This window comes from Antechinus flavipes, chromosome 2 (assembly GCF_016432865.1).
Source record: "Antechinus flavipes isolate AdamAnt ecotype Samford, QLD, Australia chromosome 2, AdamAnt_v2, whole genome shotgun sequence".
Lineage (NCBI taxonomy): Eukaryota > Metazoa > Chordata > Mammalia > Dasyuromorphia > Dasyuridae > Antechinus > Antechinus flavipes.
The window spans coordinates 638,502,209-639,036,409 of record NC_067399.1 but is presented as its reverse complement, the minus strand read 5'-3'; the positions used below and the strand labels follow the sequence as shown (position 1 = coordinate 639,036,409).

General features: G+C 40.9%; 2 protein-coding genes and 3 long non-coding RNA genes across 5 annotated transcripts; 3 read left to right on the top strand and 2 right to left on the bottom strand.

Annotated features, from left to right (window-relative positions):
* Positions 1–25,738: 25,738 nt before the first annotated feature.
* Positions 25,739–103,950, top strand: SLC29A3 (solute carrier family 29 member 3). The gene is made up of 6 exons (XM_051982199.1): positions 25,739–25,819; positions 36,098–36,375; positions 77,127–77,209; positions 89,923–90,149; positions 95,374–95,536; positions 99,371–103,950. Coding segments are annotated over exons 1-6 (1,419 nt in total). The 5' UTR covers positions 25,739–25,818; the 3' UTR covers positions 100,038–103,950.
* On the bottom strand, positions 46,271–55,218 carry LOC127551954 (uncharacterized). The gene is made up of 2 exons (XR_007951213.1): positions 51,038–55,218; positions 46,271–48,101 (listed from the first exon to the last, which is right to left on the bottom strand). It is a non-coding gene; the product is annotated as an uncharacterized LOC127551954 (long non-coding RNA).
* Positions 103,951–110,102: 6,152 nt separating the features above from the next.
* On the bottom strand, positions 110,103–114,701 carry LOC127551952 (uncharacterized). Its single transcript, XR_007951212.1, has 2 exons — positions 114,522–114,701; positions 110,103–112,685 (listed from the first exon to the last, which is right to left on the bottom strand). It is a non-coding gene; the product is annotated as an uncharacterized LOC127551952 (long non-coding RNA).
* Positions 114,702–292,877: 178,176 nt separating this feature from the next.
* Positions 292,878–514,495, top strand: LOC127546967 (cadherin-23-like). The gene is made up of 11 exons (XM_051973839.1): positions 292,878–293,075; positions 293,785–293,832; positions 294,156–294,248; positions 410,737–410,931; positions 417,143–417,271; positions 435,531–435,609; positions 476,561–476,673; positions 481,341–481,529; positions 511,921–512,070; positions 513,333–513,491; positions 514,472–514,495. Exons 1-11 carry the CDS (start codon positions 292,878–292,880, stop codon positions 514,493–514,495), a joined length of 1,377 nt encoding a protein of 458 aa, XP_051829799.1.
* On the top strand, positions 504,172–504,888 carry LOC127551951 (uncharacterized). The gene is made up of 2 exons (XR_007951211.1): positions 504,172–504,335; positions 504,565–504,888. It is a non-coding gene; the product is annotated as an uncharacterized LOC127551951 (long non-coding RNA).
* Positions 514,496–534,201: the final 19,706 nt, after the last annotated feature.

The window sequence follows — 534,201 nt, the reverse complement described above, 5'->3', positions numbered from 1 at the left end:
TGCTTCAGCTGAACTTTAAAAAAAGGCAAGGGTGGTAATGTGATCTCAGACAAAGCAAAAGCAAAAATACACTCAAGTAAAAAAGAATAATAAGGGAAACTACATTCTGCTAAAAGATAGAAAATGAATAAATATTTAAAAAATGAAAAAAAAATCAGAGCAGGTTTCTATGATAAAGGCCTCATTTTTTAAAATATACACTGAGTATAGAAAAGAGCCAAATTTATGAAAATAAGAACCATAGGCCAACGGATAGTCAAAGGATATAAACAGGCAATTTTCATAAGAAGAAATCAAAACTATCTTTAGTATTAATTTTTTTTAAAGTTCTAAATCACTATAGATAGAGAAAGGCAAATTAAAACAGCTCTGAGGTATCATCTCACACCTATCAGAACTGACAAATTCTACAAGGAATGAAGGAAAAATAGGCATACTAATGAATTGTTAATAAAGGAGTGAACTGGTCCAGCCATTCTAGAAAACCGTTTGGAATTTTGCCCAAAGACCTATAAAACTGTGTGTACCCTGTGACCCAGCTACACTACTACCAGTTATGTATCTCAAAGATTTCAAAGGAAAAAAAAACTTATGTATACAATAACATTTATGGAAACTCTTTTTGTGTTAGCAGAGTTGAAAATTGAAGGGATATTCAGCATCTGGGGAATGGCTGAACAAGTTGTGACATATTATTGTGATGGAATACTATTGTGCTATGGGAAATGATGAGGGGGTGATCTCAGAAAAACATGGCATGACCCATATGAACTGATACCACATAAATGTGAAAAACCAGTGGATCATTGTAAACAATAAAAGCAAGGTCGTAATGATGAGCAACTGTGAAAAACTTAGTTACTTTAATGACTACAATGACATTTCCAAAGAATTCATGATGGAAAAAAAAATGCTATCTACCTCCGGAGGAAAACTAATGAACTCTGAGTGCAAATTGAAATATAATTTTCTCACTGTATTTTCCTTGCTTGTTTGTGAAATACGGTTAATATGAAAATATATTTTGCATGATTTCACATGCATAATTGATATCATTTTGCTTGCCTTCCCGGTGGGTGGGGGAGGAGTCGAAAGGAAGGAAGGAAAGAATTTGGAACTCAAAATTTAAAATTAAAATAATGTTAAATAAATTTAAATTTATTTCAGGATATCTTTCCTACTGCTGGTTCTGAGCATGGTTTGGCCTTGGGTACCAAAAAAATTTATTTCTTAGTATTTCTAGATCCAAAGTCAGTCTCAGACTTGCTAGCTGTATGACCCTGGGTAAGTCACTTAATCCCCATTGCCTCACAAAATAAATTAAACTAAATTACAATGGATTCATGAAATTCATAAAATAAAATTCAAATGAAATTCACTCATATCCAAATTGTGTGTGTGTGTGTTTGTGTGTGCAGAGGTGGGGATGGAGGGAAGGAAAAGTATTCAATACCACCCTAGTTTATTAATCAATTCATCTAGTAGAATGCTCCTTGATTTGCTAGAAAATCCCTTACCCCATGTCACCTTTCCAAGAGGGACAAATACGTTAACACAAATGAGCATTAACAGATAAAGGAGGACAGATGTAACAAAAAACACATTCGGTACATAGGTTAGGTGAATTCTACAGCTAACCCTCAGTTTCTCTAACTATGAAATGGGTATGAAAATAACAGCCCTTACCTCCCAGAGATGCGGTGAGTTTCAAATGAAACAATCTTTGCAAAATGCTTAGCCTGAATCTGGCACATAACAGATGCTAAATAATGTTAGTTATATTATCATTATCACTGCATATTTCCACAGCTTACTGCCACTCTAGTCCCTTGGTGATGAGCCATATTGCAAGAGAGCTCATTCCCGAGTCAGAAAGACCCAAGTTCTGATTCTGACCCATAGCAGCTGCTTAACTCTGGACAAATCATTCAGCTCTTCATTTTCCCAAGCAACTCTCCCAGTTGGTGAGTTGTAGAGCAGTTTGTTGATCTGCTTTGGTAGGTGGGAGTGGGGGTGGGAAGTGCAGTTCCTTATTTAATTTTAATTTTAAATTTAATTTTAAAAAATTAACTACTGAAGGGCCAGCTAGTTGGTGAATGTAGTGGAAAGAGCACTGGCCCTGAAGTCAGGAGGACCTCAGACACTTAACACTTCCTGGCTGTGTGACTCTGGGCAAGTCACTTAACCCCAATTGCCTCAGCAAAAAATAACAATAATAATAATAATTAAGCACTGCTGCTGTTACAATGCCTGGCTTGATTTTGGGGTAGACAGATGATTATGATTCCATCTCATCTGGGCAGGAGAAATCTAATTTTCCTTCTTTTTGAGCCACTCTTTCCTCTGATTTCCTCTCTGGGTTGTGGGTGTGGGTAGGATACATCAAGCCAGAAATTTAGGATTTGAATTCTGGCTTTTCTATTTGTTTTCTGGGTGACATTGAAGTCACTACATCCTCTGGGTTTTGGTTTCATCATCTTTTATTTATTTGTTTGTTTGTGCTCAGAGTCACATAGTGCCTGACATTAGATTTGAATCCAGGTATTCCTGACTCCAGAACCTGTGCACTCTCCACTGTACCACTTAGCTGTCCCTACTCATCTCTTTTTTATTCATTTGTTTATTTATTTATTCTTTTTTTCCCCAAAGCAACTTTCCCAAGGCTCCCAAGGAGCACCATCTAGCTGCCCCTGCTCCTCTTTTAAATGGATGAGTTGTAGCAGATGACCTCTCAGGCCCTTTCCAGCTTTAGAGCTAAGATGCTTTAAATGCAGAGTATTGTTAGCTCTAAGGATCCTAAGCTCTCTGTCCAAAGGCTGCCTTGTACATCAATGGACGTGCTGTTTGCTCTAACCCTCCAGGGCCAGATGATTCCAAGTTAACAACAAAGCCAGTAGGGAGGAGTGGTTTGTGTGGAGCTCTGCTCAGCAAACCACAGTCCTTGGCCGGTCTATTGGGTCTTGTTCTCAGGCAGAGCCTGAGTCTCCCTAGGGGCAGGTGAGGGGGGCAGATTCCAGGATACAACCCACAGGAGCCTGGGGGAGGGAACATTACTTATTGGACTTTCCTTTGAGTAAAAGTTGTAATGTCAGAAAATTCTGGCCTCTAAGTCATTCAGGTCTTTATTTGGTGGTAATAGAGGCTCAAAGTCTCTTGTAAGTACTGAATCCCAAAGTTCCAGGGTTGGAAAAGACTACTCAACCCCTCAGTTGGTCCCATAGTCCAGCCAAAAAGAGTTTCCTCCCCTGAGACATCCAAGAGCCAGAGGAGCTGGGTTGAAATCCCACTTGACACTGACTACCCGTGTGCCTCAGTTTCCTCACCTTTAAAATGAGGGAGGTTAGACTAGACGGTCTTTGAGGTTTCCTCCAGAGCCAGGTCTATGGACTCTGAGCTTTCAGTGAGGGGGAGACTATCCCCACAGGCAGAGAATTCTGATTATTTGGACATTTTTCTTGACATCAAAGTCTACAGGCAAAAAAGAATCCAGTTCAGGTGGGGCTTCCTCCATGAAGCCTTTCCTGGTTCCTCTAGCTGGAAGGGTTCTTTCCCTCCTCAAATTTTCCCATTGTCCCATCTCACCCTACTCTCCACTGCATGCGTCAATGTTATATATCCTAGCCCTTCAAATTGCCCCCCAATTATGTATAATCTCCTTTAGCTCCATTAAAAAATCCTTGCATTCTCAGAGGGCAAAGTGACTTACACCATGATAAGCTATTCAATCTCCATGTCCTCAATTTTCTCATCTGTAAAATGGGGCTGATAATAGGTCGAGGTAAAACTCAGATGAAAACATACAGAAAATGCTGTGTAAACTCATCTGCGTCAGTTATTGTAATTAGGCTGCTAAGATTTGTCAGATGGAACTGAAAGGCACATAGCCAACTTTTTTAGGACCAGCAGGGAAGGGGAGCTGACCACAAGCTTAGTGATGGATTGAAGGGAATGTTAATTCACCCATAAAGGAGGGCTACCCAGGCCAGGAGGCCTGGGGGATAGTTCCTTCCTTGCAATGGCTGCATGGACGCTTCAGTCACGGACCTAACCAGCCCAGAGAAGGGGTCAAAGTTTGGACAGAGTGCTTAGAGAACAGGCAGGAGAGGCTGGACTGAGCCCGACTTACATCTGGGCAGCAGGAGTATCGAGCAAAGGACCCATCTGATCGTGTGGCTCGGAAGCGAAGGGAGAAGCCACAGCGGGACAAGGAAGTGGGACAGAAAGAAGCAGGCAGAAACTGCTGGGACTTCTGGGATGGGGCAGAGATGGTCAGGAGGAAGGAGGGCAACCTTGAGGGCCGAGGAACAGCCTTGCCGTGGCTACCCTGTGGCAAGCACGCTTTGGAGCCCCAAGGAGAGCCGAAGGAGGAAAAGCAAAATTCTGCTCATTTCTGGGCTTTTAGGGAGCCGGCCTGGGGCCTCCTAGAAAAGAGAGGTGACTGGAAAAGACTATTCATGTGGCAGGGAAGCATTCCCTCAATTTGGCCAGCAGATGGCAATAGAGAACAGATAATTCTGTCTGCCCTCATGCTGCCCCAGTAGGGCTCTACTGGTCACAGCCACGCTGCCCCCATGTTGGACAGGATGGGAGCTGCTGTAGCTTCTCCTGCTCCCTCAGTGAGAGTCAGAGCCTTCTCTGACCTTAGGACAACTTGGAAAGTCCGGGAAGTGCACAGAACTCTGGGATTTACTAGGTAGGTGACCCAAAAAGGGATTGAACCCACTGCAATACCCAGGAGGGGGTCGGCCACAGCCCCCCATGGAGAGAGCTTCCCGGGGCCCTGTTGGGCTTAAGGACCTGCCCAGTGACCCAAGCCCAAGCCTTCTTTTTTTTTAATTTTTATTTAATAATTACTTTATATTGACAAAATCCATGCCAGGGTAATTTTTTTTTACATTATCCCTTGCACTCGTTAAGCCCAAGCCTTCTAACGGAGGCTAGTAGCTCTTGAGCTATTTTGCCACACAGTAACTCTCGGGCCATGTTTTCCCTGCCCATCCAAGTGTGAAATCAACTTCTTTTTGTGACTCTGTTCCAGCAGGAGCAGGAAACTTTCTGGCCTCAGTCTCCCTGTCTGTACAATTAGGGAGGTATTCTAACTCTACGATGCTATGACCTCCTATAATGGGGGTTACCCCTCCTATAATGGGGGGGTTATCAGAGAGCTTAGTGGCGCAGTAATAGAACGGCAGTTAGGAAGATCTGAGTTCAAATGTAGCCTCAGATATTTACTAGGCAAGTCACTTAACTCTGTCTGCCTCAGTTTCCTTTTCTGTTAAATGAACTGGAGAAGGAAATGGCAAATCACTTTGCCAAGAAAACTCCAAATGAGGTCATGAAGAGTCAAACACAACACCTAGAGATCAGAAGTCACAGAGAGAAAGATGCTGCAGGGACAGCAGCTACTAAGACATTAAAATGAAAATGAGATCAAGGCTAGACATGAAGGTCTTTTATTTTTAAATGCAAAAATCATTCTTAGTGATACAAAAACAGCCTTTTTCACAGGCTGGATTTGGCCTGTGGACTATAATTTGCTGTCATGAATGACATATTTAAGTGGGAAAGTAGCCTAGTAAAATGAAGTTGATGCTGGATGTAGAATCAGGAAGAAATCGGGTCAAATTCTATCTCTGATTTGACTTACCCACAGGTGAATCCCTCTCCCTCTCTGAGCCTCAATTTCCTCATCTGTAAAATGTGATGATCATATTGAAATTATTTACCCCCACTAGTTTGTTGTAAATCTCAAAAGAGGTGATGCATTCAGCTTTATCTTTTGCATTTAATTTAATTACGTGTAAACAAAATCTTTGCATTTAATTGAATTTAATTACATGTAAATGAAATTTTAATTATTCATTAAAATTTTTTTTGAGTTCCAATACATTAAATTTGGAAGAACCATACACAGCACTGATTGTTAGCATCAGAATATTGAAGAAAATCTGGGAGGTGGCTAAGAAGGAGCTATGGCTTACAACTAAGGTCAGGAGAATGAATACTAAACTACCCAGGGAAGATGTCCCATTGTAACATATGTCACTTGCGGACCGTAAATGCTAAGAGGAACAAAGTTGATCTGATCTAAGGTTGCAAAGGGGACTGCCCTCCCCAGGGAACTGGGGTTCTCCTCACCGAAGGAAGGCTGGATGACCCATTCCTCAGGAATATTGGAGGCAAGCCTCCTGTTGAGGAATTTCTAGCTCTATAGGTTTCCTCTCAATTTCTCCCCAATTTTGTTATTGTATGCAGTGTCTGAGAGTGCTGCAGTAACTGAAATATTCCACGAGGTGGAAGCATTGACCTACAGTGTCCTTCCCTCTCCTAGCAACTGATTGCCTTGATTAAAAGCTTCATGTATCTCCTATGGGGCAGAAATCTGCGTGGGGCTGGAGACACAGAGGGAGTAATTAAAAATGCCTGTGCAGATGGAAAATATTTAAGCTATCTCTGACGTGCAGGTCACGGAAGAAGATATGATGGATCTCCACTCCATTCTCAGAAAATGTACTTATTTATCACTTATTGTTTGCCTCTAATTAGGGCAGCAATCAAATTCTTTCACTCCACTTGTGGCTAAGAGAGCTGAAAAACTGACCGAAGCCTACTCAATCAGGCAATCTGGGGTGGTGGGATTATCTGTCTAGTGCTGTGAGAGACCCCAGAGGCCCTCTAGCTTAGTTCCATTATTGTACAATTGAAGAAACTGAGGCAGGCAGGGCCACAGTCAATCTCCAAGCCTTCGGGAGAGTTTTGTGGTGCTATAAATTACAGAGGAATTGCTATCTGCATGGGTAGAGAGAGTTTCCTTACCCAGGAGCTCCTTACACTGATGAAATCACATAAATGGGAAAATAAAAATAGAATACTTCCACAACTTATCTCACTGGGTGGTACTAAAAAGAGCGTTTTGCTGACCTAAAAGTGCCATATAAATGTGAGTTGTTATTATTGCTGAGACCTGGTTTGAAAGCTACCTACAAACAGCCTTTCCTGAGTAACTGAGCTTCATCTTCCTTGGAATTCCCTTGACCTTTATGAAGTATACACCCATTAGGACGCTGACATGAATTTTAAATGACTGAGAAATAGCTATTGTGCACATAAAAACATACATACCTGGGACCTCAGTCTGGGACCTCCCCAAATCTCCAAATAAATCATTTTGTTTAACCTTCCAAACCCTCCTATTCATCGTCAAAGAATATCAAGATATTTTAATATAGGGTGATTGTAATGCCACTGGCAAACTAAGTCCTCCTGGGAGAATGGGAAGAGCATGAAATTTGCAATCAGAAAAGATGAGTCCCAAAGATCTCCCTCCCGGTCATATACTCCAGGGAGATCAAAGACCCAAAAGACAAGCCCAACGTGGGCCAAAATATTCATAGCGGCTCTTTGGTGTTCATAAAAAAATAAAAAAAAAAAACTAGAAACAAAGTGGAGGCCCATCAGCCCATCACTGTGTAGGGTGTGCACAAAATGTAGTGGATGAATGGAATGATAAATATGAATATAAGAAACCAGGGTAAGACTTTCAGGTACAAAGCAAAACCAAGTTAGAACACTATGCACATAACTGCAGATAGAAACAAAATAACAGTAAGGCAAAGAGAAAGGCTGTGAAATTACAATGAGCAGTTCTGGCTCTGCTCATTGCAGAAGTGAGGGATGACTGGATGGGGAGGGGAGGGTGCATTTTAAATTTGAATTGTATTGAAAATGCAAAATTTATATTTTGGATGTATGAATGGGTTTACATCCAGAAGTAAATGTGATAGAAAAACCAAGACACAAATCAGACTTTTTTTCCCCTTTTTATTAAAAATATATATTAATTTATTTAATATTTTCCCCAGTTACATTCAACAAATAAAACTTTTTAAAAAGATGACTTGAGTTTGAGTCCTGGTATTGCTTCTGTTGTGTCTCAGTTTCTTAATCTGTAAAGTGGTGGTATTACATATGTGTGTGTGTGTGTGTGTGTGTGTGTGTGTGTGTGTGTGTGTATGATGAGGTCACGGTAGCAATTCCTAGTTCAAAGTAAAACGACAAATTCACAATGGCCATTCTCTTTGCCAAAAAGTAAGTTTATTTAGGAGAAGTTATAGACCTTAACTAAGAGGTAAAATAGGCACTGGGGGTGGCAAATATAACATAGATTTGGGAGAGCAACAGGGTTACCAAGAAAAAGAGTTTGTAAGAATCCATTAAAGGAATGTGTCATGAGACCTGACTGATTAAATCCATAGAAGAATATAATGGACTAACCAGCATTAGCTCTAGGAAGGAAAAAAATGTCATTAAAGGGAAGATACTGTGAGGAGAAAAGAGTACCTTAAGGTGGGCTTAGTTTTGAAAAGGACTTAGCAAAGATCTTTTTTGTGGGCACATCTTTTATAGAGGAAACACAACTTTAGGGATTTCTCAGGGGAAGACGGGAAGTACCAGAGAAGGAAAGAGAGGGATCAAGGAGGAGCTAGATGAATTGCACCTGGCAGAGCAGGTCCCAGACCCATGTAAAAATATGCTAATCAATATCTCAAAAGTTGTTTTAAAATATCCAATGGAGATTCATAAAGAGATCCATTCATACAATCACTCCATACAAACAGGATAGCCTGGGACTCGGTTGTGCGTAACGATAGCCAGTTGGGCTTCTTCCTGACAAGGGAAAGGAGTCAGCTCAAAGTCCATATCATGTATACATGTATAAGTAGGTATATATTTATGTATATTTGTGTATCTATATATAGAGAGATATATACATATTTGTGTATATGTATGTATATATGTGTATACATATACATACATACATTTTTCATGTGATTGTGATAAGACACACAAGCTTTGTTTCCTCACAAAATGTTGCTTTTTTTTTTAATAAAGCTTTTTATTTTCAAAATATATACGTGGATAATTTTCAGCATTCACCTTTGAAAAATCTTGTGTTCCAAATTTTTTTCCTCCCTTCCCCTCACTACCTCCCCCAATTAGCAAGTCATCCAATATATGTTAAACATCTGCAATTCTTATATACATATTACCACAAATATGCTGCACAAAAAAACAATCAGATCAAAAAAGAAAAAAAAAGAGAAAGAAAATAAAATGCAAGTGACAACAGCAAAAAGAGTGGTCCACACTTAGTTTCACAGTCCTTTCTGTGGGTGTAGATGGCTCACTTTACCACAGGATTATGGGAACTGATATGAATCATCTCATTTTTGAAGAGATCCACGTCCATCAGAATTGATCATTGTATAATCTTGTGTTGCCGTGTATAATGATCTCCTGGTTCTGCTCATTTTATTTATCATCAGTTCATGTAAGTCTCTCGAGGCCTCTCTAAAATCATCCTGCTGATCATTTCTTACAAAACAATAATATTCCATAACATTCATATACCATAACTTATTCAGCCATTCTCCAACTGATGGGCATCCATTCTGTTTCCAATTTCTTGCCATAACAAAAAGGGCTGCTTTTTTGCACATGTGGGTCCCTTTTTCTCCTTTACAATCTTTTTGGGATATAGACCCAGTAGAAACACTGCTGGATCAAGGGGTATGCCCAGTTGGATAGACCTTTGGACATAGTTCCAAATTTCTTTTCACAACTCCACCAACAATGTATCAGTGTCCCAGTTTTCCCACATCCCCTCCAACATTCATCATTATCTTTTCCTGTCATCTTAGCCAATCTTAGAGGCATATAGTAGTACCTCAGAGTTGTTTTAATTTGCACTTCTCTGATCAATAGTGATTTAGAGCACCTTTTCATATGATTAGAAATGGTCCTAATTTCTTCATCTGAAAATTGTTCATATCCTTTGACCATTTATCAGTTGGAGAATGGCTTGAATTCTTATAAATTTGAGTCAATTATTTGTATATTTTAGAAATGAAGCCTTTATCAGAACCTTTGAATATATTCTCTTCCCCCAGTTTATTGCTTCCCTTCTAATCGTGTCTGTATTGGTTTTGTTTATACAAAATGTTTTTAGCTTAATATAATGAAAACTATCCATTTTGTATTCAATAATATACTCCAGTTCTTTTTTGGCCACAAATTCCTTCCTTCTCCACAGATCTGAGAACAAACTATTCTTTGTTCTTCTAATTTGCTTATAATATCATTCTTTATGTTTAAATCATGAACAGATTTCAACCTTATCTTAGTATGTGGCTTTAGGTATGAATCAATGTTTAGTTTCTGCCATACTAATTTCCAATTTTCCCAGAAGTTTTTGTCAAATAGTGAATTCTTATCCCAAAAGCTGGGGTCTTTGGGTTTGTCAAATACAAGATTATTATAGTCATTGACTATTTTACAAAATATTTCTAATGAATCTTAGAGGAATGAGACTTCAAAGCTTATGTGCCTTTTGTGTTCATTTTTTTAAAATTTACATCTTTTCATGAAGAAAAATCTATTTTCTCTTCACTTCTTAAAAAAATGCAAAAACTTTTGTTATAAACATACATAGTAAAACAAAACAAATGCCCTCATTGGCCATCTTCAAAAAATGTCTCCTTCTGCACTCTGAGTCCATCCCCTGTTAGGAGGTAGATAACATGCTTTATATCATCACTCCTTCCCAGATCACCTGCTCCATGATATCTCTTAGAAGTGACACATTTATCCTCCATTAGTAATCTCAAACAATGGACCCATTAGAAGATGGTGAGTAAATATTCCAGCTTTGTATGCTCTTTTTGGCACAACAGGAGAGGCATGAAAATAGTTCCCCTGCAGACAGATTTTCCCTAGATCAAATCAGAGATAATAATTCTCCTGGTCCAAAAAAAAAACCCTGAAGGATTCTTGAAGACTTTCATATTCTCACCCCTATTGAGAGAGTATCCAGTGATTCTCCCTGGAGAATTTCCCCCAAAAAATCTAAAACCCAGAGATGAACTCAGCTCACTACTCTTCAGATAACATTCAACTGTCATCAAAGAGGCTGAGAGTTCTGAGTTTAGGGACCATCTACCCAAGCAAACACCTCTGGAGCCCATAGGGAATTACAGAGAAGGTGCTGTCCAGGTCCTGGAAAAGCTGTGCTCCTCTCTCCTCCTGTCTAGCATCCCTGCATCCTTACAAATACTGCTTTCCTTTCCTTCCACGCCCCTTTTACTCTCATGGAAAAACACACCTCCAAAATTCATTCTGCCATTATTTCCCCCAGTGCTGGAGGCCACCTTCTAGCATGGTCAGTACAACCCTGCAAATGTTAGGAGTACCACAGCCCTCCCTTTTCCCTTCATCCTGAATATAGAATATAGAATCACACCAACTTGCTTCCCAAGGAGTACATGAAGGACTCTTTCTCTTTAGAGGGCCACTCTTACATCTGGAATTACTCACAACCCCGTAGTATCCCAAGCTCTTGATCTGTCTGAAAATCAACAGAGTTCCCAAAAGGGTCAGATTGACAGGACTATGGAGATGGAGCCTGGGAAGATAGCACCTCATCTCTGCCACTTTGTTACTTGGACTATTGTTTTCACAATATGCCGATATGTCCACGGGATTTTCTTGGCAAAGATGCTGGAGTGGTTTGCCATTCCTTCTCTAACTCATTTTACAGATGAAGAAACTGAGGTAAACAGAGTGTGATCCTTGCCCAGGATCACACAGGCTAGGAAGTGTCTGAGACTGGTTTTGAATTCAGTTCTTCCTGACTCCAGGCCCAGCACTCTATCCATTAAGTCACCTGGGCAAATCATTTAACAAAGATGGGGGCCTGCCCCTCCAGAGGTCTATCTCTTTGGATTCATAGGGTTTAGAGGAAAAGATCCCTAGATTTGGATTATTCTTCTTAATCCAGTTCTTCCAATCATGAATAAAGGTCCTTGATCTTTCTAGATGACAAGGAGAAGGTCAATAGGAGGCCTGCAAAATCAAAACTATTTTCATAAAAATGCTAAGACATTTTCATTTCTAACATAATAAATATTGATAGAATCTACATAAACTCCTCGAGGAGCTTAATTCTTTTGAAAAAAATTTAATGATAGTTTTATTTTCAAAATACATGCAAAGATAGTTTTCAACATTGACCTTTGTAAATTTTTCTTTCTTCCTCCTCCCAACCCTCTGCATTAGACAGCAAATAATCCAATGTAGGTTAAACACGAGGCACTTAATAACTCTTTCAATTATAAAAGGATCCTGAGACTTAACAGTTTAAGAATTGCTGCTCTAAAACTTTAGCTCATGCTGGCCCCAACTTCCTCTCTAGAATTGTGCTCACCCTTCTAGGTTCACTTCTTCACAAAGGGATACATGAAAGAAAAAAAAAAAATAAGGTCTAGGGATCATGGAAAGGAGTGCCACTGAAAAAGAGAAAAGTTGGGTTTGAACTCCTGAACAAATCAGGATTAATTAATAAATAATTAATTAATGATAAAATTAAAATACTAAAAATTAATTAATAAATTAATCTCATTTGTAAAACGAGGTAGTTGGACTAGAAGGACTTTCAGGTCCCTTCTCCTAGCTCTAAATTTATGATCCTCTCACTGAGCTGTGTGACAGACATCACAGGTCCCATTCTCTGAGAACTTTTGACTGAATTGAGGGAAATTATAACAAACTCTGGGTCATTCCAGGGCAGCCCATTGGATTGTAGCCCATGGCTCTTCCCTTGCCCAGAATCCCTGCCATCTTAATCCTGCAGAAGCACACCTGCAGGAGAATATCACAGTATCACAGACCCATACATCAGCATTCACATTCTATTTGGACCACTGGGGTGGATTAACTCCACAAGACTTCTCTAAATCAAGTTCTGCTGACAGAGCAGGCTGCTCCAAGCACCCTTTCACCAGACCAAGGCCACCCAGGCCATCCAATCTCATTGCCTTTGGTGAAAAAGACAAGAGACTACTTATTCCTTCCAACCCCATGTTCTTAAACATGCCTTTTCCCCTCCGCCTTGCTCCTAGGCCCTACTCAAGCCCAATTCCATGTTCTAAAAATCTCTCATGCATACTGCCTCCTCTCCTGCCACACTGTTTCAAGCTTTCATGATCACATAACCGAACTATTGTAGTAGCTGCTGATGGGTCTCCAGGTCTACCCCAGCCTCCTGAGCTTGCTGTTGTTGTTCAGTCATGTCTGACTCTGTGACCCCATTTTGATTTTTCTTGGCAAAGATACTGGAGTGGTTTGCCATTTCCTTCTCCTGCTCATTTTACAGGTGAGAAAACTGAGGCAAACCATGATCACAAGCTAATAAGTGTCTGAAGTTGAATTTGAACTAGTCTTCCCGACTCCCAGGCTGGGGCTCTATCCTGCCTACCTTTTACTTGCTGTTAAAGTGATCTTCCTAAAGCTCAGGTCATACTATATAATTCTACTTTATTCAATAATCTCCAGTGATTCCCTGTTACCTCAGGAATGAAATATAAAATCAACTGTTTCCCTTTTCTCTACATAACCCTCACTGTTCCTTAAACACAACTCTGGCCCCCCAAAACTCTGCCTTTTAACTGGCTATCCCCCATGCATAGAATTCTATTCTGACTTCCCAGCTTCCTTCAAGACTCAACACAAATGCCTTCTATAAGAAATCTTTCCTTGTTTCCCCCAATGCTAATAGCTTCCTTCTGAGAGTATCTTCAATTTTCCCTATATCTATCTTGAATGGATACACTTTTTTTGCCCATTGTCTCCCAGTCTGAAAACATCTTCCTGAGTTCAATTCTAGCCACAGACATTTTCTGTGAATGACCCTGAGCAAGTCTGGCCTCAGATATTAGCTGTGTGACTCTGGAAAATTTAATTTAATCCTATTTGTCTCAGTTTCCTCATCTGTAAAACAATCTGGAAAAGGAAAAGGCAAGCCACTTCAATATCTTTGTTAAGAAAACTCCAAATGGGGCCAATAAACAATAGTTATTATTCCCATTGCCAATAAGAATGTGAGTTTCTTAGGGTCAGGGATTGTGTTTGCTTTCCAAAGTCACTACTTAGTCCAGTACCAGGCACATAGTAAGTACTTAATAAATAATTATTAATTTGGCAAAGATTTGACTGTCATATTTATTTTTTACCTATTTTATGTTACATGTTGCTTTTCCTAAGAAAATATAAACTCCGAAGACCAGAACTGTTCAATATTTGTCTGTCTATTGCAGACTATTCCTGGCACATATTAGGAGATTAATAGTGGACAGATTGACTTTAGAGTTAGATGTGTTTTTAGCAGGGTCTTCCTTCTTTATATAATTCTCTGCTACATTTCTAGCAGAATTTGATATTCCTGCTCAATAACTTGCTAACAATGTGATGTCACAATTGTAACACTTGCTCAATTCCAACTTACTTAGTTACACACAAGTAAGGCTGGGCCTGACTTCCCCATCTCTTGAGATCGTAACTCAGCTTTAAAATTCAGCTCTCCCATCCCCTCACGTCCTCCATCTCCCATTCTGTCTTTCCTATTAAACCCAGTCTTTGCATTATCATCAGTCCTAATCCCCCGAAGTATCTGGAGTCCCAATCTCACGTTTTACTCTCTTTTTTAACCTCGCTGTCGGTCACTGCAGTATTTCGCTGGTGACTGCCCCAGACTCCCCTGGCTCCCCGACTTTCTGTTGTTTGCAGTCTGTAATTCCTCATCCCCTGTAACCCCTACCATCTGATTGCTCTGCTTTGGCTCCAGGGCTGCTGAGCATCGTTGGAGCAAGTGATGAAATTGAGCTGATTTCACCCACTACAAATTCATGGTACATGAACTCAGCTGGACCCTCACTGCTACTCAACAATCTTTCTTCTCTGCCCTTATCAATTCCTTAGCTAATCTCCCATAGCAACTACTTCAGCCCTTTTCTTCTCTCTTCTTTTTTCTTTCTGCACCCCGATCCTTGTACTTGCAGCTGATACTTAAACCTGTTATTTCGCTGAGAACACTGGGTCTTGTACTCCCTCGGCAATCCTTTCGATCATTCAGGCATTTATTAAGCACTTACTATGTGTCAGTCACTTTGAAAGACATTGGGAATAGAAAGACAAAAAATGACGCAATCTCTGCCATTAAAGAGCTTAAATTAATCTCACCCATTTCTCCTCTTCTGTTTCTCACACCTGACCAATATCATCTTTGCTGTTCTTCCATCTAGCAGTATATTCAGAAGATTCCAATTATTTGCCAATATTAGCCCAGTTAATAAAGTTATCCCTTTCCTCTGCAGCTGTGTATATTCTTCCAAATATTCTTATTTATGTTCCAAAGGGATACGAGGAAGGCAACAATGAGGTTTGGGGATTACTTGCGATGTCGAGACTTGTTTATAGACATCCAGCTAACATGTATCCAGACACAGAACTTAAACCCAGGCCTTCCTAACAAAACCAGTCCTCCCTCTACTGCCCCAAGATACTTTTCATTCTTGCTTAAAACTGAAATTTGAGTAGAATTTTAAGGTTTGCCATGACCTTCACATCAGTCCCCCAACAACTTTGTGATGGAGATAAAACATTATTGCTATTTTATAACCAAGGAAACTAAGTTTCAGGTTAAATATACATGTCATTTGTCCTTCATTCTCGAAAAGAACCATGACATCGGGCATGTGATGTCAAGACCATGAAGTAAAATAGATTTGAGTGAGAGAGGGCTGTGCAAAGGCAACAGCCTCACTTTCTCCCCTGAGTCATCTGGGGTCCAATAGTAAGATAGAGATCAAAACTGCTTGAACTGTGGTCACAACACTGTATGGGGTTGTGCAATTGAATGTGGTGGTCACCAAAAAATTGGCAACAGTGAAAGGTTTCTGAATGCAACGACCAAAAATTAATTCAGAATTAAATGCGTAACAAATCTGAGGTGTTTTGGCAGGGCTTGCCCATGTGATATTGGGTAGCTTCACTGCAGCCTTGATTCAACCTGTACATTTTGCACTGTGCGTGCATGAATGCTGCCAGAAACCCCTGGGTTCGGATTTGAGAGTGGGTTACATAAAAATTTCTCAGGCGAAAAGAGTCTGATATAGATGAAGATGACCCTGGATGCATTGGGGACCTTTCCTTTTTAAATAAGTTCTTTAACAGATTTCAGTTTGACTGAGGCAACACCCATTCAGTGATTAAGGCTGGGTAAGAACTGAGGCAAAGAAATGGTCTCTTTTTTCTAGTCCAAAAAACCCCAAACAAAACAATGTGGGAGGAGAAGAGCTCAGACTTTCTGGCCAAAATAGTCATTATTTGGGCCCAATTGACTCAGAGTGAAAGTAAGTAGGAATTGTTGCTCTTTTGGCTAGAAAGTCTGATGTCTTTTCCTCCCAGATTTTTTTTGGACGAGATAAGAGGCCATTTCTTTGTCTTAGCTCTTACCCAGCCTTAATCACTGAATGGGTGTTGCCTTAGTCAAACTGAGACCTGTTAAAGAACTTAGTTTAAAAAGACAAAGATCTCCCATTGCATATAGGGCCATTTCCAGTTGTCTTGATCTATATCTTGCCATTGGATCTAGATGATTTTGGAGGAGAAAGTGAGGCTGGTGAGGTTAAATATACATAGCTTAGAATCAAAGGCAGGAGTCAAACCCAGATTTGTGGGTTTCAATGGCAGGACTTTTCGCCACTATATTTTTGTCTTTTTTCTTTTTGGAAGTACATATTGCAACAACTGTAGGACAGCTGTGTGGATCAAAGGTGGCAGTTGCCCACTCTAAAGCAAATACTTAAATGAATTAGAAAGGCCACTCTTTATTCACTTGTTCTTTTCTCTCTCACTATCAGAAGTCTCGCGGGCTGCTCTTCCAGTGAAAACTCAACAACAACAAAAATAACACAAAAGCAAAATATACTAGATTTGCTCTCTGTGAATAAGGCCAGCTGCTGCTCCCTTCTGAATGGGGTCACAGTTGTATTTTCCTAATACTCTGGACTTGAGTCCCCATCTGGGATATTCTTTTACTGAAATGGTTGGTTTCATTTAACCAATTAACATATAATGGATTTTTAAAGGGGTATTTTTGAGATGATATTTTATATCTCAGATAGAAAAGAAGATATTTACAACAGAACAAAAGTTACAGACTTTCCCCCAATACCTGGCGTGCACAGTCTTTCCTGTGTCATTTTGGTCATCTGGGAAGACAGCTCAGATTTTAAAAAGTTTCGGCAGCATTTGTTCCATCAAGTTCACTTCCAGATTTGGCACAGCTGATTGATGAAAGTGTCCACAGTTCTCCTACTTCTGGGTTAGGTTAACACCAACAACAATAACAAGCATTTATCTAAGGTTTTAAAGTTTTCCAAGCACTTTACAAATATTATCTCATTTTACCTTATATTTTATCATCTTTTTACAGATGAAGAAATTAGGTCACAGAGAAGTCAAGTGACTTTGCCCTGAATCACACAACTAATGTCTGGGGCAAGACAAAATTTAAATTTAAATTAAACTATAAGCAAATCTGACTCTTCCTCTAGGTCATTCCTGCTAACACCCCCACCTTCACCCAAAGATCTGTCATGGTTCTTCTTTTCTTCTCTTTCTATACTATTTCACTTGATAATGTCATCAGCTCTTATCAGATTTTATCATCTCTGTGCTGATGGTTCTCAGATCCACTTACCAGACTTAACTACTCCCCTAAATTCCAGTCTCACATCTCCAACTGCCTATTAGATGTTTCTAACTGGATATTCCATAAATATCTTAAACTCCACATGTACCAAATAGATTTCTAATCCCATCTCCATCTGACCTCAAACCACATACAAATACCCCTTTGATCTTTTGAACTTTTCTCTTACTGCCAAGGGTACCACCATCCTCCTAATCACCTAAGCCCCTAATTTAGATACTATCCTCAATTTCTCACTTTCTCATCCTAACAGATCTGATAAAAATTTCAAGTTCAAATATCATCTTATATATATATACTTCCTTTCTCTGAAACAGCTACCATCCTTGCCCAAATATCCATCACCACATGCTTGAGCTATTACCTATGGTTTATCTCCCTGCCTCAAAGTTCCCACTCCAGTCCATTTTCCATTCAGCTGTTAAACTGATCTTCCTAAAGCTCCAATCTGATCATGCTACCCCCTACCCATCACCATTTAATAAATTCTAGTGGTTTCCTCTTATCTCCAGATCAAATATCAAATCCTCTGTTTGTCATTCAGAGCCCTTCATAATCTGGTCCTTTTCTATCTTACCACTATTATTATTGTGTCCCCACTCCCACCTCTGCCAATTCGTTCTATGATCTATTGCCACTGGCCTCTTCAGTGTTCCTCAAACAAGACACTGAAACAAAAAAAGAGGTCATTCTATCTGTTTCTTTGGGAAAATAGAGACTCATCACAAAACCTAATAATCTGTGCTGCTAATTGTAGGGGATATTTAAGACACAATTATTCTGAGATCCACCTTCTTTGCCTAAAAAGGAATGGGGACATGCTCCCATTTGCTTTTTATACAGATATATAGTCCTTTCCTGGTTCCAATTTATTATGTGGAACTTTTGGAGGCTTCTTCCATCTACATATGACTCATGGAATTGTATTATATGGTAAAAAAATATTTTCTAATTTGACTTCTGAACTAGAACTTAATGGATAATAAAGAATGGGTTATCAATTTCTCATCTCTCTATTTCTGTCTCTCTGTGTCTCTCTTGGTGTCTCTATCTCTGTCCGTCTGTCTGAGTCTCTCTAATTAGAATTGGGACTGCTTAGAGTTGCATCTGAAAGCCAGGTGAAGGAAGGACCTTACTTTCTCTCCCATTTGACAACTATGTATCTGTGAGCATATGACCATCTCTGTCTCTTTTGTGTTTATTCTTTCCTGATCTTAGGTGAACAAATACCCAAGATAGAATTGTCCAGGTGATGACCTTCCAAAGATCTTTGGCTGTGTCAGCAGTAGCAATGTGCTACAGAATGATAATGGCTGAAGCAAGAGAAGCACCTGTCTCAAGAACAGACAAATTGAGGAAGTATTGGTACAGAAAGGTAGTAACTTAAGGATTATGACTGCTTTAGAGAGCAATCCCCCTCATAGTAGAAAAAATACTAGTTGAAGACATAAAAACACAGATCCAAAAGTCCTGGCCTCCCAAAAAAGGAGAAAAGGACTTCCGGGGCCAAGAATTGACGGGAACCCCTTTGCCATATATTCTTTACATGTGTGTCTTTATAGTGAAAATTTGTCATCACTATCCCTTTCTCCCAAACTCTGAGTGTATTTGTGGGAGATTGAACCCCTGATTTGAAAGGAATGTTTTGTGTCAACTGTTCTTGTTATACCTTATTAGGAAATATTTTTCCTAAAAGATAATTTAGCCAACTAGTGGATTCCTGATGAGAAACACATTAATAGGGACCCAAGAACCATAATGTTGTGGTAAGCATTGACCATCAAGGTTATCTCTAGAACCTTGCCATCCCTTTAGGATGTATAATTAATTGTGAATCAAGAGAGGCAGACCTGGAGTGTTGTTATATTCACAAGTTCAGGAAATAAGTGATTACCCAAGAAACCAGGCCTTGGACTTCTAATGATTCTTGCCATTACTAATTCAATATCAGGAAATGTTGAATGCCTTTAAACTGATATGTAAGCTCTTTGAAGGCAGACACTGTTTTCATTATATTAATAGTTCACATTTACATAGGGTTTTATTTTTCAAAATGCTTTCCCTTACAATGATTCTATCAAGATAACTGGTCCAAGTGTTCTTATCCCCAATTTCCAGATGAAAAAACTGATAAAGCCTGGAGACATTAAGCAACTTGCCAATCATCTGGCTATTATTTTAAGTAAAGAAGGTCACAAAAATGACAGAATGCCTAGAATTAGAAGGAATCCAAGTAGCCATTTATCCAACTGACATCCAAAAAGAAACCCTTACTGCAGTGTCTATGTCCAATAAATCATCCTTCATTATCTATTAGAAAATCCCCTTAACTCCTGAGGCAGTCCATTTCACTTCTGTATTTCTATAGCACTCTAGGAAGTCTTTTACTAAAGTCAGTTTAAAATTTTCTCTTTAAAACTTGAGCTCATTGTTCCTGATTCTGCCCTGTGGGGCCTTCTAATTGATAGGACAATTCTCTTTCCAGGATACTGTCCTCCCTTTCATAGCGGCAAAAAACTGGAAACTGATTGACAGGCCATCAGTTGGAGAATGGCTGAGTAAGCTGTGGTAGATGAACGTTATGGAATATTATTGTTCTGTAAGAAATGATCAGCAGGATAATTTCAGAGAGGCCTGGAGAGACTTACATGAACTGATGCTGAGTGAAGTGAGAAGAACCAGGAGATCATTGGACATAGCAATCAATATTACATGACAATCAATTCTGATGAAGATGACTCTTTCCAGAGAGATGATTGAAGCTAGTTCCAATGATCTTGTGATGAAGAGAGGGATCTACACCCAGAGAGAGGACTGTGGGAACTGAAGGTGGATCACAACATAACATCCTCACTCTTTTTGTTGTTGTTCATTTGCATTTTGTTTTCTTATTCATTTTCTTTCCTTTTTGATTTTTCTTGTGCAACAAGAGAATTGTACAAATATGCTTACACATATTGGATTTAACATATATTTTAACATGTGTAACATATTGGATTGCTGCCATCTAGGGGAGGAGATGGGGTGAAGGAGGGGAAAATCTGAAACACAAGGCTTTACAAGGGTCAATGTTGAAAAATTATCCATGCATATGATTTGAAAAAAAAAAGCTTTAAAGCAAAAATTTTTTTTTAAAAGGGATACTTTTCTCCCTGTTAGATCATTCCCATTTCCTCTACTGCCCAGGCAGATGTTGCAAATTGTTGATACTGTGATTTCATGGTCATAGAGAACTATTCACGAGGACTGATTCAGACTGGGCCCTGGTCTGCAATTTATAATTTTAGAGAATGTTCTCAGGTAAGCTGTCCAGGTGCACACAGGTACTGTGCGGCAGAATTAGCACTTGCAAAAGCAGCTCTCTATCCAGGATTCAGGGCAGTTAGATGGCAGAAGAGAAGAAATGCTTGAGTCAGGATGACTACGTTTGAAATCCATCTCTGATAGCAGTTCTGGGATGTGTGGCAGGATAATACTTCTCAGTTCAGCTTCCTCGGTCGTATGAGGATAATAACAGTATGTAGCTCATAGGGTTGTTGTGATGATCAGATGAGATAGCCTATGTAAAGTGCTATGAAATTGTGAACTATTATTATTGTTGTTGTTGTTGTTGTCGTCGTCACCCTGCTCCTCATTTGTGTAAACGGAACAAGCTTTCCGGGATGCCCCATCTCGCTGCCATATCCTCCCTTTCACCAAGCACAAAGCTGAGAATCTGGCCACCTCTCATTCCCCTTCCACGTCACTCCCTGAAAGTTCAAATGGCTCCATCTCAGGCGTGTTCCTCCAAGCCTTCCCCATTCCCACCAGCTCTCCGCCTACGGCCACTTTGCTGATCTCAGGCTTGGGGCTTTCTTCACTTTATCTGATGGACCCGAACGCTCCCACAGAATCCAGACGAGCCGCCAGTGCTAATTGCCAGCCCTCCACATGGTTCAGCCTCTCAGGCTGTCAGCAGCCTGACTTAATCCGGACTGCTGCACATCTCCAGCTTGGAATCAGAATATGATGGACTGCAGCAGCTCCCAAACGCTCCCCCAGCTGATGGATGATGGCGCCCGCTGGATTCCAGCATGGCCCCCGGAGCTCCTGGGTCTAGCATGTCGGTGCAGCTGCAAATCCTTTTAAGACTCACTTGCAGACCTCAGGCTCACCTAATAATGGGCTGTTGTTCCCGAGTTCTGTTATCCTCTGCTTTCAGGTGTATTTCCAGTAGTGGGGATAGGTTGCTCTCCCTAGCACAGCACCCCCTTGTGGCCACAGATGTCACTGACCCAGCAGGTGTTTAGGACTAAGAGTTAAATTTATGCTCTCATCCCCCAAGATGGCTACTAGACCTCCTTGGAGCTCAATCCCATGGCCTGGACCTCCTTAATATCTTGCTTTAATTTAATAAGTTTAAACAGGTCATAAACACCCTGGCAAATTTGCTCCGGGGTAGAGAGGTTCTTTCTCCAATTTTGTTGTTCAATTCATCCCGTTTGGGGTTTTCTTGGCAGAGAGACTGAAGGGATTTGCCACTTCCTTCTCCAGCTCATTTTACAGAAGAAGAATTGAGTTAAGTGACTTTCCCAGGATCCTATAGCTAGTAAGTATTCAAAGCCGTATCTTCTTGACCCCAGATCTTTCTGCTCCCCCCGTCCCCCCACCCACACCCCCTTTCCCCAATGGTTATCATCCTATGCTTAGGGTCAAGGTACAGTGTGTCCAGTCAGATCAATGTGAGCTTGGAAGGCACAACCACAGATGAGACACCAATAGTGTACATCAACATTTGTAGTGGAAATGGCTCTACATATGCAGAGCTCACTTTTTTTTTTTTTTTTTTTGGTAATTCTGCTTTGCTCCTAGAGCCCAGCGCCTTCGATAGTCATTTTCAAGGTGTCAAGGGAGACAGGAGCACAGCAGATTCTGTAGTGTCCGCAGTTACTCTGAGGTTTTCAGTGAAGTATCACATACTGTCAGACCTCAGACTGGCTGGGACCGTTTTCTTGTGCTGTCAATAGAGCAGAGGAGGAAGAATGCTAGTGCTCTAGTCATGTGGTTGGCCGCCTGAACTGTCAATCAATCCATTTTACTATTTATAAGACATTTCAGCTTGGTGCACAATGTGACATATGTGACTACCTGGTGCAGGGAGCACTACTAGAACAACATTCATAGAATCATTGGACCTCAGACCACTGAATCCAATCGCTTCAATTTTACTAAGAAGGAAAATGAGGCTCAGGGAGGTTAATTGCCATACTTCCCCAAGACCACACAAGGCAGTAGAAGTGGGACCCTCCACTAAAGGTCCTCTCTATTGTACCACACTTCCTCCCTAACACATATCCCAGCACCCTTTGCCTCCTTACAGCAATTGCCTTTCTCTTAGCCCTTACATTTCATCTTCCTATCTTGCTTTAATGTTTATAAAACACTTTCCTTCCCAAAAGTAAGAGTATTATTATTTTCATTTTACAAATAAGGTAACTGTATCACAGAAAGTTCAGTGATTTATCCAGCGATACACAGTTACTATCAGCAGGATAGCTGGAACAAGACTTCAAATCCAAATCTCTTAGCTCCAAGTTCCTGACTCCTAGCATGACACACTGCTTTGGGCACAGCAGCAGCTGAAGTTAGGAGTTTCTAGGCAGAACTGAGTTTTTCTAGGTTGTCCTGCAATAACCAAGAGGAGAGCGGAGGGCCAAGACAAAGAGGAAACAGGCATTGGAAGTTTGGGGGGGATAAAGGTTAGGTTTCTGAAAAGATTTGGTAACTTAAGATCAATTTATTGACACATTAATAAGCTTTACAAAGAAATGGTTGGACCTCTTGAAGAGTTTATATTCTGTAGATAAAGAAGTATAATAATCAATAATCAGTGAGTATTTATTAAGTGCCTACTATGTGCCAAGCTATGCTAGATGCTGGAGACACAAGTAAAGTAAATGTAGCAATACCTACTCACATCATCCATGCCTTATCACCCCTTTTGCACAGATCGTGAACTTTGTTGGTTAGAAAAAATAGAGCTAGCTAGTAAGGCCCTCAGAGAAATGAATATTAGCAATGGGACTTTAGAATACAGAGAACCAGAACACTGGAATGGAGCTTAATCCATAGAATTTTAGAGCTTCAGAGTTGGGTAGGAGAGAAGAGGGATCTTAGAATATAGAACACGGAATGTAGGATCTGTAAGGGATCTGGGAACACACACTATACTAGAGCTGGGATCTAGAACATAGAATACCAGAGCAGGAAAGGACTCTAAGGGAATAGGGTGTATGTGTATGGGGCAAAACTTAAACTAGACAACATAGAACATCAGAAAAGAAAGAATTTAGAACATGATGTTTTGGAACCTTAAAACATACAGAACAAAACTGGAAATTAACTTAATCCAAAGGATCTTGGGGAACAGGAGAGGAGGAGTCATGAACCTTAGATAATAGAAAGGACTTTTAGAACCTAGAATCATAAAACACAGTGAGTCAGAGGTGGAAGAAAGGGGATTTTAGAACCTAGTGTGATAGAACACAGTGCATTAGAGGTAGAAGAAAAGGGATTTTAGAACCTAGTGTGATAGAACACCACCTCAGAGGTGGAAGACAAGGGACTCTAGGACTTAGAATGACAGAACACAGCAGCTCAGAGTGGAAAAGAAGGGACCCTAGGACTTAGAGTGACAGAACACAGCAGCTCAGAGTGGAAGACAAGGGACCCTAGAACACAGCAGCTCAGAGTGGAAGACAAGGGACCCTAGAACTTAGAGTGACAGAACACAGCAGCTCAGAGTGGAAGAGAAGGGACCCTAGAACACAGCAGCTCAGAATGGAAGAGCAGGGACCCTAGGACTTAGAGTGACAGAACACAGCAGCTCAGAGTGGAAGAGAAGGGACCCTAGGACACAGCAGCTCAGAGTGGAAGAGAAAGGACCTTAGGACTTAGAGTGACAGAACACAGCAGCTCAGAGTGGAAGACAAGGGACCCTAGAACACAGCAGCTCAGAGTGGAAGAGAAGGGACCCTAGGACACAGCAGCTCAGAGTGGAAGAGAAAGGACCTTAGGACTTAGAGTGACAGAACACAGCAGCTCAGAGTGGAAGACAAGGGACCCTAGAACACAGCAGCTCAGAGTGGAAGAGAAGGGACCCTAGAACACAGCAGCTCAGAGTGGAAGAGAAGGGACCCTAGGACACAGCAGCTCAGAGTAGAAGAGAAAGGACCTTAGGACTTAGAGTGACAGAACACAGCAGCTCAGAGTGGAAGACAAGGGACCCTAGAACACAGCAGCTCAGAGTGAAGAGAAGGGACCCTAGGACACAGCAGCTCAGAGTGGAAGAGAAGGACCCTAGGACTTAGAGTGACAGAACACAGCAGCTCAGAGTGGAAGAGAAGGGACCCTAGGACTTAGAGTGACAGAACACAGCAGCTCAGAGTGGAAGAGAAGGGACCCTAGAACACAGCAGCTCAGAGTGGAAGAGAAGGGACCCTAGAACACAGCAGCTCAGAGTGGAAGAGAAGGGACCCTAGAACACAGCAGCTCAGAGTGGAAGAGAAGGGACCCTAGAACACAGCAGCTCAGAGTGGAAGAGAAGGGACCCTAGAACACAGCAGCTCAGAGTGGAAGAGAAGGGACCCTAGAACACAGCAGCTCAGAGTGGAAGAGAAGAGACCCTAGAACACAGCAGCTCAGAGTGGAAGAGAAGGGACCCTAGAATACAGCAGCTCAGAGTGGAAGAGAAGGGACCCTAGAACACAGCAGCTCAGAGTGGAAGAGAAGAGACCCTAGGACTTAGAGTGACAGAACACAGCAGCTCAGAGTGGAAGAGAAGGAACTCTAGGACTTAGAGCCACAGAACACCACCTCAGAGTGGAAGAGCCCTCCCCTGGAGGGCAGGATTGTACCTTTTTTCTTTGTTATCTCCGGTTCTCAGCTCAGTGTCTGACCCATGCTAGGTGCTTAATGAGTATTTTACAGTTTAGGAAACTGAGGCCCAGAGAGACCCCACAGCGGCTGAGTAGCCCACCGCAGCGCGTCTTGGATTTTCGCCAGTCTGACTGGGCTCCCAAGGGCGGGCCCAGGCTGGGGGCGGGGAGAGTCCGCCCCCGAGTAAGGGAGAGGGAGGAGCCGGGAAGGGCGGGGCGGAGCCCGGGGAGCAGCTCGGTCTCTGAGGCTGCGGCGGCCCCCGGGGAGCAGCGGCGGAGCCCGGAGGAGGCGACAGTGAGTGCTGGGGGGAGCCCGCGCCGCCGCGGCCCCGAGGGGGGGATCGGGCTGGCCCGGCAGGATCGGGTCCGGGGAGCGCGTGGGGTGCGCGGGCTGGGCCCCGGCCCGAATCCGGGCCGTCTGAGCCCTTTGTAGCCCACACCGCTCCCCCCGCGGCCGCTCCTTCCTCCCCGGCCGCTTTCTCTTTCTCTGTGTGGCTCCTGGGCCTCGCTCACACTCTCGCAGCTGGCTCGGCCGGCCTGTAGCTCCCTCCTCTTCCCAGGTTTGTGTGCCCAGCTCTCTCCCGGCAGCTCCCGCCCTCCCCGGGCCTTCCGAACCCCCTCTAGTCCGGTGGCTGCGGGCCGTTTCCCTTTCCCCACTCCGGTGCCCTTTCTGTCTGTCTCCCTCAGCTCCTGGCATCTCCCACCTTCCAGCCTGTGCCCCTCTTCCTCACTCTCCCATCTCTGTTTTTTGTTGTTTTTTTTCTCTTCTCTCTGCATACGGCCATAGTGGACCTCAGTTTTTTGTTGGTTTGTGTTTTTACCCTTTCTTTTCCCACTCAGATTTCTCGATGCTCCTGCGAACCAGCTTTGGGGCTGGGGAGTAAATAAGAAATAGCCCAGGCAGTACTCTTTAGTGGAACCGGGAGCCCACGAATCTGGACTTAAATTTCGGCCCTGCTAATAGCAGCTGTTTTACCTGAAGTTTCCTCACTTTCCTCATCTGTGCTGGATGATATTTAAACTTCCTTCCAGTCTAAAACTAAGATCTTAAGAGGAACTAAACCCGGTCTGTACCGCCCTAGAGGTCTGATTGAAGATAAAGCAGCTCCCTGGATTTAGTGGCTCATAAAGTGAACCTCCCTGTTTCAGAATGGATAATGATAGCTTACCCTGGCTAATAATGCTTGATACCTTCAAAGCTTCCTCACTTGAATTATGCTCACTCTGTGAGGTAGGTAGTTATCTCATGGGGAAACTGAGGCACAGAAAGGGGAAATGATTTGTGGAAAAGGACAGAGCTGGTAAAGTTGCCACTAAAACAAGGTCTTTTGCTTCCAGAGCCTGGATATTACCATGGTAGTACCATTTCTTTGTTCTTTGCCCACATGGATTTCCTCTTCCATAGGTGATAATAAGAGCTAACATTTATATAGCGTAGGTGCCAGGTACTGTGCTAAGCACTTTGCAAATATTAAATCTTTCAGTCCTCACAACAATACAGATGAGGAAACAGACAGATATTATAAATTTTCACTCTTTTGATTCACACGACAATCCTGTGCTGTTATCGCCTCCCTTTTATAGATCAGGAAACCCAGGAAAATATAGCACATTTTAAGACTTTTGATCCCTACAATAATCCTGTGCTATTATATTTCCATTTTACAGATGAGGAAACTGAGACAGATATTACAAATGTTAACCCTTTTGATCCACACAACAACCTTCTGTTTTACAGATGAGAAAACTGAGGCAAACCATTAAATGACTTGCCCAGGGTCACACAACTAATAAGTATCTGAGGTTGGATTTGAATTTTTCCTCGTTCCAGGCCCAGTGCTCTATCCCCCATACCCCTTAGCTGCCACAGTGATGGAAGCCCCATTTGGATTCCATAGCAGGTGACTATACAAATTGGACACAGAACTTGGAGTCTAAATAGAATAATATTCCAAGTGTGTCTATCATTGAATACTATATTATTCAAAAAAAATTTTGGGTACCCTCTTTTTCTGTACCCCTGAGCTATGTGCTGCTGCAGAAAAGGCAGTAGTTTCTGGCCAAAAGGTGAGTGATCAGGATCACTGCTGAATGTCAGACTCATTAGCCCAGAAATAAGGATATAAAATGGCAGAACTGGGAGGAACTTCAGAGACCATCCAAACCATCTTTAGACCCAGAAAGAAACTGAAATCCAGAAGTTAACTAAGTTGAGCTTTAAAACCTACACTTGCAAGTCCTGCCATCTCTCTGAGCCTCAATTTCCTCATGTGTCAAATGGGAATAATAATACCTGCCCTATCTATCTTCAAAAGGCATCAAGGCATCAGAATCAATTGCTATCCCTGGTCTTGCACCCACGCAGGTTCAAGTCCTAACTCTGACACATAATAGCTGTGGTCCTGAACACTCCTAAACTAGAGAGGGAGCTTCCACATTGGGAATTCTCTATGGTGGCAAATCACAGGTCTGCTTTCTCCACTCACCCCATCCTTCTTCAGAAAAAGTAACTAGTGTGCAAAATTGTGAAGCTCAGTGGTATAAACTGTTTTTTTCAAGTTTAAAACACTCTTTAATATCAGGTGGCAGGAGTAACAGTGGTGGCCATGGTGGGGCCAGTAGGAGAAGGAAGGGGCAGAGGTCTCTATTTAAGTTCAGGCCTTTGAACACTGTGGAGAGTGTTCATTCCTCTATATCAGACGCATCAAATTAAGGTAGGAACAGGGCCACTAAATTATACATAAGGATCCTGACAGATCCTCACGATGACCTAGAGAATTACATATTAAGAGGCCATTGGTGGTGCCATAATGTGCAGAGCACGGGCATTGAATCAAGACCTGAGTTCAAATGTGATCTCACTCTTTGTGAGACTGGGCAAATGACTACTATGTTTGCCTCAGTCTCCTCATGTATAAATTGAGCTGGTGAAGGAAATGGCAAACTGCTCCATAACTTTGCCCAAGAAAACCCCAAATGGAGTCATGAAAAGTCAGACACAAATTGAAACTGTTCTATTGTATTTTTATTTTGTTAAATATCTCCCAGTTTGATTTGAATCTCTTTTGGGGTCTTCGAGTGTTTGACACTTCTATCTACATTATTCATACCCTTCAGGAAAGCAAGAGGACACTGGTTTGTAACCATTCTTTGGTAGCCCATCCCTTGCTCCTCGGTTTTGTGGCCAACCTCTGTCTTCTTTCATTTTCCCATCTAGAAGCTGATCAGCTAACTTCTGAAGTCTGGTAAGATTTCATTCTATATTAATGCCTTGGACTGGAAGAGAAACAGAAGAGAGAGAGGAAGAGGGGAGGGAGAGAAGAGAGAGAGGAGAAAGAGAGAGAGGAGAGACAGAAAGAGAGAGATAGAGAGGGAGAAAGGAGAGAGACCGACACTGAGAGAGAGACAGAAAGGGAGAGAGAGAGAATCAGAGAGAAAGAAGAGAAACAGAAGAGAGAGAGGAAGAGGGGAGGGAGAAAGAGAGAGAGGAGAAAGAGGAGAAAGAGAGAGAGGAAGAGAGAAAGAAAGATAGAGAGAGACAGAGAGGGAGAAAGGAGAGAGACCGACATTGAGAGAGAGACAGAGAGAGAAGGAGACAGCGAGAGAGAGAGAGAGAGAGAGAGAGAGGAGGAAGGAGAGGAAGAGAGACAGAGAGAGAGAGAGAGAAAGAGATTATTAATGGTTCATCCTGACTGTAACCCTCCCGACTCCCAACTTTGAGAAAGTTGCTCAACCTTGACAATCCTTTTCTCCACGGTGCCCAAAAATAATTGACAAGAAAGTCATTGAATTCGGTTTGGATGGGGTGTTAGAGTGAGCCTTTCAGGTATCTCCTCATTCTTTCTCCCTGCCCAGAGTGAGTGGTAGAGTGGCTGGGGGAAAGCCATTCCTCTCTTCCCTGCTGTTCCATGTGATTCGGAACTTATCTGCTTAAACATTTTAAAAAGTGAAATCAAAAGTCAGACCATGCTGGCGAGTTTGGAGGAGCGAGATTCTCTGCAAGTTGCAGTTGAGCTTGGAGCGTGTTCAGGCGGGGGAGTTTAAAATAGAAATGCTGACACCAATGCCTCGATGCCTGCAGCTGGACCAGCCTGCTTTGCAGCCATACAGAGTTATATGTTATAGTTATTAGTCTGGCTGGGTCAGATCGCCCCAGTGGGGCCCGCCATTTGTTTCCTGCCATCCCCCCGCTTCTTCTTTAGTGGGTTATCCCACCAGATGAAGACAGCCCCACTTTGTCCAATTTGATGTGAATGTAGATTCAGTCTCATCTGTCCTGGTTTTTCTTGTGATCCTGTTTTGTTTGAGGGAGGAACAAAGAAAGGGACTGATGGGGATCCCAGCTTTAGCTTTATGGAAATATATCTGATTTTTTTTTCAAGCTTTAACAGGGAGATGCTATATAAAGCACAAAAAATAGATGCTCTCTTAGAGCCAAATTCAACACCCAAACAGCCAGACATTGCTTTATTTTGTGTCTAAGACAGCAGGGAGGCTGCTGCCCAGGATGGGAGAGATGGGGAGAGCTCTACTGTCTAGGACGAGATTGGAACTCCAGCGCCATTGTTTCTGTGCAGCTCCAAGACTCTGAAATGCTGTCCACACCCTTTGTGTTCCTTTCCCCAAGAGAAATCTCCCATCATTCCACCCTGGTTGCAGTTCTGCAGCTAGGTGATAAAGGTAGAGATAAAAGAGGGGTCCGAAGCAAGCTGAGCTGAATAAGGCTCTGTTAAATATATTCTATTTCTCTCCAGGGTTCCTAGAGTAGTTCAAGATAGGAATTTTTCCCAAGATAAGGGAAGGGGCCAATTAGACCAGGCTTTATTCAGGTTAGACTGGTTACTTAGGCTTGAGATGGAAACAAAATAAGTCTCTTAAAAGAATGTCTGATTGTTAGCAAAACTTACTTATAGCAGGCAAAGGATATTCAAACAGGGAAAAGACATCCGGCAAGGTTACAGCACTGATTCAGGTGGGCACAGTGTCTCTACCTCTGTGTTCATGACGGTCCACTGTCATGACTCCTGACCTAGGTGCTGGGTGAGTTTTCACATTTTAGATTTTGTTTTTAGGGCACCAGAAGCTGCGTCACCAGTCAGAGCTTCGGATTCCTGGAACTGATTAAATATGGAGAAGGGTTACAATCCTATTAAGGAAAAGCCAGCCTAGTTTATAAGGGAACAGGGTTTTAGGCTATTGCACTTACCAGAGAATAATGTCCACCATTCTTTCTCCTTACACCTAAAGCTTTCCTATCAGGTTTTGGAGGCTTCCCTAAGTAAGAAACCCCTATTTTATTTTATTTAACTCATATAATTTCCTTCCCAAGTTTTACTGTTGCCTTTGGTTTTAACACAAGTCATTCCTCTTGAACCACCTCCCCCCACAACCTACGAAACTTCCTTTTTAACAAAAGAAAAATATAACCAACTAACTAAATATAACCCAACTAACCAATAAAGTGACCTTATCTGACAGTATATATATATCACATACTGTAATCATATTCCTCTACCTCTCTACCAGGAAGGAATACATTTCTTAAAATTTCTTTAGGACCAAAATTGGCCTTGCAGTTAATCATAATTCTTTTTCTTTACACTATTTACATTGTAGACATGGTTCTCTTGATTTTGTTTATCCAAGTCTACATCATTTCTGAACTTCCTTCTGTGCTTCTCTAAATTCCTTATATTTGTTATTTTTCATAGTTAACTTTTTTGAGTAAAGTTATATTCTGTAAATTCATATACTAAACTTTTAAAGAGATATTTTCCAATTGATGGGCACCCACTTATATTCCAGGTTATGATATAGTTGGGTTTTTTTTTTTAAGTTTTTGTTACTGTAAGCATCACAATGTATGTTTGGAACCACAATGCTTCTTTTTCTGTCTTTGATCATCTTGATCTAAATAGCTAGTAGTGAGATCATTGGGCCAAAGGGTATGAAAGGTGATCTTTCTCACACAATTCCAAATTTTGAAACTTTGACTATAATAAAGTATATGACCTATGCGTCATAAACTTCAAAAGCTTCCTAACTCCTTCCGAAAGTCAATTGATCATTCAAACAGTTAAGAAGCATTTATTAAGTGCTTCTGTGCCAGGCACTGTGTTAGGCATGGGTATATGGAGAAAAAAAGGAAATGAGTTTTACCCTCACGGAACTTAGATTCTATAGGGGAGGGGGGCAGCATGGGCATATTTTAGTATTTACAGAACAAAAATAGAGTGATTGTTAGATGGAGACGCCAGCATGAGATCAGGAAAAAGCTTCCTGCAGAAGGAGTCATTTGGCTTCAAGTTGGAGGAAAATGAAGATTTCTAAATAGTGAGTGATAAAGAAGTGCTTTCCAGTTTTGACCCTGAACAGACTGTACAAACACCCAGAGATGGAAAATGGAGTATTATATGTAAGGAATTTATTCAGTGTGATTTTTTAAATTTAAGTTTTTATCGAAAATTTTTTTTATCTCATATCGCCATGAAATCACCAAGTTTCCCTCCCCTCATATCTTCCTCAGGAGTCATCCCATGAAGCAAATTAGTAATTTTTTAGATTAGCAAAATTGATCAATACGTTAAGTATGTCCAAAAACATGTACAATGTAGAAAACCAGTGAACTTCCCACTTCCACAAAGGGATGAATTGGGAGTATCCTCTCATATCTCTTCATTCTAGTCTTATTTGATTTTTATTTTGTTCTATTTCCTTGGAGGTAGCGGGAGGTAACTGGGGTTTAGTGACTTGCCCAGATTCACACTGCTAATAAGTGTCTGAAGCCAAAATTGAGGCTCCTGCAAAGCAAAATGCTATGTTGTGATCTACATTCCATCCCCATAGTTCTCTTTCTGGATGCAAAAGGCTCTCTCCATCACAAATCTATTGGAATTGGCCCACATTGCCTAATTGTTAAAAAGGGCCCTGATCAGAGTTGATCATAATCTTATTGTTGCTGTGGACAAAGTTCTCTCAGTTCTATTCACTTCACTTAGCATCAGTTCATGTAAGTCTCTCCAAGCCTTTCTGAAATCATCTTGCTGATCGTTTCTTATAGAACAGTAATATCCCATAACATTCATGTACCATAACTTATTCAGCCATTCTTCAACTGATGGGCATCCACTATGTTCCTTCTGACTCCAGGGTCCAAACTCTAACCACTGCATTACTAATTTGTCCCTGTTAAATTTACTTTTGATTTTGATTTGTTGGACCATTCTTTTAGTTACTGTGCGCATGTTGTTTTCTTGTCTCTGCTTACTTCATTCTACATCATTTCATGTAGCTCTTTCCATACTTCTCTATTTATTGCATACATCAGTTCCTATAGTATAATAATATTTGATTAAATTCATGTACCACGATTTGTTTAGCCATTCCCCAATTGATAGGCATCTACCTCCACACACACTTAGCTTTCACAAAAGGGTTGCTGTAGATATTTTGAAGTATATTGGGACTTTTTTCTTATCAAGGGTTTCCTTAGGGTATAAGTCCAGTAGTGAGAATTCTGATCAAAAGGATATAGGCATATTGGTCACTTTATTTGCATTATTCCAAATTATTTATCAGAACTGTTGTACCTCTTCATAGCCCCACCAACAATGTGTTAGCATGCTCATCTTCCCATAACCCCTAGAAGAGTGACTGTTGTCATTTTTTGTAAATTCTTTGCCAATATTCAGGTTGTGAAGTGAAGCCTTCAGTTATTTTGATTTGTATTTCTCTTATTATTAGTGATTTGAAGCATTTTTAAAACTGTACTTTTTTTGAGAACTGTTTGTTCATATTCTTTGACCATTGGGGAATCCATTGGGGAATGCCACATACATACATGCATATATGTATATATTGCACATTGTATTTTTTGTTAAAGCTTTTTACTTTCAAAATATACACATAGATAATTTTCAACATTCACCCTTGCAAAACCTTGTGTTCCAAAATTTTTCCCTTTTATCAATTGGAGAATGGCTTGAATTCTTATAAATTTGGGCCGATTCTTTATATATTTTAGAAATGATACCTTTATCAGAATCCTTAGATGTATTTTTTTTCCAGTTTCCTGCTTCCCTTTTAATCTTGGCTGCATTGGTTTTGTTTATATAAAACCTTTTTGATTAATATAATAAAAAATATCCATTTTGTATTTCATAATGTTCTCTACTTCTTCTTTGGCCATAAATTCCTTCTTTCTTCACAGGTATGATCCTTAACATTAAGGTCAAATCCATTTAGAATGTACTATGAAGTATGATATGAGGTGTTTTTATTGTTCAGTAATTTTTCAGTAGTGTCTAATTCTTTGTGACATCATTTGTGATTTTCTTGACAAAGATACTGGAATGGTTTGCCATTCCATTCTCCAGATGATTTCACAGATGGGGAAACTGAGACAAACAGGTTAAGTGACTTACTGAGAGTTACCCAAATAGTAAGTGACTGAGATTAGATTTGAATTCCGGAAGATGAGCCTTCCTGACTCTGGGCTCGATGCTCTGTCCACTGTGCCACCCAGACGCCCTGACATAAGGTCTGGTTCTAATTCTAATTTCTGCCAGATTGCTTTTGCCAAATAGGGAGTTTTTCCCTGGATAATTTATGTTTTCTACTTTGTAAAATATTGGGTTATTGAATTCTATTGTTTTTTAATCTCCCTTATCTAGCCTGTTCCATTGATCTCACTATTCTTTCACCAAAGGCAGATGATTTTGATGACTACTCCTTTATCATATATTGTGAAATCTGGAAGTGCTATTCCTTGTTTGTCCTTGCTTCTTTTTATAATTTCCTTGATATACTAGATCTTTTTTGAAGATGAATTTTGTTATTATTTTATTAAGTTTTGCAAAGTATCCTCTTGGTAATTTGACTAATATATCACTAACAGTATAAATTGATTTTGGTAGTATTGGCATTTTTATTATATTGGCATGCCCTAATCATGAACAATGAATATTCCTTTAGCTATTTAAGTTGTTATTTATTTACTTAAGGATCACTTTGCAATTGAATCTATTAAAGTCTTTTATGTGTTTTGGGAGGCTAATCCTCAGATATTTTACACATCTTATAGTTTTTAGAATGAGATTTCCCTTTCTATTATTGCTTCTTGTGTTTTGTTATTATTACATAGAAATGCCATTGGTTTGTGACTACATTTTATGGTCTACAATGTTGCTAAAGTTCCTAATTGTCTCATTTAGTATCTTTGCTCATTTCTGATAATCATATCCTCAGCAAACGAGGATAATTTTCTCTCTCTCCTTTACTATCTTTATTCCTTTTATTTCTTTCTTGTCATTGCTATTGCTAGCATTTTTATAACTATATCAGATAATAGTGGGAAGAGTGGGCATTGCTTCACTCTTTTATTTATTTAAAAAATGTTCTGGTTGTGTTTGATGTTTGCTTTTGGTTTCAGATAGATGCTTTTTATGATATAAAAACAAATCCCTTTGCCTATCCTTTATGGAGATTTTTTTATGTATAAAAGTTCTGTACTTTGTCAAAGGCTTTTTTTTTTTCTGTGACTATTGAGGTACTTGTTGGTTTTGGATATTTTATTTTTAAATATGATTAATTATGTTTTCTTTATGTTGAAACATCTTTGCATCCCTAGTATAAATCCCACTTCATCATAATGAATGACTTCTTAGATAAATTACTATAGACTGATAGAATTTTATTTAAAAATTTCGACTCAATGTTCATTAATGGTATTGCCTATAATTTTCTTTGTGTTTTATCTTTCTCTGGTTAAATATTAGGATTATGTTTGTTTCATAAAAAGATTCTGATAGGGTACTTTTTTCTCAATTTTTTGGGAGCAGAGAAATTTGTAAAGTCTGAGTACTAAATGTTTTTTAAAAGTTTGATACTTTTCAACAATGAGGTGATACAAGGCAATTCCAATAGATTTGTGATGGAAAAGGCTATCCACATCCTGAGAGAGAACTATGGTGACTAAATGTGGATCAAAGTATAGTATTTTCACTATTGGCGGGGGTTGTTTGCTTGTTATTTTTTTTTTCTTTCTCATGCTTTTTCCACTTTTGATCTGGTTTTTTTGAGGAGGCAGTTTGACAAACATGGAAATATGTTTAGAAGAATTGCACATGTTTAACCTATGTCAGATTGTTTGCTGTCTTGGGGGAAGGGAGAGAGAGAAAAAAAAAATGGAACATAAGGTTTTGCAAAGGTCAATGTTGAAAACTACCTTTGCACATGGCAAAATAAAATACTACTACATTTTTAAAAGAAGTTTGATAGACAAAATCCTTACCATTTCAGGAAGGGGGAAGGTGAGAGAAGAAGAGAGAAAATTTGGAGCTCAAATTGTTCAAAATGATTGTTAAAATTGTTTTTTACATATGATTGGGGAAAAAATATATTTTTTTTAAAGTTTGACAGACTTCTCCTAGAAATCCATCATAGATAGAATTTTTTTTCCTTTGGCAGTTCCTTTATAGCTATTTCTTTTTCTGAGATTGGGTTACTTAAGGTCAATGTGATTCTCCTAGTCTGCTTTTGATTCTGACATAAGCCTTTCTCTGTCTCCTAATAGTGGCCATTGTTTCAGAAGATGGATTTTATCAGAGCTCCAACTCAATGTACAAAACTCCAAACAGCTCTTCACCAGATGAACATTCTCCCTTGCTTGAGGGACAGCCAGAAAGCCATTATAACTCTCCCAAGCCTCATGATCGCTACCATGGGGCCTACATCATCTTTTTCAGCATGGGAATCGGTTCCCTGCTGCCCTGGAACTTCTTTGTCACTGCAAAGGAGTATTGGATGTACAAACTGCAGAACTGCTCTTCCCAGGGAGCCTCGGATATTCAGGTAATATCCTCTTTCTCGGGAAGAGGTGACTGGTGAGCTAGAGAACCTTACCACATTAAGAATTCACAATACAGTTTATCTACAGACATCTTGATTTGGTAAGATAGTTTAGGATCACCGCTATCAACTTGGAAGGGAACAATTCCTCAAGTGGCAGAGCTGGGATCTGAAACCAGGTTTAAGCAAAGGATTGAATTTGAACTTCCACAGTTTTTGCAACTCTGGCCTGGGACTCACTACAAGTGGATTTAAGATTTGGCTTGACCATTTGATAGGAATTCCCCTTTCTTTAGTGTTTTAATATTAAGTTTTCTTCCAAGTGCTTTCCTTCCAATTACCCTGAGAGGTAGTTGGTACAAGTCTTGTTTTTCCCATTTTATAGTTGAAGAAAGTTGAGATTTGGAGAAGTGAAATAACTTGCTGACGATCATATAACTAATAAGTGGGAAGGTCAGCATATGAACAAAGGTTTTCTGACTCCAAAACCAATAGCCTCTCCATTAGAGCCTGTACTTTGTATTTGTGTAACCTTGGACTGTCACTTAAAGTCTTTGGGCCCCATTCTCCTCTGTATGAAATGAAGGTAGGAGATTAGAGTAGATCAGAGGTTTCTAACTCGGTGGGGGTAGGTGGAGGACAGTAAGGAACTACTTTATTTCCACTTGAAATTTTGAAATTGAGGGGGTGGGAGGTGCTGGGGATGAAAAGTCACAAGAAGTAGAAAGAGGAGTTGTATAACAGCAGTCTCTAGCTCTGCTCCTTTTTTAAACTCTTGGACATTGAATTACCTAAGAGCCCTTATCTCCTCTACCCCATGACCAGTGGGGCATTTGAATATTAAATATTCATAAGGATATGATAGTGTTTTTTCAGAATTTCAAGGTCTCTCATGCAGTGAAGCGATTAGGCTTTTTCCATTTGGCTTCAGAAGGCAATACCAGAAAAAAAGGGTGAAAGGGCAGGTGCTGGATCTGGGGTCATAAAGACCCAAATTCAAATTCTGCATCAGATATTTATTAGCTGTGTGTTCCTGGGTAAGTCATGTAATATAACCTCTACCAGCTTCAGTTTTCTTATTGATAAAATGGGTATAACAGTAACTTCTACTTCACAAGGTTGCTATAAGGATCGAGTGAGATGTATAAATGATACATATTAATATATTAAGTGTTCTCAAAACTTAAAGTACTATATACATGTAGCTATTATTATTATTATTATTATTATTATTTAGGTTCAATGCCAGGAAAATCTTTCTAGCAATTCAAATTATTCATAAACGGAATGAGCTGCTCCTAGAGATGGTATGTTCCTCCTCCCTGGAGGTCTCTGAACAGAGATTGGATGACTATTTTTGGAGTATATTGTAGTAAGCCTCCCTCTTGTCTATAGATTGGATTAAATGGCTGCTCAAGTTTCTTCTAGCTCTCAGATTTTGTTTAGAATTTTGTTGGGCTGTGAATTCATCACAATGGGGAAATCTTGGTCTCTCCTAGACAGGGACTGTGCTCTGGGGGTAGCTTTCATACTTGTCCAAAATTCTTAGTGTTTTGTGGGAAGATTTATTATTGTCTTTCAGATCATCTAGAAATTTCCACACTCCTGAACTTACCCTTGGAAGAGCTCCAGCTGGGGTGAGGGAGTGAGAGGTTGAGGTTCATTTTATCAGAATCCAGAGAAATCCCAGATTCTTTCTACTATTCTTCTCCTGGAAAGAAAATCTGGCCCAAGAAATCTTTCTTCTTCTTTCTCCTCCCCTCCCATTCTTCTTCCTCCTCCTCTTCTTCTCCTTCTCCTTCTTCATCTTTTTTTTTCTTCATTTCTTCTCCCTTTTCCTTCCCTTCCTTCTCCTTCATTAACATAGGAAAATTTGAGAAGAAATTCCTTTTTAATGAAGATAAGCGACTTCTTTTATATATATATATATACACACACACACAGGTTACTTGATCTATGTAAAAACACTGTTAAAAGAGTAGGTTCATGGTCTTCACCAGACTGCCAAAGGAGTCCATGACTGAAAAAAAAATTGAGAACCTATGGTAAAGTACCAGACCTGAATTTAGTAAGATAGAATTCTATAAAGGATAAATGTAAGACTTGAAATGGGTTCAAAAAATCAATTTCACAAGTGCTTGATGGGGGAGACATTTTGGGGAAAAAAGCAATTTGTCGTCTTAGAAAGCTGCCTGGGGCCACTAAGAGGATAATTAACTTGCCCAGAGTCATCCAGCTAACTCTCTCAAGAGTAAGACTTGAATTTAAATCTGTCTTCCTGGCTCAGAAGCCTGTGCCCTTCTGTCTCCCCACTTCATTCCTCTCTCTTTCCCCATTACACAGAACAGACCAAGTGAGTGTTCTGTGCACAGCAAAGATGCCCAGGACAAGCCTCTGGTAATCTGTGCCATAGCTAAGCCAGTAGCTCTAGATTGTGGGAAATGGAGTCAAAAGATGAATGAACTATTCTTAGCCTTCATTTTATTTTTGCATTATTAACAGGTGAAGTCCCAAGTGCCCCCTGGTGGTCTGAAGTCGAAATACCTTTTACAGGGAGGGAAACTGAGGTGTTGATGTTGCCTGGGAGGTGGGAGGTGGGTGCATTATCCCACATGACCCTTTTGGGTTTCCATAGAAACTTAGGCTTGACTGAGCTGGTTTATGACTCACTTTAATTTATAAGGCTTTCCAGCTTTCTGTCATCTTGTCCATTATCTATAAATCACATATGGCCCTTTGTGCTTGATCTGGCAGATTTCACAGCTGGCCCACATCTGAAACGCCCCTCCCCTCCATCTCTGGGCTTCACCTGGGGCAGGTGGGATGACCTGGCGTGTGAGGCTCGGGCGCCTGCTTTCAGGAGCTTCCCTCCACCTACTCCCACCCCTCCGGATATCTGGGGATGGGAGGAAGGCTTCCCGGGAACGGGCCTCTTACAAACCGGACATTTGCTCCTGCCGCTCTCCAAGGCTGAACCGTCTCCAGCTCGCAGCATTTAACATTCCCCAGCCCTCCTGTGATGCTTTATAGCTTTTTTCCAAGGGCTGGCAGGTGTGGATGTAGTACCTGCTGCAGCATTGAGCCCCTGGCTTTTGGCATCCGAGATGAGAGACTTGTCACCTCTCGATTCATGGGCCAAGCCTTCTGCAGAAAGCATGCTGCTGCGTCTCCCTGTTTCTCCTGCCATTTTTCTTTACTTAATTCCTCATTGCCGCCACCCTCCCCGCTTCCCTTGCTCTTACCCTCTTCCTGATTTTCCTGTAAGACTCGGCTAATCTGACATCCTCACCTGAAGGCCACTTTTGGTGGAGATGGCAGAGGAGGAGGAGGGTGTCAAATGATTCCTGTCTCCAGTCGCCACCTGCAGCCTGATTAGCTGTGGGTTTTTTTTCCCCCTTGTTTACCCAGAGACGAGTGCTACGTGATGGGGCATACATATTCTTTGGAAATCCAGAGCTGTACAGACAGCATGTCAGCTCAGAGAACCCAGAGCATCACCTGGAAGTCTGCCTAGAGCTCCCTTTCCTCCTGTACCGCTTCCCACTCCTCCTTTCTACCTAGGACCGCTTGTTTTATTGGTTTTAAATGCTTTTATGGAGCAGTCTTGTTCTGCCATTGCTTCCTTAGCCTCTAGAATAAGAATCTCTCTCCAATCTTTTGGTTATTAGGACAAATTTGATGGGTCCAGGGTTAGAACAAAGTAAAGATCGTAGCCCTTGTGGCACCTCACTGTCATACATAACATTCCCCCAAGGACTATTTTAAGTTCTAAGTATTCTGTAAGGGGTCTGCATTAACTCAAAGCATAAGCCCCTATTAGTGTTTTCACTCTTGCTGGCAATTAGTCAAAAGCAAAGGTGCTTAAGGAAATAGCATAATAAAATTTGTAGTAGAACATTCCCCTCATAAATGCTCTCTATTTCACAAACATATACTCCATTAGTAAGGAAAATTTGTATGCATAGGAATCTTACCCAAGGGGCCTGATATCACAGCACGGTCTCAGTAGGCTTGATCTTTTATGGGCACTTGTCTTTGCCAGCATATCTCTGCTGGGAATTGCTCCTTGCTAGTGTATTCTGGTCTAATTTCTTCAGCACCATTCTAGCCACCTCGGTTTTATTTTGCTAAGGTACAGTGGCTAGAGTTGTTGCATGATGAAAGCAGACTGAGAGCTCTTTAATCATAACTATCATACCCAGATAACAAAAATCAGACAGAATTCTTTCTGAGCTAAAAGTAGATTTTTTTTTTGCCTTTTTTTACTCCTGTGTCAGGGCTAGAGATCAAAGATTTGTTGCTGTTGTTGTTACATCTGACTATCTGACTCATGGTTAGCTACTTTTTTATATCCTCAGTCTTTGGAATTTGGGTTAGGACTGAGGGAGACCAGGTGAGTGTTCTCCAACCATTATCCAAATTTCTGCTTTTATTATGCACATGTGTTAGCAGCAAAGACTGAGTTTTTGATGCTGCATTTTAGCCAACGAAAATCTCAGTATCTCTATCAAATTACAATACATAGTGGACTTTTTGTATTTCATGGGGCCTCCCAGCCAGACTCACCCAGTCATTGAAGAAGTGAGTAGAGGATTGGTTGAATTTTTATACAATCTGGTGGATGCAGAGAGAGGAGAGTGTCAGTTCCAAGACTACTGTTGTTTAATGTGATTCACAGGATGATAGATGGTTCACTAGAGAGTGGCTCATTCAGTTTAGTAATTATATTTCCTGGGCTCATTCTGTTTAATGTAAGAAAAAAAGTTATAACATTAGGAAATATTAAAAATGGAATGGGTCATTCCTGGACATAGTAGTGCCCTTCTTGCTAGAGGTCTTCCTGGCTGACCCTTAGGGAGAGGTGTTCTAGATGGAGTTCTTGTTCTTCAAAAGGTTGGACAAAATGGCATTCAAGATCCTTCCAGCTCCAAAATTCTATGTTTCCAGGAAGAGAGCAGTTCTAAAAAGATGTTCAGACTTCAGAAAGGCTCTGGTGAACTATAAATGTGATTCCCTCAGAATAAGAATGAGAATGGACAAATGGCTACATGTCTGGGAAGAAAAATCTGTCTGCCTTAATACCTAGTCATGTTATGGTGGGAGAAAAAAGATCCTGCAACTTGAACACATGACTCAAAAGAGTGACCTTTATCTAGAGCAAAAAATAGAGCCTGATTCGAGGATAAAGAGTCTGACAGGCTGGTAAGAGTCACTCATCACCTGACTGTTTAGTCTAAAAGGAAGAATAAGTGGAAGTAGAATTAATTAAGAGTCATGAAGACCAAAGAGTGTTTTGCCAATACTGAGTTTGATGATTAAATGTTTTCTATTACACTGAGGAACTTCTAAAATGGAATTAAGTGAAGCATGAGGATTTAGGTTAGATTTAAAGCAGAATTTCATAGCAGTTCTTAAACTAAAGATTAGCTTAGATCCCAGTACCTTAGAATCCTATTGGAAAAGATCTCAAATGAATAGGTCAAGAAGGAAATCCAATCTGCAGCCTCCTTAATGACCGTAGGTGTGGCTTACCATGGCTGGGCAGTGAGAAGATTCTCTTTCCCCAGGGGCACTTTTCTTCTCTGCCTTCCCTTTGTCCTTTCCCCTGACGTTGGGCCACCCAGACCCTACTCCAGCTGCTTGACAGCTCACAAGGCTTTGATGAGATGGGAGTCTTTAACCTTATTCCTTCCAGCGGAATGAAGGACCAAGTCTCCTAGGTTCCTCTAAGCCTTACCATCTGCCTTGCTTCCATACCTGCCAGATTTCCAGGGACAATCATCTGAGCTCAGGATGTAACCTGAGGACCCCTGGGCCTTGCTTTGTGCCTTGCCTTTGCACCATTAGAAATTCTAGGCCTTTGCCAAATGCTTGACATTTTCACTTTCTTCAATGTGCTCTTTCTCCCAGTTAAACTTCTTCAGAGCAGGAACTATCATGCATTTTATTTTTGCATACTGAGCTCTTTTAATGTACTCTGCACATAGTAAGAAGTTAATAAATACTTTTTTCATTTATTTCATTTTTCATATTGTTGCTGATTGAAGACTTCCCTAGATGTGGGACTCATTACTCCCACCCACCCTCCAATTCCATTTTGGAATAGCTCTAATTGTTAGGAAGCGTTTCCTCCTACTTATCCCAACAGAAGATTATAATATAATATAGATATTATAATATCTAATCCCTTGGGGACAAGAAAACAAATCTAATCTCTTCCAGGTATCAGCCATTATGCATGGCTGGCCACATTATACACGAAGACCATCTCTAACTCTGCTCTTCTGCATATCTCCTAGTTCCTTCAATCAGGGCCCCTATGCTTTGGTTTGGTCTTCCCTCACCATTCTTTGGAATGTTCTCCAGCTTATCAATCTTCTCCTGAAACTGAATTCTGCCTGCACAAAAAGGGATGAACTAGAAAGCTGCTGCTGTAATCCAATCCTTGAGTGTTTAAATCCATGCCGATAACATTAGGGCCGGTGAAAATGTTGATGGGTTGAGATTTCTTTTAACCTGAATGTCACTGCTGCTGCAGCTCTCCACATCTGTTGATCAAGGAGTTTTCATCTTTCATTTTGCTTTGATTAACTCATCAAGACAGTTCATGCTGTCCTGTCTAATCCATCAGGTGCCTTGGCTGTGAGAAGGAACATTAGGTACCTTCTTTGGGGATAGATGCTCTCCTTTTGGGGGAAGGAAAGCCTGTTTGAAGCTCAGTAAGGACCCACTTGATGGGCAGAAGGAACACTTAAGCCCTTTCTTTTTTCCTTAATTCATTGCATGGGCTCCAGGAAAATGACAAATGGCAACCTAATAGATGCTAAGGATAATTTAGCAACAGGGATGACTGGAAGCAAGAATGAGTAAGAAAGTAAAACCAAATGAAGGAAAATCCCGTCTGATCCTCAGAATGCTGAACTGGTAATCAAGATACTTTGTCTAATTCCTAAGCGATGACATTGTTATGCTGTGTGGCCTTGGATAATGGATCAATCTCTCTGTGACCTTACTTAAGGAACAGTATTCTTTACTCCTGGCAATTTTTATGAGCCACAGTAATGACTTTGCCTCTTTTCCAATGCCTAGTTCCCTATTTTGTGTGCAGCAGGTGCCTGATAAATGTATTTAATTGATTGAAGTATTGGTTCAAAGAGTTGAGGATGTTTATCCTGGAAAAGAACATCTGGATACTATCATTTCTCCTCAGATTTTTCATAGGTTGAGCTGGTATCGTTCAGGAATTTGACCCCATAGTGGGAACTTTAAAAGTAGTTTTAGATTTGTCAAAGGCTGATCTTCTAATTATGGATGATTATAATGGGTATGAGAGTTAAGAACATTGAAATACAGAAGCTACAAGAGGGAGCAGTTGTGGGAAATCTGATCAGTGAGAAGGAGTAAAAAGAAGAGGAAGGAAAAGGTGAGAAGGGGCCATAACTTTCATTTCCACTTAGGTCCATTTCAAAACTTCTGTTTGTATTAGGACTTTGGCAGAAATCTATTAACAGGGACCAAAGACAGCTGAGCAAGCATGCATCTGCTCTGGGGGAAAAAGGCCTGCTATATATAAATAACGTCTTGTCTAGGGGCCCCAATATCAAATTGGCATGGGAAGCAGACAGTTTGCTATGGCAGTTAGCCATGAGTTAGCTACAAGAATGAAACACAACCAAACAGCCTAAAAAACAAGACTAAGGATTTTGTTTCTTGCAATTATGGAAGATGAGAGGAATTTTTTTCAGAGACATGCAGAGACTGTGCTGGATTTGGGTTTCTTCCAGGGCCAGGGGAAAATGTGTATGGGCAAAGTACAAGTTCATCCCATTATTAGAGCCAAAAGTAAAAGGTTTGGAAGAATGACTTTATCTTCCTGGTCATCGGGGAGGCTGAGGAGTTTCTTGAAAGAATGGAAGAAGTAATTCAAAGAAAGAATTTTTTTAAGCATGGCTACTTTTATTATTATTCTCATATGGCACTCAGTACAGTGCCTGGCATATAGGACATATTTAATAAATGCTTGTTGACTGGCTGCCATATGAAACTTAGGACTAAGGAAGACAAATAAGGATTTAGGAAGGAAATAGTTCATTAAGAATTTGTTCTGTGAGGATGGGATTTGGATTTTTTGGCTGTGACAATATGGAGGAATGACAGGCTCTTGGCCAGGGATGAAGCACACCTGACAAGGGATGGTAAAAGCACGGATGTTTGGAATGCCATGAATCTGACCAAATGGACTTTAACTGACAATAGAAAGGGAAGGAGAAAACTTTGTATAATATGCTAAGCCAGAAAACAAAGAATAGAGTAGGAACAGCAAAGAAAGAAAGATATTAATAAAGACCAGTAATTAACAGAAGACATTTTCCAAGAAGGGAGCCAGCAATGAAACCCCTAAGCCTCAGATAGGTGTGTGTGTGTGTATGTATATAAGCATGTAAATAGAGATAGCCATATCTAGATAAATGCATATATGTATGTATATATATGTGTGTGTGTATATATATGTGTGTATATATATATATATATATACAAGATGTAGATAAATAATTTTTTATCGTTTGTGCATTCTTTTTCCTCAATTAGAGTAGTGTATCTTTTTTATTGTAGTTTTTTATTCACAGAACATATACATGGGTAGTTTTTGGAACATTGTCCCTTGCACTCACTTCTGTTCCAACTTTTCCCTTCCCTCCCTCCATCCCCTCCCCTAGATGGCAGGCAGTCTCATACATGTTAAACATGTTAAAGTATATAAATACTTTAATAATTTAATTTAAATATAAATAATTTAAATTTAATTAATATATAATTTAAAGAATACACACACACACACACACACACACACACACATATTTCCATTCTAGATTTGTGATTTTTATCAGGGTAGGGAATGCCCAATGTGGAAATATTCTTCACTAACTCAAGTTCAGCACCTCATCTGCAACTTATAGTCCTAAAAAGTTTCTTAGGGTTGTGGAAAGGTAAAGTGAATTGTCCATAATTCTCTAATCATGATGTTTCAGAAGTAAGACTTGAATTAGGTTTTCAATCCTATACCTCTCCACTTCTCGTAGATTTTAATGCAAAGAGACACATTTAGCTTTATAGATATCACTGAGACTCAGATGGGATTCTTGAATGTACTATGGCTACAAAATATATAATTCAAGTAGCACAGAATAGATTAAAAGAAGTGGTGGATTAGCATTGTATAAATAAGAAAATACATTAATTTGAGGAAATCTAAGAATTAGAGGGGAGAAAGATAAAGACCATGTCAGTAAAAATAAATGGAGGAAGATCAGAAGCCAATTTTTTGGTGATTATATACTGCAGACCACTGGGTCAGAAGGAAGAAATAAATATGGATCTGATGAAACAGATGTGAGGGATGTAGAAGACCCTTACCCAAAATGACTACTCAGAGATCCCTCAGTAGAAGGCAGAAAAGTTGTTTATTGAAAAACCTCCGGAGGATGAGCCATCCCATCACAAGATAAGCTCGCGGTAGGAGGGCTAAAGAAGTAGTAAAGATACATAGCTTTTATACAAGAAATTACATCACAAGTAAGAGAGCATTGAGAAGGGGAGGGGGAGGCATCTAATTGGTTGTTGCTAGTTGGGGAGATTGGAATGGAAGGTTTCTGTTTCCCTGAAATCTCCTGATTTCTGGGAAACAAAGTCAGGCCTTCAGGCTTAATCAAGCAGACAGTGGTCCAGCTAATAGACTAAATATTGATAAATGTCAAATACCAATAAATGTCATCAGTTCAGGTTAAGTAAATATGTTTCTAGCTGGCCAAGGCTCAAGTAGATATGAGCCTGCACATATACAGGTCATAGGGGAGACACAGAAATAATAAAATACAGAAAAAGAATTCATACATTCCTGTAAGTTCTTCACCTTATCTATTCCCCACAGCTCCCCCCTTCTAACATGTAAATGATTTTTATCATATTTCTATGAAGAACTTACACACTTTTCAAAATCAGTTACTATATCTATACATTGTTTATCAAGTTCACAATCAAGATCATCCCTCTTTAATACATTCCAGTCTTTTCTCTGAAGAATCATCATTTTAATAGCATTTTCTGTATGCAATATTTTGATAGGGACCACTGAACTATTCTGGTTAATAATGTAATTATACAGGATAGACATAGCAGCAACAGGATAATACCATTGATTGCAATAAGTTCATACCATAAAAATTGCTTCCACCAACTATCTTAGAAACAGTTATCACAGAACAGATTGGCATTTGGCAAACATAAAAATACAAAGATAAATAAAGATGACAACTAGGGAAACTGAAGCACAACATTACACACTCTTCTTCTGAATATTTGAATTATTGAATTACCTCCCCAAGATACCTGGGAGGTCTCAGCACCATAATTTTTACCAACCCAATATGAGGCAAATAAATCAAAATGAAACTAGAAAATGCAAGGACTCATAGCAAGGGCAAGTCTCTTCCTGACAACCCCAGAGTTATCAGCAGTACAAAGGCCCTCATCTCAGCCAGAGAATCCAGTTTGAGATGGACAGTTCACTGTGTTAGGTGGTCTGCAGTCAGTTGTGCACTTAACTCAGCTTCTGCTTATATAGGGAGTAGCAGGGCTCAAGACAGTCATGCTGCCCATTCAGTGGGGCAACCCACTCTAGGGGAGAAGGGTGAGGCTTAGAGTAGCTCCACCTGTCCCCACCCAAGGGGACAGACAGGGCTGCTACTAGAATACAGATTTCTGAGCAGAGCTATCAGAGCATGCACAGTTAGAACATGAAGGCAGGCAAACCCCAAACTTTAGAGGCTTGATCTCAAAAGGGCAATATTATTAAAAATGCTGAGGTACCAGTTAAGAAACTGAAGTTACAGGGCTGGAGATTGCCAGTCCCAAGACAATTGTCTTTATCTTAGAGATTTCTTTAAAACAGAATAGTTCCCAAAACTGAGTCTGCCAGGGCAATTCCACAGAATAAGGGGTTTCAAAGCTAAAACATAGTAAAAACAAAAAGGATTGTTTAAGGACTTCCAATTCAATCTGAACTGGTGGTCTAGGGGGTGGGGCAGAAGTACATAAGGCAAAAGTGAAAGAAAACTAAGGGTTCCCACTCTTTTAGATATTTTGAGAAAAAGCCACCAGTTTCCCTAGTTCCCTATCTCTTCCTCTCCTTTTTTTTCCTCATGGAAAGGAATCATCCAAAATAATAATAATAATAATAAATAGTCAAATAACCATCCACATATAAATCCCAAGAGTGAATTAAAGTTCCTACATACATAACAGTCTAGTACAGGAGGAGTTTCCTAAAATCAATCAAATCAAATCAAATCAAATACCTTAAACAATTACATATTCTGAAGTGAACATAGATATTATAAACATATTATAACTTCCTTAACAGCAATAGTTACTATTTTTAATAATTTCCATCCCAAATCTTAAACACACAGTAATGTTTGCATTTTTTTTCTAACTCTAGTAATAGAGTTGCAATTTTAACAATAATTCATCAACCACTTTCCCACTTCCCCCATATCAGTCCAAATTACATCAGGAGCACTGGCGATGGTCTTGATCTTAGCTGCTTCAGGCTGAGAAATGGGCGAAGGTGCTCAATCCACTCAGGGGTGTGGATGTGGTGTCAATCTAAGCTTCAGATGGGCTGATCCATGTCTCAGAAGAGATTCAATAATCTGTAATTTGACCAAAATCTAGAACAACAAAAAACTAAATCTAACAAAGTTAGAACAGTCTGGACCTGCAACAACATGTGGGGAAGCCAGTATAGATTGGCCAGCACTTCCTATGTGAAGGAATAAGCTTGCTTCACAGGACAGGCAGACGGCTATAGTTCCAATAAATAGCAGTTAGGTTTCACAGACCATTGTAAATTGTCCTCTTATCATTAAAAAAAAAAAAACATTTAAAAAATAAAACACAAATATTCAGTAACAGACAGATGACCAGGCTAAATACTTATTTGCCTAAGTATTTAGGATATAATGATTACATATAACCAGATTGGAAACAGCAAGGTATGACATATTTGAATTACATTAACAGTTCTTATTAACTATTGTTCTGATCATAGAAATCAGTCACAGGAGGAAAAAATGCAAGAACATAACTATAACATCATATAAGCAGTTAAAACTCAATCTTCAGCACATTGAAGAGTGGAGCTTTAAAACTTCCAAATAGCATTAATTACAAGCCCAAAGAATTTCGTCTCCAAAGTTTCAAATAAATCCCAGTTATTTACCATGACCTTATATCAATAGCAGTAAGAAATTTATCCCAGAAAATTCACACAATTCTTATATACCCAAGTAGATGTTGCATCTTGAATAAATTTAATATACCAATCATTTTGCTTTTAAAATACCGAATATACAGAAAAATCCCAAACTACATATGGTTCACAACAAAAACATTTTCAAAAGGAAGAAGGCAAAAACTATTATCCTTGAAGTCCCATTTCAAATAATTGGCATCAATACAGTTAATTAAAACTTCCTATTTTCACATAAAAAGAATCTGAAAAGTTCTTGAGAACATCAATTAAACTTTTTGAAATTACCCTTTCAAACTATATACCACATTTCTGATCACATTCTTTAATATTCATAACCATTATGTATCTAAAGAAACAAATATTCAATCAGTTAACATCTTGTAAGAGCAATTTGTCTCTTTAAATAACCATTTGTTTTCTTCAGCCAAAGGAACCAAGTGGCTGCTGCTTTCCCCTGCTGCTCGCTTTCTCTCCTCCCACAAAAACACATCCCTTTTCACAGCCATCTCTCTGTGACTACCCTTTCCAACCAGTTCCTTCTTTTTCCCACTGACGACTTCTTGAAATCATTTGTTTCTACTAATCAATCCTTCTTAAATTACCTTCATTCTCCTATCCCATCTCTCTGTCTCTCTCTCTTCCCAAAGCTTACTTGCTCAAAATTTATTACATACTTTAAACACTCCTAAACCAAAAATCCTTCCGATTAGAAGGATTTAATTTTTTTTAACTCTATTTAAACTATTTAATTGCTTTTGTAAATCAATCTCTTTTCCCTTGTCTTTAAATCATCTTTTTTTAAAACTTTAAACTTCAAGATTCACAATTAATTTTGAATCAAATTTCATAAAACTTATAATATAGTTTACAAATTACTCAATACTTTTAAAAAGCAACATACCATTTAAGTAGGGAGATACAAACACAAGCCCCGCTAAGGTAAGCTATTGGCATTTTATTTAATAACCTATATTTCAATTTGAAGTCCAACCAAATAATAAAAAAAAAGAAAAGTTTTTCTCTTCAGTTGTAAAGGCCACAATATTCGAAAAATTCTTAAGATTTTATACTCAGAATAAATCTAACATGTGTAAGGCAACAGTAAATTATTTCCCCCAATTTTAATTTTATTCCAATTTCAAAATTATAGTACCTCTTTAAAATATAGTAAATTCCCAAAACTCTTAATCAAATATTGCAAACAATTACCCAGTTTAGTCTTCTTAAACTTTCTGTTCTCTAATTCCATGAAGGCAAATTTACTAATAATGATTTTTCTTTCTTTTCCTGCAAATTTTTTTCTTTAGAAGTATGCCTAGTTTTCCCACAGGTCCAACAGGTCAGAACGTCCCTGTGTTCAACTATTTACCTCTCTTACTCTATATTTATTCCTCCCTTCCAATATCTGCAGTTTCTTATTTCCAATCTTAAATTTTCCAATCTTAACATACACACCAATTTAAAGTTATTTTACTTCAGTTTGTGAAATTTCCTAAAATTTACCTATATACTTTATTCCCATGTTTTTTCTTTAGTAACCAGGAAAGAGTTAAGCACCAATCCTTGCTTTACCTTGAGAATTCTTTTCTCTGGCTGAGTCCTGATAACAGGCTCCTTGTTTACAGGAGCGATAGCCACTGTTCTTCTATTTTTCTCAAAACTTTCCAAACTTTCAATCTATGTTTTTACTTTTTCCCCTTCTCTCCCCCTTCCTGCAAAGCCACTGCCAGAGACAGAGGGAGAGAAAGAGAAAAATGATTTTCTTTTCTTGAGAAGCCCAAAACTAGTTCCCAAATTCTAAGACCAATACATTCTGAGCCACTCTGAAAGAATTACTACTCTGAATGAATTCCAGTTCCCACAATTCAGCCTGATATTTTTCTAAGCCTGTAACACAGAGCTGAATTCTTATCTCTTATGAGCTTTCTAACTTTTAACACAGAACAAAGGCAATGCAAAGCAGACATACACACAGACATTCACAAAACTCTATTTTCACCTTTTACATACAGATTTAAGTCTGATATACCCAAATAATCCTGGGATATATATCCTCCCAGTTTTCTTCCCTTGTATATCTGGAAGTTCATTCCAGTCTTGAATTTCCTAGCTAACGTCCTGATACAAATTTTTGGACTGCTTCTATACCACCCTGGACCCGATCCAGGTGTTGGCGGAGGCCCTATGTTACCCTCACGCCCCCACAGCCACCCGAGAGCTTCCTTAGGAAAAGTCCTTTATCATTGGGGTTAACAGCAGTCCATCCACACCAAAAATAAATTTAAGAGGGCTAATCCCTCAGGGTCTCCCTCGATCCAGCCAATAAACCCCCAGACTTCCCAAGAGCTTTACCTCGAGAACATATGTTTCTTTTCAGGCTGCAAATGCCGGCCATCAGGACTCTACTTCTTTCAATCTTCAATTCTGCGTTCCACTGAGTATCCCTGCTTCGGGTTGTTGTCTAAGAGGGGAAGGAGGCTGCTCACCCAGAGCCAGAGACCATGGAGAAAACTACTCCGTGGGCGCCTGTCCCTGTTTGGGGTGCACATAGCCATCTCCCCCAAAGACCCCATCCCGGACGAGCCCCCAACTGTGAGGGATGTAGAAGACCCTTACCCAAAATGACTACTCAGAGATCCCTCAGTAAAAGGCAGAAAAGTTGTTTATTGAAAAACCTCTGGAGGATGAGCCGTCCCATCACAAGATAAGCTCGCGGTAGGAGGGCTAAAGAAGTAGTAAAGATACATAGCTTTTATACAAGAAATTACATCACAAGTAAGAGGGCATTGAGAAGGGGAGGGGGAGGCATCTAATTGGTTGTTGCTAGTTGGGGAGATTGGAATGGAAGGTTTCTGTTTCCCTGAAATCTCCTGATTTCTGGGAAACAAAGTCAGGCCTTCAGGCTTAATCAAGCAGACAGTGGTCCAGCTAATAGACTAAATATTGATAAATGTCAAATACCAATAAATGTCATCAGTTCAGGTTAAGTAAATATGTTTCTAGCTGGCCAAGGCTCAAGTAGATATGAGCCTGCACATATACAGGTCATAGGGGAGATACAGAAATAATAAAATACAGAAAAAGAATTCATACATTCCTGTAAGTTCTTCACCTTATCTATTCCCCACACAGATCACAGACTTGTCACGAGGATTTGATCTTTAAGATGGGAGACTTTAGTTATTCTGACATATGCTGTAGTTTCTCTCAGCTAAAAGTTGAGTAATTGATTCATTTTTGATTTAAGACACATAGGAAACAATGTGATGATTAGGAATTCTAGACTCACAATCATGAGGTTATATCATTATAGATTCAGAACCATAGGAATTATAGATATCATCTAGTCTATTACCTCCCCACTCCCCGTTTAACAGATTAGGATAATGAATCCCAGCTGACATACATAGGGTCAAACAAGGTAATAAGTAATAGAGGTGGATATTAACTTAAATTCTCTGACTCCAACGATTGATGGTGTAATAAAGAGTAAATTGATTGGAAGAAACAGAGTTTTTTTCTTAAAGACTTGTTAAGAAAAGAAAGCCAGGTATATTATTTGACACACACTTGAAATTTTGGGAGGGCTGATTTCAAAGAATTCAAAGAACAAATAGAATTTCATGGCCTAACATTCTGCCCATCTGACCTTCATAAGTTCAGTTCACCAACTTCAAGTAAAGAGTATCCCAAAGTACTGAGAAGAAAATTGGTCAGTGCTTGTGATTTTTGAAAAAAATAATGAGGTGTCTTGGCAGAAGTGAAGAACTAGACAAATAAAATGAGACATCCACTTTTGGTTCTGGCTATTGGGTTGATTTACTTTGCTTGACTTGTTTGTTACAAGGAAGGCTTCTATTTGGCAGGAGTTAGTGGATAGTGAGAAAGGAAGAAAGAAGGGAAGGGAAGGAAGAGAAAGAAGGAAGAAAGAGAAAGAAGAAAGAGAAGGATAGAGAAGAGACATGAAAAGGAAGGAAAGAAAAGAACATCAATAAAATATTTTAAAATGCTCACAAAAATCATGGTGAACAAGATTATATATAGATAAATGTTAAGCCCAATTTTTAAAAAGAGGTTAAAACATTCATAGTATAAGTCCATGGACTTGATTTTAAATCCTGTAAAATTTTTAGCATATATTATTAATTTTAAAACTTGTATTGGGACAGCTAAGTGGTATAGTGGATAGAGCACTAGCCCTGAAGTCAGGAGAATCTGAGTTCAAATCTGGCCTCAGACACTTAATACTTCCTAGCTGGATGACCCTAGGTAAGTCACATAACCCCAATTGCCTCAGCAAAAAAAAAAAAAAAAAAAAAAAAATAGGAAAGAAAAAGAAAAAAAAATTGTATTGATATATTTTCTTTTTATATTGCCATCATTTATAAATATTTATCTCCAAGAATCAAAAACCAAAAAGAAGTTTAGCCAAACTGTCCAACAAATTAACTAAGTCTATGTGACATTTCCCACTCATATTACTCGCATCTCCATTTTCCCTTCTTTCCTTTGGAACCAAACTCAGTCATTGTATGTATACATCATTCAGGCTTTTAAAAGTTGTTTTGTCTAGAATGTTTTATTAAGGAAAGACAAAATGGTGTAGTGGAAAGAATTTAATTTTAGTGTCAGAACCTGGGCCCCAATCTTAATATTGTGATTGACTGACTGTGACTAACCCCTGGACTTTCCTAGTCTCCCTAGCTGCAAGTACCTACCTCTCCTTTCATTTGTGTGTCTGCATGTGTTCAATCATTTTCACCTGTGTCTGACCCTCTATGATGTCATTTGGGGTTTTCTTGGCAAAGATATTGGAGTATTTTGCCATTTCCTTCTCCAGCTCATTTTACAGATGAAGAGCTGAGGCAAACAGGGATGACATGACTTATCCAGAGTCACACAGTTAGGAAGTGTCTGAGGTCAGAATTAAACTCAGGAAGACAAATCTTCTTGATTTCAGACTTGGTGCTCTGGCCACTATACCACCTAGCTGCTCTTATCTTGCATGTACCTAGTTATTTTTATTAGAATGTGAACTTCTTGAACTCACCTTTTTTTTTTTTTTAATTCCCAACACTTACCACAGTACCTGCCACATATAATAAGTTCATAATAAATGCTTTTTTGTTGATTGACTCATTACATAACCTTTCCAGATCTGTTTCTTTATTTGTGAAATGAATGGTTAGATTAGATATTTTCTGGTCACTTCTAGCTAAGATCCATATGGTTTGAGGGCATATAGTAAGGGAGCTAATGAACACCATTAGTCAGTATAATTTGAAGACCAGGTCATGCCAGATTGATCTCATGTCTGTCTTTGATAGGATTCCTAAATTAATAGGACAGGAGAATTCCTGAGATACCATAGAGTATCTAATAAACTATTTTGCTACTTCTATGAGTAAGATGGTTTTCCCTGACTGTCCCATATGCCTGAAACACTTTCCCTCTCCAATTCTACCTTATTAACTTCCCTAGCTTCCTGTAAGTGCCAACTAAAAGGCCGTTTTATTTATTCAAAGCTTTCCCAACCCCCTTAATTCCAGTGCCTTTACTCTATTAATTATTTCCTGTTTATTCTGAATATAGATCACTTTGTGTATATTTGTTTTCATATTGTTTTCCCCACTGGTGTATAAGCTCCTTGAGTGTAGAGACTGCTTTTTGCCTCTTTTTTTGTACTCTGATGCTTAACGCAGTGGCACATAGTAGGCACTTAATAAATGTTAATTTACTAATATTATGCTAATTCAGACCTGGTTGAATGATCAGATCTAAAAAAGTAGTTATTAAGGGACCAGCGTTAATAATGATAACTATTTCCATTGACTAAGCCAATGACAAGCTAAGTCCTTAGCTCTGTGCTACTCAGCATTTTCAACAGTGACTGGGAAATAGGTGACACGCTTATCAAATTTTAGGTAAGAGAAGATTCATTGGATGACAGGGTTGGAATCTACAAAGGATCCTGATAGAACAAATGCAGAATCTATTACAGTGAAATTTAATAGGGATAAACATAAAGTCTTATGCTAGGACTCAAAAAAAGTGAATTTCACAAATACAGAATGAAGATGCACTGAGATAATAGTTTGTGTGAAAAAAAGATCTGGAGGTTTTAGTGGATTGTAAAATCAATATATATCCAGTGTCTTATGGCAGTCAGAAGAGTCAATAGAATCTTAGGCTACATTAATAAGAGGTACAAACAAACTCAAGGGTGTAATAGTATGGCTATATTTTGTCTTCATCAAACCATATACAAAATATTGTGTTGGGTACAATCTTTCTTTCTTTTTTTCTTCTTTAAAAAATACCCCCCCCTTTTAATCATCCTTTCTTCCTGTGTCACATTTATCTCCCAACACATACCTCTTCAGCCAAGAGAGCCATCTCTTCAAATAAGAAGTAAAAATGAAAGAAGAAAATCAGTTCAGCCGAACTAACCAACATTTGAACTGAGTCTGACAGTACACATAGTTTCCTACCTCCTATTCACTCTCTTCTTGCAAAATTCACTATTGTGTCTTTTCTTCCCATTCAAGCTTATTGTAATTAAGAAGTGTTCACTTTCTATATTTAAATGTTTTTTTCATTTACATTATTGTAGTTATTACATACATTATTTTTCTTCTGCTTATTTTGCTTTCATCAATTGTGTGTTTGTTTTCTCGGGTTTCTCTCAATTTTTTATATTTGTCATTTTGTTATTCATCACACAGTAATTTTTATTATTCCAATATATTCACAAATCCCAATTTGTTTAGCCATCTCTCAATCAATGAGTCCACTATTTCTAGTTTTTTTTTTCCTTTTTTACTACTACAATGATGCTATAAGTATTTTATTACATATAGAACTTTTCTTTGACCTCCTTGGGATTTGTTTGCTGTTGTTCAATTGTGTCTGACCCTTTATGACTCTATTTAGCATTTTTTTGTCTTGGGAAGGATACATTACTGTTATTACTTTGGTGTATACAATTCATAGAGGAGGCAATTATAGTAATGCTATAAAATTCACAAAGTGCTTCATATATATTCTCATTTGAATCTCAAGTAGCCCTATACAATAGGTTATTGTCTTCACTTTATAGATGAGGCAACTGAGACTTGAGTAATGTAAATTACCCATCGCTATATACCTAGTATCAGCTATTCCTGACTATAAGATTAGCATTTCTGTCTACTAGTGCCCACTATTACAAAGATTTCAGATCTCCCTGGAAACACTTTTCACACAAAGTTAGATATAAACAATTGGAAGACTATCAAGTACTCATGGGTAGACCAAACCATATAATAAAAATAACAATTCTACTTAAATTAATCTACTTATTCAGTGCCATACCAATCAAAGTGCCAAGAAATTACTTTATAGGGCTAGGGAAAATAATGACAAAATACATCTGGAGGAAAAAAAAATCAAGAATTTCAAGGGAATTAATGAAAAAATGCAAATCAAAGTGGCCTAGCTATACCATACCTAAAACTATATTATAAAGCACCAGTCATCAAAACCATTTGATACTGGCTATAAGAAACAGAGTAATAGATCAGTGGAATAGGTTAGGTTCACAAAATACAGTGTTCAATGACTATAGTAATTTAGTGTTTGATAAATCCAATGATTCCAGCTTCTGGGATAAGAATTTACTATTTGACAAAATTTGCTGGGGAAATTGGAAAATAGTATGGCAGAAATTAGGTATTGACCAATACCTAACACCCTATACCAAGATAAGATTGAAATGGATTCATGATTTAGACATAAAAGATGATACTATAAGCAAATTAGGAGAACTCTTGTTCTCCTATCCCTTGATAGTCTGTCTTTCAGATCTGTGGAGAAGGAAGAAATTTATAGCCAAAGAAGAACTAGAGAACATTATGAAATTCAAAATGGATATTTTTAATTATATTAAATTGAAAGGTTTTTGTACAAACAAAACCGATGCAGCCATCAAGATTAAAAGGGAAGCAGAAAACGGGGAGGGGGGTGATTTTATATCCAAGGACTCTGATAAAGCCCTCATTTCTAAAATATATAGAGAGAATTGACTCAAATTTATAAGAATACAAGTCATTCCTCAGTTGATAAATGGTCAAAGGATAGGAATAGACAATTTTCAGATGAAGAAATTAAAACCATTTCTAATCATATGAAAAATGCTCTAAATCACTACTGATTAGAGAAATGCAAATTAAGACAACTCTGAGGTAGCACACTTCTCTCATTGGCTAAGATGACAGGAAAAGATAATGATAAATGTTGGAGAGGATATGGGAAAACTGGGATACTAATACGTTGTTGGTAGAATTGTGAAATGATCCAACCATTCTGGAGAGCAATATGGAACTATGCCCAAAGGGCTATAAAAACTCTGCATACCTTTTGATCCAGCAATGTCTCTGCTGGGCCTATTTCCCAAAAAGATCATGAAAAAGGGAAAAGGACCCACATGTGCAAAAATGTAGCATCCCTTTTTTGCAATGGCAAGGAGCTAGAGACTGATGCCCATGAGTTGGAGAATGGCTGAACAAATTATGCTATGTGAATGTAATGGAACATTATTAAAGAATTGACCAGCAGGCTGATTTCAGAGAGGCCTGGAGAGACTTACAGGAACAGATGCTGAGTGAAGTGAGTAGAACCAAGAGAATGCTGAACAAGATTATGTGATAATCAGCTATGATGGACTTGGATCTTTTTAACAATGAGGTGATTTAGGTCAATTCTAATAGACTTGTGATGGAGAGAGCCGTCTGCACCCAGAGAGAGGATTATGGGGACTGAATGTGAATCACAACAGACTATTTTCACCCTTTTGTTGTTTTTCACTTGTTTTTTTTTTCCTTTCTCATTTCTCCCCTCCCTTTGATCTGATTTTTTTCTTGTGCAGCATGAAATGTGGAAATATGTTTAGAAAAATTCTACATGTTTAACCTATATTGGATTGCTTGCTTTCTAGGGGAGGGGGGAGGTAGGGAGAAAAAGTCAGAACACAAGGTTTTGCAAGGGTGAATGCTGAAAACTTTCTCTGTATACATTTTGAAAAATAAATAGCCATTATTAATTTATTTTGCTGAGGCACTGGGGTTAAGTGACTTGCCCAGGGTCACACAGCTAGGAAGTATAAGTGTCTGAGGTCAAATTTGAACTCAGGTCCATTATTATTTTTTAAAAATAAAAGGACTGTGATATGAACTGATATGATGAGGGCCCAGTGGGATTGTCAGTGCCAAGAGGGCATAAGTGGGATAAAAGGTGCTGAAAGTCATTGAACAGGGATTAGGCAGGATCATAACTATACCCGCTTCCGGTCCTCTCCTATAGAATACAAGCAGCTACCAGGACTGCAAGGACAAAGTTCTCAGTTATTGAGAAATACTTAGCTGGCTGACTTGGCTGCTTTAAACTATTTTTGAAAAAAATTAAACTGAAGTTTCTTTCTGTCTCTGTCTCTCTCTTTCTCTCATTAACTCAACTGCTATCTGATAGTGGCTGCAGACACCTATACCATGCCATTCCCAATATATACACTTCATGATGACTTTTCTGTTTTGAGCTTTTGCGATCTCCTAGCTTGGGAGAAAAAAAAAAGGCCAACCTGAAATGCTGTCAGTCATGCTTTTGGTGATCTTTACTTCTTTAATTCCCTCTTTATTTTCACCCCTGCTGCCCTTCCTCTCCCCTACCACATTTCCTCCTCCTCCTCAAGCTATTGATTTCTCTTCCCTTTCTGTCTCTGATTTTATTTCTTCTTGGGCAGATCCTTAGAATCCAGAGGCGATTTCCCACTACAAAACTAGAACATGGCTTAGCTTTTAACTGCTCAAGTGTCTCTCTTATGTGATTGATTATCACAAGTGTCTGGAGAACATAATCCAAATGAGACTCTTTCTGCGGAGAAGCTCAAGTCTCATTTTTACCTCCAGTCATTAGCCTGAAAGGGAACTTACACGATCAGTCTGGACAAGGACATGGCTTAATTTGGTCTTTGCCCATCCCTTCCTAAAACTCACAAACCCAGAATCCTTTGGGTGTGCTGGAAGCTGACTCTTTGGAAGGAAGTATATCATGGATCTGCTTTATGTCTTTAAAGAGAAATAGTAGGGACTATTTCTGGGACTGTTATTTTGTGAGATGGGAGAGGGGAGAAAATGAAGGGGGGGAGAGAGACAGAGACAAACACACAGAAAGAAACATGGAGAGAGAGAGAGATGCAGAAAGATATAGGGAGGGGGAAATAAGAAAGGAGGGAAGAAGAGAGAGAAGAAGGAGTAGGAGGAAGGGAGGAAGGAAGGAAAGAAGAGAGGAAGGAGTTTTAAGTGGAAAGATTTAATCATGGCCAAGGAAATTCTGAGACAAAAGTCATTTCTCTCAAGTTCCTGTGAAAGTATAACAGGTACCAAGGAGCTGGACTTCTTCCTTATCCATTGGCTGACTGAAAGTGAAAGCCCCAGACCTCAGAAAATCATTCTCAATCATTTTCAGAAACTTAGATCTGTGATGCAGACACCTGGGGGAGGGGGGAAACTGGAAGTATTTTGGCCAGCCCTCTCTCCCTTCTTCCACCTCTCTTTGTCCCCCTATCCCTTTTCCTGTCCCTCTTTCTCTCCATCTCCCTTTCCCTCCTTCACTCCTTTCTTCCCTCCTTTTCTCTTTCTCTCCTCCCCCCTCTCTGTCTCTGTCTCTTTGTCTCTCTGTTTCTCTTTCTGTTTCTGTAGACATTGGGGGGGGGCAACTGAAAGTACTTTGGCTAGCCCTCCCTCCCTCCTTCCACTTCTCTTTGTCTCCCTATCCCTTTTCCTGTCCCTCTTTCTCTCCCTCTCCATTTCCCTCCTTCACTCCTTTCTTCCCTACTTTTATCTTTCTCTCCTCTCCCCTCTTTGTCTGTCTCTGTCTCTTTGTCTCTCTGTTTCTTTCTCTCTGTATGGGACGGGGAGAATGATTTTGGGCTTTCATGGAAGGTTTTTCTTCTGATAACAATCTGATGGCAGAGTCCAGGCTTCAAAATAAGAAGGAAAATAATTAGACCCCACTCTAGACTGAGTTACTGAACTTGTAAAAGTAACTTGTTTATTTAGGGCTGTTTGTTTAATTATGATTTAATTGTCCAGAGCTTTGCTAGAACAATCAACAAGCATTTTACATTCTTGTCTGACATTGGATACAAAGTTGTATACAAAGACAAATAATAAAACATTATTACTCTCAAAGAGATTAAGTTCTATCCTTTGATATAACAAATACATATAGAACTATATAGAGAGTAAATAGAAAGTAATTGGGAAGGAGGGAAGGCATTAGCAGTGTTTTGATTTTTTTTATGGTGGGGAGGTTAGAATAAAACATTCTCACTCTCAAAGAGATTACATTCTCTCCTTGGATACAACAAATGTATATAGTTCTATATACAATGTAGTTAGGGAGGAAAGGAATTGGCAATGTTTGGTTTTTTTTTTTTTTCTTGGGAGGGGAGGTTAAATCAGGAAAGGTTTTATGTAGAACATTGTTGTCAAATTCAAATATAAATGGATCTTTGGTGCATAGTGACCTAGAAAACCTTAAATTAACATTATTTGTATCGTATTGTATTTTAAGGCAGCTAGATGGTTGAATAGAGTGCTGGGCTTGGAATCAGGGAGACTCATCTTCTTGAGTTCAAATCCAGCCTCAGATGCTTAATCTCTATCTGTCTGAGTTTCCTTATCTGCAAAATGAGCTGTAGGTGCATATTGACCCAGAAAACCTTAAATTCGGTATTTTTGCCAAGAAAACCTCAAATGAGGTCATGAAGAGTCAGATATGACTTAGATGAGTCAACGATATTGTGTTTCTATTTATTTTGATAGACGTTTCCCAGTTATCATTTTAATCTGGTTTAGAGAACTCCTGGGCCCCTCATGGGCTGTGAGTTTAGCCTCTCTGAGGTGTTACTAGAACTGTGTCTTGAAGGAAGAGAGTGGTTTGTGAGGTGGAAGTGGAGGTGGAGCTGAGGGAGAGCATTTAGGGCATGGAGGACCACAAGACAAAGGTCCAGTGATGGAAGGTGAAGTGTTTTGTGTGAAGAACAAAGAAGGCCATTTGACTGTACTGAATAGTGTGGAGAGGGGGAAAGATATTAAGTGAAATTGGAAAGAGGGTGGGGCCAGATTATGTCTTCACAAGCTAGTCAGAGGAGTTCCCATTTGTTCCTAGAGACAATAGAGAGCCATTGGCATTTATTAAGGGAAGCAGTTGTATGGAGGATGGGCTTATTTGGGGAGAGATGTGAGAAACCAAGTAGGAAGCAGGTGCAAGCACTGAGATGATGGATTATGACAGTGGGACCATGGATTTCAATCTGGGAAGGACTTCAGGGATTATCTGGTCCACCATTTTTACAGATGGTGACATGGAGAGGTTAGCTTGACAAAGGTCACTGAGGTAGGAAGCCACAGGTGGGATGTGAAGCCAGGTCCTCTGACTCTTTCCACTGTGGGCGGCTGTGTGAGTTAGGATGACTTATGTGAAAGACATCGTGCAGTGTACAAGTGGAAGGTACAGGCTCCCCTCAGGGAGTTCAGACTCAAATTGGGGAGATGCTACTATTACGCTGCATTTGCCTCTCAGATAGAAAATATTGATTGCCCTCTAGAAATGTACAACACAAGAACATTTGGGCCTGTGGCCTTTCATTGATCATTGCCAGGCAGCAGTCCTTGAGACAGAGTCACAAATGGCTCAGTAACTGCTCTGAGCCATCTGGATTTGTTTCATAGAGGCAAAGGGCTTATGGTTGCCATCCTGGACTAATGAAGCCATGGAGGCTAATAAAGGGGGTGGGACACAGTGAAAGACTGGGAAGGAGCCATCCACCCCTAACTTCCATGGGGGGCCATGAGGGTAGGGACCACGAAAAGACTGCTAGGGCGGCTAGAGGTTTAGATAAGCTAATTAAATGATTGTGGCTGGCTGTGAGATGGCTGGCCAGGCTGAAAACTCTAATCTGATTTTGATTGTAATGAATAGAATTTGCCTTTTTCCCCTTTTCTCCTTGTATTTCTTCATCTCTGATGTCTTACAGGGCATTTAGATTTCTGACTCTCTGCCTCGGTTTATCCTCTTGGTACTCACTTAATAATAATTACTTGTTAGCTGATGGTTTGTTCTGACCTTTGCTAATAGTTACCCACGTTACCAAGTCCTGACCCTCAGCCCCAGTCAAGTAACCTCTGACATCTACTTCAATCCTCCCAGCCTCCCCTGTGGTCTCTGGAACTCTTGCCTATTTTGACTCATATGCCTAATTAAGACTCACCCCCAGGTCTCCCAGCCTTGGGATGTGGCCTGGTAATGGACACCGACATTTGTATGATTTTGTAAAGTATGTTGCAGACATGATCTCATTTGATTCTCCCATCAGGAAGGTATTACAAGGGGTTCGATCTGTGTGTGTGTATCTGAATCTGTGATTTCCTCTTTGTAGGGAGTCCGAGTGAGGAAACCCCACTGTCCTTATAGATTGGGAGCTCTCCTTGGACTTCTTGGCCTAAGATGCTGCTTGCTCTTGTGGGAGTTTCAGTGAACACCTGAATTCATGTCCCCCTGACTCTTCTATAGTTTTCCATCTGTAATTCATTCTATCCTATCTCCTCCTCCAGGTGATAAGCTGCTCATTTTATGGAGAAGGCAGTGGAAAATTGAAAGTTAGACTGACTTGTCCATCCTCAGAGGAGTAGTGTTTGAAATCAGCCTTCTCTGGCTCTGAGCTCACCTCACCTGCTTTGGGCCACAGGCCCAAAGACCCTCCTGCCCCCTGTTTCTTTTTTAACACATTTTCCTTCTCTTATCAACCCTGACCCTCCCCCAGATCCCTTCTCCCCGCCCCCCCCCCCATTTCATTGTGCTGAATTTGGAGTAAAAGAATTTGGGTTCAAACCCTCTTTTTGCCACTGATCACCTCTCTGACTTGGTCATACAGTCACTTAATGCCTCCAGGTCTCTGTTTCTTTATCTGTTAAAAAATAAAATGAAAGGTCGAACCTGATGATCATTAAGGATCATTCCAGATCTTAGTCTCTGATCCAGTGATTCTCTAATCAAGGCATCCAAGCCATTTGCATTTGCCAGGGGAGCTGGGCATCCCTCGTCTTGGAATTGCTCATCGGCCAGGCCCCGGGTGAGAGGGCACTGCCTTTGCAGTGTCATCAGGAGCCGAGGACTTGGCTCTCCAAAAGCAAGTTTGCTACCACAAACTCTTTCTGGCTCCAGCCTGCTTGCTGCTGCTAATTTCATGCCCCTGTGATCCAGGTAATGCTCTGCTGCCTTGAGCCGCCACCCCCGGCTGGAATTGCTTTTTTTCACCCAGCAGGAGCCCAGCTGCCTTTGCTGCCGAGTTCTCGAGGCGGCAGCTGAACAAAAGGTCTTTTGCAGAAACCACTCTGAAGCTCGGGGGCCCGAATCTGCTGCAGCTCATGACTAATTTGCTACAGTTTCTAAAAAGTGCCCAAATGGCACTGGATGGATAGAAAAGCAGACTGAGGTCTGCCAGAGATAAACGGGCTAATTTCAGCCCTGTCTCCCCTTCCCCAAACCTGTTTACCTGGTCTCCAAACTTGGAATTGCAGTCTTCTGAGGAGACCCTTAGCACAGGCCTCTCAGCGTGGCAGAGGAGAGGAAATGTTCCTTGTCATAAAATGGGACTAAAATCTGGCCAGCTGGCTTTAGTGGATTTTTCAATTGTGTTTGAAAATGAGTCACTTCTTGTCCCCTGGCATCCATGAGCAGGGCTGGAGTTTTACAGAGGAAAATGAGTTTCTTCATCAGTATCTTAAATATATTAAGACTCCCAGGGCCCCGAATCCCATAAAGACTACATCACAGGCATGACCCCAGTAATCTGGGAATAGCTATTCAGTAGGAGACCCCATGAGGCAGAGCCTAACCGCTAAGGTTAGTGCTGGACAGCTTCCAATACTCCCATAACAGGGGGTGTTACTGGGAAGTGCACTGTTTACTTGGAGAGACTTTGGAGAGCACCAAGTACTTAGGATCACAGGGTCAGAGATTTTGAATTGGAAGAAACTTTAGAGGTCGGTCCCTTAGCCAACCCTCTCTTTTGGGAGGTGGCTTCTTGTTGCTATTGTCTGTCCTTATAGATGTAAGACCGGGACATCAGGAAAGTGGTCCCATGACTTGTAAATCAATTGGCTTTGAGTGAGGGAGGGCTGGGTAAAGTCACCAGTCTCACCTTCTCCACTGGAGCCATTTAAGTCCAGTGGCCGGATATAGATCAGGATGAGTGGAGATGACCCCGGATGCTGGAGGCATCCCAGAAGGATGAAATCGCTTGCCCAAGAAAATTCCATGTCTTCTGGCTCCAAATCCAGAGTTCTTTCTACTGCACTTCATGAATGTTCAGTTTGATTTAAAATGGCTCATTCAGTATAAATTTAAATGTTTTCATTACATTCTTGAACTGACTATAGGCTGCCCTCCTGAAATGAGATCGTAGCTAAAGGAATAAGCTGAAAAATAATTATCCATGTAAAAAATTCTTATTTCCTGTGAAAGGTTTGCCAATGCGTTTTTCAAATAAATGTTTGGTTCATTCCCCACCCCCGCCCCCATGGCTTTCTTTGGCAATATCACCTTGGTTGGCGTTCTCTTACTCAGGCACTGATCATAGATCTCTCTTGAGTTTGTGTAAACCAGCTCTGGGAGAGGGGCCTCTTGGCAGACTAATAGGGTAGTTTGAGTGGCCTCCGGCAGACATTATTTTTTAAATGTTAAGAGGGAACTCAAACCCGGAGAAATAAAGAAATATTTACAGAGTATTGCACAATGTGGTCCAGTGGAAACAATCCTAGATTGAGAGTCTGAAGTCTGGAGTTCTTTCCTGCGTGACCTCAGGCATATCAATTCATTTTTCTGTGCCTCAGTTTCCTTATCTGTTAAAAAATGTGTTCCACTAGATGGACTCTAAGACCTTCCAGCTCTAATCCTATGATCCTTCAGGCTGGAAGCCTTTTCCCTCTTGATCAAGGGTTTTACCCATTGATATTAGTGAGAAGAAGGCTGTAGGGTAGGGCCTGGGGAAGCCTGTCATTTCTCAGCTGAGTTGGGTCTTTTCTTTGGGGAAAAGTGGTGCATTGAGGGAAAAATGCTTGATGTCAGCCATAACTTCAGACAGCACCATCTGATTTTCACAAACTAGTTAGGTCAAAGAATTTCCTAGCTAAGGTTGAATGTCTGAGCGCTCCCATGGGGGAGCACCTGGCTGAATCAGGAGCTCTGGGTTCTAGTCTGACTGTGCCACTAATTTATCACCTATGTGGCCTGGAACAAATTCAGAAACTGATTGGGACTCCACTTTCCCTATCTGTAAACTGACAGACCTTGCAGGTCAACTCATCCTACTGACTCAATTTGTACATGAGGAAAATGGGACCAAGAAATGTTGTGACAATCTTCATGTCTCACAAGTAGTAAACAGGAAAACCAAAATGTGGAGCCTTTTCTTCCAGAGCTCTTTCCCTTGCATCTGCTTTCTCAAAGGATAGAATCATAGTCAGAGAACTGGAAGAAGAAATCTTAGAGGCTATTTCTAGGTAGTGAAGTGAATAAAGTTTTAGGCCTAGATTCAGGAAGATTAGTTAAAATCTATATTCAGACACTTACTAGCTGTGGGACCCTGAGCACTGTCACTTACCTACTGTCTGCCTCAGTTTCCTCAACTGTAAAATGGGGATAATAATATCATCTGATGCTCATGACTATTTTATTACTAAGTGTTAAGAACACATTGCCTAGAATATATCAGGTGCTTAATAAATGCTTGTTTTCTCCTTCCCCTAACCATCTGCTCCAACATTCTCATTTTACAGACAAGGGAACTTTTACAGATGAGGGAACTGAAATCTAAAGAGGTCGTGGGACCTCTCAGTTACATTTAGCTCACACATGCTAAGAAATCATATGAGTTAACACATGTGAAAACCTTTGAAATCTATAACACAAAGTAAACTGTGATAATTCTTTCAAAGGCATAACCAATGATGACCTTTGACATTCAAAGAGTATAGTTATTTTTCCTCAGGAAATCAATGCATGGAAAATACAGGATGATACCTAGAAGGACCAAGTATTATCATAAGAGGGCATGTATTGGCAAAGAAATTAGACTAAAAGAAGAGAGGGAAAGAAGGATGATCATTTTCTTTCCCCTGAGATATTCAAAATGGTGACATCTGCTGTTTGTCTTCCATGGCACTTAACCTGGGAACGTGTTTGGTTTTTGTTTTTTTAATTGGGATAGCTGAGGACCTATGGCTTCAAAATTCCACCTGATTTCCTGTCACAGCAACAAGCTTTCCACCATCTAAATGGGTGGCAGGGGTTCATGGTTTGTTTAGCTCTTTCAGGATCTGCCCTCTGTTGAAGAAAGGCTCAAGGAGACAGATCCAACAAATGACCCATCCCCAAATCATCCCAGTTGAACTAGCATAAATAGCAAAGCAGCCATCCTGGCAAAGATTAAAACAAAAGTGGGTGCAAATTTTAGTAGGTAAGGAATCTGAGCCATTTTTCCTGAGTCATATGGTAAGGTAGTTCAGAGAATCCCATTCAGAGAAATGAAAGGCATTTTACATACCATCTAATCTGATTCATTCATTTAATTTTTATATAATTGTATTCATTTTAGATGTAAATGCAAAACAAAAAAATTGCCATGTAAAACAGCAGAATAAGAGAAGATTCAGAATAAAACGATAAATTTCCATTTCAAGAAAACCTATCTAAGAAATATTACACATTGTTCAAAGCTACACAACTTTTTTTTGCTTCCTTATAGATTTTCCTTTGTTTTCTTCTTATGCACTTTTTACTTTATTTCCCCCTTCTTCTTACCTCTTCTCTCTTCCCTAAAGAAGGGTAAAATTAAAGATAGATATATATTCATATACATATCTATATATCATATACATGTCTATATATATCATACATATATTTAAGCTCACACTATGGATATTTCCACTTATCTCTTTCTCTGAAGATGGATAACATCTTTCTTTGCAGATCCAAGTCTTTCCATGTTTTTCTAAATCAACCAGATCATCATTTCCTAAGTCATAGCAATATTCCAATCCAATCATATCCTATCTGAGAGATTGTTTATGAAATTTCCCCCACCCCATTTCCTACATTCTTTTTATAATTGGCTACATTGGTTTTATTTATGCCAAAAATGCTTAATTTAAAATAATTAAAATTATCTATCTTATCCTTCAACAAGGTTCTTACTTTATAATATAATTTAAAGTTTGATACTATTGAATCTGCTCCTTTACATCTTTGTTCCCTAGTTTCTTTGAAATTCCTGACCTTTTGTTCTTCCTAAACTTTTTCTCACTCGGGAGAATAAGTTTTTAGTAATCTAATTGAGATGGCTTCAAATAAAGAGATTAGTTAGGTAAACTTGTAAATTATCATTGTAAAAATTTATTGGTTTTACCTAGTTATGAAGAAGAACTATTTTTTCAATTATTTGGATCTAACTTTATTTGTATAAAAAGTATTTTATGTTTATGTTCATATAGTTCCTATATCTGTTTTGGTAGTTATGCTTTCGGTATTTTATACTGTCTAGTCAATTTAAATGAGTAATATTGCTGACACAAAGTGTAGTTTCCCTATTTTTCTCTTGTGATTAAATCTATTTTTGCTTTATTTTTGAGGTCATGCCAACTATCACAGCTTTTTACACAATAAATTATGCTCCCTGTCCTTTACTTTATGTGTACCTCTCATTTTTATAGTATTTCCTGAAAGGAACATATTGTTGAATTCAAATTTCTAATCTGCTCTTCTTTTTTTTATTTTATGAGTAAATTCATCCCATTCATATTCTAAGCTATAATTATTTGTTGTGTATTTTCTTCCTTCCTATTTTTCCTTCTATCCTTTTCATCCTATCTACCTTATTCGTCCTCACTCCTCTACTTTTCTTTTACTTGCTACTTTGTCCTCCTAGTCCTTAGCTTATTCACCTCTCCAAATATCACTCCCTTATCCTCTTCTTCTGCTCTAATACCTTGCCCTATTTTTTTCCATTTGAGATTATATTTAACTTTACTTGGATAAGTTAACCCTTGTTCAAAACCCCAGCTCTTTTGCTCTACAAATATAATATATCAAGACCTATGGTATTTCAAAGTAGTAGTTGCTAGATCTTGTGTAATCCTTATTGTAGTTCCATGATGGTTAAATTGTTGGGGGGGGGGTTCCCCCTGGTTGCTTATAATATGTTTTTCCTTAACCTGGAAGCTTGATATTCCTTTGAGTTTTCCTCCTAGTGTCTCTTTCAGGTAGTGATCAGTAGATTTTTTTTTCTTGCTTTGCTTTGATTTCTTGTTTAAGAACTTCAGGGTAATTTTCCTTGATAATTTATTATAATATTTTGTATTAAATTCATTTTTGGTCATACCTCAGGCAGTGAGACTATTCTAATATTGTCTCTCTTTGATCTGTTCTCTTGATTTGTTGTTTTTCTGACGAGATATTTCACCTTCTCTTCCATTTTTTCATTTAAAATTATTTTATTATTTCTTGATGTCTTAGAATGTCATTGGAAAAATTAGATTTTAAAGAATTGTTTTCTTCTTCTCTTGTCTTTTTTGCTTTTTTTCCCCCCAAGGCAATTAGGGTTAAGTGATCTGCCTAGGGTCACATAGGAAGTATGAAGTGTCTCAGGTCCTGCTGATTTTAGTGCCAGTGTTGTGTCTACTGTACCATCTGTCTGCCCCAAAGAATCATTTTCTTCCTTAAGTTTTTGATTATCTGAAGTTTGTTGACTTTCTTTTTATGATTTTCTTATATTGTTCTTATTTTTCTTTTTCTTTTCCTTGATCTCCTTTATTTGATTTTTAAAGTTTTTCCCTTCAGAGTTCTTCCAAGAACTCTTTTTGTAGTTGAAACCATTTGACATTTCTAATTGAAAAACGAGTAGCTTTTTTAAAGCTCCGTTATCTTCTTCCTCTGATTTTCAAGCCAAATCTTCCTCTATCCTCATAGTAGATACCTATAATTAGGTTCTTTCTCCTTTACTTACTATTTTTATTTTCTTTTGTTTTGTTTTCAGCAGTTATTAGTATAATCAAGTTTTATTCCTGAGCTATGGGGAATGACACCCCAAGCCTCAGGTCCTTCTTACTGTTATTTTCTGAAGTTTGTCCTGGATCCCAATCTTGGGCTCTCCTTTTCTTCTCTAAGCCACAGCTAGGGCCTCCCAGCCATGCGGTCCCACAGATGCTCTTGTTCCTTGTGTCCCTCAGATGACCGAAAACTATAGCTGACCTCTCTGGCCTGGAACTGAAACCAGGGTCTCTGCTGTCTTGCCAGTGCCCACAGCCAGAGGGTTTTTGCCCCCTGTGACCCTACTTACCACTTATGTGCTATCTCCTCCTCCACAGCCACAGCCCAACACATGTCTGATCAGCACAGCCACGTTTGGTATCCTTCAATAGGGAAAAATACTCTAATCTTCTACTCTCCCAAATGACTGTGTACTGAGTGTGAGGTGAAAGTTCTTGAAGTGCATGCTTCCTCCCAGTCCCAATTGCCCCCAGACTTTGTTATTTGTTGATTCAGGACTATTGGAGATAGCCCTGGATGAAATGAAAGACTTGGCCTTTTAAAGCAAAGTTCTTCAGCAGATCTCAGTTTGAGGCTACACCTTTCCAGTGATGTAGCAATTGTTACAAAGAATCTCCTCTTTCACCTAGTCAAATAAAGAATCTAAATAAATAATAAATCTGGGAGGGGAAGACTCTCAGGGTTGCTAGCCAAAGCAGAAATAAATGATTGCTATTTACATTTAATCTGAGACAATTAGGATCTTAACAGAGACCAAATGGGGCTTGGCTTGGACCTGCTGATGGCCAATCAATGAGAATCACAGTGGATTTGGTTTAAGACATGGTCCTTAAGAAAGAGACCTGGTCAGCAAACCCTAAAATATCTTGAGAAGGTTCAAAGATCCTCCCCAAAAAAGCTTTTAAGAATATCTGTAGATAAGGGTATGATACCCTATGTGGATAGAAGAAGGAAAGGGAAAGCAGGTAGGCAATAGTGGCAAGAAATGAAATATAGGAAATATAGGGAATATAGGCTTATTTTGCCTAAATAGAGGGTGTGTGTGTGGGTGTGTGTGGTGAGTGATGTACAATGGATCTGGGAAAATAGACTGGAACCAAACTATAAAGGACATGAAATACAAGCTCTAGGATGACCAACCCCTACTGCTCCAGTCTATGACCCAACTTTCTGAGCCTAAGACTCATGGGAGAACCAGTTTATCTTGAATGACCAAAGATAGAGCCCTTTTGACTCATCAGCCTCCTCCATGTTGATTGCTGACTGACTCATTCTCCTTCCCTCCCACTCATCAGCCTCTAACTGACCATATGGAGTGTCCATTTTCACCAAGAAGATGCTATTCTCCTTATTTTTCACCCTGGCTTTCCATGTCTGTGACTTAGCAGATCATTATCCTTGTGACTCCTTGTGTTCCTCTTTGTACCTTAGGGGTAATTTTACTGACTGGCCCCTCAGGGTGTCTTGAGGGATAAATAACAATAGAAATCCTACAGTGGACCCTCAGTCATTAGCGCCAGTGAGGGGAGCATTGCCCTGAAGAATCCAAAAACACTGGGTAATCCAAAAATAACTTCTATTTGAATTTGTAATGTACTAGGCTCAGGGCTTAACAAATCCTCCCCCTGTCAGCAGCTAAGACAGTTCAATTTCAAGTCAACAATTATTTAAGCATTTCCCATGTACAAAAACATGTACTAGACACTGGAAAGTTAAAGAAAAAGGGAAAAAATGTTTCCTGTCCTCAAGTAACTTCCATGCTACTGGAGAAATAGACTGGACACATCAATAAGTAAATCATTTGTTAATTTAATTACTTGTTGATTTGCTTGTTGACAGCACTCTCTAATTGTACAGTAGAATGGATGCCTCTTTATGGATAAGAAAGATAAGGCCAGAGAAATTAATGATTTGTTTAAGGTCACAGCAAGGACTGATGCCATTTTAGCTGAGCTTTCAAGGAAACTAAAGATTAAAATAGGTGGGGAAGGAAGGAGTGTTTTCCTGGCATACGAATGTAGAGTGTGTGAAATAAAGTGATGGGAATTGAGTCTGTAAAGGTGGAAGAGGCAACCCTGATGAAGGGCCTTAAATGCCAAGATGAGGAATTTGAATTTTATCCCCGGACAATAGGGAGCCCCTGAGTTCCTTGAGTAACTCTGTGGAGGATATTTTGAAGAGGGGAGAACTGGAAGCAGGAAGACCTCTACAGAGATTTTTGTAATTGTCCAGGGGCAAGGGAGTGGTGAGTAGGCGATATGTGGGAGAAATGTGTTAGAGGTAGAATTGGTAAATCTTCCCAACAGATTGACTATGGGATGATAAGGGGAAGAGAAGAACTGAGGATGATTGAGGTTATAAAGGCAGCTAGGTGGTACCATAGTGAATGGAGTGCCAGATTTGGCACTCATTTTCCTGAATTCAAATCCCACCTTAGACACTCACTAGCTGTATGACAGTGGGAAAATCACTTAACCCTGTTTGCCTCAGTTTCCTTATCTGTAAAATGAGCTGGAGATGGAAAAGGCAGATCATTCTAATATTTTTGCCAAGAATATCCCAAAAGGGGTTACAGATTCATGTAATTGAAACAACTGAACAAATGAGGATGTGAACCCAGAGGACAAGAAAATGATACTTCCCTTGTTAGAAATAGGAGGGGCAACTAGGTGGGCCAGCCCTGAAGTCAGGAGGACTTAAGTTCAAATCTGCTCTCAGACACCCTGAAAGAAGAAGAAAGAAAGAAAGAAAGAAAGAAAGAAAGGAAGGAAGGAAGGAAGGAAGGAAGGAAGGAAGGAAGGAAGGAAGGAAGGAAGAAAGAAAGAAAGAAAGAAAGAAAGAAAGAAAAAAGAAAGAAAGAAAGAAAGAAAGAAAGGAAGGAAGGAAGGAAGGAAGGAAGGAAGAAGGAAGGAAGAAGGAAGGAAGGAAGGAAGGAAGGAAGGAAGGAAGAAGGAAGGAAGAAGAAAGAAAGAAAGAAAGATGTTTTCAGGATGATTGGGTCTAGGGGAGAAGATAATGAATTCCTTGACAGTATTTATTTGAAATTTGTGGGGGGTTTTCTTGCCTTTTTGTTTCTCTTGGTTTGTTGGGAACCAGCTTAGTGGGCCTATAGAATTGTAATAGCTTCCTCTGAAAATAATTCCCCTTCCCATAAGTTCCTTCTTTTTGTCTTCCTCTTTTTTTTTTTTTTTTAATGGCAGAAACAAGCCTGTGCATTCACATATCCCCTCTGCTGGGTTTGTCCAGCCAGAAGGACCCGTGGGGGCCTCCATCACCTGGTGACTCACAGAGAGAACTAGAGATGACTGGTGTAAGTGACCACCAGCTGATCTGCCCCCAGTGCTGGTTACTGTTGCTAAGGGCCATCCGCCTCATCATGAAAGCCTGCCAAGCCTTTGTAGCCAAAGAACGCTGAGCTTCAGGCTGCTGGTTGTGACTGAACTTCCTTAGCAATAGTTTTCTTAGAAAATTATCGGCCTATTGTACTTCCCCTGTCAAGTCAAATATACGTGCATTTATTAAGGACTTACTGTGTACTAGGCAATGTATTAGGTGACTGAGATACAAAAACAAAAACAAAAAATCCCAGTTTTCAAGGATCTCATAGTTCTGCTCAGGGTATACAGCTTATCCCCTGGCTGGTTAAGAACTGTCCTCACTTGCCCTGGGACAGAATGATTCTCTGGTGATCCTCAGAAGCAAGAACATGTTTCTCCCTGTTGGGCAGACAAGACAGCCATTATGTCTTGGGAACAAAGATCATGAGCCCAAGCATTCAGTTATTCCACAGGCTTTAGCCTGACCCTGAAGCTCTGGAGATTTTGCTGCCTCAGTGGTAGGGATGCGCAGACTAACCGATTCCTTACTCTGACCAACATTCCCTCCACAGAGAGGGGCTTGCCCACCCACTCTGGACAAAGCGGACGAGGAACACAGATTGTCATCCGTGCAGTGGGATGGGCAGCCTATTGAGTCCATCAGTGTGCCCAGATACTATGTCTCTGAAAGACACCGCTGGTGGATGAGGACCCAGAGTTGGACAGGAGGAAGAGTTTGGCTTTGGGTATCACACTGGGCAAATTGGGCACCATTATTGTTTGTGAACCATGTTATTCATTCCTGAAAAAGTCCATCATTTTGGGACAGCTGGGTGGCACAGTGGATAGAGCACCCGCCCTGAAATCAGGAGGACCCGAGTTCAAATCTGGTCTCAGACACTTAACACTTCCTGGCTGTGTGACCCTGGGTAAGTCACATAACCCCAATTGCCTCCCCAAAAAAAATCTATCATTTTTAACACCAGCCTTCTCCTAGGGATGCTACATGACTACCAATTATGGAACGATGATCTTTACAGAAACCAAACTGTAGGGGACTCAAAAGCTGTTTGGTGGGTGTCAGTAGTCCCTAATATATGGCTAGTGGTGACTTGAAGTGGGCCAGCAAGTGTAAGGCACAGAGTGTTGCGCTGATGTCTACAAAAAGAATAATAAAAAAAATAGGAGAAAGATTTCCAGTGAGTTCTATAGGTCCTTTAAGATTTCCTAAAAGATACAGACAAAAATCATATTAGATGATAAAGTTTTTCTTCCATTAATACACACCAGGTTCACTTCTTAGTTTCTGTTTTTTTCTCTCCAATTCTTTTTTTCCCTTTTGCTCTGATTTTTCTCTCCCAACATGATTCATAAAGCAATGTATATTAAAAATAATTTTTTTAATCCAAAAAAAGTTTTTTCCTTTATTATGTGTTGGATTGATAACAATAATAATAGTATTTGTGTAGCATTTTAAGGTTTTACAAGTGTTATTTTATCCTCACTACAACTTTAGGAGTTAAGCGCTCTAATTAAATCCATTTTACAGATAAGAAAATTGGGGCAGACAGAAATTATGTAATTTACTCAGAATCACACAGCTGATAAGTGTCCAAGGCTGAATATGAACCCGTCTTCCTGATTCCAGTCAAGAAGACCAAATCCTGCCTCAGACACTTTAGTAGGTGTGTGATTCTTGGCAAGTCACAAATTTTTATCAACCTTAGTTTTCTTATCTGTAAAATGGGAGTGATGATAATAACACTTCCCTTCCAAGATTTTTTTTGAGGATCAAATGTGATCATATTTGTAAAGGGTTTTACAAATCTTCAAAAGCTATGAAGATGCTAGTTCCCTTGGCACTGTTATTAGATAAGTTTCCATGTATATCTGGGGAGGGAATCCCACCCCAGTGAGATCCCAAACGCTTTCCACCCAAGTTCTCAGATTCCCTGAAATCTATCCACCACGGATCCCAGATTAGAAATCTCTGAACCTCTCAAAGCTCTTTGGGCATCTTCACCATCACAATTCCCATTCTGCCTTGGACTTGACTTCCTTTCCACGTCACACAGTGGATAGAGAGCTAGACCTGGAAGTAGGAAGTTGTGAGTTCCTATCTAGCCTTAGACACTTAAGAGCTGTACAGCTTGTTTAGAAGAATTGCATATGCTTAATTTATATTGAATTGCTGCTATCTTAGGGAAGGGAAAGAGATGGAGAAGAAACAGAAGAGGCAGGAAAATTTGGAACACAAAACTTTTGCAAAGGTGAATGTTGAAAACTAGCTTTACATGCATTTGGAAAAATAAAATACTATTAAAAATGAGAGCTGTGTGATTCTGGAGAAGTTGTGTCTTCTTGGTTTGCCTCAGTTTCCTCATCTGTAAAATAGGGATAAAAATAGCACTATCCTCCAGAGTTGTTGGGAGAATCAAATGAGATATTATTTGTAAAGCACTTAGTGCAGTTCCTGGCACACAGTAGGTACTATATAAATGCTGGGTATTATCATTTGCCTGAAGGGAAAGGAAGGGGAAAGAAGGAGCCCCTTGAGTCACATTTTTGTTTTTGTGTCCCTACTACCTGGGGCCTGTTTTTATCCCCATTTTCCTGTGAGATTACTTTCACTTTGGCAGATCTAGTGGGGATGGATTGGAGCATGAGGAGGACTGAGTCAAGAAGATCAGTTAAGAATCCAGTGGAATCGTTCAAAGATGTGATGATTTGCACTAGAGTGGGGCTGATTTTGTGAAGGTGGAAGTGACACAAATTGGCAGAGGCTTTATTGGATGAGGTCAGGAGAGGGGGTCCTGCCCCTTCCTACTCTGAAGCCAGAGTCATCATCCTTAAGATCACATAGAGGTCAGCCTAGTTCACTCCCAAGTTCCAGTTGACCCTGCCTGGGCACCCAGGGGTCATCCAACACCCGAGTGCCCGGGACAATCCAGTATTGGAGCAATCCCCCGGTGCACAGGCCTAAAATTGACTAAGTTATTAAATCAGTGGGCAATGGCTGACTCACTCTTTTAGGGGGGACGGGGAGAAGAGAGAGCCTGGGGAATAGAGAAGAGCAGAGGAGAGTTTATGAGGAGAGTTAACTCCACTGGGCAGAGGTGCTGGGGGGACATGACCTGGCTCAGAATCAGGGCTCATCAAGCTGCAGCCTGACCTCCCTAATAAGCATCTGGATGTTCTGTGTGCTGGGTCGTGATGTCCCCTTGGGCTGTTGTGGCATCTGTCACTCTCATTGAAGGGGACACGAGCAGCTTCCCGTCTCACGTGCCCTCTTTTGGCCATCGTGCCTTTTTGCTAACTCCAGGAAAATGCACTTCAGTGACCCTGATTGCTGCCGAGTCACTGCCCCAGCCTGGTTTGACCTTATGTAACAGCCCCACTGAAAGAGAGACAAAGCTGGACAAAGTTTCCCAGTAGGGACAGACCACATTCTTAGTTATAATGCTATTCAAAGTGTTTCCGCTTTCCCTCAAATTCTGGCAAAACTAAGGATTGATTCTTTTTTGTTTCAATTTAAGAAATAAAATTGAAATCAGTGGCCTGAGTCCTGGCTCCCTGGGTCAAAGGCCCTGGGTCCAGAAGCTACCTCTGATGCTTTTTCTCTGTGACTTTGAATGTGTCACTTCCTTTTTCTCATCTGTAAAGTGAAGGAGTTAGAGTATGATTTTTTTTTTTTTGGTACAAGGTGCTGTATAATGGGATGAGAATAAAAAAGACCAAAATGAAATCATTTCTGCCCTCAAGAAGCTTATATTGGGAATAGGCGATGGATGCTTCCTTCAATTGTTCTTCATATAGTGTGATTTCACGTTTCCTCGTCAGCCTGGTCCCCCTTTTCTGGATATTCTTCAGTCTGTCAGTGTCCTTCCTAGAAGATGGGAGTCAGGAATGAATGAAAGATCATTTATTAAGTGCTTGCTGTGTGCTTGTCCCTGTTACATGCTGATGATGGAACTATAAGAAAGCAAACCAATCCTTACCCTCAAAAAGCTTACATTCTGATAGGGGAAGACAACATATTTAGAAAAGCTAGAGTTGGAGATGTGTTGTTAGGGGTTTGCAGCTGGCTGGGAAATGGGCTCAGGGCTCCAAGAGGCAGGAGTCGGAGTTTTTCTGGGAGGAAGAGGTAAGCTAGAGTGTTATGGACTCATAAACAGCACTCCAAATGTATCCAGAGCACACCATGGGGCTATGACTTCCTTACAAGTAGTTCCCATGAAGACAAGTGATTTTTAAAAAAAAAAATGCTTGCTTGCTTGCTTTCCCATTGTTTCAGGATTTACCCATTCAAACTATGCACAGGATGGGGAAGACAGGGACAGCTTGGGCCATTGGGAATGGGAGAGGGAGAAGGGCTGATAGTTAAACTAATGCCACAATTTCATTCTTCCTTAATAAGGAATTAGGGAAAGTATCTCTGAAGCCACTGGATTCACTTAATTGTCATAGTAAGCACTTAATAAATGTTTTTTTCTCCCTATCTTCCTATCTTCCTCCCTTTCTTCTTTCCTGCCCCTTCTCTTCTTCCCTCCCTCCCTTCCTTCCTTCTTTTCCTTCATTCCTTCCTTCCTCCCTCCTTTCCTTCTCTTTCTCTCCTCTTCCTCCCTCCTTTCTTCCTTCCCTTCTTCTTTCCTCCCTCTCTCCCTTCCTTCCTTCTTTGTTTCCCTTCCTTCCTTCCTTCTTCTCTTTCTTCTTTCCTCCCTCCCTTTCTTCCCTCTCTCTCCCCTCCCTCCCTCCTTCCCTTCATTCTTCCCTTCTTTCCTTCCTTCCTTCCTTCCTCCCTCCTTTCTTCCTTCCTTCTTTCTTCCCTCTCTCCCTTCCTTCCTTCCTCCTTTCCTTTATTCTTTCATTGCTGGGCCCTATAGTCTTAAAAAGAAGTGGAAAAACTTGGTGTCTGCTTTGAGTATCTGACTCTACTCCCTTCCTACATTTTACCCACTTTCTGGTTTCTTTATTTACAGAACTATTTTGAGAGTTATATTTCCATCGCCTCAACAGTGCCTTCCGTTCTGTGCCTCATAGGGAACTTCCTGCTAGTCAACAGGTAAGTGACAGTGAAGCTCTCCCCTCCTTCCTGTCCACAGAGGAGCTTGTGCTCTTTTCTCTTCCATCTTTGACTGTTCTCGTCTCTGAAGGTGGGAAAAAGAATCCCTCTGGCTTGGGAGTCCAGAGACTTGGGTTTAAGCTCCAGCTGGGCCATTTTCTACCTCTGACCTGGTTAACTCCCTTCCTATCAGTTTCCCATCTGCACAATATGGGGTTGGCTTCTGGCTCTAACATTCCTTCCGCTAGTTTGAAAGTGTTGCTTTAAACCATTGCTTTTCAATAATTTGTTTCCCAATATGCCTGTCAACAAATGTGACCCCTGTGCTCAGACTCAACTGTTGCCTCCAGTTTCCTTCCTTACGGGAGACCCAAACCTGCTTAAAGAACAGAGTCCAGCGACAAGGCACGTCTCCTGAATGAGAGAGAGCAGTAATTAAATTCATACAAATTAAAAGAGACGCTAGACAAAAGGACTTGGAGACTCTGGCCCATCTCTTTGGAAGCCTGAATTTTCTGAAATCCAGAGGCTGTTCTTTCTTCTTAAATGTTGGGTATAAATCGGGGCAAGCGCCTTGTGCTCTGAAAATCCCGGCTTCCCACCAACAAGGGAACTTAGAGACGGAGACTTGTGTGATCTATCCCAAACCACGCTAACAGGAAAGGAGGAGCTGGTACAGCAGGAGTGAACTTCAAATTAGAGAACGGAGTCTTCTGAAGCAGTTGGAAGAATTAGCCAACAGAATTTTGGCCTTAATCATCTTTTGGTAGACGATCTGGTCTCTTCCCTCTGCTGGCTCTCCTCTCCCAGGCATTGGCAGCTTTGGAGAGCCACAACACTCAGTTTCTTCTGAGATATGGGTGTCCATGAAATCCTCCCCTTCGAGGGAGTTTACTTGTAAGAGGAAGTAGTGGCTGTTTTGCCTGAGGCCCTCTGGGCCAGCTATGTCTGCCAAGGGTGCCCCTGGCCCAGAGAGCTCCAGATATAAGCAGAGGGAAGGAAGTAACGCAGGCGCGAAGGGGGAAGGGAAGAAGTATCCATACAGCGCCTACTCAATGGCCAAGCGGAGATCCCCGCCGGCTCTCAGGTTATGGGTCAGTGCTCGCTTTCATTTAAGCTGCCGCCTGGTCTTGGACTCACACGTCCAGCTTCCTTTTGACGCTGTCTGTGGCTCCACTTTCAGAGCTGGGATAACTCCCCTTCCTCATAGCTGAGGTGATGTGGCAAAGATCAGGGATAAGATACAGCAAAGCCAGTCTTCAGTGCGGGTAAATCCCCAAGGCAGGGAGGGGCTGCTCCCCCACATCTACGTCTGGGAGAGACGAGTGTGAGTCTACACTTTACCTGTCACACAAGGGAAAACAGTGGCCAGAACGGTGGCAGATGTAAGGTCTGAACCCCCGGCTGGGGGTAGGGGCTGTCACATGGTGCTGGGACAGTGACCAGTTCACTCTTCCCCAGTTCACAGCATGTTTTCACTTCCTCTCCCGGGGTTCCTAAATCCTGGGCTTAAACTCTCTCCGCCTCGTCTCCCATGCACAGAACACGCTGCAACATGCCTTGGCCCCAGGGCCACTTCCTGATGTGCTTAAACACCCCGAGGAATCACAGACAGTTTCTTCCCCTTGCGGCATCCCCCTTCTTGCCCCCACACCCTGGCCCCTTCCTCATTGCAGAAGGGGCAGAAAACTTCTACCAAGGAATATGTCTCCTAACTCCTCTTGGGTCCCAGCCTCCCTCCCTGCGACAAACCATCTCCCCCCGCACCCAGCTCGATTTCCTCCTCTTACTCCTTAGAGAAGAAGGAGAGGAAACAGCATGCTGTAGTGGATAAAGCACTGGATTGGGAGTCAAGAAGATCTGGATTCAAATCCTACCCTAGATATTTAATAGATATATGACTCCTCCCTGAGTTTCAGTGTCCTAATCTGCAGAATGGGAGAGTTGGACTATGTTTTCTTTTCTTTTTTCTTTTTTTTGATTCTTTATAGTTTTTTTTTTTATTTACAAGATATATGCATGGGTAATTTTACAGCATTGACTATTGCCAAACCTTTTGTTCCAGTTTTCCCCTCCTTCCCCCTCCCCCCTCCCCTAGATGGCAGGTTGACCAATACATGTTAAATATGTTAAAGTATAAATTAAATACAATATAAGTATACATGTCCATACAGTTATTTTGCTGTACAAAAAGAACTGGGCTTTGAAACAGTGTACAATTAACCTGTGAAGGAAATCAAAAGTGCAGGCAGACAAAAATATAAGAATTGGGAATTCTATGTAGTGGTTCATAGTCATCTCCCAGAGTCCTTTCGCTGGGTGTAGCTGGACTATGTTTTCTAAAGTTCCTTTCAGCGCTAAATCAGGCAGTTGGGTGGCACCAATTTGGAATGAGGAAGATATATCTTTTTTGGTTCAAATCCAGGTTTAGACACTTCCTAGTTATGTAACCCTGGACAAATCATTTCATCCTGTTTGCCTCAGTTTACACATCTGTAAGGTGAGCTGGAGAAGGAAATGGAAACCACTACAGTGTCAAGGTAAATCCCAAATGGGTCATGAAACATTGACCAAAACCTGAACATCAAATAAGCCATGCCTTCAATCTGGCTTGCTCAGAAAGCTCCCTAGCTCCTCCTGGACTGGGGGTCTGGGTAGGAAAAGGCCCTGACGGCCTACTTCCCCCTATGATCCCCCTTCTCTTGGGTGTCCTCCATTCTTTCAGAATGTAGACTAACTACTACTTATGGTCCCCCAAACCTCCCCCTGGTCTTCCCTTCCCTTTTGCCAAGGCTTGTCAGGCAAGGCCTGAATTTAAAGACCCTTTTCCTCACACTCACACTGCAGGCCTGGAGGTCTGGGAATCAGTCCTTTCCCAGCCCTAAATCTCATCTTCTAGGTGAAGGGGTGAGCAAACTATAGTCTGAGGGCCAAATCTAACCACCTCCTTTTTGCATGTTTTTAGAGACCATTCTCAGTTCCAGAACAAAAACAGGTGAGGGATTAGATTTGAGTATTAGCCACAGTTGACTGACCCCTGTTCTGGATGACCCTTGTTGTCTCTTCCCTTTAGTAACTACGTTTAGAGTCCTTATGATGCTGAATCAGGGGAAGGGTCTCCAGTGTAGAGAAGTGACAATGGCAAGGTCTTCCATCAGAGGGTCTATCCGGACCAATGGGTCAGTAGGGCCCATGTTACTGGACAGCAGAGGGACATACTGGAAACGTGGCCTTGGGCCAGCTCATTTGTCCATACTCTAAGGCATGAAGCTCTCTCTGAACTCGCCCTCTTCTCTCTACTCACAAAACTCCTTTTCCATCCTGCTCCCAGACCCCACCACATGATGAGAGCCCCATAAAATCCAGATAAGAAGAGGCTTTCCAACAATAGCGTAGACATCGAGTGCCTGGTGTGATTTCTTAGAAGGTGTCTTGTGCCAGGTGGCTCTTGGTTACAATAAATCTCCTTTTTTTCCTGTCAAGAACTTTCCCAGCACCCACCAAGTCTTGGGTTTGATGGCTGTCCCCTCTTCATATGTTTTAGTCCACAGCACATCTATATGAGTGCCTGCCAGACCCACTAGGATGTTTGGGGTACGAGTCTTGGAACTCATCATTCAAAGCTGCCTTAAAAATCTCCATCAAGGCCAGAGGTTGTTTGTTATAACAGAAAGAAGAGAAACCTGAAGCCTGAGTTCCAGTCCTGGCATTGTTCCTTACTATCTGGGTGACCTTACATGAGTCCCTTCACAGATCAAGGCCTCGGTTTGCTCATTTCTAAAATGAAGGAGATGGACTAGAACTATTCCATTTCTAAATCTAATTTTTTTTTGGTGTGGACATTATTTATTTATTTATTTATTTTAATACACATTGCTTTAAGAATCATGTTGGGAGAGAAAAATCAGAGCGAAAGGAAAAACCCACGAGAGAGAGAGAGAAAAAAAAAATAAGTGAATATAGTATGTGTTGATTTACATTCGGTCTCCATAGTTTTTTTTTTTCTGGATACAGATGGCATTTAATGTTCAAAGTTGATTGGGATTGCTTTGGATCACAGAACCACTGAAAAGAACCAAGTTTTTCATAGTTGATCATTGCACATTCTTGCTGTTATTGTATATAATCCATTCCTGCTTCTGCTTGTTTCACTCAACATCAGTTCATGTGAATCTTCCCAGGCTTTTCTAAAATCAGCTTGTTCATCAATTTTTTTTTTTGGTAGAACAATAATATTCTGTTGCCATCATATACCACAACTTATTCAACCATTCCCCAATTAATGGGCATTTACTCACTTTCCAATTCTTTGCTACCACAAAGAGACCTGCTACAAACATTTGTGCACATGTGGGTTCTTTTCCCTCCTTTATGATTTTTTGGGTCTAAATCTATTTTTAGCTTCCATTTATTACCATCTCTTCTGAGTCAGAGAGAGCCTTTAGCCACTAAAACTCATCCCTGCTGCCCAATAAGAGCCTTATGGTTAACATCAGAGTTGTACTCTCTGCCTCAGAAAAGCCGTGTGGCCCTGGGCAAGAGATGAACCTCTCTCAGCCTTAGGTTTCTCATCTCTAAATTAGGGATAATGACAGCATCCACCTCCCAGGGTCATTGTGAGGATAAACTGAGATAATGTTTATATAGTGCTTGGCAAGCCTTAATGTTCTAGATAAATTCTAGTTTTGCTGTTGTTATTGTTAATAATGATGCACCAACTTCAAAACTTTGGCTAGCATAGATCTGTCTGTCCTCCATCAAAGTCACCATAAATCCGGTCCAATACAGCTTAGCTTGCTGAGATGCAAATAAGCAGAGCCATGTCCTGAGCACTAGATGGCACTGCTCCAGAAAAACTAAAATCTGCTTCTCTTAAAAATAGGACAGAATATAATTACCTGGAGGGGAGGAGAGGGATGGGCAAAAGGGAAACGAATACCCCATGTCCACACAGGTCAACTTGTTCTACCAAGTGGGGAGCTATAAACTCCACGATCCAGCAGCTCTACAGACTTTAGGATTTATGAAGCACTTGAGATGATAGATAGATAGACAGATGGATGGAGAGAGACAGAGAGAGGGAGGAGAAGGAGAGGGAGAGGGAGGGAGGGAGGGAGGGAGGGAAAGAGACAGAGAGAGAGAGAGAGAGAGAAAGGAGGAGGAGAAGGAGGAGGAGAAGGAAGAGGAGGAGGAAAAAGAGGAGGAGGAGAAAGAAGGAAGGAAGGAAGGAAGGAAGGAAGATGAATGGATGGACAGATAGAAAGATATAGATAGCTGGATGGATGTGTTCAAGTGTATATATGTTTGTTAATTTACATATATACATAGACACACATTGTGTGTCTATATGTGTATATAAGTATGTATATAGTGTATGTATGTGTGTGTGTATATACTCACACACATACACACAAGTCTCAAGTATACACATAGACACACATTACCTCCATTTGATCCTAACAACCTTCTTGTTGTTATTGTTGTTTTAGGATCATTTCAGTCATGTCCAACTGTCCATGATCCCATTTGGAGTTTTTTGGCAAAGTCACTGGAGCGTTTTGCCATTTCCTTCTCCAGTTCATTTGACAGATGAGGAAACTGAGGCAAGCAGGGTAAAGTGATTGGCCCAAGGACACAGCTAGGAAGTGTCCGAGATCAAATTTGAATGCAGGAAGATGAGTCTTCCTGACTCCAGGACCAGTATTCCATCTACCGTGCCACCTAGCTATTCCCCAACAACTTTACAGGTGGTGATAGATGATGGGCGATGTGATCATTACTATATTTTTGTTTTATCTTTATTTTAAATATTCATTTTTTAGAATTTGAGTTCCAAATTCTCTGCCTCCAGCCCTTCCTCCAGCCATTGAGAAGGCAAGCAATGTGATATCCATTATACATAAGAAGTCACATCATTACCTTTGTACAGATGCTGAAGGACAGCTAGCTAAGGTGGTAGATAGAGCTGGACCTAGAGTCAGCTAGAATCTGAGTTAAAATCCAGCCTTTTTACTTAGCTCCGCGTCTCTGAGCAAGGCATTTAGCCTCTATCTGCCTCAGTTTTCTTATTTGCCAAATGAAGATTATAATAACACTTAGCTCCCAGGGTTGTTATGAGGATAAAATGAGATCATGTAAAATGCTTTGCAAATGTTATATTAATGCGCGCTATTATCATTATTATAAGGAAACTGAGGCTGAGGGAGATTGATTTGCCAAGTGTCCCACAGCTAGTAAAGTATTATTCTGTAGTACCACAGAGTCATGGAAATTATCTGAAACTCCTCCTGGTCACCCTCTTGGGGGAAGAGAAAGGGGCAGAGAGGATGTCACATGATCAGATCATCAGGCAGATAATACTTACCTGCTGGGTCACTACCCTCCTCTCATCTCTTTTCCCTCCTCCCTCTACTTTCCTCCCCTTTAATCTCACCCTGAGTCCCAGATACATGGCTGGAACTCACAGGTTCCCCTTGCACACTCGGAATCACTAATCTCACACACTGTCACACACCAAGAATTCTCTGTTGCCATAAACCATACTATTGCTTCTCTTCCTATACTCTGGGACCCATGGCTTCCAGTCCAGTCTCTTGAATCCCCACTGAATGTCTGACAATCCCAAGACTCCTTCTGGGTGCTCCTCAATGTCCCCTGTAGAACTCCTTCCCCCAGCAGCCATTAAGGACCTGCCTTGTCCCCTCCCTCTCCCCCAGCATCTATAGCATCTATAGCTCTCACCTCACCTGCCCTTCCCTTCTCCCTACTTAAGTCACCAAACCTTAGGGAGAAAGGAAGGAAGCAAATAGAGAGAGTGCGTCACCTCCCCTCCCCTCTTTTCAGAGCTGGGAATAAAATAGGTATGGGATGTTACATATATTCCCAGAATTTTTTTAATGTATTGTTTTTGCTCATCTTTCTCTCTCTCTCTCTCTCTCTCTCCCTCCCTCCCTCCCTCCTCCCTCCTTCCTCTCTTTCTCCTTCCCTCCCTCCTTTTCTCTCTCTCTCTCTCCTCTCTCTCTCTCTCCTCTCTCTCTCTCTCTCTCTTTCTCTTCTCTCTCTCTCTCTCTTCTCTCTCTCTCTCTCTCTCTCTCTCTCTCTCCCTCCCTCCCTCCCTCCCTCCTTCTCTCCTTCCCTCCCTCCTTTCTCCCTCTCTCTCTTCCTCCATTCCTCCCTCCCTCCCTCTCTCCTTCCTTCCCTCCTTTTCTCTCTCTCTCTCTCTCTCTCTCTCTCTCTCTCTCTCCTCTCTCTCTCTCTTCTCTCTCTCTCTCCCTCCCTCCTTCTCTCTCTCTCTCTCTCTCTCTCTCTCTCTCTCTCTCCTTCCCTCTCTCCTTTCCTCCCTCCTTCTCTCTCTCTCTCCCTTCCTCCCTCATTCTCTCTCTCTCTTTAAACAAATTTCTTTGTTCCAAAGAAGGCATCTCTTGTAGGAAAAGAAAGGAATACAATGTAAAAACAAAAGATAGCAATACATTTTTTAAAGGAAAAGGGTCTGTGCTGGTTCGTAATAGGGAGGGAGGGCAGGTTAGCGGCCTTCATTGGAACTGAGGCATGATGGGGATGGGGGTGGGGAATATTGAATTTTTCAGTCATATATGGTTCTTCATATCTAGGGGATGTTACGACTGTGCAGTAATACCACACCAGGATCTGCCCTTTGCAGGGGGAGGGAAAAGCTGAAAGATCCAACTTAGGAAAGTGCTTCTAGTCTTCCATCTGTTTCCAAGCTGGGGGGGAAATAGTTTTTGACTAAAGTGGTTTTTTATTTAATACATGAGATTGAAATGTCGCCTCTTTCCCCCTTGTGGAGGACCCAGCTCTTTCTGCCTGGCTCATCTATAATCGCCAAGTGTTTTATTATGTTAAATTTGCAGCATCATAAATACTTATGAGGAGGATTTACATTTTGGAGATTTGTGAGGAAATCAGTCCCCTGGGGTCCAGATCCCTCATGAGAAGGGGTAGGAGGAGGCTGGGGGAGACTGGCAGCTACTGTGCAGCCTGCAGCCCATTCCCATCATGGGTCGGTTCTCAGGAGGACGGCTCTTCCTCAGGAGAGTCAGGATGAATTTGCCAATTTAGCAGCAATGTGTATCCGACGCCCATCTGAGGCTCCCTGGGCCATTCCGCTGTCCCCCAGTTGACCCATATAAAGGGTGCCACAGAGAAAGTCATCCTCAGATCTCACCTTGGCTACTTGTGTAATCTTGGGCGAGCTACTGAATTCCTCAGTTCTCGGTTTCATCATCTGTCAAGTGAAGAAATCCATGCTCCCGTCTAAATCTGTAATCCCGTGGCGAGAATAGAATCCCATGGGCTAGCGGAGCGACTTCAAAGAAATTATTCCTTCTCCCTCGGCCATGTAGAATAAAGGGGTAGCTCTAAACCGGGGATAGGAGCTACGGAGTCTCTTGATGGGCTGCCTCGACCTTCCTCCTAAAGCCAAGCAGACTGGGACCTGGCTTTCTCCACTCAGGGCAGGAGGGCCAGCTAACCGAGCCCTGCACTGAACATTAGGTGCGCTTGGGTGGCCCCTTTGCACATGGTGCCATTTCATAAATTTTTATGATCATTAAAAATAGCCCAGGGCATAATTACTGAGGGCTTCAGACTCGCGTCTGGAGGTTCTGGTCCACGGGGCCAGTTTATTCAGCAGGTTATTAGGAGACAGAATGTGCTCAGGGAAACCAGGGCTTCTCGGACTGGAGAAGTCCGGATAGCTGAGGGACCTTCTCTTGGAGGCCAGAAGAAGCTTAAAATCCACTCCCTTTGAAAATCCACTTAGTTTCCTCCTCAGATCTTTTCCTCCTCTTGCTCCAGGGTTACGTTGACAAGAAGTCCTGTAGTCTATAATAAGTAACCTTCCTGTGCAGCGCTTAATTCCCTTAGAGTCGAGAACATGTGATGGCTTCCATCCTGCCAGCTGTATTCTCCCGAGTCCTCTGTATCTTAGGTGGTTGTTGTTAGTACATTTAGGGTCAGCGTCTTCTCATCCTGCTTGGAGAGCCACAGCCCAGCTGCTTGAAATCGATTTGTAAATGTGTATTAAGCACCTACTGTGTGTCACCGGCTCCAAAAGTCAGTCCCTTTGTAAGGGGCTCACGGTAGCTGATATGAGCTGTAACAGGACAAATAGGAAATGAGAGAGTGTTGGGTCGGTTTTATTGTTGTTGCTTTCTCCACTTCTTCCTTGGTGTAGGGAACTTCTGATGAAGAAACTAGTCTCATCGGCAACTATCTTAAAAAATGTTAAGGTGGAACAGCTAGTTGGTGCAGTGGACAGTGGACTGGCCCTGAAGTCAGGAGGATCTGAGTTCAGATCTGGCCTCAGACACTTAACACTTCCTAGCTGTGTGACCCTGGGCAAGTCGATTAACTCCAATTGCATCAGCCAAAAAAAAAAAATAAGTATTAAGGCATATTTTGTATTACTTGCTGTCTAGGAGATGGGAGGTGGGGAGAAGGGAAGGAGAAAAATTTGAAACACAAGGTTTTGTGAGGGTGAATGTTGTAAGCTATTTTTGCATATATTTTGAAAATAAAAACCTATTCTTTAAAAAAAAAAAGTGGTAAAGGTAGGATAACTAGAATATGTCAGAGATGATTCTCGAACTCAGAACTTCCTCATTTCTGAAGCTAACTCTACCTACTATATCCTGCTTAAGGTTACAGAACTGAAAAGGACCTTAGAGACCATCTACTAGGGGTCCTCAAACTTTTTAAATAGGGGGCCAGTTCACTGTCCCTCAGACTGTTGGAGGGCCGGACTATAGTAAAAACAAAAACTTTGTTTTGTGGGCCTTTAAATAAAGAAACTTCACAGCCCTGGGTGAGGGGGATAAACATCCTCAGCTGCCGCATCTGGCCTGTGGGCCGTAGTTTGAGGACCCCTGGCTAGTCTAACGGATCATAACCTTTTTGGGTTTTTTGCTGAGGCAATTGGGGTTAAGTGATTTGCCCAAGGTCACACAGCTAGGAAGTGATCATAACCTTTTTTTGAAGTTTTTTGGCAGTCCAGAGAAGCCTAGTCACTCAATTTAAAAAAAAAATTGTTTTTATAATGAAAGGAAATGCTAAATTTCATTTAGAGGATAAGGATAAATAATGAAATGAACACTTTAATAAGCATAATGCTAATGGACATTTTATTTCCATCCAAGTTCACAGAACTCCTGAAATCTATGACCAGATTAAGAACCCAAGATTTTGTTCCTCCTCATTTTATAGCTGGGGAAACTGAGGATCAAGGTTATCTGTCCACCTCCACACACTCAGCTGGTAGATGGTGGTTCATAGGATCCTGGATTTAGAGCTGGAAGGAAATCTCAAAGGTCATTTAGTCCAACCCCCTTACATTTTACTGTTGGGGAAACCGAGGCACAGGGCTAAGCGATTTCAGTGTCAGAGTTGAGACCTGAGCCTGTGGCCTCTGACTCCAGAGACTGTACTGGGGAAGGGTTTGTGCTCTCTTCTCTCCCATTCATTTCTTCCATCCTTCCTTGCCCAGAGGAACACAGCCACGTGGGGCCAGCCTTGCCTCTCTCGGCAGCGGCTTCCTTCACACTCACGCTCCTTTCTCCCAGCAGACCCTCGTTACCCTAGGAGCCCCAGGTTACCTAGGCGAGCTGCCAGGGCGCCTCCAGCTCCTGCCACTGCCTGGAGAGTGCTCCCCGGACGGGGATCTCAGTAGGACGCAGGCCCTCCCTCAATGGGACGCAGGCCCTCCTTCAGCGGAGCGGAGGGCCCCGGGGAGCACCAGCCCCATCGCATCCTTAAAGCAAATGCCTCCGGCTCCCCCCGGATTGTACAGTTAGCTGCCTCCGAGTCCGGAGCTGGTGCCAAACACGAGCACCTCCGGGCATCCCAGAGAGATGGCGTCCCTGCCGCTGGTCCTGCCCCGGGGCCCTCAGGCCCAGGTGGCGTTTCCACAGCTGGGACGCTCAGGATTCTGGGAGCTGTAGGAGCCACCTAAAGATGGCGCTGTGAAGGGAACTCCATCAATAGGGTCCTCGGAAAACCCGCGTTCTCATTCAGCAGGCCGCAGAGTGACTGCACATAGTAGGTGCTTCATGAGCATTTCTTGCATGTTTGATTATTGATATTGCCACAGTGACTGGCACATAGTGGGCACTTCATAAGCACTTACTGTTTGATTATTGATATCAGCACTGTGGCTGGTACATAGTAGGAGCTTAATAATCTTTTCTTGCTTACCTGATAATTAATGTTTCCACAGTGGCTGGAACATAGTAGGCACTTAATAAGCATTTATTGTTTGTTTATTGATGTCGGCTCTGTGGCTGGTTCATAGTAGGTATTTAAGCATTTCTTGTTTGCTTGATTACTGACATCAGCACTGTGGCTGGTACATAGTAGGAGCTTAATAATCTTTTCTTGCTTGCCTGATAATTAATGTTTCCACAGTGGCTGGAACATAGTAGGCACTTAATAAGCATTTATTGTTTGTTTACTGATGTCGGCTCTGTGGCTGGTTCATAGTAGGTATTTAAGCATTTCTTGTTTGCTTGATTACTGATATCGGTACTGTGGCTGGTACATAGTAGGAGCTTAATAATCTTTTCTTGCTTGCCTGATAATTAATGTTTACACAGTGGCTGGAACATAGTAGGCACTTAATAAGCATTTATTGTTTGTTTACTGATGTCGGCTCTGTGGCTGGTTCATAGTAGGCACTTAAGCATTTCTTGCTTGATCCCTGATGTCGGCTCTGTGGCTGGTTCATAGTAGGTAGTTATTTATTGCCTAATGGATTATGGATCTCAGTCTTGCTTTGACTCAATGAAAGGCCTCAGCCAGCCATTTACCTCTCTATTTCATTTTCTCTGTCTGTATTTTAGAGCCAAAAGCTATGTCAGAAACCATTTAATTAACTTCATTCATTTTACAGATGAGGAAATTAAGGACCACAAAGCTTAAGTCACTTACCTAAGGCCCCATATTATGTTAAATGGGGCTGATGAAACCTGCTTTGCTTTCAAAAAATATGTGTGTACACATACTTAAATACACACACACACGCACACTATACACACACACACATACACACACACACACACACACACACACACACACACACAGAAGCCTAGTAAGGACTTATTAAATACCTATCATGTGCCAGGCACAATGTTCTGCCCTTTATAAATATTATTGTTTTGAGCCTTACAACAACCTTATGAGGGACATCTGTAAAAAAAGATGGTTGAACGCAATTGCTCTCTTAAGGTCTCTTCCAGCTCTAAATGTATGTTCTTAAATAATAGATATGAAACTACTTTGAGAAAGATTCGGTATAATTACTAATTTTTTTTTGTTTTATTTAGCATCCCAGTCCTGTAAACAGGGTTTTTTTTTCTTTTAAGCTTTTATTCCTCAAATTAAAGCCAGACACTTTCTTCTTCTCTTCTGGTCCCATTTTCTTTGGCAGTTTTACCTTTCCTCTTTCCTTTGTCTCTCCCTTTTCTTTGTGCCCAAATCTTGCACAGATTTTAGAAAGGTTCTGGTGAACCTTTCACCTCCTGGCTCTATGATCCCCCTTGTGATTTTGTCGGGTGTGGATCATCCCTCGGAGAATCCCTCCAGCTGACTAGGGCTATTTACTTCTTGAGCACTGGGTCTCCCAGTAGGACATTTGAGATTCCCTAGGGACCTCCAGACCAGAAAGTGAGCCAAACAGATTAACCAAGTCTCATTGGCAGGGTGTCGGTCCACGTTCGGGTCTTGAGCTCCTTGGCCATTCTGCTCGTGGTGTTCGTGGTGATAACAGTGCTGGTGAAAGTGGACACCTCCTCATGGACCTTTTCCTTCTTCATCATCACCATCATCTGCATAGTGGTCCTCAGTGGTACCGCCACCATCTTCAACAGCAGTATCTTTGGTCTTGCGGCCTCCTTCCCCATGAGGAATTCCCAGGCTCTGATATCAGGTAAGAGCTACCACTGAGGTGGGCTGGAACCCAGGCTGGGTAACTTCTCCCAGGGAAGGAGCCATCACACTGGGGTAGAACCTGATCATGTATTCATTAGCTCTGATACTTCACAGATCCTAAACAATAGACAACACCCCGTCCATCCTCACCTTCCACTGTTACACGGCTTAGGACTGACGCCCTGAGTAACTGTGACCTTGCGAGTGGGCTGGCCCTAGTCTTCTGACCTCATTTGGAGTTGGCTGGCTTTCTGACAGTGGAGGCCCAGGTGCAGTGTGACCCACAAGCCCACAGCACTCCTCATTCTGACCTGAATTAGATTAAAATGTAATTAAGAAATATTGAACAAAAGAAGTAAAACCTAGATAATGTTAATATGTGGTTTTCTAAATCAATATGTGGCCTATGGAAATTTTTACGTATAGTTTAGTGGCTCCTGTTTTGATTTAAATTAGATAACGTTGGTATAAGGGACTGCTTCGTTTCTTCAGAAAGGAATTATTTGCCTGCTCACTGCTCTGTGTGTGAAAAATGATAAGGATTTTGATTTTTATGCAATTCAATTCAAAGCAATTATTTATTGTATATTACATGCCAGGCTCTTATACTAGGCACTGGAGATAACACCCGAAAAAAGAAAAAAACCAACAAAGCAACCCCTCCCTAAAAGGAGATTTCATTCTACTTAACCTTTTTTTGGTGTCCTGAGCCCCTTTGGTATTGGACTTAAACTTCTTGAGAGGACTTTCTCTTGCCTTTTTATTTTTCTTGAATCTCTAGTAATTAGCACAGTGCTCAGCACACAACAGGTGTTTAATAAGTGCTTATTGACTAACTGGTGAAATCCAAAGACCTCTTTTTCAAGATAATGTTTTTAAATTCATAAAATAAAAGACATAGGATTACAATTTAAATCAATTCTATTGAAGCATAGTTATCAAAATATGAGGGGGGAAAGCAAATTTACATATTCCTTTGAATCTCTTTACAGATTTTCCTAGGGTCACAAGATTCCAATTTAGGAAGAAATAACATGTCTGGGGATAAAATGAACATAGAGAGTGATTTTGGCTTGGATTGAGAAGGAGGTTAACACTGAGGAGTTCAGGAAAGTTTGGGAGTTATCCTGACCTCAAAAGGAACTAGATATTCCAGAAGATAGAAGGAGGGAGACCATTCTTGACATAGGTGACAAAAGCCCATTACATATATGGAACATCAAAGAGGATCCCTTGACTGTAATCTGCAGAATAGGAGGTTTGAGTGGTAGAGTGGAATATCAATGTGACATCATTCTGGAGAGTTAACAACAACAACAACAATAAATTTATAATAGTGTTCTCTATGAGACTATATGTCAGGCACTGTACTAAATAAATACTTTACAATTATTATCCCATTTGATCTTCACAGCAACCCTGGGAGATAGATGCTATTATTATTCCCATTTTATTGATGAGGAAACTGAGGCAGACAACATCTAAGTGACTTGCCAGGGTCACATAGCTTGTAAGTGACTAAGGCTGTATTTGAACTCAGGTCTTGCTGACTTCAGACACAGCACTCTATCCACTGTGCTTCCTACGTGGGAGGTAAACTAGAATTCAGTGGTTCTCAAAATGTGGTCCAGAGAATCCTGTGTGGGTGTCCCTAAAACCCTTTTAGAGGGTCTTCAAAATTAATTTTTTCCTAATATGATAAACATCTTATAAATCTAATCCACAGAAACAAAAACTCTTTGGACAGATCCTTAATAATTTTTAATAATATAAAGATACCAAGAACAAAAAGGGCTAGATGATCTTCTGGATTCTTTCTGTCTCTAGATCTGTGATTGATGACGGATTTCTAGAGCAGTCTTATTAAAAACTCACACTGTGCTGGGCACTGTGATAAGGACAAACACCAGAGAAATCAAAAAAGACAAGAATATGGTCTCTGTGCTCACAGTCTCACAGGGGAGACGCAATGCAAACAACGCATAAGATATAGAGAATTTAAATGGGCCAATTAGGTGTGCAGTGGATAGAGTGCCAGTCCTAGAGTTCCTGAGTTCAAATTTGGTTTTACTAGCTGTGTGATCCTGGACAAGTCACTTAACCTTGTTTCCCCCAGTTTTCTCCTATGTTAAATGAGCTGGAGAAGGAAATAGCAAACCCTTCTATTATCTTTGCCAAGAAAATGCTGAATGGTGTCACAGAGAGTCAGACATGATTGAACAACAAATAAACCCACTTAGTCCCTTTCTTTAAGGCACTTCACTCTAATAGAGGGGTTATGTTATCATTACCTTAATGTACATAGGTTGTACAGGAGGCAATTATAATAACGCTACAATAGACTAAACAACAGCAATAACGAGAATGTAAGTGGGAACCGATCTCAGAGGGAAAAGCAGCATCATGAAGAGCAAAACCTTTCCATGCTTAAAGAAGGGTCCAAGAAGCAGCTACACCCAAAGAAAGAACACTGGGAAATGAGTGTGAATTGTTTGCATTTTGGTTTTTCTTCTCAGGTTATTTTTACCTTCTGAATCCAATTCTCCCTGTGTAACAAGAGAACTGTACAGTTCACACATATGTTGTATCTGGGATATACTGTGACATGTTTAACATGTATAGGACTGCTTGCCATCTGAGGGAGGAGGTGGAGAGAAGGAGGGGAAATGTCGGAACAGAAGTGAGTGAAAGGGATAATGTTGTAAAAAATTACCCTGGCATGGATTTTGTCAATAAAAAGTTACAATTATTTTTTTTAAAAAAGGGTCCACCAAGTGTTGAGGACTTCCTTCTTTGTCTCCGTCCTCTTCGGTCCAAGCTTAAAGGCTGATTCTTTCTTCCCCTGGTGTCTTCACCAGGGGAAATGACTTTAGCCCATCTATTTGCACTGGTCACAAACAAATGGTTTCTCTCGCATTTGTCAGTTCTGCCGTTTGCATTTACTTTGTGGTTCAGGTGTGTTCGGAGAAAGGGAGAGAAAGGTGGGATAAAGCATGGAAGGGGTTTGGTACCTAACCTGGAGTGTTAGCCTGGGTTTGACCTCTTCACAAACATCTGGTAGGGACCATGCAAAGAGGAAGAGGGGTGAAGGTCCCTCATACCCCATGAGGTTTGGGGTGGGGCACTTTCAACTTGGAATATCATGGCTCAACATGATCTCTGGTGGTGGTTGTTTGTTGTCTTTTAATTGAAGGGAGCAACTACCCTGGAATTCTGCAAGTGTTCATATCTCAGGAAACAATTCATTTGCTTTATGCTGGATTTTTTTAAAAGCCCTCATTTGCATGTATTTCCATAACTGATGAGATAAAAGTATGAAGTCATGAAAGATGAGCTCCCCGGAGGCTTGCCTTGTTGTTGATGATAATATTGTAAATTCTCTACAAGGGGGAGAGAGAGCTTGCGAAAAGCTTGATCGAGAGGAATCAAGAGACAGCGATTTTTAGATATTCTTCCTTAGGGCAGCCTGGGAATTTCTTAATGAGTTTAACCCCAAATATTACCAGAAGCCCAGGTAATAATTACAGATCCTGAGAAACAGCTCCCCTGCCCCGCTGCCAAAGCTTTCATGATGTTATTGCTATTTAAAGAGAGAGAATTAGCAAATACCTGAGAAAGGGGGAGGGAGTATTTAACCCTTTCGCTCCAAACCACCCATCTCCATAGGTGTTCACTGGAGACCTCCTTTGGTGACCACATTTTCACTGCTCTAAGCCATAGAGATGTGGGCAGAGAGTGGCTGGTGCTGGCCAAGGCAGAGTTTTGTCCCACCAGGGGCCAAGCTGACTGGGACCACTGAAAAGACAATTTTCAGGCAGAGGGGAAGGTCAGGATAGTAGATGACGTGCAAGTTAGGAGAGTTCAGACATACACTAAAAGCCAGATCAGGGTTTGGGGGTGCCATGGTGTCACAAGAAATAGGGGCTGAGCAAAGCAGGAAGATCCATCACCAAGGGAAGTCAGAAGCAAACGTGCTGGGAGTGCAGGGAGGGAGCCTGACTCCCCCCTCCAGGTTCAGTATTTTTAAATTGCACTTGGCTTCCCTTTGCATCCCCTGTCCAGACCTGGTACTGATAGGACAGTGTGACCAGGCTCGGGATCCTTCCAGGCTTCTCAGTCAATCGAGTCTTGATTAAGTACGTCCCCTGTGGCAGACAGTAAAAGAGTCCCTGCCCTTGAGAAGTTTACAACCTAGTTAGGAAAGACAACATGTAAATCTGTAATTATATACAAAATACATACAAAATAGATACAAGATAATCAGGCAGAGGGGTATTAGCAACTAGAGAAATCAGGAAAGGCTTCACAGAGAAAATGGTGGTTAAGCTGAGCCAGGAAGATAAGTAGGGATTTGAGGAGGCAGAGGAGAGATGGGATGGCTTCCAGGCATTGGGGCAGGTGGAGGGAGGGGGGAAGTAGCTTAAAGAAAGGGACAAAGACTGGAGATGCGTTTGTGCATGAGGAGGCGGTTAGAATGAAGCACTGGGGACTGAGGGGCAGTGTGGCTAAAAAATACTCTGGGACAGTTTGTGGAGGGCTTCTAGATGCCGAACGTCTTGAACCTGGCAGGAATAGGGAGACATGGCAGCTGACTGAGTGTGAGCGTGACAGGGTCCGGAAGATCACTATGGCAGCGGGTGGGAATGGATGATGACAGGAAGACCACCTAGGAGGTCATCGCCACGGTTCAGGCAGCAGCAGCGCAGCCCAAGCGGGATCCATGTGAGTGGACAGGGGGTCCCGTGAAGATGCAGAGGATAACGGCTTGGGAGATATAGGGCGAGTGTGAGTGTGGAGCTGAGGTTCTGATGGGTGTCGCTCAGGTGTGTTTCACCAAGGAGTCAATAAGCTGTCTTTTGCTAAGGAATTCCTTGAGCCCACGTGCCTTGGAAGTAGTTCTGAAGGTTGGAAGAGGAGTCCCTGGTTGTAAGCTCCCTGAGGGCAAGCATGGGTTTATTTTGGCCTTTGAATCTCCAGGACTAGCAGAGTGCCTCACTGAACTGATGGCGGTCAAGGGCAAAAGAAAGAAAAAATGGACAACATAAAAAAAATACATATCCATATATGTATGTGTGTCTATACTTATATATGTGTACCTCGCCACATAGAGATATAAATATATGGTTGTAAATATATATGTTTTTCTTATATAAATGCCCCGTTGTTCACTGCTCCATTACCCCCTTCTCTTTCCATGACTGGGATCCGATTATTTCCTACAGGTGGGGCCATGGGGGGGACCATCAGCGCCGTGGCCTCATTGGTGGATCTGGCAGCATCCAATGATGTGACAAACTGTGCTCTGGCCTTCTTTCTGACAGCAGACATCTTCATCGTGATTTGCATCGGCTTGTATCTGATTCTTCCCAAGCTTGAGTACGCCAGGTAAGAGGGATCGGCTGTCTTGACGTCTTCCGTGGTCTGACTGAAACTGGATTGTGGTGTTGCATGCAGAAGGGAGATAAGGGTGGGCTGCAGGAAAATGAGGTGAGAGATGAAAGCCCGAGAAGTGGTGGAGGTGGGCTTCTTAGCTGAAATTTGTCAACAACTAGAGCTTACCAACGGAGGCAGGGAATCTCCAAGACTGGCCCAGAGGCTGCTGGGAGTGATGTTCTTCTTCTCCCTCAGCTTCCGTCCTTTTACCTCCCTTTCCCCCTCCTCCTTTTTATATTCTACCATTTCTTTTTTTTCACAAATAATTAGTAACACCTTGCCTTCGGTCCTTTATGCTTTTTAAAATGCTTTCACATTTAGGGTTTGATTCTATCTGTGGGAAATAGACAAGGCAGAAATCATTATTCTGATTCTGTAGATGAGGCAATTGAAGCAGGGGACAGGCCAAATTACTCACTCAAGATCATGTCACTCGTCAGTAACAGAGCTGGACTTGGAGAGCCCAGATCTTATGATACCCTGTGCCAACTTTGACCTGCCGAGTGGCACCCCCGGACATGATTATTTAGCTGAATTAGTATCACTCGGTTCTAGAGAGCTGGCTGGCATTTACTTGGTGATCAATACATATTTGGTAAGTTAATTGTTTCTCCTGTTGGTAGGGGATGCTAGAGCTAGGATTTGATTAAGGAAAAGAACTTTCTCTCTACTGATGATTGGGAAATCAACAGAGATCAATGATTTGATGAGTCTCTAACCTAGTATGTGCCTGAGTCAGGAGATGAACCCTGATCTTTACAACTCTAAAATCAGTCCCAGCCTCTTTACTATTCCACCTCTCACAAGAGGGGAATGAGTGAACACATGAACTAACCTGCCTATTTTGGATTCTACTGGAAGGAAGGATGGAAAGGTCCTCCCCCAAATCAGTATTGCTGTTCTGATCTGCTAGACCTCATCAATAGTGCCTAAAGAGGGATCATTGTATGATTCTCTAATCAAGAGGGGGAAAGAGGTACTCTGTCATCATTTTTCTTATCAGAATACTGACTCTAGTTGGGCAGCTGAGTTGTTTCATCATTTAATAGGGATTCATCATAGCCTTAGCTAACATCAGCTGGTTCCAGTTTCTAGAAGAAAGAAGGACAAAGGCCATATGAAAATGGGTTCTGAAATGTTTAGAATTGTCCGGAAAACATGAACTGACCATTTCAGGTGGCAAGTCCCTCTGAGGGACATGAAGGTAAAATTCTGTATTTCCATTGCCAAGTCATTCTAAATAATGCTGGTACAAGAAGGGGCAAGAGGAACGGGTGGGGCCAAGCAGAGTCCACAAGACCTCCAGAATCAAACAGCACTTCCTCTGGAAAGCACTCTAGATTAAGCCAAACCTAGGTTCGACTAACCATAAATCCATGGACAGACAGGTTGGGATAGCATTTAATGGCTTTGTTGGCTGAGTGGTCACAATTTCTGGGTTTGAATGAAACAACCCTGAAACCATGGGAATCCGCCAGCAGAGAGAGACCTCAGTGGTTTTTCCTGAGTCCACTCAGTCTGAACCAAATGAAGAAAGTACATTTTAATTAAGAGTAAAAGGTATAGCCATTGCATGTCAATGAGTTTGTCAGGGCTCATCTGGCTAACCTGGGATGGAAAGGGGAGTTAGGTAGCATTGGATGGATGTTCCTTTTAAAATGCAGGTTACTGAAAGTGACAAGGGTAAACTGGAAAGAGAACTAGACTTGGAATCCCAGATTCTGGGTTCAAATCTCAACTCTCCTAATCTCCACGAGGGATTTATCTGCCTGTGTAACCTTGGGCTAGACATTATTTTCTGAAAAGTGAGGGCTCAAAATTGAATGACCAATGGTATCAGAGGCAAACTGAGAGCTGTTGTCTCCTCTATTGAGAGCTCTTTAAAAGTGGGGACCGATTTAACACAGTAACTGGTACACACTAGGTGCATAATAAACGCTTGTTAATTTGGCCATATGGACCCCTCCAGCTCTAAATTTGGTGTCCTATACATTCGTAACTGAGAGGGAAGAAGAAATGGAACAGAGCAACAAACCAGAACCTGCTCTACATAATCCAGGTTTCCCAGTATGAAAATTCCCTCTGCTGGCACAGATTGGAAACTCTTCTCTAGTTTTAGAGAGTTGTCAAGGGGCATTTATTGTGACTTGCCCATGAACACACAGCCAATACATGGCAGAGGCAGGACTCCAGTTTGGATCCTCCTGATTCTAAAGCTGCAGTTCTCTGTCCACTAAGCCAGGGTACTTCTTGAATAGAGTGATGTGCCAGCCAAATGAGAAGGCAAAGAAAATGGATTATTATCTACAAAAAATATAAAATATCCAAATTAAGAAAACAAGGTGAAAAACTGCTGGGCGCTTGAACCCGGGGGTAAGTATGGCAGCTTGGTAGGGCTTGCAAGGCAGGGCTTTTTCAGCCAGAGAAATCTGGCACAGAACAATCTTCAAGCTGTTTAGAAAAGAGGGAACTAAGGGGGACAGAAGGAAGTAAGATGGTTCCTTTCTCTAGTCCTTGGAATGAAGCAACCTATTCAGTCGTGCATAATTTTAATGCCCAACCTGACTTGATATATGTTATCTCACTCCTCCTTATCACTCCCCTGCAAGGAAAGTGCAACCCAGATAGTCTCCTGCTGGTTTTTCAGAAACCTGAGGCCCACAGGGGTTAAATGACTTATTCAAGAGTACTGTCTTCATTTTCTTTTTCTTCAGAATGTCTTGGAATGACTTTGGCCATGTTTTATATTTACTTATCCACGTACATTCTCCCAGGAGAATGGCAGCTTCTTGAGGGCAGATAATACTTTTGTTTTTGTCTTTATACTCTTCAGGGCATAGGCAATTAAAGAATATTTGTTGAATTGAATTATGTCTAATCTGATCTATTTAAGGGCAACTACAGGGCTTTTTAAGGATTGAAACAACCCACTTCCTGCTGACCTTTGTCTAGAATTCTTTTTCAGTAGTTCTTATGTTAGTTGGGGTATTTAAATGAACCGATATAACTTTTGTATTATTTTTTATTTTTGAAAAAAGAGTGTAATCTGTAGTTTTTTTGGTAATTTGTATAGCTTAACAGTCAAATGTTGAAGAGGCTGAGTGCAAAGATTTTCAGAATCACCAGCAGATGCCTTTTGCTGTCCATCATGTACTAATCTGATAGAATCCTAGAGTCTGACTTAGAAAGGGTGACTACAGAAGTGGATTATTGTGACTTTACATAGTGGGATGCTGCCATTGCAAGGCTCTATGGTCTTTTCCAATGTATTTATTTGTTTTCCCGGTTCTCCTTCCCTGCCCAGCTAAGGGTTCTACTCTTGTTCTTTGATTATATTTTTCTCTTTTGTAGATTTTTGTAGGCTTGGGAGTGGGAATACCCGAGTTCAAATCTTGCCTCTGATATTTCCTGACCATAGGCAAGAAATATCTTTAACCCTCTGTTCCCTAATCTGTTAAATGGGGCTAATACTTTACGTGCTACCTGACTTACAGGATTGGGAGATTTAGATGACATAATGCACTAAAAGTATTTTGCCATATTTAAGGCAATATATAAACTTTAGCTTTTTTACAGTTTTTAAGTAAATCTAAATTTTATATATCCATATTTTCAATCTCTAATTAATGGCCTACACATTACAAACAACATCCAATTACCACAAAATTTTAGCATAACACTAATCTGAAAATTCTCCCTCCTCATCCTATCCTTTGACTTTGAATGACATTTTCATTGGATTTGACCAATTTTTCCCAAAGTTAATTATTATTTTTTTCCCTTCAGGTATTACATGAAACCAGTACAACCAAGCCATGTATTTTCAGGAGGTTCCTTTCGTGAAGAGGAACAATCTTCAAGCCTCCTTAAACCTCCACCACAGATCATCAGGCTAACAGACCCAAGCCTGCCTCCTCTCTGCTTCATCCTGAAGAAGACAGCTGTGCTGGGCTTCTGTGTTGTTTATGTCTTCTTCATCTCCATCATCATTTTCCCTGCCCTTTCCTCCAATGTTGAGTCAATCAACAAGAGTTCTGGATCTCTATGGACCAATAAGTTCTTTGTCCCTCTCACCAGCTTCCTCCTGTACAATGTTGCTGACTTGTGTGGCCGGCAGATCCCTGCCTGGATTCAGATCCCGGGGCCCAAAAGCAAACTTCTCCCTACCCTGGTTCTCCTAAGGACGTTTTTTGTTCCCCTTTTCATTTTCTGTAACTACCAGCCTCGGCTCCACTTGGACAAGGTATTCTTCAATTCCGATGTGTACCCGTGCATCTTTATCTCACTTGTAGGATTCAGCAATGGCTACCTCAGCACCTTGGCACTTATATACGGCCCCAGGATCATGCCTAAGGAGCTGGCCGAGGCTACTGGGGTGCTGATGTCATTTTACCTCTGTCTGGGTTTAGCCTTAGGTTCAGCCTGCTCTGCCTTGGTGGTCCATCTCATCTAGGAAGACAGAAAAAGATGGCAGTCCTTCTGCTACCCTGCCCTTGAAGACATGTCAACAGCAAAGCAAAATATCATGAGAAGTAACAGGTGGGGTACCAGGGTGACCTGGATAAGGAACCTTTTGAAGAAAAGAAAGTCCTTTAGTCATTCATGGACCATCAGTTGATTTCTGTTACCTGTTATTTGAAGGTGAACAAAAGGAAGCAGAGCTGGCTTCACTCAAACTATTGAAAGATTAAGTAGGGGAATAAAGATACATCCAGACATATAAAGAACATATGGTTCTCTGGAAGAAGCATTATATAACAGATATTTAATCTTAACTAAAAGGGACACTGAAAAGAAGATAGTGAATGGAAGGCCATCATTGGAGTCAGGAAGACCTGCCATTGAAAGTACACACTAGACCCCTTTGTCTCTCCATGGCCCAGGTAACACTGTATGACTCAAGTGTGCAGATGAGTCATCAGACTGGATTGTTGGAGGGCATTTCCACTCTGGGATTTCCCTAAACTGGTGAAATCATGGGCTTAGACCAAAACAAGACATTCTGCCTTATTTACTATGAGTCTAACAATTCTATTTTTGTCAACAGTGGAAACTGGTTTCTTGCTCTTCTTATCCATTCAATCTCTCACTTTTGTGGTCCATGTGAAACTTTCCAAAAACCTCTTTATATAAGTTTCAGTTCCTTAGGGAAACTTTAGAGCTTTGTCTTTTCTGAGATGTAGAGATACAGAATTCTTAGTGCTTGCTGGATAGCTGTGGGCTCTCTCTGCAGCTCTCTTCAGCCCTGAAGGATTCTTCCTTGGAATGACTCTTTTGGCCAGAGGAGCAGTCTTCAGATAGTCCTTTAATTCCAGAAGAAGCCTTACATTCAGCTAGGAAGATGCTACTTGTAGGATACATCATCACAAACCGAGGGACTCCAATCTAGTCTTCATTTTACAGATGAGGAAACCAAGGGCAGAGAGGTATCAGAAGCCAAACGTATTAATAAGAGACATTTACATAATGCTTTAAACTTTACAAGCACTTTATGTTCCCTCGTTTGCACCTCAAAACAGTCCTATGGGTGGGTAATACAGGTATTATTTCCATTCCACAGATGAGAAACCTGAGACTTAGCAAGTCACCATGAGCACAAAGCTGGTAAGTGCCAGTCAAGATTTTCCATACTTCCCCCACAGGATCTATTTTCTGTAGCTGTCTATAACCGGAGTTTGTAAGAGCAACTTATTGAGAGGGTTTCTTGCTCTTCTTATCCATTCAATCTCTCACTTTTGTGGTCCGTGTCAAACTCTCCAAAAACCTCTTTATACTAAGCTACCAGGCGGTGATGGCTGTGAGGAGTCGGGGCAGTCCAGGATGTGCTGGGCCCCTGCTTGCTCCCTGCCAGCCAAGGCCTGTGGCAACGACCCTAACATTGAAGTGGCTTGGGCCATGAAGGCTATGCAGCATGCTGGGGTTTATTCCAATTTTCAGATGACCCTCTATTTCTAAAACTCACTAAAGTAGGGGATCAGATCTAGTCAGAGTTTCAGGAGAACTTGGAAAAGCTCAAGATAGCTGTGTTGGACCTAGAAGAGCTCAGATCAGAACTATGGAGACCATTTGATATGAAGTTCAATGGAATTGTTGAAGATTTCAACTCCTGCACCTACTGCAGCTAGACTGTACTCAGGAGTATAGTAAAGACACAGTTTTTTGCTATTGAAATAGCTTGGAAACAGGAAGGTTCTAACGGAGCTGTTTACAATAGTGCTCAACAGAATGGAGAACCAGAAAAAGACAATGCGATGTCTAGGTAAAGATCACAGGATTCAGATCACTGAATCAAATATACAAGGGAACTTTCAGGAATCTTTGTAGTTTCCTGACTGGACTATTGGTGACGTCGTATAATCTCTGCTCAAAATTTAGCTGCATGGAAAAGCCATTGTTCAGAATCAGTTTTTTAAAATGATCTCATGACTAGTCTAGATAACTTAAGAAAATATGCAGAAATACAATCCATTGTTGGGTTATGTTTCTCAACTTTATATGGAAATTTTTATAAAAAGAATTTTCTTTATACTTTACCTTTTCTTAGTGTTCTCAAAAGTCAATAATTCCTGAAATGTATGTGTTCTTCTTATTCTAAGACAATTATTGTCTTATTTGTTGTCAAATCTGCTATATCTCTTGTACATTTGTGGATTAACAGTTTATTCTCTAGCTGTAATGTCTAGAAATAGACATTTGGTTGCAATGGTAACCTGTCAGTTATTGGCATTATGCCAATCATTATATGCCTTAATATCCATGCAGTGACTACAACATTAAAACAACCAGATGAGAATAAATTCAGTAGAAACAAAAAAGAAAAAAAGAAGAAATATTTGAACCCAGATCTTCCCTAGTCCCACATTCACTCCGCCATGTTGCTGACTCCAAATTCAGTGTTTTTTACCACTATACCAGGGATTTTCTTTGTGTCCTTGACCCCCTTTGGCAGCCTGGTGAAGCCTGAGAACCTTTTCTCAGAATAAGTTATTTAAGTGCATAAAATAAAATGTATAGGATAACAAAAGGGAACTAATTATATCAAAATATAATCATCAAAGTCCATGAAGCTCAATTTAAGAAGCCCTTGGACTTTATTATAAGGATGCCCTCTATGTATAAATCAAAAACTATTTATCACATGCAGCATTTTTTTTCAGCATGAAAATAAGCTTAATTTTTTCTATTTTGCTCCAAATTTTCCCTGGCTCCCTCCATGCTGGATCTTTGGACCAGCAGTGATGTATTCTGCCATTATAACACAAAAGTGATCCATAGCCAGGCCCAGAAACTCCATTCCATAACATGCTTCCTGACTGTCTTATGAAATTGTCAGAGATGTTATTGTTGGATTAGTATGAATGTCTCCTAAAGCTCAGAGATGATATTGTTGGATTAGCACGAATGTCTCCTAAAGTTCAACACAAAACATATTTGAAATCTACAGCTCTAGAGAACTGGGGGCTTGGGAAAGAGTTCTCAGAAGAAGAAGGGGCCAATGGGGAGACACACTGAGGGAAAGGAAAGGCTTTCTGGGTGACCATGGGAAAGTTATCCACCTCTATGAGCTTGTTTCCTCAAAAATAATAAGAAGAAAATACAATACCTACCTCATGAGATTGTTGTGAGGAAAGGGAGTTTTCAAACACTAAACCACTTAATAAATATACGGGACTGCATTGAGATCATGCCGTGTCAAGATCAGCTGAAAGAATCAGGGGTGTTCGCTCTCAAGAGAGGAAGATATAAGGAGACAGTGGCTATCTTCAAGAAATCGAAAGATTATCACATGGAAGGAGGATTAGACTTGTTATTGGTTGTCCTAGGAAGACATATCCAGGAGCATGGGGTAGGAATTTGTAAAAGGCCAAATTACGTTTGATTCAAGGAAGAGTTTCCTTACAATTAGAGCCCCCAAAGCAGAATGGGCCATCTCAGAAGGGAGGTAAGTTCTTGCTTAATGACGAACTCCAAGCAAAGGACAGATGACCACTTGTGGGATATGGAACTGTGGGTCAACTTGGGAGAGCTAGACCTGAGACCATTTCCAATTCTGAGACTGAGTTCTGCCTCCAACTAGCATGGGAACTGCATCCATAGTCAAGTGCCAAGTTAAAAGGGACCTTCATTCTGCCTTATTGTCATTCTGTTAGCTTAGGTGATGATGTGTCTCTTCTCACTGAGTAAGATATATGAGACATATGGATTTACAGTTATCCAAGAGAGGTTTAGAGTGGTCCTCAAGGAGTCTACAGGTGGGGCTCTTGTACTGTTGCCATTTATAATGTGACGATGTCTGTACATGTTGTTACAGGGACCAACTAATGCTTGTGTACTTAATAAAAAAAATAGATGGTATTCCACCGCAAGCTGGTCATCCCATTTTTTTTCAGAGAGAGAGAAAGAGAGGGGAGAAGGGAGAAAGGAAGAGAGAAAGAGGAAGAGGAGGAAAGAGAGGGGAAGGAGAGGGGGGAGAGGGAAGGGAGAGACAGACAGAGACAGAGAGAGAGACTCAGAGAAACAGAGAGACAGACACAGAGAGAGAGAGAGGGTAGGAGAGAGAGAGAGGTAGTTTATTCATAAGCATAGTGTTTCTGAATAAGCTGATCTGGAAACAGAATCGCTGATGCTCCCAGCATTTGATATTTTCCAGTTCCCTGCTGTGCTCTTTTGTCTAGTACTGGGGAACCAGGGTGACTGTGAAGGAGCAGGGTAAACAAGAGGAGAAATGGGCCCAGCCCAGAAGGTTGTTCTGCATGGCCCAGTGACAGTGACCTGTCGACCACACAGTGGCTGCAGGGCTTTCTCCCTCCCCTCAGTTGCTACTGCAAGACACTGATTAAAATGGGAAACAGTCAGTAATCTACCCACTGGCTGCAGCTTCTATTTTCAAAAGTTTCAGTCTAGTAAACTCTCATGCTTTTTAGCCAGAGAATTGAAGAGGATACTCTTGATGGATTTTTTGAAACTTTAAACCTTTTCTATTTTAAAAAGAACGGCTGCTTTCCCTCTCACTCCACCTTGACCCCAAACACACCCTTACACACTCACAGATACACACTCATATGCATACAACACTCTCCCTCAGGCACTCACAATATACACATTCACATCCATTCACCCACCTATTCACAGACACACATTGTTCATGACCATTTGGGATTCTAAAACTACCTCCTGTAAATGGGAGCCTTTTCAACCATTCTTTAGTCCTGATTTTTGTTATTGCTCACTTGTTTTTCAGTTATGTCTGTTTCTTTGTAACCCCACTTGGGATTTTCTTGGCAGAGATTCTGTAGGGGTTTGACATTTCCTTCTGCAGCTTATTTTATAGTTGAGGAAACTGAGGCACAAAAGGCTAAGTTACTTGCCCAGGGTCTCACAGCTTACTAGCTGTGAATGAAGCCAGATTAAAACTCAGGAAGATGAGTCTCCCTGACTCCAGGCCTGGTGTTCTATCCATTGTACCACTAGCTGCCCTGATCTTCATAATGTTGATTATTTCCCATTGATTATCAACTCCCTACTTGGTTTGTTATTATGATTCTTTGTAGGTCATACAAGATCATAGAGCTAGAAGGGAACCACAAAGACCATTTGGTCTAACTGCCTTGTTTTGTAGATAAGGCAACCAAAGTTCAGGGAGATAAGTGACTTGACCCCCCCCCCAAAATAAATAAAAATGGTGAGCATTTCTGTATGTTTTTTGATAATATCTAAGTATATTCAAAGGCCTTCCAGATCATCGGAATCTGCTAAACTCTTCAAGAACCTTTGCCCTCCTTGCATAACTCAATGAGCCTCTCAATGTTGATTATTTGGGAGTAACTTTCTTATTTTTTATTAAAGCATAAAGGGTGCAAGGAGCACCCTTGCAAAACCTTGTGCTCCAATTTTTTTTCTCTTTTCCTTCCCCTCACTCCTTTCCCTTAGATGGCAAATAATCCAATGTACGTTAAATATGTGCACTTCTTCTATATATCTTTTCATAATTATGATGCACAAGAAAAAAATCAGCTCAAAGAGAAAAAAATTAGAAAACAAACAATGCAATCATACAACAGCAACAAAATGAAAATACAGTGTTGTGATCCTCAGTTGTCTCTATTTTTATGATGAACTTTATTTTTTTAATTTTTTATTATAGCTTTTTATTTACAAGTTATATGCATAGGTAATTTTACAACATTGACAATTGCCAAACCTTTTGTTCCAATTTTTCCCCTCCTTCCCCCCATCCCCTCCCCAAGACCAATACATGTTAAATATGTTAAAGTATAAATTAAATACAATATAAGTATACATGTCCAAATAGTTATTTTGCTGTAAAAAAAAAAAAACTGGACTTTGAAATAGTGTGCTATTAGCCTGTGAAGGAAATCAAAAATGCAAGAGGATAAAAATATAGGGATTGGGAATTCTATGTAATGGTTCTTAGTCATCTCCCAGAGTTCTTTTGCTGGGTGTAGCTAGTTCAGTTCATTACTGCTCTATTGGAACTGATTTGGTTCATCTCATTGCTAAAGATGGCCAGGTCCATCAGAATTGATCATCATATAGTATTGTGATGAAGTATATAATGATCTCCTGGTCCTGCTCATTTCACTCAGCATCAGTTCATATAGGTCTCTCCTGGCCTTTCTGAAATCATCCTGCTGATCATTTCTTACAGAACAATAATATTCCATAGCATTCATATACCACAATTTACCCAGCCATTCTCCAATTGATGGGCATCCATTCATTTTCCAGCTTCTAGCCACTACAAACAGGGCTGCCACAAACATTTTGGCACATACAGGTCCCTTTCCTTTCTTCAGTATCTCTTTGGGATATAAGCCCAGTAGAAACACTGCTGGATCAAAGAGTCTGCACAGTTTGATAACTTTTTGAGCATAGTTCCAAATTGCTCTCCAGAATGGCTGGATGTGTTCACAATTCCACCAACAATGTATCAATGTCCCTGTTTTCCCACATCCCCTCCAACATTCCACATTTTCTTTCCCTGTCATTCTAGCCGATCTGACAGGTGTGTAGTGGTGTCTCAGAGTTGTCTTAATTTGCATTTCTCTGATTAATAATGACTTGGAGCATCTTTTCATATGGCTAGAAATAGTTTCAGTTTCTTCATCTGAAAATTGTCTGTTCATATCCTTTGACCATTTATCAAGTGGAGAATGGCTTGATTTCTTATAAATTAGAGTCAATGATGAACTTTATTTTCAAAAATTCTTTTGGTAGGTAGGTTTTCAATTTTTTAATGAAAAAAATCTTTTTTCTTCTACTTAACTCTCATTGGGAAAAAAAAACCCTTGAAATAAATATAAATAATGAAGTAAAACAAAACAAATTCCTGCATTAATCTTGTCTAAAAATGTCACCATCCACACTTTCAGCCTATCACTTCTTTTTCTAGGGAAGGCATGCTTGATCATCGGTCCTGTGGAATCATCATGGGACATTCCATTAAATAGAGTTCTTAAGTTTTTAAGATTCTGTCATTACAATATTTGAGCTGTATTTTGAGGAAGTAAATTGGTAAAGTTGATGTAGGGAAGAAGTCCATTTCAGGCACAAGGAACAGTCAACACAAAGTCATGGACATGGTAGGTGGACGAGGAAGAGAGAAAAGGCTAGTTACACTGGATGTTAGAATAGTGAGTGATTTTTATGGAAGCTAGAAAGGTAGGCTATATCAGGCTCTAAAAGCTAACAAGGGAGTTTATATATATATATATATATATGTGTGTGTGTGTGTGTGTGTGTGTGTGTGTATATATATATATATATATATATTTTTTTTTTCCCCTTACAGGAACCACTGTTATTGACAAAGGAATCACATGGTCAGATTTGCACTTAAGAAATAGCACTTTATTTTAAAAGGAAACTCCATGATTATAGAAATTTACAATTCTACTATATCCAGGATGAAAGAATGTGGTCAGGGTGAGCCTGTTGGTTCAGGGACAAAAAAAAAAAAAAAAAAAAAAGGCGGTTTGAATCGGTCTTCATATTCCCATCGATTGCTTTATTGGAGGAGAAAGACACAGGCGGTGCTTGATGTTTAGAAGCTGTCTGATTATCCATTTTGTGGTCGATTCAGGTCATTTGCTTATCCTCCTCTTACAGCTGCTCATTTTGGGGATATTTCACTATGCATTATCCCCTCCTACAGAGAGTGAGTGGAGAAAATAAAAGTCCGTTTGGCAGCTCTGGTAAAAGGCTCAGTCGGGAGGAAATTGGAATAATTGGTTCATAGAAAGATCTGTTTCTGGGAACCAGTGATCTTTCTATTACCAATTATTTCAATATGATTATTGCAGTCTGCATATGACATTTCTGGGCCTCCTCATTGAGGTCTCTGATTAATCAATATTATACAAGTTTCTTGCGAATAAGAACAGATTTGTTGGGTTTTTTTTGTTTTTGTATCGCCAGTACCTAGGTTAGCACCTATCATGTAGTTCATGCTTTTTAAAAAATGCTTGTTAATTAATTGATTACTCAAAAAGATTAGCCTAGTAATTCATATACTGAATGGATGAAAACTGACTTTCACCTCTGACATGCAGTTGGCAAGTCATTCCATTGAGCAGATTCCATCACCATGGATTTCATTAGGTGTATTTACCTGGGCTAGGCACTACAGATGGACAATAAAGTTAAGCTCAGAATTGAGTAAAAAGGAGAAAGCACTTGGAAAATCCCACAGGGCTTTTAATAATTTCAAACTGCTTTTCAGCATAAACCTCATCTTTTTTTCAACACATGCTTTCTTAGTGATGCAAGTCCTAGGACATCACAATCTCTGAAATATCCAATCTGAGAGTCAACAAAATGAAATTTAGTGCTTTATAAAGCCCCTTGTATATATTATGCATCTGATCCTGATAAAAACCTAGATGTTAGGTGACATTATTATTCCCATTTTACAAATGAAGAAACTGAGGCAGAGGTAAAGTTATTTGTCCAGGATTATATAGCCAGCAATTGACTGAGACAGGATTCAACTTCAAGTCCAGTACCACCACTGAGGATAGAAATTGAGGTTGGATTGGTCTACATTGTGGTTGACTCAAAGGACAGATGTATGAAAGACTCAAACAGGCCATGGGATATTGTCCAAAAGGTAATAAGAAACAGCATCCAAGAAAGTGATGATCAGAAAAGGAAATGGGTTGACCACGAAATAAAAGTAACAGACCAAAGAAATGTAAGAAAATCCAGGAAAGGTCTCCAGGGAAGATCTTGGGGGATTGGTGGAACACATGTACAAGAATCAAAAGGGAAGGAAGGGTGTGGATGAGCTGTAGTCTACACTCGAAGTGAGTGCACTCAGACAAACAGATCTGTGTGAAGATAAGGAAGTAGAAAACAGAAGAATGCCCTGTTCCACCAACATGCTAATAATGAACTTAGAGGAAAGAGTCACTCCTATTGTTACTAAGATGGTTTCCCCACCAAGACTTTAGAATAGAAAAGAGATCCCAGTGACTGACAAGTCTTTTGATTGAAATGGTAGATCATGGGTGAGCCAGATTTACCATATTCCTCTCTAGGATTAGACTGCTGATCTCCAAGGTGAATAGGTTATATCAGTGCCAAAAGACATTTTGCCCATTGCCCTAAGAAATGTTTTTCACATGGATGAACAATAACAAGTTTTCTCCCATTGTAGGTTAAAAAAATAAGATTATATGGTCCAATGATAAAGGATTGGATTACGCTCTATGAGTTTGTAACTCAAGATAAGCCCCAAACTTCTGTGTCTCCAAACCACTGACTCTTAACCCTGGGAGGGTCATTCTTATCACCTTGCTCAATGTCCATACTTTATCACTGAGAATTGGGAGACCCATATAGGTAAAGGGATTTGCCCACACAGTAAGTGAGAGCAAGGTTGAGACTAGGATTCAAGTCTTTGAATTCTCAAGCTATTCTTTCCACTCTGCCAAATCCCACCCCTCTCATCTGAATAACAGCAGCCCTCCAAAAACATAAATGTTAGCAAACTCTGTCCTTTTCTATATGTATCCTGCCTTGACTTTCTCGAAATAAATATTAAACATATTTTTTTCTAACCATGAGTTCTGGAAATGTGATTCGCTTTCATCCTTTTAAAGGGTTGAAGGCTCTTTTAGCTTATAAAATGGACAGTATTGTCATCTCAACCCTAAATGAAGGTTTTGGAACATTTGACACTATTCATTGGTAACTTGTCTGGCCCAGTGACCATAAGCTCAGAGCAGAGGTTCTTCCTTCTTTAGTTCATCCTTTACCCTCTTATGAAAACAAGCTTCCTAAGGGACATATCTATGTTCCCCCAAGCTCATACATCTTTTTTTAATAGCTTTTTATTTACAAGTTATATGTATGGATAATTTTACAGCATTGACAATTGCCAAACCTTTTCTTCCAATTTTTCCCCTCCTTCCCCCCACCCCCTCCCCTAGATGGCAGGATGACCAGTAGATGTTAAATATATTAAAGAATAAATTAAATACACAATAACTATACATGATGCTCATCTATCTTTATTAATTCCCATTTTGCTCAGAAAGAATAAAATACACATTTTTTCTTGTACTTTAGACCCTCCACAATCTGCTTCCAACATACCTTTCCAAGGTGATTTGATTCTACTTGCCTTCATTTCAGCAAAAGTAAGATTTTTATTTCTCCATAATTTTGTCTTGCTCTCTCCTGCTTCTGCATATTATATGCCAGAACATACACTCTTCCCACATCTCCTTCTCTGAAAATCCTTCTTTTCCCTCAAGGTTTAGCTCGGTTGCCATCTCTTTCATGAAGTCTTTCTTGATCACTCTCCTCTCCACCTGAAAATGACCACTTTTTCCTCAATTTTTTTTATAGCATTTGGTCTTGGATTCTTCTTTGTCCCCATCACATTCTATCTTATAACATAGTTATTTGTGCACATGTCCTTTTCAAAAAAATAAACCCAGGGCAGCTAGGGAGTGGATAGAGCATCGGCCCTGAAGTCAGGAGGACCCGAGTTCAAATCTGGTCTCAGACATTTAACACATCCTATCTGTGTCACCCTGGGCAAGTCACTTAACCCCAATTGCCTCAGAAAAAAAAAATATATATATATACCCATGATCTCATCGATGTAGGAGGTTTCTAGTGAGAAAAATTCCTCTACAATAAAGATCATCACCTGTTCTTTTACCTGCAGAGTTGCTTGGGGCGCTAAGAGATAAAGTTATTTGCCTAAGATCATATTTGTTCAGATGTATACAAGTCCTCATGATCCCATGGTTTTCTTGGCAAAGAGACTTGCATAGCCTGTCATTTCCTTCCCCAACAAATTTTACAGATGAGGAAACTGAGTCAGAGTTAAGTGACTTATTCAAGGTCACACAGCAAATGTGTCTGAGGTCAGATTGCATTCAAGATGATCTTCCTAATTCCAAGCTCAATGCTACCTATTGCTACTGGGCTACCCAGTTGCTCAATAATAATAATAATAGACTTTTATATTATATGTTGTTTGCAAAGCAGTTTTACAAACATTATGTCATTTGATCCCCACAATCACCCTATGAGGTAAGTATCCTCATTTGATGGATGAGAAAACAGGATGTTTTTCCAAATGATCGCATAAGTCACATCAGGGGTCCTCAAACTTTTTAAATAGGGGACCAGTTCACTGTCCCTCAGACTGTTGGAGGGCTGGACTATAGTAAAAACAAAAACTTTGTTTTGTGGGCCTTTAAATAAAGAAACTTCATAGCCCTGGGTGAGGGGGATCCTCAGCTGCTGCATCTGGCCCACGGGCCATAGTTTGAGGACCCGTGTCCTAAATGAAGGAGGTGGGATTCAAACACACATCCCTCCTGACTGAGACTGCAGAAATCCCTCCATTGCGTTTTGCTGCTTTCATTAGATTGTAAGCTCCTTGAGGTCAGTTACTGTAATGTATGTTTTTCTTTTTCTTTAAAACATAAGCCACTGTTCTGTATTTTGTCTTTGTATCCTTAGTACCGACACATAGTAGGTATACTGGAGGTGGTTGTTGTTTGTCCTTCTTTCTTGAATAGGACCACAACCTCAGGGGAGTGACGCCATGTCATGCAAGGGACCTGGATTTAAGTGAGGGAGGGCTGTGCAAGGTCACCTGCCTCACTTTTTCCCTCTAGAGTCATCTGGGTCCAATGACCAAATATAATTTGTTTATTTATTTTTTAATATACATTGCTTTATGAATTATATTGAGAGAGGAAAATCAGAACAAAAGAGAAAAACCACGGGAGAGAAAAAAACAGAAAAAATAAGTGAACATAGTAGTGTTGATTTACATTCAGTCTCCACAATTCTTTTTCTGAATGTGGGTAGTATTTTCTATCCAAAGTCTATTGGGATTGCCTTGGATCACTGAACCTCTGGGAAGAACCAAGCCTTTCATAGCTGATCATCGCACATTCTTGCTGTCACTGTGTACAATGTATTCTTGGTTCTGCTTATTTCTCTCAGCATCAGTTCGTGTAAATCTTTACAAGGCTTTCTAAAACCAGTTTGTTCATCATTTTTAATAGAACAATAATATTCCATTACCTTCATGTACCACTTGTTCAACCATTCCCCAATTGATAGACATCTATTCATTTTCCAATTCTTTGCCACCACAAAAAAAAAAGTTGCTACAAACATTTTTGCACAAGTGGGTCCTTTTCCCTCATTTATGATTTCCTTGGGAGACAGACACAATAATGGCACAGCTGGGTCAAAGGGTATGTATAGTTTTATAGCCCTTTTATAGTTCCAAATTGCTCTCCAGAATGGTTGGATCATCTCACACCTCCACCAATAATGCATTAGTGTCAGTGGCCAGATAAAGATCAAGATGAGACTGGAAATGGCCCTGGATGCACTGGGAGACCTTGGCCTTTTTAAGTTAAGGTCTTCAACAGGTCTCAATCTGAGTGATTCAGTGATGAAGGCTAGGTGCTGGAGGAATGTCTGTTGAATGGCAATCATGCTCTTCTTGGTGGGTTTTTTCCCTTCCTAGACCCCATCGTACCGTTGGGTCTGAGGATGGAGCCCAGATGGAACTGTATTGGAGACTGAATGGATCTGTCTGAGAGGAATATCAGCAGTTAGTGATACTGGACTAAATGTTTCTGCAATATTTAGTGTGGGATCAGTGGTAATTGGTAACAGAGGCAGTGGTGCTTTATAGGCAGTCAAGACATAAAATTCATCCAAGCTGAGGGGGAGATTTACAGGACATGTGGTGGAGAAGGGGAAGCTTCACGGCACGGGCTTTATGTTTCAGACACTTAGAATGTCTCAAGTGAAAACTCCACCTTCCCAGGCTAATCTTCTGGAGCGTACAGAGAAATATGACCCAGGCAGACCCTTCCAAATGTGGTAACTCTTTCGGTAGTTTTTCCTTTTTAGGAGCAGAAAGGGGAAGGAGATAAAAAATGAAATCCTTGCAAATCCTACTGATCATCCTTCCCCACAGAGAGTCCTATTTGGAAGTAGAGGACTTTGCTTTCATTCTTAGCATTCTGGAAGAACTAAATTAAAATTCTGCATCAGATGCTTGATTGTGAGACCCTGGGGAAGTCACTTAACTGCTGTTTGACTCAGTTTCCCTAACTGTTAAATGGGAATAAGAGTACTCTACGGCCCAGGGTTGTTGTGGGATGATATTTGTAAAGTGTAAATAGAATGCTTGGCATGTAATAGGTACTTGTTTCCTTCCTTCCTTGGTATTTTGGGCAAATCCCTTAATTTCTGAGTTTTAGGTTCCTAATCTATAAAATTAAGAGTTTTGGTTAGTTAATAATAAGAGTTAACATTTATACAGCTCTTTATAGTTAGAATAGATTATCTCATTTGACCTTCAGAACAACCTTGAGAGGTAAGTACTTATATTAATCCCATTTTGCAGATGAGGAAATTGAAAGTGAGTGAAAATAAATGACTTGCCAGGGTCATTCTGCTAGTCAGTGTGATCACACACCTGTCTAAGGTGGGAGTCAAACGCAGTTCTTTCAACTCCAAGTTTGTCATTCTGGCCACTTGTCATCAACCTGCTGCTTTTAGCTCTGAATCAAAATTCTATGATGTTATAATCTAAACTCCAAAGTCAAAATTCAAAGGCCACCTGAGGTTCCACAGTCCAATTCCTTGCATCCATGATGGATTACACTTAAGCCATTGTACCCACCATATGAGTTAGGAGAGAAGATTGAGGAGCCAAAGTTTTGATATGGGTCAGGGTTAGGGACTGTTTCTTTATTATAATCACTCTGACCAATCTCCAAGGCAGAAAGCCCCCCACAGACTAGGTAAATACCCACGTGCTATAGCTTAGATGAAGCCTTTCTTAATCCTACTAGTTTCTAATGCATTCCCCTTAGAAATTATTTAATATTTATTTTGAATAAATGTTACATTGACTTCTCTGTGTATATGTTGCTTCTCCCTAATAGAATGTAAGCTCCTTGAGAGCAAAAATTATTTCATTTTTGAATTTGCTTTAGTGCCTGGCACATAGTCGGCACTTAATAAATGCTGGGTGAATATTGAATGAGAGAAGGCATTTTTAGTGTCTAGTATATAGCAGGCATTTAATAAATGCTAGATGAATGATCTATTGAACAAGAGAAGAGCCATCAGGAGTCCCCAGGAATCTTTAACTGACTGTATTTAGTGAAGGGTGCAGGGTAGGGTTGAGGGAGAGGACTAGGTCCTGAATGAGGATATTTGGGCTTCAATCCTAACTCTGCCATTTATTTCATACATGACCTGTGTAATTAATTTCTCCTCTTTCAGCCTCACTGAAATGAGGAGGTTGGACTGAGGTGACTGCTTAGGTTCCTCACTGCTCTAAATTCTCTTTGATTACTAAGTTAGAAGAACTTGTGTTTTCACTTCCCATTGAATGAAAATTTCCACTTACCTTTAGTTGTGGGGGAGAGGAGGAGTAAAGGTGGGGATCGTCAAAGGTAGGCCACTCAGCATGGGGCCTGGGGTATAACACCTTCTTCTTGCCACCCAGTGTTTGTTAGCTACTGAGGTGTTAACTGTTTCTCGTTTTGCTGAGTCTTTGCTGAAACTCAAAAAGGGAAATGAAGCATTACCAAAGAGCAAACTCTTCTAAAATGGAAACTGAATCGATTGCATTTTCTCTTAATGGTTTTTTTGGGGGGAGGGAGGCAGGATTCAAACTCAAAAGTCCAGCCTAAGTTTATTGACATTGGCTCCCTGGGCACCTAGCTCCCTTCCTTACAAAAGCATTGTTTGCTTGTTTGTTTGCTTTTTTCACTTAATAGTATTTTGTTTTTTCAATTACATATAAAGATAGATTTCAATGTTCATTTTTATAAGATTTTGAGTTCCACATTTTTCTTCCTCTCTCCCTTCTCTTCCTTTCCCTCCCAAGACAGAAATAATATGATATAGGATATACATATACAATCATGTTAAACATATTTCCATCTTAGTTATTTTGTGAAAGAAGAATCAGTACAGAAGGGAAAAACCATGAGAAAGGAAAAACAAAAAAAGTGAAAAAAAATACATTTCAGTCTTCATTCAATCTCCATAGCTCTTTCTGCAGATGTGATGGCATTTTCCATCACAACTTTATTGGAATTGTCTTTACACAAACATTGTTGAGAAAGATAGAGAAATGACCTCCTGGAAAACAATTCTGACCTGCTAGTTCTTAAATAAAGAGCTCGTTTGCATAGAATGTCCATGACCTTGTCCTTGTTCCAGTTGGGTTGATTCGTTTCCATTGGATCTTGGAGCTCCATTTCTATTTTGGTATATCCTAATTCTGTTCTCCATTAAGCCTATATACCCTCCAAAAAAATCGACCCTTTCTTCTTGTCTAGTTTCCCTTGTCTTCCCAAAGCTCAGACTGGAACCCGGGAAAAGATATGACAGGATATAAAAGGAGACCAAGAATGGCCACAGTCCAATGAAGAGAATCATGACCTCCTGCTCTTTTTTTCTTTTTACCTTTTATCTCGGGCCCTGGCACATAGTCCAAAAAAATCTAGTTGCCAATAGTTAAACTCAAGATTGTTTTAATTCTCTAATGATCAGAGAAATGCAAATTAAAACCATCCTTATGCCCATTCGATTGACAAAGATTCTTTTAAATGTTAAAGATCAATGGTGAGAAGGTTGTATAGAAACAGGCACACTACACCACTGCTGGGGGAGCTATGATTGCTTTGGAAAGCAATGATTAAATGATTTAAAAATTGATAAAAAGTCCAAAGCAATTCAGCCAGTTCATTTCCACTGATATTTTGGAAAGAACACTGGACTCAGAATAAAAGACTTGGGTTCAAATCCATAGAGAGAATACCAAGTATTCAAATTTTCTTATTGTAAGATGGCTGGTTGGATGGGATGATCTATCCCTGAGGCCCCTTTCATCTCTAAAATCCTGTGATCAACTTTTTTGCCTCCTATGCCACCTACAGATAATGGTAATCCCCACTCAGATAAGGTAACAAGACAATGATCTTAGGTATGAACAAATGCCCAATTTCCCTGGCAAGATGATACCTTCCACTGGCATCATCAAATGCCCAATCCTGACCAGCTGGCCTGCAATCAAAGTTTCTGATCAGCTTGGTAGATGCAAGCGTAGCTCCCCTTGGTCTTTCCTCATTCCCTTTGCTTCTGGGAAACTGTGGCTTTTATAGCAACACTAGGAAGATGCTTAGACACTTACTAGTATCAGGATTATAAAGGACATTGATTTAGAGCTGGATCTCAGAGGACATCTGGTTCAACCCCTCATTTTTACAGATGAGGAAACTGATCCTCAGAGAAGGATTTGCCCATGTCCATGCAACTGTGGAGCAATAAAGAGCAGAGACAGAGTTTGCATCCAAGTACAATATGCTCCTTCTCATCAGCCCGAAAGGGGGAAGGGGGGGCACTAGACCAGATAATTTATCAAAATTTCCCCTAGCTTTAAAATGAAATGATGAATCCACTTCATTTTTTAATAATGCTATATAAAAGGGTCTGAGGTTTCTAATCCTCCATTTGAAACTCTCTAGAGAAAGTCAATTACAGAGATGCCTAAGGAAAGGTGCTCATAGAAGATACAAGTGAATGTAGATAGAAAGAATGAACAAGAACATACGTATGTGTGTGTGCAATACGCAATGTATATATACATATACATTTACACATGTATACACTGATATGTGAGCAGACCGAAAGAAAATTGCATGTGTCAACTGAATTTCAGAAGAAATAGAGGAAGCAACGTCAAAACATTATGACAATTTTTAAGGACTTGAAACTGCTGGGGATAAGCAGAAACTTCCTATGGCTCAGCCGTGGAGTGAACAGAGGAGTCTGCATTCTGATCCTTGTCTGATCCAAACTGAAGCCTGGGATGGCTTCCTCTTTTAAGTTCATTTTAACTAGGGTAAAGAAGAGTAGCCCTTTCCTTGGGGCTTAGAAGCCAAAGGTTATAGAAAATCTTTGACTTCCTCATTATCTAATCCCATACTGCTTTCCATGCAGCATTGGCTGCAATGGCTCAGTCTGCCTGTTTCTCCACAGCCCTATTATTAATCAATCTGATCATTTTAAATGATATTTGCCAATTTAGTGCATATAAAACATAATTATGGATTTATTTGTGTTTCTCTGATCATCAGAGTTTGAACAACTTTTCAGCTACTTATCAATAATTTGTGTTTCTTCTTTGAAGTACTGACTGTTCATACCTTCTCCCTATTTTGCCATTGCCAGATGGATCTTTCTATTATAAATTTGCACTAGTTCTTTATGGATGTTGGGAAATAAATCTCACTATTATAAATTTACATCAGTTCCTCATGGATGTTGGGGAATGGATCTTACTATTATAAATTTACATTAGTTCTTTATGGACGTCGTATGTCAGATTTTAATCTGATTTTAATACACCCAGGACGTGCTTATTTTAAATATTTACTGCAAAGACAGTTTCCCAATCAGTTCATCTTCCTTAATACTTAATATTGGATAAAAATGATTAGTTCTTATGTAATCAAATGGACTTGCAAAGAGTTCACTCAGATCCTTTTTGATTCAAATTCCGCCTCTGATATTTAGTACATGTATGCTCTTGGGGAGATCATTTCATTTCCTCATCTGTAAAATATGGAGTTGGGTCTCTGGGGTCCCTTCCAGCTCTAGATCCAGGAGGAGTTCTATCTCATACCCCATCTCTATGGTCTTCAATTTCCTCCAATACAAAATGAAGGGTCTGGATTAAGTACCATAGGGGTTCCGAGGTCCCTTCTACATCTCAATCTATCACCCTGTGAACATTCAACTTTGCCTCCTGTAATGTCTTCTATTTGTTCCATAGATACGAATTCTCTTTCTTCCACAATATGGATAAATAAATCATCCTGCTTTCTTCTAATTTTTTTATAATGTGAAGCATGCAGTGCTCCCATTCCTGGCAGATGTAAAATGCTATAGAAATACATAAGGATAGCTTAGCCCCAGCGCCAAACCCAGCCTACTCCAGAGCCTGCCAGCTGCAGTCTCTCCCTGCTGGCACTTCCTTGGGGTATTTCATCGGAGGAGATTTACAAGGCAGTGACATGCTAGTTCTTTAAATGAAATCCTCAACGAGAAGACCATGTTGAATGAATCCTTGTAAAAAAAATAAAAATAAAAGGTCCCCCCCCCCACCTCCCCTACCCCGATGCCGGGAGAGAAATATATAAAAGCCTCGATCTGGGGACATTCAGGTAGTCCAAGAGGGGCTGTTTGGCTTGTGATTTGTGGTCGGGACACGTGGGGGCCAGCAGCGCAGATGTGTGCTGTGTTCTGCCGGGAGCGCACACGCGCGCTTAAATCACACCCAGAATTTCTGACTAGTGCTGCAATTGTACTACGGTATTGGGCCAGGCTGGCCTATTTGGCTGTGCATTAGTAATGAGATGCTAAACAGATGGCTGCCTGAATGCTCCACCAAGGATGTGGGGGAGCTCACCAAGTTCTTCAGCCTCAGCCGGGGAGAGGAGCCGGAGGAGCGTTACCGGGAATCAGGCTTTGGCTAGTTCCAGGTAAGCCCCGGGAGGAGAGGGAGCTCGGGCTTCATAAATCATAGCAGGTCTACAGGATCTCAGCCCAGTTACAGATTAGAAAATTGAGGCCCAGATCACATTGGCCTAAAGTCACTTTTGTAACTAAGTCACAAACAGGATTTGAACTCAGACATCCTGATTCTAAATTCGGAGAACTTTCCATTAGACTAGGGGTTCTTAGCATGGGATTCTTGGAACCTCATTTCCCCAAGGGATCTATGAATAGAGTTCAAAGGGTACATGGGGGTGAAGGGCAAGGAAAAAAAATTTTCTGTCCATGGAGGATTCTTTAGCAGAAGCTAGATAATTACTTCTTGAGCATAGGGAATATATTAGCCTTTTTTGGTTTTGCCAAAATTTACCATAGTGTTTGACCCTTAGTAGGTACTCAATAAAAGCACCAAGTTCTGCTTGTTTAAAAAAAAAAGGAAAAAGGAAAAAATTCTCTCATTCTCCCCAGGAATCTAAGGCTAGATTTCAAAGGATACATGGGGGAAGATACAAGAACCAAAAAAAACCTTTTCTTAAAAATCAATTTCTAGTAGAAACTTAGCATTTCTTCTAAAACCTTATTTTGAGAAGAGTTCCATAGATTTCACCAGATTGCCAAAAGGGTCTATGACACCAGAAAGGGTAAGAACTGCTGCCACCAAATTATAGCCTTCCATCTCTCTAAGTCACAGAGTTGCTGAATGAATGATACAGAAATTAAAATAAGCATTTATTAAGTTCCTACTATGTGCCAGGCTGTGTAAGCACTTTATAAATATTATCGCATTTGAATCTCACAGTATTCTTGGGAGGTAGATTCCATTATTATCTTCATTTGGCTATTAAGGAAACTGAGACGGACAGAGGTTTAAAGGACTTGTGTTTGAGGCTCAATTTGAATTCCACTGCATTGCCTAGGTGCTTCAGATACTTACTAGCTAAGCTGTAAGTGGACAGACTGGGAGATTTGGAAACTTGAGTTCAAATCCAGACTCCACTACCAATACCTATGTGACCTTGTCAACCTCCCTCTTTTGGATTCAGTTTATTCATCTGTAAAACAAAAAGGGATTTAAAACTCTCTAAAAGCCCTTCCAGTCTATATCTATTATTTTATGACTGGCCCAATGGCAAGATGGTGGCAGAGGTAGTGTCCTAAGTCCTAATATAGGTAGCACGGACTAGTGGAAATATCATCCAAATTCAAATCCCATATTTGCCACAATGAAGCAGCTAGGTAACACAATGTATAGAGCCACCGGATCCAGAGTCAGGAAGATCTGAATTCAAACCCAGTCTTGTACTCACTAGCTGTGTGATCCTGGACAAGTCACCCTCTGCCTACCTCAGTTTCCTCAACTATAAAATAGGAATAATAATACTAGTTACCTTAGAGACTTGTGATTATGAGGATTAAATAAGATAATATTTGTAAATATGTAACACATAATATTTGCTTATTCCTCATTCCTAGTACCCAGCAAAGGATAACTTTGATTTGAGGCAATCAATCAACTTCCAGATAAAAGACTTGCATTAGGTGGCCTCCAAGCTCATTTCCAAGTTGAAATTTGTAACTACAGAACAGGTAGGGAGATTGAGTGACGTGTGGAAACATGGGAAAGAATCACACAAGTAGGGCTCAGCCCTTCTGTACCAGGTTTTGAGAGTTGGGGTTATGGAGCCTAGTTGTCTACTTGAGAACAAATTTGGCCTGGGTGTTGAGGGAGGAAAGGATACCAGATGAAGGTGAAAGCTATAGAAGAAAGCAGATTATCAGGAAAGCAACAGGATGCCTAATGGTGAAATTCACTTTGTCAGGGAGACGTGGTACTGCTCACCTTCTGGTGTGGGTAACTGGGGGTCTGCGATGGAATTTCTCCAGTTTCCTTTTCTTTGGAGATGGGACTACAAATGGGAGGGGGGAGCACTAGCTCATTGGAAAGTCAAATACTGGAGCTGAACCTTAAATACTTTGGACACAAAATGAGAAGCCGGGACTCATTGGAAAGACCCTGATGCTGGAAAAGAATGAAAGCAAAAGGAAGGGGATGACAGAAAATGAAATGGATGGAGAGTGTCATGGAAGCAACAAACATGAGCTTGGGGACTTGGGGAGGTTGTGGAGACTTGGGGAGGTTGTGGAAAGTAGAAGAGCCTGGTGGGCTAAGGTCCACAACATCATGAGGAGACAGACATGACTAAATGAATGAACACATCTCATGGCCTGCTTGGTCTCTTGTAAATGGACCCCCCTCTGCTAGGGTATATATATATACCATATATATATATATATATATATATATATATAATATATATATATATATATATATATAGAGAGAGAGAGAGAGAGAGAGAGAGAGAGAGAGAGAGAGAGAGAGAGAGTATAGTATAGTATAGGGTGTAGATAGATAGATAGATAGATATAGATACAGATATACTATATAAGTATATATATACACACACTATATTTGGGAAATCTGAATATCTGTTGATATCAGTATCAGCATGATACAGTCATGATAGTGGCTGAAATCTCTCTGGGGCAGATGAGGTGGAAAGGAGAGAAGAAAAGGCTGGGCCTGCTTAAGGCTGGTGCATTTCAAACCTTAAAATGCTATAGAGATGCCAGCTGCCACTATTTTTATTTTCATGAAGACTGGATGCCACGCCAAACGCTACTTTGGAACAATGGGTCTGTCCAGCTGGCAGCCTTCCCACGCTTGAAACTGCCCAGGTGTGCAGACAGAGCCGTGGTGGACAATTCTTTTAACATGCTCACAGCCAAGGGGCTGGGGCTGTTCCTTGCCAGCCCCCTCTTCTGTGCCTCCCTCCCCAACTCCAGATCTTGGCCCTCAGCTCAACACCTTTCACATAAGGCTGATGTCTTTGATTCCAAATGGGCCTGGAAACTGGGGCAAATTCAAAGGCAGAGGACCACTGCTGGGTGCTGCTGGCCGCTACTGGCTGGCCCTCTCCCTTGAACTCTTTCATTCTCTCTGATGTCTGGTTGTTGGAGTTCTTAGTTCATCCATGTTCAGCGTTGCACATGCTCCACAGAGGCACCAATCACCATTCCTCTGTCCCTATATCCCGTTTCACTTGATGAAAGGTAATGCATTTGGCTTGCCCAGCCCCAGCAGTGACTTGTGGGAGCATAATAGACTTCGCTCCTTCTTCCTTTGGGGCCCAAAGCCTCCCTCAGCTTTCTACCTGACTGATGAACCCTCTTCCCTGAGGTTCCCTCCATCCCTGTATTCATGGCGGTGTGGTGTAGTAGGAGGAGGTGCAATAAGTTAGCAGACTCAGGCCATACCTTTGGATTTGTCACTTAAATTAACTGTGTAACCTTCAGAAAGTTGATAAAAGAGAGGAAAGACATCTGGGCTTAGAATTAGGACTAATGTTAAAATCCTGTCTCTGGCTCTTCTTAGCTTCGTCATCATGGGTGAGTCACACAACTCCTTGGAACTTCAGTTTCCTCCTCTGTGGAATGGATTATTCCTCCCTCATTCTACTGAGAAGGGAACCAAAGTCCCAAAGATGTACAGCTTATAGTAACAAGAACTCTCTGAATACAAATCTACTATTTCTCCATTTATAATGTTCATGTTTAAGACACTTCCCTGAATCATACTGGGAGTCAGCAACAGGGTCAGTATTGGAAGCCAGCCCCACCCCACAATCCCTACTCTTTCCATATCATCCTAATTTTTCCAATCAATCAGTCATTCAATTAACCAGTAATTATTAAGTGCCTACTAGACGCCAGCAAGTGTGGTAGGTACAGAGGTAGGTACAAATGCAAAAGTAAGGTGGTTCCTACCCTCAATGAGCTTACGTTCCACAAGCTGGAGATCACATAGATCAATGTAGATTACGTGCTGTAATCCTATGTTGGACCTGGAGCTGAAATTATGCTTTCACAACATGCTGTCTCCAGCACTTCTCCTTCCTTGTGCCAGCGAGGTACCTGTCCTGCCATCAGGAAGACTAATCTTCCTGAGTTCAAACCTGGCCTAGATACTTACTAGCCATGTGACTCTAGTCAGTCACTTAACTGCTGTTTGCCTCAGTTTCCTCAACTTTATGTGATGATAATCATGCTTACCTTACAACATTATTGTTAAGATCAAATGAGTTGATATTTGTAATGCAATTAGCATGTGCCTAGCACAAAATAGTAGGTACTTAGCAGATTTTTCTTTCTTTTTTCTCTTTTTTCCCTCCCTCCTTCCTTCCTTCCTTCCCTCCTTCCCTACTTCCTTCCTTCTTTCCTTCCCTTTTTCCTTCCTTCCTTCCTTCCTTCCTTCCTTCCTTCCTTCCTTCCTTCTTCCTTCCTTCCCTCCTTCTTTCCTTTCCTCCTTCCTTCCTTCCTTCCTTCCTTCCTTCCTTCCTTCCTTCCTTCCTTCCTTCCTTCTTTCCTGTCTCCCTGCCTTCTTGCCTTCCTGCCTCCCCTCTTTCCTTTTCTTCTTCCCAGGGAAAGAGGAAAAGGGTATGTGTGAAAGAAATACTTCCCTTTTCTGTGCTCATGATTTCTCTCTCTCTCTCTCTCTCTCTCTCTCTCTCTCTCTCTCTCTCTCTCTCTCTCTCTCTCTCTCTCTCCCCCTCCCCCCCTCTCTCTCTCTTCCCTTTCCTTCTTTGTCTGTCCTGTGTCTATCTCTTCATTCCTTCATCCCTCCTTTCCTTCCCTTCTCTCTCCCTCTTTCCTTATTTCTCCCTTTCTTCTTCCTTTTTCTCTATACTCTCAATTTGTCCTCAATTTAATAGGGCAGTGGAGTCCCTAATTCTCTCTTAGGGCTTCAGCCTTTTACCCCTGAGCTGCTAATTCTACCTTCTGACTTAATCATCATACTTAGCACATTCAATAAGGCTTTTTCATCTTCAAAGCCCTGTGCAGGCATTAGCTAATTACTATAATCCACTCAGCTCCCAAGGCATCCCAAGGTGGTGAGAAGCAGGAGGTTGGGGTCTTCCTGGTGGGGAAACTGAGAATAAAATTCATCCATCCATTCACCCACCAAACATTTGTTAAGTATTTATGTGTACAAGGGCACTGAGCTAGGCTCTGGGGAAGATACATAATTTAAGTCAGATACATATCTTGTCTTGATGGAGCTCATAGTACAGTAAGGGAAAAAGACAGGTATGTAGGTAACATATATATATATATATATATATATATATATATATATACACATATATATATTTCATAATGAAAATATAAGAAGAACCTAAAGAACAACTTATACAGTGACCACATTAAAGTAAAAAAAAGAATCACTGAAAAACTTCAGTCCTTCAATCCATGCAGGGAACATTCATGATTTCAGGGTGCTCTAATCTATGCAGGGAGCACTTATGATTTCAGGGTGCTCAGATCTATACAGGGAGCACTCATGATTTCAGGAGCCCCATGATGAAACATGTTTCTTGTGTCTCATAGAGAGGCTATTTATCGACAGTGAAGTGGCCATTTTCAGACATGACCAAGTATTTATTTATTTTTGACTTCTTTGTTAGATGGGACAGCTTTATTGTGTTAGGAGAAGCTGTTGGATATAAAAACATGGACATAAAAAGATAAAAGAACCCTCATGAGATCATAGATCTTATAAATCCTCTCATCTAACGATCTCATTTTACAGAAAATTGAGGCAGATTAAGTGACTTTCCCAGGGCCACACAGGTAGTAAGTGGCTAATATAGCATCTTGAACCTGTATCTTTTCAACATCAGGGTCAACACCCTATGTAGAAGGTGATACTATATCAGCAACAATTTTTTTTAAAAACACACATTAATGAATGAAGTCTAAGCAGGAAGATGGTTACTGACATGGAGTGGAGTGTTGATAAAGAAAGGCTTTTGGACAGAGATGACATGCATATAAATTAGGCTTTGAGGAGAAATCAGAAACCATGGGACAAAAAGAGGGAGGAAGGGGAAGAAGCATGAGCATGGCATCAGACATGTCCTGGAGAAATTGTGGTGGACTCCAGAATAGGACAAGATACATCTGGAAGGTTGGGGGAGACTAGAGTACAAGGGGCCTTGAGTAGCAGAGATGAAGAAAGAAAATGAGATGAGTTGAAGTTGAACACTTTGGACTGTGATGTCACTGTGAACTCTGCCATGGCAGACTTGGGCTCGGCACTACTCTGAAAGGGACACGCTCCCTTCCCACCTTTAGCTTCTTAAGCTTTTAGGTCATTTTTATCTGATTGCTCTTGGAGGGGGGAGCTACTCCCTAGTGGGTCCTAGGGGAAATTTGGGTAAGCAGGTAGAACAGGAGTAATAGTCATGGAAATGAGAAGATGTACAATTCTTAAAATTTCCACTGCACAGGAATCTCTAGAGCAATCTCTGCTCTCAGGACTGAATGAGGAATGGGGGAGGGGGTACTCATTGCACCTGTGGCCTGGGAATGCCATGTATGAGATGTCTGATCAAGTCCCGATCTTTACATAAGGTGAAGGAGTCTCACAGCATCTCGCCACTATAATTTGGAGTAGAGACTTGTTTTCAGATATAGTTTGAGACTGGGGTGGATGGCAGAAAAAAACAACTCTTTAAGTCAGAAAATAGAGATCCTGCACAAATCAATCAATCGACAAACATTTATTGGGGTGTGTGAGGATTTAGGGAGGACTAGTACCTTTGGTGTGAGGGTTTGCTGAATTCTTTTCAGGGTTACTCACCCTTGCAATGGCCATACCCCAGTAAACTGTCAGGAGATGGGCTAAACCAGAGTGGGGGGGACTGACAGAACTCAAACTCATTGGTAAGTTAGAGAAATGTCCATTCCAAGCAGGTGAAAACTTTTTGCATGATGAGCAGATGAGACAAATTGGTTTCAGTGACCTGGTTCAGCTGAACCAGGTTCCATAGAATTCATAGAGCTTGGCAAGACATCAAAGATACTAAGATCATCCACTGACTCCCAGGCCATTGCCAATTTCTTGACTTTTGTCTTTCCATTAGATTTCAGTGATTCTGGAAGAGAGAGCAAGGCTGATGACTTTGCACAATTCCTCCTCACCTTAATCTAAGTTATTCAGGAGTCAAACTATCACCCTCTTATGTCATTAGCCTTCTTCAGAAATGAAAGATGAGCAACAACATATCACACCTGCTCTGTCCTGGGCGCCACAATGAGGCTGGGATACAAACAAAGGCAAACTTCAGTCTCTGATTTGGAATGACCTGAAAATAGGGTAGAATTAACAGGGGTTAAGATGTATCTTAATGGAGTACCTCATTACTTCAAATTAAAAATTCTAGTGACTGTTTTAAAATTATTTTAAGATATAGAAAAAAGCATTTTTCTTGCAAAAATAAACAAAAACAAAATCCCTATAGGATGAATGTTGCAGGGAGTGCGGGAGCATGGAGCCCCAGGAAATCTTTGTTAGGAGAGGGAGGGAACCATTCATAACTACAAGGGCCATGGTTAGTGACAAACATCACTTTCAGAGAACCCTGCTAGCTTGAAATCTCTGATTCTATGATCCCTCTCTGCCCTTGCTTTGTTGCCACTGGGGATTTTTGGAGAATGCTTGCATGATCAAGTAAGCGGCACCCAGGACACCTGGGTCTCCTTTTAATTCAGTCGATGCTTTGTTGCCTTGGCAAGCCACTTCCCATCCTCATCCCTTTGCTGACACGACTTGTTCTCATTTCCAAAACCCAGCTGAAGCCCATTTTCCTTAATGGAATGATAATATCTCACATCAGCATTGTGCTTTACATAACTTCATCTTCCTCACCTCCAAAATGGGGCTTCATGAGACTGAATAAAAGAAATCGTACAGGCATGAATTTCATGCCCACGATGACCTTGTGAGTTGGATGGAACAATTCCTCCCACACTGTGGGTACTTAGGAAGTATCCATTGAATCGAAACCTTGTTCTAAAGGTAAACTGAATCTGAGAGGGATTGAATAGGGCTTACCCAAACTTACATAACCAGTTAGTGACAGATCAGGATCACACCTCCCCAAGTCCTGGGTTGGGCAAAAGGGGATGCTGTGGGATATCCTCTGGTACACTGGGTTACAGTGCTAACTCTATTTCTTTGCTATTTTTTACCTGTGAAAAAGTGATTTCCTTTCCCTGAAGCTTTCTCTATAATAGTAGGCATTTGGACTATAAAAGTTTTAAGTTCTCATTTCCCACTTAATTACCTGGTGTTTTTAATTATCTTTGCACATATATGTTACTTTTAGGGGCATTCTGAAGCCAGCTTAGACTACTAGCTTGAAAGTCCATTATTAAATTTTCAATATGTTCTTATACCCTGGAAATCCCCAATCATTGCAAATCAAGGCTTAATTTATTGGGTTTTTTTAATTGTTCAGGCTTAAGAAAGAATTAATGATATAGATTATACTTAAAAGTGTGCATACATACTGGAGAGCCTGGTTGTAAAACACTGTATCACCTTATAAACATAGCTTGAGCTCAGCAAGAGTATAGTAGAAGGTTCAGAGAAGGAAGTCATCAACAGACTGGAGGCCTGGTAACTCGAACAACAACAACAACAACAATAGTTTATATAGCACTTTAAGGTTTACAAAGTGCTTTACACCCACAACTTCCTTGGAGCTATGTCCCTCCATACTTTCTGAAGAAGATCATAAACCTGGGCTCCCTCAGCACCTAGGACAGAGCCCCTAACACTTGGGGCTATTAGCTATTATTATTAGCTAAGAATTTCTGTCCATAATAATTCAAGCCATCCTAGAGAGGTTTTTGAAATTCTTGCATGAATTAAAAAGTGCCATGGGATACTGGAGCACAGAAAAGGAAATCTGAGGATTGTTCCCCCTCCTGCTGAGATAGAGGCTGGCATTGAGTATCCTAGTGACTGGAACTGTCTGCCATGCTCCTTGGCAAATTAGCATCTTTTATTGTCCAGTGTTTATACTTCCCAGTGGTCATTACTTCTCAATATTGGCTGGTCCCTAGCTAAGGAAGTGCTGCTTTTTAGCCAGACATGTTTGCCTCGGTGACCCTGTGCCCTTTTTGCCTTTATGAGATGGGTTTCACTCTCTCTCAGGTTCTGGAGTAAGAGAATGCCATCATGGCCCCGAGGATAGCATTTGGCTTCACTGGGTCTCTCTCTTGGTAAGACCTTCAAGCTGGTGCCTTGGTCTCCCCAACCTGGGTCTCCATTCAGTTCAGGTATGTGCTAATGAGGGCTTCGGCTCCGTTGCTTCTGCCCTGCCTTGTGTGCCAGCTCCCCCTCTGAGAGCTGCAGAGCCAGCACAGATGCTCTATGACCGGAAGCGCCTGGTGAGGGAGGCCCACTCATCTGCCATTGCTTGCCTGAGATGGATGGTTATTACAGGGCCTGCAGCTAGAGAGAAGACTGCTGATGTCTTCTCTCACCTGCCAAATCGGCCCCTGGCACAGTGCCCTCTTTGCTTCAGTGCCCTGCTGATAGGAATCCTGCCCCAGGGTCAGGCAGAGCTTTTGGCAGAGAATGAGGATTTCCTAGTCCTGGTTGCAGGAGACGGACTTTGAGGCATTCTTTTGTCTCCAAAGATGGGGTCAGCTGGGGGGCCCTGAGTCTGGGGGAGGGGATGGAAAGCATTCTGAGTAGCTTTTCTCTTTTTTTTTCTCAAGGTCATTTTTATGGCAGGTTAACCAGACAGCCAGAACCCTAGCCCAAGAAGCAGGGTGGCTGGGTAAGCAGATTGACCAGGTGGAGAGGCAAGAACTCTTAGTTTGGTTCCTCATTGTGACACTGATACCCATGCTATCCCTGTGAAGTAAGAATAGGGCAATAATCAACCAATCAATCAACAAGCATTTATTAAAGTGCCTTCTATATCTGAGACCTGTTAAAGACCTTAGCTTAAAAAGGCCAAGGTCTCCCACGACATCCAGGGCCATCTCCAGTCATCCTGATTATATCTGGCCACTGGACCCAGATGGCTCAGGAGGGGAAAGTGAGGCAGGTGAGCTTGCCCACCCCTCTCTCACTTAAATACAATTCACTTACAAGTCATGGTATCACCTCCCTGTGCCATGGTTTATCTCCTTCTGCATCCAGGACCATCTCCAGTCATCCTGATTATATCTAACCACTAGACTCAGATGGTTCTCAAGGGGAAAGGGAAGCAGGTGACCTTGCACAACCCTGCTTCACTTCAACCCAACTCACTTGTATATCATTACCTCCCCAATGTCATGCTCCTCTTAGAAAATGAAGGACAAACAACAACAAATATATAGCAGGCACTATAATAGATGCTGGATACAGAAAGACAAAAAAAAAAAAAAAAACAAAAAAAAAACTGCAATAGCGTCTGCCCTTAGGGAATTAACATTCTTTTGGATTACATTTGGAATGGGTAGACCCTTCTTACAAATGGTAGTTATGAGAGGCAGGGAATTAAAATTCCTAGACAAGAATGGCCTCATTTATATTGTGATGAAGAGAGCCATCTACACCCAGAGAGAGGGGACTATGGGAACTGAGTGTGTGTGAGTGTGGATCACAACATAACATTTTTACTCTTTTTGTTGTTGTTTGCTTGCATTTGGTTTCCTTTTACATTTTTTTCCTTTTGGATTTAATTATTCTTGTGCAGCATGATAATTGTATAAATATATTGGATTTAACATGTATTTTAACATATTTGACATATATTGGATTACTTGCCAACTAGAGGAGAGGGTGGAGGAAAGGGTGAAAATTGGAACACAAGGTTTTGCAAGAGTTAATGTTGAAAAATTGTCCATGCATATGTTTTGAAAAATAAAAAGCTTTAATAAAATAAAAAGAATGGCCTCATTTAAACAAACTATTCCTTTGGATCTTGGATTTTTTATCTAGTACTTAGTTCCTACCTTAGACCCTTAGACCCTTCTCAAAGAAGCTACTTGAGTAGCCATTTACATATAAAGAGCACCAAAGGCCCCTGTAAAAAATATACCTGAGAGTAGAGAAAAAAATGGATGGGCAGGTATTCTTTTATTAATATATATGTTTATTATTCTAAGGAGATAATTATCACCCCTAGAAATACAGGAAACTTGGTCTCAAGGAAATTAGTTATAGGACTTGGACTTCCATGTGTAGGGATGTGAAACAAAGCAGAAAAAAAGCCCTGAGCATATTGTAAGAATAATAATAAGACACTGGGAATAGAGGGATCATTAAAAGAAATTGAGACTCAGACAAAGCATTTGTCCCTGAGTAGCTTCAAACTATCTGGAAAAGAAAGGCAAAGAGGGATAGATTTGTACTGGACCTGGCCCATAGGTGGCGATATCTACCAGGTGGTCTTTGGGACTTCAGGGCTGAGTTGTACTGACCAGGGGAGAGTAGATATCCATAGCTGTTCCCATTCCTTTCAACCCAGTCAAGGAACCTTCCCTATCCAATGACTGTTCAATAGGAAACTATCTTTTTCACTTTTCCACTGCTCCCACCATCTCTTAGCATTTAATAGCACATGTATAATGTTTTAAGGTCTATAAAACTTTACAAATATCATCTGTTTATCTTCACGAGCACTCTAGGAGGTGGGTGGTATTACAATACTCATGGCCAGATGAGGAAACTGTGGCAGACAGAGATTAAATGGCCTGCCCAGGATCACAAAGCAAGTAAGTGTCTGAGGCTGGATTTGAACTCATCTCCCAAAGTCTAGCTCTCTGTTCACCAGACCATCTAATTGCTAGTTATCCACTCACCCATCCACCTGTATCACTTATCCCACAGAGAAATTATCTGAAAAACTTCAGACCTGCTGTGTTTCGACAGCAGCTTCTAAACAACACATACACACTGTGTTCTTCTTCACTATGCATAAATAGCTTTCCCCTTACACCTTCTTTGTCCTCTGTAAAATCGACCCCTCCCCTCCAAGTCTCTGTTTTGCTGAGCTCAGCATTCGAAGCGAGGCTAGAACAACTATTCTCAAGTCTTCTGTTGACTCCCACATCTCTGCCAGCCATCACTCTGTACCTTTTCCCATCCAACCTGAGATTCTCAAATCTTATCTCACTCCCCCCCTTCCAGCTATATCTACATGCCATTGCATGCCACATGATGCTAGAGCAACTGTGGTCCGAACACAAGGATTTCCTTGACCCCTCACCCACAGAATTTTTAACTTCCCTCCATAGTCCATTCAAAGATTCCTTTAATGAGACATGACTTTGAACTCTTCTTGAAATGATCTTCTGAGGCTCACTCAGGTCCCGGCATCCTCAGAGATACATGACTATAGTTCATAGGACTTGGGCCAAAAGAGATCTTACAGATTTTTTTAATAGATGAGGAAACTAAGGTCCAGAGAGATCCTGAATTCGCCACATCTTTTGCAACTCTCTGGACTCTTGCTATCATTCTTCAGAAAGTATTTAAGAAACTCTTACACACTAAAGTACAAATGACTGATATAGCTCATCCCTCTGTGGGTGGGAAAATGTATTTGTAATTCAATGCCAGTCAGTTCCATTTAAGAAGTATTTAATTAGGCACTTACTAAGTGCCAGACTGAGTTCAAAACCCTAAGGGAAAAGAACTTTAATAGTAGAATCCATGCATCAACTGCCAGCCTGTGGGGGGAGATGGTTTTTGGACAAGAGATTTGCTCACAATCCCTGGCATCCAACTATATTGATGGACACCTATTCCACCACAAATAAAGCCACCTTGGCTCATCTGCCCGTGATTTTCCTCCACCTGCACAGGCCAGTTTCTCACTCATGGGGTGATGATGATTCTCCTGTCTCCCTCTACCAAAAAGCTCCAAAGTCTCAGGGATCTGCTTGGGAGGAGCACCTGTCTGTGACAGAGCTTTCGCAAACTGAGGGGCTGAGGGAGGAAAACAGTGCTCTCTGCTTCTTCACTATAATAAGAATAATGATGAAAATAACAATAATAGTCATATTTTATAGCCCTTTATAATAACAACCATCATTTATAGAGTACTTTAACGTTGGCAACTTACTTTATTATTAAATAGAATATTTAGTATTATTAAATACTATCTAATTTCAACCTCATAACCAATCCATGGGAGAGGTGCTATTAGCCTCCTGGTTTTACAAATGAGAAAACTGATGCTCAGAAAGGTTATATGACTTGCCTAGGGTCACATAGGCAAAAAGGTATTTGAGGGAGGATTTGGACTCAGGTCACCTCGTCTGTACAGTCAGGACTCTGCTGGCTGCTTTTATGATCAAACCACAATTTCTATGCCTTTCATCTGACTCAGAACATTCTCATAAAAATACCATAAGGTAGGTAGGGCAACAATTTTATGCCAAAAAATTTGATAACCTAAGTGAAATGGAGGAATATCTACAAAAATATAGATTGCCCAGATTAACAGAAGAGGAGGTAAATTGCTTTAAAAATCCCATTTTAGAAAAAGAAATAGAACACACTATTAATCAACTCCATAAAAAAATCCCTAGGACCAGATGGATTTACATGTGAATTCTGCCAAACATTTAAAGAACAATTAACTCCAATACTATATAAACTATTTGAAAAAATAGGGAATGAAGGACTCTTACCAAATTCCTTTTATGACACAGACATAGTACTGCTACCTAAACCAGGTAGGACAAAGACAGAGAAAGAAAATTATAGAACAATCTTTCTAATGAATATTGATGCAAAAATCTTAGATAAAATATCAGCAAGATAGGCAGAGCAAGTATTATTCCTATCTCCATTTGTATAGATGAGAAAAATACATTTCAGAGTGCTTCAGAGCAAAGCATTCAGCAGGTAGAGAGCAAAGCCAGCATTTGAATACAGGTCTTCTACCTTCTAGCTTCCTGCTTTTTCCACTACTAGGACTGTCCTCTCTGGCGAAGGGGAAAGGGAAATGAATGAAAGCCTTCCTCTAAGCACCCTGAGTCAGGACCACGGCCAGGGTCATGCTGTCAGTGATTATTAACTTGTATCTCTGACCACTCCCAAGCCGAGTCCTGGATCCAGATAAGTAGAGGCTGCAGGGAACAAGCTAGCTAAGCAGGGTCGCTTCTGTCAGATGAGAACAGAGTCTTTGATTACTTATGCTGATGCCTTCACATCCCTGGATTCTATTTTCCAAAGGGAAAGAGGCCACTTGGGGATAGTGGTTAAAGAAGCTCTAATTCCCCTCTGGAGTCGGCTCCTGGGTGAAGGACACGGTACAGGGGTCAAGCAAGGTGGAATAGATGTGATCTGGGGAGCCCAGTACTCCCCAGCACCCATGACATCGCGTGCCAGGCTGTGCCACCATCTCATATACATGTTTAATTCATGCTCCGGCATGCCAGACTGTGCCAATTTTAATTAGCTTCTAACTTTTTGCCATTCATTTTACTATGAACACTTTATAAATAAATGATGGGAGAGGGAACAGGAAGCAGGGCAGGAATGGGTACAGACAAGCAATGGGTCTTCTGGGGGTGAGAGGGTGGCAATATTTCTGGGCCAGGTTGTATTCTGTGGCAGAGAAGGCTTGTGACGGTAGAGGAATTTATCTGGGCGTCTTCTCTTCTGCTGACTTGGCAGCCCTCATCCAACCCTATATGCACGCCTTTAATTTTTTTTTAAAGCTAGAGTTGAACAGACACAGATGTGCCAAGCTCTGCGGGGCCCACAAACCAAACTCCAGAACATACATGCCTGTTTTATAGAGGCAGGCACAACCCCGGGAGAGAGCAAGCTCAGGAAACAAAAACGAATTTGGAGGGGAAAAAAATCCCCTTACTCTAACTAGATCGGCAAAGAGAAAGAAATAAAGGGAAAATGGTGTCTCTGCTACACAGGGGCATGAGCAACTGATAGTAGAAGATATTCCAAAGAAAGATGCACTTAAATATTCTCCCAGCCAAACAAAAACAAAACATCCCATCCTACCTTCATTATCCTCCCTCTAGGTAAGGGGAAAATGGCAGGAATCTCGCCATCTTGGGGGTAGGGACTGGTATAAATTCATAGAAAATTAAACCTGGAAGAAATGGTAGAATTCACTTAGTACAACCTGTTCATTTTACAGATGAGGAAACTGAGGCTTCGAGAGAGAAATATATTATTCAAGGCAGTAGAGCTAATTAATTAACAGGATGTTGACTCCAGGCCCCTTCGTTCTAGTTCTGTATTCTTTCCATATCTCAGAGACAGATTTGGTTTAGAGGATTTTGACAAGCTGAATATTTGCTAAGATGTCCACCTCCTGATGCTTCATTCAATAGATACTCATGAGAACTGCCTTTGAACATCATCCTCAGTTAGTTGTTGTGAGTGATATGGGATATCTAAGATAAAGGCCTATGGTCTGGGGGCCCTCTGAGTTTGTCTCAGGGTCCTAAAAGCAAGAGCCTGTACCTAGATATAAGAACTGCATCTGTGATTCATGGAGATAGAGACCTCCCTCTACCAAAGCCTGTAACTGTTATCTACACTTATAGCCTTAGAGAGTTGTATAGGGTCTCACAGCCAATATGTGTCAGAGGTGAGACTTGAACTCGGCTCTTACAAGTTTCCTCATGACATAGGATTAAGTGCCTGGTAGTTTGAGAAGGGAATATTCCGTGGGTCTAAGATATTCAGTTCTGGGTAGTACATTTTAGAAGTATATAGACAAAGGCCATCCAGGAGAGGGTGACCAACATAATGCTGGTTGTTGAAACTGCGTCATATGGGGGTTGGTTGGAAGACTTGGGTAGTACCTGGGAAGGGGAAACATGGTAATTCTCCTGTAGCATTTGAAGCACTGGCAAGAGGAAGAAGGATTAGACTTATGCAGATTGTCTCCAGGCTCCAAAAATATGGACAGAGTGGAAATTATAGAGAAATCTGCTCAGTGTGGCAAAAACTTTCTAATCAATGGAACTGTCCAAAGATAGAAGGGGCTTCTTGGAGATAAAGTATACTTCCCATTGCCAGAGGTTAAATGGCTTTTCAAGAATATTGTAGAAGGCTTTTAGGTTTCAGATATGATTGGACTAAATTATCTTTAAAGTCCCATCCATGGGCTTTTGGATAAGTTACCCCTCTGTTCCAAAACTATCAATATCTCCCCTCGGTCCTGAACATGAAATCCTAGTACTGAATTTTATCTTAGCATTGAAGAATCTCAACCTAGGCCATCCATCTAGTTTTGGCTCCAATATTCCTCTTCACAGATCCTCCTTTCTGTCAAATTGGTCTAGGTTATCCTTATCATCAGGATCATTCCTATTCAATCTAATGCAATAAACCTGCTTTAAGCACTTACTATATACCAAGCACTGTACTAAATGGACCACACCTTTGCCCTTCTGAGATGCCCTTCCTTAATTTGAATCCTACTTATTCTTAAAGGCTGGACTCAACTTGAATTTCCTCAAAGAACCTTCCTTGACCATCCCAGCCTACAGTGATTTCCCCATTCTGACCTTGTGTAGTATTTATTCTCATTATCATTTTTCCTTTCACATTTATCACATAGTACCTTGCCTTGTTGTTAGTGATATTTTCATGTGTGTGTTTATTGTCTCATTAACTAAACTGACAGCTTTATGAATTCAGTAAGTAGCTTGCTCTTTATATCTCCAGCACTGAAAGAGTAAAAATATTTTTAGCTGATCCAGAGAGACGAATAGGTTCCTAGTTATAACCTAGTTATCCTGTTCACCCGAAACTCAGAAGTCCTCCAAAAGCAGCTAGAAACACTTGATCTTCAAGAATTTCTATCAATAATTTGAATAAAGTCATAAAGGCAATGCTTTCCATTTTTTGATTCAAAACCAGGAGAGCTGATATTAGAGACGACTGAATCAATATTCTCACTGTCTCAACAATTTGAAATTATGGATCCAGACCAGCAACATAATATTTAGGACAGATGAACGCAAAGTCCTATGTTTTGGTCCAAAATTCTAATTGTACAATCACAAGATAAAGGAATCTTGAACCAAGAATTCCTGGACTTAACTATCTCCTTGATAGCCAGCTTTTTCCCCTAAGGAAACCTCTCTTTTATGTTTGTTCTCCTGATTGGTAACTCCCTTGCTTGGACCACTATTTTATGAGATGCTTCAGATATTCTCTCTCTTTTTTTCCTTTGATATCCTTACTCTCTCATTTTTGGTTTTTAATATGTACTTTTATTTTCCCCCAATTACACATTAAAGCAATTTTTAAGCATTTGAGGTTTTTTCTTAAGTTTTGAGTTCTAAATTTTATCCATCCCTCACTTTGTTCCTTCTGAACCTTCCCCTTCCCTGAGATAGGAAGCAATCAGATATATTTCCATAATAGACATTTAATACAAGAAGGCTCAAAAGAAAAGACTTTAATTATAAAAAATCAAGGCAAAAAGAAAGTGAAAAATAGCATGTGTCTGTTTATATTCAAACAATGTCACTTCTTGCTCTGGAGGTGGATAATATGCTTCATCATTAGTTCTCTAGGAGTATCTAGGATCATTGTATTGCTGACAATACCAATTATGGGCTTGACTCAACTCACTCACCAGACATATCAACTTCCTGGTCAGCTGCTGCCTTGTGGTACAGGTACACTCTTTCCCTCTTTCCAATTCTCTTTTCTGTGTTGTCTTTCCTGGGAAAAAAAAGTGTTGTCTTGCTTGTATCTGTATCTCCAGTGCTTAGCACAGTACTAGCTCTTAATAACTATTCTGGTTCTGTTTCCCTGTGTTTCTATTGGTTTCTCTTTCTTGAATTCCTTTGTTAGTCATATGTTGTCTTCCTCATTAGAACATATACTCCACAATGACAGGGATTTTTTTTTAACCTGCTTTGTATCCCTTGTACTTAGCACAATACCTGTATTTAGTAAAGACTTAATAAATGTTTCTTGACTACCCAAACAAGCATTTATTAAGCACCTATTATCACTAGATGCTATATCTACTGGTTGCTGTACTGGGGAGATACAGAGAAATAAATGAAATAATACCTGCTCTTCACCCACGTAAATAGAAAGAACAACTACAGAACCAACAAAATTGAATGTTATGAAGTTAATGATAAACTTTAACCCCAAAGAAGACATTAAAAAGTACTTCTTTCAAAGATCATTTGTAGCTTGTTTATTTTCTTCCCTAAAAATTGGTTTGTTAAATCCCAAATTTCCTTTGTACTGTGTACATAGTAATAGACAAAGTTGTGGGATGATCAGTGGTGAATCACTTTGCTATTCTCAGCAATACAATGATACTTGTACTATTCTGAAGGACTTATCATGAAAACTGCTATCTACACTCAGAGAAAGAACTGGTTGTGCCTGAATACAGACTGAAGCCTTCCTTTTTCAACTTTCTTTTTTTTCCTTGAAGGTTTTTTTTGGGGGGGGAGGGGAGATGGTGAGAGGGAGATCTATGTTTTCTTTTGCAACATAACTTTTATGGAAATGTTTTATTTAATTTCACATGAGCTCTCTCAAGAGCAAATGTAGGGAGGAAAGGGGAAAATCGGGAACTCAAATTTTTAAAAACAAACATAAAAATAGTTTAATATGTAACTGGAGAAAATAAAAATATTAAAAGATAAATTTTTGTATGCTTAAATTGGGCATTCTATATTGTTGTAAAGATTTCATTTAAATTGTTGGTTTTCTTGGCATAATGTTAGGCTAAATAATTTCTAAAAATATCCTTTACTTCTTCATTTGTTATAAGTTCACTTTTTAAGAATTTTTGTTACTAGGATTATTTCCCCATTTCTTCCCTTAAATCAAATTAACTGTTTATTTTACTTTTAAAAAAGACTCCTAGTTTTATTTATCAATTCAATGGATTTGTTTTTGTTTTCAGTTTTGTTAATTCTTTAATTTTCAGGATTATTAGTTATTTAATTAAGGCTTTTTAATTTACTTGGGTTTCTAGTATTTTTTGCTCATATCCCAAATTCACTGATTTGTTCTTTTGTGTATGTTAATAAATATGTTTAGAGATTTAAAAAAAAGTTTCTCTGGGAATTGCCTTGATTGAATCCCCAAAACTTCAGAATACTTCCTTATATGATTATTATTTTTAATGAAATTTTAAATAGTTTGCATGAGTTGTTGGTTTTTTTTTTTTGTTTTTTTTTTTTTTTTATTTAAGGATGGGTTGGCTTGCAGTTGATTTTTTTTTTAAATAATTTTTCCAGTAGCCATATTTCAGTATAATTTTATTGCATTGTGATTTCTAAAGGATACCTATATGCATGCATACATGTATATATGTATGCTATTTTTGATTTTCTGCATTTATTTGCGGGATTTGTATGCCCTAAAACATGATCAGTTTTTATAAAGGTGCCATGCATAGATGAGAAAAATGTATGCTCTTTTCTATTTCCATTTAGTAACTGCCCAAGTTCTAGATCTACCATATTTAATTTTTAAAAATGTGTTCATGTCAACTTCTTTGTTTCTTTTTTGGTTAGATTTGCCTTGAGCTGAATGAGTAAATCAAAGTCCCTTATTATTATAGTTTTATTATCTATTTCTTTCTGTAATTTAGTTTTTCCTTCAAGTATTTATAAACTAAGCTATTGATTTCACAAATGTAAAGCATTAGGGTAAATTAAAATGTTGAAATTACTTTTCAACAAAATGTAATTTCCCTGTTTATTTCATTTAATTAAGTCTATCTTATCTGAAATAAAAATTGCTACTCTTTTTTTTTTAAGTATTCATCTATGGTATGATAGATTTGGGTCTAATTTCTTAATTTATCTCTTTGTGAATGTTTCTTTATGTTTCAAATGTGTTTCAACATATTAGTAGATTTTCCTTTCTAATTCATCCTGTTCATTTGTTTGGTTATTTGGGTGAATTCACACAATTCACAATCATTTTTATGACAACTAATTTTAAAATTTCTCTACATTCTATTCTCTTATAATTTTTCTTTTCTATACTTCTCTTTCCCTGTTTATTTCAAGTTATTATCCTTTTCTTTTTTCTCCTTTTAACCTTTCTTCACTATCCCCTCTCCAAGTCTAAACTTCAAGCACAGTGATCAAAGTAATGATCATTCATGATTCCAGCAGATATTCATTTTTAAGAAGTGATAGATTTAGGGTTTAGAATGAGACATATTTTTGCATAGTCATTGGGAATTTGACTATGCTTATTCATTAAAAGAATTTTTCATGGAATGGGAGTGGAAAGTGGAGAAAATAATTTTTTATTCCCTTAAATCTTTAATACAAATTCACATATATGAATTGTTTTATAACTTTCAGATAAAGTCACTATATTATTAATTTTACTTAACTGTTTTACTTTGTTTCAAGAGATCTTTCGTGAAGTGAGAATAAAATGAAAATATTTGTAATGTAAAAATAAAACATATCAATAAAATTTTTAAAAAAATTTTCTCCTTTCTTTGCAGAGAGGGGCGGATTATGGGTATGTATAATTCTGGATTCAATTCATATGTTGGTTACTTTTGCTCAACTTTTTTATTTCTTATTATCTGTCATAAAGGATGACTCTTGGAGGGAGCAGGGCTATTTTGGGAAGTGTTGATGCAAAAATAAAAAGTATAAATACTTTTTAAAAAATCAATAAAGTGGGTTGGATACATATGTCTAAAACAAAGCTCAACAGCATGACACTGATATGCATGATGCATTAACAACAACATTACATTATGTAGATTCTTTGTGAAAAAGTCATGGGACCTCACAAACAAGAGTCAGAGAGGATGAGAAGACATCATAAACAAGATTCAGAAAGGATGAGGAGACATAGGTGGGCTGTGTTCTTCACTCTATCCTCTAAGAACAGTAACTTTCCAAAATAGCACCTTTAGGGACTCTTCCTTCACTCCCAAAAGTGAATCCATTCACTTTGGCAAGCAATCAAACTGTTCTGGATTGGACAAAAAATAAATCAATTATCACTGCAAACTTTAATATCTAGCAGTACCCAGACTATGTTTCACCCCATCCAATCCAATTCAAGTGTCTACTATGTGTCACACACCGTGTTAATTAAACATTACAGTTATTTTTTATATATCCTCAAGGAATTTACAATCAAACGGGAGGGAAGGGAGAGATAACACACACAAAAAAAGACAGGAGAATGGGGAAGGGTAAGAAAGACCAAAAGAATATCTTGTTCTATGGAGTTGAAATCAGATAGAGAAGCAGGTATGGCGTGGAATGAACCAAAAAAGACTAGTTTCTGCCTTCCATAAAGGAAGACTTTGGGGGGAGTTTGGTATTTCAGCCTTCAGTCTTCTAAGGTATCAGATACCTTAGGGGTCTAGCCAACATAAGCATCTTGTCATGAACCCCTAATCCTGCTCCCTATTTTCTGCCTTTTGCTCAGGATGCAAGAATTGAATCAACATTACCATTATTATCGGGAATAGTGTGACAATTTGCTGTCTTCCCACTTCCACCTGTTGGCTGCCTTGACTTCCTTTGATAGATCAAATCCTGCCTACTTTAGGAAGCCTGTCCAGGACCACCTCAGCTCCTAGTGACTTATTTTTCAGTTCACATTCTATCTACGCTGAACAAAATGTGTATGTATATAATTATTCCTACGCAATTTCTTCTATTAGAATGAGTTCCTTACCAGTAGGGTCAATGTTTTGTTTTGTTTATTTCTTTAAATATTCCAACACACAGTACCTAGCACAGAGTAAGTACTTAATAAATGTTTGTACACTGGCTGAGCAATTGCTTTAATTGCCAAGATTCCTTTTCTTGACCATTCTTTTTTGATATCTCTTCAGCCCTAATAGAATGCAAACTTCTTGAGGGAAGGAATTATCTTATTTCTGCATTTGTGTCCCCAGACCTTGCACAGGCTTAATAAATATTTGTTATTGGATTAACAGATTGTCCAAGAGAGTGCTCTTATCAATGAGATTAAGGTTGAAGAAGACTTTGTTGAGATTCTAGTGTCCAGAACTAGGGAGAAAGATCTGATTGCACTTTCCCTTAAAAGACCACATGTGAAGTATGGTATTCAATTCTTAATGCTACATTTTATGACCTTTTGAAAGACTCAAAGTCTCAAACTGGAAGGAGTCTGAGAGATAAACTAGTCCAGTCCACTCATTTCACCAATGAGGAAATTGAGACTCAGAGACTTGACCAAAGGCATACAGGTAAGCACAGAGCCTCAATGTGATGCTGGTAGTGATCTGAATTTCCTCCTGATGACTTAGTCTTTGACTTTCTCTATTCTGTACCAAGTTGTTTCCCAAAGGACAGCTAGAGGAAGGTGAATGATATGGGCCCAGGATGTGTAGTTTGGAGTACAGAAGACTTAGAGGAAACAAAAGAGCTGTCTTTTGGTATATAGAGGGCTGCTCTCTGGATTGGACAAAAAATAAATCAATTGTCACTGCAACCCTTAATGTCTAGCAGTGTCCAGACCATGCTTATCTCATCCAATCCAATCCAAGTGCTTACTGTGTGTCAGGCACTATGTTAAGTCCGGGATACAATTAATTTTTTAAAATGCCCTCAAGGAATTTATAATCAAATGGGAGGGAAGGGAGAGACAACATACAAAAAAAAAAAAAAAAAGACAGGAGAGTGGAGAAGGATAGGAAAGACCAGGGGAATATCTTGTTCTATGGAGTTGAAATCAGGTAGAGCAGCAGGTATGGAGTGGAACGAACCATAAAGATCAGTTTCTTCCCTCTATAAATACATTATTATTCCTTGGGGCTGCGGACAGACCCAGGACCAGTGGGTGGAAGAAACTCATAAATAGAAAACTTTGTGTTCCATATGAGGCAAGACCGTCTAAAGATGTCCAATAATTGGAACACACTGTCTCAATAAGTAATGGGCCCCTTTTATGCAAAAAAAAAAAAAACCCAACAAACAAAAACAGAAAATAAAATGGTTGCCCATCAACTGAAGGATGGGGAGGAGTGGCAATCTGTGGTTCTATGAATCTAATAACATATTATACAGTATGAAGAATTAAAGAGAAACATGAAGCAATTTTGTGAACTGATGAAGATTTAAATAGACATAACTAAAAGAACAATATATGTAATCACTCCAACAATATAAATGAAAAGATCCCTAAATCCCTAAAAGGAATTGAAGATGATTCCACAGAAGAGATAATGAAACAGCAGAGGGATGGAGAGCTACCAGAACAGAATGCAACATATATGGTCAAGTGAGGTCACGACATTGGGTGTTTATGTAATTTTCTCTTTGATACAGGGGAAGTTTTTTTGATATATGGGTTGGAGAGGGAGGAGAATTTTTAAAAGCTTTTTATTTTCAAAACATATGCATAGATAATTCACCCTTGCAAAATCTTGTGTTCCAAAAGTTTTCCCTCCCTTCTCCCAATTCCCTTCTCCTAGACAGTAAATAATACACTATATGTTAAACATGTGCAATTCTTCTATACATTTTTCCATGATTATTATGCAGCACAAGGAAAAAAAACAGATCAAAAAGGAAAAAAATGAGGAAGAAAACAAAATGCAAGTAAACAACAACAAAAAAGTGAAAATACTATAGTGATCCACACTCAGTCACCACAGTCCTCTCTCTGAGTTCAAATGGTTCTCTTCATCACAATACTATTGTAACTAGCCTGAATCACCTCAGCAGTTGAAAAGATCCACATCTGTCAGAACTGATCATCATATAATCTTGCTGTTGCTGTGTACAATGTTCTCCTAGTTCTACTCATTTCACTTAGCATTAGTTCATGTAAGTCTAAATTATTTGTTTGTTTTGGTTTTGCTTTTTTTGTTTGTTTGTTTGTTTGATTTTTGCTTTTTGGTGAGGCAGTAAGGTTAAGTGACTTCCCTACAGTTAGTAAATGTTAAACGTGTGAGACTGGATTTGATCTCAAGTCCTCTTGACACCCGGGCCGGTGCTCTATCTACTGTGCCATCTAGCTGCCCCTGGGAGAGAATATTTTACTTTTTTTTCTTCCAGAAATGACTGTGGTAAAAAAAAAAAGTCGGTAAATTAATTTTTAAATTAGGTGGTATGTTTCCAGTCATTGGAGCTGTTCAAAAACCAGAAGCAAATTGAAATAGGGAATGAGTTCAGGATTTGAAATCAAGATTAATTGGGTTGGAATTCTGCTTTAAGACCTTACTAGCTGTGGGCAAGTAAAAATCTGAGCGTCTGATTCCTCCTCTTTAAAACTGGGACTATTGTCTCACGGCGGTGTAAGATGCAAATAAAATAATACATGGGCAGCCAATCAGAAATTTGAACGTACTATTTCTATACAATCGAGTCACCACTTATCCAAGAAGTCACAAGAATTTTTGTCAACACAAGTCTCTTCCATCCTTATACCTGTGAACCAAGATGAACCACTTTACCTTTATCCTGAGTAAATTTCACTTTTCTGGTTTGGGCCCAAAGTCTCCATCCATCCTAATTCTCGAATTAAGGGATAGTTTAGATCAGATGGCATCTAAAGTAAAGACTAACTCTGATCTCTGCCCCGCCCCGCCCCCTCTTTAGACTACATTAATCCTACAAAATCCTAGAGTCTTTTGCAGTGTTTTTGTTTGTTTGTTTTAAAATATCCCCAGCATTTAATGCCCAGTGCCTGGAATATAGTAGGCGCTTAATAAATACTTAGTGACTAAGATCTTATGATTTGAACATTCATTAAATGTGCATAAACTACTGAGTGCAATCTTACTCCTCTGAGGTCATTTCCAACGCTAAGATTCCGTGATTCTTCGCGTTATTATTATGTTTTGAGGTGTCTGTGGTCGTTTTCTGAAGACAAGGTTATGAAAATATAGAGAGAGCGTTTCAGCCAAGGAGGCGGCGGAGAGTATAGAATGGAGAAGGGTTGAGGAGTTAAGAGTGAACCTGTCCTGTTTCCCCGGAGCTAGAGGGGTTAGAGAGCTCAGCCCCGTGTGCCGGCCTATAGCTTTCTCTGGATGTTTCACCAACTCCCAGAGCAGAGAGGGGGCGCTTCAAGCTAACGGATAGAGCAAGCACACCTAGACAGAGCCACCCGTCCCTGTTTCCCTTAGGTAGTGCTGCCTTGTAGATTCAGCCTGGAGGCGACACTGGAGGGGGTGGGGGTGGGGAGGGACGGCCAGGCTTCCCCTTTCCAATTCCTTTGGCTCCCGGCCTCTAGGCTGAGGAGGGAGTCTTGGGGATGCTCCAACCGAGCTTATAATACCTCAACCAGTCTTTTCTTTCTTTCCCCTTTCTTCTTCTGGGGGCCCGACACGTAGAGTTAGCAAAGCAGCAAGTACCATGACATCAGCCGAGGGCAGTTTAACTCGCACTGAAATATTCATGCCCTGAGCGAGCAGAGCCACCGCCTCGTCCTGGGCTTTTCAGCCGCGCCCCCCTCCGCAGCCCGGGAGGGGGGTGGGGAAGCAGCGGCCCTAATCCCCGGACGAGCTGCCCCACCTGGGGACCGGACCCCGGGTCTCGGCTGATGAGCTGCGCCCCAGGGAGCGCGGGCAATAGCGGCTCCCCTGGGGGACCCGCTCGGCTGGAGGAGGAGGAGGAAGAAGAAGAAGAGGAGGTGGAGAAGGAGGTGGGGGAGTGTGTGGAGAGGGAAGGTGAGGGTAGCGTCAAGGAGGCGGGGTCTGGGGGGAGAGAGGGGCGGAGGAAGCGAGGGAAAGTTGCTCGTGGACTTGTGCCTGGCGCGGCTCGGCGAGGATCAAGGCTCGCAGGCCGGCGATGATTTACCGAAGCACTCCTCCGACGGCTGAGGGGCCCTGAGCCGGGGGTGGGGCCGCGCCAGACTGACTCCACCCGGGCTGGGGCCGCGGAACGGAGCTAGGACTCTGCCGGGCCGGCCTGGAGGGCGGAGAGCTGCTCGTCCGAGGAGATGTCCAGCAGCGGCCCCGGGCTCCAGGACCCCCGATCGGAGCCCGCGGACGCCTGGGTCCCGCCCTGCTCGCGGGAGCCGCGGTCCTGAAGTTGCGGACTAGGAGCCCGGGTCGAGCGGCGGCCAGAGGGACTTCTTCTTCCCCGGGTGCAGCCCGCGGATGGTCATTCCAGCCCTCGGGAAGCAGCGGAGCGGGCCGAGCGAGGCACCCCAGCCGGGAGCCATCTGGGTGACGGCGGCGGAGAAAAGCGGCAGAGACCCCTGAGGCGCGGCGCTCCCGCCAGGCACACTGACGGTACAGTGAAAGCAACTTGGTTGCTCCCTGCCCCACGCCCTCTCCCAGCCTCCCGGCTCCCGCGCTCTCCCGCTCTCCTCTCTGCTGAAAAGCCTTGAAAGTTGCAGCCGCTGTCCCTGACCCGAGCCCGGGAACCAACCACTTGTTCCCGGCGCTCCCGGCCCTTCCCTGGGGCTGCGTGCGCTTCTCGCCTCCCCCCTGGCTACCGGCTCCCTGCGCTCGTACGGTTCCCCATCGTCTGTCCGCCCGCCCGCCCGCAGCCCCCGGCCGGCGTCGAGCCTTCCCCCTGTTCTCTCGCTTCCCTCCCTCCATCTCTCCGGCAGCCTCCAGCTGGCCTCGCGCCGGTCCCCTGCCCTGGCCTGGCGAAGCTCGTGCGTCTTCTTCCCCCAAGCTCGGCCGGGCGGCACAAGCGCTCCCTGGGGAGGCCTGCCCCGCGGGCGGTCTAGCAGGTTGGTTAGCGAGCGGACTCCGGCAACTTGGCCACCCGGCTGCTGCTGCCCTAGGAACTCTTCTTCCCTCTCCTTTGCTTAGGAAAGGGGAGAAACTTCCTGCCCCCCCCCCTTCCGCGGTCGTCTAGTTCTTAGCCCCGAGATCGTGAGCGAGGCGGCAGCATTTGGCCAGCCCCCCAGGGAAATGGACAAGGCGAACAGCCTCGGTCTGTGTGTGACCAGGGCGGCGAGCGAGCAGCTGCGGGCCGCCCATCTCTGCCGCCCTTCTGCCCTCCCTCTTGCCAGCTTGCTCGGTTCCCTCTCCTTTTCTCTCGGGTGCTCCTCCCTCTCCTTCCCAAATCGAGAGCTCGGGCTCATGCTCGGGCACGGTGAAGTAGCAGAGTGGGGCGGGGCGGCAGCGCCTGGCACCTGGGCAGACCTGGGGGTTTCGGCAGCCACGTCTGCCAAAGGCAAAGCAGTGCTCGGTCCTCGCCCCCTCCTCCGGGACCTGGGGTCCCGGGGACATGTGCCACCGGCTGGGGAGCCGATTCTTTGGGTTCGCAGAGCTCCACTGTGCTCAGCGGGCATCCTCGGAGCAGAGACTGTGGGGCCGAAGGAGGCTAGTTCCGGGGCTGCTCTGGGCTATCCTAAGTGGTTCCCAGGGAGTCGGGAAAGATCAATGACACAGTGCCTCCTTGGCACCTCCTGGAGGCGGCAGCAGCAGGCGGTACCCATCTGGATCATAAGTTAGGATTTTTAAAATTTTAATAAGTGGGCACCTGGACCAGCTGGTTGGCAAAAGAGAGCAAGCCCGGTGCCCTTGTTGACTGCTGCTAGCCTCTCTGGTCACACCAGTCACCTGCAGACTCCACCCTCCCTCATTTCATCCTTTTCACTAGGAACCACGCTATTGATGTTTTTACCTCTCCCTCTAGAGAAGGAATTAGCTTGCTTGGAGGAGGGAGGTAAGGGCAGGGCAGGGCACAGCACACTCCCAATCCCATCTCCGGAACTTGGGAAAGACCCTTCCTCTGTAATAATATATTTTTCTCTTCCTATTCCACATTTATTCTCCTTCCTACATCCACTCTACCCTATCACACCTTTCCTTTGATTTTGAAGCAGCTTGCCAATGTTGATGTGGCTGGGTTTGTTCTTGGATGGGTTTGGGGGAGGTGGAATTTAGAGGAAAGCTAGGGAGAAGGAAGGGCTGGCTAGTGATGTTTATCCACTGTTTTAAAGAAATGGTGAGGAGGCAAAGGAACCAATTGGGCTTCATTTCCAAGTATTGGTCTGGAGTAAGTGCTGAGGGAGAAGGGATTCTGGTTGAAACCATCTGGGTGGTCCCCTTTTCTTCCAGAGCATCTGGGAGAACGCTGTAAGAAAGAACCCTCTTGGTATTCACTATACTGGTTTAAGGGTTATAGTAGGGAATGACAGACCACCTTCTTGGGCTGGAAATATACTACTACGTGGGAGAACAGGGTGAAATCTACAATGCTGCTTCCTGAGGTATCAGGAGAGAACAGGGGGTAGAAGGGAGAAAAAAAGGACAAAATGTGTTAGAACAGACCATTCTAAGCTAATCATGGATCTTTAGAGCATTCCTCTTTTATCCAGAACCCAAGGATCCATTTTGATTTTCTCAACCTGAGCATGTCCAATGTACTATGCCTATTTTGTGATTTGAGGGGCATTTGGAAGGCTCGTTGCTTCCAAATATCCATCTTACCTGGATGCCGGGAGAGCTTAAAATTCAGGGCTAGAGACCCATTCCTTTGGTTTACCCATTTAAAAAGATTCTTTACCAAAAATGTTGATTCTTCTGGATAGAGTAATAAATCGAGTCTCTAATCTTTAGTATAAATGAATTATCCCTCCAAAGATTGATTTTAAGGGTGGGGATGGACTGCAGAACACAGGAGGGGGAAGATATAAACTTTGCCTTTTAGGATTTTGCTGAGGCTGATTTCAGCTTTCCTGCCATGCTCTGGAATTGGGATTGTAAAAGTGAAGCCTGCTATTATCCCCATCCCCATCCCACCTTGTGTCTTATTACTGTAACTGGCTAGATAATTCAAAGCTGGTCTCTCTGTGCTGCTACATAACTATACAAAGATGCCCATTAGTTCTTGTGGGTTCCTATGGAGCAGAGGCAAAATGATGCCATCTGATCTGCAAAGGGGGATTAGTGAAAGAAGATGGGGGTGGGGTGGGATTGAACCTCCAATCTGAAAATGAACTGCTTTTTATGCCCCTGGAAGGAGGCAAGCTCTGAGGAGGTCCTTGTCACTTTCTATAAGGGGAAGAAATTTCAGATGTACCCTTTGCTCACATCACTCTTTCCTCCCAGTTTCCTCCTCTCCTGATAGAATGGTCCATTAATAATGTCTCATGAGGGCCACAGCTCTTTTGCAAAAGGAGATGTTGGCATCTTGGAGTCCATCATGTTACCTGTGTGGTATGTTCCATCACTTCCTTTAAATGCCTGAATTTCCCCCCAGGGAAATGTAATGGCCTGGTTGAGGGTGCTGACAAAGAACTGGGGTCCACCGGGAGCTTTGAGCATGATGCAGGATCTTTGATCATTTTCTTTCTTAATGCTTTCTATCCCACAGATGTGAGTGAGCTCACCAGTATGATAGCATTGTTGTCCATAAACCTCTGGGAAGATAGTGACCCTCTCATTTTCTTGAGTCTACTGAGGATGGAATGAGAAGATTGGATCATGAAATAGTAGGAAGGAAGGGAAGAATTTAGGTTAGGTTGAAAAAAGAATTCTCTGATGGTGAAGGTGATATGGCTTAACCCGAGAAGCCAGAAGGTACTTAAATAGTTGGACTTTTTTTGAAATGTGGGATGATATGAGAATTGCCAAGAATATTTCGTGAGGCTCCTTTAAGAAGAGAATGGGAAAAGCAGGAAGAAATAAGGAAGCAGTCTTTTTGCAAAATGGCAAATGAGAGCTGGCCAAGTACAGAGAATTGAACAAGAGCTTAAAAACAAAGATTTTTAAAATCTCTTATTGATTTGAAAAGAAATAAGCCAAAAATCTGTTTCATTGCATTTTAAACTCAAAGGCTTTCAATTAATTCAGTATTTTAACCATACTGTTAATTAAATGAAGATTAAAAATCCCAACACCTTGATGGTTTTCATTTTCAGACTGAAAGTGCTTAAAAATTTAATGCTGATATATTTTAAGCCTGAATCAAGTGCCTCTCTGCACCTGGGCAAGCCCTATCTGCCATATGATAGGTGGGCAGGATCATTTGCAAATGATATAGTTTCTGCCGACAGATCTTAATTCAACATTTATTAACTGCCTCCTATGTGAGATGCCCTACGTCAGGCAATGCAATTCCATAAGCATTTATTAAGTACTCACTGTGTCACTGTATGGGTCACATATAGTGATAGGTATGAGAATAGAAAGACAAAATTGAAACCATTTCTGTCTTCAGTGAGCTTCCATTTTGGGGGGAGTGTAGTGGCAGAGAGATGACACGTAAGCTCAAAATTAAATACAAAAGCAAAATAATTTCTGAGAGAAGGGTACTACTAGTTTAATATGAAGGACAATAACCACAGAATGAGTTCCAGAGAGTACAATAAGGGAGGAGATCTGCAAGGGTTGGGGATGAGCTAAAAGGGCATGAAGGAGCAGAGAATGGTGGTTTTCAAATGTTGCCTAAGAATAGACTAGCTGCAACTCAGAATCATAAGAACTCTTATGGAGCTATAGCACAGAGCACCATCATGCTCTTTTCAGAAATATTGGTAACATGACTGAATATATAGTGCTTAAAAAACTCTACCAAATTGGTTCTTGCCCTCCAGGTATCTACCTATCTAAAGATGTAGATGGAAAGGACTGTGCTGGAAAAATTCTTCCAAACAGTTTTCCCCCCCTCCTTAGAAGTTCAGTATATGGAGTGAAATTAGAGACAAAATCATGTAACTGTGAACCTTAGGGTTCGTTTGTTGTTGTTATTCTTCATCCTGTGACATCAGGAATGACATGCAAGTGACTTGGATTTAAGTGAGGGAAGGCTTTGCAAAGTCACCTGCCTCATTTTCCCTTCCAGGGCCATCTGGGTCCTGTGGCCATATATAGATCAAGATGGCTGGAGATGGTACTGTGAGCATGGAAGACCTTGGCCTTTTTAAATTAAGGTTTTTAACGGGTCTCAGTATGACTGTGGCAACAACTGTTATTGAGGCTAGTTAAGAAATGAGGCACTGAATGCCTAGTCAAAAAACAACAACAACAAACAAACAATAAACAGAAAAACCTCATCAAAAACAAACTAACTAAAAACCAATTTAGGACAAGAAGACACTCGGGCTTTCTGAACAAAACAGAAACAATTGTGGTTTACATTCATTCTGAATCAATCAAGACCCAAACAGGGACCAATTACGGCAATTTCTTTTATGTAGTATGGTTACAGTTTTAGCTTCAGCCTTTGACCATCATACAATTTCATTGACTTCACTGGCTCATTCTGATCATTTCTTCAGGAATAGGACAAGTCAGTTTTCTTCTTTGAGCTTCAGTTTACATTTCTGTAAAAATAATTTCAATGAACTTGATGGTCTCAAAGGTTGCTTCCAAGCATAATGTTTTTTGATGATAAATCAACAGTTTGGAACTGAGCCAAAGAGAATAGTGACTTTAATTAATTAACATTAATATGTTCTGGCTAGTATTTGGAATAGAATTTTTATCATCTCACCATCTCAAGATGTCAGAGTCAGAAGACTTGAGTGTCTAGATCTAGTTCTGTCACTTTACTGGTCATTTGATGTAGGCTATTTGTAATAAAAAGAGGGTGGACTAGAATAGGGATTCTTTTTTTGTTGTTGTTGTTATATTGTTTTATTTTATTTTATTTTTTATTATTTTTTTAATTTTTATTTAATAATTACTTTATATTGACAGAATCCATGCCAGGGTAATTTTTTTTACAACATTATCCCTTGCACTCATTTCTGTTCCAATTTTTCCCCTCCCTCCCTCCACCCCCTCCCCTAGATGGCAAGCAGTCCTATATATGTTGGATATGTTGCAGTATATCTTAGATACAATATATGTTTGCAGAACCGAACAGTTCTCTTGTTGCACAGGGAGAATTGGATTCAGAAGGTATAAATAACCCGGGAAGAAAAACAAAAATGCAGATTGTTCACATTCGTTTCCCAGTGTTCTTTCTTTGGGTGTAGCCGCTTCTGTCCGTCATTTATCAATTGAAACTCAGGTCTCTTTGTCAAAGAAATCCACTTCCATCAAAATATGTCCTCATACAATATCGTTGTCGAAGTGTTCTTCGACACAGCCTGGTTCTGCTCATTTCACTTAGCATCAGTTCATGTAACTCTCGCCAGTCCTCTCTGTATTCATCCTGCTGGTCATTTCTTACAGAACAATAATATTCCATAACATTCATATACCACAATTTACCCAGCCATTCTCCAATTGATGGGCATCCATTCATTTTCCAGTTTCTAGCCACTACAAATAGGCCTGCTACAAACATTTTGGCACATACAGGTCCCTTTCCCTTCTTTAGTATTTCTTTGGGATATAAGCCCAATAGAAACACTGCTGGGTCAAAGGGTATGCACAATTTGATAACTTTTTGGGCATAATTCCAGATTGCTCTCCAGAATGGTTGGATTCGTTCACAACTCCACCAACAATGCATTTGTGTCCCCGTTTTCCCGCATCCCCTCCAACATTCATCATTATTTTTTCCTGTCATCTTAGCCAATCTGACAGGTGTGTAGTGGTATCTCAGAGTTGTCTTAATTTGCATTTCTCTGATCAATAATGATTTGGAACACTCTTTCATATGAGTGGTAATAGTTTCAATTTCATCCTCTGAAAATTGTCTGTTCATATCCTTTGACCATTTATCAATTGGAGAATGGCTTGATTTCTTATAAATTTGAGTCAGTTCTCTATATATTTTGGAAATGAGGCCTTTATCAGAATAGAATAGGGATTCTTAAACTTTATCCACTTGCAACTCCTTTTTGTCCAAGAAATTTTTGCACAACTCCAGGATATATGGGTATATGAAATAGGTATACTAACCAAACTTTACTGATAATAAATCATAAAGAAATTTATTTTAAAACAATTATTTGGTATATTTGTACATATATATATAATTTTAACATTTATTAAATTCACATACTAATGGGGTGGATGTGGTTGGTCATTTTTGCATAAGTAATTAAATCTTGGAAGAATATTTGATACCTTTTACTGTTGCCAAATGTTTTACAACTTCCACTTTCAGTTATATTTCCCCATATGGGGTCTCAGCCCATTGTTTAAGAAATTATGAACTAGAGAACTGACCTGTAATGATATTTTATGGTTCTATATTTGGATATCTTAGACTCCAAATCCAGTGTACTTTCCATTGCTACACACTGCCTCTAAAGAATTTTAGTAGCATGATATGTTTCCAACTGAGGTTCTGTTTTGTTTGCTTCAAGACAGAGAGAAAAACAATACATGTAAATCCCAACACAAATCTCTTAGGAAAGAAATTGTTTTCTCTATTAGGGATCAAATTCTGAGATATTAGGAGAGGGACCCCAACACTTTCTAGAAGATGTCTACTATCATGAAAGGATTGAGACTATGTCTTATAGGAAACAGTTCAAAAAATTGGGATTGTTTAGTCCAAAGAAGAGCAGTATTAGAGTCAACATAATAGTGATCTTCAAGTATTTGAAAGCCTATGAAATTGGCATGGTACTAGTCTTCTCAGACTGAGACCCAGAAACAGGAACTAAGATCAATGGATAAATATTGAAGATGGGCAGATTTTAGCTTGATCCAAGGGACAACTCAAGGATTATGAATAGAATTAGGAGGTTCTGAGTTCAAAACTAGTTTCAGGCACTTATTAGCTTTGTGACCCTGAACAAGTCACTTAAACCTGTTTATCTCAGTTTCCTCATCTGTAAAATGAGCCGCAGAAGAAAATGACAAACCACTCTGATATCTCTGACAAGAAGATTCCAGATGGGCTCATGAAGAGTTTGATTTGACTGAACAACAAAGAGGGCAGATTTCCCTAGAAATTAGAGCTGTTTTGAAATGGAATGGGATGTCTCTGGATGTAAACAATTTCCATTTATTATAGATCTTAAAGTAAAGCTAGGTAATAATTTGTTGTAATATAGTCATAGGGATTCTGGTTCAGGTTTGGGTTAGACTAGATAATCCATGAGGTTCCTTCCAACTCAGGGATGTTCCTGCAATTTTTTTTTACTAAGAAAACCAAGATAATTTATTGTCAGAGGAGAGAAAAATATAAAAACCTTTCTTTCCTCAGCCTGAAAAGCCACAAGGTATTGAGCTGAGAATTCAGTGTCCAATTCAGGTTCAGGGTTCACATTTTTAACAATTTGTGAGCCTCTGGGGGCTATTAAAATGCTTCCAATTCTATAGAAAGCTAGAGGGATGAATCTATCCTTCAGTTGGAAGGTTAGCAGTAGCAATTATCCTGGATTCTTGTAAGGGGGAGAGGGGATAGTATTCAGTCACTTGGGAAAAGTAAACCAACTGGTCATTCCCAAAGCCAGTGGTCAGGTCCACAGAATATAATCATAGAGTTGCAAGGTGGTAGAATATTAGAATTGGAAGGCCCTTAAAATATTATCTAAGTCTGTTTTAACAGGAAACTGAAGAACTCAAGTGCTTTGTTCCAAGTCACACAGCTAGTTATGGGCAGGTTGAGTATCTGAGATATGGCAATTTCCCTTAAGGTGCACACCTGTATCTAAAGGCCCTGAACATCCCTTCTTTGAAAAGGTCACTTCCAATTTGTATTGAATGGAAAAAGCCATCCGACAGGGAGTTAACAGTCTGTGGTTCTGGTCTGTCCTCTACCACTAATCTTGTTCAAGCTACTTTCTCTATATTTCACTTTCCACATTTGTAGAATAAGGAGTTTGGATTAGAAATTTTCAAGGTTCCTTTACTCATCTAGAAATCAAATCACCATTTAGATTAAGGGATTAATTCATTTCCACTGGGATGATATTTGCTCTGGAACAAGGAAGCTGTAGTTTGGGAATCACTGAAGTTGAGGGAAGAAGAGCAAAGGGGAATTGGGGGCAAATGGAATCCCTCATTAAATTTTGTGTCTGTTTCTTCCTCCTTAAATAACAGCAGCACTTTCAGGACTAGGAAAGACCCTGGTCCCTACATAAAGCCAGGATGGTTTTCCCCAAAGAAGCTTCTCTTCAATTTTGTCCTCTTCACCTTCTCTTTTTCAGTCTCAGGGATATAATAATGATAAATAATGGGCTTTCATGGACCGAGAGGCTACAAATCCCCATATCTTGGAGCACACAACCAATAAACTATGCTGGAACCTGACCAAACTATTGCCCACAATCACCCAGACATAACATTGGTCCATAAAAACTTAAGAGCAACATCTTTAATAGATGTGGCCATACCGAATATTCAGGATCTCTGAGTTACCTGCTATGAAAAGTTCATCCTGGGAGGTGAGATCAAAATCATGTGGGAATAGAATGAGGTCCCTATCATCCCTCTTATCTGCCACTCTAGTGGTCCCAAGGCTACAGGGTTCTGGATGCTTTTAGTGAGACAACACAGCTTACATGCTGATATTTTTATTTAATTCCAAAAAGCAATACATCTCCACCTCTCCGACACCCCACCTCTGCTCCCTCCATAAGTGGTAGTTCATAGAACATTAAGAATAATCGCTGGTCAGCCCCTTGTCCCAGTACCATTGGATCTGAATTTTATTTCTTTTTAAAGGGAGAATGAAATAGTCATAGTAACACTAACCATATCTACCATTTCTTTTGGGCTTTATATTTTTGAAATCACTTTCACAATGGGATCCCATCTGATTCCTTTTGAAAATCCTATTTGGAAAAGCATCAGAATAGAAGCAGGTAGATAGGGCCAAGAATAAAGGACTGAGCCTGGAGTCAGAGAGATGTGAGTTCAAATCCAGGCTCAGACAGTAAATAATCATATGATTTTGGCCAAATTCCTTAACCTCATTTAGTCTCAGCTTTCTCACTTGTAAAATGAGGATAGTAAAAGCATTTACTTCCCAGGGTTGTTGTGAAGGTCAAATGAGAATATTTATAAAGACATTTGCGACAGTTCCTGGTACACTATAGACAATATATAAATTCTCTTCTTCCTCCTTCTCCTCTTCTTTCTCTATTTCTTCTTCTTTCTTCCCTTCCTTTTATTCTTCCTTTAGTTGGCTGGGCAAAAACTATTAGCTTTCTTATGGGAAGAAGAAATTGAGCTATAGACTTACCTAAGTCATATGCATCAAGTAAGTTGCCAAACTGTGACTAGAACCCTTACTTTTGAGTTCAGTACATTTTATAGATGAGGAAACTGAGACCCACCGGGATGATGGGACTTTTCCAGGATGACTCTGGCAGTCAATGAGCGGACCGGGCCTGGAATCCAAGGGTTCTGACTCCAAGCCCAATGATCTGGATACTTGGCTTCTGTACACAAAAGTGGGAGGAGATTGCCGCACAGCCCAGAACCCCCTGGGCTGTCCCGGCTTGTTCCCTTGTCTGCGAATGGGGAAAGAGCCTCCGAGGAGGAATGTGCCTTATGAGAATCACATAGCGGAGCCCAGGCCCTCCCTCCTACCGAGCGCCCTCCCAGCTGGGTTCCCCACCTGGTTGGCACAGGGGAGCTTCAAGAAGAAGGGACCGTTAAACCTGCAGACCCGGATACACCCAGAGACACCCCCCACACACACACACACTCACCACACAACACATATACACACAACACACACACATCAAACCACATAGAGACACACCACAGATATACTACACAACACATACCACACCTCACATATACACACAACACATATTACCACATACAACACACAACACAACCCATACCACACATATAAACACAGAACACACATATCACACACCACACAAAGACACACCATACATGTACATAGCATACACACCGATGTACCACATACCACACCACACATACACACAACACACACACATGTCAAACCACACACAGACACACAGACACTATATACACACCACATATACACACCGACACTACATGACAATACCACAATTCACAGGTACACACACAACATATATCACCACACATAATACACAAGATATATCACACTCACATATATACACAGAACACACATATCACACGCCACACAGAGACACACCAAACAGGCATACCACATGTCACACAGACACACCATACAACACAAACACACTTCATGTGTACATACATATCACCACATCTACAGATATACCACATGTCACACAGACACTAACATACCTCATACCACATCACACACATACACACTACATATATCACACCACACACACACACACACACACACACACACACACCACACAGGTACACACACACACTGACACACGTTCAATCTTTTCTCATGGATAGTCCTTCTACCTCTTCTGTGCTTATTCCATGAGAAAAAGTAAAAATTAGGTTTAACTCCACATCTCCTATTATATTGTGGGTTTTTTTAAGTGATGGATGAGACAGCCTCAGAAAAGCAGGACATTTCAGCAGTTTTGAGGATTAAAAAAAAAAGTTTCTTAGTTCTATAAGGTGGTGGTTTTATAGAAAAGAGGAACTAGGGACATTAATGAGTCAGATCAATAAACTGTTCCTAGCCTTTGACCCAGTAATTTGACTACACCAGTGGGTATATACTTCATTGAGTTCCCTGACAGCCAGAAAGATCATATATTACAACAGATTGTTCACAATCGAGAATAGGGAACAGGGCCTGTGGAGTCCCCTCCTGGTACAATGGAACCTCCTTGATTTCATTTGGCTTTTATATTCCTAGAGCCTATCATGATTTCTGGCACACAGTGGGTCCTAATTTTGTTTGCCTACCAAGTGATGAATGGATTGATTACTGATATGATCGAGTGCAGGTTTCCCCTTTTTATCCATTCCCATTTTCTATGCCCTTCATGATTCCTGCCAGATAGGAAGTTCGTCTCTTAATCTAAGAAAGAGAGAAGGAAAAAGAGCGGGCGAGAGGAAGAGGGAGGGAGGGAAGTTAGTTTATTATTAGAATTGTTTTTGATTGGAGAGTGATGGAAAAATTTACCAGACATATCAGTGATATGCAGGATCTCAGAGGATCTCCAAGGACTTCAAAGAAGTAGCTCTAGGGTTTGGTGTCTTTCACTTATAATAGAGGACTTAGCTTATTAGCCCTGTTATTGAGGTTTGGAGGAAATACGCCTTAGAATGGCCCCTGTGTCCTAGTCAGAAACTACTCTTGAATGTACTTCATTCAACACTGCTTCAAAAGGTCTGTGATTTTCATCACTCGTGAATATTCATCTATTAACCAAGGTGGAAATGCACTTGCTTAATAGGTGGTTTTGTTAGTTATAATGAAAAAAAGAAAAGTTTCTTCTGGTGGCCAAGGTAAGGGTGATAAACATCTCTCTACTTACCTGGACTGGTCCTTTAGGAAAGCCATGCAGGATGTATCCAAAGCCTTGCAGCTTGGTGAGACCTTTCAAAAGTTGAAGTCTGCAGATACAGCTTCTGGGAATCCAGAGTTACCTTTGTAGCATGGAGAACTTGCGTGGAGAGCCTTCGAAGGCTCAGTGGCTCAGTGACCATCATCTCCACCATAGAAGGCCAGAATTAGTTGGTAATTTAAAGGCAGTTTAATTATAACTTCCTTCTAAGCCCAGTTCAGCTGCCATCTTCTATAAGAGTCCTTCCATGATCTCTTTCCTTCCCCCATTTGTTAGTCTTCTCTCTATATTAAAATTATGTTGCATGTTTGCATGAATACATGCATATATATAACTATATAAATATTATATAACACATCTAATAATATATAACATAACCTGTAATAAATATATAATTCATAATAAATAATGATAATATATACTAAATTATATATGCATTATAATTCCCGTAGAATAATAAACTCTTTGATAGTAGGGATTTTAAAAAATTCTTTGTCTTTATATCCCCAGTGCCTCTAGCTAGAGTGTTACGCACAGTCGGTGTTAAATAAACATTGGGTTGCAAAAACTGCATCAGTCCAATTTTGTTTTTCAGATGAAGAAATAGTCCTAAAGTCTTGTACAGGGGGACATAGAGTTGGTAACAGAACCTGCAACCGGAAACCAAAACTTCTGGTTCTGAACTATTTTTTCTCTACCATGGTGACTTCCATGTGCTTGTCCATTTTTGAACTCATGGTATATTTAAATATCCATTCCAGCAGAAAATGACTGGGTCAAAAGCTATTGTTTCCTTGCCTTTAACTGGCTATACTCTCATTGTTGTCATTGGCCATCAGATAGTCAACTATTATTTTTCTTTTCTTTTTGAGATCACTCAGGATTAAACCATTTGCCCAGGGTCATACAGCTAATAAGTGTCTGGAGTCAAATTTGAACTCAGGTTATCTGACTCCAGGGCAAGTGCTCTATCCACTGTGCCACCTCGCAGCCTCACCATTGGCCTTCTATGACCAAGTTTTAGACCCATGCTCACTTTGAGTCCTTTCTCTGTCCTCTGACTAGAGTAGTATAGAATTATAATCATTATATATTATTTATATAATATTTATATATTATAATTATAACCATTCTAGAAGGGACTCAGATCCTTTTGAACTATATTTAATTTATTCCTATCCCCTAATTTTATTGTTTATTATTTTTAAAGTGTTTTATTTACACTCTATTTTATATTGATGTTACTTCTTAAGGACCCTATCTCTATTTGAAAATCTTCCATTTTAACAAAGAAGTAAAAGAAATGAAAGAAATCAGCACTTTGTCCGTATTTGAAAATGTATGCCTCATTCCACAACTGTAGTTCACCACCTCTATGGTGAGAAACAGCTAGAGAACATTTCCCTTCCAGTTCTCTGTAGTCAATATTTGTTGTTTAGTTATTTTCATTCATGTATGACTCTTTATGATCCCATTTGGTGTTTTCTTGGAAAATATACTATGGTGGTTTGCCTTTACCTTCTCTGGATGATTTAACATACACACACACACACACACACACACATGTAAGTGTCTGGGGCTACTTTTGAACTGTTAGGTTTTCCTGACTCCAGACCTGGTGCTCTATCTACTGTGTCTTCCAGTTGCCCCAGGTTAATAATGTTTAGGAATGTTTAACCCTTCCAATTTCCTAAGGAAACTGATCCAGAGATATTAAGTGATATCCTCAATATCATACACATAGTAAGTGGCAGAGTCAACATCTGAAACCAGGACCTTTGACTCTAAATCTGGTGCTCTCTCTAGCACAAGCTAGCCAAATTTTACTCTTAGCTTCAACTAAATATGATTTTAAAATGTGATGTTTTTAAAGCTGAATTAATGACTTTTGTATTCTTTGCCATTTATAGACTACTTCCTTTTATTAACACAAATTATTTGAAAGTTTGGAATACACTCTTTTGGGATATCCATGTAAAATGAAGTGTGAAAGATGAGGGTAAGAGCAGTAATAACCCACAAACAGGAAATGCGTATGTGCTTCCTTAAGATACTTCTGAATCCCTTACTTATTTGATTCACTTCAGGTTTTCTTTCTTCATCCATCTATGCAGGGTTCAAGACTTACTTACCTCCACTGACCTCACTTCAGGAAGGAAGTTTAGACCTTAATCCAAAGTGAGTTCTGAATGTTAAAAGTTACTATATGTTAACTCTTAGAGGCAACTGGGAGGAGATCTTCAGTCTGGGGATGCCCAACCTAAAGAGGGCTGCCCACCTGGGCTGTGGAAACTGGAGCTGGATCCTTAAAGGAGGGAGGCCATGAATTATTCAGTGGCAACCTGTTAAATAGGTGACCTTGTTGCACCAATATATTTCACAGCCTGGGGAGTGGGGAGACATTTTGGAAGGCACTAGTGTTACAAGAGATGGTATTTCGGTGTGGCGTGTGGAAGTGTTGCTCCTTTTAATAAAGCATACTTAAAAAAAAAACACATTTTTTTAATTCCTCGTTCTGTTTCCATTGCCAAAGACTTAAAAGTTCAGCTCTTCTTCCATTTCTGAATTTGACCTAGATGTATTTGTCATATATGTGTGTGCACCCGTCCACATGGGGATGTATGTGTGCCTGGGCACATGAGTATGCTCTGCCCTGAGAACGCACCTCCTGTGCCTCAAGTTAATGATGGCTCTCTCGGGACATAGCACATTTTCCGAAGTGCCTGCTCTGAAGTTGAATCTCTGCTCTGCTCATTACTCCTGCTAGGAACCTGCGCAGATCACTTCATTTCTTAGATTCTTCATTTACAAACCATAGGGTTGATCTAAATCCTGGAATCCTGGACCTCTATTGGGGGTGCTCACTGTTCCAGGTGCTGTCTTTTCAGCTCTCCTATAGGATGCACATCCTCAAAGCTTCCTTCATGCAGATTCTGATTTAAGACCAAAAAGATTGCATCAGTTTAGGGTCAAAGGTGCTTTTGACTTTTTCTAAGTGCTACTTGATTCTTTTTGTGTAGCATTTATCATACCTTGTCTATCCAGAAGATAAAGAGAACACCATAAATGCATGGAGTATTTCTTTAAATATTTTCTCAATTTTTGAATAATTGAATTATAGTGGCTTGTTAGAATTATTTTTTCAAGGGAAGTACTACCTAATTTCTTAAACTTATTTCTAAGTTTTTGTTAACACTTAATTTTTTTTTAAATCAAGCATTTATTTTTTTCTCCTTGTACCACACAAAAAAGAAAAAAAAAAAAAAGGAAAGGCAATAAATACTGGAACCTTATAGTAGATAAGCATTATCAAGCCAAAAAAAAATTCCCAGGTTATCCATGTCCAAAAATTTTTCTCATTTTTAATGTTAGTCTAGTATGAGGTGGGCATTCTTTACCAGTTCTCTGGGATCATGACTGATCAGGATTAGTGAGTCTTTCAGAATAGTTTGTTTGCTACAATGTCAGGGTTTATAAGTATGGTTTTGTTTCTTTGCTCTGAATCAGTTCATACAGATCTTCCCAGGGGTCTCTGAAACAGAATGAAAGATGTCTTCCTTGTTCATAAAACAACAATGACCATTATGTTCACATATCATATACAATGCATATTCCCCGTCCTTGCTTTCCAGGTCTTAGCCACTTTTAAAAAAGATCTGCTAGAAATATTTTGCACATTTAGATAGTTTTCCTTCTTTCTTTGATCTCTTTGGAATATAGATCCAATTCTGATATTGTTGGGTCAAAGAATGAACATATTAACAACTTTTTAGACTTAATTCCTAACTGGTTCCTTGATTAGCTGGACTACTTCTCATTTCTACCAATAGTGTATCAATGTGCTTGCTTTCCTTTAGCTTCCCCAATATTTGTCATTTACTTTGATCAGCTTTGTTCATTTGCTGGAGTGGAATAGAACTTCTCAATGATTATCACTTCTTAATGGTTTATCCTTTAATATATAAAAAATTATTTACATATGTATGTATTAAAGGTATAATATGCAATATAAAATATATATAAGGTAAAACATTTATAATATAAATATATATCTTACATATATAATATAAAGTATAAAAGGCATATGTGATATAAAAAATAATATGATTTAATATTTAAACTGATAAGTGGCAGTGCAATACAAGAAAGAGAATGAGATTTGAACTCAGAAAACTTACTTTCAAAAACTTTTTATTGTTATAACTTTGAGTGAGTTACTTAATCTTTGGTGCCTCAGTTTCCTCATCTGTAAAATTAAGGGGTTGGATTTGAATTTAGGTCATCTTAATTTGGGAGTCTATGAACTTTTTAAAAATATTTATTTTGATCCCTATATTTTAGTGTAATTGGTTTCCTTTATAATCCTATATTTGTAATCCTACATTATTCTGAGAATTGAGTCCTAGGCTTCACCAAACCCTACCAGAGATACCCAGGACACACATACAAAAGGTTAAGAACTTTTGGGCTAAATGATCTCAAAGGTCTCTTTCAATTCCTTAAGTTTATGATCTCCATCTTCTTTCAAGCTTAGTTACTACATCCTATAAGAATTCCATTCTGTGGGAGGAAGCTTTTCCTGATTCTTAGGCTTCCTTCTTAAATACTTGGTATTACTTTGTATATTTGGTATTTTGTGTTTATGTCACCGTGTATACAGTGTATTATCTGTGTATACATTGTAGACAGTGTATCCTCTGTTGGTTTTTATTTTGTTTCTAGCTGACTGGCCTACAACTAATATTATCATAGGCATTTTTATAAGTATTTTAATTGAATTGAGTAATCTTCTTTAAAAGATTAAATTGCAGCATGAGAGAGCTCCAGGCCTAGAATGGAGCTAGTCTTACTCATGTGTAGGGAAGATAAAGGAAAAGGTGATGAATGAGTCAGGATGTTCTTGAGGGTAATAGCTTCACTTTCCCTAGCTGTTTCCATAAATTGAAGGCCATCATATTTTTATAATGGGTGAGGAACAGTCTGTACTAAAGATGGGTAAATGGACTAAGTGACCTAGAGGTGGCCATCTATGGGCTATGTCCAAAAGACTAGGGTTATGCTATGGACTGTAGGACCCGCTCAATGTCTGCCCCCTCTTCTATATCTGCTATGTCCCTGATTGCTCACAGCAGGTCCCACAATGGATCCACTTCCCCTCAGCAGGAGCCTGGTTGATGATTTGAGTGGTGGCTTCTAGGATTCTCATCATCTTTTTGTTCTTTTTCTTGAAGGATCTCTAAGCACATCTTTGATTGGGAAGGATAGGAGTATGGATATATGGCAGGAAGGAAGAGGTTGGATTTCTTTCTGCTTTTGCTTGCCATTTTTTGAGTAATGAAATCTTCCTTCACTGACATACTTTCTGGTCTGCCCTTTTCTTCCTCTTGCCTGAAAATTGTGTTTCTTAGAAGTTGCTTCTTCCCTAGGCTCATGTTGTGTTGCTATTTATATAGCAGAAGGGGTCCATTAACCCCTCCTGGACAGGGCTGATGCATCTACGGCTCAGCAGGATTTACCAGGGGGCTCTTTAATTACAAAAGGGGGCAGCAGTGGGCTCAATACCTACCACTGGATAATGGACATTGAAACAAGGTTGTTGCTAAGCAAAGCAATAGAGTTCTCTAACAAGGGAGCCCTCGGAGCTTCCAGCCTTCTTTTCTCCCCGTTCTTTATTAAAACCTTTTCTCAGTATAGGATGTAGGAGAGAGAACCTCATGTACTAGGAAAATAAGTTGACCAAAACTTGTGGATTCCACAAAGAGAGACTGGAGAGTATAATATTCCAGAGTGCTGAAACAGTAGTCCGAAGATTTTGGAGGACTTGTTAAATGAGGAATTATATTTTGTGATAAGAGGTGATCCTCTTAATTCAAAAATCTGTAGTCCTTCCAAGACCAGGACCTAGAGGTACTAACTCCTATTAGAATATTAGTGGAGTGGGGGCCAGGGAAGAGGATATGGACCCTGACTAACATCCCAAGGTGGGAGGCTGCAAGGAGCTTTAGCCAGTAGGGTAAACTGAGGCACTAAGCAATGATTTATTACTTATTGATATTGGAAAAGTATCTTCACTTGTCTGATTTCAATGTCTTCATCTGTAACTTGAAGTGTCTTCCTGCTCTAAATATTGCTAGGAAATAAGGTAAAACACTGTGTGTTGTAGTGGTGGTATGGAATCTATATCCGGCAAAGTGAAGTGATTATTAGTCATTTATATCTCAGTGAGAATCAGTCTAAGTCAATATATTGCAGCTTCCCTCCTCCCAGTTTAACCCTGGTATATTTTCATTATAATAATTCTTTCTAAAAATAATAATGCTTTCTAATTATAGGATCAAAGTGTGAATCTGCTGTTCAAGGATTTTCAGGCCATTGCTTGTTGAGCTTGTTGAGAAAGTCTTTTTGGATGGGGGATTAGGAGAAACCAGCCTTGTTTCTGGGGGGCAGCTTCTCCATTGTTACAAAAGAGGGGAATTAGAACCCCTTAGAGGAGTAATGGGCACTGTGAGGCAACATGGAACCATTAAGGAGAAAACTTGCACTTTTCTTCCTTTGGGTGACATCGTTCCTGGACTGGCAGTTCAAGGAAATACCATGAACTTTGTATATATTTTTATTTACTTTTTACATTTTTATTTTTCCAATTAAAAATCTATTTTCTTATCTACCTCTCCTACCCTACTGGAAGAAAAACCTCCAGAAAACCAAAACCTTGGTTACAGCATAGTCAAGGAAAGGAAATTCTCATGTTGGCCATATCTAGAAGTAAGGTTCATTTTGTATTTTAAATCTGATGAGTTTGGATGTAGTCTGCTTCATCGTGGGTCTTCTGATAGTTACATGAATCAGAGCTCTTAAATCTTTCAGAATTATTTGCCTTTGTACTGTGGTGGTTATTGTCTAAATTTTTCTGATTTTGCTCAATCCATTTTGCATCAATTCATTTAAGTCTTCATAGGTTCTCTGAACTGTCCCTTTCATCATTTCTTGTAACACAATAATATTCGATTACACTTATATGCTGTAGTTCATTCTGTCATTGATAAAATATTGGGCACTTCTTAGATCAAAGTTGTTTGCCATCTCAAAAAGAATGGTAGAAACATATTTGTAATTACAAATCCTTTTCCTCTTCCTTTGATTACTTTAGGGTAAAGAAGTATCACTGAGTTAAATTTGCATTGGGTAGGTAGTTAAATAATTTTGGGGGACTTTGTCCCAAATTGCTTTCAAAAATGATTGAATCAATTTACAACTCCACCAACAATGCATAATATCTGTTTGATGATGGCCAAAAACATTTGTCATTTTCCTTTTTCATTATTTTTGTCAGTCTGTGGTAACATCAAAGTTGCTTTAATTTATATTTTCTCTAGTTATTAGTGATTTGGGGCACTTTTCCTCAAGGTTGCTGAAAGTCTGAAATTTTCCTTTGGTAACTGGCATTTATCAATTTGGTAATGGTTCCAAATGTTGTGTTTACTTTTATGTGTATGTATTGTTTACCTAAATAAAATGTAAGGTATTTGAGACTAGGAGTGTGGACTGTGCTTAATATGTAGGAAGCACTTAAATGGTTTATTGAGTAATTGATACTATACCTGGGTTTCAGCAAGGCATCTGATAAAATCTGCTTTATCCTTTTGGACAAGGGAGAGAGATATGAGCTAGATACAATTTGGTGGATTCTGGACCTAAGGAATGTTGGTTAATAGATAAGGTCAACCTGGAGGGAGGTACCTAGTGGATAGGCTTCTGTCCTTGATACTATTTACTTTATCAAATTTATGTACCAATATGGTACAAAGCAGAGAAGGATAGTTAATGCATTACAGGGCCAAATGACACACAAAAAATATTTTAATTAACAGGATAAGTGGGTGGAATCTAATAAGATAAAAATTTGATAGGAATAAATGCTAAGCCCTAATCCTTTGTTCAACAAAATCAACAAATTCAAGAGATGTCTAGAAAGAAAGCAATTTGTGTGTATGGGAAAAACTAACAACCTGGTATTTTAGTATGGGGAATGCTCATTAAGGTTCTGTGCCATATAGCAACCCAAAAGGCTAACAATATAGAATAGAAATCCTTCTGAAGGTAGGACTGTATTGTTTTCTTCTTTATATCACTAGCACCTGATATAGAATCTGACATATTAGTAGGACCTCCAAAATACTTATTGATTGAATTTAGGATGCATTCATTAAAATCTAGTGTGTAGGAGATAAATTCTACTATATTCCCCTGTCCCTGGAATTAGAAATCCAAGGGCCCGTACTTATTGTGCTTTGTTCCTCGAACCTGTGAATAGGAATGTTGGACATCATTTGGATACCAAAGAATCATATCTTTGAATAAAAGTAGAACTCCTGACACTAATGAAAAGTTAGGAACGGCTTCCCTAAATTGGATGTTGGGATGGGAATGATGAAACCAGCTGATGAGAAAGGTGTGTCCCGGAAGGTGTTGCTGGGTCAAAGGCTCTGTAGAATGGTTGAATCAGTATATCACTTCACCAACAGAGCATTAGGATCTCCATTTTCTTACATCCCCTCTTTTAAAGACTTGTATTTTTCTAAATTTGTATAGTATGGTAACCACCCTTATTTGCTATAATCAATCAGACCTTTTAGGGGCACAGCTCAGAGAGAATTTTCGTTTCAGGAGGTTTTCAGTACTTTGGAAATGGTTTTTGTTTCTACCTTCAGCCTTTGTGAGTAGGTAACAAGAGTTTTTAGTGCACATCACTTGGTGAGGAATCTGGCCACAAATGCAGAACTGCGATTAGGTCCTCGATGTTCCAGTTTGCCATGCCCTGTCAGGGCCACCCCCAACTGGTGAGTGGCTTTCTGCTTGAATGAGTGTCACAGGGTCCAATGCTTATAGCACCCGAAATCTGAGAGAGGGGTGGAACTGAGGGTCTGTGTTTCCCTTCCTCCTGCCTCTGGGATGGCTCAGGGCTCTTACAGCTATGGAATTCCCTTCTTCACCTGCTCTTCCCCCTCCCTCCGGTTTCCTTGGCAGTCACTGAGTGATTAGTCCCAGCTTGCCCTCGGAGTTCCGGGAGCCTGCCAAGCCTGCCTTTCATTAGTTTAGACAGTCAGTGGGCCTCGAGCAGCACCGGAATGGAGACCCGCTGCTTGTCCAGAGTGAAGTGCTCTTTGTGCAGAACAGCAAGCTCCCTTTCGGCCTTTCCCCCCACCCCTGCCTCCTTTCTTGCCCCCAACTTCAATGAAGGAATGGGTCATTTTCAGTTGATGCTCTGTGTGAGGAGGGCCAGTTAGTATGAAAAGCTAGAAATGAATTCCTTTGAGGCAAAAATGGCAAACCATTTTTTTTTGTCTTTTGAAAGCTACCAACAAGAAGAAAAATTAATTTGGGGGCCCTTAGAAATAAAGTAAATTTGTCTTTTGGAGGAAGGAAATAAAGCTAAACTTACATGGTTTTAAAATTAAAAACAGGGAACATAGAACTTTATTCAACATGTATAATAAATATTTAAAGATCTCTTTCAAGCTGATAATTTCTTGAACTATCTGCTTCATGGTTTGTTTGTTTTTTTGATGAGGGGATGTATTTTGTAAAATTCAATACATTTACTTGTTGTATCTTCTCATATAATATGGTTCCTCCCCCCCCTCAGTTCCTCAAGGGCAGGGATTATTTCAGTTTGGTATATTAAGCACTTAGTATTGTATGTATACACACATATATACAATACTAGGTGCTTAATATATATGTATTATATACATATATACATATATGTGTGTGTATATATACACACATATATATTGCTGAGGCAATTGGGGTTAAGTGACTTGCCTAAGGTCACACAGGTAGGAAGTGTTAAATGTCTGAGGTCACATTTGAACTCAGGTCCTCCTGACTGCAGGTCTGGTGTTCTCTCCAGCTAGCTGCTCCCCTAGTATTTTTTCTTAACACTTAATAAATACTTGAATTTGTTGAATATAAATGTGTGTTTTCACCATAAAATAAGGAGGTGGAAGCTTAAAGTACAGTGACTGAAGAAACTAGGAATATTTAGTCTGAAGAAGGTTGAAGGGATCATGATAGTGGTCTTGTCATTTAAAAGGCTGACATTTGGAGAAGAGGATAGATACCATGCTAGGTCATGCTTCAGAAGAATTAGGACCAATGAGAAGATATTATAAGAAAGCAAGTTTTGTTTCAATATATGTAAAAACTCCCTAGTGATTAAAGTTAACAATGGGAAGTTGAACTATCTGACCTCATAAATCCTTTCCAATTCTGAATCTATAAGAATATAACTATCCTTCAGATGGATAACCCATTAAACTCTTTTAAGGTTATGATGGAAGTCTGTTGTGGTAGAGTAAAAAGAATATTGGATTTGGAAGCAAGTCAGGAGAGAGCTGGGTTTGAATTCTGCCTCTCACACTTACTACTCATGTGCATATGGGCAAATCATTAAATGACTCTGAGCTGATAGGTGCTAGAAAATGTTTAACAATTGACTTTTGCTGGGGAGAAGTATTTATAAAACATTTTTAAGCTTAATTTCCATTTTAATATATTCTCTCTCACTTTAAATCCATACAATTAACAAAACGATAACTCAAGCTCTGATTTGTAACATTTGCCGATTTCTAAGATTTAAGTGTTCTCAGTGATCATTGTACAATATTGCTGTTATTGTATACAGTGTTCTCCTGGTTCTTCTCATTTCACTTTGTATCAGTTCATGTAAGTCTTTCCATTTTTTTCTGAAAATTATCATTTCTTATAGCACCGAAATATTCCATCACAATTATGTACACCTTGTTCAGCCATTCCTCAGTTGAGCCCTGAATTTCCAATTATTAGCAACTACAAAAAAAAAGTTACTAATATTTTTATACATATAGTTCCCTTTCCTTTTTAAAAAAAAATCTCTTTGGGATACAGACCCAGTAGTAGTATTGCTGGGTCAAAGAGTATGCATTGCTATATAGCCTTTCAGGCATAGCTCCAGATTGCTCTTATAAGAGCAATGATTGAATCAGTATATCACTTCACCAACAGAGCATTAATATCTCAATTTTCTCACATGCCCTACAACATTTTAATGACTTGTAGTCTTCTAAATTTGACTCATTCTCTATCTATTTGAGAAATGAGACTTTTATGAGAGAAACTTGCTGTAAAATCCCCCCCCATAGTTTTCTGCTTTCCTACTAATTTTGGCTGTATTGTTTTTGTTTGTACAAACCTTATAAAATTTGCTGCATTCAAAGTTATCCATTTGATATCTCATAATGTAAATTCTTCTTAAGTTCTTCCCTTATCCAAATCTCTGATAGGTTAATTATTACATTTTTTACTTATGGTATCACCCTTTATTTCTAAATCATGTACCCATTTTGACCTTATCTCGGTATCCAGTATGAGATGTTAGTTTATACCTAGTTTCTGCCAAATTGCTTTGAGCCTTAAGAATCTTAATAAAGAAATGAGCCAGCAGCGATGAGAGTTAGAAATTAGTGTGTTTCTTCAGCTCATCAATCATACCCTGTACACAGCATACAGTCACATGCCATTTGGCTATGTAGATGTATATATTAGAGCTTTGAGTATGTGCTTAATGCTATGAACATTTGAACATCTATCATCTCTACCTCCTGTCTTTTGAGCAACTGACAAGGAGAGGCAGTGACGTGTACTAGATCACACACAAAAAATGTATGGCTAAGCTGGAGTTGGGGTCTAGTCCTGAGGTAGAAGGTTTCTTTAGTGCCCCCCTAAATTTACGTGGATCACTGGAATTCCATTTGGCTGGGAGGGGTGGAGGGTGAGGGGCATATGGGAAAGGGAAGAGTAGAATTTTTCACTGGGAACAAATCTCATTTTCAAGAAAGTCTTGACAAAATGAGCCATAAAATTACAATATTTCAAAGAGCATCGTAATTCTATTGCAGATGGCCCTTCATCATGGAATCTGAAAGCTAGGAAAATACAAAACTCATTAGATTAAAATAAACCACCTACTGCTCTGGAGAAAAGCTTATTTATCAATATCAATTTACTTATGATTATTCTGGCCTGCAATTTGTTATTTTTAGGAATTATGATTTGTATATTGCTCATATAGATGTGAAATTTTTTTCTTTGCATTCAGTTTTGTTTTATCTATTTCTTTAAAGGAGTTGGGATGTCATCTTTGCTGAAGGGAGGGAAAAGGAGGGGGGGTTCCAGTTACACAAAAACATCATAATCAAAAGCCAAATTGTTGTTTTGAGCAGCTGAATGGATTTGTATGTGTATGTGTAGGGTAGAGATGAGTCAATGTTTACAGCACAGAAACAGAGGTAAGCTAAGTCAGAGAAGTCAAAAGGGACAGCTTTGATAGACATTTAAGAAGCTAGTGGGACAGTGGAAAATACACAGAATTCTATTCTCCCACCCCCTGTGTTACTCATTTGCTATGTGACTTGTAGCAAATCACTTAGCCTCTATGAGCCTCATTTTATTCATCTATAAAATGGCAGGATTAGTTTAGATGGACCCTGAAGGTTATTTCCAGCTTTATGAAACTATGGAACTACAAGCAAGACAGAATCCTTAGGTAGGGAGGGATTGGCAAAAGTCATGTTTTTCCTCTCTTTCTCATATCGTAGAACTTTCAAGGTGATAGTTTGTGTCCCATTCACCTCTTTAGAAAATTTTTAGAGTAAAGAAGTCATGGACCAGAGATTAGGGAATAGCATATTCAGGGTACCTTGTTCCAGTGGCTAGAAGCACATTGGGGAAGGAAAGGCACTCTCAGAACACCTACGACAGCAGCTGTAGCCAAGCATAGTCCTGCACACCTGCACCACAAAACACTGAGCTTGTGGGGCTGTATGTGAGTATTATAAATAGAGAAAGACTAGGTAGCCTATTAGAACATTGAATACTAGTCAGAGTGAAGAACTGTGTTCTTCTTGACCTTTCCTTCCTTGAGAAGGGGGCAAAGGACTATCTTTGTACACCTTTGTAACAAAAGGGTAAGCAGGGGGATCCAGCCTAGCAGCAGGTAAACAGGTGAGGGAAGAAGAAGAGATGGATGAGGTGGGAGCAGTGGAAAGAAGCCAATACTCAGTCTTGAGGACTGATACATGAGCACTGAGCCCCTGTGGCAGGGATAAGAGAGGCAGTTCTACCTTGCAGAGCTATCTCTGCCAGGCTGGCAGAGTCCAGACATCTGGTTCTAGAATCACGATCTTAGGTAGTTCTAACACCTCTGGATTGCAAATAGGGAATCCTGAGTGTGTGATGCCGGTCAGAACTTTCTATGGATTGGCTGCTTAACAGAATATGGGTTGGGGCTTCAGTGTGGGACAGTGAAAAGAACTCTATCCTTGGAATCCAAGAACTTGGATTAAATCCAGATTCTGCCTGTGACTGTTGGCAAATCACTTCACTTTTTCCCCACCTATGGCATTGGAGTAGTCGACTTCTGAAGTTCATTTATGGGATGAAGGATTTAGAGTTGTAAGGGACCTTAGGACTTCAGCTGTTTTTTACAGCTGAGGAAACTGAGGCCCAGGGAAGGGGAATGACTTACTTAACATCATTATTCAATAAAACTGCAGTGACTCCTTTCACCTCCAAGATCAAATATTAAAACATCTATTTGATGTTCAAAGTTGTTCTCAAGCAAGCTCCCTCCTTCCTTCCCAATCTTGTTACACACTATTTCCCATCCCCTCCTGCAGTCCAGTGAGTGACCTCTTTGCTGTTCTTTGAGAGGAAACTATCTTTTGCCTTTCTTTGTATTCTCAGAGCTTAGCACGGTACCTGGAACAGAGGTAATACTTAATGAATGTAATAGATTGACAAATAATTCACATGGACATATTAATAGTTTCATGTATTCCTGTCTTTCAAAGAAAAGCCATGGAGAAAAAGCGATGCTGAACTCCCTGCCCCCAAATAACTCTCTAATGGTAGGATTTTAGATACTTTGGCACATTAGGGAGATTTTTTGGGGGGGAAAGAGAAGATTATCTTCTCGGTGTTCTTTTGATCATCTTGTACAGGTGGACACTTATTTCAGTGTGACATCGGGCAAGTCCCAACCTAAATAAGGAGGCAGTGTGGAATAGTAGGTAAAAAAAGCTGTATTTGTGGTTAAGTAGACCTCAACTAGGTACCTGTGTTCTTGAGCCTCATTTTCCTCATCTGTAAAATAAAAAGATTACATTTGATGACTTCAGAGGTCCCTTGAAACTGTAGAACTGTGATCCTATGACTTCAGTGCCCTTTGTTAAATGAGGGAGTGAGACTAGATGATCTCTGAGGTCTAAGAATCTGTGTAAGAATCTATGTATAGATATTTTAAATGGGAACTTTGGATTTTTAAAAAATCATTTTCTAATGCCATAGTTTCAAAGACGCTCCCCCCGCCTCATATTCCTTCTGAAGCTCTACTGGAGAGCCATGATATTAATGAATGCGAAAGCAATCCAAGTGGCGTTTTACACAATTATGTAGAGAAAAAGCTGCTGTCATGGGCAATATTGAGAAGATTTATCATTTAACTTAGAGGGAAAACTGTCAACTATTTTTATACATAGCATCCATTCCCCCTACTTCTTCAGTCTGGTGGGAATATAATCCCGTGATGAAAGCAATGTTTTTTTTTCTTCCAACTCATCATGCTTTCCCCATTTTAAAAAATTCTATATATTCCCATTGCTGTCTTCTGGCAACAGAGGTGAATGACCCTCACCTGAGAGGGAAGGTGGCTATGTCTCTATTTAAGCACATTTTGGAGTAGGCAAGTCTTCACCTCTCAGAAAAGATTTGTGCCTCTGTTTCCAGCTTCAGAGAAGAGATGGTGATGTTTGTTGGCAAAAGCAATGGGTCCAGAGTCAGCGGATATAGATTCACCTCCCATTCTAAGTTATTACCTGTGTGATCTGAAGAAAGTTACTTAATCCCAGTAGACTTCCCTGGTAAAATGAGTACATTTATTTATATCACATGGCTTCTAAGGTCCCTTTAATCCATGAAAATGCTTATTTAATCTTTGCTGTCCCACTAAGACCTGAGATCTTTTATTATTATTTTTAAATCAAAGAAAAATGGAAGATTGCCATTGTGTTCTATGCATCTAATAAGTGCAGAATTCCATTCAAGCCACAGTCCAAGGGTATGGAAAGGGGGCCAAGGAGAATGAGAAATACCCAGTTTCTAGAATTACTCCATTTTGATGTTGGAAGGTATCCCAGAGCTCATTTAATCCAGCCTTTTTGAGTATGAAGATACATTTAAAAAATGAAAATTTTTACCACATAATATTTGAAGATTGAGAAAACACAATGTTAAAATCTACCATGAATTCTAGAATGCTTTTAAGTGAATTTGTATTTTGTAAATTGCAATGTAGCATTGACATACAGATGAGAAATTGTACAATCTGTATATGTATGGTATTATTTATTCAACTTGCAAAAGGCATGCTCTCCTTATTGATTATGCTGAGCCAATTAATGTGATCTACTAAAGCACACCTGCTAAGTGGGAGTCCGGCCCATACTTGAAGACTTCTGGTTTGTGTGAATACACTACTTCTCAGAAGGTACCGTAGCATGTAAATAATGCAACAAAAAGTTTTAAAAATAGCCTGGGGAAAAGAAAAAGATCAAACAAGGGATAGGATCACTATTCCTGATGTGTTTATATATCATGATATTGCAGATATGGTCTGTACAGCAAAGATCCTCTCCTTCTGGATGCTCTCTCTTTTTAATAAACTATAAGATTTAGGTAGATTTTTTTTAGGCTGTAGTATTTTACCAGTGATTCAAATAAAAAAAATTCATGTAATGATAAAAATTCATATAATGTTCAAATAATGGTAAATAATAAATATGTAATTAAAAATAATTAATGAATAATTAAACTTGCAGTCCCCAGTTTGACTGAGGCAACATTCATTCAGAATTTAGGTAAGAATTGAGACAAAGAATGGCCTTTTTTGCATAGTCAAAAAAAAAAAAAAAAAGAACACTGAAGGTCTTCCCCTCTTAGATAGTTTGGTATGACTGGTTGTGAAAGAATCCATACTGGTTTTTTGTAATGACTGTTTCCTTTTCACTAACCATCCTTTTGAAAATATATTCTAGAAATTCACCAGAAATACAAGTCAAATTCACTGATTTCTAATTCGCAAAGTATTATCCCTTTTTTGTAGGCTATGATAACATTTGTCTTTCTCCACTGTTGATATGTTACTCTTATTTTCCATGATCATGTCAAGATCACTGCCTATGGTGAAGCAATCACACCTGCTGGTTCTTTCAGTTCTCTGGGATATTGTTCACCAGGTTCACCTGACCTGGACCAGATCATTTTTGCTCCAGAAAGGTACTTAGATACTCTCTTACTTATCTTGCTGTTCAACTGTCTGTTGCCTGTTTTTGTCATTTTCTCTAGCCAAAGGATTATTCTTTGGCAGAGAAAACAAGCAAAATTAAGTGTTAAGAAACTCTCATATATTATCATCATCCTACATATCAGGAACAGTAATTCTATCACTTGTTTGATCTTTTTCTTTTCTCTAGTCTTGCCTAAAAACTTTTTACATGTTACAGTAAGTACTGAGATTTAGTAGTTCTAATGCTATTATTATAGGACTTTAATATATATATATACACCCTTATTAAGAGTATATATATTCTTCCATTTAGAATGTATTAACTAGTCTGGTTAAAAAAAAAAAAAAAAAAAGGTAGCTCCAGAAGATGACCAGATAATTGAAATTCCTTTTCATTACTATATTACATATCTGTGCCATGCTTATATTTTCCTGATCTCTTCTCTGTTTCTTCCTTCTGACTAAGTGGCCTGAACTATATTCCGATAAATATATGTATGTATATAGTTTTTACATCACTTTGATTTTCTAACATATCCTTTTCCCTTCTCCAACTTTCTCTTACAAGGTCCTTTTTTATAACAAATACTAGAAAAAGGAATGGGAGTAGTGGAAAGTACTTCAATAAAAACTAACGAGCACATCAGTCAAGATTTGTAGAATTCTATAATATAGTTTTCTACCAAAAAGTAGTTGTGAGATACATTTTCTCATGTCTTCTTTAGAACCAAACTTAGTCGTTATTCTTAGATCTATTGCTTTTATTTCTCCTTTTCTCTTATTTCTCACCCAATTGTTTTCTTTATGATACCTGATGTAGGGTGTATGAGTTAGTGATGTAGGTTATGTGTGTCCATGTGAAACTATCTAAATGTGATTCACAGGAAGTCATGAATAGATATCTCTAAAGTTTCTTCCACTCTACTCCAAGGGAGAGTGATTCTTACCTGGAAGAGAGCAAGATATTAATGCCATTAGGCTGGCCTATTCTATCATCCTCATAAAGGATATTAGACAAGCATATCTCTCCCCCAACCCAAAATGTTGCTAATTTAGGGGAAATAATTTTTAGATTCAAGTTGCTTTCCTGGTCACTATTTCTTAATAGAAGATTATTCTAAGTTCTCCATCTCTGTTTCCTCTCTTTCTCTTTCTCTCTCTGTCTCTCTCTGTGTGTCTGTCTCTCCCTCTCCTCCCATAATATGTATCTTAGAACACTTATTCGTGTTTAGTATTAGTATTAGAACACACATTTTATATATATATATACATATATATGTACATATATATCCATATGTCCTATAGACATATTTATGTCTATGGGACTTCCCATCAAATACTAGTGACACAAAGCATTAATAATTAATATTTATCTAAGTTGATAACAAATGGAAATAAGAACAGAAATTAGAATATACCAACCGAGTCCCTGATTTCTCTTAAGGGGAATTTCTCCAAGTCTCTGATGTGGCAAGCTGGTAAAAGGGACATGCCCAAGGTGTTGGCTCCGCTACATGTTGGCTTTTCCCCAGGATCTTTTTCTTCCTTCAGGGATCTCTCCCTGCAGAGAGAGCCTGGAACTTTTTATGCTTTCTCTTGAGGTTGGAAGCCAAAAGAACAGACCCTTTCCTTTCCCAATATTTCTCCAATTCTGCCCTTTATGAAGACACGGAGCATTGAGTAATTATTCTTTGCATCAGAATTTTGTTTATATGCCTAGGCTTGAGCCCCAGGTCACACTGGATTTCCTCACATGAATATATCTTCTTAATATACAATGTTACTCTGCTCTCTTTTTTCTATTTTGTTCTTTTTGCATGAGGAACATCATTCCAGCCCCAGTTATGGGGCTCATTCCAACCAAGTGATACTGATGGGGTAAAATTTCTTTCTTTGCATTAGGTCTGCTAGTTTACCCTGCTTATCACATATATATTGTGCATTTATGCATAGACATATGAGTATTTACATATATCAATATATTTTATTCTGGCTTCTTGGATTTTTTTTCTGTTGTGAATTACTCAAAATGTCTATTGCTTTTCTTCTTCCTACCCTCTCATTACTTTCTATGATACCTCATTTGTTGAATATATGCAGTTAATTTTCTTCACCAATTTCCCTTTCTTCTCAATTTAAAGTCTTTTTGATTAGATTTTCAAAATTCCAAGTAAGTAAATTTTTATTAGCCTTTGTTATATGAACTACATTCCTAGCCAATACCTGTCATTCATATATTTTAAACTGGTGACCCCAAATCCAAATTCCTTTCAAACAATAGTTTTTTAAAAAATTAATAATATTTTATTTTCTCCAGTTAACTATAAAAATTTTTAACATTTGTTTCTCAAAACTTTTAGTTCCAAGTTCTCTCCATCTCTCCTTTCTCCCCTCTCTGAGACAGTCAGCAATTTGAAATAGATTACGTCACATATACAATCAAGCAAAACATATTTACATATTAGCCTTGCAAACATTTTCTTAACTAGCTGGCCGTTTCCTAAATCTATCATTCTCCTCTGAAATCCTGTGTCTATTTAAACTCTTTTTTAAAATTAACAATGTTACAGTCCTTAGTGTTTTTTTTCCTTCTGATAGGACCATTTCCTTCTGATAATACAGGCATCCTGAGTAAGCAGTGATTTGATAAGTCACAGAATCACAGAATTTGAGAATCTAGAGAGACCTCAGCAGAAACAAGTCCAACTCACATATTACAGGACTCCTCATTATAACATCCTTGATAAAATCCTTATGACAACTCCACATTCCAAGGCAGCCCACCATATTTTCAGATAGCTCTAAGAGTTAAGAAGTTTTTCTTGCCTTCAAGCTGATATTGGCTTTTTTTTTCATCACTTCTACCCATTGTTCACTACTGCTGTTTTCTGGAGCTAAACAGAAGAGGGCTTACTCTTCCATATGACAGCCTTTCAGTTTCAGGCTAAACTTTCCTGGTTCCTTTAAGGGATTCTCATCTGGGAGATCATGGTGAGGAACTGTGTGGTGTAACAAAAAATTTTGATCTTAATTCAGGGAACTGTAAGATTGTGGGATTTAGAATTAAAATCTTATCGAATATTTAGTCCAACTTCATTACTTTCTATATGTGGAAACTGAGGCCCTGAGATAAGAAATGACTCACTCAAGATCATATTGCTAGTGGCAGAATTGGGATAAAAATCTAGGTATCCATTTTAAATCTAGTATTATGTTCACCACACTGGGTTCTAGATCTTGTTTGGTCATGTATATCCAGCTTGGATCTCTGGATAGTAGAAAAAGACTGTGTGGGAAACAAGGAAGAAAGGCCAAGTCTCTTTCCACTTACAAATGATACCATCCATTGGAAATCCTGTGAGGTTACAGCAGCTAGGAATCCAAATTGGATGCTCTCTACATTGGATCATTCCTGGTCATTATCATGCAATTGAAAGATGACAGGCACACTAGGATCTCTCTGACAAAGCCATCCATCCAGGTCAGGCTGCTGAAAAGGAAGACAGCAAGATCCTTATGTAAATGGAATATTCTTCCTTGCTCTTGTCCTGCTATCCCTGACTCAGGGCTGGATTTATCCCACCATTCTCACAGATTCATTGTAAGAACCCACGAAAGAATGGATATGAAAGCATCATATGAATAGAAAAAGTTACTACAATATTAGGTAATCTTGTCCTTTTATCAACAACATGAAGCCAAGGGTTAGGGAAATTTAATGCTCTTTTCTTTTGAACTTTATTGTAAACCATCACCACTGGTCAGGCAACTGGGGACATAGATACAAAAGCAAGATGGTAGCTGTCCTCAAGGGACTTACATTCCACAGGGGAAGACACAGTCTATCCATAAATACCAGATATATATGAAAACATATACAGAGTGATTTAGGTTGTGGTTGAATATTAACAAGTGAGGAATCAAGAAAGATCTTTGGAAGGAGGTGGCATGTGAATGAATTGTAAAGGAAGCTTAGAACGATGAGAAAGGGTGTTCGAAATCCTGCTGACAATCTGGGGAAAGGCACAAAGATGGTGGATAGAATGTTATGTGTGGGGAACAAAACACAGTTAAACTGGAACATAAAGCGTATGAGACAGAATTGTGTTTGACCAACTTGGAAAGATAAACTGAGGCTTACTTTTAAAGTGCTTTAAAGTGCCAAAATGATCCTAGAAGTAATAAAAATAATAAAGAAATTTCTTCAGCCCATAATCAGATCTGTGCTTTAGGAATGTTAGTTTGGGAACAGTGAAGTGAAATCTGCTAGATTCTTCACCTGATTCCTTCTGGATCATTTTGCTATCTAGGGTATTGAGAGGTGGGGAGGGAAGAAAGGAGAAGGGGTTATATCTATTGTTTCACATTTTATTAAATTTTTTTTCACATAATGCAAATTCATCTTCTCTCCTTCCTGCCTCCCCACCAACCATCCCCAAGTGGAAAGCAAAACCCTTGTTACAAATATGTAGTCCACTTGAATTCCCTTTGCTCAGTGAGAAAGCAAAACTCCCATTCCTTTGAATAGTGTGAATTTGGAAAAGGCATCAAAGATTCATCAGTTGGAGGGAGAGGTTAATTACTCATCATTTATAAAGCAAGTTAAAGTTTACAACCTTAATTGATCACATCTCAATCTCTATCATCCATCCACCCATCCATCTATCATCTATTTATCCATCTGTCTGTCTGTCTGTCTATCTATCTATCTATCCTCTTTGGGGATTATCAATAAGCCTGTGAAATGGGAGCTATTATTAGAACTATTTACAGATCAGGAGACTGAGTGATTTGCCCGGGGTCATGCAATCAGTATCTAAGGCAGGTTTGAAACTCTCCATTTTAAATATTCTATCCACTATATCACCCGAATTGCTGTCATTGCCAATGAACTAGCTAACTATATGCTTGTAATATGATCTTGGGGTGGGGTGGGGGGTGGGGAGTGGAAAGAATACTTGATCTGCAGACAAAGGATATGGGTTTGAACTTGGCTCTGCTCCATACTTAGTTGTTGCCTCCTAAACAATTGTTTTCCTCTCTCTGGGCCTTAGTTCTTTTCTCTGTAAAATGAGTGGGTGGGACTGGCTCTCACCAAGGACCTTTCCAGCTAAGAATCTGATCCCATTCTGGAAGGGTCTCCCAATGGCAGTCCAGGTTATTAGAGTCAGGCAGCTAGTATTGTGCCTGTACAATGCCCAAAAGGCCATGTGACTTCCTATTGTGCCTATTGTGTACTATTGTTAGTAATTTGCTGATTGCATTTGATGAACACTTGAAAATAATCTAAGGCATTGTCTTTGTAGTGATTGACCTGTTCACCCATATTACAGAAATGTGTGGTCTATACTACAAACCTTTGACTCTCTTTCTCCACATGTTGCCCAGTTCTGCTAGGTGTGTACTGAGTCTATCTTTGGTTGAATGCTTCCTTTTCCTTCCTTTTCCTTTAGCTCTCAAGAAAGCTGAAGTTGAGGAAGAAGGAAGGTTGGGATAGAAGTTAAGATGGCGGCTTCCAACCATGGTCAGGATGTATCTGTAGGGAACAGAAGGACCTTGGCTAATGTGATTGTGACCACATGGCTGTGTTGTGGGGTGGTTATTGCATCTTTTCAGCATCCCCCTTTCCTATTTCATGGAAGTTATTAAGTTATCTTACTTCCTTTTCAGCCTCAACCTCCAGGATTCATAAGTTCATAGATGTTGAGTTAGAAGAAGTTCAGAGGTTATCTGTTTCAAGATTCTTATTCTACAGATGAGAAAAAATAAGATTCAGCGAATGTTAAATGTCTTGACCGAGGTCATACAGATCACAAGGAACAGAACTGACATTTGAACCCAGGTTCTCTGTCTCCAACCCAGTGTGCTTTTTTCCAACTAACCTTCCCACATGGTATTCCATAAGATGCATGCAATCTGGGGCTTAATGAATACTCATGTGGAAAAAAAGCTTTCTTACTTCACTTTTACTTCCTTCCCCTTTACTCTTCCATCCTGAATGAAAAGAGAAAGCTATATAGAGGTGGCCATTCTCTGTATGCTTTCACCACCAGCCATTTCCTAGGCCAGCCCTTGTGACCCCTTCTCCTCCTTTAGTTCATTGGCTGAAATGTGATAAACTTTGACTGATGTAACTTTTTCTGAACCTGTTGGCTTCTTCCATTTCTAAATCTATGATGGAGGGACAGGGCACCTGTGGTCAGGCAGAGATGCTCAGTAAGATGGAAAGATTCAGTTTACCAGGCTTGGCAAAGGCTAACTTCTAATTCTCATTTCTGGAATAAGCTTTCAATTAGTCCAATTTTTTGCTTCTTGTTTTTGTGAGGGAAACTTTCCCATCTGGCCATTCAGCTGCCTCAGACTTCTTCATCTGGAGCTTCTGATAGGACTCTGAGGGGACCAGATGATAGATTCCAATCTGGAAAACCATTCAAGCCCCAGGGATCCTGAAACTCCTGAGCTCGGATATCCTGAGTCATCAAAGGGAGTTCCGAGCTGGAGGCTGGAACAATAGCTTAGCACTTAGACTATCACAGGGAGCCTGCATTGGATAGGAGAAGCTCTCTGGGATGGATGTAGGGGTGGAGTTTCCTTGTTACCTGGAAACTCTTTGGTCATGTTTGGTCTGCTGGGCTGAATCTGACCAAAATTCAGTAAATGTTTATTCCCTTTTCCATGAGAATCAATGAGATGGGAAAATATTGTAACTATTAAAAGAGATTCAGTGATGAAAAAAGCAGCTAAGTGGCTCAGTGGATAGAGTACTGGATCTGAAGTCAGGAAGATATGAGTTAAAATCGAGTCTCAGATATTTAGCTACATGACTCTGGGCAAGTCACTTAACCACTCTTTGCCTTAACCCACCAAATAAGGAAATGACAAACCCCTATATTTCCCAACAAAACTCTAGGGACAGTATATGGTCCATGGGATCATGAAAAATCAGACCCATCTGAATGACGAGTGATGAAAAGGGATACCATACCAATCAGAAGCTGTGGATCTGGAGGCGGGGAAATACATCCTTCTCCAGGCAGGCCTGATTCATTCCTTGCATTAGTGCTCTTGATAGGATGACCAATTGGTTAGTCATCCTCCTTGTCATACAAAATACAGCAGGTGTTGCTAAGTGCTCCTGGGAGCAGGGGTGGTGACCCTCATCACAATCTGGCACAATCTCCCTCTCCATTTGTTTCTCTCACTCCTCTCCCATAGAATCTTGCACTCTAATCAGACTGGTCTTTTCACTGACCTCAGAATCTAAGTTGGGTGCTTATATTTTAAAAGGTTTTTTCAGTGGCGATATTTTATTCATTTTAACCATTTTAGATGGAAATCATTCTTAAGAGTATTCTCCACTTTTCTGATTTTATTTTTACTACTGTTGTTGCTTTTTGCCCCCACAATAGTCATGTCCCCTTTAACATCTTCCCCTCATTAAGGAACCTTCCTTTGTAACGAAGAATAACATTTAAGCAAAACCAACTGACAGGGCAACCATATTTGTGTATACCGTGTTCCGGGTCAGTAACTTCTACTTCTCTTTTTCTCTAATAGCAGCAACTACTATTGATATCATGCTTTCGTGTTTATAAAGCTTGATTATTTTATTGACCAATCTTCAGAACAGTCCTATGAATAAGGTAGATGCTGTTATTAGCCCCTTTTATAGATAAGGAAACTAAGGCTGAAAAATAATTTAAATGGCCTTCCCAGGCTCATACAGTAAGTGTTTGGGGCAGGATTTGAACTTGGGTCTTCCCAGTCCATAAACTCTATCTCCTAAATCATCTCACTTTTCTACTAAAAGCCAGAACTTATGTTTCATTATCAGTTCTCCATGATTGAGACTGTTCATTACAATTCATCAGAGTTCCACTGGCTTTTTGGGTTGTCATCATTTACTATCCCATGGTCAATGAGTGTGTTCTTCATTCTGTATCGCTTCTTAGAAGTCTTTCCCTGTTTCTCTCAATTCCTCACTGTCTTTGTCTTTCACAGCACAATCATATTCTATTACATTCATGTTCCACAATTTGCACAGCCATTCCTTAATCGATGGGCACCTATTTTCCTTACAGTTTTTTTTTTTTTTTTTGCTACCGTGGAGAGTGCTGCTATGAATATTTCATCATATCTAAGAACTTTATTTCTGTCATTAATCTCCTAGGGTATATGCCTAGTAATGGGATCAATGGAGCAAAAGGTATGGACAGTTTGGTGACTTTATGTACATTCTTCCAAACTGTTTCCCAGAATGGTTGGACCAATTTGCAGTTCCATCCATGATGCATTTGCTTTTCTACATTAATTATCTCTGTATGGCGCATAAGTATCAGACATTGAGTCAGGAGACCTAGGGTGAATTCCACCCAAGATGCTTACTAATGCGTATAATTCTGAGTGGATACTAATCTTATTGACCCTTGTTTTTTATTTACAAAACAGGATAATTATGCTTTTATTCCCTACATCATACGGTTGTTACAAGGGAAGTATCCAAGTACTATCCAAAAGGAAGTTGTTATGGAATTGTTAGTTACCTTTTGAAGTGCTTGTCCAGTCACTGAAAAAGTCTTTATTAAATACCTACTATGTGTCAGGCACTATATTAAGAGCTTAAATCCTCAAGTAACTGAAATTATATTTAGAGGTACAACCTATACATGTAAAAGACATGTAAAGACAGAATAAATGCAAAGTAAATGTAATATAATTTCTGAGAAGGGGAAACCCCTGGCAACTAGATGCTCAGCTTCATGTAGGCAGTGGTTCTTAAACTGAGCTTAAAAGAAATCCAGAGATTCTATAAGAGAAGCAAGAAAGAGTGCATTCCATGGATGGTGTGGGATGGAGGGGATAGCCTGTATAAAGTATGGAGGTGGGAGATGAATGTTACATATGAGGAAGAGCAGGGAGGTCATTTTAACTGGAACATTGAGTTAACAGGAAGTAATGTATTATAAACCAAGAAAAATAGGACGGAGCCAGATGGAAAAGGGCTTTAGATGCCAAACAGAGGAATTGGTATTTTATCTTAGCGTTATTAAGGAGAGTCACTGAAGCTTCCTGAACAGGGATATGACATAGTTAAACCCATGCTTTTTGAATATCAATTTAGCAGCTGTGTGGAGAAGAGTTTCGAGAGGGGAAAGAAAAGTGAGAGCTCCAATTAGGAGAAGATTATAGTATTCAGTAGGAGGTGATGAGGGATTGAGCTGGGGTGATGGTCACATGAATGGAGAAAGGGGGGTGAAGGTGAGAAATAAATTGAAGGAAGAATCAATAAGTCTTGGCAATTGAATGGGTGAGGGAGAGTGAGGATTTGTGAATGGCTCCAAGGAGTCATTGAACTTGATAAAAGAAGGACTCATTGTAGAAATAGGGAAATTAGAAAGATGAATGGGTTTGGGAGAGAGATAACGAGTTATATTTAGGACATGTTGCAGTTAAAGTGCCTATGGGACATCCAGTTGGAAATGTCCATTAGGTACTACAAGATAAGAACTGAGAATTCAGGAGAAAGATTATAGAGATCATAGTTTTCTATGTAGAGATGAGAAATGAATCAATGGGGCTGTCTGTGAGAGAGACAGCCAGACAGACAGAGACAGAGAAAGGAAGAGATAGAGACAGAGACAGGAGAAGGAGGGCTAATAGTGCACATTACCTCGCAAAAGCAGGTGTCATATAAGAGAACTGAGAAAGCAGCTTCATGAAAACCCAGGGAGGAGTATACAGGAGGAGGACATGGTCAGCAGTGTCAAATATCGCGGCAAGGTCAAGAACAATAAAGACCAAGAAATGTCCAATAGATCTGACAATTATAAGATCAATGATTACTTCAGAGAAAAGTTTCAGTTGAATAATGAGGTCAGAAGCCAGATTATGAAGAGTTGAAAAGTGAGTGAAAGGAAAGGAAGTAAAATATGTGAGGAAAGAGCTTTTTTTTTTTAATTGACTTTGAAAGGAAAGAGAAATGATCATATCTTGGGGGCCCTGGAAGGGTCAAATTTTAAGAATGACAAAGAATGGGAAGAACAGGACAATGTATAGACAGCAGAGAAAAAGCCTATAGAGAGGGAAAGGTTGAGGTGAGGGAGAGGGGAAATGATGGTGAGGGTAAGATGGAAGGGAATGGGAACAAGGGTAACAAGAAGTGAACTTGCTCTTGGATAGAAGAGCCATCTTTTTTATCAGAGAACAGAAGTAAATAGGAGAAAATTGGAGCTGACATTAAGGGATTTTGAGATTTAGAATACTAGTAGTTAATGACTATTTTGTTTGTGGTAAACTATGAGACAAGTTCCTTTACTGAAAAGAACAAATGAGGGAAATGATGTGGAAAGCTTCTGCAGAGGGAAGAAAGTTTGAAACAGCTACTGTGCAGAATATGATGGAGAGTTGATTAAGGAAAAGTAAGAAGATTATTTTGTGGGAATGAGAACTGAATTGTGATTAGGGAATATAAATTTGTAGTGAGTCCAAGCATTGTTGTGCGATTTCTTCCACCATTCTCCTCGGCAGACTATAACTCTGAAGGGAGGAAATCAATGGCGGGAGTCTTCCAGATTAGAGTTTGAAAAAGCATTGGCAGTGATCATATTAGGGGCAAGAGATTAAAAATATAGAATAATATCAAATTGAAATGGTTAAGTAACTAGGATCAGGATGAGAAAGAAAGCATTGACTGAAGAATAGATTTAGGCCTAAGGGGCTGTCCAACTTTTAGAGAATGGCTAAACAAGCATGGCATAAGAACATAATGGAATATTCTTATGCCATGAGAAATGATGAAACACAGTTTCAGAGGAAGCTGAGAAGACCTCTATGATCTATGGCAGAGTGAGGAGCTGAGCAGAACTGGGAGAACAACTTACAAAATGACATCAATATTAGAGAGAAAAACAGTTTTGAAAGACTATAGAATTATAGAACTACTAAGAAATTATACTATTCATCCTCTTCCAAAGAGATGGAACAAAGATTTTTGGACATGGTCAGTGGGGGAATTTGTTTGCTTGACTTTGTATGTTTGTTGTGATGGTATTTTTTTTTCATTAAAGGAGGGCAGTGGGGGAGACAATAAATATTTGCAAAAATAAATTCATAATTAAAAAAATAATAGTTAAGAGAAATAACTCATAAGGAGGTATAGAATGATGAAAGGTTATAACAGGATAGAAGAATTTCAAAGTTCTTGGTCCTAGAAGTGGGAGATTTGTAAATTGTGGTAAAATAAAGGATGTGACTTTCTGAATGTAGCTGAGAAAGGAAGTGAAGGAAATGAATGAGGCGGCCATGGTGTTTTATGGCAATATGACTAAGCATATCTATGTTCCTTGGTAGAAGGGTAGCAATGAGATGAAGATTATGAGACAGAGACTGAATTCCTTGAGAGGGACAAAGAAAATGATTAGAGTAAAGGTGAGGAAACTGGTGTCTGTAGATAACTGCTCCCAGGTTCTTATTTGACTAATACAATTTCCTAGGCCAATATGAGGGGGGAAAGTGGTTGCAGAGGGATGGCAACAGGAGGGTCTGAAGATGCTATTGGGAGTTAGGAATATATCATTTCCCTGCAATAGGACTGTGTTTTTTAGAAGGGTTGGATGTCACCTTTGTATTTAATTATCTAATGTCTCTACATAGTCTAAGGCAGCAAAGTGGCTTACTGGGTAGAGTTCTGGACTTGGAGTCAGGAAGACTCAAGTTCAAATGTAGCCTCAGTCATATTCTAGTTGTGTGACCCTGGGCATGTCACTTAACCTGATTTGCCTCAGTTTCCTCATCTGTAAAATGAGAAGGAAATGGCAAAGCACTCCAGTATTTCAGAATCAGACATGAAAGGAAATACTCAACCACAAAGTACATTGGCAGTAATCAGTAAATCGTTGATTGATTGAAACAGGCAATTCTTTTTTTTTTCAATTTATAGTGTTTTGTTTTCTCCAATTACATGTAAAGATAGTTTTCAGCATTCACTTTTATGAGTTCCAATTTTTTCTCTCCTCCTTCTCCATTTAAAGATGGCAAGCATTCTGATATACGTTATACATGTACAGTCCTACTAAACATATTTCCACATTAGTCATGTTGTAAAAGAAGAATCAGTACCAAAGGAAAAAGCAAAGAAAAAACAAAACAAAACATCTGCATTCAGACTTCATAATTCTTTGAATGTGGTTAGCAGTTTCCATTATGAATCTTTTGGAGCTGTCTTGGGTCATTGCATTGCCGAAAAGGCTAAATCTGTCATAACTGATCATCACATCTTGTTGTTAGTGTGTATAATGTTCTCCTGGCTTTGCTCATTTCACTCAGCATCGGTTCGTATAAGTCTTTACAGGTTTTTCTGAAAGCTGCCTGAAGCAGGCAATTCTTTTAAAAACTCTGACCCTGGACCTTGTCAAGACATGTACTCTACTTGAATTTAGGGGGGCTCCAAGAGGCTGACTAAAACCTCCTCCTTCTCTGCAGCAGTAGTGGCTATCAGCAGAAATTCCACCCACCATTCCACCCCCAATTCCATGTGTATATGGGGGTTAAGTTGGGGTTGTGAAATATTTGTTTTCTTAATGTGTCTATAAGCATCATGTGTTCATAATTCCTGAAAGGGCATTGTGAATATGTATTTCCTACTAATGTGCAAATAACTGAGTTAGAGGTATTCTCTCCCAAAAGTATTCTACCGTGGAGTAGAGTAATATTTTTCCCTCATAAAAAGTAGATGAGATGATACAATTGCCTTTTCATTATATTTATAGTACTTATGGATACAGTATGTATATTACACTGAAATTCAATATCTTGCTATACATTTATTTTTATAAAGGTCTGAGTTTATTGTATCATTTAGATCTGCATGATCCTGTTTTTGCACAAAAGTCTTGTAAAGAATGTGTATATTCTGCCAAATGTGAAAAGAAGAAGGAACGTATGAAGACATTGGCAAACATGATGTTGGGAGTCAAGTGGCCATTGGATTTTTTTTAATATTGATGCCTGAGAGTCAGAAAGTGTGGTGTTCTTCTGTACATCAGGAATAAGTTCTTTTCGATGGTGCTTGCAGTGTAAAGACATTACTTTTCATTTCTTATTTTCATGTTAAAGAAATAGTTCTGTTGAAATTTCACCTGCTGTGTAACTGAAACTCAATTACTTACAATTTATATCTATAAAATTCTGGAGGTCATTTTTGAAAACAAGAGGGTTCTAGATTAAAATATTTTTGCAAAAGCAACAAATCATAAACACAATTGTCTGAAGCTTTACAAAGTTCAAATAGTAACGTGCATTATCAGTGTAGTTAATTAAGCTTTACTATGTATGTTCACCTTGTTAAGGAAGTTATAAAAATAGATATTTTAATTCTCTAAGCTTAAAAAAAGCTCTACCCCTACCACTCCAAGTGTTTCTATTCTGAGGATATGAGGTTGGGATGTAGAGGTAACATCTGAGGGATGGGTAGGATTGATTAGGCTTTGCTAAAAGGAAAGGAAGGAAGTAGTGGATTTTGATGGCTATGAAGGCTGGTTGGTTCAGTTTTTATAGAGGAAAATTAGAGTTAGTTCAGGTATACTTTAAATTCAGTAGCTCACATTTAATACCTTGTTTCTGTTTAAAAAGGGGGATGTACATAAAGTCAACTATCCCTAAATGGCAGAAGCAGGTTTGGTCTCGAATCCAGTGTTCCTGACTCACTCACAGCTTCTTTCTCTACACTATCCTAGCTCCAAGGTGCCCCTAGTTAAATTCGGGCAATCTGCTTAACCACTTTCAGCCTCAGTTTCTTCATCCGTAAAATAGAGATAAAAACAGTACTTATCTTATGGGATTGTGGTGATGATCAAATGAAATGATAGATGTAAAGTACTTCATAAACCTTAAAAAGCTACATAAATGCTAGCTTTATTATCAGGAGACAGCAGGGGTTGAAAAACTGAAGGTTTTGCTGAAGCTTTGACTGGAGGCGTGAAGATGCAGAAAGCTCAATAGGAGAGTTTGCTATGATTGAGGAGAGAGTTATAGAGAGACCAGCTGCTGCTCAGGACAGAGAGAGGTCACACTGTCCCCTGGGAACCATGCTGTTTGCTCCAGCTCTGCCTGCTGAGAGGATCTCTGGGAGCAGAGAAAAAGGGAAGCTCTGGCTGTGGGTCTGTCCACTTTTTCTACTGACTGGCTCTCCGATCCCTCATCAGCCAACTTTAGTAGTCAAGGTGGATGAACAAATGGAACTGAGAGTCTCAGAGGACCATCCCATTGTTGTCTGTCCCCAGTGCCTAGAAAAGTGCCTCGCACATGATAGGTGCTTAATAAAAAAATTTAAATTGAATCAATACAAAAATTTAAAAGCCTGGGCCTAAATCTGTCCTTTAGTATCTGGGATCCTGGGCTAGCCACATACTATTTTAGGGTCTTTCTTGTTTCAGCTGAGAACAGGGTTAATGGAACTTTACAGTGCTACCATCTCTCATGATTGTTGTGGAGAAAAAGAATTTGAAGGACTGAAAAGTGTCCCCAAATGTTCAGCATTAATAGGAGATCAGCTATCAGAGAGTTAAAGCTGAGACAGACCTTTGAGATCTTCAGCCTGACGTCTTATTTTATAGCTGAGTAGGGGGAAACCCAAAGAGGTTGAGTTGTTACCTGCCCTAAGTCACACAGGCAGGGAAGGAGAAAAGCCAGAATTCAGGCTCACATCCTCTAGCTCCTAATCAAGCACGCTATCCACAGGATTATTACCCTCTCCATTAGAGGCAAGTTGTTTGAAACAAATTAATAGGCTTAGCAGATTGACTGCTGGATCCGGGTTCAAAATTGTTCTTTCTTACTAGTTGTGCGACAACGGACAAATCATTCATCTCACTCAGGATTAATAGTACTGGTCCCGTGTAGCTCATAGGCTTATTGTGAAGCCCATATTGTCGTGATGTGTGCAAAGTGCTTTGCAAACTTTAAAATACTATCTAAAGATTAGTTATTGTTGCTATTATTTGGAGGAAAATAGCGTGAAGCAGAAGTAAGTTGTTGCAATGAGATGTATCACTGCTGTCCATAAGAATGAGGATGGTGGGTACTTTGTGAAACCGGTGAGGAGGCAAAGACTCGCTAAGAAAGAATACATTCCTGTGTTCTCATGGTCTCGTCAACTTTTTTTTTTATTTCTCCCCCACTCCTCCTCACTAGCGTTCCAGAAGCCTCAAAGGCAGAACTTCTTAAACTTTTTTCACATGTGACCTCTTTTCACCTGAGAAATTTTATGCGACCCTAGGCATATAAGTATGTAAAATAAGTATACAAATCAAACATTTATTGATAATAAATCATAATTACAGGAGCCCAACATTCAATTATGTGATCCCATATGAGGTCGCAACCCAGGTTTAAGATGCTTTGCTCAAGCATCTTTCTTTTTTTTTTTTTAATTTTTTATTTAACAATTACTTTATATTGACACTCGTTTCTGTTCCGATTTTTTTTCCCCTCCCTCCCTCCACCCCCTCCCCTAGATGGCAAGCAGTCCTTTATATGTTGGATATGTTGCAGTATATCCTAGATACAATATATGTTTGCAGAACCGAACAGTTCTCTTGTTGCATAGGGAGAATTGGATTCAGAAGGTATAAATAACCCAGGAAGAAAAACAAAAATGCAGATAGTTCACATTCGTTTCCCAGTGTTCTTTCTTTGGGTGTAGCTGCTTTTGTCCGTCATTTATCAATTGAAACTCAGGTCTCTTTGTCAAAGAAATCCACTTCCATCAAAATATGTCCTCATACAATATCGTTGTCGAAGTGTATAATGATCTCCTGGTTCTGCTCATTTCACTTAGCATCAGTTCGTGTAAGTCTCGCCAGTCCTCTCTGTATTCATCCTGCTGGTCATTTCTTACAGAACAATAATATTCCATAACATTCATATACCACAATTTACCCAGCCATTCTCCAATTGATGGGCATCCATTCATTTTCCAGTTTCTGGCCACTACAAACAGGGCTGCTACAAACATTTTGGCACATACAGGTCCCTTTCCCTTCTTTAGTATTTCTTTGGGATATAAGCCCAATAGAAACACTGCTGGATCAAAGGGTATGCACAATTTGATAATTTTTTGGGCATAATTCCAGATTGCTCTCCAGAATGGTTGGATTCGTTCACAACTCCACCAACAATGCATTAGTGTCCCAGTTTTCCCGCATCCCCTCCAACATTCATCATTATTTTTTCCTGTCATCTTAGCCAATCTGACAGGTGTGTAGTGGTATCTCAGAGTTGTCTTAATTTGCATTTCTCTGATCAATAATGATTTGGAACACTCTTTCATATGAGTGGTAATAGTTTCAATTTCATCCTCTGAAAATTGTCTGTTCATATCCTTTGACCATTTATCAATTGGAGAATGGCTTGATTTCTTATAAATTTGAGTCAGTTCTCTATATATTTTGGAAATGAGGCCTTTATCAGAACCTTTAACTGTGAAAATGTTTTCCCAGTTTGTTGCTTCCCTTCTAATTCAAGCATCTTTCTTGACCTCTTGAAAACCAGCAAGGGCTGTTTCTGGCTCTAAATAAATATGCATCTGTATATGTACAGACATTTATGTGCTTATATCTTGTGTATTTATGTATAGATAGTTTTAATTTATACATATAATTTTACACACACACATCCTACCCCAAGCTACCAATAGCGTGAAAGCTATTATTTTTGTCCTTGGACCCCAGTGCCTCCAATAGGACTTTGCACATAAAAAGTCCTTCATAAATTCTTACTGAATGAAACCATAGGGTGGTAAATAAAAGAGCTTATTTTGGGGGTTCCCTCTATGGAGGGGAGCATTCCATAGTAGGCTGCCTCACAGAACAGGTGCCACAGAGTTCTCCTTTTGTATCCCAGGCTTTTTGACAGACTCCATTGAGGTGATCAAACATGGCGCCCCAGGACACCATCCAATCAGTAAGCATTTATGAAGTTCTTTTATGTGTCAGACCCTTTGCTAGGTGCAGAGAATACAAAGACAAAAGCCAAATAGTTCTTTCCCTCAAGGAGCTGCATGAGACAAATCTGCCAGTATGTGCCTTTATACAGAATAGATGCAAGGCAATTTTTGCTTTGCTAGCAGGGATGAGGAAAGACAACATGTAGAAGGTGGTTCTTGAACAAAATCTTAGAGAAAACTAGGGATTCTATAAGGTAGAGATGAGAAAGAGCTTCTGTTCTAGACATGGGGCCCATCCAGTAGGGGCAGAGGCATCAAGAGGGAAGATGGACAGTCCTGTGAAAAAACAATCAGAAAGCCAGAGCATCTGGTCTGTGCTGTGAATGAAAGGGAAATATATGGGATAAAGATGCTAAGGTATATTAAGGCCAAGTTTTGAAGAGCACTGAATGTAAAAACAGTACCAAAAGGGGTGGTCAGGATAGTTGTGGTGAGGGGCAGTTTTTCTTCCAGAGGCTCAGCCTCAAAGTCAGCCTCTCCAGAAGCATCCTGAGAATGGCAAGCCATGAGCCAGAGCCTCCAAGGGCTCAAGCCCCTTCTTCTCTTTCTATTCCACCCCATTTCTACTCCCATCAACATAAACGATTTCAACCCAATTCAACAAACATTGATTGAGTACTTACTATGGGCAAAGGCACCTACTAGATATTAGGCAACATTTTTCAAAATGAATTCTTCATCCTCAAAGAACTTGCTTTCCTGTAGAGACATAACATAAATGTACTTCCTTAAGTGTAAATCTGCACAGAGTAACAAGATAATTTGGGAGTAGAAAAATATATATTTGTTCAATCATTTTCATTCGTGTTTGACTTTGCATTCAGCTCAACCTACTTAAGGTTTTCTTGGCAAAGATATTTTAGTGTTTGCCATTTTCTTCCTACAGATTAGGAAACTGAGGCAAACAGTTAAATGACTTGCCCAGCATCACACAGCTCGTATCATTGATCACATTTGAACTTAATAAGGAGTCTTCCTGAATTCAAGCCCAGCACTCCATCTACTGAGCCACCTAGCTGCCATTTATCATTATTATTAACTATTAAGCACTGTTTTGTACCAGATCCCATACTTCTTCCCAATCACTCCCAAACGAATGCCTCCATCTGTCATTGTTTTATGCTTATGCCCATCGTTTGCTAAAGCTGCCAACAACTAGTTGTGGGAACATTATCATATCATTTTCCTTCTCTAAGCCTCAGTTTCTTCATCTGTAAATTGGGGATACTGGTAGTGGTACTAATATACTTTTTGGCTTTATTCCCATGATTTCAAGTTGCTTGGCCCTTCCCCTTTTCACTTCTATCTTCCTATCCTCCCAACCTGACTTCAGCCATGGTATCTTTATTCCGACTTCTTCTTTCCCTATCCCCATTACCTCCAATTCTTCCATTAGTCGCTAGCAAGTGGGCTCAGGAGGTGGCAGCCATTGTTCCACCCAGCCATTCAGATTTTTACCTTTCCTCTTTCTTTATCCACAGGAACCATGAAGTGCCACATATCCACCAGTCACCTCTTCTTCTGGCTTTTCGTGGTCAACTCTGGATGCTGGGGTAAGTCTAGTCCTTTCTCTATCTGTGACCAGTCTGAACTTGGAAACCAGACTGATGACCCGAACAGTCGAGTTCGGATTGAGGGGTGATCACACCAGATGGAGATGTCCCATAGCTTCTAAGAATCAGTACATTCTGGCTTCTACTTTGTTCTCGCTTTGCTATTCACCTAAACAAGATGCCTACCAGTGGGTCTCAGCCTTCTCTACAATATGGAGCTGAGAATACCTTCTTCATTAAAGTCTTGGATTCCAGGGAAAACCAGAAAAGATAGTCAGATTACTCAGACTTTGAGTGGGAAGTGCTGCTTCTGATACAGTGGGCTCCCCTTTTCTCTGGAGTAGTTGTGAGCCCCAAGATCATTTTTTCTTCATACACCCATGAACATTCTCTTGTAAAAGCCAGATCCTGCCTCTTTTCTCCCACCTACCTGCTTCGGTTCATTTGGCAGGAGAATCTGTCCTCCATGGTGTGGCCTTTTCTCTCCTCCACTGGAGTTGGCAAGGGAAGCAGTGGGATTAGGGCAACAGGTGTGCACTACAGAGCCTTGCAGAGGGCCAGGGCTTCTCCTGGGAGGAATCTGAACACAGGCGTGCATAGAGACACCAGCAAACATGCCTGCAGAGGCAGCCACGGGGAACAGGAGGCCCTGTTACCTTTGGGCACAGCAGCCGGCCAGCCTCCTTCCCCTAGGAGAAAGCCCCAGAGGAGCTTCTCAAGCTTTGCATTCTTTATAGCAGGGGTTCTGCTCATGGGTCTGCGAATAGCCTTTAGGAAGTCCAGGAATCTTGGTGGGTAAAAAACACAACACTTCTTTATTTTCACAAACTTCTAGTTGAAAATTTGCATTTCTTTCAATTATCAATGTAGATCACAAACTTTATTCTCAGAATGGATAGAGAAGCATTATTGGGCCACCTGCCAAAGAAGTCCAAGACCCAAAAGGTTTAAAACCCCTGCTTTATAGTATATATACAATTATTGTGGGGTTGATCTTCATGAAAGTACTTTTAGCTCTTTTAATCAAAGGTGGCCCATGGATCCAAGGTGAGATTCCCAATAGGGGAGAAACTAAGACACAGAGAGGTCACCAGAGCTGGTCCTATAACTGGCATTCTTAACTTATTGAAACAATTTTTTAATTAATTTTTTTTAAATTTTTTAAATCTTTTCTTAGCTTTTTTGCATTGTGCATCTGATGAAGTCTTTGGGACCTTTCTCAGAATAATATTTTAAATGCACAAATTAAAATATACACGATTACCAAGAAATACATTATATTGTGATATATATATTATATATCTGTATATGTGTGTATGTCTATGTCAATATATTTATATCTCTATATCTCTATAAATTTCTATTTATCTATCTACCCCTGCCATTAGACCCCAGATTAAGAACCCCTGGATAAAAAAGTAGAAGCCACTAGTTCATTGTCCCATTTTGCTCTTCTAGTTGGGAGCCTTCCTTGCTTAACCCAGTTTCTTAATTCTTCCCTTGTTCCCTTTGTTCCCTTGATCTGATTGATCCTGTCCATTAGGTACCTTGGCATCTTATGTGAGTTGCTCAGTGAAATGTGCTGCAGTTTAATTTGAAATCTTATCCTCAACCCCATCCCTACCTTGGTTCTTTAAAAAACAGATTGTTTGCCCCCTTTATCACTTGAATTCTTGGGTTCTTAACCTTTGTGTGTATGTGTGTGCCATATTCCTTTTGCATTCTACTGGATAATATTTTTAAATATATAAAATAAAAGCATAGGATTACAAAAGGAAAAAAACACAGATTTTGGGGGTATTTTTATTATTTTTTCCAAATATGCGTCAAAACAATTTTTAACATTCATTTTTAAAAATTTTGAGTTCCAGATTCTCTTCCACCCTCCTTCCCCTCTGCCCTCCCTGAGACAGCAAGCAATTTAATATTGGTTATACATGTGCAGTCATGCAAAACGTATTTCCATATTAGTCATGTTGTGAAAGCAAACACAGGCCAAAAAAAAGCCCTACAAAAATACAGAAAGTGAAAAATAGTATGCTTTGATCTGTGTTCAGACTCCATCAGTTTTTTCTCTGGAAGTGGGTAGGATTTTTCATCAAGAAACCTTTGAAATTAACGTGGATCATTGTAATGATCAGAGTAACCAAGTCTTTCATAGCTGATCACCATACAACATTGCTGTTACTGTTCCAACGTTCTCCTGGTTCTATTCACTTTGATTTGCATCAGTTCATTTAAGTCTTTCCAGATTTTTCAGAAATCATCCTGCTCATGATTTCTTTTATATCACAACAGTCTTCCATTATAATCACATACTACAACTTGTTCAGCTGTTCCCCAATTCATGGACATCCCCCCGATTTCCAATTTTAAGCCACCACAGAAAGAGCTGCTGTGAATAGTTTTGCACATATGGGTCCTTTTCTTAATCTCTTTGGGATATAGACTTAGTGATTCCTCCCCTTACTCTTGTCAGCTAAATCAAGCCTACCCAGGCCTCCATGGTCCTCAGCATTTCCCCAGAACACTTGATCCTGCTGGTCTCGACATTCTACTCGCTTCTCTCTGTTGTATCCAGGAAGCATTTCTATTTTCCATCTGCTGACTTGATCGAAGAAACAAATTGGAAAGGGGTGTTGTTGAATGAAGTAGGTCTTGCCGCTAGATCCCTCCCTAGCTACTCTGCCCTTGTATTTCAACAGTTAAACAAGGACTTATTAGGTATATTTTGTGCCTACTAGGATTTGTATGAAGGTTTGGATATACAAAGTTATACAAAGGCCTGGAAGAGTTAGCTTGCTGTTTCATGATATTTCTAGGTGCTGCTGCTCCAATAGGCAAGGGAACTCCTGAAAAGTGTCCAAACTGGAAAGAGTTTGTTTCACTCAAGTTTATAACCTGTCAACTACAGCTTTGTACCTGGACTACTCACAAGCATCAGGTCCCCAACCCATCCCCTCATCCCTATTCTAGCATGATGGGATTTAGTGAACAAGGCGGCGTTCATCTTTTCTCTCTGCATGTTGTTGCATCCCCCAAGGCTCTGTCCTGGACCTTCTTCTTCTATACCATTATAACAGCTGCCCTCATTGATTCACTTCTCATTCTTTGCAGATGGTTCTCAGATCTTGTTGTCCAACTCAAACCTATCTCCTGACTTCTACTCCCATATCTCAGATTAACTGGAAGTCCTAGAGACAGCTTAAACTCAGCACAACCCAAACTGAATTCACCATCTTTTCTTCCCAAATCCTCCCCTCTTCCTAACTCTCCTGCTGTTGTGAAGGACACTACCATCCTCTCAGTCCCCTGGGCTTGTAACAGAGAGGTCATCTTCAGTGCCATACTCTCTCCCCAATCAATTGTCAAGTCTCCCTGTCATTTCAATTTTCTTGACACATCTCATCTCTGCCCTCTTCTCTCCTCTGACATTGCCATCACTCTGATGCAAGCCCCTCATCACCTCACACCTGGGCTATTGCAACAGCTTGCTGCCTAAAGCTTCTCACTCGAGTCTATCTTACACTCTCTTGTCAAATTAATTTTCATAAAGTTTGGGTCTGACCAGGAAAACCCCCATTTCAATAAATTTCAGTGGTTTTCTGTTATCTCCAGGATCAAATACAGAATCCTATTTGGCTTTTCAATCCTTCACAACCTAGCCCCTTCCTCCCTTTCCAGTCCTCTTATACTTTAGTCCCCTCCACATACTGTGGGCACAATGACACTGGGCTCCTTGAAGTCCTTGAACAAGACACTTTGGACTCCATGAATTTTCTTCGGCTGTCCCCTCCTGCCTAGAAATGTCTCCCTCTGCATCTCCTCATCTTGGCTACCTTGGTTGAAATCCCACTTTCTACAGAAGCTGTTCCCAGTCCTCCTTAATCTTAAAGCCTTCCCTCTGAGGTGATCCCTGATGGATCCTGTTTATAGCTTTTTGGTACATACTTGTTTGCATATCATCTCTTCCATAGACTGTGAGCATCTAGAGAACAAAGACTGTCTTCTGTTTGATAGTTTGTCTGCCTTTCCTTGTGTTCCCAGCACTTAGCATCTAATAGGTACTTAATAATTGCTATTGACTGACTAAAAATGAGAGGGAGGTAAAGAACTTTCCCAGAATCACACAGCTACTAATTGTGAGGCTGGATTTGAACTGAAATCTTCCTGACACAAGATCTGGCAATCTGTCCGTGGTGCCACCTATCTTGGGCACAATAAAGTCTAGCTTCCATCTTGGATCAGGAAAGCCACAACGTAACACTTCTCTGTAGGCCCCTTGCCAGACCCCATATTTCCCCCAGTTTGTTCTCTGTGAGCCCCAGCTCTGCCTGTACCTTTTCTCATTGTTGACATTATTCACTGGCATTTTAAGAAAAGCTCCATGTCCTAGTGGGTTGACACAAATAACTCCATTTATTTCATGGTTCCCTGTCCAATGAAGCATCTTAGAACCATGGGCACGGGACAGATTGTCTTCTGGAATTAGGGAAACTGGGTTCAAATTTTGTCTTGTGTTACCTCAGGCAAATCATGTAACATTCTTGGGTTTCCATTTCTTCTTCTTCAAAATGAGGAGATTGCACCAGATGGTCCTTGAGGTCACTTCCAACTCTATCTCTATGAGCCTTTGGTCTTATGACTAGAAGGCTCCTGAGATTCTTTCCTGTGCCAGAATCTATGGACTTGGCATAAAACTGCCCAAAAGAACCCATTTTCTTATATACACCTCATTATTCTACTTCTGCTGACACTTGGATTCTCTTCAGCCCATTGTCGGGAACAGCCAGTACCCAGAGCAGCCAAGCCAAGCTTCAATGGTTTGTTCTTTATGGACCGACATCATTTATGGCTCCTGATGCTGCTCCCCTTTAGCTGTTTCATAAAATCACTTCACTGGACTTAATACCATCTTCCCCCTATACCTTCCTTGGCCCTGCGTCTTCATACTGTTTTCCTAGGATTGGGGCCAAATAAAGTTATTTCAGGACATGCTCACCATAAAAGAGCTTGAGAGCAGTAGCAGATGTTTCCTTCTTGCTACCCCCCCTGCCCAACCCTCGCCAAAAGTCAGGCTAGTATGCATCCTTTAAAAATATTTTAAAATATGTTTTAAAGTTTACAGTTTCAGCCAAATTCCCTGAGATTGGAGTCGATGGGTATAATTATTTTATACCTTACTTTTAGACAGAGAACAGACAGGGCAGGTTCTACCCAAGGTGGCCCTTGGTCACTTATTCTTGCAAACTTGAAGCTTTGGCAGAGAACCTTGTAGGAAGCAGCCCGTTGTTCCAGTTGTCTGATTACATTTCAGCCAAATGCCCTTCTTGTCACTTGGAGACCTATCTGGGATGGGAGAGGAGAAGGGATAATGATTTGTAGATTGCCCAGTGGCTGTGCTACTTCATTTATTTGTATACAGATTTCTGGGCACAGTTTTTTTCCCCCAGTGATGCTAGTTATGGGGAAGGGATGGCTGAAATACACTGACAGGATGGTGGTCATTGACCTTAACGCCAATATCCTCATGTATTTGTCCATGATTTTGGGTGATGGGGACATAGAGTTGCAAAAAAAAATTCTGGACCCCCTAATGTTTTTAGAAAGGTACTGTTGCCTAGTAGATGGAAGACTAGCCTAGGAGTCGAGAGTTGTTGTTCAGTCATTTCAATCACGTCTGATTCTTTGTGAGCTTATTTGAAATTTTCTTGGCAAAGATAGAATGGTTTGCCATTTCCTTCTCCAGCTCATTTTACAGATGAGGAAACTGAGGCAAACAGGGTGAGGTGACTTGCCTAGGATCACACAGCTAGTAAGTATCTAGAGCTGGATTTGAACTCAGTTTTCCTGACTCTAGACCTGGTAGTTTATGCACCATGGCCCCTCCCAGGGGCCACAGAGTCAGGAAGACCTCTTGGTTTAACTCTATTTTTTATGAGCTCCAGAAAGAACCTTTTTGAACTGTTGCTTGACCTGTTAATCTGGGTTATGTAGTCAGATGGCTCAGGTTATCTAAAGGACTTTCTGATAGCTCTTGGGTTAATCCCTTCAGCTTTCCATCCTTTGACTAAGGCTAAGGACATTTTATCTTTGTACCTATATCCCAGTATCCACACAGCCCCTCGGCAGCACAAGGTAGATTTTAATAAATGCTTGTTGGTTGAATTATTGACTTTTGCATTTCTACCACATGAGACCCTGCCAACTTTCAGAGTAGGAGGCTCCTGCCTGCTTCTTAGGAGAGCCACTTTGTCATGAATGCTGAAAGCTGTTGAGCCTAGCCCAAAGACGCATGGTACCAGTTCTTGCTTTGGCCTTGAGTTTGGTACTAATTTCCTTCTGTCAGACGGTGAATATAAATGAAAGACCTATCTGTGAAAGCTGTTTCAGGGCAGGAGAGACTTCAGGGCTCTGTCTGATAGAAGCCTATCCTTTGAGAAAAGGTTTATTCATCCTACTATGGCAATCTGTTGTTCTGTCTGGCCTCAAAGAGCTTGCTGGTCTACCCGGACCTCCTAACCTTTAGCCCAGTCTTCCTTGTTTGGTTTCTAATGGAAATGAACACTCTCTGGCTACCATCTCTCATAGCCCTTTTATGACCATAAAACCCTAAATCATTGCCTGCTCCTCCCTTTTTCATCATTAAGCAATTACTGATTTGGGAAAAAGGACTATTTGGATCAGCATTGCTTGGGCAATGTTGTTAGTGAGTCTTGTCTGACCCTCTTTGATCTTATTTGGGACTTTTTTTGGCAAAGGTACTGGAGTGGTTGGCCATTTCTTTCTCCAGCCCATTTTATTGGTGAAGAAATTGAGGGAAATGGGGCTAAATAACTTACTCAAGGTCATAGATAGTATGTGTCTGAGGCCAGATTTGAAATCTTGAAGTTGAGTCCCCCTGATTCCCAGCTCAGTGCTCCATCCACTGCCCCCACTGAGCTGTCTAGATAATGGGACTGGCCGTAAGCTATTGGCTCAACTAATGACTTAATTTTATATTTCCTTTCCTTCCCTTACCCTACAGGCCAGCCAAACTGGCTTTTTGGCTCTCCCTGAACGAGACAGCCCAGTTCATCCTCTGCTCCTTTCAGAGGTCATCCTCTCTTTCTTGAATGGCCTCTTACCTCACCAGTCACCACGGGATCCCTAAATGTCTTTAAGGACTAGTTCACATGTATGAGCTTTTAAGGGAATCTCTTTCATATTTTCCCAGATTCTAAATTTCCCTCTCTCCTTATATTGTCATGGATTTACTTATTTTTTATCCCCTTGTGAAGAAATCAGAGAATGGTTTTTATTCTTTCATTATTATCTCTAGGCACTTCATCCAGTTCCATGCATACCTTAGGCACTTAATAAATGCCTGTGAATTGAATGGAATTTCTTCTATATGTAATCTCAGGAAGCTTTTCCTATCCCTCTGAGCCTTCAAATTCTTCCATCTTTCAGAAACCATGACTTCCAATGTCTTGCTGACCTTTTAATGCTATTTCTTATGCATAGTGTAGTGACACAGATCCCAAGGCCCAGCAATTAATCCCTTCCTCCCTGGGGCCTCATTTTTCCTGTCTAACTGAAGATGATACCTGACTCCACCAGGATTGGAACGCCTTGCCATGGGGGTGTACAGAGATTGGACTGGGCGGCGCACTCTGCCCTCGCTCTGTAGGTTTACGTTCTTTATAGAGAGGGGCTGGCATTGGCCCCTCCTCCCAAGGTCTATATTAAGATTTGGCTCTAGATTCTTTAAAAACACTCTCCGAGCCCCTCTCAAAGGAGAACTCCCCTCTCTCCAGCAGGCTGGCCACAGCTTCAAAGAGTCGGACTCCCGGGCAGGATTTTCTAAGGTCAGATGGCTCTTGTTGACACTTCGTTCATTTTGATAAAATGCCAGTTGACTCCCATGCCTTTGATGTCTCTTGGAGATGAGGCTTCTGATTTATTTCTGACCCTTCCTCTCACATCTCTCCTCTGGGCTTTTGTGGTAATCTGATGTCATTTTCTGGGCTCATCCTCCCTCGGGTCCGAGGTTCCAATCCTTCATGACATCCATTGGCGTGTCAGATGAGATGGTTGGGTATAAATGGAGGGAACTCTGCCAGCACCAACAAGCCCACTCTACTCCTTGTCTTGCTCGCCCATGCTCAGCACTCAGGGCCGTGGAGCCTTTGGAGGGAGGCGAGCGCTGGCAGGAGGCTTGGACAGTTAGTCCAGTGACGCGGAGATCTGCTTGGTATGTGCCACATGATGTCCAAGAACTGCTGCCCATCCGCCCGTGCAGAGCTCTCAGCACCTGATTATTGGCAGGCCCTTTAAAATAAAATTAAAAAATGAACACGGCTGCTGCAGGCAATTTTCCTCCCTCCCCCTGCCCACAAAACTCACTTCTGAATTCCTCCCCGACTTCTCGGGTCTGTCTGCTTCACATCTAGCTCTCATCACCAGGCTTGGATTCTGAGACGGAAATCCAAACACAGAACAAAAGGACCTGGGTTCTATCTAGATAGCATCTTTTGGAGGGTACCAGTTTTGGGAAACTGAGGCACCAAGCTATTTCTTTTCTAGAATTTCATTTTGAATATCTGAGCTGTTCTGGGTGAGGCTCTGGATGGACCTTATTCTGCACTACAGTGTGACCCTGCTCTCTGATCTGATTCCTTTTTGCTCTTCTTCCTCATCCTCATCTATTATCCAGTTATCAGACCTTTCCCTTGTCTTCCCTTATCCCCAAACCCTAACCTCATCACCATCCCTAGTCCCAACCATTCATCCCTGGAGAGGCAGTGTTGAATAGTGTATGGTGCACTGGACTTAGAATCAGGAAGACTTGGATTCAAATGCTATGCCTGATACATCCTAGCTTATGACCTGGGCAGGCTGCTTAACATTTCTGCCTCAGTATTCTTACCTGTAAAATGGGATGTGTTGGTATTAGATTTATGTCTATGATCCTTTGAGCCTGGAATCTCTTTGGCCCTACTTCCCCTCACCCTTTACTTTAAGTCCATGATTATTTCCAACCCTGTTCTCTATGCCAAATGTCTTAACTTCTTGTCTGTTTCTATTTCCTTCCTGACATTCTTTATCCTGCTCCATTCCTGAGTCATTCTACCCCATCTACCGCATCCCCACATTTTGGTTGTGGTTCAGTCATTTGCAGTTGCGTCAGACTCTTTTGTGACATCATTTGGGCTTCATTTCTTAGCAGTGATATTGAAGTCATTTGCCATTTCCTTCCAGTTCATTCTACAGATTAGGTAAACTGAGGCAATGAGGTTAAATGAGTTGCCCTTAGTCACACAGTTAGAAAGTGTCCAAGGCTGGGTTTGAACTTGGGTCTTCCAAACTCCAGACCAGCTTTCTATCCATTGTATCACCTAGTGCCATATATCCCCACCTGCTAACTTCTCTTGTGAGGAAGCTTGTAAGCAATCCTCCGGAAGACCTGAGTGCAAATACTGCTTCAGATGCTTAAAATGTCACCTTGGTCATCTAATCTTTCTGAGATTTCATTTCCTCATTTGGAAAAATGGTGATAATAATAACTCTTACTTCACAGGGCTATTGTGAGGATCAAATGAGGTATCCCTAATGACTTGGTGCAGTTTTAAGCTTTTAAGAACATAGCATTGGTCAGCATGATAAATGTGGAAATATGTAGAGAGAACTGCACGTGTTTAACATATATCGGATTACTTGCTGCTTAGGGGAGGAGAGAAGGGGAAAGGAGGGAGAAGGAACACGAGGGTTTGCAGGGGTGAATATTAAAAACTCTCTTTGCATGTATTTTGAAATAAAAAGCTATTATTTAAAAAAAAGGAACACAATATTGCACTCGGATTTTTGGGATGCACCGTGTGTAAACCTTAGAGAATCTTAAATGTGTCAGGTATTATTAGTGTATTTCTATCTGCCCTTCTCTTTTCATCTCTATTTATTCCTCTTTTTTGGCCTATGTTCTCTTTAATATTTCATTTGATCCCAGGGGTTTTATACATATATATCTATTTTTATACAAATATATCTATATTTTGTACATATATACAAGAGTATGTGTATTCTCTTGTGTGTGTGTGTGTGTGTGTATTGGAGGGAGAGAGCTCTCCCATCTCTGCCCTAAGCAGAAGCATCCTGTGGCCACAATTTATGAATTTAGGAAATGTTACTCAGGTGATACTGTCCACCCCAGGTGTGGTGCTCCTTGGCTGTTCCCTTTTTCAACAGGGAAAATGACAGGGCAGGGGTCAGATTGTCTCCTGGGGTGGAGGGGAGAGGTGCCTCACCCCTCCAAAGGCTGATATTAGTGAAAGTCAAGAGTTAGGGCTAATAGTACTCTTAGGTCGGAATGGAAAGAAAAAAGGAAGGAAAAAACTAACCTCACCTGAAAGAGATTGAGCTGACACAGCAGAACGCCATGAGCCGTGGGGAGCGATGCACAATATTAATCATGCAATAAAACAATAATTGCCTTCTCCCCGGCCTCTAATGTTTCCCCTCCCTCGGGGCTCTTCCTGCCAATAATAGGGAGGAAAAAGGTCCTCATCTCCCTGGCAGATACCTGCTTTTCTTGGGAAACCAGGACAAGAGGGATGTCGGTGGAAATTCTTGCTTCCTCTCGATCATTCAGCACAGGAAAACGTAGATCCTAAGTGGCTCAGGCTAGGGCTGGCTTTGGAGTGAGTCCTTCCTCCTGGCATCTTGATGGTCCCTGCCCTGCCACCTTCCCCAGAAGACCTGACATTTTCTTTTGAGCGGCTCAAAGCACTTATTACCTCCTTATAACAGTTCAGTGAGGTGTGTCGAGTTGCTTATGATATTATGTGTGATATTGTAGAAAAGACAAACTCAGGCTGGCAGTTCTAGGTTTCAGTCCTGCCTTTGTCACTGTAATCATCTCAGCCCAGTTCCTTCATCTCTCTGAGCCTCCTCTTTCAAATGAATATATTGATCCAAAAGCTATAAAGAACTAACACAAATACTTAATGGCCCTCCCACTCAGCTTCCCCAGTCTTCTGCCTCCCATTTCAATGTGTCCTTCAGTTTTCAGTTTGCCTCAGTTTACACAATGTGTTCAATAGTCTTTGGGGTGATTCACTTTTTTTCCCTTTGATTCCTAGGTCAAGTGAACCGGCTGCCTTTTTTCATCAACCATTTTTTTGACACATACCTGCTGATCAGTGAGGATACACCAGTGGGTAAGTGCTAAGTTGCTAGGGGAATAGTGCATCTATGAATTGTGGAGAAAATTCTATCCGTGACACTTAGATTTGTACAAGCCTTAGGAATGATCATATATTAGCTCACATTGATGTGGGTTTGTGAAGAGTTTAACACATATAAGATCTTAGGAATTATCAAATAATACATTAATATGGGGTCGGGAAGAGTTTAACACATATAAGATCTTAGGAATTTTCAAATAATACATTAATGTGGGTTTGTGAAGAGTTTAACACATATAAGATCTTAGGAATTATCAAATAATACATTAATGTGGGGTCAGGAAGAGTTTAACACATATAAGATTTTAGGAATTATCAAATAATACATTAATATGGGATTGGGAAGAGTTTAACATATACAAGATCTTAGAAATTATCAAATAATACATTAATATGGGATTGGGAAGAGTTTAACGTATACGAGATCTTAGAAATTATCAAATAATACATTAATATGGAATTGGGAAGAGTTTAACACATACAAGATCTTAGGAATTATCAAATAATACATTAATATAGATTTGTGAAGAGTTTAATACATATTTTTATTTTATTCAAACAGCAACCTTTTAAGATAATTACTATAGTTAAATCTTTTTTACAGATGGGGAAATTGAGGCTGCGAGAAGCTAAAGTAGCCTGTTCATAATCATAAAACTAGGAAATGTTGGGGTCGGCAATCGATTGTGGGTTTCTGCTCATTCCCATGACTAGTGCCTTTATGACTAGATGGTGCCTTTCTAGTCCAAACACCCATCCTCAACAGGAAATCTCGGCATAGCTAATATTACTAAGAGAAGCTCATCTGTATCCTGCTTAGTCTTTTTACTGATTTTTACTTTTACTGATAGAGAGCTTGCTACCTTAAGAGCTGGCCTGGAGATTTAGCTCTAATGGTTAGACCATTCCTCCTTCTTTTGAACTGAGATCTGATTACTTGTAACTTAGAACCATTGGTCTTCTCTCTGAAGCTACATAGAATAAGCTTAATCCCCCATTCAAATGTCAGCCCTTCAAATACGGGAAGCCGTTTGCCACATAGACCTCTAATCTCTTCTCTTGACAAAAAATGTCCGCGTTCTAGTAGTTTCTTTCCTTGAGGTAGAATTCCATCCCGGAGGAGACTCAGCCTTGGAAAAAGCTGATGAGCAGTTTGTCTTAATTCCCTATTCCCTTAGGCCTATTCTCCCTAAGTGAACACCCTCATTCTGTCCCCAGCCTGCTCTGTCTCCGCCATGTCCCCCACTCTTTGTCTCCCTTATTGAAACTTATCTGTCCCAGATGTCAAACTCTCAAGGCCCAAAGCATCAACTAACTAGCTGATAAATAGACCTGTGCTAATGAAAGAGAGAGCACTATAGTTATCCCTGAGTGTCATTTGCAATTTATGTAGGGCAGGGTTATTAAGCGTTTTTTGCCAAAGACTTCTTTGGCAGTATCAGAATGCTTATGGATCCCTTTCCAGAAGCATCAAATAAAATACATAGAATTACAAAGTAAATCAATTATATTGATATGCAGTTGTCAATTTTTTTCAGGTATTCTAGGCTAAGAACTCCGAACAGGGCCTTCTGGAGGCAATGCCCCCATCTTTATTTCTAACCTTCTTATTAAGGTTGGAATGCATTTGGGGGGTCCTCAACACTGCAGCATGCAGATGGATCTGTTGCTTTTCCAGTGTGTAGGGTTGTCTTGATCATGGGCATCCATTGGAAAGGAATAAAGATGGCTCTTTTGCTATGATTACATCTTCTGTGGTGATAATCAGGGGCTACACATTGACCCCCTTGATGTAGGTCCCCCAACAAAACTGTGTCCTATCCATTTATTATTTCAAACTCTGGGAAATTTTTTCTTGAAACTTTGTAAATAGAGGCAGGCAAAGTGACTGGAGTGAGAACAGGTGTAAGAGGAACTCACTCAATTGCCGAGAGGTCATGATGTGCCTGGCTGGTCCCCTTTAACGGTGAGTAACCGATAGCTGTGACCAGGCTGGTTGTTCTCTTTCTTTCTCACCCAAGACTTCTCTTGTTCATCTCTCTGTCTGTGCTTCAGTCTATCCACACTGCCATCTGTGGGGCATTCAGGCTGAAATCATTCTTTTTTGTGAGTAGGAAGTGGGATGAGGATTATCTCGCAGGATTTGAATAATCATAAGAGCTCACATGGATAGATAGAGTGTTGTTGTTTTCACTTGTGTTTAATTCTTTATGTGCCCATTTGGAGTTTACTGGGCAGAGAAACTAGACTCATTGGCCATTTCCTTCTCCAGCTCATTTTACAGATGAGGAAATTGAGGCAAGCAAAGATAAGTGACTTGCGTAGGATCACACAGCTAGTAAATATCTGAGTCTGGATTTGAACTCAGACCTTCCTGACTTCAGGTCTGGTACTGCATCCATTCAATGCACTACTTGTATATATGTATAGTATTTTAAGGTAAAAAACTTTATGTGCATTATTTTATTTGGTCATTTATTTTTTGCCCATTGTTTTTCTTTTTTCTTTTTTTTTTTTTTTTTTTTTTTGCTGAGGCAATTGGGGTTAAGTGACTTAAGGTCACATAGCTAGGAAGTGTTAAGTGTTTTTCTTTAATGGATATTCTCAAGAGACTTTGATATTTCATTTACTCTTTATAATTCTGTGAAGTAGGCTCTATTTATTATTTGTATAAACTACTATATATTACTGTTTGCAGATGAGAAAACAGAGATTCAGTGAATGAGTTCATATTGTTATTCATTCTTTATTCCCACAGCAGACCAAACAAGTTCATACAGATCATATGCATTAGAGCTACATTTGGAGCCGCATCTCCATCTAGATCCTGTGTTCATTATACTATTTTATAGCTGTCTAGTCATCTCGAGCAGGAGCGGCAGAATCCTAGTAGTTTAGAGAGGAAGCCACAGGTCAGAGTGCAGACTTTGTGGGTCACCCTCTTCCACTTTGAGGCTTAGTTGGGCAGGGGAAAGGTGATCCTGTTATTTCCCTTTTGCCCATCAAAAGGAAGCTTCCAGCTCTAGGAGTGCTGATGCTTCCCATTTCCTTGGATTCCCTTCCTTCCCTAGCCACAGAATGAGGATGTGGGTGCATTTCAATAACAGGTCTCCAGAGACATGGAAGCCAGGAGCATCCTCGGGGGAGAATCATTCAGGTTCTTTAGATAGTCACCCACCTGGGTCCTGAGAGCCATGGTGATGGGTGCCATGGAGACACACCAAGAGAGAATGGAGGAAATACTGTGTCCTTTGCTGGCCAACTTCCATAGGAGACACCAGCTCATTGGCCCTAGAGCCTCCAACAGGGCATGAGGATCTCCTCAGAGCACCTGGAGCAGTTTATCCAGTACCAAGCCCCTATACTAAATATTGAAGGAGGTATGAAAACCTGAAGCCCAGCCTATTTTAAGCATAAATTTGAGTCTGTTTCAAAGTGTTCTTCTTCAGGCCAGAATCCCTAATAGTGTTTTTTGGGTGTGTGAGCCTGTGACTTGGGGGAGGATGTCCTTAGCACTTCTATTCTACTTCCTCTTATGGCATTTTTTTCTTTCTTCCTTCACTCTTCCTTCCTTCCTTCCTTCCTTCTTTCCTTCCTCTCTCCCTCCCTCCCTTCCTTTTCTTTCTTTCTTTCTTTTTCTTTTCTTCCTTTCTTTCTTTCTTCTTTCTTTCTTTCTTTCTTCTTTCTTTCTTTCTTTCTTTCTTTCTTTCTTTCTCTTTCTTTCTTCTTTCTTTCTTCCTTCTTTCTTTCTTTCTTTCTTCTTTCTTCTCTTTCTTTCTTTCTTTCTTCTTTCTTCCTTCCTTCCCTCCTTCCTTCCTTCCTTCCTCCTTCCTTCCTCCCTCCCTCCTTCCCTTTCTCTCTCTTTTCTTTTTTTTCTTTCTTTCTTTCTTTCTTTTTCTTTCTTTCTTTTTCTTTCTCTTTCTTTCTTCCTTCCTTCCTTCCTTCCCTCCTTCCTTCCTTCCTTCCTTCCTTCCTTCCTTCCTTCCTTCCTCCCTCCCTCCTCCCTTTCTCTCTCTTTTCTTTTTTTTCTCCCTCCTTTCCCCCCCTCTTCCTCCCTCCCCCTTCCTTCCTTTCTTCCTTCCTTCATTCCTTTCCTTTCTTCTCTCTCTTCCTTCATTCCTTCCTTCCCTTCTTTCTTCTCTCTCTCATAGTATTTTATTTTTCCAAATGCATGTAAAGATAGTTTCCAACATTCTTTTTTGTAAAGCTTTGTGTTTCAATTTTTTTCTCCCTTCTCTTACCTTCCCCTTGCCCAACACAGCAAACAATCTGTTATTGTTTAAATATGTGCAATTATCATGGATTTTTTAAAAAATTGGTTATTTTTCCTACCCAATTCTCAATCCTTTCCTCAAAGCTTTCCCTCTTTTTTGGTTCTCTGTCCATTATTCTGGTGTCCCTCCTCCTGTGTTACCCCTCATATTAGTAATAGACTTGTGAAGTTTAGAAAATGCTATTTTACAATTGTCCTGTCTTCCTGCTAAAATGAACATTTTGGTTATTTGTGAAGTCACTATAGCTGATGGCCATAGTATAGACTGTGATCATCATAACCCTAAGTTCTAGAAGACCAATAATATTGGTCTTTAGTGAGAGACCAATAGATAGGATTAAATTTTGAGAAGTAGAAAGTGGTGCAGCCTGGAATCAGGAAGGCTTCTCTTTTTGAGTCCAAATTTGGCCTGAAATATTTACTAGCTGTATGACCCTGGGTAAGTCACTTAACCCTCTTTGCCTCAGTTTCCTCATTAGAACTGGAGAAGGAAGTGGTAAACCACCCCAGTATCTCTGCCAAGAAAACCCAAAATGGGGTCACAGAGAATCTGATATGACAAAGAAAGAGAGGACCCAGCTGAAACTTAATTGGATTCCCATGGGTAATAATATTCATGTTTAAACTAACATGTCTTTTTTATTATATTCTGATCACCCATACATACAAAAACTCATTATTGGAAGGGACCTTAGGAACTACTCTACAACATGCCTCCAATTGGCTATCCAGTCTTTTCTTGAAGACCCCTAGTCAAGGAGAACTTATTACCTCCTGAGAAAGTTCTATTTTTGGACAATTGTTGGGAAGTTTGTCATTGAACCCAGTTCTGCCTCTGAAATAGCCACTCATTGCTTTGAGTTCCACTCTGCAAGACCAAACAGAATAATTTCTCTCTTTCCTGAAAGACTGTTATCCCTTCTCAACTCTCCAAGCTTCTTTTCTATAGACCAGAGCTAATTAAAGTATAATTTGTGGCTCCCATATAGGACCTCATAACTGAATCGGGGTTGCAAAATTATGATTTATCATCAGTAAATGTTTGATTTGTATGCCTATTTTAAATACCTATATACCTGGGGTCACATAAAAATTTCTTAGGTAAAAAGGGTTCTGGAGTAGAAAAAGTTTAAGAAGCCCTGGGCCAGACTAAACATCTCTAGTTCTGAAGTTGAAGCCATTTACCATTCTGTAGCTCATCAATTTTCTCCTTAAGACATGGACAAAATCAATTTGAAGTTGATTTTTTGAACCCGAGTGTAAGACTTTACATTTACCCTTATTCAATTTCATCTCTTTTGTTTCTGTCAGATTTTCAACTAAATTCAGTTCACTAAATATTTAATTCAGTATGAACTATGTGCAAGGCACTCTGCTGGGAAGAAGACACAAACAGAGCAGTCCTTAGGCTTCAATTCTACTAGTTGTTTAGATATTTATAGATCTTGATTCCATCATTCAAAGTTTTATCTGTCCTTTACAGCTTTGTATAATATGCTAATTTGATAAACATACCATCAAGCCCAGGGCCAAGTTGTTGTTGTTTGTCCTTCGTTTCTTGAAGAGAACCATGACATCAGGAAGGTGATGCTGTGACATGCAAATGAATTGGATTTTAGTGAGGGAGGATTGTGCAAGGTCACCTGCCTCATTTTCCTTTCCAGAGCTATCTGGGTCCAGTGGCCACATATAGATAAGGACAGATTTCTGGGGTGCTCTGTTAGAGAACTCCTTCCAATTTGTTACTTCTGTGCTGCTTTTTTTCACTAAAAGAAATTAATTTTCCTCCTCTAAATCAGAAGCACCAAAATGTTACTAAACTCCTTTAGATCTCTTTCTCTGCTATGGTGCTTTTTGTGATCTCTTTATAATCTGCTTTTTAGACTTCCTAACAATATTTACATATGTGTGCATGTATATGTATATGTGTATGTATGTATTATGTGTGTACACACACACACACACACACACACACACACACACACACACGGATATCTGAATCTCGCTAAACATTCTTCATCCAGTTCTACTGGTACATTTTGAGATAATCACTAAAATTTTCACTTTAATGAATAACTGTTCATTTTGGCCGTAGACTCTATAAGTCACAGGATATCAGAACTGAATTTTAGTACAAAGTAATCTTAATGACATATTCCAACCTCTCAACCATTCAGAAATCCTTTCCATGGTATCTTGGCTCAGGTTGCCCAGTCTTGACTTTAGCAATTAACTAGCACATAGCCTAAGTCATTGGTAGAGATAGTTCTAGGGTTTAGAAGATCTCATTGTCAATAGCCCAAATGTCTTACTTTGTAACTCACACTCTTTGATCCTTTGGACCATATAAACTAAGTCCATCCCCTCATGCAGTTACCAGCCCTATAAAATGTTTTGAATTTGAAGGAGCCTTGGAAGATAACTATCATGTCTGTTCCAGGTTTAACATGCCCAGTCCTCATTCCTCATTTGACGTGGTTTTTAGATGTTTCACTATTCTGCTTATCTTACCCTGGCTGTAATTCACCATTGCAGAGTCACCTGATGAACAGAATTGGCTGAAACTACAGAATAAAAATCAAAGAAAAAGTCAAGTTAGAAGTTAATAGAATTTTATAAGTAGACAAAGAAATGCAAGAGAAAGCATAGCAAACATTTTTGTAGATTGATTTTATTTTGTTGAAATGTTCGTGTGATGTTGTAGAGCAGGGGTCCTCAAACTATGGCCCATGGGCCAGATGCAGCAGCTGAGGACATTTATTCCCCTCATCCAGGGGTATGAAGTTTCTTTATTTAAAGGCCCACAAAACAAAGTTTTTGTCTTTACTATAGTCTGGCCCTCCCAGCAGTCTGAGGGACAGTGAACTGACCCCCTATTTAAAAAGTTTGACCCCTGTGTAGAGTGTTTTTCCCCCTGGATCTAAGATGTTACTGGTTCTTCTTTAAAGGATAGTTGGTGATTTAGCCCATGTATGGTTGGTTTGTTGGTTATTTAAAGTATTCTCGTTGCATTTGTAATAAAGAGATGTTCATGAAAAGGTGACTAGAGAAAAGCCTGGTATTCAAGAGGTAATCTAATCATCACAGAGTACAATTAGATTATTACTCTTGGGGATTATAATATTCTATATTACAATGCATTTATAATAGCTTTATCATACTTATAAGGCTCATATTAAGTTTGTGGTCAGCTTAAACCCCTAAATCTTTTTCATATGAACCTCTGTATTTCCCAGGTCTCCTCAATTGCATACTTATGCAATTGATTTTTTTTCTTTTCTAGAAATTGATTCTTTCCATTTTCCCCATTCTATTTCATATTTTTTCCATCGTCATTTATCCCTGTTTAATTTCATACTGTTTGTTTTGGCCAAACCAACAAATCTGTCAAGATCACTTTGAATCTTGGATCTGTCATCTAATATATTAGTATATTAGTTCTTCTTTGGAGCTTTGTGCCATTTGCAGACTTAATGAGCATGTCTCTAAGTTTTCATCCAAATTACTGATAAGTAATATACAGGACAGAGCCAAGGATAGAATTCTGTAGTGTATCACCAGAGATTTCTTTTCAGATGGACATATTCATCTGTTAAGTTCCTGGTCCATCCATGCAGATTTAGCCCATATTCCTCTCCAACCATACCTCCTCCTGCACTGATTTGTTTGGAAATTTTTTCAGCTATATTTTTTAAAATCAAAATTCTCTTATTTAGGGGGCAGAAATTACATTCAGGGGCAGCTTGTATTTGGACTAAATGTTAGTATTATTTAGGTAAGTTTCAGATAAAAATCTACCTACTTGAACCATCATCTAGCTAATGTTCGATCTGCAATTTTATCTGCAATTGTTGAACTTTGTTGAATCCTTGCCAAAATCAGCATGTGTCTATGATATTCTCCTGGTCAATCAATCTATAAAATTTCTCAGAAAAAATAATGTTAATTTGCAATAATTACTGATTGTGAATCCATGTTGGTTCTAGGTAATCACCACATTTCTTTCAAAAGACTCAGAATTTGTTTAAATAGTCTAGCTTTGAATTTTTTTCTGGGAATTTCTGTCAGACTTACTGATCTTTACTGTGTAGTCTAACTTTTTCTCATTTCTAAAAATAGTAACAGTATTTTCTTGCCTCCAATTAGTTGTGATAGACAGTCATAAAACTGAGGACAAGAATATATCTGAAAAATAGGTGACAGGGGCACAGAGAACATTTCTCCTGATCTTTTCAGAAGTTTGAGAATGTAATTTAAAAATTTTAAGTTGCCAGATCCTATTTCTTTGCCCAAATCTGACTTCAGTTCTCTCCCTCCTGATGTTTCCCATGACCCTGCTTATAAGAAGGCCTTTTTCCCCTCCTTCCCTGAGCATCCTTGTGTTAATAAGTCTTGTTCCAAGTTAAAATTCCTGAATCCTGAATAATTGCCTCACTTTATTTACTGATTACTCAGTTGGTCTGAATTTTTGTACAGGTTGACAATAAGCACCTTTCAAATTAAATCAACAAGCACTTCTTAAGTGCCTACACACACACACACACACACACCACACACACACCACACACACACCACAATCTCCCTGTTTCTCTTTCACACACAGGCTTTCTTTAAATTAGAAGAAAATAAAATGAATAGAGGCAGGGAGGAGACCAGTGTATAAAATCGTAGTGACAGGAAAGTAAATACAGACTCAGTTTTGTTTTTGGGAAATTTGGTTAGCTTGATCTGAGGAATTTCTGCTTGTGCTCAAAGTCTGCTAATTCTCCATTTCCTGGTATGGAACAGAATGCACACTTTATGGCAGACTCTCCTGTAACATTTGTCTGTCTGTAAACTATGTTGTTATTATTGTTATTATTTTAAGAACTACATTTGTAGCTTTGCATCTTTCTGAATTGTCATTTTTCTGAGTTTTTGGAGGATGAATCAAATGATCTTTTTGAAGAAGCTAGGATCTTTGTGAAATTGCTCCAAGTGGGAAGTGATGCCGTGTCTTTTAATGTATGATTGTTCCCATGTATGGACACCACAGAAGGATACTCTTGTAAAATGGGCCCCAGTGATTCCATTCTATTACCTAGAGCCTTACTTCTTTAGCACCTTCCTCTTAAACATGAGGATATATTTCACTTTGTGCTTTCTGGTACATCCTTTAACATCAATGGACATTACTCCCCAGTATTAAGTGCCCACATTCATTTGGGACAGATGAACTGTATAGAATCATAGAAGTGCTCTCTATGGCTATGGCACTATGCTAAAACAGCTTAAATTCTAATAAAGGGAAACAAAATGTCTAGAGGTAATAATTGGTAGTGGTAGTAACAGTAGTAATCGTAGTAATAACAGTAGCATAATAATTGCAACATTGGAATAGTAATAGTAACAGCAGCAGAAGAAAAAGGAGGAAAAGGAGAAGGAGGAATAGCAGCAGCTGTAATGTAGTAATAATAGCAGCAATAACATTAGTAGTAGTAACAGAAGCAGGAATAGTAGTAATAGTAATAGCAACAGCAGCAACAGTTGCAGTAGTAGTAATAGCAGCAGGATATGGAGGAGGAGGGGGAGGAATAACAGCAAAAGCAATAGTAAAAGTAGTAAACAGCAGCAGGAGAAAGTAGTAGTAGTAGCAACAGCAGCAGGAATAGTAGTAGCAGCAGTATCAATAGTAACAGCAGCAAAAGAAAAAGGAGGAAGAAGAGGAGTAATAGCAGCAGCAATAGTATAGTAGTAGTAATAGCAACAGCAGCAACAGTTGTAGTAATAACAGGAATAGTAGGAATAGCAGTGCAGTAACAGAGTAATAGTAATGAGAACTAGCATTTATTAGCATGTTAAGGCTGCAAAGCTCTTTACAAATGACATCTCATTTGATCCTCACAACAACCCTGTCAAGACAGTATTGTTGATCCTTGTTTTATGGATGAGGAAACTGACCTTGAGTGAGAATGTCTTGCCCAGGATCATACAGCTAAAAAGTGAATGAGGCAGGATTTGGAATCATATCTTTCTGACTCCAAGTCCAATACTCTATCCACTGAGACTCCTAACTGCCTCAGAGAAATAATATTATACATGGATGCATGTGCGCACACACACATGTTCATACACATATGCAACATACTACACACATGCAGATACAGGTGTGCACGTGTATACACACATAATCTACATGCGTGCACATTTATTATATGTATGTGTATGTGTGTCTCAAACATGTTAAAAACGCAATAATTTTGAGGAAACATTAACTGAGGAAATAAAGGCCTCCAGTTGCTCTAAGAGGAAGGTTGTTGTTGGTGAACCTTGAGCTGAGACTTAAAAGGCAGTCACAGCTGCTGAGAGCAGATGTGGGGAGACTTGAGATAGTCTATGGAAAGGGACAGAAAAGGTACACTGTTTACAGGGGGACAGCTAGCAGGCCAGTTTGTGTGGAATGCCAAGTGCCTGAGAGGGAGAAATGTGAAATCAGCCTGGAAGAGCTGGGAATTTCTGTTTTATTTCAGAGACAATAGGGAGTCGGGGAAGCTTCTTGAGCTAGGGAGTAGCATGGTCAGTCCTGTGCTTCAGAAATATTTTGTCATGAGGAGAGGGGCTGTGGTTGAATTGGAGAGAGACTTGAGGGAAGGAGAGGTTTTTCTAGCACGAGAAGATAGAGCCTGGGCTATGGGTGGTAGTTATCTGAGTGGAGAGAAGGGGACGGATGTCATAGAGACAGACCAGCAAGACCATAGTGGGAAGGATATCTTCTCTTTGCCTCTTGGAGGGTTCTTGACCCTTACTTTTACTACTCCTGTTTCACCCACTTTGGTGCAAATGACCCTGAACTTTTCCAGGCAGAACACCCCCCAAAACGTCTTAAGCAACAATTAAGGTGATAATGCTTGCTCTAATCACTTACATGAGTAAATTAGTCTTGTCAGGAGCTATTAAGGCGGGGAGTGCGGGATTCATTAGGATGGATCTGGCCCAGGGAGCGGCTGGCACTGCTGCCAGCCTGAGCTGATTAATTTCTCTGCAAACACCATCAATGCCCATCTGTTTCATTTGGGCCCAGGGAGAACGGTTTTCAGGTGGGCTGACCCCGTCATCAGCAATCTCCCCCAGACCTAATGAGATGTGTACATGCCTCCTGCAATCACACCTGTGAGCCTGTGCATGTGTGTCTAGTGGGGAGGGTGGTCTACGTGGACGTCAAGGTAACTTATTTCAGGGGGGCTGCTGAGCAGACCCCAAAATGTACTAGAGCAGGAGAGATGAGATAGATGTCTCACTGTCACCAGGGTCTTGGTGTGTGTTGTACAAACTACAGGAGAGAGAGATACAGGAGAGGGAGGTGAATGAGAGCAGGAGTAATTGGAGAAAACTTTGTGGGGGAGCTGGATCTAAACCAGGTCTTGAATGGGTGGTGGAGTTGGGGAGGTTGGAGCTTTCCAGAGGAACGCAAAGACAGGAATGAAGGTTTGAATGGATGAACTGGTCAAGAGACTGGGCCAAAGAAAGAGCTTCTAGGAGGATGGAGAGGGCTCTTCCTCCCATGGTCATAAGCATCCTTCCTCCCATTATGGGTGAATCCCGGATGGGGATTAAAGGAATAAGTGTGTCTCTTCACATAACCAGAGACTGTTGCTTAAGTTTGTGGGAGAGGGCAGAGAAGGAGAAAATGAGCTAGCCTGGTCTGAATGAATCATTTCTGCAATAATCGATCATTAACTTGCCTGATCTGCTAGTTCAGAAGAATAGGAAGGGAGACTATGAGTTGGATTTCACCAAGGCCAGGGAGAGTACAAAACCTTCTCTTTGTCAGCTTCTGGCTTGTCTGTAGCTGGGCTAAGCCCAGGGCTAGGGAAACATAAATGGAAACTGGGCTAGTTAGCCTTATTTGCCTTAATGTTATCTTCACTTTCACTCTCCATGTCCTGCAAGTCATCAATCCTCTGTTCTGTGAGTTGTTTTATTTTTACCTTCTTACCTTTAATTGTTAACAAAGAGCTTAAAAAACCCTTTACTGAACTAAAGAGCAAAAAGAAATGTCCACTCTGAGACTGGAGAATGCAGAGGGAGAATCAGGAATCTGTAGAAGCAGGTAAAGGACTAGAGGAAGTAGTAGAGAGACCGACCGAGATGTTCGCAGGAAGGTCCAGGAGGTTCAGTGGAACCAGCTCAATAGACATTGAAAAGGGGAAAAAAAATCTCAGGTGGATGTGGATCTCAAGTACTGATGTTAGAATCAGGAAAATAGGCATTTTATCCTTGGATGGAAGGGGAGGAGAGACAACACCTCCATTGCAGTCTAGCAAAAAAAAAAAAAAAAATAAGGGGAAGAGGGGAACCATCCTTGTAGGAGTCACAGACTAGAGAGTTTTAGTACTGGGAGCAGCAGGAGTTGATTTTCTTTTTTCTTTTCTTTTCTCTTCTTTCCTCTCTTCTCTTCTTTCCTCTGCTCTGCTCTCCTCTCCTCTCCTCTGCTCTCCTTTCTTCTCTCCTCTCTTTTTTTCTCTCCTCTCCTCTTCTTTTCTTTGCTCTTCTTTTATTTTTTGGAGTTGATTTTCTTTGCAGAATGCTACCTGGTTTTTATTTTTGCTTTAACAGACTAGCCTCTCCAATAGTCTGTATCTCTATTATTTCAGTTTTTTTTCTGTTTTTTTTCATCCCAAAGTAAGAAATGCTTCAACCTGGCAGAGGCTGACACCATCAAAGACTGAGAATTAGAAGAAACTTGAGAGATCATCTATTCTAATTCATTTTAAAAATGAGGAAACTTAATCTGAGAGAAGAGAAGGCAGAGTTACTCATAGCCATGGCAGAGCTGGGGCCAGAAACCAGTTCTCCTAAATCATGCCTCACCCAGTGCCTTTTTTTAAAAAAAAAACTAAATCATGTTGCTCCTAATCCTAGGGAAAGAAGAAATGTTATGTTTTCCAATCCAGAAAGATTGCACGGAGCCTTAGGGTTTATGGAAGCAGGACTTTCTTTTTCTTTCTCATTCTTCTCTGTCCTCTCTTCCTTTGACTTCTTCTGTTGGTTCTACCTCTCCTCCCCCCCCTTTCCTTTTTCCTCTCTTCTACTGCCCCTCCTTTTCTTCTCCCTTTTTTCTCTCTTGCCCCCCTCTCTCTTCTCTTTTCCCTCTTATTACTCTCTTCTCCTCCTCTTCTTCCTCTCATCTCCCTTTTCCTCTCTTTCTTTTTTCTCTTGCTTTCTTTATCCTATTCTACCTTTTCTACTCCCCTCTCCTCCTATATCTCCTCTCCTTTTCCTTCTTGTCCTCCTTCTCCATCTTCCATTTCTTACCTCTCCTCTTCCTACTTTCTTTTCTGTATTGTTTATGTCAATATTCACAAAGTTCGATGTCTTCTAACGTTGCCCTCCATGTCCTCATATGGATTTTTCCTTATTTCTTTGTATGGTTTCTATTTATTATTTTTACATTCCTGTAATATTCTATTATTTGAACATATCCTAATGTATTCAACCAGTCCCCAACCACTGTCCACATAGATTGTTTTTTACTTTCAGTGCATGTTTTTGTACAGATATATTCTTCTTCTCAGCCTACCCCAGCCCTGCCCTTTTCCATGTCCCCTTTTGTTGTGTGCATGTTTGAGATAAAGTCCTAGCAAGGCAATCAGTGGGTCAAAAGGTATAATCAGATGATCTGATCTGTGACTCTTGCTGGCTATTGCTGGGTACAGTGCTCACCCTAGACTAAGTCCAACCTACTGTGTATTTGTGCCCACTCCCTATCCCCTACCCCTCAGCCTCCTGGGGTTCATTTGCATTGTAATTGCCACCGATTAGTGGAATCACTCTGAGGTTCTGGAGCAGGCTCTCATTGTTATTCTCCAACTTCAACAATAGAAAATTGTTTCTACCAATTATTACATCAACAGTCTTAAGTTGTAACATGAAAAGCTTCAGTACATGACTGTCAAGAAAATCAAACACTGGAACTGGGAGTTCTGGGGAATTCTGGCAGTAGGATCTCTAGTCTTAGAAATCTTAAAAAACAGAATCAATGGCCATGTATCTTGAATGCTTTAGTTTTCCACCTGCCCAGGACTGGACTAGATAATCTCCTGATCCCATGATTCCCAATCCCACAATGCCATCCTTGTGCCTTCTGCAACCTTTCTCACCCCCTTCTGTTCATTCTGTCAGCTTTTCTCCATGGAAATTTAGGCCTTCAAATGGCTGGCTTTCCTCAACTCCTAGCTTTCTCTTTTGCTCTTTTGCCTATGTATTCAATTCTCTGTATTGGAGAAAAAAATGTTTTGTATAATGTATTAAGCTCACATTGGGGGACCCAATGGGGGACAGGTTTAGACTATTACTACTACCACCACCACTCCCACCCCCCACTGCTGCTGCTGCTACTGCTACCCCTACCATTACCACCATCACCACTTCCTCACCATTGATTTTTGGCCTACAGCCCCCTTCCATCACAACCACCACGACTTCTACCATTTTCTATTGACCATTTAATGACAATCTTACAGAAAAGGAGCTTTGTAACCCAGAGACTCCTCTCAGGACTTCCAAGATGTGCAAAGAAAGGAGAAACTATGAGAATGTATCTCTGGTGCACTAGGGAACAAATGGGATAAAGAAAGGAGGATGGCTACTTTAGTATAGAGTATCTTCCTAAGTATATTTTATTCATAGAGAAGGAACTTTGGGGTCTCCAGGAGTAGGCCGTATATTCTAAGCTATTTCTCCATTAGTGTGGATGGATTGCCCTTCATTTATTCCCATAGTCCTTTGTAAGCAAGGGTATCCATGAAATAGCTGGTCAGGCTTCATAGTGCATCGGTGAATGTGGAATGGAATATAACGAATAAAGGAATCAGTATGGGATGGAAAAGAATGGATTTGGACAAAGAGGCCCTGGATTCAAATCCCAGCTCTGCCCCTCTCTACCTGTGTGGCCTGGGACACGCCCCCTCTTCTCTGGGCCTGTTCCCTCATCTTGAAGCCTATCATGACTTAGATGACCTATAAGGTCCCTTCCTGTATCTGTGATATCATGATCCTGGTACAGATCATGTAATGGAAAGGGCCTGGGATTTAGAGATACGTTCTACAAGCTTTACTTAATTTTTGCTTTGGCCACTAAGTAGCTCTGACTTTAGGCAAATCTTGTTTCTTCATGTGTCAGAGGGGGATATTAGTCCCTAACCTTTTTACTTTATAGGGTTGTCATAAAGAGCATATGAACTAATGTAGGTGAGTAAATGATTAGGAGCTATATAGAGATATTGATGGTGTGACCTTAAATCAATTAATCAAAAATATTTATTAAGTACCTATTAAGATCCTATTTGAACTCAATTCCTCCTGATTCCGATGCTGGTGTTGTCCTTACTTCACTACCTGGCTGTCCTTCTTGAGCTGCATCTAAAAGAAGAGACCCAAAGTCCCATCCTGGCTCTGCCATTAACTTTTCTCAAGTGTCACAAAGGGCTCTGACTGATGATCTTGAAGGTCTCACTTAATTCTAACATCCCAAGAGAATTCTATGTTTTGGGATGTAATGTTTTATTATTAAACCAGTGACTACAGTCTCGAAACTCAACTCAACACAAGATCGATAGGTGGGTACTGTATCTTTTAACAATATGGCCCCATTTTGGTCCCTGTGACTGATGCTGCTCTTCCTTGGACTGCCAGCAGTTGCCAGGGCTCAAAGCAAGTAAAAGATAATTAGAATAAGGGCAGCTGCTATGGGATTTGTTGGGTTGGCAGCGGTATCAGGACTGGTCTTACCCTCTGGAAACAAGTTTTAGATGTTCTTTGCAAGAGCTAACCCTTGATTAGTTCAGTTTGGGAATTGCAGAGGGAGCCACACTCTAGCACATTTCTCCATTGGCTACTTGCTTTTTAAACAAGTTTTGGGGATCTAACTCCTCTGTCAGCAGTCTCAGACTATATATAGTATAGTGGAAAAATTGTGAATTTGGGATCAGAAGAACTGGGTTTAGATTCTGGCTGAGCTTGTTTGATGTTGGCCAAATTGCCTAATTACTCTGAGTGGTAGTTTTCTCATTTGTAAAAATGAGGGGGTCAGACCAGATGATTTTTGGAGGGTAAAAAAATCCAGCTCTAGAGTTCTGGCTTTATGTACTTTGATAGTCACTCCTGGATTTGGACAAAAAGAGAAGCTATATTTTTTAAGGCTGTAAGTCTAAGTTTGGGTTAAGGGAGACCTGGCCCATGATCAGAGTCCTTTCATTGGAATGTTCTCTCCCTGTCTCTCCTTCCCTTCTTCTCTCTGTCTCTATCTATCTGTCTGTCTGTTTTTCTTTCTCCTTCCCTCATTTCCTCCTTCTCTCTCTTTCCCTCTTTCCCTCTTCCTTCTTCCCTCCCTCCCTTTTTTCTTTCTTTCTTTTCTTTCTTTTTCTTTCTCTCTCTCTCTTTCTCTCTTTCTTTTCTAAATTCTTTTCTTTCTTTCCTTCTCTCTCTCTCTCTCTCTCTCTCTCTCTCTCTCTCTCTCTCTCTCTCTCTCTCAACATATAACAGAAAGTTTACAACTTAGAAAAAAAGCTACAATTATGGATCTGCCTGATACTAGCTTTAGGGTTTTTGTGAGCAAGTCACTTAATTCTGTGATTCATTTTTGTCATCCATTAAAATGGGCACGATTTCATGTGCCTTGCCTCTCTCCCCATCAGTCAAGTTGTTATCAGGAGGAAATGAGAAAATTCCATGAAAACATTTAAAACCTATAAAGGACTATGTCCCCCCTTCCCGCCCCACCCTCAAACAGTGATTTCATGGATACAGGGAGCCTTGGATTAGGAAATTCATTTTCCAAATAAAAATGAACTGGTCTACAATTCTGAGGCTTGAACAATTGTCCCAGGCATCGAGAGGTGATGTTCTGAGAGTCCCATAAACAGGATGTGTCTGAATCCATACTTGAACCCAAATCTTTCTGCTTCCAAGTCTTCCCCTCTGTCCTTATCCTACTTGTACCTCTCATGAAACTTGCCATAGACATATACTAAGCCATCCTTCAAGGCTCATCTCAAAATTCACTTCCTCTAAGAATACACCAGCCTTTTTAAAAGTTCTTTTAGTCCTCAGAACTCTGAAAGCAATTAGTAGATGCTAAAACACGATTTAGCACTTAATTATTTCCTGGCTTATATTGTTTGCTATTGATTCATATCTCTCCCCAGCTGGATTGTAGGTGCCTTGAGGACAGGAACTGTCTCATATATCTTTGTATCCCCAGAATGCTAAGCATTTAGTGCTTAATAAATAAATACTTAGAAGGGCTTAATGAGTTATCGGTCCAAGGGGTATTTGTGTTTTCTTAGCTACACAGGTCGATATGAGGAAGGGCAGATGATTAACAATTGTGGGAATCTAAAGAAGGAGGCTTTCAGATCTTTGCTTTACTGTCCCTATGTCTGCAATGCCCTAATCTCTACTACCCATGTCAAATGCTACCTCCTTTTAAGATCCCTTTTAGTTCAAAATCTATGATTCTCGGATCAATATCTACAAATAAAGATGTTTGGCAGAACATTAGAAAGGAACAGGTTGGAGGGTAAAGAGATTGGAGATTGGGAAGACCTGTTAGAAGGTGATTGTCATTGTCGAGGAATATATCAATGAGGACTTGTGCTAGAAGGGTGGCAGTGGGAGTAGAAAGGAGGGGGGAGTTTCTGAGGTTTTGCAGAGATTGAATTAGCAAGACTTGGTAACTGATTGAATATGACAAGGAAGGAGTGGGAGAAGTGAAAGCTAACAGGAACGTTTCTGATGTGGCAGCATGAAAGTGATGGGGAAGTCAGGAGAGCATTGTTCTTTGGGGAAAGGTGGATAAGCTGTGCTCTAGAAACATTGAAGTTGGGGCTGGGACATCCAGTTAGAGATGCAGGAACAGTCATGAATCACACATGGTCGAAATGTGGCGGTGCACGCTACCGGACTCCCGATGACTCTTTCCTAGTTGAGGGTGTTCCCATTGGCCCCTCTCACAAAGGAAAGTGGCAAGGGGAAGGAGCATTAGGAATGCTTCTCTAGAGGGGCCTGTACTCAGACTGTGAGTCCTTGGGAGATCTCGAACTTAGCTAAAAACTGGAGATAATCAATTTGGGAATCACCTGTGTCGAGATGAGAGCTGCAGATGAGAATGAACTAGATCGCTGAAGAAAAGAAAATACTTCTTAATCTTTTGTGGGCATAAATGAACCTCTCAAGCAATCTATGAACCCTTTCTCAAGAATCTACTTCAGAAGGCAAGATATGATCCTATGAAATGATAGCAAATGATACAATATCAAATAACTAATAATAAAGAAGCAAATTAACAAATCAATCATCCCATTACTAACATGTGTTGTCTAGACCCCAAGAGAGGGAGGTCTGAAAGTATGAATAAGACTTGAAGAGATAGAAAGGATGGCAAATTCTATGGGAGAGGGGAAAATAGGCCTGAAAGTTTGGCGCAGAAAGTGAAAACTGGCATCAATCACCTTGAGCAAAGAGCTTCTTAGTTAAGAGGTTACTGTGGGAGGCTCATGCCCATAGGCTTCTACTCGTTGCCTTCTGAATCACAGTAAAGCTCAAGAGCATTTGCACCACTGACCAAAGAGTGGGTGCTACTGAGCTTGGCACTCTCCCTGGCAAGGGAATAACTTGGGCATCTCCTTTGTGAATTGATCTCAGCCACCTCGGAACCTCACCCTTCCTGCCTGAGTGTGTTTGTGTATGAACTCCAGAGTGAGCATTTACCAGAATTGATTTGGCCTTTGAAAAGGATATTTCAAGATGAATATGCTGGCATCTGACCGTGAATGAGATTGAGATGCTATTGAGTTCTTAAACTGCTCAGCTGCTCCGGCTGCTCTCTGAGCACTAGAGAAAAAGCCCATTTTTTCAGCCTGGCCAGCAGAGAGCACTTAGCATTCTTAGAGGAATAAAGAGCTGCCTTCCTCCCTTTCTGAGCTCTGCCAGGAAAGCACATGTCCCTTCTAGCCATTGTCACCCTATTGGTGTGTCCTGGCTCTTAAGGCAGAAGGAAAGGATGTTGAGACATTTAATACATTACTTTATTCGCCACAGGATCTCCTCTGCTCCACCAAAGAATGGAAACTTCTTGAGGGCAGGAATAGATTTATTTTTTAATTTTTATCCCCAGTGCTTAACATGATGGATGGCACATAGTAGACACTCTTAATTAAAGATAACTCTTTGTTGATGAATTGATGGTGCTATCAATGATTTCTCTGGGGTTTTAGGTGGCTGCTTCTCTTGAAGTGAATATGAGATTCAGAGTGTTAGAGGTTGAGTCCTGGGGTTACCAATGAGAGGGAAAGTTTGTCAATTTGAGATTTTGTCAATTGTCACAATTTTGTCACTATTTGCGATCAGTCCATTTTTCATGAGTCCAGGGACCTTGTAACTATGAATGTCCCAATGAGGCAAGCATTTATCAAGGATCTACTTTATATAGGCACTATATAAAGCACCAAGAATGTTAAAAGAAAAATAGTCCCCATCCTTAAAAAGCAGACTCTAATTCAGGAGACTGTATTCAACAACTGACAATGTTCATACATATTGTAGAGAAGATAAATAAAAAATAATCAGAAAAAGGAAGGTGCTGACATTAAGGGGATAAGAAAGGCTTTTTGGAGAAGGTGGGATGTAAGCTGGGGCAGGAAGGCAGGGAAGGCAGCAAATGATTATAAGGAGCGAGAGAATTCTAGCCTTGTGCCACAACTAGTGAAAATGCCTGTAGTCAGGAGATGGGGGGTACCTTTTCTTTTTTTTTTTTAATTTTTCAGCATTGATCCTTACATAGCCTTGTGTTCCAAATTTTCCCCTCCTTAGATGGCAAGTAATCCAATATATGTTATACATGTTAAAATATATGTTAAATATTTAACATGTATGGGACTACCTGCCATCTAGGAGAGGGGGTGGAGGGAAGGAGGGGAAAAGTTGGAACAGAAGTTTTTACAAGGGTCAATGTTGAAAAATTACTCGTGCATATGTTTTGTCAATAAAAAGCTATAATAAAACAAAGACAAAAAATGTTGGAGCTGGGAGGGTCCTTAGACTATAGACTCCAATAGCTGGATAAGACCTTGGACCATAAATAATGAGATCTCTGTTGGAATTTTGCCTATGGATTTTTGAAAGATTGCATTGTATAACTGAAAACCTGCATTTCCTTGTTTGCATCTGCTGAATTAAAGCCCAGCTGAAATGTCTCTCTCTATATAATGTATGTGTGTGTGTGTGTGTGTGTGTATGTGTTAAATCTAATATATGTGAACATACTTATACAATTATCTTGCTGCACAAGAAAGGTCAGATCAAAAAGGAAAGAAAATGAATAAGAAAACAAAATGCAAACAAACAACAACAAAAAGAGTGAGAAAGTTATGTTATGATCTATACTCAGTTCCCATAGTCCTCTCTCGGGATGCAGATGGCTCTCTTCATCATGAGATCATTGAAACTAGCCTCAATCATCTCATTGTTAGAAAGAGTCATGTCCATCAGAATTGATCTTCATATGATATTGTTGTTGCTGTGTACAGGGATCCTCTGGTCCTGCTCACTTCACTTAGCCTCAGGTCATGTAAGTCTCTCCAGGCCTCTCTGAAGTCATCCTGCTGATGGTTTCTTATAGAACAATAATATTCCATTAACATTCATATAGATGGGGTATCTTTTTCACAGAATAGGAAGGAGGCCATTTCCATTGGACTGAAGAATACCAGGAGGGGACCAGATTGTGAAGGGTTCTGAAAGCCAGGGGATTTTGTATTTCATCCCAGAGGGAATAGAAAGCTACAGGGTGACATTGTCAGACCTGTGCTTTAGAAAGATCAGTTTGATGGTTGAGCGGAGGATAAACTCAAGTAGTGGGAGTATTGAGGCAGGGAGACCAAGAAAAAGTTTCTTGCAAATAGTCCAGTGTAAGATGATGGCTTGTACTAGGAAGATATCAGTCAAAGGAGAGAAGGAGGCATATAATAGAGATATTATGAAAATAGAAATAATATCAATAAAATTGATTAGATTTAGGGGATGAGAGAGTGAGGAGTGATACACAGGTTTTGAGTCTGGGTAACTGGAAAGATAATGATACTCTCAACAGTAATAGGGGAGTCTGGAAGAAGGAAAGGTTTGGAGAAAAGATAAGGAATTTGGTTTTGATTATAATGAGTTCAAGATATCCAGTTTGGAATGTCCAATAGCAATGAGGTTAGTGAAGAGAAGAGTCTGGTTCCATAGTTGACAAAATAATGGGGCAACATTCTGTGGGAATGAGAGATGAGAATGAATAAAAATGGTATATTGTAGAAAGAGTTCATGGAGGAAATGGCAACTACTCCAGTATCTCTGCCAAAGCAACTTCATGAAAAATTGGATATGATGACCACCTGGAGATCCCTATTAAGGCAACAAAATATAATGTCTAGATTAGCTCTCTGGAGGATCTCGGGACCAGCCTTGATCTTAGTGGAGGAGACAGGAGGCAGGAGAGCCACGAGGAAGATGGTCAAAGATGGAGTGTGTCTATTTCCAGTCCTCTCAGCCCTTAAATACCTCAGTATGAATACATCATTACAGCACACTAAGTATGTACAACTAGAGAACCATTATCTCATCAATCACACTGAGGGTATGCTGACTATAAGCACCTTGCTGTACGAATCCCTTGCTTCAAGTAGAACACAGGTAGGCACGCCCCTCCTTGATGTCTCAGGAAAATTTGAGAACATCAAAGGGAAGTGGGCATCAACAGGAAATGGGGAGCCAAACCAGGTATTGTCAGCAGATTTCCTCTGGGCTAAAGGGTCTTATACCTTACCCAGAGTTCCCCCACTATCTGTGGCCCTCTACAGACAATGACTAAACAACAACAAATTCAGTTTTGACTGAAAGGGGTGTGTGTGTGTGTGTGTGTGTGTGTGTGTGTGTGTGTGTGTGTGTAAAGGGGAATTATATGAAATAAAACTTAGGTCAGAGCCTATGGTAGTTTTGGAGCCAGGACCTGAATTCATCTTGAGCAGTTCATTTTCCTTTAGAGTCTCAGTTTCTCCCTCTGCAAATAGTGGTGGGTTGAATTAAATAAACCTATACTCTTGGATGGGGTTAATATATACCTGTTTCTTCCATCTGTAAAACCAGTTTAAGGACCTGTTTCTTAAAAAAATCTGAGGTAATAAGTTACTATGAAATGATAAACAAAATTTCTCCACTGAATTTCTATTAGGATGTGCAAAAAAAAAAATCTACTTCCTACTTTCCTTTGATTACAATTACAAATCACTCTGCTTGTTTAGATACAGTCTCTTTAGCCTGAAGCTTTGTCTCCACAGTTTTGTAGCTTAGACTGGGAGTAACTGTAGTGGGGGCTCAAAGGAGGGTCCAGTCTTGTGTGCCCACTGCAAAGCTTTCTCCCTTCACCATGTCTGTGCCAGCTCCCCTGTGCAACAGAGAAAAATTGCTGTCTCAAGAAGAAATAACTACCAAGAAGTTTTTGTGTTGGGGAAGAAAAGGGGAGCGGGTGGGAGAGACCAAAAGAAGTCACCATTCCTTATAATTAATTTGAGTAGTGACTAGAGTAAGGAGATTCTTCTCAGCAGTAGTGGAGGGGAAAGAGATTCTGGAATCTGAGGACCACTTTGTCCCTTACTACATTATTTATTCTGCATGCCTCAGTTTCCTCATCTGACATTTGAGGAGTGGAGCTATGTGACCCATAAAATCCCAAGTAACTCTCTGGGAGGGAAACCAAATTGCAATTACCACCACCCTAGAGACAGTCTAGACTATTGAATTTGGGTGTGAGAAGTGGCAAGAAGGAAAAGTCGGGTTGTTTCTTGAAATATTGGTTTTCCTGTAAGATTAATTGTCAGAGATTTAAGGGAAAAGAATTCCTACCAGGTGATTGAGCACCAAAATCAAAGCAGTTAACTACTGTTTGTTGAGTACCCAGTGTATACCTAGCCTTTTGTTAAGTACTCTGGAAGGGAAGCCAAACCATAAGTGACCTTGAGGCACATATGATCAAGTTAGAGAACAGGTTTGAATGAAAAGGGCACAATAACTTGGGATTCAGCATAGATGCTACAGAGTTCAGAGCATCATCCTCTGTTCAAAGGCAGCCACTGACACAAGAATTACAATACAGGGTTATTATATGAATACTTGGCTTCCTCTCTAATCTCAGTACTTCCCCAGCACCTAGCAATAGGGAATCATGCCTGGGAGGCATTTAATTAATGTTCATTGAATTGAATTACTTTCCTTTCTAAGGTACTTGACAAGCCTTATGTCTATCTTCATTCATCCTCAGGGTGCCCTTTTGAGGGAAGCTGTCCAATGTACTCTTTTGCTTTCTAGGCAGAGAGGCTTAAGCAACTCCCCTAATGTTATTTAGTAAGTGAGAGGATGATTGGGGACTAAAAGAATCATTATGACTCTGGATACCTTTTCACTAAACTTTCTAGAAATATTTCCACATCTCATACTCCCTGATGGTAGAGTTTAAGATGTCTATAGGACATCCAGGTCAAAATCTTGTAGGCAGTTGGAGATGTGGAATTATCTCCATATTACATATTCCTTGACTGGGTAGACCCTAGCCCTGAGACATCTCTAGGGTCCTCCAGGATAGAACCATAGATTTAGAGCTGGATTTGACCTTGGAGGTCACCTGACCCAACCCTCTTTATTTTACAAATGAAGAAACGAAGGCTCAGAGAGGTTAGCATTAAGATTCCAATCCAGATTCTGATACAATACTTAGGTGAACCTGAGCTAGGGTACCCAACTTCTCTGAGTCTCACTTGTAAAATGAAGAGAATAACATCACTCACTTCTTAAGCATCCTCTGCCAGGTACTATGCTAAATGTGGGAGATACAGAAGCAAAAATCTGCCTGTCCCCAAGGAACTCACAGTCTAGTGGGGAAGAAAACAGGCAAAGAAGTCTTTGCAAACAATCTGTGTGTAGGGTAAATGGTAAGTAATCAACAGAGAGAAGACACTACAATGAAGAAGAGCTGAAAGACTTCATGTAGGAGCTGGAATTTTAGGTAGAATTTGAAGGAAGCCATGGCAACCAGGAAGTAGAGGTGAGGAAGGATAGCAGTGTCGAAACTGCATAAAGTCAGGAGATATTCACTGAACAACAAGGAGACTAACATCAATGGAGCATAGGGCACTCAGACATAGGGTGAGAGGTGAGAAAACTGGAGAGATGGGAAAGAAGCCAGATTATGAAATGCATTGTATTTGGTCCTGGAAGTGAAAGGGAGCCAAGTTTATTGATTTGGGGCGGGGTGCCACGGTCAAACCTGTGCTCTGGGAAAATCACTTTGGCAACTGAATGGAGGATGGTTGTTGCAATGGTCCAAGTTTAGCTTAATGAAGGCCAGATGCCCTACTGTTGTAAGATCATATGAATATTGTCTCATTGGATTATTACAACAACTCTGTGAGGTAAGGACTATAATATGACTATATTGATTTTATAGATTTGGAAACTGAGGCTTGGATTCACCCATAGTTGCCAAGCAAGGCCAGAGTTCTACTTTCTGAGTCCTACTGTTGATTTTTATCCCCACTGTTTTGTATTTTTTATACACCTGACTTTGCCTGCCCTTGCCTGGGATATATGTACTTTCTTGTTTCTCTTTAGGTCCTTCTCAATCAGTAACCATTTATTAAGTACCTACTATGTGCCAGGCACTGTGCTAACAGCTGTGTGCTCAATGAGGGAGAGGGGGTGTGGGGCTGAAGGGCACTGAAAATTGGCTAAGGTGGCTGCAGTCTGCTTCGAGACAGGCTCAGTGCTTTGTGTTTATAGAGTGTCTCAGGAAGGAGCCAAAATGGACATGATTGTTACTGACGGGCTTCATTTAAGGAGCTCCAGAGCAATTTATGCAGCCAATTAAGAAGAGGAAACCACTTTGTCTCTTCTGTCTCCAATCCCTCCTCCCCAGGAGGAAGAGCCCAGTGTGAGGATACAGAAAAGCAATAAAGCTCCAGAGTTTCAGGGGCTCAAGCAGCAAGGGGTAATGGTCAGAACCATCATTCCAAGAGTCAGCAAGTCAGCCCCACCACAGATATTCCCTAGACACCTACTTTGTGCAAGATGTAACAGGAGACATCAAGAGACAAAATGTCCAAGCACATTTATCATCAATTCTTCTCTCTCCCTTCCCTCCAGATCTCTTCTCGTTCTTCTCTACAAGATCTGTGGCATCTGCCCTTTTCTCTCCATTCACGTGACCATCACCTTAGTTCAGTCCCTCAGGCCTTCTTGCCTGGATTACGATTCTAACCTCTTTGCCAGTCTGAACTCCATTCACTTCTTCATGTTTCCAGTCCACACAGCTGGCAAAGTGATATTTTTAAAGTGCAGAGCAGACCTTATCCCTCCCTGACTCAAGAAGGTCCTGTGGTTTCTTTGTTGCCCCTGATAAAATGCAAACTTCTTTGTCGGGCATTTAGAACACTTTCTCCTCTTGGGGAGTATGGAGTATTCAGGAAGAGTAGCGCCTCTGGTGTGAGGGCTTGCTGAGCATTTTTTTAGGGACGCTCATTTACTTTTGATGTCTACCTGGCTTTCAACTTTCCCCTATGGCTCCAAGAAGCTATAACATGTCCATCAGCCACAGCCCCCACAAAATTAACTTAATAGTTAATAGACTTAAGGCTAAATCAGGTTAAGAGTAACTGATAGGTCTTGAACCCATTGGTAGGGAGCTGTCCAGCCCAAGGATGTTAAGACTTTCCTTGGTGGAATGAGCAGATGAGAACAATTTGTTCCAATGGCCATGAAGACAGATGAAGAGGGCACTGTGGAATGCTTAGAGCTTGGTCAGACATTGAAGATGGGACTTTGATGATTCTGGAAGAGAGAGGGAAGCTTTGTGCAACTCTGCCTCAATTCAGTTCGTACAGCAGTCAAGAGATTCCCTGGTGCTATCATTGGTCCTCTCCAAAACCTAAGGACAAACAATAGTCCTCTGGCTCTAGCTTTTCATTTCAAACTATTTCCTCATTGCTATCCTCCATGCCCCTAGTGTTCATCTCACACTAGTATCATTGCCATTCCTGAAATAAATGGTACTCCATCCGCCATCTCTGTCTGGAACTCGTCCTCTTCTCATCTGCCTTAGAATCTCTTGCCTTCTTCAATGCTCCACTCACTTGCCACCTCCTGTAACCTGCCTCTCCTGAAGGAAAAGCATTTGTTAAGTGCTTACTATGTGCACTGGTTGTATGAAGGCTAAAATAAAAAGTGTTCATGTCCTCATTTGATAATTTGAATGAGATCATGGGTCTCACATAAGAAAAAGACAACTAACAACTCCAGATACTTTGTGACTCAATAGAATTGACTTACCAGGCTTATGTTTATATGTGTGTGTCTGTGTGTATATTTTTGTGTATAACATAAACACAGTATACAGCTATGTGCATATATATTTATAGGTATACATATGAGTATATGTGCACACATGTCTATGCATATATGTATACTTGTGTACATATGTATGTATACATCTGTATCTATACATATATGTTTTGTATATGTGCACATACATACATGTGTACATATCTGTGTCCATGTTTAAGCCTATATGTGTATATATGTATGTATGTACATGCTTACACTCTCTTATATATAGGATATATATATATATATATATGTATATATATATATGAGAGACAGAGAGTGATAGAGAGAATAAATGTACATATCCAACATATGTCAGAGACTGACTTTGTGTTGGGAATACAGAGGCAAAGATGCCTTTATGGAATGAGATGAAGAGAATGTAAACTCCTTGAGAGCAGGGATTATTTCTTTATTTTTTCTTCTAGCTCTGCAAGGGCAACCTTCTGAAATATTGACACCAGATGACTTATGTCATTGGGAAGTCCCTGTAGGCAGGGGACTAGCATAGTTTGACAGCTCACACCATTTCCCTCCACCACTTGTCTTTCCTCTACCCCACAGCCTTCTCCATGCTTTGAGTACTTCATCTGATACTCTATCTTCCTAGTCCCAATCCAGTGCCTGGAACTTCATGTCATACACATCACTCCTTTTGGAAATTTAGTACGGCAGATTCAGGTAGGGGTTAGAACTGAGACTCAGTAAGGAAAGGCCAAAATAATGCTGTCTTCTTACCAAAAACCACAGATGCCTGTAGTGTTCAGGATGATCTGAGCAGCTGGCTGTAGACAGATAGAACTTGAATCATAGGAACAGGGATTTGGGAGCATCATTCCAATCCTAAAACAAAGGTTCTGAATTTGAGATTTGTGAACTTTAAAAAAAATCGATAATGTAATCTTTCATATTTAATTTTATAGTTTAAATGCATTGTGCTTAGAATCCAAAGGCTTCACTGGACAAGCACAAAGATTAAGAACCCCTGTCCTAGAAGAATTAAGATGACAATAACCCACATTTGTGTAAAACTTTAAGATTTAAATATTTGACTCACAACAAATCTGTTGGTACTTCCTCAAGATTATAGTCTCATTCTTCAGACTCTTCCATCCTCTGAACTTTGCATTTATGCTGTCATCTAAATTCATTGCCTATCTCCTTCCACTTCCTCAGCTCCCATCTCCAATCACTTGCCAAGTTTGATCAACTACCTTCACATCTCTCCCCTTCTCTACGTGATAACCATTATACTATTTAGTTCAAGTAATTTGCCATTTTCTTCTTCAGAGGACTAAGGCAAAAAATGGAGCTTAAGTGGTTAAGTCAGGGTCATACAGTAAGTCTCTAAGGTCCTATTTGAAATCAGGTCTTCCTGACTCCAGGCTCAGTGCTCTGTCCATTGAGCCACCCAGCTGCTTCCTAAGTCACCAAACTACTTTCTGTAAAACACAGGTCTAGCTATGTCGATCTCCTGCTCTGAAATCTTCCCTGGCTTCCAAAAACTTTAGGGGAAAATATAATGACCTGGAATTTATAAACAGGTTCCAACCTGCCTTTCCAGACTTATTTAATATTACTTTTGGTCATCAAGTCTACATTCTAGATGAAGTGCCCCACAAGCTGATCCATGAACTCAATCAAAAATTCTATCACTCATCTCTGAGATTTTACACTTGGCATATATATATATATTCTCTCCTAATCTCTGCCTTTTGGAGTTTTTTGGGAGGGGCACGTAGTAAATCCTTTTAAAATCACTTTATTCACTTTCCTTCAAGGCTCATCTTAGATGCCTCTTCTTACATGAAGCCTTCCAAGAATTTTCAAATTCTTAGTACTTTCTCAACCCACAAATTACTTTATTTGTTTTCTCTAGGTAGAGATTATCTCTATCTGTTCTCTTCTTTCCTACCTCCATGAAAATGTAAGCTCCTTCAGGATAGGGATAGATATTTTTGGTTTGGGCTTTATATCACCAGTACCTAGCCTAGTGCCTGGTAAATATATAGTAATGATTGTTTCTTGAATTGAGTTATTTGGAGATCTGACTAAATTATGGCTGGAGGAGCTGAGTGCAGAGTATAAATCCCTGGGTCACCATAGATACTCCATTCATTTATAATTAATGGTTGGTTGGACTTTTATAGCATATGTGTCTCTCAGTGACTAGTATAGCCCTTTGTTCGTTGCATAGATATAAAATAATAAAGCAACTAGGTGCGCAGTGGATAGAGCAACAGCTCTGAAGTCAGGAGGACCTGAGTTCAAATCTGGCCTCAGACATTAACACTTCCTAGCTGTGTGATCTGGGCAAGTCACTTAAACCCAATTGCCTCAGCAAAAAAAAAAAAAAAATAATAATAATAATAACAATAATAATAATAATAAAGCAATTTAAATCAGAGATTGTCTCCCATTATCTGGGTCCCCTGAGGTTTTGCTTCTTTTATCTATCCTCCCTCCAAAGAGGAATTTGAACCCTGGGTCCTCCTCTTTTATTTATTCTCTAATAAATCCCTCTAGGAAACTTTTTTGATGTCATTGTTCTTTTTATCCTGGGATGTGTAACAATCTTTCCATTTTGCAGATGGAAAAATCGAGTTATAAATAAACAGAGCAGGTTGCCTAAGCTTATCCATAAGAGTTGGGAGCAAGATAAGAAGTGGAAAGTAAGGGTCTTGACTGAGATACGGTTCAGAATTCATTATGTAGGATGTCACCTTCCTCATTTGTAGGATGAGAACACCAAACTCTGTGAGTTCTGAGACCTTTTCTACTGCTAAATACCGTGATCTGACACCTCTTGGGGGTCAGCCTAGCTATGGATGTCAGAGTTTTCCACCCCCACCCTCCCTTCAAGCCAAAGGCAGCTCTGCTGGTTATGAATTTTTACAGCTGTTTACCTGAAGTCGTGTTGTCCAGAAATGAAATAACTCTCCCGACGGCCGCTATGAATTCTTTGCTTCCCTGGGGGAAAAAAAAGTCCCAGTGATCGGAACATTGTCTGCAGTCCTGTCAGGTACTCAGTGGTGAATGACAGGTGAGAGAAAGCAAATCGGCTAAAAGCTATTACCCTCGTACTTCAGTGGAGTTGGGAAAATAGTCATAAATTTATGCTGTGTGCTGAAAGAGGGGGACGGAAAAAACTTTGGGAAAAAAAATAAAAAGCAAAGCCTTCTCACTGGGAAAATTGCCATTTCCTTCCTCAGGGCGGAGAGAAATAGGATGTTCAGAGGCGAGATAATCTTTGAGGCGCCTGCCACATCTGCCCCTGCCTGGGATTGGTTCGCCCTGAGCCAGGGGCAGGGGCAGGGGCAGACTCGGTCCAGGAAGGACATGCTAGGGCTCCAACCCTTCCAGACACCCTCACCCTGTACACCAGCAGAGAGCGGCTGGGGCAGCTTCTTCTGCCTCGACCTCTCCATTGCCCAACTATACATCCCTCATCGTTAGGTGGCTGAGATACATGGCATGGAGACTGTGTTGTCCGTTCTCCTTTATTTTATACTTTGTTCATTTCACAGTACATCTCAGTTCCATTGAGAAAGCAGCTTGGAGAGGGGCGCGAAGACATCGAGCTGGTTATAAGCTGCTTTACAGGTTGCCAAAGGGATACTATTACATCCTTTTTGGGAGTGGGAAACTGAAGAAGGATAATGCCGTGTAAGCTGTGAGCACGGTATTAGGTTTGGTGGTGGTATTATTTGTTCTAATTTCTTTTTATTTAAATTTTTATTTTTATTCCCCAGACAACACAATTTCAGGTAAACAGCTGTAAAAATTCATAATTTTTTTTATTTATTAATTTATTCTAATTCCTTTTTTTTAAAACCATACCAGCTAAGTCAATTCCAAAAGCAATTATAAAATCTTCCTTTATTCTTGTTATTGTACTAGACAAATTTTTAAATGGCACAGTTCCTACTCTCACAGGGCTTTTATTCAATTATGCAGAATATGACATGGATACCTAATATGTAGCAGAGTATGATGAGATCTAGGAGAATCCCGATCAATTGCTCTAGAAAATTCTGAGCAGGGAGAACCTCTTTATTCATATCCTTTTGGGGGTGATGATTTGGTGGGACAACTCTGAGTAAGAAACTGCCCTGCAACTTGATATAATGGGAAAAGGCCTGGGTTTGAAGTGAGAAGAGCTGGGTTCAGATTCTACCACTATGCCTCCATTTATGTGATGGTGGATAAATTTTTTAACCTTTCTGGGCTCATCTGCAGGCTTATCTGGAAAATGATGTGGTTAGCTAGTTTCTGTTCTGTGATTTTATGATCTCTTGCTTATTACACACACACACACACACACACACACACACACACACACAGAGCATATTCCAGAGTCAAAAGATAATAATAGATTAGATTGTCAATCAGCTAAAATTAGAATAGTTATACTTTATGGGCATTATATAATCTTTTATTTTCAAAACACTTTGAAATTATATCATTAAATTATTGAAATGAAACAATAATTTAATCCTCACTACAAACTTGAAAAATGATTTTATCAGATGATATTTCCTCTTTTTTTTCAAATGAAAAAACTGAGGTCTGGAAAAAATTAGTCTAAGTTTACAAGACAAACTAAAGGCAGAATCAGGACCATGCCAAAGTCTTTATACTTCTATCTACTAATCTCCCTTTGCCTCTCTTTCTGTATGTCTATTTTATCTGAGAATTTCTACTCATTCTCAAGTCCTTCCTTTGCAATCAGATTTTTAAAAAGTTATATTGATATCTTTTATTTTTCTTTCATAATCATTTTGAGAGAGGTACTCCCTACTCCTTATCCAGTGAGCCTATGCTAAAGAAAAACAATTAAGAAAATCCAACTAACCCAACATCATTCAAGGAAAGAAGCGAGATACTTATCTTTGAAATCAGAATAAAGCTCCTCCTCCCCCTCCTGATAAGAGAGATGATTAAATCAACTTGGATTTACTTCATTTTGAGTCCTGCTACGTCCCACACTCCAGCATCTGCTCTTCTTCATCTGTGACAGTTTCTGTTCGAATCCACAATCACACAACTTGACTGATCTCTTCTTGTTGAAACCTGGCCTGTGATTCTCCTGAGGGTCAGGAAAATGCTAGAATTTATTGAAGGAGAAGTTTGGTGTAAAAACACCTCCTTTGGGGTCCTAGATATCTCATCTCTCTGAAGTTAGAAGAATACTGGGAGTTTATGATTAGGGTTGTCTAAAAGACATAGGGTGATGAAAGTCTGGAGTTGAATAGCAGTAGCAGGGATGGAAAAGAAAGAAGAAAATGGATTTATTGCAAAGAAACAACTTCTTTATTCTTCTCCTTCTCCTTCTCTTCTTTCTCTTCCTCCTTCTCTTCTTTATTATTCTTCTCCTTCTCCTCCTCCTACTTCTTCTTTCTTCTTCATTATTATGAAAATATTTTTTACTTTAAAGTCCTCCTTTAACTTTACCTTAAAGTTCCTGATAGGGGAAGACAGGATTTTGTATTGTGCCTACTATTTACCTACCATGGCACTTTTCAAGTATTGTCTCATTTGACCCTCAAAACAATCTTGAGAGATAGTTACTATTATCATCCTAATTTTACAGAAGGGTAAACTGAGGCAAACAGAGAATAAAGTGATTTGCTCAGTATCATACAGCTAGTAAGTTTCTGAGGCTAGATTTGAATTCAGGACTGCTTAATTCTGGGTCAGTGCTCTCTCCACCACAACACCTGATAATCTGAATGCATCTCAGCATTCTCTAGATGATACTTTGAAAACTGCTGCCCCACAATGAAATAACAAGCCTTTTTTTTAAAAAAAAAAAAAGAGTAAAGTCTGAAAACATTTGACTTTTGTAAAGAAATTAGTTTCAGAATTCCTAACTGCCCAATCTAAGAAGCAATGTGGTGAAATGGAAAGAAGTCTGGATTTAAGTTTCCCTTCTGATTCTTCCTGCTTGTATGACTATAAGCAAGTCACCTATCTCTTCTACCTTAGTTGTCCCATCTGTAAAATTTCTAGATCCCTTCCAACTCTAAATCTGATTTTGTGACTTCACTCATCAGAGAAACAACAAGGTACTGTGGAAAGAGAATTGGATACACAGAGGACCAAGTTCAGATCTCAGCTCTGCTAATGATTGATGTCTTATCCTTCTGGTCTCTAGCATGCTACTTTATTCATGCTTCTGTATTATTAATGCTCAGTAAAGATATATTAAGTCTTTCTTCTGAAAAACCCAATAGGTTTTTTCTATAGGGAGCTGAACCAGGCAGAATGAGTGCAAACAGCAATTTGGATCATTTTGCTCTGGAATCCATGAAGAGAGGTGAATGTGAATAACCAACACTTTTATACTTAGAGAAATCTATGATTCCAGAATTGGACCCATTCATACCTTCTCATCCATTATCATTCTTGCTCATGTCTTTTTGTGTGTGTAAGTCCTCCATAGAGTAGCCACCCAGTAGCCAGAGACTCCTTCTCATTCTGTACATGCTATTTCCCCCTAGAACGTAAGCTCCTGGAGGACAAGAGTTTTCTCAATTGTTTTTTAACTCTAGCACTTAGCACAGTACCTGTTACATAGTAGACATTTGCTAAATCCCATAATCCCTCTTTATTCAAGTCTTTTCCCTCTGTTGATTATTGCTATTTATTTCTCATATATCTGATTTATACATCATTATACATACATTCCTGTTACCCATTAGATTGGGAACAGGGACTAGCTTTTGCTTTTCTTTGTATCCCCAGTGCTTTGCTCAGATATTTAATCAGTCTTATTGACTCACTAAAGATTTATTGAATTTAATGAATTTTCCTAATAACTGGAGGGTTTTCACCCTTAGAATCAGGGCTGTCCAGTGGTTGTCTCTCACTATTTTTCTGATTAGCCAACCTCCTTTTCTGGTTATGAATATGCCTTCAGTTGTGTCTTTTGGCACAGTTCCTGCAAATTGATAATATGCTATGTTCTACTGAACCTTTTCCTTCTCTCCTCCACTTCCAACCATGAATCTTTATTTTGCCTTTAGGGGTTCCCTGTGGTCTAAATTTTTCTGAGATCATAGGAAAAGGTAGAATAATTTAGTGAAAAAAGTCCTGACCTTGAGTTGGTAAATTTGAGTCCTGGTTGTAACAATGAGCAAGTAGTTTTAACCTCTCGGAGCTTTGAATTGTTTATTTGCAATATGAGGGTAATAATGTTTGCATTACTAACATGATAGGATTGTGGCGAGAGAGAGAAGCACTTTGTTAACCTTATGGTGGTAAATGAATGGGAGTTTGGGTTATTGGTATGTGATTTGCAATCCTACAGGATCTCAAAGGTAATTTTGGGGTTAAAATAGGAACTTTTTACTACATTGAGCATTTGGAATTAAAATAGGGATCTTTATCACAATAAGCATTTAGGGATCCCACTGAAAGCATCAAGGGGGTTCCCAAATGAGATCCATGACTATTTTATCCTTCTACTCACCTCATATGTAGAGTTGGTGCTGGGATACTTCCATGGGGCTGAGATCTCATACTCAACAAGTATCTAGTTTTTATTTGAACTGCAAAAGCACGTTAGCTTGTTGGGCAAATGGTGGCCAAGGCCTGAAACTTCTGGGACATTATGGTATTTATTGAAAATCCTAGAGGAGTCATATATACAAAATAAAAGTTTCTCTTCCTTTGAGCAAGAACTGATATGCCGGGCTTCCCTAACTGTTGGCTGTGTCCATTTACAGTTCCCTTAGCAAAGAAATTTAGTCTAAAAAGAGTCTTTAGAGTAATCGAGTTGCCATAAGATCCAAAGAAAAGAGGGAAAATAAATCCTGTTCTCTGTGCTCCCTCCTCCAATTTGTTTATATTCCAAAGAGATGTTAACAAATCATGAGTGTCCCAAAAGCTTTAGTGTAGTGTTTTAAGATTGTAACTGCACTAAGACTTTTAGAATATCTTGTATTCAAGACAAATTATCCCTATTCTACCACAGATAGGGATAATAGTGGTTTTAGATGAGAAAACAGATCAATCCCAATTATTTCCTGGTTTCTTCATGGTATCCAACCTCATGCTGCCTTCTGTGAACAGGCAACCTATGGCTTGGGTAAATTCTATAGTAATACCTCTTAATTCCTCAAATACTATAAGTATGTTTTTCTTTTCTCTTTCTCAATCTTCTCTTTTTTCTATTATGCTTTTTCCTCTCCTATATTTCATTTTTTTTATTGACATTTTGAACCTCATATTATCCATGAAAGTTTGCTAGCTTAATCTGTCTTCTGAACCAGAAATAGCATTCAGGGCTCAAGGAGTGACTTACTCCTGCAATCTGGTGTATATCTTGCTAATGCCTCTTCCAGGGTGTATCCATGCTGGTTAGGTCCACTCATTCATTTATTTATTCATTATTTTAAGGGGTTTTTTATGGACACTTTTTGTTTTTTATATCATCTTTAGTTCCAAATATGGCCTTTCCTTTGTCCCTCCAAGAGAGACACCCTTTATAACAAAGAATAAAAGAAAAGGAGGAAGAAATTCAGTAAAAGCCAAACAATTTATCAGCCAAGTCCAATGTTATTTACAATGTTTCATACCCATAGGCCCCTATCTCTGCAAGGAAAGAAGGGTGATTCATTGTCCTTTTTCTTTACTTTGGGCCAAGTCTGGCCTTGATAATGTCCTAGCATTCAGTGTAATTGTTTTGTTTTGTTCTTTCCACTTAAAGTCTTTATGTGTGTTATTCTCTTAATTCTGTTATTTATTCCTTTGAAAACTATGCATTCATTTCCAAACTTGAAAACACTATGGAAATATTATTACCATGATAATTGTAGTAAACACCTCTAGGATAAAGAAATAGAAACTGAGAGGATGAACTTCAGATTTCTGCCTTCAGGAAGCTTAGAGTCCAGTTGGAGAGACGGACTTCCTGAGTTGAAAAGGCACATATCTCCTTGAGGACTTCTTTCACTAATAATTCATTCCTTACCTACTCAGATCTCAATCCTGCCTTTGACGTAATAATCTGCCTTTGTGAGTTGCTCTAGTCAAAGAAATTAATAAGATAATAAATATTGATTTGGAAAAAGGCCTTAAAGGACATCTTATCCGATCCTTTCACTGGACACAGTTTCTGGGGAAACTGAGAGCCAAAGATTTATTGACTTTTGTGAGGTTAACAAAATATTGAGTGGTAGGCTCACATTAGAATTCATTGTTCTTTCCATTCCCTTTGCTGGGATGTTGCCTTTACATTTTTTAAAGTAATTTTCTGAGCTTCTTTTCTGACTCTAATTACACTATTTTGCCTGCTATCTCCTCCTATTTCTCTTGCATGTGCCAGTTTGCATATATATATAGTCTCTCCCATTGGAATGTAAACTTCTTGAGGGCTGGGACTGATTTTGCTTTTTCTTTGTATCCCCGGTGATTTGCACACAAAGTTGGTACTTACTTAGTATCTATTGATTAATTTCTTGATTATCTGATTTTTTCTACCTTTTAAATTTTCCTTTCAGAATTCATCTATTGTTAAATTACTTTATTCTACCCATACCAAAAAACTGGACTTTCTTTTCACTCTCAGTGAAGCCACTATTGTTCAGGCTCTTGTTGTTTGTTTCTTTTAGTTGTGTCCAAACTTTTCGGGACCTATTTTGGAGTTCTCCTGGCAAAGACATTGGGGTGGTTTGCCATTTTCTTCTCTAGCTCATTTTTACAGATGAGGAATATGAAGTAGACAAGGTTAAGTGACTAGCCCAGGGTCATATAACTACTAAGTATCTGAGGCCAAATTTGAACTCAGGAAGATGAGTCTTCCTGATTCCAGTCTATTCACTGCACCTACCTGCACCTTCTCAAGAATTATGATAGCCTCCTGATCTGTTTGTCTCCAAACTATTCAATTTATCATTTATAGAACTATCCAGGAATTATTTTTTGAGTATGTTTAGTCTTTTAAAAATTTTTTATTAAAGTTTTTTTTCAAAACACATACATGATGATTTTTCAACATTGACCCTTGCAAAATCCTGTTTTCCAAATTTCCCCCTTTCCCCTACCCCCTCTCCTAAATGGCAACTAATCCAATATATGTATAAACATGTTAAAATATATGTTAAATTCAATATATGTAAACATTTATGCAATTCTCTTGCTGCACAAGAAAAATCAGATCAAAAAGGAAAGAAAATAATTAAGAAAACAAAATGTAAGCGAACAATGACAAAAAGAGTGTGCTCCACACTCAGTTCCCACAGTTCTCTCTCTGGATGCTGATGGCTCTCTTCATCACTGAACAATTGGAACTGGTCTCAATCATCTCATTGTTGGAAAGAGCCACATCTGTCAGAATTGATCGTGTAATATTACTCTCGCCGGGTACAATGATCTCCTTACCCAGGAATGTTCTAAAGGACCACCCTAGTCACTTTACTCTGTTACTTAAAAGCCCTCAGTAGTTTCCAGTGAATAAAAGGTAGAGCCTTTATAGTGACATTCAAGGCCCTCTGTGATCTGGTCCCTTTCACCTTGCTCTGTTCCAGCCTCGAGCTGCCGGAGTGGCAGCGGACCCAGCTTCTCCTGCTCCCACCAGCACCTCTTCCCTATGATGACATCCTGTAGCATCTGCCGCAGCTAGATCTGTCCTTGCCTCATTAGTGGCCCACTGAGGGCTCAGCCTAACGACAGGAATGAGGCAACGTTGGGGAAGTTGTTCTGGTGGATGCCCCGTTGAAGCTCCATGCAGAAGGTGGGGAGGGGCTGCGGGGGGACATGTTGGCAGTACCGCCAACTCCCATGGCTTGGCCGTGTCCCTCCTCGTGTCCCCTTTATCTGTTAAGCCTGCTGTGTTGTAAAAGCCAAAGTGGCCCCAGGTGGCAGGATAATAGGGTCTTTAATTGTGCTCAGAATGAGATTAACTTCTTATCTGACAGTTTGACACCTTTATTGTTATTAATGCACGAATAATGCATTGTTATTTTTATAAACTCGGTGGTGGCAAACACTTTCCTTTTATTTGGATTAAAAATAGACATATCCATTTCTTCTTCTTGCCATCCTGGGGCTGAGACTCCGGGTCTCTGGCTAGGGAATAGGAGCCCGGGGTGGGGAGGGGAAGCCTCACAGCCTTGCCATTGCCTTTCACAGTAAGGAGGAGAGCTGCAGCCTGTGGGTGAGCAAGAGTAGCTCCCACTTCAATGGCCATGAAGCCCTTGGATCCTAAATCATCGCTCTGAGGAGACTAGGAAGCTCAGACTTTCCCTCCCCATCACCTCTGTTGAGTCACTAGACAACACTGAGTAGGGCAGAGATTGTGGCTCCTGATGAAGGCTTTACACTTATTTCTTGGACTGAATTTGTATGCAATTGAAGTGAATGGTGGAATGGGCCCCTTGGGAAAGGGAGGGTGACTGGTGCAACAGCTCTTACAGTGTCTGGGTACTAAGGGCCAAGCCATAGGACCTGAGTGCAGAGCTGGGAGGGACATCGGGGGCCATCTTGCCCAATCCTCTCATTGTACAGATGGAGAAATTGAGGGCCAAAGAGGCTAATTGAGTTGTCCTACAGAATATAAGCACTATGATTTCAGACTGTTTTTCTTGTCTTACATCCTCACAGTTGGTTGTATATAATATTGTATATAGTACAATATGTTTTATATTGTTGTGTATAGTAGTTGTGTTGTATATAGTAACTGCTTAATAAGTGCTTATTGAATCAATAATTGTAATAATCAATATAATGTAATATTATTACATAATATGTATTATATCATATAATATTATTATATAATAATATAATATTCAACATAATAATCAATAATTAAGTAACTAAGATTTGTTTTAAGAGAAAACTGCCTAACAATTAGAGTGAACTACTTGGGAAGTTGTAGCTTTTCAACTTTATTGGAGGTCTTCAGGCAAAGTCTTGGTGACCACTTACCAGGTATATTGTAGAGGAAGAATTTCTGGAGGGAAGGTTACTGGGCAACATAGTTCTTGAAATCATTTCCAATTCTGAAATCCTATTGTTCTGTAATTCTGCAAGGGAGTGACAAAACCCAGAAAGAAATCGGTTCCAATTCTGGTTCCAACTCCAAACTGTTTCTGCTATACTATACTTTGAAATTTAACAATAATAGTTTTCACTTGGATAGTAGTTTAAGATTTTCAAGGTCATTTGATTTCATTTAGTCGCTGACAGATCTCAAAGCACTTTATAGAAATAACCCAGTTTGTCTACACAAGTCACTGGCAAGGAAACGGGAAACTCAGAAGGTATTGGCAACACGGTCTTTATTCATTGGCAGAGCTAAGACTGGTATTCTGGTATCCCGTTCCCTAATGCAGGAATTTCTCTAATAGATTTCCCTATTAGCGGAGTGCTCCCTTTGGAAGGTAGAAATTAGAGTGAGGGTAGACAGACAGGTCTGTAAGGATCCTTGGTGGGTGATCAGGTGCCAGGGCCCTGGGTCCGCTGGCAATGCCACTTAGCCAGTCGTTAGACAAGCTGACAAGGTCGATAATGCCTTCGCCTCGGAAAGCCAGTGCCAACATCTTTATCAAAGCCAATATTAATTTTCACTAATTAGGAGCTGCCGCTAATGAGCGTCACAGCTAATTTAGCTCATCTATAACCCAGGAATGGATCTGCTTGCTCACTTATGTGCCCGGGCTCGAGCACACAGGATGCTGGCACAAATCAGTCTCATCCACCGCCCATTGGCAGTGCCACGGGCTACAGCTGCTGGGAGCAGCCTGCTCCTCAGACGGTCTCACCCGCTGCCCCTTCGGCAAATCCTCGGTGGTACTCCTTCTGCGTAGGGCTTGGAGAAGGCGGAGGAGGAATGGGAGAGGGAAGCTTTCTGTGAAGGATGGTTTAATCTAGAGCCTCCCTGCAGGCGGATTTGTGTCTGGTAGAGTTGGGTTGGGAGGCTTGCCCATAGTCACCCAGCTAGTAAGTGACTAAGGTCTTCAAATGGAGGTCTTCCTCTGTACATCTGTTCTCCAGACACAATCTCATTTGTAGTATAAGGGCCTCATTTGGTCCTTTTGGTGTCATTACCCCCATTTTACAAAAGGAGAAACTGAGATATAAAGAGGTCAGAACATCGCAAGGTCACTTGAGTGTATAAGTGTAAGAGTGGGGCTTCAAACCCTGATCCTCTGCTTCAAGTCCCGTGGTTTTTCCACCATAGCTTACTGGGATTATTTAATTCATTTATCTCTGGAAATTCTCATATCCAAAAGTTGACCATACTTTTCATTACCCATAGAAGTTTGTACCACATTTTAAGATCATTGAAGACAGGAATTGTGTCTTATAATTCTATGTTCTCCCTTAGCATCTAACACAAGACAATACAGTGGGCCCTTGATGTTTGCTGTTCACTGATGGATTAGAAGTGGACATCTTCTCTCACAGGAGTCTTAGGGAGAGAGAGGGTTGGTATGCTATGTGCACAGTCAGTAATCTGGATGACCTTCAAGGCATTTGCCGCCCCCCCCCAAGAGCAGCTAATCACTGAAGTTACTGATCTCAGAATAACCAATAATTTTACTGTTGGACTTCTTGATTTGAGGTCATGAACTTGGTGGGATTTAAAAAAATTTTTTATATATTATATTTATTATGTTAATAACAATATATTCATTATCATATTACATTAACATAATATGTTATAATAATATTGTGATATATTAATAATAATGTATTATATTAATATAATAGAATATATTTATATTATAGATAAAATTATTATTTTGATAACTATATCTCAATATAATATAATTCTATGTATTTTATTCATTTAATAACATGATTATGAGAAAGTATCCATAGATTTTACCAGACATTGGCAAAAACAGTCTTCTAAAAGAGTGATAATTAACTACTCATGCTTATAAAGGGCTTTAAGGTTCATAAAATGCTTTCCTGTCATTAACTGAGCAAGTACCAGCTCCGTTTTACATATGGGGAAGTTGAGGCACACAAGTGACCATAATAAGACAACTAATAAGTAAAATGTTTGAGTTGAGATTCAGACCCCACTGCCTCCCAGCTGCAAATATTCCACTCTACCATCCAAGGAAGTTAGAACATTGATTGGAAGGTTTTCTCACTCAGTCCCCAGTTCTGACGCTTCTCTCACTATTACGGTCTCTCTCTACCTCAGACACAAAGCAGAGCTTTTGCATCTCATTATTTTTTAAATATACTTGAAATGCAAGAGGAAACTCAAGGGCTACTTGGAGCCCAAAGGAAATAGAGCCTGTGGCCAAGGGAGAGACAAATTCTTGTTTCCTTCTCTCCTTTTCTCATTCCTCTGCTGCACCCTGTGCTCTGGCTTGAGGGAGGGCCTGAAAGGGTGAGTGAGGACATCTCTTTGCACTTATCACCCGGGAAAAGCGACCTTCAGGCCGAGCCGAGTTTGGGGGAAGCTCCCTCATCCGTGACAGATTTGACTATAAATCTTCAGTATTAATGCCCAGGCTCCCAAGGTCTGTCATCCTGCATACCAGTGAGACACGCAAAAACAACGCACCAGCATCATTAGTCACTGACGACGTACACCCGGTCCCGTTGCCATCCTTGGGGGTGTTCAGGAGGTGGACTAAGAGTGGGAGGGGGCTGGGGAGGTGCAGAGTCAAGGAGTCGGGGGAGAAGCCTGTGAATGAGAGGGGACATGGTTTACAAGCAGCTCTCCCCTAGTGTGGTATAAGATGGGCAGCTTTGCAGTCCAGAAAGTTTAGAAGGAAACCCGGAGTTTGGGGATTGGGGATCACGGTGCAGTTAATACAGTGATTTCATGCCCAGATTACAGCACCCCTGTGTATTCCAGAAAGCACTTTGGGCTGGAGGGCAGGATGCCCGAGTTCTTGTCACAGATTCTTAGAGATAAAAGAGACCGTCAGGAGCAAATAATCCAACTTTCTCTTTTTATAAAGGAAGAACAGACGCCCTGAGAAAGAGAAGTGACTTGTAGATCACATAGGTAACTGGGGGAACAGTTGGGCTTTCTGACTCTCAATTCAGTTTCCCTTTTTTCAGACAAGACTGGTTCTGGTTCTGCCACTAGAGACCATGAGGAAGTCAACCTCTGAGCCTCAGTTTCCTCATTTGTTAAATGAGAGTGTTGTACTCTCTACAGTGTTCTAGTTCTCTACGAGATCCCTCCAAACTGTTTTCTTTTTGTTTGTTTGTTTGCTTGTCCAGACCTGGAATTTTATCAGTGCAGGGACCATTCCACTCACAGAGCTAGTATATACCGAGGCAGGTTGTGTGTGTGTGGGGGGGGGTGTCTTAAATTCAAGTCTTCCTCGATGATGAAGTCAGTTGTCTCTCCACTATCCCCCACTGCTTCTCTAACCCGTTGGTAATTTTGGTTTAATGAAGAGTATGTGTGTATGTGTGTGTATACACATATATACTTGGCTCCCTGTGATTAGAAAGGGAGCCATGGCTTTTTCAGTACATTCACATAAATATTTGATTCTAGTCTTTTACTTTACCTGTCTTCTGTCAATGAATTCAGAAGGTCAGTATTTATCACCAGAAGTTATCAGTAACCTTATGTACAAAAACAGACCTTTGGAAACTTGAGATTATAAGATTTAGAATAGAATGGGACTTGATGTGTTGTCCAGTTCAATCTACACGTTTTATAGATGCTAGAACTGAAATCAAAGAAACAGTGACTTGGCCAAGTGAATGACAGAGCTCTGGGGCCTCTGACTATCTAAAACCTAGTGCTTTCTTTTGTGGAAAAAATGGGAAATGATAGAGGGGACTTGAGGTGTAGAAGTGAGAGGAAGAAGGAACTCACAATTGATTGTCTTGAGTTTTTGAGTTTTGGCTTTTACTAAAATATTAAGATAAGTCCTCTGCTGAGAAGGAAAGATGGGAGATGGTTGTATTATATTTATTTGCATAGTGTCTTCCCCATTAAGTTTCCTTCAGGACAGTGACTGTCTAGCACCATACTTGACATGTAGTAGACACTTCGTGTTTGATGAGTTATTGATTGATTAGCTATATTGTTGAAAGAGGGGAAGGTTTAGAACAAATTTGGGGTGGAGAATTAGTCACCTAAGGGTGTACTAAGTGATGTGCAGGACTGAAGGCCTGTACGAGGATGGGTAACATAAACTTGCCATAGATCCAATCAACAGGGTTGTTGTGACCCTCTTGCAGTGTTCAGTGGCAATAAAGTAGGAGAACAGAAGGAAGATGTAGTAATCTTGAGTTGGGGTTTAGAAAGGGATTAATGATGTAACAAAGAAAGTCAAGAAATTGAAGGGGAGAAGATATATGAAGATCAACTAATTCCTGCTATGCTTCTGTTCTGACACACATCAGTTAATTGCCAAGATCAATCTTACATCCACCATATCTCTCATTTCCATTCCTTTTCTCTCCATTCATATAATCAGAACTCTGATTCAAGCTCTTATCTCTCACCTCCTAATTCATCTCCCTGCTTCCTTTCTTTTCCTGATTAAACTCATTTTCCAACAAATATCAAATTATATTCCTAAAGATATATACTCACTTACTCAAGAAACTTCAATGGTTTCCTTTTACCCATGGTATGAAATACAAGATTCTCTTCCCAGAATTTAATGCCTTTCACAGTCTGTCTCCAACTTATTTTTATACTTTTCATATTTCTCTTTCTTTTATTCTCATCCTCACTCTTTCACTGTCATTCTTTCTCACTCTCTGTTTTAGTCTACCTATCCTATTTGCTTTTCCCTTCTCTCTGCTCCAAATTATATTATTTGTATTTTGTATGTACTCCTCTGTATTTATTCTTGCCACCTTATTAACTTAATTGGAACTTTATGTTATGCCTAGGGCATGCATACTTCTGGAAAAAATGCTAAGCCTTATATGGCCCTGATCTGTTTTATCTCCATCTTGTCATTGAGTTCTCCAGGTATTAAATGCCATGTTCTTCAAGACTAATAGAGCCTAGAAACTTTACATTTTTAATAGGGCTTAATTTGTTTGATCTGGGGTACAATCTGATCATTGCCCTAAACTTTGCAAGCTTTTAACTCTTTTTGGCCAACACAACTGCAAGCTTGTTCCTGGTTGGAGCTCCAGTGGAAAATTGCTATCTGGGAAGCTTTGTAGGTTCACCCATGGTTCAAAGTTCAAAATCTCAGGCCTTGTTACTCAGATATGGGAGCTGAATCTGTGATCTTGTTTTGAGATTTGCAACTGCAAACCTGCTCCTGATTATAACCGATACCCTGGCTCCTCACTTGGGAGTTGAATCTGAATTCTTGGACTTGAAAAAGAATTTTCTTTAATTTCTCCCTAATTTTCCTGATTGGTCTGGTAATCTCTCTTTTTTGGAGTAGATCTGGGAGAGGCCTGAGATATATATTTTCTTCTCACTCCACCATCTTTGCTATTTCTAAAACATAGTATGCACTCAAGAAATGTTAATTGAGTGGAGTTGGATTGGATTGAATGTCCCCTTTCTGCCCCCGTCCCCACACTCACCAATCCACGCAGATTATATATCATCAGTAACTAATGATGCTGGTACTGTGTTTTCTAATGTCTTACTGGCATTCAGTTTCCTCCCTCCATCCCTTTAGGAGAGTGATAGATCAAGGCCACGGTACGCTTTATCTTCTGATATGCTTGCATCTGTAGCCCAACTGGCTACCGCCACCCATTCCCTAATCCCAATTTATTTCAGGCACACAAATTCCATTCTATGACTTTGTAATTGAGCCTCCATAGAGAGGTTTGGGCCTGGAAAACCAGCAACTACAGAACAGGATGAGAAACTACTGGCTCAGTTACTTGGTAATAGGAAGAGTCAAAAGGTAAGTCTGGAGAGTTTGGGCCTGAAAAGCACCTACAATAGGTCTCCTCTTGCTTCATTTCTTTTCTTTTGTGGAGACTCAAAGGTTATGAGACTTTGATATAGGATGGGCCCAGAAATTAGAGAAGGCACAGTTTACTTGATGTTATACCATCAACTATGTTGGGGTATCTAGACCTAGCAGAGGCCATACTTTTGTTTGTTTTTATTTAAGCATTTATTTAATCATCTGGGAGGTTCCTGTATCTTCCTCTAAATCCTGCCCGATTTTTTTTCTTTTACTTGTACGGCTCACCTCATTTCAAGTCCAAGAAGGTATGGTGGATAGGGCCCTGGACTTGGAGTCAGGAAGATAAATCCTCCTTGGAATTCTTAAAAGCTGTTTGACATTGAATGTGTCCCTTAATCTCTTACCTTCAGTTTCCTCATCTGTAAAATGGGAATGAAAATAACATTTACCTCACAGAGTTTTTATGAAAAATAAATGAAATATAATGATACATGTAAATCACTTATTGAGAGTCTTTTAAAGAAATACTTCATTTAAAAATTTTATTTTTTTTCCAGTGACATTTTTTAAATTGAGTTCTAAATGTACTCTTACCCACCTCCACCCCCATTGAGAAAACAAACAATTTGATGTAGGTTATACATATGCAGTGATATAAAACATATTTCATCTTAGACTTATTGTTAAAGAAAACCCAGAGCTCCTCCAAAAGAATAAATGCTCCCAAAAATAAAGCTTTTTTAAAAAAATACATTTAGACCTGCATTCATACTCTATCAATTCTTCCACTTTGAACTTTGAATAAATCACTTTTCAAATCTTAAAAAAGAAAACTATTTAAATTTTAGCTATTATTAATTTCTGCAAAGAAATCCAGAGCTCTTTGCTTAGGGAGCCACTATTGGGGTTGTAATAGGAAAGGGATTTCTCACTTAGTCTTTCCATAATGAAGAATTTTATTGAGAAAAGAATGGACAGAAGGCTTAGAAGGACAATGAGCCTAGCACCAGACCCTCAAGGAGGTTTATTGGTACAGAGACCGAGAGGCAGCCTTTGACTTAATTTTCATAAATACTTCAAGTGTTGATATTACTCTGTGTGCAGGTTCTAAAAAAACAATTTAACAAACTCAGGATGGGGAGAAAGTAGGCAGGAAAGCACGAATCTCCCTAGGAGTCACTGGTGTGTTTTGGCAATCAGGAATACTAAGAAGCATCACAGTAAGAGAAGCATGGTGATTAAAGTAGTGATGGTCCCATTGTACTTTGCCTCAGTCATATCTCCTCTGGAGTATTATATTCGGTTCTAGATGGTACATTTTGGGAACAATGTTAATAAGCTACATAAACATGCCGCATGATACATTGGTGAGACTTGAGATCATACTTTGAGCATCCACTGAATAAACTGGGAATGTTGGAAAAAGACACAGAAGGGTCGGGATTGCTGCCTTCAAGTATTCATGGAACTGATGTGTAGAAGAGACATTAGATTTATTTTGCTCGGCCCCAGATGGCAGAACTAGGAATAGTGGGGGGAGATTTGAAAGAAGTCATCCCGCTTAATGCAGGGAGAAAATTATCCTAAAGTCAAATGATTTGCCTCCAGAGGTCCTATGTTCCTCCCCATTAGGGCTCTCTGAGCTGGGTGACCATATAGATAAGCCATAGATATGTGAGTTGCACTACATGGCTACCAAAGAGCCTTCATACTCTTGAGATACTGTGCTACTGAAGTCTATGAGCTCTGAGACCAATGAGTTTCTAGGTTGGTTATGAGTTTGTATGAGTTCTGTGACCTTGTATGAGGTCAATGAGCTTCCAGGATGTCTTGAGCTTCTCTGAGGTCTTTGAGCTTTGGTTCTGGTGTCTGAAGCTGTTGAGATCTGTCAGTGTTCCAGAAGACTATAGCAGTAATTGACTTGGGTTATTCCTTCTTTCTTTTCTTTTTCCTTTCTTTTTTCTCTTCTTCCATCTTCATTATCTTAGTTGGCAATTTCTAACATGGTTCATAAGTGAGGATTGTCTTCCAGAAGGTTGTCTATACAGGCTAGTTGAATAGGTAGGAAGAAGAAGGGAAAATTAAGAAAAGACTAATTAGGTTGTGCTTATAAGAATACTGGATTTAGCCCAACCATCTAAAAATAAAGGTTCATTCCTCTGATTGGTACGGATACTGAGAAGCAGCCTTTGACTTGATTTTCATAGTTACTTAAAATGTTGATATTGCTTTGGGAGCAGGTTCCATAGAACAACTTAACCTTCCTTAAAGTCTCTGTGAATCCCCTTATATTCCCTACTAAAAACACAAATCCTTCTGGGAAAGGTATTCCTTAAGCTAGTTATCAATTAACATTTCAGCAGGTATTAACTCATAACTAGATAAAAGTACAGGTAGAGCATGGCATAGTAGCCTAGGAAAGGGGAATAGAGCATGGGTTAGGGCTGACCTAATGGGAATAGTAGGGGGGGTACCAAAGATAAAGCAATAAAGCTAATAGAATAAGATCATTATAGCATGTCATTAATATTTTTTCCTTTCTGTTCAATTTTAACAGAAATTTGGGGAGCACTAGAATTATGAGTGACTGGTAAATATGGGCATATCAATACAAGATTTGAAGGAGTGAAAATGTCAACAATTACAAAGACTGAGGAAACTACCAAGAAAGTTTGTTTCTTAGTATTATAAATTCAAATTTTAAAATGTATTTTGTAATAAAAAGAAGAAGAATATATAGTATGGATCTGAATGGAGATCTGGGTCCCATTTTCTTTATGTATAAAATGGGATGTCTGGACAAGATAATTTTTAAGGGCCCTAAATCCTCCAATCCAATCTTGACTATGCAATGCATGAGATGCATGACCATGGCCAAGTCATTTTAAATATTATATAACTCCCTTTCTTCTTTTGTAAAATGATGTTGCCAGACTATTCTTCCATATATCCAGGTCTCAGAGGCAGAATGGTTTTAGGATAGAGGGCTAGCTCTGCAGCCATAACAATCTGATTTCAAGTCCTTCCTTATGTTAGTTATATGATCTCAAGTAATCAAGTTAACCCTTTTAGAGAGGGTTAGATGGTATAGTGGATTTCTCTCCTTTGGTCTTGGAATAAGGAAGATTTATCTTCCTGAGTGCAAATCTAGTCTCAGTCACTTACTAGCTGTATGACCCTGAGCAAATCACTTAATCCTTTTTCCCTCAGTTTCCTCATCTGTAAAAAGAGCTGGTGAATGAAATGGTAAACTACTCCAGTATCTTTGTCAAAACAAAACAAAACCAAAAAAAAAAAAAACAAAAAACAAAAACCAACAACCCAAGATGCAGTCATGAAGAGTAAGATACAATTGAAATGGTGAAACAAAAATAGTGAAGGTTATATTAAGTGTGTAGATGTAAGAAGAGAAAGTGTAGAACAAATTCTCTTCGTCCTGTAGGATATATTCCATCTATATCAGTGGAGGGAGTTTTTATACTGGAAAATTTCCATATTAAGGTAATCATAGATGAGATGAAAAGGTTAAAATGAGCATAAATATAGACATGTAATTCCTCTTCACAAAGCTCTTCGTTGGCTTTCATTACCTCCTCCACGGATCATGGTATCATTAGAGATTATCTAATCTAACTTGTAAGAAGGGGAAACTGAGGTCCACAGAGGGGAACTGACTTGCACAAGGTCATATAAAACTGGGATAATAAAATTCAAACATTTTCGTCTGGTATTGCGAGCCCTCCACAAAACAGCTTCTTTTTTTTTCCTTCTCTTTTCATATCATTTCCCTTTTTTGTTGGGATGACCACTGAGCATACCCCTCCCCCTTTTTTATTTTCTTGCCCTTGCTCATCCTATGCCTGGAACATCCTCCCTCTATCTCTCCATCTGTAGAATTTCTTTCCATTCCCAGAAGCCCCCATTGAAGCGTTGCCTTCCTCCCTTCCCTGATCTTTCCCTCCCCCAATTTCCCATAGTACTTTGCTTTATATCTTTCTAAAGTACTTATCATGTAATATTGTAGAGTACAGAAATCTGTGTTTATCTTGTTCTTTTGCTAAACTCGGGGTTCCCATGGGGACCTTGGAAGCCTTTCTGGCCAGTTCTTTCATTTTACAAATAACAAATTGAGGCCCAGAGAAGTTGTGACTTAGGGCTGCAGGGAGTCCTTTCCACAGCACCATACTGAGGCTAGGTTATTTAAACTTTGCGTTCCTGCAGGGTTTCAGACACTGCACAGAGCACATAGTAGGCACTTAAAAATCATCTGGGTGAATGAATGCATGTTCAATCTCTCAAGAGGAGAAGGTGCATTCGATGAGCTCTGAGGTCTCTCCCGGCTGTCAGATTCTATAATTGCCTCGCAGTCATTCAGAAGTCATTTTGTGTGTGTCTGAATCATCCTTTTGAAAGCCACTAACCACAGGAACACCAGCTGAGATAGTTGCTAAACCTCAGAATTGTACATTTAACAGTATTTTCCTTCTCATCCTAGAGACTGGTGAGCCAGCAAGGCTAGATTGGTCTGCATCTTGAGCAGAGCAGTCAGTGCTGACACTTAGCACAGTGCCCGGCACATAGCAGTTGGCCAATAGCTGCTCATGAGTTGATGGATTAATTGGTGAACAACTGTTTATTGATTGGGCACCCAGCTTTGGCCCAGGTCCCTAGAAAGCCAGATACTTGTGTTTTGTGGAGATGCTAAGTGGAGGTGGGGGAGTCAGGGGTGTTTGCATTAAAAGGTAGCGGTAGGGTTCCCAAAAATAGCAGTAGCGAGTTCTCCAGGTGTGTTTAGAATATGATTGAGTTTACATGGTGGCCCCTCCCACTCCCTACCTTCATGTAGCCATTGCATTGAGGGAGACAAGCCTGAGTCCCTGCTCTTGAGAACGTGACTAAGAGAAGGAAAGGATAGGAATTAAGGGATATCTTCTCTAAGGACCAAAGGATTGTATAAGGATCAGAAAACATGGAGGTAAATCCGAGAAGAAATCGAAAGGAATCTTCAACACAAAGGGTCTGGGTAATCCATCCCTCTGGATCTTGCCACCAAAGGCTGTATGTTGCCCTATCCAGTCCTTCCCAGTTCTGCATGGCCCTCCCAGCCTCCATTTTGCAAGATCTGATTCTTTGTGGCGCTTTTAAGCAAATGGTCTCTGAGTTTAGGATTTAGAAACCAGCCTCTTACTAAACAATAGGCAATTAGGACTCCTGGGGGAAAAGCTTTTAAAAACTGTTGTCTGAGAGATTAGAGAAGTGGGTGGGAGACTGGGAGAGAGGGAAGAGGGGAGGAAGAGTCTGACACTGACTTCGTGCGATTGATTTCTTCACCATAGATTTCTACCCAGAGAACAGCTCTTGCCTTCAGACTAACATATTCATTGGGGAGAGGGTAAGTAGGTTGGTAAGGATGAATTGCACCTGAAGACTTATATCATTAGGGGCTCCTTTTCTCGAAGGTCAGAGAATTATAGACATAAAACTGGGAGGGACTTCAGGAAATGTAATGCCAGAGAAACTGAGGCAAGACAGAGATAATATTTTTAATATTTTAATAGTGGAGAATTTGGGCTAGCCGGTCAAACAGGTTTCTTGTCCAAAAGATGTCCAACCACTAGCAATTAAAACACATATTTTTATAGGGCTCCAGGTATAAGGGAAACAAAGGCAAGAGGGAGGAGAACACTAGGAAAGTCATAATATCAGGAAGGATCATAACTTTACTTCTGACAGATTTGGGGTCAAGAAGATTGGGAGCAGGAGACAGAGTCTAGGGCAAGAGATAGTGAGGACTACCCAGGCTTTTGAGATCTGGAGTTTTATGTCTCACTGGAATGTGAGAGTGACCAGAGCTTAATGTGGTAAGGAAAAGAGGGGTGGCCCTAATAATTTTATTCAGGATATAGCATAATAATTCAGGGAAATTGAAGCATTACAAAACCATTTGTCCCGTTTTCTCATCTGATTGATGAGGCAACTTCTGACATTTATGGCTGTTATTACCATAAGCATCAGAGGTGAGAGTTGACACCAGGACCTCTGTATCCAAATCCATTGCTTATGGACATAATAGTACTCATGTAGAGGTAGAAGATACCATAAAGAATATACTTTCCAGTTCCTGACTTTATAGATGGAAAAACTGAGTCCCAAGGAAATGAAGTAATTTATTCAGAATTCCATGGGAGCAGTGCTACATTTGAATCTAGTTCCTCTAGCTCTGAATTCAGGATTTTCCTTTATATCTGTCTACAACTGAATGTTGAATGGATGAATCTCTCTTTCCTCTCTCTCTCCACCCTGACTCCCTCAAGTACACATGAGCACTGTAGTCCTGCTCATCTCTGCTAACTCTTCTTTAGGTGGATGCTTCAGAGACATTTTTTTCTTGGTGCATTGAAAATACTTTGGAGATGGGACTTAGCAATAGTTAACTATCAGCTCCTTGAGCCTCCATTAACAGGGAAATTGAGAGATGGGTATATCTCTTTGCCCTTAAGCATTCACTCAGAATCTGGCAGGAGCCCCTTAGGGAGAAAGATCATCAAATTTCCTTTGGTGCCTTTCTATTTGGGCAACTGCAAGGAGGCAGTGGCAGGTGAGCAGAACTACTCTAAAGGGTTACCAAGCACGTGCCTAAAGCCTGCAATAGAATCTGCAAAAAAAACCTTACACTGGAGACAAGGAGATGGGTACAATGGCACGTTAAGGTCTTTAGCAGCCTGAAGGAGGCTTTGACTCTGGAATTTGTTGTGCTGTATAGGGAAGAAGAAGACACTGGAGGAAGGAGGGGGTTTGGGAGTTTGGTTTTACATCTGATACGGGCTGACTTTTTGAGGTCAGCATAAGGTTTTTCAAAGTTTCTTGTCCCAAACGTTCTAAGCTTCTGCACCTCCATGAGATGCAGGGTTTGGCAGAGCAATGTTTAGGAGTCAGCTCATTGTGGTCTGGCAGACTGACTTATTCTTGACCCTGCCCCAGCAGCAGTACAGAATGTCATCTTCCCATTCATCCTCCCTAGATGTGTAGCAGGATATTTAGAAAGGTCAAATCATAAGAAGCTTAAGAAAGTCGCTTTGCTCTGTATTCCAGGTACAGGTATAAACTTGTACTATATACCTGATATCACTTTTGGCTCAGATTCAAGAGAAATGGCCAGAATTTACTCATTCATTCTCTAATTTATTATTTAAAAAATTTTTGAACAGTTACTGTGAAAAGTAGCGTGCTAGGTATTTAGAGTAAAGTATGATGAAAAATGTTGTATAATTTTGGCTAAATGACTTCTTATTGAACTTCAGTTTCTTTCTATGAAAAAATGAGAGATTTCAATTACATGATAGCTAACATAATTTCCAACTCCAAATTCTATGAGCTCTTGAAATAACCTTTGCCATTAAAGAACTTTTATAGTCTACATACCAGAAAAGTGCAGACTGGTCTTCATCATAGAAGAAAGGAGCTTTAAAAATGTCCTCCTTTACCAGGGGCAATGACATTTTACAAGGAAGAGGAAAATTTCAGGGTAGAAACCAAGAAAACAAAGATTCTGAAAAGATAGAAGGAATCCTCATATGCTACAAGAAATTGGAAATAGGAAGGTAGGTGGTTAGATGGTTGGGTGGGTAAATAGATTGATAGGTAGACAGATGGTCGAATAGATGATAGATAGATGGATAGATATAGAGAAATTTATTAAACATTCACTATGTACCAAGTATTTTGTTAAGAACTATGGATATAAGCAAATAAAACCGTCTTCATGTTCAAGAAGTTGACATTGCTTTGGAAGAAGGCAATGTATAAAAAGAGAGAGAAGTGAAGAAGAAGAGGGAAGGAGACTTCCTTAAAAGCACAGCAGCAATTGTGAAGGAGAAGAAAGCTGGTTAAAAAATCTAAGCATAAATAAAGTAAAGCATGGCTAGTGTCTTTCTTTTGATCGTGGTCTCAGGGATTGATTCATATACATATTTGTAAAGAAGAACTTCAGGGTGGAGGTTTTTCCAGGGTGGCACTCTGATATGTTGGGAAAAGAGGTGCAACAGAAGGAGAAACATCAGGAGGAAGAAGAGGAAAGGAGAGAGAGAGAGAGAGAGAGAGAGAGAGAGAGAGAGAGAGAGAGAGAGAGAGAGAGAGAGACACAGAGAGAGAGAGAGAGACAGAGAGAGAGAGAGAGAGAGAGAGTGTGTGTGTGTGTGTGTGTGTGTGTGTGTGTGTGTGTGTGTGTCTAGGTATGAGTAATACAGCAGAGGAGAAAAGGAAGAAGGATTCCTTGGAGCTGTGAAACAGATGCAAGACTCTTTGCAGAATAGAGAAAGCTGAAGAGGGAGCAGTGGCTTCTAATCCTCCAGGAAATAATGATGTGCATCCACAGGGGCTGTCAGGTGAACAATAGAGGGAAAAAAGATGAGAAGTTGGCAACACCTTGTTCATGGGAACTGAGGCAGCTATTTTTCAACCTGATGATTACAGTAAAGAAGTCTGCTGTCCTTCCAGGACATATAGTCAGAATCCAACAGAAATATCCTAAGACTTGTAAAATTATATGCACAAATTATATGACTAGAAGGAATTTAGAAAGAATTAATAAAGATAATGAAATCTTGGGCAAAAAAAAAAAAATTGGAGACCAAAGGTCTTTAAAAAATGAAAATCCCAGGTACCAAAGCAGATGCTTCAGAAGAAAAAGACAAGTTCAGGAAAGGAAAGTGAAGGTGATACATCTGAATATAGAATGTTCATTGACATAATCTAAACTTCTGAATCATAACTTAAAAGATAGTAATGATAAACTTCTGATCAGGGATTGAATATACCTAACAAAACATGGCAGTCTTTTCAAAGAGGTTCTAAACTGAATGGAAAGTAAGGAGGAAAAAACTGCTTAACGAGATCCACCAAACTAGATACCAACTACAATGACTTCAGTGTAGCAAGAATAATAGCAATAGTACTTAAGGACAAGCCTTTATTATTAGAGGTCACCTTGAGCTTTGAAAATCTAGTTTTGTTATTGTCTTTGTTTTAGGCTTCTTTTGCACTTTCTGGACATCTCCACCCATGACTCCCCCTTCCCAGATTTCTAACTCTTCTTTATATATTGTTTTCCACCATCAAAATGTAAGCTATTTAAGGTCAAAGATAATGTTGATTGCTTTTTCTTTCCCCAGCAATTTTTAAAGCCCTTTCTACAAAAATTGATAGGAAACAAATATAAGAAAGGTACCGATAGTTAGATTCATGGAAATAGGTATGGATGAACAAGTTATGGATAACAAGCTAGGTAAATTCTAAGGATCTCAATGAGAGAAGACAAATTTGTCTTTACTTGGTAGACTTATATTCTTGAATAAAATTTAGCTCTGGAGGAGTATGCCCTATTTAAAAAAAAAAAGAACTAGATGATTTCAGAACTAGAAATTTCAGAAAAATTTCAGACTTACATGAACTGATGCTGAGTGAAATGAGCAGGACCAGAAAATCATTATATACTTCAACAACAAGACTATATGTGATGATCAATTCTGATGGACGTGGCCATCTTCAGCAATGAGATGAACCCAATCAGTTCCAATAGAGCAGTAATGAACTGAACTGGCTACATCCAGTGAAAGAGCTCTGGGAGATGACTATGAACCACTACATAGAATTCCCAATCCCTCTATTTTTGTCCACCTGCATTTTTTTATTTCCTTCACAGGCTAATGGTACACTATTTCAAAGTCTGATTCTTTTTATACAACAAAATAACTGTTTGGGCATGTATACATATATTGTATTTAACTTATACTTTAACATATTTAACATTTATAGGTCAACCTGCCAAATGGGGAAAGGGGTAGGGGGAGGAGGGAAAAAGTTGGAACAAAAGGATTTGCAATTGTCAATGCTGAAAAATTACCTATGCATATATCTTGTAAATAAAAAGCTATAATAAAAAAAATAAAAAGAAAGAACTAGTAAAATGCATTTAGGATAGCATTTTTATATTAAGTTGGACTCAAGGAAATCTAGAAATCACAGTAGGGAACTACAGAGATGAACATTTGTTTGAAGATTGATGGAGATCAAAACAGAAACATATATACTCATCAATCCATCCCACCTGGCCAGAAAGAGGAAATAAATCAGTCCTTGTATAATGGTCAAGATGAAATTCAATTACTTGTTTATTTGATGGAACTCTCTTTGTCCCTGTAGATCTCTATGCTCTGTCTCTTATCAATCTCTCCTCAAAACAGGGCAGCTAATTACTTATTAACTCTACTTTATAATAATTTCATTCATTCCATCTTCTTAGAAATACTGCATTTCACAGTGGGAAAGGAAATCAGAAGCCATCTAGTCCAACGCATAACTGAGTATGAATCCTCTCTATATGAATCCTATATATAATCTTCCAAAATATCTCTAGTGAATGAAAACTATTACTAGAGTAGCCCATTTTACTTTTAAACAGTTATAATTTGGGGTAAATTTTTCCTTATACCACACCTAAATTTTCCTTTTTGTAACTTTCACTCATAGATAGGTTTAGAGACAGAAATGGAGGAAAATATCAACCTCTCAAAACTTTAAATGCCAATGGATTAAATAGTCCCACAAAATGAAAAAGTGACTGACAGATTAAATTTTTTAGAAAATCACAATCTATTGCTTAGAAGAAATATATCAAAAACATGCAAAGAATAAAAATTAGGTGCTAGGATAAAATTTATTGTGCATCAGATGAATAAAAAATCATAATTTTTCTTTCTGTGCATGATTCAAAAATGTGTATTTAAAAAAGTTAGTGTACATGTATAACCAGAAAAAATTTTAAAAGAAAAAATAATAAAATCAGAAGTTACACTCATGTTATTAGACAAAGCAAAACCAAGTTTGCGATATAAACAGAGCTAAAAATGAATTTATGTTATGCTAAGAGGAATCATAGACAATACACCAATATCAATATTACAGTTATAAGTTGGAAATGTCATAGTATCCAAATTCAGTTAAAAATTAATTGTTACAAGAAGATATGGATTGTCTTTCTGAAATTACTGAATCAAATTCCCATTCTATTGTGTTCTCTTACTGTTAGCTTCCAGTGGTTACAATCCCAATCCATGTAATCAATTAGCTTTTACAAAGAAACATTTACAGAGAAGATACAGTAAGAACACAAGTACAAACTTCCCTTCCCCCAATTATTAGAAATCAAAGTCTTCCCTATACAATCTTGGTCCCTGGGGAGAATGGACTCCAACTTAATACAATTTCTATAGATTTCCTCCCACAAAATTTCTTGGAAAATATGTTATTGCCTCTGGAGAAGCCTTTATTTCCAGTACTTCTGGGTTAAGTACCTCTGGTCATCCCACAAAGTCTGACTCTAAAAAACCTTTAGTCAGCATAATTGAAAGAAGAAAAAGAAATCCACAAATGGAAAATGAATAAGCCAAAGTATAACAAACCAGAGGAAATCAAAAGAAATATCAAAACCTACCATGCACAGTTATATGCCAATAGAATTGAGAACACAAAATAAATATAGGGTTACCTTCCAATATATAAAATGCTCATAGTAATAGAACATTAAATACAAATCCTAAATAGTCCAATCTAAGAAAAGAAAATAGAAGTAGGTGAAGGAAGTACTAAAGGATTGAGGGTTGGAGTTGGGGGAGACTCCTAGTTCTGATAGATTTACAGAATAACATCAAATTTTAAAAGAATAATAAATATTAATGCTACACAAATGATTCTCAAAACTTGAAAAGGAAAGCATTCTATCACTCTCTTTTTGGAAGATGAATATACTCCTAATGCCTAAACTAAGAGAAGATAAAGTAAAGAAGATCTATAAAACAGTATTAATGAATATCAATCCAAAAAAATTTAGATAAAACAAAATTTGACCAGAGTAATTTTCTAAGATTTTAATTATGACAAAATTGAAATAGTTTCAAGAACGTATAAACAATTCAATATTAGGAAAGCAATAAATATTAAAAACAAAAAATATTCAAAATCAAATGATTATTTCAGTAGACATATAAAAGACCTTTGACAAGGTATAATATTCATTCATGCATTTAAAAAACCCTACAAAAATAAATATAGAGACATCTTTTTAAAATATAGATCTAAGATGAAGCATTTATTTAATGGTTATTGTGAATTGAGTATACACATAAAAGGAAAATAAAAAGAGGGTTTGGGGCTTGTCTCCAGAGTAAGAATTGCTGCTTGTGAGGAAGTGATAAAGTACAATTAAAAGTATCTATTTAAAATTTTAAAAAATATTATATTTAATGGGAAAACATTAGAAGCTTTTCCAATAAATAGAAGAGTAAAGCAAGGATGCCTTCTCTCCCCTCTATTATTTTATTTAGTTCCAAAAATGGTAATAATGGTAAGACAAGGGAAAAAATTAAAGGGAATCAATATAGACCAAGTGAAGACAAAATTTTCTCTATTTGTTCAGAGCATGATGAGTTATTTAAAGAATCCTAGGGAATCAGCAGAATGAATTCAGAGAAGCAGGGAAAGATTTACATGAAGTGATGCAGTGAATTAACCAAATTAAGAAAACAATAAATATTATGATTACAACATTGTGAATAAAATGAATAATGACCCCAAAACATTCAGAAATTAATGTTGCAAAATTACAAAGACTAAATATGGTCCCAAAGAAGATAACTTCCCCCCACATGCTTCCTTGCAGAGGTAGGGAGTTCACAATTATGAAACATTGCATCTAATTTGAGATTTTTTCAATGTATTATTTAAGTTATTAACTTTTTTTTCAGTTTCTGTTTTTTCAAAAATTCATGTTACAAGGAATAACTCTTGGGAGAGAGGAAGGGATACAGTGCAAATCAAAAAAATGTAAAAACAAAAGACCGCTTCCTTAACATGACAGCCAGGAAAGTTAAGGCAGTCTTAGACCACATTAATAGAGACATAGTAACCAAAAAGAAGATGTGATCTATACTCTATCCTCAGTATTCTCTGTTTATCACTATGCTCTTAGTATATCTCTGTATATCTAGATATATTTTGTATAGTTCTTAGAACTAAATTTTAAGAACCTTTCAAAGAGTATTCATAAGCTGTCTATCAGTATGGTGATTGGTTGAAGGAATTAAGATGTTTAACTTAGAGAAGACAGACAATTAGGGTGGGACATGATAACTTTCTTCAAGTAATTGAAAAATTATAATATAGAAGAGAGATTAATTATTATACTCTACTCCAAAAAGCAGAACCAGGAGCAGGGGAATAGAGGATAGATCTATGTGAGGACAAAGGGTGGGAGTAGATTTACAAAAAGTTAGACAAAAAATTTCCTAACATTTAGGGGAATCCATAAGTGGAAAAGACTGAATCAGGAAGTTCTGGGTTCTCTCCCATTGAAGGTCATTAGTCAAAGACTAAATGACCAAATGACCATATGACACTTTAGGGGAATTGTTGTAGAATAAATATTTCTTCTGATATAGGTTTGTCATCTGGTCCCTGAGGTCATGTTAACTTTGAAATTCTATGAATTACAGCCAGAAATGGATGGGAGTTTCTGCTCTATTCCATAGAAGCCATTCCTTTTCTAGGTACTAAGCTTTGTTCACAGAAAAAGACTCATTCATTTCATCTTCTACCTACCATTTAAATCCTTCATTTTCTAGCTGTGCTGTATTGAGAAACTTCAAGAGAATAGTTCAGTGCCAGAACTTTAAGATTTACAAATAAATTTTCTCACAACAATTCTGTATATAGTATAAGTAGTACTTTACCCATTTTATTAATGAGGAAACTGAAGTCTAGTGAGATGCAATCACTTATCCAAAGTCACAAAGAAGTGACAAAATCTTCATCTGTTTCTTTTTTCCAAAGGGAAGGAAGGAAGGAAGGAAGGAAGGAAGGAAGGAAGAACCCAAGGAAGGAAGGAAGGAAGGAAGGAAAGAAACAGAGGGGGGAGGGAGGGAGGACAGACAGAAATGGATAAAATAGGATAAGGCCAAAGAAAAGAACAGAGAGAGCAAATGAAGGTATCCACTTTAAAAGATTGGACCATTTGAGGAAAAAATGAAAAACAACATTTCATCTATAAAAGTACATTTCTTTTTGGAACTAAATTTTTTTTAGGATTTTAATTTTTAATTGTATTTTATTTTTTAAAAAATGCAATGATAGTTTTCAATATTCATCTTTACAAAATTCCAAATTTTCCTCCCTTCTCCCTCCTCCCCAAGAGAGCAAGCAATCCAATTTAAGTTAAGCATGTGCAATTCTTCTAAACATATTTCCATATTCATCATGCTGTGCAAAAAAAATCAGATTAAAAGGGAAAAAAACCTATGGCAAAGAAAACAAACAATCCCCCCTTCTCCCTGCCAAGGTGAAAATACTATGCTGTGATTCACATTCAGTCTCCATAGTTCTCTCTCTGGATGTGAACGGGTCTTTCCATCACATGTCTATTGGAATTCCCTTGAATTACTTTATCATTGAAAACAGCCAAATCCATCACAGCTGACCATCATATAATCTTGCTATTATTGGGTAGCATGTTCTCTTGGTTCTGCTCACTTCACTCAGTGTCAGATCATATAAGTCTTTTCAGGCTTTTCCAAAATTCAGCCTGCTGATTATTTCTTATAGAACAATAATGTTCCATTACATTCATATTCCATAATTTATTCAGCCATTTCCCAACTGATGGGCATCCACTTAATTTCCAGTAGAATTAAACTTTAGCAAGAATTTATCAAGTGGATTCATGCATAAAGCTGTGGAAGCTTCAGCGATCTGTTTGTCAGCTTAGTATATAAATCACCAATGTGATCTAGAATCCCTAAAAGATAATGCTAGCTTATACTACAACGAAAGAAACACCAAATCCATCCTAAGGGAGGTTTTAGTCTCGTTGTTCTCTGTCCTAGTCAAGTACACAAGGGATATTGTGTTCAGTTCTGAGTGTATTACTTTTGAAAGGACATTGAAAAATTGAAGTACATCAAGAGGCAGACAACCAGGATGGTTAGGACATCAGAGACCAAGCTTACCATTTGAGTACCAATTACAGGGACCAGAGATATTTTAACCTGCAGAAGAAAAGACTCTGGAGGCATATACATTGTCTTCACATTTTTGAAGGTCTGTCTTATAGAAGAGCCTCCAGAGGGAAGGACTAAGAGAAAGAGATGGAAGCTGCAGAAAAGAAGGCTGTTTTGTTCACTATAAGGAAAAACTACCTCACAATTAGAGTTAGCCTAAAGTAGGATGAGCTGCTTTCATTTCGCCTTTACTGGAGGTCTTTAGACTAAGGATATTGGAAAGAACATTCTTGTTCGTGTGCTGATCCTATTAGATATTTTCTTTTTTAAAATAGCATTTTATTTTTTTTCCAAATACATGCAAAGATAGTTTTCAACATTCACCTTTACAAAACCTTGGTTCCAGATTTTTCTCCCTCTCCTTCCCCTTTCTCCCTCCAATAGACAGCAAGCTATCTGATATAGGTTAAACATGTGCAATTCTTCTAAACATATTTCCATATCTATCATGCTGCACAAAAAATCACACCAAATGGGGAAAAACTTAAGAAAGGACAAAAAACAAGCTAACAACAACCAAAAGGAGGTGAAAATACTATGCCTTGATCCACATTCAGTCTCCATAGTTCTCTTTCAGGATACAGGTGGCTCTTTCCATTACAAGTCTATTAGAATTGTCTTTAATCACCTCATGCTTGAAAAGAAGCAAGTCTATCACAGTTCATTATCACATAATCTTATTATTACAGCGTACAAAGTTCTCTTGGTTCTGCTCAATTCACTCAGCACAGTTAGATGTCTTCTGAGGTCCCTTCAAATGCTAGGATGCTGCAACTTTGTAATTAAAGATATCAAAGGATGCTGGGGAAAGACACTTTGGCCATAATATTACAAGAAAGACATATTCTTTACCCAGGAGATGCACCTGTTGACCTTCCAGGGAAGGTTGAAATCATAATTCAGTTAAGACATTTTGGGAAAGAGCTTAGATAATGTATCCCAGATGTTTTCTTGTCCAATCTAAGGGATAGAATTTGCCACTGACACAATGGCACACTATAACATTTATTCACAGTATGTATTTGATTTTTGGTTTGATTTTTTTTTACTTTTGACTTCATGATTACACACTTATTTTTATGTGTTCCTATTCCCCTTGAGCCTGGATCTCATTTTTGTATGCATATACACATTTTCACACTTTCCTCTCTCTCTCTCTCTCTCTCTCTCTCTCTCTCTCTCTCTCTCTCTCTCTCTCTCTCCATGAAGCTTCTTAATAAAAGCTTTCCTGATGAAATCACTGTTTTCTATAGGTTCCACTTCCACCCTCCTGATGACCATGGAGTCTAGCTTTAGCCTTGCCAGGCCCTGTACCCTGATGTGTCAGGTAAGGGGTATGAGGTCTTGTAGCAGAACTGCCCCATTACTCACAAGTGGGAGGATGCCAGACACCCAGGGCCGCTCTTAAATGTCTCTCCACGTCGCCCTCATTAATAACCGTAATGCCAGCATCACTCGCTCCTAAATAGCCTCATTCATCAACAAGCAATTTACCGTGGCGGGTGGCAGGGATGCAGATAAGCAGACGAGGCTGAGGTGCCCACATGACACCTGCCAAATCTTTGCCTTTATCCTTCTCTTTCCCTTTCTCTTCATTCTCATCTTCCTTCTCCCAGGAGAAAAGGAGAAAGATGAAACAGTGGACAAGGCATTCATCTAGAATGGGAATTCCTGCTAGGAATAGCAAACTCGAAATAGATTCTCTTCTAGAAGAGGGAAAAACACCTACTCAAGCTACTCAAGGGTACAGTAAGAGTGATATGGAGTTCAGATTAAGGGTTGGAGCAATAGAAGCATATTCTGCCCTAATCAGCTTACATTTGGAGTATTGTGGTCAGTTCCTGCACTGTCCTTGGTGCTAATAAAATCAGACAAGAACCTCACCTTCAATGGACCAATGGGTTTATGCGGAGATAATGCTTCCCCTGTCTGGTTGTCAGCTGTCTACCTGTTTCATTAAGGGGACATAGCTCATCTGAAGATATCCCAGAGTGTGTAAGACAACACTGGAGGAACTGTTTAGAAATCATACATAGATTCCTCCCCCCACTCCTCCTCCTCTTCCTTCTTCTCTTCCTCTTCCTCCTCCCCCAGCATTTTACCCAGTCACATTTTGGGAGCCATGCTAGTGAAATCAAGTTCTTAAAGGTCACCAAGCCCAAAATATATGGATGCAGCAATGGGTTATGTATCTGTAGTCTGTAGCTGAATTTGGGGAGTCTGGTCACTAAGTGAACTATAAGATGATGAATTTTTAGGCCATAATACTTTTAAAAAACTAGCTATTGAGTCATAAGAGGTTATGATCTGTATCAGTGGAGAAAGGCCCATCATTGAGAACTCACAGAGCCTTGAAGTATTGGTGTCTGCATAGAGTGCTAGCATCATTTAATGTAATTCTTGCATGCTTTTTTGTAAGGCAGGTAGGGCACATTATCCTAAGCTTACATATTAGAGTGATAATTGACTTTTGTATAGAACTTTACCATTTATTCTTTACTCACAACCACTTTGCATAGTCGCTTTTATTATTTTCATGTTACAGAGGAACTTAGGGTCAGAGAGTTAAGTGAGTTCTAATGGCAAAGTTGAGCTTCAAAACTTGTTGCCCCGTTGTATTGCACTACTCTCTACTATTCTTTGTGGTAGACAAAGAAGTTCATACACAGACTTGCCCAAGGTCACAACATTGAGTACTGATAAACCTGGATCTCAAAATGACTCTCATTCTAGTATCCTTTCTATTATAGCAAACTGCCAAATCCCCAGGAGTAGAAGCCAGTAGGTAGAATTGCTAGAACTCTGGACTGTCCTTAGAGGCAAATAGGTGGTATTGTGAATAGAGTGTTAGATCTTAAGGCTTGGAGAACCTTAAGAACTTAGGCTTCCATTGGCATGGCTTCCAAAATATGATTGGAGGAAGAGGAGGAAGAGGAGGAAGAGGAGGAGGAGGAATCCTAAAATCAAATCTGACTTTAGAAACTTACTAGCGGCATAATTCTGGATAAGTTTCATAATCGCTATGCTTCAATTTGTTCATTTGTAAAATGGGATAATAGCACTAACCTCTTATATTTCAAAAGAGCTTTGCAAACTTTAAAGAACCATATAAATATCAATAGGTACTATGTAAATACTATGTCAATAAAGCATTACATAAAGTACTATAAAATGCAATACAAATACTAAATATAAATAATATATAAGTACTTTAAAGTGCCATGCAAATTATTAAAATTGTATAAATTATTTCTGGTCACTTACTATAGACTTCATGAATCTTTTGTGATAGTGATAGCAAGCATTCAAATATATATTAAAAAGCTTTTTATTTTTCCAATTACGTGCAAAGATAGTTTTCAACATTCACTTTTGCAAAACTTGGAGTTCAATTTTTGTTTCTCCCTCCTTACTCCTCTCTCCCCCACCCTAGATAAGAAGCAATTCACTCCAGGTTAATCATGTACAGCTCTTCCATATTTGTTATATTATGCGAGAAAAATTAGATCAAAAGGAGGGTAAAACACAAGAAAGGAAAAAAAAACAAGCAAACAAATAACATCAATATCAAAAAGTTTAAAATATTCTGCTTTGATCCACATTCAGTTTTCATAGTTCTATGTCTGGATTCAGATGTCTGTCTCCATGACAAGTCTATTGGAACTGGCCTGAATCACTTTGCTATTGAAAAGAGCCACAACCATCACGATTGATCATCACACAATCCTCTTGTTGCTCTGTACAATTTTCTCTTGTTGTATTCAATTTGCTTAGCATCAGTTCATAGAAGTCTTTCCACACTTTTCTGAAATTGTCCTGCTGATCATTTCTTATAGAACAATAATATTTCATTACATTCACATACCATAACTTAGTAAACCATTCCCCAGCTGATGGGTATCCACTCAGTTCTGAGTTCTTTGTCACTACAGAAAGGGTTGCTACACACATTTTTGTACCTGAGGGTCTTTTCCCCTTTTTTATGACACAGTTACACATTTATTTGCTCTGTTCAAAATGTATGTTTCATTCTGCACCTTAAGTCCATCACCTCTCTATTAGATGCTTCTTCCTGAATCTTCTGGATCACATGACTGACCATAGCATTGATTAGCATTGTTAAATCTTTCCAAGAACAAACAAGTATATTCAAATATATTGCCTTTCCTGGCAAGTTCCTGGCATTCATGGACTTTATGGATTTTGTACTTCCAAAACCTTTGTTCTCTAATATGGTGCATTATATATTGTAAGTGCATAAGAAATGATTGTTAAATCAAATTGATTCATATATAATTGAGTAATTAGAAACTTTAGGAAAAGATAATTTCTTTCTTGATTTCTTTCTTTCTCTTCTTCTTCTTCCTCCCTCCCTTCTTTCCTTCCTCCCTTCTTCCTTCTCCTCCTCTTCTTCCTTCCTTCTCTCTCTCTCTCTCTCTCTCTCTCTCTCTTCTCTCTCTCTCTCTCTCTCTCTCTCTCTCTTCTCTCTCCCCTTCTCCCTCTTTCCCTCTCCTTTCTTCCAAAGAATATCAATTTTACCTGACTCTTTTAGCCTTTCATTCACATCTCTCACCTTCATACTTCATTCAAGCCAGGTTGTCTTACTAGCTATTGCCATCTCCTACCTCTGTAAATCAATACATTCTGTCTTCCATGTTTGAAGTCAGTTTCTTCTAATGTTCATCTTCCAGACACCTTTCCTTCCTTTGAGGTTTAGCACAGGTGCCAACTTTTCCATGAAGCCTTCTCTTTTCTCCTTCTCTTCCCTCACATCAGCTGAAAATCTTCTCCCTCCTTAAAATATTCAGAATGCTTTGCTCCCAACATATCTGACCTTGCTTTATGCTTCTCTCGCCACTGTTTTCTCAATAGCATGTAAAGTCATCGACACTCACTCAGAATTGGCATTTTTTAAAAGCTTTGCATCACCAATTCCTGGCACGGTGATTATATGTGTGACTCCTTAATAAATATTTGTTAAATTTAATTGAATTTCTACCATTTCACACCATCTCAAAGGTTCTCCAGTATTCCTGTAGTTTTGACAACAGATAGAAACCAGGTTTCATGTGGAACACTTACCTGCAATTTTCTGGTACTAATTGACAAGACAAACAAAGAAGCGGCAGCTACTGCAACACAGTTCTGAGTACTAAATGTTAGGGAAGGGGACAGAATCTCAGAGTTGGAAGGAACCTCCTAGACCTGAACGAGAATCTTCTCTCTCACATTCCTAACAAGTGATCATCACATCTTTACTTGAAGATCTCTAGTAAAGAGCATATTGCTTCCCCTAAAGACATTCCATTTTTCAGTGATTATAATTGTCAAAAACAAAACAAAACAAAGCTTCCTTTCATCCAACCCAAGTTTGCTTTTTTGCAACTTTTACTTCTTGCTCTTAATTCTGTCCTCTGGAGTAGAGAAGCACAAATCTGTTTCTCTTCCACATTATGGCTCTTCAGTTGCTTGAAGCCAGCTATCCTGATTGTTCCCTTTCCCCCAATTCTTATCTTGCCTAGGTTAAAGTTTTTAATTTATTTTTGTCTTTTTTTCCTGAGGCAATTGGGATTAAGTGACTTGTCCAGGGTCACACAGCTAGAAAGTGTTAAGTATCTGAGGTCAGATTTGAACTCAGGTCCTCCTGACTTCAGGGCTGCTTCTTTATCCATTGCACCACCTAGCTGCCCCAAGTTTTTAGTTTCTTGAGTTGATTTTTATATGCCATGAATTCAAGATCCTCTTTAGTGTCTTAGTTGGCCTTTTCTGCTAGTTATCACTTCTTTCTAAAATGTCATATTCAGAATTGAATACAATACTCTAAACATAATCTGATCAGGATAGGGTATAGTGGGATTATCACCTTATTGTTACTGAAAGCTAAAATCACATACTTTTCTGTGTGCCTTATCAATAAATATATATTTATGAAATGTCTGTTTTGTACCAGATACTATACTAAGCACTGGGAATGAAAAGAAAGGCAAAAGACAATTCTTCCCCTCAAGAAACTCACAATATAATGGGGGAGGCAATATACAATTATGTGCAAACAAGGTATATGCAAGAAAAATGGTAAATAATTAATAGAGGGAATTAAATAAAAATAAGAAAGATCAAAAAAGGGTAGATTTTAATTGAGATTTGAAGGAAGCAAGGAAAATGAGATGAAGAAGGAGAGTATTCAGGCTTGGAAGGCAGCCAATGAAGATGTCTGGAGTCAAGAGAAGGGGTCATTGGATCACAGAATGTGTGTGTGTCCATGTGGAGTATAAGGAATATTGAAAGTGAAAAGGTAGGTTATGAGGCAGGTTATAAAAGGCCTTGAACATCAAACAAAATTTTTTTATATTTTATCCAAGAATCCACAGGAGATTTTTTTGAGTAGAGAGGTGACATGGTCAGACCTGCACTTTAGAAAGCTTCCTTTGACAGCTCAGTTGAGAATGATATGAAGTAAAGAAGAAATCTGTGGTAGGGAACCTATTTGTTGTTGTTCAGTCATTTTCAGCCATGTCCAACTCTTTATAATTTGAAGTTTTCTTGGCAAAGACACCAGAATGGTTTGCCATTTCTTTCTCTAGTTCATTTTCTAGATAAGGAAACTGAGTCAAACAAAGCTGCGTGACTTGCCCAAGGTGACATAGAAAGTAGGTGTCTGAGACCAGAAAAAGTAAAACCAACATACCTTGGAAATAGATTGGATGTGGGTAGTAAGAGAGAATGCAAGGAGTCAAAGGTGATACTAGGATTGTAAACCTAAAGCCTAAGAAGATGGTGGTCTCATAAACAATAATAGTGAAGTCTGGAAGTAGGAGAGCCTCAGGAAAAGGGTGAGTTTAGTTCTGTATATATTGAATTTAAGTTGCTTACAAGACTCCCAGACTGAGATATGTGAAAGGCGGTTGGAGATGCTAGACTAGAAGTAATTCAAGAGTTTGGGGCTGGATGAGTAGATTTGAGAATCATCTCAAATAGAACATAGAGATATTATTTGAATCCATGGGAACCACTGATATCACCAAGTGTATAAAGGGGAAAAAAAGGTTACCTAAAAGAGCCCTAGGGGGACACCCACAGTTATTGGATGTGACCTGGGTGAAATTCTAGTAAAGGTGACTGAGAAGGAACAGTTATACAAGTAGGGGAACCAAGACAAAGCCATTTCACAGAAAAGTGGAAGAGAATATCAAGGACAGGAGTGTAATAGACCATGTCCCAGTCTGCAGAGAGTTCAAGAAAGATGAGAATTTTTAAAAAGCCATGAGATGTGGCAATTAAGAGGTCATTAGTAACTTGGGAGTGAAGAAATGCAGTTGAAGGATGAAGTCATTAACCAGATTATAGAGACTTAAGAAAAGAGCAAAAGGACATCTTTTTCAAGGTATTTTACCACAAAATGAAAGAGAGATATGAGATGATCACTGGTGGGGGAAGGATGGATCAAATGAGAGTTTTTTGAAGATTCGAAAGGCCATGAGTATGTTTGAAGGTAATAGAGAAGCAACCAGTAGACAGAGATTGAAATTAAGTGTGGGAGTGGGAATGATAGAGAATATGTTGGAGAGGATGGGATGGGACGGGATCACTTGTATGTTTAATGAAGTTAATTCAGAAAAGGGAACCATTTCTTCATGTGAGAAGAGTGTGGGGAAAGGGAGTTCCCCTTGCTTCCATAATTTCTGGAAGCAAGATCCTCAGTCAGATAAAGTCAAAAGAATTAAGATTTCAAAGACCTCAGTTTGGTTGATGTAGTAGGAACAGTGATAAGAGTCAGGTTATATCGAGTTAAGTCTCAGCTCTTCCATTACCTACTTGGTTTACTTTGAACAAATCACTTCCATGATTTAAACCCAGTTCCTCATGTGTGTATTTGGAAAGTGACTAGATAATAGATAAGATTCTTTTCCAATAAAAAGTTTTATGATTCTTTGAAACAATAGTGAGCAATGCAGGACAGTATAATTTAATCACGTGCTTAAATTGTGTGATATATCTGACTATGAATATTATAGGAATTTGTAACCCATGAATGCTATTGAAATTCACATATTGTGAGTGTTATAGGAGTTTAGAGAACAGGAAATTCAGTGAGGATTGGGGTCATCAGGGAAGGTTTCATGAAGATGGTTGAACTTGGGATGGGTTTTGAAAGAATAGAAGAACAGATTGGAAAACAGCATGAACAAAGGCAAGGAGGCAGGAGAAAACAAGGTATGTTTGTGGAAGAGCAAAAAGATAAGACTAAGATAGAGAGACTATGTTTAAGAGTAGTGTGTTGCAGGGAGATTTGGACAAGTAAGACTAATATCTCAAAATTGAAGAATATCTGACCTTTTCTCTATCTGTGAATGACTTCTAGTCATTGATGTTAATTCAGTTTCTCAAACGTTAAGTATGATTGTCAAAGCAAAAGCACAAGGTAGATACATAGTTTTATTGTAGTTTGTGTGGAGACAGAAGATCTGTGGGTCTTAATGGACTTCAAGGTAAATGAGTCAACAACATGATATGACATCTAAAATAATCCTAATGTGACTATAGGTTGTATTTAGAAAGGCAAAGTGAGGAGAATAAGATAAATAACCTTGAATAAACACAACTGAAATTTTGCGGTGCCACATTTTAAGATAGATATTCATTATTAGAGAGTCTCCAGAAGAAGGCAACCAGAATGCTGAAGGGGGTCAAGTTAATTCCATATGAGAATTAGTCAAAGAAAATATTTACTTGAAATAGTGTTGTGTTGGAGGTTGGGGGAGGCAGGAAGAAAAGGAGGTTGTGATGGCTGTGGTCAAATATCTTCATGACAGAAGGATTAGATTGGTTGACCAGAAGGGGTCAGATGAAGAGCAATGGATGGAAGTCACAGAGGCAGACTTAGGCTTTAAGTAAGGAAAGAGTTCCTAACAATAAGAACTGCTTAAAAGAGGAATAGCTTATAGCTGAAGGTGGAGACTTCCCCTTCTAGATAAGTCATCAAGGGAGGCTCATGAGATAGTTTGTCAAGCTTGTTACAAATATTTTGGTTTTAAGTATGGGGAGACAAGTTGATTGATGAGTTTCCTTTCAATTATGTGATTCTGGGTAGACTAAGAGATGATGCAGAACCTACCCTTAAGGTACTGCCATTGTAATGGGTGCTCTGTCTTAGGGCCCCTACCCTTTTCTCCCCATATTCTCCCTCTTGGGAACCCCTCAATTCCATTTCAATCCTATATCATCAATTGCCTTTTGGGCATCTCAAACTGGATGCTCCAAAGATATCTCAAACTTAGACCTGAACTAAGTATTGTTCCCTCCAAATCAACCCTGTTTTTGTTGAAGGCATTATCATTCTTCTAGTCTCCCATGTTCATAAACTTTAGTTTAAACCTTTCTCTGTCTGTATATCTGTCTCTCTCTGTGTGTCTCTCTCTGCCTCTTTTTCTCTTTTCTCTCTCTATACTTCTTTCTCTTTCTTTCTCTCTCTGTCTCTTTTTCTCTCTTTCTTTCTCTTTTCTCTATTTTCCTCTCTTTCTCTTTTTTCTTTCTCTCTCTCTTTCTCTCCTTCTCCCTCCCCCCTTTTCCTTTCCCTCTTTCTTTCTCCCTCTCCCTCTCCCTTCCTCAAGGTTCTTACTAAGACAGATGGCCCATACGAGGAGTGATCATTGGGGAAGGTTGTTTTGGTTTGGACCATCTTAGAGACTTTTCACCTTGAAAGATTATTTCAGCCCCAGAACTTAAATTCCCAGTTTGTTTCCCTGACTAATCAGAAGGTGGAGGGTTCCCAGAACCTCTGTTTAAGGAGGGTGCCAGCCCAGCCATCTCTTCCTTTGCACTGGTCTGCACGCCTCTGAACTTTTCCAGTCCCTGATATTGTCTCCCTTCTTCCTTTTTCAGCTTTCTTGTGTGTCTTGTCTTCCCCATTTGAAAGTAAGCTCCTTGAGGGTAGACACTGTTTTTTGCTTATTTTTGTGTTTCCAACATTTAGCGCAGCACCTGGCACATATTAAGCATTTAACAAATGTTTGTTGACTAACAAACAGAACCACGGGGAGGCTGATTTACAGCTTTTCCATGAGCAATGGCAGTATTGAGAAGGGTTGGTAATGGTGATGAGATGGTGGATGTGTATGGCAGCAGGGAGGATGACAAGAAGTTAGCTGAGTGAAAGAAATAAGTGCAGTTCCCTCATGTTACAGATGAGGTTCACAGAGGTGAATTAGCTTATCCCAGATGACACAGGCATTAAGTGACAAGAGGTAAAACTTAAATCCAGGTCGTCTATCTCCAGGTCCATTGCTCTTGCTATGTCCTGCTTTCCTTTTCACTTAAACCTAAAAAGAGATACTTCTTGTGGTCCTATACTAGGAAGCTTCCAGGAGACACTTTCTCAATGGCACCATTGGAGAACCACACCCTGGAAGCCCTCCCTTTGGGCCAAGATGAGAAGTATGTTGATGAACATGGAGGATGGGGAGCTGGCCACTGGTTGAGTGGGGTTCTTCACCATCACACCTTTGGCTCAATTGGAATTTATATGTCCCCCATCCCTCTTCCTCTGCTCTTTCACCCCAAATCTCTTCTCCAACCTGCTCCCTCCCCTTTGGGGTGTGAGACTGCCCACAATAATGACATGCATAACTGCAACACTTCATTTTGCCTATTAATGCTCTTCATGATCACTTATGCAGGCAGCCTGGCGGCAATCTGCATAATTTACACACATCATGCATATGGCTGGAAGTTGTTACATAATTCCCAGGAATTCATCTAAACAAGAACTCTCACAGAAATGCACCTTCAGTCTCATTGACCTCTTTGGAACATTGGCTGGGAGAATTCTTGTCTCGGGATCCAAGGGAGCCTAATTATGGCTCCTTTCAGATACTTGGATGGATAGGGCTACCATTTCCCTAAAGCAACTCCAGAGCCATTCGATCTTATCTCGCAGTTCTCGAGTTTACAGTGCAATGACTTATCCTCATGGTTCCTGTTTGGCTTCCTTAGGATCCTGACCCAGGATGCCCTCAGTTCCAGTTTCCCTTTTATCTTTCCCTCTCAGCTTGGCTTTCTTGGACTGGTGGAATTGGAAAGAACCTTTTAGATCACATGGCCTAACTTATCCCACTTGGATAAGAAACATAATGGTGCTATTTCTGTGTGTATGTATGTATGTGTATACACATATATACATTAATTAGACAGATAATATGCAGGGTAGTAACTTACCTTCTTTTTGCTCTTCTCTTTTATTTTTTATTATAAGGGAAGAGATATGGAACAAGAAAGAGATGGGGACATATATTTTTAAATGAAGGCAAATAAAAAAGAAATATGAGTAATTTTTTAAGAAAGTGGTTATAGGGGCAGCTAGTTGGTGCAGTGGATAGAGCATCAGCCCTAAAGTCAGGAGAATTTGAGTTCAAATTTGGCTTCAGACACCTAACACTTCCTAGCTGCGTGGTCCTGGGCAAGTCATTTAACCCTAATTGCCTCAGGAAAAAACAAAAACAAAAAACAATTTTAAAAAAAAAGTGGCTACACTTTGGCATGAATATGGTGGAAACGTGGTTATAGTAGAAAGAATACTAGAATTAGGGTCATCAGAGACGTGGTTTCAAGTTCTACTTCTTGCATTTATCTATGTGGACAAGTCATTCTAAGCCTCAGTTCCATCATTTCTAAAATGATAATAATTGAGTTATAGATTTAATCTTGGAAAGGATCTCAGAGATCATTGAATATGACCCTATCATTTTATGTAGAAAATGAGGCCCCGAAGTCTTTATTGTCCAGTTTCATGCAGCTAATAAATAGCTCAAGTAGAACTTGAATTCAGATCATCCTGATTCCAAATCCAGTGTCCAGTTCACCAGATCTTATTGTCTCTCACAATACATTTAGTACTTCCTTCATAGAACTGTGGTAAAGCTTAAAATGATGTATATGAAGTGTTTTGTAAACCTTAAAGTGCTGTGTAAAATAAATGGCTGCCTTGTTATTATCATACTTCTTTCAGGTGAGTTGAATACTTCAAATAAGTCAAGTTGGCCTTAGCTTGACCTGGTGTAAACCCCTGGGACTTGTTCTCTAAGGAGACAAGTAAGGACACAATAGCCAACAGAATTTATTTCAATTCAGAACTGTTGTCAAAGGACCTTTCTATCAAGGGGTCAGAGTTGGCCTTGGCAAGGTTGGACAGCTAAGAGAATACAAACTGGAGAAGGAGCAGGTCAGGCAAAGCTGCATCTTGGAATATAAGAACAGAATGGGCATACTCATCTGGATCATAAAGAGAGCCCAAGAGGCTGCAGGGCCGGTGCCAGACTAAATTTAAAAGCAATAGCCAGACACTTTCTTACCACTCACTTCTTTCACTCACTCCTCACTCACTGCCTATGTGCATGTGGGCTAAATCTTTTAATTGCCCTAAACCACATTGTCTTCATCTGAAAGATTGGAATATTAATGTTTTAATTATTTCCTTCATAGGTTGGTTGTTCTGAGAAAACCAATTTATAAATTGTAAAGTACTCCATAAATGTGAAAAGTATTTTAACCATTGATGTGGTGCTATCTGAGACATCCCTGGTTCTAGAGACAGCTCAAGCCTTTGCAGTGATATATTTCCATTAGCCTATTTATTATTTTCAACTTCCTAACCTCAAGGGGTTTCTGAGTCTAAAGCTATATTTTGGGGAAAGTCAGAGGGTATGTGACTCCCCCATTGCCTTGGGTTCTTAATCTTAGGATATGAGCTTTCTGACTGGCCCGTGGATATATGGCTAGAGATCTTTGAGCTGTCAGCAGTTTGGGATAGAGCCCTGTCATTGGTCTTCTGATAATGGCCCATTTTTTAGTGTTTCTTATATTTCCTTCAAGAGCTCAGAGCTGAGACTGCCTTGGGTACCTCAAGACTGCCAGTATATTCTAGTATTTCTTTCCCTACCTCCTCATCACTAGCTTTGAGAAGCATGGTCCAAGAAAAAGTGCTGGATGAATAAATTGCCCCATTTCCCCGTAGAGTGACCTGGGCAGTCGGCAGCTAAGTGTTCCAGTGAGAACACCCTCTTACTTCTCTCCATATAATGAAATACCTATGGGAGAATGCAGTAAGCCAGAGGAAATGGAACTTCATAGTCTGAATACAGGAAGAGAAGCAGTGGAACATTGCAGCTGAAAGGGATTTTCTCCTCTTTGTCAAGGAAGTTAACTATGAAGAGCAACAGGTGGTACAGCCTGCACGGGTGATCCAAGCTAGCTGCTTGTCCCCCCCTCATAGAAGGACAATTATCTTTGAGAACCAGGAAGTTTACAAGACTACATCAATAAGGACTCATATTGGGTTTCCTTTCGTCTCTTACTCACTGATAGGAGTTAGGTTGGCTCCCTTGAAACCTACCCATTTTGGCAAGGGATTTCTGGCCCAACAGAAGGTCAAAGGGTATATTCCGGAAATATATTGCAAGGGTAACCATCACTTCCATTATCATATATAATAGAAATGTATTTGTGAGTTTATGTGTGTACACGCACATATGTGTGTGACTACATATATGTATGTGTGTATATGTGTGTTGTTTTATATATTTTATGCATACATACATATAATTTTATAGAGAAGCACATTTGGTAGAAGATCAGAAGATGTTCCAGGGTAGAGATGTAAGTGAATCCAAGGCACCCTTCTCCCCTGAGGAGTGTGTCTGATTCTAGTCACGAGAGTCCAATGTGATATTTTCAGGAGACTGTATTGCCTTCTCTTTCTTGTCATATCTCCAGGAATTAGCTTAGTGCCTAGCACATAGTAGGCATATAATAAATGCTCTCCCCTTTCCCACTGGGTTTTTCTGTCTTTCACTGGGGGGAAACGTTACCCTTTCCTCATCTTTTAAAGGGGTTCTTTGTTCCAGATGGAAAAAGGCATCCTTTACTAGGGGAGTCAACATTTACATGGGGAGATGAGAGATTGAATGGGAAGAGACTAAAAGGGAAACTCCCTTAAAGAGTGTGTTGCTTGGCTGCCTGGCCTGGTCTCAAGGGGGTGAGGGAGCCCATGGCAGGATCTTGTGGAGTCAGAGGTCAGCCGACCATGCTGGTTCCTTCACAGTGGCTAAGGGAGGGAGGAAAGAATGGCCAAGAAAAGCCTGAGCATCTGTTCAAAGGCCCTTCCCCCCTGCACCCCCCATCAAAACTTCTCCTGGCATAAACAGTGTTGGGAGCGACATTTGCATAAATCTCATTAGAAAAAAGTGCAAGTTTCATAAATCTTGTGATAAATTAGTACGATATCATTCTAAACGTGATGTATTAATTTTAGGGCAAAATGAATAGTGCTGTGATCATTGTGGGTAATTATGAGTCTCCTCAAAGAGGAAGTTATTTCTGAAGGGACTTTTCTACTTGGTCTATTCTCAGTGGTGATGGCGGGGGGGAGGTGACAAGGGGTGATATGGGGAGTGTCTTTCTCACCTTTATATATATTTCTGAGCACCTGCCTTTGTCAAAATCATTTTCCTTATTACGGTTTGGCCTATTTGGTCAAGGTCAGTTTTCTTCCAGAACCTCCTTCCTGTTTCTCTTGGTTTGGGTCTCTGTCCAGGGCTAGCTCTCCTGGGGATGGCTGGACACCCACTGAGATGAGTGTCGACTTTTGGGGGACGGGTTCACTATTCTAGGAAAGATAGATACGTCAGGATCTTTGTATGTTGTATACCCTAGGAACAAAAACACCAGAAAGGACTTTAGGGATCATCTGCTTCAATGTATCATTCCTTCCTTCCTTCATTCATTGCCTGCTCTTTCTTATTCACTGATACAAGGTTGTTGAAGTTATAAAGATAAAAAGAAGCAATTCCTGCCCTCAAGATACTTCCATTCTGAAGTCAGGGTGGGAGGAAAGAAATTAAAACAGAGAAGGAAACATGCAAAATAGATAAATGTATTTTTCAGGGTAGGTTAGGAGTAACAATAATAATAAAAAATAATATTCATGGGCAGCTAGGTGGTGCAGTGGATAAGGCACCAGCCCTGAAGTCAGAGGACCTGAATTCAAATGTGGTCTTAGCACTTTCTGGCTGTGTGATCCTGGGCAAGTCACTTAACCCCAAATGCCTCAGCAAAAATAATAATAATAATAATATTCATATAATGCTTTAAAATTTGCAAAGCACTTTATGTATTTATCTATCACAGCCCTATAAACCAGGAGCTGTTATCGTTTCCCTTGTCCAAGTCAGATAACTGAGAGTGGAGACATTAAGTGACTTTCACAGAGTCACATGACTAGGGAAGGGCTGAAGAAGGTTTTAAACTCAAATTCCGGCACTGCATCAGCTTGCTTCCCCACCACACAGGGTATCTGATGGAGTTTCCAGTAGTGAATGGCTCTTGACTTGAGTCTCGTTGGAAGCTAGGGGCTCTCAGAAGCAGAGTTGAGGGGGGGTGTTTATTCTAGAAATGGGGGACAGCTTGTACAAAGCAAAGGGCGTAAAAGTGGAATGTCTGCTGTATACAGGGACCATTGAGGAGGACAGTGTTGCTTTAATGCTCAGTGTGTGAAGGAGAATGATGTATAATAAATGAACTTGGAAAGAAAGATGGATCATGAAGCTGGAATGGGAAGATCTTTTAAAAAAAAAAAAAGGACTTTGGGGCAGATAGAGGGCACAATGGGCAGAGTATCAGCTATGAAATTGGCAGGACCTGAGTTCAAATCCAGCCACAGACACATAATATTGAGTAGCTGTGCAAGTCATTTAACCCCAATTGCCTTCCTCCTCCTCCTCAAAGTGAGAGAAAAAATAAAGGTGTTTGCATTATACCCTAGAGGTAAAGAGAGTCACTGGCAATGCAGTGGATGGAATGCTGGGTCTCCAGTCAGAAAGACCTGAGTTCGAATGCAGCTTTAGACACTACTAGCTGTGTGGCCCTGGGTGAGTCACTTGACTCTGTTTCCTTCATTTTCCTCACCTATAAAATGCTAATCTTGCTGAGCTCTTATGAGAATCAAATGAGATGATACTTATAAAAAGTGCTGAGCACAATGTGTAGCACATAGTGAGTATTATATAAATTTTTATCTTTTCTTCTCTGCACTGAAACTTCTTGTTCAGGAGTGACGTGGTCAAATTCATTTTGCACATGAAAAAACTGAGATCCAGAGGGAGGGTCATATGGTCTCGCTCATGGCAAAGTTTAGACTAGATGCCAGGTCTCCTGACTTCTCTCTACCATGCTTTGTTCAGATTTAAGGGGATTTTTGTGATTGTTTAGTCATTTTAAGCCATATCTGACTTTTTTGAGGTTTTCTTGGCAAAGGTACAAGAGTGCTTTTTCACTTTTTTCTCTACATCATTTTACAGATGAAGAAACTGAGGCAAAAAGTTAAATGACCTTGCTCAGGGTCACAAAGGCTGAATTTGAACTCAGTTCTTCCAAGTTTCAAGCTTAGGACTCTATCTACTACTATATCTAGCCAACCTCTAAGGAGGTTACTCTAGTGTAAAAACACCAGCAGTATGTAGCTGGTTGATGCTAAGCTGTAAACTTGAATACTTGATTCTTGTAAGCTCCATGAATGTAAAATGGTTGTGATTTATCATTACTTTGTGTTCTCTCCTAGCACCCATCCCAATGCCCTGCATACAGTGGGTGCTTAATAAATGTCCATGGCCTTTTATCATTATTAATCTATTGAATGGATGGATGAAAGTATAAAACTAGACATGCATATGTTGAGATAGGGTAAATTATGTAAATTGTGAGTTTGGGGAGGCTAAATGATAGAGAATAAGAGGAGGAGGAAAAGAGGGAAGAAAGAAGAGGGAGGAAAGATGGAGAGAAGTAGACTTGGAAGGAGAGAGGGGGAATTGAGGAGGAGACAGAGACACGGGGAAAGGGAGGGATAGAAGGAAAAAATGAAGGGGGGGAGACAGAAACAGACGAAGGGGGAGGAAGAGGAGAAAGAAACAGGAGAGGAGAAAGAGGATGGGGAGGAGGAGGGGAGGAAGAAGATAAAGAGGATAGAATGAGAAAAGGAGGGAGAGAAGGAGAAGGGGAAGAAGAGAAGTGGGAGAGGGGGATGAGAGGGAAAGACAAAGAGACTGAGACAGAGAAAGGACTGATAGAAGGAGAGAAAGATGAGGGCAGAGAGGGAGAGAGAAGAAAGAGGAACAAGAACAAGAATCAGAACCAGAAGATGAACAGGAGGAGCAGGGGGGAGGAAGTGGGAAGAGAGAGTGAGAAAAGGAGGGGGCAAGGGGAAGAGGAAAATGAAGATGGAGAGAGAGAGGGAAAGGCAAAGAGACTGAGACAGGGAAAGAAGGAGGGACAGAAAGAGAAGGAAGCGGGAGGGAGAGAGGGAGAGTGCAAGAGAAAAAGAAGAAGCAGGAGCAGGAAAAGGAGAAGGGAGAGTGAGAAAAGGAAGGAGAGAAGGAGAAGGGAAGGAGAGAAGAGCGAAGGAGGGAGGGAGAGAAGGGGAAAGAGAGAGTGCGCCAGCATGTGTCTGCCTCTGTTTGGATAATCTCTTTGAGAGACTATAAAGGCCTGCGGTGCTCTGTTTATTTTAATGATAATGTCAAGTTCAATTTGCCATCATTTTTCCACATTTCCTTTTGTAAAGTTAATAGAACTGTTCAATGAATTGAAAAGTTTCAGGAGAGGGGGAAGAACCCACCCCACTATTATCACTGTTATTAAATCTGGAAACAACCCCTTGGTCCTCTGGGCTTTGGTGACAGGATGTCCAGCCCCGCTGACCTCTGCTCTTAAATAAGGGCAGTGGAAGGTCAAAGAGGATGTTGCTGCTCCCTTTCTGCCCTGGTGAGAGGTGTCGTGATGAGGGGAAAAAGGTCCTGAGTGTAGGGGGCAGAAGCTGGGGCAGACCCCTGCCCTGACCCTGTTTATTGGGGGTTCAGTATCCTCCATGGCCAAAGAAGATGCTACCCACCCGACATGGCTGAGAGCAAAGTGAACCTTCAAAGCCTCCCGAGTGGAGAGCTCCTGTCCTGGTCGAGCTTCTGTGCTCCGAGTGAGATTTGCAATCCAATATATTCGGTTATTTATGAAGGCCCTTCTGTGGGCCTCAGCGCAAAAGCAAGGATTTGGGACTCGTGGCTGTGGAATGAGGGGCCAGGCAGGACAGTAGAATAGGCAGGGGCCAGTCTTGGAGCCCAGAGCCCTTTGGATGTCCGAGGTCGGCCTCAGGCCAGCTCCCAAACACCTCTTCCTTGGCATCCCTGAGGAGCTGCTGATCTGTATCAGTGAGAGGATTTCCCCACAACTGGTCTTCTCTACCCTGAAGAAATTGCAGGCTCAGACTTAGTCTCCCAGTCTTCCCCTCCCCCAGGTATGCTGAGGGTGCCCATCCCCGCTCTCTCCCACCAGTTTTGCCTTCTCTTCCCTCCAGTTAGATGAGATACTCTGGAGCAAAGGCATTTGTGACTTAGAATATTAACAGGCGTTTACATAACCCTTTACAAACAGGATCTCATTTTCTCCCCAGCATGACTGGCAACCCATGCTACTGCTGTACCCATTGTACAGAGAGGTACCAGCATCAGAGAGACCCAAGGTCATATTGATAATAGCAGTCGAAGGCAGGATCTGAACCCAGGGCCCTGTTGATTTCAGGTCTACTCCTTTGCTGCTCCTCCCTGCTGCTGCAAGCATTGGGATCAGCAGAATCCCAGAACTGGAGGCAGAATATTGAAGCTGGAAGCGGTTCGAGCCCTCATCTAGAATCTCAAATAGAAACCAGAGACCCGCAGAAAGAGGCAAGCACTAAGCTGTACTGAAAGCTCCTTCTGGACTGCAGAATGACTTTTTTTCCCCCTAAGGCATTTGGGGTTAAATGACTTGCCCAAGGTCACCCAGCCAGGAAGTGTTAAGTGTCTGAATCAGATTTGAACTGACTTCAGGGTTGGTGTTCTATCCGCTGCGCCACCTAGCTGCCCCCAGAAAGACTTTTTAAAATATTATTTATATTTTATTGCTTTTTTATTTATTTTATTAAATATCTGACAGCTACATTTTAATCTGGTTCAGGCAGCCCTCCAGGCCAAATGTGCCCTGGAGCTGAGTGTCTGACACGGTTACTCTAGATCAACCCCTTCATATTCTAGGTGGGGAAACTGAGGCTGAGGAAGATTGTGAGTGCCCAGCTCAGATAGTTAATGACTAAGCCAAGATCAGAACCCTATGTCTTGATTTCCAGTCTGATTTTCTTTCTTCTTTTCTTCTGCACCCTACTGCAAATAAATATTGATAATATATTATGATTAATATTAATAAATATCCCTCCTTCCCCTGAAATAGAGTAAATTTTTTGAGTGAAAGAACTGGGATGTATCTGATGCCTCAGATACTTTTATTATTGCAGCCATGACTGAGCCTTTGTGACCCTGTTGGGGTTTTCTTGACAAAGTTACTGCAGTGGTTTGCTCATTTTGCAGATGAGGAAACTGAGGCAAACAGGGTTAAGTGACTTGTCCAGGGCCACACAGCTAGTAAGGTGAGATTTGAATCCAGGAAGATGAGTCTTCCTAACTCCAGGCCCGGCATTCCATCGTGTCACCACACAGTAGATGCTTAATGAGTGATGGATGAATTTAAAACTTTATTCATCAATTGCTCCTCTTAGCTACTTATGGTCCCAATTCCTCTGATTCTCTTGACCAATATATTGAGTCCTTTACACCAGAAGTCCCACTCAAGTTCTCTCGTCTGAAGGAGACAGATACAAACCAGTAAAATGTGTGGGCAATTGTGGCTTCTCCACAATCTATCTCTTAGTGACCCTGATAACTTTTTGTTCATTCTTTCTGATCAGTATGTCATGGAGAAAATGATATTTGGTAACATTTAGAATGATCAGATCTCATATTTTTCATTCATTTTTTTTTCCAGGAAGCAGCTAGAGGGGGAAAAACATCAGCGTGTTTAGATGATGGAGAACAGATACTCTTTGCCAGGTTCAGAACACGACCTCAGTCTCCAAAAGGACCCAAGTCATTGAAACTTAGGGATTGAAGTTGTTTTCATCCGCCAAAGCCATTGCCTTTAGGAAAGAAAAAGAAAAAAGGATCATCTCTTCTTTCTCAGGAGTCTTCTGTATAAAGTGCATCCTTAAAAGATGTATTTAATACATCTTTCTTTATGTGTTAATTAGACTTTCCCCTTCGACAGCTAGCTGCATCTGTTTACCCCAAATGAGCCTGGGTGCTGCTTTTCCTCCATCTCTCACAGAGGGTAATTATTTATTGTTTGCTGACTGTTGACAAGTGTATGTAGCACTGGAGAGATGGTGGAGGGGGAAAGGAAGAGGTCCCTGCCTCAGGGGCTTCAACTCTAAGGCAGATCAAATGAGATATCTATTAACAGCTGCTAAAGTTGTAGTGTATGTGCCATGGAGGCGCTCAGAATGTGTTGGGAGATCGTGTGCTGGTGAAGAGAGACTAATGTCATTGGAATTACAAGACTGGGTTCTAGTCCTGCCTAGAACCTACCCCTTCCTACCAGGGCCACCTTGCTATAAGGATGAAGGCTTCACGAGCTGGTTAGTCAATTTGACTGAGGATCGAGGTAGGGAAAAGGTACCATATAGGATGTGTCTGAGAGGTGACCTTCTATTTCCTGAGTCCAAGGAATAAATGATGGGGAAGGCAGATGAGGCATTCTCAAGAATGAGTAAGGAGAAGGGGAGCCATGGCAACTCTTTTGGTCAGTGACAAGCTCTGAGGAGAGGAGAACCAAGTTCCAAACCGTAAGTTGTTATAGGGAAATTTGGGGAAGGAAACACAATTAAGTCAAACTACATCCAGGAAGCAGGGAAATGACAGATAAAGACTTGGTTAAAAGAGTGAAAGCCAAGACAAATGGAGATTATCTTTAAAAACTGAGAAATTTGACTTCTGTCTGGCTGAGAAACTTCGGTTCTAGCTGGTCTCTGAAGAGACAAAGAGAAACTGTGGCTTTGAACTGGATGGAGGTGTCCCCCATCTAGAATATCACAGAATATCTAATTCCTACCTGTGGAATTCTCCCTGGGGGGTTAGTGATTGGGTGGCCCAATCACGGTCCTGGCAGGACCTTTCATGACCAACTATATCATGTCAACTTGGGACCCACTTATTTTCTGAAAATATAGTTTTACTTTTGACTAATATTAATGATAGCTATTTGAAAGATAAGAGGGTGACTCTAAGAATCAATAATAATGATTATTGGTTCTTCTTGACTTGTCTGCCTTTCTTCAAATCTCAGCTAAAATGTCTCTTTCTGCAGGAAGCCTTTCTCAGACCCTCTAAAAGCTAGGACCTTCCTCTGAGATTACTTCCAACTTATCTATTGAGATCTTGTTTGTACAGAATTGCCTGCATGTTGTCTGTCCCATTAGATAGCGCAGTCCTTGAAGGCAGAGACCGTTTTTGCCTTTGTTTGCATCCCAGCACTTAGCACAGTGCTTGACGTGTAGAAAGTGCTTAATAAGTGCTTATTGACTGTAAGATGCTTGTCACATCCTTCTTTAGCCCCAGAACTCTGGAATTGGGAGTCAAAATACCTGGGTCCCATTCCTGTCTATTACAGACTCATAGATCATCTCTTGGCTAGTCTTTCATTTTGGCGGAGAGGAAATCCGGAGTGGATTTGGAGTCAGAAGACCTAAGTTTAAATCCCGAGCAACTAATGATATGATCCAGAACAAATGTCTTTCCCTTCTCTGGACTTCATTTTCCTTACCTTTAAAATGAGTAGAATGTATTAAATAGTCTCATAAGATCCTTTCTAGTTCAAACTTGCTATGATTCTATGACCTGGGTTTGAGTCCTTTGACTCAATAACCAGATGACTTTGAATTAGTCACTTACCTGCTCTGACTCATTTTCCTTCTCCCTTTTTAAAGGGAGAATATATTACTCGAGTTCTAAGATCAAAAGTACAAATTGAGTGTGACAGACTCAGTCCAGCCCTTTGTAAATGGATTTCTGCCTCTTCTTTGGGGATATAACTTGTATCTCTTCAGAACAGCAAAATGATTAGTCTATTTTTCATTTCGACCCTCTCCAAAGTGTCGCTGACATGATATTCCTGTTTCTTAGCTCTTTTATAATCAAGAAATTGGCAAGGATTTTAGAGATCCAATTCAGTAAGTTCCACAACAGAAATGTCAAACATGTGACTTCTGGACCCCATGCAGCCCACACTATTGCCAAGCATGGTTCAAACCATATTAAAAAGTTGATCCTATTAGATTTTAATATATACTTGTGTTAATAGAAAAAAGAGAAGCATCAATATGTGGCTTAAGTATGGTTTATTTTTTACTATTTAGATTTGACATCGCTATTCTACAATATCCCCCAATAGTCTTTGCTTGAACACTTATGATAATGAAGAGTTCATTACCTGAAGAGGCAGCCCCTTTTATTTTTAACAGCTCTAATTATTTTTTAAAACTTTTTTTATTTTTTAACAGCTCTATTGACAAGTTTTTCCTCATTTTGAAACTACTCCCCACTGATTTTTTAACCTCTAGAATATCACAGAATATCTAATAATGTTTCCATGTAATGTTTCTATCTGTTGTCTCCCCTAAATTTTGTCTTATTGAAGCTTCTTATCCTCATTTGCGTTAACCACCAAGGAGCCATTCAAACTTTCGACATCCTGCCTTTTTATGAATATCTTTTAGTTGGTTAACATACTTTTAAAAATGTAACAACCAGCATGAAACACAGTATTCCAAATGTGATTAGACCATTGCAAGATGTAGTGAATTTATTACTAATTTCCCTTGTCTCATCGTGATTTTATATTAATATTTGCTTATGTGTATGATGGGGATTTGGCATGTGGCCAGATCATCCAAAATGGAGTTATGCACATGGATGATGCTGGAGGCCTATTTCAGGAGTCAGGAAATTTGGTGCTTGTGTTGACATTTTTTGGTTGGCCTACCATGTGGTTGAAAGAGCCCATTGTCCAATGAGATGAACCAAATCAGTTCCAATAGAACAGTAATGAACTGAACCAGCTAAACCCAGCGAAAGAACTCTGGGAGATGACTAAGAACCACTACATAGAATTCCCAATCCCTCTATTTTTGTCCGCCTGCATTTTTGATTTCCTTCACAGGTTAATTGTACACTATTTCAAAGTCCGATTCTTTTTGTACAGCAAAATAACTGTTTGGACATGTATACTTATTTTGTATTTAACTTATACTTTAACATATTTAACATGTATTGGTCAATCTGCCATCTGGGGGAAGGGGAAGGGGTGAAAAATTGCCCATGCATATATCTTGTAAATAAAAAACTATAATAAAAAAAAATAGAGGCAAAAAAAAGAGCCCATTGTCTATTGGTTATGTAGCTGGAATTCTCCATATCTTTGAAATGAGATGATTTGCTGGGTTTTCCCTGCAATCCTATCTGGGGATGAAGAATTCTTTCACTTCCAGCAGAACTTCTATTTATGGAAATCCTCTGTCTTTAATGGAGACATCAGTTTTCTTCTCTGCCATGACCCAGGTGATCAGACCCATCTTCCATATGGATTATTCCATCCTAGGCAATCTAAGCATGCTTTACACTCCCTCTGTTTGTCTTCATCCATAGAATATAAGTTACTTGAGGACAGGGACTATTCTTTGGTTTGTCTTCAAATTTCTAACATTTTACACATTCTTTTTTTCCCCTTTTTTTGGACTGGATATGTGAGTTTTAAAAATTAATATAAGGAACTCCTAGTGGGAAAATCCCCTCTAACAATGCAGATTGGTACATGTTCTTCAATTTATAGCCTTAGAGAAGATGTTGTGGATAGACTTTGATTTAGGATGAGGTGGATTTAAATCCTGCCTCTGATAACTATTGGCTGTGTGATTCTGGGCAAGTTATTTAATCTTTTAGTGTTTTTCACATAGGTATAAATGAAAACTCAGGTCAGACTATGTCTGTCTGTCTGTCTGTCTCTCTCTCTCTCTCTCTCTCACACACACACACACACACACACACACACACACACACCTTCTCCCCAATTCAATATACTTCAATGACTCCACATTACCTCTATGAACAAAAATACTCTATTTAGCATTCAAAGTCCTTCATAATCTAGCTTTTTAAGTCTTCTTATATCGTATTCCCCAACATATTCATTTCCACCCAGTGATACTTGCCTGTTCCATGAACAAGACACTCCATCCTTCTCAATTTTGGGCATTCACTCTGTCTCCCATTCCTGGATTATTCTCCCTCCTCATCTCTACATCCCAACTAAAATCCTAGTTTTTGTAGGAAGCCTTCAGCAACCCCTCATAATTCCATTGCTATCCCTCTGTTATTTCTGTCCATTCAGTATATAACTTATTTTGTAGCTATTTGTTTGTGTATCGTTTCTCTCCATTAGATTGTAAGCTCCTTGAGGGAAGGGACCGCCTTTTGCCTCTCTTTGTGTCCTTACTGCTTAGAACAGTCCCTGATATAATAGGTGCTTCATAAATGTTTAATTGTTTGATGCTTATTGAAACATTTTATACAGTAACAGCAAGATTGTACAATGATCAACTATGAAAGACTTGTTTCTTCTCAGTGGTTCAGTGGTCCAAGACAATCCTAGTAAACTTTGGATAGAAAATGCAAGAAGAAATGTTTGTTGGATGAGGAGTGGGACTCATAAAAGTCTGGGCAATTCCATCCTAGACTTTGTACTATGCAAATAGTAATGAATATAATGATATATCTGATCTTTTTCACAAACAAGAACTTAGAAGGAGGGCACAGGAGATTTGGACTCTCCTTCCTTTTTCTGTCAAAATGAGACTGACCACTGCTGCACTGTGGCTTCTACCTTGATCAGATCTGCCTCTTCTGTAGGAAGTTTGATGTAGAGCTTTAGCTTTGGTTTACAGCCAAAAAAATTGGGAGAAAAAGGCCCCCAGTTGGGATAGTGGTCCTCGGAAAAAAGCTGACGTACATAGTAGCTTAGATCCATAGTCCATTACGATGGAGGGTGATATAGGAAGCACCAGAACATATGCCTATCAATGTTTACAACCAGATTTTTAAAATTTGGGGATTATTGGTTGTAGAATTCCTAACTGTGCTCTCCTTCATTAATGCAGATAATGAAGAGTTGACGGTATTTAGCTGCTTTCCCTAGAGCAGCCTTTAGCATTTTTGTTTCTCTTATGATATTTATCATAAGATCCCTATGACGCTAGAGATGACAGTTTTCATGTTCTTTTTTAGCCTTCTCTCTCAATTGGCCTCAAGCTGGCTTGTGCGGCTAAAAAGTGGATGTTGGAAGAGTGGGTAAATCCAGTTGAACTAGGCAGGGAATAGATATAATTCTCTTCTTGTGTCATGATTTGGACACGAACTTAGAACACAGAAACCTGAATTTATTGTTATTAGCTAGCATTCAATCAGCATTTTAAAGTTTGCAATTTTTTATGTTTTTTTTAACTTATATTAACTTATCTGAAAGTCACAACAACCCTGAGAAGTACAGTAGGTGTTCTCATTGTCAGCCCCATTTTACAGTTGTGGAAACTAAGGTTAAAAGATCTTAAATGTTTTCGCTTGACAACTAGCACATAACCAAAGCAATCCCGGTTTCAAGCCCAATTCATTATCACTTCCCATCTTAAAAATGGGTGATATTGATGCAATCTGAAAACTGACCAAGGAGATTGAGAACATTAAGTCCTTCAGACTTATTGGATATTCTTATCTATCAATTTAGATCATAGGATCATAACTTTGGAGCTGGGAGAAGGGAACTTAGAGGCTGTTTAATTCCACCTTCTTTATTTTATAAGTGAGAAACAAAGACCAAGAGGTTAAATGACTTACCTAGAAAACTAGAGGTAGTAGAATAACAGAATTGAACCATGGTCCTCCCACGCCCCTGCAGCCTCCATCCCCCTGGACCATCCTACCTCTTGATCTCTACCTCCAGAAGATGGACTAGTTTCTCTGTCTTCACATGAGAACCTTGGATCCTAGAATAGAACAAGTTGGTCATACATGGTTATCATTCGGTCACTGCAGTCACGTCAGTCTCTGCATGACTCTATTGGAGGTTTTCTTGGCAGACATCCTGGAGTGGTTCGCCATTTCCTTCTCCAGCTTATTTTACAGAAGAGAAAACTGAGGCAAACAGGATTCAGTGACTTGTCCAGAGTCACACAGCTACAAAGTGTCTGAGACTCAATTTGAACTTCCTGGCTCCGTGCACTGTACCCCTGTCATACATAGCAAAATCAATGAATAGTGCCTATTAGATGCTGGGTACTGCCCATAGGTAATGCAAATACAAAGACAAAACTGAGACAGTTCCTCACTGTCAAGGGAATTTCTATTTAGCTGGACCTTAATGGCAGAACTAAAAATAGGATGTAGTTCTCCTGCCTCTCAGGAAAGGGTTTACCTGAGTGAGACACTAACCTGTATCACAGCTAACCTAGAAAGGGAAGAGGAGGCAAGTCTCTTGGGAGCCTCCCATGGGGACTCCAAGGTAGAATGTACTGGAGCCAGAAGACCTGGGTCCAGATCTCAGTTCTTCCCCTTGCTACGTGAATGACCTTGGACAAATCATCCCCCCCACCATGGGCCTCAGCTTTCTCATTTATAAAATGATAGGGGAAGGGTAAAGATGTAATTGAATGGTCTCCAAAGTCCTTTCCAGCCTTATAATCTATCACGTATATCCTATGGTAGTGAGAAGGAATAACCTGAAGAGATGCGTATTAGTGGAAAGTCGACTCCTGTTCTGGGAAGGTGGGGAATATGCCGGCTGGGTAATTACAGTTCTTCTTGCCTTAAATATAATATTAAAACTGCACCTTTAATTAGTGCACTTAGAAAAGGTCACTAGCAATTACCTGGGAAACAAAGTGGGAACAAGCAAGTAATCGGTTACGTGGAAGCCGAGAAGGACCATTCTGAGCAGCATATAATTGAGGAGAAAATGGATAAAAGTCCAGGAAATTATAGGGTTAGTGACAGCTGTGGCTGTACTGCCTCGTCCTCACTCCTCATCCCTCCTTGCTAAGGGTCTAGGTACCGGGTCTTGGAGAGCCACAGTTAAAAACATCCTTAACGATGTGCGACTCTCTATGGCTGATGGTTATATCTGTGATTGATTCTTCACAGCACCAAGCCATCCGCAGCTGGCTAGGGAGAGTGTTCTCTCCATCCCTCATCCCTTAGCAGGGAGCGGTCAATAGAATCAGCTGGACACTGAGGTCTGGGGAACATGAGGTGGCTGCATAGTAGACTCCCGATTCATTGGGATACTTGAGATGCAGTAGTTTTCATGACAGCAGCATCACGTACAAGACTAAATTCAGAATCAGAAGACCTGGTTTGGGATTCCAAGTCTTCCATGTATTGCTTGTATGATCTTAAACAAGTTATCTAGCTATGTTGGGCCTCAGTTTCCTTAACTGTAAACTAGGGAATTAGATGTGATCACCTGGATTTTAAATTTATGACCTTATCCTTATCATACCATGATAGATTGTTGATCTTGGGAATGTTAAATTATTGTCCAGGGTCACATTGCTGATATCTCAGATTTGAACTCAAGAATATGTCTTGATATGAAGATTATGAAAAATATGAAGATGGGAATTCAGGAATATGAGTTTGATTCTGCTCCTTTATTATCTCTGGTTCCTAGGAAACCATCAAAGCTAACTTCTCATTTAACAGATGAGGAAACTGAGGCCCAATGAATTTCAATGAATTTGCCAGGTTGACATATTATAGTTAAGTATTTGAAGTGGGATTTGAAGCTCTTCTTGGCTCCATTTTATGTGCATTCTGGAATACCACCTGTCCTGTGATTAAGTCACTTACCTGACCAGTGACCAAGAACTGTTAAAGAAGCATTTACTCTCCCTCAAGTCCGTTCCCCTCATTTGAAAAATCAAGTTCAAGGCCAATATGGTAAGTATATAGAGCATCAGTCCTGGAGTCAGGAGGACCTCAGTTCAAATCTGATCTCAGACACTTAATACATTCTAGCTCTAATCCTGAGCAAGTCACTTAAGCCCAATTGCCTCTCCAAAGACCAAAAAAAAAAAAATCAAGTTCAGAGAGATTAAAGGATTTGCCCATAGTATCCTGGTAGTAAATGGAAAAGGTGAGATTCAGATCCTCCTCTTCTGACTTGGAATCCAGCAAGCTTTCTGCTCATTGGTTACCACAAAACCTTGCTCCAGTCCCCTTCAATCATCTTAGCCTGTTCCCCGTTGGCCTTTGGAAGTTCCCTCAGCAGAAGTTACATTCTGATATGCTTTTCATGGCACCAACCAAATGGGGATTCTTTGGTGTCATGGGGCTAAAAGTAGTACCTTAAGTGTAGTGATATACTATTTTTGCTTTATCTTGTTTTCAATTGTTATTGCTATCTTTTATTTTTACCTCACCTTTAGTTTCCAAGATCCTATATTCCTCTCCAAAATCAACTATTTCTAACATAGGTTTCACATCCATAGTCCCCTACTTCAAAGAAGAGACTGTGTTCTCATTTGTCTAATTTGGGGAGTCAAGCTTGCTCATTGTCATCTCCATACTCCATACTCCATTTTCATCATTTTATTTTATTGTTTTAGAAGCAGCCAGATCTCATTATTATTATTATTTTGTTTAAAATTTTTTGTGTATCTCTTCTCTCCCCATTTGGTATAAACTCTTTGACAATAAGTGTTGTCCCATTCTTTGTATTTGCATCTCCCTAGCACAGTGCCTGGCATACAACAGGTATTTAATAAGGGCTCATTAATTGAGTTATAGGTCAAGTAGTGGAGTTCTTAGAATAAAAGATGTAGGTATCTTAGTTTCTTTATAATGAAATCCATAATACTCATTCTACTTTTCATTGGTGGCTATAGACAAAATCACTAGCCCTTTTCTGCCAAAGAATTCCAGCCACTTTCATGTTCATTTTCACCTTGACCTTTGCAAACTGAATAGGAAAAGCATGGTGGGAAAAGTGAGGAAAAGGATGGTATTAAGAAGATGGCACCATCTTTTGTTTTAAAGGCGTACACCCAGAGTGCAGGAATGGTTTGTCCTAAGGTCACCTATCACAAAAACAACCTAATCCAGCCAGGCTTAAAGGCTAGGATTTCTAATTCTAATAAGGTGCACTACACTTTAGGCCATTCTGCTTTCTACTTTATCAGTATTCATATCTAGAGGGAAATCAGCTTTGTGAGAACAGAGATCTTGTCTTTTTTGGAGGCTCTAGAAAGCACCTAGAATGAGTAGAACATTAATCATATCTTAAAGCCACAATGGTGCCTCAGAGTATCCTATGTCTAAAGACTGTAGCAATCAGGGAAGGAAAGGAAGGAAGATTTCAGACTTTGTCCAAGAAGGAGAGGAGAGTATGAATGGTGCTCAGATTTTGCTTAGAAATCCGCTTTCAGAGCTCTTCCCAGGAGTCCATGGGCTTGTGGAATGAATGCTGAGCCTGGAATCAGGAGACATCTGGGTTCAAACCTAGCCGACAGCAGCTTGGATGTCACTCCAACAAATCCCCAAAATGCTGTATCTCAGTGTCTTTCTGTCTTTGTCTCCTTGTGTGTATCTCATTGTTTCTCTCTGTCTCTCCATCACTATGTACATGTCTGTCTTTTTTTCTATCTCTTTGTTTCTCTCTGTCTCTCCATCACTATGTACATGTCTTTTTTTCCTCTCTCTTTCTATGTCTCTGTCTCTCCATCACTATGTACATGTCTTTTTTTCTATCTCTATGTCTCTGTCTCTCCTTTCTCTCTCTCTTCTCATCCCTTTCTCTCTCTCTCCTTCCCTTCCTCTGTTTCTCTCTGTCTCTTTGTGTCTCTATCTGTCTCTCTGTGTCTTGTGTCTCTGTGTCTCTCTTTGTCTCCCTTACTCCGCTTCCCTGACTTCCTTCAACTCCCAACTAAAACATTACCTTCCACTGGAAGCTTTTCCTAATCCCAATTAATGCTGGTATCTTCTCTTTGGAACTCTCCCCCTCCAATTTGTCCTGCTTATGTCTTGTGCTATTTGTATATTGTCTCACTCTTTAGACTGTGAGTTTTTTGAGAGCAAGGATTTCCTTTTGCTTTTTTTTTTTTCATATCTCTGTACTTAGTATAGTTCCTGGCCCATGCAGGCACTTCCTAAATGCTTATTGGCTGACTGATTCATAAAATGAGAAGATTAATTCTTGGACGCCCTACCCCACAGAGTTGTTGTGAGAGAAGTGCTACCCTTTTAAAGCACCATATAAATGTGAATTCTTGTGCTTCATGGCTGCCTCCCCATCTGATTCCTGCCTGCTTCCCCTCCTGTTTCTCCCTCCAGGCACCTCTGTGACGCAGCTGCTGGCCCGGGACATGGATAATGACCCCCTGGTTTTTGGGGTGTCCGGTGAGGAGGCCTCCCGCTTCTTCGCAGTTGAGAGTGACACAGGAGTCGTGTGGCTGAGGCAGCCCCTGGATCGAGAGGTACGGCTGTCATTACCTAGTGCTCCATCTCATTTGGGGAGGATGGTCAATTTCAATGCTGCTTTGCTGTATTCAACTCTCTATTTCCCCTAAAAAGGAAGGCCATTTTACCAATCAATTCAGTTCTTTTTTTTATTTTTAAATGTTTTTTAACATTAATAAGTTTCCCTTTTCCTGAAAAACCTCAAAGGAGCTATTGGCCTTGGCTTTAGCTTTGAAAAGCAGCATAGTAATATGAGGGGAGCAAGAATCCTCTCCTGTTCTTCCTGTGCCCCAACAATGCAACCCCTAATCCGTGCTTCTCAGAAAAAAAGGAAGTGATGGTACATTGATTCTTAGATGGATTCCTGGTAAGATGAAAAGTCCCTGAGCGCTAAACTGTGTGTCTCTTTTCACTTCAACCAAACCTGTCTCAGACCAATCTCAAAAAAAAAACAGTCTCCAAGTGGACTTCATGGCTATTATCTCATCATCTGGGGAACATCTGCCCCATTCAGCCTCCATTCTCTATTTCTAGGTCTCAATTCTCTGCGTAAAAACCCAGCGCTCATTTCTAGGAAACCTCTGAAAATCTTGATGAAAGAAAGCGGCCTCATCTCCTGGGGCCATTTTGGCAGCTTTCTACCCAAATTCCATGCCTTCTTATCAGTTTTAATAGCAGAATCAACCCTATAATGTTGAACTCTTCTATTTCTTCACTCTCTTCCAGACCAAGTCAGAATTCACTGTGGAGTTTTCTGTCAGTGATCACCAGGGGGTAAGTATCCCAAGGACCATGTTATCTATGAAGAACCATTTATAAACTCAAGGGGTGAGGTTCCCTAATACTCTCTGGCTGGAAACCTTAGAAATTGAGCAGCTGCCTTCCTCCCTTTTGCATAGATGGGCATCTGTGGGTCAAAATACAACCCATCAAAAAATAAAGAGTGTGTGTGTGTGTGTGTGTGTGTGTGTGTGTGTGCTTTTGCCAATCTTAGAGTGAATAAACAATAGGCAGTAACAGTTATTAAGCACCTGCTGTTTACCTTGTTTTTAGAACTACATGCTTATAGTGGGTATTTTGGTTCTTTTGTTTCCTAGGTGATCACGAGGAAAGTGAACATCCAGGTTGGAGATGTGAATGATAACGCGCCCACATTTCACAATCAGCCCTACAGTGTCCGCATCCCTGAGGTAGGAGCCCAGTATGCACATGAGAGTGGTAGAGAGAGGGAGGAGTCAGGAGAGTTATAACTCTGTCTCCCTTCCCTTGGCCATGTCACAGTCTTGTTCAGCAGCAGCAGTGTCTACCACCACTGGCAGGGCTGCGAATACATGAGCACTGGGAGGTATAAGGTGGTATTGTTGATTATTGGACAAACCAGGTCTGGACTTAAGTATTTTGTCAAGGTTGAGGGGAAGAGGTTGAAGAAATAGATTCCTGGGGTAGAATTTGGCAAGAGAAAGGCTGGGTGTTTCACCCCCTCGTTTTGTTCTTTGGGACATTGAGATTTGCCTGGTATGGTTTGATAAAGGGTCGTTTCTGCACTAAGCTATATTGGGCACGGACTCTGCTCTTTTTAGCCGTGGAGCAGCCACTCACTAATGAGAAGTGAAGGCATGATCCTTGGAAGACATGATTCTGCTTAACCATTCTTTATTTCTTCTCCCCAAGGACTCACCCAGCTAGTCTTCTCATTGTTGGACTTTTGACCCTTTAGGGCAGACTATGAGTAGCTGAGTTTGCAGAATTGCTTGTGTGTGAAGTCAAGTAACCTCTGGTGACTTGAGAAGTACAAGTTATTATATTACTAAGGCCTCATTAATAAACTGACCCAGTGAGACATCAATCTATCATCTTCCCTCTCCTTGGTGTCCAGGGACAACTTTACATCTTTAGAAAAAATGGGTTTCAAAGGTAGTTCTTGAGATGGATGGGGAATGTGGACTGTTGTTTCCAATGTCAGCTTTTAGAATTAAAAGAAAATTGGGGTGAATGATGGATAGAATAGAGGGCTCAGAACCCAAAAGACCCAAATTCAAATCCTACCTTAGATTCCTATCAATTTCTTTCCAAGAGTGCTGACAGAGTCTATTATATTTTTTTAAATGCTCTCAACTGAGTTCTTGCTGCTACACATTAAAATCTTCCCTGATTGACTATCACACTCTCCTCAATGCATTTTTAAAATTTTATTTCTATCTTTATTCTTTTCTGACTTTGTTCCTGTTGTTTAGTTGTTGAGTTGCAACACTCCATGACTCTATTGGGGGTTTGATTAGCAAAGATACTGGAGTGGTTTGTCATTTCCTTCTCTAGCTCATTTATAATTAAGAAAATTGAGGCAAACATATTGGTTAAATGACTTGGTCAGGGTCACACAGCTAGTAAGCTGGATTTGAATTCAGGTCCTCCTGACTCCAATGTCAGTGCCCTATTCACAGCACTATCTGTTCCAGTCCTTTTCTTTTTTTTTTTTTTTGAAACTATCTTCTCTGTGTGTGTGTCTCTTAGTAGATCTCAATCCACACTCACTTAAGTGGGAAAAAAGGAGCTCCTCTCAGCTTCTTCTTCACAACTCTGTATTGAATATCACGTCTATATCATCTTCTTCTCCTCTGACTCTCCTTTTTAGCTGTAGCATCAGGTGAAAAAGTGACATATTCACTCAATTTGTGCTTTTGATCTTTTCTCCTTCCACCATCTCCATGAGTTTTCCTTTCAATTGTTCCAACTTTTTCTTAATTTTTGATTTCTCCTCATCTACTGAAACTTTTCCTTTTGCCTAAATCCATGTCTAGAGCTCCCCCATTCTTAAAAACCAAATTTGATTCTACCAATTTATCTTGTCTCCCTTTCACAGTCAAAAGTCCTAAAAATTTTCTTTATTCACCGTCTCCACTTCCTTTTTTTCTCACTTCCTTTTCAGCCTCTTACAGTCTTGTCTTTGACATCATTTCTCAACTGGAATTGCCTTCCCAAAAGTAAAAAAAAAAAAATGATCCTGTATTTTCCAAATCCTTTGGTCTTTGTTTCTTCCTGATTTATCTTTACTACTCCATTATTTGACATGGCTGACCATGGTATCCTCCCCAATACTCCCTTTTCTAGATTTTCCCAGATACTGTACTTCTTTGATTCTCCTTCCTATATAGTTGATCCTTCCTAATTCTTGGATCATTTTTTTTTTACTTTTGGGAAGGCAATTCCAGTTGAGAAATGATATCAAAGACAAGACTGTAAGAGGCTGAAAAGGAAGTGAGAAAAAAAGGAAGTGGAGACGGTGAATAAAGAAAATTTTTAGGACTTTTGACTGTGAAAGGGAGACAAGATAAATTGGTAGAATCAAATTTGGTTTTTAAGAATGGGGGAGATCTAGACATGGATTTAAGCAAAAGGAAAAGTTTCAGTAGATGAGGAGAAATCAAAAATTAAGAAATCACCCCACCACAGGTATATACCCCAGGGCAGGACTTTTTTCTGGACCCTCATTTCTTTTTATGCCATTCATTCTCATGAGTTCATCAAAATGCTTTATGTGGGCATCTCCCAGATCCACGCCCTGTATATCTCCTGAATTTTAGTCTTTTATCCTTGACAGCCTATTGGAAATCTCCAACTGACTGAAAGGCATGTCCATCTCAATATACCTTTTACAAAAAGAATCTCTCCTTCCCACAATTCTTTTCTTCTCATTTCTCTATTTGCATTTGAGTAGCACCATTATTCCAGTTACCCAACTATGGAACCTTAAAGGTGTCTGCAATTTTGTTTTCTCCTTTCCAACATCTTATTCAATCAGTTCCAAAGTCTTGTCAATTGTTCCCTCAGTATATCTCTTATTTATCCCCTTCTTTGCATTCATTCAGGTACCACCCTGATTCATGCCCTCTTTGCCTTATGCCTAGATTGTCCTAATAGCTTCCTAAATGATCTCCTTGCCCATAAGTCTATCCTCTCTCCAGTTCATCCGACAACTACCAAACTGATCCTAGTAAGTAAAGATCAGACCAATGTTACTCTCCAGCTCAAGAAGCTCTATTGATGCTCTCTTGCCTCTAGGATAAAATACCAGTTCTTTCCTTTGGTACTGAAAGTCCCCACAGTCTTGTCTATTAAACCTCATTCTCTTTCATGAACTTCATAAAGTCATGCCAGCCAAACTATCTTACTTGCTGACCCATGTATGTGACCTTTCATATATGTCTTCCTCTTTGCCTGAAATATATTCTTTTTTATCTCTATCTCATCAATTCTTTAAGGTTCAGTTCAATTGCCAGCTCCTCCGAGGTATCTCTCCTGTTCTCCACCACTCTCCTCCATTGTTATAATCTCTTAGCAGAAAGGTTTCTTATCTATGTTATATTTTGCATTTGATTTTCATATATAGGAGCCATGGTATTTCAATAGATATTGCACTAAATTGGATTTAAGGTACTACATCTGGAAGAATCGGGTTCAAATTCTCTCTTGGATAAAGAGAATTTGATTCTTAGGGCATTTTGAAAATGCAATTTAATTTATCTGTGCCTTAGTTTCCTCATCTGTAAAATGAAAGTATTAAACTTACTGGCCTCTAAGGGCCCTTTCCACTAGAAATCTATGATCTTTATTGTTTTCTCTGAATAGTCTCAGTTCCCTGAAAGTAGAGATTATTTCATCTTTTTGTCTTTAAGTCTCCAGCACCAAAATCGTGGTGCTATTTGGAGGTGATTAATAAATGCTTGTTTAATCAATATTGAATGAATACAACAGATGCTCATATACCTTTATAGGAGATGGGAGGTTGACTCTGGGATCTCCAAAGATTTGGCCACTAGGGTGTTACTTTATAGTCTTAGAGAAGATGGAAATCTACTAAGTAGACCCTGATACCAGCTCATGCTTTACAACATTATCTCATCCAGCCGTCCAGCTTTTGAGCTTGATCATCCTACTTTCTACTTCAGTCCAACATACCCCATCTTCTTCTTTCCTTTCCCTTTTTTTCCCCTCCCCCTTCCTCCCACCTCTTGCTCTAAGAGCAGTAATTCAACCGATAGTACCATTTCTTCTGGAAAGGAGATTGTACAGCCATTCACCATCCTAGAGACTCCTCAGACCAAAACTCCCTGTCATGGCCACCACTTTCTTTGTTGTCTTCCCCTATTATTAAAACATAAGCTCTCTGAGGGTAGCAACTGTTTTTTCTTTTTACACTGACATTAACCTGAGGCAGGTAGAGTGAGATCTTAAGAAATGCTTCTGCCGGGGCAACCAATTGGTGCAGTGGATAGAGCACCAACTCTGAAGTGAGGAGGACCTGAGTTCAAATCTAGACTCAGACATTTAACACTTCCTAGCTGTGTGACCCTGGGCAAGTCACTTAATCCCAATGGCCTCAGTAAAAAAAAAAAATGCTTTCTCCATCTATTCGTTCATTCTCGTTGCATTGGAAAAGCCAAACAGAATGTTCTGCTTGTTCAGGGAGAGAGGGATCCATTTTAACTGGAGAAATGAGAGGAGATAACTCAGTCACTGAAAACTGAGGCTGCCTCTTGAGTGAGGCTGGGCAGGGAGAGGAAAAAAGAAAATTTCAGACATGGTGAATGGAACATGCAAAGGCACAGACAGGGAAGCATGAAGTTAAGGAATCAGGAAGAGTTTGAAATACAGGCTCTTCAAAGGGAGATGCTATGAATGAAATAAGGCTGGAAAGATTGGTTGGAGCTATATTATGGAGGGTCTAGAATTCTGGGCTAAGTAATTCATCGTTTCTTGGTTAGGTGATAGTGAGCCATGGAAGGTATTGGAGCCAGGCAATGGGTAATAATTCACAGGCTCCAATAGAATTAGCAGTATGGAACAATGTACTCAAATGCACTCCATTTTGGTGTGGGAATTCCCACCAGCAGTTCAGACTGCAACCCATCTCTTCGTGCCTGGTCTTTGTGATTCTTGTCTATATCTTCCTATATATTTGCCAGAGGGAAAGCCCGATGTGTCAGGGCCAGCCTCACCTTCCCTTGATATCATGAAGATGCTAGTGGTTCACACAAACTGTTATCTCTTGCTTTTGCCATTATATTGATACTCAATATTCTAGATGTAACATAATGTTCTATCCCATTCTATAAAATAACAATACTGTCACATTTATTTCATCAAAGTTTACAAAGAAATATATTCTATATACATTATATCTATATCCTAAAGTAGATAGTAGAGGGGTTATCCCAATTTTACAGGTAACAAAATTGAGGTCTCGAGAATGCCCAGGAACACCTGACTCATAAGAGGTAGGGATGATAACAGCAGCTAGATCGTCCATCACCGTTTAAGGTTTGCAAACCCCCTCACATAGAATATCTATTTGGACTGAATTCTTCTAATCACCTGACAGAATTTTATATTATTATTCCCATTTTACAGATGAGGAAACTGAGTCTAAGAGAAGTAAAATGACTTGGCCACAGACACACAACTTCTAAGAGTCTGAGGCTAGGATTGAACTCCTGACTCTCAAGTCTAGAGTATTGTGTACTGGCCCAGCTAGCTGCATCATACAATCTAGAGCCAGAAGAGATCTTAAAAGTCATCCACTCCATTCACCCATTTACAGAAGAGGAAATTGGGGACCAAAGAGCTTAAGTGACTGTGAAACAAGTAGTAACGGAAAAGCTGGGATTCAGACTCGTGGTCTAGGACTTCAATATAAACTGGGTTTTTTAGCTCCAAATTCAGTGTTACTCAGCCCCCCAACATAGACTCACTCCCCCATACTCACTCCCATGCACAAAAACTCCCTACATGCGCACACACAAACCCCCAACACAGACATACCCACACCCACACATCCCCTCACCACATTTCTACACCCACCCCCATGCACAAATCCCTCTACACACACACACACACACACACACACACACACACACACACACACCTCCCTCACAGGAAAATGTACACACACCACATACATGCCTCCCCACACAGTGCCAAATGTATGGTACAAGTTCCAGGTTGGAGGAAAGAGAGGTCATTGTTAAAGGTTCGCACCAGGGTGGGACTGAGGAGGGAAGGAGGAAGAGGGGAGATATCCCAGAACAAGGAAGAGCTTGAGCTCAGCTGCCAGGCGAGATGCCCACGGCTGGTGCAGAGGCCACTGAGCTGGACCGTGTGTCTGGACAGGAGGGGCTGTGCCGGAGATAAGATCAGCACCACTGCCCAGGGCCATGATGTTCTGGTTCTAGTTTATGTTTCCGAAGGTCTTGCCAAATTGAGCTAATTGATGTTATTGTATCTCACTCGGCTGACTCTTTTTACTTTTGTAAATGTCATTGTGGCTTTCCCTTTGTGCTTCTACTTTCTCCTCGATTTCTGCCCCGTGGCCCTTTCCCCACCCTGGCCCAGTTCTTGCTTTGTACCTGATCACCACCTGGAACCGAGTACATGCCTCCCACCTCATGGTCCCTTTCCCACCACTGATCCATTCTCCGCTCCATCTCTGATCAATACCCAGAACCACTGGCGTCCTTTTCCTCAGGTGTCACTTCCTCCACGATGCTTTCCATAATTCCCATCTTCCTAAGAATCTTAGACCCCATACCTGGTAACTCTAGCTCTACCTGCAGCTGGACTAACCTAATTATTTCAGTTCTATTCTTTTCTCTGTCCTGATTTCCCTCTGACACCATGGATCCTGCCCTGTGCCTCAAACTTCAAAAGGATTTTGCCAAAAAATAAAGACAAAATTTCTCCTAGTGGTAACAGGAAGTAAGAGAGGGGAAAGATGGACAGACGTGCCTAGAAGGAGGGTTTGAGAGGAGACCCCTTTCCAAGATACAAGGTGAGGAATAAGGCCCTGAAAGGCTTGCAGGGATTTTAGAAGTCCCTACTTCAGTTGCTTGCTTCTCACTTCCCCCAGAATGCCCCAGATTACAGCTTCATTCTGGGTGCCCTCGCCCATTTAGAAGTCACCCTAATTTAATTAAGGGTCTCTACGTGCCAGCCTGTAGCCTCAACCCCATGCTCTTTAAACCAAGGGCACCAATGAGAGTTAATGAGCCACAAACTCATTGCTTAGCTGGCATCCTGGCAGATTTGGCTGGCACTTCACATGGTGGAGGGCAACAGAGAGAGTGGGGGTGATGGGGATTGAAGAAATCAGAGTGACCCTTCCTGGTGTCAGAAAGTCAAGTCTTTTTCATTGCCATGGACATTTTCTCTCTCAGACTGGCAGCCCCAAATCTCACAGGGAGTCAGAACTTAAGCCAGAATAAAATGTTCTATGTCTCCACCTTTTATTGTATATTTAAGGAATCAGACTTGGGAAGGTTAGGTGACCTGAATGTCATTCAAGTACTAACAGCCCAGGTCTCCTGACTAAATTCAAAGCTGCTTCCATCGAACCACACTGCCTCTACTTTCCAGAGCCTGATCCCTCCCTCTGCTCTACTGATTGATTCCCGTAGGGTCCAGCATCCCCAGTAGGGCCTCTGTCTCTTCTGCTCCTGTACTTAGAATGATTTCATATGGAGTGGATTGGTGGGGTGGTGGAGCCTGGTGACTTTCAGGGCCTGGGACTATAAGGCAAAAAATGCCCTGAGTTCTAGCCACTCTTCCATGTCTAGCTGGCACTCACTCTCTCTGTTTCTCTCTCTGTCTCTCTCTGTCTCTCTGTCTCTCTCTCGGTCTCTCTCTCTCTGTCTCTGTCTCTCTCTCTGTCTCTCTCTCTCTATGTCTCTCTCTCTCTCTCTCTCTCTCTCTCTCTCTCTCTTTGTCTCTCTCTCTTTCTTTATTTCTCTCTCTCAGCTAGTGGGGGAAACCAAGGCTCTTATCAAAAGGAGGCTGAATGTAGCCCTCCCCCTGCTCGTCTGACAACCAGAGAGGAAGGTTACTTGAGAAAGGTGTGTAACACTCAATCCATAAAAGGAAGGAGCCAAGTTAAAGTACAAATTGTTTATTTCTTCAGTGGCTTTGACCTGGCTGATACCTGACTCCCTGATTGCTCCTGGAGAGTGGACAGCGAGGATGGGGTAACAACCTTGGCCAGCATGGTCCTCTCCACTTGGACAGTACCAAAGTCATTAGGCCCTAAGGTGGCCTTGGAAGGAATCAGCAACTGGGAGGGCTTCTCCCTTTCTAATGTTGGCCAAGGTCAGATGTCAAGCTGTCAGCTCTAGCCCTGGGGTAGCTCAGTGAAGTTCCTAGGGGTCTCACTATGGTCTGAGGCTATCACAGGTGCTGAATGTTTTACCAAGCACCAAACATACGTGTGAAAATAGGTCCCTGCCCTGAAGCAGTGGGGATGGGGGAGGCAGGACATGGGCATGGGAAAAAAAGATCTATTTAAGAGAAAAATAAATGAGTAGGAGAAAGCTAGAAGACCCAGTACATAGGGCTTTGGACATTGAAAACATTATAGTCGGAAAAACCCGGATTCAAGTCCTGATTCAATGACTTACTAACTGTGTCACTTCTGGGCAAACCATTTAATTTCTCTTTGGCTCAGTTTCTTCATCTGTAAAATGGGAAAATAACAGCATCTACCATTCAGGTAAAGATCAAATGAGATATTTGTAAAGTGCAAACCCTGAAGCACTACAGAGATGCTAGCTCTTGTTAGCAGAAACAACGGCACTGGCCATACAGAACTGGCCTTCAAGGCAGAAGGACCTGGGTTCGAGGCTATCTCTGATTCACATTGGCCATGGCACTCTAGCTAAGTCATTTAAACTCAGTCCTCCAGGTTGTCAAACTCCCCACAGTAGACTGACTTAGGAAACCACAAATTTACATTATCTGCCAAATCATTCTATTTTTATTTATTTTGTTAACATTTCCCAATGACATTTTAATCTGGGTTAGGGCTTCATGGGGTGGGGGGCACCTCTTCCAGGTCAAGAAGGTGCCAGCTGGCTTTGGCAGAAGGTGTTTCCTCCATTGGGAGTTCCTTACACCACTGAAGTTCTAGGTCCGCTCCTTTGTGGGATACTTTGCAGATAAAAAGAACTTGGTATACCTCCTAGAGGTGTGGTAGTCAGGACACAAGGTCTGAATTCATAGAGATCTGGATTCAAATCCTGCCCCTGCTAGCCTACTGTCCGTGTGCCTTTGGCAAGTTCAAATCCAATCTCAGACCCTTACTAGGTGTGTAGCCCTACAGCATTCACTTAGCTTCTCTGCCTCACTTTTCCCATTTGTAAAATAGGGATCCACAATTGCACTTACCTCTCAAGATTGTTAAGGATCAAATGAGATAATATTTGTAGAGTACTTAGCGCAGTGCCTGGACTGTGCTAATGTTAATTATTGTCATTATTAGTATCTGTAAATGAAGGCTTGAAATAGATTAATGAGGCCCATTCTAGCATTAACACTCTGTCATCATTTACAGATGAGGAAACTGAGGGGGGGCAGAGAGCTTGAGATGCGTTCACTTAAGCACCACACCTGGGACTGGAGCCCGGCCTCCTTGACTCCCACATTTTTGTCCCCTCCTCAGGCTGGCTCAGCCTGGCTTTATTGGTCCGACATTATACAAGATGGTGGACAGAGCCAGGGAGTGATTGGAGAGCTCTTGGGGATCATTCAGAGATGACTTTGAGTATAGAGAGGAGAACTTGAGTACTAAAAAACAAAACAGAACCCACCTACCTCCCCAGCCACGTCCTCTGAGCTGTCCACAATCCTTTATAGACATGGCGCATTTGAACCTCACAGCCACCCTGATTCTAATGTAGGTCCTGCCCCCAGGATCCCATGAGATAATACATGGAAAGCACTTTGAAAACCTTACCTTAAACCATTAGTCCATTCAAGCTGAAAGTTGCCCTCAGAATCTTGAGATATTCTGTAGCAATGTTAGCAAAGAGTAGGAGTGGTGGTGGTAGAAATAAATAGTAATAGTTGTGAGAGTAGTAGAAAAAGTAGTAGTGATAGTGGTGGTGGTAGTAGTTAGTAGTGGTAGTAATAGTAGTTAGTAGTGGTAGTAGTAGTGGTGGTGGTGGTAGTAGTGGTGGTGGTGGTGGTGGTAGTAGTAGTAGTAATTGTGAGAGTAGTAGAAAAAGTAGTAGTGATAGTGGTGGTGGTAGTAGTGGTTGTAGTAGTTAGTAGTGGTACTAGTGGTGGTAGTAGTTAGTAGTGGTGGTGGTGGTGGTAGTAGTTAGTAGTGGTAGTAATAGTAGTTAGTAGTGGTGGTGGTAGTAGTTAGTAGTGGTGGTGGTGGTGGTAGTAGTGGTGGCGGTGATGGTGGTAGTAGTAGTAGTAATTATGAGAGTAGTAGAAAAAGTAGTAGTGATAGTGGTGGTGGTAGTAGTTAGTAGTGGTAGTAGTGGTTGTAGTAGTTAGTAGTGGTAATAGTGGTGGTAGTAGTAGTGATGGTGGTGGTGGTAGTAGTTAGTAGTGGTAGTAGTGGTGGTGGTGGTAGTAGTTAATAGTAGTAGTAGTTAGTAGTGGTAGTAGTGGTGGTGGTGGTGGTGGTGGTAGTAGTAGTAATTGTGAGAGTAGTAGAAAAAGTAGTAGTGACAGGAGTAGCAGCAGTAGCAATAGTAGTAGTAGCAGCAACAACAACAATAGGATTAGGAGATAGGAGGAGGAAGAGGAGGAGGAGGAAAGAAGGAGGAGTATTAGTAGCATCAGTAGTAAAATCATCCCCCACTTAATAGATTAATAATAAGAATTTATAAAACCAGGTAGAGTGTACATAACATATATTGACATAATGCTTTAAGGGTCACTAAAAGCTTTACGAAGCTCATTGGATCCTCACAACAACGCCGTGAGGAGGGTGCCCCCACATCCCCACTCTTTACTAAAGCTCTGAGGAGGTGACTTGCTCCGAATCACAGAGCCAGTATCAGGAGTGAACTCCTGTCTCCTGATTCCAAACCCAGCCTTTGTCCAGTATGTCAAAGGGCTGAGGTCCCACCTCTGTCCTAAGCTGACAGGTTAGCTCATCCGAGTGGTGTGAGGTCCATGTCCCCCACTGAGACAGTTCTAATCTTCTTCTCTTCGAAGGAAATCAGCATTTGTTAAGCACCTGTTATGTGTCAGACACCGTGCTGAGCACTTCACAGATATTGTCTCATTTGGTCCTCACAACAACCCTGGGAGGTAAGAGCTATCACCATCCCCATTTTGTAGCTGTGGAGGCTGAGGCAGAGAGTTACCCAGCACCTACAGCAAGTGTCTGAGGCTGGACTTGAAGTCCTATATCCCTGACTCGGGGCTCAGGGCTCGATCTCCTTGGACTCCTCCTACCCACTGCTCTGTGTCTATCTCCTTTAATCCACTTTGTCATCACAAGCAATGACCCTTTCTTCCTGGCAGGGGATCTTAGAGACATTTAGGCTGATCTTCCTAGGGAGCTCTAGCCCTTGGAGTTTAGTGTTCTCAGGGCAAATCAGGGCAAAGAGGAGTGAGGGGCTGCTGCTGGCAGGATGCTTGGCGCGCTGATGGCAGAGCTACCAGCAGAAGGGCACAGCTGGGCAAGGGAGGCCCTTCTCTCCTGAGGCAGGCTGCAGGTTAGTGCCGAAATGTCACGCGGCCTTGGAGCCTTTACTGCGCCCACTGACTGCTCATCCAGCAGGTGGGCGCGGAGACCGAGAGGCGAGAGAACCTGCCCCTCGTCCCCAGAGTCCGGCTGCCCCCTCGCCAGGCCGCTAGCTAGGGAAGCGGAGCAGGTGAGTGTTTGGGTTTGTTTGTTCTCCGCTCCCCCCACTCCCCTCTCCCTAAGCTGTTCTATATGTAATTATCCATTTTATCAGGGCGAAAGGCCCTGCAATTCACTTGTCGAACTCCTAACGAGGCAGCGTGGAAGCTTTCAAGTCCATAAAGAAAGGGGAAATCCTGCTAGAATTGGCAACTTAATTCACCAAGCCAGCCTCGACAGACCTCATTAAGTTCCCGTGTATTCATTTCAGGCTAATGGCTGTCATGCTGACTGCTGTTTGATTTGCTGTAATAGACTTTTATAGCTTTCCAATTTGCTAAAACGTGTTTGCCTGTGTCTGTGCCCAGCTCTACGGCTGTAGTACATCAGTTAGGCGTTGGTGCGCCTGCCACGCTGACCTTCAGGTGCTCTCCTCCACTCGCCCGAGCCCTGCTGCTGCTCCCAGGCCCGCCATTCCCTCCGCGGCTTCTCCTTGTCGCTGTGATCTGCCTGCACAGAGACATCAGCGGGGAGAGAGCCGGGGAGCATCCTTCTCTGGGCTGAGGCGGGAGATAAGCAGCGGTCGTGTCTGAGGGGGAGGAGGAAGGTGAGGGGCACAGGTCTGGTCGGATGGGATGGGGAGGGGTCAAGAAAGACAGAGCATAGAATGTGCCTAAATAATGCATTCATCCTTGAAGAAGAAATGCGGGATTTCCCCCTCAGTCACTCATGGTCTCTTCCTTCCCGAATCACTGTTGTTCAGTTCTCACCTTGATTTCACTGAGGGTTTTCTTGGCAGAGATATGGGAGTGGTTTGCCATTTTCTTCTCCAGCCCATTTTACAGATGAGGAAGCTGAGGTAAACAATTAAGTGACTTGCCCACAGTCACACAGCAAATAAATGCCCGAGGCCAGATTGGAACTCAGGTGAATGAGACTGCTCACTCCAAACCTGACACTGTGCACTATGGCGCCACCTAGCCGCCCCAAATGACCTTTTATTTATTTGCACAGATGCTATAGCTCCACTCCGAGCAATCTCCTTGAAAGCAGATTTTTACCAGCTCATATTTGTACTTGTGGTCCTTACCATTCTGCCTGGAACACAGTAAGCACTTAATAAGTGCTTTATCTGTCTACACCGGCTATCTCTATGTCTTCTACCTATCTACCCTCTCCACATCTGTCTTTGTTAGAGACAGGACCTGACCCAAGACCTTCCTGTCTCAAACAGCCCATCTTTCCCTCGCATCATGTGGCATTTCTGCTGAGAATTGGGTCTCTGAATTCCCATGACACCTGGGGGCTCTTACTCGCCTGCATTGCACTGTTCATTTTCTTTGTATTTTTAGAGATTATTAATTTTAATAGGTGGAAACTACAGCTCACACTTAATCTACTGGAGTCCCAGCTGATGTTGGGTGCTCAGGAAATAGTCATTGTTTGAACAAAACACAAGAGAATTCCTATGGGTTTTAAACCGGGAATCCTGGCGTAGTGGAGAGAGAAACATCCTCAAAATCAGGAAGACCTAAGTTCAAATGTAACTTCTGATCTTTACTGGATATGAGATTTCAGGCAGCTCGCTTAAGCCCTTGGTGCCTCAGACAGCTATAGGATCACACACTTCTGGTGGCAACATGTAGTGGTAGTGGGATCTGGAAGTTCTCCAAGCCAGTGACAACATAGATCCAGTCCTAAGCCAGTGACATCATTAGATCCAGTTCTAAGTCAGTGACATCATAGAGCCAGTCCTAAGCCAGTGATACCATTGATCCAGTTCTAAGTCAGTGACATCATAGAGCCAGTCCTAAGCCAGTGATACCATTGATCCAGTTCTAAGTCAGTGACATCATAGATCCAGTCCTAAGCCAGTGATGTCATAGATCCAGTTCTGTCAGTGACATCATAGATCCAGTCCTAAGCCAGGGATGTCATAGATACGGTCCTAAGCCAGTGATGTCATAGATCTAGTCCTAAGCCAGGGATGTCATAGATCTAGTTCTAAGTCAGTGATGTCATAGATCCGGTCCTAAGCCAGTGATGTCATAGATCCAGTCCTAAGCCAGTGATGTCATAGATCCAGTCCTAAGCCAGTGATGTCATAGATCCAGTCCTAAGCCAGTGATGTCATCGATCCAGTCCTAAGCCAGTGACAACATCGATCCAGTCCTAAGCCAGTGACACCATGGATCCAGTCCTAAGCCAGTGACACCATGGATCCAGTCCTAAGCCAGTGACACCATGGATCCAGTCCCTGTCCCTATGTTCATTATAATCAAGAGCCTGAGGTGAGCATTAAGTGCTATCAAGAGATCCCACTGATGTGTATTGCTGCAAGGGCACATCTTTCTCTGACTCTGCATGGTTATTCAAAGACGTAGCATTCAAGAGTAGGGAGAAACCTCTTCCACGCTATTCAGTCACTTCTGACTCTTCATGATCCCATTCTGGGGTTTTTTCTTGGCAAAGACACTGGAAGTGGTTTACCATTTTCTTCTCCAGCTCATTTTACAGATGAAGAAACTGAGGCCAGCAATGTCTGAGGCCAGATTCTCATGTAAAAAGGCCTCAAGGTCTACTCTCTGATATTCTGATCTTAAATCGATCAGTAATATGTACTGTCATATCAGTACATCAGAGAAGGAAACTTAGAATTTCCCTCCTTCACTACAATAATATATTCCTACCTGTACCTGCAAACAGTTGCTGCGCTTCTATCCATTCATCCTTGAGTTAGTAATTCAAGGCAATATAATTTCATTGGAGTGGATTCTTTCTCCACTGATGCGGGCTTTTTACAACACAATAGATTGTCTTTGAGAGTTGCTATACCCAAAACACTCTCAAGCCTGGAGCCAGTTTGTTGATGTGATGAACCTCTCAGAACTTGGCCCAGCCGGGTCTCGGCCAACACGCAGCTGTCTGTCCGTCATCAGATTCCTGCTCTTGGTGGATTTGTCAGGGCTTGGATTTCATGGGTTTTGCCCTTAAGAATCCAGGGTCATCTCTGCACCATGATGAGGAATCATTGGAAGATCCCTTCATTCATCCATTACTATCGCGTGGCCCCGTGTGCCAGCTGGCATTGGCCTTTCTGGATTCCCACAGGGGCTGGTGCCCTCTTCTCAATCATTTTTCCTCGTATGTCTTTTGTATCTTTAGGCACAGAGCTGGCTCTTTGAAGACAGAGACTGTTTTTGTCTCCCCAGCCTTTAGTAAAGTGCCCGGCACAGAGTTGGTACTTACTTAATAAATGTTTTTTGCCATCTGACATAGGCTCAGAGGCTTCCGAGCCATCTTGTCCAATCCCGTCACTTTACTGATGAGGAAACTGAGGACCAAAATGAAACGACCTGCCTACATCCCACCGCTGCTAAATATACAAAGTCGGTAGCAACACCTGTGCAGTGTTAATTAGCTATTTTTGCATGGGTGTGATCTTCCATATTAGATTACATGTTCACTGAGGGTAGAGACTGCATTAAGCTTCCCATGTGCCTGCTCAGGTTGACCCAGACTTTGCTGACTTGACGGTTTAACTCTTTACGGATGACCAGTGGAGTTGTGCCCTCTGCAGTAGACTTGGAGTGCTTGGCCGCTTAGTTCGAGAAAGGACCTCAGTGTCCGGCATCTTATCCAGTTAGGTGATCTTCAGACTCTTCCTAAGGCAATTCAAATAGAAACGTACGCTTGCCAAAAAAATTATCTTATGGAGAACTCACACAAGGCAAGTGTTCACAAGGAGTCAGAAAAAACATTCCAAGGACATTTTCAAGGTCTCTTAAGAACTTTACAATCGATTTTATGACGTGGGAGACACTGGCACAGGAGCACCCAACATGGCGTGCCCTCATCAGAGAAGGAGCTGTGCTCTGTGAGCAAAGCAGAGCTGAATTAGTTCAGAAGGAATGTGAGATGCACAAAATTAGAGAGTCCACCCCAAATGTTCCTAGGGACCGTTTGTGTCAGATCTGTGGCAGAGCACCCTGATGGTCTGATCAGTCACACTGTAACTCAGTTCTACCATGGCGATGTCATTTTGATCCTCTTAGAGTATGAAGGACAACAACTCATCTTTACGGACAACACTGTGCTCTATCTCTGAAAGGCTATAAGCTTCTTGAGAGCAGGAACTGTTTTGTTTTGATCTTATTCTGCACCCTGAGTCCATAGCCCAGGAGGAGGCTAGCCCGTTTTATCCCCTATCCTCTGGGATTGTGGTTGCTCCTTGCTATGACTGGAATGGTCACATTTTATAAAAAGTATTTTGAAAAACAAGACAGGGATGATAAGGAAAGCCGACGTAGCATTTTATTTTGACTAGCCTAGAGTAGGATAAAAATACATGGCTCTGGTCCTGGCTCTAAGCCTGGCTGTTGAACTCCTGGCATCCTCACCCATCTTCTAGCTTCCTATCTAATGCCTGCACGTGCCCCAGGCAGAACTTTACCCAGGTGATACTTGAGATGGTTTGTCTCCTGCTACAGTCACATCCGTGCCCTCAATTTCCTGCCAACTGCCCTCCCCCAAATATTGCCTACAAATATCTTGCTACGGGTAGGTGGTGATGGGGACGTGGGAAGCCCCCTGGTGGTTGAGAAAGTCAGGAGCCTTGTCATGGTGGACCTGGGCAGGAAAGTCCCTCGGGCTGGCATTGATGCCCGGCCCCTGCTCTGTGCCATCCTAGTCACAGACTGAATGATTTATAAATTGGAGTCTCTGGTTGCAGTGAGAAGAGCTCTCCGGCTGGTCTGTTCTGTTCCCTCTGAGGTGCCAGCGTGGTTCACAAGAGTGCCGTCTGCTGTGCCAGGAGAAGGAGCCACTTGACAGGTGGTATTAATTTCTACCATGGGGCCACGATTCCTGAAAGCCCCCTCTGCATCCATAACCACCTACCTATTGATCCCAGGGAAAGAGCCCAATAAATCATCTCTGGGTCTCACCAGTCTTGCTGGACAGAGCCTAAATGGCTCCTAGGTGTTTGGGCAGCATGCTCTAATGATGTCTCTATGCCCCCTAGGTGACCATTGAGTAGTCTGAGCTTCCTGGGTCTTTCCTCCCCTCCATCCCTTCCTTAAACCAGGACAGTGATTAATCACCTGGGAAACTTCTTGGTTACCATCAAGATGATGCCCCGATCCACAGAAGCAATAGCAAGCATGGTTTGTGCTTTTAGTAATAGGGTACAAATACAGGAGTTTGGGAGTACATGGTGGCAGAAAGAGTCCTGAGCAGTCCTGAGTTTGAATCCTTCCCTCGGCACTAGTTGTGTGAGCCTGGGCAAGTCAGAAGGAAGGTCTGGACCCAAGGCATTCCTGAATAAAAAATCAGTTCTCTACTCACATTGCATCTCTTCCCCATCCCTTAATGGCATTTAGGGTTTTTTTTCAATTACATATAAAAAAAGATTTCCAACATTCACTTTTATAAGATTTCAAGCTCCAATTTTTTTCTCCTACCATTCCTCCCCTCCCCCTTCTTCAAGACAGCAAGCAATTTAATATAGGTTATACATGTATAATTAGAGCAAACATATTTCTACCTTAATCATGTTGTAAAAAGAAGCATCATAACAAACGGGGAAAACCATGAAAAAGAAAAAAAAAAAACAACAGAAAAGTGAAAATAATATGTTTCGATCTGTGTTCAGTCTCCATAGTTCTTTCTCTGGATGGGGATAGATTTTCCATCATGAGTCTTTTGGAATTGTCTTAGATCATTGTATTATTGAATCTCTTTCTGATAATGCCATCTCTGAGCTCTCATACCTCTTAGTGTCTGTACCTCTCACTGAGTACTTGTTATACATTTCATTTTTCATTATATATTTTGAGCCTCAGTTTTCCTCATCTATAATATTGGAATGATACTATATTATTATTGTTGTTATTGTCTTAATTTCCCCAGAATTATTTAAATATATGCTTTTCAGCCTTAAGGAATTACATAAATACGTAAAGTTATTATTATATATACAACTTCCTTCCACCCCCATTTCAAAAGTCTAACTTTTTAGATGATCTGAGAATAGCAGCTTTTATTTCACCAGTGCATTTCTCCCGACACCTCTCTGTCCCCTTCCCATTCAGCCTCTTGGTATCCCTATGATGTTAGTTTGGAGATATTCTCCCCACTTCATAGAAAAGCTAAGTCCTGAAACTGTTCCTCTCACACAATGAGCTAGTGGTACTTGGGCTTCCCAATTTTTCCAGCCTGCCCATTTAAACAGTGCCTCCTGCCCCTTTCTGTTGTGTGATGGACAATTGTGCATTTCTTAATTTAGGGCAATTTTAAGTTGACTTCAATTTAGAGTTGGGCTCTTACTCTACCAAACACTTGCCATGGAAGGCTGAATCCCGAGGTGGGCTATTGCTTAAATCCGACTTGGGGGACAAAGAGCTGAAAAGGACCCTGGTGTCATCTTACCCAGCTCTTCCAGTTTGTGAAGCAAGAGACTGAAGACCAGCAAGCGAGGGAGAACATGACCAAATCCTCACGTCTAATAAGTAGCAGAGGTAGAATTCATCCTAAAATCCATTGTGCTTAGTTTAGTTAATTTCTCTTACACACACATGAGTACACACATGCACATTCAGTCACCCCCTCACTCACTCCTGCGTGTATAATCTGAAGTGTCCTGGTTGAAGAACTCTATGTAAAACTTCTTACTTTCCTTCTTTCTTTTCCTCTAACCTCTCTTCCCTTCTTCCTTCTTTTATTCTTCCCTTCTTTTTTTCTTTATCTCCATTCATTTGATAATTTTTAAACTCATTAAAATTTCTGTTGATAATTTTGGGTTTTGTATCCCCTTAATTTCCAAATATATCTCTCTCCCATTCTCTTTCCAGAGAGCCATCCCTTGTGGCAAAGAATTTTTAAAAGAAAAAAATAAATAAACTAATGGGTTCTACAGAGCCCACTGCCATTGCAATGGCTGAATCCTCCAGTATAGAAAATGTTCCACTCCCCATTTTCTTGCTTTTCCAACCAAGGGAAGGAAGTACATTTTATCTTTTTGTCAGACCCAAGTTTGATTGCTTTAATTGGGCACTGTTGCCATGTCTTTGATGATCTCTTTTCCAGTTACAAGGCTTCTCATTCTGCCCAGTGTTGTCCTGGTTCTGCCGAATTTGATGCATCAGTTCATATCAGTCTCCCTGTGATCACCTGAATTCTTCATGGGTTTTTTTTTCATTTTTTTATAACACAACAATTTTTCATTCCATTCTTGTACCACAATTTGTTTAGCCATCCTCCAATCAATAGGTACCTTATGCCTAATTTCAAATAGTTCAAGCTGTGCGTTGGGCCATAACCAGGTCTGTCTTACTCTGCAGTCAATGTAAGGCTTCTTTCGAATGTGTCCTTCTTGAGAGTAAGGATTGTTCCATCCATTGTATTTATATTACCATTGATTAGCACAGTGCCTGGTACAGAGTAGATGATTGATATGGATTGATAGACCATCTTAAGAGTCTCCCAGAGAAGACTGTTCATATCGTTTTGTAGACGAGACATCAAGAAGTCTCTTTAACATGAATCCCAATCATAAGAGTTAAAAATCATGACTTAGCCAGATGCCAAACCCAATCTTTTTGATTTCTATAGTATTTCCCCAACTTCCCCCTCGCACCTCTACCATCAACCTCTGACATTAGCTTCAGTATGTGTAAGGGAAGCATGGAGGAGACCATGTAACCGAAGGCATAATTCTTATTCTCTCTTTTTATAATATAACAATTGAAAAATAATGGCCAATATCTGCATAACACTTGGCAAAACTAGTAAAGTTCTTCACAAATATCGTCAGATCTGAATCTCCTCATAACCCTGTGGGGAAGGCACCCTAGGGATTATTATCTGCATTTTGTAGAGGAGAAAACTGAGGCTTAGAAAGATTGAAATGACTGTGGTCAAAGGAAGCAAATGTCAGAGACAAGATTTGAAACCAGCTAGTCTTTAAATTTATTTATATATTTTTGATTATTTTTTAAAATTTATTTTTAACACATATTGCTTTATAGGAGAGAAAAATCAGAGCAAAAAGAAAAAAAATCATGGAAGGGGGGGGGACAGAAAAAAAGGAGTAAACATAGCATATGTTGATTTAGATTCATTGGTTCTTTTTCTGGATGCGGTATTTTCTGTCCAAAGTCTAGAATCCAGGTCTTCTTGATGCCTCTTCCTACATTTTCTATCCACTGTACCACACTGCCTCATTCTGCCCAGTTCCTCTTCCTTGATCAAATGGGCTGACCCTACCTGATGATTTGTTTTTATTTGTTTTGTTTTGTTTTGGCCCTCAGTAGCTATCGGACCCCAATAAAGTTTAGGAAAGGGAAGAAAATGAATTCAGCCTGGCTTAATTTCCCCAAGGTCTGTGAATTGGGGGAAGGTGAAGTGAAGGGCATCTGACCTCTGCAGCTCATCTAGCCATTGCATCTTCTTATCGAGTGTCACGGACCCCACTTAGGACAGAGCGTGGCCTCCTCCTTCCCCACCAGCCCCAACTGGAGAAGAGGGCACTGAAGGAGAGGAGGGGGGAGGGTTAAAAAGAGGAACTCAGATGTAATTAAAATTATTATTTTGTTTTAATGGTAATAATGTTCTTAATTACATCAGTTTCCTAGCTGACTCTGGCTGGGAGTCTTCGGGGGCCCATATAATTCTATTGCGATGGCTGCAGGACCTAGCGCCATGAATACGAAGCAGCGGGAATGAGCACGGAGCCCGAGCTGTAGCACATTAGTGATTCTCTTACACATGCCAGGACAACTTTTATTATTTTCTCCCTTTAAATAAAGAACCTTTAAATTGAAGGAGATGATAACAGCCCTGATAGGAGAAGATGTTCCTGCTGCATTGTCGAGCTGTCAGCAGCCTCACTTGGAGCTTCTACCTGTCCTCTTCTCTCCTTTTCCTTTGAAAATGGTCTCCTCCCCTGGTCTGATGGAACTCAGGGTAGGAAGGATTGAAGTAACCCTTTAGAGACTCCCCACTCCTCCGGGCAGAGGCTACATAGTTTTAGCAGAGGGAATAAGACTATAGTCCAACTGGCATTGGGGGCATTTCCCAGGGTGTTGGATGTTGAATACTCTGGACTTAGTTTCCCCATCTGTGAAAAAAGGAATACATTAATGAAGGCTGTTAAATGAACTTAGTGAGAGGTAAGTTAAGTCAGCCAGAATTTATTAAATTCTTGATATACTCTGTATACTCCATCAAGCACTGAGGATACAAAGGAAAGAAAAGCCAACTGCTTGCCCTCGGGAAGCTCCTCGTCTAATGGGGGAGACAACATGCAAACACTTATGTAAGAAGTTATAGAAGAGAGAATCCCAGTGAGAAGGCATTAGCATTCTGGGGGCCTGGAAAGGCTTCTTACAGAAGGTGGGATTTCATCTGAGACTAGAAGGCAGAGATGAGGAGGGAGAGAATTCCAGGTGGGAGGGACACCTAGGGACCGTGTCCAGTCAGGAAAGGGAGCATCTTGTTCAAGGAGCAGTAAGGAGGTCAGAGACATAAGATCAAAGAGGAAAGTGGGCAAGAAGACCGGAAAGGTGGGAAAGAGCCAGGCGATAGAGGGCTTTAAAATCCAGAGGATTTTTCATTTGATTCTAGGGGTCATAGGGAGCCACTGGGGTCTATTGAATAGAAGTGTGACATGTCAGCCTTGCACCTTGGAAAGGTCACTTTGACAATTGAGTGGAGGATGGGTGGATAACTGAGGTTGGGAGAACAACCAGCAGGTTACTGCAACAGTCTTTAGTGTGAGATTGTGGGTGGTGACATCTGCAAGAGCTGTGCTGTAGGGAGATCTGACAGGACTTGCAGTAGATGGGATATTGGGGGTGTGGGAAGAGAGCAAGGAGTCAAAGATGGCTCCAGAATTGGGCTGTAGCACTGATTCAATAAAGACTATTCAGTGGAAGATCGGATGCTGAAGCTGAAGCTGAAATACTCCGGCCACATGATGAGAAGATGGCACTCAGTGGAAAAAACAAAAAGCAAAAACCCCGATGGTGGGAAAGATTGAAGGCAAAAGGCATGGGGTGAGGAAGATAGATACTGTCATGGAAGCAATGACTATGAACTTTGAGAGGATAGAATCTATATAAGTGGAGGATAGAAGGACTTAGTGATCCAAGGAGTCACAAAGAGTTGGACACAACCAAACAGCAACAACTAAATCTGCAGTCAGAAGTCCTGTGTTCAAATCTAGCTTTGCAACTGAATGCCTCAGAATATGAGCAAGTCGTTGAACTACTTTAAGCCTTGGTTTCCCCTTCTGTACAATGAAAGGATTGGGTTACATGATCTCTTGGGATGTAGGGGGGGTTGGGGGCTTTTCAGTTGTTTGCTTAACCTCTTATGGTCATGATGATAACTAGCATTTATATAGCACCTATTGTTTGCTAAACATTTTACAGATATCTCCTTCGGTCCTTGCCATAACTTTGGAAGAGGGTGAACTAATGATCTCCATTTTTACAATTGAGAAAACTGAGGCAGATGTTAAAGGACTTGCTTAAGTTCTCACAGCTTGTAATAATCATAAATCAACCAATCAATCAATATTTATCAACAAGTATTTATTAAACACCTACTTTGTTCCAGACAGTGTAGCAGCCTGAGTGCTGAACTTAAGGATCGAAAGATATTGCTTCAAAGCTAGACTCAGTTTCCTCATCTACAAAATTAAGAGGTGGCCTTTAAAGTCCCTTCTAGCTGTAAATTTTTGATCTTTGGCAAAAAGTGAAACAATCTCTTCCCTGAAGGAACTTATGGGTCTGGAGTCAGGAAGATGGGAGTTGAAATCCAGCCTCAGACACTTACTAGCTATGTGACCTTGGGCAATTCACTTTAACTCTGTCTCCCTCAGTTTCCTCATCTGTGAAATGGGGAGAGTAATTGTACCTACCAACCAGGGTTGATGTGAGGATCAAATGAGATGATATTGTAAAACACTATATCAATGCTAACTAGTATTATCTCACCAATCATTCTTGCCACCCAGAGATGTTATAGGAAGCAATGAGAAATCTATGAAAGTTCTCTGAACAATATGGAGAAAACTTACTTTTTAATGCAGGTTGTTAATCATATAGTCAATTGTTATTGAATTCTTGTTGATTCCACCTGATTAACCAAGGCAAAAAAGAGACAAGAATAGAGCTATTCTCTAATAGAATGGGGGAGCTTGGATCTTTGTGTTTTTCCCTTATTTTTTTTTCTTTTCTTTTCTTTAAATAGCTAAAATCCTAGAACTAGAACCTCATATGTAAGATTGAATTTAGCCAGGTTCCCTTTCTACACCTGGCCAGTCAGTGGTTCCAGATAATAGGTCTTCAGCCTGTGAGACAGCACTAATTGAGCCTTCAGAGTGGTGTTTTGTCAGATCTTGTGGGAAGATATGCTGATATGCAGAATGGCAGACTCTGTCCTGGAGAAGCCTCCATTCTAGACCTGCCCATGAAGAAGAAGTTGGAGGAACCAAGTTTCAATGGCTATCCAGAGCTTTCAATGATATACTCTCAAAATAAATTACGGGGCATAGATGGGACTCTTGAGAGAAGGAATTCTAAACCTGGTTCATAGATTAGATTTCAGGGGTTCTGAAGTGCTGGGGATACAAAAAGAGGCAAAAACCAGTCCTGCTTTCAAGAAGCTTACAATCTGATGGGGGAGACAACAAGCAAAACAAATATGTAGAAACAAGCTATATACAGAATGAATAGGAAATAATTAACAGAAGGAAAGCCAGTGTCACTGAATCAAAGATTACATTAATGTGTGAGAAGATTGGAAAAGGAGGGAACTAGGTTGTGAAGGGCTTTGAAGGCCAAAGAGACTATTTTGTATTTGCTGCTGGAGGCAATAGGGAGCCACTAGAATTTATCGAGTAGGAGAGTAACATGATGCAACCTGTTCTTATAGGAAATCATGTTAGTCTCTGAATGGAAAATTAGAGTAGGGAGAGACTTGAGAGAGGAGATTCTTCATCCAGGTGTGGGATGATGAGGGCTGACACTAGAATGGTAGCAGTGTTGGACAAGTGTTTTTCAGAACGTTCAGCCATTTCACAACTCCAGTGATAATCTGTTCATATGCCTATCTAGTATTCTTCACTGTACCCTGCTGCTTCCTAGTACCTTGATAGCTCTAAAGTCCCAAGCAACTTTAAGGCCATCTCCAAAATGGTGACTCGAGAATATACCTGACGTGCTGGCAGAGGAGATGGATTTAGTATTTACAGAATCTGTTCCCAAGTTCGCTCCTCTGAGAAGTCTTCCTGACTATCATCTCCCACCTCTTAATTTGGGTTATAGATCCATATCGTTCATGGAACAGTCATTTCTATTTATATAACACTTCCATATACATGATACTCACAATATGGCCATGACACTGACAGGGTAGATATTACTATCTCCATTTTACAAATGAGGAAACTGAGATTTGGAAAGATGTAGGAACTTGGTCGGTTTAAATAGGTAGAAAGTAGTATTCCCATAAAGCTTTCCTTCCTTCCAGGCTGGGATTCTTGGTTCCCCCATTTAGTTGCAACCCTTTTAGGCACCAGCAGCAGTCCAGATTGCAGCTTTGTATCATATTTGGGGACCCCAGCTCCCCATCTCACCCCCTCTGTCCTGTCCACTGTCTTCACTAGTTAATCTGTTGGCAAAATAGCCGAGGGGCAGGGCTTGCAGTTCCTGCAGTGATATTGAAGCCCTGAGCACAATAGACTTGTTTTGATGTGTTTTGCAGGCTGCCTGACCCACCTTATTTTCTAGTCAGGAGTGGGAGAGGAAGAAAGAGAGGGGAAAAAAAGCTTTTGGTTGACAGAATTATAATAATTTCTCTGATTCCTTAGCAGCCTTTAATTACTTTGCAACTTTGCGGAGCTGGCTGAGAAGGATGCATGGAAGGGGATGGGCTCTACCCCGATTAATAATCATAAGTGGAAGCATTTTGTTCATCTATTAAAAAGCCCTCTCTTCTCAACAGATAATTCCACTGAGAGTCTTCAAATGAAACGTAATCACTAGGTACAATGTAATCTCCCTAGGAGAAGCAATCCACACTGTCTTTCCCACCAATTGGTCAGCTTTCATCTGCCCGTTTCCTCCTCACCACCCCCTCTCCCCATCCTTGATACAGGCTTGAAGAGAGCGAGACTATGATGTCCTTGAGAGGTGGGGGGGTCACTATATACATGCTGTCTCCAATTGATGTGAGAGACAGAGATAGAGACAAAGAAAGAATATATAGAGAGAACAGAAAGAGGGGGGAATTAGAGAAAGAGACAAAGACAGACAGACAGAGGCCAAGAAAGAAGGGGGGGGAAGAGAGATACACATAGAGAGAGATGTAGAGACATACACAGAGACAGAGGAGAGAAGAAAGAGAGAGAGACAGAGAGAGGAAGAAGATTTCTTCTCTAGAAATCTTTATTTTAAAATGGTAGTAGAATACTATATGACTGTATAAGGACCCTAGGGAGGCAGTGTTCATGATAGAATGGGTTACTTTCAATTTTTGAGGTAGCTAGGTGGTCATCACCTTCAAGGTCAATCAGTTGATTGATTGTGTTTTTTTCTTTAGTTGATCAGCAAGAAGTCTGGCTATTAATGATTCCTTATGCTGGGTCTTTGGGATATTGATGTAACTCAAAGTCCAGAATTCAAATGCTATATTTACATTTTTGAAAGATTTTCACAAATTGTTCTTTGTGCCTTCTGCTGCTATCCAGGATTTTCCTTGGGAATATCCAAATTTGTCTCATATCTATATCTCCTTAACCAAGGAAAAGTCCCATGTAAATACTCAGGCTAAAAGGACATTGATATAGAAAAAGCTTTTTTTTTTTTTTTTTTGCCTGAATCCCTAAATGGTCAAAACTTTTCTACTTCCTTCCCTTTCTACTGAACCTTCTCCTTCCCATCTTCTAGAGTCATTGTACTCCTTAAAAGTTGAAGTCCCCACTTCTCTCAACTTCAGCAAAAGGAAAAACTTTGTGTTATAAGAATTTTAGGAGGTGGTATTGTTCACTCATTGCATTTGTGTGCCCAACTCTTTGTGACTTCATTTGAAGTTTTCTTTGCAAAGATATTGGAGTGGTTTGCCATTTCTTTCTCCAGCTCATTTTTACAGATGAGGAAATTGAGATAAACAGGGTTAAGTGACTTACTTGGGATCACATAGCAAGCAAGTTTCTGAAGCCGGATTTGAACTCACATAGGAGAGTCTTTCTAACTCCAGGCCTGGAGCTTTATCCACTGCACCATCTAGCTACCCTAAGAATTTGAAGTAATCCACCTCTATCATGAATACTGCCTCCTTAGAGTCCTTATACAGTCCTATAGTCTTCTACTACTACTTTAAAATAAAGATTTCTTCTTGAGGTCATCAGAGTTCAGTCCTTTTCCCCTGGACCTTCAATGTCCATATCACTAACAGTACCTGTGAAGGGCAAAGTCCAAGTCTACTTTCCTACATTATTGCTCTGTCCCTGAATGCTACTCATATCTGATTCCTGTTTTAATTCACAATTTCCTCCAGTTGATCCAGGAACTCGATGTCTTCCAAGAAATCTAATCCTGGAGGTATACTTGACTTTTCTTTCTTCTCCATTTTGTACATCTAGACATCCATAACATCTCTTTCATTGATATCTTCCATTCCACTTCTGTGGCCCCCACCTTAGTTCATCACTTTTTGATTACATTATTACAATTGCCTTCTAACTGGACTCCTGACTTCTGGCCCCTCCTACTTCTAATTCTTGTCATATTTCAAAATAATCTTCCTAAGACACAGCTTTCTAAGACATGAATTGATCCCATGATAAAACATTTTTGAGGATTCCCTATAGCCTCAAGAATAGAATACAGACTACTCAGTTTGGCATTCAAAATCCTTATCTATCTGGTTAGGATCAACTTTGCATTACGTTTTCCCTCTTCCCATAATCTCTGTCCTCGCCAAACAGAGCTGACTCCTGTTTCCCAAACTCAGCGTTCCATTTCCTAACTTCTATTCTTGGAAAAGCATGCCTTTTCCTTCACTGCCTTAGAATCCTTGGCTTCTTTCAAGGCTTAACTCATATGTCACCTCCAGTGGGAAGGCTTTCCTGATCTCTTGAATTGTTTGTGCTCTTGGAATTATCACGCATGTGTGTGTCTATATGTTCTATCCCCTCAGTAGCAGCTAAGTTCTTTGAGGACAGGAACTTCTGTCATTTTCTTTTTGTATGCCCTATAATCTACCACGGTGCTTGTTATAGAATAGTACTAATATGGCTCAGTGGATAGAACACTGGATTTGGACTGAGAAAGATATTTCTTCCTGAATTCAAATCCAGCTTCAGGGATTTATTAGCCATGTGACTCTGGACAAGTCATTTTATCCTGTTTACCTCAGTTCCTCATCTGTAAAGTGAGTTGGAGAAGGAAATGGCAAACCACTCCAGGATCTGCCAAGAAAACATGGGGGAAATGATTCCAAAACAGCTACAAATTCTTCATTCACGTGATCAAATGAGATCATACTTGTAAAGCATTTAGTTCTGTGACTGACACATGGTAAGTCCTCAATAAATTCTTATTCACTTCCTTTAATCAGAGGTTTGGGCCAACAAATAGATATTATCCAAGAGAATTTCCTCTGTGTTCAGGAGGTTTAGTCTCAGAATTCCTCAGTTTGAAGAAAGATATTTTCCCTTTTTGGCCACAGTGATCCTACTTGGCTTGCTTCTTTGAACTTTCACTTAGGCCCAGGAATTTCTCTTCTTTCCACTGTTGAAGTCCAAAAGTTACAGCTCATAGAGCACCAGCCCTGAAGTTAAGAGGATCTGAGTTCAAATCTGGCTCAGACACTTAATACTTCCTAACTGTGTGACCCTGGGCAAGTCACTTAACCCTAATTGCCTCGCCCCCCCCAAAAAAAAAAAGGTACAGCTCATCATATCTCATATTAATCATATGACTAATATATAATCAGATATTTTGTCTTTTCATCCAGCATAGAACCTGACTAATCATAATTCAATTAATCAATCAGTGTCAAATAATCCAACTAGAACTCAAAGAAAGAAGTACTCAGAGTTCACAACTTGTCAGAGACAAGTTTTCAAACATAAGATCACTAAGGATTTGTGCCTTATAGTACAGGAAGACATTTTAAACAAATGAGCAAAGACCTAGTCTTTTAAGCTAGACCTGGCTCCTCTACTGTGTATTTGAAAAAGACCAACATAGTCCCTTCTTTTAAACTTTTAGTTTGGATAAAAAGACAAGACATGGATTTCAAGTTCTCATGTGTAGAACCTGCTATGTGTGAGGCACTGTGCTTAGTGGTGAGGATTCAAAAGTAAATAAGACAGTTCCTTCTCTCTAGATGTTTATAATTTCTGCATCTTTTCTTTGAGATGCCATTTCCTCCAAGAAGCCGTCTCTGATACACACTGTCTCTGAGTTAGTGATCTTTTCTTCCTCAAATTTTTCAAAGAGGGTAAATTTTCTAGAGCAATATTAGCCTATGGGGTTCAGAACTCAAAGGAGAGAACAGCTCCTCTTTAAGTGAAAAGACTGAATTGAGTGTAATACAACTTTTCGAGTCCTTATCATTGCTACTGCCAACCAAGCCCAGTCCTCAACTCAAGACTAAATTATAACAAAACTGTCTGCAAAGGCAAGACTCTCCTTCCTTTCCTAGGAGATTAGCCACCTTTGAATTGTAATCTCCAGTAAGAGAGCAGAGCTGATGCATTTACATGTAAAATTGGTAGAAAAGACCTTAAGCAATCATGAAGATAGGAGAAATTTATGGAGATGGGGGTGATCCCAAAGTAAAGATGCAATGGAAAAAGAGAGTCAGGAAAGAACAAATTGAGAAAGCCACTCTTAATACTAACCTAATAATGCTGTGATCCTCAGTTTTCCCCTTCTGTAAATGAGGATAATATATTGATATATTTTGTTTTGTATTACCTTAATTCCTGAATATAGCATTCTCCTTTTCCCTTTACTATTAACTAGAAAATATCATCTACCTTGTTACTTCACCTTCCTCTCTTAATCTTCTATGTGAGTCTGTTACTGGTGTTTCCCCAAGGCTTCTTCCGATGATGATTATATCTCACATTTATATCGTATTTTGAGTTTTTGTGATATTCCTTTCAAATATCTTATTTGACCCTCACAACAATAGTGAGGGAGGGAGATGCTATGATTATCCACATTTTACAGTTCAAGAAATTGAGGCCAGAAGAAGTTAAATGATTTGCCAAGACTTACACAGATACCAAGTATCTAGGGCTGAATTTGAACTCAGAGCTTTCTGACTACAGGTCAATCTTCTACCTAGCAGTTCCATGATAACTATATTATTTATCTATATCTATATTTGATATATATTATTTATATCTAGGTAATCTATATAATATTTAATAATCTGTAACATCTGTAGTTATAAATATATAACAAATCATATATATCTATATTGCATAAACTTAGAATTTAATATACTATATATTTATATGTTAATTGCATATATTAATAAAGTATGAGATCCTTAAGGACAAGGATTTTATCACTTTTATCATTGACTTCTTGGTGCCTGGAACATACTAGGGTTCTAAAAAATGCTTCTTGATTGAGGGGTTGATAACTACATACATACCTCCTCTCTCCCTTTACCATTCAACCTAGTTCACTAGACAAAAAATTTGGGTTGCCCAGTTGCAAGATTCTTTTATTGTTAGTGACCCTGATCTATTTCCTTAGTAAATGAATCTAAGTATCTGTATATTTGCCTGCTTGCAACCCTTTGTTTTCTAGGATATATAAATGGACCTAGGCCCCATCCTGCTTTCCAAGTTAGTCTCTGACTGTCCCTATCTGATCCCAACACCCAGGTCCTGTGGTAGTAACTGAGAGAGAAAATCTCAATTCTCAGGAGGCAACAGCAGGCCAAGAGAATCCAAGTGAGCCAGTCTTGTGTGAGCTGGCCTTGGATAGAGGTGACAATGATTAAGACCCCTAGTCTGTGGCCAGAACAAACCGAGATTAGAGCAGGGATTCAGCCAGTCCATTGCTGCTGAGTGTGATATGCTTGAAAATCAAGGTGTTTTTGCACCAGGCCCAGCATGGAAGCAGCCAGTGCTTGACAATGAGACTTGCAGCTCCCCAGATTAAGCGGGGGGGGGGGGAGGAGGGAGGGGCAGGGAAGTCTGGCATTGGGGGGTGAGGATCAGAAGCTCATAAGTCCTTCTCCAGTTAAACCCCAAGACAAGAGAAGCCAATGAGCAGTAAAAGTGGGGTAGAAGGGTGAGGGATGACGAGACCATGGTAGGAGTTGGAAATTTTTGTTTGAATTGAGTTGATCTTTATGGTCCCTACACCTTCAGCCAAATCAGATGGCTATGTATTGACACCCCAATCCTAGCCTCCTTTTGAGAAACACAAGAAGCCTTTAAAGCTTTTTCGTGTTTTCCTATTTAAGGAGCCAATACTGGAGGTGGGGGATGATTTGAAGGGAGGAGCAAAAAGGGTGAAAGATGGCTGAAGTTGCCTTTCTCCTCTATAAATACCCCTCCCTCTAAGAAAAAAAAATTATCATCTCACTGGGCCTTCAGGTCTCCGGCCCTTTAAAAAACACCAGGCTGAAAATGGAGATGGAGGGAGATGCAACAGCAGCTACTGGGGCGGAAAACCCTAAATGGTTTGGAAGTAATGTCTAAAGTGTGCTGGAGATTACAGTCATTTCCACCAAGCCACACTCTGGCTCTGTAGGTTGGATATTGAGGTGGTAGAGAAATAAATAAATAAAGGAATGAAGGCTGTAAAGTTAAAAATTAACTATTACCTTACTGGGAGGGACGGGGCGGTCACTGGGCTGGGGGTGGGGCATTGGAAAAATATGTTGATCCTTGATTTATATGACAAATATTAATTGACTCTCTACTATAGTCAAGACACGCTGTTAGAGAGAAAGCCATTCAAGTGCTTTCCCATCTTGTCCCTCCTTTCTTTCCCGTATAACATAGGACAGAGATTAAAAGGATCAGGCTGAATATACCTCAGAGTATTCTCCTAGGGCTCGCCACCCAGACAAATGACGTGAATTGGGTTTATAGATCCCAGCAAAAGGATTTAGGTTAGACCTTACTATAAACTCCCTAGCAATAAATGTAGCTAGAATGGGAGGATGGGTCAGAGATTTCAGTGGCCATATGGTCAATCTGTCAGGATTGTTAGGATGTGTTAAGGACCTACTATGTGTCAGGTTCTATGCTGAATGAAAAGAAAAAAGTGAAAAGTCTCTGCATATAAGAAACTTACAATCTAATTGGACGAGTCAACTGTTCATATGTAGACACAGACAAAATAAATAGATATGACAGAGGAGGCAGGGGGAAATTATTATTGCTAGTGTATAGCTGTATTTGAGTCTTTGTAACCTCTTTCAGGGTTTTCTTGGTAAAAGTACTGCAGTGATTGGCCATTTTCTTTTCCAGCTCATTTTACAGTTGAGGAAACTGAGGCAAACAGATTAAGTGACTTGCTGGGGTCACAGAACTAGTAAGTATCTGAGGCTGGATTTGAACTCACAAAGATGAGTTTCCCTGGCTTCAGGCTCAGCATTCTTATCTACTATTTATTCACTAGCTGTTCCCATGGGGGGAGGAGCACTTGCAATTGGAAAACGGACTTCAAATAGAAGGTGGTGTTTGAGTTGAGCCTAGAAATAAAGTGGGAATTCTGGGAGATGGAGGTGAGATGGGAGGTGGGATGCTGTGTATGAAGAATACCAAGAAAGCTAAAGTGGATGGACTGCAGCAGGCATGAAGTTCAGTGATGTGCCAGAAAGAGAGGTTGAGGTTGGGTTGTCAATGGCCAAAATGACTTTTATATTTTATTTTGAGGGCAATAGAGGGTTCCATATAGTTTTACAGTTGAAGAAACTGAAGTCTGGCAGGTTAAATACTTTGTCCAAAGTGATAGGAGCAGTAACCTCAGAGATGGATTTTGAACCTGATATCTGATTCCAGAACCACTGCTCTTTCTGTTGTTTGAAGGCAGCCTTGCCTAAAGGTGGGTGGGGAGATAAATGAGATGGCATATAAAGTGCTGAGCACATAGTAGATTGCTCCTGAATATGCATCAACTTGATTCTAGCGAACTCTTCACAGTAGACGATTTTCTCTATACAAGAGCCAGGTGTCACTGAGCAAGAAAAGGGAAACATTTCTTGCTTTGAGTCTTCCCAAAGGAGCCAACACTGGGATGTGTGCTGTCTCTGTCTCTCTCTGTCTGTCAGTCTCTCTGTGTGTCTCTTTTCTTTCTCTCTCTGTCTCTCTCTGTCTCTCTCTCTCTGTCTCTCTCTCTCTCTCTCTCACACACACACACACACACACACACACACACACATCTTTAAAGTCAGTCCCTTAGAGAGTACTTTCACTTTTATGATTTTAATCTATTAATGTTACAAGGAAAAATCTTCAATCAGTTTATATTTCTGGCCCCAACCTCAAAATCAACAGGTCTGCAACTAGACTTGCCATCTGTCCCCACAAGCTCAGACCTGTTTGTTCCCTTATTTTGTTCATTCGAACAGCACCTCTCCAGGTTTCAGATCAGAAATCTCAGTTATTATTAACTCTTCCTTTCCAGTCTCTACCCCTATTGCTACTTTAGTCCATGTCTCTATCTTGGAATGTAATAATAATAGAAGCCATTTAGGCTTCTATGCTCCAGAATTACTTTTTTAACTTCACTTTATTATGAATACCAGTCAATCACCAAATATTTATTAAACACTATATTGAGTAGGGGATACTCAGAAAGACAAAAATAACCCCTGACTTGGAGGAGCTCATTTTCTAAAGCAGAATAATTTTCCTTTATTTTCTTTATTTTGCTTGAAATACTTAAGAATCTACAAAGACTTTTAAAATTTTTAATTGATTGTTTTGTTTTTTGCATTGCTCACCTTTCCTAATGTTTTTTTTTTTTTTGGCCATTCTTCCTCACAGAGAGCCATATCTTATAATAAAGAATAAAAAAAGAATCAGTCAGTCAATAAGTGTTTACTAAACACCTACTATGTGCTAAGTGCTAAGGACACAAAGAAAGGTAAAATACAGTCCCTAAGATCTCAGGAATCTTAAAGTTCAATGAGAAATACAAATACAAATATCCATGTATAATTAAGATATAGACAAGACAAATTGGAGATATCAAACAGAGGGAAGGGTTTAGCATTAAGAGGGACTGAGAAAGAGTTCTTGTAGATAGGGATATTGTCTGGGACTTAAAGCTTGGGGAGCCAGGATTTGGAGACAGAAATGAGAGTATTCCAGCATAGGGGGCAGCCAATGGAAATGCTCAGAGTGGGGAGATGAAGTTTCACCTTCATGGCAAGGAGGCCAGCAATGATGAATTGAAGAGTATTAAGTATGTGGGAAGACTAGGAAAGCATTCTTATGATGATGGGAACCTTGGGAAAGCCAAACAAGGGGTTTTATTTTTGATCCTGGAGATGATAGGGATCACTGCAGTTGATTGAGCAGGGGAATGACATAATCAAACTTGGACTTTAGAAGATCAACTTGCAAGCTTAATGGTGGATGGTTTGAAGGGGAGGGAGGGAGATTTGAGGAAAAGATGCCAGCAGCATCTAATAATAGTCCAGTTAAGAAGTATTAAGAGTGGTGGCAATGTGGAGATATGGTGGCGGCAATGTCAGAGGAGAGAAAGAAAGATATATTTGTGCATTGTGAGTGTGTGTAGTGTGTGTAGTGTAGTGTGTGTGTGTGTGTGTGTGTGTGTGTATGAAGGTAGAAGCAGCAGGACTTGGCAATGAGTTAGATATGGGGATAAGAGAAAGTGAGAAATCGAGGCTAGTTTCTAGGTTGTCCTGTAGTCTTGGAGAATGGTAATATCCTTGGCAGTGGTAGGACAGTCAGGAAGAGGGGATGGCTTGACTCGATTGGAATGGGGAAGATAATGAGTTGGGGTTTATATGTGTCGAGTTTCAGATGTCTATAAAACATTCACTTTGAAATATCCAATAGAGATATAAGACTGGAGCTCAGGAGAAAAATTAACTGGACAAATAAAGGTGAGGGTTATCTATGTAGAGGTGATCATAGAAATATGGGAGTTAATAAATGATTTAGAGGAAGAAAAGAAGGACCCAAGTAAAGAGCATTAAGGGACAACTAAGGGAGTGGTCTGGAGTCAGGAGAAAGCAATGTCACAAAATCCTAGAGAGAAGAGAGTATCAAGAAGAAGAAGGTGATGGATAATGTTGAAGGTTACAGAGAGGTCAAGAAGAGAGAAAATTGAGAAAAAACCATTAAATTTAATAATTTAGAGATCAATGGTAACTTTAGAGAGGGAAATTTAAATTGTGTGATAAAGTCAAAGAGGAAAACAGAAAATAAAGTTCCAGAAAACTAGCTAATCCATCATAAAAGCTGATGCTATATGCAGTGGTCCACACCCATTGTCTACCACCTCACCAAAGGAGGAGGAATGTGCTTTCTCATGTCTCTATTTTGGGGCCAAACTTGGTCAGAATTTTGCATTTAGTTTCAATTATTTTGTGGTTGTCATCATTTCCAGTTCCATTTTGGTAGTTATTGTATGACATTTTCCCTGATCTGCTCATTTCACTCTGCCTTGGTTGATTTAAGTCTTCTTACTACTATGGCCTTCTTTTGTCTTATGCATCAAGTCCAGATCCCTCTTCCTTATGGCCTTTCCTTAATCTGGCCACTTCCTAAACTTCCAACTTCATTTTGTACTACTACCTAATTCAGACTCTCCTCTCTCATTAGTCTAGTTTTCATACTGGCCCCTATAAGTGGCAGAATCGTTCTTTTTTTATTATTATTATAGCTTTTTATTTACAAGAGATGTGCACGGGTCATTTTTCAGCACTGACAATTGCCAAACCTTTGGTTTCAAATTTTCCCCTCCTTTCCTCCACCCTCTCCCCCCGATGGCATATTGACCAATACATGTTAAATATGTTAAAGTATAAATTAAATACAATATAAGTATACATGTCCAAACAGTTATTTTGCTGTACAAAAAGAATCGACTTTGAAATAGTGTACAATTAGCCTGTGAAGAAAATCAAAAATGCAGGTGGACAAAAATAGAGGGATTGGGAATTCTATGTGGTGGTTCATAGTCATCTCCCAGAGTTCTTTCGCTGGGCGTAACTGGTTTAGTTCATTACTGCTCTATTAGAACTGATTTGGTTCATCTCATTGCTGAAGAGGGCCACGCCCATTAGAATACATCCTCATACAGTATCGTTGTTGAAGTATATAATGATCTCCTGGTCCTGCTCATTTCACTCAGCATCAGTTCGTGTAATTCTCTACAGGCCTTTCTGAAATCTTCCTGCTGGTCATTTCTTACAGAACAATAATACAGAATCATTCTACTGACAACTTCTTTGGTCATGCTATAAACCCTCTTCTGGAATACTCTCTTCCAATCCAAATCCTGCTTATCAATCAACAAGCATTTATTAATCATCTCCTATGTGCCAGGTACTAATTTAGGCATTGGAGACACAAAGCCAAAAATGAAGTAGTCCCTGTCCTCAAAAAGCTTACATTCTATTAGAGGAGATAATATGTATATTCATACAATTCTTGCTTTATGTAAATTTGTTTTACACAAATTTGACTTTACATAAAGAATTCTGAAAGAAATCTGTGCTCATTATCTCTCCATATACCATGTGTTTGTCCCTAGTCTCAGCTTGTCACCTGCCCTTTCCTATTCGTGTCCATGTCCTGAATAGACATGAGGTTTCCTTCCCTCTCCTCCCCACTTCTGCAGGAAAATTCACATTATATCAATTTATATAAGTGTCTGAAGAATGGTTCACTTAAAGAAAGTGAGAACTGTCTCTATATAAGTATATACAAAGATTTAAAAAAAATACAAGGTAATAGGGAAAGAGAGATCCAGATAAGGAGCTGGAAGGGACCTTGAAGCCATTTTGAATTTGACATCTACATGAACAGCTTGAGGGAATCAGGAAAGGTTTCATGTAGAAGGTGATGCTTTAGCTGAGTTTGAAGGATATTAGGGAGATGGAGGTCAGGGGAGTGCATTCCAAATCTGGAGGACAGCTTGGGCAAAAACAGAGACTCGAGATATAAGGTCATAAGTGAGGATCAGTAAGACAGCTAATTTGTCTGGATTGTAGGAGGCTTAAAGGGGACTGCAATTGAATAAGTGGAAAAATCATTTGGCTTTAAATGCCAAACATTGTATTTACTTGGAGATAATAGGGAGCCAATGAAAGTGTTTGAGCAAGGAAATGATATGATCAGACTTATGTTACTTGTGGTCAGACAAATGTGGAGCACATTTGACATCTCTAAGGATGTGTCTCTAAGGACAGAGGGGAGAAACTTGAGGGAGTGAGACAAATTGGGATAGCAGTTACCCATATTTCAATGTCCAGTTTACATCCTACCTTCTCAAGGAAGCCTTTTCCTTTTTTTAAATAAAGCTTTATATTTTCAAAATATATGCACAGATAATTTTACATCATTGACCCTTGCATAGCCTTGTGTTTCAGATTTTCCCTCCTTCCCCCATCCCCTCCCCTAGATAGCAAGCAATTCAACATATGTTAAATATGTTAAAATATATGTTAAATCCATTATGTATATTTATACAATTCTCTTGCTGCACAAGAGAAATCAGATCAAAAAAGAGAAAGTAAATGAGTAAGAAAACAAAATGCAAGTGAACAACAACAAAAAGAGTGAGAATTTTATGTTGTGATCCACGTTCAGTTCCCACAATCCTTTCTCTGGGTGTAGATGGCTTTCCCCATCACAAGATCATTGGAACTGGCATCAATCATCTCATTGTTAGAAAGAGTCATGTTCATCAGAATTAATCATCTTACAATATTGATGTTGCCATGTATAGTGTTCTCCTGGTTCTGCTCATTTCACTCAGCATCAGTTCTTGTAAGTTTCTCCAGGCCTTTCTAAAATCATCTTCCTGATCATTTCTCATAGAACAATAATACTCCATAACATTCATATACCATAACTTATTCAGCCATTTTCCAATGGGCATCCACTCAGTTTCTAGTTTCTTGCCAATACAAAAAGGGCTGCCACAAACATTTCTGTACATGTGGGTCCTTTCCTTCCTTTAAGATCTCTTTGGAATATATGCCCAATAGAAACACTGCTAGGTCAAAGGGTATGTACAGTTTGATAACTTTTTGAACATAGTTCCAAATTGCTCTCCATTATTGCTAGATCCGTTCACAACTCCACCAACAATGTATTAGTGTCCCAGTTTTCTCATATCTCCTCCAACATTCATCTTTGTCTTTTCCTGTCATCTTAGCCAATCTGATAGGTATGTAGTGGTATCTCAGAGTTGTCTTAATTTGCATTTCTTTGATCAATAATAATGTGTAGAGCACCTTCTCATATAATTAGAGATAGTTTTAATTTCTTCATCTGAAAATTGTCTCTTCATATCCTTTGACCATTTATCAATTGGAGAATGGCTTGTATTCTTATAAATTTGAGTCAATTCTCTATTTCAGAAATGAGGCCTTCATCAGAACCCTTAAATGTAAAAATGATTTCCCAATTTATTGAAGGAAGACTTTTTCTAAATAGTCTGGTCCAAATGGTTCTTGAACTACATAATTTCATATACTCTTTGTCTTCTAGCATGCTAATTGGTGCTTCCATGGACATTAATACTTTCTTTCCAAGTAGTCTGAAAGCTTCTTAAGAGAAGGGACCCTGTTTTGTTACATTACAAGTCCCCAGTTGTCTGGCATTGGTGAAATGACCTAAACTCAAATGAAGAAATGATTCCCTATTTCACCCAAAGCATAAAGGGAACAAAAAGACTCCATGTAAAGAGCACTTTCTTCTGGTCAGAATTATTTTCTGTTTTCCAGATTCATTTCCTCAGCTGCCAATGCCTCTCCACCCCTTTCCTGACCCTTACCCCATTCTTTGGACAGAGCAAATTTTGGCTTTCTCTTGAGTCAGAGAATGTTCATTAGCTGGAAAAAATGACTAGAGATATTAACTTACCTTTCCATTAAGTCATCAGTCCTTTCACTAAAGGAGCTAGAAAGGAGCTAGTCATCAGGACATCTGGTTTAGATCTGGGTTTGGAGATCCCAGATTTAGAGCTGGACATCATTAGTCTGGCCCCTTTAGTTTTCAAGGAGACAAATTCAAGACCCAGAAAACTGAAATTACTTATCCAAGGTTGGAGAGTCAGGGCTCAAGCCTGGATTCTCTATGAGCATGAGATTTTGAGTGAGAAGTGCCAAGATTGAATCTTGGTATTTACTATCTAAATGACATTAGGCAAGTCATTTCCCTTAGCTAAGGGGAACTGTAAAATAATAAGTCTACCTATTTTCTAGCCTCTAAGATCCTTTTCAGCTCCAAATTTATTGATCCTGTCTTTAAGCTCAACATTCTTTTCACCAAATCAAAGAGTTTGGAATCTATGAGCTGTAGATAGACTTTAGGGAGCCTATGAAGTTAGGTGGGGAAAAACACATCATGGTTTTCACTCACTTCTAACCAATTGTTAGCATTTTCTTCAATTAGCAATGTAGGCAATGAACCTTATTTTATGAATGGTCCACAGTCTTCACCATACTGCTCATCACAAAGTTAAGCACCCCTATATTCAACCAGGCTTCCTAAAAATAAGCACAAAGTCTTTCCTTCTTTTCTTTTCCTTCCTTTACTGCCCCATCAACAAATAAGGAAGTGCTTATTATATGACTAGATCTTTCCTAAGGCCTGAGAGCATAACAACAAAAAACTGTGGAAAACCAGGACAGGGGAGGGATCAGGCAAGTTAGAAGGAGGTCACCTACCATACAGAGGACACAGGACATGGAGGGAAAGGTAGAGTGATTGACTCTCCCTTTGAACCTATTACTCAATAGCCTCTCTATCTTTAAGGTTCGCTCCTTCCAATTACGTCATTCTACTCAGATCTTATAGACCCCCGCATCATTCTGCCTTTCTTCTCAAGGAATCTATTATTTGACTCATCTCAGAGGATTTCCATTGATGTCTTGGTGTTTCTTCAAACATCCTGGCCTTCCTGGTCCTCAGTGTCCTCAATTGTTTAGACTTTGGCACAAATAAAGTCATAACTCTGATTTTATCATCACTTGCAAGTTTTCCATATTCATGATCAAGGTATCTGAAATCTTTGTTTGATTTTAATCTCCTATTATTTCATCCCTGTGCCGTGTTCCTCCAAACCTAGTCTTCATTCTCTCCATGATTTCCAGTCCATTTGTCTTTCCCTCAGGGCCATCCCTTTCTATGATTTCACATTCCTCCCTTTCTGATATATTAAAAAGTTGAACTTTGGGCTTCCCTATTTCTACAATCCTTTGTCCAATCATTTCTTATTCTATCACAATGAACATTTCCTCTATAATTCTTGAGATGCAGAATGATCCTGAAGGATGTCCTTCTACCATGCTGAATCTACTGCAAAATTATGTTATCTAATCTCACTTGGGCCCCCACTGCTACAGGATGATCTTTTTTGCTTTTCTCTAATTTACTATGAAATTCCACATAGTTACTGTTCCAAACCTTCTAATTTTCTCCTTAAGCTTCATGTACAAACCTTCCTCCATCCTCTCAGCAGAAAATTTCTCTTGAGAAACTAGATGCTATTTGCTATAAGCTTCCTCTACCCACCCCTTTTTAAATCTGAAAACCCCTTCATATCATGTCCTATTCCCACTTCCTTTGATCCAGTCTCAGATAAAGAGATGGTCTTTCTGAACAAAACAATCCCTCTTATTAAAAGTCTCTTTGGTCCTACAATTGGTCTCCCATCTCCTTCCATCCATGCCTCCCTAACCATCCCTTTTTTTTCTTTTTATTGTTTACTATCTCCTGTCCATTGGTTTTAATCCAGTTGTCTCTAAACATGTGCAAGCTTCGTCCATCCTTTTAAAATTCCTAAACTTCCCTTGACCCAACCATCTCCTCCAGTTGTCATCCTATATCTCTCTTCCCTTTCACAGTTAAGCTCCTAGAAAAAAAAAGAAAAAAAGTTTTTTTTATACTCATTGGCACAACTTTTCCTTTTACCCACTTCTCAACTCTTTGTAATCTATCTTTTGATTGTATTCCTAAGTGGAAACAGCTCTCTCTGAAGTTACCAGTGATCTTTGTGTTACCAAGTCCATTGGTCCTTTCTCAATCTTTATCCTTCTTGGGGCAGCTAGGTGGCACAGTGGATAGAGCACTAGCCCTGAAGTCAGAAGGACCAGAGTTCAAATCTGGCTTCAGATACTTAATACTTCTTAACTGTGTGACTCTGGGCAAGTCACTTAATCCCAATTGCCTCAGCAAAAAAAGAAAAAAAAATTGTATTCTTCTTTACCTCATGGCAGCATTTGACATTACTGATCACTTGTTCCCCTGTGGATAATCTCTGAATCTTCATGATACTGCTCCCCCTTGTTTGTTTATTTATTACCTATATGATTATTCAGTCTACTTTGCTATGTCATCACTGAAGTCTTGTCCCTTAAATCTGGAAGTACCCCAAAGCGCTGATCTATGTCAATCAGTGCAAACATTTAAAGCACCCACTATGTGCCAGAAACCATGTTAAATGCTGGGGATGCAAAGAAAGGTCAAAAAATTGTCCCTGTTCTCAAGAACCTCACAGTTCAATGGACAATGGAGGGGAAATAAGGTGCAAACAACTATATACATAAATGAGATCTAAATGGCTCTGTTTTTTCTCTTTACATCATCTATCATGGTGATATCTTCCATTGGTTCAATTATTATCTTTTGTATATTCAGCTATCATCTCCCTTTTTGGATATAAAGCCACATGACTATTTATTGGATGTTTCCAACTGAATGCCTTCTGGGAATCTCAAAATCAACACAACTACAACAGAATTCTTTTGCCCCAAAATCATCCCTTTTCTATCTTCCCTATTTCTTTTCAGGGCACTATCTTCATCCTTTCCCCCTCTATGCATAAGATGAGTTTATCAGTCCATATTTTATGAGGTGGAGCAAGTCTAAGAGTGTTATTGGAGAGCCAAAAGCCACTAGTAGAATGTGCATCACTACAGAAGAAATCAAAGCAAGGAAAAGTAAGCTCTAACCTCCAAAGCCATAGTGAGGTGTCACAGTGGGACAGAGCAGTGAGCCTAGTGACAGGAAGACCTGAGGTCAAATGCAGCCTCAGTTACCTACGAGCTGTGTGACCTTACCTGTTTACTTTACTTTCCTCAATTATGAAATAGGGATAGCACTTACCTCTCTGGGATTTTATAAAGACAAATAATGAGATAATATTTATAAAACACCTAGCATAGTTCTGGCACTTGGTAAAGCATTTCATAAATTCTTATTGACATATATGTATATGTGTATGTGTGTATATATATATATATATGTATAAGTATTTATATTTGCTTGCATGTATGTCTATTGTTTTTTCCAAAAGAATCTAAGTTCCGTGACTCTTTCCAACAATGAGATGATTGATGCCAGTTGCAATGAGCTTGTGGTGAAGAGAGCCATCTACATGCAGAGAGGATTGTGGGAACTGAGTATGGATCATAACACAGCATTCTCACTCTTTTTGTTGTTTGCTTGCATTTTGTTTTCTTACTCATTTAGTTTCTTTTTTGATCTGATTTCTCTTGTGCAGCAAGAGAATTGCATAAATATGTTTATACATATTGAATTTAACATATATTTTAACATGTTTAGCATATATTAAATTGCTTGTCATCTAAGGGAGGAGTGGGGGGAAGGAGGGGAAAATCTGAAACACAAGACTATACAAGGATCAGTGTTATCAAATTATCTGTGCATATGTTTTGAAAATAAAAAGCTTCACAAAAATAAATTTTAAAAAAGAATCTAAGTTCCTTGAGCACAATGACTGCTCTCAATTTTGATTTTTATATCCTATGTCCAGCTGAATACCTGGTAGACAGTAAGTGCTTAATAAATGCTTATTCCTTGATTGATCCATGAGGACAGCACCAACCCCTAGAGTAGTCTCCATCCTCTGTACTTACCCTTACTTGCCTTCCTCATGATGACAGGATCTGAAGGTGGCTCTGAGGCATGGAACTAAACTGGAACATCCAACTTCTTTTGTCTATCACAGACCAAGATCCCCCCAGTCCTCCACATGCAGAACATATTAGTGGCCTGAGCTGAGCCAGTCACTTTGGATGTTTCTCTGCATGCCATCTTCTGCTCCACCATCCACACTGCCAAACCTTAGGTTAGGGGAGGAAGGCTTTTTTATGTGCTTGGAGATCCTCAGTGATTAGCAACTTTAAGATCAGTCTTTGTTTCTGTTAATAAGCAGCAGCTCACTTAAGCCAAGATCTTTGCTGCTGCAAGAAACACCAGACTCCAGGGCTCCCAGCAAAATGTACCATGATTCCAGACATTCACATTCTACCCCCAAAGCTCTACATTCTCTCGCCCTATGATATTGAGATCAGGCACGTCCCCCTTGGAGTAGCAGAATTGGACAAATGTGCAATAAATGAGCTTGGCAAATTTGCTTTCTCTATTCTCCCTTTGCTCCCATTCCTTTTCTGCAGCTGGTCTGTCCCTGCCACCTGGGCCTCTCTCTTGCCTCTCTCTTGCCCTAATCTCAAGAGACCCCCCTCACCCCAACTAGGACGGTTGTCTCTTTTGAAACTTCACCTTATAATATCCTTCCCTGCCAAGGATTCAGAGACAGAGTGGCTCCTACAAATCCTGTAGCAAATGTTGATTTTGACCAGGCTGAGCTCACATAGCAAGAACATGGCAAGTACAAAATGGCAACATCAAGCCAGACAGGGACACCGAAAAAAGGGAAGCAGAGTTGAGAATTCTTAGGGGTGGGGAATGAAAAGAGTAGGAAGCAAAGAGGTGTGAGAGCTTGAGGTACCAGAGGAAAAAAACCAATAGTTCCTGTCTTCAAAGAGCTTTCATTTTATGGGTCACCACTCATATGGCATTTCGTACACATTGTCCTGTATGGGTAGCTATTGTTTAATAATGCACATAATTCTTAGCTCAGTAACTGAGGCAGTGGGAGATAGGTGAAAGACCCCCAAGGAGAAAGTCAAGAGATCTCAATTGTCTTTCTTCAGTTAACTAATTTGCTATTAGGCCCTGAACAAAGCATCCCAATTCCCTTGGTTCCCTAATATGTACAATATTTTAACAGTCTAGATTATTGACTCAGTAAGGACAGGAATTGTGGCTATTTTTTGTTTGTTTTTGGAGAGGGAAGTTTTTGTCCACTATGCCTCTAAATCAGGGAGTTTTGACCTTGGGCTTGTAGATAGATTTGAGGGGGTCAGAAAACTTGGATGGGGAAAATCACATCTTTATGTTCTTTCTATACAATTTGATTTCTTTCACAATACTTTGATTCCATTTTATGCATTTAAAAACATGCTTCTGGGGAAGAGTCCATAGGCTGCATGAAAACCTGCTAAAGGGATACATGATCCAAAATTCTTGTACTAAATGGTGAACTAATTTACTTCAGGGATTAAAGGACCTCAAATTTTGTTAGGCTGTGATCTTGGTCCACATATTGTTGCCTATTTTTTAGTAACATAGTAGGTGGTCTTCCTCCAACCACAGATTGATAAAATAGATCTTAGAGATCACCTGGTTAAACTGCCTCAGTTTACAGATAAAATTAAAATGCGATGTCCTTAAGGCTGGATTCCTTTCTCTTTATGTCTCCACAGGCACTTGGTATAGTACTTGACATATTTATTGTTTTTGTTCTGTAGTTAGAGTCAGGTCTGACTCTTTGTGACCTTATTTGGGGTTTTCTTGGCAAAGATATTGGAGCAGTTTGCCATTTCTTTCTCCATCTCATTTTCCAGATAAGAAAACTGAGGCAAATAGGGTTAAGTGACTTACCCAGCTACTAAGTGTCAGAAGCTGGATTTGAAATTGTGAAACTGAGTCTCACTAATTCCAAGATCAGTATTCTATCCACTGCTCTACCTCACTGTCCCAATTTGACAATTAGCAGCAGCTTAATAAGTGCTTGTGGAGTGATTGCCTCTTACATGAATAGGTAGGTGGCATATTAGAAACAATACAGGACTTGGAATCAAAAAGACCTGGGTGTAAATCTTAACTCAGACACTTACTAATTTATTCAATAGACAAGTGTCTTAAACACCATTATCCTCAGTTTACTAATCTGCAAAATAGGGATTTTACAATCTCCTTCACAAGGTTGTTCTGAGAATCAATTGATGTCATACATGTGAAATACTTGCAAACCTTAAAGAGTTGAGTACATGTTAGTTATTAGCATTTTTTATTATTCGGTAAATAGTATTTAATTTTTTAATTATATGTAAAGATAGTTTTCAACATTTATTTTATAAGATTTTGAGTTTCAAATTTTTTTCTCCCACATTCCCTCCCAATTCCCTGCCCAAGATGGCAAGCAACCTGATATAGACTATGCATGTGAAATCATGTAAACATATTTCCACATTAGGCATGTTGTAAAAGAAGAAATAGAACAGAAGGAAAAACCACCCGCAAAAAAAACACACGCAATAAACTGAAAATAGTATGCTTCTAGTTCTTTCTCTGGATGTGGTTAGATATTCCGTTATGAGTCCATTGGAATTGTCTAGGATCATTTATTGCTGAGAAAAGCTAAATCATTTACAATTATACATTATTCAGTGTTGCTATTACTGTGTACAATATTCCCCTGATTCTGCTCTCTTCAATCAGCATCAGTTCACATAAGTCTTTCCAAGATTTTTCTGAAATCTGCCTGCTCATCCATTTTAATAGCACAATAGTATTCCATTACATTCATATACCACAACTTGCTCAGCCATTCCCCAATTGAAAGGCATTTCCTCAATTTCAAATTCTTTGCCAACACAAAAAGAGCTGCTATAAATATTTTTATATATCGGTCCTTTTCCCTTTTTTATGATCTCTTGGGGATACAGATCTAGTTGGATTTGTACAATATATGATTTGAGTGCCCTTTGGACATAGTTCCAAATTGTTCTCCAGAATGGTTGGATCAGCTCATAACACCACTAACAATGCATTAATATCCCAATTTTTGCACATCTTCTCCAACATTTATCATTTTTCCTTTTCTTGTCATATTAGCCAATCTGATAGGCATGAGGTAGTAGCTCAGAGTCACTTTAATTTGAATTTCTTTAATCAATAGTGACTTAGAGCATTTTTTAAACAATAGCTTTCTATTTTCAAAATAATGCAAAGATAATTGTCAGCATTTATCCTTGCAAACCTTGTGTTCCAAATTTTTCTCCCTTTCTTCAACCCATTCCTACCCTAGACCACAAATAATCCAATTAAATATATGCAATTTTCTATATATATTTTCAGATTTATCGTGCATAAGAAAAACCAGATCAAAAAATGAAAATGAAAAAGAACAATTAAATAACAAACAAAAAAGGTGAAAATACGATGTTGTGGTCCATATTCAGTCCCCATAATCTTCTTTCTGGAGGCATTTGGCTCTCTTCATCACAAGTCTCTTAAAATTAGCCTGAATCACCTCATTGTTGAAAAGAACCATATCCATTAGACTTAATCATCATATAATTTTGTTGCTATGTATAATGTTCTCTTGGTTCTTCTCACATCACTTAGCATCAGAGTTCATGTAAGTTTCTCCAGGCCTTTCTGAAATCATCCTGCTGATCTTTTAGAACATTTTTTTATATGACTATAGATACTTTTAACTTCTTCATCTGAAAAGTGCCTGTTCATATTCTTTGACCATCTATCAATTGACAAATGACCTGTATTCTTATAAATTTGACTCAGTTCTCTATTTTAGAAATGAGGCCTTTGTAGCAGAAACACAGGCTATAATATTTGTTTTCCTCCTTTCTGCTTTCCTTCTAATTTTTGTTTGATAGCTTTGTTTATGTGAAATATTTTAATTCAATGTAATCAAAATATTCATTTTGCATTTCATAATATATTATATCTCTTATTTGATCACAATTCTCTATAGATCCAGCAGCTAAACTGTTCTTTGCTGTCTTAATGTGCTTATAGTATTACCCTTTATGTTTAAACCATATAATCATTTCAACCTTTATCTTAGTATACATTATGAGTTGTTGGTCTCTGCTTAGTTTCTCACATACTGTTTTCCAGTTTTTTGCAGCCGTTTTTGCAAATAGTTGAGTTCTTATCCCAGAAGCTGAAATCTTTGGATTTATCAAATAGTAGATTACTATAATCATTTATTACTGTATCTTATATACCTCATCTATTCCACAGATCCACCACTCTATTTCTTAGCCAGTATCAAATAGTTTTGTTGATTGTTGCTTTATAATATAGTTTTGAATCTGGTATGACTAGGCCACCCTCCTTAGAATTTTTTTTCATTAATTCTGTTGATATTCTTGAACAATTGTTCTTCTAGATGGATTTTATTATTTTTTCTAGCTTTATAAAATAAATTTTGACATTTTGATTGATATGACACTAAATAAGTAGATTAATTTGGGTAAGATTGTTATTTTATTATATTAGCTCAGCCTACCCATGAACAACTGATATTTTTCCAAATTATTTAGATCTGACTTTATTTGTAGAAAACTGTTTTCTGATGATGTTTATATAGTTTCTTGATTTGTCTTAGCTAATAGACTCCCAAATATTTTATATTGTCTACATTATTTTAATGGAATTTCTCTTTCTATCTTTTCTTGCTGAGCTTTATTGGTAATACACAGAAATACTGGCAATTTGGCATTTATTTTTTATATTCTGCTACTTTGTTAAAGTTCTTAATTATTTCAAGTAATTTTTAGTTGATTCTCTAGGATTCTCTAAGTATGCCATCATATCATCTGTAAACAAGAATAGTTTTGTTTCCTTATTTCCTAGTCTAATTTCTTCAATTTCTTTTTCTTCTCTTATTGTTAAAACTAACATTTCTAGTGAAAATATTGAATGATAATGTTGATCATTGGCATCCTTGTTTCACCCTTAGTTATATTGTGAAGTCTTCCAGCTTATCCCTATTACAGATAATGCCTCTATTGGTTTTAGCTACATACTAATGATTTTTGAGGAAAGCTCCATTTATTCCTTACTCATTTATGTTTTTAATAGGAATGGGTGCTATATTTTATAAAAAGCTTTGTCTGTAGCTACTGAGATAATCATATGATTTATGTTCATTTTGTTATTGATAATGACAATTATGTTAATAGTTTTGTTAATATTGAACCCACTATGTATTCCTGGTATAATTCCCACTTGGTTATAGTGTATTATCTTCTTGATAAATTACTGCAATCTCTTTGCTAATATTTTATTTAAATTTTTTGTATTAATGTTTATTAGGAAAATTGATCTATATTAATTTTCTTCCTCTGTTTTGGCTCTTCCTAGTTTAGGTATCAATGTCATATTTGTGTCTACAAAAGGAATTTGGTAGAACTTCTTTACCTATTTTTCCAAATAGTTTATATACTCTTAGATTTTATTGTTCCTTAAATGTTTGGTTGAATTTACTTGTAAATTCATCTGGTCCTGGAGATTTTTTTCTTAAGGAGTTCACTGATGGTTTCTTCAATTTATTTTATCTAAGTGGAGTTATTTAAATAGTTTATTTCCTTTTCTGTTAATCTGGGCGATTTATATTTTTTGTAAATATTCATCCATTTCACTTAGAGTGTCAGATTTTTGAGCATACACTTGGGCAAAATAGCTCCTAATTATTGCTTTAATTTTGTCTTCATAAATAGTGAATTTTCTCTTTTCATTTTTGATTCTGGTAATTTGGATTTTTCTTTCTTTTTAAAATTAAATTAACCAAAGCTTTATCTATTTTAGTGGGTTTTTTCTATAAAACTATCTCTTAATTCTATTTATTAGTTCATTAGTTTCTTTCTTTCAATTTTATTAATTTCTTCTTTAATTTTCAGAATTTTTGATATTTAATTGGGGGTTTTACTCTTGTTCTTTTTCTAGCTTTTTAAAAAATTGTATGCCCGATTCATTGTTCTGTTCTTTCCTCATCTTATTTAAATAAACAACTAGGTATATAAAATTTCCCCTAAATACTACTTGGGCTGCATCCCATAGATTTTATTTTGTCTGATTATTGTCATTCTCTTTGATGAATTTATTGTTTTATGATTTTTGATCCACTTATTCTTTATGATTAGATTATTGTTTGCAATTTTTAATCTATCTTTCCATGGCCTTTTATTATATGATTTTGATTGTATCATGATCTGAAAAATGATACATTTAATATTTCTGCCTTTCTGCATTTGATTATGAGGTTTTTATGCCCTAACATATGGTTAGTTTTGTGTATGTGCTCTTTACCACAGGGGAAAAGGTATATTCTTTTCTCTTCCCATTCAGTTTTCTCCAGAGGTCTATCATATCTAACTTTTCTAAAATTCTGTTCATCTCCTTAACTTCTTTCTTGTTTATTTTGTGGTTAGACTTTTCAAGTTTTGAAAGGGTGAAGTCAATGTCTTCCATTAGTATAATCTTCCTGTCTATATGTTCTTGTGACACATTTCTAAAAATTTGCATGTTATAATCGTTGGTGCATATCTGTTTAGTATTGATATTATTTCTTTGTCCATGGTATCTTTTAGCAAAATGTAATTTCCTTGTTTGTCTCTTTTAATTATACTTATTTTTGCTTTTGCTTTGTCTAAGATCATGATTGCTCTCCTTGCTTTTTGTACATCAGCTGAAGCATAACATATTCTGCTTTAGCCTTTTACCTTTACTTTGTGTTTCTTTACTTCAAATGTATTTCTTATAAACAGCATCTTTTAGGATTCTGGGTTTTTATCTATGCTGCTATTTGCTTTCATTTTATGGGAGGGTTTATCCTATTCCCATTCACAGTTATGATTACTAACTGTATTTCCCTCCATCCTATTTAATACCTTTCTATGTTTTTCTCTCTTTTTACTCTGTCCTTCATCACCATTGTTTTGCTTCTGACCCCTACTTCCCCTAATCTTCCCTCCTTTCTATCAACCACCCCTCCCTTTTCTCTTCCTACTTTTCTAAAGGGTAAATAGATTTATTTACCCAACTGTTATTCCTTCTTTGAGACAAATCTGGTGAGAGTAAGATTCAATCAATGCTCACCTCCTTTCTTTCTTTCCCTCTACTATAGATGACCTTTCATGGCTCTTCATAGGACATAATTTATCCCATTCTGCCTCCCCCTTTCCTCTTCTTTGAATATATTTTTTAGTTTACTCAACATCGAAGACAACTTATACCCACACCTTCTAAATGTACTTTCTAAATACACTGATAGAGATGCAGTTCATAAGCATTAGAAGTATCGTTTCCTCATGTACAGATATAAACAGTTTAACCTTATTGAATATCATGTTTTTTTTCCTTTCCTGCTTACCTATTTATGCCTCTCTTTTAAATCTTGTATTTGAAGATCACATTTGCTGTTCAGCTCTAGGCTTTTCTTCAAGAAACTTTGAAATTCCTCTATTTCATTGAATTTTCATCAGGAGTAACTAAAAGATTATATTCAATTTTGCTACATAGTCAATTCTTTGTTGTATTTCAAGTTTCTTTTTTCTTCTGGAATATCATATTCCAAGTCCTCTGATCCTTTAATGTAGAAGCTACTAAATCCTATGTAATTCTAAATATGGCTTCTTGATATATGAATTGTTTCTTTTTGGCTGCTTTTTGGCTTCTGAAATTTGGCTACAATATACCTGGGAGTTTTCATTTTGTAATATCTTTCAGAAGGTAATCAGTGGATTTTTTCAATGACTATTTTACTTTCTGGTTCTAGAATATCAGGATAGTTTTCCTTGGTACTTTCTTGAAAGATGCTATCCGGGCTCCTTGTTTGATCATGGCTTTCAGAGAGTCCAATAATTCTTAAATTATCTCTCAATGTATTTTCCAGGTCATTTATTTTTCCAAAGAGGCATTTTACATTTTCTATTTTTTCATTCTTTTGATTTTGTTTGACTGATTCCAGATATCTCATAGAACCATTAGTTTCCACTTGCCCAATTCTAATTTTTAAGGAATGATATTCTTCATTTAGCTTTTGTACCTCCTTTTCCATTTGGCCAATTCTATCTTTTAAGAAGCTGTTTCCTTCAGTTAATTTTTGTGCTTCCTTTTCCAAGATATTGTATAACATTCATTTTTCCCCCAATTTTTCTTCTATCTCTCTCACTTGATTTGTAACATTCTTTTTCAGCTCTTCTGACCTTTTGGTCTTGAAAGTAATTCATATTTCCTTTTTAGGCTTCATTTTGCTATTGTAGTCATCATCTGAATTTTTGTTTTGATCTTCCCTGTTGCCATGGTAGCTTTCTATGGTCAGGACTCTTTTTTGTGTTTTGCTCATATATTGAAGTTGGTCTGTGCTCCTGGGATACAGGGGGTTACTGTCCCAAGCGTCTTGCACTGGGGCCAGGAGCATGGTCACTGACTATCTGTGTCAGGCCTCTGGGACTGGCAGTTTGCCTGCTGCTAGGGCTGGAGGACTAATACCTAACTTGCTGTGCCACTGTTTTGCTGAGCCAGAACCACAGAGTCAGCTGCTGATCTACCCTATGGCTAAGAGCCTCCTGATGGCTTGCCTGGACACTGCCTATACTGGGCTGTGCTCCTCTTCTACCCAAATGAGATAGACTTTTCTAAGTTATCATGAACTGGAAAATTGTTCCACTCCACCTTTTTGTGCGTTCTGCCACTCTAGAAATCTTTTAGAGGCTTGATTTAACATTATTTCTGAGGGAAACTGGGGAGAATTAAGGCAACTTCCTGACTTTTCCTTCCATCTTGGCTTTATCTGTTATTAGCATTATTGCTCAAGGTCAGTCACATTTGAGCAGGAAATAACAGAGTCAGAATTTGAATTTAGGTCCTTTGACCAAATCCAAGTCAACAAACATTTATGGAACATTTACTATGTTTCAGACACTGTACTTAGGACTAGAGATACAAACAGAAAGATCTTCAGGAGCTTACATTTCATTGGGAGAAGACAATACAAACAGGGAGAGCTGAAAAGCAAGAGAGGCTATTGTCATGGTGGCTAAGGACAGAGAATGTGGAATGGCCAGTCTGGGTCCTCTCCCTGAGAGGAGGTTAAGGAAAGAACTCACCATTGACAGAAGGGGTCATACAATAATAGATTTAGAAAGCATCTGAGACATGGTGACACAGTTAGAAAATGAGAGGTGACTAATTTGGGCCCTTCCGAAATGGAAGCTCTTGGGACAACTCACCAGTAGGAGAAGGGGCTTACAAGAACAGAGTGAGTAGATGGTGAAACATGATGGCATGATTCTTTTTTAATGTCCTGTCCCTCTGGCCAAAAATTCATCACCCTTCAGCCAGATATAGTGATGGAACTTTTCTGAGCATGACTGGTCTGGTCCTTAGTGACAAGATATAGAATTGCGTCACTGGAAATATTGGTAGAAAATAACGATAGTAAAGCTGAAATTTTACATAGGACGTTAAGGCTTACATATATGTATATATATGTTACTGTTGTCCAGTTATTTTTGGTCATATCTAACTCTCCATGACCCATTTGGGTTTTTCTTGGAAAAGATGCTAGAGAGATTAGCCATTTCCTTCTCCATATCATTTCACAAATGAGAAAGAATTGAGTGACTTGCCTAGGTTCACACAGTTAGTAAGTACCTGAGACTGGATTTAAATTCATCAAAATGAATCTACCTAGACTCCAGGTTAAATGCAAATCATTCCCATTTAAAAATTAGTATTCTTAGGGCTTAGCTGTTTAGTGATAGGACATCAGTCTTGTGCTTTCTGTTGTTGGACCGAGGCCTTCTCCATGTCCTCCTTTGCTGTATGGCAGCTAGGCTGATCACTAAAACTTAATGGACACTCCAGGAACCCAGTAGGAGAGGAAGAAATGGTTTGAGACATGAGAATTATTCTCAGCTGATGGCCCCCACTCCACAGCCAAGAATCCTCGAGAGCCAGACGTTGTGTGTTCCTGGAGAGTCATTTCAGGCCCACTGCATCAGCTTCTCCCATCCTCCATAGATGCCTCTGTCTCATCTCTCCCTCATGGGTCAGTGAATCAAAGAACTAAATCAAGAGAAAATCGGCTGCAGCCAGCAGGAGGCCTGGAGGACATGGGGAGGGGACTCTGTCAAGGCCATTAAACACAGAACTAATAGTGAGAATGCCAACCAGCTAATCAGGAGAGAAGAGCCAAGCTGTACCCAGCCAGCCACCTTTTTTTCTTCACCTGTCTGTCCTTTGTTATGTTAGGTTGTTCTCTGCTAACACATGTAACATGTTTGCTGTGTCTGGACATACCTGGAGCACACACATATCTGTTGAACTGCTCACGAAGGGGATTTGTAATATCATTGCATTTGACCCAGATATGTGCTTCTGCCTGAAGAGGAACCCAGGACTGCCCCCCCCAAGCTAACTTAGACAAGCATAGAATAGGTAAAGAAGTAGATGATTCTTAGAGGACATAGCCTAACTCCAACCTACAGTGATACTGCCTCCCCTTTAGTCCCAGGGGGCTGGAGCAGGCAAAGAGTGATTGAGCAATGTTGGGGAGTTGCCACTTTCCTTGGAGCTGGCTTCATAGGGACCAGTGCCTTTCGACACTTGTAAAAGCATCATGATAATATAACTAATAGAAGATACCCTTATGCAGTCCTAGACCTCCAGAGAGCTTTGGAGATACAAATCCCACAGTGATGGAACCTCTGCCTTGGAACCTGACTGCCTTGATTGGTGGCGAGTCAGGAAGCTTCCATTTATGTGACTTGTTGTACCTAGCTAGTTCCATGCCTCAGAATTATGCCATTCCCACCTCAAACCTTGTAATCTGTCATTTGTATCCATATCCCCAGCACTTAGCATAATGTCTAGCACAAAGTGAGTTCCTAATAAGTGATTTTGAGTCATCATCCATTCATTTATGCATATTACACTCCAGCCAAAATAACTTACTGTTAGTCACATATTCTACTTTTTGTCTTTGTGTGTTTTCAAGCTACTCCACCTGACTAGGATGTACTTCCATTTTTCTCTCCCTCTCAGAATCCCTTTCTTTTTGCCCAGTCATCTAATCCTATGTGACCCCATGAATTTTAATCCATGGGATTTTCCTGTTAAAGATATTAGAGTGGTTCTCTATTTCCTTCTCCAGTGTATTCCCATTTTATAGAAGAGGAACTGAGACAAATAGAGTTAAATGACTTGTCCAGGCTCATATCTGAGAATGGATTTGAAGTCAGATCATCCTGACTCCAGGCTAGTGCTCTATTTACTGCACCATTTAAATGCCCTTAGATCCCTAATTACTATCAAAGCTTAGCTCAAGTACTGCATCTTATGTGATGCCTTTCTTGATTTCTCTTTCCCCTGGGGTTAGTATTTCTTCACCCCAAATTAATTTGCATTAACTTGTGTATATTTTGTATAGACTTATATGTGTACCTGTTATCTGCCTGAAGAATAGAAATTACTTAAAGGGAGAGATATCTAACTCAGTATTAGGCATATAGTAGGTGCTTAATAAATGTTTGTGAATTGATTAAATGCCTTACAGATAAAATAGCCTTTTTATAGGCTCTAAATGTCTTTATATCTCTACGCCAGAATATGAGAAGTCTGAAGTAGATAGAACGCGTCTAAGCTGGGCCTACTTCTGCAGTCAGAACCCATGTACCACTGTGACCCGAGCAGCTTCTTGGAGCTGATCAAGGCTGAATGTGGATTTGGAGTGTGGATTTGGTGCTTCCATAGTGTTGGTGGTGGTCAAGTGTTGGCTGAACGTCAGTAGGATGTAAGGGCATCCTCACATGACACTTCGTGTTTTTTCTTACTAAAATCTCAAAGTATTTTTTTTTTTACTTTCAAATTCCCAGTGAGCATTTTAGATGAAGCCCTGATTGGGGGAGAAATTGTGGGCCGGGGTGAAGGGATGTAGTTGGAGAGGAGGTCTTTGGGCCAGTGTGTTAATTTCCTTCAGGTTATCTTCTGAAGATGAAAACACGTGCAATAGGTAGAAATTTTGGACAGTCCTATTTAGGTGGGCGGGGAGAAAAGAGAATCCTGACAATTGGAGCTGTCCAGCAGTGAAATCGGCTGCCTGAGAAGGCAGGAGGCACTCCCTGACTCCCTCCCCACCCCCAACCTCCCCAACCTGTAACCCCTTCCCCACCTGACTTTCTTCAAAGAAAATGGCCTTCAGATAGGCTAGATGATACTTATCAGGCCTATTATAGAGAGGATTCTTGGACCCGGATGAGGTACCTTCCCGTTCTGTGACCCAGAGTAAGCTCAGAGAGCATCCCTCAGCGCTTTGTGCATTTCTATAACCTCCCATCTATCTCCAGCCCCTTCTCTCCATCTCACCTAAAGTGAGTAGAGGCTGGGCCAGGCCGGTGTTAGGGCTGGGCGGGGCCTCCCATTCTGCACGGTTGCGCTTGTAGCCAAGCTGCGGCAGACATGGCTTTTTTGTTTTTGGTTAAAAAGCCTCATTGGAGCGTTATGGAATCGGAATGGGAAGGGTAATTGAGCTGAAAGTCATTCTCTTCCTGCGGCCTGCACGATAGACAGGAGCGATTGAAGCCCCTTCCTCCACAAGCTCCAGAATCTTGATAAAAGAGTCCCTGGTAACCAGCTAGTGCTGAGGATGCAGAGGGGAATAAAAGAGAGACAGAGGCAGAGACAGAAACAGAGACACAGAAAGACAGAGAAAGAGAGACAGACAGACAAAGACAGAGATAGACAGAAAAAATAGGGAGAGACACACAAGACACAGAGAGAGATAGAGACAGAGGCAGAGAAGAAAAAGGAGAATGAGAAAAGATTAAAAAGAAAAGAAGAGAGCCTGAAAGACAGAGACAGATAGAGTAAGCGCCAGGAGCCCCCAATTTCATCCTCTTCCTCCCTCCCTTGGATTGTGTTTTCACCCCTTTATCTTCCTTCTAAGTTTTTCCCTTCCAAACTCAGTGGCCCATCAGCCATGTCTACCAGACATTTCTGGAGCTCAAAGAAAAGTTAGACATCAAGCAGTCTAATAAACAGAAATCCACAGAATATGTAGATGGAAGGTGCAAAACCAGAATTCAAACCAAGAACTTTGGATTCTAAATATCCATTTTCTAGGATAATTGTACTTCATCTGGGGGCCAAGAAGCCTTGCTTAGCTGAGCAATAGGGCATATACCACTCTAAATGTTCTACATGGTAGCCATTCTCCATCATTTTGACTTCTTTGTAGGGGGTGAGTAGCCATCTTAACAAGGTATCTCTTATTTATCTTTCCCAAGCTGCCTTTCATCCATGCCTTCTATGCTTTTCCCCCATCCTACCCATTCTTGATCCTCCTTTTTGCATAGGATCAGATGACTAAGGATTGAAAAAGAATCAGGTCTGTGACCTGAGTACTTGGACGAAGAGCATAACTGAGACATCTAATGTGTGAAACTGCCCAAAGCACCAGAATCAAGGTAGCTTTGTACTTTTAACCCTTTTTCAGAGACTTTACTTCTCTGCTTTGTCTCCCTATCATCCTCACCCCAACATCTCAATTTAGCCATACATATCAACAATCACACCCTCTTCTAACTTCATGAGGAGGAGAAACAGATGGATTCTAGAATGAGTCACTCCCACTGGATCACCTGAGTTGTAATCTCCCTAGCCATTCATCAGAACACAGTTCATCTGGGACTATAATGTCTCAGTAAATCCTAGGACTGTTCAGACCCACCTTTGGCTCTGATTTCCTTTCTCAGAAAGCTGAATCTCAGTAATAGGTGCAGGAAAAGGAGGACCTGGATTCAAATTCTGACTTGGTCTTCATTTCCTCATGATTCAAATAAAGAAGCTGGACTGGACCCCTTAGTTTCTTTCCAGTTCTAAATATATAAATGCCTGATCTTCTGCGAGGTAATAGGCAGTAACAGTTGCTTAGTCTCTTTCTGTGATTAGTTCTACAAAAAGCTGGGGACAAGCGTCAGAATAGGAATGACATTCTGAACACCACTAGCTTTCTGCTACATAGGACAAGAAGGGACACCTTCTCATATTTCAGGTACAGGAGGTTAAAGGGAAAAAAAGCTTAGCCCCAATTCCCATCTTCCACTTCCTCCCCCTCTCCGCTCCCGCTTCCACAACTAAGATACATACACCATGCAGCTCTCCAGTCTCCCGAACCCCCAAGCACTGGTTATTAATTGCAGTTTGGGCTGAGCTGAATGAGTCCCATTAATATGTGCTCTGGTAGCTCCGGTGAGCCCTGTTGTGTGGAGGAGATGTGGCTTATCTCCCTCGGCCAGGCTTCCCTTCCAGAGGATTCCATTGGCATGTAACGAGTCTGGACACGGTGACTTGTGGGACTCGTTAGCCTTCTCCCAGGAGGGGAGAGAGAACCAGAAGCTGGAGCAAACATATGGAGTATTTGGCAGAAACTTGCCCACCTCATTCTTCCACCCCTGCCCCTGGGCTCTTTAAATGACCTTCCTAAGGACCCATGCCAGAACCAGTCTATAAGGAAAAAAGGCCCCATCTCCACAGCAAGGGAATTTACTAAGTTGTGGGAATAGAAGGTGAGAGAAAAGAAAAGAGGGAGAAATCTGAAATATAGCTCCATAGCACAAACTTAATTTTCATTGAAATGTATCTTCATCCCTTCTGGTATAAAGTCTCTGAATATTATTATAGAAAGGACCATTTCCCATCATCTTCATCATCACTGCTCTTAGATAAGCATCATCAAAAAATGGTTTTGAATTGTGTTTCCAGTAGTAGGAATCTATTCACACTCACCATTCTTTCATTTATTCATTTTTGCCAATTCTGATCCAGTCTTAATGGTGTTCGTGTGCACTGCCCAAAGACAGAGACCAGCATCCTGTGGCATTATACATGACAAATCTTATGGACTTGCTAGAGAACTGAACTCATGATTTTGATCAGGTTCTAAGCAAGTATATAATACACAAGGATTCTTCTATATCAATTCTCTCTCAGCATGTATGTTTTCTTCTTTCTCTGAGTTCATTCTGATTTATGAGTGTCTGGATATTTTCCCTTCTTGCTTGGAGTTGCTGTTTCTTTACATTGGTTTATATGTTACAGCAAATAGCTTTTGTTACATCAACAAATGTTTGTGTGTTACCTTGTTCCTCTGACTCCGGGATACCTGGGTTTCTCTCATCCAGTGTGCTGATGGAAGTGGTCTTTTGTTAGGTATGATCAACTTTAGTTCCAAAGCTGGTGAATAATACTTCCTTGTTCCAGTGGTTAAGAAGGGGTGCTGAGACCAAATTGTTGGTTTAGTCCCTGTGTAAAACAATTAACTTTACTCTGTTCCCATATCTCTTCCTTGACTATCAAATTATAGGGGATTCAGTAATGAGTGTTATTGGTATAATATAATTCCTCCTTACTACTAAACACCTAAATAACAACTAAAAAGATGTCTGATCATTGACCTCCATGAATGGAGAACCATGATGCTTTTTTATTTGTATTATATGTGTAAATAGCATTCACTTAATTAGAAGACAGTTCCAGGTAAGTTACTTCTCAGCAGATCTCAGAGAGGAGCAAGCCTATCATCTTGATCCCTTGGGATACTGTGGCTATGTATGGAAAAGAGATAGCAATCATTTTGGAGGAAGGGAATGGGGAAAACAGAGCCCTTTGGGTAACTCAAGGCTTGAGTAATTGAGTCATCTTGACCAGTGAGGTGGTGCTATGGCAAGACCTTATCTAAGAGAAGCCAGGTCTAGAATCCCACCCCCTCCTCTCCTTCGCAGAAAGCTCATAGAAAGGAGGCCTTAATTGATGGACTCATTTCTCTGTAGCTGTCACGTGTCATCAGTTCATTACAGCTCCATCTGCCTATGAGTGAAGATGCTCTTGTGCCAGCTTCCCAGGCTGTGTATGAGAGTGGAAGTCAGAGAGAGGAGCAGCTGGGATCTGAGGCCCTCAACAATTATCTTAGAGAGTCCAATCAGGGTAATAGGCCTTTTTGTAGGGAAACTCAGCAACTCGGGTGGCGTGGGGGCAGCCACTAAACCACTGGCCCAGAAGGTTGGGCAATGAAAAACAAGGGTGGGACTCATCTGAGGTCTTAGATGCTCTTTCCTATCAATAGCCCTGAGTGCCTGAGACTCAGCAACAGAAATCCAAAATCTACCCTTGGGGTCAGAGAATAATTTAGAATAATAATAAAGAATAATTAATAGTGGGATACTGACTTGTACTGAACTGTTTCTATCTAAACTCCTTTGAAAATATGAGGGGAAGATGATAATGTAAAAATACATTATTGCATTGGATCCTCACAAAAACTCTGTGAAGTAGGTGACCCCCTCCCTGTTTTACCAATAAGGAAACCCCACAGAAATTAAGTGATCTACCTAGGGTCACACAGCTAATAATGTCTGAGGTAGGATTTGAACTTGGATATTTCTGACTTCCAAGGCTAGTATTTTAGAACTCTTTAGAGAGTCCCTTCTGATGCTGTGTGTGTGTATGTGTGTGTGCACGTGCGTGCACATTTATACACATGTGTGGTGAGAAGCAGAAAGTAAGGTCTTTTGCCTTTCCGATCTCAGCATTATTTTTAAGCCTATCTTAAAGTATAGATTAGAGCCTACATGGGACTATTAAATTTAATTAATCAATCCATCAAGACGTAATTACTATACACTTCCAACTTAGTTGGGGAAACTGGATGGTACATGTGAAACAGTAACAAGCATAAAACAGAACATGACCAGGTGCCAAGTGCTTCTGTGCAGGTGATAAGGTCTACAGGACTGCTGGGGAGGGATGGGAGATATGGGGTCAGGAGGAGGAGAGAGGACAGAGCAAAAGGCTTCTCAGTGAGTAATTGGAGAGGTCCAGAACTCAAGCTGCTTCTTGAGGGACTGGAGTGATTGTCTAGGAAGAAAAGGTGGAAAGGGCCATTTCTGGACTTTGAGAAGCAACAGGAGCATAGGAACATGGGAATGTGCCAAGTGCAGAAGATGATGGAGAGATCCGTGTGACTAGAAAGGAGAGCCCATGGAAGAAGGCAGTGCAAAATAATGGTTCGCAGCCAAGAAGATGGCATCCCAGTCAGCCGAGCATTTAGTCATTTAGGTGTTGCAGTTGAAATTATATTATGCATTATGTGAAGGTCCCCCAGCTGAGAATATAGTGTGCAGAGGGCCTCAGAACTGCTCTTGTTGGAGTAAATGAGTATATCTGAAAGGATCAATCTCAGGAGAGCTACAAAAAGATTGTTTGTGGAAATATTGTTGAACAAGGTCAGTGCCAAATAGACCATCCGGCTTGTGAGGCTGGGCAGTGATTTAGAACACTCAGTGGCCTTATCAACCTATGGAGAAATACAAATGCTATCTGCTGGGCTCCTGCTCATGGCTGGTGCTCCTCAGCCTACCAAACAGTGAATGCAGGGCCCCTGCCATTACATAGAGACCAGAGAATCCACAAAAACAGACTCTTTGGTTTAAGAACTAGGCAAGTCAGAAGGAGCTCTAGGATTAAGCCAAAGCTGAGAATTAAGAGAACTGTGGGAGCTCAGTCTAGAAGGATTTCTGAGAAGTCCATTAATCCATCCCTCTGCCTTCATGGGGAGCTCATGTAGCCCATCCCCCACAGGTGAAAATAGATCTCCAGCCTAACAATACCAAAGGAGCTCTCCTTACATTTTCAAATAGTCTTTAGTTGAGAAAATTCTTTCCTGGACCTCACCCAAATCATGTTCTTCTTAAGGAAGAAATCCCTTTGTTCTCTTGTTTATGGGGGATGATTCACACAGGAAAGGGGGATGGTTCCTTTAGGAAAAGGGGTGATTTCCTTGGGAATGGTGAAGCAAAGAATTAGTTGTTAAAGTAAACAACTACTTATTAAGGATCTGTCAGCTGCTTGCACAAACCTGTGTTCGATGCTGAGGGTACAGTGAGATACAACTGAGGCAAATGCTATTTTCAATGAACCTTCTATCTAAAGGGGGGAAGGGAAAGCCCAGGACTAAACAGAGATAAAGGTAAAGTGGAGATAAAGATAGTGTATCAGAATAGAGGATGTTTTCCAGCTACAGGGGAATAAGGAAGTGAAGAAGGGATATCAATAGATTTGACTGGAGCTGATGTGGGTTTGATCTGTTCCAGACTTTGGAGAAAAACATAATTCAGGACACAGAAATGGAAAAAGGAAGGACAAGAATGGTGGGGATAGAGAGTACTCCAGTTTGACTGGAAGATCAAATACATGAAGAGAAATAGAAGATGATAAGATAGGATAAGGATAAAGAGCATAGCTCTTTGAAGTTTGCAGAATTCTTTATCTGCTTGGTCAGAGGAAGAAAAAGCATGATCATTTATGTAGCACCTACTATGTTCCAGAAACAGATGAGCAGGAGCCCAGCAGATAGCATTTGTATTTCTCAATAGGTTGATAAAACCACTGAGTTCTAAATCACTGCCCGGCCTCACAAACTGGATGGCCTATTTGGTACTGACCTTGTTCAGCATTGCATAACACACTTTACAAGTATCTCATTTGAGATTCATAACAATGTTATAAGGTAAGTACTATTATTATTCTCATTTTACAGAAGAAGAAACTAAGAAAGAGAGCGGTTAAGGGACTTGGCCAAGATCACAGAGCTAATAAGTATCTGAGACCAAATTTGCACTCAGATCTTCCTGGCTTGATCAGCACCATGTCCATTATATTATCTGGCTGCCTCACATATAATCTTCACAAAAATTCTGTGAGGCAGATACTACCATTATCCCCACTTGACCAATGAGGAAATTAAGACTGAGAGGTTAAATGACATGCCTAGGATAACACATGTAAGTCCATAAGGCAGGATTTGAACTCTGGTGTTTTTGACACACCTAACACTAAAATCAGGTTGGACAGGTAAATTAGAGTCAGATTGTGGAAAATTTCGATTGCCACAGTCAATAATTTATATTTTATCCAGTTGTAATGGGGAGCCATTGAATAGATGGGTGATATCATAGTGAGTGAGCAGTTAGTTAAGCAACAGGTGGAGAATGGGTTGGAGAAGGGAGAGAGACTAGGATCAAGTAGACTCAGGTAATTGATTATGAAAATAATGAGGTGAAGAGAGATGAAAACTTAAATCAGTGGCATTTTCACTGGGAACAAGAATGATTAGTTTGAGAGCCTTTGAAACCCCTTGAGTGTGAAGGGGAAGGGGAAGATCATTGAGTCAAAGATAGATCTTTGGAATAGCACAAGGAAAATAAAGGCAGGACCTTGGCTAAAGAAGGTGGATTAGTTGTTGCTGTCAATGGACTTGCTCTTTTCAGCAATGATACACTGAATGACTATTTTATGCTGAATCCCTGCCAGAATCAATATTCTTGAGCTTCCAAGGGTATGCTGGATAATATTCAGGATATTTTATTATTGTTGAATCATTTCCAGTTCTGTCTGACTATTTGTGACCCCATTTGGGGTTTTCTTGGCAAAAAATACTGGAGTGGTTTGCCATTTCCTTCTCCAGCTCAGGATATTTAAAATCTGTAAAAAATACCACACTATGTGGGAAGCATGGAGATAATTAATTATTCAAGGACTATTTCCAATGCAGAATAAAAGAAACTCAGTTTCCTGTTTTTCTAGAACCCTAAAATGTTAAAACTTAAGTAGCTATTGCCATTAAATATAATGACTTCATTTTAGAGAAGAAGCTACAACCAAGAAAGAAATTACTTGCCTAGAGTCATGTGGCTACAGTTATGAAGTAGAACTAGACTATAGGTCTTAGGGCTTCTCAGGCTCCACACTGGACATAAAGGTTTTATTGGTTTCTGTTGCCATTCTAAACCTCTATTAGGTTGCAGCATAACTTCATCATTCATTATCCAAAACTTTCTTCTTTTAAGTTTAGGAGCATGGAGTTCTGATTTTCTCTGTGTTTTCTAAAATTTGACCAAATTTGTCACATCTATACTTTAAGAAAGTATACAATTCATCTTTTCTTAATGTAATTTTTTTTAAATGATTTCTGAAAATTTTAAACTTCTGAAGTTTCCATTGGTATTTCCTTTTAAACTCATGGTTTTCTTTCCTTGTTCCTACCAAAATATAATGGATAAAGAGGCCTCAGCTAGAGACCTGGATTTAAGTGCTGGTTTTGCCACATACTGTGTGACCTTGGACAAATCGCCTCTGTTCTGTGGTCCTCAGTTTCCTCATCTGTAAAAAAGGAATAATCAAACATGCCCCTCCTCCATCATTGGGTGCCTTAGAGCGCCTTTGTAAGCTGTGAAAATTTTTGTGATTATTATTACTATTGCTTATTCTGCTATCTTTACCAATTTAGTTATACAATGTTAAAACTGTTCATATGATTTCTCAAAATGTGGCAGTGTATGGAAATTGCTTCCTTGTTTCAGAGCGGGGGTCCTGTCTTATTTCTACCCCAGACCACATTGGCTCATGTCCAGTGGATTTCCAATTCATTGTAAATCATATATAATTGTCTAATATGAGAGATTAATTTCCCATATAAATGATATCTTAATTGTTTTAATGTGAGGATGTGTTTGTGTATGTGTATATGTGTGTGTGCGCATTATATTACCTGATGGGGATTGCTGAATTGCCAGCTGCTAATTAAAGCCTTGGACTGCTGGTCTTAGACATCTAACTGTATGAATCCCATGTCTGATGTTCAATGAGTGGGTGACTTTCAGTGCGTAAGCCACTGAATTATTCTGTGCCTCAGTTTCCCTATCTGCAAATAAAAGAATTGAATTAGATGATCCCCAAAGTCCCTTGCAGTTCAAAATGCTATAAAGAAATTTGGGACACAGTGGTTCTTAATTTATGGGTTCTAGAGCATAAACTAATATGACAATAGGGATATCTGAGCTAATTCTTGCATCCCTGATTGGCTTTTTCCTGCCCCAGCTCTAATTCCAGTTCTTGTCTCCAAGTCTGTTTATCTGAACTTTTCCACTGCTTCTCAGTAACCCCCATCCAATCTTTTTTGGTCCTGCAGTTGTTGCGTTAACCCAATTCAGTCTTTTGGAGTTGACACATATAAACCAAATCCCTTTAGTTAAAAGTCTCCCAGCCCAATCTTTCTTAAGTTACCTGTGACTTATAGGGTTCAAAAGAATTCCATTCAATTTATTTGTTGACCCAGCAGGTACCCTTATCCTCAGTAGCAGATGCTCCCCATTTTCCTGAAAATTGTTTGTTTATGGAGCCCACCATCCTTTGTGTGAGCATCTGACATGGCCAGGACTCAGCGGTTTGGGCATCTAGTTAATGTTCGGCGGCATCTTCCTAGAAAATTCTATAGGCTTTTGATATAGATCCTCGGCCCCTCCAAGATTAAGCTCCTTCATTTCTCCTCTGTTATCCAAAAGAAAAGAAATTTGCCTATTAAATATGGAGAATTCTAAGGTTTTCTGAGAATCTCTGCAAAATTCAATAATGAGTCACAAGAGCCTGACTATGGCTTTGCTATAGAATCCTTTACAACTCCAATCATTCACAATTGAGTTGTTCAGTGGCAGTGGCCTAAAAACACAGAGGCAATGTGCAATAAGGGGAAAGACACTGGGCTATGGTTTGGAAGCTCTGGGTTTGAGTTTGACTTCTGACACTCACTACTTAGTGTCTTGAACTGGGTCACTCAATCTCTCTCTTCTTCAGTTTTGTCATCTGTAAAATGGGCATAATAATGTTTGTATCACAAGACTGTCATGAACAAAAACAACTTGTGAACTGTAAAATGCTGGATAAAAATGAGTTGTAATTTATTTTTCAAATTCAGAAGTCAGATCTGGTAGAACTACCAAAGTGGAGAAGAAGTGAGGTAAATTTATTAATCATCTATAGATTGCAGTTATCCCTATCAAATCCCATCAAAATTACTAACCAATAATTGATATTTGTTAGAAAGAGACAGAGACTTTCTCTTTCATAAAGAGAGAAGACAAAGATGTGTGTCTGTGTGTGTGAGAGAGAGACAGAGTGAAAAAGAGACTGAGAGAAAGAGATAGAGAAAGGGAGGGAGGGAGAAAAAAGAAAGAGGGAAAGAGATAAAAGAGGGGAAGAGAGATAGAGATAAGAAAGTCAGAAAAGAGAGGGGAAAGAAGAGAAGAGAAAAGAGGGGAAAGGAGGAAGGGAAGAAGGAGAGAGAGAAAGAGACAGACAAAAAGAGAAAGAGAGGTGAGGGGAGAAGGAAGGAGGAGAGGAGAGGGAGAGGAAGGCAAATTTTTAGTTAAGATTTTACCAGATAATTTTTTGGGGGGAGGACAGTGCTATTATTGACCTTGCACTTTGAAAGGAAACTGCACTAAGGACTCCAGGCTATTCTGGAAGGTCAAGCAGGCATGAGGCAATATTTGGAATAAAAAAAGTAGTTTCCAGATAACCTGTTAGCTCTTGGGAAGCTCACTTCTCAAGGGACTTTCTCAGCAAAACCTGATTGAAGAGCTTCTAAGGATTAGACAAAGTAACAACCAAGGGAACTTTTTACTATCGAGACTCTTTGGGGAAGTGTTAGTATATGGGTAATTTCTTTGTCTAATCTTCCCTCCAACTGTCTCCTCTTCTGTGCTCACTGGTCTTTACGTATTTTACAACTCAGAGCTAAGAATTTATGGAACAAGAGGAAAGCAGTAGGGCTAAAGGAAAGAGAATATTATTAACCTCTCTTTGGATCCACAAATTATGTCACTTGTGTCTCCCTCACCTCTTCACCCATTAATCACAGACAAGTTACTCAGCCTCCTTTGTCCTCAATGAGTATTGATGATTTCTTCTCTCACTCACTCAATCCCAGTCCATTCCCTGCCTCAACTCCTTCCTATATTACCTATTAAATTCAATCCAGCAAACTTTCTTTAGCCACTAGGTCAAGTAAAGTCAACGTGTGTTTATTAAGCATCACGTATGTGCAAGAAACTGTTCAAAGCCAAAAGAATATAAAAAGGGCAAAAATAATCCCTGCCTTCAAGGAACTCACAGTCTACTTGGGGAGATAAGCAACTATGTACAAACAAGATCTATACAGTCTGAATTGAAGGTAACCTAAGAAACAAGTACTAACATTCTAGAAGATCAAGGTCAGCTTTTTGCAGAAGATTGCATTTTAAGCCAGACTTGAAGGAAATCAAATAAGCCAAGAGGTGGAGAAGAGGGAGAGTGGGGATATTCCAAGCAGGAGGTACAGCTAGAGAATATGCCCAGAGTTGGGAGATGTAAGTATTGTGGTCCAGTGTTACTGGATACTACATGGAGTACATAGAGGAGAATAAAATGTAGGAAGAGTAGACATTATGGAGGGCCATAAAGGCCAAACAGAGGGTTTTATGTTAGATCCTGGAGGTGAAGGGCAAGCATTGGAGTTTATTGAACGAAAGTGTTTGTGACATGGTTACACTTGTGCTTTAGGAAGATCACTGAATGGAGTGGACTAGAATGATGAGAGCTTTGAGATCTGGAGACCAGCCAGCAACCTTTTACAATAATCCAGGTGTGAGCTGATGAGGGCCTGTACCAGGTGTTGCCAGTTATTAGACACCAGGGATAGAAATATAAAAATGAAATCTCTGCCCTCAAAGATTTTACCTTCTACTAGATAGAATCCAAATTTACATAGAGAAGCAGATACCAGATTATACACCATAAAGACAAAGTGCACATTTTATGCTATAATTAGGGGAATCTCAGGACTTCTGTAGGGAATGATATGACCTCAAGGTTCAGATATTCTATTCAGATATTCAGATATCCCCAAATATACAGGCTGGGGAAGGGGAAAGGAGGTAAGGGAAGCAAAAATATTCCAGGAATGGAGGACACAGTGCAAAGTGCATCCACAGAGATGAAATTTTATGTTTGGGGAAGAGCAAATAAGTCAGTTTTGGCTAAAATTCTGCAATAGGAAGCAAATCTGGCAAAGTGCGTTAGAACCAGAGTTTGGAGGCCAAGTAATTTCTGTTTTATCCTAGAGGAAAAAGAAACTACTGTGAAATGGGGCAGATCTGTTCCAGTGATTATCAGAGTTCAAGAACATGACTTTTAAGAGTGACCTGGAGAATGGAATGGGGAGAGGTGTGTTAGAGGAAAGGAGAATCATTTGGTGGCTGTTCTAGTAGTAAAAGTAAGGGGAGGTGATAAAGGCTTGAAATAGAGTGATAGTAGTAACGGTGGTTAGAATATATGTTGGAAAGGTAGAATCCACAAGACTTGGCTGCTGATTGGATGTGGTTGATTCGGGTGTATTGAGGGAGAGTGAGGAATCAAGGATGAGTCCAAGGTTATGAACTTGGGTGACTGAAAGAATGATGGTACCCTTGACCGACCTAAAATAGGTAAAATAAAAAGTGAGATTAAGAGGAAAGATAATAACTGTTTTTAAGGGTCTTAAGTTTGAGATGGAAGGGTACATCCAGATTGGAGATGTTCAGTGAGACTTGGAAGATGTGGAATTGAAAATAAAGATTCATTCCCTACCCCAACTCCTACATATATACATATATAAACTTGGGGGTCATCTGAGTACAAATGGCATTGTGTATACTCAGAGAGGTAGGCAGTGTGGCATAGTGGACAAAGAGCTGACTTCAAGGCCAAATATGTGGCATGGTAGACAGAGATGACCTCAGGGTCAAAAATGAAAGCCTAGATCTGAGTTCCTCCTCTGGCCTACATTAGAAGCATTATTGTGGACAATCATTTAATTCTCTAGCACTCCAGATAGCTTTCTTTTTTTTCTCTTTATTTTTTATTAAAGTTTATATTTTCAAAACATATGCATGGATAATTTTTTAACATTGACCCTTGCAAAACCTTGTGTTCCAAATTGTCCCCTCCTTCCCCCACCCCCTCACCTAGATGGCAAGTAATCCAATATATGTTAAACATGTTAAAATTTATGTTAAATCCAATATATGTAAGAATATTTATATAATTATCTTGCTGCACAAGAAAAATCAGATCAAAAAATAAAGAAAATGAATAAGAAAACAAAATGCAAGCAGACAGCAACAAAAAGTGAGAATGTTATGTTGTGATCCACATTCAGTTCCCACAGTCCTGTCTCGGAGTGTAGATGGCTTTCTTCATTACAAGAGCACTAGAACTGGCCTCAATCATCTCATTGTTGGAAAGAGTCACATCCAGATAACTTTCTAAGACTAAAAATTACATTGGTAATTCCAATGGTCTTCGGATGGAGAGAACCATCTGCACTCAAAGAGGACCGTGGGGACTGACTATGGATTACAACATAGCATTTTTTTAAATTAAAGCTTTTTATTTACAAAGCATATGCATGCATAATTTTTCCAACATTGATCCTTGCAAAACCTTCTATTCCAACTTTTCCCCTCCTTCCCCCCATCCCCTCCCCTAGCTGGCAGGTAGTCCAATACATGTTAAATATGTTGAAATACATGTTAGATTCAATATTTGTATACATATTTCTACAGTAATCTTATTGCACAAGAAAAGTTAGATCAAGAAGGAAGAAAAAGAAAAACTGAGGAAGAAAACAAAATGCAAACAACAACAGTGAGAACAGCATAGCATTTTCACTTTGTTATTTGCATTTTATTTTTTTCTCATGTTTTTCTTTTTTTTTTTTGATCTGATTTTTCTTGTGCAGCATGACAATTGTGTAAATATGTATAGAAGAATTACACATGTTTAACATATATTGGCTTACCATCTAGGGGAGGAGAAAAATAAGAATACAAAGTTTTACAAGGGTGAACATTGAAAATTATGTATATATTTTGAAAATAAAAAAGCTTTAAAAAAATAAAATAAAAATTACATTGATAGAAGTAGTTTTCCTTATCTGGCAGTTGCTTATATCAGTGAAATCATGGGTATGTTCCCTATCCCTATCTCTGAGCAGAAATTGTATTAGAATCCATGGGAACTGATAAAGTCAGAGGAAGACTATGCAAAAAACAGAAATGAGCCTAGAACAGAACCCAAAAGTATTAGGGTTTGAGAATATAAGTCAGACAGATGATACTGCTTTTAGTGTTCATGGTACATAGAAGGGTTGTTCAAATATGGATTCACAGAATTTTAGATTCATAGAATGTTAGCATTGAAAAATCTAGCCCAGTGGCTCTCTTCAACAATGAGTTGATTTGAACCAATTCCAATTGTCCAATAATGAAGAGAGCCATCTATACCCAGAGAGAAGACTGGGACCTGAGTGTGGACCACAACATAGCATTTTTACTCTTTTTGTTATTGTTTGCTTGCATTTTTGTTTTCCTTCTCAGGTTTTTTTCTTTCTTTCTAGATCCAATTTTTCTTGTGCAGGAAGATCATTGTGTAAATATGTATATATATGTTGGGTTTAACATATATTTTAAATATATATTATATATTTAATATCTGGGGAGGGGGTGGGAGGAAGGAGGGGAAAAATTGAAACAGAAGATTTTGCAAGGGTCAGTGTTGAAAAAATTACCCATGCATATGTTTTATAAATAAAAATATAATAATAATAATAATAGAAAAAACTAATCCAATTCACTCATTTTACAGTCGAGGAAAGAAACTGTGGCCCAGATCATCTGGCAAGTTACTCTGGCAGAGTCACTATTCCATCCTGCCTTGGGAGCCCCTAATTTTTCAGTCTTATTGTAATAACTCATTACTCTCCTTCATGTATTCTACAGTTCAGTCAAATTGGACTTCTTAAAGGCCCTTATAAAATTGTCCACCCACTACCTCTACATTGGCTAATAGTCTACACTCGTTTCTTTCAAGACTGAATTCAAGTAGTACCACTTTTTATGTGCACTCCTTCCTGATCCCAGCCATTCACTCACACACTCCCATCTCCATGGGTTGTTTGTGCTGTCGCTTTCCAAATTACCTTGTATCTATTTTGTACATGCCTATATATATACATGTTTTCTTTCTGATGGATGTAATCTGCCTGTATTACATTATAACATAACATTACAAAGTAATATACATTACAAAGTAACACATTTCTGAGTGTCTCACTTCTGTTTTTTTTCCCTCCATTTGCCTGACACAGTAGGTTATTAATCAGAAAATCAGTAACCATTTAGTAAAGTGCCTACTATGTGACAGATAGTGTGCTAAGTACTGGGGATACAAAAAGAAGCAACAGATCATCTCCGCCCTCAAGAAGCTCACAATCAGGTGGGAGAGATAGCACACATACACACGCAAAAAAAAAAAAAAATGCAAACAAGATATACAATCGGGATAAATAGGAAATAATTACCAGTAAGAAGGCACTAGAATGAAGAGGAGTTGGGAAAGACTTCTTGCAGAAGGTGAGATTTTAGTTGGGACTTAAAGGAAACCATAAAAGTTAGTAGCTGAAGCAGAAGAGAGCAAGCATTCCAAGCATGAGGGACAGTCAATGCAAATGACCAGAAAAAGATGAAGTGTCTTGTTTGTGGAACAATCAGGAGGCTATAGTCACTGGATAGAAAGGGAATCAGGTATAAAAAGACTGGAAAGGTAGGAGGGGTCTAGATTTATTAATAAATTAGTTATAATTTATTAATGAATGCTTCTATTAATTGAATATGAAATCCTTTTTTTAATGCTGGCACTTGGAAGTTGAACTGACCCCCAGTTTATAATACAGTGTTATAACAGGGCTATTCTGTATTTCTGTAGACTTGGTCAAATAGGAAAGAAGACCCTCTTCTATTGCAGCTTGGCTAGGAGTTACTTTGTCAATAATACACAAGTAGAGCTGAATTCCTTCATGTATTTATCCCTTGCCCCAAGGAAGCAATAATTAAGCCAGGTGAATGGCTAAATAGCCTTTTATCACCTAAAAATGTTTTATAAGCAGTTCTCCACACATAACAGGGAACCAGACATGATGCAGCGTGTCTTTTATGAGATGTTTGTCAGTCTCAAATAGGCTAGGTTGGAGGGTAGTTAAGAGAGGACAGAGACACAAAACTCAGCATTGTGCTGTAAGATACAAGAGCTCTCCACAAGCTCCTTCCAGTCCTAGTTGGGAAGAAAAGACGTGAAATTTTATCAAGCAATAAAAGACAATATATTAATAGGACCCTAGATCTAATATGGGAAGGTATCTCCAAGGTTCTTTAGTCTACTACTACCCTTCTTACAGCTGAGCAAACTGAAACCCAGGGGGGTTAAGGACTTGCCCATGATCACACAGCCTTCAGAGGCACAATTTCTGCCCCAGACCCAATTTCCTTTATACTAAATTTATACTGCAAGCAATTGTTCTCTCAACTGAGTATTTCAAAGAAAAGCCCAGTGAGAACTGGAATAGTCAGGGAAGGTTATTTCAGAACAAGTGATAGACATGGCATAGGTTGGTGTGGGTTAGAATCCACTCAAACCCATAAACACCAGTAAATATATTTGTTTTACCAAGACAATCAGAAAAGCCCCATTTCTTCAAAGCAAATGACATTTAATTATCTATCCAAAAAAAAAGGTAATGTGGCAAAAAAGAAATTCCACATCTGTTTAGAATTATGTTCTTCCATAAGTTAGCATCACACTACCAAGGAAGGTTACACATGAGAAACATATGTGTTCTCTTTACATTTATATAGATGTATGACTGTGGAAGCCATAAAAGTTCTGGGTAAAAAAGTAAATGATAAATATAAAGCAAGTTGTGATATACACAAAGAAAATTATAAATGTCAAGGCACTATATCAAGTTCAAATTGTTTTTTTTTTTCTTTTTTGAAAGGCACTAATTAAAAGGATTCCAGACCCTGAGTCTAGGTAGCTAAGTGGCCCTGCAGCAGATAGAGTCCCAGGTCTGGAGTCTGGAAGACTCATCTTCCTGAATTCAAATCTGGCCACAGACACTTACTAGTAAGTGACCTTGGGCAAGTCACTTAACCCTATGTGCCTCAGTTTCCTCAACTGTAGAATGGGGATAAAAATAGCACCTGTCTCTGACACAGCTGTGTAATCTGTGAGGTCCAAGTCATTTCTGCATAGTGCCAAATTGCTTTCCAGATAGTTGAATCAGTATGCAACTTCCCCCGTAGTACATTAGTGTTTTAATTTTCCTACATCTCTTCCAACATTTGTCATTTTCTTTTCTATCATATTAACCAATCTGACAGGTATGAGGTAGTAGTTCAGAGCTGTATTAATTTGCATTTCTCTCATCAGTAATGATTTAGAGCTTTTCCCCATATTTCTATAGATAGCTTTGATTACTTTGTCTGAAAATTGCCTGTTCACATCCTTTGACCATTTATCAATTGAGGAATGGCTCTTATTTCTATAAATTTGACTCAATTTTCTCTCTGTTTGAGAAGTGAAATTTTTATCAGAGAAACTGACTATAAAATATATTTTTCTACCAACTTCTCCATCTCTTCTCTTATTCCCTTCCCTTCCTACTTTCCAGTATGGTGAAATAGATTTCTATATCCAACTGAGTATGTATATTATTCCCTCACTGAGTGAATTCTGATGAGAGTAAGGTCCATGTGCTTCCCTTTCTGCTTCCTCCACTTCTTCCTCCACTGTAAAATCTCTTTAAGACCTCTTTTTATGTCACATCATTTGTTACATTCTATCTTTTTTCCTGTTCTCCCAATACCTAATTTTTTTTTAGATAATTCAGCTCATTCAGCTCATACTTCTGCTTTCTATGTATATTGCATCTAATTACCCTAATAATGAGAAAGTTTTTAAGAATTATAAATATCATTTTCTCATGTAGAAATATAAGCAGTTTAGCCTTATCAAATCCCTTATGATTTCTTTTTCCTGTTTATTTATTTATTTATTGGTAATTCTTTTGCATTTAATGTTGGAAATTCAAATTTTCTATTCACTTCTGGTTATTTTGATCAGGAATGCTTAAAAATCTTCTATTTCATTGAATGTTCATTTTACCCTGAAGGATTATACTCAGTTTTAGAGGGTAGGTAGTTCATGTTTGTAATCCCAGCTCTTTGGCCCTGTGGAATATCATATTCTAAGCCCTCTGACCCTTTAGTCTAGAAGCTGCTAAATCTTGAATTATTCTCATTATGGTCCCATAACATTTAAATGGTTTCTTTTTGACTACTTGCAGTATTTTCCCCTTACTTTTAGAAGTATGGAATGTTTCTATAACATTCCTGGGAACTTTCATTTTGGGATTTCTTTCAGGAGGTGATCAGTGGATTCTTTTACTTTCTGTTTTATTCTCTGGTTTTAGAGTATCAAGGAAGTTTTCCTTTATAATTTCTTGAAAGGTAATGTCTAGGGTCTTTTTTCTGATCATGATTTTCAGGTACTCCATTAATTCTTAAATTCTCCCTCTAGGATCTATTTCAGATCAGTTATTTTTCCAATGATATTCAAATTTCTCTTATTTTTTCATTATTTTGATTTTATGTAATTTTTTCTTGATATCTCATAAAGTCAGTAATTTCCACTTGCCCAAGTCTAACTTTTAAGAAATTATTTTCTTCACTGGACTTTAGTACCTCATTTTCCATTTAGCCAATTCTACTTTTTAGGGAATTCTCTTCAGTGAATCTTTATATATCTTTTTCCATTTCTTCTATGCATTGTCTGTGTGTGTGTGTGTGTGTGTGTGTGTGTGTGTGTGTGTGTCCGTGTGTCCTTTTACCCTATCCATTCATTAACCATTTGGGCTATTCTATTTTTTAAGATTTTGCTTTCTTTGGTATTTTTTTTTTTTGCTTTCTTTACCAAGCTGTTGACTCTTTTTCTCATGATTTTCTTGCATCACTCTCATTTCTCTTCCCAAACTTTCCTCTATCTCTCTCACTTAATTTTAAAAATCCTTTCTGAACTCTTCCATGGCCTAAGACCAATTCATATTTTATTTTGAGGCTTTAGATGCAGGAATTTTGACTGATTGTCTTCTTCTGAGTGTGTGTTTTGATCTTCCTTTTCACCACAGTAATTTTCTCTGGTCAGAATTTTTTTTTGCTTCTGTTTGCTCATTTTCCAATCTATTTCTTGACTTTTGATTCTATGCTAAAGTGAGGCTCTTCTTTCCAAGTGAGGGGGCATTGTCCCAAGCTCTGGATTTTTCATGCAATTGTTTTCGGAGGTAATTCTGAGGACTTGTAAGTTTTTGGCTCTTCCAAGATGGTTTGATCTGGGAGAGGGCTGTTTACTACTTGCCTGCATACCTGCCAGTGTGCACTGGTTTGTGAGTGACCACATGCCCTCTTTTCAACACTGAACTGTGACCAGAATTCCTACTCTCCAGTGGTCTAAGTTCTGTTGTGCTTGTACTCCTCTTCACATTGAGACTAAGACCCAGGCCTGCAACCCAGATGCAAGTACAGACAGTGCAGCAGAGTCCTGCCCCTGATATCAGCAAAGAAACTGCTGTAAAATCTCCTGACTCATAATTTCCAATTCCTTTATTAAGGAAGATCAAAATACCATTGGAATTACATTGTCTGAGAGGTCTGGAAATCACCATTGTTGTCTGTGATTCACATACCCAGAGGTCTGATTCTGATTTGATTGGGGTACACTCTACTTTTACCCTGGTGCAACAGACTCTTCCTGATGATCTTCAAAGTTGTCTCAGCTGAAAATTTATTTTGTTCCATCTTTTTTTGTGAATTCTGCTGTTCTAGAATTTGTTTAGAGTCATTATTTAAAGGTATTTGGAGGGGTTTAGGGGAAAACTCCGGAAAATCCCTGCCTTTCCTCTGCCATCTTGACTCTAGTCCTGCATTCTATTTTTATAAAAATCCAAGTTATATCTTGATGTGATGAGCTGGGAATTTGTGCCTACTCCCATACTTCTCCCTAAAGATTTCCTCCCATCCCAAACTCTTACTGAGTCCCACCCAAAACTTCCAATAGACTATCTATGGGCAAGTGGCCAATTCCTCTGGGGGAGGGAGAGCACTGCCACCCTCTCCACCAGTTCCTATAGTGTAAGAACAGCTTGACTCTCCAATTGAATAATATTGTGGAAATAATGGGATTTCTCCTATAATCATCGTTTATGTTTCTGAGCCAAATCATAATGAGAAAGTCATTATAAGTAATAAACACAGCAGAGAGCCTGGGACATGATCTGTCATGGGTCTGACTGACGGGATGGGGTGGGAGGGAGGAATCCCATTTGAGTTTTCTGTTAGCCAGCAGAATAGTGACATCTCCCCCCCTCCTTTTTTCCCCTCCCCAAGAAAGCCAGGGTGAAGGAGAGAACATTAAGACAAGGGATTTTTTTTCGGGTGTCATTGGAGATGAGGACAATGCAGACAGTAATAGCTTGCCTCTTGCAAGCATCTCTTTATATTTCTTTAAATACTGAGCCATTATCAAGGTAATTTCCACATCCTAGCCCTTCTCACTTGACATGCCCTGGAGGAGGCAGATAATGAGTGAAATGCACACATCTCTCTGGGTGGTAGCAGCCTCCAACTCTGTTGTATGTCCTCCCAACAGTTTCTTTTCTTTTCTTCTGACCCCCACCCAACCCTATATATCCATCCCAATTGGAGGCTAGTAAGAGCCCAAGTCAGGGGAAGGATTATTATAGCACTTAGCAAAGTACCTGGAAGATAGAAGGCATCCCATAAACACATGCTGCTTGATTGGACTCCAGGCTTCTTTGAAATGTGACCCAGGAAGGAGATAATTCTATCTACCATTTTATACATGAGGCAACACCCAGAGGGCAAGTGACCAGCTTCAGATAAAACAGCAAAACAGAGAGTGAAGGCAGGGATGTGTTCATCCTCCATTTTCCCATGGACAAGGAGAGCCTTTATTACATGGCAGAGTAGAAAGGTGGGGAACTCATGAGTTAATCTCTGGCTCCAGCAAGTGTTATCCTCTAGTTCCATTACTTCCCCCATCTGCAAGTGTATATTAGGAACTTGTCACCAATTCCCACAGAGGAGTTGTGAAGATGGCAGCAAGGATGACTGCAAAGTGCTCTGAGGATTTTCAGTTCATAAAATTTTCACCACCACCATCATTACTATTCTCAGATAAGTCTCATATTATTGAATCACAGCTAATACACTTAACCAAGTATATTAACATTGTCTGTTGTTGAAATAAGAATCTTCCAGTATAATATAGGAGGCTAACAATACTGACTCTTACACTTATGCCAGTGTAGATGCTATTGTATGAATAACTTCACTATGTCAATCATGGGCAGCTGCTGGGAATGGATTCAAGAAGACTCATTTACTTGAGTTCAAATCTTGCCTCAAACACTTAGTAACTGTGTGATCCTGGGCAAGTTACTTGACCCTGTTTGCCTCAGTTTCCTCATTTGTAAAATGAGCTGGAGAAGGAAATGGCCAATAGCTCCAGCATCTTTGCTAAGAAAACCTCAGATGGGGTCACCAAGGATCAAGCACGACTTAAAATGACAGAACAACAAATATGAGTCATTGCTGGCTCGTTGCTGACTCATGCACAGTACAGCATATATTATCAATAGTCCCTAGGTTTAGATTTTGAAAGAGGAGATTGTACAGCTTCGTAATTGTTCTGTAGTATAAATCTAAGCAAGTCACTTTTCTTTTCATAATTTCTCTGTCACCTCGGTATAGAGTTTCTGGTCATATCTCCTTCTATACCCCCTTACCCCTTGCCAACCCCAGCCTGGGCTACTAATAATAGCTGACATTTCTGGAGCATTTAAATTTTTGTGAGGCATTTTCTCTATATTATCTCATTTAAGTCTCACAACAACCTTGTAAGTTGGATGCTATCATTAGTATTTTCCCCATTTTACTGATGAAGAAACTGAGTCTTTGAGAGGTAGAATCCATAAAGAACTTGGGAGTTCCCAGGGAGAATGGAGCTGTAGATCTCTTACCGAAGATTAGGAAGGAAACAAGTATTTTAAAGTATCTACTATATGCTGGGCATTGTGCTAAGCACTTTGCAAAAATTATTCTATCTAATCCTCATGACAACTTTGGGAGGCAGGTTCTTATCCCCATTTTATAGATGAGAAAACGGAGGCAGACAGAAGACAGGATTACAAAGCTCATAAGAGCTGCATTTGAAGTCAGATGTTCCTTACTCCTGCCCTGGCTCTCTATCGACTATCCACTTAACTATGAGATAGGGGCTTACTCCCTTTGGCTTTTTCTGCAGTGGGGCTCATCAGCCACTGGTTCCCTATTAATATTTTTAAATTGTTCCACTTCATAAAAGATAAGCTTCCCACCTCTCACCCTACTGGGCTGACAAACCCCCTCTAGTGGAAAGAAAGAGAAAGGATTGTGCTTTTGCTTCCTTGGTTCTCTGATTCCTAGAATCTCCCAAGAGGTTAGGTCCTCTCAGACTGCGTCAGGTTCCCTGGATACCCAAGTGAGTATCCCATCTTCCTTAGTCACAAACCTTTCCAGGCCTGGCTTCTTTTATTCCACAATTTAAAAATACCCCCTTATTTATTATTGTGTGTGGATCCCTGTGCTGATGCTCAAGGAGATGCAGTGTTTGCTCCTTTTTCTTGGATATGGAGTTCACCTGATCTACTCAGAGTACTGACTAGGATTCATCTTAGCCCTTCATTTCTCCTTCTGCCTACAAATTGCTGGAAACAAACTTTTATTCAGAATAGGAATAATGGAAGTCTGTAACATGCTTTCAGAAATCCATGTGTTCAGGCCCCCCTGGGGAAAGGAAGGAAATGGGTTGCCTTAGCTCCCTGAGCTCTCCTGCCCATTCCATGGCTCTTCCTCTGTTCTCTACCTTTATCTCTTTCTTTCTTGCTTGCTCCTTGTTTGTGGCTTTGTTTGTTAGACACATGTCAAGCTTGATGAAGTAAATGATGCAAAACCAGAATTCTAACAGCTCTCTTTATCTCTCTTTTCAAAACCCAATTTGTCCCTGCTGTCTCCTGAGGGCTGTACTACAAACTCAGTCACTCTTGAGGATTGTGAGTGTGTACATATGTACACACACACACACACACACACACGTGCATGCCACAAATTTTCTCTTCTTTCCTCTTTTCTTCCCTTTTCTATTCATTCTCATTTTGTCTCCCCCTAACTCTTACCCTGCCCACTTATCTTATATTAGCTCTTTTTACTTTTTTCTTCTATCTCTCCCTCCCTCATTCCTTTCTCTCTTTCTTTCTCCTCCTCTCTCCCTCTCTCCCCCTCTCTCTGTCTGTCTGTCTCTCTTTATGTCTGTTTGTCTCCCTGAATCTCACTCTCTCTGTCTCTGTCTTTCTCTTTCTCTCACTCATTCTCTTTGTTTGTCTTTGTCTCTTCTCTCCCTGTCTCTGTCTCTCTGTTTCTCTATCTCTGTTTGTCTCTGTCTCTCTGTGTGTCTCTGTGTCTCTCCCTCTGTCTTTGTCTCACTCTTTCTGATTTTTAATTTTCTCCATCTTTTCCCTTCCCATCCCCACCCTTACTAAACCTCTCCCCATCCCTCCTTGGGGACAGACTGTATTTGTGCTTGCCTTCCTGTTAAATGGTGAAAGAGCAGGTGTGCACACTGATGGAGAGGCTGGCAAGGTTGGCAAGGGTATCCAGGGAGAGAGCTGGCTTCCTAACCCTTTCCTTGCCATCTGGGTTAGTTATATTTTCCCCATTTTAACAAGAAACTCCTGGAGGTGCTAGAGGCTACAGAGAAAAGAGCCAACTTCTCCCCTCACCCCAGGTGGGGGCCAGCCAGACAATCAATTACCAGGGACCTATTACTCTATCTTCTTCCCTAGGGTGTGCATGTTCTCTCCAGATTCCCAATATTCCATTTGGGAAGAGCTGAGGTTGACTCATAATGTCACCTCTGATGCATTTCACTCATTGTTCCCCAGTCATTCCAAGGCAAGTGATTACCCACTTCTACTTGAAGATCTTCAATGATGGAACATTCACAGGTGGGATGGCACAATGAGAACAATCAGAGAACTGGGGTCCTGATGCTACCTGAATGATCTTATTTACATCATTTAATTTCTGTTGCCTCAGTTTCTGAATGTCTAAAATGAAAGTTGGTCTGATAATCTAGAATTTCTTTTCCAGCATTTTACCTATGATCCTATGGAACCTCCTTGAGCAGCTCAGACCACTTGTGGCTGGCTCTGATGTCAGGATTTTTTTTATGTCTCTATCACCTTCTCCCCAGTGCTCTCACTTCTATTGTCTGAAGCCCAGGGGAACAAATCAAAGCCCTTTTCTTCATGATTGTCCTTCATATACATGGAAGACAAAAGTTGTATGTCCCTCTGTCTTCCCTTCTTCAGGATAAGCACATGGTTTTTTGAATCTCTCCTTGTGTCTGAGATGATTCAAGTGTCTTTTGCATCCTGAAAGCACTTCAAAAGGCAGAGCCTGGAATTGAATACTTCACATGTGGTGATTATGGCAGCATTGCAGGACTATGGGGTCTCACTTATTCCATTCTTTTTCTATTTACCAACCTATGTACATGAAAAACAATGTGGATAGAAAGCTGGTCCCAGAATCAAAGAATAATTACTTGTCTGATATATTATAGAGGGAATTCTCTCATCTATGAGGTAAACCAGATGGCTACTGAGGTCTCTTCCAATCTCAGACTCTGTGATTTGGTCAATCAGAAAGTTCTGGGTTCAGATCCTACTTCTGATTCATACAGATTGAATGATACTAAGTAAGTTATTCAATTTTTTAGTGCTCCAAACAGTTCTCTGAGACTATAAGTAGCAGAACAGATGCTGGAATGTATTAACAGAGGGAATTCCCTCACTGGGAGTTCCTTGTGCCAATTAAATTGTGGGCTCAGTTAAAAAAAAATAAGAACAGAAAAATAAATCCCATTAGTTTTGGTGGATCCAATGTTATGCTATCACCTTTAATTAAGATTCTAATCCATTAAAAATCCTATTTTTTCCTCTATAAATGGTTGTCCTGTAGTATTTGCTTCTTTATGCATGTATAACACTGGTTTTAAAAAAACACACAAAAAACTTTATAGTTGCCATTCTTAAATTTTATTTTACTGGATCTTAATTCTGTCAAACAATTATCCATTTTCCGACTTTGTGTCATCCATCAATTTATCAAGCATGACATCTCTGCCTTCTTCTAGGTCAAACAGAATGGAGGCAGGAACTGAATCTTGTGGTGCTCTACTAAAGACATCCTCTTTGACATCAAACCAATAATCCTAATTCTTGGATCTTTTCACTGAATTGTTTCTGAAATCCACGTAACATTAATCCGGCTTAGCCATGGATGGACTTCATCCATTCATCCATATGCCGCATTTGTCCATAACAACATCATTAGGGATATATTGTTCAATACCTCTCAGAAATACAAGTATACTATATCTATGACATTGTACTCATTTTTCACTCTAGTAACTGGCAAAAAGGGAAAGGACGTCATTCTAGAGTACATTGTGATTGATGAATCTGGTCTAACTTTCATTGACCACAAATTCCTTTTCTACACACTCAAAAGTCAGCTTTGTTCCATTACACATGGGCCCAGCCTGGTATATGTCCCTAGAGACCAATGAGGAAGGTATAGGCTAAGGGTAGGCTGTCTCTGCCACTGGAAAAAAAAACAAGTCATGTGCCCTATTTGGGGTGAGTCTATAAAGTTAGATTTCTATGTTGAAGAAAAAGTTTGAGATTCTCAGAGACCCAGAGATCTCAGGGCAGAAATAGGAAGGCAAGGGCTCAGCTACTGAACAGAAAGTTATGTCTCCCATAACCATTACCAGATTTGGTTGATCATTATAGAACTATGCAATCCTTAATGGCCACACTTTAAACTATATATATAAGCCTGTGCCTGGGTTATTTATTGGATTCTTAGCTTCTCTATCCAGATCAAGAAATCACAAAATTGAGATGATTTCCTCAACATTACATAGCAAGTTTTACCAGGGCTATTCCAAGATCCCTGGTCTCCTGTATATCTCACTTTTGCTAGACTAGAGTTCTCCCAAATGTCTACCCAAGGTTCTTTGGCACTTAGTTCCACTGTCTCCCTTTGAGTGTATGACAATATCCCAACAGTCCCCCAGTTTTTGCCATTTCAAGACTTTCCTCTTTTTTCTTAGTTCCTTCAAAGCAACCCTCCACCTCAGTTTGGCATTTTCTTCTCAGATTGTGGAGAAGAGAAAGGACAGGAGGAAATGTAAAGGGGCCACAGCTTCATAGAAAAGGCCCCATTTGGCTTTCTCTTTTCCCAGAATTGTCAGTGAAGCAAATTTTCATTCAGCTCATCACCCCCTTGGAAATAGGCAGTCATCAGACACTTATGGATCTTTCAAGCCCCTTTCTCTCCCTAATAATCCCTCCTCTTGGGGTGGTATTGATTCCCAGCCGCCAGCTGCCTCTTGGTATTCCAGGACCCAGTTTGGTCTGGATAAATCGCTGTGCTGTCATTTTCACTTGGCAATTACCCGCTCTGATTCCTCTCCTCCTGAGCCTTTGCACCAGCCCATACCACCACTTGTCTATTGACAAAATACTCCAGTCCCAGAAAGGCTGGGCCAAGAATCTGGGGGATAAGCAAGCAGTGGCAAGTGAGTAGGAGCTTCCACTTTGTAGGAAGAAGGGGGCCCTTGATGTAGTCCTATGGATTATCCCCGGAGGGAAGGAGGCAAGTGCCTAGGACTGCAGGCTGATACCTGGATGGCTTTGAGGAAATGCTTCAGAATTTGTGCACGATATTGCACAAAGCTTGTGGTGCTTCTTGAATGTATAAACAAGCCTCACTGGAAATCTGCAAACCTTTTCACCTTTCCAGCTCCAAGTTCAACTCTGCTTCCTCCCCCAACTATAGCTATTTTCAAAATTTTAAGTCTACTTCTCCCACTGGTTAGTTAAGCAACCTTAAATAAATTCACTTAATTTCTTTGGCCCTCAGTTTCTTCATATATAAAACAGGAAATTATATTTGATGGCTTTAAAGGTCCCATCTAGCTCTAAAAATTAATTTGAAAAATAAGATCCAAGATTCTGTGACTCTTAGCTCTTATTCCCTTTCCTAACCTGACCTTAGATGGACTTAAAGATCTTTATTTAAAAGGTACTTACTTCTTTTTATGGTGGGGCTCTGTTACCCCCTGGGTCCTTCAGCTGCTCCACATCTCTGCCTTCAAGTTCCTGAATGATTAAGGCTCCATGCCTCACCAGTAGCCCCCCTGCCTTGAACAGCCTCCTTCTGTATCCCAGGGAGAGAAGTCATTGAGTCACCCGCCCAGGCAAGAGGCCGAGATAGGGGCCAAGAGACAGATAATGCCATCCAGGGCCAGACCACTGATACCTGGCGTGAAATTGAAAAGCCCTCAGCCTCTGCCTGCCTTCCCTCCCTCTCTGCATCAGCTTCTACACTCTGGTGCCCCTTGAACACAGAGAGCTAAAAGGATGGAGAATGAAATCCAGACCTGAGTTAAAGGGAAAGACATCCTTCCCAGAGCCCCCCAGGCCTACTCCCAAGACAGGGGCAAAAAAGCACATGGGGCCAGTTCTTTTCCTTGTGTACTGTCCCTTCTTCTTCCCTAAGCCCAGAACCATTCCACTCACACCTGGTGGTCTCTGCCATCTCAATGGCTTAGATTTTCTGGGACATCTTACAGAGCTGATATTTTCTCCATGGCTCCCAAGCCTCTCCTGAAGCCAGAGGAAAGTCTCATAAAGAAAAAAAAATGTATATGTATATAAGGAATGAGGGGAAGTCTATATGTATAGTTTTGGAGACCAAAGGAACAGCTGTATCAGACATAAAATGGAGATGTATCAGACAAGGAGGTACTTCTGCCTCACTGAGGTTTTTGGTACTCTGCCTTTTCTTCCTCCTCTGGCATCCTATTTTCATCTGCTTCTTTGTAAAATACTGTGGGCTAATGGAAAGGAACACTAAACCTGGAGTTCAAAGATCTATCTCATTCTCTAGCTAAGAGACCTTAGGCAGGTCCTTGCATCTTGCTATGTTTCCTCATCTGTAAATTTCTTTTCCTTATAGATGAAAAAATAAATTCATTTTGGCTTTTCCCCACCAACTTCTGTGTTTTATTTTATTTTATTGTTACATTTTAAGCTCCACACTGTCTCTCTCCCCACAATACACTAGGTCACCATATGACATAGATAGATAGTAGACAGACAGAACATAGATAGATTGATCAATAAATGATAGATAGATGCACAGGTAGTAAAGATAGATAGACAGACAGATAGATGTAAGACCATATGATGTATGCTTCAATTTATCAATTTCTTTCTCCAGAGGTGGATAGCATCTTATAGGTCCTTTGTACTTGATTTGAGTATTTATAATACTCAGAATAACTTAGTAGTTCACAGTTGTTATTTGAATAATATTGCTGTCATTATACATACTCTCTTGGTTCTGCTCATTTCGCTCTTTGATAGTTCATGTAAATCTTTCTATGTTTTTCTAAAAATCAACCAGTTCTTCATTTCTTATAGCACAATAGTATTCCATCACAATCTTATGCCATAGCTTATTTCCAAATTGATGGGCATCCTCTCAATTTCCAGTTATTTGTCACCCCAAAGAGAGCTGCTATCGATATTTTAGAACATATAGCTTCTTTTCCTTTTTTTCCTGATCATTTTGAGAAACAGATCTACTAGAGATATTGCTTGGTCAAAAAGTATACCCAATTTTATTATTCTTTGGTTATAATTCTAGATTCCTCTCCAAAATGCTATCTTCTGGTATGTTTTTGGCAAATGAAAATGCAGGCTGATAGTATATATTCATTTCTATTGACATACATCGTAATATTGTTCAAGTCAGGATTCTGACTTGGAGTTCTTGACTTATTGGCCACCAAAGAACTGTGAACTAAAAGGATAACTTTTAAAAATTCTCCTAAAGTCATTGGGTATATGAATAAGTTGGGAACCAATAAAATTAGATGTACCCAACTTATGAAACCAAACCTGAAATGGAGACAGAGGAAAAAACTAAGGAAGATGAGAGAAGGAAGAAGAAGAAAGAAGAAGAAAGAAGAAGAAGAAGAAGAAGAAGAAGAAGAAGAAGAAGAAGAAGAAGAAGAAGAAGAAGAGAAGAAGAAGAAGAAGAAGAAGGAAGAAGAAGAAGAAGAGAGAAGAAGAAGAAGAAGGAAGAAGAAGAAGAAGAAGAAGAAGGAAGAGAAGAAGAAGAAGAAAGAAGAAGAAGAAGGAAGGAAGGAAGGAAGGAAGGAAGGAAGGAAGGAAGGAAGGAAGGAAGGAAGATGTAAATCAATGGGAAATCACATTGTATTTCCAAAACCTTTAACCATCTCCTTCTGTAAGAGGACAGCCATGTCTTTGTTCAGAGTGGAAGATGAGGAAGCAGGTCTTGGCTTTTAATCAAAGTTACATTAGATGAAGCTTTTATTATTCACCCAGCTTTATTACAGCTATTTTTACGCTGGGGTTAGAAGTTAATATTTCTGGTTTTTACTGAACTCTGGCCGGCACAAGACTGCTATAGACAGAATCAGAACTACTCCAGAATGGAGAGAAAATGGGGGGAAAATCAAATCAAATAAACTCAACTCACCCAGTGGACCGAAAGAGTGGACGAAAAACAACCTTAATAACATAGGGGAAGGTTTCAGAAGTGGGAGTGAGATGGTGAAATCAGGCCTAATCAGGCGAGCCAGAAGGGGGTCCAATCACCTTCTGGGTATCCAAGAAGGAAAGGGACATAGTGGATAGGAAAAGATAGGGGTTCCTTGATGGAGGCAAGCTAGGGGCTGGCCAGGCAATCAGTGTTCTGTGAACAGAGCTCTCCATGGTAGCTACTCCCTTATTCATACATGCCTTCCCTTTTCTCCTCTGACTAAAGGTTTAGGCTTTTGAAGGTGGATAAGCTGGCTGGGGGTTAACTCCTCGGTGGCTGAAATTGAGTACAGAAATAGCTGTGATCTATACTGTGTGTGTGTGTGTGTGTGTGTGTGTGTGTGTGTGTGTGTTTTCCTCCTCCCTTGTATTTGATGACAATGCTACTATAATGTGACTGAAAAAAATTCCTACATGATATGAATTACCAGATAAGACCCACATGTAGAAGATCTCTGATATGTCTAAGCTGGGAAGAAAGGAGCAATATAGTGGATTTTTCAGTCTTTTCTCTATCCCAACATGGCTCAGGATCTTCCATTGGCTTGTATGGTGTCATTATTGCTTACCCAATAAGCAATGGCCAGTGGAATTGAGTATTGTGGATAAGGTCAAGGTGTGTCAGTCTGGGGCTAAGGTCAGAGTATCTGTCTATGGACGGGGTTTGTGGGTTAGTGGTTCAGTTGGTGACTAGTCTTGAGGTCATTTGTAGTAAGTCCATGGCTTCATCCTATAGTTGATATAAGGAGATCAGCCTCTGACTACATTTAGATACATCAACAGTATTTTGTGGCTAGAATTAAGTATGATGATGAAATTGCCCTCTCCTTCAAATTAGAAGAAATTAATATCTTTTTACTATTCCTATGGGAAGTACTATGAGCAAAGACTTGGGATGGTAACTCTTTGGAGCAAAGAACCAGTATCTCAAGAATCCAGGGAAGTGAGTGAAATCAAAAGCAAAACTGAGACAGGGATGGAGTAAAGATATTATGGACTCAGAAACCCTCAACCTCTCCAAATTTTACATTTGACTAGGACTTGTCGTTCTATGGAAGGAAGTACTTGGTTGGAAGCCAGAACTGGTTGAAAAGTCATCTAAATTCACGTTTATATGGGTACAAACATATATGTAGGTTGATGTCTGGGGGATTTGGAGTATCCTAAAGATCAATAAAAACCAAGAACAGTATAAGAAAAAGATTTTTTACAATCCATCTCACTCTGAAATATATGAAATATTAGAAAATATAGATCTTCATTTTATACCTCAACAACGATACTGTATGAAGATGTATTCTGATGGAAGTGGACTTCTTTGACAAAGAGACCTAACTCAGTTTCAATTGATCAATGATGAACAGAATCAGCTACACCCAAAGAAAGAACACTGGGAAATGAATGTAAACTATGTGCATTTTTGTTTTTCTTCCCCGGGTGATTTTTACTTTCTGAAACCAATTATCCCTGTGCAATAAGAGAACTGTGTGGTTCTGCATACATATATTGTATCTAGTATATACTGAAACATATTTAACATATATAGGACTGCTTGCCATCTAGGGGAGGAGGTGGAGGGAGGGAGGGGAAAAATCGGAACAGAAGTGAATGCAAGGGATAATGTTTTTTTTTTTGTTTTTTTTTGTTTTTTTTTAAATTTTTTATTTAATAATTACATTATATTGACACTCGTTTCTGTTCCGATTTTTTCCTCCTCCCTCCCTCCACCCCCTCCCCTAGATGGCAAGCAGTCCTTTATATGTTGGATATGTTGCAGTATAAGGGGATAATGTTGTAAAAAATTACCCTGGCATGGGTTCTGTCAATAAAAAGTTATTATAAAATATAAATAAATAAATAAAAGAAAATACAGATCTTATAGGTTCTTAGCTAAGGAAAACTCAAGTCATTTCTGGGCTCTGGAAGTTTCAATGGCTCCCTATGGCTCCCTATTGCCTTTAGGATAAAATATAGATTCTAATCTGCCTCCAGCCTGGCTTACTTCCACTCACGGAGTCTTTGCTTTAGTCAAACCAAACTGACTTTCTGTTGTTGCCTGCTCAATTCTGTTTCCTATTTCTAAACTTTGTATGGACTGTTCCCATGCTTTCTCATCTCTGTTTTTGGTAACTTCTCTTCAAGGCTCAACTTAAATGTCATCTCCTTTGAAGAGACCTTTATTACTTCTTCCACTTTGTATGTACTATGTACATGCACTGTACTTCCCTATGAATGAGTTATACAGTTAGGTCTTGATTAGTGTGAATAATGAATTCCTTAAAGTGGTTGCTATTATTTGAATTTGAACTATTTGAAATTATAGAAAATATTATGATTTGTCCCAGCCCAATGAAAATAAGCAGCACAAATGTGAATAACTTAACTACTTCATGGGATTCATTATTCACACTAATTGAGAGTTAGTTATTTCTCTCTCTCTTGTCCCTCATCCCTCTCTCACCAGTATAAGTTGCTTGAAGGCATGGATGCCTCACCTTTTGTTTTCATATCCCATTGCTTAGCACATAGAAGTCAATTACTAATCCCTCGTGGACTGATTTTCTTTTATGTAGCCTGATGTAGGGAAGGGAGGTTTAACTATTGTCTTTCTGCCTATTTGGGGGGTATTTCTTCCTGAGAGGTGCAATCTGAAACTAGATTGGGGGTCAGCTTGTAATTTGGGGACATTCTCTCTGCTTTCTCTCCTCACTAGCAGACAGTAGCTACTTTCTATGATACCCTGTATGTCGCTGCCGAATGAGATCCTCACGTCCACTGTACAAGTTATTGGGGTCTTTGCTATTATCCCAGTATCAGCAAATGCAATAACTTGAAAAAGACCCCAATTTTTACTCTGACCTTTCCTGGAGCCCAGAGTTCACCCTATTTGGCCACTTAACCTGTTTGTTCTGAGCTAAAGGCTGGCAGACAGAGAGAGAAAAGGCAGGTGTTAGAGAAAGAGTGGGAACATGGATATAGAAGGATAGAATCCAACCTCTGGATTTCAAAGAAAAGATAGAAAAGCAAGTGCTTGTAAGAACTGTTGAAGAGAAAAGTGGGGGAACAGTATCCTAATGGAGAGGTCAGTGACCTTTTGAAAAAACTATTTAATTATTCTTATCTTACCTTGGATTTCATTAAAAATGGACACAATACATTTTTCCCTCTTATTTATCTCACAATTCCACTGTTCCCTCCCATCCATCCATCCATCTGACTAAGTTCCTCTTGGGGCCTGACCTTTTTGTAGTATAGTATAGAATTCAAAACTTGTCCTGAAGAACCTTAAGAACTAGAGAGATTTTGTAATAATAATTATAATAATAGTAACATATCTTATACCAGTTTATGATTTATAAATTGCTTTCCCATAACACATATTTGTTCTTCCCAGTGCCTGAGAGGGAAAACTAGGTGATACAGTGGATAGAGCACTGGCCTTGGAGTCAGGAGGATATATGTTCAACTCTGACCTTGACACTTATTTGTGTGACCCTGGGCAAGCCACTTAACCCTGATTGTGTCAGTTCCTTATTTATAAACATGAGCCAGAGGAGGAAATGGCAAAGCACTTCAATTTTTTTAGGGTTAGGGTAAGAGTCAGGTTAGGGTTGGTTAGGGTTAGGGTTAGGAAAACCCCAATTGGGGTCACAGACAGTTAGACATGATTGAAGTGATTCAACAATGCAACAAAGTGACTGAAGATGGGCATTATTTTTTTACAAATAAGGAAATTGAGGCTTAGAGGAGAACCAGAACTCAAACCCAAATCTTTGGGGTTTGAAGATCCTGTCATTGCTTGATATTCAGTTTCTTCCTTGCCTTCACCACAGGTGGAGAAAAGTGAGGCACAAAAGAACTTTTTAAAAGTTTCATGGCGGATTGATGATAGGCTAAAACTCAGGCTCGGCAACCTTGGCCTCTTGTCACTGGTGATGGCTCAGCTTTTTTCCATAGAAAACCCTGTGGAAGAACTTTGAGGGCTTTAAGCTATGAAGGGGATTAGGAATGGATGACACAGTGGGAAAAAAAGTTCCATGGTGAAGTGGGAAAAGGGAGACACCTGGAGTTAAACAGGTTAGTATATTGCAAGGTCCCTAACCTTCATTTGTATCATGTCCCCCTTTATCAGTCTATTGGAATCTATGGACTTCTCAGAATTATGTTTTTTAATGATAAACTATATATAATTACAAGGGAAACCAATGATATTAAAATAATTATCAACAATTCTTTTGGACATGACTCTCTTCGACAATGAATTGATTCAGACCAGTTCCAATTGTTCAGTAATGAAGAGAACCATCTACACTCGGGGAGAGGATTGTGGTAACTAAGTGTGGACCACAACATAGCATTTTCACTCTTTCTGTAGTTGTTTGCTTGCATTTTTGTTTTCCTTCTTAGGTTTTTTTTTCTTTCTAGATCTGATTTTTCTTGTGCAGCAAGATAACTGAATGACATGTATACATATATTGGACTTAACATATATTTTAACATATATTGGAATACCTGCCATCTAGGGGAGCGGGTGGAAGGAAGGAGAGGAGAATTTGGAAGAGAAGGTTTTGCAAGGGTCAGTGTTGAAAAATTTCCCATGCATATGTTTTGTAAATAAAAAGCCATAATAAAAAATAAATAAAAAAGAAGGATTTAAACTAAAAAAAATAAAATAATATAATTATCAAAACAAAGTTGTGACATAGTAACATATTGCTTCTTCATCAACACATTGTTTCAAAACAACACATTTAAAATATAAGAAAGTTAAGTTAAAATTGATTTTTAAGACAATATAAAGGCTACCATTGCTTAACTTGAGTAAGAATATTCAGCTGTGGTGTAGTCTTTGAGGAGATGATGTTCAGGTCATGCTCGACATCCAGTTGATTTTTCACTACAACAGGATGTGAAAAGATCTGATTTCTAGTGGCGACCAAATAGCAGGGTCTGCTAAAACTACTGTGACTTGTTGTCAGGATTCATAATTGGAGGAAATGCTAAATTTCAGGTAGAGGTTAGGGAAAGTAAGAGTTCGTTTCCCATCCAAGTTCATGGAGCCCAGCTTAAGAACTCCTAGTCTATGGCTAGGGTTAATTAAGGCTTTGGTTTGGGATCGGTGTTGGGAGGTGCATACCTCCTTCCTCCTCCCACCTGATGGAAGAAAAAGGAAAGATCCCAAGCTAAATGGGAAAACTGGCAGCCACTCTACAAGGCCTGTCAGATGCGTGGTGAAGGAGTGCATTTCTTGGCTGTAATAGATTTGGGCCCAGCAGTTGGTTCTAAATGCCTCTTGCCCTGACGTTCGAAAGGAGCATTGAGGGCAGCAGGAGGGCTGGGAACGGGGGAGGTAACTTCAAGGATGGGGGCCACAGCCTGCCTGTGCCTGCCACTTGCCTGTATAAATACATGTTTACCCGACAGCCATACTCTTCACATCACATGCTGTCACCCTGGCAGCTGCTCTTGCTGGAGATCCGGGGCCTTCCTGGGATTTGCATACCATAGTCTATAAGCAGCCAGGAGCAGGGACAGCAGAAAGGAGCTGTGAACGAGTGGATAAGGACAAGGGACTTATTTTCTTTTCTGGTGCCATTTTAAAACATATTCCCTTCCCTAATTCTGCAGATTCTTGGTTAAAAGCAAAAGATGTAAGCTCAGAAAGTGGGGATGGGAAGAAGGGAGATGCTGGCTGAGTAGGAGACAAGGAGTTAAATCAAGTCACTTAGCACTGGACACAGGGAAGACATTAAACTCTGATGAAAGTGGGAAACCAGGCAAAAGAAAACACAAGTGACTAAGGTTTAAGACCACGGTCAGTGTTTATTCTCTCTAACCCTCCCCAATTTAATTAGTTGCCAAATCCTGTCACTCTGTCAGTTCTTTCACTTTCTCTCATGCCCATTATCTGCTTTCCACTCACATTGTCATCACCCTGGCTACCCTCATCTCTCAGCTGAAGGAACTAGAGATGTTTAATCTGGAGAAGAAAACTCTGAAAAGGAGGCAGCTATGAGATCTGTCTTCAGTTATTTGAAGGATCATCATGTGGAGGGAGCGGTTAGATGTGTCCTGATTGACCCTTGAGGTTAGAATCAGGAGCAAAGTATAGAAATTGAAGAATAACAAATTTGGGCTACATGTCAGGAAAAACTTCCTCATAAATAGAAATGTTCACAAATAAAATAGGCTGCCTTAAGGGGTGGTGCCTTTCCCTCCTTGGAGTTTTCAAGTAGAGATTGGATGTTCACGTGTTTGATATGTTTCCATGGGAATTCTTCTCATGTATGAGTTGGGCTAGATGGCTGCTGAGACCCCTTTCAGTTCTCTCTTTTTTTGATTCCCACCTGAATTCTCTTTTTAAATTGTCTTCTAATTGATCTTCTTGTGTCTGTTCTCCCTTCTCCAGTGACCAAGACAACTTGTATAATGAATGCACGGTTCTAATTGTCTAATTTTCTGCTCAAAAGCTTTTTTGTTTCCCCATTGCCTAGAAGAAGAAATGTAAATTCTTTAGCTTAATTTTAAAGTACTTCTACCATTTGGATTCAATATCATATCCAGCTCCACATCACTTGCCTTCCTTTCATTCATTCATGCTCCATTCCAGTCACACTGAATGACTGATCTCATCCTATCCTCCCCTGTCTCTGTGGATTGGTGTGAGCCATCCTCAATAACCTGAATGTTCTCTCTGTATAGCTCCCTCAAATGTAATCCTTCTTCCCCTCATGTATCACCTTTTTAAATATGTCTTTCCTCCTTCTTCTACTGGACAAAAGTGTTCCCTCAATCCCTAAATATAATATTAGCATTGTGTCTTAATCTTCTCTTTGTTCTCATTGGGTCTCTTTTTTATCATATCTGTTGAAGTATATGTCTTACTCTTCCCTAGTAGACTACAAGCTCTCTGAGAGTAAGGACTGTCTTGTTCGTCTCTCCACGTAGCATAATACTGTTTACATCATAGCTATTTATAAATGTTTCTAGAATTAAATTAATTAAGAATGAACTTGAAGAGACACTAGAAGAGAGTGTTATGGTGGTCTTTTCACAATTATTTCCTAAAGTATTGATGATAACTATTTCAGAAGTCTAAATATTTTAAAAATAAATGTTGATCTGACAAACTATTGGGTTTCAAGGTATACTATAAAGAATTTGGTGATTTTGATTCACTTAGTTTTGGTTTATTCAGGTCTTTTGAATCACTCTCTATATATAGAATGTGAGCTCCTTGAGGGAAGAAACTGTTTCAGTTCTATCTTCACCTGCCCACTGAGTAATACAATGTAGTACACTAACCACAGGCTTAGTAAATCCTCACACTTTGATTGACCCACGTAGTATAATTGAACAAAACTTCCATGAACCTCTCCTTAAGAGATCCAAGCCTGTGCTAGCCTTCTTCTTGTCTCTGCACTTGGGAAGTGTCAGCAAGACTCCAATCACCATAATTGATTGCTTGTGTGAGAAAGACAGTAAATAATTGTCCCACAACTTCTGAAAGTGAGCATAATTAGTATAGTTAACAATCTTGAATGATGAATTGGTTCATTCAGTACTGGTGTGAAGGGATGAGGAGAAGGGAAAGGGACTTGAAGTCTCCCCAGAGATGAGCTTTGCGTTGTTATTGACTTCATCACTCCTAATATACTACTATCCGATCTCCTATATGAGTTTAGGTTGAGCTTTGTGATGGAATATGGGTTTCTCAGGTCCAAATGGAAAGTGTGTGTGTGTGTGTGTGTGTGTGTGTATGCACTTTCACGTGCATGCATGCACATACCTGTATATTTCTTTGGTGGACTGCAGATGCCTGTATATTCTCTTGGTGAACTGCAGAATTTCGTTTTATTGAAGTAGACTCAAGGAGAGAAGAAAGGAGTAGATCTGGCTTCACAGTGACTTTCATTGGTCCTATCTCAGGACTCAGTTGCCAGTGATGTAAAAGAGATGAAAATGGGCTGATTAATTCATCTTCTGAGAGAATAAAAGAACTGAATTGGAGAATTCTGGGACTAGAAACGTCTCAGAAAAGTCATTTAGAAGGCTTCTGGAGAGGATACCATGAAACTTCCTTGATACCAATAACCTTCCTTTCCTGGGCCATTCTTCTTCCAAATAAAACTGAATTCCATCCTTTTTTTTAGCTCCTCATCACAAGGATTGTCTAGAAATGTCTAGATGTCTTTTAAGATGTCTGCCAAAATGGAAGCTGGAGACCAGCATGATACTGGTGATAATAATAGTCTCACTCATGTGGGATCAACAGTTTACAAAGCACTTTTCCTCCCACAATCACCCAGCGAAGTAGGAAACAGAAACTTCTTCATCTATTCCTCTTCAGATTGTTTTCTATTTACTTATCTCAGTACATTTTGTGTTTTCAGGAGATTATAAGCTCCTAGAAGTCAGGGATTTGTCTTTGAATCCTCAGGACTTAGAACAGTGTCTGGTCCATAGTATTTGCTTAATAAATGGAATTCTGTGTTACATTATATTGAATTGAATTGAAGTATAAGATCAGAATAGATGATCTCTAAGGTCACATTTAGTTCTAATACTCTATTTTCAGACTATTATATTCATTTTTGATTAATAAAAAACTGAGTTTCAGAATAGCTGATTGATTTATCCAAGTCACACAACTAATAAATGTCAGGTAAGAGAAGGAATGAGAAAGACAGGACTTAGAATTAGAGGACTTCAATTCAAATCTTATTTCTGTTGCTTTGTGACCTTGGCTACCTCTCTGAGTCTCAGCTTCTTTTTCTGTGAAATGCAGAAGTAAGAGTAGGGTGGTAACCGAGTCTTGAAGCCAGCTATTCTGACTCTAGGTCTGGTGTAGTTTCCATTATTTGGTGATGTAACTTGATCAGGAAGGGCAGAAAAAAATCCAAATGATCGAAGTGTACTCAAGAAGTGACCTCACTCAACTGCACCTCTAATTAAAATAGTTGTTGTTGTAATAGTTATATTGTCATTTTTAGTCATAACTAGCTCTCTGTAACTCCTATTGCAATATTCTTAACAAAGATACTAGAATGGTTTGCCATTTTCTTCTTCAGCTTATTTTACAGATAAACTGAGGCATGCAGAGTTAAGTGACTTGCCCAGGATCACATGGCTTCAGATCTTCCTGACTCCAGGCTGACACTCTATCCACTGAACTAACTAGCCAAGATAGTATCCTTATCCTAAGAAACTTGATTTGCTTAATCTGTAAAATAACAGATCCATGAATTTCTGACAATAATACTTGTTTTCTTCCTTCCTCCCCCAAACTCTTAAATTTCTTCTTCACCTGAGCCTCTTCTTAGGGACTTATCATTCATTTATTGTTTCAACTCTTAGTCATTTCTTTTATGATTTTGCTTATGTAAACATAAGCAAATGAGATGAGGATAATCCCAACCCCATGTCAGTACTATGGACATTTCCTCACTTCCCAGCCACAATCCTTCCTTAACCAGGATTCCCAAATCTACAATGGAGAGAGAGTATCTGGGTAACTCTTCAGATCAGGGGCTATTTAGTATAGACTTCTTCTGTCAGAAATACATATCTTCCAATCTCTTCCAGGCAGCTAATGTATCCATAGAGTTCTCACTTCCTCTGTCCCTGATAAATCCCACAAAGACAAAATGCCCTAGTTATACAATCGGTCATTCAGCAAGTATTTATTACGTCTCCTATGAGAAACAGTGCTAAGCCCTAGATAAAAGTGTCACAATCCCTTCCCTCAAGGAACTTACATGCCATTGTAAGGAAACTGTATATATACAGAGTCATATATGGAAATATGAGCTAAGTATATAGAAACAGATTCCTATCTTCTAAAGCCCGTGCATATGGCAACTGTACATCCCTAATATTCTAGGCTAGTGTCAATTTCAAGGAAGAAAAAGTACTCATTTTTTAAAAGGCTTTGAAAAAGCAATGTCCTTTATCTGGCCATGTGTCCTGATTTGGGGGTTTGGAAAACACAATCATCATACCAATGAGGTATTGTGCCTGGGAAATGGTTGTGGTGAGAGAGTGAATCCTGCAGGATAGGAGGAGGAATTGCTTCCAGAGCCAAGGGCAGATCACTACTCTAGGAAGGTGGGGAGGAAATGAAGGTACCTCAGAAAGGAAACAGGAAAAAGAACAGAAAGAGAAAGAACAAGGCTCTTTTTGTTAGAAGAATGGTCCTAGATCCAGAACAGAGAGACAACTGCCTCCCATTCCAACCAGCCAAAAAGACATGCTAGAATATACACACGGATCACACATATTTGCAAGCTACAGTACAAACGAGCATCGAACCTAATGATTCGTGATTATTATTTGAAGGGTCCTACTGTTACAGATTTATTTGTCATTTCTTGTAATAACACCAACGGTAATGAATTCATTTGTATTAATGTGAGTGTCACGCGGACTTCCGTTGAAATTCCGCATTAATTAATGTACCATTAAAACAAAGTGTCGCCCAATTAATATCAAACGGAGGTAAAGCTGCCAGTGTCCCTATCATCAGGGTTTCATTTGTAATTCATGATATTAACACCAGGCTTAAAGAAAGTTATTTGCAATTCCCACTGGTGGCCTCCCCACCTTTCCCAGGGATGCAGCATCAGGTGGGGATGAGCTATAGACTGCATTGATAAGGACTTAACAAAGAAAATAAAGGAAAAAGGAAAGATGAACCCAATTAAGATAAGAAAGACTGACTTATTCTCCCATTTCCAGGGTGGTCCTTACCCACTGACCATCCTAACTGCCATATACTATTCCAGGAGGGTGATGAACACAGGAACATAAGATCTAGAGCTGAATATGACCATACACATGTCATCTAATCCCTTCATTTTATGGATGAAGAAATTGGGGTTATGAGAGACTAAATGACTTATTCAAACTTAACCAGTAACACTATAAAGTTATTGAGAATATGGAAGGATTCTTTATGGACATAGTGAACCTAAGACAGGAGAAGAAGATGTCTTTCTGGGAAAGGGTAGCTTTGTCTATAGATAAGAGCAATGTTGTTTTCAGCAATCCAGACCAATTTTGTGTTTATGGCAAGTATCTTAAACAAGAAAAGGGGGGCAAACTCTTTTATTCAATGATATTTTCTTCTTCCAATTACATGTAAGGATAGCTTTCAATATACATTTTAGTAAGATTTTGAGTTCCACATTTTTTTCTACCTCCCTTCCTTACCTCCTCCCTCCCCAAGACAGTTAGCAATCTGATATAGATTATATATGTACAATTATTTTAAACATATTTCCATTTTAATCATGCTGTGAAAGGAAAATCAGGACAAAAGGAGAGGGGAACAAACCTTGAACTCAGCACACTATAGTACAAAGAAAACAGACCCCAAAATGTGACCTGGGTAAAACATTTTATCTCTTACAGTCTGTATGACTTTGGACAAATCCTTTTACCTCCCAGAAACTCAGTTTCCTCATCTGTAAAATGAGAGATTAAACTAGGTAGATTCAGCTGTCTTTCCTAGTTCTTAAGCTATGATCCTCGGATCTTATTGAAGTTTTTGGAAATGTGTTGAGTGGTTAATCAGTCAGCAGACATTAAGCATTTGTTAAGTACCTATTATGTTCTGGAGAACATCTCCAGTCATCTTGATCTATATCTTGTCACTGGATAGTTCTCTAAGAGAAACTGAGATTGATGACTTTGCAAAGCCCTCCCTCACTTAAATTCAACTCACTTGCATTTCATGGCATTATTTCCCTGATATTTTGGTCTTCTTTGAGAATGAAAGACAAAAAACAACAGGTTTGTGTCAGGGACACACAAAGGCAAGATACAATTCTGCTCTCAAGGAGTTCATAGTCTGATGGGGAAACAACATACAAACAACTATGTACAAACGAGGCACATACGGGGAAAATTGGAGATAATCAACATAGGGAAGGCACTACAATTAAGAGGGATCAGGAAAGACTTTCTACAAAAGGGAAGATTTTTAGCTGGAGATTGAAGGAAACAGGGAAGCCAGGGAGTAGAGAAAAGGATAGAGAGAAGTCCAGATATAAGAGAAACAGTCAGTGAAAATGTCTGTAGATGGGAGGTGAAGTTTCTTTTTTTAGAAACAGCAAGGAGGCCAGTGTCACTGGATTCCAAAGTGTGTGTGTGTGTGTGTGTGTGTGTGTGTGTGTGTGTGTGTGTGTGTGTAGGGTGTGAGAAGACTAGAAAGATGGGTGGAGGGGACAGATATAAAGGACTTTGGATGCCAAAGGATTTTCTATTTGATCCTGAGAGTGATAGGGAGCCACTTGATTTTATTGAGTAGGGGAGTGAAACTCTGCTCTTAGGTAGTTCACTTTTGCAACTGAGGAGGATGCATTGGAATGAGGAGATACTTACAGCAGGGAGAAAAATCAAAGGTTATTACAATAGACTAGGTCTGAGGAGATGAGGGCACCGGGGTGGTAGCAGTGTCAGAGGAGAGAGAGGAGTTTATAGGAGAGATTTTATGAAGGCAAAATCAATAGGCTTTAACAACAGGCTGGATATGGGAAGGGGTAAGAAGAGAGAATGCAGAGTCAGGGATGGAACCTAGATTCTTAGTCTGGGTGAAGGTGATAATAGTACCCTCAAAAGTAATAGGGAAACTTAGCAGTAGGAAGGATTTGGGGGGAAAGATAATGAGTATTGTGGATGCCTCCATTTCCAAAGGCTGATCATGATCAGCCCAATCCCTCAGACCTCAATTATGATCAATTGAACAGACACAATATCCCATGGCTCCACACACTTATGATTACCTTAGCCCCTGCAGTTGCCTTATAGGCCACCCTCCCTTCCCCTGCCCCTCTCCTCTGGTTATTTTCTTGCCCAGTGGGATTTCACGGACTCCAAAATGCTTGCAAGAATGCTTACTCAGTTCAGAGGGAGTTGGCTCAAGAACACAGGATTCCAGAATCATGTGACCAAATGACCAGCTGGAGTCAGTAATAATAATAACAATAACAATAATAACTAGCAATCACATAGTATACACCATGCCAGGAAGTGTGCTAAGTACTTTACAAATATTATCTCATTTGATCCTCACAGCAAGCCTTGGAGGTAGGAGAATTACCTTTTTTTTGGTTCTGTGTTGACCCACTAAATGATCACATTTTGATTTCTGGTGACTAGTAATAACTCCTTTATGTAGCGCTTTAAGATTTAAAACATTTTCCTCGTAGTCACCCTGTGGGACAGATAATACAAGTCTTACTGTCCCTAGTGAGAAGAAAAGAGAAGGCTAAATGACTTGTCCATGGTCCCACAACTCACAGAGATAAATGCCAAGATATAAACCCAGTCTCCTGTTCCTGATCCATTGTTCTTTAAAAATGAAAAGATTTCCTTGATGCTTTTTTTTTTACATTAGGTCATCGTCTAATACCCTGACATCCCACCCCCATAGAACCCATCCTTTATAGGAAAGCCAAACAAACTGACTCATTAAACATGGCTGACAGCACTTCCTTGCTGCACTCTGTCAGATACCCATGGTCAGCATTCCTGTTCTCCCTTCTTACGGAAATGAAAGAATACAGCCCAAAGCTCTTTGAACTTGCCTTTTGTCAATATAATCATGTCACATAGTTCATCTCCAAGAAGGACAGAGTAAGAAAAAAGAGAATTGGAAACATGGCCCTGAGAGGAAAGCGATTCTCAAGTGCTCCCTGCCCCTACAGGCCTACAGAACTTATCACTAACTTTCCTCAGTGGTCTGGATTGTATCTCCAAAGAGAGGGTCATATTTCAAAGGGAAATGTGCTCCCTGGAAGATGCAAAAAAAGAACAACATAAATGGTGAAATGCTGCAAAATACAGTTCTTGAAATGCTGCAAAATATAATTCCTATAGCAGTGAATGCTCAATAGTGTCTTGTAATGGTATATAGAGCAGAAATGTTTTCAAAGAACAGAACCAGAGGAAATGGACCGGCATTATAGTAACTGTGGCTTCAGTTAGATCAAAGGGAAGACTTCCTAATGACAACTCCCAAAAGAACTGGACAAGGTGCTCAGTGAACACTGGAAGAATCTGAAGGAAAAAATGTTTTGCCAAAAGTCACGCAGTTAGTAACACAGCTTAGACAAAAGCCTGGGCCTCTTGACTTCCATATGAGCCATTCACGCAGCAATTTGATAAGGTGCTAAGATCTTAAGGCCTGACCATCAAGATCAGCCTTCTTCTAACCAGTCCAGAGACGATAGATTTGCAGTTCTTTGAAAAGGTTGAAAAGAAAGGATTCATTTGTCATTCCCCCTCTCACTGTTGAGAGCCAGTGCTAGTTATTATTGGTAGTAACAATAGTAATGACAATTGATAATGATGATAATAATAATCAACATTTGTATAGTGCTTTAAGGTTTGCAAAACACTTTAAAGAGATAATCTTACTTGATCCTCACAACAATCCCAGGAGAAAGGAGCTATTATTATAGCTATTTTACAAATAAAGAAATTGAGACTGAGGGGAGTTATATGACTTTCCCAGGGTTACATCATTACTATGTGTCTCAGGCCAAAGTTCAACTCAAGTTATCCTGATCCTTGGCCTTTCTATCCACTGTACCACCTAACTACCTCTTTCTTACCCCACAAAGGGAAATAAACCCATCAACAAGCATTAATCAGATGCTTACTATGTTCTGGGCACTGTTGAGCATCTAGTATACAAAGACAAAAATACAAAAGTGGAGAACTGAGGTTTGCCATGTCTGTAGAGCCCTGAATCCCTGGCCAGAACCAGTATGCCCTACTTCTCATATATAATGAGCCAGAATTTAGTCCCTTAGGGAAACATACCACTTTATCTGGATCTAAAGGGTCATTCGTAGAAAGTTGCCTTCCAGATCCAAGAGCCTTTATGAATCCTGGGTTACGCCATTTGAATTATTTGCTGTCCCTATAATTTTTCAAAGGATTGGAAATTTAACGTTTCAAGATGTCCTGGCCAGGTGTTAGGTTACTCGGGTGATATTATTTTCCATTGGGTTTCCATTTAACATGCCATGAAGTTTATAAGATCATAAATTTAAAGCTGGGAGGATCAGTCTCAATCTCTTGAACTATTGCTGGTGCCATTGCATCCTTCTTGGTGAAGTTTAAAAGGCAGACCACTCCCCCATTGCTATAAAGACAGTCTGAAATGGGAGTGTGGAGGCCTTACACGTGGATGACATGACTAATGGTGGTTGTAAGTTTGATCATTCATTCCCAAAATATAGCCAAGACCCCAGACCGAGTAAGCTGGTAGCAGTATTAATGTAACCCTCATTAACTATCTCTTGTCAAACTTGACAGACAATAACATCAAACTGGGTCGTTGACTTGCCCCAATTTCAAGGACATGTTATCATCTCAGTGATGGACATCTGACAAAAATGGTTCACTAATTGCTCTCTACTGGACCCTTCTATTACAATGGAAGTCCCTACCCTGTTTCTAAAAGACATTTTCCAGCTTAAAGTCTACTCTCTCACATTTTCCCTACTTAGGACCATCAGTTCATCTCATATTTCGGGATGCCCTCTTCATGATCTTTTCTATAGTCTGTCCATCCCAATATGATTGATAGACGAGGCACGGAGAAGCAACCTTCTTCCTCATCACTCAGATAATCAGCCATATTAGTTATGGCTCTCCATAAAGTCTCAGACTTAGAAGGGACATTGAGTCACACCTGGCCAACAATCCCACCCACAGTACCTTCAATAAGTCTTCATCCAACCTTTATTTGATGACTTCCAGTGAAAGAGAAATCATTAGCTTTCCAGGTAACCCATTTGACGTCTATTTACCTTAATTTGTTAGGGAGTTGTTCCTCTATCAAATCTGAATCTTCCCCTTTCAGCTTTGACCCATTCCTCCATTTTCTTTCCTCTATGTCCCAACAGAACAAGTGTAATCCTTCTTCCATGAGAAAGGCCATGACAGCCATCATATCTTTCCTTTGTTTGCCTTTTGTCAAGTAACCATGTCACGAATTCTATCCCTTAGAGAAGTGAAAAAGGGAAAATAGAAGAATAGTCCTGAGATGCCATTTCTTCTGCATACCTTAAAGCACCCAGTTTAGATTCAGAGGCCCTGGATTCATATATTTCCCTTGTGCTGTCCTAGTGGTATGGTATCACTTAACCTCCCCCAGCCTCAGTTTTCTGACTTGTAAAAGGAGGAGATTGAACTAGATGCCCTCTAAGATTCCTTTCAGGCTCTAGCTCTCTGATCCTATGAATCATTTCTTCTTCATCCATTCTGTGATATGTAGACTGTATTGGATGATTGTTGATATCCTTTCCAACTCAAAAATTCAGTGAAGACAGTCGTTTCAGCCATAGGTGTCAAATGCTCAAAACAAAGTCTGCATTTGTAAAAGACTTTGTTCCTCTTTCCAAAGTTTGGATGTGAAACAAAATTAGGAAGAAGAAGAGTCCCCAGGACAAGTAAAGCTGAATCACAGAGGAGATCCCAAAATCTAGGGTCTGAATGCTGTTCCTACCTCTTATTTTGTGTGTGAGCTGAGAGAATAGTTGTATTCTTTCATGGATTACCACATTTGTAAAATAAAGGGGGTTGGTCAAAATAGTCCTAAACTCCTATGTCTTTGGTGGCATATGGTTTTGTGATTGACAGAATTTATTTAAATCTTTGCATGATAAAGATTTGGTTTGTTCCTCCTACACTTCTTTATCAATTGGGAGAGATTTTGGAACAAAGAAAATATAAATAGCTTATAGCATATAGCACCTTTAATTTTTTAAAGTTCTTCATATCTGTTACTTTTCTTTATTCTTACAATAACCCTACAAGGTCAGTGGGATAAGTATTGTGCTTTCCTATAGGTGGAGAAACTGAGTCACTGAAAGGCTAATTTACTTTAAAAGTCAGATGGTGAATTAGGGACAAAGTCAAAAATAGAAGCTAGCTTTCCTAGATTCCGGATCTCTTTATTAGGTAATTTCTACTATCCCTACTGCCTTCTCTTACATTATTTTTTTTGTTTTTATTTTAAAGTTAGTTCTTTGCTATTTGCCTCCACCCTCAGATAGTAAGACAGGGAAATAGAGGCTGTAAAAGACAAAAGTCAACAAGTTTTCTTGACATTGAGGTTATGTCCTCATCTCCCACTTGAATTTTTTCTTGACATCTTCAAAATGAAGATAAAGAAATTGAGAGACAATTGGACCACCAAGAATCAAGGTTCTTAAAAAAAAAACCTCTGATTTATATGTATATACATATAATGTGTATATACATATAATGTATATACACACACATATATGCTAAAGTTAACGAAATGTTCTATCTCTGTGGCTAAATCAAGAATTAAACAGAATGTGTTTTAGGGGGAAGGGTCAGAGATTAAACCAGTGCAGGTGCCAGGGAAGTATCATCACCAGAGTGACCATTTGTAGTTCCTGCCTCAACTTGTCCCTCTCTATTCCCTTTGCACGTCTCCTCTAACCTTCAGCCAGCTGTTGGGCCAGATTGCCAGCCTTGATATGTGCCTTCTGTAATGGAGTCTTATGTGTATGTCTCTGCATCCTAATCACCTATATCTGTCTCCATGTGCCCAGCCCATGGTGATTTTGCCCAGACAGCTCAGATAGATGCTATGAGCATAAATTTGAGGATATTTGAGAAGGCATTTGGAACCTTTTGTAAAGGAACTGCTAAAAAATATACAAAGGATTCTGAAGATGATTTTTAAGGGTGTTTGAAGGTAGTGTCTTATCTTGAATGAGAACTCCCTGGCTAAGGGTTACTGAAAGTTCCCAGTAAACAGAAGACTGGGCATAAGATTGATTTCTTGGAGTATATCTAGTCTGATCCCTTCATTTTACAGATAAGGAAACTGAGGCCCAATATGTTAAATGATTTGTCTAAGATTTTCCAGCTAATAAGTAGTAGAGTGTGAATCTGAACTCAGGATCTTGGATTTCAAATTCTCTTTCCTCTGGATGACATTGATAGTCCTTTGAAAACTAACTTTTCAGTCACATATAACTTGGAAAGTAGGAAATCAATGAGAAGAGGTTTCAGAGAATCTGAACTACAACATGGCAGGAGAAATGAGCAAGTACGTCTTCTGAATCTTCCCATTCCTATATCCCCCATAATAGATGCAGCCAGATTGACTATATCTGTTAGTCCTTTCATCAGGCTTGGGGGACCGGGAAAGGAGCAGAAGAGTAGTAGTGATATTAATCCTAAATAGTTTTTCTAGTGTCTCAACTTCCTTCAGACACTGAGTTATATGTGGGAAACAGGACAAACTACTAAAGGTAAGTAATACGAAGCTTTCCCTCAGTTGAGCAAGAGGCAGGAGGAAGCAGAGACCATGGAGTATCAATGTATGGACATTTCTGGGCAGGCAAGGGAATGGAAGAGCTCATCCTACCTGACATCTATCTGTTTTCTAACTTTAATTTAATCATTTTACTAACTATATATCAAGCCCTTTTGTTTCTATGAAATCAGCCCCCTATAAACATGACCCTAGAAAAGCTCTGGTTGTCCTTCCCTAATTTTGTCTCTACCAGGTCAACTCTAGGAAGGCTGCTCTTCTAATCTCATAAATTCTCCCAGACCCAACACTCTATCTCAAAGATCCACATTCGCTTCCTTGGTGAGACTGGTTTTGATTCCTTGAGGCCTCCTGGAAGAAGGGAATCAGTTGCCTACGATAGATCATGGCCCATGGCAGGCATTGGTGCTTAATTCACACTGGAGGTGACAGTAAGAGGAGGATTCCTCCAAGGTCCCTTGCATCAGGTAGTGCCATGGTTTTTCCTCATCGTGTACCTGATGTCCACCAGATTCATTTGTGCATTAATGTGTCTAACTAATATTTATTGAATGTTCCCTATGGTATCAGCATTGTACTAGGTATGGGGGAATTTAGGGGAGACCCAAAGAAATATAAGATGTAATTCTTTCTGTTAGGTAGTTCACAGTGTCATTGAGGAAATAATTCAACAGACATCTATTAACAACCTCCTGCATGAAAAGCACAGTGTTAAGTGTTAAGAGAGAAGTGAAATAACACGCCATGTGAAGTTCTAGAAGAGAGAGTTCAGGTCCAGATGTAAAATCCAGGAAGGCTTCATGGAAGAGATGATATCTATGTTGGTCCTTGAAGGATGTCAACAAATAGAGATTGGCTGGAGGAAACAGGAAGCACATGAGGACAGTTCAACAATGGGCAAAATGTAGGAGAAGGGAAAGGAAGAGAACAGTTCTCAGCATGTGAGAGACCCTTTAAAGGTCAAGGACTTGAGTGCCAGATGTCAGATAAGGAGCCTTATTCAAATTAAGACTCCATAGATTTTCCCCTGTAAGTAACAAGAAGCTATTGCAAGTTTTATCTGACCAAAGCTACACTTTAGGAAGCTAAATCTAAAAGCTCAGAGCAGAATGGATGGGGGAGAAGTCTGGTTGTTGCAGTAATCCAGTCATAAAGTGATAAAGTCCTTTTTTGCCTAGATCAGTATTGGTAGAAAAAAGAGAGAAAATGTGGAAGTCATTGGGAAGGAAGAATCTACATGACTTAAGGCTTATTGGATTTTGTCTTCTGGTTGGAAGACAAAATCTTCACAACCTTGGGATATTATTCTCTCTCTCTCTCTTTCTTTCTTCCCTCCCTTCCTCCCTCCCTCCCTCCCTCCCTCTCTCCCTCTCACACACACACACACTCTCACACATCACACACACACAGTTGAGGAGACCAAGACACATGAAGATTAGGTGATATGTTAGGAGAGTCACAGTTTATCTATTTTTCTATGCCCCTCCATTTTGTTTGCCTTGCTTACCTGCCTTTATTATGGCTCAACATCTAAAAATATAAGTTTCTTTTGGCTAAGATAGAAAGTCATTTCCTCATTCCTCTGGGAATAGTAACACTTTTTCCATTGTAGAAAATCTATAGTCTTAAAGACTAGCATTAGTGCTCTCTTTTCCAGATAACTGAAATCCTGTAATTTTTGTACCTCATCCCTTTTCTGTACCAAGATGTATGACATTTTCAGGATGATTTCCTGGATTTTCCCCAGAGGCTTATAGAATCATAGACTTAGAGATAGATTACTTCTCCATCCAGACTTTTTATTTGGCTGATGAAGGAATTGAAGTTCTAGGTTAATGACTTGTCCATAGTCATATAGGTACTGTCTAAGAGAGCCAGACTCCAGTTCCAGATCCTCTAGTTATAGTTCTAAACATTTAGCTGTACCCCATTGGCTCTGTTTCTAATGAGTTCAGTCAGATATTCCAACCCCTGGCTAAGTTTACCAGCCTTCCCCCACTTCCCTGAGATTGCTCTGAGGTCTTCCATGCACCTCCATGGATTAGAAAATGGGGTAGTAGGGATCCTGTACTCCCTCGAGAAGAGGAACTGTTGCCTCTTGTAAGCTTCTCTGATGCTCCTGCATCTCGGCAGAACACCATCTGTCAGAAATTTATGACTAATGCATTTTAGAAAAGGCTTTATCATAAGATATTAAAGACTGTAACTGCATCTAGCATGTATTTCATAAATATTCATCATGCCTTTAGAGATGGTACCTCCAATGAACATGTCTCAGCTGTAGCTGTAGATCTCAGGGGGGATTTTATACAGAAATGGAGACATAGACGTAGACATACAGAAGAGGGGAGCAGGGTGCACCTTTAAAATGGAAGAATGTCTGTGGCTCCCTTCTTTTGTGTTTTCTCTCTCATATTCTTGTCTCTTCATTCTTTGTCACTTTATATTTTGTTTTTGATTCATTTTCTCTGAGCCTTTCTAATACTCCCTCTCCCTCTGTGAGTTTCCCCTTCCTTTCTATATTTTATCATTTCTGCTTCTTCGTTTCCTTTGGACAAGTTGCTTGATTCAAAAGAGGCATTGAAAAGAGAACTGGTTCCAATCAAAATCTGTCCCACCTCGACTTTGTGTGACTTTGAGAAGTCACTTTTGTTCTCTAGCTCTCAGTTTTCTCAGCTATAAAATGGGACCAACCTATACTACTTTATAAAGTCAAAATGATCAGATGATATAACCCCAAGAAAAGCAGAACATAAATGTAAGCAATGAGGACTAAATCAGATAATGTAAGGAAGAGTTAAATTTAGAATAGTATATTGTTATTATTAGTAATAATATCACTAATGAGAAATTTTTTGAGCTTGTCTCCTTGCCAATAAAATAGGACACACACACACACACACACAACACAGACACACACATACACACATATATTGCCATCTACTTCACAGGGTATCTCTAACAACAATATCACTAACATTCATATAGAATTTTAAAGTTTAAAAACATTTTACATTTCTGGTCTTATTTTAGCCTCTCAGTAATCCAGTGCTATATAAGTCCTAGATGAGGAAACTGAGTCTCATAGAAACTGAGGCATGGGAATAACCTGCTCAGGAGCACACAAGTAGTAAGTGAATCAGGTAGGATCCCAGTTCTTCTGGTCTCCAATCTGGCTCTTTCCTTCAAGCAGGGTTGTCTTTCTGTCAAAGGAGAAAATGATATGAATTATAAATTACTTAATAATGTGAGTCATTCCTGTTTTCTCCATTTAGTCTTCTCTCCATCATTTTCCATTTCTCTCCTTCCTTTTCACCTATATTCCACTCTTGCTCTCACTGTTGGTTATTTCTCCTGCTCTCTACCAATCTCTCTCATTTCTTACTGTCACCTCCTCTTCTTTTCTTTCTTTACTCCTCCCCTCCTTCCTCCCAGCCACCCTTTATCTCCTTCTAGTTGCCTTTCTCTTTAAGGAGCTCTCCCTCTCTCTCTTTCACCCTCATACCCTCTCTCCCTCCCTACAAAGTGTTTGTCCCTATTTCTAATGCTCTACTGAACACACCAAGTCCCTTCCTCCAAAACCCAGAGTATAATGCCGTTCACACTGCATGTGAGAAGTATGGTTATTTATCATTATTATTAACGAATAAGATTCCTAGCACAGCAGAACTTTCCAGTAGTCTATTCCCTTGTCACCTCAGGAATAAAGCAAAAAAAAAGATTTATTTTTCTCTCAAATGCATAAGGTGGCCCACTTTAAAGCAGGCCCTGAAGAACAGTAGTGTTTTATAAGATCATAGAATTTCATAGGTAGAAAAGACCAACCCAACCTTTCAGAGGAATCACTCTCACAGTATTTCTACTAAGTGATCCATCTAACCTTTGTTTAAATGCCCCCCAATGGTAGGGATCCCAATACCCCCTTGAGACATTTTATTCCATTTTTGGATTGCTTTCTATTCATTTTTAGGAGTTTTTTCCCCTTTGATTAAGCCAAATTCTGTTCCCCTTAATTTATACCCAACAGTCCTAATTGTTACCTCTCAGACTGAGCAAGTCAAATCCCTTTTCCTCTCATCAACCATTGGAATACTTGAATGTAGTTATCTTACCTTTCAATTTTCTCCAGAGTAAATAATATGTTCTGTTTTGTTTTCTAGCCAATGCTGAAGTAAGGCATACTTTCAAGATTTTTTACCATCTTGGTCTCCCAAGGAGGCAACTAGATGGTGCAGTGGTTAGAGTGATGGACGTGGGAGTCAGGAAGACAAGCTTGAATCCTAGCTTCACCCCATTTCTCAGTCCCAGCTCAAGCCTTAAGGACTTCCCCAGCTGTAAAATGGGTCTATAATAGTACTACCTCACTGTGACAATATATGTGAATAGCTTTATGAACCTCAAAGTGCTAGATGAATGCTATTGTTATCATTACCTTTTCATGAGCACACTCTAGCTTATCTATGTCCCTCCTGGTTTTCTCAGTGGCCTTTCTCATTTGGTGCTATTCAGTCATGTCTGACTTTCCAAAGACCCATCTGAGGTTTTCTCCGCAAAAATTCTGGAATGGTTTGCCATTTCCTTCTCCAGCTTATTTTACAGATGAGGAAACTGAGGCAAATAGGAAGGGGAGTCTTTTGGACCCAGCACTCTATGCACTATGTTGCCACCTAGCCCTGCTTACTAGCAGCTCTTAAATATCAGGTGTTTTTAATCAAAGGTACTACTACAGTGACTTCTGTGTATAACATTTCACCCTCTCCTTCCATTCCTTTGCCTGAAAAGCTGTCCTTACTCCCCTCTACCTCATAAAATCCCCAGCTTTATCAAGGCTCAACTCCAGTGCTTCCTTCTACAAAAATCCTATCCTGATTCCCCCCAGCTGCCCCACCTCCAAAATTGTTATATTTATTATACACACACACACACACACACACACACACACACACACACACACACATTGTATTTTTCAGTTGATTGGGATGTAAGCTCCTTGGAAACAAAGATTGGTGTTTTTTTTCTATTTTTATCCCCAGGGACTAACAATGTGTCTGGGCCATAGTAAGTGCTTAAATGGATGATTCTTGAATGAATAAATGAGTGAATGAACTAAAAGAGTAACTTAATAAAGCAGGATACTCAGAGCCTGCTTTATCTGGGATTGTGTTAGAAAGACTGAGGTAGACTTTGACCTCAGATCCTCAACTGTAGCCAATAAGGATCTGAAGCTACTGTCAGTACCAAGAACCGCAATGGCTATGTAGATGGAAGATGCTAAGGAGGATGGGAAAGGGGGTTTGGGGAGGAGGAGAGAAGAGATTTTCCCAGCCGCAGAGGATCATCTGGCCCACTTTTCATGACAGTGATTTGCCCTGGAGCCTTCCAAGATAGAGTCTCAGTGACCCCAGGACAAATACCAGAGAGTAGAGAGTAGCCCCCAGCCTTCATATGATGGTCTCCCTGACCTTGGATAGGAAGATAGGGGTCAGTCTAGCCCATGCATCTCTTCCTGGCTCATCTGGTTGACTGTGAGAAGTACAATAATCAAAGGGTCTGATTCACTGCCCTCCCTCTCCCTCACACTTCATCACCACCATGCATACTGATAATTGCCAGAGACCTGAGAGGATTTGCATGTTAAAAGGGGTGTCTGGGGACACTTGAAAAGGAACCGCACAGCCATTCTTCTGGGGTGATTTTATTCTTCTCCCTATGATTATATCCAGGTCTTGAGTCTGCCTGGCTACCAACCACTTCATTAGCAGTCTTTCTGACTCAGAGTTGAGTTCTCTGCCTCCTGGCCACCCAAGGCAGAGCAAGTCTGTTCTGGCAAATGCTACAAAACAGGCCCTGATTAATTGTTTTATTGAATGGCTATACTTAAGAAAGTGCTGATAATACAGATGAAATGTAAACATGGGTCCTGTGTACTTTCTGGAGAATTCATTGTTAAACATTTGCCAGCACACTTCTGTTTCTGGAGATTGTAAGTGAATGCTTTATGGGGAAAAATGACATTTGAGTTAGGCTTTGAAGAATGAGTTGTTACTGTCCATTTATCTCAGTCATGGCCAACTCTTTGAGACCCCAGTTGGGATTTTCTTGCCAAAGATACTGGAGTGATAATGCCATTTCCTTCTCCAGCTCAATTTATAGATGAGGAAACTGAGACAAATAGCATTAAGTGACTTGCCTGGAGTTACATATCTAGAAAGTGTTTGAGGTCAGATTTGAACTCAGGAAAATGAGTCCTTCTGATTTCAAGCTTTATCCACTGTATCACCACCTAGCTCCAATCCCAGTCTTCCCCTCTCAGTTTTGCAACTTCAGCTTTTCCTTCTGTACACATTTCCCCCCTCACCTTCCTATAAGCTTGTTGAGATCCTCCTCCTACTATGAAAATTTCTCTTCTCTTGTCTCTTTATTACCTTATCTAGTCACCATCCTGACTCCTCTCATTCATGAACAAATGTCACCAAAAACTTGTTTATCCCTAATTCAGATCTTCCTGACTTCAAGCCACCTTGGGGCCATCTATTCCAATTTCCATCCCTTTTAATCTGAGAACCAGAGCACTGGAGTGACCTATCCATTGCCACACAGGTACCAGCTCAGAAAGGGCAGCCAAACTCAGATTATCTAACTCCAGATTTAATTATCTTTCCTTCACTCTATGCTGGAACTCCTGACTATTATTTCTGTCAGTACTACCAGCATTATTTCATGTTTTAGACCTCAGTGCCATCATTTTCTCATCCATCCCTCTTTATCTCCTCCTAGATCTAATCAAATATTAAAGAACTCCAAATTCTGCTTCCATGATATCTTTGTCCATAGTCCCTCACTGCCATGACCCTCATTATCATTCACCAGGATCACTATAGTCAGTTCTGAACAGGGTTCTTCCCCCAGGGGATTAGTTAATGGATTTCTGCAATGGCCTTACAAATCAAGAGGAGCCATTTCTCAACCCTTCTCCATAGTAGGTCCTCAGAATGTAAAATGATTAGTCAGATTATTTTTTTCCTCCTCATCTCACACTAGTCCTGGTTCCTTTAAAGCACATGAGTAAGTCTTTGCCTGACTAGTTTAGAAATCTTTTCCAAGTTACATGGAAAGAGGGTTCATATGACCAAGGGTTCATAATGGGAGTCAGTGAACTTGTTTTTTTTTTAATCTGATTGCTATATTTCAATATAGTTTCTTTTATAATCCTATGTATTTTATTTTATGCATTTAAAAATGAAAGAAATGAGCAGAGAAAAATTAAGTCACAAAGTTAATAATTGTCAGTTAGGATTTGAACTCAGATTCTCTGACTCTGCAGAGATTGCTTGTTCCACTATACCATTCTACTTTTTCTACAATCCAGAAAAATCAATAACAGACCCTCAGCTAGAATTTTTCCTTCTTGATCCCATTTTCCTGAAGCTTTGACTTAACCTCTCTGATAATTGAAAAGCCAATATGACACCAAGAATAGCAGGTTACATACCCTTCCATCCTCAAAGCACTGCACCTCATGAGATCTGATATTTTCACAGTCATTTCCAGTCTCCTACATTTTAAGAATTCTAGACAGATTCTATGTTTAGTCGGATGCTGAGTGATCAGGAATGCCATTTATCAGCAACGTAGGGGGTTGACACTGCTCTGAAATCTAAACATGTCCATCTTGACTTATGGGGCTACGTTCATATGGCATGAACTGTGTGTTGATGAAGTGTTTTGCATTGAATTCTGGGGGGCTGATTTCTGGTACTGGCCAGAGATCAAGTGGCTCAGCTTGCTTAGGGAAAGGAAGATGGTAAGAGAAAATAGTAGTGTGGATAGGGGAACTCTTTTCATGACATTATTCAAGACCAGAACTAGGGACTTGTCCATGGTACACAATGGAGGCACAATTAGGAAGACTTTGAAATTTTACTTTTTAATCAATGCATAGTTTAAATGGCAGAACGTTCTATTCTCCATGCCATAAAGGTTGTTATTTTTGAGATTAAGGCAAGCCCCAAGTGCTACTGTGAAGCCTCAGGTGAATAATAATAGACAAAAGCAATTTTCAACGCTTTCTTAAGGGAAATAAATGGCTTACAAGGTAGCTGGGTGAGAGAATGGCTAGGGGTGGAGGCTTGGGTTCTATTTCTGCTTCAAACACTTGCTAGCTAAGTGATCCTTAGCATAGCACTTAAACTCTTTTAGCCTCAGTTTCCTTATTTGTCAAATTATAATAATAATAAAATCTTCCCAGGGTTATTGTGAGGATAAAATCAGTTTAATAGATCTAAGTGCTTCACAAACAAAAACTCCATATAAATGTCATAGATTTGGTTTTTATACCAACTCTATCTTCAATGCACCCTTTCTATACTGCTTTTACTACTGCTACAACCACCAACACCAATAGTGAATTCCACCTCCATGTGTATGTATAAGGAGGAAGAAAGGAAAAAAGCATTTATTAAGCATCTATTATATACCAGATGCTATACCAAGTACTTTACAAATATTATCTTATTTTATTTTCACAACACCCTTATGAGATAGGGGATATCAAACTGGGGAATGAAGGAAACTTACTGAAGATGGACAATGTGAGAAGTAGCATTTTACAAGTGAGGAAACTGAGGTTAAATGAGTAGACCAGGGTCACACAGCTAGTAAGTATCTGAGACCATATTTAAACCCAGGTTGAATATTTTATTCACTGTACCTGATATAGCTGTACCTTTATATGTGTACATGTACGTATATGCATATGTGTATATATTTTTGCAGGTATACCTCCACCGTGTGTCACGAGCAGTTTCCCAGTTCTGGCTCTGAATGATGTAACAAAAACAGCTATTCTATAGATAGTACTACTGGAACCCTTCTCTTACCCAAGCTGAGCTATTGTCTCTCTGGCCAGTGTTATTACCCAGAGTAGCAGAGTAGAACTTCAGCCCTTAAATGTAAGCTCCACATTGGTAGGGATCGTTTCAATATTTGCACCTTTATTCTTAGTGCCTGGCATATAGGAGGCTTTTAATAAAAATGAATTGTTTTATCTATCTATTCTAATTTATAGTCTTTTTCTAGTTTATAACTAATTTATATAGTCTTTTTCTAGTTTTATAATTTATCTAGTTTATACTTTCTTATACTTTTTCTGTTTTCTATTTAGTATATTTCATGTATACTTTCTCGTATCTGAGTTTGCATCCTTTGTAGCTGTACTTGTCCTGGACTCACTCAGCATCTTCTGCCACGTTGGTTCTCAAACTTTTGTTTTCAGTATCTTTATCCTACTAAAAATTATTGAGGATCTCTCCAAAGCGTTTTTGTTTATCTGGATTATATTTATAGACATTTTCCATATTGGAAATAAGAACTATTTTTGAATTTGTAGACTCTCTAAAAGGGTTTCAGAGATCCCCAGGATTCTCTAGACCATACTTTGAGAACCACTGCTTCAAAGGGTCCAGTTGGATCAGGAAGCCTGAGCTGCTTCCAAAGACCTCTTCTCCAAAAGACCTTTCCCTTTCCCCTGTAACGACACCCTCCTGCCTGTGTTTTTTCCTTGTACTAGAATTGTCTCGTCCCATTAAGCTTCTTGAGAAGAGGGACTATCTTGCTTTTCTGTCTTTATCCCTAGAGCTTAGTGTAGTATTTTGTACATAATAAATGCTTAATTCATTCTTTTTGGTTCTCTTCTATGCCATTCTATTTCCCACCACACACTGAATGATGCAGGCAAACTGGGCTTCTTGGTACTCTTCACATGCTCCATCTTCAGCCATTGCCTGGGCTGCCCTCACTCCTTGCCTCCATCTTCTTCCAGTTTCCTTCATTCTCCAGTTTGAGCATCAGCTTTTGCATGAAAACCTTTCTGGCTATTACCTTTGCATTGTTCCCTATCCCAAGGTTACATTGTATTTGCAGTGTTTGTATGTATATACACATATATGTATCTAGTATAAAAACAGTTATGCATAAAAATGTACATGCAGATTTACATATATATTTGTGTGTTTGTATGCATGTGTACACATCAGTGTATGTGTATACTGCCATTTCCATTACAGTGTAAATTCCCTGAGGGAGTGACCATTCAATGTTGTATTTTGGGTTTTTTTGCCAGTGACCAACACAATGCTAAGCACTCAGAAGGCACTTAATAAATGTTCCCCTTCCCAACAGCCCTAGAAGGCAGATAGTACAAGTACTTTTTTTTCCCATTTTCTAGATAAGTAAAATAAGGCCCAGAGAAACAAAAGTCCTTGTAGTGTCACACATAGGACTGTTTGGGTAAGTCCCTTTCACAGTTAATTTTTTTTGTGTGGCACATTTCATTGTCCTTCCTACCTCAGTTAAAATCACTCAGTTAAAAATTTTTATTTTTATTTTCAAAACACATGCATAGATAATTTTTCAACACTGATCCTTGCAAAACCTTGTGTTCCAAATTTTTTCCTCCTTCTCCCCACCCCCTCCCTAGATGGCAGGTAATCCAATACATGTTAAATATGTTAAAATAAATGTTAAATCCAATATATGTATACATAATTATACAATTATCTCACCCAAGAAAAATCAGTTCAAAGAGGAAAAAAATATGAGAAAGAAAATAAAATAATAAAATTAAAGCAAACAACAACAAAAGAAGTGAAAGTGCTGTGTTGTGATCCATACTCAGTCCCCACAGTCCTCTCTCTGGGTGTAGATGGCTCTTCATCACAAGGTCTGATTCACCTCATTGTTGAAGAGAGCTACTGTGTAGAGGGCTGAAACTCTGAAAAATGTATGTTTGAATCAGACAACCAAGTACTTGAGGTTAATTACCTATTCGATGTGAGACAATGACTCTATTAGCATATGTTTGGATAAATGGCTCTTCTCACTTTTGGGTGCTTGCTGAATGTTTGGTGTTAAGATAATCATAGTCAAGGGTTGGAGGGCAGAGAGAAAGAGGGACCAGAGAGTCACTTTGTGGCAGGACTGGAAGGAGAGAGGCTGGTGAGTCTGGACTCAAGAATCCAAGAGACATCTTTGGCAAGCCTTGTGGCAGTCTGCCTGCCTCTTTCACTTCTCCCCCTATAGACCAAGGATTTTGATTTATCCTGACTCTGGCTGACCCTGAAGCCCTCCAGAGAGCTAGCTGGTACTCTACAGCCGTGTCCATCAGAAATGATCATCATATAATCTTGTTGTTGTATACAGTGATCTCCTGGTTCTGCTCATTTCACTCAGCATCAGTTCATGTAAGTCTCTTATTGATCATTTCTTATAAAACAATAATATTCCATAACATTCCTATACCATAATTTATTCAGCCATTCTCCAGCATCCACTCAGTTTCCAGTTTCTAGCCACTACACACAGGGCTGCCATAAACATTTTTGCACATAACTCACTTAAAATTAGTAACAATTAGCTGCACCTCCGTCTTGGTTTCATTAATCTTTTCACCAGGGTTTGGGTGGATTTATAAGCATTGTTTTAGAAGTGTGTAAGTGTGAGATGTGTGTATTTCTAAGGCAACTATGGCACTGGGAAAGTGCATTAAATTTGGAGTTAGAAAACCTGGCTTCAGATGCTGTATAATCTACTTTCTAGCTGTGTGACCATGGCAAACTACTTAGCTGTCTGGGACCTATTTTTGTCATCATATAATAAATAAGCTACCTTGACACCCAAACTGTAGGATCTGATGAGTAATTTATATAATTTGTAAACCAATGAGAACTCCAGAAATATCTGTTACTAATTTCCCATTAGCCAGTTCTTCTAGAAAGACAGAACAGAGAGAGAGCCCTTCTTGAGGCTAGATTCAAGTCCCACCTATAGTATATAACAGTTGTGTGACCCTGAACTAATCACTTTACCCCTCATAGCTCTAGGCAGTTAAAGCTCTAAGATGGAGAGAAGGTGCCATTCTTCACTGATAGATAAAGGGAAGAAAATCCTAATTCTTATTTTTCTCGAAGACTTTGGATGGAGGAGCTTCAACTTTGTTACCATCTTCTGAGTGTGTGTTTTGATCTTCCTTGTCGCCATAATAACTTTCAATGGTCAGAAACTTTTTCTGTTGTTTGCTCACTTTCCTAGCCTATTACTCGACTTTTGATTCTTTTTTTAAAGTAGGTTTCTGTTTCCAGGGTGAAGGGTAGACTGTCCCAAGCTGCAGGGGTTTTGTGCATCTGTTTTCAGAGATCCTTTTAGGAATCTGACCCCAAGCATTCTTCTGCCCTGAAGCTGTTAGGAGTCTCATAGTTGTAAGCTCTAGTGTGCTAAAGGAAGAGTCCTGCTTTGCTGATGCTGGGCCCACAGAGGTTGGGGTTGGGCTGTACTGGTACGACCTGTGCTGGAACTACATGCCAGTCTCCCACCTTCGTGCCACAGAGTCTTTCAGCTGAGCTTCCCAGTCCTCCCTAGTGTCTCCTGGCAGAGAGGTCCAGAAGGCTTCTGATTCAGAGGTCCCATCTCATTTATGCTGGGCTGGGGCCAGAGCTGGGGCTGGGGCTGGGGCTACACTGGCACAGCCTGCATTGCAATTGTGTGTTGGGCTCACCTCCTGGTTCCACAGACATTTTCTGCTGAACTTCTAGGTCTTCTTTGGTATCTCTTGGATGAGAGGTCTAGAAGTCACTGCTGTTAATTCAGAGGTCGGGCTGAGTCTGGGTCTGGGGTTTGCACTGGGTCTGAGCTGGGGCTGGGGTTATACTAGCACAGTCTGCACTGGGACTGGACTCTGACTCCCACCCTGCTGCCAGAGACCTTTTCTGCTGAACTTCTTAGTTTCCTTCAGCTGAAAAATGTTCCACTCCATCCTTTTGGGTGTTCTAATGCTCTAAAATTTGTTTAAAAGCATTATTTAGAGGAATTTAAGGCAGTTTAAGGGAGAGATTGGAAAATTCTGTCATCTTGGTTCTGTCTCCCCCTGGTACTTGGAAATTCCTTGTACCCATAATACCACAGATTATAGTCCCTATCTCTACCATGTATATGTGTATGTATGTGTATGTGTATACACATGTATACATACACACACACACACACACACACACACACACACACATAAATGGCTGAGTCAGAAGCAGATGCCGGGGTACCAGAGCTTAGCAAAATGAAAATGGCATGGGGCGGGGGGGGGAGGCTCCATGTACCACTGATGAATCCTTGAGGGAGATGGCAGCAGCTTCAGTCTGGAACACCGGGGATGGACCGGTCCTACTTTGTGGAAGATCTGCCCACACCTCTGGCCTTCCCACCTCTGTTCCTACCCTCAACCCCTCCATACCCCAAGCTTGCATCCATCAAAAGAACCTGGAGAATACTGGAAAGCATTTTGCAAAGGGTCTCCAATAGAGAAGATACCATTCCTTAATAACTGTGGTCAAGACAGCCAGGCCCTGGCTTGGATTTAACCACACAGTCACTCTGTTCTTTGCCTCTGAATGGCCAAATCCTTGGGTTGCCAGGAGCCACTCTGAAACCAACCTCTGTGTTTAATCTCACGGCACTGCTCTTGCCAATCTGACTTTTTATCCTTTAAGAGCAAAAATTTTAGAGATGAAAACCTTTATTGCTATGTTCCCTATTGGGACATTTCTCCCCCTCCCCCAAAGTCCCTCTGTCTCTGCCTAAGCTGGAGGCCCAGGTCCTGAGAACAATGCCTCAAAGTAATAATTGGGTGATTCCTAATGAAATTAGTGGCTCTCCCACACTGTCAAGGGGCCTAAACAGTCAGGTCTTTAGAATTTTCCTAGCTCCAGTCAGCTCTGAGGGCAGAAGCCAAATATGAAATTTGTCCCTTAGCACTTGAGCCTCCTGCCAGAAATTTCCCAATCTTGGGGACCCTGGCCAGGGTGCCTGAGTGGGATGACTGCTCAAGTAGAAGAAGACAATAAACACCAGAGGTTCTGGGCCACACCTCTGACCCAACATTGAAGAAGGAGATGAGCAGGGGCTTGTCACCTCTGTGGAGGTCTCTAGACCCCTTTTCAAAATCACATTTTATTGCCTACATTCAAAAAGAAAATGCTAATTTTCACTTGCCCAATGAAAAATAAAGATGGTATTATTTTTCTCCATCCAACATCAGGGACTCCCTAAAATCTATTTTCTGACTCCTTGTGGGTACATGGATGTCAGGTTAAGAAGCCATGGTTTATAGGAAGGTGGTTAATAATTTGCTGTGTGAACATCCCTGTCCTGATCCTCAACCTCATCTGGGAAGGAGGAGGATGTAGAATTTATTCTAGGCCTCGTCTTGTAGACTGTGGATCTGAGTTCAAATTCTCTCATGAGCTTCCTCCCTCTGTGATACTTGGGACAAAACACTTAACCTCCTGAGCCCTCAGACCAGCTGTTCTCTGTGGTTCTGTCCATCTCTACATTTATGATCCTAGGGCCCAGACCTCTGTCTGAGGGGCACAGAGGTCATCTAAACTAGCATCATTTGGGTAGCTAGGGACATGATTCTGTCTTCATTTTCTCATAAAGAATAAGACGAAATTTTTCCATAATTAAAGAAATGAATGTGCCAAATCTCTATCTCTAATGTTTGATCATCAAAGTCTCCCAGGGACATGGGTCAAATGGAGAGGGGATGAGGAAGTGGAGAGCATCCTGTTGCTTCTGACCTCTCACCTCCTAGAAAATTACAGGTGCCCGGTTTCCCTCGTTCTGCTCCCGGAAGTGGTCCAATCTTGACTGATGAGCAATGCCAAGAAACAGGGGCTTGAGGATGAATATGGAACTCCGGGGCAAGCATGACGATCACTGTTTCGGGGACTGTTACGGCTACCAGGAGGCCATCATAAAAAAATAGATATGGCATTTTAAAGTCTTTTGAACCCACTCAGAATAAAAATGACAAAGCCTTTGGTTTGGTTGGTTGAAGGGATGAAGCTAATGGGCTTTGGGGGAATAGTCACTGATAGATGCAGCTGTTCTGTTCACTCCAACTCATCCTTTATTTGCTTTTCTCCTTTCCCCAGAACACCCCGGTGGGAACACCCATCTTCATTGTGAACGCCACAGACCCTGACCTGGGAGCAGGGGGCAGCGTCCTTTACTCCTTCCAGCCACCTTCGGAGTTTTTTGCCATCGACAGTGCCCGGGGCATCGTCACTGTGATTCGTGAACTGGATTACGAGGTCACTCAAGCCTATCAGCTTGTGGTCAATGCCACGGTGAGTTGCGGAGGGATGGGGGCTTGTGACTCTCCCTGTCCTGGTAGTTGCCTACCTGCCCCGTCCTCCCTGGAGTAGAATGGCAGAACAGGGTAACAAAAGGTTCTCTCTGAGTGGACACAGGGATTCGGCTCCCTCTGGGAGGTGTGTTCACACTGCGCTGGGAGGTGCCTTCACACTGCTGAACAACCACTTTTATTCTCATCTGTGCAAAATGGAGATGTCAGGTGTAAGATGCGTCCTGACCCCATTTAAAATACGTGTTCTACTATAGTAAAACTTTGGGGGCAGGAAACTGTTCTGTCGTCAGCTTTTCTATTTTTAAAACTTGACCGCAGTCCCTAAAGTAGAGACTTAGAGATAGGGGAGCTGAAGGACCGAGTTGCCTCCTTGCCCACCCACCTTCATTTTCACCAGAGCACAGGTGTTGCCTCTCGGTCCCTGAGAAGTTAGTTTTCAGCGGCTCAGGCCAGCAGCAGAAGGAGCCAGGCTCGTCCCTATCGGCCCTCCAGGACTCATTTGCTCATCTCGCAAAAACTGCCACCTGGTGCACTCTTCTTGGCAATCTGGGCATGGAGGGAGAGAAGTGGTGGGGAGCCTCGGGCTGGAGGAGGGAGCTGCACACACACACACACACACACACACACACACACACACGCCCCCAAGCTAAGTTTGCTGGGGGCCAGGTGAGAAGAGAGAGGAGGGAGATGGGAACCTGAGATGGGATCAAAATCAGACCCACGGGCTTTTATAGTCCAGAGGCTAAAAACACAAAAACTGTCCTCTGCCCTCGCTTTGATAGAACTGGAAAATTAGTCGGTTTGGAAAGAATTACAGGATGCTAAGAAAGGAAACATCGTGGTCTGGTGGAAAGAGCACTTGCTGCGTCTCTGATACCCATGTGGTCCTGAATAAGTCACTTGCCTCCTTGAACCTCGCTGTTTTCGTGTATAAAATGATGGGTTTGAATTGGAGAACGGCGTCTTCCACCTCTCCAGTTGATATTCCTTGACCCCACAAATATTTTTTTAAAAACAAGAAGAGAAATTACTATATTCCTTCTCCTCCCCATACAAATTCCAAGTCTCTTTCTGCCTTCACTATAAATTCTGAACATTAGCCAATCCTCCGTGCGCCTTTTTCTTGTCCGTGCCCACCCAAGGCTCCCCTTGCTTCCCCACCCCCAGAGACCAGCCTAGCATCCTCTCCCATCCCCTGCCCCAGAGCCAGTCTCGTAACTCCATGAGCACACGTGCCCCCCACACACACCGTACACTTGCTGGGTAATGTTCACCTTGTGTTAAGGTAATTCAGGGCAATAGCAGTACATCGAGTGGGCGGGTGGGAGCCTGTGTGACCACAGGTTATCAAGAGGCTCGTGCCCAAGCTGTGATGGTGAATACATGGCGAATGCAGCTAAATTACCGCTAATCTCCTGGCAATCAGGCCGCGTGTCCTTGAAGCTGCAAGAGGAAGGGGGGGCCCAGCAACTCCCACTGACGGTTATTCTCTGCTGTGGTGATGTCTTTCTCTGCCCTCTCCAGGAGCAGGGAGGTTGTGTTATTGAGTCACTTTAGAGATGGCATTATACCCTGTGCCCCTGGCATCTCTCCGAGGGAAGCTCATTTTAGTACCTAGTGTCTAGTAGAGAGGGAAGGGGACGGCACTAGAGCAGACCAGCCCAAGCGTCCTTCTGAGAACACGCTGCCTACTCGATGTCTACACTGGCAGCAGTGTCTGTCCCTCTGGGGGTCCAGCCAGCACTCTTGGGGACCCGGTCCCTCGGATCCCATCAGCCACCAGAGTCCTGCGTGTGCTGAAGGACATCAGAGCAGCTGGAGTCGGGGTGGTGCTGGGAAGGCAGGCCACCTGTCTGAATCAGTCATTCAGCCCACACCAAGGAATATAGTGGCCAAATGCCAGAACCCTCAGGTGAAAGAAAAAATATTGCAAGCGGCTAGAAAAACCCAATTCAAGTATCAAGGAGCCACAATAAGGATCACCCAGGATCTGGCAGCATCCACATTAAAAGATCGAAGGGCGTGGAATATGGTATTCCGAAAGGCTAAGGAACTTGGTATGCAACCAAAAATAACTTACCCAGCAAGAATGAGCATCTTTTTCCAGGGAAGAAGATGGACATTCAACGAAGTAAGCGAATTTCATCTATTTCTGATGAAAAAACCAGAACTTAACAAAAAGTTTGATCTACAAATATAGAACTCAAGAGAAATCTAAAAAGGTAAAGATTAATCTTGGGAACTATATTTTGACTATATAGATGTATAAAGAATCCGCCGTGGACCAAGCTGTACCAGGCCCGGCGTTCCAAAGAACCACCCAGATCCTAGAGTTAGCACTTTGTCCAGGAAAATAACAGATGCACATCAAAGGGGAAACCCCACTGGCTATATACTCTTACCAGGGAGAAATCAAAACATAGTAAACCCCTATTTCCAGGTAAGAAGCAACGCTCATTTCCTGGTACCTTGCATCCTGTATCTCGGGAGCCCAGTCCTAATGACCTCATGACCATGTGGGGCCATGGCTGTAACCACCAACCAGAAGTAGTGACTAAGGTAGAATTTTGTAGAGAGGGGGCTCCTTGTCTACCTCTCACCTAAGCATCTCCCTTTATACAGTTCTTCTTCATCCTCCTCCTGGGCTCTGGTCCCCAGCCCATCATCATTCCTGTTCTTCTGGCTCCATCTTTGTCAGCCCAAGCCGCTCCTTGCTTTTTCATGGAATATTGTGAGGATTCGGTCTCCCACTCTATTCCTGCCCCATTGCAGATCTATAGTGGAATCCCCAAGACTAAAATGAGAACTATATATGCATAACATAATAATGTGTTAGTATTAATTTAACAATAATATGACTTAACATAATAATAAATATGTGTGTATATATATACATACATTTTTATAGAGAAATAGAAATATGTATTCATGTATATAAATACATGTTTATAGAGAAATATTCATATATATATATATCCATACTTCTATAAGTAAAGGTATGCACATAGATATATCGCATAGTCCTAGAGAGGTAGAGAGGTAGTGTAGTGAAGGGCTTCTTAAACTTTGTCCACTCCCAACTCCTTTTCCCCCAAGAAATTGTAAGTGACCCTGGGTATGTAGGCAAACAAATCAAATATTTGCTGATAATAAATCATAATTTCATGACCCTCCCACATTCAATTATGAGACCTGCTATGGTCTTGTAAAGCTATTGTGAGCAATATATACAGCTCCAAGCCTATTGTCAAGAAAACTAGAATTCAAATCTAGCCTCGAGCACTGAGTGACCCTAGGCAAGTCACTTAATCCTGTTTGCCTCAGTTTTCTCATCTGTAAAATAAGCTGGAGAAGGAAATGCCAAACCATCTGATAGCTCTGCCAAGAAAGCCCCAAATGGAGTCATGAAGGATCAGAAATGACTCAGTAACAATAAAGTCCTAGAGGACAGTATAGGAGACTATTTGCTTCATGCGTAACTTTCCATCTTCCACCTCCGGGCAAAGTGTTATTAAGTGTTTTCATATCTCACATATCCCCCCCTCCAGTATTTCTCCCTCTCCCTTCCCAGCCATCCCATACAGCAATGAATCTTTTTAAAAGAATAAAAAAATCAGAGAAAGTGATCAAAACATTAAACTGGCCATACCTGGCCATTATTGGCAATGTGGCACATCTGCAGACAGCTCCCTCTCTATCCTTCCCTGCCCTCTGCTCCAACCCCTGCAAAGGACTGGGAGAAATTGTCTTTTGAGAAGCATTTTGAAGGTTGCCAGTGGTTCAGGTTTGTTACGAAAGCCGTCCAAGAAAAACCCAATAGGATCTGATGCAAGAGCACTCTATGCTGGAGCCAGGGAACTGGGGTTCAAACCCCATCTTTGGCGCACACTACCTGTATAATTTGGGCAAGTCCCTTGTACATTTTGATCCCAGTTTCCTCATCTCAAAATAAGGGGGTGGTCTAGTGTGGTCCTTTCTATCTCTAAGGAAAAAAAAAACTACTTCCCAAAGAGATGAGTCCTAGGGAAGTCAGCTGGTCCCGCCTCCCCTCATCTTATAGATGAAAACTCTAAAGTCAGAGAAGGAGAGCATTTATCTATGACACAAAAGTAGTACAGAACAAAGCCAAGATATGAACTGGACCTTCTGATTTCCCTGCCAACAGTTATCTCTTCATCATGCTGCAATGCTTTGGAAAAAACTAAGATGGGCTTCCAGCATCCTTTTTTGGCAAACTTTAAAATCAGTCAGATCACCAGCTCTCTAAGAGACTTTAGACCTCACCTGCTTGGAGGCAGTAGACTGGACCACAAGACCTTTCCGGCTTCTTCACAATAGAGAATCTTTGAAAAGTTGCCGACCCTGAGCCTCCCACTGTGGACTCCACAGGAGAAATTAACCAGCAATGGCAGGATGCTCCAGCTGTTCATTATTTCTGCAGGTTTCTAAAATCACAAGTGGGATTAGAGAGTTCAGAAAAGCTTAAAAGACTTTTATTTGATTTCTGAGCAGAATGGGCCCTAGGATCATTCTTTGATCCCCAAAGAAGAGATATGACTTGTCTAAGATCATCCAGTTAGACCAGTGGGGGCAGGATCCCTCATTTGCCAGCAAAGGCAGATTTAGGCTCAATGTAAGAAGAAAGTTCCTGACTATTGGAACTATCCAAAGTGCAACACAGGCAGTCTCAGAAGATCATGGATTTTCCTTCATGAGAGTCAGAAATGTTCAACTATAAGTTCCTCAAGAGCAGGGACTGTCTTCTGCCTCTGTGTATGTTTAGCACTTAGCATAGCACCTGGAACACAGTAGGTGCTTAATAAATGTTTATGAATTGATTGATTGATTACTTGTCTGAAACTTAACCTCCCTTCCTAACTTCCCCACTTTTGTCAAGAGCTCCACTATCCTTCCAGTTGCTTAAATTTTCAATCTAAGAGGCAGCCTTAGCTCTGCATTCTTCCTCCCTTCACAGTCACATTTCTCTAGTGCTGACTTTTTATGGGGACTACAGCAGTCATTTCCTAATGAGTCTCTCTGCATGTAGATTTTCTCTTCTCTAACCCATTATTCATACAGTTGCCACGTTGATATTCCTAAAGCATAAATCTAGCCATCTCACTCTCCTTCTCCACAAGTTTCAGTGGCTCCCTATTGACTCTAAGATAAAATGTAAACTCGTTTGTTTGGTATTTAAAACCCTTCACAGTATGACTCTAAATGATTTTCTCAGATTGGTTTTCCATTATTTCCTTTCACACATTCAACTTTCTGGTCAAAGGAGAGCATTTTTAGTTCCTTATACATAACATTCTATCTCCCACCCTTCTATTTTTGCTTAATCTGTCCCAATCCCTTCACTCTATTTGGAATGCTCTTATTCTTCACCTTTGCCTTTTGAAATTAATAATTCCCTTCCACATTCATTTCTAATGCCAGCTTTTACATGAGGCCTTTCCTCATCTCTCTAATTGTTATTACTCCTCCTTCCCACCAAAAATCACGAAGGAGACCTGGAACTCATCTACTGAGGGGGCCCAGACTAGTGACTTTCTTGAGCTCAGGAGTTCTGAGCTCAGGGTCCTTTGACAATTGACTAGATTAAGTTTAGCACTGATTATATCAGGCCCACAAAAGTAGGAGAACACCATGTTGCCTCAGGAGAGGTGAAACAGCCCAAGTTAGGGAATGGGATCCAAGTAAAGCTTCCCCTTCTAGCCAGGGTAAGATAAAGAGACCCAACTCTTCAAAAAAGAAAATGATTCCACTGCCCTAAAATTGCCTGTATGTGTTCTGTATTTATATCTCTGTATATCTTCTGTATTTATCTCTCTTTGTACATGCTGTTCTCCTGAAGAATGTAAGCCCTTTGAGAACAGACTGCTTTCATTTAGTTTAATTAGTTTTATTTAGTTTAATAAATACTTGAATTAAACCAAATTAAAATTCTGAGGGTGTTCTTAGATCTCAATCCCATGTGAACAGAGAGGCCTATTTTCAGAGGAGACCACTTGGGGAATTAGGAAAATGCTTAGGACAGGTCAAAAGTATTCTTAGAGCGGATATTTTATTTAATATTATCCCTGGCATATGTGTACATGAATGTTAGTGTATATGTGTATACTCTACTGATTTAAGAATGTTATGTGTTCCTTTTTTAATTTTTTAATTTTTTCTCTGATTTTTTTAAGGACCAAGACAAGACCAAACCCCTGTCCACTCTAGCCAACTTGGCCATCATCATCACAGATGTGCAGGACATGGACCCCATTTTCGTTAACCTACCCTACAGCACAAACATCTATGAACATTCTCCTCCGGTGAGTTCTTTGGTCAGACGCACTTTGCTCACTTCCAAGCGATCCCCAGTGACAAGCTTCCCTTGAGGAAGGAAAGAAAGAGAATGAGGGTTTTCTAATCTAAGCCACTGGTTATACTTTCTTCCTCCAATTTGGAGTGCCCCCTTTGGGGGGGAGGAGTAGGAAGCAGTAAGGCACAGAGGAATTGAATTGGAAGTTAGTTGACCTTAGAATCAAAGATTTAGAATTAGAAAGGACCTTAAAGATCACAGAGTTCAACTTCTTTTTTAAAATTTTATTTTATTTTATTTTCAGACAACGATCCAAGTTTTCTCCCTTGTCCTCATTAAGAAATCAAGAGAAAGAAAACTCCCGTTACAATCATGTATAATCAAGAAAAACAATGACCATGTCCAAAAACAAAACAATCTCAGACTGCACTCTGAGTCCATTGCTCTCTCTCAGGAGGCGGACAACCTATGTCATCATGAACCCTCTGGAATTATAGTTGGTCATTATGCGGATCAGAGTTTTCATAGTCTTTCAAGTAATTTTGTCTTTACGATGTTGTTGTGACTATAGAAACTTCTCTTGATCCTACTTACCTCCCTCTGCATCAGTTCATACAAGTCTTCCCAAGCTTATCTGAAACGTGCTCTTCATTGTTTCTAGCAACAAAAGAGTATCCCATGTGTTTAATATAACTTATTCAATGAATCCCCACTTGAAGAGCATTCCATGAGTTTCTGATTCTTTGCTACCATTAAAAAAAACTGCCAAAATATTGTTCTTCACATGTAATTCCCTCTTTTTAACAAATGTGGAGCCTTAGACACCAAGAAGTCAAATAATTTTCCCTTGGAGTCAAGTGCTAACTCAGCTTCTTATGACTTGCATTTAGCTAGGAATATCACCTCAACCCGACACCACTCCCAAGCCTCAGCTTTCTGCTGTAAGGTTAATTCTTGTGCTACCTTTGAGATTAGAACCTTATAGTCCCTTAGTTACTGCCTTGGTCACCCCCACCCCAACAACTATAGGCTTAGCAAAAAGGTGATAAGAAAGTGTAACCTAAAGACCCACGTGTGCAAAATGTTTGTAGCACCTTTTTGTGGCAAAGAATTGGGAAATGAGTAGATGCCCATCAATTGGGGAATGGCTGAATAAGTTATGGTATGTGAAAATAAGGGAATATTCTTGTTCTATAAAAAATGAAAAACAAGCTGATTTTAGAAAGACCTGGAAAGATTTACATGAACTGATGCTGAATGAAACAAGCAGAACCAGGAATTCGTTGTATACAGTCATAGCAAGATTGTGGGATGGTCAACTTATCAACTATGGTTCAGTGATCCAAGACTATCCAATTAAACTTTGGATGGAAAACACCATCGGCATTCAGAGAGAGAACCATGGAGACTGAATGTAAATCAGCACATTTGGCCAGACGCACTTTGCTCACTTCCAAGCTATCCCCAGTGACAAGCTTCCCTTGAGGAAGGAAAGAAAGAGAATGAGGGTTCACTTTTTTTTTCTTTTTCTTCTGTTTTATTTATCTCTCATGGTTTTTCCTTTTTGTTCTGATTTTTCTCTCCCAACATGATTCTAAGGATATATGTAATTTTAAAAGTGAATTAACATATGTAACCAAAATTAATTAATTGAAAAAAGGAAATTTAATTTTTTTTAAAGAAAAAGGAAAAAAAATGTAACCTAAAACAGAGATGTCCCTTGACTCACAAAAGTTATGGTGAACTCTTCATACCTTTTGAAAAGGAAAGTGGACTTAGGATCATAGCCTTTGTTTATCTGACAAAAGGTTGGAAATGATGGTGATAACAAGAGGGAACTGACAAGGAATTATAGCAATAGTGAAAAGAATAATGTCATATTAGTAGTGCATCCAGTGGAAATTCACTTATAGTAAATTCACTTATTAGAAAGCTAGTCTTGCAAGTCACAAAGATCTGGTTAGCTCAAGTCCATCCTTGGATGATTACTCTGCTGTGGGTTTTCAGGTAAGTTCTTCTCTCAGCCTTAGTTTCTTCATCTGTAAAATAGGATAATAATAGCACCTACTTCACAGAATTGCTGTGGAGATAACATATGAAGCACTTTACAAACGTCAGATACTACATCAATGCTAGCTTTTATTATTAATATTACCATTACTAAGATAGATCTATGATATTAGTGACATGGATTCTTTGCATGATCATCTCCGTTTTTTCTCATCCAATGAAATTCTTGTCCATATCTTTATGACATTCAGTCCTGGAGGATCCATGCAACCCTTTGGAAACTTTTCTTTTCTTCTTTTACTATTTCATGGTACCCAGGTAGAACTTGAGCGTCCAGACTGTTATCTTTCACTCTCAGCATGTGAGAGACCTGCTGCCCCTCTTTTTGCTCACACATGTCCTCAGTGGAATCTTTTATGACCCTTCTTGAGCACAGATGGCCATTAAGCTGCAGGTAATTTATGATCCTCGTGCCTTATCACTGCTCTTTGGGTCACTTATCATTTTGATTCTTCTGAGGTCATAGTGTTGCTCAAACCTTGATATCCCATTGACTTGCCTGGGATTAGACAGAGGATGGGGATGGCAGGGGTTATAACCAATTCCATATTCTCCATGGCACCTAAATTATTACAATCATATGGCTTTGCCAAGAGAATGCACTTTTTAAATTTATTTTTGCTGAGGTAATTGGGATTGAGTGACTTACCCAGGATCACACAACTAGGAAGTGGTAAGTGTCTGAGTCCAGATTTGAACTCAGATCCTCCTGACTTCAGGGCTCATGCTCTATCTGCTGCACCACCTAGTTGCCCCTAGAATGCAGATTTTAAGAAGAGATTTTGCTTCAATAACTTAGCCTCATTGAAAGCTGGGTAATTTTCCAAATGTAATCAAACCTGGTCAACTCTGCTGAGATCAGCTCATTGTTCACCCACAGTACTTGCCCAAGTTCTAAATCCCAGTTCTTTGTAACTTTGGGAAAATTACTTAACTCTCTGAACTTCAGGTATTTTCCAGCTCCATGTTCAGGTCATAAATGACATTATACTAATCTAGGGCTAAAGTACTTTATATACATTATCTCATTTCATCCTCTCAATAGCCCTGAAGTAGAGAGTACAAATAACAGTTATCTTCACTTTGCACACAGGAAAACTGATACTCAACCTAGTTAACTGTCACCCAGAGAATAGATTTTGTGATCAGGGTCTCAAACCTAGGTCTTTTGATGCCAAATCCAATTCTTTTTCAACTAGACCACATTGTCTTCTAATTTTAAGAAAAATGGTTTATTCTCTCTTCTGGTAACTGAAACTTTGTTCCCAAATCCCTCAGTTACCCTGAATGGTTCTGGGTTTAGAATGGAGGAATTAACCAATCAGATCCTTTAAGGAATATGTGTTTGGGGTGGAAAATATTCTGATCTCATCACAATAGGACTCTAAAAGTCATTCCCATTCTGATATTTCCATTGAGGTTAGCAGTATCATTCAGGGCCTTCATCTATATTTCTAACCTCATTTCCCACTGCTTTTCAAAACTCACAATTCTTTCTAATTACATTAAACTTCCCATCATTTTCCCATCTTCTCTCTCACTTATGACATCCCAATCCACTTGGAGGCCTATCCTTCCCACCTTCAGAATTCCTGTCTGCTGAGATTTGGTGAGTCTTGAAAGCATAATTTAATTGCCACTTTCTCCATGAAATCTCCTTGACCATTTCATCCCCCTTCTCTTGACCCCCCTCTCCTCATCCCTTCCTCTACTGACTTCCTCTAGCATCCATTAGCCTGCACCACACAATTGAACACTTAATTCCTGCTTTGTGTTGTTCATTATTCTTTCAGTAAGTTAGATTCACTCCTTACCTAGATTGGATGGTCTGTAATTTTGGTCTTTTGTTATCTTCCTTAATGCATTTCAGGACATTGAGTATATATTAAGCATTTGTGAGAGGTGGCAGGAGGGGTCAGTCGCATGATTTCTTTGGAAGAGGAATTCCCAATATGGAAACACTGATCCAGAAACTGATATTCTCAAAGAGTGGCCTTGGTCACTGAGAACCTGAGTGACTTGTTCAAGGTCACACAATCAGTGTAAGTTAGGAGCAAGACTTGGAGCACTGGGTTCCGTTTTAGCTGCTCTAGTTTAAGAAGGAAAATGGTCAAGTGCAAAATGCCCAGATGAAGCTACTAGAAAGGTGATGAACTTTGGTCATGTCACATGGGGAGTGGTTAAAGGTTGGAGAAGACAAGACTCAGAAGAGATATGATCATGATTTTCAGATCTCTGATGGGCACTTGAGTGGAAGAACAATTATATTTGTTCTTGTTGACCCCAAGGGAAGAAGAAAAGAAAGGAAGGAATGAAAGAGGGAAGGAAGGAAGGAGGGAGGGAGGGAAGAAGGAAGGAAGGAAGGAAAGAGGCAGGGAGGGAGGGAAGGAAGGAGGGAGAGAGGGAAGAAAGGATAAAATGGAGGTGGGGAGGAAAGAGGGAGGGGAAAACAAGGATTTATTAAGCAACAACTATGTGCCAAGCATTGTGCTGAGAACTTTATTATCTTCTTTGGTCCTTACAACAACTCTGGTAAGAGTGCTATTATTAGTCTCATTTTATAGTTGAGGAACTCAGGCTTGAGCTCAGGTCTTTATTAAGCATTATACCATTTAGGGTAGAGCTCAGAAGCAAGGGGTAGAAGTTACCAAGAGACAAATATAGGCTAAATGTCAAAGAAGAAACTTGTCGATAATTGAAGCTTTCCGAAGTGGCCAGGCTGTCCTGGGAGATGACAGCTCTCCCACCCAAAGGTCTTCAAGCAGAGACTGAGTAGCCATTCTCCAGGTGTTTGTGGTAAAGATTATTTTTGTGGATGTTTTGGACTAGATGGCTACAAAATAATCTCTTCCCAATTCTGTGATTCCTGACTCAGAGATAGCCTCCTATCCTCCAAACCACATGGACTTCTTAAAGTTTTCATATAATCTGGTTTTGTAAAATAAATTTTATTTTACAGAAGCCAAACTTCACAATGCATCTCCCCCATTCCTTCCAGAGACAATCCTTTGTAACAAAGAACTTTTAAAGGAAGGTATGGGGCGAGCAACAGTTCAAGAAAACTAGTCAGTATTTTTTTTTTATGTCTAACATCATTAAATGCACTATTGCATACCCATAGTTCCCCATGTCTAGAAAGAAGCTGAGGATAGGAGTTGAGGAGAAGAAGGAAAAGAAAGAGATAGAGAAGGAGGAGGGGGAGGAAGAAGGTGGTAGGGGAAGGGGGAGAAAAAAGAAGCAGGAAGTGGAAGAGAGAGAAGATATTTTTTCAAACTTTTTTTGGTCCAAACTTGGTCATAATCTAGAAGCATTCAGTCTTGGTTGAATAAATGTCGCTAATTGATTCTGCTATGTTTGTTGGAGAGGCAGGGTAATATGGTGGATAGAGGATACTTCTCACAGCAGTGAAATCACAAATCACTACCACCACCCCCCAAAAAAAGTTTTGCTATATAAGACAGTGTGATGGAGAAGGAGTGCTGGGCTTGAAATTCAGAGATAATTGAATTTAAATCCCACCTCAGACAGTAGCTGTATGAAAAGGAACAAACATTTACTCTGGACCTCAGTGTTCTCATCTGGAAAATGACCATAATAATGGTAAGAATCAAATGAGATAAGATATGTAAAGCACTTTGCAAACATTAACCTGCTGCTATAAATATCAGCTCTTTTTACTTATTCCCTTATTCCACCTCCTCCCCTTCAACAGAGAAAGAGAAATGGAGAGAGTGGGGAGAGGGAGGGAGGGAGAGAAAAAGAGAGAGAGAGAGAGGCAGAGACAAAGACAGAAAAAGAGACAGAGACAGACAGACAGAGAGAGAGAGAGAGAGAGAGAGAGAGAGAGAGAGAGAGAGACAGACAGAGAGAGAGAGAGAGAGAGAGAGAGAGAGAGAGAGAGAGAGAGAGAGATTGAGAGAAATAGACTCAGCAAAGTCAAGCTAGAATTCTTTTAGCAATATTCATAATTAGAATGGGATTAGGAGCAGGGGTGCATTCATTCTTGGCTTTTGATATCCCTCCTCCAAGTGATTGATGGGATCTTTTTATCTTAACAAAGGATCATTAAGAGAAAGTTTTCATAGCCCACCATTTACTGTCAACTGTATTCCTTGACTGTGATTCTACCATCATGTCCCTGGTGACCTTCACTTTTTAGCTTTCCTTTATGTGATATCTTTTCCCATTAGATGTAAGCTCCTTAAGGACAGGTTCATTTTTATTTTGTATATTTGGATACCCAGTGCTTAGCACAATCTCCAAACACATAGTAGGTGCTTCATAAATGTTTCTGCCATTCCCAAGGGATCAGCCCTGGTCCTCAATGTTAGACATCTATAGTTCTGTTCTAATCCTGGTCATGATTCCCACATGGCTCTTTGGGTAAGTGATGAACAAGTCAAAGAACTTCTTCCACTAACTCTGGCTGATACATTGAAGGCGTTTTCGATGCTCCCCAAGCAGCCATTTCTGGTTCCCTGGGCAGCTGGAAGTACAGTTTTAGTGTCTCTTAGAATGTCGTTTACTCCCAGAAAACCAATGTTTCCTCTCCCTGTCTCCATTTGCAAAAAAGGTATTTCAATTCCACATCTCCTTTCTAGCCCCAGATTTTTCCATTTAAGTCAGTCAATCACCTGGCATTTATTAAGTGACTACATGTGTCCAGGCACTGTGCTAAATGCTGGAGATATAAAGAATGCCAAAAAATGAGTTTCTGGTCATATAGAGAAGGTTAAAAAAAAGTCTCTTAGAAAGTCCCAATTTCTTTGGCAATTTTCTTAAAGCCTGATTTACTCATCATCATCATCATCATCATCATCATCGACATTATCAGAATATTAATGAACATATAGCACTTTGTATAATCCCATTTTACTTAAGCATTTCCATTGCCTTCTTTCACTCTTCCATAACCCTTTTAAAGTTCAGAGCCCTGAATTAGACACGCTCCTATCCCCAAGTCAGACAAGTACAAAAAAGGACAATTACCCACCCTTTGTCCTCTCTATAAGAGAGTAGGACACTGTATTTCCATCCTAGCCACAGTTACCAAGAAGGCGTCATGGGCCTTTCTGCCACTGTCTCTTATGTTCCCTTTTTATCTGTGGCTCCCAGCATGTCTATGTTTCTCTATCTATGTATCAGGTGAGAATGCCTAATCTAAAGTGTATATATTACCTAATAAAATCCTTCTTATTTGGGATTATTGCATCAAATTTTAATTTCCTCACTCGAGCAGCAGCATGTCAGCCTGCCCGTCAGCACAGGGGTGATAGAAGGCAAAAGGAGCGGATAGACGGCAGCAAATTCCTGCCAGCTGATTCTATCAGCCCTTTGACTGGAATTGACTGGAATGAAGGAGTGCGAAATAGGATTTTCTGCCTCTGAATCTGCTGTAGCAGCTCTCAGAAGCCCCCGCTGGCTCTCTTGCCCCATCCCTCTCCCTCCTCCATTTTAAGGGACTCCTCCCACCCCGTCACAGGACTGTAGATTCACCTTTCAAGTCCTTAATCCCATAATAGAAGCAGGAAAGAGAAGAGAGTAGATAGGAAGAATGTTCTCATAGTTATGGGTATAGAAGATGAGTATAGATGAAGTGTGGAAGAAGAGGAAATAGGTCCCAAAAGAGAGAACTCCCCTATTTTCTAAAAACCCTCCCAAACCTTGCTGCAGTTCTTAAGGATGCCCGGATTTGATAGAGAGGAATCTTAAACATTGCCCTCTCTTCCACAAATATCTAAGTACTGACAGTATGGAGAAGGGGCTGTAGAAAGACAAAAACTAAGCAGCCCCTGCTCTCTGAGAGCTTATAGTCCAGTGAGAGGAGGATGCGATGTGCAAAAGCACGACACAGAGGAATCTGAAGAAGAGATTTCTGGCCAGCAGAAGGGTCAGGGAAGGCTCCACGCAGAAAGATCCATTTGAACTGAAAGCAAGAGAAGGAGGAAGGTTGGCAGTGATAGGTGAGCACCTTTGAGGAATAGGGATACATAATTTGGGGAAATGTAGAGGTAAGAACCAGTACTTTGAATGTGGGAACCTGCAGGCTGCCCATTTGATTTGGAATATAGAGCATTTAAAGGGACAAAAAGAGGGAGGAAGGAATGAAGGAATGGATGGAGTAAAGAAGAAAGAAAGGAGATGGAGGTAAGACGAAAAGTAAAGAAGGAGGAAGAGAAAGAAAACAAACAGAAGAAAGAAGGAAGAGAAATAAAAAAGCAGGGGAGAAAAAAGAAAGAATGAAAGAGAGAGGGAAGCAAGAAGAGGAAAGAAAGGGGGAAAATAGAAGAAAGAAAAGAAAAATAGCTGGAAAGATAGGTCAGAGAGAATTCCAAATGCATCACCATTAACCTCCTGTGGCATTTATTACTCCCTCCATAGCTATTTTCTCTCTCTCTCTCTCTCTCTCTCTCTCTCTCTCTCTCTCTCTCTCTCTTTCTTTCTCTTTCTCTTTCTCTCTCTTTCTCTCTCTTCTCTCTCTCTCTTTCTCTTTCTCTCTCTTCTCTCTCTTCTCTCTTCTCTCTCTCTCTCTCTCTTCTCTCTCTCTCTCTCTCTCTCTCTCTTCTCTCTCTCTCTCTCTCTCTCTCTCTCTCTCTCTCTCTCTCTCACACACACACACACACATACTTTCTGTCTCTGACTCTCTCTGTCTCTCTCTCTCTATCCCCTCCCCATCAGCTCTCATAGTTTCACTCATGTCACTTTTATCCAGATGATTCCCAGATAAGCATTTCTAGTATCTCTTCCAAAGTCCACCTTGCATTTCTAGCTACTTTTTGGACATTACAACTTCATAATCACCAACATTAGATCCATTTGACAAAGGAGAAAGCTGAGGCCAGGAAAGAGTTAGTGACTTGCCAAGGACAGTTCTTTCTGTCCCCAAGTCCAGTGCTCTATCCACTCTGCCACCCATCTGCTTCTCATTGGGTATTTGTGATTCCATCTCAGAATCAACATGGCCAAAGCAGACTCATTATCTTCCCCTAAAACCTCTCTCTCCCCTTCCCAATTTTCCTATGACCATCAAGAGTGCTGCCATCTTTCCAATCCTTCAAACTTACAATCTTGGGATCATCTTCCATTCCTCCCTTGCTCCTTGTCCCCCATAGCAGATCTTGTTTCTACCCCCACAGTCTCTCGTATAGATATCCCTTTTTCTCCACTCACACAGTCACCATCAATACAGATCCTCAACACTTCTCATGCGGACTATTACAATAGCCTTCTAACTGGTCTTCCTGATGGGGTGTAGGGGTTGAACCCCAAAAATATATTGGGGATTTGAGTGGGTGTTGTGAGGTGCCTCCAAAAAATTGTAGACTTAGACCATCTCCAACTCAAGAGGCAAAGATTTATGGCACCGTTGGCAGCAGGCTAAGTCCCAAAGGGTAGTTTAGCTATAGCTTGGCCTTCTGATTGGATACAGTAACCGCGGGGTCAGAATAATTTTGTTAATGCAAGGAATACCTACTGCAACAAAAGCCCACTTAAGGACAAGATAATGCTTCCAATGCCCTTTCCTGCTTGTCTCAGGGAGTAGCTTGGTCTCCCAGTTGAATGCAGTAATTCAAGTTACTTTACAATCACTTTACTTCTTGGGGTTCCATTTCTTCACCTGTCAAGCGACAAGGGTCCTTTTAAATTCAACAAAGGCCCTCTCCTATCAGTGTCCCTCACTATGGCCCACTTAATTACCAAGGACCCGCTCTTTTACTGGGGTCTTCTTCCCCCCCATCATCCCCGTCACAGGCATTTTCCCATCCCAGTGCCTTTTCTACTCACTGCCAATTATTCAACAAATGAATGGTTCCCTTTGAGGGAGCATTGAAGGAACTAGGGATATTTAGCCTAGAGGACCATCCAGGATCAAATACAAAATCCTATTTAACATTTAAAGTCCTTTCCTATAGTTCCAGTGTTCTACTTCGTTCCAGGCGCTCTGTGATATAGTTCCATCTGCCCACTTGCTATTTTTCACACACAAGAGTCCTTTAGGACCTCCGTGCATCCCCCTTGCTTGGAATGGCCTTCCTCTTCACCCTCTCTCTAAACTTCCTAGCCTACTTGGCAACTCCCTTCAGAGCCTACTTTCTGCAGGTCTTTTCCAAGCCCGTGCTAGTGTCTTCTCACTGAAATTACCTTCTTGTGCCCACTTTGCTATATACATTCCAATTTTCCATGTGAACTATCTGAAGACAAGGGCTGTTTTTGCCTTTCTTTGTGCCCCCAGCATTCAGCACAGTGCCCAGCACATAGTAACTATTTAATAAATGCTTGTTGACTGATTGCCATCTAGAAACACATTTTAAAAGATTACCCATACCTTGAACATTTCCAGGAGCATCCATCTTCCCAGAAGACATTCATCATCCAGTCTGTTTATTTAGTATGAGAGGACTGGGCTGAGTATATTCCCAGCATGCTAAGCCCTAGGACAGGGGATCTGGACTCCCTGGAAATCTCCAAACCATAATCAGAGTCCTCCACCTCAATCTGTTTCTGCTTCTCATCTTTTCTCTGGTTATGACCCTGTAGGGCCCCCTGGGCTGTAGCCTATTCCGGGAGCCAGCAGAGCATATTGTCCAGCCCCATAATCAGAGAAGGCCTTCCCTTCTCCCTGCCTTTAGAAATAAATTTCAGTATATTGAAGAAATAATAATTTAGAAACTGAAACAAGTACTTTGTGTTCCCAGGAGCACCCACTCCTCCCAGTTAATTCCTTCCTATAATATCTCTAGCCTGTCTGTCTGTACCTGTATTAAAAGCTCAAGGTTTTATTAAAAATGGATTTATTTACCAAAAAAAAAGGAAAGAAACCCCAAACTTTGTCAGAGACCATCAGATCCTACTTGCTGAGGCACGGGTGTAGTTCTCATCACAAGCTTTAGTTCTTACCCTCTAATTGTCCTTTCCTAGTTGAAATAGCCACCTGCTTTCCTGGATTTCCTGGCCACACTAAGAGCAGTGTGGAACCCTACAATCTAAGAGTCAAGAGCCTGAGGTCTAGCCCTAGCTCCTCCCAGCCATGTGGGTTTGCGCTAATCTTCTTGGGGTTCCATTTCTTCACCTATCAAACAAGTGACATTAGACTAGATCGGAGGTGTCAAATTTAGACTATTCAGGCAAACCCCCCGGGTGTGGCCAGAACCACATTTATGTGCAAATTGGGAAACATTTACTCAAATATATAAAAACAAAATATAGCATTTCTTGTTATTCAGTCACATCCAACTCTTTGCGACCCCATTTGGGGTTTTCTTGGCACATATACTGGAGTGGTTCACCATTTCCTTCTCTAGCTCATTTTACAGATAAGGAAACTGAGGCAAAGATGGTATAGTAACTGACTCAGGCTCACACAGCTAGTAACTGTGGGAGACTAGATTTGAACTCACACAGATAAATCTCCTCAACTCTAGAGTGGTCTAAACACTATGATACCACCTTACAATACAAAACAGATCATTTAAATTTGTGGTTTTCTAAGTTGCCTGTTTCTGTTTGAGATTGATGTAACTATACTAGATGGCTGGGTCCTGAAAGGTGCTGGGTTAAACTTAATTTAAGAATGGGCTTTTTTACAGGGAGTGAGGATATTTAGAAGCTCTTCAAAGTCTTCTGTGACTAATGCATCTTCTGCTCACCACCAGACATCATTTGTTGTCCTCTACCCATTCGCTTTCTGACACATAATCCTATGACCTGTCCCATGACTTTAGTAAGTGATATAGACTGAAGCTTCCTCTCTTCCCCTATCAGGAAGAAGCCCAACCTGCTATTATATCAGACATAACCAAGTCCCAGACTATCCTGCTTGGATAGCGTGATTGTGAGGATGGAATTCTTTATCAGCCTCCATTGTCTGTCCCTTAAATCTCTGAGCATCTTTAAACAACCTTTCCAATATTGATCAGCATGTCTTTAGCTAGGACTGGTCTACCAGCTATTCCATCTTGATCCCTCCCTCTGAGCTACCAAATTCTTTTCTGATATTTCCCTCCTTCTTTGAGAAACCCCCAAGGTTGTATTTCCCCTATAAAGATCTGCTTAGAATGAAGAGCTTTGTTAACTCCCTTCCAAGACTAAGCCCACTATGGGGTATTTTCTCTCTTTCTCATAGTGTCTTTCTCCTTCATATAGCTAAGTCTGGTTAGACTCCTGTATGGATTTAACCTGCCAATCAATGGCCTTATGGCATATTTCTTTAATGGATTCTTCCAAACTCCTTTCCTTGGTAACCATTTTCTCTCTATCTGTTCTGCATTTGCCATTCCTGGTACCTATTTTACCTCTTCGTTTTGTCTGTAACTCCTTCTCCTAAATAAACTTACCTTTTGGGAAAGAGAATGGTCATTGTGAATTTGTCACATGTTTATTTCAAACTAGGAATTGCTACCCTGACCTCATCATCAGTAGGTGTTTAATAAATATTATATAGAAATCATGCAAGATTATATTTGTGTATTATATTATGTAATATTCATATATAATATGTATTTTATTACATATATACATTTATATAACAATTATATATTATATTAATTATTCAAGTGACTCTCTGAGTTTGTTGCGCTGTGGTTACTATGTACACAAATAAACTGAAAGGCCAGGACCCTGTTCTCAAGGACTATTCCCCAGCCCCAACCCCTCTAAAATTAACATTTTTAAAATGGGACAGTGTGGTTTTCCTTGTGACCTTCAGGTCTTGCCCTTCTTCTGAAGTCACCTGGTAGAAATAGCTGATGGTCTCCTCTTTGTTATCCAACTCTCAGGGACTAATGAAAAATAACCTGAATTGGGCAGGATAGAATTCTTCTAGTTGGGAACAAGGCTTTGTTCACAGGCAGAAGGGAAAAATTGGAAAACAATGGCTGTTTGCACTTTCTCAGAGGGAGGACAAGAGAAGGATCTCTGATCCTAGATACTTGGCCCCGTGGACTGATTAGGTACTTACAGGCCGACCTGGCCTGGTTGATGAACTCCTACCAGACAACTGGATTCCTTGCCTCTCTACATACTCAGCATTCTATCTCCTACCTGAGTGCCTTTGTATAAGCTTCTCCCCATCCTCCAAATGTTTTTTCTCCATACCTCTACTTCTTGGAACCATCAGCTTTATTGAAGGTTCTCCTCAAATGTCAGTTCCTAATGGAATCTTTCCTCATCTTCTAATCATTAACCCTCCCCCAAATCATTTTTATATCTTATAATTACATAACTGTCTGCCTGCTGCCCTTCTACCACTCGCCTCAGCCCAAGTAGTTCATAAGCTACTAGAGGGCAAATATTGCTTCCTTTTTGTCATTGTATGCATAAATGCTTTATAAGTGAAATAGTTTCATCCTTTGGGCTTGAAATCCCTACTATCCAATCAGTGATTGACATACAGTAGGTGCTTAATAGATACTTAAAGATTTATTGATTGAAAATTTTTGAATTAAAGAAAGTCAATGGGAAGATGACTCTTTGTGTATTATAAGAGGGGAGGAAAGACTTATTGAAAAATACCAGATCTGATTTCAATTTTGATAAATATAATCTATTGAACTCTAAGGGTTCCTTTCTTTATAAACTTGGGTTAAACCATTAGCTATTTAATTTTATCTTCCCATGAAGCCTAAAAGGAAGAAGAGAGCCAAAAGAAATAGTGAGAGGGAAACTGCCCAAGAGATATACAAGATGGCTTAGGAATGGGATTGTCTAGACAAGCTTGAATCAAAGAATAGGAACTAGGGAGTTGGATGTCCCATAAGTCATGTCAACCAAGATACTCAATGACTGGACTTTGACTAAGCACAGAATCTAGTCTCTCTAAAGTCATCCTTTTTGTGTGCTTTTTTGAAATATGGGGGAGGGGGCTTTTGGATTTTGTTTTCCTTATTTTTTTAAATTGTTAATACAAGTTCCTTTTGAAGTGTCTCACTTTGTTGCAACTAAACTAAATGTTAAAGAAATTTTTTTCACAATTTTATAAGAAGAAACAAGTTTAACTCAATACCACCAAGGTGAGAATTGGAGGAGGCAGTTGATAGCAAGACTGGATCATCTCTCAAATCATGGAAAAGTTGGTGAAATTGAGACAGAAAGAAAATAAGAATCAAGTTGAATTCAACCATGGACATTAGATTCCTTCCAATGTTGATGATGGGGTTCAAGGATCATTTATTTCTAATGGAAAGGAATTTTAGAAATCACCCAAACCAAGGATTCTTTTCCATTTCTCCATGAATCCTTTGGGTAACAGGAAGCCTATATGTCCCTTCTCAGAATAATGTTTTTAAATGTATAAGTGAAAATAAATAGGACTATAATTAAATATATTTAAATAAAGGTATTACAATATTTTTAGAAAACAATAAGTTTGTACATCCCCAAACTAAGAACCCCTGTTCTAGTCCAATCTCTTTATTTCACAGTTGAAAAATGAAGTCATTTGACCAGAGTCACAAAGGCAGAAAACAGCAGAGCTTAGGTTCAACTGTCAGGTTTGGGGGATCCAAATCCAAAGCCAGAGAGGGTCTCTAAATTGATTTTTTCAGAAGTTTCTGTTTTTTGGTAATTTGGCCTCCCCTTTTAACTGACACATCACTCAGGACGTAAGGACTGATGTTAAGGCAAGTTGGTATCATCAGTCTGCAAATTCAGTCAGAACAATGGGAGGAGGAAGCCTGAAGGGTGAGCTGGATATTGGATAGGAACACTCTGTTCCAACCTTCGACTGATAGATGATGACATTGGCACAAGGCTGCCAGGGCCTCCTGGGTGCCCTTATTAGTTATGCAAATACTTCTGCTGACACTCTCCCTGAGGGAGAAAGGATGCCTCCTGGCCCGTTCCCATAAACCAATATAAACATAGGAGCGAAGCATTATAAATGCAGTGCACAGGGCATTGATTGTGGAATAGGAAGACGGATGTGTATGATATCTGGGGAGAGCGCGAAGGCTAGCGGGGAGAGATGGGGGATTCAGCCATCAGGGCCGGCACACGTGGATCCCCACTGGCTCTTCCCAAATCATTGCCTTCTTGACCATGGGGCCAGATTGATTGAGCCCTGTGGTCACTGCTCTTGCAGCTGCCCCACTGCCAGTGACTTGAGTCAGGAGATGTCGGGTCCTACAGTCCAAACAACACACCCATCCCTCGACGATGTCCCTGACCGCCTCACTTCTTCTTAAATGCTCATAAGGACTGAACACTCGCCACCTCGCAAAGCACTCCCTCCTTTTTATATCTGAACTGGGCAGTGTGGCACAGCACACAGGATACTAGATTTGGAGTCACAGGACCTGAGTTCAAATTCCAGCTCGGTTATTTATTACTTGTATGATTGTAAGCAAGTCACCTCAGGCATCTGGGATGTAAAATGGATGAGTTGGATAAGGTGACCTTTAAGGTCCCTTTCAGCTCTGTGTTAGAGAACGTTTCTTTAATTTGCTCTCTAGTAACTTCTGCTCATTGAACCTAGTTCTGGTTGTTTATCACACCCATTTAGTCTTCTCTTCATTAAGCTAAGAATCCCCTTTTCTATTCCTCATGCAGATAGAGTGCTTCTTGAATTAAGTTGAATTGCTTTGAATATGACATGCATTCCAGACCCTTCACCATCTTCCAGACACACACTAGTTTCTTCTTAATGTCATTTTCAAAGTTATTATGGCTTTCCAGGTGCAGGCTGACCAATAAAAAGTATAGTAAGTTTATTATCTCCCTTAAGAGAAAGACCGTACTTCTCTTCATATTGTTGTTATTCAGTCATTTCAGCCATGTCTGATTCTTTGTGACCCTATTTGAGGGTATTCTTGGCAAAAAACATTGAAGTGATTTGGCCTTTCCTTCTCCAGCTCATTTTACACATGAGGAAACTGAGGCAAACATAGTCAACAAGTGAGGCCAGATTTAAACTCAGGAAGATGTATCTTCCTGACTCCAAATCCATTGCTTTATTCACTATGGCACAAGCTGATTGTTCCTTCTATTAATATAGCCTTAAGTTATATTAAGCTTTGAATGGCCACACCACCCTGTTAGTTCACATTGAATTCATAGTCAACTGAAGTCCCTCCAAATTTCACACATAAATAACTGTCTCAGTCTTCCAAGTTGACTTTTTAAAAACTAAATTCTATTTATTACCATTAGATTTAATTTCATTAGATTTATTCTAGCCTATCAAAAATCTTTTTTTGAATCTCAGTTCTGTCTTTTCCACTAGCTTTTCTAGTTTTGCCTCATCAGCATATTGGACACACTCTGATGAAACCATTGAATTAGATGGAACCAAGTAAGAATCCCTGTCACTTGCTCCAGATCCTCAAGTTTAATGTTGATCCTTTGATCACTCTTTGGGTGTGGCCATTCAACTAGCTGTGATTTTTACTAAATTGAAAAGTTTAGAAAAAGCCCATATTTTTTACTTTTGCCATAAAAGTATCTCGAGGAGACTTTGTCATATGCCTTGCTGAAATCAATTTACTGTGCCTGTGGTATTTTTTCATTTAACAAATCTAGTAACTCTCTCAGAAAAAGAATTAAAATTAGTTTGACATAAAATGCTCCTTATGAATCTGCGTTGGTTCCTAGTGATCACAAAAATCTTTTCTAAATGTTCTCATACTATCTACTTGATGACATCTGTACTTTTGCCAAAGATTGAAGTTAAGTTCATTGATTGGTAGTGTCTGCCATCTACCTTTTTCTCATTTTGAAAATCGGAGCTGTGTTTTCCTTTCTTTTCTACTAGAACACTTCAACTATGATTACTCAAAGATCTCATGGAGTAGTTTGATGATTGCACCTTTTAGTTTTACTCTTTTACTTTACTCTTTCCTTACTTTATTCATACTTATCTTACTCTAGAATTGAACCAATTTACAAGCACCTAAATGCTTTTTTAACATTCCTTCATTTATCTTAGACCTCAATTCCATTTTATCTAGCTTTTATTCTATCCTTCTTGCAAACAACAAACTTGGACAGACTTTGAAGGATTGAAGACCCTGGTGTGCTATGGTCCATGCAGTTATGAAGAGTCAGACATGACTGACCAACAAGTTCTGTCTTTTTCATTTTGAAGGCAATTCTTTCTGGTAAAGAAGATAAAACAAAACAGGAGTAAAGTGGTTCTGCCTTCTTTCAATTCAACCAGCCTTTATTATGCTTCTTCTGGCTTCTCTTCACACTATCTTCCTCTAGCCATGAACCTAATCCCCATCTCACTCTTCTTGCTCTAAATATAGGTGAGGTTTAAAAATCCCTTTTGTTATACTTAATACTTTTCACACAGCTTGACTCCTTCTGGGCTTCAACCTTCCTGACACTGTTCGTGTAGGTTTGTAGCATTCTTTTTAAGATTCAACTTTGTTTGCACTCTACCCTTCCCATCTTTTATACATTGTTCTAAATGGCTTTTTCTAATTTTTTTGTCAGATACCCCCATCTCTTAGATGCTGTAGTCCATTTTTTAGACTAGCAGTATTCTATTTTGGTTATTTTTGGTAAAATATTATTTGATAGAAAAATTTTCTTTACTTCTATATATCCTGGTAAAAGCTCAAGAAGGTTCTATGGCCTACATGAGACTCCATAAAGATTTGCTGGAATATACAACAGTAGACCACAAATGTTTCCTCTTATAATCTGCAATTCTATCTCTACTGGGTGACTTATTTGACTATAAAAAATGAGAGGTGGGGATGGATGTTGGTGAGTCAGTCTAATATGGTAGAAAGAATCCTAGCTTCAATGTTAGGAGAGTTCTGGATTTGAATCCAGCATCTGATACCATTTGTGTGACCATGGACAAATCATCTGAACTCTAAGTTTCCATTTTCTTATTTATGATATTCAGTATCTAATAACCACCTTTCCATTGCCTTTACCATCAGCTAGAGTGGGATGTATGTGTGTATGTGAAGAGTTTTGTATAGTTTAAAGGCTGGATTTGTCAGTTATTGTTATTTTTAGGGTTAGTCTCCTCCAGAAGACCTTTACCCAATGACATTAGGACCTGAACTGCCCAGAGCAGGCAGGGAGCAAAAGTAATCTGTGCATTCTGCTAATTGGTCCAGCATCATGAGGATTTTACCAGCTCCTGCTGGGAGAGGTCCTTCCCTCCAAGTGTGGGTGATGGGAAGGACAGCTAACAAAGGGGGACACAAAGCTCCAGTGGTGCTAATGATGTTTTTGTCTGGCAGGGCACAACAGTGCGCATGATCACAGCGGTTGACCAAGATAAGGGCCGGCCTCGAGGAATTGGCTACACCATAGTCTCAGGTAAGCCTGCATTTGTAGGGAGGAACTCCTCTCTCTTACTAGTAAATAATTTGAATTACTGGAAAACTATGGTCTTTCTAACTTCCACTTTGACTGAATTCTGAGCAAAAATGGGTTGAGTTGGCTGTCTGTAAAGAGCAGTCATTGTGGTATTGCCTCCTCAGGGCTGTGACGGAGTGAGCTCTTCTAGGGAAAAGCAACTGCTAAAATTTACAATTCCGAAATCTGCGAACAGATATTTGACTTACTGTTTTGTTAATTGTCTGGACTTAAGAAAATGATGGAGATGATAATGCAGATGAAAATCAAAAGTGCATCTTGCATCCTTTCTTTGGAAAACCTATGTTAAATATCTACTAGCACCTCTTTGATTCAGGGTATGTGATCCCAAAGAGAACAAATGACCAGAATAAGATGGCTCTTAGGAGGATGCAACAACTAGGGAAGAGGAGTGGGGATAACAAGATGGTGGCCAACTGAAGCAAAGATTTTGGGGAGTGGAATCCCACAGCTTGGTGAAGTCACTCTGTGCCATCAATTGAGTTGATCCATTGATTTCATTTGGTTTTGATTTTTCATATGAGGGAGTGTTTTTGGGCTGGGTGGACTGCTGATAACTATGGATCCAAAGAGAGACTACAGGTATATTTTCTAGGGGCAGAGAGATTGATGATGCTAGATGTCCAGTTTTAACTGTCACCATCCAGTAAAGGTGCTGAGTTCTTAACCTTCCCCACCCCTATTAGTGAATCCCTGCATCAGTGTCAATTCACCTATTTGTTCCATGACAGCCTCTAACTGACTCTGCCCAAAGAGCTGGATTATTTGCTTGGATAATTTTGATTCAGGGAGATGACTATCTCCCGCCTTCTCCTCTACTAGCATCCTTATATAAAAATATCTGTGGCAGCCAAGGGCCTAAGAATACCATGTCTGGGGGCAGCTAGATGGCAGAGTGGATAGAGCATCAGCTCTGATGTCAGGAGGACCTGAGTTCAAATCAGACCTCAGACACTTAACATTTCCTAGCTGTGTGACCCTGGGCAAGTCACATAACTCTAATTGCCTCAGCAGAAAAAAAAGAATAAAAATTTTTTTAAAAGAATACCATGCCTGATGTGGATCTCCAAGCTACAGGGACAGCCTATTCCTACATCATCCTATTCTCTCAGATACCTACAGGTAGAGGAGGGAATCTGTCTCAAGTCTCTTGGGATCCATGGAGTCTGAAGCATGAGGAGTTCCTCATACCTCAATGTGTCTCTACCTGTTGGGTACTAGCCTAGTTGGAATTCTACGTTTAAATTCCAGTTCAATTCAATCTTTATTAAAATGTCTCCTTTGGGTAAAAAGACAAAAATGAAAACAACTAAACAATATACATGATGATGACCATAACATCATATGAAAGTACAAAAAATCAAAATTGAATGCTATAAATAGAAAAAAAAACCAAGGTTGGCCCAGAAAAAGAGATAGCAGAATACAATTCTCTCTCTTTTTTGCAAATGTGGGAGATGATGGATGTGGAACCCTCCACATATTGTAAGACTTGGTTTATGGGTAGATTACTTTTGATGAACTGCCTTCTTCTGTTAGAAGAGATGGGGCAGAAGGGAAGAATATATTAGGAAATTGTATCATAAAACAAAAACTAGCGTTTTTAAAAATGAAAACATCTCATATCCTTAGGGATTTTGCATGTTCCCCCCAGGATTGGGACAAATGTTTTCCTGCTGTGTGTTGGAAACATCAATGTTAATTTCTTTGTGAGTTCGGTGCCTCTGAGTCCCCTCTGAGGCACCAGCCATCCTGCTGAAGGATCAAAGACTATCTGAGGAATCTCTGGGTCCTCACTAGGGGACCAGAGGGAGTCATGGGACGAGAAATAGCGAAGCCAAATCGAGGAAGTCCCAGGCCCCAACCTCAGCTGGTAGGGGATATTGAGGGACTAAAGAGGGAAGCAAACCCTTTTTGTTTTCCTCAATTACCAAACTAAGAGCTGCCCAGGGCAAGGTGACATGTGGCTAGAATCTAAGGAAGCGCTATATGTTAAAAAGGATGCCGTATGGAGTGGGGGAGAGGGCGGGCAGGGAACTGCATGGAGCTGGGTACAAAGCTTTGTGACACTGATGATGTGTTAGCAGTGTCAGAAAGAAAAATCATAGGATTTATCAAAAGCTCTGGGCTGCTTTCCTCCTTTCCTGCCTGGCTGTTATACAACAGAGAGCATCCTATGTCTTCTCTCCATAGCCAGGGATTTGTAGGTCAACTTGATGGGTGGAGAGGACCAGTGGGTGCATGAGTTAACCATAAGAGAATGGAAAATCATAGATTGACATGTATTAAGTACCCACTATGTGCAAGACACTGTGCTAAACACTGGCTTCTGGCCCTTGAGGAAACAGTGATGCCTTATTACCAAGCCTGTCTCAACCTGGATCAAAGGACCTTCATTAATTCAGTGAGCATTTATGAAGTGCCTACTATGTGCTCAGAACTTTAATAAACACTGGAGATTCAAAGGGCTTAGAATCACAGGTTTACAGTTGACCTTAGAGGTCATCCAGTTCAGTCTTCACAATTTACAGATGGGGAACTGAAGCCCAGAGAGTTTAAATAATATCCCTAAGGTCACACAGGAAATTGGATCAGAGGCAAGATCTGAACCCAGGACCTGTCCTGGTTCCAGTCGATATACTTTTTGCTATCCCAGGTTCCTGTCCTCCTCCTCTGAGGACTGCTGACACACTGTAAGGAAGCTGAAATTTGGGTCATTTCAGTATGCAGCTGAGGGTAATGGTTAAACCCCAGGACTCCTGCCCCACCCCAATCCTGAATCTAGCCGAGAGCAGCCCTTTGATGAGGGATGCTTCTAATTTTCCCATTGATCATACCCACTTCTCAGCTCCTCTTATTATCCCAGCTCACACTGGTCTCTTCCTTCTCAGACTTCCTCTCACAGGGGCAGGCAATGCTAAACTATTCAGCATTTGATAAGGATACAACGGGGCAGCTATGTGGTGCAGTAGATAGGATCCGTGGCTTGGAAGCAGAATTATCCGTCTTCATGAGTTCAAATCTGGCCTTCAAATACTTAGTAGCTGCGTGAGTTTGGGCAAATCACTTTAACTTGATTTGCCTCAGTTTTCTCATCTGTAAAATGTGCTGGAAAAGAAAATAACAAAGCACTCCAGTATCTTCAAAAGAAAATCCCCAATGGGATCACAAGGAGTGGGAAATTACCTGAACAACAATAGAGATGTATTAGATCAAATCACTCATTTTTTTTTGCTTTAAGGAAATGCATAGGTGAAGAAACTCCTTTTGTCCATGAACATGAGTCTTTTCTTTGAAATTTATATTCTCAGAGTTGCTTTGAGTGAGGTATCAAGCACTTTCCCCTTGCCACAAGCCCACAACAGTACTGAGTAATGCCCCAACTTGATTAAAATGTAATTGGGAAATATTTAATAAAATTTAAAATAAAACCTAGATGATATCATGTTTTAAAACTGCAAAGGATGAGAATCCTTGTGCATAGATTCATTCCCCTCTTTTCTTTTCTTTTTTAAACTGATTACTCCAAGTTTATTTATACCCATCAAAAAGTGTGACACTTGTCTTTTTGTTTTGTTTTGTTTTTCTCAATAGTATTTTAATTTTCCAAATACATGTAAAGATAGTTTTCAACATTTGTTTTTGTAAGACATTTTGTTCCATATTTTTCTTCCTCCCTCCCTTACTTCTCCCCCCTCAAGACAACAAGCAATCTGATATAGGTTAAACCTGTGCAATCTTTTCAAATATTTTTCCATATTTCCATATCTGTCATGTTGTGCAGGAAAAATGAGACCCAAGGGGGAAAAATACAAGAAAGTAAAAGCAAACAAAAAGGTGGAAATACTATTCTTTGATCCACATTCAGTTTTCATATTTCTCTCTCTGAATGCAGATGAAATTTTCCATTACAAGTCTATTGTTTGATCTTGTGATGGGAAGAGCCATCTATACCCAGAGAGAAGACTGGGACAGAGGGGGAATCACAACATAGCATTTTCATTCTTTTTATTGTTTGCTTGCATTTTGTTTTCTTTCTCATTTTTTTTCCTTTTTGATCTGATTTTTCTTGTGCAGCAAGATAATTGTATAAATGTGTATACATATATTGGATTTAACATTTATTTTAACATATTTAACACATGTTGGATTACTTGCCATCTAGAGGAGGAGATGAGGGGAAGGAGGAGAAAATATGGAACACAAGATTTTGCAAGGGTCAACTTTGAAAAAAATCCATGTGTATGTTTTGAAAATAAAAAGCTTTTAAAAATAAAATAAAATAAGTCTATTGGAATTGCCTTGAATTACTGCATTGCTGAGAAGAGCCAAGTCCACACAATTGATTATTGCATAATCTTATTGTTATTATGTACAGTGTTCTGGTTCTGCTCACTTCACTCAGCATCAGTACATGTAAGTCTCTCCAGGCTTTTCTGAAATCATTTCTTACAGAACAATAATATCCCTTTACCTTCAGATACCATAACTTATTCAGCCATTCCCCAATTGATGGATATCCACTCAATTTCCAATTCCTTGCCACCACCACAAAAAAAGAGCTGCTACAACCTCTTTTGCACATGTGTCCTTCGCTCTCTTTTATGATCTTTTTGGGATTCAGGCCCAAGAATGACACAGCTGGATCAAAGGATATGCAGTTTTAAAGCCTTTTGCATGCTCCTCTTTTCTCTTTGAGTTTGAGCACTGAGAGGTTAAGGGTCACATAACCAATAAAGGGAGGACTTGAACCCAGATCTTCAAAGTGCATCATGCAGCCTCCCTTCTTGTGTGAATGATCTAAAATTATATCATCTCTAGTTCTACCTCTTCAATTAGACTGTCTATTCCTTCAGAGAAAGGTCTGTGTCTTCTCTTTATCTTGTTTCACTCACAGTGCCTATTATACAATTGAGCCAGAGGCAGTCCATAGAGAATTGCCCCGTGGCATTTGATCTTGCTTCTTGGTCCTGAGCTGCCTCATCCTAAGGCTAAGATGGGGAGGGAAACATGCAGAAAGGAAGGAAGGAATTGGGGTTTGGATTCAATATCTGCTTTCTTTACCAGTGTAGGAATGGTATAAACCAAATAGGGTCTGTTATATATCTCTAAATCCCACTCCCTGGCTCACCCAGAGCATTTCTATGACATTTCTGGGTGGTTGGGTATCACTTTTGCAGAAGAGACAATCTAGAAAATCAGAATCTTAGGGTTGGCAGAGACCCCAGAGGCCCCTTGTCTAACCCAACATCGAACCAGGATTGTCCTTTATGGCATCCCCAACAAATGGTCCCCCCAGTCTCCATTGGAAACTTCTAGGGATGGAAAACTCCCTCTCAAGCAGGTCTTTCCATTTGGGTTAGTCCTCTCTTGTGGTTAGAAAGTTGAGAAATCTCTTGATGTTGACCTAAAATCTGTCTCCCTGGCCCTAGTTCTACCTTCTGAAACCAGGCAAAATGAGTAGTATACAACTACAAGGCAATTGCCTGAATATTTAAAGATTTCAATCAAGTCTCCACTTTTAGATAAACCTCCAAGAATTCTTTGAACTTCTCCCTGTCTAGGATGCTTTCAAATCTTCTTGCCATCCTGATCATCATCCTCTGGGCAAGCACCAACTTATCTCTTCTGAAATGAGGTGTCTGCCACTGAACCCAGTACAATTATCCCTTCCATATCATGACTTTTTTCATCGTAGTTTCAATATATCACGGGTTGGCATGAGAATTAAATGGAAATTTTGGGGGGGAGGATGGGATTTTGGAAGCCATATATGACACACTAAGGCCGAAAGATGACATAGAGCCTGTAACTAAATGCTTACCAAATTTTACAATAAGATACTGTAAATTCCCCATAAAAGAAAATGAAAAAATTCAGACCTTCTCTGAAGAGAAAGCCAAAAACTTTTATGCTGATTTTCCAGATCACAGAACGCCATCCCCCTAACCCAAATGATATGGGAGGGATACTTATACAGAAGAGAAGTGACTTCACCTTGTGAACATATTATGTATAGATGAGTCATTTTTACCATGGGAGTTGATTAACAGGGATTTATTAAGTCCCCTTTTCTCACCAAATGTTTCAAGTAAACAGAATTTGCTTTCAATACCTTTTCTTTCCCTTGAGACATTAGCTGTCCCCATCACCTGGAGGCATCCAACTCGCCCCCTCAGCTACTGTGTAAAGGGGAGATTGTAGGATTGATAAGAATGGTCAATAGTGAATCTCAACCTATTCCCAAGAGTGCCAGAACCTGGTTCCAGAAGTCAAGACTTGGCCCTTTCCAAAAGGAGAAAAATGATAGAACTTTTCTCCCTGGCTTCCAGGCTTGAGAGGACCAGTTTGTCAGCAAAGACAGTAAATGACTCTACAGCCCAAAGCAGTAACTAAGGCCACCTGGGAGGTTCCTAGCTCTTTATCTAAGGATCCCAAAAGCTGTTGAGACAATCACTATCTGTCAGTACAAAATAGGTCAGAACCTTAGAATGTACGCTATGCTACGTCTTCCCTTAGACTTTGTAAATTGGATAATATTATAATTAATTGCATTATGAAAAGGTTTAAGGGCAGACCCAAGCAGTGATGGTTAATGAACTAGAATCACTCTGAAAGGTCTCCAATAAAGTGCCACGTGGCTCTGCCCTCATTTTGGTCTCAAATTGTTGAGCCCGTTGTTGCCTCAAATTGTTGGTCTTGGAAATGTTGAAACATTTTTATCAGTGCCTTGGAAGAAGGCAATGACATATGTATCAGATTTTCAGATGACACAAAGCTGAAGGATAACTAACATAGAAGAGAAAATCAGGAAAGAAAAGAATTATCAAATTGTTAGAATCACGGGGTTCCTCTGGGAAGATAAAATCAAACAGGAATAATCTGAAAAATAATTATATGATTACAAGGGATGGAGCTGTGCATCCACTGGATGGGTCTGAGGGGCATACAGTTTGCACAAAGATGATCTGGTGGTGTTGGTGGGCCACAGCTTCAGTGGGATGAATCAGTAAGGCACGATTTCATTAATCACAAAAACTAACACCATCCGAGGCTACTCACCAAAACTGTTGCCCTAGACAAGGAAGTTGTAGCTCGGTTATACTGTGTCCTACTTGGGCCACATATGGACTGTGATGTTCAGTTCTATGTACCATATTTGAATAAGGACATTGACAAATTAGCACAGGAGGATGATGGAGCTAGAAATAATTCTATACAAAAATTAGGTTAGCCTGTTTTTGTGTCACAGACGCCTTGGACAGTCTGGAGAAGGCTGCTGAGCTCTTCTCAAAATAATGTTTTTTAAAATTCATCCTATAGGTCTTAACACTTTTCAACAATGAGATGATTTAGGCCAGTTCCAGTAGACATGATGGAGAGAGCCATCTGCATCCAGAAAGAGTTTATGGGGACTGAGATCACAACATAGTTTTTTTTTTTCACCTTTTTGTTATTATTTGCTTGCTTTTTTCTCTTTCTCATTGTTTTTCCTTTTTGATCTGATTTTTCTTGTGCAACATGATAAATGTGGAAATATATTTAGAAGAATTGCATATGTTTAACCTATATTGGATTACTTGCTGTCAGGGGGGGATGTGGGGAGAGAGGGAGAAAAATTTGGAACACAAGATTTTGCAAGAGTAAATGTTGAGGGGCAGCTAGGCTAGAGTACCAGGTCTGAAGTTAGGAGGACTCGAGTTCAAATCTAATCTCTGGCACTTAATACTTCCTAGCTGTGTAACCCTGGGCAAGTCACTTAACTCCAATTGCCTCAAAAAAAAAAAAAGAGTGAATGTTGAAAACTATCTTTGCATGGATTTTGAACATAAAAAGCTATTATTAAAAATTAAAAGAAAAAATAAAATACATCATATAAAAGACATGGGCTAATAATAGCTAATATTTATATAGAACCCACTAGGTGCCAGGTGCCATGTTAAGCACTTTATAATTATCATCTCATTTGATCCTCCCTGGGAATTGGTGCTATTATTATCCCCATTTTTTGCAGATGAGGAAACTGAGATAGAAGTTACGTGCCCAGGATCATAAAGCTAGTAAGTGTCTGGAGCCATATTTTAAATAAGATCTTTGTGACTTCAGGACCAGCACTTTATCCATGGTGCCATTTAGTTGCCTTCAAAGGAAACCAATACAGTGAAATATAGTGTTTATCTACATATGTATGTACACATATATGTGTGTGTATATTTTTTAAGTTCATGAGCCCTAAGAGAGGAATCAAGTATGAAGCAACCCCCCCAAAAGGAGGTGCAATAGCTGCCTTAAATATTTGCAGGTCTCTCATGTGGAAGAGGAGAGAGATTGTTCTGCTTGATCCCAGAGGGCAGGAATAGCTGCAATCAGTGGAGGCAGAGAAGCAGATTTCAGCTTATATAAGGGAAAATGTTCTGACGAGCGCCGCTCAGAAGGGTTGGGGGGGACGGGGGCGCAGGGGGAGAATCTGACTTGAGAGAGTGTGGGTTCCCGTCACTGGAGAACTTCTGACGAAGCTCTAGAGGCTGTTCATGCTTCAGGCACGGCTTGGAATAGGTGACCTCTGAACTCCCTTTGAGTCTGAGTTTCTCTGGCTTTATGATTGAAACCGGCTTCACCTCCTGCGTCACTCTGTGCTCCATCCCCCACTGGGGCCCCAGCAGCAGGTGGGATTTATATCCTCCAATGAGCAGGTCTTCCCTTTACTAATGACCCTTCTGGTTTGCCAAGTACAAAGAGCCAGCTTCACAGTTTTATCAGGTAAGTTATGGCCCGATTTCCATCATTTTGTTCTCGGCCTGTCACAGCCAAACTGAGACTGAGGGATGACAAGGTGATTTTCCATGGGAGGGACCTGGCTCAGATCCCACCGTTCTCCCAGCAGCCGGCCCCTGTCTCCACCGTGAGCCAGCAACTTCCATTCCTCCAAGGCCAAAAAAAGAGAAGCTGGCATGGGAGATAAACTGAGGCAGACCTTAGTTTCCTCCTTTGTAAAATGAGGGGATTCGACTAGATGATGTCTAGGGTCTCTGCAGTCTCCTCACGTGGTAAGTAATAATTTCTAACATTTACCGACAGCTTTAAGATTTGCAAAGCAAAGTGCTTTCTTATATGTTAACCCTTTTCATCTTCATAACCACCCTACAAGGCAGGTCCCTATTTTACTGATGAGGAAATTGAAGCACAGAGAAGTTAAGTGACTGGTTTAGAGTCACATAGCTAAGAAATATCTGAAGCAGAATTTGAACTCGGGTCTTCCTTTCTCCAAGTTTGTACTCTATCTAACATGCCATTTCGTGTCATTATGGAATGATCCTGAAGTCCTTCACTGCCTTGCTCTCTGTCCCCTGTAGATGCTCTTCAGCTTATATATGTTCTTCCAAAAACATATCTGAGATGTCACAGTCTCATGGTGATGATCAGCTCCTCTAGTCCCAAGTAATAATAACAATAGCACCTACCTTTATAGATCATGGTTGGTATAAGGAGACATTTGGTTCCTTTGCACTTCTTGCCCAGCCCTAGCATTTTGCTGCATAAGTGATCATGGGGTGATGGGACATAACATACAGGGATCATATTTGACATTAGTAATAGAAACCCAACTCAGTAACTTGGACCTAGCCCTCAAAAGCCAGCTTCTGGAGCAGAGTATCCTAAAGCCCATGGCCAGAGCCAACAGGACAGGATTATTTTCCTTACCCCGACCCTTCTTCTCTGAGCCAGGCAAAGACCCCATCCTCCCGGGAAGGATTTCCCAGCACCCCTACCATCTCTGTTGCATTCATTTTCTAATTCCTTTTCTTCTTTTCATCTATGTTTAGATCCAACATGATCCAAAAGATTTCCCTAGACTCCATTCAGGGTCTTTCTTACTCAGTCCAGTTTGCTACAGTAAACAAGTATTTAATTTCTCCTATGAACAATACGTACACTATGCTGTGTTTTTGTTCAGTTTTCAATTGTGTCTAATTCTCTCTGACCCTGTCTGGGGTTTTCTTAGCAAAATACTAGAATGGTTTGCCATTTTCTTCTCCATCTCATTTTACAAACGAAGAAACAGAGGCAAAGAGGGTTTAGTGACTTGCCCAGGATCACTCAGCTAGTAAGTGTCTTAGGCTGGATTTGAACTCAGGTCTTTTTTATTCCCAGTGCCACAAGTGGTAGGGACAAAAAAAAATATGAGATGGCCTGCCACTAGGAAGCTTATTTAATAACTTAGCCTAGCTACTTCTGTAAAAATGGTTTATCTGTAGCCTGAAGAATTCAACTTGGGATTTGGATCATATTTAATTCAACTCAGAAAGAATTTATTAAACATATACTATGTGCAAGACAGTGGGCTAGGTGATAGAAATTCAAAGACAAAAAGAACAGTACCTGCCCTCAGAGTACTTACATTCTTCTACAAAGATGCAGTACAGCTAAGGGAGCGCAATGTGTCTCAGCCCCCTCAATAAGCTAACCCTCAGGAATCTCCAGGCAGATTCACTCCAACCATCTCCTATTTCAGACATGAAGATCCCTATTTTCCAAACAGAGAAACCAAGCTGTTTAAGGCAGATTTGGCTTGAGAGGACCTGGTTTAGATCTCAACTCTGTCACTTTCTAAGGTTTGAGCTTAGTCAAATTTCTTCACCATGCTGGACCTCAGTTTCCTCAATGATAAAATAGGGTTGCAGAAGGTTGGACTAGATGGATTCAAAGGTCCCTTCCAGTTCTAAATCTGTGAATCTTTGATTCTAAAGAAAAACGTTGCCAACTAAGACCACAAATCCTTGACTCCTAGCTGGAAGAAAGGAGGTTGAGTGATCATTCCTGACCTATTACTAAAGGGATTACAGAATTATAGATTTAAAATGGAAAGGATCTTAAAAGTCATTTAAACAACTCCTTTTTTTTACAAATAGGAAAAGTGGGACGAGAGTTAAATGTGAGATTTAGGGAGTAAGTAGGGATTTTTTAACTCACTTTCTCTGACTCCAAATCTCACACACTTTCCTCTTAGACTTGGCCCCAAGAAGCCAGGCTCTGGTACAAAGTATCCCAGAGCCTTGGGCTACAGTCAACAGGACAGGATTTTTCCCCTTCCCTGTACTACATTGTCTCAATATTTCCTCACCAATGGACCTTCCTACCACCACTCCCCAAGAATCATATTCCTTGCAAACAAATCAAGCACAAGGAGAAAAATGAGCATGGAGTGTGAATTGACAAGCACAGACTCACAGACCAACATGCTACTACATATGCCAATAACTTAATCATTGCCCCTGGATATAGCCTGGTGGGGGGCAGCTATCATAGTAGACAATCATGCAGAATACATCAAAGCCACCAGTGATTAAGCTGTTTTGCATTTTTCTTCCCCTTAAAAGATGAAAACCCAAGGAAAAGCATAACTGCCTGAAAAATCTCATTCACGAACGCTGTCCGTGGTATCTGAATATCGCAGTCAATTTCTAGGAGCCCCCGAAGCCTGCCATGAAATCCTACCACGATGATAGGCTGCTGAAGCAAGAGTTGACACTTAAAAAGTCTTGGAAATGCCCACTGAGGTCAACTAATCCAACCCTTTTATTTTACAGATGAGTACAATGCAGCCCAGAAAGGTTAAGCTTATTGCCCAAAGTTACACAGGAAACAAGTGACAGGGTTGAGCATTTGAACTAAGATTCAGACTCCCAATCGTGTGTACCTCCCTGCCTCCATGTTAGAACCTAAAATTTGACTGGTGAAATAAGGTCATTTCTAGGAATCCATGAATGCTGAGAGGAGTTTTTGATCAAGGATGGGATAGAATTAACATTTAATGAAAGAAACTAATTCCAGAAGAGATCGTCAGGTCAGCTTGGAGCTGAAAGACACTGGAGTTGGAGACTTGCTAGTGAGCATTGGTATTTATGGGTTGCGCTTGGTTCCACTCTCATCTGACTTGGGTTTTATTGGCACTCCCTTCTAGACATTGTGTTCCCTGTCTTGGACATTTACTTAAATGCACTGAGATCTTCAGAGAAAGAGCTTCATTCAGAGAATGGTTTCTTTAGCATGAGAAACCTCAGTTTCTTAGCCTGGAAAAGTAGACAGCTTGTGAGCCTTGGAGTCCAGAAGACCTAAATGCAAATCTGCTCTCCCTATATGTGGACATTTTCCTCCCTCCTCCTCCCAGACCACTGAACCTTCAGAGATTCCATGTCTCTCTCAGCTTGAAAACTCCAGTCCTGAAGCCCAAAATGCCCTGATTAGAAATGCATCACAGGTGCCCACCTCGATCTTCCCAGGCCATGGAACTAGAGAGGAGTCCTTTGTCTCTACTACCTGAAAGAAGGGCATCAAGGAGTATAATTAGTTAATGCTTTGAATGTGAAACCTAATGAGATCCCATCCCAGATTCCCAGCTCCTCTTTTCAGTCAGCTCCCCAGCTGGCTGCTCGATGAAACCTGCTCCTGAGTAGACCCCAGCCAGCACTAATCTGAAATAAAAGTTTTTATTTATATAGCCTGATACCTGGCACAAAGTTAAATCATACAAGAGAAAAAGCAATAAAAGAGAGAGATTAAGTATAAGGCACCGTCTTAGGCCTGCCCTCTTGCAATATGGTTACAAAGATATTAAGCCTGAACTCACCCATGATCCTGCCCTCTCCCCTCTGTGTCTTCTGGCTTTGCTGGGAGGTGGGGGGATATGTTGGTCGATGCTAAAGCTCATCATGGCAGGGGACGGGAGGATGAGGGAAAGGAAGAGAGAAAGGAAGAAGGGAGAGAAAAAAGAATGGGAAGAACAGTAAGAGGAAGAAGAGAAAGAGAGGGAGGAGAGGAGAATTGGGAAACCGAGGATGAGAAAAAGAAGAGAGAAGGGAAGAGATGGGAGAAGTGAGGAAGAGACAGACAGACAGATAAACAGAGAGAGACAGACAGAGAGGGAGGGAGAGAGAGAAGGAGAAAGAGGAAAGGAGAGAGAGGAAGGGAGGGAAAGGAAGGGAGGGAGAAAAGGAGAGAGAGACAATAGGAGAGGGGGTAGAGAGAGAGAGGAAGAGAGGAAGATGGACGGGGGCAAGGAGGGGGGAAGGAGGGAGAGAGATTATAAAAGAGAGAAGCTAAACTACAGGGACATTTATTCTGATTCCTTCCCCAAAAGGGGATGGAGGAACTGAGTAAAGATTTTGCATCTCTGACACCCCATTTCTCCCACACCCCAAAATAGCAGCTCCCCAAAATGACAGATTTTCAGAGAAAATATTAAATGCTGAGCTCTATCACTTGTAGGGGAGAAATAAATTGAGTAGTTAATCAGCCTATCATAACCCACCACAAAGCTCACATCCCCCTCAGAAATATTAACTCCATGAGCAGCCATCTCTTGAATATACCTATGCTATGGCACTATGGGAGATCTGCAGAATTCTAATTTGTTGCCCCTACCCCATAATAGAAAACCTCACATTTGAAATAGGGAGACAAGTCATAAGCACATAAAAATGTGATTAGTTTTAAGAGACAGGGATCAAATGAGAGGGACAGACAATAAGGTCTATAGCAATTCAGAGGCATGAACGACCACTGGGGATAGAAGTAGCTTGAGAAAAATGCACAGAAGGGATATCACAATCAATCCACAAGCATTTATTTAGCAGCTACTGTGTGCCAAGTACCATGATAAGCCTGGGAGTACAAACACAAAAATGAAACCGTCCCTGCTCTCAGGAAGCTTATATTCTATCAGAGAAGACATATGCACAAATAATATGTAAAGAACAAAAGCAAGGTAATCTTTAAATAGGAATAAGATTTCCATAGAGGAGAAAGACCATTGAAGTTATCTAATCCCAATCCCTCATTTGACAAATGGGGAAGGGGGAAAGATGCAGGACACAGTCTCAGAGATGGGAAAGGGTCTGGTGAAGGGCTGGGTAAGCAATGGCAAAGAGAACAAGGAGAAAAGTCTGGGATAGAGAAAAGTCCTGGTGCTCTGGTCACTGTACCACCTACCTGCCCCTGGCGTTAAACTGTGGAAGCTCTTGAACATCAGATTAAAAAAATACCTATCCCTGGTCTTCTCACAGCTCCCAGGTGAAGATTTAGATTGAGCCAGGTACAAGTATTAGAATGGTAGCTCTCTGAAGGAAGGAATCAGTTCATTTGTCTTTGTACCTCTAGTGCCTAGGCAAGGGCCTTGCACAAATCAGCATTTGTTGAATGGAATTGAAATGAACCCAGGATAGTTCAGCATCCCAATGGAGTCCTTGAACACAAAAAAGGCCCACTTTGTAGTCATGTCTTTCCCCTGAATCAATTAACTGGTTGGCCCCCATTCAAATATTTGGTCAATATTCCAGAAATGGAGATTTCAGAAAGAGATTGAATGAACAAGATAGTTACAGACATTGATTGAACTGAATAAATATTCCCACACAGAATGAATTTATTGTATCAAGCTATATTCTTTTTTACCTCTTCCCACCCCCATCCTTCCCCCAAAAAAAGGCATCTTATGAGCCAACTAAATGATCTCTGACTTTCCTAACTACAATCCCTAAACTTCCTAGATTTAGTACCATTATTTAGCCATGTCCCATGTCATTTAGCTCAAAGAGAAGTCTAAGATGGGGGCAACTTTGTATTAGCCTCTCTGCAGATAGAAAGTGATTTTAAAAGGAAGGGTACCTCATTTTTTCATTGAGAATTGAATTATTTAAATGATCTTGTCATAGCCAAAGAGATTTAGCTGAGACATAAGGAAGCACTTCCTAGTTGAAAAAAAAGGAGATTCTCCTTAGAAATGTTTACTCATCAGAGAAATGTTTATTAATCAAATAACAAATATTATGAATACTATCTATATTTAGGGTTCTAATAATATATGGACCATATGGTCCATAATTCATTTGGGAGATGCCATGATTCTTTAATGAATCTGAATCTCACTGATGTGGATATTTGTTCAAAAGGACATTTGTACTTTTTAATAACAAATTCTTTTTCTTATTTTGTGAGACAATTGGGGTTAAGCCCAGGATAAGACAGCTAGTAAGGGTAAAATGTCTGAGGCCAGATTTGAACTAGGTCCTCCTGACTTCAGGACTGGTGCTGTATTTATTGTACTGTCCCCCTCCATCTACATTTTCTTACTCTTGGGTAACTCTGTTCTTGCCCTCCAATAAATCCTCCAGATGGTGCCCACCTAACTGGGAGCCTTCCTCTAATGAATATCTGTTGATTTGAGATGGATAGCAATGGCACGGTGAGACTGGTCATCCCTCATTCTAGATATACTCCTATCTCATCTCCTTTTCAGGGGAAGCATCTCTGAAACATCCTTTATGCTGCCTCTTTTAGGCAAGGCTTCTCTAGGCACAGTGGATAAAGTAGCTTCAGATATTAGCGGGGTGATCCTGAGTAAGTCACTTAAACCTGTGTGCCTCAGTTTCCTCATCTGTAAAATGATCTGGAGAATAAAATGGCAAACCAATGCAATAGCTTTGCTAAGAAAATACCAAATGGGGTCACGAAGAGTCAGACATGACTGAACATAACAACTCATTGGAAGCATATTAAGTGTTCTCCTACCCACCTTCCTCCTCTCCATTACTCTTTGGGGAACCCATAGCTATAATTCTTCAGTCTGGTTTCTCATGACTCACAACCAAACAGTATCACTGGAATTATGTTCTGATTTTGAAGATGGACCTTTTTTCCAGATTAAAAACTTGAAGTCAATAAAAGTACTGCAGAATTTCCCAAAGACAATCCAGCCTATTCTTCATCCTGTTCAGCTCTAGACCAAATTCATTGTTCATTAAATCCCCCAGACAGCAACGGATCAGTTCCAAACTGGGCAGCTGGAGAGAGCTAGAAGAAGTCAGGGATTCTGGATGAAGGATAAATAGCTGTGCGAGACTTCCTCATCTGTAAAATGGGAAAAGCAGCATCTGCTTACATCCTCCATCCATTTCTTGAGGATAAATCATAGAGTCTTAGAATAATTCAAGAGAATGTTAGAGATCATCTGGTCCAACCTTTTCATCTTCTAGATGAAGAAACTGAGATTCAGGGAAGAGAACGATTTGTCTAAAATCTCCCAGGTAGGAAAATGAATGGATGCCCATCAATTGGAGAATGGCTGGGTAAATTGTGGTATATGAATGTTATGGAATATTATTGTTCTGTGAGAAATGACCAACAGGATGAATACAGAGAGGCTTGGAGAGACCTACATGGACTGATGCTAAGTGAGATGAGCAGAACCAGGAGATCATTATACACTTCAACAACGACATTGTATGAGGATGTATTCTGATGGAAGTGGATTTCTATGACAAAGAGACCTAACTGAGTTCCAATGGATAAATGTTGGACAGAAACAGCTACACCCAAAGAAGGAACACTGGGAAACGAATGTGAACTATTTGCATTTTTGATTTTCTTCCTGAGTTATTTTTTACCTTCTAAATCCAATTCTCCCTGTGCAACAGGAGAACTGTTTGGTTCTGCAAATATGTATTATATCTAGGATATACTGCAACATATCTAACATATATAGGACTGCTTGCCATCTTGGGGGGGGGGAGGGAGGGAGGGGAAAAAACGAAACATAAGTGAGTGCAAGGGATAATGTTGTAAAAAATTACCCTGGCATGGATTCTGTCAATACAAAGTTATTATTAAATAAAATAAAATTAAAAAAAAATCTCCCAGGTAACAAGTACCAGAGCCTGGGTTAGACCTTACTTCTTTTGACTTCAAGTCCAGTATTTTTTTCACTTCCCCCATGCCAGTGACTCACACTTGGAAGGGAGCTCAGAGATAATCTACCCAATTTTCTGCAAGAACCATCACCATACAAATAGTCATTTAACATGTATTTGAAGACCTCCAGTGATGGGGAACTCATTGCCTACATGATACAGTGGGTAGAGCACTGGGCCTGGAATCAGGAAGTTGTGATTTAGTCATTTCATTTGTTCTGACTTTTCATAAGCCCATTTGTGATTTTCTTAGCAAAGATACTGAAGTGGTTTGCCATTTCTTTCTCCAGCTCATTTTACAGATGAGGAAACTGAAACAAACAGGGTAAAGTGACTTGGCCAGGGTCACACAGCTAGTAAATGTCTGAAGCCACATTTGAAAGCAGATCTTCCAGATTCCAGTCCTGGTGCTCTGGTCACTGTACCACCTACCTGCCCCTGAAGTCAGGAAAAGATCCAAGTTCAAATCCAGCCTCATACCACTTTTAAACTACGATTCTAGACAAATCATTTAATTCTATCTGCTTTGGTTTCATTCTCTATAAAATGGGATAATAATAGTACCTACATCCTAAAGTTGTTGTGAGGAGAAAATGAGATACTTGTAAAGTACTTTGAAAACCTTGAAATGCTGTATATGTGCTTTCTATTATTACTATTACATTTCATGTACAACATATCACATAGCACTCCATAAATTTAAACATATCAATATAAGGTTTTCTTACACTTAAAACTTGGTTCACTTTGAAGAAAAGATGGGAAAGAGCAGTTAACAGGGGGAAAAGGGAAAAGCATAAACAAAGGCAGGGAGGTAATATTTAAAATGGCATATTAGAGGGATACAAATTAAAGAGAAAGAACCTTATTGATGAGTAGGGGACCCAGTAACTATCCTCCCGAATGTATGATTAACTGAATCAGGGAAGGAGAGAATCTATGTTCCTTGAACTGCCTGAAAGGCCAGGGGCCCTTCACCATTTTTGTGTCATGGACCCTTAACTTGTGAATGGCAAAGATAGAATTGAGTCACAAGTTATGGGTGTCTAGGAGATCAGGATTTTGAGAAGATTCATTAATGCAAGTACTAAAGTCATTAGGTAGGGAAAACAGGGGTTGAGCAGAAAAGAAAGGTACTCATTGATGAAGGAATTTGTCTAATGACAGCAGTTTGGAGGTTGCCCAGGGAGGGTCTGGAAAAAAACAGACAGGAAGAAACAACCTAGTTCCTCTTCCTGCCCCTATCTGTGTATGAGGGGGGCGGGGGGATGGGAGAAGAGGAAAGGGGGAAAAGAGGAACAGCCAGTACTGGTCTTCAGAGAGCAGTGAACGATGTGATATCTTTAGAAGAAAGCCAGGTTTCAGTGGGTGCCAGAAGGTAAAAAGAGGGAGAAAGACTTAGAAGGAAGTAGATGGAGCTTGTTAACAATACACTGGACAGATGACCTTTAGAGACCCTCACAATTCTTTTTCTCTGATTTTTTTAGATTCCATCCTAGAATGGTAATTCCCTAAATGACCTCCTAGAATTGGGAGTGTTTTATGCCCTTTTTAACAGCCAGATAGAATACGCAAAGGCTTTTGTCTTCTTTAGAAGAGACCCAGCTGCCTCGAATCATGGTTGTGCTTTTCTGCCTTTGGTTCCTTTCTGTAAAATGGGATGGGTCACTGACTCTCCAGGGGGTGAAATGCCACAAGGTCAATCCTAAGCTCTGTCTCTCTTTCAAAGGATGGTAGTGAATGAAAGGATTTGTTTGAATTTATAATTAAAAGAGATTCAGACTGGAATAGAGACCTTTTATGCACCCCCCCCCAACCATTCCCCCATCCATCCTTAGCATCTGGAATACCTGAGCTTCAGAGAGAAAAGCATTTCTGTAAATGTTGCCTTATTACAAGAAAATCTCCTATGGAGCACAGTCTGTTTCCTTTCCCCAAGATGAGCCACTTTATAGCCATGTCTGGAGACCAGTGATTTAGATCCTGTCCAAAGGAGGAGGAGGAATGGAAAAACCTGAAATAAACTCCCTAAATTTCCAACACTCCCTCACTTCTTCCTCTGAATCAGACATGTACTTTTATAGTTATTCCCATCCAAGAAGTTCTGGGAAGTTCCCACAGTCTCAGAGAATTTAGGAGTGTGTAGAATATTATCCAGGGAATTAAAAGATAAAAAATTGTCCTTTGCATATATTCAGAATGTGAGGATACCACTGCTTTATCAGTTACCCTTTGAAGGTTGAGGTATATTTTGAGTGCCTCCAGAGAGATGAGTAAGGGTAGTATGGGGCTAGTATATAAAGTGTTAGATTTGGAATCAGTAAGAAATGGGCTACCACTGACATTTACCATATAATCAGTTAACCTCTGCCTGTCTCAATTTCCTCATCTGTAAAATTGGGATAATAATATCCAAAACACCTCACTTTGTGGTTGTATGTGATCATGTATGTGAAATTTTGGGCAAAAACCTTTAAATCCTTTATAAAGAGTTATTATCTCAAGCCCCCAGCGGTTTGAGCATGATGTTCTTTTTCATGAACTGTCCAATCTGTAACTTTAAAAGTAGCAATAACTCCTCACTTTGAAAAAGGGACAAGTGAAGTATAGAATGACAAAACAGTGAGTATTTTACAAAGAAGAACATATTCTTCTTCTTTATCAACCCACATTCTTCTTCTTCTCATTGTAGCCACAGAAAGTCAAAAAGCCTGCCCTGATTAAGGGCAGTTCTGCTTATAACTTTGAACGGATCTTTGTTTTGGTTTGTTGACTTGGAAAGGAGCATAATGAAATAGAAACAGATTTGGAATTGGGAGCCCTGTGTTCAAATCCCAGGTCTTACATTTAATGTTTCTTTTTCTTCTTTTTTCTTCTTCTTTCTTCTTCTTCTTCTTCATCATCTTCTTCTTCTTCTTTGTCCTTCTTTCTTGAAGAAGACAGTGACATCAGGGAGGTGACACCATAATATATAAGTGGGATGGATTTAAATTGAGAGTTGTGCAAAATCAGCAGCCTTACTCTCTCCTCCAGAGCCAGACAGAGATTCTAATTATTGGAGATGCCCTGGTATAATGAAAGAGTCTTGGCTTTTTCAAGTTAAGATCTTCAAACAGGTCTCAGTTTGACTAAGGCATCACCCATTCAGTGATTAAGACTAAGAAAGAATTGAGGCAAAGAATGGCTTCTTTTATTTAATCAAAAAAATATCATTCTGGGAAAGGAAGACCCTCATGGCTTTAAGAACACCATCTAACCATTTGGAACCTCATACCTCAGGCTGTGTGACCCCTAAAATCCCTTCCAGTGAAATAGAATATGGATAAATGTAAAGTCTTCTGTGTAGGCTCAAAAAATCAACTTCACAAATATAAAATGCAGGACAGACAGCTCTGAAAGTGGTTCATCTGAAAAATATCTGGTGATTCGAGCGAATTATAAACTAGATTTGAGCCAACAGTGAATGGCACACTGTATTTGAGAACACTAATGCAGTCTCAGGCAGCATTAACAGAGATATGATTAGGGAAGTCAGTGTTTTTTTCTCCTCTGCCTTCATTGAGATACATTTGGAGTCTTGGATTCTTTTCTAGGCTCCATGTTTAGAATGGCCATTGATTAGCTGAAAAGCATCCAGAGAAGGGCAAACAGGATGCTGAAGAAGCTCAAGGTCAGGAAGATCAGTTAAAGAAACAGGGAATGTTTAATCTGAAGCAGAGAAAGCTTGGGATGAGGAAGTGGGAGTGCTCAAACATATTAGGACTATTGGTGAGAAAAGATATTAGACTGAACTGGGAACAGTGGAGATGTTTCAAAGAGGGAATTTAAGCTTGATGCAGGAAGAACTGCACTGATGATTGATTGCCATTCAAAGATGGACTGGTCTGTTTCAGGAATTCAGCATATTCAGATATCACGGGATATCTGAATGATCACTTGATAGGTATCTTGTAGAAGGGATTTTTGTTCAGGCAAGGGTTCGAGTAGCTGGCGTCCTGACATCTCTCCCAACTTGGAGATTCTGTGGGTGACATTTGAGGAAGTTTCTTTGGCCAGGAAACCCACCCTGCTTCTCCTCATGCCCAGCAGCCCTTCTCTCTGCCAACCAGAGTTCCCTTGGCAAATTGGCGATACTCAGCCACCGAGGTTAAGGCTTTGTTTGAAGGACAGATAATTAATCCTGCAAAGTAATCCACGTCACCCGTTTTGGCGGATTTATGGAGATAGCCTCTGTCCCGGGGACTCTGCCTCATCATCTTTCATTTCCCAGGCAAAGCGAGTGACTTGTTATATAACAGGCCTCTCTCAGATAAGACTTTTCATTTAGGGGAGTTCTCTAGGCTAAGGGAGATTGATATCCATTGGGCAAGGGCTGGAACCAGCAGCAAAATTGGGGTCAGGGTGGAGGGAACAAAGTCACAGGGAGGGAAGAGACCAAGGGTGGGGGCCAGTTGCCCTTGGCACTGTCTGAATTCTGACTTGGTTGGTCCCTGCTTTGCCTTCCTTACCTGGATGCAGAGAAATGGTTTTTCCTTTTTTTTTTAGTTAAAGATTTTTATTTCCAAAATATATGCATGGATAATTTTCAACATTCACCCTTGTAAAATCTTGTGTTCCAATTTTTTCCCTCCTTTCCTCCCACCTCCTTGTCTAGACAGCAAGTAACCCAATATATGTTAAACGTGCAATTCTTCTATACATATTTCCACAATTATGGTGCATAAGAAAAATCAGATCAAAAAGGGAAAAAATGAGAAAGAAAACAAAATGCAAGCAAATAACAAAAAGAGTGAGAATGCTATATTGTGTTACACACTCAGTTCCCACAGTCCTCTCTCTGGGTGCAGCTGGCTCTCTTCATCACAAAACCATTAGAACTGGCTTGAATCATCTCCTTGTTGAAGAGCCACATCCATCAGAATTGATCATCATATAACCTTCTTGTTGTTGTGTATAATGATCTCCTGGTTCTGCTCATTTCACTTAACATCAGTTCATGTAAGTCTCAGGGAGTGGGTTTTTCAAAACCTCAGTGTTGTCCTCTATGAAAATTCTTGAGCTGGATAATAATTATTATGATTTAGAATTAATAGTAATTGCTGAAATATATAGTTTACAAAGCACTGGCACGTGTCTCATTTGAACCTCCCTAACAACCGTCCTTTGAGAGATACTGCTGGTATAGTCATCCAGCTTTTATAAATGGAAAAAAAATGAGGTTGATATTGATCACACGGCTTCCCTATAGTCACACAGATAATTATTATCAGAGGCAGGGTTGAACTCTGACACCAACACTAGCCCTGTGCTAGCCTAATTTGTGGCTGGGCCCTCCCCTGGAATTGATAGATGAATGAAATGGGGCTATGGTACCTGGCACACAGTAAGACTTTAATAAATGCTCATTGTTTAATAGAAAGCAAGAGAATAATAATTATTATTGTTGCTGTTGCTATTATTATTATATTTATAAAATGCTTAAAACAGTGCCTGACAAAAGAATGTAAATATTAGCTATAACAATGTTAATAATAAATAATAGCAATGACTATTATTATCATTATTATTATTATTTTCTTGATTTCTAGCAGTCAGACAAACAATGGATGGAAGAATAACTCCCTTAGCAAGGCTCAGGGAGGACCCAAGATCCTTGTTCCCATGGGTCCCCTGACCTTTGCCAAATTGGGTGGACACCAAAGGGCAGAGGTACTATCTGCCCCCAGGGCTCTGGCATCTAGCCCAATCTATCTGGTCAGAAGGTCTGCTGGTAGAGATTGAGTTTCTAATTGCTAAAAACCCAACTGTGTCAAGTGGGTGAGCCCTCAGACCAGGTCCCAAATTGGCCCAGTTTTTTATAATCCTGTACCTGCCTTAAATTGGGGGTGAGAGAAGGGAGAGGTCTGGTGAGGCTGCCCCTGCCCCGTGTCAGGGAGCTGGAATTTGTAGATAATTTGGACTCCCCCCGACAGACAGCAGAATCTTCTTGCTGACAGAGCAGCCAGCATTAGGGAGCCACTGGACTTTAGAGGAAAGCTGGACTTGGCCTGGGCAGGAGATGTGGGTAGGGATGGGGTCCAGGAAGGGAGGATGGGGTTGAAGTTCCAGGTCATACAACATGTCAGTCCAAAGCTGCTTAATAGACAAAGGAGATTTGGGAGGTGGGTGGTGCCCCGGCTGCTACCCACGGTGCTGAAAAATGTACGAAGTGGCCCTTGAAGGCTAATTTTCAAAGCAGGCAGGAGTTTGTTCTGAGCCATTTCCAAGGTTGGCAGGAATATCTATCCCCTGGATCCTGTTTAACCCATCACACCTCTCCCGGACCAATGTGCCCACATCATGATAATTAAACAGCAGATATAGCTTCATATATTCAGTAACGAGGGCATAAACATTCCACCAGCAAGAAGAGGACTGTCATTTTATTAGGAGGCATTTAACCAAAGGGTCAAAGGCCCTGAGCCTCTTGAGCACACATCTGGAAGAGGGGATGCTTCTCTTGGAAGATGGCCTGAAAAGGATTTCAGTCTCATTTTCTGGCCCAGCTGTTGTTCTCCTTCCCTTCTCCCTTAAGGCAGCTTCCAAGGCCCCCCCTTCCAGTGGGGACCCATTCTTATTCCGGCCCATCTCTCCTCCCCTGCTGATTCCTGGCATCCCTCATCCTTCATGCTCCCTTCCCCAGAGGCCTGGAGCTCAAGCTCACCTGTTGGCTGAAGGCTGAGCTTCCCCTCTACCACAACTGCTGAAACCCTTACCCGTCTGCACCCTGGAATGGAGCAAGGCCGAGGAAGGGCCCCTTCCCCAAAATGGAGAGAAGCCGTTAGACCCCGAGACACCCGCCTGAGAAGGGTTCCCCAGTGGAGGGGGCACTAGCAAGCATCCAGGATGAACCTGGCCCTATGGTAGGCTAGAACAGGCAGCCCCCTGCCTCCAGAAAATGACACTTTAAGGGTGATTCTTCCATTCATTGCCACACATCCAGCCAAGACACGATCCTCTCCAGCTTTACTTTCCTGTCCAGTGGGAGGACTGAATGGAATGACCTCTAAGGTACTTTCCATCTTTAGGTCTAGGGAGCCACATGCACAGTGAGAGCAGTGACAATCTGCATGAACCCTGCCAAAGCTTCTAGAGAACAAACAGGATCCTTTCCCCAGATTGGCTCCCCAGCCTATCCTAATTAAAGCTCTATGTCATCACGAGGCTGAGAGAAGAAGGGAAAGCTGGGGGGAGGGCCTGCAACAGCTGGTATATTGTCCTGTGGGCCGTACCCCAGCCATCATCCCAATCCATCCTGCTTGGCCCGGGAGAGGAATCGGATGGGGCCAACTCTTGCAATAGTTCTTGAGGGCCCAGAACAAACCTAAGTCCTGTTTCTGCAGAGATGTGTTCCTCCAGATCCTCGGGTGCTTCATTCTGAGCACCTGAAGTCAGTTCCCTTCTCCATAATTTGATTTTGCATTTGGGAATTGGCAAGGAGCAGAGATGGGAGGGAGGGAAGAGGTAGGGGCAGAGATAACCAGTACAGAGTAGGACTTGAGTCACACAGCCCAATCTAATAACCAGTCTTGCCAGGCACTCAGAAAAGCACTTAGATAATCTGGACTTGCGACCTTGCTGCCTACCTGTATCACCCTGGACAAGTCAACTTCCATTTTGGGAGCCTCCGTTTCTCATCTGTCCAGTGGGAATGCTTGTGAATCTTTCTAAGCACTATATGAACCATCCATCAGTAAGTATCAATTAAATGCCTACTCATCCCAGGAAGCATCACATGGAGAGAGATCCGGTCTCAGAGTCTGGATGAGCCACGTTCGGGTCCCATTCTGATATAACTGATTGTGTGACTCCGGTCATCGCTTAATCTCTCTCTGCTATAGGAAGCTAGACAAGATGTCGGGCAGTATTGGGAGAGGGAGTATGGACACTAAGTTCCAATGCCAATAGGGTGAGTCCCCAGTAGCAAGATCAATGGGCTGCCCAAGGTGAATTGGCCCAGGCAAGAAAGAGTCTGGGTTAAGGCTAGCTGGCCAGTCAGCGGTGGGGTCAGGGCTGGAAGGGCCCCTTACTTCTAATCTTATGGGGAGCTCTGTAGGAAAACCTAGACTAATTTTAGAGAGCATGAAAATGTTACTCTGAGATATCCCTAATAGAACCAGAGATATCCCATAGACTTCTCTGGGAAAAGGGAAACCTAGACTAATTTGAGACTAACCCTAGCCTAATTTAGAGAGCATAGAAATGTTACCCCAAGATATCCCTAATAGAATCATATCCCTAATAGAATCACAGATAGCATATATAGTTCTCAAGGAATAAATTTAGACTAAAGCCAGACTAATTTAGAGAGCATGGAAATCTTTCCTGAGATATCTCTAATAGAACCACAGTTATCCCATATAGTTCTCTAGGAATAGGAAAACTTAAACTAAATCTAGCCTAATTTAGAGAGCATGGAAATGTTACCCCAAGATATCCCTAATAGAATCATATCCCTAATAGAATCACAGATAGCATATATAGTTCTCAAGGAATAAATTTAGACTAAAGCCAGACTAATTTAGAGAGCATGGAAATCTTTCCTGAGATAGCTCTAATAGAACCACAGTTATCCCATATAGTTCTCTAGGAATAGGAAAACTTAAACTAAATCTAGACTAATTTAGAGAGTATGGAAATGTTACCCTGAGATATTCCTCTGAGAGTAGGAAAAACTAGACTAAATTTAGACTAAATTTAAACTGAAAGCATGAAAATATTACCCTGAGATATCCCTAATAGAATCACAGATAGCCCATAGAGTTCTCTGAGAACAGGAAAACCTAGGCTAAATTAAGACTAAACCTAGACTAATTTAGAAACATGGAAATCTTATCCTGAGATATCCCTAAAGTAACTACAGATAGCAGATACAGTTCTCTGGGAATAGGGAAACCTAGACTAAAAAAAAGAAGAAAAAAGAAGAAAGAAGAAGAAAGAGGAGGAAGAGAAAAAGGAGGAAGAGGAGGAGAAGGAAGAGAAGGAAGAAGAAGGAGGAGGAGGAGGAAGAGGAGGAGGAGGAGGAGGAGGAGGAAAAGGAGGAGGAGGAGGAGAAGGAGAAGGAGAAGAATTATTTAATAAGAGTGAGCTATATGTTTGGTGGTACTGACTGGGATAGTAGAAAAGGCTTCCCCTCACTCTGTGGTCTGACTGGCCATTAGGCCCCAGCCTGCCTAGGATCAGCCCTTTACAAGGGGTGCTCCGGGAGGCTGGGGGTGACACACTCAAGGTGAAGAGCAGTGTCATGGTTTAGGCACTGATGGACTATTTCTATGATGATAACTGTGTCTGTGGCTGACTCCCTGAACCTCGTCTGACCACATCTATTTCTGAGCTGAGGAGCCCTGACGGAGCACAATTTGATTCATAAATTACCCGGCACAAGGTGTGTGTGATGGGCTCCCCTTCCACAGTTTGTGAAAGTCATCCGCTGTTCTTCTGCAGGTCGGGGTAGAGGCGGGAGTGGCTGGCACAAGCCACTAAGGAGACTGGCACCAGAGAAGGAAAGAACAGCCAGCATCAGCATTTCCAAAGAACTGGAGCCTGAGAAAGTAGAGGGAGGGAAAGAAGAGAAAATCTGCCCAAGGAAGTAGAATATTGAGAATCAAGGAAAGTCTCTTATTCTCTTATTGATCCTCACAACAACCTTTGGAGGGCAATGCAGTTATTATCCACATTTTATATGGATAGGACAGGCAGAAGGGAAATGACTCATCTGAGTTACATCGCTAATAAGGGTCTGAGGCTGGATTTGAATTCAGGGCTCCTTGATTCCAAGTACCAAATCTCCATCCACTGTACCACTAACTCAATGAAATGTGCATTGAGATCATATTCTTTTATCTATCATCTGTCTATCTATCCATCCATCTATCCATCTTTCTAGCTAGCTAGCTATTCATCCATCCATCTATCATCTGCCTGTTTATTGTATCTATCTGTCTGTCCGTCTATCTACCTATCTGTCTGTCTGTCTATTTTGTCTATCCATCTTTCTAGTTATCTATCTATCCAGCCATTTATCCATCTGTCTATTCCATCCATCCATCCATCCATCTCTCCATTCATCCATCCTTTTATCTGACTGTCTAGCATACCAATAGAGAATTACTAGTATAATATATAATATATCATACATATAACATATACATATTTTATATCTTCTGTATGCAGGTTTCTCTCAATCAGCAGAGTTGGCAGTTTGCCATAAGGGGCATCTGTGGCTCCGTCCCCTCCCCCCGTGCTTTTCCCACAGACCTTGGCAGAGTAGACCCCTTGTCAGTTTGTGGACAGCTGGGAGATGGACGACTCCCTGTGCAGCCCCCGCCCCAACTCCTCTCCTTGAGTACTGGAACATTGTCCCCTTTGTTTTCTTAAATGTCTGCCCTCCCCCCCAGCCCCTCTACCTCTCCCCCGAAAGACAAGGCCTTTTAGATCATCAAAAATGAAATGATGCTTATGAGAGGTCTGAGATGACTTTATCAGTGCACGTAAATCACCGTGATCACACAGCTTCTCCAGAGTGCCAAGATTCTGGTGAATTATGGTGGGCACAGGGCTGAGCGGTAGGAGGGGGTGCTGTACATCGGAACAGCTCCCTGAGTGAATCCCAGCCTCGCCATCCTTAGCTCAAACCCCCGTCCATCCCAGACCCTGATCCTTAGAGAAAATGGGCCAAAACTAAAGGGAATCAGGCTCTGGTCAGTCCGGGTTGTCATGAAAAGGCCAGCAGAGCCTATGGCTTTGGGATTCCCCTGTGTTGGGGTGTGGGCCATCCCCTTCCCCAGAAATCCTCTGTCGCTTAGTAGGGGCCTGCTCTGCCCTGGTTCTCCAACTGATCATCCCCTGGGAAACTGCTGGGGTCGGGGCGAGGGAGGAAAATTGACTGTGTCAAAACAAGGGCAATTAGGTGGGTCCACACACGTCCCAAGGTTGGGGGGCAGGAATTCTTCCTTCTTCGGTCCACTAGTGTCCATCCTACCAAAGGCCAGACAGGAAGGGGTTAGTTCACCAGCACTAACCCACATGACATTTTACTATTATCATAATGAGTCCAGGTCCCTGGTTTGCCAGGGTCGTGCCCTTGCTTAGCCTCTGTGCCCACTGCAGAAACTTCCCTTCCTTAATTCACCTGGGTAGGGATGGAGGTGAAAGAAGTCTAATAGAGTTCCCCAAATCTAATAAAATAAGAAAAAATTTAAGGGAAAGGGAATAAGCATTTATTAATTACCTACTAGATACCAGGTACTGTGCTAATATAGTATCTCATTTGATCTTCAACGATCCCTGGAAAGCAGATGCTATTATTATCCCCATTTTACAGGTGAGGAAACTGAGGCAGGCAGAGGTTACATGACACATCCAGAGTCATTCCGGGATGAAGCCAGGACCACTGCTCTATCCACTAGGCTACCTGGTTCCCTCTTTTTCCTCTGGTGAAATATAGAGATGCTGAGAGTTCTGTTCTGTTCCTAATAGATCATAGATTTAAAGCTTGAAGGGACCTCAGAGGTCACCAGGTCCACCCCCCTCGTCTCACAGATGAGGAAATTCTACTCACAGCGGAGAAATGGCTTAGCCTGGGAGCGGTGATTCGAACCCTTTGCTCTTCATGCATTAAGTACCTTCTGTATCTGGCCCCATCCTTGCTTTCCCACAACCACCATATAAGCCAGTGCTTATTATCATCCCCATTTTACAGATGAGAAAGCTGAGGCTCAAGAATTAAGTGATTTTTTTCCATGTTATACAACTAATAGAACCCAGATTTTCTGACTTGAGCCACGCACTCCTTGTCAACACTCTCTCAAAATAGAAAACAGGGGCAGCTAGATGAGAGAACACGGCCTGAGTCAGGAGGACCTGAATTCAGACCCATCCTCAGAAACTTAACACGTCTGAACTGTGTGACCCTGGGCAAGTCCCTTAACGCCAATTGTGCTGCCAAAATAATAAGATAATAAGAAGATGCAACAGTAGAAGGTGCTCAGTTTGTATAGGCAGTCTCTTGTCTTTAACTTTGCCACTGGATCTCTGGATTTGTGCTCAGAAGCACTAGATCCGAGTCCCCGCTGCCGGTCACGGCCTCCTTGGCTTTGGGCAGCTTCCGTGCTCTCCCTGAGAGAAATCTCCCCGTCTCTAAAATGAGGGAGGTCCCAACCCCAGAACCTCTGAGATCACTGCCCATCTCACTTCCTCCTCCAGCGGGCCCCCCATCCCTCCTCTCCGACAGGCAAAATCCCAGGGTCCGAGTCCCCTTGGCCAGTCAGTGCTCCCTGCCACCCCCAGCCTGCAATGGTTGTCTGCTCCTCAGGGAAAAATTGAACGAGAGAAAGGTGACTCTGGGTGGTGAGTGAGTGTGAGTGTTGTGTGTGAAGGGGGTGGGGGTGAGTGAGGGGGGGTGTATTTGTGTGTGTGTGTGTGCTCTGCAAACTTACAGGCTCACCCCTGACGCTTCCTGCCTCCCACTGATCCTTCCCTGATGTGTGGCTTGTCTCTTCGGGCAGACCCTCAGCCCTTGGGTTCCAGGCCCAGGGTGTGTCCGGTGAGGGTGTGTGCTCAGGGTGTGCCCGGGGTGTGCCCGGGGTATGCCTGGGGTGTGCTCAGGGTGTGTCTGGGGTGTGCCCGGGGTGTGCCAGGGTGTGCCTGGGATGTGCTCAGGGTGTGTCTGGGGTGTGCCCGGGGTGTGCCTGGGGTGTGCCAGGGTGTGCCCGAGGTGTGCCCGGGGAGGGTGTGTGTGCTCAGGGTGTGCCCGGGGTGTGCCCAAGGTGTGCCTGGGGTGTGCTCAGGGTGTGTCTGGGGTGTGCCCGGGGTGTGCCTGGGGTGTGCCAGGGTGTGTCTGGGGTGTGCCAGGGTGTGCCCGGGGTCCCAGTGCCCAGCACAGTGGCCCTGTGTGATGGGCATCCAACGTGTGCTTTAGGATGACTTTGGTGTTGGTGACCCAGAGAAAGAGCCCTTTGTGAAGGCGATTGAGCACCGGTATATTCCTATCTGTTTAGAAGGCAAGACTCCCAGGGTCACGTCATATAAACGGGGGCATTCTCATCTCTGCAATAGATAATAACAACGCCCGAACACGCGCCGCCGTTATTGTTTGGGGACGGGAGTTCCGGCTGACCCCTGGGCCGACTGTGTGCATCTACTTGTCATCAAGTCTCCAAGGTCACCGTCTGAGCCCGAGTCATCCCAGCCTCACAGCTCCGGCCGTACCTGGTCACTTGGGCTAACAGCATCCTGTAAAGTGGGGTCAGTTATTAACAAATTAGCCGGCCAGGCCTGTTAGTAGTTCCATTACAAAAGATAATCGTTTGTTAGCTTAACTACAGCCCTGCTGGGCTCCACAAGGGTGATCATTTCAGGAAAACGCTGAGGAAGGCTGGCCTCAGACCAGGAAATATAAGGCCGTGTCCCTCACATATATTTGTGGAAATTCCAAAGGCTTTATCTGGAGGAGAGGCAGAAAGGAAACAATAATTAATATATAAGTATATTCATTTAAAACAATAATATTACATAATTATAGCAATTATAATTAATTAGAGGAGAATTCCTTTAACTTATTTAAGCAAATAATTATAATTCACAAATAAGCTCTATTAGAACAGCCCATAACTTCATCTGGGAAGCAGAGCATGGGATTCTGTTTTCAGACTTTGTTTATATTTGTGTTTATTTAGGTTTTGATTTTGCTTTTTGGCACCTGGATCTTTCTATCCAGTCTAGCCTGGAAGTTCAGGGTCTACTCTCAAGATCAGCCCAACTGCTGTTTAGCATTTGCTCCATTTTTTCCTTGGAAGGGGCTGTTCCTCCTCAGACAGCCTGGTGTCCTCCCCACTCCCAGGGGCTCATCTTGTGGGGGCCGGATTTAGAGCAGACCCTTTATGGGTCTTAGCCTATCTCAGAATCCCCACGCTCAGTGAACCCCCCTAGCCTCTGCCTTCCCAATAACAAGGATTGTTTCTGACTTTGGGCTAGTTTCAATTTCCCACGACACTTTTTTTATTTTTGAGATGGGACGAGCTAGAGCTATGCTCTCAGGAGTATAAGAAACACCTGGTGTGAAAATCCTCTCCAGTACAGATCAACAACTCGTATAGCGTACGTCAAGTCAAAAAGAGTTGTCAGACCCGGGCCCAACAATCCTGAGTGCTGCCTGAACCAGATTTAAATGCATTTGGGAAATATTTAACAAAATAAATAAAAATGCATCAATACAAGCATCAGTGACATTACATTTTACAACTAATAGGCAACTAGTGCTGAATTCTTATGTATGGATCAATTATTACCCCCACCCCCAGCCCTATTTTAATTTGACCTCAGCTTTAGGAGTAACGGGTCTTCCTACACTCTATTCATTATAGACCACTGTCTCGGCTGCTAATATTAATAGTCTGTATGTATATAGAACGTGCAGGCTCATGAAACACTTATTTGTCCCTCACTATTATCCTATGAGGCAGACGGTGGAATGATTTCCATTTTATAGCAGAGGAAATTAAAACTCAGAAAAAGGTGTCCCTTGACCAGAAATGAACCTACTAAGTGCATCAGACAGCATCTGAACCACGAGTGTTCTCACTCGAGAAACAAAACACTCCTCACAACAGTCCTTTCGAACTGGGTTTCTGTTTGTTTTGGTGGACTTGGAGGGCGGGAACTCCTTTCCAGCACACTCAGAGAGCTTGAGGGGGAAAAGTCAGTGAAATTCTCAACCTCGGTCTCCAGCCCAAACCGAAAGAGTGGCTGTAACCCAAGCCTCCACACGCCATATGTTTCTCATGGAGTTATTGACTCCAGCACAGGCTGTGGGCAGCCTCAGTAGCTGGTCCTTTTGTCAGTGGGCAGCTAAATAACAATCTTTAATTTATAAGGCATCTTGCATTGAGCCCATATCTCAAACAGGCTTCCAGATTTAATTATACATTGACGGAATTATATGGCAAGCTAAATTATAGGCCCGTGCTGGGTGGTGTTGAGTCTGCAATTGAGCCAGGTAAAAATGCCTGGAAGGGTTCGGGTGGGGGAGTGTTTAATGGGATTGAGTTTGGCAGAGAGAAGGCGAATCCATGGCCCTTTGGAAAGCCATCTTAACCCTTTCAGGTCCATAGATATTGGGTACCAACAGCTTCAAGGTTTAAAATAGCCACAGAAAATCATAGAATAAAAGAGTTAAGAAGGACCTTCCAGGCCATTTAATCCATTTCAAACCTGAATTAGAATTTCCACCTCCAACAGCTATGACATGTGGTTGTCCAGTCTTTGTTTGGAGGCCTTCAGGATGGAAAAAAACACAAAATTTCTCAGGGTAGCCCACTTTCAGAGAGCTATTATTGCAACATGACTGCTCCCTAGGTCAAGCTGAAATCAGTCACTTCAATGACCTTCACCCAAACTTCTGTGCTCTGGAACCAGTCAACAAGCTTTTTATCAAGCATCTACTATATAACAGTCATGGTGGTAGGATTATAGAGAAAAAAAAAAAAACCAAAACATTTCTACCTTCAAAGAACTCATATTCTACTGGGGATGAATGACATGTTCATATGTAAATAAATACCCCAAAAGTTACAAAATAAATTCCAGAGATGCATTAATATCTGGGGGAAGAAATCGGGGAAGGCCTCGTGCTCAAGACAGAGCATGAGCAGGGCTTTATAGTGGTTGAGCTTGACATCAGTCATGGGGCGTTCAGAGAGGACAAAAACCTCCCTATGACATGTTCCCTGAGGCATCGGCAGATTCTTGACCAGAAAGAACCCGAGGTGGCTGGCCCAGGGGAAAGACTCTATGTTTAGATTCACAGAAAATTGTGGCTGAAGAAGAATTTGCACTTAGTAGGCTCTTTTCACTTAGATATTGACACAATAATAAGGCCGCAGGGACATGCTGTTGATTGAGTAGCTGTTGAGATAAATGAGTCAGGCTCTATCTGGGACTCAAGGCTGACTTCTGGCCATGGGAGTTTGAGGGAACTAGGTAATTTTAACTGGATGGGAGCAGCAGAAATCATGTCTTCTATCCCCTTGTCTCCTGCCCACCTGAGTCCTAGGAATAAACCCTGGAGAAGGTTAGTGTTTAAGAAAGCATGGGCCCTCAAAAATGAATTAAGGACCCATTTGTCAATAAGCTTCTTGAAGACTGTCTTGGGCCTGCCATTCTCTGTGCCTCCTTTTCCCCTTCTATGAAATGAAAGTGTTGAACCAGATGCTCTCTAAGGCTTCTTCCTGCTCAAAATCCTGTGTCATGGTGGACACCTGTAATCCTGGCTCTGAGGGAATCAGCTTAGGTTCCCTACTAAGTGAGATTTTAATATGGTGCAAGCTTGGGAACAGGGTATCTGAGGACCCCAGAAACAGGGCCTGTCAAAGCTCCTGTGCTAGTCAGAGTGGGACCAGGTCTGTCACAAGATAAGGAAATCTCTAAAAAGAGCCTCTGATTTTGCTGTTATTCCTTACAGCTTCAAGCACAGAGTTGGACACACAGTAAATAAAATGTGTCTGCTCTGGAGGATAATTCCAAAATTTTGCAGAGAAGAAAACAAAGAAGGAAGTAGAGATAAGTGGGACCTTTTACTAGATTGACCTTCTCCAAATAATGCTGTTAGGAAACCCTTCTCCTCCTCCAGCCCCGATCTTGCCCCTGTGACCAAACTCCAAGGGCCCAAGGAGAGCCCAGATCTCCCTCCATTCTCAAGGAGAGACCAAGAGCGAGGGAGCCCTTGGAACTGGCTCCTCTCCAAAGCAGAGGGAGGGGGAGACGAGAGGGAGAGGAATTGCTGTTAGCCCAGTAGAGCAGACAAACCAATTGAAAGCCATCAGCCCGTGTTGCCACACGCACTGTCAACCACTCACTAAACTGCTTTTAAACCAAGCCAGACCTCTTCACTGGGTCAAGAAGCTGACAGGGAGATAACAAGAGAACAAGGAATGGAGAAGAGATTTTCATGGAGATGGGAGGGGGAGGGATGGTGGAGAGGACCAGTGACAGGCCAAGTACATCTCTGGAAGTGGAAGGAGTGAGAAAGTCACGGTGGGAGCCTCAGGAAAGAGCTTGTTTCTCTGCCCTCCCCTCGTCTTCCAGCCTGTGTCAGAAGGAAGAGGTTTCCCTTTTCTTTCCATCTCTTCTCCAGAGCTCATCCTGACAGCTCCTAAGAAAACTTGGGACTCCCCTTACTTGGACTCATAGATCTGGACCTAGAAGAATAGAAAATGAGAGTCAACTCTTGTTTTCCAGATTAAAACACAAATAAATAAATTAACTGAGCACCAGAAACTGAGGGACTCACCAATATTCACACAGGTAACCATGACAAAAACAGAATTTCATCCCAGGTCTTTAGTCCAAACCCAGTATTCTACTCAATAGAATTTACTGTACCTGGTCCCATGATTCCTTTCCTCCCCAGAACATTTTGGATCCCTTCCCTCCCTCTAGGTACACTTAAGTCTCCCCCAACTTCAAATAAACAAGTCCATTCCATTCAATAAACATTTATTAAGCATCTATTAGGTGCCTGGCAAGTACTAAGCCCTGAAAACCAACAGACAAATAAAACCCCTCAAATTTGCTCAATCCTGGGCCTCCTTTAACTCTCTTGGGACTTCATTGCCAAACTCTGTCCCCAAGTGGACAAAACTCACGGCCTTTACTTCCCGGTCACCAGACTTCCGATGAGGAGAGTCATCATCACTGTGAATAGTATATCATTTTTGAAGTTTACAAAGCATTTTGCAACATCAGCCCGTTCAAAGCTCTCAAAAATCAGTAAAATAAACACTACAGATTTTACTAGCACTGTATTATAGAGAAGGGAACCTCGTCTCAGGGAAGTGACATGATTTGGCCAGGGTCACACAGCTAGAAAATGTCAATCCCCTGTCCTTCCAAACTCCAAGAAAAAATTTTTTTCTACCTCCTAAATCCCACGTTTTGCCTGATAATTTAATTTCTCTCCTCAAGCACTCTTCTAAAACTGCTCTCCATAATTCCTTGCCAAACCCCACAGTCTTTTCTCAGCCTCAGTTTACCTTGTCTTCTCCTCAAATACTTGATGTCACTAACCACCCCCTTCTCGAAAAAAAATTGTCTTTTCTCTAGAGGCAGCTAAATGGTGCAGTGGACAGAACACCACAGACCTGGACTCAGGAAATCTAGAATTTACATCTAGCCTCAGATACTTACCTGGGCAAGTCACTTAACTTCTGTCTGCCTCAATTTCCTCAACTGTAAAATAGGGGAGGGATAATATAATAGCCCCTATCTCCTAGAGGTTTAGTAATGATCAAATGAGACGTTTGTAAGTGCTTACCACAATGTCTGGAACATAGTAGGTGCTTAACAAATGCTTATTTCTTTCCTTTTCTTGTATTTTTTGTGACAAAGCACAATTCTAATTATAATACTAGGTCATATTGATGTTATGACTAGATCATAACATTACAGTTTATAAAGCACAACATCATTAGCCATGAATTGCTTGTATTTATCATCTCTGTTTTACAGATAAGGAACCTGAGATTCAGGGACTCATTCAAGATCACAGAGCTTGTAATCAACAGGGCTTGGGATTTTAACTCATATCTTCTCATTCCACATTCAATGTTCTTTGTCCTACACCAAAACCATTTTCCATTTTCCCTGACTCCAGTCTAAAATGTACATCCCCCTGCTCCTCCGACTGTTCCTTCTCTGCTTTCTTTTTCTCTTCGTATCACTCTATCTGTGCATAAAATGTGGAAAACAGGCTCTGACCTTGTCCCCATGAGTAAACAGATGCTGCCTCATGATTTCCCCTCTCCACTCTGTGCCAGTGACTGTCAAATCCGTGGCCCCGGCCCCAGCCGCATTCATTTTCACCCAGCCTCCAATTCCATATCTCCTGCTGCCCACAGGACATTCCCCTTAGACTATCTGCCATCACTTCAAACTTCAATACTATTTAGGAATTTATCTAAACCCTTCCAGAACAGTTTATATTTCCAACCTACACTCCCTCGAGCTGTAAAAATAAGCCTCATTGGTTTAATCTCCACTGTTTAAAGTAGGATTTTTTTTAATTCATTCAGAATTTGGCTCTTTCAAGTTTCAAATGGAGAGACTTTCTCTTTCTCATATTTCAGTGAATAAGATTATATTTTCCCTATCACCTTCTCTCTCTCTCTCTCTCTCTCTCTCTCTCTCTCTCTCTCTCTCTCTCTCTCTCTCTCTCTCTTTCTCTCTCTCTGCCTGTCTTTATCCCCTGCCACCCACACATACCCACTTATAACTATCTTCCTAGTTGTCTTGCCTACCTCAAGGGGCCTAAATGCCTCCTTGCCTCCCCTTCCCAAAATGAAGCACCAAGACCCTCCTTGCCTACATGCTTAGTCATGATTTTCTAGAATCCTTAGAGTTGGAACTGAATTTCCAGCAACTTCTCCCCATTCTTAATTCAGCAGAGCATTTTCCTTCCCAGCTATGAACCACCCCACCAGAGCATCAAGTATCCAAAAGGGAAGCTTCCCTTCTGCTCAAGGGTGGAGGCTGAGCAGGTGAGAGGCAGCAAAAGCAAGGTGACCTGCTGCCACTTCCAGTACCTACCCCCATGGGATTTGGGGAAAGAATGCCTTAGGCCGGGGCTCGGGCATATCTATGGTGTCACTTTCCAGGTTAGAAATAAAAACCAGCTTGGATTGCTACAGGGCCAGCTGCCCCTCGGGACAGAACTCCCAGGCATTGAGGCAGGGGGCTTCAATCTATCAAGCTATCCGATCTCGTCAGTCTCAAGAGGGCTGCTTACCCAGCAGATGAGGCTGTAATCTCACTCGAGCTCTCTGGCCAAGGTGCTGAATATGATTCATAGATCATAGGACCAGAGCTAGACCTGCAAGAGAGCTTAGAAGTCACAGAGTCCAACCTTTTCGTTTTAAGCATGAGGAAAATAGGGGCCATAGAAATTGTGGCTTCTACAAGGTCACATATCTATTAAGTGACAAATTAAGGGATTAAAACCCAGGTTCTGTGGCTGCAGTTCCAACATTTCAGCAAGGAGGTAAAGTGGAAAGAGCATCAGGTCTGGAGTCAGGAAGACCTGAATTCAAATCCAGCCTCAGACAGTGACCTTGGACAAGACACTCTGTGTCAGCCTCAATGTTCTCAAGTATAAAATGAGGTTAATTGTAACACCCAATTCATAGGGTTATTGTGAGGATGAAATGTGTATTTTTTCCATAATTCTTTGAATGTTGTCTCCTCCCTCCTTGAGGAAGGGAAGAGTGGTTTGCTCTTTCTTTCTGTCTTCAGCACTTAATATAGTACCTGAAAAATAATAAATGTTTAATAAATGCTTGTTTCTTTCCTACCATCCTTCTCTTCTGCCTCCCTTCTCTCCATTTTTTTCCTTTTTTCCTTTCTTCTTTCCTTCTTTCTTCCTTTCCTTCTTTCTGTATTTTTCCTTCCTTCTTTTCCTTTCTTTTTTCCTTCCTTCTTCCTTTCTTTCTCCCTCCCACTCCCTTCCACATTTCTTCCTTTATCCTTCCTTCCTTTTCTTCCTTTTTTCCTTCCTTCTTTCCCTCCCTCCTTCCTTCCTTCTTCTCTCCCTACCTCCTTTCCTTCTTTTTTCTTTTTTTTCCTTCCTTTCCTCCCTCTTTTTCTCCCTTCCTCCTTCTTCTCTCTCTTTCTTCTTTCCTTCTTTCCTTCCTTCTTTTTTCTTTCTTCTTTCCTCATTCTTTCTTTCTTTTTTCTTTCTATCCCTCTTTTCCTTTCTCCCTCTCTTTCTTCCTTTCCTTCTTTCTTCCCTTCCTTCTTTTTTCCTTTCTTCTTTCCTTCCTTCTTCCTTTCTTTCTCCCTCCCACTCTCCCTCCCTTCCATATTTCTTCCTTTATCCTTCCTTCCTTCTTTTCTTTCTTCCTTTCTTTCTCCCTCTCTTTCTCCTTTTTCTGTTCTTCCTTTCTTTGTTATATCCAATAGCTGTACCATGTTGTTTGCATATACAGAATCATATAATATCAGATCTAAAATGCACCATACAGATCATCTATTCTAACCCATTCATTTTACAAATGAAAAAACTGAAGGACAGAAGGAAGAAGCAGTTTGTCCACAGCTAGTGTCAGTCATAGGACTGGAACCCAGATCTCCTACTTCATGTTTTTTTTTTCTGCCATACCTGCAAATATGTTTTCTTTATCAGACCAGGTGGAGACATGGGGATAGTTTGATGGCAGCTCATCCCACTAATGGAAAAATCACTCAAAATTAATGTCACTATTGGGTAGGTAGCATCATCTTCATATACTAAGGATGGCGTTTTGTTTATATTTCTCTCTCCCTTCTTGTCTAGCCCTCAGATTATTACACAGGCTTTTTCAGACACTTTAAGCTAGACATGGTACACAACAAATTAGTCTCAGACTCCTGCCCACTGTTTCAGACACATCATGAGGGTGAACAGATCAAGGGCATTCAAACAACCAAATACACAAAGTAGACTGGGCAGAAAGCTTTCTCCTAGGCCCTACACATGGCTGGTGCTCATCTTCCCCAAGAATATAAACACTTTGAGGAAAGGGACTGTCTCCTTTTATCTGTATCTCTCCAGAGCCTCACACAGTTCCTGGCACATAATAAATGACTAATAAATGTTTTTTGATTAAGTGACTCGTTGATGGAAGTTTTATATTATTATGTTCATATTAAGGTTTGATCATATTTCAAGGTGGAAAGTTAGTTAAGAAAGTAAGCACCTCCCCTCCAAGGATATCTGTTACTTCTGCTCTTGACGTTCTGAGAAGGCTTCATGGAGAAAGGGGGATTTTAGAGTCTATTAGCAACATAAAATAGATGACTTGGAGAGACCCAGCACAATTCCATCCTCTTTCTCTCCCCTTCCTTAAAGAATCAAAAATAGTTTAGTGCAGGATAAATAAGACTTGCTATATGAGAAACCTCATTCCCAGTGAGGATTTCCACCCTCAAGTGAGAGGTTCCATCCTTCAATGTAATTCAGTATCACATACATTTAAGTCGATATTACATATCAAACACTGTGGTCTCTTCCCAGTCTGAGGAGGAATCAGAGAAAAGTCAGAGCCCCAAAGCATCCTCAAGTTGAGCTGTATTTGTTAGTCTTCTTTCAGGGGATTTCTTCTCCTTCTTGGCATGGAGCATTGGGTCTACTCTGTCGCCTCCCAGAGCCACGGGGGTGTTATTCACGCCAGTTCATTAGCCATGATAGAGTCTGTAGATGACAGCCCAGTGGGTGTGATGCAACGGCCAGGGAGTTAGTCCCTTTCTATTGGGCAGATGATTGTGGCTGTGGCTGGAGGGCAGGTGAATTATTCTGATTCTAAAGTGTAAGAATTACTGGTCGTATGTGAAGGATAGATGTAGGATGTGAAGGAGTGGGTATGGGGGAGTGTCTGGGGCAGGTGTATGAGTGGGGCTGTGGATGTTGACAGAGACAAGCAGAGGGGATGATGTGGATGCGTGGGGAGAGCTGAGGGAAAGCTGGGGCTGTGTGTCTTTAAGATGGGGGCTCCTGCCCTTTCTTCAGCTTAGAAGGTCAAGAATAAGGTCTGAGTCCAAGCCGTGTTAAAGCAAGGTTCCTGACCAGTTCTGCGAACATTGATTATACCAGTAAATCTCCCTCCAAGGGGCCCTGGAAGCGGGGGAAAGGGCCTTGTTTGTTCAGCTGGTATCCTGTTGTGCAATTTTATCACTAAATCTCAGTCTCATAGACAGGGAGTCACTCTTGGGCCTGCCCTCTAAGACAATTAATTAATTTGGGTTTTCTGGGGACTGGAGTCACTTAAAAGAGAAGATATGATACAAGGTTTTGGGAGGGGGTGGGAGAGGGCTATTGAAGATTTTGGGGGGGGACTTCTTAAGGTCTTAACTAGGAGACACTCTAGGTTCCCCTACTTGGAGAATTTAGCTGATGTTCCACTCAGCTTCTCATACATATTCTCCTATCTCAGTTGCCTCATCCTCAACTGCAGAGTTCCTGGATGAAGTTATGCACTGTGGGCAGTCTTTCTTTCCATTTCTTTCCCTTTTATTCCCTCCTGTAATACTGGTCATAGAAGGCTTCTAGGCCAGAGTTCCTTGAGGCTGCCCCTGACTTTGAGATTATTGGAGGATAGTCCTCAGCATCCCCATGAGTCCCCTTACAGGAAAGCAGACAGGGCTTCCTTTGATCCTAGCTCTCTCCATGACCCTTTAACTTAGATCGCTGTCTAAGGAGTAGCCACTTAGAAGAAAGATCAATATGTCCTGCCAGGTCTGAAGAAAATGGGTTTGGAACCATGGGTGGAATTTTCAAAGAAGCAAATTTAGGCTTGATCTAAAGAAAAATTTCTCAGTTATTAAAGGTGTTCGGTGGGCTATCTCAGGAGGAAGGGAGTTTCTCCCTTTTAGTAGAGATCTCTGGAGATCATAAAGAAGATTCTTGGGATAGTTAAATGGCATAATAGATAGAACACCAGCTCTGAAGTCGGAAGAACCTGAGTTCAAATCTATCCTCAGACACTTAACACTACCTTACTAGCTGTGTGACCCTGGGCAAGTCAAAACTCCAATTGCTTAGATAAAATAAATAAATGAATAAATAAATAAATGAGCTGGGAACTAAATAAAATAAATAAATGGATGGATGGATGAGTGGATAAATAAGTGAACAAATAAGTAAATGAATAAATAAACAAATAAATAAATAAGATTCTTGGTCAGGTACAGTTGGAAAATAATTTGTCTTTTTGGGTATTATGGGATTCTGTGACTTGTATGAACAAAGGGAAGAACAACAAAGTTCTGTGTGGTCTGTCAAGTGAGACTTTAAAGACTAGAAGGGACAAGTTGGGAAATAGTGAGAAATGAAGTTTATAGGCAAGATGGGACCCAATTATAGAGGGCCTGGAAGTCAAGCAGACTTAGCTAAATTTAATGGTAAAAGCATTAGGGAGCCACTAAAGGTTGTAGATCAGGAAAGTAACCTAATTACATTATTTTTTATAGGAAATAAGTTTTTCCCTGGCCAAATGAGCAGCAGAAATCACTTCCTTGTCCACAACTCTCCATCGATCTGAGTTCAATATGTTTTTGCTGATATTATATGGTCTCTTTTCCAGGTAACACCAACAGTATTTTTGCCCTGGACTACATCAGTGGGGCACTAACCCTGAATGGCGTGCTGGACCGGGAAAACCCTCTCTATAGCCACGGCTTCATCCTGACGGTAAAGGTAAGAAGAGCTGTTCCCTCGCCTGGGGTGACAATATCAGAGTCCCCTTTCAAATCCAGGACCAACCAGTGGATGAAGGGGAAATACCCTCCACCCTACTCCAGAACAGTGAAGATGGCCTAAGTCCCCTTTAGTTTCTCGGTCTGAATACAATCTCAGAATCACAGTATGATTTGGGCAAATCACCAAGCCTTTTTCTTCTTTTAAATTCCCAGAATTGTGATTTTATTTCTATAAGGAATCCGGATCAGAAGTCTTTCATCCAAAGTAGTCTGCTCTGAGATGTTTCCTTTAGTCACTGAGCCCCTCCACTGTGTGAAAGCGCCTGCTTGAGACCTTGGCAGCCGGGTGATCTCAGGAAGGACATTTCACTCGTCTCAGCCTCAGTTTCCTCACACATAAAAATGTAGATAAAAAGAATAGCACCTACCTCATCAAGGTGTTTTGAGGATGAAATGAGATTATATAAAAAGGAGTTTGCAAAACAGCACATTTTATATAAAGTCAACAAGCATTCATTAAGTACTTATTAAATGCTAAGTTATTAAAATTAGTATTATCGATATTATTTTGCCACACTACTCTCAACTCAAAATTTGCTGATTTTTTAAAATTTCTTTTGTGAGGCAATTGGGGTTAATTGACTTACCCAGAGTCACACAGTTAGAAATGGAAGGGAGTAAAGATGGACGTGATGTGCTTACCACCTTGGCATCTTGTCAACTCCATGCCCTTTCACACATCCCCAGGTCTGGGACACTCTGAGTTTGCATTTGAACTCAGGTCTTCCTGACTTCTATCTCTATCCACTGCACCATTTAGCCACCCCTATAATTTACTGATTTTTAAAAAAGTTTTAATATAGAAAAGTCTATTTGAAATTCACTAAAGTTAAGTTACAAACTTAGCACATGTCAACAAACATTCATTAGGTACTTACTAGATGCCAAGTTATTATATTTATTATTCTTACTATTATTTTGCCAAACTACTCTCAAGACATAACTTGCTGGGGTTTTAAATTTTTCTTTATGAGGCACTTGGGCTAAGTGACTTGCCCAGAGTCACACAGCTAGAAAGTATTACGTGTCTGAAGTTGCAATTGAACTCAGGTCTTCCTGGCTCTAGTGCCAGTGTTCTCTCCATGGCACCATGTAGCTGCCCGTATAATTTCTTAATTTTTTAAAAAGTTTAATATAGAAAAGTCTATTTGAAATTTACTAAAGTTAAGTTTTTCCAGCTGTGGTTTTGTATTATACGAAGCATTTAGTGACAAAATAGTAAAAAAGATTTTGACAAATTGCAATGTGATACACTTTTTCCAAATATTTTAATTTATGCAAATGTTTAAAAAATACATATTAAATGCACCTTTCAGATACTCTAAACTTTCTATAATCTCAATACCACAAAAGACATAGTACAGATTCCATAGATGAGAAAAAATCTACTTTGTCTTTATAGACGCTTTGCTCACCATTTACAGTTTTATTACATGAAATGTACGTATTGCCTTTAAAATCCTAACTTCTGAACCCCAAACTATTTACTGTTTTTTTTTAAAAAGGAAGCCAGCTCCTAGTGCAGGAGAAAAAGTACTAGATTTGGGCCTGGGAGACGAGTTCAGATACAGGCTGTACCACTGGGGGGCTGTGTAACATTGGCCTCCCAACTTCTCTCAGCCTTCCGTTCATCACCTCTAAGAGGAGAAGGGCCAGGATGTATGATCTCCTGTCTATACATGTGTGAACCTGAAATGATGATCATTTTTAAAGATTTTTTAAAAATTTTGAGTCTTTAGGAAGAGTGATTAAATAACAACAATAATAACTAGCATTTGTATAGTGATTTAAGGTTTACAAAGTGCCGTACAAATATTATCTCATTTGAGGAAAGAGATAAAGGAACATTAAAAGAGAAAGCTGGTATAAAAGGGTAACTGTAACATGGGCTACGGAGGAAAGGCTGGTGAGACCAGTAAAGTCCGCTCTCCAACATTTAAAACCCCTCACTGCCCAATCTATAGTATACTATATTTTCTGTCTTGTCTCTGTCTCTATCTGTCTCTCTCTCTGTCTGTCTCTGTCTCTCTCTTTTTCTCTCTTTCTCTTTCTCTCTCTCTGTCTTGGTCTCGATCTCTGTCTCTTCATCTCTCTCTGTCTCTGTCTGTGTGTGTGTGTGTGTGTGTCTCTCTCTCTGTCTTGGTCTCAGTCTCTGTCTCTCCATCTCTTTCTGTCTCTTTCTCTCTGTCTCTGTGTGTGTGTGTGTGTGTGTCTCTCTGTCTTGGTCTCAGTCTCTGTCTCTCCATCTCTTTCTGTCTCTTTCTCTTTATCTCTTTCTCTCTCTGTGATTCTATCTCTCTATTTACATATATGTGTGTGTGTGTGTGTGTACATGTGTACATAGCTGTCTCCCTTATGAGAATATGAGCCCCTTGGGGACCCTTCTTTGTGTCCTTGGTGTTTAATAGACGCTTGTTGACTGACTCATTGAATAAGAACTCGGCTAAACAATTCCTCTTAAGACATCGTAAGACTTTGTTGAAAGTCCTCTCACTCTATGAGCCGCTTCCCTAGGCATCCCACTCCTTTCTGGATAGCTCTAATTGTTAGGAAACCTGTTGGTATATTGGGCTTAAATATGCCATTCCCACTCAGTGCTTTGGGGGTCAAACAGAATGAGTCTGATCCCTTATCCATATGACAAAGGAGAGAGAGGGAAGGGGGAAGGGGAGCAAGCATTTATTAAGTGCCAGCTGTGTGCCACACAATGGACTAAATGCCTTACAAATATTATCTCGTTTGATTTTCGTAACAGCCCCGTGTAATTATCCCCGTTTTACAATTGAGGTAAGAGTCAGAGTTCAGTGTTGCCCAGAATCACACCTCAGTACGGCCAGAGGTCAGATTTAATTTTATGTCTTCCTGGCTCCGAGTCCAGAGCGCCGTCCATTTCCTCACAAATGCTCCGGCCCTCTCTACCCCGGGCCACAATCTCCAAATCCTTGGCGGTCCTGGTCGCTCCACCCTGGAAGCCCTGAACGCCCTAAGAGGTGCCCAGGAGGAGACACAACAGTCTGACCTAGACAGGAGGCACAGTGAGAGCTGCCTGACTGTCCTGCCCTCAACTCCAGACCTTTCTTAAAGGAGCCCAAAGGCAGATTAGTGGCGGGTTGGCCGCCTTATTGGACTGTTTATTCATACTCAGTCCAATCCAACTTAACAAATATGCCTTAGACACAATAACAAAGCCAAAAGCCACATACTTCTTACCTTCAGAGAGCTTGCAGTCCACTAAAACACTCAGTTTTTTTCAGACAAAATACTATCTACTTTGCCCCATTTCTACCTCTGAGCTCCTCTCAGTCAAGTGAATAGAGTGCTAAGTCTGGAGTCAGGGAGACCTAAATATGGCCTCTGACCCCTGCTAGTTGTGAGACTCTGGGCAGTCATCAGCCTCTGTTTGCCTCAGTTTCCTCATCTGTAGAATAGGATGTTTAAAGTTAGAGTTAGAGTTGGGGGCGCATTTAGGGTTAGGGTTAAAGTCAGAGGCACAATTAGCGTGAGAATTGGGATTAGAATCAAAGGCATATCTAGGCTCGGGTCGGGTTGGAGGCATTTTAATAAGTTGTTTGATCCTGTGGATCAAATGAGACAAAACTGTAAAGTTCTTAGCTCTGTCCCAAGTATGTAATAAACACTACACGAATGTTAGCTTTGCAAAGGAGACGAGGGGCTGGGCACAAGCCAGCCCGGGTAAGGTGCATGAGACGGCCCGAGGATCCGGAGCAAAGGCTCCGGGGGTCCGTGGTGAGTAGGGGCAGTAAGTCGAGGTGTGGAACAGCCCAACCCCCTCCCACTCACCCAACAACCTGTCCTCTGTTCACAACCTTCCTTTTAATTAAAATCAATATGGAGCCGGGTTTGTGGCTGGGAAAGCCATTTAGGAGTATGGATCCAGCCCAGGCTACGGGGGTCCCAGGAGTTGTTGTGAGAGGAGCCATTGATTGAGGAAAGCGGGTGGGGGAAGCAGGCAGGCGGGAAGCTCGGAGCTCAGAAAGTAACTGTGTTCTAGCAGGTTGGAAAGGACAACCAGCAAAATTACTACACTTAACCTCAGTCAACAAGGCCCTCTGCTAATAGCCAGAAGTCAATAAGACTCCTCTCTTCTCCCCTGCCCTTCCCCGCTCGCTCCCCCCTCTCCCAGCATAATAATGCCCTGACTATTTAACTCAATGAAGAAAGAAGCGTTTGCGTGGCTTGAAGGGAAGCGGAGGCTGAAAAAGAGCCTGGGTTTGGGGAAATCCCATGACTGCAAAAAATCCTCTCTGTGCCCGACCCTTCCCCAAGAGCTACAGGCCCCTGCCTTCCGCTGCAGCCCATTACCTCTTTCCTCGGGGTCACTCAATTCTTCCTGTTCTATGGTACCTGAAACATATAACAGGGTTCTTCCGTCGCTCCCTGACGCCTCACGGTGCTTAGCATGGTATGCGACTGTTAGACAAAAGCGGATTGCTGGTGTGTCCGTGCCTCAGTTTCCACATCTGTCATTTTGGAAAGCTCCCTTCCTTGATCCCAAACGGACCCTTATAGGTTTCCTCTCCCACCTTCTTCTCTCACCCTCCCTTCTTCCCCCCATGGCTAACATGCCTTTTCTCTGGCTCTCAGGGCACGGAGCTGTACGATGACCGAACCCCGTCAGACGCTTCCTGTGTCACCACCTTCAACATCCTTGTCATCGACATCAACGACAATGCCCCCGAGTTCAACAGCTCCGAGTACAGTGTGGCCATCACTGAGCTGGCCCAAGTGGGCTTCGCCCTCCCCCTCTTCATCCAGGTGGTGGACAAGGACGAGGTGAGTCCCGCGGAAGCGACCCCGACTGTCCCCCTCGCGAGCCGGGATCCCCCCGGCGCTGACAGTAGCAGGAGCGGGTTATTGGCTATTTCTGGGATTGAGGCTCCCCATAAGTAAAAGAGGGGTGCTATGAAGAGAAACACAGCCATGTGCGTGCAACTTTTAGAGGAAACACTATTCCTATATTCCGGGGGTGTTGCCATAACTGGAAGAGCAGAGTATTGTGAGAAAGAGCTTTTTATTTGCTTTAAAAATGCTTGGGAAATGGTGGGCTCTACTTGGAGTCAGAACCCTCTGTCTTTGTTCCAAAGAGGTCTCACCCTTCTTGAACCCTGGGGCGGGGGGTGGAGATGGGCACGAGGGACGAGCCGAGCTCCCTGGGTTGTCTCGGGCGGCTCCAGAACAAGCAGCTTCCTGGCTCAGAGCAGGACCGTTGCTCTTGCCGTGAGGTCCCAGAACTGGGGACCGCCGGGTTCTGCTCACTGGTTTTGGCCTCTCTTCCTGCCCTCGCCCCCTTCACCCCTTCCCGAGAGCCCGAGCCTTAGCTTCTGCCTGCCGCTGGCGCCCTTTGCCACCATTGTTAATGGGACTTTTGTTTATTACTCCGGCTCTGGGGCCATTCCACCGAGAGATTCCATTAGATTTTCCAGCCCTGAGGTGATGCTCTCCAATTACTTGTCTTGGGGGCTCCTGTTATTCTTGCTGGCTTTTTCCCTCTGCTCTCTCCTCCTCTCCCACCGTCTTGCCCTCTACAGCGCCTGATTATCAGTTCATCTCCCTGGCCCCCACCATTAACCCTTCCTTCCCACAATAGGGGCTTTACCCAAAGAGCTTTAGCCTCCCCTCCCAACATATCCCACGGGGAACCATGGCATCTCCGGAAGATGGCTCAGCACTGATAGGGTGGGCGCCCAAGAATGGCAGGCCCGGGATGCCTGAGCAAGGTCATCCAGCCCAGGTTAGATAAAGAACCGATGATCAGGCCCGTGAGCAGCTGCTGTTCACCCAGCAAATAGAGAACAAGACAGAGAGACTCAATCTCTATTTAAAAAGAAAAACAAACATGGTAATGGTCTGGGGACTGCGTTGTAGCCGAGAGAATGCGCCGGGTTTGGAATCAGAAACTAGGATTTGAATTTCCACTCTGAACAAATAAAGGAGACTCTGTGGGATTCGCTGTTAATAAGCCAGATGGCCCCGAAGGTCCTTCCAGCTCTCTTCTGGAGCGTTTACACAAATGGAGTCTGCAAAGCTCCCTCAGCGACCCATTGTCATCATCACCTATTGACCACCTGTTCTGCAGAAGCCCCTGCGCTTGGTCTCTTTGGGAGTGATGGAAACGAGTAAAAAACGGCTCCCTCCCACATGGAAGCTTTGAGGAGAAAGGACCCAGGCTGGCCAAACTAGAGTGACCTCAGGGAGGATGCTGTGGAGTCACCTCGGGTGGGGCTGAGCGAGATGAGTTCCATGGAGGTGACGGCGTCCTAGGGAGGGATCTTGGGATGGGCAAAGGTGCAAAGGCAGAAATTGCAGTTTGGTCCAGCAACTTAGCATCTCCTGGGTGGAGGTCCGTGTTAGACGCTAAGAATACTACGTTGAAAAATGGCCCAGTGCCTACCCTAGAGGAGTTTACAGGAAACCATACGGGTCAGATTTGGAGGCAATAAGCAAAAAAGCTTGGCTGAAGTTTTGGTTTTATTGGGAAGGAGAGAGATGAAATTTAGGGGCCAAATTGTGGGAAGCATTTGAATTCCAAGCCAGGGCAATTTAGCACAGCTTCTCCTCTCCTGAAAGGGGTGAAGCAAGAAGCCAGCTTCCTAAAACTAAGCTGTATCACCAGCGTCAGTGAAATCATCCCGCGGTCATGTTTAATGAGTTCCCCAGATCCAGTTGTTACTGGCATCTTCCTTGCACTCTCCCTCATCTCATATTCCCCTTGCTCGGGAAGGACAAGGTTTCTTCCCCCTGAATCCCAGGTTACCTCAGACCCTACAGAGAGATCACTGGCCTGTGCTCAATCTGTTCCCAACTGAGTCAATTCTTAATCTGAATTAATGCATGTGTGTATATATATATATATATATATATATATATATATATTTATCATAGCTTTTTATTTACAAGATAGATGCATGGGTAATTTTTCAGCCTTGACAATTACAAAATCTTCTGTTCCAACTTTTCCCCTCCTTCCCCCCATCCCCTCCCCAGATGGCAGGTAGACCAATAATGTATTTATTATATTAATCATATTATCATATAAACATTTTTAATATTAATATCAATTATATTAATTATATAAGCATTAATATACTTAATGTTTATATATTAATTTACTAAATTAATATCTATTAATATATAACCATTATGTTATATATTATATTATATATTATTCCATTAATATGTTTAGCTATTTTTGAGTTATATTTCTCTGTAACTGGTTTCCTTCGTATTCCTACGTATTTGATTTTATGCATGTACAAGCGTGCTCCTTAGAAAGAGTCGCTAGGCTTTCCCAGGCTGCCACAGGGGTCCAAAATGCATAGAAAGATCTCCTTTATCAATAGTCCCAGCAAGTCATCTCCACGCCTCTGTTTGACAGACCTCCAGCACAATGGAATCCATCACCTCCCAAGGCCGCTGCCATTTTGGAAAACCAGCTCTTTATGTGTATAGCAATTTACATATATTATCTCTTTGACCTTCACCCACTGAGCTCTATACCTCACTCATCTTCATTTTACAGACGAGGAAACTGAGCGTGGTTAAGATTAAGTGACTTGCCGAGGATCATAAGCTAGTAAGTGTCTGAAGGCAGATTTGAACTTGGTCCTGGGTTCTATCCACTGTTCCCCTTGAGCTCAAAGGGATGTCAGAAACCTTCTGGTCCGGTGCTTTCATTACCCAGAGAAACGGGTGAAGTGACCGGTCCAAGGTGACAAGGGGACAAACCTCGGGGATGAGAGTGGAAGCCTGAGTCTGGGGCCCGCCCACCATGTCGCACTCCTGCCTGGCTCCTTTCCCAAGCCCATCCTCCTGGAAGAGCGGGGGGCCCCCGGTTCGGGCTGCGCGAGTAACTTTCCTGCCCGTCTTCTCCCCTCCTGGGGCTAAAGCGGCAGCAGCAGGGAGCGGGGCGGGCAGAGAGGGAGCCCACTTACAGTCCATCCATACACTCTAAGTCAAGGAACCCCAAGGTAAAAGTGCCCATTACTCACTGCCGGGAGCCGCCCTGGCCTTTGTCTTGGAGGAGAGCTAATGGTGGTGGTGGGCCGGACTCTGCACCCGCCGCCATCCCTAAGGTTCTCTCAATGTCAGTGTGAGGCTGGGGGAGGGGCCGCTAGCCCTTTCCTCCTTTCCCCAGCATCTTAATTTTCTTGGATGTGTTCTGCTTTGCCTCTTGGGCCCTCTCTGGGTCTGCTCTCCTGCCCGCTCCTGCCCCGCTGGGAACAGAACTATTCACAATAACATTCTTTCTCAGCGGAACCCCTGGCAGTAATTGTTGTTGCGCCTGGGTGGGGTCTGGGTTATTGCTCCTCTTACTTTTGTTTGCCTTAATTATCCTGGAATCCTGATAGTGAGCACAAGACTGGAAAGGTGCAGAGCGGCCCAGGAACAGAGCCTTGCGGGATTCTTAGTCCGGAGGCCCACCTTCAAAGTTTGCCTCGGATCCTAGAGTCAGCGGGTTGTCGTGGGCGAGGATGGGGCTGACATGACAGGCCCTGTGTCCCCTGGGACACTGAAACTGGGAAGGGGGGCTGTAATCGTTGGAACAGTGTAGATCAGCCTCATCCTACAGGATGGGAAACCGTGGATGGGCTGGGGTCTGCAGCTGTGGAGGGGAGAACCAGGAGAATCCACAGATCCATCTTTGTAACCATCAAACGGTTGATTCCATCCTGAATAGGGACCAGATTTTCATCTAAATTTCAATTCAAATTAGCACAGTTTTCTGTGCATATAAGATACTTAATGAATTAAAGTCAATTTATAGTGTGAAAAAAAATTGCCTCAGGTAACTTAGTGATTTTGTAACCCTAAGTAATTTGCTAATTTAGGCTATGTGAACCTCGTTTTTCTCATCTGTAAAATGTGTATAATGATAGCCCCTGCCTCATAGGGGTGTCGTGAGGATCACTGAGATGCCACGGACAAAGCATTTTGCAAACCTTAAAGCTGTGTGTAATTTTCTCTTATGGGTCTTGGGCAAGAATCAGGCAAGAATGGAGCAGGAGGGCCAGGCCAGGTGTGAGGGAGAGCCAGGAACAGATAGAAATATGAGAACTCTGTCCTAAAAATCTAGAACATGCGCCTGTTATCCATTGCTTGTTATTATTTCTTGACTGCCCTGTTCCATTAGCTGCTATAATTGAAACACGACTATTTGACCCCTACAAAACCTGGGAGGCAAGAGAAATATCTAAAGTTTATGTAAGAAATTTCCTTTCAGGATCTCAGCACATGCCCTCCCTACACAACACGTGTGTGAGCTTATGTTTATCCAGAAAGAGAAATAGAAGTGCATATATAATATACTATATATCATTACATATATAATATATGTGTATGTATAATATACTATATAATATAATATAATATAATAAAATAATATAATATAATATAATATAGTTCAATCTGCATTCAGAATCCGTAGTTCTTTCTCTGGGTGTGGAGAGCATTTCTGCCACAAGTCTTTAGGAATTATTTTGGATCACTGTATTGCTGAGAAGAGCTTAGTTTATCATAGTTAGATTTCGCTTTTATTCATTTTCTCCATCCTCCCCGCCATTGTCCTTCAGAATAGCATTAGGAGGCAAGGCAGGCGGTGTTGGATCATCACCCCCTCCATAGAGGGCCAGAGCTGAGGTTCCACAGTTGCCCCCACTCTGAGAATAGGAACCATGTCACAAAGATCTTCTGAGCTTTTCTAGTCCAGACCCAAGCTCCTCAAAAAACTGTCTCTAAATCAGTCAGGACAGAAAAGTGTTCTGAACTCCTCCACATCGCCAGGGAAAGAGATTTCACAGCCTCCCATTCTTTTTTAAATAACTTTTTATTGACAGAACCCATGCCAGGGTAATTTTTCACAACATTATCCCTTGCACTCACTTCTCACAGCCTCCCTTGACTGTTCCCATTGGGAAGATCTTCTTCCCATCTAACCTAAGTTTCTCTTATAACTTCATTCTTTTTCCTTTTGTTTATTCTTAATAAAGGCTGAAAACCCCTATTTTCTGACTGATGAATTTTTAAAAACCTGAAGGCTTTTCTGAAGTTATTTTTAACATCAGCAAAATTGTCCTAGCACCCCATGGAAATGATGGAAATTGTACATCCTATACTTCCAAAGGTCAAGGTCTAACAGAGTGTAAGGAGAGGGCCACGAAAAGGGGACATGAGCTGTTTCAGCCACTGATCTTGGCATTTTGGGGAACTATGCTCCAGTCTAATTCAGATGCCCACAAAGGCCAGATGGCTTAGTGCTTGGTCTTCACCAGGCATCCACCAACCCCAGGGAATCCATGGGTTTGTTTCAAGTTCATGAACTTCAATAGGGAAAATAGTCATTGTTGTGTTCACTCGCCTCCAAGTAAAATTTAGCATTTCCCTCAAATATTTGAAAATGTGATTCTGAGAAGGGACAAAAGGCTTCATGGGGCACTGCCAGAGGCATCTGTGACACAGATTATGCACAAAAGGCTCAGAATCCTTGGTTTAATGGAATGAAGACTGACCCCAAATTCAGAGACCTGCACTAATTGGGCATCTGTTTAAGTCACATTTCCCTCTCTGGGACTCAGTTTCTCCATCTAGAAAATGGAATAATTTCACTAGAATGATTTCTAAGGTCCCTTTATAAAAATATCTATAACATGAGGGAAACTATATGGTACAGTGGATAAAGCACCAGTTTCAACTTAGGAGAACCCAAGTTCAAATTTGGCCTCAGACACTTAGTACTTATTAGCTGTGTGATCAAGTCACTTAACTCCCATTGCTTTGGAAGGAAGGAAGGAAGGGAAGGAAGAAGGGAGGGAGAGAGGGAGGGAGGGAGAGAAGGAGGGAGAGAGAAAGAAAAAAGAAAAGAAAAGAAAAAGGAGGGAGGGAGAAAAAGAAAAAGGAATAAAGAAAAGAAAAGAAAATGTGATTCCAAAAGATTAAGAGAGAAAATATGATGGTATCATCATCCTCTAAGACCGACTCTTTGACCCTAACTTTTCACATATAAGCGACAGTAAAACTGCCTCAATTACCTTTTCATCCTTCCTCAGGAAGGAAGTCTGGTGCCATCCGGGACCCTCTGCATATTTTTCCTACCAGCCCAGGAACATGACTCCTTATTCCTGTCTTAATACCTTCTTCAAAAAGGTTCAGAGGCGCTTTCTAGCAGTGAGCCATTTGTAAAAACTCGGGGTGTAGAAGATCAGGCAGAATCAAGGAAGCAGAGGCAGGAGCGGAGAGAGGCGAGATCCCCAGCACAAAGAGAAATGTAGGCGAGGAGTAGCGGAACCTCAGGATTTAAAATGGAAGTGACCCTGGAGGTCATCCAGCCCAGGCCCAACTTGTGCAGATGAGAAGAGGATGGTCAAGTTGGCCGAGATCACCCGAGGGGGCTCGGGAGCCAAGTCCTGGAGCCATCTGGATGTTATAGGAGGTAATAGGAGGCCTGGAGAAGCCTTTGAAAATGTCCAAGCTCTTCTGTCTGTTCCTGTCCAGGAGCTGGGAATAGTCCCATCCATAGCCACATTGAGCCCTTTGACAGAATGTAAGTCCCTTCTAGGCAAGGACCGCTTTATTTTTGCCTTTCCATTAGCACCCAACACAGTCCTGGCACACTGAATCCTTGTTGATTGATTGATTGATTGATTGATTAGACCCTGTGCTCTCCAGCTCAAGGGTTCTAGGGCTCAGTCGTGGAGTTGGGCGATAAGGAAAGGTCACCCTGGAAGCTTCAGCCCGCGGAGAGGGCCCCTCCTGCCTCCATTGTGATGGAGAGGAAAAGGGCAGAGACAGAGGCTGGGGGGAGGGGAGCCTTCTCTTCTCCCAACCCAGAGGTTAACAGGGACACATCTGGCAGAAGCTAATTCACTACTATGGTGCTTCATGCTGAAGATGACACAATTCATTTGTTTGAGAGGCATAGGGAAACACAGACACACACTCCCCAGGGAGAGAGTGCGCCAAAAAAAATAAAATAAACAACCAGGAGTGGGGAAAATCCAAATCTAGAACCAAAGTGGTATCTATTGTTATCCACTTTCCACATTTTTCCCTTCCAAAAGTGCCCTTGCCCTGTCAGATACCCACTATATGTAACCTTATATTTATTTAAATGTATTTATCTTTATTCTACCATTAGTCAATCTGTCCATGCCCTTATTTCCTTGTCCCCAGATTTACCTCCCACAAGCACGTAACGTCAAGGTCACACACTGTATTCCTAGGTATCTTCCGTAACCCCACCACCACCATTGTTCTCCACCACATCATATCCAGTCCTAGTTCCTAGGCCTGAGGTAATACTTCTACCCCTAAGCAGAGTTTTTCTCTCATCAATTAGGAATATCCTTCAAAAATTGAAACCATTGTTGCTTCTTCTACCATCCTTTGTTAGACAAGAATGGGAGATGAGACCCCCCAAAAACCAGACTCATAATAACAAGTTATCAGCAATTATGGCAGGATTAGAATTCCCTTCCCTTTCTCCTCTGGGAAGTTGCTTAATTGAGCCCTCTAGTCACAAATGACTCCCTGTTCTATTCTTTGAAACTTTTGTGACAATTGCTAATCCTGGTGAAACACAGAGTTTTGGGCCCAGACTCCCATCTTCCCCATCTCTCATCTCCCACTCAGAGACTATCATCTCAATTGCCCAGGAAAACCCTGCTAGAAAGAGAATCCTCCTGCAAGGTGGTGGAAAGAGGGGGAAATCCTACAGTGAATTCCAAGGGTTTTTTAAGTCATTTTTCAGTATTTTGAACTATGTGAACTACTATTCCTCTATTAGTAAAGGTGGCCAAAAGCAGTCTGTCCTGCAGAGTGGGGCTGGGGAAGGAAATGCAGACTACACTGGTGTCTTTGCCAAGAAAACCCCCAGCTGGGTCACAAAGAGTCAGGCACGCTGGAAAAAAAAAAAACTGAGCAATAGCACCCTGCAGAAGGAGACGGTGAGCCCCCTGGAAAGTATACTGGTTCTAAAGTCAGAGAAAATAGCTTTAAAGTCCCCCCTGAAACCTTCCACTTCTAGGCCTCTGGGCAAGTACCTGAAATGCCCCAGGCCTTCTTTCCTTATGAGATCAGAGTACTTTACTGGTATCCATGAGCTTCTTGGGGTTTTTCCCAAAAATATTTTGATAACTGAACTTTGATGTAATTGTTTCTGTTGTAATCCGTTTATTTTGTTTTATGCATTTTAAAGCATAAAACATTTTATATAAAATACAAATTATATATGTAATATATAAAGCATATCCATTTTAAAGCATAATTGTGAGAAGGGGCCAATAAGACCCACCAGACACTGCCAAAAGGCATCCAGAGCAAAAATAGTTAAGAGAACATGGGTTAAATTCCCTCTGAGTCTGTGAGCTTCTCCGTGGCCCCATTCCACACTCCTTAGGGCAGTGAAAGGAATGCCTATAAATTACTTGTCCAAGCAGTCACTTGGTCTGGGGTAAAACTATAAGTCACAGAGAATACAGAGGGACAGGGAAAGGTGCAGAACATTTTGTTCAGTCATTGCAGTCCTGTCTGATTCTCTGTGACCCCTTTTGGGGTAGAGACACTGGAGTGGTTTGCCATTTCCTTCTCCAGCTCATTTTACAGATGGGGAAACTGAGGCAGACAGGATTTGGGGCTAGTAAGTGTCCAAGGCTGCATTTGAATTCAGGAAGATGAGCCTTCCTGACTCCAGGCCCAATGCTCTATCCACTTCACCATCCAGCTCCTCATCATGTCCACTCTGCTCAGAATGATGGGCAAGCAAAGCTAGAAGGATTTAGAGGTGTCCCTGGGACAACGTCCATATCTCAAGAATGTCTGGAGAGGTACTTGTACCACTCAGTGAGTCACCACTGCATCCCACCCCCACTGTTCCCCCTTTGCAATAATAATAATAACTGCTTTAAAAAAATCTGACCATTAAGCTCCTGCTGCAAAATGCCCTTGACCAGCACAGATGACCACCCTCTTTCCAGGGCAGAGTCTTAGGGACTTGCCCAGAGCCACACATTCAGAATGTGCAGGAAGCGGGACCCGGACCCTAATGCTGCATCCAGCTCGCTATCCATTAGGTGACACTGCCTCCTTCTAATTCTAGGCCTGGGAGGAGAGTGATGTAAATTCTCTGAGCCTCAGTTTTGTCATCTGTAATATAGGGAGCAATGTGACACAGTGGAGAGGGTCCTGGGCTTGGAGCGAGGAAGACCCACCTCTGACATTTTCTAGTGTGTGATCTGGGGCCATGTCTAAAGTCTCTTAACAAAGTGACTCACAATCTGTGCTGGCGCTCCAAGAATCCAGGGCATAACTTGCGTAATTGGACTCCCCACCTCCCAGTCTCGTGGTAAAGCGAGCTTATTAAGATCCAGGACCGAGCAGTGCCTTGTATACAGCAGACATTCAATAGATGCTCTTTGTGTTGGAAGCCCTTTGATCCCATAAGGGGCCGTAGACACAGGAGTTATTATTGGCAAGTGAGTGCCGGCCTTTGGCATCAGCTGACATTTCCAGGGTCTCTGCCCCCCACCACCACCGGAGCGCCCAAGGGACGGATGTGTCGACTTCAAAGGAAATTCCATCTCTGGGAGGGGAGCCAAGGACAGCTCCGCACACCAGCCAGTTCTTTCCTCCCATTAATTTCTCTCCGGTCGCCTTCACTGAAGTTCTTATTATGACAATGATAGTTGTTATTATATTTTATCAGAGGCGGTCTCCCGTTGAGCTACTTCCTCCCTGCCTTCCTAAGCTGCCCCGCTTCCCCCCAGGATTATGTGGTATTCTCTGTAGTATTTCAAACACCTCCTCATTTAGCCTTATCGGAAAGTTCAATTAGCAAGGCTTTTTACGCAAGGCTCTAGATCATTAGTTGAGGTAGGATGCCAGACAAACTTGGCAGCTATGGTGCCCACTTCTAGCTCTTTCCTGTGCCCAGACCCCCTGGCTCCCAGTCCCTCAACTGTACTCCCTACCTTTCTGGCTCTAAGCCAACCTCAACCTATTTAAATTAATCTTTCCCACTGATTTCTGGAGAAATTCTTCCACTTGCCACTCTGGTAGATCCTGTCCATGGTGCTTCTACTGATCCCCTTTCTCACCAGTGAGTCTCATCTATAGAACTGATGGTTTGCTCAACAGTTGCCTAAGGTTGCTGGGAGAAGAACACTTTGCAAAATATAAAGTGCTTTTTTTTTAATTTGATAATTTATTAATTATCAAAAATTATTAATAAATTATTGCTATTTTCTGAGTAAAGGTATGCTAATCAGATTTCCATAAAGTCATCTTATTTAAAAGCAGAGTGCCACAAAAAAAAACATAAAAAAGAAAAGGGAAGGACCCATTTTATTCCCTTCAGATCAGAGTCATTTCTTCTCTCTCTCCAGTGCTACACTACAAACTCAGGAGTCTGTGTTTCCAATCAGCCATTGGATTTCCTCTTGGGACAGCTTAGTTCCATCCTGTCAATGGGACAATCAATTTTATAAAGAAAAAAATCTGTACCCTAACCCTCAGACTGCCTCTCCAGGATCATCCAAGTGCCATTCAAAGTTGCCATGACAGAGAATGTGGATGGCTGAATACAATCCATCCCCGCTACTAAGATAATACAAAGCCTAGGCCTTCCTGATGGGAGATTTCAGAGTATCAAATTTCAGTGGTGCTTAGAATTCAGAATTCCATCTTTGTCCAAGGAAGCCGTATTGCTGACCCGAGAGGCAGAGAATCACAGAATTTTTGTGCTAGAAAAGAACTTAGAAATTATCTGGTTCAAACCCCTCATTTTAAAGATGAGGAAGCCAAGTCCCATAAGGCAAAGGGACACGTGGTGGAGAGACTGATAATGACATCCAATTCTCCTAACTCCCAATTGTCTTTCCCCAATTCCAGGGGTTCTGAGCCTTATTTGTGTCACAGACCCTTTCAGCAGTCTGCTGAAGTCTGTAGCCCTCTTCTCCAAATAATATTTTAAACCCATGAAATACAAAGAAAACCAATTTTATCAAAACATTGTTCCAATTTTTTTTTAATAAATTCATGGACCCCCCCAGGTAAGAATCTCAGCTACATCATAAGCAAAGGCAAATATTTATGCCTCTGCAAAAACTTCATGACCATATTCCATTCATACTTCTTAGTTGCCCACCTAGCCCACTCTTGAAGTTTGTGGCTTTCTATACTCCTTTGGAAATTTTCCCTAGGGCAATTACCCAATTTGCCATCTCCTAGTTGCACCACTGCTGGGGATAAATGGGTGTCATGTATATCCTGCTGCCTTTAAGGACTAGCTAAGTACTTCTCAGCTGGGAGTTATACTTGTGTCTATCACCCTATCACCGTGATCATGGGCTGTGAAATACCCTAATCAGCAAATAACATGAGTATACAAATCCCTGCTGGGACAGGTGACAAGGGCATGAAGGAGAATACTACCATCTCTTCTCCTCAGTCTCTTGGAGCTTCTCCCCAAACCAGTTTTTCTGGGATCTCACTGCCCCCATGTCAAAGGGGATTGTGGGTAGATGATGGGAAAGGAGACTGGATGCCCTTTAACATTATACATATTCTAATAGCAGAATTAAAATACCCAGATGTGTGACTGCTTCTCCCAAATGTGCCCCCTTTCTGATCATTCACAACATAAGGTAAAACCACATCTTTAGTATTCCCAATAGTTAACCTTGCAAATAAAAGCATTTAACAACCGTGTTGATGTGCTAACAGCCCCCAACAAGGAAAACGTCCAAATAAACAAACCATTAGGTTGCAATGAAGAGAGCCAACACAAACACATTCTGCTAATTTGCTAGTTGTGGATGGAGTCTGGAGAGGTTAATATCAACTTATTTTTCATGGCCACCAACTGGTTCCATCCTTGGGGACCTGGCCAATAATAATAGCTCAATTATACTTTCAATCCTGTCCAATTGATTTGGTCCTTCCTACAAGCCCATAAGATAAGAATTCTCTTTTCCCCATTTTATAGAGATGGAGTGATTCTGCCCAAGATCATATAACTACAGTAGGACTCCAATTCTGTCCAGCTGCTTCCCAGACTGGTACAACCATCTAGTCATTACTACTATCATTTCCTTCTTGTTGGTTTCTCCCACTAACATCCTCCTGAATACTCGGACACATATAAATTATGTGCATGTTCTATACATTCGGAGACACGTTGGAAGGGTTAGAATGGTAGGACAGGGTGATAGCTAGGGTTTCTAGGGGACCCAGAAAATCGAACAGAATTGAACAGGTGAGCTCTGTGTGTTGGATCATTAGTCTGCTAGATTCAAAGTACTGCCAAGGGGGTAAGTAGTACTCAAAGCCTATTGGCTCCTCATGGGGATCAGAAGAATTGGGAGCAGTTACCCGAATCTTGGTTTTCCATAGAAAGAAGGTCATGGATTACAGGAGCATAGACCTAGAGGTGAAAGTGACTTTAGCTGTCCCTTAGTCCAAACTTTAGTCAGTTTTACAGTTGAGGAAACTGAGGTAGATTGTGACTTTTCCAAGATTATACAGATCTTATATTCAAACTCAAAGCTTGTGTCTCCAAATCCAGGATCTGGAACACATATCGGTCACAGTTTTTAATCCTTCCAAGTTCCCCAGGGACATCTTCATCACTTGATATTCCCCAGAGGAAGGGAATTCCAGCAGCATTTTGGGTAAGACTGAAAGTGTTTGAGCCAGATCCTACCAATTTCCTCATTTTTCCAAGCTGGACCAGCCTGCTCCAATAAGAGGAGCTTTTTCAAGGAGAGTAGATTGATATTGTTGGCAAGAAAAAGATATTAGGAACTGGGAATAAGTGGATTGGGGAAAGAGAGAAAGAGAGTGGGATAGGGGATTCCACACATCTTGATATTAAATTGAATGTTTGCCAGTTAAATGCAAATAATATCAAAAATTGGAGCTTCATTTTAAGCAAGAATTCTTAACCTGGTATCTGGAAACTTTTTTAAAATATAGATATTAATAATAATACTTCAATATAATTAGATTTATTTATAGACCCATGTGTTTTATAGTATGTATCTAAAACTATTCCTCTGAGAAGTCCATGGGTTTCTTTAAACTGCTTAATGGGGTTCATAAAATAAAAAGAAATTAAGAACTCCTGTTCTAAAGTGAACAGCTGGGGCACTTTTAAAAGATTCCTCTCCTGTCTCATTCTTCTCCTTTCTATCATGGGTTCTACTCCTAGATCCTAGAATCATAGTGCGAAAAGGCTCATCCAATCTAGACTTCTTATTTTCTATATGAGGAAACTGAGGTCCAGAGCTCACAGTTAATAAGTAGCAGGGCTAGAATTTGAACTCAGAACTTCTGACTGCAAAATTAGCATTCTTCCCTCCATACTGGATTCCTCTCTTTTCTTCTTTCTTTCCTTGGCATTTAGTTGCCTTAGAATGCCCAACTCTGGGACAATGATCTTCATTCAGGTGTCCAGATCCCTTTAGGTGATCACTGGAACAGAACAGGGCAGTAGAAATCTGGTCACCTAAGTCCTAACATCCCTCACTGTTTTCTACAGGCCATGATATCCCTCAACTAAAACTGAGGAACAGAGAACAAGCAGTCTTCCAGACAGTAAATCCATGAGAAAACCTCATGTTGTTGCTCACTCATTTCAGTCATGTCCCATTCTTTGGGATCCCAGTTAGAGTTATCTTGGCAAAGATACTGGAGTGATTCACCATTTCCTTCTCCAGTTGAGGAAACTGAGGCAGGCAGGATTAGGTGACTTTCCCAGAACCACACAGTCATATTTGAATTCAGGACTTGCTGACTGTGCCACCTAGTTGCCTGATCCAAAGTTCTTGTCTATTCCCAATCTTCAGTGATAGGTTTCTGTTTCTCCCAGAAGGTGATACAAGGGGAGGGTACTCCTAGTTCCCTCCCCACCACCAAGGTTTAGCCAAGATGAACTCACCAGCGTTCCTAAAAAGGTTTGGAGTCCAGAGGAGAGAGTCCACAGTTGAATGCAAAGCAGTGTGATTAGTGGATAACAATCCCCCCTCCCGATTTTCATAAGGCGTTTAGATTTCTTTGCTTTGCAATATATTCCTCTCTCTGTGGGAACGGGGAAATAGTTTAGCATGGTAAATAGAGAGGGGCAGGCTACATGAGAACCAGAAACCCTTGGCTCCCTCTCTCTCTCCCTCCACTTCCCTGCTGGGCTTCCCCATCCACCAAAGGGAGAAGAGGAGCTGGCCAGAGTGCTGAAGGTCACTTACCCAAGCTGGAAGCCTCCTCATTGGCCAAGGCAGGGCTGACTTTTCCAGGCTCCTTCAGAAGCTGGCCAGCACCTTATTGGAACACAGACTAAGGGCAGACCCTTGTATTATTCACTATGAGGAGACCCAGAGGGAATAGCAAATTTGGTTCCTGCCTTCTGGGAACCATTGCTACACCTGGCATGGGCAGAGCAGGATATCAAAGAGACCTGCTCATCAGAGCCTGATACCAGTAATCAGACCTAAATAGCTGTCCTCCAACTGGGACTGTGATGCCCCTGACAAGGATGATCACTGAGTCTACATGATTGAAAAAAAAATTGAGAAATGTCCTCTGGGTATAGCCATGGGCACTGTGGGCAGAGCCTGGAGGTGGAGGGATGTCTGCTCCTGCAATTTCATTAGCCCAAAGCTCAGAGACGAGCAGCACATTTCTAGCACACTGCGGAGTACGATGCTTCCAATCCCTACCTGTGTAGGAAACCCCCGGTGCAACCCTGGCCTTCAGTGGATCTTGTAATTCAGCACTCCAAGCCTGGTGTAGCCCAAGCTGCTCCCCTCTGATGGGCAGAATGCTGAAATAATGGAATAATGCATCCCAAGGTCAGTCCTTCTACATTGGGGGGACATTTCACCTTGCCACGGATACATCCCCAAACCTGTTCTTCTGCTTACTCGTTAATGGCAAGGGGATGCTGGTTAAGACAACTGGACATTGCGGTCACATCCATTCAGCTCCCTGAGAAACATAGGAGAGGTAGTGCGGCTAATAAAAGGATGCTGAACTGAAAATCAGGAGAGGTGGGTTCAATCACTGCTTTTGCCTCAGTTTCCTCATCTGTAAAATGAGTATGGTAATATCTATAGTATGCGCCTCATTTGAATGCTTTAGGGACAAGGTAAAGTATCTTTTAAATCCTAAGGGATTATGTATATGTCAGATCTGATTACTATACTGTGTGTAGGGTATTAATGCATATAGCACCTACTATGTGCTGGGCACATGCTAAGTGCTTTATCATGATGATTTCATTTGATCCCCACAGTCACCCCAAGACATGGGTGCTGTTATTATCCCCATTTTACAGATGAGTAACCGGGCAAAAGGAGATTACATGACTTGCTCAGAATCACTCGGCTGGTGTCAGGGGTAGAATATGAACTTGGGTCCTCCTGATTTGTCCCCTGGACAGTATCATTTTTGAAGTGTAGGGTACAACTTGTTCTTTTTAAGCGCTGAGGGCCAGGGTCTTTGAGCTCTGCTACTTACCTTCTGTGAGCAAAGAGGAAGCCATTTCACCTCTGTGAGCATCAGTTTGCTCATCTGTAAGATAGGACCTCGTACCGGATCCCTCCGAGAACCCTGTGGGCTCTGGCTGTGGAGTCTCTGGGTCCTTTCTCTTTGTAAACTTCATGATTCCAGGTTACTTTGGGGCAGAAGGAGAAACCCTGCTTCCTACGTAGCATTTCTGTACGCCCTTTCCCAGCTTCATCCAGAGCAGGCAACTCATTGAGGGTCACCCAAGGACAGTGAAGCCGGAGAGCAGGTGGCTGGACAGGCTAGGGGCAAGCCTGCCACGCAGAGACCCTTGGGAGCCCCCGAGGGCTCATTTTCACTGGTGTAAGTGCCATAGGATGTGTCCGCGTGCTCCGGGGAAGGCCTGAGGAGCGCTCCCTCGGGGACTTCAGAATCTCCAGGCACGAGAGTAAGACAAGGACACCTGGGAGTGAGGAATCAGGCAGACTGGATTTGTCTGATTCTCCCGGGAGCCGGAGCATTTGGCTATATATAAGCAAATAGGATTCATAAATCAGGGAAATTGAGAGCTGAAAGACACCCCATTATCTAGTCACAGGTCAGAGGGTTTGGAGCTGGCTGGGGGTGGGGGATGGGCTTCAGGAGTCATCAGTCCCCCTCCCCCTCCCCTTGTATTCTTGCAGATGAGGAAACCGGCCCAGAGGGACTTTTGGGTCACACAGCCCTCCAGGGGTAGCTCCAAAGTCACATCTTCTTCCCATAGGACTTTCCACTAAGAAAAATGACACTCCCTGTAACTGAGCACTCAGGAGGAATTGTCTCATCTAGTCCTCAACATGAATAGGTACCATCAATTCCATTTGACATATGGGGAAACTGAGGCCCGGAGAAGCCTGTAGATTTCTGAGATGGGATTCAGACCCAAGTTAGCCGGCAGAGCCTCCGCCTGCCCTGCCCTCCTGCCTCCATCCAGATGGCCTCATTTACAAAGGATGAAACCAGGACTTAGGGGGTCAGGGGCCAGGCCAGGACCAGTAGCCAAGGTTCAGATTCCATTGTTCTCACCACAAACACAAGCCGCCTCCTTAAAAGCACCCCGAGTTTGGGCAGCTTGCCCCTATACATTCTGAGAACGTTTCCCAGGGGCCGAGGACCCCGGCGTGCCCGGGCAGGTGTCCCCGCTGCCCAGCGGCCCCTGCCCACCTTTTCCCTGCTCTATACCCAGCCCACGTCGGACATATAATACACACATACACCCGGCGAAATTGACGGCTCTCCAGTATTCTTTCCCCAAAGTGCCAGCTGCCAATCGGATTGAATTAGATTTCACAGGGGTTTTTGCAATACATGGAATTCACCAGCAAATTACTCTTAAAGAGGGAAAATCAATCATTTGGAGCAGAGATAAGCTGAAGGCAAGGCAGCCTCGGATTGATCCCGTCTGTGCAGGCGTGTGCGGAATTCTACAGATAACCTGGGGAGAAGAGGGAGGGGAGGGAGGGAAAAAGGCAAGGAGGCAGGAGAAAGAAGTAAGAGGAGGCAGAGGGGGGAAGGGAGGGAGCGCACACAAGGACAGAGGGGAGACACAGAGACACAGAGAGAGACAGAGAGAGAGAGGGGTGGGTTCAGGAGCACAAGAGCAGGGAAACGGACATGGGGGGTCGTAAGAACACAACTTTGTAAGAGGAAGAGAAATTAGAGGTCATCTAGAGCAGGGCTTCTCAAACTGTTTCTACTTACAACCCTCTTTTCGCCTGAGAAGTGTTTACATGATCCCAGGTATATAAGTATACAAATCAAATATTTACTGATAATAAATCATAATTTTGTGGCCCCTGCATTCAGTTATGGGACCCCTGAGGGCATGAACCATAGTTTAAGAAGTGAGATCTATACAACTAACTCATTTTTACAGATGAAGTCCAACACAATGAAGGGACTTGTCCAAGGTGACTCGGGCAATGTGAAACAGACCACTTCTGAAATCTGAAATTAGAGCTCTTAGCTCAGTACCACAGGGGAAAAGAAGGTAACAGAAGTGGCAGGCTGGAGGAGAAAGAAGCTTAGGAGAGGCAGGATTTCGTGCCCTGTACCACAAAAAAAGAGTCCTATTTTTTAAAATTTAGGAAGACCAAAAATTGAGATTTTTATGCAAACCAGAAGGTGATGGAGCAGAAGAAAGTGGTTTGAACTCTGCTGAAATTTTGAAGCTAATTAGTACCTATGTAGTTCTTTAAGGTTTGCAAAGTGCTTTACATCTTATTTGATTCTTACAATAACCCTATGAGATAAGTGCTATTATTACTATTTCTAGAAAATGGTAATTATTACTATTAGTAATACTAATAGTATTAGTAATACTAATAGCATTATTGCTATTTTATAGAAAATTGAGAGGGGTTTAGTGACTTTTCAGCGTCACACAGCCTCGGAAATGTCTGAGGCAGGTTTTAAGCTCTGAGCTTTCTTACTCCAAGCATGGTGTTCTTATCCAATATACCACCCGGCTGCCTACGTCCCCATCATTTTTTATGAAACAAGAGTGATTGACTTGGGTCTAGGAGGATTGAAATGTGGAGAACGAACGATAGGTGAGAATTCCTGGTCAGTCCTTCCCATTCCCAGTTTGGTCCTTTGACATGACAAGAGTCCCCAGAAAGGGTGGGGAGCCTCATGGGGAGCAAGAACAGCTGTGAAATAGCTTCTTCTGAAATCTCAGCATTTCTAAACTAGAAGGGTTCTTTGTGATCAATGAGTCTAACCTGTCTCTAAACAGGAATCCCCCCACCCAAAATACTTGGTAGATTGTCATCCAACCATCACTTGGAAATCTCTGGTGTTGAGAGACTCATTCCTACCCAGTGCAGCCTTTTTAGATATTAGGGATTGTTAGGAAATGTTGCATTACATAGAGCCAAAAGACTGCCCCTCCGCTCCTAGTTTTTTTTGGGGGGAGCGGGGAATGAGGAGGATAGGGACAGAGCAGCAGAGTCTCAACTTCTCCCCAAGGTGTAGTGAGAATGAAAATGGGGAGTGCCTCCCTAACCATGAGTACTCTGGACATCTGCTTGGTCTTAATTAAGTGAAGCGATGGATGATGGAGTGATAAAGAACACAGTAAGGGGGGTGTTTGATTTTCTGTCACTCAATAGCATAGATTAAACAGGGACCACAAGAAAGGAGGGAAAAACCATTCCTTCATAATCCACTGGGAGCCAGGAGCTGTTTGGGGTGACATGTCCCTCAATCTTGCCTAATTTCATGGCCAAGGGCTCTTTCCCTAAACCATGGTTAAGTCTTCTTGTGAACCTGAAAAGAGCCACTAACATTTCCTTTCCCTTGCTTTATTCTCACTGTCACACCACATTAGATATACACACACATGCACATATATATGCATGTTTACATATATACATGCACATGCACACACACACACACACATATATACACGTGTGTGTGTGTGTGTGTGTGTGTGTGTGTGTGTGTGTGTAGGGAAATGAAGATTCAGGTCCTTGGTGGGTAGCCATTTGAGAGCACTGTGCAGATATATACAGCCGCCCTTTCTCCAGTCCTTGGGCATACGTAATAGCAGCAGAGATTGTCTCCTAAGAGGAAATCCCCTGGAATTTTCCCTCTTGATGGAAATGTGCTATTGGCTGTGATTCCCCAGGGAGGCCACCAAGTCAAGGACAAGTGTATGCAGAGTTCAGAGGATGGGGATCAGAGCTCACGATCTATAGAATAAAGGGTTGAAATGGTCCCCGTCTTAGTGGACAGGGGAAGGCTCATGAGATTATTGTCGAGCCAGGAGTTCACGGGGCACCTGAATTTGCACTTGGGGAGGTGGGAGCTGATTCACTGCCGGGAGTAAAACTCGTGTCCTCTTCCTTCAAACCCAAGGCTCTCTTCCCTACTGCGATCCTAGCCCTCCACCCAGAGCACATAGATATTGTATGTTGGGGGTGGGCCGTTGGGATAGTGGTGCTGATCGGACAGTGGGCATGAGAAGGGGATGTGAACAAAGCTCACCTCAGGGGTTCCTAATCCAGAATGTGCACAAAGTAGAAAATAAACACCACTGGCCAGGAACTCTGGAGGAAAGATCCCCCCACCAAGGGGGATGGACCACATGACCTTCCGGGTCCCTTGTAACTCTGAAGGTCTTTGATTCCTGAAGGAGATGGCCTTGAGCTCTTGAGCAGAAAGATGACCAAGTGATTAGGGTAGAAGGAAAGGGACGATGACTAATCTATGGCTTTCATCCTGGCTCATCCTCACTTGCCAAAGGATCTTGTGTAGAGAGATGCCCTTTTCTGCACCTTTCTCTGCTTCCCTGAGAAATGACATTTTGTGGGATTTGAGTCTGGGAGGAAGCAGGGGCGGCAGGGGGGATGGCAGAAGTGCTGAGCAGCTTTGGCTCCTTGGGATCTGAGACTGTTTCCACAATTTCCAATTTCTGCTAGTGGGCAACCATCAATTGTAAGCAGGGGGCCAGGGCGTGGTTGCCTTCCCAACATCTGTCTCTCCTATGGAAGGCGGCTCCCTGGATGAATATTTGATTTTTCAGAGTCAGAGATACAGAGACAGAGATAGATGCAAAGAGACAGAGAATGAGAGAGACAGAAAGAGAGACAAAGAGAAAGAGACAGAGAGGAGATAAGTGCAGTAGCATGGAGAACACTTTATAAAGTGGGGAAAGTGAGGGCTTGGCCCCTTGTTTCTGCTCCCCTACTATTTGTCCCCCAATAAGCTGGGCTTTTAAAACCCTAACCAAAGACAGAGGGGAGAACCTGCCTCATAAACCGGGATAGGTGAGGACTGGTGGGGCAGAGGGAAGGATGGGAAAGCAAGCCTTGGAAAGCGGCCGCGCCTGTTCTTAATGCTACCAAGCCCCGTCCTCCCCCGCTTGTTGCAGGATCAGGGAGGCAGGAATAAAGAGTCGGGGGGAGGAGGAGGCTGGAGAAGTTGAAAGTTGCAAGGCAGCCCCTTCTGGCAGGCAGCTGATAACGGGGGACACGGGAGGATTGGCGTTCTGCCCTCCGCGGGGGGCACAAAGGCTTCAGTAACCAGGAGCAAAGCAAGCGGCATGGGAGCAGAAATCATCAGGGGGAGAATTATTTTATGTGCTGAGCTCCCCTCTCCCCCCTCCCCTCCCAAATAAATAAATAAATAAAGCCGAGCCTTCTCCGCCAGCCTCCCCATGGGGACTCGGGGCCCCGCCCCCCCAGAGGACACGTGGGGAGGTGCAGCCGCTGGTAATTGGCGATGGCAGCTATCACCAGCCCCATCAGATTTCCCAGCTGGAAAGGAATTTAATCCACCAGGCTCCTCTTGGCACATGCTGGGGCTCCTTTTGATGTTCTTCTCTGTCGCGCTTTCTGACAAAATGGCCCCTCGATAACTCTTCGAGGACCCCCTACCACCCTCAGAAAACCACCCCACAAGGAGCCGCCCGTGGCAGGCAGCCCAGGAAACGCGGGCGTGGGCCTCCGAGACAAGGCAGTGACCCCTTCTGTCACCCTTTGGGGGGAAGGGGGTAGATAGGCTCTTTTGATCAATGTAAGGTGTTTTTCTGTCCTTGTGTCTTTGAGGCAACAGGACCTTCTTCACCGTCCTCAACTTGTCTGGGGCTCATTTTCACAATCTGTGAAATGGGAGCATATTACCCATGTCCCTCTCTGCTCCACAAAAATTGTTAAAGAACCTTTGGCCATCTGATTCTCCCCCACGACTTCCAGCTGCTACCTCTATTCAGACGATTCTCGGCAGCACCATCCCTTTCTCTCTGGTTCAACCACATTGTCATTTTTAACTCCTGTTTTCTTACCTTCTCCTTCACTTTTGATCTACTAAGTCTTTGCATTTCATTTTGTTAAGTGTCCTTCTGATGTGCTTTCTCTCTTTGCATTTCCACAACTACCTGCAACCCCAGACCTTTGTCCCTTCCCTCCTGGGAGTTCCGAGCTGGTCTCTGTCTTGGGTCAGAGCCTGGGAAGAGATCTGTGTGATTTGAAAGTATTGGGGGGGATCCACTTCCCCCCCCCACCTTCCACATTTAAAAATTCGGCTTCCACAGAGGCGCTGACCACAGAGGCGTCAAACTCCTACCTGTAACACTTACAATTAGCACTTTGAAAGTCCCATTTCATCTCTCTCCACCTTGAGCACTCCTTCATCCCTTCGTAAACAGTTTTCGCCAGAAGTATTCATAAAACCAAAATCAATGGGGTTTTAAGGTTTGAAAAATGCTTCACAAACATCTCATTTTATCCTCACAACAATCCTGGGAGGTCGCTGTTATATTTTACACATGGGGAAACTGAGACCCGAAGTCATTGTACCTTGGAAATGTCTGAGGCTGAATTCGAGCTTGGATTTTCCTGACTTCGGTCTCATTATCCTATCCCTGCACCATCTAGCTGCTGTAGCCAAAAGTTGTTCCCTGATATTCGATCTTCTGATCATGAATTTCTCTGTTACGATGTCATGCGTTAGAGCCAGGAAGAGTTGAGTTCAAATTCAGCCTCCATCACTAGCTATGTGACCTTGGTCAAGTCAGATAATCTCTGCCTCAGATTCCTCCCTTGTTAAAGGGGGTTCCTAAGGATACTGCTCCCTCAGAAGCCTCTCCAGCTTAGAAGGACCTGCGAGAACCTCGGTCCCCAGCAGCTTTGCCTCTGCAGAGCAGGGTCACCTCTGTGTTTGTGTGAGGAAAACGAGGAGGAATTGACCACTGCCAATCCCTTTCTCAGATATTATTTCATTTGATCCTCACAACTGCCCTGCGAGGTGAAGGGCCCGATGAGATAACAAAAGGCAGACTCTGCTCACTCGAAAGCTCTGCGTTGTGACATACATAAGCAAATACAAAGGATATCAAAGTAATGCAACATCATTTAAGAAAGGAGAGGGCACGAAAAGCCGGCAAGAAGGAGGAAAAGGAGGCTCTCGCAGGACGGGGGACCCACGCCGTGCTAGGAAGGAAGCGAGGGATTCTACAAAGAGGGAAGGTGTCCGGAAATGGGAGGCAGTCGGGCCGGAACATTATTCATGGACATCCTCTAGCTGCCAACATGACTGGAATGGAGTGTAGGGAGGATGGTATAGATTAAGATGGAAGTGGGTGGGAGCCAGATTGTACAGGGCTTTCAATGGTGGGCAAAAAGGGACTGGCCCTGAGGTCTCTCCTGTCATACACACCTGGGGTTCCGAAGGGGACGAGCCGAAAGCAGACCTATAGTATAAGGCACTGGGGAGGAAAGAGACCACCTTAAGGGAGGGCTGGGGCATTGTCTGATCAACAGTTTTTATTTATTAGGCGTTTGCTATGAGCCAGACACCGTGCCCCGAGATGAGCACCTACCTCCAAAGTGGCCACAAGCCCCCCACTCCCTAGCCTGACCCCAGCCCCAGTGCCGCCTGTCTCAGCCCAGATGGGGACTTGCCGTTTGCTCATCCCACCTCGGCATCTCTGCTCAGCCTGCTCTCCCCACCTGCCGATCTGAGTGCGTCCTTCCTTTTCTCCACACTCAGCTCAAGACTCATCCCAGCCAGGGAGCTCCTGCTTAATGCTACCAAATTGTTTGATCTTGGTTTTCACTGGGTCAATTTGCATGTTATTAACATGACTGTCATAAGTATTCTTCATTCTTTGTGTGAATGTATGTACCCAATCCTCAAACTGAATGTCTAGTAACAGCATAGTCCTTTCCTTCCTTCCCTCCCTTTCTCTTCCTTCCATTCTTCCTACCTACCTTCCTTCCTTTTCCCTTTCCTTTGCTTCTTCCTGCCTTCCTTTGCTTCTTTCTTTCCCTTGCTCCCTTCTTTCTCTTTTCCTTCCTTTTTTCCTTTCTTTATTTGCTTTACCTATTTTCTTTTTCTTCCTTCCTTCTTTTCTTTTTTCCTTTTTCTCCTTTCTTTTTATCTTTTTTCTTTCTATATTTTCTTTTTTTCTTCCTTTCCCTTTATCTTTTCTTCCTTTTTTCTTTCTTTTCTTCCTTCTCTCCCTTTCCTTTCTTTTGCTAATTTATTTTTTCTTCTTCTTCTTCCCTTTTTTCTTTCTGTTTTCCTGCCCTTTTTCTCCCTCCTTTTCTTCCCTCCTTCTTCCTTTCTTCTTTCCTTCCTCCCTTTCTTCCTTCCTTCTTTCCTCCCTTTCTTTTTCTTTCTTCCTTTCTTTCTTTCTCTTTTCTTCCTTCCTTTCTTTCTCCCTCTCTCCCTCTTTGTCTCTCTCTCTCTCTCTCTCTCTTTCTCTCTCTTTTTCTCTTTCTCTTTCTCTTCCTCCACCTTTCTAGTTACTTGGAGAAACTCAATTAAAATTCTTCCTCTGACTTCATAGCCAAGTGACTCTGGATAAAATCTTGCCCTTTCCTTAGCCTCAGTTTCCTCATATGTAAAATGAGGTGATAAATATCAGCATTATCTATCTCATAGGGTTGTTGAGAGACTAAAATTAGATTATGTGTGTATATATATAAAGTGCCTTGCAGTTTTTTTTTTTTTGTTGAACAGTTTTACTCTGTCTTAGAATAAAAACCTTGCTTTAATGTTGCAAGGTACACTGCCAGTATGCCATGCTGCCAGTTATTAGGGTACAAAATACCCCAATCATTAACCCAAAAGGCTAGGAAAATGCACCGATTCATAACTTTACAACATATATCCCTGATATTATTTACAATTTCTCTTGCTTAAATAAGCCTGGGATATCTCAGGCAGTCTACATAGTTATTGCAACAGCACAACACTTGTCTTTATGTTCAAAAAACCCCAAAGTTGTTCAGTGTCGTGATTTATGAATCCTCAAAAAGGTTGTGTTGGTAACATGCAAACAAACAGTACTAAACAATATTATCTCAACCATGGCTGCCAAATACTGGACCTTAATAAGGAAACCAAATTATAAAATGCTTCCTTTGTAGTGATATTCAAAAGCTATAAAATTAAAATTAAGATAAGAATATCAACCACCTTGCAATACTCCCATTTTCTTTCCTACAGTGCAGTTCTACACTTCTTTATCTCTACTGAACATTTTGAGGACAGAGTTAACAAAATCAGCAAATTAGATAAAAAATATTTTAATCTTTGGATTCCTTTATTCCTGTGGCCTCCATAAAAACACCTGAATGGCCAGATTTCATTTTTTCCATTATAATTTAAATGTATCAAGAAGATTTATGAGTAATTTTAATTGAGTGCCTTGCAATATTGAAAAAAACAATATTATTATTGCAGTTACATGGTGAAGGCTTTTAAATGCGAGACTAAGAAGTGGTTATTTTATCTCATAGATAATATGAAGTACCACTGATGATTCACAGATAAGAAAGGGACATCGCCAGACTTGTGCTTTTGAAATATTATTTTGGCCACTCATGGAGAGAATAGATTCCAGAGGACATAGACTAGGAATAGGAAGAACAAGTAAGATGCTGTTGAAATAATCCAATGAAAGGGTTACTAGGGCCTGATCTGGGGCATGGTGGGGGAAAGATGCAAGAAGTGTGGTGGAAGCAAAGACTTGACAACTGATTGAATGTGGTGGGAGAGGGAAGAGCTAAAACAACCCTGATCTTTGAACTCAAGTGATGGGAAGAACAGTGACACCATTAAGGCAAATGGCAGAGTTTGAAAGGAAAGAGGATTGGATGGGAAGAGAACAAGTTCTGTTTTGGATAACTTGACTGAGATGTCCATCGGATATCCAGATGGAAACATGTGATTTGTGCTCTTAGAACATATGGAGAAATAGAAGGCTGGATATGAATTTTTTTTCAATTAAGATCTAAAAAATCACTAAGTCAGTGAGTTTAAGGGTAGAAGAGAGCAATCATTCCCAGAGAGATAGATAGTGATCCTTACAGTAAAGGAAAATGACAATAAATCAGATAAGCAGGAGGAGAACAGAGGAGAGAGGGAGATGACCTGAAGTCAAGGAAGAAGATGGCCATTCTGAAGGAGGCTGTCATCTATAGGGACAAAAGTAATAAAGATATCAGGATGAAGACAAGGAAGATGTGGCAGTCAAAAGATCATTGAAAGGAAGGAGGAAGAAAAATTTGGAACTCAAAATATTGTAAAAATGAATGTTAGACATTTTCTTAACATGTAACTGGAGAAAACAAATTATATTTAATAAAACAAATAAATATTTTTTAAAAGTCATTGATCACATCACATAGAACAGTGACATGGTGGAGCCAGAAATAAAGTTATTAGGGGTTATAAAGGTTTGAAGAAGCCAAAGTTTCCCCAAAAGCAACCTCCCCCCTTCTCAAATCCTACTATAGTGGTTTTTTCTGGATTGTTCATTTTCCCTCAGATCTATGTCTACATGTTCTATGCCCATCCTTCCCCAAACTACCCTAAAGAACTTGGAAGACTCCTTAAGAGCAGAGATAACAGCCTTTCTTCATCTTTCTGTCCCCAGAAACTAGTCTAGTTCCTTGTACACAGTAGATAATTCATGAAAAAGCAATAGTGTGGAACCTAGAAGATCTGGAGTTAAGTCCCAGTATTAAAATTTATTAGTTTTATAAACATCAGCAAGTTCTTGATCTTAAGATCATGCATTCAAAGCTGGAAGAGATCTGAGAAGCCATTGAGTGCAACCCTCTCATGTCATAGTGGAAGAAAAAGAGATCCAAGATCTCATAGAGAATGATAGAAGCAGAATTTGAACCCATTTCCTTTGATTCTAAAGCCAGGACTCCTTCCACTGAATCATCGTCCCTGGTTAATGGATGAAGTCTTGCTTTATCATGTGCAAAAATAGACAATGTCATTTGCTAGCCATCATTTCTAAATCATACTGCCCATACCTTTTTAGCTTCCTGTATTTTTTCCTGATCAGAATGTAAACTCCTTGGGGACTCACTTATATTTAGATTCTCCGGACTTAAAACGGTGTTTGGCACATCAAAGGGCTTAATAAATTCCCTTTCTGTCTGTCATCTATCTATCGATCTACTTGTTCGCATGTTGATCTGTCTATCATCTCTCTATCTGTATCCATGTGTCTGCATGCCAGTCTGTCTGTCCATCCATCTATCTGTCATTCTACATATCTAGATGGATATGGTGGATAGATAGATCTATCACATAACTTTTCAGTTACATTTTTCTCATCTGTAAATGAGAACGAGTGCTTGGACAAGCCATCTCATAGCATGTTGTAAGAGAAGCACTGTGAAAACCATTGATGTGTATCTATTTATATATATTTATATTTATATATATTTATATATAATTGTTACTATTCTGATTTGAATTTTAATTAGATGGAATGAGGGCATATCAGAGAGTTACAGTGGCAGCTCTGACTTAAAGTGGAAGAATCTGATCTTGATTGTTGACTTGGGAATTGGGAGGTCCTTTTCTGGGGTAAAGAATATTTCCTGGATTTTCTTTCCATTCTGATGTAAGCCACTGATCAGTAAGGTATATCCCCAAAGCTAGTTGCTGAGGGAATTGGGGTGTGGGCATAATCTCTGTCCTGCATCCTTGTTTAAGCTTTCCTTGTGAGTTGCTGTCTTGTCTCTCTGTTCTATTTATCTGACTCTGTCTCTGTCCTCTCTCTATTTCTCTGTCTCTTTGTCTTGTCTCTCTGTTGGCTTTGTCTCTTTGAGTTGACTCTGTCTCTCTATCTCTCCATTTTTCTGCCTTGTTTCTTTGTCTCTCTCTATTTCTCTCTGTGTCTTGTCTCTTTTGGTTTGTCTCTCTGACTTGACTCTATCTCTCTGTCTCTCTGCCTTGTTTATCTGTCTCTGTTTTGTCTCTTTCTCTGTCTCTTTGTATTGTCTCTCTTTTGGTTTTGTCTCTGACTTGACTCTGTCTCTGTTTCTCTGCCTTGTTTTTGTTTCTCTCTTGTCTCTTTTTCTCTGTGTGTCTTGTCTCTCTGTTGGTTTGTCTTGTCTCTCTGTCTTGTCTTTCTGTCTCTGCTTTGTTTCTCTCTGTGTCTCTGCCTTTCTGTCTTGTCGCTCTGTCTCTCTGTGTTTCTGTCTTGTTTCTCTGCTTTGTCTCTCTGTCTCTATCTCTGTGTCTTTGTCTTGCCTTTGTTTCTCTGTCTTGTTTTTGTTTCTCTGACTCTCTGTTTTGTCTCTGTCTTATCTCTCTGTTTCTCTTTTTTGTCTTTCTGTCTTCTCTTTCTCTTGTCTTTCTGAGTGTCTTGTCTCTATCTTCTCTCTCTAACCTGCTCTGTCTGCCTGTCTTGTCTCTCTCTCTTGACTCTCTGTCTGTCTCCTCCTCTCACCATTTTAATTTCATTCCCACTTGGAGCCCGTGCTAAGTAACTTAAGACCCAGTAAGAAGTACAGGATCAGGAAGGGGACCAGGTAATAAAATATCTTCTCTCAAGTATCTCCCCCTCCCTTATCTCTGCAAAGGGGTCTCCAGAGGCCTGGAGCATCTCCCATCCTTGTGGGGTGAAGGGATGGGAGTGTCTTGTCCACAGCTCACCCCCTCTGGAAGCGCCGCCAGGAAGGGGCTGGGCTTCAGGTCCAGGAGAGGGGAGAGAGGGAGATTCTCTGTCTCTGTCACCTGCTCAGAATTGTCACGCTCTGACAGCTTTAGCTATTAGTGACCCTTCGGGCATTTAATTGATCCCCTTCTAACAGGATGGAGTCTATAAGGGGTAAAATTGAAAATTCTCCTGTTAGGACCAGAGAGCTTTACCACGTGGTCTATACCAGGTCCCACTCTAAGAGGGGGAGAAAAAGAAGGGCTGCTAAGTAAGAGAATTTAAGAGAAGTGAGGGCTGCCACAACCATCTGCCATGGAAGAAAGTCCCCGAGGAAGGTCCTAGGGAGTTCAGCTTTGACATATACCACCAAGGGAGACCATCTATACCACATGGAGTATCCTATCAATTTGACAGTTTGATTCAACAAACATCGATTCATTGATAATAAGAGTAATAATGAAAATGTACATAGTGCTTTAAAATCCACTAAGTAGTTTCCTCACAACAACCCTTGAGAAAGCTATGGTACAAGTGTCTTTATGCCCACTTTAGAAATGAAGAAACTGAGGCTTACAGAGCTTCAATGTTTTGTGCAGTCACTCCTCTGACAAAAACAGAAACTAGATTAAGAAACAGTTCTCCTAAAACTGAATGCAGAGTTGTTTCTATATACCACGCTAGCATAGAAAGGGGATGGTGGATGGCTTTGTAAATAGAATAGAGGATCTGGGGTCAAGAGCTCAAATCCAGCCAAATCACTGAACCCCATTTGCTTCAGTTTCCCTCATCAATAAGCTGGAGAAGGAAATGGTCAACCACTCCGGCACCTCTGTCAAAAAAATCCCAAATGGGATCAGAAAGAGTCCTACATGATTGAAAAATGACTGAATGACACAAAGCATAGATGGAATTTTGGAAACCAGAAGGTGTTGTGAGGAAGGACAATGCTCCAGGTATAGGAGACCACCAGGCAAAGATCTGAGATGTGTGGGAAGATGGAGTGTTGACGTGTGAGAAACAGCAAAAAAGTCAGTATAACCTCCTGTTAAAGCAGTCTGCCAATTGACCACAAAGAAGCTCCCATGAGTCAAGGTCCTCACTTAGCTCATACAGCCCATGGGAAAGGGCTCTGGGCTCCTCGTTGGCTGCAGAGGCGTTCTTTTAGAAAGATGCTGGTAGACAGCCATACTGTTGTACACGATACCTCTGATGGGCGATGTACAAGTGTCACCACTGGTGACTAGTGCTCTTGTTATTGACATCAAGCAAACAGATGTAGTCACATTTCCTAGGTTCTCCAAGCTGAGGAGAGGACCATCTTACTATTTGATGACAATTTAGCCAATCTCAATTGGAAAGACCCTAAGACCCAAGTTAAATGATCAAGGTGAGGGTTTCCTTTCTTCCCCCTTTTAAAGTTCAGGTCAGTACTCCCATCCCCTAAAACAGGGGTCCTCAAACTTTTTAAATAGGGGGCCAGTTCACTGTCCCTCAGACTGTTGGAGGGCCGGACTATAGTAAAAACAAAAACTTTGTTTTGTGGGCCTTTAAATGAAGAAACTTCATAGCTCTGGGTGAGGGGGATAATCGTCCTCAGCTGCCGCATCTGGCCCACGGGCCATAGTTTGAGGACCCCTGCCCTAAACCATTTTAGAATAGAATCTATTAAGATAGACTTTGGGATCAGAGCACCCTCTCTGGAGTCAGGAAGACCTGAATTTAAATCTGGTCTCAGGTACTTGACACTTACTAGCTGTGATCCTGGAGATTGCCTCACCACAAAAAAGATGGATAGATAGATAGATAGATAGACAGACAGGCAGACAGATAGATAGACAGATAGACAGGCAGGCAGACAGACAGACAGACAGATACATAGACAGATAGATAGATAGATAGACAGACAGACAGACAAGACGGGCAAACAGACAGACAGATGGATGGACAGACGGACAGACGGACGGACAAATGGATGGATGGATGTTGAAATCTCTCCAATTCATCCTGAGATTGTTCCAGACCAATCTTGCCTGTTGTTACTTCCTAGCTTGTTACCCCTCTGCTCATGTTTCTTTGATCTCCAACCAAGCTACCAAACACTGTGCTCCATCCTCCCCAACATTTCTTCTGCCTAGGCCCATGCTCCCTGTAGCCCCAGCATCCCAGTCACCTGTGTCACTGTGTCATGGATTTCTTTGCCTTACATTTCTCCAGGGCCTCAACAGCATGTTTGAAGTCTATCTGGTGGGCAACAACTCCCACCACTTCATCGTCTCCCCCACTTCCATCCAAGGGAAGGCTGACATCCGAATGCGGGTGGCCCAGCCACTGGACTACGAGACTGTCTCCCGTTATGATTTTGATGTAAGTATCCTCCTCTCCTTTTTTGTTCCCCTTGGGTTGAGACGGGGAGGCAGATTCAGGCAAAGGAATAAGTGAACTCCATCTCTCCCTAATATTTCCAAGGACCTAGATGGAAACAGGCCTGATTTAGGCAGTTGAAAAGACTGGGACAGGGTAACCTATGCCAAGGGGAACAGGAGAATTTCTGCAAAGCCACGCCAGTGGGTGGTTCTTCACAGGGGTGGACATGAGAGGATCCTATTTCTGAGTAAATGGTAACAGCCCGTCACTAGAATTCAGGAGTTAGAAACCAGAGCAGCTCCAGGTCGACCCCAGAAAAATACTACCCAGTGGACAAATCCCTGACAACACATCAAGTTAAATAGCGGGTTAGGCAGCTGGATCTGATTTTCATGCATAGGTTGTATAGGAGGTGGCTGACTATGGAAGATGAGTTGAGAAAATAACTAAAAGGTCTTTTCTAAGTCCCCAAAAGTCTCACTATCTGGATACTCTCCACCATTAGCACTCGTTCAGGGTGAATATCATTTCTCCTTGTGCTTCTCACTCTCCTGGAAAAGACAAGAGGAAGAAGGGACGCAGAGGAATATTACAAGATGGAAAAATATGAAGGCAGAGGTTACCTGGAAGGGGAAGGGGAGATTGAGAGGGTGGGGTTTAAGTTCAGAATAGAAAGGGAAGTGAGGTTAGAAAGGACTTAAATCGCAGAGACTCCAAGAGCAGACTCCACATGCAGGAACTTGAGTATCCCCAGAGCGATCCGCACATGGCCCAATATAGGGTTAGGGGAGGACTCGCCATTGCTGTTTCCCTCCTGACCAATCAGCGAGTAGAGACAGAGGGGCCCACTTTCTCAAGCTTTGCTCAAGGTCAGAACCTCAGTTGCAAGAGCCACCCACCAAGCACAAGGTAGCCGCCATGAGGAGGAACACAAACCATCAGCATACGTCCTTCTCAGACTACGCCATAAGTGCCCACATGCTCACACTGGCCCAATCCACCATCAGTCCTTCCAGGCAGGGCCGGTAGCTCCGATGGCTTTCCAGAGAGGCCCCTAAAGTAGCTGTTGGAAGAAGGTCCATAAGCCATCACCCTTCTGGAGACCGGATGGGGCAGGTTCAGAGAGACCCCAGAAACAGGCAGATAGAAACTGAGAGCCGATCCCCTGGGCTGAGATGTCCCTCACCCAGTGGTAAGATGCCGGAGGACGGAGACAGGGTACACTGGCACTCACCCTCCCTCTCCCTCTTCTCCCTGCCCAGATGTTTGCCAACGAGAGCGTGCCAGACCACGTAGGCTATGCCAAAGTGAAGATCACCCTTATCAATGAGAATGACAACCGGCCCATCTTCAGCCAGCCGCTGTACAACGTCAGCCTGTATGAGAACGTAACCGTGGGGACGACGGTCCTGACCGTTCTGGTGAGTCCGCTGCCCTCCTCCTCCAAGTCAGTGATTTCCTCTACATTTCTACATTTAATGTTATTAAATATTAATAATTAATTAATAATGATTTTTTAATTTATATTGTGCTTTAAGATCTACGAAGCACTTTATAAATATATAACTTTATTCTTAAACTCTGGGGGAGAGTTCTTGTTATCCCTCTTTTTACAAATGAGGAAACTGAGGCAAATGGCTTCCCCAGAGCTTGCATGACTAGTAAATATCTCAGGCTGGATTTGAATCCAGGGCTTTCAGATTCTAGGGCCATTGCTGTCCACCGCACAATCTAGTTGCCTCGTCCGGCTGAATTTTACCCAGACACCTTGAGCATCCCTGGACAGCTCCAGTTCGGTATTATGTATTCAGTTAATATCTCTTGGTTGTTGGAGAACATCTGGGACCATGCAAAAGACCAAGGCTTCCCTGAACAAAACCAAGTAAATGGTATCCGAGGATCCAAGAGGAGACTCCTAAAGCCAGAAGGGGATGGAGGGCTCTGCCCAATCGGGAGAGGAGTTTCACCGCTATCCCTGGGAAATACCCCGCCTCCTCTGGAACAGGTGTCCTGCCTTGGCTAAGGGCACAGCTCCTAGGAGAGCAGAGGCAAGCGAGAGGCTTAAAGCCATCCAGACCGTGTCTCCTACTACTACAGCCCGTATGTCCTTGGCTCCATCTCTCTGGGTTCAGTTTCCTCATCTGTAAACTGAAGGAATTGGAACGTGGGGTCCTTGAGGTCCCCGGCAGCTCCAAATATGTGACCTTGCAGTGACTCTGACCTACATTCTCCTGGCTTGTACAAGCCCCCTCCACTTCTCTCCCCGGACCCCCAAATTCAGGTGCACACGAATGTTCCCCTTACCTTCCCCCAGACTCCCCACCCCCACTCCGGAGCAGAGGCAGGAGAACGCCTCTCTGGCTCATGGGGTCCCACACTTCTAAGTGTGTTTACTCTACAGACAGATGGTGTGAAACTGTATTGAGCCCCCGGGCGCTTCCCATCTGACAGTTATTAATATTTCAAACAGATGTTTAGCTAGTCAGGCTGTCAGACGCTAAACAATAAGTCTGGGGTTGCCATTGGCTGCTTCGCTTCCCCCTACCCCCTGGCTCTGCCAGACTTCACTGAGGCTTGCCCCTGCCATAAATCAGCCTGGGCAGGATGGCACCCAGGGCCTGCAGACCCGACATGGAACGCTGTGGTGTGAGGAGAGTCTGGGGAGGGCTCTTGGCGCACTCTGACGAACTCTGCTCAGCTCTGACGAACAAATTGTATTCACTCATTCATTCATTTAGCAAGAGGGTTTTAAGGGCCTACTGTGTGTCAGGAATGGTGCTAGATTCCAAGGACAAAAACTCCAAAAACCATCCCTGTTCTCAAGAAACTTACAATCCACCTGGAGGGAGCGGGGAGCAATTGCCCCCAGAAAGTTAACTTCAAAGTATCTATAGGAAAAAGAGTCTGACAGGAAAGCAAGAAGGTATTAAGGGCCTACTGTGTGCCAGGAATGGTGCTAGATTCCAAGGATAAAAACTCCAAAAACAGTCCTTGTTCTCAAGAAACTTACAATCCATTTGGAGGGACCAGAAAATTAGCATTTATAGGAAAAAGAGTCTGACAGGTAAGCTTGGCCACCATGTCATTTGATGAACATTTCCAAACAGTTCCCCATGTCCTTTGAGCATCCTCCCTATCAGAACCTCTGCCCGGGACACTAGGTCCCAAAAGGGGAGCTTTCATAGCCCCTTGCCCAGAACCAGACAACCATGTCACCTTCTGGACATTTCCAAACCATGCCATTGGGCACATTCTTACACACACACACACACACACACACACACACACACACACCACACACACTCACTCACTCACATCCCTCTTTTTCTGTCCCTTCCCCATTCTGGCTTCCCCTTCATATGTTGTGTCCCACCACCAGAATGTAATCTATGTAACAAGTGACTAAGAAATGCCTTATACCATTCATTCATTCTGAGCGGAAGGGTTCTGACAATTGTGGAGATGAGCGTGGAGTCCCTGTGGGACCTGGCCACGAAAGAGCCGGGGATGCTCGGAGGCGGGCAGAGAGCGCCTTCCAGGTGTGGGGACGGCACCGAGGTGGGAGGTGGGATGCTATACTGTGGGCAAAGGTAAGCGGGCCAACTTGGCTGTCACGGCGAGTGCATCAAGAAGAGTAGTGACCCAAGATCAGATGGGGAAGGACTTTAAATGTCAAAGTGAAGAGTTCTTATTGTTTTCCCAGAGGTGTTTGGGAAGCGCTGATGTTTATGCAAGGGATACGGTCAGACTCGTGCTTCCAGAATGACAATTTGGAACTGCACGAAGATGGAGAGGAGACAGGAGAGACTGATTACAGGAGGGCCAATTAGGAGGCTATTGTAAGAGTACAAGTGAACGATGATGAGGTCCTAACCTAGGACTGTGACGATGGGAGGGGAGGGAAGGGGACAGGTAGATGTGAGATAGATGATGATGGTAAAATCAACAAGGCTCGGCAGTTGATTGGGTGTGAGGCTAAGGAAAAGGGAAGACCAGAATAACTCTGAGTTTGGAACTTAGGTGGCCAGAGGACTTCCTCCAATGGGTCAGAGGTTCTGATCGCTTGACGTGGCCTGTCCCCTGGGAGACACCTGCAAAGGGAACGAGTGTCTTAATCATCTTATAACCTTGGGTCTTGCCAACCCCCAGATATCCCGAGACAGCCATGGGGAGCCCTTACTTTTTAGTGATCTGAGTATTTTTCCATCAGTCCAGACCTGTGATTTCATCAGCATGAGGAGCTCGGGCTCTCCTCGGGCATTTTATTTGTAGCTTATTATCTTAGCAAGGTCCAATTTATGTCAGTAATGGAGGCCCCCATTTTGACGCCAAGAGCTTTAGAGCATCCTGTAATTGAGTTAGAGCCATTTCGCTGCCCAGAACGGCCGTGACGATCCACGTGTAAAGGACCTGAGGGGTTTGGTGGAGTTCGAGTTCAATGTGACCCAATGGAATGACATGACAGTAAAAGCAGCTGACATGATCCATAGGAGCTCAGTGGTGAGAAAGGCGGAGGGAGGTCCCCGTCTTGCTCCACTTGGCTGCTAGCCAAGCCACCTCCCGACTGCTCTTTTCCATTCGAGACATTTTAGGAATCTCTTCAGGATGTCCACACGGGAAGATCTGTCTATTAGTAAGCAACAGAGGTGAGATTTGAACCCAGAGCCCCTGACTCCTGTGAGGAGTCTTCCATCATTCCGGACTGCCTCAGAGATGATTTCTGAGATCTGTTCTAATTCTCAGAATCTGTGAGTCTGTGACACTATCCCATGCTAGGAAGGACGGGTCTTACATCAAACCCTTGAGTGTTCTAGAGCTCTGTGTTCTAGAGAAGAAGAAGATTGGCCCCTGGAGAAAGGCAACTGTAGCTTATAAAGAAGAATAACAGCAATAAACTCTTATTAGGGCCTTATTAGCTTATTATTGGGTTCAGAGATTTGTGCCAGGCACCTGGAGAAGGATGGATAAGATTCATTAAGTAAGGATGGGTACGGAGAACATTTGTAGGAAATGTCAGGGTCTGCTCGCTGTCACCCTGGACTCTCCTCACCCAAAGCACAAAGTCAAGGTGATGAGGACTGATGGTGCGGTTGGTGAAGATCTGGGCAGTGGGGGAGCAGAGTGGTTAAAGGGCAGTCCCGGAATCAGGAAAACTCCTCTTCCTGAGGCCCTTACTAACTGTGTCACTCTGGGCAAGGCTCGCAACCGCTGCTCTCCTCGTCTCCCCCATTTGTAAAATGAGCTAGAGAAGGAAATGGCGAACCATCCCAGGGTCTTTGGGAAAACCCCAAGGTGGGTCATGAAGACTCAGACACGACTGAAAAGCAAGCAAATAGTGGAGATTTTGGCTAAAGCCAAGAGTGAATGTAAAGAAGTGATCCCGGACAGGTTTGGGAAGATGTCAGATTGTAAATGGCCTTGCATGCCCACAAAAGGAGTTTTAAGTTAAGTTAGTGGGCTATAGGGATTTTTTTAGCAGAAGCAATAATTCTCACAATTGGATGAAGGAGAGCTTGGACAGGGGAGATGGCAAAGTTGGGAAAGACTGTCAGTAGTCCAGGTAGCTAGTGACTAGGGTTTAGCCTAGCATGGTTGCAGTGGGAATTGAGAGAATGAGAAAGCTTAGGAGAGATGTTGACAGGGTGGAATTAACAACTAAATTCTTCTCAGATCAGTCTTCCTTTTTATAGAAGCAATGTGTTATTGTGGACAGAGTATAGGCCTTAACAGTCAAGAAGCCCTGAATCTGACCTCACCCACTTATTCACTTTATGACCCTAGGCTCAGAGCCTCAGTTTTCTCATCTGTAAAATGGAGATAATAAAAACATCTGCCTCATAGGATTGTTGTGATGAACAGAGGAAATCATATACACAAATGTCTCTGTGAACTTTAAAACACCATGTATCATCATCATCATCATCATTCCATTCCTCATCCCCTCCCCAGGTAGAGAAGTCGGATTATTAAGGTTAAGGAACTGACTTTCACTTGTTAGCACACTAACCACTAGAGAGTCATGACCCACCCCTAAGGTATCCCCTCTAGTTGCTCAGGAGCCCAGAATCTGCCTCGAGGCATAGAGATAGCTTATCTCCTAGAGCAGCGGTCCTCAAAGTGTAGTCCAAAGAATTGTTGGGGTTTCTGAAACCCTTTCAGTGTCTACAAATTCAAATTTATTTTTTATTTCTAATATAGTAAATAGCTATAAATATAACCCAGATCCTCGATAGTTTTTTAACAATATGAAGATACTGAGAACAAAAGGACCACTGTCCTAGAGGGATTGAAAGAATGAACCCCAGAAAAGCCAGAGTGCGCCCAATGTGAGTGAGAAGGCTCATTGAGTCAGAACAGAGGCGCACCCATCGCCAGGCACTGTGGCCACTTTTCCAAAGAAATCTCTTCCCTTAACCTGAACAGAGAAGGAGATGACCGGAATGGAAGAAGAATTGGATGAAATCACTTAGAATCATTAGTTTCAAAAGAAATTCCCTAGTCTAACCTTCTCACTTTATATAAAGGGAAACAAAATCATTCTCAACATTATGTGGCTAATTAGCAATGGGACCAAGACTCGCTCCCAAGTGTCAGTTTCCCCATCTATAAAACTAAGGGGCGAGAATAAGTATCTCTTAGAACCTTTCAGACTTTTAAGACTTTATCAGAAAAGCATCTGCCCCTTCCCCAGCTCCACGTACCATGGGCAGCCTCGGGCAGTCAGTCAACAAGCACTTACTGTGTGCCGGGCATTGTACCAGGGACTAAGGGTGAAGGGGCGTGTGGAGGTTAGTTCTGGATGTCAGGAAGGGGCCACTGAGGCAGTCGTGTCTGCTGCCGTTGCCCCCTCAGCCCTTCGTCCTGCACAAGGCGAGGGCCACATCTCCTCGGTGTCGTCTCCCCTCCTCACTCTGCCTCCTGTGTCCTCGTGCATTCGATCCAAGGATGGAAACCCCTTCCCTCCAGCCCTGCTTGCACCCATCCGCCTGGCAGTGGCGCGTTCCCTCTGTGCAGATGTCCGGCGGCAGCGCCCGCAGCGAGGACCTGGGTGACATGCAGGGGCTCCTGTGAATCTGGCCAAAAAAGTATTTATAGTATAGTATGGTATTTATATTATGAAGATATACTTTTTATAGTATTTATAGTATGGTATAATATTATAATATTATACTATAGTATTTTGTAGTAGAATATAGTGTATATTATTTATAGTATAAGTATATAGTTATATTATTAACATTTATAGTATAGTATTATAATAGTATATTTTAATTAAGTATATAGTATTTATAGTATAAAGATATGCTTTTTATAGTATTTATAATATTAGTATATTAGTATTAGTAATAATAATACTATCATTTGTATAGTGTTTTGAGAGTTGCCTGGTGCTTTAATTCATTTGATCCTCACAACTCTGGGAGCTAAGTGCTATTATCCCATTTGACAGACGGGGAAACTGAGGCTGGGAATTAAGTAATATTCCCAATAAGTATCAGAGGCAGCTTCTGAATTCAAGTCTTCCTGGCTCCAAGTCTCACACGGTTGTCAATGAGTCACCTATCTACCTGGCTTGGACTTGGGGATCAGGAAGCCTGCCTCAGACATTATTTAACTGACTGTGTGAAGCCGGGCAAGTCAGCGTCCCTCAGTCTCAGTTTTCCTCATTCTGCTGTGAGGATCAAACAAGAGAAGGTAAATACGGGGCTTTGAGAACCTGAAAGCACTGTATAAATAACATTAGTTTTGAAGGGTTCCTCCCCCCACTTTTTTTGTTCATCTGGAGGCTGAAGGGGGACACACCTTAGGCAACCTTGGGTCATCCTTGCTCACTGTTGGTTCAGAAGCTTTGCAGACACCCCCTTTTCTGTCTAAGGCTGGCCCTGGAGCTTGTCCCATGGACCCCAGCACCTCCTTGCACTCCCAGAACCCAATCAGAGTGAACATATTTGTTTCTTTCCAGTTGAAAACCTAGAAGATATTTATGCTCAACTTATAAGCCCACGCCGTCCCTCAAAGGCTTCCCCTAACTGTCACTTTGTGACCCCCCCCTTCCCCTACCTGTTCTCTCTCTCAGCCACTGGGTCAGAGCTACCGAGGGAACCTGCTGAGGGAGTCGGGAATCGCCAGGAACATGACCCACCCACGGTCCTGCCTGGCCCACTCTTCCCCCTCCACTCCCCATCCTGCCCTGCTGGGCTCCGTTCCTCCCACACACACACTTAATTTTGGGCAAGGCCAAGTGTTTCTGTCTCTTTTGCAGCTAGCGGGGATGAAGTTATAGCTGCTTGCTCAGGGACTGTGAAATTCCTTCTCCCTGACCTTTTCTGTGATGTTATTAAAAGGTTTCATGGCCAGTTGTTTCAGAAAAAAAATTAAGAAAAAAATAAAATATTTCAATATCCATTGAGAGCAGGGGCACAGTCTCCTGAGATTGGCTTTTCTCCTCCTTGCTTCCCCCTCCCTCAGCCCTTCACCACTTCTACTTGCTATCGGGTGTGCCCTTGCTAAGTCTGGAAGAAAATGGGGTTTTTTCTTGGGCTCTATTGTTTAACATGAGAGAGGGTCCTCTGGAGGAGTCCCAGAATCCCCCCCACTAAAGAGACAGAAAAGGCATCCCGGGGTTGGACAAGGGGAGGGGTGTCTGGACTTGATGGCTTAAATAAGGAGCAAGCCCATAATGAGTCAGTAGGACGGTGCAGCGGATGAGAAAATGAGTATTTGAGGCTGAGTGGTAGCATCCAGAATGTCGGAAGTAAGCGAGAGAGTCCTTCTGTATTTGGCCCAAACCAAGCCACAGCCAGAGGACCATGACTAGTTCTGGGGGCCGTAGTTTAATATTTAATATTAAAAATTTCATTTTTTCAGCCAGCAAATATTTGAATTTTGTCCCTTCCACGTCTCACTCCCCTATTGAGAAAAGAAAGAGATAAATGACCCCCTTTACAAATATTTATCACTGAGCAAACAAATCCCTCCCTGGCCACATGTGACTGTGTGTGTGTATGTGCGTGCGTGTGTGTGTGTGTGTGTGTGTGTGTGTGTGTGTGTGAGAGAGAGAGAGTCTGTGTCTGTGTCTGTGAGAATCACATACTGGTCCCATCACTTCTCTGTCAAGAAGCAAGTAGCATGGTTCATCATGAAATCTTTGAAGTTGTGATTGGTCAAAGTGTTGATCAGAATTCTTAAGGCTGTCAAAGTGGGGGTTTTTTAGTGTTGTTTTTATATAAATTGATCCCTTGCTTCTCATTTTACTTTGTATCAGTTCCTATAAGTCTTCCTGGGATTCTTTGAAACCCTCTTCTATTTTTCTTCCTTCCTTTCTTCCTTTTTCCTTCCTTCCATCTTTCCTTCCTTCCTTTCTTTCAAGGCAATTGGGATTAAAGTGACTAGCTTAGGGTCACACAACTAGTAAGTGTCTGAGGCTGGATTTCATTCAGATCTCCCAACTCCATGAACAAAATGCTCGATCCACTGTGCCACCTACCTGCTTCCCTCTTGTATTTGCATATAGTACAACAGTAGTCCGTACATTCCTATACCATAAGTTGTTCAGTCATCCCCCACTTGATGGAGCTGCATCATTTTTAAGAACAGTATTGACAATCTAGCGATCCTCAATGGGATGGGTGAGCAACCATGATGAGAAGGAGCTCAAAACCACTGCCCTTGCCACAGGGTTGGAGGGATGTATTGTAGAGGGCTTTTCTTCTGAATCTGGGTTGAACTAAGTAATGATTATAATTCACAAGCACACACACAGAGACAGAGAGACAGAGAGACAGACAGAGACAGAGAGAGAGAGACAGAGACAGAGAGAGAGAGACAGAGAGAGAGCAAGACAGAAACAGAGACAGAGAGACAGAGACAGAGAGAGAGAGAGAGAGACAAAGAGAGAGAAAGAGAGACAGAGAGAGAGACAGAGACAGAGAGACAGAGAGACAGAAACAGATAGAGAAAGAGACTGAGAAAGAGAGAGAGAGAGAGAGAGAGAGAGAGAGAGAAAGAGAGAGAGAGAGAATGTCCCTTAAGATTTAGAGTAGTTTTTTTCACGTGTGGTTAAGTATTGGCCCCTTTTCATAGATTAGGAAAGTGAGGTTCTGAAGAAGAGATAACTATAACCCTCTGAAAGTAATAGGTAAAAAGAAATGTGGATAACGTCCAAGTTCCTTGAATGAGAGAGAAATGCTCTGAGCAGTGTCCTCCCAAACAATATTCTTTCACCTAAAACGTTTTTCTGGCCATGGTCTTACTGTTTTCTGGCCCCTCCTTGAGAGAAGGTCTCGGATGTCCCGACCAATAAGTTCTCCCCAGCGCGACTGCTGTCCCAGAGACCAGCCTCTCCATTCTCAGCTTACTGGGGTTTTGGGGAGCAGACACCGCCTGTTGCTGATCCTACTCTGGGTTGTTAGAAGATCCTCTCAGTCGAACCTACTTGAGTTTTCTTGTTGTCTTCCAACTCTGGGAGGCCTTCAGCATGGATGCACTGCCTGCCCTACAGGAAAACATACAAGAGGATATGGAGAGGGGAAGCCGGTGTGAGTGATCTTAATCAACGGGCATGGCTGTAAACACTGGGGCAGAGATTGTTATGGATGTTTCTGTGCTTCAGTTCCTACAAATCTTCCCAGGTTTTGTTGAAACCATCCTTTCAGCACTGAACGGAACATTCAACTACGTTCATGTACCATCATTTGCTCATTGAGGGGTACCCCTTAGTTTCCAGTTCTTTGATGGCACAAAAAGAGCTGCTTTGAGTGTTTTTGTACATCAGGATCTTTTCTTCTGTCTTTGTTCTTTATCTTCCCACCCAATTCCTTGATACTTCATTCCTTAAACTTGTCATTTCTCTTTCTAAGTTCTTTTTCTCCCCTGGAAAGGAAGTGTGTCCTGTTAGAGATCTCTAAGGTTCCTTCGGCTAATCAACAAACAGTCATTAAGCACCTACTATGTTCCAGGCACCGTGATAAGCGCTTCTAATTTTAGGTCCTGTGATCCCATGTTGAAAACTGCCCCGGTTTTCCTCATTTCCTCCTATGGCTCATCCCTTCCACAATTCCTAGGGAGTCTCAAGAGAGCAGTAACTGCTTTTCCAGCGCCACTCCTGGCTCCCACATCTGTGCCCACCTTGTGGGGGAATACTTGGCACCCTTTCCGGGGTCTGGGAGAATTGACCTAACTTTACTTCTTCTACTTTTCTTCCTTGCTGGTTAACCCCTGGTGAGGACTCTTCCTCATCCCCCGGTGTGGACTCTTCCTCATCCCCTGGTGTGGATTCTTCCTCATCCCCCGGTGTGGATTCTTCCTCATCCCCTGGTGTGGATTCTTCCTCATCCCCCGGTGTGGATTCTTCCTCATCCCCCGGGTCTCCTGATAAGTCCCCCTTTCCCTCTGAGCCAACAGCCTGGAGGAGAGACCGGGAGGGCGCGCCCTGTGCATCTCGCAGCTCCCAACGGGTCCCTCGTTCGTGGGCTTAACGCTGTCTCTGTGTCTCCTGGCCCACCTCCCTGTTGCTTCATTGATTCCGCCTTTCAGGGGCTCGCTGGGACAAGGAGATCGATGGACACTGTTTTGCTTCCCACCCCCAGACTCCACCAGTTCAGGCCTCAGTGGAGAGGTAAGGGAATAGTAATAACGTGGCCCTTCCAAGCTGGACCAGGAAGCCGCCGACATCAATATCCTAGCATTTAAAATGCTAATCACCTTCCCTTTCGATTGTCAGACTGCGGAGGACTGGCTCTAGGAGCAACGGGGGCTGCTCATGACTTCCCAGGATCCACAGAACAAACCGGACCTGTCCCTGCAGGGCTGTGGGAGGGTCTCTCTCCGTTCTCTTCTCATCAGAGAAATGAGCTGATCCCTCCGTGGCTTAGAATTAAGCTCCCTGGTCTCCTCTGGCAGCCTCCCTCCCTCCCCACATACCCTGTTGATCTGCTCCTGGGCTAGAAAGGTACTACCTCTAACTCAGTGACTGTTTTCTCCAACCTCACACAGCGCTAGGAGGAACCCACCTCAAGATCCTTTCTTTTTATTAAAGTTTTTTATTTTCCAAACATATGCACAGATCATTTTTCAACATTGATCCTTGCAAAGCCTTGTGTTCCAAATGTTCTCCTCCTTCCCTCCACCCCCTTCCTAGATGGCAGGTAACCCAATATATGTTAGACATGTTAAAATGTGTTCAATCCAATATTTATACAATTACCAAGACCCTTTCTATGGGGAGAGAGGGACTCAAATCTAGGCCCCTGGGTACTGGGGTCTTGGCCAGACCTCCTTCCACATTTCAGTTCAACTCACTATATTTAACTATACTGAAGACTCACTATATCCAAAGGCCTCTGCTTGGAACTGGACTCTGGATGATAACTCAGTGTCTGTCTTCAAATACCTTACGCTCTAGTGTAAGGCAATGGGAGAAGCTCTTTAAAGTACTTAACATGTAATAGTTCGTGTTGTCCAGTGCCAGTAATACCAAATGAGTGGTTCAGACACATACTAAGCTCTACTGGGTTTCAGAGCAGTGAGTGGTCACCTCAGAATGGATGATCAGGGACGATCAGGCAACTGGAGTTGGCCACTGATACTTCCTAGTCTTCTTGTTATTATTCGGTTATTTTTCAGTCTTTCTATCTCTTCTTGCCCTTGTTTGGGCTTGTCTTGGCCCCAGTCCTGCAGAGCTTTGCCATTTCCTTCCCCAGTTCATTTTAGGCAAAATGGGTTAAGTGACTTGCCTAAGGTCACACATGTCTGAGTCTGGATTTGAACTCCACACGTGGAACTCTATCCATTGTACCACCTAACTGTGGTTGGGATGGCCAAAGAAAACTACAGAATTATAGAATGTGAGTGGGAAGGGAATCCAGAGACCATCCAGTCCAGCTTATATCTGTCAGAACCCCCGCGACTACAGATCCGAGTAGGGCGCCCATCAGGTCTTTGCTTCAAGCCTTTTAGAGAGGGGGAAGGCTCTGCCTCCCCAGGCTGTCCATCCTGGTTTTGGACAGCTCTGATTGTTAGGAACTTTTCCCTTGAATCGGGCCCCATTGCTGCTCTACTACTTTGCCCCATCTCTTCTTACTCTGCCCTCTAAGCCAAGCAGAATGAGCCGATCTTCTCTTCTCCAGGAGAATGTTTTCTACAAGTTGTCTATGACCTATATATCTCAAGATTCCTGTTGAGAAATTAAGGCCCCAGTCTCACTTAACTGGGACCTTTCCACTTGTGACTGAGTTTGCTTTATGATGCTACATTTCATCTCCTTCTCAGTTCCAGAAGTCTCCTATTTAAGCCTGTTTGTCCCAGACTGCCTCTACTGCCATTCTTGGCCATTGTAGGGGCAGATTCAAGGAGGAGAGCTAGTAGTAAAATGGGGAACCTGCTCCTAAATCAAGGGCTTCTTAAAGAGCTAGGAGGCACCTCATGGGTCATGTAATATAATATCCCCATTTTACAAATGAAAAAGCCTAAGTGACTTTCCCATACCCAGAAAGTGAGTATCAAAGGTAGGAATTAAAGCCAGTTCCTCCAAGTCCACAGACAGTACTTTTTCTTCTATTTCACACGGTCTCCCGTACTTGAATATTATCTCAACTAAGAAGTCATACAGCGTGGAGGAGCTGAGACCCTCACTTCAGGAGATGTTCTGGATGTCCTGGTCTCAAGGACAAAGAAGCATCTCCCCGGGAAGGCAGGAGCCTGCATCCCATGCCTTAGAAGTCTACTTAGCAGGTCAATAGACAGTCAGCCACTTCGTCCCTTTCTTGCAAGATCTGGTGGGAGAAAAGCCCTACAGAGAGTTTTGAACTTTTGAGGAAAAGTACCCTCTGAACACAAGCCATTTCTGCTTCTCTTCACTTTTGTAGCTAGTTTGCAGTTTCTCAAAGGTTGTTTATGTACTTGGGGAGCCATTTCTCATGGGAGCCTTCTCTTCTCCTTCCACTGGTAATGTTTGCCTGCCACAGTGTATCCAGGTATCAATGAATCAACCAATCAATCAGACATTTATGAATCACTTCCGATGCTAAGACCTAGAAAGACAAAGTCAGGCGCTGCCTTTAGAGCTTATAATCTGTTGAGAGGAGACATGTCCACATGTAAAAAAGACAAGATCATTTGGGAGCAAGATCTAGCCTCTAGGGGTACCAGGAAAGGCTTGATATAGAAAGTGTCAATGAGCTGAGATTTGACAGGTTCAGGGGATTCTGAAAGAGAGAGATGAGCAGGGAGCATCTTTCAGGCATGGAAATGGATTGCCTTGTACGAAGAATATTAAGGAAGGGAAGTTCTGGTAGACAAAGTACCTGAAGGGGAGAGATGTATAATAAGGTGGAAGGCTTAGAGGAGCCAGGTTCTAAAGGGCTTTTAATGATACAGAGGAGTTTATAATTAATCCTGGATGTAATAGTGAGCCATTGCAGTTTATTGAGTGGGAGCAGAGAGTGATATTGTCTGACCTGCCATCCTGTGGGGAATGGATTTGAACAGAGACAGTTTGAAGACTCTTGCAGTAGTCCAGGTGAGAGATGAGAAGTCCTGAGTGAGGGTGGTGATCATTGGAGTGAAGAGAAGGGTTTAGATCTGAGAAATGTGGAGGTAAAAACACAACTCACGAGATACTTGGGATGAGTCAGCCTGAAAGGCTGACATTACTACTGGGGTTTCCAGCCTTGGGTGACTGTGTGTCCAACCACATCGGGGAGTCCCACAGATAACCGTTTTCAGTATCTGGGATATGACATCATGCTCACTCTTCCCTCCCCCTGTTTACATGCGTTGGTTAGGTGTGACTCAATTATTGTCTGATAATGATAGAAATTATCAACAATAACAATTATTATATGTCTGTACTGATAGAAATTATACAGTGATTCCTAATTAATGTCTGTAGGCCCAAGAGACAACATGGACGGTCCTCAGTTACATAGGATCAGAGAGAAAGGGTAGACCAGTGACCCACTATGGCCTCTGTCCAGAGAACATCAGGAGCTCCTGTTTTCAGACAATCCCCTACAACCTGCTTCAGCTTTTCCTCTTTCTCTCCCTCTCTCCATCTCTCCATCTCCCCCCTCTTCCATTGGCATCTTAATTGATCTCATTGTTCTCCAACCCCTTGAGACCGGAGACTCCAGCTGTGCTTAAACAGAACAAAATCTCTTCCAATTTCCCCACCGTTTAAAAGAAAATTGAATTCTTTATCTGCAGCAGGGGGAGGGGAAGAGGAAGGCCAAAATAGACTGATGGGCTAAACATAAATAGTTAAATAATCTGAGACCAGTTTCTAAATTGGCCAAGAAGGCAAAGGCAAATAGATTCACACCTTTTGTTTTTGAAGAGGGGAAGAGAGATGGTTGTATTCCTAGTTCCTTTCCAATCTTATCAGTTCATCTTTATAAATAAATTAAGGAGAAAGGGCAAAGAGGGGGGAAAAAAAAAAGAAAAGGAAAAGGAAAAAACGCCAGGAGGAGGAAAGAGCCAACGTGCAGTGATTGGCAGCTTGAAGTCCCGTCTGTCTGTCAGGCCTCAGTGCTCTTTGGCTGTGTTTATCTCTTTAATCTAAATATCAATCCGTAAAAGCGAAATGGGATGGAATAAGAGTCATGACAGGCACCAGGACCAGAGAGAGAGAGGAGAGACAGAGAGAGAGAGAGAAAGAGAGAGAGAGAGAGAGAGAGAAGAGGAGGGAGGAGAAAAAGAGGGAGGGGGGAAAGTGAGAGAGAGAAGACAGAAAGACAAAGGAAAGAGAGAAGAGGAGGGGAAGAGAGAAAGGGAGGGAGGGAGGGATGGGAGAGAGAGATAAAGAGAGAGAGAGAAGGGGAGGAGATAGAAAGATAAAGGAAGAAGAGAGACACGGGGGGAAGAGGGAGGGAGATAGACAAAGAAAGGAGATAGAGAGAAGGAAGAGAGGGGGAGAAGACATAAAAGGGAGAGAGAGGGAGGAAGGGAGAGAGAGGGTGAGCAGAGAGAGAGGAGACAGACAGAGAAAGAGAAAACAAAGAAAGGAGAGACAACAGAGAAGGAGAGAAGGGGAAGAGGGGGGAAGACAGAAAGAGAAAGGGAAGAGAGAGAGCACTCTGATTGCAGCTTTTACCCCCATTGCCACGTCCTAGGTTTTAATGCAGCCATCTCTCACATCAGGGCTCTGTTTTCCGAAGGAGACAAAAGGGGACAAAAAGGGGTTAGGGCTGAATGAAGACACTGTCCAGACACAATCAGTTCCTAGCCAAGTGTTGTCTTTCCTCCTCCCACCCTTCAGGAATTGCCGTCACTCTTCCAGTCTAACCACAGAATCCTGGACTCTTGCAGGGGTGGCTTGGTGCCTTCTTGTCCATCCCCCACCTGTGGATGAAGTTGCTTGAGTCTATTCTTAAAAATCTTCCGTCTTCTCCTCCTGCTGCTGGCCCAGTATTTGTGGACTCTCACCTCGGGATGGCATTTCTGCCTTGGACCCCAGCCCCTCTGCTGGGATTTAAGCCCATTGGCTCTCACTTGCCCTAGGTCTCCACCCTGTGTCCCAGACTGAGAAGCAGCAGACCTGGGCTACAGGAACTGCTCTGGGACAGGTGACTTCCCCTGTCTGGGGCTTAGCCCCTACAAGGAGAGGCTGGAGGAGGGATCCCACCTCTCAGCGCCGGGCTGGCGGTCTGCCTGCGACGCTCCCCCTCCGTTTCTGCCTGCGACGCTCCCCCTCCGTTTCTGCCTGCGACGCTCCCCCTCCGTTTCTGCCTGGGACGCTCCCCCTCCGTTTCTGCCTGCGACGCTCCCCCTCCGTTTCTGCCTGCGGACTCCCCAGATTTCCTGTGAGCCCCAACTAAAACCCCACCTTCTACACGAAGTCTTTCCCAACCCCTCTGGCCGCTCCTCACTAATCCCAAATGCAGCTTGTTTGTATATATTTGTCCTCTCACTCGATAGCGAGTCTTGCCGGGCAGGGACTACCTTTTGCATCCCAGAGCTTTGCCCAGTGCCTGGCACACAGGAGGGGCTCACTAAGTGTTTATTGACTGATCTCCGAGGTCCCTCCCGGCTCTCGCCTCTATTATTAGGTGACACTTCCAGACCTTCCAAGAGTCTGTGATTCTGAGTCCGTCAGCGCTCCCCTTTGTGATCCGCAGTCGGTTGGTTTGATTCAGCGCAGCTGCCAAGACTAGAGTTGTCCCTTGGGGTGCAGGATAGGGGGCTGAGGGACAGCCTGCCAGGGGCTGACAAGGGCCAGAAATGAGCTCATTGATGCAATGATTTGAATGCTCTTTAAAAAGTCCCCTCCATTAACCACTAAAAAAAGACTGAACTCTAGAGGAGAGAGAAGGGGCCTGGAGAAAACCCACTGGTGGAACGTTGGCTGTCTGGGGAAAGGCTTGCAGGAGTGGGGGATTGCTGAATTATAGCGTGTGGGTTTCTGGCTGTTTGTCCTCTAAGTCTGGGGATGGGGAAAGGGGAAAAGAAGGAGGGCGGATGAGGAAAAAAGGGGGATGTTCATGATTGCTGTAGTGATGGTGCCGATCTCCTAAGGCTTCCTTCCCAAAGAGTTCAGTCAATCAGTATGAAGCACCTACTATGTACCAGTCATTGTGTTAAGTTCTAGGGATATAAAGAAAAGCAAAAATAAAAAGATGAATTAGTAAAGAAATAAGTGAATGAACAAATAAAAATTTTAAAAGCCCTGCTCTCAACGAGCTCAGTCTAATGAGAATAAGTAACATACAAACAGCTACATGTCAACAAGATACACATATATATACATATATAGAATAAACTGGAAGTGACTCACAGAGGGGAAGTACACACAGGAAGGAGGAGTGGGAAAAGCTTCTTGTAGAAAGTGGGATTTCAGGGTTGGGGCTTAAGTAGTAAGTAAGTTATTATGAAAACAATATACAGCTATGGAACACAGAAAAATCACTCTCCCCATGTTTCTCATGGTCCAAGAGTGTGATTTATTTCTTTACAAATTTTTAATTTTTGTCTTTTTATTTTAATATCACATTCATTTCCGTCCTTCCCGCCTCCACCTAGTTAAGCCTTCTCTTTTAGCAAAGCATTAAATAGCTTGCCACCACCCTGATCATTTCTCACAGTGTATGCAGAATGACACACCCATAGTCTTGGGCCTCTGCAGTTAAAGAAGTGCGTGAGCATTTTCTCAACTCTTCTCTAGATTATTAGACAGTGTTTGCTTTCCTTTTATTGCTTTTGTTTACCCGGTGGTATTTTTGCATGGATCACATGGCTGGGAAATCTCAGAACTAAGGTTCTCCTGACCACAAGAAAGGCTTTCTGGTTTTAATATACCATCTATCTCCCCATTTTACACATGGGGAACATGAAGGCTCGTGGTGGAAATTTGCCCGCAGTGATTTAGTGAGTTAGGAACTGAAACTGAACAGAGCCCAGGTCCCCTGACCCCTGATCTGGATATATTCCATTAAAAATAATAATAATAATAACTAATATTTATGTAGTGTTTTGAGCTTTACAAAGTGCTTTACAAATATTTTATCCTCACAACAGCTTTAGGAGGGAGAAGCCATTATTATCCCTACTGATGAGGATACTTAGAGAGGCGGGCAATTTAAGTGACTTGTCCAGGATCACACAGCTAATAAGTGTCTGAGGTCACATTTGAACTCAGATCTTTCGGATTCCAGGCCCAATATTCTATTGTTGTTCAATCTAGCTGCCATTCCATTAGCTGAGGAGTTGCCCCATTTGTCTCTCCAACCAGAGAAGTGCTCTAGCAGGGAGCCAAGCAAGGGAGCCCGGTCCATAAGGTCATCTTAGTGTCAGAAAGCCTAGGGATTGAGCCCTGCCTCAGTCTTCACTAAGTGAGACCATGAAGAGGTTTCCTGCCTCCCCGGGATGCTGCGAAGGTCACACAAGATGATGGACATGAAAAGTCTGAGGCAGCCTCTCCGCTGGGTTTCTTGGAGGTGACTTTCTCTTGCTTGGATCATTGTATGAGGCAATTGGGTCCCGGTTCTGCCCCCGATCGGCCATCTCACCGGTTCGTTCATGTGCCCATTCATGTATCAGGTAGCCACTCTCTGCCAGTGCCAGATACACAAACACTGACCTTTGGGAGACTTGCACAGAGACGGGGGCCAGTGTGGACAGGAGGCCCAGGCTTGGACTTGATTCTGCTCTGGGGTCTGTGATGAGAAGCTGGGAGTTGGGGAGGAGAAGTTGACCCAGGACAGCCCCAGGAAGGCCCTCTTGCCCAGGTTACTTGTGGAGTCTCATTTTCTCTCCAAGGAATCCTCAGATTTGCCTCCCCATCAGTTCCAGCCTTTCCTTAATCCCTTCCAGTCTTCACAACACAAGAAGAGCCAGCAGAGGCTGCCATAGAACCTGAGGAAGAGTTAGGAGACAACCTCCCCCCTCTCCTTCCATTTATTCTTCCCTTGCACTAGGATGATGTCCAATGCCCAGTGACCAAAGGGCAGATAATCTCAGAGCTGGAAGGGGACCTCGGAAGTCTTACAGTGCAGCCCTTTGGCCCTGCCCCCCCACGGTCCCATAAAGGCGGGTTCTCACCCATATTCCTTCCCTGTCTCTCTGCACGAAGAGCTTCCTTGGTGATTCCAAGCCTCTCTTTCTGTCAAGTCAGAAGAATGACTTTTGCCTCTCTCTGCCTTCCAGGGATGGTTTCCGAAGAGATGAGATGATATGGGTAAAGTCCCTGGAGGTCCCGGGGAAGAAAGCCTATAAAAATCAGGGCAGCTACTTGTCTCTGAAGGAAGAGACACATTTCAATAATGATAACTCATATTTATACGGTGCTTTAAGGTGCATAACGATGCATTGTGCCGGCCTGGGTCAGGAAGCTCTGACTCGAAGGGGAGGGGGAGAAGTAAAGGACTGGGGTTTCCCAAGTGTCTCGCCTTTCCCCATCCCCCCCAAATCCGCACAGATTTCAGCTGTTTTCTCGCTGTCCGGATCCCGGGGCAGGCTGGCACTGCCCACTGGCAGAGACGGAGAAACACTGAGGCCGGCTGCATTAAAACGCCCCTGCCGGCAACTATCTCGGAGATCATTGGTGATTTATATTTCCTACACCGGACTTTGACCTTAATTTCTGCTGTTGGTATGGGACTGTAAAATTCATTAGGGGCCTGAGAGAGGAGTGATTGAGATGTCAGTCGGGCAATCGTGTGGTTATTTAATCTATCAGATGTGCGGCTTGCCATTTAGGTGGACAACAAGAGAATATGAAATCAATATGGTTCATTAGCAGGGAAGCTTGTGCCCGGCCCAATCAGCGCCCACCAATGACAGCCGCTGGGGCGGGCACGCCGCCGCCGTGTCACCTTGGAGAGCGGACATGTCCCACCACGCAGGGGCAGGCAGGGCCCAGAACCCTCCCGCCCGGAGCTGGTCCTTCCTCGGGCGTTCTCCCCGAGGCTGGGGACCGTCGTCTGGCAGCCTGCACGTCACCTGAAGCTCGGCCGAGGGGGGCCGCGTCTGAGAACACAATGGATGAGACGCAGCAGGTGGGAGCTTTCACAACTCCCCCAGGGGGTTGATTGGACAACGGTTTTCTTTTTCTCCCCTTCGCCATCACATCATCATTTGTGAAGCTTTTCCATCTTCCTAGCTTCTCAAGTCCCCATTAGCAAGTCTCTGGACATCGTGTCTTTCTCCAGGAATATACTTCAAAAACCTCCAGCCTGCCCTCCGCCCCTGCCCATCACTCTGACCAAAGGCGCCCGCCCACGCCCGGCCCCGTCACGGTAACCGTGATGAGCAGTGAGGTTCGGGGAACTTTGATTGGGAGTTCTCCCTCTTCCCACACTGCTCTCAGAGCCAAGAGAGAGTGGCAGGGCGGGGGCAGCCGGAGAGGCCTTCTCTTTGTTCTCCAGCAGAAATCAGAATGGCTAAATGTCACTCACTTTGGTCTGCTCTCCACTAGAGGGGATTGCAGGGGAGGGAGTAATGAGTCAGGGTGAAGGCCAGAAATGGGTGGCCCCGACTAGATTGCCCTGGCTGGGATCATCGGGGGGGACCGAGGATGGGAAGAGAGGAAGGGGTCGTTGTCAAAGGAATCACGGGTTTAGGGTTAGAAGAAGGGAAGGACAGACCCGGGATCTGAAGTCAAACATGAGTTTGCTCATGTGAATGAGGAAAAATAAAATACTCAATAAGAAAAACAAAAGTTGCGAAGCCGACAGCTCTGTTTCTAGCATTTATGGAGCTGAGTTTGTGTCCACATTTAACTCTTTAATGATGGTGGATTAGTCTCTGGTTCTAATATCTCCAGTTTCCATCTGTAAAATGGGTGACTATAACCCACAAGCCAGCTCACAATGTTGTGGGAAGGAAAGCACTTTGCAAACCTTAAAACCTCACAAAAATATGAGCTTTTGACCTTACTGTAGTTAGGCGGACAGTGATGTCAAAGCCCAGGCTAAATAGGAAGAGTGAATAGAAAGACACGGGGACAATGGAAACCTAAGCCCCAAAACAAGTTGTGGCCACAGTGTGTGATGAACCAAGGGAGGGCGAGGAACGGGAGCCATGGCCCAGGGGCTGTTGCTCAGCGGGGCTGAGGGAGGATGCTTTCAGAGCTGTATTTCATAGTGAGTCGGCAGCTAGGCTAGAAAGCCAAGTCTCTGTCCTGGGGAAGGTACCAGGTGGATTTGTGCCAGTAGGAAAGGGTCCTCCAAGGTAGAATGGACTCAAAAGCACCAAATCTGATGGATCTCGGTTATTTGTCAGGGTTCTAGTTTGCAAAACCTGTCAGGAATCCAGAATACCCTCCATTTCCCTCTTCTCCCTATTACTGCATCTGCTTTTTCTACTACGACCCCCAGCACTGCTACGAAGCATTACTACAGTTACTGCCTTCACTAGGTGGCTCAGGCCCCCAGGCCTGGAGTAGAAAGGCCTTCTCTTCATGAACTCAAATCCAGCCTCGGACACTTACCAGTGTGTGACCCTGGGCAAGTCACTTACCCCCGCTTGCCTCAGTTTCCTCATCTGTAAAATGAGCTGGAGAAGGAAATGGCAAATCAGCTCGTGACCTTGGGCAAATCAATCAAGCCTCAGTTTCCTCATCTGTAAAATGAGCTGGAGAAGGAAATGGCAAATCAGCTCGTGACCTTGGGCAAATCAATCAAGCCTCAGTTTCCTCAT

Excerpts from the sequence above, each read along its gene's own strand:
- SLC29A3 (XM_051982199.1), top strand. Across the intron at positions 36,376-77,126 it reads AGGGAGCCTCGGATATTCAG|AACTATTTTGAGAGTTATAT; the intron begins GTAATATCCTCT and ends CTTTATTTACAG. Across the intron at positions 95,537-99,370 it reads CCCAAGCTTGAGTACGCCAG|GTATTACATGAAACCAGTAC; the intron begins GTAAGAGGGATC and ends TTTTCCCTTCAG.
- LOC127546967 (XM_051973839.1), top strand. The coding sequence starts at position 292,878 with ATGGCTGCCTCCCCATCTGATTCCTGCCTGCTTCCCCTCCTGTTTCTC. Across the intron at positions 293,076-293,784 it reads GGCAGCCCCTGGATCGAGAG|ACCAAGTCAGAATTCACTGT; the intron begins GTACGGCTGTCA and ends ACTCTCTTCCAG. Across the intron at positions 476,674-481,340 it reads GCTTCATCCTGACGGTAAAG|GGCACGGAGCTGTACGATGA; the intron begins GTAAGAAGAGCT and ends TCTGGCTCTCAG.